At 41.4% G+C, this 452763-nt stretch overlaps 1 protein-coding gene across 8 annotated transcripts; it reads left to right on the top strand.

The window, feature by feature from the left end:
- The first annotated feature begins 8572 nt into the window (after positions 1-8572).
- Positions 8573-439405, top strand: ARHGAP24 (Rho GTPase activating protein 24). 8 transcript variants are annotated; one of them, XM_050945142.1, is made up of 10 exons: positions 8573-8590; positions 154885-155084; positions 220925-221012; positions 392913-393035; positions 404792-404999; positions 421349-421481; positions 424771-424844; positions 429371-429492; positions 431639-432707; positions 438651-439405. In XM_050945142.1, exons 2-10 carry the CDS (start codon positions 154905-154907, stop codon positions 438892-438894), a joined length of 2241 nt encoding a protein of 746 aa, XP_050801099.1. In that variant the 5' UTR covers positions 8573-8590; positions 154885-154904; the 3' UTR covers positions 438895-439405. The 8 variants fall into 8 exon arrangements, with proteins under 8 accessions (XP_050801099.1, XP_050801096.1, XP_050801100.1 ...); XM_050945139.1 differs by lacking the exon at positions 8573-8590 and adding an exon at positions 86082-86446; XM_050945140.1 differs by lacking the exon at positions 8573-8590 and adding an exon at positions 97953-98068.
- Positions 439406-452763: the final 13358 nt, after the last annotated feature.

A 452763-nucleotide genomic window follows, 5' to 3' on the forward strand; every position in this document is an offset into this window, starting at 1 on the left:
CCTGATTGAACTACCTCATTATCTCTAGCTTGCCTGCATATAGATACCTGCCCCTGGAAATTTCCACTACATGCACCTGACGAAGTGGGTATTCACCCATGAAAGCTCATGCTCCAAAACATCTGTTAGTCTATAAGGTGCCACAGGACTCTTTGCTGCTTTTACAGATCCAGACTAACACTGCTACTGCTCTGATACAGGTTAGTTGTAATTCTTGGAAGGGGGTCAGTTTATAATCAAGAGAATATGGTAAATTGATGCTTAAGAAATGTGTGTTACAATTTTAAAACAACTATGCCTGAACTTAACCCATGTCTGAAACTTCTTTCTCAATTGAACATTAAATTGGTATCATAGAGAATTACCAACTAAATTGGTATCTTTTTGGAACCTTCAAATCAAGTTTTGATTACTGAAGTCTGACAGATTTTGATGACAATGGGAGCTTGATGGCTGGTTTTCTTAAAAAAAGAAGGGGGACCAAAAAACCCCACAACACGTGTGCTCAACTCTCCCAGCTATGTTCTCTCAAATAATCTAAATAAACACACATTGGAGGAAAGATGGCTTTTGTTTAAAAGGACTGGACTGGGACTTAGGAGACCTGGATTCTACTCCCAGCTCTGACACAGACTTCCTTAGTGACCTTGAGCAAGTCACTTGGGCTCAGATCCTCAAAAGTATTTTGGTGCCTATTTCCCGTTGAAGTCAACTGGAGTTGTGCACCTAAATTTCTGTGAGGGTCTGAGCCTTAGGGTCTCTTAGCATCTGCATCCCATTTGTAAAATGGGGAGAACTATACTTCACTATATCATAGGGGTATTGTGGCTAAATAAATGAATGTTTGTGAGGCACTTAGATACTACAGTGATGAGGTCCATGTAAGTATCTAGATATGGTTAATTACCTCCCTGACTACTCTATGTTGTGCTCTTTTCCCCTCTTGAAGAAAGTCACTGCTAAATGAGCAGAGTCATTTTACTAAATTAGCAAGATGTCACTGTGTTGTGTTTATGACTGCTAAGAACAAATGTCGAGATTGTACATGCTGGGAATGCTATTTCTTAACCCCTACAATAAATCTATCTAGCCCCACAGAAAGAGGGAATGTCCTTTAAATAGAGTTTTATAGTCAAAAATAATTTAAAAAGCATCAATCACGTAAGCCTTTCATACTAAGCCAGTGACATGACCAGAATATTTATGGAACTTTCATTTTAGCCTGAGAAGCTGTCAGATCATCCAGATGTATACTTACTTTCACATTGTAAATAACTTCATGAGAGCTCCTGCAAAACTCCCATAATAGAGAATAAACAAATCATTCACCCCAGAATGCTCTGATCTGTTTGTGCTTAAATCTTCTTGAAGAAAAAAAAGGCAATGAGTTTCAGTAACACAAGATTCTAGAATGATGCCACGCACTAGTGTAAAAAGGAATAGCATTTGGCCCAGTGTTTCTGCATGTGTGAGAGTATTCCGGTGAGGGTATTGGTGATGAAATTACACCCTACAGTCATGTGGCAATTTATTCCTGGAGCTCTACAGGAAAAAAACCCCCAGATTTCTCCACAATCCCTCTCCATTAATAATACTAAGCAAGTAAATATTTTACTCCTGCGATGCTCTATTTAGAAAGTAAAGGTGGGCTTCTACTCTAGGCAACCCGATTAATTTATCATTAACTTCCTCCCATTGACTGACAAGTTGACATAGATTTCAGTAAGATTGCATGTGTGTTGCAGACAGCAGAATTTGGGCAGTTTCTCTCTCAATAAGTAGTGCACTAAACAATCCTTCACATTAAAAAGGCGAGATTGTATTGCACAGCTGTTATGCAGCTGCAGCAGTCTTACTTCTAGCCGAAAGTCCAATATATAAAATACACACACACACTTTTAAAAATAATGTTGCTTTGGAGATAACTAGGAACAAGTCTGAGCTCCAAAGTTATGCTTATAAAGAAATAGCATTTACCGGGTACAAGAAACGGATGCTGGGCTGGAGGCTTAAATTACTCTAGTACAAATCTGTTTACTTTTCATTCTCCAACACAAACGCGTTAAAAAAACTAATTCAAATTTTGGATGCATTTGTTTCCAGCAATACAGATTATTATTGTTTATTTAATTATTATGAAATAAAACTTTTCTTTCAAACAATGTACTGTTTAACAAATCGAATAATTTTGGAGCTGAAATATGGATATGTAAAAAAAGTTACTGACAGTGAGTTTGGTTCCATGTCCTTGATCATGGAGAGAGTCAAACAAATTGTATTTATTAAAAGCTAGAGGAAAAAATTTGCAGTTATCTTTATTACTGTAAATTGAAAATAATACTGTATTCCTTTCTGCCTATTGCACATTCATCACCAAGATATCAGACTTCTTTTCTGCTCACATAAGTCACTAATGCTAAGTATAAAACTGTTCTCTTTGAGTAAAACTATATTTTTGGAAGATGAGAAGATGAGTAGAGAGGTCAGTATTGATTTACACAACAAGCATTGCTTGAATATGTGTAAGATGGTTTAATTGAGTCCTTAGTATAGAAAATCCTTGGCAATGTAGTATAATAGAATTTGGGGTCCCAATCCTGCAATTAGCTATGCAAGCTAAGTGATGTTCCCCTGCATAGAGTCCCATTCATCTAATTTTGGGCACTTAAATGGTACCCATCACTCAAGTGTCTGAGCTCCTCACAATCTTTAATGCATTTGTCCTCAACACTGCTGCATTAGGGAAAAGCTATTTATTTGAGGCAAGAAGCAGCAATGTGGTCTAGTGAATGGGACACTGGCTGGAGATCAAGAAACTTGAGTTCAATTCCTGTGTCTGCCATTCACTGGGCAGCTGAATGAGTTTGGCTGAGTCATTTCCCCTCCCTGTTCCTCAGTTTCTCCATCTCTGAAATGAGTATGACAGTGACTTCCTTTGCAAAGTATTTTGAGATCTGTTGATGAAAAAGGCTATAGATGTGGGTGGTATTTATCCCAATTTTACAAATGGGGAACTGAGCCTCAGTTCTCCATGAGCTAGATTTTTAAAGATATTTAGGCAACTAAAGATACAAACAGATGATTTTGAAAATCCCACTAGGCACCTATCTGCATCTTAAAGTACCTAAATGCCTTTGACAAATCTGGCCCTAAGTGACTAGACCAAGGTTAGACAGGTAGTGTGTAGTGGAGGGGACAGGGACTTGTTTCCTAACTCCAGGCTACCACCCTAAACATTGCACCATTCTTCTTTCTTGAAGTCCCATTAAAGTCAGTAGGGCTGCACGAACTGCAGGATTAGTTTGTATGGCATCTTTTACTTCATATGTGTCCCAAAATCCTTTACAGATCTAAATACAGGACCATGTCCTGCAATCCTTACTCATCCATGCTCAAGCAAAGCTCCCACTGCTATCAACAATTGTTTTGCTGGCATATGGACTATAGTTTTTGGCACAGTTGCTAATTTCAGTGGTGAGAAACTTTTTAAAAGGTGTGAACGAAGGAGAAATTTCTCTTCTAATAAGAGATGAAAAGATGCAGCATTTCCACTGTGCCTGGCATGATGATTATATGAAAAGACCAAGCAGAGACTCCTTATCTGGGGAAGGTAGAATAGCAAGGAAATCCACTACGGACCTCACCCTGCAAATGTAGTGTGCCTATATACTACAGTGATGAGAGCTAGGAAAACTTAAAATAGATATCTAAATACAGTAGATAGAAAGAACCTGTTAAGTTATCTAGTCCAATCCCCTGCCAAAGCATGCTGTTTGTTCTCAAGGTCTTTTCTTAGTCCAGTTTTAAACTATCACACCTTCTTGTCAACTGTCTGTAATGGCCCACTCTCTTACCACTTCAAAAATTATTTTTCCTCCCTTGGTACCCTGCTGTTAATTGATATCTCGTTAGACTGACCTAATACTTGGTAAAGCACCCCCATCATTTCATGTATTTATGCCTGCTCCTCTATTTTTTACTTCATACATCTGATGAAGTGGGTTCTAGCCCACGAAAGCTTATGCCCAAATAAATGTGTTAGTCTCTAAGGTGCCACAAGGACTCCTCATGTTTGTTTTTGTTTTTGTTTTGTTTTTTCTGGTACAGACTAACATGGCTACCACTGGAACCAAGCTATGGGAGTTACTCAGGTTTATGCTAATTTAACTGAAAGCAGAATCTGGCTTGTGTGGGCATTTTTATCTTACCTTCAAAAGAATACTAAACACTGTCAGTCGAACTATGTATACTATTCCTCTTTCTGTAAATGATCCCCTTAATTACTTGTATTTCCTGTTTTTAGTGTGTGCTGAAACATTATTTTATTTATGTACTGTAAACTTGTCTTTGACTTCCACCATTCAAGCATTTTCTCCTTGTAAAATGTGTCATATCTTTTGCAATAGGGGAGACATGACTCTCATATAATGAATATAAAGGGGAATTTTTAATTAAGTTGTTAACCACAGATCCTCCAGTTGTCTGTGACTTTCTAAATCAGACTAACCTAGCCAGTGCTTGCCCAGCCTCATCTCACCAGGTCTCTCTGAGTCCTGTCCTGGACTAAGCAATCATGGTCAGCGGACAACATGATAGTAATAATGTAGAAATCTTTGGTCAATTGATCATTCTGTTAGCTGAGAAAATTTCATGGCATCTGCCACAAATTGATTCTTTTTTTTTCAGAAAGAGGGTCTCAACACCAAGAATGACTGAATTACCCAGTAAAGGCTTGGTAAAGATCAATAGTGCATATTTTTTCCATAAGACCCTACTCAGACCCCCAGATCCAACCACCCATCCACTTCAGGAGTGTTTTGAAATGGAAACCCAGATCCATATTGCATAAACAGCCAGAATAAGACTGAACTCCTCATGTGAACACACCTAAACAATGGAATGTTTGAAATCCAGATCCGAACTTTGCAACTTCAGCCCACCCGTTTCATACATCATAGTTTAATGGTGCCCATTTCTGCCAAGTTTCTAGGTTTCCTTCCTCTTTAAAATGATTCGATTCATTTTACTTCAAGAAGAGAAAAATGCTGCTAGCTCACCTGTGCAAAATCTTTGAGCAATGACATGAAGAGGTTGACACATGTTCTGTCCATTCACTGGGTCCTGTGCAGTGTAGCCTCTCTGCCGGCATCATTTGCTTCAAGTATTTTATGGTCAATAAGCTTCACCAAGATAAAGTTTTAAATGGTATTTGTGTTTTTTGCTTCATATAATGTGTAACCAGATAGGGAGCTGTGCTGTTAGGAGACACAGTAAATATTTCCCTCTCCCACTCTCCAGTTAACTCCTTGCAAATATAAGGTAGCATTGTCCAATGGCTAGGGCACTGCACTGGGTATCTGGAGACCAGGGTTCTATTGTCAGCTGTATCAATGGCTTAGCATGAGCAAATCATTTGGGCCTCTGTACTTCAGTTTCGTCATCTGTAAAATGGAGATTATTAACTCTACTCTGTAACATGCTTTCATATGGAAGGATTAAAAAAGTAACAGCTAAATATTATAAATCATGAGGGTCCTTTTGTTGCTCTCCTTGGACTTATTGGGAGTAAGATCACTTCACAATACCTTGATGACAGACAGGCAGTACCATCCTCTGGCCTTTGTGATGCCTCACGCCACATTCAGAATGCTTTTTTAAAGAAAACCCACCCACACTCCACATGCACACCACCAGGTAACGTGATGATGGGTGCATGCTGTAAAACCTCCCCACTGTTTCAGCTGCTACTGCATATGAACAATTCAGTCACTGATATCCAACCTGATATGAAGGGACTATCTCTTTCAAATGAGAGTAGCAAGGGTTAATTGTAGCTCCTCTCCAAACTAAAGCATTTCAGAGCAAAATACTGTATTAAATGCTTGTTCAGAGATTTTATGATTCTGTCACTACCATTGTCTCTTACCAAGCTTGGCTTAAAAAGCTCACGAAAGGCCAGACTTGGTAATTTATCTTTGTTTAGGCGCAAAGCTAGCCATCTTAGACTGGCTATTTATTGATTAGGATCCTGAACTTTACAGAGTAAACTCAAATCATAGCATCTGATGTTTTGTCAAGCAGGATCTAATCTTTGCCTTCTAGTCTGAGAAGACTATGCAGATGTTCATTCAGATGGAGGGAAACAGCTGAACCTTCTGCTAGAATGGGTTTAAAACTTATATTCAGCTGTGCAATTACTCCATTGCTGGGGAAGAGGCTTAGGAGTGCTGATCTTTTTGCAGAAATTTAAAATAATAAATTTCCTGTTCCAACCCCTAAAGGAATTCTGGGCTTTATAACATCTATATAACTAGACTGGATGTTACGTTACTCACTGGTTAGTACATGATGAAAACCAGTGAGAATATAAACAAGTCTATTAAACCCCCAGTTGTGATGTGCTTCAACAGCACTTGGAATACCTTTGTATTTAGTACTTGAAGACCTATTTATATTTTAAACCATCCTGCTTTCATTATCTATCTGAGTCAATAGTTAGTTCATTTCATATATATGATACGAATGTATGAAATACATGATGTTATACAATAGTTTCATAGGCATGGATTTGGAATGGCATCCACAAGTTAGTAATATAGGCTGTCTCAAAAGAAAGCCCATAAAGCATTTATGCCATACCTCGCCATCAAGTAATTTGTACAGGCTGTGTACTATACGTGTGTGTGTGTGTGTGTGTGTGTGTGTGTGTGTGTGTGTGTGTGTGTGTGTGTGTGTGTGTAAACTATTTTAGAAGTGTGTTAGATTGCTTTTAAGGATTATTTATTGCATCCCTCCACTTGTAAGGCCATTTGCTTTAGATCCCAGGAGTCCAACAGTACAGACAACAGAGCGAGAAAGAAAAAATGAAACTAATGAATTTAAACAACTTTTCTAGATGCAAAAATAATGAAGCTCTAATGCCCGGTATTTTGGGACCTACTAAGGGCAAGCATTTAGTGCTGTCTCTCATTGGAATCCTCCCCTCTCCAGGAGTATAAGGCTCCCATTACATTCTACACAGTGACATGAGACAACAGACCTTAAATCTATCAGCATGCAGGAGTGACTATTGCTCATCCTGCACCTCTGACCAGAGTATTTGTAGGGATGCAATGCTGTCATTCAGAAAGAAGAGTCAAACATTTCTTTAAAAGGTTGAGTTAAAACAAACAAAACATAGGTGTGTGGAATGCTGTCATAAATTCTGAAAGATTAGTGCTAGGGTGACCAGATGTCCCGATTTTATAGAGACAATCACGATATTTGACGCTTTGTCTTATTTAGGTGCCTAATTACACCCCACGCCCCGTCCCTTTTTTTCACACTTGCCATCTGGGTCAGCCTAATTAGTGGTCAGAGAGCAGATAAAGTGCAACTTAACACTTGTATAGTAGGGCTACCCACACCATAAATATAAACTTATATTGAAAACACTTTGGCCCTATCTACACTACAAATGCAGCTATATCAGGAGGGCCTGACACCATATTTTGTTGTGTAGAAAAGCCCTTTTCCAGTTCCATAACTACCCAAACCTGTTCTTTAGGTTGGTTAAGGAACACAGTTGTGGCTCTGTTACAAAATTGCCACCACCGGGTCCCCTGATAGGGCTTTATTTGTAGTATGGATGAGCCCCAGAACTGTCTAAAAGGATCAGATGTGTTTAATGCATGACATCTCAGAGGGAAAACAACCTCATCTTCAATTCACCATTCTACACCTAGAAAGGTACCATTGATAATATCTGATCATGCATTGTTGGGATCCCTTGAAATGCCTGAGCACAGCAAGTGAACTGAAGGTGGAGAGACAGTGATAGCTTAGTTTCCTCAATGTTATTGGTGTAAGTTAGACCATGAGGGGTCTAACACAGAGGGTAATCAAGAATCACAAAAATCTTGATATATGGTTTGTGGACATTTAGTTGTTCTTAGTAGGGGTATGGCTACATTTGCAGCCGTACAGCGCTGCCGTGGGAGCGCTCCCGTGGCAGTGCTTTGAAGTGTGAGTGTGGTCGCAGCACCAGCTCTCCCAGTGCTGCAGGTACTCCACCTCCCCGTGGGGATTAGCTTACAGTGCTGGGAGCCGCACTTCCTGCGCTGGGTCAGTGTTTACACTGGCGCTTTGCAGCGCTGTAACTTGCTGCGCTCAGGGGTGTGTTTTTTCACACTCCTGAGCGAGAAAGTTGCAGTGCTGTAAAGCGCCAGTGTAGCCAAGGCCTAGGCCTCTTGACCTGATTGCAGCACTTTATTGCTGTATTTTGAACGTCGGGCATTGTATGATACCCTTGGTTGTACTTTCTGAAATAAAGAGTGAATGTTAATGGGATTGATCTGGCTAAATCCATGTACAGTGCTCTGACAACTTGCCTTAAATCCTCCCAAACATACATTTGTAGCTGAGTTGGCTTTTTCCGCTGCAAATCTTGGATTTTCAAGCTTAGTGTTTTAGCAAGTTGACTTTCTATTGGTTTTTCAGTTCACAGACCACAAGATGTTTTGTTGTTTCAGAAATGGTTTCAGTGTGTAGAAGAGGACTTTCATATTGGTGAAATGCTTGAGACATCTATTTAGTCTCTCTGTATCCTGCTGTAAGTCATTATCTCTCTGTGCTTTTTGTAGTAGTTTTGACCTTTTAAAAATGTTCCAAAATATGTATTTTGATTTAATTGAAACTTCATATATAGCTTCAAGTGTTGAACACACAACCCACATATTAACACATTTTCTTGCTACAATCTACAGCATGTGTATGATTTTTGAAGATGTAATCCTTTGACTTCACTGAAGTCAATGAGAGCTTGGAGGCACTCTCATTTTTGCAGAATCAAGTGATTTCAGCCTATCAAATCATATCCCATCTTCCAGTTAAATTTTAGGGCATTCTTTAGGGTAGCCACACTGAGTTTTCTGAGATTGCTGCCTCATTCTTAATCTCCACGCTGAAGATTTGCTTTCATGAGCAAAGATATTAGCACAAAATGCTCAAAAGCATCTAAGTGACGTAACAGCTTTTGAAAATGGGATTTAGGCTTAAGATCCATTGAAAGTCATTTAAGTTCTTTGAAAATTTTTGTCCATTTGTGTTTAATATAATGCTTATTTTCTTTATGGACTCAGCCCAGAAAGGCGGTGAGCATTGCTTCCCTCTAGATGGAACAAATGACAAAATTAGCAAACAGTGAGATGGAAATCTATAGAATTACATTAGGATTGAACTAGGTCCAGGATATCCATGAAAGTCTAGCAAGAATGATGCCACAATGCTTACAGACAATGATATAAATGCAAGATTTGTTTGAAGTCTGAATCCTTAGCCCTGATAATCTCTAGGGTGTTTAGGCCAAGAAAGACTAAGCTATGTTATTGCATTGAAGGAAAATATTACTTTCAAGTGATACTTCAAAAGAAATGATGTATGACAAACTAATGAACTTTAAAGTTATATCATAAGATGTATATAAAAGTAAATATATGATTTAGCACAACCTCCACTATTTCAGTTCTGTTATGTTTGGGCTTTCTAGCACAGGGCCTAGAGTACAGGGCCCACTAAATGAGTGTCCCAATCAACTGGACAATATTAGAGTGTTGCAATGAAAACATAATTTTAGAAATTGAGAAATTATATATAAAGCAAATATTTTCCCCAGGGCATAAGGCAACACTTGTAATATGCTAATCTGTTTGTAAGTATTCATCCAAAGTGTGGAATGTCTCCTTGTGGTGTGGACTCCTTTCTGATTGAGGACTGTTAATTTGTATCGTATGCTGCGGTAATGTTCTGTACCATGGCTAATGAAAAGTGCTGTTGCGAAATTCTTTGTTCTTGCAGGTTCATTTCACAACTTAAATGTAATTTTAATATTGCTTCTTTCCATTTAAAATGTTAGAGAGTTAAGTTTAATATTCAGGAAAATGTTTAGTGTCCAGCTGTAAAGAATAATCTGATGTCAAAGGCACTGTTAAAATATTCATCCTGAGCACCACAGCAGAAAGTTTCAAGAAGTCAATTTACAGCTGCCATGGGAATGATGACTACATTAACTAGACTAATTTTTCTTCCCTTACGAGACTGTTAACCTGCTACTCCTGATGCTGTTGTACTTTGTATTCTCCTGTGATTGGCCTGCTCTCATATTCTGACATGGGTCAGCCCTCCAGCAATTCAGGTCATCATTGAGAGGAAATTCACAAGGCAGAGAATACAGATGCAAGCTTTGTGGCCATCCAAAAGTTTTGAACAATCCCATAAATTTTGTGTGCAGCATCAAAGGAATGGGCTGGATTGCAATGAATCATGAGGAAAACCCAAGAGAATGGTTTAAAAAGAGGTTTACTGAAAAGTTAAAAACAGCCTATATAAATCCTGTTTTGACACGGCAACTAAACTCTCTGAAATAATTTTTAAAAGGTCAAACAAAATATACATGATGCAAAAGAAAGATGGTTTTAAATTGTAAACTCAAAACATGCCCAGAAGGAAGCTGACTGTTTGACCCTGACAGGTATAACACAAGTGTGAATTAGTCACTGATAACCTCAGACAAAACAGAGGCTGCTAATTTTGTCCATTGGCTGATTTATGTTTAATGTTCTTTCTGCTTCATTCCATTCAAATTCTTGCCACCTTAATTAATTGACATAGCCAGTTTGTACTGTCCAATGTCTTTACAGCCAGAGGCAATAGAACAAAACACAAAACTTGTAAAAGCTCTGGTCTGCAGTCTGTGGAAAACAATGTACTGTATTTTAAGTAGTCTAAACTGGATTAATATTCTGAAAGTCAATATTACATATACATAGCTCCATAAAATTAGACAGAAAGTGAAACTGGATCACAGTTATTGCAGCTGTTTCTCGTATTTATAAAGCTTCCAGTAGCATGTACTCAATCGAAGGGCTGCAGTTTGATCACTATGCTTGTTTGTCTTTCAGGAGAGTTAAAACATGAATATCCAGTGGGGCACTGCATTATGTTTGAGTCTCAGTGTAAAGGCACTTGAACATATTCCCCTGAAATTTTGGAATATTGAGTATTGATGAGCCTGTTTTGAATCTTGGCATTGATATGACTTGTATTTGAATATATCAGTCTCATTCCACTGACATATGAAGACCCAGAGTAGGAAATGAATGAGAGTCTCCTGAACGTTAATCTAACTACAAAGTGGAAAATCATTTTTTTTTGGCCTTGAATCACTTAGCAATGACCTTGAAGCCTTGAAGATGTCTCTTTCTCCAAATTATTGAAAAGGAACCTTTCCTGGTGTGTGTGGGAGGAGGAGGAGGGGGAGAGTCATATCAGGTCTCAGGAATCCCTCCAACAGTGCTCTGTTATAGTCCAAAGAGCATTCAGTGGACCTTACTCTTGCACATGAATTTCCATCCACCTCTAGATCTTCCCATGTCTCAGGGCTGGTGACTGTCTGGAAAGTTGTTAACTAGAATAAATAGCACTTGCAATAGCAACCTAGGTCAGGTTGTAACCTGTACCAATTTCACCTCCTTAGTGAGGGGCTGACAGTTAAAACTGATAAGAGAGTTCAAATTAGGTTAAAACAGCAACCTTTATCAATAAACAGAACCATTAAACTAGCTAATGATTCTGCCAAGCCCTGCAGATGAACCTTTCCAGTGGTAGCTGTTACAGGCTGGCTGAACAAATAGGAGTCTGATACAATAGAACTTTTAGTGACTGTTCTTTGTTTGTCTGACATTTCAGATTTGTGATGGGCAAAACATACTGTGCCCTCTCAGCTTTTTCCAGTACAGTGCCCAAACAAACAAAATAAGATAAGATGGATTTGGAGCAGATAAAATAAATAAGAGAAATGATTGAAAGTAGTCATTCATGCATCTGTGTTGTGTTTTCCTAAACTTTTTGAATGGCACAGCCAGTGCACACCTGAAGACCACTCAGGTCACTTCATTGGGTGAAAACATGGAACAACTTAGGTATGGGAGGGGCATGCCCAGGGGACCAGTAATGGGTTATCAACTCAGTAACATGGTCAGATCCAGCCTTCAGTCAGTAATGGCTGAGAGTTATTGCCATATTATGTTTGGTTAGCTGTGTGAAATGGGTTTCAGTCCAATTCTTAAAGCACATGTCCACAGAACAAAATCCATGTGCGCAACAGGCTTAATTAGCATCCTCATTGGAAGTCTCACCAGAAGAAGCCAATGGTGATATTTGAGTAATTCCTGCTCTTCAAGGCCCATATTGTGACTTTAAGCTGCAGCTTATTATGAGTAGAGAGCAAAGAGGCCATCAAGCAACAGGAATCTTTGGAGAAATTCTAGCTGACTCAGCCAGAATTCTTTTGGAGGAGTGGATGCTGGGATGGAGTGGGAAACTCTTTTACAAGGCAGTCTCAGGTTTCTTCCTGGGTTGGCTCTGATGGATGTTGTAGGAGAAGTTGGGGCCACAATTCCCCTACTTGTGGGCCTAGATTGCCAAGACAGCTAACATGGAACTTCAGCTCTCTTCGTGGGTGAGGATAAGAGAATCAAACTGGACGATGATGACTGACTGATAGGAGGTGGCAGGGAGTACATAGTCTAGATTGTGTGAGGCAAAGTAAACAATAGCTTGGTTTTCTTTTTTTAAAAGATAGTGTAACCAAGGAGTAGCATTAACTTGAAGGAACATAATACATGGATTTAAAAAGGACTGAGGAGATGAGGTGGGGGTAAAAGTAGGAAATCTTAAAATAAGGAAGGAAAGAGAGAAGAATATTCTCAGCTTCCAAAATTCCCCCTTGTATTTACTCTTCTCTTCCACATTAGAAATGCTCCCTCGTCAAATCACACTGAGGGAACAAGGATTAAATGTGTATTTCATTGATCATTTACAGCAGTTGCGACAACATCAGGAAGATCTAGTTAGAATGTGGCTTTGTACATCTGGCTTCCCCTACAAGATTCAAATTTTGCTTTCTTCAGGGGTCACCTTTGGATTACTAGGCTCATGGTTTTGGGTCTTTATTTTCAACAGAAACAAGATAATGATAAATCAGAGGTTTTCCAGTAGAAGGATGATGAAAGTAAAACTTACGAAGAGCAGTTAAGGCATTTAATGTGTAAGTTACAGAGATGATTGCCTTCCAGACAGATGGCTGGTTTTCAGGGCTATGTGAGTGTGGTGTGCCTTGACTGGGCTATCTCCTTGCTCAAAGCAGGTGTGGGTGCTCCATGACTGACACAGTTAGGTCCTTGCCTTGGATTTGCTGTGCATTCTGAACGTTATCACAGCTCAGACTCATACTGGGACCATCATAATCAGTAAGATCTGACAGAGCTGCTGCATGCTGATGAGTCAAAATGGAGTCTCTCTCAAGCTAAACCAGACAGAGCTGAGCTGTTTGTCTCAGCTGGAAGTTGCTCTTTGCATATCCTAGTAGGCTTGAATTTGAATTTCTGTCTGTGCAAAGTAAAGATTCCTTTGGCGTCTGTTTTACAGACCCCTTAGGGGTCAGTTATAAATATACTTGCATTTTTCAATCTCATACAGAAAGGAAATTGTATGTTCCCATTAATTCTCAAGTTTGTTGCATTGGATGTGCATGTGGTGTGGGAGAGTAATCTGGGTAAATGTTCCTTTTACATTATTTTTTTGTTTACCATTTGTGCTTGTGAAGGCTTCAGGCTAAGTTCTCTGCATTTCCCATAGAGCAGCAATCAGGGCAGGACACTTCTGAACATTGCTTTACCAATGATTTCAGCCCCCAGTTTAGAAGGGAGGGAGATTACCTTAAAAATCAGGAGAAATGATCTGGCCTCCATGCCACGTCAGACAAACTCTCTCCTGGGAAGGGGCTGCCCACTGTAGGCAATTGTACTAATTTATGAATAGTAGGTCTGTAACACTGGATTTGTTTTGAGGAGGAGAAAGAGAGCTGAAGGTCAACAAACTCATTTTAGTCCTTGCCCTACTCACTGAAGGTGTTCGAATAACAGTGTCAGGGCGAAAGTTCAAACTGTTAAACTCGCAGGCTGCTGCGTGTACACTTGGTGTGTGCAAGAGTTAGTTGTAAGCCAGATCAACTGCTGCCTGACAGACAAATTGGACCGGATCAGAAAACATTTGGTAGACCTCTTACGTTTCTACTTATTATGAAGAAACATTAATAGGATGAAAAGGTTCTAGCTGTAGGACAAATATGTTGGTCTCTCTTCATTTAGTAGTCTCCAGTGGCAAACCATCTGATTTTAATTACAGATGAAACTTTTTTGAATGCCTTGGTTAGTTATCACTTTCAATTTTTTAAAAAACTTCTTGCATACACTTTATTCACAGCTGAAAGCACGGTATCTGGCAATTCTGCTTATAGTTACTGTGCCGTTTAAAAAACAGGCTATTCAATAGATGTGTTTTTTGTCTGCTGCTGGGATTTACTACTTTGGTGGCAGTTCTCAAATTAGGTTAGATCTAAATAACTTGCCACTACTAATTTAACCAGGAAGAAAAGCAGGGAAGAGGATAGTCGCATAAAACACAAGATTTGACATTAGATCACTGTTTCTATACCATGCCCTGCCACAGACTCTATGTGAAATTATTTCAGGGTTTTGTAGAAGGGGCCTTAGACACTTTACTGATGTCTTTCACTTTTTCCCTTGCAGAAATAAGTAAATTGTTGCAATTGACTGCATTAAATGGTTGGAAATTGAATCTAGACAAGGTCAGACTGAAAATAAGGTGCAAGTTTTTTTACAGTGAGGGTAGTTACCATTGGAACAATTTACTAAGGGCTGTGGTGGATTCTTCATTACCTGCAATTCTAAAATAAAGATTGGATGTTTTTCTAAAAGGTCTGCTCTAGTTTAAACAGGAATTATTTTGAGGAAGTTCTATGGCCTGTTTATGGCCTGTGTTATGCAGGAGGTCAGACTAGATGATCACGGTAGCCCTTTCAGGCCTTAGAATCAGGGCCGGTGCTACCATTTAGGCGGACTAGGTGGTTGTCTAGGGCGCTAGGATTTGGGGGTGCCAAAAAGTGGCGCCTTCCAATTTTTTTTTAAGTGTTTGAGCAGCTGCTGCCCTAGGAGGGAGAGGGAGTCTGAGCTGCCACCGGCAGCCCAGGGATTCCCCTGGGTCAGCGCGTCGCCGCCGGCAGCCGAGGGGTTCCCCTGAGTCAGCGGGCCGCAGCCAGCAGCCCTGGGGTTCCCCTGGGTCAGCGCGCTGGCAGCCTGGGGATTCCCCTGGGTCAGCGCGCTGGCAGCCCGGGGATTCCCCTGGGTCAGTACGCTGCCGTCAGCCCAGGGATTCCACCGTGCAGTTGCTGCTTCGCTTCTCCCACCTCCCAGACTTGTGGTGCCAATCAGCTGTTTGGTGCTGCAAGCCTGTGAGGAGAATTAGAGCAGGACAGCATGCTCGGAGAGGACGCAGAGTAGAGGTGAGCTAGAGTAGGGAGGGTACCGCAGGGCTCCGCAGGCCGGGGGGTGGGGAGCTGCCTCTGGGGGTGGGGGCGCCTCAGGGCAGAGGGGAGCTGCTGCAGGACTGGCGGGGCGCAAGGTGGAAGTTCGCCTAGGGTGCGAAACTTCCTTGCACCGGCCCTGCTTAGAATTTATCTAAATTTAAGGCCTTGACCAAAAAAGAAGTGCTACAATAACTAAACTCCAGCTGTGTTATTCATGCAACCCTTGGTTTCCCTTTCCACATCAAATTTTAATCTATGTTTTCTTGTAAAGGAAATGTGATGATTGGTGTAAAGATGGGTGTAGCAACCAGCATTGAACTTGAATGCAGGTTGCAAGAGGAAAAAGTTTGGAAGAGATATCAAGAAACCAGTCTACGTGCAAATGGCTGGAATGCTGTAAATAGTTGTCTTAAGAAAGAGCCAATGTAATGTTAGAAACACGGAGTCCTCTTATGCTGAGACCCAGCATGCAGTGCATGAAACTAGAGAGACAAAAATACAGAGAATGCTTCTGAATTGCCATTACATTCTGAGAATTGGTTGGCTTCTTTAAAATGTATTTATTTCTTTATTTTTGTGCCTTTGTTATAGAAATGGAACATGTTCCATTTTATCTTTCATTGTTTGACAGAAAAATAAATTAGCAATCCTGGTTATCAGTAAACTCTCTAGAATGGGTTACTTATTTAATGAAAGAGATAAAAGTTAAACTCTAGGGTCTATCTTTCAGTCACTTTCTGGAAGGCCTCTGAATTCCAGTATGAAATGCAATGCAGGTGTTACTATGGTAACTTTTAAATATATGAGTATATTGGTACATGAAACTACGCTTCAGTGGCTAGTGAGCCAATTAATTCTGGTTGTGTGTGATAGCACTTATGGCTTAGCAATACCCTGAACTCGGCTGCTTATTTACTTAGGCTCCTAGGTGACTTGGGTGCTTTTCTGAAAATTTTGCCCATTGAGCAGTACCCTTTTGCAGAGCAGTCCCAGGAAGTGAGTGAGTTAAGTAACATGAGTAAAGCTGGCACAATCTGGTCTTAAATGAAATAGCAATGAGAAAGGCAATACAGTAATGGATTTTAGCAAGATTTTTTTAAAAATTGATTGTTTATTCTAGATTATTACTCTTCTAGACTTTCTTGTAAACTTTCAGAAGTAACAGCTTCCAGAAGAAAGTTCATGCTTTATACAGATCAATAGCAGGCAAGTGAGAGATCTGTGTGATGGCTAGGGATGATGTTGGTCACTTTTCTCAATGTGTTCGCAAGCAAGTTTCATTGTTGACACTGGATCTCAAGGGCTGCTGGAAGACTTGCACATCTGTTTTTCTTTTCAGTTTAACCCTTTCAGTTATTTGTTTTCAGTGCAGTATGACACTAATTGAGGCAGTTCACTGTACACATTTCTTAGCTGTTGGCATTACCTCAAACAGAGAACTCAGTGTTAGAAAAATGTTGAGGCTTGACAATATTTAGCCCCAGTAGTTCAAATAGTGCCTCTCCTAATAGCTCAGACCAATTTTGAAAATGAGTGATGATTGGTGGGCGTGTGGGTTGATAGCTTTTTCTGCAGTCCATTGTCCGGATTGACCCCCTCAAACAGCCCTCCGGATCCTGGCTTTGTCTGGCCACCTATATAGTCCCTTCAGAAATTAACTTCTGCCTCAGGGTTGTGGTATCTTTGGAGAAGTCCATGGGGGGCCTGGTTATAAGACCTTCAGGATGGGCACCTCACTATGAGATACTTAAAAAAAAATAACCGTACTTGAAGATGGAGACATTGTGGGAGGGTCTTGCTGCTATCCACTCCAGTTTGAATGTCTGGGCTTACGGGTCCTTCAACCCCAGTGAGCTCTAATTTTTCCCAGATGACCACTCCATGTCAACTGTTTAGGTCAGCTTCTCAGGCTGGGACCTACTCATTCCCTGGGCTTTTTCCCCAGTGGTTATTCTCACTAGGAAACTCTCCTCAGTGATCCCACTCCACCACCTACGTCAGGGGGGTGGATGGATGGGGAGAGAAACTCCTGCCGCTATTGTTGGCGGTTGTGTGGGTGACCATAGAGTAGCTCTGCACTGGCCACTGCCTCAGAATTGGCGAGTACCCTTAGATGAATAACCTGGCTCGGCTTTGAAGCTCTAGCTCATCTGAGTATACCCCGTGTTTGAACCACAGCTAGCCCGTGAGAGAGTTGTGCAGTACAAGCTTTGAACAGGTAAGGGAAAAGCTTATAGTCTGTGTAGAAATGATGAGACACAGCAAACTTGTGGGGTTAGATTTTCAAATATAGGCACATACCTTGGGGCATATACAATGTACCAAACATTGTGTATTTGTGCAAATAAGTTAGTGTTGTGCAAATGCACATGTCTAAGCTTCAAAATCTGGCCAGAGAAATGAGGCAATTGAATATTTAGTCACTGGCTATTTTTAAAAAAAAGTCGTAAGTCCATAGTGTTAGCTCTAATGTCTTTAAGAAATATAATAATATTTTCTTGTGAGATTTCCAGACCCAAAGCAGTTTGTGAATTTAGAATATATTTTAGATAACTTACTTAACCTAAGCCCTGAAATCTTATGCTTCATTAATTTTCTATAAAACATCCCTCCTCAAAAATGTAATATTCAGCAGAAATACTCCAAAACACTGTAGCAATAATAACCCTTTGCACCGAGAGAACCATGTCAGTGCATCACAATATCTCAGTGATATTAGAAATGTGAGGTATTCATAGAGAATGATTTATTCTCATTGAATAATCAAATGTATCCCCTTTTTCTGTTTAAACCCTCCATGCAAAAAACGTCAATGAACAGCATTTTTCTGAATGTGGTTATTAAAAATGATTTGACCAATATGTGCTGTGAATATGGAATATTTGGAATTTGCTATTTGAACAGTTGGTGGTGGTTTGGCTTGGTTCTGTTGGTTGGTTGGTTGAGTGATTAAATTTTTATTAAGCAAGAGAGAAATTTTGATTCTGGGAGCAGGTAGGAGCAGTTTATGGAGAGGAGATGAGAGCTGGGCAAATGAAATTAAGGAATTATAGGTTTCTAAAAACTTGTCCTGCCTGGACCACATAAGTTTTTGCCTGAGACACTAATACTAGAAAAATTGAGCTATGTTGCTATTGGTTGAGATCAGACTTACTATTTTTTTCATCACATTCACACAACAATTCTTTCCAAGTAGTTTATGTTCCTGTCCCTCCTCCATCGTTAATATATGTCATCCTAGTTGAAAAGGCTACTGGCATACCTTTTTTTGGTCACTTAATTACCTTGGTAAAAGGGCTCGCATTAAGGTTTTCAGTCCACACAGTCCCAAATGTGCTGTGGTACACAATGTATCTCAGCTCAGCTACAACAATGTACAATATATCCACCAACTGCTTTTATTGAATTCCGCGATTTCCATTTTCTGTCATTGGTCACCATTTTGCATGGTCATTAAAAGAAGTGTGTACAGGCCCAGTTCTAATTTGAAAAGATATGATTGTGTCCTATGAATGATCTCTGTGCCAGGGCCTTGAGTATTTCTACAAATCTATTCCTTGACTCTGTTAATGTTAATCATAGTCTGAAAATCTCTACCAAATAAGTACATTATATTTACTGACCTTTAGTTTGTCTGTCACCAAGCTCATTGCCATAGTTTATGTGAGAATTTACATCTGATGTCCTTTTCTGATGGATTCCAGGAAAAGACTTGCGTGAACATTTTATATTCACACACAATCATCTTTCAAATGTTTTTGCAAAGGAAACCATGTTCTCTGCATGAATGTTCAAAGAAAATAAATAAAACTCAATACAACTGAAACAAAATCAATTTAAAATTGGATAGAATGCTTGTAGAAATAGTTCTCACTATTCACCCAATTCTGTTACTTTGGCAAGTATTAGTGCACTCATTTACAAATTGATGAGCTGAGGCTAGATGAGCCCAAATTTTCATTAGCATCCACTAGTGAAGGGTGCCTTAGTTTTGGGGTGTCTAATATGAGACAGCAGGGGCCTCGTTTTGATTTTCAAAGTGCTGAGCACTGGTAGCTCATAACTGGAGTTGTGGATGCTTAGCATCTCTGAAAATCAGGCTCTAGCAGAGTCAAAATTGGGAACCAAGTGAACAGTTATGAAAATAGACTCCCATCAGTTTGCCTAAGAAATTATAATGTATTAATGAGGATGTAAATTAATGTTAAGACCATTGCTATAGCACACTGTTAGTGAGTTGGATCTCTGTTTTTTAATATATAAAAAAGCCATGCCTACATTGAGTAACGTTTGCATTGTTTGGCACCATAAATGGAGTTTTTCCTCTTTCTTTCACCTCAAACCTGCCAGAAGTTGCTAGGGATTACCGCTGGGAACAAAATAAGTTAGTCAATAAAGAAAGATGCAAGCAGCTGTTGCTCTGGTGTGTGAATGTTTGAAATTCTGGGAGTTGGAATGCAGGTTGTTATGGATTCTCTTCTACAGAGTTATTTCAGTGGTGCAGAGAGCAGCTGGTGAGGTTAGGAGCATGTTTCATTCTCTGTTGGCTGCCAAGTACATGCTGTATTAAAGGTGAAGTGTGTGCTGGGAAACAGATTCCCTTAGAGTTAACCCTTCTTATCAGATATCTTCACAATTAAGACCAGAGTTAAATGTTTTCTATTGCTTATGTGAATTAAACATCATGTAACATAAATAACATTGAAAATATTCTTCAATAAATTTGGGTTGTTGTTTCTGAAAGTTAGAGGTCAAGCAGAGCTGAGCAATGAGATGATGTGTTTATCCAGAGGTAAAAGTATAGTATAATCAGGCACATTCTGTCCCAACAATGACCTAAATAATATAAAGGGACATTCTTTTCTTCATTCCTCCCCCAACTTTCCAGAGAGCTGGTGGAGAATCCAGCCTGTCATTCTTGTGCAAAATGTTTATTGTACCAATGGACACTTGCAGCTAATACATTATCAAAGGAAGATTTCTCAGAGTATCAGAGTTGAACTTGGAGTTCTCTGCCTAGATTCCCAAATGAGTCCAGGCTCATTATCAAATAATGGCAACAGAAATACTGCGATACACTTGAGAAACCAGGATCCATTGTTATATAGCCTATCAGAGACTTGGTGAGATAAGTCTCATTACTAGAATATTGGTATTGAGGGGTATAGCTTTTGTGACACTTCCCCCCCGAACAATACATCAAGAATATATACGCTTGTTCTGAGGTCGAGAAGGAGTCTGGGTAAAGCTAAATGGGTTAAATTATGCAATGATAGACCATCAAACCAGAAAGACGAGGTGTATGAGGCATTTCTAGAACAAATAACAGAAATATCCAAACTATAAGACATGGTAGTAATGGGGGACTTTTAACTATGCAGACATCTACTGGAAAATAATACGTCAAAACAAAAAATTTCCAATAAGTCCTTGCAATGTGCTGGGGAAAACTTTTTGCTCCAGAAAGTGGAGGGAATAATCAGGGAGACCAGCCATTTTTTACTTGATTCTAACCAACAGGGAGGAATTGGTAATTAATCTGAGGGTGCAAAGCAATTTAGGTGAAAGTGATCATGAAATGATAGATTTCATGATTCTAAGGAAGAAGTGAAGGCAGCAGAATAAGGACAATGGACTTTAAAAAGCAAACTTTAGCAAACTCCGAGAACTGGTAGATAAGATCCCATAGGAAGGATATGTATGGCGGGAAAAGAAGTTCAGGAGAGCTGGCAGTTTCTCAAGGCAACAATATTATGACACAACTGCAAACTATCCCAATGTGAAGAAAAGATGCAAGGAACAGTAAGATAAATCTACATCAGGTGCTCTTTAATGACCTCAAAATGGAATCCTACAAAAAGTGGAAACAGAGACAAATTGCAAAGGAGGAGTGGAGTACAAAGGAACAGTACAAGTATATGGAAACAAAATCAGAAAGGCTAAGGCACAAAATGAGTTACATCTAACAAAAGACATAAAAGGCTATATGAAGAGGTTCTTTAAATACATTAGGAGAAAGAGAAAGAAAAAGGAAACTATAGGTCCTCTACTTAGTGGGGAAAGAGCATTGTTAACTGATGACATCAAGGAAGCTGAGGTGCTTAATGCCCATTTTGCTTCAGTCTTCACTAAAAAGGTTAATGGTGACCAGATACTTAAGACAAGTAATGTTAACAAGGTGCAGGGAACACAAGCCAAAACTGGTAAAGGACAGGTTCAAGAGTATTTAGATACATTAGATGTTTTCAAGTTGTCAGGGCCTTATGAAAGTCATCCTAAGGTACTTAAGGACCTAGCTGAAGCAATCTCAGAACTGTTAGCAATTATCTTGAGAACTCGTGGAGGACGGGTGAGGTTTCAGGAGACTGGAGAAGGGCAAAGGAGTGTTCCTCCTCCTCCTTATAGTACAGTAAAGTTTTGAAGTGTATCTTTTTTTGAAGTGTATCCCCAGATGAAGTTGTTCTTCCCCAATGCTTGTGCTCTTGTGAGCTGACACCATAGTAGTGCTTTGTTATCCTCCTGTTAACTTGTCGCTCCTGTTTACCTCAGATGCAAATGAGTGCCCCTTGTATTTGTCTCACCCTGCTTAATTTACAGAAGAAAGCTAGGTAGACAGGTAAATCAGACAATCTTTCCAGACAAAGAAAATGTTATCAACCCTGCCTGGTTCCATGCACACAACTGCTTGACTATCTCCTGTATGTACGTTTTGCAGGGCTTATGATGACCAATACGATACAAGTTTTTATATGATATCTGACATAGCATTCTTTATAGATAAATACCATGACAGCAATGTGCTAGGTATAGTGAGTTTATCAGGCCTGAATAACACTTTCATGACACTGAATTCTTTGCCGGTTGGCACTGACAGGCTCTCAGGGTCACACCAGCATGCAGGTTTACTGCTGCCAGGCAGATAATCTGTTTCATCCATCCCTTTTAGAGGCTAGTGTATCTGAATCTGTGTCCAATATCTTCAAGAACAGTATTGTCAAGGCAGTGGAGCATAGACAGTGCCTTGGTGGTGCATTATTATGACCTTCTGTTGTACTCAACATATCAGAGTGGCTCCCAAATGTCATCTCTTTGCAAGTTACCTTAGTTGTGTAACTTGCAGATTATTTGTGACAGAGAAATATGAGGTGGAGGTTAGTGTGCCTGAGGCAGTCTTCAGGTTGAAAGTCTGATTGTAGCAGCTGTCATTGAGGTGAAAAAGCAATCGCATCTGTAAAGCTTCATCCAATGGGACTCTTCCAGGTAATTGACAGGTTGGCAAATCAGGACTTCCATTGGCCTGCGAAATCAGTTGTAGGGCCAATTTTCAAAAGAATTCTGATCCCTCGTAGGCATCTACACGAAGCACTTACATTTTTCAAAAGTGCTCATCACCAAGCCGTTCCTGTTTGTTTACAGTTTGTGGTGGGAATTGGTTGTGTGTTCAGCAAATGTTTCCTGTGACTTTGTTGTTAGCTGTTTTGACTTTTGCCACCAGCAGACTGAAAAGAAGAAAACAGAATAACGCACAAGCCTCCCCACCTCTCTAATCTTTGCTTGCTGGAGGAAAGCTGCAGCGTGTTTCAATAGTTGGTTATGCAGGAGAGTAGCGTTCACTCAGAATTCGAGCAACACAAGTTTCTCATTTTAGAACAATCTCAGTTAATTATATTAAATGAACAAATCATCTGCAGCCAGAAAATAAGCTTGCAGAATTGTAATTCCTTAATCTTTTTTAACATTGGCAGGAACTAGAGAGACATTTTCATGTCCACACTCCAGCCTATGGAATTGCCACTCTTCCTGTTACACAGAAATGTAAGTGGGAAATGGGAAAGAGAGTCTTTCTTCTGCTTGTTGCTTTCATGGATGAAAGGCTCAGATGATGTGGGAGTCAAGCTGCCTACTTTGCTTTCTAACAAACTACAATTTGCTTTTATATTTTCTGTGCTGGAAGAATGATTTGTCGGCTGCTGTTCCTCTGCTCTGACCCCCAATATAAGATGATTTTTGAACCTTGCATAGGGTTTCCTATTTTCTCCTTGTGGTAGCTGTCTGCAATCACAACATTCACAATGTCCTTTGATAACACCAAGTAAAGGGTATTGGCTAGTAATTAACAAGAAGGCAGCCACTTACCTCTTTCATTTTTCCTTCTGTAGAGATTTTAGTTCTTGTGAAATGGAACAGAATGACCTTCCTGGAGGCTGAAGTGTCCTTTATCCACACCATAGCTATGACATTGGCAGGGCAATGCACAATTCCTCTGCCCAATGCCCCACCAATCATCATTAAACTTGATGTGGAGAGACTGTCTCCAAAGATGAGGATGAATGAGACCCAATTTCAATTGATTCCCTAGCCTCCCTGTTAAGATGGGTGCAAGTTTGGGCCAGTTGTGTTGTACACCATTTCCCAGTAGCAGAGTCAACTTCATATATACTCTTTCACCAAAATAGGACTTTTCTTATACTGTTAAAGATCAAAACCACGTCCTACCATATCCATTGTAATATTCTCCCGAGATGTATATGTGTGATGTCCTTTGCCATTGAAAACCAGTGGAGTGTTACATCCCTAATGAGTGACAAATTTAAACTATGACTCATCACTTTGGTTTAATCTAGGCCCCATCTTCTGAAAGAAGACTCCAGAATAACTCGCCTGGCATCAGCCTCTGTGGAATGATTTTTAGAGGCTCCCCATTATTAGCTGTTGCAGGCTCAGCTTATTTCTCCCTCTTACCCATGTCTAAGCTTTGTACGGTGCCTCTAGATATTTGATTAGAGCTAGCCAGGCAACATTTTTGTTATGTGACCTGAAGCCAGATGAAACTAAGAAGATTGGAGGTTTCTTACAAACCTGAAACTTGGGACAGGTTTGTTGAGGTTTACAAGCCTGTTGAGTCTACCTGGGTTGGTGTATGGTTTTTGGGTGAAGACTAAACTTTGAGAGGGGGAATTAACCCCAGCTAGGTGAGTTTAAATGTTTTCAGCTGGATATTCTTTTGGTGGTTTTTGGATCCTGAGCTTTGGAAATGTTCAGAACTCAGTTATAATAGGGGAGCCAGAACTACATGTGGGAACAGCTAGGAATGAGATTAGTAAAATTTCTGCAAAACAAGATCCCTAACTTTGAACACTTCATTGACTCCTGATGGATGAAATCCTGAGCAAGCTTACACAGACATATAAAGGCTAAAGACAGTGGCCACAGCCACTGAGAAACCCTGCAGGTGGACAATGCATGCACATGCATGGCGTGGATCTTTGTTACAAGTCTCCACTGGGCAACACTTAGAGGAAAGAGGAGATGAGAAGCTACAAAGAAGGCTTCTCTCATTCTTGTTGTGGCTCATCTCACTTTACTAGAACAAATCCCTTCTTCTTCTTGGATTTGGCTTCCTTTAGTCCAAATTTGACTTTATGACATGGTTAAAACATCACATCTGAAAATGTATGGGTAAATGTGCATTATCTCAAATGTAAGGTTATCTCATCATTTAATTTATGGGTGAGAGATATCTCTAATTCATCCAAAAGGGCGAGTTCATTCATACATAGAGCTTTTCAGAGATTTTCTGTTGATAATTTTGATGGAAAATGCAGTTTTCATCAAATCAAAAATTTCCTGAGACAATTCTGATTTTGCTAAAGTTTTTTTTTCCTTTGGGAAACGCTAAATGAAATACTGTACTGTAAATGAAGTACTGTAAAGTATTGTAAATGAAGTACTGTATCTAAGGTCATAAAAAAGGCAGTCACATTACGTTTTCTAGACTATACAATTCAGAGTCTTTGTCATCTTCATTTTAGTTAAATACCTGCACTTATTGTACATCTTTGAGCCACTATATAAAGTGTTTCCCCATTAGTAAAGTCCAAGAGACTTGATTTCTCTTAATAAAGTTTTCTGCACAGCTTTGTTTCCCTAATCCCCATCATTTGCAAGATAGCAAGAGTCAGGATACTATGATGCCAATCAAATGTCATGCTTTGCAGCATCAAATAACATACTTTTCCCTCTATTAGCCTTAGAATATTTATTTTGTGCATGTAAATTTCCTTTCACCATCTCCCATGCACATGCACCATATATTGCAAGCAGCTGAAAGCTGTATTTTCAGCCGCTGAAAGGCTTTACTGATTACAGAGCTTTGCTTGGTAAGTGACAAGCCTGTCACTTCAAATTTTCAGGAGATGTCAAAATGTTAGTAAGTCGGTTAGCAACTGGTTTTTGGAAAAGAGGAACTTTCGAGAAAGTCTGTGACAACACCTGAAAGCAATGCTAAGTTTATTTGTAGCATGTCTTTATGTTCTTAGCAGCTTTAGCAATGTGTGCATATTTCCTTGATGTTTTGATCTCCTCAAAGCTTCTCCAACTTGTACAGACCTGGAGATTTTTGGATGAAGTTTGGATTTAAGTCCTTCAATCTTTGGATGTTAGATTTAGAACTTGGAGCCTTTTCTGATGATTCTCCTTGCATACAGGAATTTTTCTCTGTTCCCTGGGCTCAAAAGGACCTTTTCCCCAACCATCTCTGGTGAATCAGCCTGATGTTTTGTACCCCCACTGACTTCAATGGGGTCACACAGAATCCTAGAACGCAGGGCTGGAGGGAACCTCAAGAGGTCATCTACTCCATTCCCTGCACTGAGGCTGGATCAAGTATACCCAAAATGCTTTACATGTACAGTATTTAGTCAGATGCATTCTCTTTGGCCCTGATTCTTCACTGCCTTTCAGCCCATGTCATTATTTACACCCACACAATGTGTATGTGAAATGCTGCATCTCACACTCAATTTGTAGAGATGTAAATGATGAAACAGGCTGCAAGGCAGTGGAGAATCAGGCTCAAAGACAGAGCAATCCTTTATATTCTTGTAGTGCAAGTGGTGTAGAAGCCTTTTAAAAGGTGAAGGGTGAGGGAAAATAAAACCTCTGAAATGAGAGCCAATGATAAATAAGAACGCATCTGGACTTAAACTTGTATCATTGCAACCTACTGTATTCTTCTTAAGCCCCATAAATACAGCTTGGGCTAAGCCCTGCCTATTGGTGTTTACATAGGACTCCTGTTGAAGATATTTTGAAGTATTTGTTCTCCTGTTGTATTTTTGGCAAAAGTATCAGTGGAGGAACACAGGTGGGGTGGAAGTGAGGGAAAGAGAGGATGTGTGGCTAGAAAGGAAGAAACCAGGAGTCAAAGGCCTTGTCTGTGCTGGAAAAGTTGCACCAGTTTAATGGAACTGGTGTAAACGTGAACCTAGTTAAATGGATACAAATGCAAATGTAAATGCACCTAAACTGGCTTAACCCTTATGGACACAAACTAAATTGATTTAAGCAAAGCTTAAACAGATTTGAGTGAGTCTACTTGATGCATTTGAAACAGTTTTTAATTATATTGATTTTAAATCAGTTTAGCTGATTCAGTGTAACTTCTGTAGAATAGACAAGATCAAAGAAGAGGAGGACAGAGAGAACACTAGAAACACTGGGAAGTTATAGTATTGATATTGCTGCTAATTTTCCTAGCTAATCACATGAAACTACAGTGTACTCTAGATAATATTGTGATTCAAAACTGTGTAAAACAACAGCTCTTTACTTTGTGAATGTGGTAGTTGTTACCTGTTTACTAAAAAACGTGGACATGTATCCTTGCTTGGGGTGGGGCATATTTATTCCATAGTTATTTTTTGGCAATAATGTAATTAGTGAAAACTGTTTTCTGTGGAGAAAATGGGGGAAAAAAATCTTCCCCTTTGTCTTGGCAAAAATTTGGCCTTTTCAGGAACGTATTCCAGGGTAAATTTACCACATTTTGTTTTAAATGTTTGCTTTCACAGTGAAAGCAAAACACAGAAATCTTATAAGTTGAAGTTACAGGGTCTGATCATAAACTGGTGTGCATTAGGGTAACTGCATTGAAATCAATGGAGCTATGTCAATTTACACAAGCTGAGGTTCTGGCCTTTAACTGTGAAAATTTGCTCTGATTCACAAAATAGTGAGGCAAGAGAGGAAACCATAAAAATGTAACCTCTTCCTATGACAGCAGCAATTTTTTTTCACATAGCCATAGTAACAAAGGTTTTTATTCTAGGACCAGCAGGTTTGAACACTTGTAGCATATGGAAATATTTCCAGATTAAGGGAATAAATGAAACAAGGATGGAGACTTGTAATTTACAGTAACGAGATATAAAGCTTTACAAGACTTTCTCATCCAGAAAGTTTATAATTAGAGTATCAACTTTCTTGTGGGAAATATTGCTTCTTTGTATAACAGAAAGGACAAATTCCTCGCTAGTTCTGTCATCTGAGTTCTTGGTAGCTAGAATTAAATACAATTTTCAAGCGAGAGTTTTAAAAAAAAGTCAGCAATGCTTGTTTGGAAAAAAAGTGTTTCAGACCTACTAGAAATGTGTATTAAGTTCTAAATTACCAGTCTGAATCAATCTTTGATATAGAGACACACTTAAATCTTCTTGATTAATGTTTAATGCTAGTGTTAAGAAACAAATTGAAACTGTCTTGAAGACATTTGCTTCTATAAACAAAGAGCATCAGAATGGTAAAAGGAGAAAAGTTAATTTAACTTAAAATGTCAGCTAAAGATTGTCTTTGTGTAAGGACATAATAGCATATAGTACATTGGCAGGAAACCCTGTAGCTTTCCCTTTAACCTGCTTTGCGTAGGGAAAGAGATTGACCACCCAGTTTTAAAAATACACAGTTCATAGATGACAACTGTATATCCAAGTAGGATGTCTACCTGAACCTTTGTGGCTGTATTAAGGAATTGGCAGTTTCCTAGCAGCTGAGACTTCATTCCTGTAGCCCCTAAGACATCGGCTGCCTCCAAATTTGAATGTCTGGATTGGGGTTGCTATTTATCCAAGGATTCTTCTAGAGACCAAAAAAAAGTCTCTTGTGTTGAAGCTTTCAACAGAATCTAAGATGTTTTAATTAAACACAGGTTTAAAAAAAATCAGAGCCTCCATATAAGCAAAAGACGATTTATTTGCCAGGAGGAGAAAATGTCATGAGAATGAGCAGCTGTTACCATCCTAATTCAGTGAAATAATCTTCCTTCAGCACGACCTCTTTAGCCTTCTTCCTGTTGCACGGTTCAATATAGGATATTGAAACTACATATTATCTAATATTAGTGAAGAAAAATCTTCGAATTCATGGGTTAATATCAATTTAAAAAATTACACTTTTGTCTGAAACTTGCTTACCAACTATTTTTACAAGTAAGATCTGAGAGAAGTGAAAGTTTAGAGAAAAATGCTGCTTTATTATGTTCATTTAATTTACTTTGTATTTGACAGTATTTGTGCACAGCTACCGTAGTTTCTTTTTTTCCTGTATTGTGGAGTCAATTTCCCATGCTGCTATGTACGGGTTTCTCATACAGCAATAGAGGAGAGAGAATCCTTTTAATAAACTGGAAAACATGACTGTAAAACCACAAACATTGTCAAAGGGACTCAGTGGCAAATGCAATACTGTACCTGAATTTGCTTCTAACTCATTTTAAAATTTCACTAGCTTTCAAAATGTCTGTCCCCTTATAAATACGTTTACAGCACATTAATAAGAATAGATTCTATAGCTGCACCAAAAAGGTAAGATTTACAAAAAGATCTGCCCTCATTGGTTACTTTAAGGTCTAGTCCAATCATCATGTTGGGTGGCGATGATATTTCCTCTCAAATAATTTGATATAACTGGTTAGACTCAGAGACTGAATTTAAACGGCATTTTGTGTACTGGATTTTTCATGACCAAAATGTTGATGGATCTGCATTCCCCTCTGCATACCTAATAGAATAAAATAGGGGGAAATATTTCTGTTTAATAAATACAATAAGAGAAATCCTTAGTTCCATATATTTAAATACAAGTCCAGCCATTGACACCATACTAAAAATAATTATTTCTAATTAGTTTCCCTTAGGCTATAATTTACCCCAGGCCAGAATTCAGCACAAGGCCTATGCAGCACTTAGTTTCTCCATATAGGATTTAAGTGGGAGGCTTTGAGGGGTACATAGACCTAGCGTTAGCTTCTGCACAGTGACAGGAACAAATTTCACTGTGAATTAATGTGTAAACTTTTAATCTCTAAAAAGCTAATTAAGAAGAAGTTAAGTTTTTTCACTTTGTTTTAAATCAAAGTATATCGGAAGCTGCAAAATGTAGATCTGGATCCACATTTTCACTATCTCAAAATTCTGTCTAAATTCACAAAACTTGGATCTGAATTCATGGTGATATTTGTATTTTGAGCACTTGCAAGTTGCAGGCTGTTTGGATCAGGGTTTTGGTCTGGCCTCATCTAGCTTTCTTTAAAAAACATTATTTAAAAATACTTAGGAAAAGTCCAAGCAAAAATATGATTAAATGAACATGAGAAGTTCCATTTATGAAGAAAAAGAGAACAGTTGAAACTTAAGCAGTTGGAACTATTGAAAATAATTTCTTTTTACAGTTTTGTCTCCAAGCAGCCCAGTTAAGTTAAACTATTATGGAATTCGTAGATCATGTCACATTTGTACCTGGTTAGTGGGAGTGAGGGTTCCTGAAAAAAGTTTAAGCAGGCTTTTATTAGTATTGCATTTATTTCTCCTCTGTGTATGTGAAGTTTCTTCATGTACATTTGATAAAAGAAATTCCTTAGCAGCTTATTTATATTATAAAAACTGGTTTTATATAAGTGCTCGGGAAATTCAGCTTGATTCAGCAGGGTACAAGAGAAGCAGAAGTCTTTACAAATTATCTTTTGAGCTATGCCATTCATTTACCATAGAAATCACCCCTTGCAACAGAATTTGCTTCAGAATCTAAAAGCTTTCTTTTAAACAAAACGTGAGCTAGAATTTTCTTTAAACGATGATAAAATCTTAAGTGAATCATTCAGTGTCCATTTGGTCTTGTAGATGATCTGGTTTTGTAACTGGCCATATAGGATTGCTGCATGATCCAAGCAAAAACTTTTCACATACTTAGACTTCCTGGGACAAAATTTTGAATCGAAGAGGAATCTCATATTCAGCCTTTGTGCATTTTGAGTGAGATCAATTAAGCGTTTTACTTTACACTTGCCATGTGTGGGCCTTTTGGATGAAACATGAATTAACAAGTTCCTCTTGGCTCTGCATGGACATTAGGGATCCTGCGATGCTCTATATAGATGTGAGAGTTGATCCCTGGCCTTGACTTTTTGTTCTTGTTCCTCATTCTGCCTGGCACTAGTGGGTGGTCTAGTGCTGCCCACTTCCATAGAGAATGGATTTCTGTATGTTTATAGATTACTCAAGCACACTGGGACAAACGACCTACATTAAGTGTGTGTGTGTGTATGTATATAATATATATATATGAGCATATGTTGTATAGCATTATTTTATAATTAGTGATTGAATTAATTAGGACGGGGTGGGCAAACTTTTTGGCCTGAGGGCCGCATCGGGTTTCAGAAATTGCATGAAGGGCAGGTTAGGGGAGGTTGTGCCTCCCCAAACGGCCAGGCATGGCCCGGCCCCCCCCATCTGACTCTCCCCCCCCACACTTATTGCCCTCTGACACCCACCCTAGAACTCCTGCCCCAGCCAATCCCTCCCATTTACTGACGGGCTCCCCTCAGGGCCCCTGCCCCATCCACCCTCCCTGCTCCCTGTTCCCTGACTGCCCCCAGATCCCCCTCCCGACTGCCCCTCACCACCTCATCCAACCCCCCCTCCTTCCTGACTGCCCTCCCGAGACCCCGGCCCCCATTCAACCCCCTGTTCCCTGCCCCTTGTCCACACCCCCGCCACCTGACCACCCACACAAACTCCTCAGCCCTCTATCCAACTTCACCCCACTCCCTGCCCCCTTACCACTCTGCCTGGAGCACCAGGACAGGCAGCCATGCCGCCTGGCTAGAGCCAGCCACACCACTACACAGCACAGAGCACCAGGTCAGGCAGCCATGTCACCATGCAGCACAGAGCACCGGGTCAGGCCAGGCTCTGCAGCTGTGCTGCCCCTTCCCAGGAGCTCACACTGAGCTGAGGCTGTGGGGGATGGGGACCAGAAGGGGAGAGGCCAGGGGCTAGCCTCCTGGGCTAGGAGCTCAGGGGCCGGGCAGGAGGGTCCCGTGGGCCAGATGTGGCCCGTAAGCCATAGTTTGCCCACCTCTGATTTAGGATATGCTTTCAAGTTAGTTATTTGCAATCCCTTTATAATTAAAACATTCATAGAAAGTGTTGATCTAGATATCTAATAATTTATTGAACTGGCCAAGCTATGTTTTAGAAGCGGCAGAATAATCATTTGTTATATACGTTCAAAAACTGATGAGGAAAGGTTTTGCTAGCATGTGATGGGCCTGAATCAGTAATGGGTGTGCAAACTGGGACTGAGTGCATCTCTGCAAGTTGGTTAGAAACCCGCCAGGGTGCACAGCTTGAGGGGTATTCATGGGTCTCCACACATTAAGTAAGTTGTGTTTGATTTGCTCATTGTGCCTCAGTCCAAGCCAATGCCCAGAGAACATTCCTCAATGTTGGACAGGCATCGTCTTATAGAACGCAGAGCTTGCCAAATCTGTTTGGGGCAGCCTCATTAGCGAAATGCGGAACCCTCCAATCACCATCAAATCTGGTCAGAGGGCAGTTGTCAGCGATATGTGACATCTGCCTTTGGCCACAGCCCCATGTGGGTTCCTCTTGTTGGCCCCAGGTTCGAAGGCTGCCTACACGCTGACCCTGGCCCATTCGAAATCGGTTCAGAAGGACACATGAGCAGTGCGGCAAATCAAAACCAGGAACACACATGGTTGGGTCAGTTGTAAGAGACTGATTTCTGATGTCAGCTGCAGGCCATTCTTCATGTCACTTCAACGTTGCAGAGAAATCCAGGCAAGGCAAGCGGGCCACAATGGGTGCCTCACTGACAAACACGCTTTTGGGTGGTGGAAGGGGTCTGTGCATAATAGTAGGCTAAGGTTTGCCCAAGGAAGAGATCATTGTACAAAATAATAGATGACTAATTTATCCACTGGCTTTCATAGCTGAGTTAGTATTGCTCTGGAGGTTTTATTATCAGCCTACTGTGGTACAATAGGGTGTCTGATAAAACACTCTAGTAAATAACCATATTGATTCAGCTATACTCACTTATTAGAGGCTGACTCTAGTCTTTTTTTAGTTGGCGAGATGACAGAACTAGGACAGTATTCTAATACAAGAAATATTCACAACCGGGCAAGCAAGTCAGAAACAATAAAGGAGTGCAATATATGACTAAATCCTGAGCTCCGTAAGCTCCCCTTGACTTCAATGAAAACTGAGGAAGGACCTTAGTGTTTGATCCATTATTTGCATTTGCAACGAGGAGGGATGTTTAGGCTACCGAAAGAGCATTTTCATAAGACGCTACACTTAAGCAGCCCCTTTTAGCTGAGGCTTTCAAAGCAATTATAGACCAATGAATTTAGCACCTCAACACCTCTGTGGTGGCCTTTGTACAGAAGAAGAAAGTAAAGTTCATGGATACTAAATAACTTCCCCAAAGATTCTCAGAAATTCTGTGGTAGAACCATAAACAGAATGCAGTCTGTCTAATTCCTCGTGCTCAGCCCTAACCACGAAATCATCCTTTTCCTCCATCTTGGATCTTCACGTGATAATGAGTGACAATAAGAATTTGTTTCCTACAAAATATGACAAGGCCAGGGAGGAATAAGAAGGGGATCTGGTAATATATATGAGAGTCACCGAGCTGTTGTGTGACCTGCTTGGAACAGCAAGAATGAAACATGACAATAGATATACAGCACAGAAGTGTTTTGTTATTTGTTAGCTAGGCTGAAGTAGCGAGAATTCGCAGAGAAGAGACAAATCATCAGGTGATAGCGCAGTGAGAGTGAAACATTTAAAATTGTTGCACCACAAAAATCTCAGTACTGGAACCTAGAATGTCACCTTCAATCATTCCCATACTGAGTGCTCTGACAGATTCTCTATATTTCTGCACAACCGAGTAGGCAATTGCTTTGATTGCAATATAATGGTATAATGGTGGTATAAATGACCTGTTAGTCCTTCCATATGGAACACCTGGTGCAATTTCTCATGTACTTAACTTTGCAACAGCTGATCATTAAACAGCTCATTCAGTCAAGAGAGGATGCTTTGAATGCAACTCTTCAAAAGCTTTCTAGGACTCAGTCTTCCAATGTGATAGGCTTGCTACTCTAAGCCACCATCCTCCTTTCTTTCTTGGCAGGCCCTTTACATTTTCCCTGGTCTAATTCCACCTGAGCTGGCCACAAAAGTCTTTTAAAATAAAAATCTCAAACCCCAAAACATAAATAGCAGAAATCCTTCCTCCCAGTGTTCCCAAAGAGGGAAAAGGAGTGGTGGTGTCCCATCCTGCTTCCATAGCCTGGAAAGGAGACTGAATCACCCCTATTCTTCCTGGCAGTGGGAAGGTCCACTGGCAAACAGACCTTCATTTTCTACCCCTTTCATAGTGAAAACAGGGAGCCTTTAGTACCGTCCTGTCCGCTGGGTGTGGACTGATTGGGAGAAGGGTGAGGCAAGGCTCCCCTCTACACCACAAGGTTCCTGCTGGGGCAGTCTGTCAGAACTATTAGGCAATGGGAATGCTTCTAGCCAGGTACTGACACTGAGGAGACTGGAGAGATTGCTTCCCTTAGTCCTGCCTTGGACTCATCTGCGTGAGTCCTCACCTGTGAATTGGATGAACCACGTGATGGGTTGAATCACAGAAACCCCCTGGGAGCTGCCACCCAGTGTGTCCAGACTACTTCTACCCCTGCTTTCCCTGCCAGCTCAAGACTCCAGCACCCTGTCTTGTTGAGCCAGATGCTCCCGTCTGCTCCAACACAGACCCAGGGTCTGAATTACTTGCCCCAAAGCTGCAGGTTTACCTGAAAGCAACTAACAGAAGTGTTCCTGTCTTTAACACTCAGATGCCCAGCTCCCAATGGGGTCTAAACCCAAATAAATCCATTTTACCCTGTATAAAGCTTATGCAGGGTAAATTCATAAATTGTTTACCCTCTATAACACTGATAGAGAGAGATGCACAGCTGTTTGCTCCCCTAGGTATTAATACATACTCTGGGTCAATTAGTAAGTAAAAAGTGATTTTATTAGATACAGAAAGTAGGATTTAAGTGGTTCCAAGTAGTAACAGACAGAACAAAGTAAGTCACCAAGCAAAATAAAATAAAATGCACAAATCTTTGTGTAATCAAACTGAATACAGATAAGATCCTCACTAGTTCCAGAATGCTCCCTTTTAACAGACTAATCTCCTTTTAGCCTGGGTCCCACAATCACTCACCCCCTTGCACACTGTCCTTTGTTCCAGTTTCTTTCAAACATCCTGGGGGGTGGAGAGGCTCTCTCTTTAGCCAGCTGAAGACCAAATGGAGGGGTCTCCCAGGGGTTTAAATAGACTTTCTCTGGTGGGTGGAGACCCCCTCCTCTCTCCTATGCAAAGTCCAGCTCCAAGATGGAGTTTAGGAGTCAACTGGGCAAGTCACATGTCCATGCATGACTCACAGTTTTTACAGGTAGCATCCATTGTTTACATGCTACCTTGAATGTCGTCAAGTAGACTTCTGATGTGGATTGGAGCATTCCAAGATCCATTGTCCTTTAAGTGTTTCTTGATTAGGTCCTTAATTTCAACATTCCTTTCTCCAGGAACTGATCAAATGCACTGCTAAGGTTATTTAGAAATCAAGCCAGTACACAGCCAACGTTCATAACATTCATAACTTTGAATACAAAAATGATACATGCATACAAATAGGATTAATGCATTCAGTAGATCATAACCTTTATGGAGATATGTTACATGGCATATGCAGCATAAAATACATTCTAAGCATATTTCCATAAACACTTATGGGAAGTACTATCACATCCTGGTTGAATATCATGGGGCCTATTGCAAGACCTGCAAGTAATGCCTCTGATGACTCATCATGCTCTCTGGTTCAGGAATGACTCATCCAGCTTAAGCAAGGTCAGGCTCAGAGGTAACGCAGGTTTAGCAGGCTCAGGGCAAGTCTACATTTAAAATGCAGCTGTGGCATCGGCATAGCTGCAACTATGCAGCTGACAATGTAGTGCTTTTAATGAAGACACTCTAAGCCAATGGAAGAGATCAGTCCCATCGGCATAGTTAATCCTCCTTCCCGAGAGGTGTGGGAGAAGCTCTCCATACAGCGGATGTAATTGCATCACTCAGGGATGTGGATTTTTCACACCTCATGGCGACATAGTTGTACTGATATGGGTCTGTAGACCTTAGGCTCAGAGGTAACTCAGCAATGATTTATTACACTCTACCATTTCTGAGGTCCTCGTTTGCTCCAGAATTCCTGGAACTGGGTAATCTGACCTTAAAGGACCAATATATATCGTATTACATCCAAATTCCATTACAATTAGAGATTACAATTTGGTTTTAAATCCTGTAATGGACAAATCTGTTGGAGGCATGAAAAAATACTTGTACTCATCAGTAGTGATAAAACTCCAGTGGGCGCTGCTGAGCAGATTTAACCAATTGGATTGTAGATATGAAAGGTACTGAGAATGTAAGAACTCCTTCAGACCACTTGACTAATTTATCACCAAGACAATCTCCTTATCGTGAGGGATTAAATATATAAAGGCTACTGAATGAAAACTGAGATGATCTGCCTTTCAGATCATGCAACTATTTTAAAGAGCTTTTAACTTTCTTGTTCAGTAGCTGGCAGGAAACAGGCTGATTTGCTGTTAGAATTCTCCACTGAAGGACCTGAAATTTTCTGCCCACGTCTGTTGGCATGCATTTTCTTCACTTAAGGATCCAAAAAAAAGCATCCCTTTAGTTGCTACATCACTGGATGTTCCTCAGTCCTTAAAAAAATAACATGAGTTGAGCAACTTATGTAGCTAACCCACAGAAGTGCAAATTTCAATTTACATATTTGAGTGTAAGATTTACAGTTTAAAACTTGCATTGTTTATCTCTGCAGTTAAAAACTCAATTTAATGACAATATTCAATTACATTTTGCTTTTTTTTAGAGTATTCTTGCTATATTAAAATTTATTCACTAGCATTTTCATGACAAGAATGCTGCAGACCACCATTCAAAATGAATTTCTTTCCAAATTCAGAATAACATTTCTACAACTTTTCTGTACATTGTTGACCAACTGTAATAACTTTCTCCATGTGCCACAGAAATTGTAGCTGAAATCTGTAGTGTTTACTAAAAGGGATTAAATTGTGTCTTCATTTCAAAAAGAAATCTCTGCTGTATATATATATAAATTGTTAACAAACAAGAATACTGTGCTCTCTCTCACTGTTTCTTGATGAATGCTGAGAAAGAGCCATTAGTTTTATGCATAAAATTCAGGAGGGCTCGATCTGCCAAATATCTGGCTTTCACTTGACAAGATTTTAGGGAGACTTTCAGAAAGGTTTGTGAACTTTATAAAAGCAATACAAGTATGTAGTTTTTATCATACTATAATTGTTGTGCTTTTTTTAAATGAAAGCTTCTGTAGTTTTGTTTTGATGCAAAGCTTTTATATTGTGTGACAGACCCAAACCAGCGGGGTACAGGAGTGTGGTAGAGGGCAAATATACTGGTCCTATTGGCATCCAGCGGGGGTGGGCGGGCGAAGCCCGCCCACTTCTAAAGGGCCTCCCCCCAGCCTAAGGGGAGGACCCACAGGTCTGGGACACCAAATAATTACGGGGGACAACTAATGAAAAAAAACAGGATCGGGAGTGAGGTCATAGGGCTAAACGAAGGGAACCCGATGGGGACACCGAGCAGAGAACCCCGGACAACGCCCACTGCTCCTCGAAGGCGTCAAGGGAGCCAGTGGACGCCGCCCAGAGGAACTCTGCCCGGATGCGAGAGCAGACGGAGGAACGGAAATAGGCCCCACAGTCGCAGGAAATCCCTTCGGCCAACCTCCTCTCCCTGGTGTTGTAGATGGTCAGTTTGGCCAGGGCCAAGAGGAGGTTGAGAAGGAGATCCCGCGACTTCGTGGGGCCACGGATGGGGAGCGTGTAGATAAAAAGGTGAGGGGAAAAGTGCAACCAAAAACGCAGGAAAATATTCAGGAGGAGCCGGAACAGGGGCTGCAACCTGGCGCACTCCAAATAAACGTGCGCCAAGGTCTCCTTCTCACCACAGAAAGGGCAGGTGCTAGGGACAGATGTGAACCGCGCCAAGTACACGCCCGTGCTCACGGCTCCGTGAAGGAGCCGCCAACTGATATCCGTGGCGGGCCTCGGGACCAGGGCAGAGTACAAGCTGGCCCACCGGGGCTCCTCACCCTCGAGAGGCGGCAGGAGGTCCCGCCATTTGGTATCGGGGCGGGACGCGAGGGTGAGGTAGTGAAGGGTATGGAGCACGAGCGAGTACAGATGTTTCCGTGGCGCGGTCTGGAACAAAACCGGCTGCAGATCATGCAGCCGGCTGGCAGTGAAAGGGTGAGGGGGCCGATCGGGTCCATGAGGCAGGGGCCCGATAAAAATGTCCACGGGGCCTGGGGTGGAGGGAGGGCGGGGCGTGCCCTCTCGCAGGACCCGGTCGAGGTAAGCCCGAGCAGCGGGCAGTAAAGCGGCCTTCACCTCCTGAAGTACGCACTGGGGAGCAGGAGGTCTGGAGAGCCCCATGCGCTGAGCGAGCGTCAGGGGATCCAGCCAGTCTCCCCGGTCGTAGTCCAGGAGGTCTCCGACCCTGGTGACTCCTGCCGAGACCAACCTCTGGCACACCGTAGGGGACTCCGCCACCTGCACACGAAGCTGGGGATTGTGTAGCAGGGGCTCCGCGAGGAGGTCAACCCCCACGGTGGCCGCCACGGACCTGGTCGTTGAAAAGAGCTTCCAGGTCCGGAGGAGGTCTTGGTAGAAGACCGGCAGCCCGGAGAGGTCTCGCGGAAGACCTCTCGGATGGAGGTAAAAGAGCTGCCGGTCGTATCGGAGCCCGCGGAAGCGGTGGAGGAAGGCGTGCGCCAAGACGCTCCACGCCGGACTACCCGCACCAAACAGGAGCCTCTGCAGGGCCTGGAGGCGGAAGACATGGACCTGAGCGCGTAAGCACTTCAGGCCCTGCCCCCCCTCCTCCAGGGGCAAGTGGAGGACCCCTGCAGAGACCCAGTGCGTCCCTGGCCAAAAGAACTCCAGAATCACCGTCCGGAGGTTGGCCAGGAAACCCGGGGCTGGGACCAGGGTGTTGAGTCGGTACCAGAGCATGGACAGGACCAGTTGATTAAGCACCAGTGCCCTCCCCCGAAGGGAGAGGCACCGGAGTAGTCCTGTCCATTTCCGGAGCCGCTCCGTCACCCTGCCCTGCAAATCCTGCCAGTTCTCCGGCGGAGACGGATGCGTGGCAGAAAGGTAAACGCCGAGATAGAGCAGCGGACCCGCGCTCCACCGGATGGCCTGAAGCGCAGGTGGGAGGGAGCTCGCCTGCCACCCGTCCCCGACCACCAGGCCAGAGCTCTTGACCCAGTTGACCCACCCGCGCCAAGTCGCCCGGGTCCTGGACCACGAGGAGCACATCGTCAGCATATGCCAACAGGACCAGCTGCAGCCCCAGCTCCTGAAGCGCCAACCCCGTCAACCTCTTGCGGAGGAGACAGAGGAAGGGCTCGATCGCCAGAGCGTACAGCTGGCCCAAGAGGGGGCACCCCTGCCGCACTCCCCGCCCGAAGCTGACCGGCTCGGTCAGGGTCCAGTTGAGCCTGACCAGACACTCCGCAGAAGCGTACAGCACCTGCAGAAAACCCACAAACAGGGGTCCGAAGCCGAACGCTCGCAGAGTGCCCAGGAGATACCCGTGATCCATCCGGTCGAACGCCTTCTCCTGATCCAGGGACAGGAGGGCGAACGACAGACCATCCCTACACCCCAATTCCAGAAGGTCCCGGACCAGATACAAGTTATCAAAGATGGTGCGGCCCGGGATGGTGTAGGTCTGGTCTGGATGGACCACGTCCGCCAGCACGGACCCTAGCCACATCGAGATGGCCTTCGCAACAATTTTGTAGTCCGTGCTGAGGAGCGAGACGGGACGCCAATTCCGTAAGTCGCGGAGGTCCCCCCTCTTCGGCAATAAGGCCAGCACAGCTCACCTGCACGAGAGAGGGAGGACCCCGCTATGCAAAGCCTCAGCCCAGACAGTGACCAGGTCTGGGCCGAGGACGTCCCAGAACACGCGGTAGAACTCCACGGTCAGCCCGTCCAAGCCCGGAGATTTATTGGTGGGCATGTGACGGAGGGCCTCCGAGAACTCGGCCAGAGTGAGAGGCAGCTCTAGCCGGTCCCAGTCGCCCGTCCCAGAGCACTCTGCAAACGTTAGGATCGGTCGGATCCGGGGAGAAAAGAGTGGCATAGAAGGCCCTGGCCCTCTGGCACATCTCCGCCGGATCCGTGAGGGGGGTGCCGTCCTCCGCCAGGAGGCAGGTGACGTGCTTCTTGGCCCCCCTCCTTTTCTCCAGGGCGTAGAAGAAGTGGGAGCCGCAATCCATCTCCCGAAGGAGGTGGATGCGGGATCGAACAAAAGCACCCCGGGCCCGATGGTCTTCGAGGGCCTGGAGCTCCTCCCGCTTCTCCCGGCACGCTCCGCAGAGGGATGGATCCGCGGGGTTGACGGCCAGACGCCTCTCCAGCTCCAAGACCTCCCGCTCCAACTGCCCTATCGCCGCATCCCTCCGTCGGCTGGCACCCCGAGTGTAGTCACGGCAGAAGAGCCGGGCGCGCACCTTCCCCAGATCCCACCACCGCCACGCCGAGGAAAAGGCACGCCTCTGCCCTCGCCAGGCCAGCCAGAACTCCCGGAAGGACGCCACGAAGCCCGCATCCTCCAGCAAACTATTATTAAAGTGCCAATAGGCCGGCCCCGGCCGCTCCGCGCAGAGAGAGGCCGTCACGGTGGCAAGGTGGTGATCCGAAAAGGGGGCCGGCCGAACGCTGGAGGAGTGGGCCCGTGAAAGGTGGAAACGTGACAGGTAAATACGGTCCAGCTGGGAGTGGCACGACCGATGGGCCTCCACCCGGACGAAGCTGAACGTCGAGACGTCGTCCGGGTGGTGGTCGCGCCAGACGTCCACCAGGGAGTGGCGGTCAACAATCTCCCGGAGGACGTCCGCAGCTGCCGGGCACTGCTCGGTCCCCGAGCGGTCCCGTTCCTCGAGGGTGGTGTTAAAATCCCCTCCCAGGACCAGGCACTCACGAGGGTCCAGGGAGCCGAGGAAGGCGGATGCCTGCTGATAAAAACGTAGCCTCTCCGGGGCCGATGTCGGGGCGTAAACGTTGACGAGATTAACCACAAGCCCCTCCATGCAGACCCGGAGGTGCAGCAGGCGACCCGGCACAGCCTCGGCGACCCCTAGCACCTCGGGCCGTAGGTCGGGGGAGAACAGGGTCGCCACTCCAGCCGCGCAGACAGAGAAGTGGCTAAAGTAGGCCCCGTCCCCCCACTCCAGCCGCCAGCTAGCTTCAGCGGCCGGATCCGTATGGGTCTCCTGCAGGAAAACCACAGAGTACCCCCCCTCCCGGAGGAAGGAGAGCACCTGGCTCCTGCGGAGACCCATCCTACAGCCTCGGGTGTTTAAGGTGGCAAGGATGATCAGCGCCATGAGGAGGGCTGGGGGGGATCCTCGCTGGCAGACACGCCCACGGCCTCCGGCAGGCCGCGCAGCAAGCCGTGACCAACCCCGAAGGTGAGTAAGGAGTCACGGAAGACACGGACCCGCCGGTAGGCCGCGGCGGCCTGCTTCCCGGTCCTCTTACCCTCCCCCATGAGGGCCCTCGCGGCCCGGAGGACCTGATGGAAATCCCCCCACCGCTGGAGTGCAAACTGGACTTTGTTCCGGGAGCCACGGACGTCCTCAAGGAACTCCCGCAGCTCCTCCCTCAGCGCATGGGGGGGTGGGGTCACTGATCGATGACTGGCTCCCAGTGGGGGCCCCGTCACAGCCCCGTGGCCCACCAAGGCGGGTAGGCAGGGGGCAGATCCCCAACGTGGCAGCAGATGGACCGACGCCACACGACCCGCCCCGCTCTCAGATTCAGGAAGGGGAGGTGGAAGGAGAACAGCAGCCCCTGGGGGGTCGGGACAGGAAAGAACTAGTGAACCCGCTCCCTGGGAGGTATTGCCAGGGGCGGCACTGGCATCGCAGGAAGTGGGGGGGACAAGGACAGAGCCAACAGGAGTAGGGCGGGGATCAGGGAGAGAATCCGGGAAGGAGGTAGAGGCAGGATCCGGAGCCTCCATAGGTGAGACGCCAGAAGGTGGCTCCTCCTGGCCAGGCTCAAGGATCTGGGAAGTGGGCAGGGGACCCCTAACGATGCCGGGCACAGCCACTGTGGCACGTGCGGCAGCCTCGGCATCCAGAGAGAGATGGTGGTCAATGGGGTCCCCGTTGAGGAAGGAGGGCGGGTCCTCCACACCCAAGAGGGACACCCCCTGGGAAGCGGGTCTCGGCAGCGGGGCACTGGCCGTCGCCCCAAGGGGCTCGGCAGCCGCCAACAGAGTGCCACCCGCAGCAGAGTCGAGGGAAGATTCCAGGGGACCCTCAGAGGTGGGAGCAGAAACAGCGGGTAGGAGAAGGGAACCTGGGGACAGGGGGGGATGTAGTGAGGGCGCCCAGATCGAGGCCCGCCGGCAGAGGGTCGTCCTCCCCCTGCGTGACCGGGGTCAAACCCAGGGCCTCGATTTCTGCGTAGATGGGAGGGAGATCACAGTCCACCACCCCAGGGCCCTCCTCGCCAGCACCCGAGGTGATACCCACCGCGGCGCTCTCAGAGGCGCCAAGTGGGAAGGGGGCGAGAGAGGCTCCCTCGGGGGCATCCACGGGAAGGGACCCCGGAGGAGGGGTGGTGTCACCTTCCGGTGCTGCCACGGCATCCCCAGCCGGCACCACAAACTGGGAGTCATCAGGGGACAAGGCGGAAGACTCGACATCGGCGCCCCCCTTCCTGCTCTTCCGGGGGGCCTCCGAATCCGAAGGATGTAAAGAAACTCGAGCCTTCCGCTTGCCCCGCTTCCCCTGCACTAAGGACCAGCCCTCCATGGCATCATCCGGGGGCTGGCTAACAGGGGTCGGCTCGGGGGGCAAGGGCAATGGCTCAGGGACTCGAGGAGGCAGTGGTGGGACAGCAGAAACCGGGGACGAGCCCCCCTGGGACGAGCCCTCTCCCATGGCCGGCGGTAGCCCTGCCACACCCTCCTCCACAGAGGTGGACCGAGAAGGAGGAGGAGGGGCAGCTTCGGGTGCCGGGCAGCTAGGGGGACCGGCGATGACAGGGCCGGCGCCTTGCCGGGGCTCGGGGGTCCCGGACGCTCCTCCGTGCTGGGCCAAGGGACAGTCCCTCCGGACGTGCCCCATCGCCCGGCAGAGGTAGCACCGGGCCTCCCCCGTTGAGTAATGCACCCGGTAGTGGGCTCCCTGGTAAGGGACCAGAAAGGACCCCTCGAGCGCCTCTCCGCCACGCGCCGCCGGCGGCAGTTGAAGCTGCACTTGCCGGCGGAACGAGAGAACATGACGGAGGGCGGGGTCCTTGCAGCCCAAGGGGAGAGGGCTGATGACAGAGATGGGGCGTCCCAGGGCAGAAAGGGCGGGCAGCAGGGCTGCATTGGGCAGGAAGGGAGGGACGGAGGTCAAGATCAAGCGGACCCCCAGGTCTTCTAACGGCTCCAGGGGGATGAACACGCCCCCCACCGCCAGGCCCGTCTCTACCGCCTCCTGGGCAGCAGCCTCCGATGCCAGGAAGAAGACCACCTTCCCGTACATTTTGGAGGCCGCCACGATGGCTGTGGGCCCCACTACCCTGGCCAACGCCCACACGTAGGTCTCTACGTGGGGCGAGGCGGGCACCAGGAGGCAACGGACGCCGTGCTTCCTGGTCAAAGTGGGAAAGGGGCCCCGGCCGCTGTAGATGTTGGCGGAAGCGGCGGGCGGAGGAGCAGCGGCAGGCGGGGGGGCCGCCGCCACCTGGGCGTACGCCCTGGGGGCCGGGGGAGGGGGACCTGCAGAGCTGGTGGAGGGAACAGCGGGGAGGGACGCCGCAGCCGGTAGCGGGGCTGCGGCAGCAGGGGCAGTCTCCGCCATGGAGGGCCTGGCCTTTCTAGCGGGGCCCTTACCCTTCTTCCCACCAGCTGAGGGGGCTCCCCCCGAATCAGAAGGGGCGAGAGACGTGGCAGCAACGGAGGTCTCCCCAGTACTCGCTGCTGCCAGTGCCCCAGCAGGGGCGGTGGTAGGTGGATCAGCAGCGGCGGTCGAGGTAGAGGCTTGGGCAGTGGACACGGGGGCAGGTGGAGGAGGGGTAGTGGGAGCATCGCGAGGGGTCTCCCCCGCCGCATCCCCCGCCATAACGAGAGCGGGGAGGGGGACAAACAGCAAGGGGAGGGGAAGGAGAGGAGGCGGCCACCCCTCCCTGCTAGGCTGCAGGCAGGGGAGGAGGGCGCCAGAAGGGGAAGGCTAAAGGGGCGTAGGGAGCAACCAAGGACTACGGGTGGGATTGGTGCAGGGCACCAACGCAGAGGGGGGTTCCGGCTCCTCCAGTTGCACTAGGGGAGCGGGGGGGCAACGGCAGAGGGGGGAGTGCAGTGAACAAGGGGAAACCAAATGGGGAAGGTCACAAGCACCTGAGAGGGGGCGTGGGCGCATGAGGGGGAACCGATCAGGGCTGGGGTAGCACAGGGTGGGGGGAAAGGGCGATCTGAGATTGGGGTAGAGGGACCACGGGGACAGCTACAGGGCTGGGGCAGAACTATCAGGCAGCAGAGGGAAATAGGTGGGGTGGACAAATGTGGCAAAGGGGAGGGGGTCAGTCCAGTGTGAGGGGGGAGGTGGTGCACCCACAGGCACTTGTGCCAAAAAGTCAATGGTTGGCTGCTGCTGCTGCAGGCCCAAATGGTGGAAGTGGGCGTGGTGAGCCAGGCGAGCAGCTCAGTCCCAGAGGCAGGAGTCCAAAGCAGAAGGAAAACAGCCTGCGGGGGTGGTGGAGGGGGCAACGATGGTGGTGGGGGCAAACGGGGACACGGATGGACTTGGGGCAGGCTCCACGCCACACCCCCGGTGCCCCAGCAGACACAGTCCAAACCCCCACCACAAGAGCACAGTTTGAAAAAGACTCAATCCAGAGAAGCCCCCTCCACAGTGGTCTTCACACAGTCTCCAGCAGCAGGCGGTCCTCTCCTCCTTCCTCTCCTTCTCTGGGCACCAACAGCTCCCCAGCAACAGCCACAGTAGGCCCAGCAGCTCCAGGTGGTGGTGGTCTGGCGTCCAGGCAGGAGGGACCCCCGCTCAGAGGGTGGTGTCCTCAGCAACAAGAGCTGGGGTCCCTCACTCCCCTCCTCTCTGGGAAGCAGGCCAGCACCCCCACCCAAGGGGCTGTAGGTGGAATAACAGCAGTAACTGAGGTGGTGGGGGGGAACCACCAGCCAGCCAGCAAACAGACAGCAGAGAGAGGGGTAGGTGGTGGTGTCTAGCCCAGCCAGGGGAGCAGCAGGAGCAGGAACAGCAGCAGAAACAGCAGCAGCGAGGGCCCAGCGCCCAGCAGGAACAGCAGCAGCAGCCCTCTCCCTCCTTCCTCTACAGCAGAGCAGGCAAAGGAAGAGTCAGTACTGGCCCCAAGAGAAGCAGGTTTCTGTGCCCTGAGGGACCAGAGCAGGGGCTGTACTAGAGTAATCAGGAACCTGCTAGAACCAATTAAGGCAGACAGGCTGATTAGAACACCTGCAGCCAATCAAGGCAGGCTAATCAGGGCACCTGGGTTTAAAAAGGAGCTCACTCCAGTCAGGGAGGGAGGAGCCAGAGGAGAGGAAGTGTGTGTGAAGAGCTGGGAGCAAGAGGCACAAGGAGCTGAGAGTGAGAGGGTGTGCTGCTGGAGGACTGAGGAGCACATGTGTTATCAGACACCAGGAGGAAGGTCCTATGATGAGGATAAAGAAGGTGTTTGGAGGAGGCCATGGGGAAGTAGCCCAGAGATTTGTAGCTGTCATGCAGCTGTTACAAGAGGCACTATAGACAGCTGCAATCCACAGGGCCCTGGGCTGGAACCCAGAGTAGAGGGCAGGCCTGGGTTTCCCCCCAAACCTCCCAACTCCTGATCAGACACAGGAGAAGTTGATCGAGACTGTGGGGAAGATCACTGAGGTGAGCAAATCTGCCAATAAGCACAGGACCCACCAAGGTAGAGGAGGAGCTTTGTCACAAGTGATACAGCAAGCAAAACTTTTTCATCCACATCTGATTAAATTGCTGTATTTTCGATTATTTGCAAGGAATAGTCAACACAACCAGTTGAGTCATCTGACTGCTTTCTGCAGAAACAGAGGCACTTGATTGTCCCTTGTTAGTTTGTTGAATTAGAAACCAATAATAAAATAAAGAAGAGTTCAGAAATCTGAGGGATTAGTGTAATTCTACACAATTGCATTGCAGTTAAGCAAACTCTGTAAGCCAGGTGTAAGAACAGATTATTAATGTACTTGTTTTCCACTACTGGAATCTGTGTTAGGCTACAAGTGAGAGGAGTTCAGGGATAGTGTGTGTGTTTGTAAGAAGGATGAAATGACAGACACTAACATCCACTTAAAAGAGCACCAGTTAAAATAAAACTGCTGATTCAAGAAATACGCTGTTCCTCACCAAACCAAACAAACATAATGGCTCAGGAACTTCTGGAAGGAAGTGTGAAATATTCAGCCCCAGACCTGCAAAAATGTATACATGCAGCAACTGTAAACACTGCAGATAGCCTAGTTCAATAAGACTGTTCACAGATAGATAGAAACACTCATGTGTAAGTGGGGGGATAGCTGAGTGGTTTGAGCATTGGCCTGCTAAACCTCACATTCTAGGTTCAATCCTTGAGGGCACCATTTAGGGATCGGGGCAAAAATCTGTCTGGGGATTGGTCCTGCTCTGAGCAGGGGCTCAGACTAGATGACCTCTTGAGGTCCCTTCCAACCCTGATATTGTATGATAAGTGTTGCAGCATTGGGGCCTTACTTCTTAAGTGTGAATATAATATAGGGCAAAATCCTTATTTCAGTGAAGTTGGAGTTTTACCTTTGACTTCAGTGAGATCAGGATTTGGCCTACAGGGGAAACACTCTGCCCAGTGCTTGGCTTGAGCACCCCAGTCATGCTCTGGGCAGTGAAATTGACTCTATCTCACTGTTTCCTAGCTGCATGGGCTCTGCAGGACAAAGAGTGATCACTGAAGTGACAAGAGTCTGCATACAGAACTGCTGAATAAAAATATGCAGAGTAGAACCACTTTTGGCTGTCTTACCTGCTTATATAAAGACAGGGTTTCAAAAATGCGTATCTTGCGCTCTCCTTGAATGGGCAGTGTAAAAAAGCTAATTTCCAGTGCTTGAACCTAATGATAAAAACTAGAAATGGAAAACACCTGCCATACATTAGATTATGTAATGCATCTCACTGCTAGTGCAGGACTGTTCCCAAAAGCAATGTTTTCTAGTGAGTTGTTCAATGTGGCTAAAAATGTCTTTTAGGTCAGAGCATTTATGTTTTAACCTTTTCATTTATTCTTTTTTGTTTTGTAGAAAACAGTACAGCGTATGGAAAAGAGAGGCAAATATAAACTGGTGGGGTATCCATGGAATCCATTTTACAATTGCAAAAATGTGAAAAAGTACAAAGTTCACATGGCATTTGCTAAGAAATCTTGCTCTTGTTTCTATTTTAAGCTAAGGGCTTTCCCCCTACCCCACACACTTGTATTTTTCTTAAAATTTATTGTTTCTGCCAAAGGGGGTTGCCGTAGTATTAGGGAGGAATGCTGGACCATAAAGCCAGTATATTTTTTATAACTGTGATATTCTGTAACCGTTTGCCTTGACATCCTTATACCTTGCCTTTCCAGTCAATTTATAGGCCTCTTATTTACCCATCTCCTTTCATCACTTTCAGCGCCAGCTGCTGTTTTGCCTCTATTACTCTATGGAAAGTTCTTTTCAGGGGGTAATCTCTTTCTGTACCAGGACAATGTTTTCTTTCCTCAACTTCCTTCTCCTAGAACATAAAGTGAGACTGCTGCAGCTCCAACAGAGGGAAAATTTCCTAGTGCATTTGTTGGGTAAACCCAATTGCCACTTTTTTTCACTCTTCTGCCTAGTTAACCTGATTCTCATCATAACAATTACACAAATATGTGAAACTTTGAAGTCTGATAGCACTTAGTGCTGTTTCATATCTACCACCTGAATGGCTGATATGGTACTAGTGAAATACCTAAAAATTATGGTTATGGATAGTGTGTCCTAGTGGTTAGAGGCTGTGACTAGTAGCTATGGGGTTCTGCCTCAATCTCATTAGGTGAATGCAAGCCAGTCAACCTCTGTGACACAGCTTACTTATCTGAAAAATGGGTATAATATTGCAGTGTAAACTGCTAATGAGAAGCAGCTGATGAGAACCACCAAAGGAACTAGCCTTCCTCTGACTCTTTGAACAGGTGACTATACAATAGCATGATTGCTATGGATGAACTCTCATGAGAGCAGTGATTTTGCTATCTGTTAAGACAAGCGAGCACAGTTAGCACAGGTTTCACTGCATCTGCTGACTTCACCTGGTGAGGATAAACTGGTATTTGAAAATCCTCAGATAAAAGGAGCTACATGAAGGTCTGATCCTATAAGCACTTACTTGACTAGGCCTTAAGGATCTTTCGTTAGATTTTTTCCATTGAGACTACTGCTAAGAAAAAAGTTGCAGAATTTAGACACTAAGTACAAAGTATTATTGTTTCAGCAGATTATTTTATGTTACAAGGTGACATCACCCACAAAGACTTTCAACTGCTCTAGGAAATGGTGAAGGATTGTTGCTAATGCCAACACATTGGAAAAGAGTTTAGACTAAAAGAAGGCATATGACCATTTTCTCCACTTAAATAGATCTAGTGCTGTTCTCTTATTTTTTCTCAAGTTAAGGAGAATATTTTACCAAAAAGTGTTCATATTTTATGCATGCAATCCTCATTTTATTTGCAAAAAAAAAGTCAATCAGCAAAGCATTAACTTGTTTTTGATATTTAATTTGGAAGGTAGAAGAGCTAGGATTACTTTTTTGAGGCGTATATTAGATTAATTCATTAGGTAGGCAGCAAGAGTTACAGGAATTAATGACTAGATAAGAAAGGATCTTTCTATCAAAATATCTCAATGTCACTTAAACATCAGCACAAATGTGACTTGCAATACTGAATAATTTTCTTTTGTTCTTTTCAATTACGATTGCTCATCTGCAAATAAACTAACAGTGAAGAATTTCTGTTTATGCAAATACCTAGACTTAAATATATAGGGTTACTAATTTGTATTCTACAGTATTAGGAAGCAAGAATTAAATGAGATACTATCAGGGGAGAAACATTGGAATCAGCTTTATGGTTCAGTTTCTCAGAGGGTAAATAAATGCTTCTAGATGCAATAGAGTTTTTCTATGTAATATCTTCCATGAAAGAAAACCAATTCAATTGTATCCCTTACTTATTAGAGCTGAGCTAATTTTCTTTATAATTCATTTATTTATTTATTTGGTTTTGGGGTCAAACCAAAATGTCTGAAGAAAATTGGTTTGTTCAAACCTGTGATAACTGAAGGGGGAAGCTCCCTTATAGGCACCAAGAGGGATTTTACAGCTGACTGGTGGGCTGGGTGTCGAAAAGAAGTGGGCTTGTTAACCCTTTACAGGTAAAGCAAGCAGAGAACAGACACCAAGAGGGATTTTAGAGCAAACTAGCTGGATAGAGGACTCTGGAGATCTGTGGTTGGCGATGGGCATGAGTGAGTGAGCTGGCTGGATGTCCATAAGGGAGCTCTCTCTTTCCCGCCCTTCAGTTATCACAGAGCCGAAACAGAATTTTTTGGCTTTTCTCATCAAAATGAAAGACCTGAAAAATATTCACTTCAGATTGAACAAAATGTTTGCTCTTCCCAAAGTTGTTAGTTTTTGCTTTCTGCTTTGAAAAAGTCCAAATGAAATGTTACATTTCAAAATGGTCAAAAGGAACTATTTTGACTTTCGACTTTTTTTTGTTCTTTATTTCAGCTGAAACATTTAGCCAAATTCAACCTGAATTCATGAATAGTTTTGATGCCTCCCAAATATGCATTTTTTTGGTGAATTTACTCTTCCCTGAAAAAATGTCACTCAGCTCTACTTATTACATGTGCTTCTCAGGCAGCCCTCGTAGCATCTGGGCTCCATTTATATAGGAGTTAAGAAAATACAGTATTTCCTGTATTGGGGTGCCATATTTTGTATTCGTACCCTTTTATCTGTTGAGCATGTTAATAATGCCTTTCATCAAAAAGTGTAAACCCCAAGAAGAGTATTTGTTTTATCAAAGTAGACTCCTTTCCTTGCATCTTTATGTTAAAACTTTTAACATTATGTGCCTTCACTTCAATTAGAATAGCTATACCATATCTGGTCCACTGATTTTCTGTTATAGCATTGCAGACTGCAGGTAGGCAGCAGTTTGTGGAAATTTAATGGCCGATTATAATGTATGGGTCTTTTCTCCGAGTGTTAAATTTCATACAAATTATATTTAACAATCATTAAGCTGCTATGCAGCAGTATGGCAACTCTCTCGAGCAACCATGATGTGATCCAGAAACTCAGGTTTCATTTACAAAGAAGGAAGTTTCTAGACACTGTTTTGCAAAGAGAACCTCAAAAATGTGGAAAGAGAAGTGACATCTGCTTGACTCTGGAACAATACCTCAGAAAGTGTGAACTCCCTCATGCATCTTGGTGGGGCGTTGACTCAGATGCACTCTGATAATTAAAATGTGAACATTAACTGTTTTGTTGGCTTTGTAAAGAAGGAAAAAGGGTAATCACAGATATGCATTATCTGTGGTGAGTGATATCTCATTTTGGCACCATGAGTGGGGTGGCATTTGTGTAAGGTGATGAGTCACTCCATGAACTAGAGCCTGATTAAGCCACATGCCCTGATGAGTCATTCCTGTGATGGGCTTCAGCCAATCTACAAGCCAGGAGCTGGTTTGGGGACTCTCAGAGCAGGCGTATGAGCCTCACAGGTGAAACAGTAGCTCAGTCTGGTCAACCTCACTTCATGGCTTGGAACCCTCCCCTGACTGATAGTGGTAATGGACTCCACAAGTCTTAGCCTGCTCCAGGCTTGCTCTTACTGCAACCTCATTCTAAACTCGCTCTGACCACTATGGCTGACCATCCCCATCATGGTTTCTGACAATTTGGAAAGTAACACCGGTTGTCCTTCCTATTGTAAGAGGAGCCAAGCTTGAGCAGCCTAGCAGAGCCCAGTGGGAAACCTAAGCCTCACCCACTAAGGAGGAGTTGAGGTTGAGAATCCCAGCAGAGCTCATTGGCATACTGAAATTTCAGGCAGGGAAGCCAAGTCCAGAGAGCACATACAATCGCATTTTGAACATGAACATAATACACTGTGAACAGTGCCTCATTCTGGCAACTAATGTGGCTGGAGTTTACTTTGTGGGTAGGATATGGAAAAGTTGTACCAGCACTGTTTTTCAGGTATGACCCTTACAAGAACTATGTTTATGCTACTATTAGAACTCAGCCAAAGGGCTGGATTACTCTGCCTCACATGAAAACCCATGGACTCTGAGCAGGATCAGCATTGTTTTAGGCAGAACGGGGATCTAGTAATGGATTGAACACAGACATGGTCTCTGAACTGCATGGACTCAGGATACAAAGATATTGTCATACCTACAGACACAGGAGATGTTCTGCTGCTTAGAAGTTTGTTCCTCTACTGATTTTTCTACTCCTTGGCATTTAGTTAAACAGCAGCCACTTAAAATCAGTATTAATTCCTTTCTGGATTTATGCATGGAAATCTGAGGGCTAAGCCAGGGGACAGTAACATGGAGATAGACCAGTTTCTGCTCTTTTCTTTATCTCCCCTGCCCCCCACAAGAGCTCAAGAGGTGGGCAGCAGTGCCATAGAGCAGCACTCACCTATGCTGTATAACCTTGGGGAGTTCTGCCTATGTTGGTCTACTCAGCTCATGTAACCAAAAAGGGATGATCCAGCTGCCAATTATTTAAATTTCCTGGTGTGGAGCACAGAGACTGAAGCCAAGCGTTTCCTCTAAAGCCTAGATCTTTGGGAGCAGAGAGAAAGTAATGATACACTCAAGATAAGTTAGAAGGAAACTGAGAAACAATAAAAAAGGAAATTTTTGGGGGGTAGCAAAAGGTAAAATCTGAAGTCATGTGTTCACATTATGTGTTCTATCATATAATATACAAAGAAGCTTTTAGAAATTCAAGAATAAAATAAAGAAATAAGTGTTTATATTTGTTCAAAAGCCTCTAATGGTCTTCATTTTTTGGATGACTTATTGCTTTGAATGCCCTCTAACGCATGAAATTTGGGCAATTTATAATTAGATTGAATTTGTTGGATCCTGTTTAGGTGTGAAATGGTAGGGAACATTCCCAAGTGGAGTTTCACAATACCATAGACCAGTGGTTCCCAAACGGGTTTGTGAAATGTTACAGGGGGTTCTCAGGAAAAAAAATACCTAATGGAGGACAGAGCTGTCCCTAGGGGCCCTGGATAGCATGGGGCCAGCAGCATAGAGCCCGTGGACTTCCAAGAGCTAAGCAAATCGAAGCAAGCATGTCTATCAAGCTTCAAGACTCCTTATAAGAAATGCAAAGAACATGGATATTTTTTGCTGTTTTTAAAATTAAATAAGCAGCTAGTCTTGTTTTCAAAATTTTTATGAAGAACAAGTTTAAGCTTTGTTGTAATGTGCGTTGTTTGCCTGGACTGTTCAAGACCTGAATGCTTGTGTAGGAGAAACTCTTTGAGTTGGCTTCTTAAATACCTTCCTGCTCTTTCACATCTGATACTCCTTGATGAAACATAGGAGTCTTGTCTTATAACAGACTTATTCAAAGTGATACAAGCTACGAAAGGGAGATCTTGGAAGAGTGTTGCTGTTTTCATAATTTAATAAAAATACTGTAATGATAATAGTGTATAATAAGCAAGTCATAACAACAAATTTTATATTTCCAAGATCACTGCTTTTATAATTTATACTTGGGTAAAGGAGAAAATCCCTGGAAATATTCATTTTTAGGAGGGGGTTCATGATGTTTGACATTTTAGTGAAAGGAGTTCACAGATTATTAAAGTTTGGGAACCACTGCCATAGACTGAAGTGGTCACCAGTATAAACTTGCAGCTAATGAAGTCTTCAGCGCTCTAGAAAGCTGCTCTGCAAGACATTCCAGTGGGAATGGGGGCAGTATGTCTCTGAAATAGTACAGGAATCAGTTCTTATGAGAATAGGCAGCTAAGGGGGGGCTTCAGACCTGTTGGACAGGGTCAGGTGGATATAAGTTTTTTAGGTAAGCATCCAAACTTTTGAGAGCTTATGCAAATAGAATTTCTAAAACTTTTATGATCTGTTCCTGAATAGTATGAATCTTATGATGGAGTTTTTCCTTTCATAAATAAACTCTCACAACAAATGGTGGAATCCTCAAAAGGTATTAGCTCCTGACTTCCACTTAGGCTCCTAACACATTTTGAGCATTCCATCCAAACACCCTATCTCTTGACTCCAACCCCAGATCAGTAATCCAGATTAGGTACTTGAAAGGTCAGTGTCTAATTCTGCCCCCTCTTCCTATTTTCCATCACCTGGGAAATGCTGATGTTGTACATCCAAGAACAGCATCAAACTGAAGCGTTGGCATTGACTAAAAAGGAGTTAGTCATGTTTTGATATATTTTCCTGACGTATGTTGTTTTCATGGGGGTAAATCTCTGTTTCAGTGTTACCCCTTGCACCTTGTGTTCATTTAGAATTGCCACTGGAACATTCAGTTCATCCCTCCACTATATGGACTACAAGCATATTCAGCAACAACATGGTTAGACCCTTTTACGTTTGGAATTAACACTTGCTTATATTCCAAAAGGGGTGACACATTAGCGTTTGGAGACTTGTAAATCCTGATTGTTTCCTTCCAGGGTGTGTTAACACAAATTATTATTTATGCCAGTAAATTACATTATTCCTTAAAATTGCTGCTTTGTCAGTGCAACACACCTGCAATTTCAGGGGAAAATAACATTATATACAAGAAGAATAGATGGAGCTGCAGGGAGATACAAGGAAATAGCTCCATAAAATGATTCTGGTGACACTATAAACCACTAGAACAAAGCATGAGTGGTTTATGATATCACTAAAGTCTCCCATATGAAGTTCTGTCATTGTTTCTCTGCTGCTGCTTGTCTTGTGGTTTTATACGTAGAACTAGAGTGAAAAGAACAATCAACTCTGAATTACCTTTGAAAATCTGAGGAATTCTTGAATAAAAATAAAATAATTTAGTTTTCTCTGGGCAAAAAGAAAAACAAAATAAATAACGACAAATCCAACATGACCTGACCCTTCCTTTCCCCATTGGCAACAAAATAATAGCCATGTTTATTTTACTAAAACTTCTAATTAAAAGCACCCAAAGCTGGAATCTTCTAAAAAACATTGAAATTATTGCTGACATGCATGCTTTATAAAAGCTATTAGAGCTTTTTCAAAGCTTCTTCTATTTAAAGGCAAGTCTGAATAAATGACAAATTAAATAAAATTGTCTGTCCTTGTGGCAAATTGCTGGTACTGTTATGCTGGGTCTCGCGCTTTCTCTTCTTTGGGGAAGGTTCAGGGCGCCATTGCTTGCCTCTGAACCAGGATTTTAATTACCCCACTAGTGTCCTTGAGGAGGGGAATGGAGAGAGAGGGACCTGGGCCCGCCCTCTTCTCCAGGTCCCAACCCAGGGGCCCTGAGGTTTGTGGTGAACCACTTGAACTAGTGGTTCCTTCCCCTGGGCTACTTCCCTCTCCTGCCCTTCAGCTTGTGAAGGAGCTTCTTGCCCTCCTTCTACACAAGACAGGTGCCCCTTACCTAGGGTTTCTTTTGGATTTCTCAGCCCACCGCAGCACTCCTCAAACTTTCCTTTTGTCTCTCTTCAAAACTGTTCTCTTCCCTAACTCCTTCAAACTGCTCTCTCCTCCAACCAAACCTTTCTGCTCCAACTCCCACACTGTGTGACTGAAGCAGGGGTTTTTTATCACATGACTGACTGCTGGTGCTCTAATTGGCTTCAGGTGCTCTAGTTAATCTATAGCAAACCTTCCTCCCCTTGCAGGGAATAAGGCTCCCTGCTAACACTCTCCTGCTGCCCTCTGGCCATGCTGTATCACAGTCCTTTACCCAGCTGAGTCCTTTTCTGCTCTCATGTCTCAAATGAACTTTTCTCTCTTCTATTCAGATCTGATCTTCCCCATTTATTGTAGTAACTGATTGGAATGTTTTCAAGATATAGGGCAAGATCATCACTTGGTATAAATCAGTATATCTCCATCGACTTCAATGGTGGTATGCTCATTTACACGAGTTTAGCATCTGGACCTTTCTTTTCTTTCTTTTTCCTGTCACCTCAGGTGCATAGGGCATGCACCAGTTTCTGTAATTTATTTCAGTTTTGTGCTGGAATGTTCAGGTTTATGGGTGTCATGTTGATGGATTTAGCTGTGTAATGTTTTTCTAGGTCACCTTTTTTTTCTTTCTAGATGGTATCCATGTCTCCACTTGATGTAGAAGTTGTATTGGTGGCACCTTTTAAATGTGTCCTAAATATGTCTATTGTCATCTTCATACCATATTTGATGCTTAAGGTTGGTTTGGTCTCCTTAAAATTTCTAATGTTGCAACAAACTCTTTCTGATCAATTCTGAAGCTCTTTCCCAGTCATTTACTTCGGAATGAGTTAATTGTCCTATAAATTTCTGTTACTGATTGTCATGACTCTGTTCTATGAAGGAGGGTAGACATGACACCAGTGTTTAAAAAAAATTGCATTTTGGTTTCACTGCCAGTCACACTATTTTTTCCAAATCTCCTCAAGTTTATGAAAGTTGCTTGCTGCTTTTGGTATTTGTTCCTTGACATCTGTCATGGTTTTACCATTATTGCACATTTCACTCCCTAGGTAGGTAAAATGACTTGCATCTTCTAGTATTTCTGTACCTACTCTGATGATTCCTTTGGGGACATTGATAGCCATGTATTTTGTCTTCCTCTTGTTGATGAACAAACCATCTTATTTTGCTGTCTCCCCTGAAAACTGGGTCTTTTCTTCCATTAAATGATGTGTGAAACTGAGCAGGACAGTGTCATCAGCAAAAACAAGGTCATTCAGTCGTGATTTATCATTTGTCTAAAATATTCTGTTTTCAACTGCAAACCTCAGGTGGATGCACAAACACTTTGTTTTTGATATCAGGTCAGTTACAATATAGTACAGTCAGTCAAGAAGCACCTGATACTGTGAATCTGGATGTCATATTTCTCCATTATGATTTCAGTGGGACATTAGTGCTTACATGGGTGTACAAAGAGTAAGGAAATTACAGTTTATATTAACATTCTAGCTGTATAGAACTTCAGTCAGTAGTGGAGAGAGAGCTCTGTTCATCTACCATTTTTCACAAAATGCACAGTCAACCTGTGGAACTCTTTGCCAGAGGATGTTGTGAAGGCCGAGACTATAACAAGATTCAAAAAAGAACGATATAAATTTATGGAGGATAGATTCATCAATGGTTATTAGTGAGGATGGGCAGGGATGGTGTCCCTAGCCTGTTTGCAGAAGCTGGGAATGGGTGACAGTGGATGGATCACTTGATCATTACCTGTTCTGTTCATTCCCTCTGGGACACCTGCCATTGGCCACTCTCAGAGGACAGGATACTGGGCTAGACCACAGTTGCCAACTTTCAGGCGGTAAATAAGCACCCTGACTTTCACAATAAGACAAAAATGAAACTAATCCCATTTCAAAACAAGGCCAAACCAAGCCAATCCCTAAGAATCCCAACACTGTATGTGACTAGATTCTACCTGCCATGCAGTCTGGGATTGTGGTGGCCTGCTGTGCACCATTGCCTCTCTCTCCTCTTGGTCTTTCTGGTCCCTTGCCCCTGCTTGCTGGGAGCCAATCAAAAAAAAAAAAAAAGAAGCTACAAGCCAAAAACTAGCCAACAAGCAGCTCACAAACCAATTAAGCCAAAAAGAAACAATTTCTGCGTTTTTTTTCCATGGGTTTGGCATGTCTGAGATAGACCTTTGGTCTGACCCAGTATGGCTGTTCTTATGTTTATTACCATTTGAGCTCAAGTAGATCTGTAGATAGTATATTAAAATGGAAGCCAGCTGCAGTATAGCAGCAAGGTTATGAACACATAGGCAGAGCCTTTCTGGGCAGAGTTTGTCGGAGTAGCAGAAATTCTCAACAGACACTGTCCAATAGATTCTGTTAGTGTAGTTCATCCCCTGCTTTAGAACTGAGGCATGTTTAAAATAATACAATATGAAAGTGCATAATGGTAGACTGACCTGGTTTTACTACAGCACTGCTGTTTTGATTCATGACACTTAATTTATAAGCAGAGAGTTTGTGTAGAATTAAAAGCACAGGGTATGATAACACAGCACTGCAAACATCCTAGCTCAGTGCAGGCATAGAACTGGCTTACTAAGGAATGCGGATAGGATAGTGCCCCAGATATGTCTCATCACACAAAGTTCCATATGATAGATAATCACAGTACTGATATGCTAGGTTGCCTCAGATGATGAGAGAGACCCATCATTAGTAGCAAAAACCAACAAATGGAGAGACAGTAAGTCTCACTGTAGTTTCTGACTTCCGCACATGCTTGTGTGTCTAATTCCCGTGTCACATACCTTAAAGCTCACATTGGTAGCTTTATTTTATGACCCATTTGGTACCTTTGTTAGTACAGTTTGGTGCATGGAATGTGCAGTGTTCACTTGGATCCTTTTCTTTTTTCTAGTGTCCATACCTATTTTTCATGGGTTCTACTTTTTGTGGGTGTGATGACAGTGCTCACTGACTTAATGTGTGGTATCCAATGGAGTTGCATCAGCAGCTATTGTTGGTTATAACTTACCACCAGCTTGAGTGGGTGTCACGTAGCTTGTACCTCTTTTGGGCGCTGTATGGAATGGGGTAAGCAACACTGTTTTATAGTAGACGTCATATGCCCCTGGAAATTTGCTGCTTTCTCTGTCTGTGCCACTAGTGTCATGCTAAGTGGGGGAGCCCATATCTAGTTACTAATTATTTGGTGAGTTCACAGGGACCCTATTAAATGAAATAGATGCTTATGAGTAGCTTAATGAAGCACTGGAATGTCTCTAAAAGAGCATCACCCCCTATGCCCTTCAAACAGACGAGTCTGCAGTCGGGGAGCTCTGTGGATCTGCAGGGAAGCTAGATTCACTGAACCCAATTAGTCAGTAGGATTCAAGAGCATGAGGAGTGATTGGGAAAGTGGCTTTATGCCACCTTAGCACTCTCCCTGCCTCATGTGGCTTTCAATATGGGATAGAACAGCCTGTGAGCTTGCCTAATTTGTGCCCAGGAATCAACTGCCCCTTCAAGTTATTCCAATAGCCAAAAATAGCTGACAGACTGCCCTTTCCTCTGCAATGCTCTCAGTACGTTCTCTGTACTGGGGGCCCCTGCAAGGGATGGTACAGAGCTGCCGATGGTACCATTATGCTAAAAGGACAAACTCTATCTTGGCAGAAATACTTGGGATGGTTGGGGACACCTACAGCAGCTTTACAGTCACTTAACCCTGGTGTAGAGTGTCCACAGAGCACCGATGAATTGTGCCCACTGAGAGTATTGGCAGATACTTGGCTGCCTTTCATGTTCTGCTGAGTTGGGTTTCCCAAGGTACTTCTCTTCCAGTTTACTCAGAGTTGCAGTAGGTGGGCTATATAAGCCAACTCCACTGCATTAGAAGGAGAAGTATTGTTTCTGACACCTTTGTTTCTTAGAATGGGGTCTGGGGATCCTGAGTTCTTCAAGAGACTTTCTCTGTACAAACCAAGAGTATTTATTGTTTGTATTACTGTGACCTTAAGCAGCCCTGTATTCACACTCTACACACTATTGAAATAATCTTTGTACAAAATATACCTTGTGAGGTATCATTTAAAACTAACTCACTGATCATTAATATTGTTGCATGATGTATACACAGGGTGTACATAAAAGTTATGAATGTGTGCTTGAATTCTCTGGGAACTGAATATAGGTGAGGATAGATAGGGGAAGCCAGAACCTTCTGTGGAAGGTCCTGTCTGAGAGAAAGTCAGCCATGGCTGGGAAGAAGAGGATTGATGAGAAAATATCTTGAACAAAGTCTGAACTTCACTAGATTAAGTTTTAGACTTTTACATGTGTGTTGTCACTTTCATTTGCTGGTATCTCATTCTAACTTCATTCCTTTTATTTGGCATCACTTAACCTATGTCTTATTGATAGTAAAAATAAAACAAATTTATTGTAAATGAGTTTAGTGCTGTGTTTGAATGGAAGGGTGTATTTTCCCCAATTAAGTTAATAAGTTGAGATATGATTTTGTGCCTTTAGAACTACAAACGAACCTTACTATTTTTCTGAACTGTCCAGCACAGAGCTGGACTTCACAGAGCACATGGTTTTGGGAAAGTCAGGACCTGGGTGTGTGTTGGGATCACCTTGCAAGTAGTAACCAAGGTTGGTAAAGACTAGGAAGAGTGACTGGTGTGTTGCTGGCACACTTCTAGGGTCAGAATGGCTGGACCAGGGCTACTGTTATACACAGGCACACAGGGTGTGACCTGTGTGCTTGTTGCTGACTGTGAATGTTCCAGGCAGGGAGTTGGAGTAATAAAGCATTGTAAGGCACCCAGCATTGCAGGGCAAGTGGTGACACAACCCCTCATTGGTATAGATTGAACCCTAAACCCTATGACAATTATTTAGAGTCCCCAACCAGGACTGGAGACAGTATCATTTTAGGCATGGAGCCACATAGTCCATGCCATAAAGAGATTAAAATCTAACAGAAAAATTGTGGGAGGAAAAACATGCACAGAGAGGTAAAGTGACTTGCACAAGGTCACACAGAAGGTCAGTGCCAGAGCTAGGAATGGCGTTCAGCTCTCCTGACTCCCAGTGCAATGCCCCATCAACTAGATCATGGTGCCTCTTTGCTTTTCATCCTTCATCTCGATCTCTTTTCTGAGGCATGCATACATAATTTTACTGTGTACATGCCAAAATTAAGAATATGAAGGTCACAAAATTGGCATTCAGAAATTAGCAAATGCCACAATTAAGTTTTCCTTTTCAATGGATTTTCTTTTATTGGAACCTAAATTTGCAAAAAGATTTCAGTTACAGGAGGGTCTGAACCTTTTTACATAGTTCTATATTTTCAACTGCTATGATTCTGGGACGCATTTTTGTTCTCATTGTCCCCCTTGGTTCTATTGCGATGTTAACACTGCAGCACCTTATGTCTGTCTGGGGAGGCAAGATAGGCTATTCCAAAGCTGCATGCCATTATAATTTTATTGATAGGCCAGCGAGGAGTGCTTTAAAAACCAATTACATCAGCATCACGTCCCCTCTTGTATGCACCTGGTCCCCACTGGCTTGGCTAGCAGGAAGGCTCAGGTTTCTGTAAAGCCCAGTTCTCTGTTTGACAGCCAGATTCTGACTGGGAACTATATATATTCTTGGCAATCTCTCGTGAAAGGAATTTGGATTCTGACTGTGCAATTGGTGTTGGAATGCTGTGTGATCTGAGTTCACAGATTGTTTCATTTTCTTTCATGCAGCCTCCTTGATTTTTGCTTCTGTAGTTTGTCTGGTTTGGTCAAATTTGAGTGGGGTAAGAGAGACTTGGAAGAAATGAGAAAAATCCCTGGAAGTTAAGTATTACATTGCATGGAGTATCTGCCAGTTACAGCAAAATAATTGCTTCTTCAGCCTGATAGTAAAACGTTTGCTTCAAAAAGTCAGGACTTGTGTTCTAGACTCACCGCCAGGGCCAGCTCCAGGCCCCAGCGTGCCAAGCGCGTGCTTGGGGCGGCATGTCACGGGGGGCGCTCTGCCGGTTGCCGGGAGGGCAGCAGGCGCCTCTGGTGGACCTCCCGCAGGCATGCCTGCGGAGGGTCTGCTGGTCCCGCGGCTCCGGTGGAGCATCCGCAGGCACGCCTGTGGGAGGTCCACCAGAGCCGCAGGACCAGTGAGCGGCAGAGTGCTCACCACGGCGTGCCGCCGTGCTTGGGGTGGCAAAATGGCTAGAGCCGGCCCTGTTCACCGCCAAGCGCGTGACCCAAATTTATTTAATTGTATGTGTTGGAGTATGAACCTGGTAATGAGCTCATTGTGTGTGAGTGCGTGTGTGTGTGTGCATGCACAAAGTATTGCAGTGTGCTCTTCACTGACCTAATTTGGATTCATATACAGTACAACGCTCCTTATTAATGATGATGTCTGTTTAATGAGATCAGCCTAATAGACTTTGTTACTACTGCAGTCTTTTTTAATGGCTGTCTTACGTAGATATTGTTATGAAGAGGGGACTGCGTGTGAATTTTAATCAGCCATTTAATGACCATCTGTTTGAGGCCAACGCTGACATCAAAGTCACCTGCTTTATACTCTAGCTTCCTTGGAAAGAGAATGTTGGAGGACTCTTCACATGAGGTGTGGTTTTCTGTCCAAGATTTTTTTTTAAAACAAAAAGGCAGGTCCTTCAGAATGCAGTGAGATTAATATCTGGGGGAGGGAAGATAGTGATATCCAATGTCTCCTTCAGGAGTTAAACTGGGGATGTGAGGGGAAGAGAAGCTTTAAGTTCTTCTCAATGTTTCTTAATACTCCACCATGCAGTGGAGATAACATGAATCAGTGCATCCTGTGGCTGCCCAGGCCAATCCCCTTCCTCTTCCAGCCCATTTTTGGGTTGAATGTGCTCCCTATTCCTACTAGATATTTCTCTGTTGATAAATCCTAGGGTCATGTCAGCTCTTTTGGCTGCAGCATTGCAGTGGGAGCTCATGTTCAGTTGGTTATTCACCATGACCACAAAGTCCATTTTAAAGTCACTGCTTTCCAGGATACAGTCCCCCACACGTTCTGGTTCCTGGATGTGTGACCTTGCATTTGGTTGCATTGAAATGACTTGGAAATTGATTGTTAATGGAAGGGTTCTAGAAATCTTCAAATTTCTACTTTGTGTGCATTTCCCACCAATTAATTGCAAGTAATAAATTTGGGGAAGAATTATTACGTATTCATCTTTTTAAAGACTTATTATGAAAATATTACATTGCAATTATTTTATTAGACTGTATAAATTATTACAAGAGTCTATCTTTAAGTCTTACAACTGACTGATTTGCAACTGGCTAGTCATACAAATTGGGGTGGACAGTCTAAGCCCAAGTAATTTTTACTTAGCAGCACAGAACTTTCATGGTCAAATATTTTACTGATTCACTGAGTATTTCTTGATTGCAACTGAATTCATATTTCCATTTCTTAAAGATTAAGTATAAATTTACTTGGATCGTTATTGCCCATGTCTTGATCTGATTTACACATCACTGGGCCCTGTTGAGCTCAGTGGGCTTGCTCAGAATGTAAGTCAAGGCAGAATTTGGTCCTAAATCTGTCAAAATAGATGCTCCAGTAGTCTGCAAGGCTATACTAGGAAATTGTAAGTAAGATGACCAGCTACAGCTCAGATATTCAGATATGTGCCAGTGCTTGACAGGTTCAGAGGGTGGGATAACTTCTCACAGCCTTGTACTGGTTTTAGAGGTTATTGGAAAAGTCTTTAAGGCTGAGAAGCCAGACAGACACGTCTCTGAGGCACAGTTCTTCACCTGCTTCCCTTTTTCTCTGGGTGGGGGTATTTTCTTACTCCCCTTTACAGAGTGTGGCATGGTCCTCTCTCACCTGGTTCTTGGCCAGTATGTAGGGAAGTGCGGCTGTGCCTATATCCCTCTCTGCTCATCGATTTATAGGGCAAGTATTGGGCATAGAATCCCTGCTCTACCTCCACCCAACTTGTGCCTGAAGCTTTGGCACAAGGTCTTACCCTTCTGCAGGGATGTAGATCAAGGGGTGGATTTAGATTCAATCCACCCATGATGGTACTGCATAATGTATCTTTTCCCCCTCCCCTTTTGACTTGATGACTTGCCAATAGCACACTGCATAACCAAGGAAGAGGTGCATTTTTTTCTTTATGAATTAATGGCACTAATTATCTCAAGATAGGAAGAAATGACCCTTTTTTTATTTCTGCTGCTGCATGCAGAGAGAAAGGAGAAGCAAGTGGTTTGCTATCAACATATCTTCATCAAAGTTCTAGAAGGAAAAACTTTTCTGCACACACAGATCATCAAACACATTCGTTTCTGAAAGGTAGTCATAAAACTAAATGAGGCATGTGGAGATAAATACAGCAGTGTCTATTTCAATGATTAGATATCCAATTAGGTGGCTTCATTTGAATGTCTGATACAATGCAACCTCTGCTCAGTGGATTGGTGTGTCCTGATGTTTTAAGGAACTGTACAGTGTGTTAGGATCTGTGGATACATTGGGAACTACCTAGGTATAGCAAAGTACTCCTTAGAGGTACAGAAGTGATCTCTTAGCTATTATGGGCTACATTCTCCTATATATGCACCACTGGGTGTGATGGAGGAAGTGTGCAGAGAAGCAGACAAAATTCTTCTAGGGGTTCCCAGCTAGAACACACTGTGGCAATATCTTTTCAGTGTGTATAGTAAACTCCTGCCTCTCTACTCAGCCAGTTCCATTGGCCAGTATGAAGCAGGGGTGAAGCTGTGGCCTACTGCTCCCTCCGTGCCTGAAGGAACTTGAGAAAAGAGCAGGGACCATGCTGTCTTGTTGGATTTTAGTGAATAGAGTTGCAAGAATGGGAGTTGGTGTTTCTTGTGCTCCCTCTTGCTGAGCATCTGCCTAGAGGCTGGCCAGCATTTGGTCCTTGGTCATTATTCAAGTACATAGCTGACGACAGTGAGATTGGGTCTTACACATGTAGGTAACCAGTTAGCCAAATTAGATGGTGTTTTAAAAGTAAACTAAAGAGCCAAATGTGTAAGACCATGATTAGGCCAGCATGATGTATGGGGTAGAATCCTGGCCAACGAGGAAGTGAACTATTAGTTTACACTGCCAAAATGAGAATGTGTGGGTGTATGCTGAGAGCTAATAGGCTATGCAATGAAAATGCCCAGGTGGAAGAGAAGGGCGGATTGCTTATGCAGTGAAACAGTACGCGTCATGATGCAGATAGTGCCCAACGCTGAAAAGCTGAGGGAATGTCAACTGAGATGGTTGCATCATCTGAAGTAACGAGGCAAGATATGTTGGTCTGAGAGTACAAGATCCAGTGGCACTGGAACTGCTGGGCCACGCACCCCTCTCCCCCCCCAATTTTTTAACATGGGCATAGTTTGGGGGCAAAAATGGGACGTTTCTCCCCCAAACTGTAAGCCTCAGGCAGGCGCGCAATGGTGTTGGCAGGGGCTGCGTTTCATGGTGGGGGAGATGATCACAGTGCTGCAGGTGCTGGACTGGGGCTTGTGGGAAGGGCAGAAGGAGGATGGGCTCTGTGGCTGGTTCCCAGTGAGCTACCTGTAGCCACTGGAGATAGACCAGCTGCCCCAAAAGTGTGGGGCGGGGAATGTAGGCGGTAGGACCACAAGGGAGTGCAGGGTTAAGAGAGAAAGTGGCACAGGAGGGGAGTGCAGGTGTAAGGGGAGAAGAGGCACAGGAAACAGAGGTGATGCCTCGAGGGGGATGTGGAGTTATGTCCCCCCCCCGATTTTTTTGGAACACCTCTGGCCGGGATGCCCAGCAGCAAGAAGGCAGTGCTCCCCCTGGCAGCTGTACCTCCGTGCAGTGCAGGGAGGCAGGAAGTAGCAGGGTTATGGCTGCCAGCTGAGCTCCTCCACTTCCCCATCCCACATGGGGCTACTTCTCCTTCCTTGCTGTTGGAGTCCTAGCGCTGCTGCCTGCTTTGCAGACTGCCTGCTGAGGTGAGTCAGAGGCAATGTGTGAGGTGCGCACATGCCCCCTCCAGAGCCTTTCAGTTGTGCCCCCCCACCACAGTTACATGTCGCCTTCTCCCCTTTCTACAATGGTGCTAGTGGTCTTGACCAGATCTCGTAGTAATGAGACAATCATCACGAGCAAGACCCAGAAAAAGGTGGTTGGAGAGGTTGCAGTTCGTGAATAAGGGAGGTGTCAGCATGGAAGATGCACTCACTAGGAGCACGTGGAGAAAAGAGCAAGAGTCGCTGACCCTGACTAACAGAACAGAGTGAAGATGATGATTTGCTTTTTAAAGACAACTTTTTCTGTCAGTAAATAGAGCATGTTTGATTGGAAGTAAATGTACTGCACCACTCATGGAAAATTCTGAGGGCATACGTACTGAGGGCTCTAGGATTGAGCCCAATGGCAGCTATATAGTCTGAGAATAAAGCTTATGCTGGGGGTTGGAGGAACATATTCATTATGAGGTTCCAGGGTAAAAAAGCAAAGAGGCAATAGTTGCATTGCAAGAGCAAACACAGCAGTCAGAAATACTACAGATCCATCCCAAATGAAAAGATTAGGAAAATGCTGAAATATAAATGGAATTTCTTCTGGTCTGGATGAATATAAGTCTATTTGAATAGGACTCGTCAAATGAAAGCGAGGAAAAGGTTGGGGAAATTCTTGCAGAGAGAAATCCTGTAGCAGGGCTGTGGGCAGGTTACACCAGAAATGTGTTCATATTCTATGGGTGACCAGACAGAAAACTTCCATAGCAGAGTGACAATCATCTGAGTTCTTGTGCACTGATATTTTGGCCTTGTTTCATTCCACTCTTTTTAAAATTAAGGCAGGAGATTTTTGTCAGTCATGCAGGTTTACCCAAAGAGGTGTAACTGAGGAATCAGTAGGGGTTATGCCTGAGTAATGACTGAAGGATCTGGCTTGGGGGCCCAAGTTGTGATCCTACAGAAGTTGCTGGCAAAACTCATTGTCTTTGGTGGGAGCAGATTAAGTCCTTATTCTGAAATCCAGCATCATCCATGAGTGTGAAAGAAGCTGCCTGCAGAGGAGCTATAGTGGTTCCATTTTGCAGGAAGGGACAGGATTTTCAGAGTCTGTGCAGGAAGCCTGCACTCCCAGTGTGTGGTACAGCCCAGGACTACCTATGCTCCTTGCTCAGATGGATGAATCAGCACAGTGGTTGTGGACATGAGGCAGGATGAGGGTAGGGCTGGTGGATCTGTCACTCCACTGGTAACTTGAGGCTGGAGTAGTGGCGTTGGAGCAGCTTCATTATCATTCCGAGGTCCTTAGGGGTGGGGTATCAGGATTCCTTGGTTCTTCCTTTCACGCAGATTCCCAGAGATATACCTTAGCTAGCTGAATTAGGTATTGGGGACTGGAGTGTCCCTTGTGGATTAGCTGTACTGAGTACAGTTAGCTGAATGTGGGCATATGAAAGTGAGTGAGAGAGGAAAAAATCTCACTTCGAGGAGGATGGAAAAGGAAAGGAGGAGGAAGTGGGGGTGACTTAAAAAATCTTGAAATTGCTGCTAGAAAGCCTTGGGAGACTATTCCACTGCAACTTAATGAAAATATGTTCAGTGCCAGAAGACCCAACGTATTCACAGTATTGACACGATTTGGATGGGTATCCTATGTGGATAGTAAGAATATGGAAAATATTTATTCATCATGGATATGTTTATCAGTAGAGATCAAACTTTTCATATATTGAGGGATCAGGAATCTGAGGAATATTGACCGGATAAATTATTTTCCTATGATTCAGGGACATAGCAAGTAATAAAACATTTGTTGAGTCAGCGTACAACTTGGCATGATATGATTTATCAGTTCATAAGGTAGCTATAAGACCAGCTATTACTGAACTAATATGTTCGTCGTATGTTGGTAATCTAGAGACGAGATTGTGGACACTAGTGTGTCAAAAATGCCCGTAAGATTGTTGTCATGTTCTGTCAGATTTCTCCTTTTAATCTTCCATCAGGGATTTTAGGATAGAGGCTGGTAATGGCTACCTGAATATTCTCAGCTGATTACTCTAATGATACGATAACTTACTTGTGAAAGCAATATTTCAGGTACTGATGTTTTTCTATGTATCTGTTTGTAATAAAGTACCATTTTTCAATGGCTGCCATATGTACCTGTGATGCGGATTGACATCTCCATTTCATTACAATGGTAGATACAGACCTGGGGTGTCTTGATGGAGCCGAAACATTTTGCCAGGTACAACTGCACCTTGAGTAAAAGCAGCATGCTATAAAACATTAAGCTTTTCAAAAGGCATTGGAACAGCATATGTGTATACACAGTATCTCCGCATAAAGGTAGTCGTCTTTTTGGTCTTTTCATCTTTTCCAGTTACTGAGAGATGAACTCTGACAGATAGTTGAATGACTGCCCTCTGGACAGAATCTTCAGGCAGCTGGATAAAAGCCCTGGGAATTCTGAAATACAGATCCGATTATACTTTTAACTTCATTATATGGAGTTCTTTTGAATTCCTTATCTGTCAGCATTGCTGTATTAAAAATTCATCAGCTCTGAAGCATTTATTCCTGTAGATGGGATTGCTGCAAGTTGCTTTTTTCTTTTCTTTTCAATTTATTGCTGCTTTACTAGGTGAATGTTTTTTATTTTTCTGTCCATCATATTAAGAGCAGATGTAACTTGCAGCTCACATCAATGCATTAGAACAATGCTATTAATGTATTAGAACACCAGTTCACTTTTATGCAATTGGAGCACCTCACCAGCCTGATGGTGGGACATCTTGAGCTCTCAAGTTCAGAATCCCCTTCCACTTAATCTGATGAAACTCATATGACCTTAGTGGAGTAACTCCTGGTTTACACCAGTAAAAATGAGATAAGAATATCATTTAAAATATGTGGTGGCACAAATATTATCACTGTATTAAGTCATGCATCTCCGCCTCCATGTGTGTGTTCAACTCTTATTTGCTGCAAGTTTGAAGCCCCTAAGTTTTAAGACCATTATTGAAATAAACAAAAGTTTTTTGTTTTATTTGGATTACTCTAAATATTCACCTGAGATTCTATATTGAATGCATATATTATTTTTTTTAAATCTATGAGAATAGGAAAATTCTTCCCTTGGTGCTCTGGGTATAATCTGTATTTGTGTGTGTGTGTGTGTGTGTGTAACTATTTAATAAACACTTATGTCAAAATGGTACTAAAATCTAAACTGTATAGTTACTATCTTTCCCTGTATGGCCAAACCCCAAGTGTTCAAAAATCATGAGTCAACCCACCAAAAATGTAAAGAGTGGCTTAAAAATCATGAGAATAATTTAAAAAAAAATGGATTCTTTTTATTAGACTTTGAGTTTTTTAACCTTTGGATTCACTTTTCTTCAGGCTTTTCTACAACCATGAGGGCTAGACAGTTTTAAAATGAAAGATAAATTGATATTATCACAGGACTCCAGGAGCTAGGCTTTAAGGAAAATAAAAAATATTACAAGACTCACAATAAAATTGTGAGCATTGTCAACACTGCTTTCCCTATAAGCCCAGCTAAGTCAGATAAGGTATTTAAAGACTTTCATCTCATTGAGCTCTGCCTCTATTCGTCTCCATTAATTGAGACAAATCCCAACTTAAAGCTGTTATCTGATAGCTAAATGTGATTTCTATAAGCTCTATAGCCTCTAAGGGGTATGTAAGACATCCAGAACCATCTATACACAAAGCGGATTTTCTATAGACTAAAAGATGTGTTCTCTAGCATGCTCAGTAATTGCCACACCCTTGTCTGGAATTTTCCTGGCATTTCTAGCTTTGTCTCCTGCTCTGCCATATGCACATATGTGGAAAACCAGGTGACTTCTCCTCACTGCTGCAGTCTAAAAGTCTCTGGGTTATACAAGCATTTCATGGGTGCTTCATAAATATAGAATGCAGCAGGTTAAATCCTTTACATTTCTTCTAGATTCATAGATTTTAAGTCCAGAAGAGATACTTGTGATCTATTCTATGACCCTGCATGCCACAGGCCATGGAATGTCGCCCAATTATTCCTGCATAAAGTCCAATAACTTGTCATTGAACTAGAGCATATTTTTAGAAAGTGATCCAATTATGGTTTAAAGACTCTGATGAAAAATCTACCACATTCCTTGGTGATCTACTCCATTTGTTAATTACTCTCCAGGTAAAATGTTGTACTCTATTTGCAGTTTGAATTAAGTTCAATTGTTTCCCCAGGGGCATGTGGAAAACATCTGTCTTCAACACCATCATAAGCATTCATGGTCCAGTATCACATCTCATTGTCTGGGCCTTTTGCAACGAAACTGACTTCCCCTTCTTATTAATAAAACACATCTTACTTTATGTATTCATGCAAGTATATGAAAACAACATTCAAGAATTATTATTAGGCTTGGAAATATTTAGAGATCCTCACTTACTAGAACAGAATTATTGAAAGGCACTTGTATTTCAAAGGTCATCAAAGAACAATGGATGCCTCAAATCAGTGATGTTCATGAGAATAGGGCACTAAAATAGTTTGCTTTACGATAGCAGCTAGTTCACAGCTCTTAAGAATAGGCATATGCCAGTAGTACAGTGGCACACTTGCAGGGTGAATAACTGGTGCAAAATTCTTCTAGTGCTCAGCACAATCTGAACTCCAATGTGGCAGATCTTTGGAGATATAAAGAAGGAAAGAAGGATTTTCTCTGGATAGTTCATATGAGGTGTATGAGGCCTTGTCTACATGAAAATTGCACTGGTTTAACTGAAATTGGTTTTAAAATGGCCTCAGTTAAACCAGAGCAAAAGTTTGTGTAGAGACACTTATTTCAGTTTGGGTGGCTAGTTTGGGCATAGCTTAAACTGAATCTTAGTGAACTTAAGATAAACTGAAATAAGCCTACTTTAAACTGAAATAAGAGTGGCCACACTGATTTTTACTTAAGTTTTAACAAAGTCAATTTTCAAACCAATTTAATTTAAAGTGATGAAACTCTCATTTTGACAAGCCTTCAGGTCTATAGAGATTGCTGAGGAGGTGATGGAGAGGTACTAAAATGTGTCTGGTAGAACATAACTGCAAGCTAGATTGTATTTCCTTGAAGGGAAGCAACATATTTTCAAGTATCGGGATTCTCAGCAGTGACTCTCTTTTCTTCTGGTGGTTTCACTTTCTAGAAAAACTCTCCATTGTTTTGCTCACTGCCTCTTTTGTTAGAATCAATAGTTTAGAGCCTTTTGCATGCCATCACAGTTAAACCTCTGTAAAATGTTTCAAGCTGCTTAAAAACCCTGAAATCAAAGATTTTTTGAATTTTTTTGATTCATGGGAAGAAAAACTGAAATTTTGCTTCATTTTGCTCCAGAATAGAACTATATTCCAGTACAAATAGGATCTAGAATTCCCATTCTGAAAGTTTCCACTCTTTGTGGATACTTGTATCTTGAGGGTCTCTAGTTTCTCCTTTCCTTTCAGTCACTAGTCTTTCCTCTTGTCCCTTCCTGACTGTAGATTAGGGGTAGGCAACCTATGGCACGCATGCCGAAGGTGGCACGCGAGCTGATTTTCAGTGGCACTCACACTACCCGGGTCCTGGCTGCTGGTCCGGGGGGCTCTGCATTTTAATTGAATTTTAAATGAAGCTTCTTAAACATTTTAAAAACCTTATTTATGTTACATACAACAATAGTTTAGCTATATATTATAGACTTATAGAAAAAGACCATCTAAAAATATTAAAATGTATTACTGGCACGTGAAACCTTAAATTAGAGTAAATAATTGAAAACTCGGCACACCACTCCTGAAAGGTTGCCGAGCCCTGCTGTAGATAGTATCTTGGCAGCACCTTTTGGGAACACACAGTCTCTGACCAGATTCTCAAGGTCTGACACTTTTCTGCCTCTCCCCATAGGTCAGAATTTGCTTTGCCTTTGTGTCTGAGAAGAGGGCAGAGTTTTTATGACATTAACAACTTAATTCCAAAATAATGTCAAAGCAATATTGGGAGAAAAATCAAAGGTAAGCCATGTCTTACCAATGTCTAGTCCAGAATCCTGGCAACCAACTCATGAGAGAGAGGGTAAAACTGTGCAACTGCTATGTGCTGAGGCAAAATATTATTTTTGGAGTTATTTTGTGTGTGTATTTAACCTCAGACTGATGGTTTCTCCCCTTTTTTCATCGTCTATCACATCTCTGTGTCTATGAAGCTAATTTCCTCTGGTTTATGCCCACTTTGTTAATAATGTGTTGGTTACACCATCCATTATTACAGTTTTAGACTTGAAAATGTCTTATGTCAGTATGGGGACAATGGTATTTTCTCAATCACTGCATCACTGAGTAAGTTTCATTTTGTGGCTCCCGTTCAGTCTTCTTTATTGTAGTGTTTTGTAACAGAGTTCTGAACTCATCAATCTGAGATTGAGACATGGTCCAGGTAAAAATTATTTAGTTCTTATCAAAGGAGATGAAATTTGCCCCATCTAGACATCCATCATAATGCTGGCATCCACGTCATCCCTATTTTGAGGAGGTTTTAAGGTAATTCATAAACTGGCTTTGTACTGGCCCTCTGCACAAGGGGAATTTCACCCATGGAAAATATTCATTGATTTTTAAAGACCAGGAAGGACCACTGTGAAATCTAATCTGAGCTTCTGTGTAACACAGGTGATAGAATTTCACCAACTGATTCCTGAATTAAGCCAATGAGACATTTGAACTAGACCATCTCTTTTAGAATGAATTCGTAATTAAGCAGCGGCTAGAAGTTGCTAGTGCCTTCTTCCAACTCAGTAGTTTATCTTCTGCTGAGTACAGTCCACTAATATTTACATAGCTGCCATTGCCCCGTACATAACGGAAGCGTTCATTTATTCACATTAATTTAACATTTCCCTCTAACCCCCATGGTGTCTTTCTTTTTTTCGCTTCTAAAATTATTTAATCAGACTGTAGTGTAGCTGCATGGTTGGAGATCCCCTTACTATTTGTTTATAGCAACTATGATTTTTTTTTCTTGCTACAACCCTCATTGAATTTGTAATGAAATATTTTCAATTACAAATAGAGAATGTATAATTTTAAAGTTTTACATTTGTTGATTAAATGGCTGGTAGAGCAAGATGGAAACAGGTTTATCTGACACTGGCAGTGCCCCCATTTGGCTCTGTTGATGGTGAAATTATGTCCACTTCCATTAGGATGGAAACTCCAAAAATACTGATAGCAGCTAGAGATGGTTTAACTACAGTGCTCAGAACAGAATTTCAAACTCTCCAAACTCAGAGTGTTGAGCTTGTGGGGTTTTGATTCAGCTCATTATAAAGGGAGTGATTCTGACATCTAACACCTCCAAAGTATGGGGGTGGCCAGATCTAGGCTTTTGGTTTGGGCCCATTTCTTAAATTTAAATAATAGTTTCCAGTTTAATTGAGGTTGACACTTTGCAGATGTAGTGAAATTTGCCTCTGTGCAGAAGGCCATCACAAGGCTGCTGGTCAAATCCAACTTCAGCCCTGTCTAGGACTTAGAGTATAAGTGGTGCATGGTCTTAGCGAGCTGATCCTTTATGAGGATGAATTTTACCCATGGTAAGGAAAGCTACTCTTAATGAGAGCATGTAGAGTTCTGACAAAGCAGAACAAGGGTAGCTTACTTCTGCTCCTTAAGAAACTGAGTATTGTTTTAGTATACGTTTTGAAGGTGCACCCTGAGAAGCGATCATTCTCTACATCTTAGAGTAAACATCACAAGACTTAAATGGTTTCCTAAAAGTATTTAAAATAAATCTAAGCCATTGCAGAAATGTAGAATGTGCTTGCTTTATTGACCTTAGTGCATTGCCAGGTGCCCCCAGTGTATTTATTCTCCACTCCCAGCTTTCTTTTTTTGTTATATATTTTTATTTTCTCTGTCACTTTCTCTTCCTCATTGTTCCCATATTGCTATGAACGGAGAATGCTGGCTGATAAGGAAAAAAAAAACATGCTGCATTGCACTTTAGATTTTTTGTCCTAAATAGGCAAGGACAGTAAAATTTAGCAAAGTAGCCTTGTGGGAAAACATCAATAAGCAGAACATCAATAAGTAGCACTTAAGAGCTTCTTTTGTTTGACTTTTAAAACTACTTTCCCCGCAAACACAATATATTAGTGACAATTTGGGGCCAATATAATATTGAGTATTTTTGCTCAGTCCTTAAATTGCCATCTCTTTATGCAATTAATTTAGATGGTGTTTATTAACACCACCTCAGGTCCCTAAAGTATTCTGACTGGGAACTAGAGATCAGCCCTGATGAAAACACTGGCTCACTTCTGAAGGAGAAAACTTGGACCAGGGAGAGAGGGAGGCATGGGTTTAAGATGGTGCACCCCATAGTGTGGGTGCTGAAACCCAGTTATCCAGAGTGGAGACAGGAAGACTTGCAGGACATAGGAGCCAGAAAGAAACTAGAAATAGGGAAGAAATATATTAATATATTGAGAGTGCTAAGATGGGGTTGGATTCTGGGAAGGAAAGAAATTTGGCCCAAAAGAGACAGCTGAACTCTGAAGTCCTTTAAGGAGCCAAGAAATTTCCCAGTACCAGTTGACCCAACCAATCGTCTCATCTACCTCAGATTGGCAAGGCACCCTGATTTTTCATCATTTACAAAATGTGAGATTTACTTAAACTCTGGAGGAGTAAATTGCACAGATTAGCCCCCACTTCACCCTTCCTTAATAAGGCAGCAAACCAACATCTAGTGTTTGGGGAAAGGATGGATGGTTTTGTCAAAGGTGTAGGTCTAGAAGTGCTATGTCTCAGGTTTCCTTTGTGACCATGCAGAAAACAAAGCTTCTAAATCCACATTTAGACATCTATATGCACCTGGTGGCCTATTTCCCCCCAGCCCCCCAAAGTTTCTAAGCATCTCTACCTCTGATTTTTGGGACTGCTCATGAGAGTAACTTTATTCACTTTTGTAAGTGTTCACAGCATCTGTCTCCTGTGGGAAAGAGGAAAGATTAAGCCACTGTTCAAGATGTCACCCCAACATTTTCAAAGAGATTTCATCTGTGCTTCATCCTCGTCTTGCTGCTGGATGCTAGTGAGTTATTGTTATAAGAGAATATTTATTCAACAAATTGTAGCTCTGCATCATCCACCCTTGAACCTTTTTTAAGGTTCTGTGGAATTCAAACAAATGAATTTAGTTCTCTTCTTGCATACCATAGTAGGATTAGCCAAAGCAAATAAATATCTGGAAGAAAGTCAAAGTAATAGAACAAAAAATTATGCCATACAGAATTCCTTAGGCACTGGGTATGTCAGACATATTGCCAGAAAAGAGTTAGGTACAAAATGAATCTATTGCCATGACAGTGAAAATGGGAAATGCCATCTAGTAAGTTCCATGGCTACATAACACATGAAGAAAGCGTGAGATGTTGGCTGTGGTTAACAAAGAGATTTTCCAAAGCAAACAATGAATTCTATACCTTGTACATTAGTACTAGCAGGGAGATTGCAGTGTAACATAAGCATTCTTGGGCACTGGAACAGGTGTTCCTTGAATGGAGAGTTGTGAGCTAATGTGGAAAGTTAGTAGGTATAGAAATAAGCTGGATAAACTACAAAGTAATGTTTTTAAAAATGTATATAATGGTCCAGCAGTAGCATAAACCATTCCTGTCAGATGAGAAAACACCAGCAAGATGAGAATTGTACTTTTACAAAATGAAATCCTTACACCACGCTCCCTGGGTTTATGTGGATCAAAATTCCTCAGCGTACACCTTTCAGATTTAGTGACAGCCACTCTGACCTTCAGCAGTAAATTTAAAATAAAAATTCTCTTGTGCCTCATGCAGTATTAAGGGGTGTGTGTGTTTGTGTGTAAGTAACAGCCCAATTCTTATGCCGTTCCAGTGGCACAAAAGGTCATAAAGCTGCTTTGAAGGGGCATCTGAGGATCCCTGTGGTTGGAGGGAGAGTGACTGGAGTGATTTATGATACTGCAGTTGCCCCAACTTCTTTTGGGAGCTGTTTTGCTCAGGGAGATGGACAAGTGGCTTTGAGACGCCTTTGTCTCCCCCTCCCGCTCAGCTGCATTGAGGACTAAGCCCGATGGTGGGCCTGAGCCATCAAATTTGAATGCAGATTTCACCCTCCAACAGATTGAATGTGTTCAGATCTGGGAGTTTGGTTCATCATATTAAACAGATTGAAATCAGCAGCAACATTTGCATCCAGATCAAAGGATTAAAAATCCAGCTCTCCTCCATTCCCCAACTATGTTCAGGTCTGTTTAGTTCTGATTTGCGCCCATCTTTAAACATAAAGTTACAAATGACTATGCAGAGTTTCAAGTGATCTTATAAGTCTGAAATATGGGCAAAATATATCCTGACTCTCATCCCACACAGTCCCATTGAAATAAACAGGGGTGTCTGGGCTATATGTCATGGCTGGATTCTCACTTACTGTGAATCTTTTCTCCCTCTCTCTCTCTTTCTCATGTGCCATACAACCTTCATTCTAACATGCTGCAATGCAAGCAAATTTAACCAATTTTCATTTCAGTTACGGGTGGATGAAGGCTAAAGGTGACCTGAATCAACTAAAAATGCAGGTCCAAAAACCAGATTGTGGTTTTTGAAAGAGGTGAGGTGTCAAGTTACCAAACATGGGACCCCCTTTGGATTGTCTACCCAGGATTATTTTTTCCTTTTGGTCTTGCTGTACTCTTCCACTGATTGCAGTGTTATTGGTATAATGCTTCACTCCTTCATATATGAAATTAGTTTTGAAAATCTCTAGTGCACTTTAACAAAACATTCAAGCTTCAGGATCCTTTCTAATATCTTACACATATCCTTCAATTCCTCCCAGGCCTTTTACCCAGATTGGTAGGTGTGTTGTATTTTGACGTGGAAAATGGCCTGCCAGTATCAATGTGGGTTTTTCTCAGCCTGTATCATGTGTTGCTTCCGGTTTTGTCAATGGTCCTTGACTGTGGATATGCTAATATTCATGTCTGCTTCTTATGGCTAACGAATGACTTGATGATTATGATGTACATTTATAAGGCATTTCCCACAATGAAGGATTCCAAAGCATCTCACAACGTGGTTTATAGGTAGGCATTGCTTTATCATCCTCTGAAATTCAGGGTTGCAAGATGACATTGATTAACAGTGCCTGGCAGCACTGTTAGAACAAGAAACAATGGCAAACAGCCACCACTATATAAAATGTAATAAAGAAGGAAACCCAACCATAAAAACTGTCTCTGTCATTGTTTATGTATTAGCACCTGGATTTGATGGGATATGCATGTTCTATAGTAAACATTTTTTTTCCAAATGAGCACCTGCCTTCAGAACTAGCAGCAGCAACCTGCTTCCTTCTAGTACCACTTGTATAAATGAGGCTGGGACAGTATCTGTTGGAGCTATATTTACACATTATTGGCACTAAAAGTTCCATTTTACTCTCTTGCTTGTTTTCTGCCTCTGTATTTAGGAAGTATGTTGTGTCCCTTGCCTTTCTCAGGAACTAGAAATGTCTGGGATTGTACTACTTTTAACAGCAGAACAGTAGTTCTTCTTCGAGTGGTTGTTCATGTCCATTCAAAGTAGATGTGTGCGCACTGCGTGCACACCAGCCGAAAGATTTTCCCCTAGCAGCGTCTGTAGGGTCAGCCCTGGCACCACCTGGAGTGGCGCCACTATGGCGCCCTATAAAGGGGCCCGCAGACCCTCCACCCCCTTAGTTCCTTCTTACCGCCGGTGACGGCTAGCTGGAACTTCTCTTGCGTAGCAAGTTAGCAGTGTCCTATCCTTGTGTATAGTCCGTGTGTATAGTTACGTTGTAGTTAGTTTACTTAGGTCATTGTATATAGTTCTTGGTAGTTGGGGGGTCCCCCCCCAAGTTTCGTTGCCCACTGGGGCATGCCCGGGTCTCCCGAGTTTAAACTTTGCAAGGACTGCGGAAAATTCATGCCCAAGAGTGACCCACACTCTGCTTGTTTGAAGTGCCTCAGAGAGAGCCACCAAAAGGACCGGTGCTCTATCTGCAGGGGCTTCCACCCGAGAACTCTCAAAGACAGAGCTCAAAGACTGAGTCCTCCTGATGGAGGCTGCCCTGCGGCCGCCCTCAGACCCAGAACCAGCCGAGGCGGTGCCCAGGACGTCTTCCTTGGTGCGGAGCACCCCGTCACCGGCATCAGGGCTTAGGGGCCAGCCCAAGTTGTCTAAGTCCCAGCACCGGACAGAGTCGGGTCATAGGAAGTCAACCTCAGTGCAGCACCACTCACCGTTGCTAGTGCCCGCTAAGAAGAGAAAGCCAGTGAGGGAACGGTCACCCCACCAGGACCCAAGGCCGCCGCCGTCCGTGGGTGCAAGTGGACAGGCTAGATTACAACCCTCGGCTGCTCCGTCAACACCCGCACCGCAGAGAGGGCGGTCGAGTCCGGACCGGCCTAGATCCCCGACCTCAGCGGGGACTTGTTCCTCCCTTCGACACCGGAGGCATTCGAGGAGGCCTCAGACTTGATGGGACTCCCAGCGCTGGCCTCCTCGCATCGTAGGGAGTTTCCTACTGCGGCCCGTCCCCCAGTACAATCTAGGGGCAAGCCGGCCATGCTGTCGCCTCCCTTCCCACACTGCGCTGCTAAGGCGGCACTGGACCAGATAAGAGGCTCCCCGCCGCCTCAGCACCGCTCTCCAACGGCACCGGGTGCAGCTTCCCCCAGGTCCTCATACTCAGAGACTTCAGACTCAAAGGCAGACTCCTACTGCTCCAGCCAGTTGCGGAGCAGGAGATTGGTTTTGGGGGTGAGCCACCAGCGTTACCCACAGTGGCAGCAGCAATGGCATCTGCCTTCGCAGTGTCCTTTTTGGACCCCCTGGGCCTACCACCAGTCGGTAGGCCAGGCGTTTGGTCAAGGTCGGCCTTGGTCTCCTCAGCGTCAGTGGCCCCAGCGCAGCTGCCTCCTCCATCGGCACCGTCGTCGGGCAGGGGTGTGCCATATCCAAGTTCAGCACCCCCTAGCCGGGCAGCGGCACTGGCAGCGGCTACAGTTCGGGCTCGGCAGGCACCGGCTGATACGCCAAGCTGCTCACTGGCGACCCTGGTACCGGTCACAGTGCCACAGTTGGATTGGAACTGGCCCCGCAACCACAGTACCATGTGCTGCAGGACCCCAAAGGACTGCTCGCACCCGGAGGAAGGGCCAATCCATGTAATTTCTTTGTCTTCCTCCCCGGATGAAGCTGTCTCGGGCATGGCTGTGGCACTGGCTCTGGAGGACACTCGAATCCTCCAACAACTGCTCTGGCGAGCAGCTCAGAGCCTCACAATCCAAGCTGAGGAAATCAAGGTGGATGCAGACCCTGTAGTAGACATCCTGACTCCCTCAGGGCCATCCAGTCTGGCTCTCCCGCTGATAAAGTCTATAGTGGATACATCCCACACCTTATGGCAAACGCCAGCCTCACTGGCCCCTACTGCCAAGAGAATGGATCGGCGCTATTTCGTCCCCTCTAAAGGGCATGAACACTTGTACACCTACCCACCCCCCGGACTCCCTGGTGGTGGATGCGGCCAACCAATGGGAGCATCAAGGGTTTCAGGGGTCAACACCAAAGAGCAGGGATGCTAAAAGACTCGACCTCTTTGGCAGAAAAGTGTACTCCACACCAAGCCTCCAACTCCGCATTGCCAACCAACAGGCAATTGTAAGCCGATATGGTCATAACACATGTTCAGCCATGTCAAAGTTCATGGAGCTCCTTCCCCAGGACTCGAGGTCAGAGTTTTCGGCCATAGTGGAAGAGGGGAAGCTGATCTCCCGAGCCTCTCTCCAGGCTGCCTTAGATGCGACGGACTCAGCCTCACGCACCCTGGCCACGGGCCTGGTCATGCGGCAGGGAGACTGGCTCCAGGTCTTGGGCCTGCTCTATGAGGTCCAGCAGACCGTTCAAGACCTCCCCTTTGAGGGGCAGATGTTGTTTTCCGAAAAGACGGACAAGCGTCTGCAAAGCCTAAAGGACTCGCGGGCCATGCTTCGCTCGCTGGGCTTGCATACCCCTGCGACCCAGCGCGGTCAGTTCAGGCTGCAGATGGCCCCATGCCCCTACCAGCCTGTCATGGTATAATCCCCACTCTGAACCTTAGCGTCCAAAAAGATGGGGTACCAGCATGAATTCCTCTAAGCTTAATTACCAGCTTAGAACCTGTAGTGCTGCCACCAACCAGGAATAACAGTGCCTGGTACACTCTGGTCCCCCCAAAACCTGGCCCGGGGACCCCCAAGACCCAGACCCTCTGGATCTTAACACAAGGAAAGTAAACCCTTTCCTTCACCGTTGCCTCTCCCAGACTTCCCCTCCCTGGGTTACCCTGGAAGATCACTGTGTGATTCAACTCCTTGAATCACAAAACAGAGAGGACAATTCACCTTCCTCCCTCCTTCTCTTTCCTCCTCCCAGACTTTTCCTGAGAGAAAGTAATCTTGGCACAGAGAGAAATCAGCCTCTGTCTCCCTCTTCCCTCCTTTCTCCCCACCAATTCCCTGGTGAATCCAGACCCAGTCCCCTGGGATCTCACCAGAATAAAAAACAATTAGGTTCTTAAACAAGAAAAGCTTTTAATTAAAGAGAGAAAAACAGTAAAAATGATCTTGTAAATTTAAGATGGAATAGGTATAGGGTCTTTCAGCTGTAGACACTGGGAACACCCTCCCAGCCTAAGTATACAAATACAAATTAAAATCTTTTCAGCAAAATACCAATTTGAACTCCTTTCAGCCAAATACACATTTGAACTCCTTCCAACCAAATACACATTTGCAAATAAAGAAAACAAACATAAGCCTAACTCGCTTTATCTACCTAGTACTCACTAGTCTGAACTTATAAGAGCCTGTATTGGAGAGATTGGAGAGAAACCTGGTTGCACATCTGATCCGTCTGAGCCCCCAGAGTGAACAACAACCAAAATGTAACAGCACACACAAAAACTTCCCTCCCTCAAGATTTGAAAGTATCCTGTCCTCTGATTGGTCCTCTGGTCAGGTGACAGCCAGGCTTACTGAACTTGTTAACTCTTTACAGTCAAAGAGATATAAAGTACTTCTGTGCTATTAACTTTTCTTATCTGTTTATGACACAGCCTCAGACTCGCCAGGAGCTGGGGCACAGGCAGGGCAGAAATGGCAGGAGGCATCACCAACGCCATCCCTCCGGCCAGGTGTCCGGTCAATCGAGACCGCCATCGGGGTCTAGACCCCCTATTTGATAGTACGGTCAAGGACGACCTACCTATCAAGACTCTGGATCCTTCTACCCCTACTTTTGGGTCATGTCTGTCCCCCTTCTACTGTGCCTGGTCCCGAATCACGTCGGACAGCTGGGTGCTCCTCACGGTAGAGAGGGGATATTCTATCCAGTTCTCCTCCCTCCTGCCCCACCAACCCCTATCCGCGTCCCTCTTCAGGGACCCATCTCATGAGCAACTTCTAAGTCAAGAAGTGAAGTCCCTCATGGAGGTAGGGGCGGTGGAGGAAGTCCCTCAGGAGCTCAGGGGCAAAGGCTTCTACTCCCGGTATTTCCTAATACCAAAGGCGAAAGGGGGCCTGAGACCCATCCTAGACTTGCGGCGACTGAACAAGTTTGTGCAAAAGCTCAAGTTCTGCATGGTCTCCCTGTCCTCGATTATTCCTGGATCCAGGAGATTGGTATGCCACCCTCGACTTAAAGGACGCTTATTTCCACATTGCCATAATTCCTCGGCACCGTCAGTACCTCAAGCTTGTCATGGCTGGCACCCATCTGCAGTTCACGGTGCTCTCGTTTGGCCTGTCAGCTGCTCCAAGGGTCTTCACGAAGTGCATGGCAGTTGTGGTGGCCTTCCTGCGCAGGCGGGGCATCCAGGTATTCCCCTACCTGGATGACTGGCTCATAAAGGGCTGCTCCGAGGACCCAGGTGTCGTTCATCAGGCGGACCTTTCTCAATCTCAGCCTCCTCTTGAATGAAGCCAAGTCCATCTTGTCTCCGACACAATGAATAGAGTTCATAGGAGCAGTTCTGGACTCCACCCATGCCATAGTGTACCTGCCGGAATCCAGGTTCCAGGCAATTTCCGAGCTCATCCTCGGACTGCACCAAGCCCCGATTACCACGGCGCAAGTTTGCCTCCAGCTGGTATATCGTCCAGCCAGGGACCCCTTGGACTCAGTGGTGTCCATTCCCTGCTTGGTGCTAAGGTCACCGTGGTGGTGGCTCGACCCGCAGAAAGTGTGCATGGGTGTCCCCTTTGCTGCCCCTCAACCCTCCCTCTCCCTGGTAACGGATGCCTCAGATCGGGGTTGGGGAGCGCACCTGGGACACCTCAGGACACAGGGCTTGTGGTCGCTGGAGGACCTCAAGTTGCATATCAATGTCAGGGAGCTAAGAGCAGTTCGCCTGGCTTGTTTGACCTTCTAGTCCCACCTGGCCGGCAGATGTGTTTCAGTTCTCTCGGACAACATGGCGGTAGTCTTTTATATCAACAAACGGGGGTGCACTCTCCCCTCCCCTATGCAGGGAAGCCCTCACGCTGTGGGATTTCTGCGTCCACAATGCTACCCGCCTGACGGCGTTCTACCTTCCAGGGGAGCAGAACGGTTTGGCGGACACCCTCAGCTGCTCGTTCCGGGGTCACGGGTGTGATGGGATGTGGTTCGCTCAATTTTCCAGCTCTGAGGCTTTCCCCGGTTAGACCTGTTCACCTCGAGGAAAACAGGAAATGCCGACGGTTCTGCTCCCTCCTGGGCCACAGTCAGGGGTCTCTGTCAGATGCCTTCCTACAGTCTTGGGGGGTCGGTCTGCTCTACGCCTTTCCTCCGATCCCCCTGAAACACAGGGTGATTTTGAAGATTCGCAGGGATCATGCACGGGTAATCCTGATAGCTCTGGCATGGCCGCGTCAACATTGGTACACGTCACTCCTGCACATGTCTGTTCAGACGCCTCTGACACTGCCCCTACTCCCGGACCTGATCACGCAGGACCGGGGCTCCCTCCGCCACCCGAACCTGGATTCCCTTCACCTCACAGCATGGATGCTCCATGGCTGAACCCGGTGGAGATGCAGTGCTCCCAGCAGGTCAGACAAGTGCTGCTCGGTAGTAGGAAACGGTCAACGAGGGCTACCTACCTGGTGAAATGGAAGCACTTCTCCATATGGTCGGGTCAGCGAGGTCACAATCCAATGGGGGTCCCAGTCCCCATCATTCTAGATTATTTGCTCCACCTCAGACAACTGGGCCTCTTCCTCTCCTCAATTCGTGTTCACTTGGTGGCCATCTCGGAGTTCCATCGGGGAGAAGGGGGTACCTCGGTATTTGCGAACCCACTACTCGGGCCTTTCCTCAAAGGTATGGACAGGCTATTTCTGCATGTTCGTCAGCTGGCTCCTGCTTGGGACCTGAATCTGGTCCTCTCTGCCCTCTCGGGGCCTCCCTTTGAGCCTCTGTCTTCGTGCTCCCTGTTGTACTTGTCGTATAAGACCGCCTTCCTGGTGGCGATCACCTCAGCCAGGAGGGTGTCGGAGCTCAGGGCATTAACATCTGAGCCCCCGTACACGGTCTTCTATAAGGACAAGGTCCAACTTAGACCTCACCTGGCTTTCCTACCCAAGGTCGTCTCACAGTTCCACATGGGTCAAGATATTTTTCTCCCGGTTTTCTATCCGAAACCACACTCTTCCAATGAGGAGCGGAGGTTACATTCCCTGGATGTCTGCCGGGCCTTGACTTTTTACATCGAGAGTACCAAGCCGTTCAGACGCTCAACTAAGCTCTTCATTGCAATGGCAGATAAGATGAAGGGGTTCCCTGTCTCCTCTCAATGAATCTCTTCGTGGATCGCGACCTGCATCCGGGAATGCTACCGCATAGCTAAGACTCCTGTCCCTCTGGTCACAGCCCACTCCGCTAGGGCGCAGGCCTCCTCTGTGGCATTCCTGGCTCAGATCCCAACTCGAGATTTGAAGAGTGGCCACGTGGTCCTCCATCCACACATTCTCATCCCACTATGCCATCACGCACCAGGCTAGGGATGATGCAGCCTTCGGTCGTGCAGTACTCCAGTCAGCAGTGATCTCTGACCCCGCCACCTAAGGTTAGGCTTGTGAGTCACCTACTTTGAATGGACATGAACAACCACTCGAAGAAGGAAAAACAGTTACCCACCTTTTGGTAACTGTTGTTCTTCGAGATGTGTTGTTCATGTCCATTCCAATACCCACCCTCCTGCCCCCCTGTCGGAGTGCCGGCAAAAAGGAACTGAGGTGGTGGAGGGTCAGTGGACCCCTTTATAGTGCGCCATAGTGGCGCCACTCCGGGGGGCTCCAGGGCCGACCCTACAGACGCTGCTAGGGGAAAATCTTCTGGCTGGCATGCACGCAGCGCGCGCACACCTACTTTGAATGGACATGAACAACACATTTCAAAGAACAACAGTTACCAAAAGGTGGGTAATCATTTTTTTCCTATCAGTTAAACAAGAGAACTTGTATGTTAATGTGGTGCTCTCATTCAAATAAGTGAAAAACAGAGAGTTGTGGGGACGTGACCTCTAGTTCTTGTACAATGCTGATTGTTGTGATCCATAATCTAAAGCTCCTATATGCACCAGCACCTCATTGGAGCAAGCAAGTTTCTTGATGTTAGAGGGCCTCCCAGCCCATTTAAAATGTTTCTTTTAGTATGTTATTCTGGCTATTCTCCCTGTGAAGAGGTTGCATTTGGCAGCTAACCAAGCCTAAGGCAAGCACAGGTCTCCTGCTGTGCCCACGTTTAATCTCATCCTTTTCCTCCCTGTCTAGAATGTTTATGTGTTCTGTTTCTTTCTGTCTCCGCCTCCAGCTTGTTAGACACCAGAGTCGCATCTTCTAAAGGTGATGCTGACACTATCTCAAAAAGGCACCGTCCCTCCTGGAACTTCTGTTCTAGCCAGGAGAATGTGTTAGCACCTTCACACTAGGTGCAGCATGCCCTTCCACTAGCAGCCAGCCAAACCTGCTGGCACAGTATCTGTGTGTGGAAGAGAGGTGGTAAAGAGTAGTTCCATTGCTCTGTTTCCTCCCTGCTTCATTTGGAGTGGCTTGTTTCCCAGAGATTGCTAGCAGAGAACAATCCCCAGGCTCAGGGGAATTGATGAGGTCCTTGTTTTTGGCGAGCTCCTGCACAAGGGGATAGCTTTTTGTATATTCCCTCCCCTCTTGTATACCTATGCAAGGGCTGGCCACAGTCTGATACAATGTCAGTCCCTCTCCCAGGATTAGTGAGAGGCAGAGTTGAGATTTGGTTCTATCTGGATAATTAAGCACCCTTCAGATGCATATCTGAATCTTCCTTTATTAAAATAATAGCAATAAAAATCCCTATTACAATATCCAGCAATATATGCAATAATTGCCCCAAACTGCGGTGTCAATATTGTAAGCTGCAGTGTTTTGGCTCAGTAATGTAATATATATTTTTAATCGTTTTCAGAACATTTACTAAATCAAACCTTGATCTGCAGAATTGGCTTGGAAATCCTGTGAAAATTATTCCAGTTCCAATATTTCCTGGATGGTTCTTGTAGTTCTCATGATATTTAAGTACTGCCTTCTTCACTTAGAAGTGGAACTAGTCAGCATGGAGGTGGGAGGAAGAGTCATTATATGAACACCTCTGAATCTGTAATAGTTAGATACAAATATTTGAATCAAGTTTATATGTCATCTAAATCAGTTTTCCTATCTTTTGTCTGGATTCCTCATCTGAAGTAAGCAGAAGTGCACCCAGATCTTTTGTATGTTAAGTGGCACTTAACTAACTATATGCTCCTAACTTACACAGTAAACAGAACTCCCCACTGACTTGAATGGGGAGTTTTGTTTGTTTCTTATGGTTCTTTATCCCTACTATAAGATTATTTATTACCACAGTACAATATCAAAAACAATATTGCTCCACACAGGAATCTGGGAAAAGAGATCTAGTCTCTGACTGGAATTTTGTGCTTCATCTGCTACAATAACTGATTAGCATTTATAATTTTCCAGCTGAAGTCATACTTCCCCACCAGATCTGTATGATGGGGTGAGATGTGTTGGCATTGAGCAGTATGATGGAAGGCAAGAATTACAAGTCACTTCCCTTTGTGAATGTGGGAAAAAGAGAACACTGCAGTCTGCCTGAGACACGCTCCCAAATAGTCAATGAGTCAGTTGGTGTCCCAACGAATTTAGAAGACAGACTATTGTGTAATTCAGATGGTGAATAACTCTTTTTTAACAATTCTGTCTTCAGTTACATAGATATGTTTCAAATAGAAAACAATGAGTTAACATCCATATAACTCAAGGCAGAATTGGGCCTTTAGAATAAGTGCAGCACTCAGCTTTGAACCACTCTACCAATGTCAGTTCTGAGGATTCCTCTTTCAGGCAGGCAAACTGTAATATTTCCCAATTCCTTTTCTTAAAGAGATGGAGAAATTGAGGCAGAGAGGTAAAGGCCAAAAACTTCATGGGAACTGTAGGTGCTAAGCAAGGCCTGGCCATATTAAGTCCCTAAATATGGATTTAGTTATCTAAATAACAGGAAAAAAATGCCCTAAGTAGTCTTCTCTTGGCTCCTGTGTCAGACCCAGGGTCAGTTTATGATTATCTCCTGGGTATACCCCAGTAGAATTTTTCCTTTTCTTGAGGAAACCCACAATTTACTGTATGTGTAATGTACTAGGTGCTCCCACAGGTCTCTTGAGGTCATATTAGTGAGAGAAGCTGAAGCGCACTCCTGTGAGGCAAGCAGTCTGAGACATTTTATTTATTTATTTATTTATTAGTGTCTGGCTGCTTGAGTTAACTATAGAACATGGTAATCCCCTCTGTCTGTCATCCTCAGAGCTGTAACTCCCTTCATGAAAATAGCTCCAATTAAAACAAAGCAAAATGGTTTTTTGTAATGACTTAAAATAAATCGAACAGAGCTGAAAATGCTTGTTGAAGATCAGTAATGAATGTAGAGGTTACATGATTTTATAAACAAGCCTGATGCTAGAGGTGATGATACAAGATGATGTGGAACTGAAAAGTAATACTTTGCAAAGCATGATGTCAGGAGGCATTTAGGTAAGTTGAGCAAGTTGCTTTCATTAACAGGATGAGATTCGTGGACTGGGACGCTTAGCAGTCAGCAGTGAGTGTAGTTAAACAGTTAATGATCAGTATGTTAAGAAGTTTGGCACAGCTGATGGTGCAGTGTCAATCAGGGTTCCAGAGATATCTGAGAAGTGAGCTGTGTGGCTAGGAAGGGATCCTTTCCGACTCAGTAGTAGTGCTGCTGGTGTGTTTCAGGGCAGCCAGTTGCCAATGAAATCTGAAACCTAAGGCTGTGTCTGAGGGCTGGCCTTGCTAGGTTGTTCCAGCCTCCTGTACTGTATATTTACACATCCATGCACACAATCACTCTTTTTCTAACTTTCTGGATTACTCCTTCTGTGACTGGTAGGATTTCTCAAGTACATGTGGTGGTAGTGCAGTGCTTCTGAGTTAAAGTAACGCAGTCCTCAGGAACTCAGTCTGCAGATGGTCTGAGCATTCAAGAGAGAGAGAGGAGAGGAACATTTTTTTCATTGCAGTGACAACTTAGTTTAGCACCACTGTATTTCCTCTCTGAAACTGCCTTGTGAAGCTACCACGTTTATGGGTCTGAATATTTCCCCTACTTGTGGGAAGTAGAGTGCTTGATTTTGGTTTTTTCTCCTTTCTTGTTTATCCGTGTGGAGTGGTTTTCTGGAGCTGCTGGTGATCTGGATCAGCGCTGCAGTTGGAAGCAGGGTAGGTGGAATTAAAGTGGTGTTTGTGACAAAACTATGGAGAAGGGTACATTCTTTTGACAGGACAAACTCTAACTCCAGACCAGGAAGTCGCAGCAGCAGCTGTCTGTGACAATGCTGTTCTTGTCTTGGAGAGGGAGGCAGCTATGAGGAGTCTGTTCTGTGCTGCTATTTCTTTAATTACAAACTTTGTCACAACGTTCCTTTTTATTTCTTCCAGGGATAAAAATAGAATATTCTATCATCTAAGTACAGATTAAAAAAAATAAAAATAAAGGCTCTTTGTGTGTTCTGAAATTCCCATGTTAATATTCATCTTCAGATTTGTAATAGTTCTCTTTGCATGTTCCTCTTTGGTATAAATGTCTGGAGTTCAACTTTCCTAGATAACAGGTTCACTGGGGCAGAATTTGTAATACGTACTTTGATTGTAATCACCAAAGAGTTAGGAAATCTTTAGTGGGTTTTAAAGCCACCCAAGTGGTTTTGTGTTTAACATAAGAGAGCTGCAGAAATTGTGGATTTTTGTTTTGTCCCCTCTTTTGAACTTGTATAAAATATTTTTCTATCTCAAAAATATGGATATATGCTTGCAGAGTTTTGGGTTCTCTTTTTAAAATAAATCTTAAATAGTTCCTGTGAGGAGTTGTCAGATACATGACCAGATATTGACTAGAAATAAACAGCATGATCCTTTTTAGGCACAAATGCCAATATATCGTACATAAGTAGAAAAAGGGTCCAGATTAATCCACTGTGCAACCACAGTGACTTCAATGGGGCTAAATTTACCTAGGTATGATAGATGAATTCAAAACATCATTATTAGGGTAACTTCTTTTGCTGTGGTATTAGGTACAGTATCTTGTCCTATTAAGAGACATTACTTTTATCCAAGTTTCAGGAGGAACTGATTTATGTTGGGTCTCTTGTATTGAGAAATGAGAGAGGGAGATTGATCCATAAACAGAACAAGGCATGCTGCCCTCACTAAGACAAGCTGATTGTAAACTTGTGGTATGCACAGATAAGTACAAAGTATTACCAAAAAGCGATATGTGCGTGCCCGTAATTAAAAGCAGAGGTAGATGGAGAGAAAAAGATTGAGTGAAGTCCTTATCCCTAGCTCTCCCTGAAATTCAGATGCTATGCTGTGGAGTTGTTTTTGTTGTTGCAACAGACATTGTATGGCACGATGCAGTGAGTTTAGAGACAAAAACTAAAATGGGCTTACAAGTTCCCTTTTTTTGTGGCTGGCGTCTTGTTCATGTTGCTTTAGTTGCCTGTTTGTTTCTTCCTTGAATGCTGCTGTCTCACTTCAGAGTTGTTTTCTTTTCTTGCAGCTCATCTCCTCCTATAAAGTTACACAGGGATAGGTTGGGGTTTAAGTGGGTGCTGACCCAGAGAAGCAGGCCCAAGGACAGTAGTGAAAGAGTCCTAGCTATCAGCTTTCCTCTCTCCCTCCCTCTGCACAGAGAGAGTACATCACCAGATGATTTCTGGCTTCATGAGGATGCTGCAGGGCATTACTTCTAAAATCTGGACTTCTCTGTGGCTGCAGGTTCAAATCCTGCTGTGCCACTGGCCCTGTAGCTCAGCTCACTTCTCATTGGCTTTTTGTCCTTTGCTAGGAAGATGAAGCTCACAGAGTTAGATGCAGGAGGAAATAAGACCTCTTAGAGGTAATTACTGCAAAACTATTAGGGTGAACTCTCAATAAGTTCATCTCTGTAGGAGCATCAACAACAAAACACAGCTACAAAACACACACAGCTTTCAAGGACTTTCATCTACCATGGTTATATACAATACATCATCTTAAATACACTAGGAAAAAATAGGATGTGTAGATGGGTCATAGCAGGTGGCACAAAAGTGGTTTGCATCCTATTACTGTACTGCTTTTTAGTTTAGACTGTTTGGTGTTTACTACCAGCATCCTTATTTATTTCTACTGTGACCTACTGGCCCTTTGAAGTACATGTTATCCCCAGATCTGGTATGTTTTTCTGTGACATGAATAAGAAAGCATTGCTGGTTCAGACTGTCTATTTTCACTATAGTACTAACTTGGCATCTCAGTGCCCCAAACTAGTGGCTCTTAACCTTTCCAGACTACTGGACCCCTTGTCGGAGTCTGATTTGTCTTGTGTACACCAAGTTTCACCTCACTTAAAAAACTACTGGCTTGCAAAATCAGACACAAAAATACAAAATCACAGCACACTATTACTGAAATGTGCTTATTTTCTCATATTTACCATATAATAAATCATTTGGAATATAAATATTGTACTTACATTTCAGTACATAGAGCAGTATAAACAAGTCATTGTCTGTATGAAATTTTAGTTTGAACTGACTTTGCTTTTTATGTAGCCTGTTGTAAAACTAGGCAAATATTTAGATGAGTTGATGTACCCTCTGGAAGACCTCTGTATACCCGTAGGGGTACGTATACCCCTGGTTGAGAACCACTTCCCTAAACCCCATTGCAATTGAGTGTGATCCATTAGTTTTCCATCAGGAAAAGAAATGCTCTCTCATCTTTTCACTTCTCTATGTATGTTTTTGTCATTCACTATATGATATTTCTGTCTTTGGGTAATGCTCAATGCTGCAAATAGAACAGGTGGTTGATACGTCTTTACCATAGGGAAGCACATGGGCATTTAAAGAAATCCATAACGCTATCATGTCAGTCTTCGGAGGGGCAGACAGTTGCAATGACTGTAGTATCTAAAGTATCTCTTCAATCATACTTCATAGCAGAAAGACAGCAGGGACTGAAAATGAACATATACCTTCTACATATATATTTTGATGACTTGGTTAAAGAAACACAAAATACTAGTGCTGTTTTTAGAATGGCTTTTGATTGTGGAGTCTAGGGAAAGTAAAATGAATGTGTGTGTGTATATGCATGTTGGGGTAGGGTGCAGGAATGCCAGGTCACCCTGTCACACATCCTGAAATCTCTTTTTTTTCTTTTAGTTGAAAAGAGAGGGCTTCTTAGTTCTCCTCAAAGCTTTTCTTATCTTTAGAGCAGGCATAGCAGATAGTGGCCGCTCAAGCTTCCCCAGCGCAAAACCTAAGAGCCTCAACTCTGACCTGGAGGGACCTACTGAAGCCCCGATATTCTAAGTAACTCCATGCTGGCAAACCTCTACCTTCCCTCCACCCCCTGTCCCCCACACACCTGCAAAGAGCCTTCTGGAAGTAATTGAGGTTCTGTTTTGGGGACTTTTCTGCAAAGAGCTCCTTAAAGGATCAGGGCCTTTGTTTCCAAGTGCATTAATTTCTTGACTTCTTTTCTAATATTGCCACTAAGTTTTGTGCTAAGGACACTTGCCTTCGTTGAACTGAAACGGTGAACTATTTCACAGAGATTTATAGATTATGAGGCCAGGAGGGACCCTTGTGAGCTTCTAGTCTGATCTGCCATCCTGTATAATACAAACATCCAATTGTTTAAAAATTTTCAGTGAAGGAGAACCCACTATGACACTGGGTAAGATGTTCCAATGGTTAATTACTGTTACTGTTAAAAATGTGTATCATCTGTCTAGTCTGAATTTGTTTAGCTTCAACTTCTAGCCATTGAATCTTGTTATATCTTTGCGTACTAGATTGAAGAGCCTTAATTTATCAAATTTCTGTTCCTTTTGTGGGTACTTACAGAGCAGTGGTCTTCAACCTTTTTATGCACAGGATCACTTTTTGAATTTAAGGGCAACCCGGGATCTACCTTGCCCCTTTCCTGAGGCCCTGGCCCTTTCCCAAAGCCCTGCCCACTCACTCCATCCCGCCCCCTTTCCGTTGCTCGCTCTCCCCCACTCTCACACACTTTCACCACGCTAAGGTAGGGGGTTGAGGTTCGGGAGGTAGTGCGGGGTCTGGGATGAGGCCGAGGGGTTCGCAGTGTGGGAGGGGGCTCCAGGCTGAGCCTGGGGCAGGAGGAGGCAAGGGGTGCAAGCTCTGGGAGGGATTTTGGGTGCAGGAGGAGTCTCCAGGTTGGGGCAGAGTGTTGGGGTGCAGGAGGGCATGCGGAGTACACTGGGTCTGGGGGGCGGTCACGGCTGGGGCAGGGGTCCAGGGTGCAGGAGGGGGTATGGGCTGCTGGCTCTGGGAGGGGGCTCAGGGCTGCAGATTGGGGTGTGACCTCCCGCCAGGCAGCACTTACCTTGGGCAGCTCCCAGTCAGCAATGCAGTGAGGCTAAGGCAGGCTCCCTGCCTACTCTGGCCCTATGCTGCTCCTGAGAGGAGCCAACACGTCCCTGGGAGGGGAGGGCAGGGGGCATGTGGCTCCAGATGCTGCCCCTCTCTGCAAGCACTGTCCCCGCAGCTCCCATTGGTCACACTCAGGGCTGGCTTTAGGCCTGTTCCACCAATTCTCCTGAATTGGGCCCCGCGCCTAAGGGGGCCCATGCCCAGTGAGAATCTCTTCCCTGGCTAGAGGCACCTTTTTAATTTTTACTCACCTGGCAGAGCTCTGGGTCTTCAGCGGCACTTCGGCGGCGGGTCCTTCGCTTGCTCTGGGTCTTCAGCGGCAGGTCCTTCAGTGCCGCCAAAGACCTGGAGAAAGTGAAGGACCTGCCGCCAAAGTACCGCCGAAGACTCGGAGCATTGCCCGGTGAATACAAGCCCCACGTATTTTTTTACTTGTTTTTTTTCTTTTAAGTCATCCCTGCCGGGGCCCCATTGAAACTGTTTGAATTGGGCCCCGCACTTCCTAAAGACGGCCCTGGTCACAGCTCCCCATTTCCAGCCAATGGAAGCTGTGGGAGCGGTGCTTGCAGGTGGGAGTAACACACGGAGAGAGATCCCTACCCCTGGGGCTACAGGGCAGCTCCACTGTGCCACCAGAGATCATGATGAACTGGGAGATTCTCTAGGACTGACCAGTCGATCACGATCGACTGGTTGGTGACTACTGTTGTCGACTGTGATCAAGTCACCTTCTCTTTGGTAAACTGAATGGATTGAGCTTCGTGAATCTTTCAGCCTAAGGCCTGTTTTCCAATCCTGGAATGATTCTCATGGCTCTTCTCTGAAAGAGCTTCTTGCAGTATTCCAATAGCAGTTGCACCAAATACAGAATGGTAATCAATGTAACCTCCTTATTCCAGCAGGAGATTTTCATTTATACATCCAAGGATCACATTAACCCTTTTGGCCACAACATTGCAGAGGGAGCTTGTGTTCAACTAATGATCCACCCAGACTTCCAAATCTTTTTTAGTGTCAGTGCTTCCTAGGCCAAGTATGGCCTGGATTTATGGTTCACAGATGTAGGATTTTATTTGGCTTTACTAAAACGTATAATGCTCGCTTGGCCCCAGGTTAGTAAGTGATTTATTTTGCTCTGTTTTGGTGAGCTGTTCTCATCTTCATTTACCACTCCCTGAATCTTTGTGTCAGCTGCAAATTTGATCAGTAATGATCTTTTTCCCCTCTAGGTCATTGATAAAAATGTTAAATAGTGTAGAGCCAAGAACAGACCTCTGCGGGAGCCCACTAGAAACATCCTGTTCAATGATATTCCCCATTTTCAATTACATTTTGAGTCTTACAAAATCAACAATATGTCACACATTAAATGGTATCCTTCTAGCTTCTTAATCAAAATGTTGTATGGCATCAAGTCAAATGCCTTACACAAGTGTAAGTATATTACTTCAACACTGTTACCTTTTATCTACAAAATTTGTAATCTCATCAGAATAAATATCTTGTTAGTTTGACAGGGCCTTATATACTCCATGGCCTAATAGGGCTAAATTCCACAACAGCCACAACAAATTTCTATGGCAACGCTCATTTATTCTCTTGTCATGAAGTACCCTTCATGCCTCCTTCCTTAGTCCTATACAGTTATGGGTCATAGCTGACCAATTTAATTGGCATAACCTTTGGCTGAATATTTTTGATGTAAAATTTTCAAGGCCGGGTTGCTTTTTCTTCTATGCTGTCCAACTCAGTGGGACTTGGTTTCTGTAGCTCAGAACCAAGTAAGAGGATGCGTCAGCAGCTCATCTCCCTGGCTATCTGGGCCTCAGATGGTGCACTGTTCTCTGGGCTTCTCAGCATCCTTCTTTAGGGTTCCCTCAGTTCCTGGTTGCCTGGTGCACTCCAGCTCTGGCTCTTTCACCACATAGCTGTGTGGAACAGTGCAGGGTGCATGAACTATAATCTAAGTGACTTCTGCTTTTGGGAAAGCTAAGGAGCAAAAGTCAAAGGTAGGTAGGTCTCGGTAGGCAGGGAACCAAAACAAATGTAAAATGGTGAATTCTGGAGCAAATATATGTTTGTTCTGGGGCATCTTGAAAATTGCCAAATTATGCAGTAACAGAATTGCAGAATCTACAGGGCTCTGATTGAAACAAATCAGATAGTTTACCTCTCTCAAAGCTATTGTTTCAGGCTGTCTGCAGACTCAGGCAGAGATCACTGCATCAGTTTGCGTTCTGCGTTTTCAAGATTATCTCCTCAATCATAGTGGCTAGAAATACATATATTCTACAAAAGCTGAGATTCTAGAGCATTAATTCTTCAACAAGAGGTGAATTCTATGGCACTTGCCATAGATGTGAAATTGTGGAATATATGAAATCCTGCACGCAGGTCACTGAGCAGCCATCGGAGAGTAAAGATAAATCAATACAGCATGGGCTGTTGTATTTGAAAATGTGGATGCCACAACTCTGCTTCCTTTAGTTTCCCTAATGCTTTTTCAAAACTTGAAATCAGTGGACTGACCCCAGCATCTTCAGAACAGGGACCATTGTACTGATAGGGAAGTGTGATCAGTCAAACACAGGAATGCTCTTGGAGCATATATAAAAACAAATACAATTCACCCCTGCATGGGTTGGTGCTGAGAAAAAGGCCAAAATAGCAATATTTTGTTTTCTTTAAAACGTGTAAGGAGATGGCAGCTTATTTTCTGTCCTGCTGGGAGAGAGACCCTGACCACTACCTGGCTCCATCCAGGTCTCTCCCTGGCTGTGGTTTTTAAGTTTATCTTTCCAGGGTAGGTTACATTACCCAGCTTGCCCCACTCCCCTGGTTCTGAGAGGGAGAGGTTGACTGGACCCTCAAGGAGTCAGGATGGTTTCTCACCTGGGAGAGAAGAGGGCAGTCCCAGCCCACCCTATTCACTGTGGCCTAATCTTGGGCCCTGAACCAGCATTCTGGGTTTTCCCTTAACTGTCTTGCTGAAACCACTTCTTCTCCCTCAGTTATCACATCCCCAGTCATATGCAGGTCTTACAGGAAACCTAAAATAGAGCAGAATGGGCCTGAGAGTTGTTCGTTGTCGGTACATCCCTACTAAGGGAGGGTAAATCAGTCTACTCTAATAAACATCCTGTGTGTTTTCAACCAACTGCTAAAGGATTTTCCAGCAATCTACAAATGTACACAACATATTGCTGCTCTTCTACAGGAGTACAGTTAAGAGAAGAATCCTGCAGAGACAGAGGGCGGGATTCTAACTGAACTAGAACTTCTTACTGCACAGCTGGCATTTAGCAAACAGTAATATGACCTGAAAAGATAAGCTCTTCTTCTATGTCCTATGTGTGAGGACATCAGGTAGGATAGAGCCTGCTGCTTGCTTACAGCTAGCAAAGCTTGTCCTCTTAGGTCAGGTGATACAAACGTGCTTTTAATGTTAAAGATTCCAAGCTCAGTCCCAACTAATGACCATAACGTGTTAGTATGTATGTGGTCATGGATTGTTTTATTAGTGTGTAGTGGCATAATCACCATAGATACATGTTTAGAAAGAGATTGAAATGTGTGATCCACCTGCACCAGTGGAAAGCAGGCCTGGCCCTGCAGAAGTGTAACCCATGCCTGCTTGGTGTGGTCATATGTCCCCCTCTAATGGCACCTCGATCAGCCAGAGCTTGATGAGCCTGTTACAGCCTTGGCTACTAGACACATGTCTTTTAGCTCATGCAGTAGAGGCTCATGCATTAAGCTCCAGAGGTCTCAGGTTTTATCCAGGCTGCCGCTGACTGGGATCTGTTGGCATTACAGAAGCAGTGGAAAGCAAGCCTAAGGCTGATTTAAGTGGCTGTGCTGTATCCACCTTCACAGCCTGTAGCATAGAGGACATGGTGGTGGAAAGAGGTTGTGATTGGAGAACCTGTCTGCTCCAGTGATCCCAGCTGCTGGAATGCCACTTTGGAGGGCCGTTGCAGCCAGATGTTACTTAAAGCAGCCTGAGGCTACTCTAAGTTGCTTGAAATACCATGTCACCTAAAGAATGGGGAATGGCATAAAGATGGGAAAATGTCACCTTTGCCTCCTCTTCTTGTAGTCCTGCACTGAATTCAGTTTAACTGGACCTGAGAATGGAGCCCTATATTTCTAATTCTAGCACTGGCTGAGGGTTAATTTACTTTGTTTATAAAAAAACAAGAAAATTGGTGAATTAAAAAAAATCCTCCAACTGTTAGAGCTTTGCATGCTATGATACCACCAGGATCTTGTTAGTACTATTACAGTGTGTATTTAGGACAGCTATTTTAATTTAGTTAATTATTGTTGTAAGGTGTTGCTAGTCAAATCTACCTGAACTACTTAGTCTATGACCAAGAGATAAAAATTTTACCTATTGGTGAATAGCCCAGAACAGGATAAAACAAACTTCTCAATCTTCCTGTTTGAACACATTGTATAGTTGCATTGCTGTGACAAGTATGTGAATGCTGGAGTAACTGTGAGTTAGATTACAGCTTGTGAATATTTTTTTAATTGATATGTTGATTGATATTGATTGCAGGACCGCTTAATGATCAGAGTATTGTTTCGGAAAGTGTACTCTGTGTGTGTGTGTGTGTGTGTGTGTGTGTGTGAGAGAGAGAGAGAGAGAGAGAGAGAGAGAGAAAAAAAATTAAGCATTTACCTCTTTTCTGAGAGAACAAAATCAAAATCATGTCTTGCATGCATGGATGGTGACTGGGGTTATCCACTGTAAAGTGGTTTTAAAAACAAAAAACCTGCACAGTGGAAAGAAACCTTGTTGCCAGCAGTTTGCAATATTTGTGCAGCTGTTCCCACAGTTCTGTCTTAACACTCACTCTCAGCCCCAAGAAACAAGTAAACGGATGGCTGTGGAGGGGAAGACATTTTTTTGCAGGGCCTGACTGGAGCAGACTCAGGAGAAAAAACTACGCCTTACAGTTTTAAGTTGTAGGTTTTAAGTCTGGGTTTGCTTTGTCTTGAGCAGGAATAAATGAGATTCTTGCAAAACACAAGATAAAAAGATACTTTAAAAATGAGTGCCTGGCTTTAAAGTGTGATTATAATTGTGAATCTTTAAGAAGGATATTATTCGATTCCACGCTTACTCTACCTCAGTGACTTCCAGGTCAAATTTTCTGAGTTTAAAAGGTAATGGAAAAAGTCCAACCCTACAAACTCAATCCGACAGTCAAACTGAATACTTTCTGGCTTATGTAACGTGGTCAATAATAAGATTCTGGAGTCCAAACATAGTAGCTAGGGCCCTGGTATGTGAATAACTGGGTACAAGGTTGAGATTGAATTTTATTTTTGATATATGAAGCAGAATGGAATCTAGCTTGTTCTGTCATAATTTCATCTGCATATCTTTTTTCAGTAAATACAGATATATAAAGCAAGCAAATATAACTCAGAAACACAGGGTACTGATATGTTGGGTGGTGCTATTTTTATATAGATATTTCTATAGATATTTCTGATATCTGTACTTCAATAATCTTAATATGATTTAACTTAGATTTAATTACACGGTTATTACAAGCTGAATTAGTAATTGCTGATTATTTATTGCAGTATAAAATTGAGTCCTAGATGTATGTTAGCACTGTACAAGTATGATGAGGGTCCTCCTTACAAAGTGCCGTTAACCAAGTTCACGTTTGTATTAAAAAGGGGTTCCAGCTAAAACAGCTTCTAACATGACATGGCAATATCATAATAGAAGCAAATTTTAAAATTGATTCTAATATGTCTATAACAGGGGTCAGCAACGTTTCAGAAGTGCTGTGCTGAGTCTTCATTTATTCACTCTAATTTAAGGTTTCGCGTGCCAGTAATACATTTTAACGTTTTTAGAAGGTCTCTTTCTATAAGTCTATAATATATAACTAACCTATTGTTGTATGTAAAGTAAATAAGGTTTTTTAAATGTTTAAGAAGCTTCATTTAAAATTAAATTTAAAATGCAGAGCTCCCCAGACCGGTGGCCAGGACCCGGGCAGTGAGAGTGCCACTGAAAATCAGCTCGCGTGCCACCTTCGGCACGCATGCCATAGGTTGCCTATCCCTGGTCTATAAGAACATATAGAATTGCACTTCAAAAATGTTTGGTTTAATTTATATTGCAATATCAGTATTGCAATAAAATCATTGGTGTTGGCAACTTTCGTGATATTTGATATATTTCTTTAAGTTCCAGCTCCTGGAGTTATGATACGTGAGAATCTCGTCTTTCTCTCTCTCTCACTAATAAATTTCTAGTTACTGTGGTTTTTAGAGGAAAGTTTGAAATCATGAACCCTAAAAGCTCAAAACTCTGAAGGCGAAAGAAAGGAATCTAACATTTTATGATTTTTTAACCAGTTTCATGACTTTTGAATAGTTGTCTGATAGTACTGGAACTTGGTACATGTCCCTATAGAAGATGAAAAAGTGGACTATTGCAACTAGGTCATATTATGTAAGGATCTGATCCTGCAAGTTTCAGAGTGTCATCAACTCCCATTTGTATCAACTTGGAGTTAAAAATATGGACCTCCCAGGAGACCACAGCAGCTGCAGAGTTGTGTCAGCTGGTTTCACCGTTCAGAAACACATGTTGGGTGATATATTTAAAGCTTGCATCTTTGTATACACTTGGATGTATGATAAGCTTTGTCAGGTTTCTTTCCTAAGGGATGTTAATATGTGAACAGCAAGAAATTGAGAAATCATCATATATAGAGGGCTCTTATTTTATTTCTTTTTGTAAAATAAACTTAGGGTTAGAGTAAAGGGGTATACAGTAAAAGCGGTGTTATCCAGCACTTTACCAACCATTAAGCTCTAGAAACTGGCATTTCTGATATCTCCCAATGCAAATCTTCAATAGGGTTGCCACATGTCCAGTTTTTGACCAGACTGTCTGGTCAAAAAGGGACCCTAGCAGCTATGGTCAGCACTCCTGACGAGGCCATTAAATGTCCAGTTGATGTGGGGCCCTCAGGCTCCCTACCTGGCTCTGCGTGGCTCCCCAGAAGCGGCAACATGACTCTGCTGCTCCTAGGTGTAGGAATGGCCATGGGGGATCAGTGCCCTGCCCCCACTCCACCCTGCGTACTGGCTCTGCAGCTGCCATTGGATGGGAACCATGGCCCATTGGAGCTGCGGGGGACGGGCAGTGCCTGTGGGTAGAGGCAGTGCACAGAGCTGTCTGGCTGTGCTTCTGCCTAGGAGCTGAGGAACATGTTGCTGATTGCGGGGAGCCGCCTGAGGTGAGCACAGCCTGGATCCAGCACCCCGAAACCGCTACTGCAGCACAGTTCCCTGTCCTGAGTCCCCTTCTGCACCCAGACTCACTCCCAGAGCCTGTGCCCTGCACTCATTGGTAAGTATAACTCTTAGTTAACTGCAATTTAACATGCCCTCAACATGCCGGATAACAAAGCTTTTACTGTAAATGGGTAATATCCTTCCCTCACTCTTGGCATATGCTGTGCATACTGGATATTGCCCAGACTCATCCCACCACGTTCCTGGGCTTCACTTTTGAAATCCATGGATATATGTAAAACCTAATGATCTTTATTATGTATTTTTAATTAACTAACTAAATGGTAGGGTAGGACTGTGTTTACACACATGGGCCCTAATCTTACAGCTGACTTTGCAAATGTGCCAGGGACAGATGTAGAGAGGCAATCCAACCCCAAATGAGTAGGTTAGGTGCATTTGATATGTATAAATAGAGGAGGCAGAATTTGACTTTTATTTTTTTATAGAATTTCAATGGATTGCAGATATTTTAAAGCATTTTTTCAATTTTAAATTTTCAAGTTCAATGAAATTATGGGACGGGTCAGGTAATTATTTAATGTCAGATGCTGAGATTCAAAAAGTTAAAGCTTCGTAACCATTAAAATATAAATGGTCAATATTACATGTCAAAATATACAAAGTTTAAATATCATTAAATCACACTCTAAGTTCTCAAGCAGCATTTTTTCTTTCTTTGCCTATCTTTTTAAATGGAAATTTTTTTTGTCGGTTTTTGTGTGTATGGGGAAATCAACATTTACCGATAAAAATCTAACCCTTCCATGCCTACATATAAATGTTACCCAACATTGTCTTGAGAGAGAAGAAATGATCCACACCAAATCCATATTTCTCTCACAGATTAGATCAGTGGTTCTCAACCAGGGGTACACATACCCCTAGAGGTTACGCAGTGGTATGCCAGGAGGTACATCAATTCATCTAGATATTTGCCTAGTTTTACAAGGGCTACATAAAAGGCACTAGCGAAGTCAATACCAATTAAAATTTCATACAGACAGTGAGTTGTTTATACTTCTCTGTATACTATACACTGAAATGTAAATCCAATATTTATATTCCAAGTCATTTATTTTATAATTGTATAAAATATAATTATATATAATTATAAAGTAAGCAATTTTTCAGTAATAGTGTGGCTGTGCCACTTTTTTATTTTTATGTCTGATTTTTGTAAGCAAGCAGTTGTTAAGTCAGGTGAAATGTGGGGTACGCAAGACAAATCAGACTCCTGAAAGGGGTACAGTAGTCTGGAAAGGTTGAGAACCACTCCATTAGATCACTTTCTGTTTTTGGTAACTCTTTACAGTAATGAGCTGATCATTAATTTCTTTGACATTTCTGGTAATAACACTAACCCTGAAGAATTTACTGGATATGAATGTGAATGTCATAAACACTTCTGCCGGATTCTCACAGTAATTCAACTTTAAAGACAGCCAACCTATTACAAAGAGCTATCACTTTCTATAACAATTCTTAATACTCTGCCCTTTTGTAGTGGTTAGCAGGGATCTTGTATGGGAGAAACCAGTGTTAATCATTTTAAGCTTTGCATTTGTCAGACAAATCATGTTGTTAGATGTGAGGGGAATATGCAGGGAGAAGGAGGTGTGTGGCTGGTTGTGCAGGCTGTTGTGTGAAGCACTTATATTACCTCACTGCTGTTGAGTCCTCCTTTGTTTAATATGTGGTGAATTTCCACATGTACTTCTCTCTCCTTGTCCTCGTCCTGAGGACACTGCTCACAGGACTCAGAATGCCTCTCTGTTGACACCAGGAAAGAACCAGAGCAGCAAGTTGAATGTGCACCACATGGCACATATGGTCGAGACTATTTATCATGTAACAAGATTAAGCCTTCATGCAGCAGTGCCGTATAATGCACGCACACGCTGCTCCAGATACCTTTACCAGGCAATTTGAAAAGTGCAGAACATCAGTTCAGCAAAGGTGGTCTTTTGCTAACACTAAAAAGAGAATCCTAAATGCTTAGACTCCCTTCAGACATTTGCATGCTGTTTGATGGTGTCACTCCTGGGACGCTGTTTCTGATATCTTCATCTTCCAGCGTGAACAGGAAAGCTGTGAATCGTGAGTTTTGCTGTTTTTTATTCTTTTAGGGAGTGACAGAAAATGCTACCCTAGTCACAAGGACATATTAATTATGATTGTTGTTGTTTTATTATGTCTCTACCTGACTGCATAGTAAAGATTTCATAGCTGCTTTAAGTGTCCGTGAACTATTGGGAAATTAAAGGGGAAATACCTGGTGGAAATACCTAGTTAATGATTTAATTTATAATCTGTGCTATGATACTGAATACCAAATGAATTCAGGACAATAAAACAATAAAGTAAAAGTCATGGAGGGCATGGTGAAGCTGGTATAATGGGGTTATAAATATTGATTGTTACAGAAGAATTTCATAGGGAAGTCATTTGTGGTATTTCAGATTTTATTCTGAATACACAGCATTCAGACCTTAGTGAGACGATGCTCTTGTCAGTCATGGATGGCAGGGAATAGATCTAGCTCAGTGTTAGAGACTGATTCTCTAAAACCACTGGTTGACAAACAGTTTTTCAGCAGAATAATTAGGATTGCATTTATGGAGACAGAGAAAAGGAGTTTGAGGGTCAATAGCAGCTAATTATTTCTCAAACGGCTAGGTCAAATTTTGCTTGCCTTGAGTTAGCTACAAGCTTTCGCCTCTCATTTAACTCTTCCATAAGACATGCCACAAACCTCTTTTTATTATCTTTCTGACAGAAGGCTCCTTATAATACTGTGTTGGAAATATATATCTGCCTTTCTCTCTTCTGAGAAGCTTAGCTTTGTGCTGCTTGACTGGTGGTCATTTCCAAATATCAGATCTTGATCTAGTTGAAAGGGGGAGTCTATTTGGAAGTATTTGGAAGAGCATTTTAAGCAACACAGCTATCTGATCAGTAAGTAGGACTACGGTGCAAGTCCGTGGAATGCGATTAACCTATAAAATTCCTGAAAAAAAATGATTGTGCATGCACACGCACACACACACATACACTGTAGAAACTGCAGTCACTTTGGTAGTACAGTATTAGAAACAAGTTGTTGAGGAACTAGATGCTACCTTCAGTTATAGCTGTGAAGCCCCACTGAAGTCATTGGGTTGTATAGGTATGACTAAAGGCAGAATTTTGGAGTTTACTGGGGATGGCTTTTTAGTTAGGATTTGGTGCATGGTAGGAGAAAAATGTATCTGTATAATACTTTTTGTATAGAACTCTTCCTGTCTCTGAAAAACATGAGGTAACTGAAATTGCCCCAAATGAGGCATATTTGGTATTTAGTCAGATTTGCTTGTGGAAAGTCATAGCTTGCCTTATTACACAAAGAGATTTTCCTCATCCTCTTTGAGGAAAAAGTTGAGTATATTCTTTTCAAACACAGATCTGATACTTAGTGAATTGTCGTTGGTGTATATTGTAGATCAGCAAGCCACTTTTATTTCCTTTGTCCTGTCTTTTTAAAAGTAGAGCTCTAAACACTGTTAGAAGTGTTATTGTTGATTTGTATTGTGATCGCTCCTAGAGGTCCCAGTCTGGGGTCAGGCCTCCATTGTACTAAGTGCTCTGTACACGTCTTATTAAACGTAATCTTGAACTAAAAAAAAAAGCTATAATACTCAGTTTAAATATGTATTTTTCCATAATGGACAGTCTTCCCCTCTCAGGTTACTGGACTTTTTGAAGTTCTAGTTCTTTAATGACTAGCACGATATACACTTCCTCTGCATTCCAATCTTTAACAGTAAGAAAAAAAGAGCTTTTTTATTCTATTTCATTTCAATTCTGTATCAAATAAAACCTGAGATGAAAAGCAAATGGAGTAACAAAACTGATTTATGTAATAGACTTTCACTCTTTTCCTCCCCCCTGGCTTTTACTAACAATATGTATGGGTTCCTCTGCTGCAAAGAGAGGGGGAGAGGGGAAGGAGCAGTAGCCAAGTGTTCTGTCAAAGGAATATCCAAACTACATAACCACGCACCAGCAAGGTAGTTTGGCTCTCCTAAAAGAGCTGCCTTCTTACCACTCCAGAGAGAATCCTTCAGGTCAGGTTTGAAGCACACTATTGAGAGAGTGTAGGTAAAGTTCGCACAGTAACTGTCCATACTACTTTCTCTATACCAGGCTGAGAACGTCAGTGAGAGTTATCAATGTGACATTTACCCCCTTAAAAGCTTGAAGATAAAAAGTGGCCAAGGTGCCCTGGGTTTTTTTTCTTTGACAATATACTAAAGCCCTAAGGTATAATATACTCTTTATATGGACACCTGCAGCAAAGAGGCAGCTTCCATATGAAGATAATGCAAAGGTATTTTGGACATGAGTTGTGGAAGTACCTGAACTCTGTCAATCCAGGCTGATCGTTGCCAGGTTTTATACTTTGATGTCCCCAGCTGGTGCTAATGCACATCAGTATTGTCACAAGTACATTCTGCTTTTCCATCTTTCCGTGCTAAGATAATCAATTTACTTTAATCCTGCTCTTCCCACAGCCCCAATCAGTCTTTGATCTCTCTCTTTGTTAGTGAATTATGCAGTCCTCTCTAAATTGGGGAAGACAATAGTATTTGTCTGCCCACAAGATAGTCACTTTTTTATGTATTTACAAGTGTAGATGCTCTCATGAATTAGTAGCATTATATGCTCAGCTGATTCATGACAGCATAGCACTCTTAATCTTGACTCATCACTCATTTATTGTGTAATGTAACTGAGATCTGGGATCCTTGTATCATGGTTCTTTTGGAAAAATTATCTTAAAGAGTGACTTAGTTATAGTCAGTATGAGTCACAGTTAAAAACATGCGCTAAACAAAATGGAAAAGCAAGTATAAAATGTGGATAGAAATATTCTTTGCATATATTGGATCAGCTCCACCTACTTTGCCCTTTTTTCTGTCCAGGGAAAGGTGTTATGTGTAAAGATGAGATGCAGGCTTTGGGGCCTTGGTTTGATCTCACCACTGACTTCAGTAAAACTACCCTTGATTTACAAGGGTCTAAGTGAGCTCAGAATTGTATCTTTTGTTAGAACTCAGCAATGCAAGCCAAAATCTCCTGAATTCAAACAGTCCCATTGTGGTGTTCAACCAAGTCACTTTTCACCTCGCTTAGTTACCCCATCTGGAAAAATTAAGAACTATCTAACAATGGTGGCGCAAGGATTCAAGCTGAAAAAACAGAATGCATGCTAAATAAATCAGATATATGAGGCAGCTATGTCCATTAATCCCAGCTATTTGAGATGAGAAAAATAGGTGAAGCTGACAGTACCACCTATTCTTAGGGTTGCCTGACAATTCCATGATAAGATCCTGTTTCTTGTTGCTTGTAAGTGTCCCAAACTGTAATTGTTCAGGCTGAAATTTTTTGTGCTGGATGTCTGCGTCTGGCTGAACATTTTTGGGAACTTTCAGCTAAAATGGTTCAGCTGTTTACAAGAAAGAAGCTAGAGAAAATATATTGCTTTGCCTATTTAAAAACTGTTCTTCTGCTTCATTGAGAAATGATAGCACCTTCATGTTTTAGAGCAGGTATTTTGAAATTTGGCAGTGGGAATCCTGGAGTCAGGGATAAGCCATTTTTCATACCCATGAAAATTGCCCCAAAATTTGCCAAGTTATATGCCTCTAAAAATATCCGTTTTCACATGCCCACTGGAGACTTTTGAGTTTGATAGCTAAATTCTCTGAAGTGTCCATCTGTACTGAGCATGCTCCAGCCCAATGTGTGACCAGGTCTTATTTCATTCACACTATCCACACTGCATAACCTTGATTCATTCCTGGAGTACTGTCCATCACATGCAACGAATAAAGGAAGGGTTCGGGTGGGGGCGATAGTGTGTGATCATGTAATCAAAGACAGTATCATAAGGCATATACACAATGGGGTCAAGTGAACTCTGCACAGTGAGCAGAATTAAAGTTGCACAGACAACCTAATTTTGGGGCATTTCCTGTGAATTCTTGACTTTTGCAGTGTTCTTTTAATGTATTGTTGGGGAATGTAATTATATTATTGCCCATGTTATACATGAGGTCAGACTAGATGATCACAATGGTCCCTTCTGGTCTTGAAATCTATGAATCTATATACTTTGGCATCAAATAGACAATCATCTGGTTATGCAGCATGTAGTAAACCAAATTGTGCTTTTTGCTCTGTAGCACAATTCTGCTCAAACTACTACTTGGCTCACAGCAATTTCCTGAGACCTGATTCTGCACTTCTGTATACCTTGTGTAGTTATGTACACCTGTGAAAAGTGAGTGTAAAGTTTTACCACCAGTGTGAGTGGAGAACTTTTGATTTGGTAGAGATTTATGCTCAGTTTTGCAGGTGTAAATGACTGTCGAAGGCACAAGACAATGGAAGATCAGGCACTTCTTGTTCTGGGTACATGATTGTATGTACTGTATCTGGAAGCATCCCATGACATTGCATTGTGTTTTTAGTCAAACTACTGGGATGATCTAAGTATACTTAATCCTGCCTCAGTGCAGGGAATGGACTAAATGACCTCTTGAGGTCCCATTCAGCTCTAAATTTTTTATGATGGCAGGAGCACAGATCCATGTTATTGGGAGAGGAGGGCCAGCAGGAAATCATACACCTAAATGGGTCAGTTAGGCTTCTAGCCAGCATCTCCACTTGAATATGTCTAGAAGCCAGGAGGTTTGAATGACTCTTCCAGTTTCGAATTTGGATGCTTTTATGTAAACATTTTGAATCTGAGGCTCATTCATTGAAAATTGCACAAAAAGTGACTTATTTTTCCGCTGTGTTTCTTGGATAGCTCATCATTTGCTAAAAGTTTTCAAAGCTACTATGGTAGGAAACAGTAAAGTATTTTGGAAATAATACTGCCATTTCATAGAATGCTGCCATTTCTTTTTGTTAAAGTTTCACTGGGATATGTAGAGTGACTTTAAAACTATAAATGGTAGAAAAAATTTTGACAACGCTTTTCCATTGAAATATGCCATTTCATCTAAATTTAAAATGTTATACAGAAATGTATAGTTTTCAATTTTTTTTTGGTCAGGAAGGTTTCTTAGGTACAGGATGACATTTTGAAAGGGGACGGGAGACAGTCTCTTTATTTAGACTGATGGTTTTGTCACTGGTCTGGGAGACTGTGTTTCAAATTCCTGCTGTTTGGTGTGGAATGAAAAATGTGCTGTGAAACAGAACTGTTTGTTGTTTGTTGCCTTGTTTAAAACAATGACTATTATTTGTAACTTGTGAACAGCATAGTGAAAACAAGACAATTTCATTTATTTTATTTTGAAATGCTTATGTAGCATCTTTTACTGGAGAATCTCAGTGCTTCATATAAACATTAAATAATCATTATCACATCTCTGTGTGGAAGGTAGCGTTACCATTTTATTCACTGACAAATTGAGGAACAGAGGTTAAATGCTTTGTCACATGGTAAGCCTGTGGCAGATGTGGGAATAGAACCTGAGACTCTTGATTCTGTTTCTTGTTCGCATCAATAGGCATCAACGTCTTCCTCATTATTTTATTTATTATATAGGGGAAAATACTTCCTGATACCTTCTTACTGTAGTTCTAGTTAGAGATCTGGTCTTTGGACCCAATATGGTACAAAGAGAGACCTAGTTTGGCTTTCTCAGTTACATGTACAGTTTGAAATTTGGTTTACCTTAATTGCATAGAGAATATTGACAAAATAAATCCTTTCCCCTCACATAATCCCTTGACCACCACTGCCCTCAAGTTGTCAAAGTTTGGGCAAATGTATAGTATAAAAGCAGGTTACTAGGCATGCTACCTAATAGCGTGAATTTGGAAAACATTTTTGCATGTACAAATAAATATACTCTAACATATATGAAGAGTAGAGTTCAGGAGAGTCTTCAGAAATTTGACCCTGGATATTTAAATTGTTTTTAATTTGGATCCCTGCTTAACCTTCCCACCACACCACCAACTTAGACACTGCCCAGACTGTTTCACAGCTGTGTAAGACAAAGAATTGAAATATTAGGCTTAGACTAAAAGAGGTGACTTACATGGCCCCAGTGGCAGATGGTAATGCAAATATGCAGAAAGCAAGGGGGTTGGAGAATACTTGACGTTGTTAACTTCAGAGTAGCTCAGAAAAAGTGACAGGAGCTTTGCTTCCTGACCAGGATTGTGTACATACCCTTGTGTAAAGGAATACCCTGAAACTATTACTGCATTTGGGAGCATTGTACATTATTTTTAAGGGGCAAGTGTGGGTAGTAAATGTAACAATTCTTCAGAGCTTTAAAAAATTGAAACCCCACTATTTCAGTATTGCAGTTGAGGCTGACACAACAAAATCATCTTTTCACATTAGGATTTCCTAAATGTTTATCCATGTACTTAATCATAATATGGACATAAGGGTATGCTTTCTGTCTTGTGACAACATAGTGTGTTATCCCAATAGGTCTTCCTTTGGTTATTTTTGCAAGTAAGAGAAGGTAGCCAAAGTTGTATTATGGTGCCAGGTGGTAAATGGTCTGGGAAGTATGAAGAAAAATCCAATCCTAACACTCTGTTATCTCTTATTTGGATCAAGTAGCTAGGTAAAAAAACCAAAACTATCTGCCTGGGCAAAGACAGCTAAGGCAGAAATTCCCTCATCAATGTTCTCTCCTTATCAGTTGTTTGTGAAGGCACCAGCACTACTAGCTTTTATTGAAAGATGCAAGATACTAATAAACTAATTCCTGATGTAATTCTGCTTACGTCAGTGAAGTTAGCAGGAATGAATTTGGCCTAATCAGTTAATTATATCTTTCTGTGTGTTTATCTGGGTTATCTTTTATTAATTGAGTAGAGAAACTTGCTAGCTCACAGAATATTCTGATTCACAGTGCCATGGTTTTTTTTTAATCCTTAGACATTTCATCCTAGTCTACCTAGAACTGTAAGCTTTTCCAGTACAAGCATTTTTAATTGGTACAAGCTTTTGGTTTCTTCAATGCAAACTGATTCTTGGCCTCTCAAAAGAATGTCCTGGTATGTTCCTAGGCTGCAGGAATTTATGAAGGTGTTATAAAAGAGAACTGTTCAAACACATGGCATTAGTAACTCTTCCATACTACGTCAAGAATCAGAGGGGTAGCTCTGTTAGTTTGGATCTGTAAAAAACGACAAGGAGTCCTGTGACACCTTATAGACTAACAGACGTATTGGAACATAAGCTTTTGTGGGTGAATACCCACTTCGTCGGATGCAAGATGAAGACGATGCATCAGATGAAGTGGGTATTCACCCACAAAAGCTTATGCTCCAATACGTCTGTTAGTCTGTAAGGTGCCACAGGACTCCTTGTCGCTTTTTCCGTACTGTGGACACTGATATTTTCAAGAATTGCATGTAGTGTTAGCTGCATGAATGCCTCTGACTTTAAAAACCTGAAAATATAGGAGCTTATACTCATCATTTGGAATGATTTTACCAGCATCAGTAATTATCTCCACAGCAGCCCATGATGATTTTGATCTAGTCTCAATGGAACGTCAGGTTTGGTTGGAATGTTTGTTTATTTTTCATAACCAAATGTGAGGTGCCATGAATAGATTAAGGAATTCCTTTGGCAGAAAACAAGAGCCGAATTCTTTTCTTGGTTACTCTGAGGTATATCTAAACTAGTTTAATCAACAGCAGTGGATTTAAACCATTGTAACTGAGTGCATAGGTCTAACTCTTTTAATTGATTAATATTAATTTACATGTGGCCTGATTTTTTCCTCTCATTTAAACCAATTTTATGCTGGTGTAACTTGATCAACATTAATGGAATTATCCTTGATTTGCAATGATGTGAGGGAATATTCAGGCCCCATAATAACAACATCTATGGACTGGAGTTCCTGTTCTGTGACTGACAAGGACATTGTAATGCAGGCTTCTCAACTGTGCCTCATTGTGAAGTACTGTATATTAGTTACAAAAGTTTAACCAGAACATTTACAAAGATGTTTTCTATAGACCTGAGCAAATTAGATGTAATGATGTAATGTGTAAAGATGGGAAAGGCCTGTTGTTTTTTTTCAGATGTGGGGAGGGGAAAGAGAGAAACCAAAGCTCTTTGTTTTTGAAAAAAATCACTTTTCCCATCTTTGCACCCTCTTTTGTGTAGAGCATCCTACGTTGAAGGCAAAAAAAGTTCCCTTCTGTGAACATTCCCAGCAGAAATCTAATTGCTACTCTCCTTCAATCAGGGAACAGAAATGATACCATGTGATTAGTAGCCAGTAACAACTAAGCAACACAGTAGGACTAGCAAACCAGAGAACCTATCAAATTCATGAAAATTTAATATAATAATGTTGAATGAATTTTGGAAGAAGATATAAACTATAGTCAGACATGTTGGCAGAAAAATGAAGAATTCATCAAATTATTCATAACAAACGATTTGCTGTGCTCCAGCTGCCTGTAAATTCTTGACATTTTTAGAGTGAATCCTGCAACTTGAAGTGTGAAATTTTCCAGCAATGATAAAGAAACAAATCCCACGTCATTTTAATGGTCCTCTGTAATATCTCTGTTCTCATTTTGGGTGTATATTTTAAAGGCCAGTATAACATGTTTTGACATTGGGAGGTTGTTATGTATATTAGAAATTCCCTCACATGCTTCTCAGTGTAATTTAACTCAAAGTGGAAGACTTTATAACCTTCCTTTTTGCTTGGTTACTGGAAATTTTGCTGTGGCCTTGTACAACTGAAACAGAGACTCTGTTCATAATAATAGCCAATATATTCATTAGCAAAGTACAATAGATCCTGTTAAGGTTTTTTGATAGCTGAATAAAAGGATGTCAGAATAGGAGAGTCATTTTTGTTGCTCTTCCATAGAGCCAGATTATGATTGGCTCTTGTGGGGGGAGGGGCGGATGCAAGGTTGGAGAGTACAAAAGAAACCTTGCCCCTCCCTTGCCTGGCTGATTGGAAGAAGGTCAAGTGCAAGGAATCTTCCACATGAAGGTTGCACATCTAAGGGTCAGACACAATTGCCATGCCTGTGTTCAGGAGAATAAAAGGAATGCTGTTTCTGTGAAACTGCAGGGATGCTCATTGCCCCAAATGGGGCAGGCTGGGGTTGGAGAGACAGGGTCACAGTTCCACCTTTTTTCTGTATCAGTTGGCAGAGAGGAATGGCCATACTGGAGGAGCAGGCTATAAAGAATGGAATAGCCAACTTAGTCATCTCTTCTTAGAGAGAGATTAATCCTCTGTGAGCTCCCCAATGGATGGTGGGGAACCAATGTCTTGAAGGCACAGCTTGACTCATACTTATTAATGCTGCAAAACACTGGTATTTGTTTTTCATAAAATACCTGAATGCATGAGGGGCAGGATAGAATAAAGGCTTTATTGATGAGTTTGGGATGGGTATATCACTGGTAGTGAAAAAGCAGCAACAGGTCATTCCAACTGAGTACTGATTAAACCTTTATATTCGCATCACGCTAGCATACCAAACAAACAAAAAACCACCTTATTTGGACTATTTCTCAGGTCCCTCTCCCTGTAAAGCCCAAGTGCCTTAGTTACCAGGAATCCAAATGTGTGGGCTCACAGCGATCAACAAAAACTTCTTAATATTGTCAAAACCAGCTTTCCCATACCTAAAATGTTCAGTTCATAGATCTTCCTAGGCTTAGAAGCAAGTGCTGCTCCACCTCCCTGAGAAGGTGCCTTTCACCAGTGATACAAAGCTCCTGTTTCTAGCCCTTCTGTTCTGCAAAATAAAAATGCCATGAGGTGCAGCACTGAATCTTCTCCATCCTGGAGCTTAGGGCAGTGGTAAATCAGAACTACAGTGGTATTATAATTAAATTGTCCACAAGTGGAACAAGGAGACAGTCTGCTGGCTTACCTTGAGCACTATGCAGGACACTGGTATAGCTGGATACAATTACTGGCCCTTGTTCCTTGCTTTTTAGGTTTACTGTTGTCAAATGTGTTGAACTGTAGTAGAGCTTGATTTTAGCATCTCTTTAATTGATACCGGTTTACCAGTATCATTTGACACTATCTTTACAAGGGAAACTATTGCTATATGGGTTTTATTCTGCAGCCCATATTTCCCTGAATATTGCCTGTAATTTAAAACTGTGTAGTCCCTTGAGCAAGAGGATCAGGATCAGATCCTGTGGATGTGCTATGGCTTCTCTGTAGTTGATATAATTTTGCCCATAGTAATAATATTTTTCATTTATATGGCATTCATACCCCAAAGCCTCCAGGGGCATGAATAATAAAATAGAATGAAAAATATTGCTTAGAAGAATTGCAATATGGACCAATAAAATCTGAGCCAGAGAAACTGAACTGAGATATAACAGTATTGTGCTTATGAAACCATTACTACAGTGATTCATAGCAGAAGTTACACACTGATTCTATTAACTTAGAGCTTCCACAAATTAAAAGACAGATTTAGATGCCAAATAAAATTTTGCTTTTCACTGGAGCCAAGTTACTATGACTGTGTTCAGATGTCTCAAACTTGTTTCTACTATTACTTTGTCCTCCATATGTTTGTCTGCCAGTTCACTTGTATTGGCTAAATCCTAGATTGTGAACTTTCGGAGGCAGGAACCATCTTTGTTCTAAAAGCTGTACAAATGAATATTCCAGTGGGACACTAATCTTTGAGGTCATTATCTACTACTGTAGTAGAGCTGTAGTCCTGGACAGTATTGACCTTTGTTAAGTTTCATGCAAATTTAAAGTTTGGGGCTGGCTTCTATCCTTGTGATAGATAGAAACATTGGAATCTGAGCAATTTGGAACTTTTGGGGAAAATCAGATTAGATCTTAATTTTGTGCCTCTGACATCAGTTATGTAAATGGTACAATATTTTCCTTATTTCATTTATACGTACAGCTTTCATGTAATGTGGTGCTTGTGAAAAGAGCTGAGTTGATGGAATCATAGCCATCAGAAGTTGAGATGATGTATTAGGCAGGAAGATTACTTATTTCTTATCAGAGCAGTGCCTGGAAACATCAACTGAGCTTGAAAAATCCATTGTGCTGAATGTTGCACATACACTCATTGCTCTGAAGAACTTGCATGAGTGTTCCCTATTGAATATTTTTTTGTGGGCATTTTTTTTTCAGTCTAGTTTTTTAATACCCCAACCAAATTAAGTTTCTACCACTCCCCTTTGGAGACTATTCTACAGCCTGTTCATGTTTCTTAATTTCCTTCTATTATTTCTCCATCTGCACTGATATTAATATTTGTGCTCTTCCTAATCAGAAAATGTCACTAACCTGTTTTATTTCCTCTTCGAGATGATCATTGTAGATGTTAAATAAAAATCAGACCTAATGCCAGTCATTGTAGAATCCACTGGACACTAACCCTTAATTTGACTTAGTTTCACTTATTTCCCTGTAGTATGTCTGATAAGATTTATTCATTATGAAGCAATGCTGCATGTTGGTCATGGATTTGAAATATTTTGTATTGTGGGCTCTTTTATGCTGTTTAGACTCTGCTCTGTTTTGAGTGAAACATACTCTCCCATATTCAGACCCTGTATGTATAGAAACTCAGCATTTGTTTCTTTATTTTGCTAGTAATAGAAGTTCTCCTCTCAGGCTAGTAAGTGAAGATCACTTTTCTTTTTTTTTAAGATTAGTAATGTGAATATCTACCTTTCTTCTACATAACGGTCAGTAAATACAAAAATTTCATTAATTACTTAATAATTTCAAAGAAGTGGTATTGCTGGAGAAGAAAGGCACAATATCTCAGGGGAACTTATAAGAGACCATCTGCCAGAGCAGCCCCTGCCTATTCACCCCTTTATATTTTTAAGGGGACTTGAATAATGTTACCTGTGACCTCACCACTCACAAGTAACACATCCATCCCAAACTCATGCTGATAAAACCTTTATACCATAGCATATTGTCATATATATTTTTTCTATCTCTCTCCGCTAGATACATTAATAAAGTGTGTGTATTTGTATATTAAAGTGTTGTCTATATTTAGGGCACCAGCACAGCTTGCTAGCTAGCTGCTTTGAAGATCTGAGGCTTAAAGGATAGCCTTGAATAGGTTTGTTGTATTAGAGCGCTCTCTCTCTTTTTCTCCACCCATACAGAACAACTGTATATTTAGAAAATTGCATATTTAATGAATTGCAGCATGTTAAGGTCAAGTTAACGCTGATGAAGTTGGCAAAAGATTTGTGTTGTAAGGAGAAGGCAGGAGCTTGCTGCACCAAGACTGCACTGTGAAGTGCATATGTTTGCATTGCCACTGCCTATGCTGCATTTGTCTTGTGACTCCATGGAGAACTTCGTCCTCATTATCATCAGTCTTGCACTTTTTATGAGGACTAAATTATCTTTGTAATGATGAGTGCTAAACATGCCTCTCTGTCAGAGAGCAGCCACTTGGTCTCTGTACAAAGAACTGAGAAGCTTTACGACTAATTTTAAATGAGTTATATGAATGACATTCAATCACTTTCAAATTACTGCTAGTAAAGGCTTGTTTCTATTTGGGATGCCAGTACAGTTTGCTAACTAGTTGGTTTGAAGATCCAAGGCTTAAAGGCTGGCCTGGAAAGGGTTTGTCATACTAGACCACTTTAGACACACAAGCTAGTTCGATGAATTGAACTGTCATTGTTCAGTCAAAAACTGCTCCAGAATGCTGCTGTGAATCTGAATAGGACAGCAAGAACCACAGCTGTAGATATGATGAGTCGTCCTATTACAATTTTGAATTAAAAAATTTCAGTGCACGCAGATGGTTAGTTGAAAGAAGAAAAGAAAATGCATACAAAGGAGAAAACATCTTTTGAAACTACCATATCCTGAGGATGTATGGTAATAAGAACTTGAATTGATCTGTCTAGATACCAACATGAATATAATGTTTAGAAAGTAATCCTATCTTAGTGAATGCTTCCAAACGAAAGGGTTGTTGTAGAATGGATCTGGGTTGAGAATTCTAGGTTCTGCTCCTGACTCAGTCATGTACTTACTTTAGGAGTTTGTATTACATTTTATGTGCCTCAGTGTATGAAGTTGTACAACTGGTATAATGCTTGCCTACCTCAGAGACAGTGAGGCTTAATTATGGGGTGGGGCTTAATTATTGGGCTGGGCCAACCCACCTCCACGACACTCCTCATCGTACCTGCTGCTTTTTGCTTCTCTCAAGTTCATAAAATTGAGTAAGAGCTGTCCAGTGTTTAGAGGCTGTTGGTAAAAGGGGCCAGAGACATTCTCTGGATGGTAGATTTTAACTAATAATTATGTGTTCCTAAGTTAGGGAAACACTCCCAATTCAGGAAAGCACTTAAGTATGTATTTAAAACTCATTGAAGTATGTGCATGAGTGCTTCCCTGAATTGGAGGTTGTTCCTAATACTAAAATTTATCTTTGTTCTGTAGATCTCAATGTGCTTTATAAAGGTGAGCAATATTTATCATCTCCATTGCACAATGCGGGGAGGGTTGAAATGAGATGCAGTAAGGCTGGCTTGCAGTGTCCAATCCCCCACAAAGCACCTGCGGAAGGGCTTACAGGGTGGAGCATGCCTCAGTTGGGGCTAACCCACCTCCACCACCCTCCTCCTCATACCTGCTGCTTTTTGCTCCTGTCAAGTTCATAAAATTGAGTAAGGAGCTTTTGTCAGAATTTCAATTATAAATTACATAGAAGGAAACTGCTGTCTTTCCTGGGTTCTGGAGAGCACATATGGGGTGTAAAACACACCATTTGAGGGCAAAAGAATAACAACTATGGGAGGTGAACTCTAATGTTTCTTAAAATTTCTAGTGGTGAGCTTTGTGAGACTCTCTGGGTTCTGAATAAGCTTCTGTGACAGAACAGGCAGACAGGCTATAAACAGCAAGATGAATTGCTGAAAGTGGCATTATCAAACAGCATCCTTGGTTGTATAACCGCTGAAATACTCATGAAATGCTTTGGCTAATCAGATAAAACGTTAAAGAAAGCTTAATTTATTTATTTTAATAGAGATATTCTTCACATGCAGAATCACTAATACACTGGGGATATAACTGCCCAAATAGCATCTGTGCAGCATGGCATTGCTTCAGATTAAGGAGGAATGAAGAATGTAAAGATTAACTGTCTTGTTTTTGCTGTACAGACTTAAATGAATAGATCAATTTGAGCAAGGGGGTGTCGGTGTTATAGTCAACAAACCATACCAGTACAAAGAGATTCTGGAGACTGGCGGATTAAAGTAAGATCCTGTCCACTCAAACATGCTGAACGGACAATGTCAGGAAAAAGCAACAGAGAGTCCTGTGGCACCTTATAGACCAACAGAAGTATTAGAGCATAAGCTTTTGTGGGTGAGTACCCACTTTGTCAGACGCATGGAATGTCAGGAAACAGATCTTTTAAATTTAAGAAAGCAGTTTGTTATAGAACAACCCCTTGGAAATGTGGAAAATAAAATGCGTATTTTTTCAGGAGTGTTTTTATTTCCATCTTGCTCTTATGCTGGTTTGCTATTAAGGGTGGTTCATATGTGCTAGGCTGCCTTTTGTTTGTCAGAGAGACATTTAAAAATACGTAAAATAATAAACTTTGATAGGGAAAATTGTATCCTAAGGGATCTGGTCACTGTGGTTTATGTAACTGTGATGCTCTTGCTTTCTGGATACAGCAGCCTTGTAGTTTTAAGATCCTCATGTGTGCAAGATGAGGAAACCATTTTGTTCTGAGTTTTTGTGGCCTGTCACAGAGGAGACACCCACAGAGTTCTCTCGCTTCTGGAGATTTTACTTTAATTTGTCTTGTTTTCTTAATCTAAAATAAATTATAATTGGCTGAAAGTCTAGATTCTGCCACTTTGTACTCATAGAATCATAGAATTGGAAGAGACCTTGAGAGGTCATCTAGTCCAGTCCCTGCACTGATGGCAGGACTAAGTATTATCTAGACCATTCCTGGCAGGTGTTTGTTTTATCTGCTCTTAAAAATCTCCAATGATGGAGATTCCACAACCTCTCTAGGCAATTTATTCACTTAACCAGCTTGACTGTTAGGAAGTTTTTTCAAATGTCCAATCTGAACCAACCTTGTTGCAATTTAAGCCCACTGCTTCTTGTCCTATCCTCACAGGTTAAGGAGAATGTGTTTTTCTCCCTCTTCCTTGTAACAACCTTTTACGTGCTTGAAAACTGTTGTCATGTCCCCACTCCCTTAGTCCTCTCTTCTCCAGACTAAACAAACCCAATTTTTGCAGTCTTCCCTAATAGTTGATGTTTTCTAGGTCTTCAGTAATTTTGGTTACTCTTCTCTGGACTTTCTCCAATTTGTCCACATCTTTCTTGAAATGTGGTGCCCAGAATTGGACACGATACTCCAGTTGAGGCCTAATCAGCATAGAGTAGAGCGGAAGAATTATTTCTCATGTCTTGTTTACAACACTCCTACAAATGCATCCCAGAATGACATTTACTTTTTTTGCAATAGTGTTACGCTGTTGACTCTCATTTAGTTTATGATCCCTTATGACCCCCAGATCCCTTTCTGCAGTATTCCTTCCTAGGCAGTCTCTTCCCATTTTCTGTGTGTGCAACTGACTGTTCCTTCCTAAGTGGAGTACTTTGCATTTGTCCATATTGAATTTCATCCTATTTATTTCAGATCTTTTCTCCAGTTTGTCCAGATCATTTTGAATTTTAATCTTGTTCTCCAAAGCACTTGGTTGCAACCCCTCCCAGTTTGGTATAGTCCACATACTTTATAAGTGTACTCTCTATGCCATTGTCTAAATCATTGATGAAAATATTGAACAAAACTGATCCCTATGGGACTCCACTCAATATGCCCTTCCAGCTTAACTGTGAATCACTGATAACTACTCTCTGTGAATGGTTTTCCAACCAGGTTTTACCCACCTTCTCGTAGCTCCATCTAAGTTGTGTTTCCCTAGTTTATTTCTGAATAGGTTATGCAAGACTATATCAAAAGCCTTACTAAAGTCGTGATATAGCACATCTACTGCTTCTTATTAAGTAGTACAGTACTCTGAGTAATCCCATTGACTTTAATGGCATGGCTAACATGGTAATATACTACTTGGTGAAGGGGTAGTCTATAGAAACACAAAAATATATTTATTTCTAGATTTACAGGCAAATTCTTCTTTCATTTACATGAATATAAACTGAGAGCAAATCCATGTATTTCAGTGCTTCAGATGTAATCCACTGTCATTGGAAGAAGAATTTGGCACTTACTGTGAGGTTTCTTGTTGGTTGGAGTCAGGGCCGGTGCTTCCATTTAGGCAATCTAGGCGGTTGCCTAGGGCACCAGGATTTGGGAGGGTGGCATTGTGCCGCCTTCGGTGGCAATTCGGCTGCGGGGGGTCCTTCCGCGCTCTGGGTCGTCGTCGGCAATTCTGCGGCGGGTCCTTCACTTGCTCCGGGACCCGCCGCTGAAGTGCCCCGAAGACCGGGAGCGCGGAAGGACCCCCCTGCCGCAGAATTACCACCAACGACTGGGAGCGCGGAAGGACCTCCGCCTAGGGCGCCAAAAACCCTGGCGCCACTCCTGGTTGGAGTGTTTCCTTAGTAACTTTCACAGTCCTCTGCAGGGGCTTCTCAAAGTTATATTTTAAACAGCTGTAGTTCCCTTCTGAATCCTCACTGTTTAAGTCTTCACACACCACCATCTGGCTTTCTAGGTGCCCTTTATTGTTCTCGACTGCTTGGGAATTTATACCACAACCAGCACCTCAATTGCTCCAGTCCCTTTTACTGCGTTTCTCTGACTTGCAGTGACCTTAGCCTAGAATATATGTTTACCTGATCACATTCTCTCACTTCATTTTTCCCTTTCACTGACCTACTACACGCCACTATTTATATGAGATAAAGAATTCAAGAGAGAGGGTACAGCTTGGGCTGTGGTATTAGGAATGCAATGGAAATAGGTTGATCAATTTCCCCATCAGCATTAATTTTTGAACGGAAATAAAGTCTAACAGTTTGAATGGATAGAAAATATTTCCCAAAATGTGATCTATGTAGTTTCCCAAACTGTCTCAGCTCTTGTTGTAAGGGGCTTTGAGATATTCAAATGATGTATCATAGTGAGCTTTCTGACTGAGTTGGAATCATGATCAAGCTAGTAATGACCCTAAAAGCATGCGAATGATCTTGTTAGCAACTCTTACCTTGTACATATGTATTGCTTTTATATTAAGCTGGCAGTAAACCAAAGACAAAAGTTAACAGATGTCTGTTTAAAGAGACGAACCATTTTAAATGATATCTTCTTTGCATGTCTTATTGTTCATATATAATTCAGAGTAAATGTGGTTCCTCCTTTTTGTTTTGTATCATGGAGGATCTGTCCCCTCCCAATCCTTCTGTTCTCTCTCCTTGCCATCAAAAGCTCAACATCATCTGACTATCTTACTTCCTGAGTCACCCAGAGGAGTCTCTATGAAGCAACACAGCAGTGGCAGGTCATCCAAATGCGACTGGCCTGTGGGGAATTGACTGCAGCAGTGTGAGGTATGCAGGTTTTACCTAACATCTGCTAATGAAAAGAATATTCTTTTCACATAGACTGATAATATATTAGGTTGACCACCACTCTGTAGGATCTCCTCCTGAATCATGTATATGTCTTTGCAGAGAGCACTCTCAGCCACTGGTGACTTTGCAGCAAAGGTCCTAAGTGCCTTAGGTGCCGAGTCCCATTGACTTTCAATGAGACTTACGCTAATAAGCACCAAAGTCCCTTTTTTAGGAGCCTAAGTTATTAAAAGAGGCCTTTCAAAATTTCTCAAATTTGTGCTGCTCAACTTTCCAGTTCAGCCTCTAGATCTGCAACTTATTACCGGTTGCTTTATCTGAGAGAGGACAAATATGTGCAGAATGTCACTGACGCCAAACGCCGAAAATTAAAAGGTCTGTACACTAATGCGAGGAGCCTAGGTAACAAGATGGAGGAACTGGAGTTACTAGTGCAGGAAGTGAAGCCGGATATTATAGGGATTACTGAAACCTGGTGGAATAGTACTCATGACTGGAGCACGGGTATTGTAGGCTATGTGCTGTTTAGAAAAGACAGGAAGAAAGGCAAAGGTGGTGGAGTAGCCTTGTACATTAATGATGAAATTAAATGTAGCGAAATAAGAAGCGATGGAATGGACAAGACAGAGTCTGTCTGGGCAAAAATCACACTGGGTAAAAAAGCAACTAGAGCATCCCCTGAGATAGTGCTTGGGGTGTGCTACAGACCGCCGGGATCGGATTGGGATATGGATAGAGACCTCTTTAATGTCTTTAATGAAGTAAACACAAAGGGGAAATGTGTGATTATGGGGGACTTCAACTTCCCGGATATAGACTGGAGGACGAGTTCTTGCAAGAATAATAGGGGTCAGATTTTTCTGGATGTGATAGCGGATGGATTTCTTCATCAAGTAGTTGAAGCACCTACCAGAGGGGATGCCATTTTAGATTTGGTGTTGGTGAGCAGTGAGGACCTCGTAGAAGAAATGGTGGTAGGGGACAACCTTGGTTCGAGTGATCATGAGCTGATTCAGTTCAAACTAGATGGAAGGGTAAACAAATGTAGATCTGGGATTAGGATTTTTGACTTCTGGAGGGCTAATTTTAAAGAGTTAAGGAAATTAGTTAGGGAAGTGGATTGGATGGAGGAATTAGTGGATTTAAATGTGGAGGAGGCCTGGAATTACTTTAAGTCACAGCTGCGGAGACTGTCGGAAGCCTGCATCCCGAGAAAGGGGAAAAAAACCATGGGCAAGAGTTGTAGGCCAAACTGGATGAGCAAACAACTCAGAGAGGGGATTAGACAAAAGCAGAAAGCTTACAGGGAGTGGAAGGAAGGCAGGATCAGTAAGGAAAGCTACCTTGCTGAGGTCAGAACATGTAGGGATAAAGTGAGGAAGGCTAAAAGCCACATTGAACTGGAACTTGCAAAGGGAATCAAAACCAATAGTAAAAGGTTCTACAGCCACATAAATAAGAAGAAAACAAAGAAAGAAGAAGTGGGGCCGCTATACACTGAGGATGGAATGGAAGTTAAGGATAACCTAGGCATGGCCCAACATCTAAACAAGTACTTTGCCTCAGTTTTTAATAAGACTACTGAGGAACCTTGCGATGATGGAGGGATGATAAACGGGAATGTGGATATGGAAGTGGATATTACGGCAACTGAGGTAGAGGCCGTACTTGAACAGCTCGATGGGACGAAGTCGGAGGGCCCGGACAATCTCCATCCGAGGATATTAAAGGAACTGGCGCGTGAAATTGCGAGCCCGTTAGCGAGAATTTTTAAGCAATCGATCAACTCGGGGGTTGTGCCGTATGACTGGAGGATTGCTAATGTAGTTCCTATTTTTAAGAAAGGGAATAAGAGCGATCCGGGTAATTATAGGCCTGTTAGCTTGACGTCTGTAGTATGTAAGGTCTTGGAAAAAATTTTAAGGGAGAAAGTAGTTAAGGACATAGAGGTCAATGGTAATTGTGACAAATTGCAACACGGATTTACTAAAGGTAGATCGTGCCAAACCAATCTGATCTCCTTCTTTGAGAAGGTGACGGATTACTTCGATAAAGGAAATGCGGTAGATATAATTTACCTAGATTTCAGTAAGGCGTTCGACACGGTTCCGCACGGGGAGCTGTTAGTTAAATTGAAAAAGATGGGAGTGAATATGAAAGTTGTAAGGTGGATAAGGAACTGGTTAAAGGGGAGACTCCAGAGGGTCGTATTGAAAGGTGAACTGTCGGGCTGGAAGGAGGTCACCAGTGGAGTCCCTCAAGGATCGGTTTTGGGACCGATCTTATTTAACCTTTTTATTACTGACCTTGGCACAAAGAGCGGGAATGTGCTAATAAAGTTTGTAAAAGCAGCAAAGAGTCCTGTGGCACCTTATAGACTAACAGACGTTTTGGAGCATGAGCTTTCGTGGGTGAATACCCACTTCCTCAGATGCATGTAATGGAAATATCCAGGGGCAGTTGTATATATGTGTGCTAGCAAGCAAGCTAGAGATAACGAGGTCAGTTCAATCAGGGAGGATGAGGCCCTGTTCTAGCAGTTGAGGTGTGAAAACCAAGAGAGGAGAAACTGGTTCTGTAATTGGCAAGCCATTCACAGTCTTTGTTCAATCCTGAGCTGATGGTGTCAAATTTGCAGATGAACTGAAGCTCAGCAGTTTCTCTTTGAAGTCTGGTCCTGAAGTTTTTTTGCTGCAGGATGGCCACCTTAAGGTCTGCTATAGTGTGGCCAGGGAGGTTGAAGTGCTCTCCTACAGGTTTTTGTATATTGCCATTCCTAATGTCTGATTTGTGTCCATTTATCCTTTTCCGTAGAGAAAAAGGATAAATGGACACAAATCAGACATTAGAAATGGCAATATACAAAAACCTGTAGGAGAGCACTTCAACCTCCCTGGCCACACTATAGCAGACCTTAAGGTGGCCATCCTGCAGCAAAAAAACTTCAGGACCAGACTTCAAAGAGAAACTGCTGAGCTTCAGTTCATCTGCAAATTTGACACCATCAGCTCAGGATTGAACAAAGACTGTGAATGGCTTGCCAATTACAGAACCAGTTTCTCCTCTCTTGGTTTTCACACCTCAACTGCTAGAACAGGGCCTCATCCTCCCTGATTGAACTGACCTCGTTATCTCTAGCTTGCTTGCTAGCACACATATATACAACTGCCCCTGGATATTTCCATTACATGCATCTGAGGAAGTGGGTATTCACCCACGAAAGCTCATGCTCCAAAACGTCTGTTAGTCTATAAGGTGCCACAGGACTCTTTGCTGCTTTTACAGATCCAGACTAACACGGCTACCCTCTGATACTAATAAAGTTTGCGGATGACACGAAGCTGGGGGGTATTGCTAACACGGAGAAGGACAGGGATACTATTCAGGAAGATCTGAACCACCTTGTAAACTGGAGTAATAGAAATAGGATGAAATACAACAGTGAAAAGTGCAAGGTCATGCATTTAGGAATTAATAATAAGAATTTTGGATATACGTTGGGGGCGCATCAGTTGGAAGCGACGGAGGAGGAGAAGGACCTTGGGGTACTGGTTGATAGCAGGATGACTATGAGTCGCCAATGTGATACGGCTGTTAAAAAAGCAAATGCGATTTTGGGATGCATCAGGCGGGGTATTTCCTGCAAGGACAAGGAGGTGTTAGTACCGTTATATAAGGCGTTGGTGAGACCCCATCTGGAATACTGTGTGCAGTTCTGGTGTCCCATGTTCAAGAAGGATGAATTCAAACTGGAACAGGTTCAGAGACGGGCTACGAGGATGATCCGAGGAATGGAAAAACTGCCTTATGAAAGGAGACTCAAAGAGCTTGGCTTGTTTAGCCTGGCCAAAAGAAGGCTGAGGGGGGATATGCTCGCTCTATATAAATATATCAAAGGGGTTAACGTTAGGGAGGGAGAGGAATTATTTAAGTTTAGTACTAATGTAGGCACGAGGACGAATGGCTATAAACTGGATATTAGGAAGTTTAGACTTGAAATTAGACGAAGGTTTCTGACCATTAGGGGAGTGAAGTTCTGGAATAGCCTTCCGAGGGAAGTAGTAGGGGCAAAAGACTTTCCTGGCTTTAAGACAAAGCTTGATAAGTATATGGAGGAGATGTTATGATAGGATCGTTAATTTGGGCAATTGATCTTGAATTACCACCAGACAGGTCTGCTCAATGGTCTGCGGGGAGATGTTGGATGCGATGGGTACTGAGCTGCTGCGGAGAATTCCTTCTTGGGTGCTGGCTGGTGACTCTTGCCCACATGCTCAGGGTTTAGCTGATCGCCATATTTGGGGTCGGGAAGGAATTTTCCTCCAGGGCGGATTGGCAGGTGCCCTGGAGGTTTTTCGCCTTCCCCTGCAGCGTGGGGCACGGGTCGCTTGCTGGTGGTTTCCCTGCAGCTTGAGGTCTTCAAACCATTTTTGAGGATTTCAATAACTCGGTCCTGGGATAGGGGTTGTTATAAAATTGGATGGGTGGGGTTCTGTGGCCTGCCTTGTGCAGGAGGTCAGACTAGATGATCAGATTGGTCCCTTCTGACCTATGAGTCTATGAGTCTAAGTTAATTAGTCTGTGGAGTCAATCATTCTGGTTTGTCTGCCAGCTGCTTTTCTCTGTCTTTCCTCAGGTTATATCTTGCAGCATAATTTATCTGTGCTAACTTCACTAGCAAAGCTTATTTTTTGGTCTTGTGTGGGTTTATTTTTTTTAAAAGACTATTCACTTCGCTATTCAAAATCAATTTAATTAGAGACTCTGGTTGCCCTTTACCTCCAGTAATTTAGATTTCCTTGCTTTTTAAAAAGAGGATTCTTCCTCAGTGGAAAGGTCTGGGCCAGCATTTCACGTTGCTTGAGGTTTTTCTATTGTTATGTCTTATACCTGAAGGATACAAGATTTATGTAGCATATGTGGCGTTGAAGTTTGTCAGGCCCTTTTCTGGGCTTGTAATTCATAATGCCTCTGGACAGAATGGAAGGGTCTGGATTTGGCTGCCAGAGGTTTTCATTATCAGCTTATGGTACAATCTCCTCTTTCCCAGGGGTGGTAAATTGAATAGTGTGGGCTGGTGCATTGTCTCACACATCTTTCTCTATAACCTACAGATCCATTGTGAAAGAGGAAGGATAATGGGTGGAATGGTTTTGTGTTTTCAACGTTAATTTTTTGGGAGGGGAGGATGGAATTTTTTCATGACCCCTTTATTTCCCACATTGTTACATCCTTAAAAGGTTCCGAATAGACTCAACTCTTCAGCTACTGAAGTCTGAACACAGACTGTTGTAGCGTTGGGCCATTGTTGCTGTTGGGTCTGCAGGTGAGCATTTGTGCAGTGATAATGGTGGTATCCTTCAGGTGCTGTCCTCTCCACATCAAAATGAAAAAATAGGAATAGTCCTGGTGCTGGAGGTGGCTCAACACCCCTCGCGTCTCTTCCTAGTTCTGTCACTAACTCAGGGAAAGACTTTGAGCAAAGCACATACACCAATATCTTCAAGAATGTCATTCAGTGTGGGTGCCACCATTTTCGGACACCCGATATGAGATATCAAAGGACTAATTTCTCCAGTGGGTACTGTGGTTGTTCAATAATAACTAATAACCAGGCCCTGGCTATCTCAAACTGAGTACTCAGAATAAGCAGACGCTTCTGAAAACTTTGGCTTTAATCACTCTTCTGTAATACACATATAATGATACCTCTCTCTTTTTAAGGTGTTGCTAAGTGCTTTGAGAGCCTTTGCTGACTGGTAATATATACCTGAAGTAAAAAGTATTCTGAATTGTAGGAAACTGTTGAGAGATTTTAGTATTTGTTGAATAAATGGAGTTAGCACCGCTGGAGGTAACACCAGCGTATTTTGATATGCGTGAACTGTCAGTCCACCTATCAATAATGAAATTTGATGTCATTTGAACCATTCAGTTTTTATCTCCTTCATTTGTAAACAAACAGGAATGCCATTTATTTCCTGAAATACAGACCCTGAAAAAGATCTACTCTGTTTTGATGAAGATGGCTTACTGTGTGTGTGTGCGCGCGCGCGCGCGTGTGTGTGTGTGTGTGTGTGTGTGTGTGTGTGTGTGTGTGTAAACCAAGAACAGACAGAAACAATACTTCTCAGGATGCCATTTTTTGTCAGGTTTGCCCCAGGAATGGATGATGGGATCTTCTCTGAACTGCTATTATCTGCAACAACTTGTGTGATGGGGTGTATTAGCTGCAATTGTCTATATGTATTTAACCATCTGGTTCACATGTTGGAACATTGCCTGACAAAGGGATAAACCTGTGAAATAAACCTATTTGCCACATTTTGGTTCATACCAACCCTTTGGAAGATAAATGAATTTTAAATTACTATCGTAATAAAGGAACAAAAGTTATAAATTAGTAAAGCTGTGCTTTCTGAATGAATAGCAGAGATTGTTTGACTGGTTAGATAATGCACTTGTTCAATAAATACAGCAAAATTGCCAATGCTTTTGTAACCAGACTAGATAGATTCCTGTACTGGTCCACGAAGAATAATCTTAAAGGATACAATCTGATATCACTATTTGCATTTACCCTCAGGCTTGATCTTTTCATTCTTTTTATTTGTGAACATTTCTAGCTCCTGGATCTGCTGCTTTGCTTTTTAATATATTTGTAATTTGCTGTGTGCTCCTATTGTACAAGTCTGTAATTATAATACAGATAATGCACTTACAGGCCTATAAATATAATGAAGCTGATGCACTTGTTGAGAAACATGTTCTCCAAATTATATAGATTTAAACTGATAGCTTTGCCCACAAGTGAAAATTCCCCATGCATGTAAATCACAACAGGAAAAACTCTTAAAACATCTGGTGAAACTCACTGCTGTACAGAGGGTCAACCACTTAAGTGCTGTTGAAGTCCTCAGAGTTGATTTTGTGCGGGTGTGCTTCTCGGGTGAATTTTACTGCTCGTGCACTGAAAAACAGGCACCTACATATGCATGTGCAAACAATCACACTCAAAATTTGAAACCCTGGATATTTTCACGCCTTTTCTACAGACCGCTTCCTTAGCACCTGCATGATGGCAGTGTTCTCTGAAGTGAAGGAAAGTCAGAGGATGAAACAGCATGGCATGTGTATTTTGCATCGAGTTTCTGGTATCTTATGCTGAAGACAAATGGTTATGTGTGGGCATGCACATGAATATTTCTGCAGTGCACCAAAAGGGCGGATGACTATATGGAGCTATGTTTACAGTCACAACATTAATTTTCAGTGGAAAACTGTGACTGACAAATGTAGGTGAATGAAAAGGTCAGCTAACTCATTTGTTTTATGTGATAGTTTTCATTAATATTTGCTTCTCATGTTGGTTTTATGCATTGGGATAAGGACTTCTGGGGTGTGATCATGAAGTCCCTACACAGTCCAAATTCCCACAATCATTGAGAAGTTTTGGCTGTATAAAAGACCTGATCGTATGTTTGAAAATCAAAAAGCAACATCACACAAGAGACTGTGAAGAACAGAATGGCAATTGCACAGTGTGACTCAGAGAGTATCATGGTAAATACAGGACACAGAACACTGTCAAGTTCTTGATGTTTCTTGTCCTTTCCTCTGAAGCACAGAGTGCTGGCCACTGTCAGAAACAAGACCCTGACCTAGGTGGCCAGTATGGCAATTTCTGTTTCTCTGAGAAAATTTTAAGTCAGAGACACTAGAGTGATGCATCACCTCTATTGGTATAAATTACATTGTCCATTCCTTCTTAGCAATACATCCATTTCAAAATATTCTAAAAAGATGTAGTCACTATGGGTATGAATCTGCCCTCTCCACGTAGGCAAAATATCCTTTGACTTCAGTGGAAATTTAGCCAGTGTGAAGAGGATTAAGCCACATTTATTTTCCTCTTTTTATGCATTTGTAATAGCAAGACACACTTGACTAAATGTTATGCCTCGGATTAACTTTCCAATAGTTCTAGGAGCTAGTTTTTTAACCCATTGTTATTCAAACCCTGTAATCCTTACATGTGCAAAATTCTCATCCATGTCAGCAGGAGTTTTGGAGACTTTGGAGTGCATGTGCTTGGGAATTCAGTTTTTCTTGATGAAACAGCTGTTTGGGTTTGGTCTGTCTTGAGGGGGTTAGGAAACTGATGGATTTGGTCCTGTAGCCTAATTCATCTTGGCTATCCTGTGGTTGCCTGTACTCAGAGATGTACATTCTTTCCCCTTTTGTTATAGTTCCTTTTTTTTAAGTGGAGACAAGGTTTTCGCTGAATCTAGAGTTCGTCCAGATACATGACACGTGAACATGTGACTTCATTTGGAAGTACATGAAAGGCTTCTATATATTTTTTTCAGATGTCTTGTATCTTAAATAATCTTGTGAAATGAATTCACAGTAGTTGCCTCCTCAGAGCCTCTTTGTGTTGTAGAAAGCTTAATGCTGTACATCCAAGAGCTCGCTGGGCTAGCTGAGATTCCAGCTGCATCGTCTCTCTATTGCTGAAAATGTTGCAGCACCTGCATCTGATTTAGAATCTGGCTGTGCCTGAAACAGTCATAATTAATAAGGAAATATGACTGAGAGTACAGTAGATGGAAGGTATTAACCCAATAACTGTGTGTGTGTGTGTGTGTGTGTGCGTGCACACATTACACTCTTTTCCCAGTTGTGTACACTGCCAAATCGTGCTGCTGCCTGTGCTACAGCAACTACGTGACTGTTCATATTTGCACTAGCTCTCAGTGAACTAGCATGAGTATGCAGGTTAGGAATCACACCCCCATCTCATAGTGTGGATGTAGTCTTTATGTTGTTGGTCTATCTTATCTATTTATTGATAATGGCCTCCATTTCTCCAGTTTGGCTGAGCGCCTCTCAGTCCAGGCTTGAAGAAGTGGGATAAAGGTATGGTTGTCATCTTTAAGATTCACTATCATAAGGTCAGGGGTCTATTTCAATCCTTGGCATAAGTTTGAACAGTCTATTTGCTGCTCCATCGTTCTTGCTGCTATTGTTCATTTTACAGGTACATTGCAGTAGCACTTAAAGGCCTCAACTAGGTGGGTGCCCTTTTGAACAGCCACATGTTAAATACTAACACATGTATTAAATGACATTCCATGCCGCAATAGATTTCAACTGGTTCAGTAGGTCAATAGTGAATGTTGCTCTATTGCTAAACCTAGTCAGTAATGGCAAGGTTAAATATCATTTTACAACTCATTGATACACACAGCAAAAGCTTACAGCACACAAGCTTTTAAAAAGAATCTGGCTATCTTAAATTTAATTCAAACGGAAAGTGTGTGTGTTATGGATTGGTGTGCTATGTGGCTTTGCATAGCACACGCAGTCTATTCCATACAGATTCTTATACCACCTTTATTGCTGTGGTGTCTGAGCACCTTCTAACAGTACATTAAATGATGTGACTAACATCTTTTAACACGTGGTTCATTTGTTTTCTCTCTGTCTGCCAAGGTGAGAATTGTACATGCAGCTGGGTGGGGGTTTGTGTGTCATTTTTAGCTATATCTGTGCTGCGTTTATGTTAGCAAAGGTGAGGTCAAAGAAGTGTCTTGGAATAAAAGGTAGTGAGGTTTGTGGTCTATCCAACTCATCATTAAATACAATGGAATGGAAACTACATTCTTAAATCTGTCTCTCCACAGAAAAGCAACTTACCGAAGGAACTTAGGAAGCTGATTGCTGATCAGATGTGGTGTATCATATTTATCTGTGATGTTCAGTCTCAAAGTTAATTATAATTGACTGAGACTTAACAGGTCTGCAGCATTCTCTTCTTGCTCTTTCTTCTTTTAGGAGAGCACTCGCTCTTTTGGGATAGTCAGGTCACCTATGGAGGTTGGGCAAGTTAAATTAAATAACAATGATTTTTCACAATTAACAAGGGTGGGAAAAAAACCTATCTACACTTTGTTTATCTGGTTTCAGTTTTCTTTTTTAAAACGTAAAAGCCATGGGAATAATAAAATCAAGGATATAAAAAATAAGTGTTTTTTCTTTCAACTTTAAACTCCCACAACCTAGCACAAAGTGAACTAAAATTCAGTAAATTCAGTCATAGTTGCATTTGAGCATTGTTCAATTGAGTAATCTAATAACTAAATGGTTAATTACCTCAGTGTATGCACGTGGGCTAAAATCAAGTGTGTGCAAGTTGCTCTGTTTTCATAAGTAAGCAGTGCCTGGGAACAGAAAAAGTAATTGTTGCAACTAATGTTCTAGCTACCACTTGTTTTAATTAGGGCCTGATCCTGCCCAGACCCCTGCTGATATTGTGGTCAGTGGGATGATTCACCTTGAGTAAAGTTGCTTGCATGCATGAATTTTTCTGGGATTCGGCCATCGGTCTGGAGACAGAGCTATGTGTGGAAAGAGCAGCTTGAGAGACTAGTGGGAAGAGTGCTAGCCTTTGAGCTAGTTAGCCTGTTGGTTGATCACAAATATGTTGTTTCATTTATGTTATCTCCTTAATCTAATGTAGAACTGTTCATTCCCTGCAGGAGTTCCTTTAATTCAGTACTACTAATTTGGAAAGGCTGAACCAGAGCCAGTCTTGTGAGTCTCTCTATAAGGTAGTGAGGACTAGAATGTGTACAGTCAAGGTGTAACTTACTAGCTCACTCTTCAAGAGAGTTATCTGTTGGGTTATTAGCTGGTCAAGGACAAATAAACTGTTGCTATAGAAGATTTATTGCAGAAATGAAAGAGATTGCCTTTGCATTCACATATGGTTAATTTAGGATTGCAGATGCATGAAGAGGAAGAAAGGTCAAACATCAAGTGCCTAGGAGAACAGACTCCTTTTTTGTTTCATGGACTGTAGATTTTCTATTCATGACTTCTCCCCGTCTTGGCAGTGCTCAGTGAAGTTACTGGCTGTTCTGCAGTGTTGTTCGATCAGGAAGGGTGTAAATATAACCTGTTTCTCATAAAAATGTTATAGACCAAATTTTGTCCCTGATGTAACTGCGTTGAAATCAGTGGAGTTTCACCAAGAGTGAATGTGCCCCAGTGTAAACCATTACACAAATGGGTAAGCCACTGCAGAATTTGTAGTCTCTTATCAGGGTAACTCATGGTTTGTTTTCTTTTTGCAGTAGTGGGTTCAATGACATGATTGTTTTAACACGTGATGCAGTATATAAATGATTTTTCATTCCTCTTGAGATACAGAAACTCCCACTTTTTCCTGATTTTTGCCCACCCAGATACACCAAAAGCAAAGGAAATGATGGAAAGAATTTTTAATGTGTACATTTCGCCTGCAATGTGGGAAATCCAGACAGGGCAAAATTGTACCAAAGCATGAAAGTGCAGTTGATTATATACAAAACATGAAATAAAACAGACAGCTTTGCTGTACAAACAGAGTGAAATGCAAAACATAAGTAAACAGAACAATTAATAATGTAAGAAGTTAGTAGTAACATGGTATGGAAAATTATTTTAAAATACATAATTTTTGGTTTTGACTTTTGCTTTTCCTGAGAGTGATCATGCGTTGAAAAGTCACTGGATATTTAATTTAATTTCAGGCTGGTTGATAGAACTAGCAATACAGTGTAGTCTTCTATTTGAGCATGGATTATCAGGCTAACAGCGCTACCTATGGTAAATAATTAGGGCTGGCCAGAAAAGAATAATTTTCTTTCTTTCACTCACACTTACACACAATCAAGGTTTCAGAATTAGTTTTTGTTCAGCATTGGAACAAAACTGAGACCTTCCAAAAAATTTTACGAAAATACGCCCACCAATCCCAGAATAGCCAATACTCCACTGACCAGGGCGCTCATCTGTGGTGTTGGATATCCAGGTTCAAGTCCCTGCTTCAAATCCTGCATAGCAAGAACTTAAACCTGGATCTCCCACAACCAGCTGAGAGTCCTAACCATTGCAGCTATGGTTGTCTGTCTGTCTGCCTGCCTGCCTCTCTCTCTGAGCTATTCCACTATGCAGAAATAATTAAACATTCAAAGGACATGGTGGGGAGAGAGAGAGGGAGTGGGGAGGGGAAAAAGGAATGACTGTACCTTGGTGCTTAAGTTAGAGCACTCCCCTTGGCTGTGGGAGACCCAGGTTCAATCACATGCTCTGAATCAGGGCTATTTGCTACTCTGGTCTCTCACTCTCTGACCAGAAATTCCATTCTGGACTGTCCAAACCAATACACCTCCACAAAAGCTTCAGTTTGGATGAATCAGCATTTTCCAACAAAAAAAGTTTTATTAAAAGTTTCCTGACCAGCTGTATAAATGTAATACCCATGGGTGTTTTCTATCATTTTTTAAAAATTCATATATCTGTTTATATCTCTCCATTAGACAACGTCCAGTGAACCAAAGCAAGAGGCTAAGGAACTAGAAGGCATCAAATTTTAACATATGATGGCGAGTCACTTCTTCTGCCAGTTTATTTTTTTTTCTTCTGCACTCTCAGTTTCATGATTCGTCCTTTAAATATTTTTTCAATAATAAAATTTTAAATGTCCCCAGGTCTCTGTGGGACGGACATAAACTTGGGTCTAAAATAAATGGTATGTAAGGAAGAATTGCTGAGAACTATGCTTTCTATAACTTTTTCTCTTATCTAGTGATCTGGTAAATATGTGGAAGCCTGGTCTCCTGTATACATTTTTAAATTATCTTTTTAACTAGCCCCCTGCCTCATATGTCAGGAGATGGTAGTGTTGGGGTAGAATGAAACAGAAGAGTTTGTGTAGCCCAGTTGTGTGAAGTTAGTGGGTGTTTGCTTAAGGTTAGGGTGACCATATTTTCCCCCCAGCCTGGCCAAGCCCCCATGGGGCCAGCTCCAGCCCTCCCTACCTCCCACCCACAGGGCTGGGCTGAGGTCCCCCAGCCTCCCCTCTGCTCCCCTGCACATGGGACCTCCCCAGTTCCCCCTGCATGCAGGCTGCCTGAGGCCACCCTATCCCCCCAGTGTTGGGGGCTGGCCTGAGCCCTCTTTGCCTCTGGCCCACACAGGACCAACCTGAGGTCCCTCTCCCCACTGGTGCCCGGGGCCAGCCCAAGCCATCCGTCCCCACCTACCCCCCGTCAGCCTGCATCCCCTTTCTCCCCTGCAGTCCTGGTCCAAGCCCACCCGCTGCCAGCCCCTGCATGGTGAAAATGGTGCTTGCAGCCCGCTTCCCCTGCCAAGGGTCCAGCAGAGCCCCTCCTCCCAGGATAGCAGAGATCCTCCCACCGGGGCTGAGCGAGGACCCCCAGGTGCTGGTCAGAGGGCACAGCAGGTGTGTGGAGTGGGGTAGGGCGAGGCCTTGCTGGCCGAGAGCCGGCACACAGTGGAGGCTGTGCTGATGAACCAGCAGGGGAAGCACCCCGGCCCCACGTGCTGCAGCTTCCTGCCACCAGCCTTGCATACCCACCCCCATCATGACCCCTCAGTCCCACTGGTGGGCAGGCGGCTGGCGAGCAGGGATCCGACCAGTAGCAGAACCCATCAGTACTGAAATCAGGGGAGAGGCAGCAAGTGTGGGACAATTTTCCTGTATTTAATAAAAAGTTAGGACACCTGGAAGAGGGCTTAAATGTGGGACTGTCCTGTTAAAAACAGGACATCTGGTCACCCTACTTAATGTGGAAGATAAGGAGCCAGTTCCAGGGGCAAAAGCGGACTTGGATTCAAAGGAATTTTGAGTTTCATCCATTTTGATATGAAATAGAAAGAGGCCAAAATCAGATCTTGATCAAAACCACTCAGTCACTCAAAATCGGATGCATGAGGTTTTGTAAATGAAAACCATCTACACAGCGAGAGAGAGATTGAGAGCATGAAAGTGCTTTGTTGCAGAGCCATGCTAATTCCTTAGCATCCCCATGCAGGGAACTGAGCTACAATTGGCTAAATAGAGAAAAAGAAAACCCCTGTGTTACAGTAACCAAACTAGTCTGAAATAAGATGTGTGAATGAAGATGACAAATTACTGTCCCCTGGGTGTGCTAAGACTCTGCACTGCAAATCATTAGTTAAATAAAAAGCAGGCTCTGTACTATAAGCAGGGCTACATTAGACACTTCCTCTTGATGTTTTGTTCTCATAATTATTTTATGTCATTGATGAGAGCTCAGTCACTCAATGGAGGGGCAGTTTGTATTTATAGGTTGCATTCATAGAGCCCTTTTGTCGTAGGGAAAGGATGCTGGATGAGTTGCACAGATGCAACATGCTAATGTTTGGTATGGTTTCATCTTGGCTGCAGGTTGAGGTCTTGCTGTGCTTCTTTTCTGAAGGAGTCTTTAAACAAGCAGCCCATAGCAGTTGATGCTTTTTTGTAGCCAGCCAGTCAGTACAAGTCTGTTGCAAGACCTACATGTCTGCTGAAGCACCTTGACTCAGGATGGCCCACCTGGGCCTGACATTCCACAAAATAAATAAAACCGTCTTTTGATGACTCAAACAAAAAGGTTCAGTTGGTTAGGCCCTGACCAAGCTAGTCGTTTTGTGTTAAGACAGAGGGAGATGCTCTGTTTGGTGTCCCAGCTTTACCCTGAATTGGACTTGTAAGAAGCAGCCAGTCCCTATTATCTTGTCTGCTGGGCCCTGATTTGGCTTCTGGGGGCGTGTGTCTAAATTCAGTGCTCCTGTCCCTCCCAAGACACCCTCTTGGGTAGAGTGCACCAGAGCATCAGGTGTGATACACCTTATCATCATACACCTTTTCAACTGGAAATGCAAATGTCTCACCTGTTTTATCCTGAGTAGCTCATCCTGTCCCAAATCCCTTTACACTAATGGCAGTGACAGGAACAAATATGACGACATGCTCAACTGCTGCTACATTGCAGCTAGAAATAGGCCATGTCCAGGGCTGTCCCTAGGGGGGTGTGGGGCCCGGGGCAGAAGTGACAAATCCGTCACTTCTGGAACCGACTGCACCGGCCAAATGCACTGGCCTGCAGGGCCCCCCGGAGTGTGGTGCCCGAAGTGGACACGCTGATTTGCCATACTCAAGGGATGGCTCTGGCCACATCCATAGTGTTGGATCCAGATTTGGATTCAAAGCACAGGGTGCTTTGGATCAGTAACTTAGGTTTCAGTTATTATAAAGAGAGAGTCTGACCACAAAGTTTGGATCCAGATAAGAGCTTCTTCAATGTTTGGTAGTGTTCAGTTGGGCTTTTATCCTGTGGGCGAAAAACATGAAACCTTCTATTATAGTACTGAGTACTGCTCCAGACCACATTACAAGCAATAGCTGGAGGGTGTTATGTGGCTCATAGACTGCACTATTTCTACTTCCGTGCTAAAATGTTAAAGTTGAATAATACAATTGGTTCTCTCTTTCTGAACCCATAATACGTGCTAGAAGCTGTTTTGCCAGTAGTTGATGTTTGCTGGAATCAAAGCTGGCCTTAGGCAGCACAGAATATCTTGTAAAAGGGACTAGTGCTCCTCTTGTTTTTGAATCATCAACTTAGAAGGTGACAGATTCCTTGATTTCACCTAAATCTCATGCAAAGAAAGGGAGAAAAGTCAAGTGTTGCAGCTAGATTTTCCTATTGCAAGTGTAAGACAATATATGGATCCCCTTCATTGCTACAGTATTCTTGATCTCCATTCTTTCCTCCCACCCTCCGTAAAAATGAGCACAATACCAATTTAAATGATTTTCTGGTGAGAACTGTGGATCCCCCAGCCAGTAAGAATGGGTCTCGGGCGCTGTACATTTCAAGCTCTAAGGAGTTTGCTTTATATTGTTCAAGAAAACATATATGAGCACAGAGGGCATATATGAATTTATAGGCAAGAATGTAGTTCACAGTACCAGAGTCTTGAGTTCTTGATAACAAGGGGCCTGATGCAGAGTCATTGGGTCTCAGATCAACAAGTAACTAGTGTGACCTCCCTTTTCTTTCATGATTCTAAGAGTGATGTTTATGCAGTCAAGGAACATAACTAATACCACATAACCTGCATCCAATCAAAACTAACCTTCACATTTCTGATTGCATATTGAATACTCCCAATGAACTGTTGACAAATGTTTTACAGACAGTTTCAGAAAATATGAGATGAATAATTTTCCTTGGTGAATTAATTTTGAGGAACTTGTAAGCTGCTGGCTGACAACTTGTGGGTGGAAAAATAGGTGAAATTCCTAAAGTATGTTGTTTACTGTAAAGTATTTGTGCAGTGTTAATCAATGACATTGTTTGAAGAAGACAGAATTTGGAAGGTTGATAGATCTGACTCTCTTGTTTGTATAATTGTAACAATGTTCGATCTTTCAAGATTGGGATAAGAAATTGATTATGGGCAACATTTTCAAAATGCGTATGCGATTTAGGAACCTAAAGCCCAGATTTAGGTATTGCTCCGCGCATTGTTGCAAAGCATAAGTGAGTTAGGCAGTTGCACAGCTGTGTGAATAACTGACTTTTGATTCACTGGCCATTATGAAAAAAAAATTGTGTTGAACTAAATAAAACAAGTGAAAAAGTTTGGCAACTTGAAAGAATTCATTTTGTGTTGAACAAACGTTCATCCAAAATGTTTTTTCATGAATTTTTAAAGGGTTAGATTTATAAAACAGACTGGTGGGGGGGAGCAGGTGTTGGTATTGATGGTATTGGTGATGCCATTCTTATAACCTTTAGCCCAGTAGTTAGGACTGCCGTCACTTAAGATATGAGAAACCCAGTTTTCATTTTCCATTCTCCCTGATGTGGAGAAGGAATTCAGACTTGGATCTTCCACACTGCAGAAGAGTGTCTTAGTCATTGGGTTTTGGGATATTCTGGTGTGGGTCTCTCTCAAGCTCTGCTGTTTAAAGCTGTTCGACTTTGCATAGATAAAATCATTGGAGCACAGGGGCGGCTCTAGGTATTTTGCCACCCCAAGCACGGCAGGCAGGCTGCCTTCGGCGGCTTGCCCGCAGGAGGTCCCTGGTCCCGCGGATTTGGCGGCACGCCTGTGGGAGGTCCAACGAAGCCGCGGGACCAGCGGACCCTCCACATACATGCCATCGAAGACAACCTGCCTGCCACCCTCGCGGCGACTGGCAGAGCGCCCCCATGGCTTGCTTGGGCACACGCTTGGGCCTCTTGCACCCTGAGTGAGTGCCCCAAGTCCCCTGGGCTGTAAATAGAAGCCTAAATCCTGTTGACTTTCAATGAGATCAAGGTTCCTAAGTAGAGCTGAGTGAAAATTTTCAGGTGAGTAGTCTGTTTGCTCAAAAATATTGTTCTGGTCAACCTGAAACTATTCATGAATTTGACACAAATTTGTTGAATATTTTCAGCCCTTTTCTTCAGGGCTTTGGTATCATTCACAAAACAATTGGAGGAGAAGATACTGGTGGTAGTGGTAGCAGTGCTGTTGTTATCATTCATAGTGTTAATTCATTGTCATTCATAATTACAAGAAATAGTCAATGGTTGAGAGAAAGAGAGGGAAAATGAAAGTGATTCTAAGTGCCTATATCACTTTTGAAAATGACTTGAGCCTTGCTACGTGGAGCAGAACAATATCTAAATGCCCTTACAAATCTGGGCCTAAGTACTATTTTCAAAATTGACCTAGGCTTCTAAGTCATGTAGGCACTTTTGAAAATCTAAAGCTATAGCTACATATGTTCTTCTGTAGTAAAGCTTGTCTTTCTCTCTTGGTTACTTTATAGTAAAACCTGTCTTTCTCTTTTGGTCTAAGAATATTTTCAAATGCGTATATACATAAATGATATTCAGACAGAGTTTTGGGGTCTAATATTGGGCAATGTCTGCACTCCACAATTAAGAGGCATTTCCCAAATAATACCTGCCTGGCAAAAGACCTTGGTACAGGCACAAAGTATTGATCTTAGTCTCGTAAGAGAGAACTGTACGAGCAAGTACAATTCCTAAATATTTATGGAGGTGTGTAGGAGGCAAGCATAAGAGTGTCGATGCTGGCATGGGGCAAAAAGAAGGGCAGGAAAGAGGTATTTAATAATAGCATTTGTATGAGGTTTTCACAGCTAGCAATGGCTGTGCAAACATGAACAAATGTAACATAAAATAGTGGAATTATATTACTTTACATGTGACAGCTAGGATGACGTAACAGATATTCCCTCCTACTCTCAGCTATGTAAAGGAAACCTTTGTGGCTTTTAAGAAAGTGAAATGTTAATTCCATGAATACAAATTCATTTTTTCCTGGGCGGAGGACTGAAACACCAGCTACAAAGTAATGGCACTGATTAGCTGGCTTCCTCAGCGGAAAGACAGACCTCTTGCCTTTTAAAAACATTGACGACATTGTCTCCAAAATACTAACATGGAAATCTCTGTGTCAATGTGGCTAATATTTTATAAGATCAAGGCAGTGACAACTTCCATACAACATTTCTAAACAGAATAAAAAATGTTATAGATGTATATGTAGACACTGGTGTATTTTAGGCCCAGAGCCTGCAAGTGTGTGAGCAGATGTTGGATGCCTTCAGCTCCCATCATTGAGCTTAATAGGAATCGAAGGTACTCAGCAAGAAGTACTCAATACTAGAGAGGACTGGGCCTTTAATTACAAGCTATTTTTTTTCCTAGTGTAATAGCACCAAGAGACTCCACAAGAGGGTTTAATGCCCCATGTTTTTATATATGTCTATATACACATTATTACAATTTGTGCTACTGTAGCTCCTAAGAGCAGAGCCATGCTCCCGCTCACATACTCCATTGTATATGTATACAAATTTGACTGGATTTGGAATACATATTTTAAGCCACATGATTTTTTATTATAGGTGGACAGCTATTGAAATACTACAGTAATTTGGGACTCTGTGGTGTCACTCCCCAAATCCTGTTCTCAGAAGTACTGTGATACTTTTGACAACATTCAAAACAGCATGATGCACTGCTTCAGAGGTACTCTGGACTAGATAGTTGAATACTCAGTTTTGCTGATACTTTAACTTTTTTAACTGAGAAGGGATCATCTTAGTTCTGTGATCGAAGTAGCATTGGCCAATTAGTACTGTCAGTGGTACCATGTCTTTTCTTGGTACTTGGTACTTTGCTGAGGGCAGTATTTGCTGTAAGAATGAGATAACATTGACATGTAATGTAGGTAGCAAACTATCCCATCTCCTTCCCTCCTCCACCCCAATAACCACAAGCCTCACTCTTTCCAGAGCCTGTTTGCCCCTTCATTTTTGAACAGTCCTGTTTCCCCCATGCAGTGTTTGTATTGGATACTTCTTTCCTTTTAAATAAAGGTTATTCTGTCTTTACGCATCCTTCAGGAGCTCAGTTGAATAGCAGTTCCAATTAAATTTGTCACTTACTTTCAGCAGGGTTTTGTTTCTTCTCAGCTGTTGTCGAACTAAAATTTCTTTTGCTTTCTCTGGGCATATTTTTTAGCCATTTTAACTTGTCACACACCACCTCATTGGGAAATTTTACACAAAGTGTGGAAAGCCTGACTGTGACCCTGAACTGCTGTACAAAAGATGAAGGAAGAATTCTGGTCGTCTTCTTTTTCCGAGAGAGCAGACTGTCCAGTTACATTCTCAGCAGTGCATTATTCAAGAGACTTGGTGACATCCATGCTCAGATGAACTTTGCTATCACACTTTGATAAGGAAGAATTACACCAAAATTATTTCTATATGTACAGCAATGATCTTCTGAGATTGAGCCTATCTGCTCTAATCCATTCATATGTTAATGAAGTCAGCAAACATTAAAAGTGTTCACAATAAAGCATGTCATATCAAATTGTCCTTTTGTTGGAGGGGAATTGCGACTCTTTCTCCATATACTGTATGACACACGATAAACAAGATCAGAGTTTTGCAGTATCTTCAGACCTTCCGAGGCTAGGTTAGGGTAAGGCTCTGGGAATCAAGACATCTAGTTTCTGTTTCTGATGCTGCCTCTGACTTGCTCTGTGCTTCAGTTCACCAGACTTTGCAGCTGTTCTGAATTCTCCCCACTGTCTCTCCCATGTGAGACTGAAATATTTTTCTGCATGTCATTTTGGCCCTCCAGTTACTAGGGTCAATCATTCTGACAGCTTTGTATGTGGCTGAAGCTGCTTCAGCAGGCTCTCACTGCCCATTTCCTGATTTATGTATTTTTGTGCAGCATAGTGGGTTATATAGAGCTGTCATAAACAGATAGCTAAGGGTTAATGTCTCTTTCACCTGAAGCACCTGACCAGAGGACCAATCAGGAAACCGGATTTTTTCAACTTTGGGTGGAGGGAATTGAGTGTCTAAGGTCTTTTGTTTTCTGGCTGCCTGCTTTCTCTGAGCTTTGGAGAAGCAGTTCTACTTTCTAGTCTTCTGTTTCCAAGTGTAAGGACAAAGAGATCAGATAGTAAGTTATATGGTTTCTTTTCTTTGGTATTTGCATGAATATAAGTGCTGGAGTGCTTTGATTTGTATTCTTTTTGAATAAGGCTATTTATTCAATATTCTTTTAAGCAATTGACCCTGTGTTGTATTATCTCAATACAGAGAGAACATTTGTACTTATTTTTCTTTCTTTTTATATAAAGCTTTCTTTTAAGACCTGTTGGAGTTTTTCTTTACTTCAGGGAAATTGAGTCTGTACTCACCAGGGAATTGGTGGGAGGAAGAAATCAAGGGGAGATTTGTGTGTTGGATTGCTAGCCTGACCTTGCATTCCCTCTGGGGGAATAGGAAAGTACTTTTTGTTTCCAGGATTGGGAACAGAGAGGGAGATTCACTCTGTTTGGGTTCACAGAGCTTGTGTCTGTGTATCTCTCCAGGAGCACCTGGAGGGGGGAAGGGAAAAAGGATTATTTCCCTTTGTTGTGAGACTCAAGGGATTTGGGTCTTGGGGTCCCCAGGGAAGGTTTTTCAGGGGGACCAGAGTGCCCCAAAACACTCTAATTTTTTGGGTGGTGGCAGCAGGTACCAGGTCCAAGCTGGTAACTAAGCTTGGAGGTTTTCATGCTAACCCCCATATTTTGGACGCTAAGGTCCAAATCTGGGACTAAGGTTATTACATGAGTGGCAGCTGGTGGGAGATAGACAGAACCCAGAAGCCAGTAGAAATATTATATTTTTCTTTTCTCTGCTAAGGGCTTTTTAGCAGAGAGAAGCAGTTGGTTTTAAAAGGGAACCAGAGAGAATTTTTTTTTCTGCTCTCTCTCGCAGTTTGTGGCTTGCATGTTAAGGGTCTTTTGTCATGCAATAGCCCTCCCATTAGGAGGCAAGTACCGGCACTTATATGCATGCAAATAAAGTGGTTTTTCTGGTTTCCTTTCATTGAACATTAGCTAGAGAGAGAAAAGGAAAAAAGCACTGTTGCTAGGCAGACTTCAGGAGGCAACAGAACCTGCAGTTCAGAAGATAAACACCGGAGGGCACCCCAACACAAGAAAACAGGAACCATGACTTCTAAGGCAAAAATTGACGCCGAAACACAAATCAAAGAAGCTGAACACAGGCGACAGATGGAGATGAAAGAAAAGGAAGAAAGCATGAAACTGGCAGCCTTCCAAAGAGAACAGGCAGCCCAAGAGGCAGCACACAAAAGAAAACTAGAAGAAGAAGAGAGAGCCTACCGAAGGAAACAAGCAGAAGAAGAGTTGGCCCACCACCGAGAAATGGAAAAAACACCAAAAAGAAATGGAAAAAACAACAAAAAGAAATGGAAAAACAACAAAAAGAGAATGAAGAGAAGGAAAAACAGAGAAAACATGAACTGGAGTTGGCAAAAGCTGGGCTGCATGTGCCAGCCAACCCTAACAACCCGGCGCCAATTATTGCTCCACAGCACAGGAAATTTCCCACCTACAAGGCAGGTGATGACACCGAGGCCTTCTTGGAAAATTTTGAAAGAGCCTGTCTTGGGTACAGCATTCCCGAAGACCAGTACATGGTAGAATTGAGGTCACAGCTCAGTGGACCTTTAGCAGAGGTGGCAGCTGAAATGCCTAAGCAGCAAATGAATGACTATAAACTTTTTCTAACCAAGGCCAGATACAGGATGGGGATAACCCCAGATCATGCCCGTCGGCGCTTCAGAACCCAAAAGTGGAAACCAGAGGTGTCATTTCCCAAACACGCCTACTACATTGCAAAAAACTATGAGGCCTGGCTAACAGGAAACAACATTCAAACCTTGGAAGAACTGAACCTCCTCATACAAATGGAGCAGTTCTTGGATGGTGTTCCTGAAGACATCACGCGGTACATACAAGATGGAAACCCCAAGAATATCGCTGAGGCGGGGGAGATTGGAGCCAAATGGATGGAACTGGCAGAAAGCAAGAAAGCTACTGTCAAGGGGAACGATTACCCCCGGGGGCACACAGACCATAAACCCTACAACCGAGGACAGCCAAAGACCCCACATACCACCCAAGTAAAGCCACAGATACCCTACCCTTCAACCTCACCAGTCTCCAGTAACTCACCTCGGCCCAGTGACCCATCAGATGGAAGATGCTTTAAGTGTAATGAACTGGGACATATCAAGGCCAAGTGTCCCAAGAACACCATGCGAGTGCAATTCATTACACCACCATCACACCAAAGATCCCCAGGCCCGGATGCCTCTCAAATACCCTTGGAGCGAAGGGAAAATTTGAGAGTGGGCGGAAAGAAGGTTACTGCGTGGAGAGACACGGGGGCACAAGTGTCAGCTATCCACCAATCCTTCGTTGACCCCAAATTCATCAACCCAAAGGCCAAAGTTACAATTTACCCCTTCATGTCACAAGCTGTAGACTTGCCTACAGCTCAACTGCCTGTCCAGTACAAAGGCTGGTCAGGAATGTGGACTTTTGCAGTCTATGACAATTATCCTATCCCCATGCTACTGGGGGAAGACTTGGCCAACCAGGTGAGGCGGGCCAAGAGAGTGGGAATGGTTACACGTAGCCAAACCAGGCAAGCTTCCAGACCCATTCCTGTTCCTGAACCGTCCACAGAGGCCCCGTCTGTGTTACCAGAGACCCAGGCAGAGGTAGTGGACCCGGATTCCATGCCTACCACTGAAACAGCCACAGCATCTCCAGTCCCAGGCCCGGAACTGGAACAGCAACCGGCACCAGCAAGTGCAACCACATCTTCAAACTCAACGCCAGAGGGCGCCAGCGAGCTAGAACTGGCAGAAGCAAAAGACAGCCATACCCAAAAGGCTCAGCCAGAGCCTGAAATACCCTCAGGTGCACCAGCGGAGAGCGGTTCACCAGCAACGGAAACAACCCCATCACCTACATCGCTTCCAGAGGGACCAAGCCCAAGTCCACAGTCTGAGGAAGAACTGGTGACCCCAGCCTCAAGGGAACAGTTCCAGACTGAGCAGGAAGCGGATGACAGCCTTCAGAAAGCTTGGGCGGCGGCACGGAGCACCCCACCGCCTCTCAGCTCTTCTAATCGATCCCGGTTTGTTATAGACCAAGGACTTTTATACAAGGAAATTCTTTCTGGTGGACACCGGAAAGAATGGCAGCCGCAAAAACAGTTGGTGGTTCCAACTAAGTACCGGGAGAAGCTCTTAAGCTTAGCCCATGATCATCCCAGTGGCCATGCTGGGGTGAACAGAACCAAGGACCGGTTGGGGAAGTCCTTCCACTGGGAGGGGATGGGCAAGGATGTTGCCAAGTATGTCCGGTCTTGTGAGGTATGCCAAAGAGTGGGAAAGCCTCAAGACCAGGTCAAGGCCCCTCTCCAGCCACTCCCCATAATTGAGGTCCCATTTCAGCGAGTAGCTGTGGATATTCTGGGCCCTTTCCCAAAAAAGACGCCCAGAGGAAAGCAGTACGTACTGACTTTAGTGGACTTTGCTACCCGATGGCCAGAAGCAGTAGCTCTAGGCAACACCAGGGCTAACACTGTGTGCCTGGCCCTAACAGACATCTTTGCCAGGGTAGGTTGGCCCTCTGACATCCTTACAGATTCAGGGTCTAATTTCCTGGCAGGGACCATGGAAAAACTGTGGGAAACTCATGGGGTGAATCACTTGGTTGCCACCCCGTACCACCATCAAACCAATGGCCTGGTGGAAAGGTTCAATGGAACTTTGGGGGCCATGATACGAAAATTCATCAACGAATTCTCCAATAATTGGGACCTAGTGGTGCAGCAGTTGCTGTTTGCCTACAGGGCTGTACCACATCCCAGTTTAGGGTTTTCACCATTTGAACTTGTGTATGGTCACGAGGTTAAGGGGCCATTACAGTTGGTGAAGCAGCAATGGGAGGGGTTTACGCCTTCTCCAGGAACTAACATTCTGGACTTTGTAAGCAACCTACAAAGCACCCTCCGACACTCTTTAGTCCTTGCTAGAGAGAACCTAAAGGATGCTCAAGAAGAGCAAAAGGCCTGGTATGACAGACATGCCAGAGAACGTTCCTTCAAGGTAGGAGACCAGGTTATGGTCTTGAAGGCGCAACAGGCCCATAAGATGGAAGCATCATGGGAAGGGCCATTCACGGTCCAAGAGCGCCTGGGAGCTGTAAACTACCTCATAGCATTTCCCAATTCCTCACTAAAGCCTAAAGTGTACCATGTTAATTCTCTCAAGCCTTTCTATTCCAGGGACTTACAGGTTTGTCAGTTTACAGTCCAGGGAGAGGATGCTGAGTGGCCTGACGGTGTCTACTATGACGGGAAAAAAGACGGTGGCGTGGAAGAGGTGAACCTCTCAACCACCCTGGAACGTCTGCAGCGGCAACAAATCAAGGAGCTGTGCACTAGCTTCGCCCCATTGTTCTCAGCCACCCCAGGATGGACTGAACGGGCATACCACTCCATTGATACAGGTAATGCTCACCCAATCAGAACCCCACCCTACCGAATGTCTCCTCATGCCCAAGCTGCTATAGAACGGGAGATCCAGAACATGCTACAGATGGGTATAATCTGCCCATCTACCAGTGCATGGGCATCTCCAGTGGTTCTGGTACCCAAACCAGATGGGGAAATACGCTTTTGCGTGGACTACCGTAAGCTAAATGCTGTAACTCGTCCGGACAACTATCCAATGCCACGTACCGATGAGCTATTGGAAAAGTTGGGACGTGCCCAGTTCATCTCTACAATAGACTTAACCAAGGGGTACTGGCAAGTACCGCTAGATGAACCTGCCAAGGAGAGGTCAGCATTCGTCACCCATGCGGGGGTGTATGAATTCAATGTCCTTCCTTTCGGCCTTCGAAATGCACCCGCCACCTTCCAGAGGCTGGTAGATGGTCTACTAGCTGGACTGGGAGAATTTGCAGTTGCCTACCTCGATGATGTGGCCATTTTTTCAGACTCCTGGCCCGAACACCTACTACACCTGGAAAAGGTCTTTGAGCGCATCAGGCAGGCAGGACTAACTGTTAAGGCCAAAAAGTGTCAAATAGGCCAAAACAGAGTGACTTACCTGGGGCACCAGGTGGGTCGAGGAACCATAAACCCCCTACAGGCCAAGGTGGATGCTATCCAAAAGTGGCCTGTCCCAAAGTCAAAGAAGCAGGTCCAATCCTTCTTAGGCTTGGCCGGATACTACAGGCGATTTGTACCACACTACAGCCAAATCGCTGCCCCACTGACCGACCTGACCAAAAAGACCCAGCCAAATGCAGTTAAGTGGACTGATGAGTGTCAAAAGGCCTTTACCCAACTTAAGGCAACGCTCATGTCTGACCCTGTGCTCAGGGCCCCGGACTTTGACAAGCCATTCCTAGTAACCACGGATGCATCTGAGCGTGGTATAGGAGCGGTGCTCATGCAGGAAGCAACAGATCACAACTTCCATCCTGTCGTGTTTCTCAGCAAGAAACTGTCTGAGAGGGAAAGTCACTGGTCAGTCAGTGAAAAGGAATGCTATGCCATTGTGTACGCCCTGGTAAAACTACGCCCATATGTTTGGGGACGGCGGTTCCAACTACAAACTGACCATGCTGCACTAAAGTGGCTTCATACTGCCAAGGGGAACAACAAGAAACTTCTTCGTTGGAGTTTAGCTCTCCAAGATTTTGATTTTGAAATTCAACACATCACAGGAGCTTCTAACAAAGTAGCTGATGCACTCTCCCGTGAGAGTTTCCCAGAATTCAGTAGTTAAAAAGTTTTCTTAAAATGTAGAAGTCTGTTAGTTATATACTTAGTAGTATATGTAAAGGTGCATGTGTTGTATTAATCTGTTTATTTTCAAGTTCTAGAAGGAAATCGCCGCCAGTGAGCTTCCCCACTGTCTCCAATTTGGGGGGCGTGTCATAAACAGATAGCTAAGGGTTAATGTCTCTTTCACCTGAAGCACCTGACCAGAGGACCAATCAGGAAACCGGATTTTTTCAACTTTGGGTGGAGGGAATTGAGTGTCTAAGGTCTTTTGTTTTCTGGCTGCCTGCTTTCTCTGAGCTTTGGAGAAGCAGTTCTACTTTCTAGTCTTCTGTTTCCAAGTGTAAGGACAAAGAAATCAGATAGTAAGTTATATGGTTTCTTTTCTTTGGTATTTGCATGAATATAAGTGCTGGAGTGCTTTGATTTGTATTCTTTTTGAATAAGGCTGTTTATTCAATATTCTTTTAAGCAATTGACCCTGTGTTGTATTATCTCAATACAGAGAGAACATTTGTACTTATTTTTCTTTCTTTTTATATAAAGCTTTCTTTTAAGACCTGTTGGAGTTTTTCTTTACTTCAGGGAAATTGAGTCTGTACTCACCAGGGAATTGGTGGGAGGAAGAAATCAAGGGGAGATTTGTGTGTTGGATTGCTAGCCTGACCTTGCATTCCCTCTGGGGGAATAGGAAAGTACTTTTTGTTTCCAGGATTGGGAACAGAGAGGGAGATTCACTCTGTTTGGGTTCACAGAGCTTGTGTCTGTGTATCTCTCCAGGAGCACCTGGAGGGGGGAAGGGAAAAAGGATTATTTCCCTTTGTTGTGAGACTCAAGGGATTTGGGTCTTGGGGTCCCCAGGGAAGGTTTTTCAGGGGGACCAGAGTGCCCCAAAACACTCTAATTTTTTGGGTGGTGGCAGCAGGTACCAGGTCCAAGCTGGTAACTAAGCTTGGAGGTTTTCATGCTAACCCCCATATTTTGGACGCTAAGGTCCAAATCTGGGACTAAGGTTATTACAAGAGCAAGTAATTTGAACGAAGCCTAGAGAGCAGCAGGAAGATGAGGTAGCGATCAGTTCCCATTGCCTCCATTGCCCCTCCCTGCCCCTCTAAACGCAGAAGAAATATTTGCCTTACCCCACAGTTAAATATTATGTAATGAAGCAGGTGGATAAAAAACATGAGATGGGATGGGAGTGGGGAGATGGATGCCCCCTATCCAACAAATAACGCACACAAGCAGACCATGAGCAGTTGCTCCCCTGTAAATTCCTCTTCAAGGTCCAGAAAATCCTCCTTTGTAGTTATTTTGTAGTCAAAATTGATCCAGGCAATGCATGTCACATGCTCTATGCATCATACTTGTAAAGAGTTATATAGGTAAGTTTAGCAATTTTGCTAGTCATCTACAAACAGAACCCCTTTTGACTCATACCAGTGCAGTGGAGCTAGCAAGTGACAGCGAGACCTGTGGATGTGTGCTTTCTAGCAGTCAGAAAACTCTCTGTAACTGATTAGGCACATTTAGTCCCAACCACCTGGTTTTAGGCCCTACTATGGTCACAGTGCTGAAAAACAAAGACTGGTCTCTTACAACATTTGTCTTTTGAATTTAAGAAAGAAGGACCTAGTGGCAAGGACAGCAAAAGTTAACATACATCATCATCATCATCAGGGCAAATCCTTTCACACTGAGGGCCATGTGGATCGATCTCTAGCTTGGTCTGGTTGGATGTTCAGTCTATCATTGGCAGTCTTACCATACCACCGAAACTTTTGATAGGCATGGGATCGCTGACTGTATTCCTTTGTGTAAACAGTTGTAATTCACTTGTTTTCCATCTTAATAATATGTCTGTATCAAGAAAGCCCCCAAAGCAAAACCACTGCTGCTGAAGGCAATTGATCGGATCAGTTATGGATATCCTCACTGTTGATTTTTGCCAAGTCACTTAATAAGGAGCAGCTGATGAAGACAATGAGAATCAAAAATATCAATCCATTGCTTTCAGCCTTCCTCAGTGCATATGTTTCGCAGCTGTATGGTAGAGTTGGTGTAACTATAGTTCTACAGATCAATAGCTTCATGATAAGCTTCATCACAATGTCCCTGCAAAGCTTGTTTGAAGGGCCTCTAGCATTGTCTATGATTTTTCCCAAGTATTTGACAGTTACCATTGTTCAGTATCCTGTCCAGACTGGTTAATATTGAGCTGGCTGTAATTTAAAGATGGATGGTAATGGACAAGGAATTAATTTTCTCTGGAATAATAACCAAACCAATGTATGCTGCTTATTGCCTAACCAGATAGGTCATCACCTGCAGCAATTAATCATACTGAACCAACAAGACAATGTCATTGGCATATATTGGGCCATCCTAGCAGGCTGTGTGTTGGTGACAAATATAAAATTGGTGTCTGGAACATCTGAAAGTTAACCTACAATTGTCTGAAATGTACATCCTTCAGCATGACCACTGCTGGATGTGTAGGCTTAAGGTAGCAGATGCTTATAATAAGCAGATCCTTATTGGCAGAACAAGAAGCAATGGTCTCAAGTTGCAATGCAGGAGTTCTAGGTTGGATATTAGGGAACACTTTTTCACTAGAAAGGTGGTGAAGCACTGGAATTGGTTACTTAGGGAGGTGGTGGAATCTCCACCCTTTAGAAGTTTTTAAGACCTGGCTTGACAAAGCCTTGCCTGGGATGATTTAGTTGGTGTTGGTCCTACTTTGAAGAGGAGATTGGACTAGATGATATCCTGATGTCTCTTCCAACTCTGATCTTCTATGATCCTATGCTGATGAATATAAGGGAGTTCTAGAAATAGAGGATCCAAGTTATTCTAGTATGTACTCTTTGTGGCCAAACTGTGTCCTCACTTGCAAAGATGGTTCCTTTGCAATGGAACCAATGAAAGATTGATGTGCAAGGGCAAGATCTGGGAGGTGCAGGGGATCTGCGTCCACTGAATGTCTTGGAACTCAATTCCTTTGGGGCAGGGGCAGGTGGAGAGATAGGCGCTGATGCTTATGCGGATTCTCCTAGCCTCCAACCTATAGAAGTGACATACTGAAGGGTCATAGCAGCTACTGAAACCTTATACTTCAAGTGCAACCACAGAGCATCCGGCACATCTCATTTTTAAATCCACAAAGTTAGGCTGGTGCTGGGCTGAAGATAGCAGTGTGAAGGTTTTATGGAAATATGTATTTTATATCTTGCATACACATTGGTTGTCTAACTAGTGACATATGAATGCCTACCGCTTATTGTAGTGACACAGCCAGCTCTGACAGTGCACCATCAGATTAATTACTCAGCTAGTACCAGCAATTACAATTAGGGCAGGTTTGCCAGTGTGTGAATCTCAATCACTCTGTTACAAGACTCGTGCTATATTGCTGCATAGGCAACAAGTCACAATTACAGAAGGTACACACATGGGCTAGGATTTCTGATGGTGCTTAAGGAAATTAGGTATCATAATTCGACAGCATTTGAGTGCCTAACCCACTACAGATGCTTTTGAAAGTCCCCACCATGATCTGTATTTGACCTATTTTCACTTGTGCGTGAATCCCTGTAAGTAAATTGCAGGATTGTAAAAGTTTGGCTAGTTGAAGAACATCTGTGTGAGATGATTCTGGCACAGGCTGAATACAGATCATGTAGTAAGTGTTATATCTGAGCAAGAGCTTAATGACTTGGATAAGGTCTTTGATCCTGTCTTCGGAGCTGATTCCCAAAGCCCATTGAAATCAATGGGAGTCATTCCATTGACATTAATGGGCTTTGGATTGTGCCATTTAAGAATAACTGAAGGTACAACTTCTACATCTGTCCTTTATAAAAAGAAATTTAAGAGGTGGAAGGGAAGTTCCTTTAAGCAAAATATTGTCAGACCTCTCCTTTTATAGGGCAAAACTAGGCGAGGGGAGCTGCCTGTGGCACAAAAGATTTCTCAAATAACTCAGAACAAGTATTAACTAAACGTTTATTTCCCCTCACCCCCAGGTTCTCTCGGTGTGTGGCTTCAAGCAAAGAGCCAGTCTTACTTGTTAACATAGCTCATTAGGCTTTTGATCATAGGTGCTGTATAAATAAACTAAATAGAATGGGTATTCCAGTGACTTTTGATAGTGTGGCAAAATGCATTGTGGATACTGAGTAAGAAGAATACAAGGGTATTTTAATTAGTGCCCCCATAGTTAAGCAGATAGGATAACAAATTATCCATTCAGATATTGAATGAGGATAGCACAATATTTTCTAGCTTTTCTAAATAAAAGGAAGAATCCAATTTGCCAATAAGTGATCTCAGTAACAGTGAGAATCCAGCATAACTTTAGATTTTGGGATTGCTAATCCTGTGGTGCATTTATAAATTATAATAAAAGGAATGCAATGACTCACTTGAAGAAGATGAGTTACATGGGGGTTTGAGATCATTTGGGATGAAAGTTGCATTTAATTTTTATATAGCTCCTTTTCGTCACAAAGCTCTTTATAAATGTAACACATCTACATAGAAGAATCAATTTGTCTGCCAGTGAAATGAAACCACTTTTGGAGTGGAACCATAGCATCTGCTCAATGGTGCACAATGGTTTAGGATAGGAAGTGAAGAAGAATTTGGGACCAGATAGTCAGTTACAGCTAAGGCAAGCACAGCACTGTTCAGGAGGAGCATCCAAAGGGCAGTTCCTTGGATCCTGAGCCCATTCTATGCTGGGCTGGTCTCCGGCTGTCAAAAGCCTGACATGTCAGTTGAGGACCAGCAAGGATGTAGAATCTCGTACTGTATCTAACTGAAAAGGCAGGAGGTGTTTTAAGTACTTGGAATGTAATTACTAAAACTCTGAAAATTTTCAGCTAGAATCACGAACAGATCTGAAACCAGCTGGTTTCTAGATAAACCTGTCAATGTTGGCTCAGGCCCACGAAAATGCGGTGGATCGGGACTTGACACTGTTTGGCCCATTCTCTCTCCTGGCATTTTGTGGCTACTAGGTGCTACATTTTATGAGTAATGTCTGTTTAATATACAGATAGGGAGAGAGCAAATGTTTCTCCGCTGTAACTATCAGGTGAAAACAGTAACACTCCCCCAACCCTCCGAAGAAGAAAATTAAGGGAACAGTGATGTTGCTTCTAAAGAGCCTAGGAAGAGGGCTGCATGCTCCATTAGGCAGGAGAAAAGGGAGTGAAGTATGACCAGCAGTGGTAGGTAGAGATTGGGTCTGTAACCTCAAGAAAGAGGGCAGCTGGTGAATGTGTGGGAGCATTTCTTAGTTGTGTATTCTTTACAACCCATATTTCCAGGCAAATCCAAGAGGGTTCACTAATAGACAGCCCCAATGAAGAGTGTACAGGATTTGTTCAGATCTAGTAATTACCTAAACTGGAACTTGACCAGGACAATTGGGCAGATTCTTTCAGAAAATACAAGTTTTATGTTTCATTCAGAAGATGGGTTATTACTCTTATTTTGTTTGTTGAGAAAATGCCATGGCTTTCTGCCTCATGTCTCACAATGGCAAGACACAGTTGGTTGTCTTGAGATAATCCCATACTTGGTCATGTGTTGTTTATGTACTCTTTACACCTCTTTGCTGTCTGTGTCAAAGCCAACACCTGATATTCCTCCAATTTATTTTTATGATGGTGCTAAAGCAGCTGTGAAAACAACTAGCGTGAGTAAGCCAACTGTTGGATTTCTGATTCAAAGTCTGGATTGTAGTTTTCAGGTTTGGAAAGTAAAGGAGAAATGTAGAACAATAAAAACCTTTATAAATTTGGTCTCATGGAATTGCATGTAATGGTTCAATTACCGAAAACAAGTCAGCTGACTCGCATTTCTACTAATTTCATACAAGAAAGTAGTTTGAAGAATAAGGGAATGGGGGTGGGGAAGAAACTAATTTTGTATTAGACTCTTTCAGGGATGTAGCAGTCCATAGTTTTTAAACAAAAAGAATATATCATTCCAATGAATATTTTACCTGAAAGGATGTTCTCTTTTTTAAAAGAGCATAGTTTACTCCCAAGCCCCTCATTTACTTCAGTATTATGTGAATAATTTAATGTATACATGATATCTGGCAAAAACACACAGATCAATAAACATTCTTTGTGGCTAGCTAACTGAAATCCATATACCTACTACATGTACATTGGTGTCAGTGCCAACCTAATGGATATCTTTGGAAAACAAGCCAAAAAGAGACAAGAAAGAATGTTTTTGATCCATGAGTTCAGTCATTCTTGATTCTTGTGTTTGGATTCTTGTTTTCAGTGCCTAGTTCAAAAGGACTCTGATCCCCTAGAAACTGCTGTAATACAAATAATTATTACATTTAAACACTTTCTCAGTCTTTTTCACAAGCTGACCCCAAAGCTAGGACTGTAAGGTTAATTTATCAGGTTGGTTAAAGTTGGAAACCATAATTTTCTATACCTGTGTGATGATCAGTAAATCAAAGGTCAAATTCACAATTTTGTTTTTCAGTTTTAGATTGCAGTAGCCTACCCACAATTAAAATACCTTCCCATTAAAGATTAGCTAAATAATTTTCCTGACGATTTAAGTTGGCAAACTGTTCCTTTACAAACACTTTAGCCTGATAAACCACAGCTGCATGTAAGTGATTCCAGCTAAGGCTGAAAAGATAAATTATGAACATGATACGTTTCCCATGCCTAGAGGGTAATTTCATTTTCATTCTGATAATTGTATCTCCGTTTCATAATCACTTCTAATATGCTCATTTCAGTTACACCAGACCTGGAAGCATAACATGCTGTTTTAAAAACCATAGAAGAAAATTAGCTAAAAGCTGAGGTGCTCAAAGAATATTGTTGTATTTCTGGAAGCTGTAGAGAAGGAGAGAGACAGACAGACACACAGGGAGTGCATGGACACACAAATCTATCCTGTGCTAGCTTAATTGTTCTGGCTACAAAACTGAAACTAGCAGGAAAGTGAGGCTTTGAGGGTGTGCGAGGAGAAAGCACAGAGCCCCCTGAACATTTAAAGGACAGGCACCACATTCTTTCACCCTACTTTAAAAACTTTCCAAACACTCATACATTATTGTTTATGTGGCTAACATGAAACGCTCTATAACCTAACTAAAAGTTGCCGGTGGACTACATCAGACTTTTACATTGCAAGGGATTATTCTGCCCTGGAATAACAACCCACTAACTAAACAACTTGTAAGTTCAGGTGCACAGCTGATTTTCGCACTCTCTTGAGATAACATGGTGATAGGGTTGCCAGCTCTAGGCATGTCTACACTTGCCTTCGGAGCAATCGATCTTCCGGGGGTCAATTTATCGTGTCTAGTGAAGACATGATAAATCGACCACCGAGTGCTCTCCTGTCAACTCCAGTACTCCACCAGAGTGAGAAGCATAGCCTGAGTCGACAAGGGAGTGGCAGCAGTCAACCTACTGCAGTGAGGACATCGCAGTAAGTAGCTCTAAGTACATCGACTTCAGCTATGCTATTTTCATAGCTGAAGTTGCATAACTTAGACCGACATAGCTTGCCCTGCTGTCTCCCCCAGTGTAGACCAGGCTTCTGACTGAAGCTATTCTGAGATTTTTTTCCCCTCAACATAACGTAATGGCATTTTCTTAAAATATCCTATTAAAATCTCCTGGATTGCTTTCAGTAGTCACCGGGAGATCAAAGCCAATCCTGGAGAGTTGGCAACCCTACATGGTGATAGTGGTGTGGCAGTGTCCTGAACAACAGGAACAGTCAGTGAAAAGGAATCAGAAGGATCTGTTACCAAAGATTTCTTCCACCAAGTTGTCAAAATTAGGAATTGTAAGGGAAGGAGATTTGATTGGAGGAACAGAAAGTCCTACTTGAACATCCCTGGACTTCTGTACTAGTCGAGGCTGCAACTGTTCCCTATGTTTCCATAAAATACCACTGGATAGTTTTACTAGAAACGAAAGTCCTGTGCATTTTACAAGTTCTCCAGGTACCCATTTCACTCTGCAACCTTAGTTGCGAGTCCACACGAAGTCTCCGACTTGAAAAGAATGATGACAAATCTCATCTTATTGATCAGTTTGCATAGTGTGGGATTTGGCTACATGTGAGGTAATATCAGTAGCAGATCCCAACAAGTACACGAAGATGGCTTCAAGAAAAGACTTGCAGGTGGCTTCTGGGTGGTAGCATGTGATGTGTTCCTGTAAATGAGCAAGAAATTGTCCAGTTCTTGCTGATTACTCAGAATAGGCTTGTTGACATGCTGAAGTGTTTGTACAAAGTGTTCAGCTAGTCTGTTTGTAACAGGATGACGTGCACTGAGCCTACGTGCTGAACCCCATTTGACACTAGGAATTTCCAAAATTCATCAGAGCAGAATTGAGGTCCATTGTCTAAAATATGTAGTAGTAAACCAAACTGGCTAAAGAAGATACAAATATACTCAATGGTCTTAGCAATAGAAGAAATCATTTAAAAAATTTCTGGCTATTTTGAATGGGCCTTGACTATGACCTAAAACATAACCTTCTAGAGGTCTAGCAAAATCCACATAATGTGTGTCCAAGGAGTCTGAGGCCATGAACAAGGGGAGAGCAGAGATTTCCCTGAACATTTAAAGGGGCTGGACATCACAGATGTAGTTTAAGGTGGATCTTGAAAGTTTTGTTTTCTATTCAGTTCCTATTGTCACAAAAGTTTATATCAAACCCCAGCTTTAATTGTTTAAAAACTCCAAGCCTGGAGCTAGAAAACACGCTGGGGCTCCCAGCGTCTGGTTTGTCACTGCCTTTCATCTTACGTAGTTTACATCTGTGCAAAGTGCAGGAAAAACGCGATCAGATCATACTTAGTAATGTTTTACATGTATTTTGCACTCATGTAAATGAATGCACAAGGGACAAGGTAGTAGCAAATCAGGTCCTTAATTTCTCTGGAGGTGGTGAGATCCCCCAGGTGCAATTCAAGAGCTAAATGAAGCTATTCCTTTACATACAAGCCTGCAGAGATTCAACTCTGTTTACAAAATCCTGAAAATACCATCTTCCTCTGCGTAAGCTAAGGGCTTGAGCATTCAGGGCCACTCCCTGGCTTCAGTGAAAGGTGACGCAAATGGGTAAATTTTGTCACAAAACTTGTCGGCTAGTGTGGTCTGAGAGTTTATACTCTGGTTCATTCTCAATATGTTGTAATTATAACCCTAATCTTTGTTTGCCACACTAATGGCCAGGCATACTCCTGTGTTTTGTGGTTACTCATTAGAGCAGCTGGGGATATTTCTCAAGGAGCCTAAGTTTGTGATATCACTCCACACAAATGTTCTAGAAAATCCTGTTTGAACTGAACTGTGGAAGGAGAGCATGTGAGGTTTCATTAAAATATGTAGAGCTCGGCTAAATGGTAATTTAAGCCCTGGTCCTGAAATCTGATCTTTGCAGACAGCTCTCTGAAACCTGTGCTGAGCCCTGTTAACTTTAATGCAACACAATGCATATATTAAGGGTTTATCCACATAGATCTCATTGCAGGATCAGGGCCTGTGGAGGGATGTGCCAATAGGCTACAAATATTGGAAGCAATTTGTGTAACCACAAAGAAGGAAGGGAAATTGTTGAAGTTGGTCCGAAGGAGGAGTATTAGGACTACCGGGAAGGAAATGAACCAGTGAAATGTTAGGAATTTTCCCCTGATATTTACCCTAACTGAGGAATCTATTATTTTATGGAATAGATTTCTGGTAATTATATTATCCCATAGTTTAGTATGCAGTGGTGTAATACAGTTCTTCCCCAAGGGAAGTTGGGAATGACAAAGCACTCATGAGTACAATGTAGAGAACATGCCTCTTTTGGCAAAAGGTTAGACTAGCTGAACAAACCCACGGTTTTATTCTCTGACTTCTGATTTATTGGATGATCCATTTTTTAACTTCCTAAAAAACAAAACAGGTGCCTCTGTGATGACCGACCAGTCCTTGGCCTAGTCATGGCATTGTATGTTACCATATTAGTTAAGGTTTTGCCCTTTTCTGTATGGCGCTGTATGGGGTTTGATTTCATTTTAGGCTGTTTCAGTACATGTGGTTTTGCATCCTTGAGTTTCACTTGATAATTTGGGTGTATTTGAACCCAGTACATTGAAGGTTGGAAAAAATAAGCTTCATGAGTTTGTTCAGCTCCATGCATTGCATCTGGGTTAATGAGGAATTATTTGACCTTGAAAACTTATCACATAAGCATATATTGCACATGCAAAATCAGTCTAGAAGATTCATGCCTATCCAGACACCAGAAAGTATGGCTTTAAGTTTTGACAAGGATGTTGCAGGCTTTGAAACAGTTTTACATGAAACTTTTCTAGGTTCATGTCCCTGTTCAAGCCCCAGAGTAGCCAAGTTTCTCATGGCTTAAGGTTTTAACTGCAAAAGTTCTCCAGTAATTACAACATTTGATCACCGCCCTCCTCCCCACACCCACTCTCTCCCTCCCCTCTTTCCTTCCAGTAGGGGATCTATTACATCATGTGGTATACCTAGCAACAATTCTATTTTATGTATACTACACCTTTACATGTAACAAGCCTTTCTTTGCTAGGGGAAAGGCTGTGATGGAATAGAGGACCATATAGCGTGAGACGTGCTCATCTTTCTCTGTCATGGAAACTTTATGTTGGTTCTTTCTTTGTTGCTTCCCTTTAAACTAAAAGAAGGGCTTGTCGACATGGGGAATTATTCTGGACAAGCTATGCGCTTTAAACTCACATCTTCCCTTAATCCAAATGAACAGTTGAATGTGAATAAGTCCTAAATCATCTAGACTGAATGGGCATGTTTTGCTTGTTGTGCATGGAAATGTATATCACATTGTGCCTGAAAAGTTATTTGTTTCCATCCCTGCTTATTTGCTGTTTAACATGGAACTTACTTTTCATGAAACTTTGGAAACTGGATTATGACTGGCACTGGCAAGAAAATAAACAGGTGGATAGTAAAAGCTCTTGTAGGCCATTTTTGTTGTCAGGGCTTATTTGTTTTCTAGTTAGGTTAAAAATTGGCAGGCTGCTACTTTTTTGTCCCCCTTTAAAAAGAGAATAATGTGGTTTCTTTTTTTTTCTTTTTCTTCTTTGTTGTCTAAATAGGAGAGTCCATCGGCCTCATTATGGATGAGAACAATGGTTCTGCAGAGAGTCTCCAGCTAAGCCAAGGACGGCACAATGCCATTAAGTGTGGGTGGCTGCGGAAGCAAGGAGGCTTTGTCAAGACTTGGCACACACGCTGGTTTGTTCTCAAGGGGGACCAGCTTTATTATTTCAAAGATGAAGATGAAACCAAACCCTTGGTAAGTGGGGGGTGGGGGGAAGCAGGAGGGTGGGACGGGAGATAGGGAACTGAAAGAATAGTGGCAGAATTTGGTCCAGTTGGAAGAAACAGGCATCCCAATTTGTAAACGAAAACAGAGTTGGCTTAGGCACTTGGCAAATAATACGGTACTTGTCTAATTTAAATAAATATATGGCTTCCCTCAGATGCTTGGGTCCCAGAGGGTTTGTCTACGCTGCAATAAAATACCATGGCTGGCCTGTGTCAGCTAACTCGGGCTTGCAGGGCTCAGGCTGCAGGGCTGTAAAATTACAGTATAGATCTTCTGTGAACCTAGGTCCCAGCAAGCTTGAATATCTACACTGCAATTTTATAACCCCACCATCTGAGCTCCGCAAGCCTGAGACAGCTGACACAGGCTAGCCATGGGTGTTTTATTGCGATGTAAAGATACCTTAAGACAGGTTTTCTTCATCAGACTATTTTAAAAGTTGCCAACTGTGAGACAGGACGCAGTAGCAAATTCCTGCTTTTTATTAATCAATCAAGGTGCTTATTTGAGATAAGGTGGATAAGTAAACTATTGTGTATATAGCTTGCTTGCTACTTAAAAGACTAGCCATATGGTTTTCCCCAGCCTTCAAAGTTCACAATCATACAACACCTAAACTCACATTTACTAATATCCATAATGTATAATAAACTGCTGTCTGGAATATGCTCATAATTTACTGTTCCTTAATGGTCACTTATTTTTCTATTTACTTACTACTTTTATAGGCCTGTTTTATGGCTACAAATCTCCAGAGTGCCATAAGAAAAGAGTAGATAATTCTGCCTCCCTCCCAGCTCAGAGGAAATCCGAGCATCTGTGATATTAAGTTACTGCAGACAGAAGAACAATGTTGTAATATGTATGGTCTTAATTTTCTGAGGTCCTGAGCACCTCACAGCTCCCTCTTACTTGAGATTGAGTTCTGTATGATCAGCAGTTCTGTTAATTATGTCCTACATTGATATATATAGACATATACACCTACACTCATATTTTTCACACATACAGTATATTGTTTAAGATCAGTTTAAATACAGTGTGTGTTTATATAGATTTTTATAGAGTGTTATCGTTAATTCAGTAGTCTGGGATCCTATATTACATGGGGTATAGAATTTCACCAGTAATTCCTACATCAAGCCCATAACTTGGGTTAGAACTAGAGCATATCTTTCAGAGAGACAACCAGTCTTGATTCAGGTGTTCTAGAAGAAGTTTCCTGTTGTATAAACCTGAAGCAATGTAACGTTTAAGTTAAGGCCCATAGTGAAGCAGTTTATTCTCCTTAAATAACTCTTGGTTTCTCATTTGTGTAATTAACACATTTTAGTTATTTCATATTTCACTAAATATCCTTTTAAAATTCATATTTACCACCTCTCTGTACATCTTTCATTATGCACATTTTGAGATCATAAATACAAAGCTGCATTTCAATTGACCTTTGTGCATTTCTGGAAGGCAAATAAGAAACCATTTAATGAAATGGCTACAAACCGAAGGATGTTTAAGGAAAATAAGCTATTCTGTGCCTGAATACAAATCTTAATAATCTGTATTCCCTGGTTACTTACTTTTCTCCAGAAGACTTTGTCTTACATAGTTCTTTGTTTTGATGCAGTGCTTAAATGATCAGCCTGATTCTGCACTTCTTTATACTTTCCGAATGAAAATACAAAAGTAACTTCCAAACAGATATACAAACTCTTCTAGTTTTTTCCTTCTCCTATTTTGAGGTTCCATCCATGACTTCTGTGACCATTCAGTATTTGGTTTTGACTCTGTCTCTGTGGATGGAGAAGTTACTCCCATGAACTCCTCTAATTTCTCCAAGGTTACATTATATTTATTACATCTTAAATGATCCCAGCCTCCCTGGGTGCTGATCACTGTCAATAAACCTTTTGTGCCGTCAGCAGATGGTTGTGTGTGTCAGGAAGAATTACAATATTTCTTCCTCTCATTTAGGAAGAAACAAAAATTTATAGCTGGTCAGAGGAAAGGAGAGGTTGAGGAATAACCGCCGAAGTGATAATTTGGCCAGGCCTAGAAGTAGCAAACTGATACCAAATTCTTGAGTCAGAGTATTAGCCAGCTTGCTAAAGTAATTGCATTACCCAGAATTTTTAAACTTTGGTGTCTAAATTTAGACTTCTCACTCCATATACAGCCATCTGAATAAAAATGGCCTGACTTTCATAGGTGCCCAGCACTATCACCTCCGTAATTAGGGCACTAGCTTGTGAGTTGGAAGACAAAAATTCAGTTCCCTGTTTTGCTCCCTGACTCTTCGTGTGTGACTTTGGATGAATCACTTGGTCTCTCTGGGCCTCAGTTCTCCATTTGTAAAATAGGAATAATAGCACTGCCTTACCTTACAGGTGTGCCGTCAGGATGAATACATTAAAGATTGTGAGGTGCTCAGACACTATGGTGGAGAGACCACATAATTACCTAAGAGAGCTAGACTGAAGTAAGAACTATGAATGCTCAGTTGTTCTGAAAATCAAGCTACTTATGCCGATTCCTAAAGCTAGGCTCCAAAATCTACGTTTAGACATTAATGTCTGAAAATTCTGGCCACTTGACCAGATCCTCGGCCAGTGCAAATCAGTATTGTTCCACTGATTCCACTGGATCTGTGCAAATGGACCCTAACGCAGGATCAGTCCCCTATCTTCAACACATACAGTAGTTAGTGATCCATAAGAAGTGATAATAAGCTCCTCTTTCTTATAAAGAGACCAATCCTGCAAAATCCACAGCTGACTTTTCTCACCCAGAGTATATTATATTTTTGAGTGAGCCAGGGCTAAAATCTAAGGAGAGTGTTGCTATTTAAATGTAAGAAAAAATGGTGCCATATTGTATTCACAGTTACAATTGCATAAATATAACAAAGCTACTGAAGAGAGGTGAATTCTTATTACATGTAGACTTTTCAAACTTACAGGCAGTCAATAATTATTCTTTTATGGATGCAAAATTTAAAGGATTCTCTGATAAAATAAATTTAGAAATAAGGACACTTTAGTGCTCTCTACATTTATTCCCTCTATTTACTGTTAAAATAGGAAAAACTGGATTTTTTTCTGTACCTGTTTTGTAGAACTGAAGCCCTAAAAAGGTCATGCCTTTACACCATCATCTAAAAAACACTAACCACAATATTTCAGGACGCAGCTTTACTGGGCTGCTAGTTCAAGGCAGTAATAGTAGTGGTAAGGCCACACAGCTTTACATGGGCAGTTATTCAGTGAGCTATAGCATCAATAACTGCATTAAATAGTGAACAGCCATAAAATATGTAGTGTATCTCAATGGGTACTACAGCTTCTAAACTTTTATAGGTGAAAGAAATCTGTAAGTTTAATTCTGAAACCTTTGATGCTTCTTATTGAGCTGCTTTTGAGTTTCTTGCCTAAAAGTCATGAGTACTTATAAAAACACCCCATGACAGAGGTAGGAGGAAAAAAATCTTCAAAAGTATTACTTGTTTAAAAACCCCATCAATAGTTATGGGAAACTAGTAGACCAGACCAAATTAGGGCTGTTCCAATACCTACTTCGTTGCAGTTTTGAAATATTTCTGAAGCAAATTAGAGTGCTGAAATGTGTCCTGGATTTGATGCCTCAGCTGTAACATGTAGTACAATATTCTCATTTAGCTACATAGGAAAGTTATACTATATGCATTCTGGTATCCAAATTCTCATGACTGTCTGGGAACCCTAGTCTCTATGCTGAATTTGCGGCAGAGGTGTGAAGCAAAGAACTTTACTTTAACCACTTACTGTTGGTTAAGTAACAATGCTGTTATCAAATGGAGAGCAGCAACTTCTAAAATGGATTTATCTAACTTTCTGGAGCCTATAATTAAGAAAACAAACACCTGCTGAGAGGAATCCCAATCTGCTGACATAAAGTCATTAACAGATTTTTAGGTTCATTCACACGCCACTGCAACTCCTTTAGAAAATACAACTAAGGAAAAGAACTAATTATTTTTCTTTTTATCTGTTTTCAGTCCAGATTGTGGTGTTTGGGCTGGAGGGTGTGAGGAGAGGGAAGGGGTTTGTGAATGATGCAACTACTTGGGCCTGAGTCTCTCTCCCTGTGATGGAAAAAAGCAGCGTACATTTATGGGTCCTGTTGGATAGTACATATAAGTGGTAATTAAAGGTTAGGCAAAACGGTCTCAGCAAACAATTTATTCAACACATTAAGCCCTGCAGCAGGTTGGCAGTGTTCCTTACTACACTCGGTCTGATAGCTGGGAATACAGTGTCTGGGAAGACTCACTGCTCCAGGTGGCTTGTTATGCACCTGACAGAAGGAAACTCTCAGAAAAAGAGATAATAAGGGTTTGGAATCCATTGGGGAGGAGCCTGAGTGGAACCAGATCTGAGGAAAAGTATACTTATTTGCTGATATTTTTGTCATTAAGACAAACCCATGAGGGGCTAAGTTTGTTTGCAGTTAGTTGGTTTGGGAATCATTGTTTGCAAGTCTAAATAATTTGCAAACACTTCAGGTTTTTTGTAGGTTTATTTGCTTTTAGTAATTGTTGGGTGAATACTTTCTGCAGATATATTTCAGCGTGTGTTTGCTTCCAAACTATTAATTTTGACATTATTGACTATTTATTAGTTGTTTGTACTGCATGTGGAAGGGAAGAAAAGGATGAAGGGCATGTTGCATGGTATTGTTTCTATTTCCTGACTGGATAACTGAATCCTTATAAAAGGGTAAGCACTTGAGGTGCACATAGTGAAAAATTACTTGTGCACAAATACCTTTGTTAGCAGATAAGTATTGATAATTGCATGAAGAACAGCCATTTCCCAGTATTAGAACAATAACAGCCTGTTCATTCAAAAGTTCACAAGGGAAGAACATGGCTTACTAACAGAGTGAAAATTTGGGAAAATATTGGCAAATTACTTTCCCTCCATTCACCCAGTACTGGTGTTAAACTGCTGGGGATGCTATTCTCTTTTGTGCTTCTGTTCAGGTGTCTATGCACTAAGGTTCTCCACCTACTCCATTTTCTTTTTTTTTTAAATATTAGCCGAATTAATCCTTAGTTTAACTCCTCTTGACTTGCATAGTGTATTATAATTTTCTGGTAGAAATCAACAGAACTCCACTGGGCAAGCTCAGGATGCATGGACCGTTGAGAAAGAAGCCTGTCTGAGTTTTACTGTCTACTTCATTCCTGAAGCCAGTATGAACAGCCATGATTGAGTTTACTATAAAGGCAGTCTGCTTTGCCCATTTCCTCTGATTTTCTTGTTGCTTTATTCATGCCTGGGGAACAGGCAAATCAGTCCTGTATTCCTGCTGCATCTACTCAGGGTGTTGTCAAGTTCTACAGTCTTCCCATGGAGAGTCGGAAGAAAATTTTCAAATGCTCACCCCCTTAAAACAACTTATAAAGTTAACAATCTTTTGAAATGTGAAGATTTGAGGTGAAATTCTCAAGATTTGCCAGTTGTGATTTTTCAGGTTTACAGGAATTGGCTGTTCAGTTATACCCTAAATTCAGTATATTTACAGCAAAAACTATATCACAATTAGAAATCAGTTTCATACTGTAGGGCAGCTTCACAGCATTCCATAAAATAGAATTAAATTCTCTGCAATTATTTTGTCTACAAATTTCCATTGTTTTTCATTAGGATATGATTAAATTTGCTGGTAGCAATAGTCTCCTATCTCTGTTTTCTTATCTCTAAAATGGAGATTATACCAACTCAGGTACTCAACAAGAATGATGGGACAATTGAATACCAGCAGATGAATACAATCTGGAAGAATCACACCAGTTGGGAAGAGATAACGAAGTAATTTCTGATAATTCTGAATAATTTCTCATCTTGGAAATTATTCATTTTTTTGCTTAACTTCTTAAGTCTTCTCGTTCTTGTATTCCTTGGCCTTTTGTGCTTTGAGACCCAGTCTTGTGCCAGCTCTGAAGGTCAAATATCTTGCCAGAAAAGTGAGTAGCCAAAGAGATCAGCATTTAACATTATCCATTTCATAATACAGCTGTTGTTAGGATGCAGCTGATTAACAGGCTTTTCCAATTTCTACTCTGTTTTTGACAGAAAATAATGTTTTCCCAGCAATGTCTGAGTAGGCGATGTCTGGATTTAAGACAGGGAGGAGAGGGGTGGCGCCTTCTCAGTGGTGTTGTTTTTGTAGTCTTGCAACTGGCAGTAAGAATCTTTGCAGTGTGATTTTCTTACAGTAGTTTCACTATGTCACAAACTCTTAATACTAGCTTTATTGAGTCAAGAAATCAGTCTCCTAGTGTGAAATCAAGAGTCCAGATGAAGCACTATTGGCATAAGGGCATAAACAGTGATGGGCAAACTCATTTTGAACCCACTTCAGTATTTTGGGCTGGATTTTGGACTTGCATTACTTTTATGTCAAGACTAACTCCATTAAGTTGAAGGTCTTAATTCTGGGTTCTAGCCAGTAAAGGAGACTTAAACAGGCATGAACTGGCCACCCAGGAAGAGTGTAGGGGTGTGATCATGTGAGGGAGGAAAAATGTAGCAGGAACTTCTCTCTGATTATACTGAGCTGATGCAGCTGCAGGTAGAGGCTTCTCTAGTTAATTCTGGGGATTGCATCATCCCCAGCAACTTCCAGGATCCAGGAGATGCAAAGGTGATCTCAACCACCCTCTTAAAATCAGGCCCCTTAAAATAGTCTCCAATTAGGCCCTCAAAATCATGACTTGCTACTCACCCATACACAGGGAACCCACTTGTGCTAGTTTAGTTTTGGGAGAACTTTGGTCCCTGGTACATAGTATAGAATTCCCTTTAGCTTACAAGAAAATTGGGCTTACATATTGTATATGTGCAAAGTAGGTACCTGTTTCTTAAACTCTAGTATCAGAGGGTAGCCGTGTTAGTCTGGATCTGTAAAAGCAGCAAAGAATCCTGTGGCACCTTATAGACTAACAGACGTTTTGGAGCATGAGCTTTCGTTGGTGAATACCCACTTCTTCTGACATGCATCTGAGGAAGTGGGTATTCACCCACGAAAGCTCGTGCTCCAAAACGTCTGTTAGTCTATAAGGTGCCACAGGATTCTTTGCTGCTCTTAAACTCTAGTTCATTGTAGCTAGCATAATATCTGTAAAATCATTTAAAGATTGCTGTAACCACACTATATACTTGGTGGTAATCACTGTGAATAGTTACACTTCATTAGAAAGGTTGTGTAAGTCAAAAATATACATAGTGGTGTTACCTAATACACACAAATGCTCTTTTATGGTAATTATAAGTGATTCTCTGTTTTGTTTTGTTTATATGATTGATGCGAATTTTGTGATCAGTTTATAGTTAATGTAGTTTCACAGCTTTCTGATACAGATTTCATGCAATTCAGGAAAAAGATTAGGCTCTGGCATGTAAATAGAGACTTGTTGGATAGCTTAAATATAATAGAGAGAGAGAGAAATCCAACCCATTAGATTACAGAAACCAGGAAGTTCCAGCAAGATGTCTTGCAAATTGGATTTAGAAGTGGCTTATTTATGTATGAAATCAGCTAAAATGGAATTGAGCATTTTCCAGGCAAGAAAACAAATGAAGGAGTCATAAATCTCAAGAGGAGGTTTCAAACTATTTGTAATAGTGTCAGGACAGTAGCTTCTATTGGCAACTTTAAATGCCTCTCCAGAACTAGACTGGACAAATGACTAGAAAATGTGCTGTAGAGAGGAATCCTGTATCTGCAGGGAGACTGAGTCAATGATCAAGTAGGAATTTTCCTCCTGTAGCTTCTTTGTTTACAATCTATCCCTCTTCATTATTTCCTTGTAATACATGGAACTGTGCTTTCACTCTTGAATGTAACTTTGAGAATTCTGCTGTTTGTATATGGGATGCTTTGGGGGTTCAGTAAGAGGTTGTCATTGCCTGCCCTGTAATCCTGGATGCTTCCATTCTGTGCGCTTTGACTCAGAGCCCTAACACTAGAAGCCTACTTATAGCTCAATGACCTCACCAGGGCTTCCACCAGTCTGGTTACTCCTTGCAGGGTGATCTCAACAGACACTTCAGTCCTGAGCTCCCCCAAACTGTCTCTTCTGCAATGAGAAGTCCCTCTCACTGAACCCACCCAGAAGTTAGTATGTTCACTGCCTCCAGAGAGACAGAAGATACACCAGCCTAGTAGTTTGGTTGAGGATTTTACCCTTCAGTTTAATATATGGCACTGAAATGGTTTTGTAATAAAACCAGATATAGTTTATTAACTAAGAAAAGGTATTTAAGTGATAAGAAGACACAGATATGATAATAAGTCAAACAAAATAAAACATGCTTTCTAGGGATTAAAATTTGTGATCTTTGTTTAAGCTGTTTTCTCACCTATAGTCAGTTCTCAGAAAATTCAGCCCTGTTGGTTGGAGGATCCAGCCTTCTCAGATTACAAATGCTCTGTGGTCCCTTGTATCTGTCCAGTGATGGGTGCCTAAAATTAGGGTATCTTAGGCACTGCCTGCCAAATACATTTTAGAAATTTATTTCCAGCATTCATGTATAACTCTTTTTATATGTTGCCTGTACATACATCATACAATAATATTAATGACCAGCATGCTACCAGTTTGCATATGACGCCTTACACAACACCTTTTTGGTACTGATTATGACAACAGTGAGTTGGAGGCAATGAGTGCATCGGGCCTGATGAGAGTTATGGTCTGGTGTACTTTCTGTCAGTGGGCATTTGGGGGGTTCCCTGGGTCACAGTATAAATAATCAGAGGCCTATGCTTCCTATATTGTTCTGAAAGTGATGCTTTTCTCACTGGAAAAGTAACCTCCCCTTGGTTTGTAATAAAGTCTCAGAAATTATCTAATTTAAGGCCCTGGTGTTGATGTTAAATTTAGGGAGGTCAAAAATTTAGTTTTTTCACTAAAAGATGGGATATAATTGAAAATGAATTTTTTAGAAGGGAAATTTTTTTCATTGTTATTTAAATAAATTATTTCAGGGGGAAAATGTTTTTCCATTTGTAAGAATGTTTTCTTTCCTTGAGCTTTAGTGTAACAAGGTGGCAGTTTCTAGAACTCCATGCTGGCAAAGCACCCCCAACCATCACTCTTTTCCCCTCTGCGTGCAAAGAGCCCCATGGAAGTAACTGGGGCTCTGTCTAGGGGACTTGTCTGCAGAGAGCTTCTTGTAGGATCAGGGCCTTTGTTGGCTTCTTTTCTACTATTGCCACTTAGTTTTGTGCTCAGGATGATTGCCTGCACTGAACTGAAACTGTGAACTAATTTCAAATATTCAGAGGTTATAAGGCCAGAAGAGATCACTGTGATCATCTAGCTTGTGAACCTGATCATGTCTTTTAGAAAAAAAATCTAGTCTTGATTTTTAAATTTCCAGTGAAGGAGAATCCACCACCACTCTTGGTAAGTTTTTTTCCAATGGTTAATTACCCTTACTGTTAAAAATTTGCAACGTATGTCTAATCTGAATTTGTCTAGATTCAGTCTAGCAGATTTGTCTCAATCAAGTCACCCCTTAATCTTCTGTTTGTTAAATGAAATAGATTGAGCTCCTTGAGTCTTTTGTATGTTTTCTGGTCCTTTCATAATGCCTGTGGCCTAAATGTGAACGCTTTCTAATTTTCAACTTCCTTCTTGAAGTGTGGACACCAGGACTGAACACTATATTCCAATAGCAGTTGTACCAGTGCCAAATATAGTACATCTCCCACAAGGCTTGGTAACCTGTTCCAAGGGTTAACTGACCCTCTCTGTTTGAATTTCTTGAACTTTAGCTTCCAGCCATTGTCCCTTGTTGTGCTGGTCTGCTGATTGAAAGAGCATTAAACATATGCCCCCTTGTTCACAGGATCATAGCCAAAGCTAGGGAAGAAGTACTAGATTTGAACACTAATCCAAATCTTAAATTTTGGTTTGTGCCCACCTCTGACTAAAAATGAATAATTGTCCTCTAAATTTGGCCTGCAGGTCATCAGATGCCTGTGTATGAGAGGACTGCCTCTTGTGTATAAACTGAATTTTATAAGTCTCTCGCTCTGGCATAATATGTGCTTTCCATCTGATATAACTTGTGTAAAAATTTCAGTAACAGAGAAGTCCATTTAAGACGTCTGTTAAAAGCTAATGGGAAACAGAGTTCAACTGAATTTTTTAATTAAAATAATGTAAAACTTCTAATGGAAGTGTTAAATAGATGTTAATATGATAATTACATAAATTGAAACTGAGCCTGCTGTTGGGAAAAATCCTTTCAGCATTGTAGTTCAATATGGATAAGGAGAGAAATTGTTGCCTTCTCTTACAGATAACACTGGAATGGATAACATTTTTGTGTGCAGTGGAAATTTGCTAATCCACACGCTTTATAATTAGCTTACAAAAATGATGGCCTCTCCCCATTTCTCAACAGAATTTTAATAGCAGAGTTTGAAGTTCATCCCTCCTGCCAGAAGTCACATAATTCAGGCTTTGTTCAAATACCGGACAGGAGTGGTTGGTGATGAAATATACCCAGTTGAGGACTGCTGGGGTGCAACTCAGCTCCTCGGCAAATGTCATTATAAACTACTGATGTAAAACCAGAGTACTGACATCAATTTACACCAGTTTAACTGTGATCAGAATGACAGCTGCAGCTTCTCTGTTGTATCTTTTAAGAGGTTTTGAGGTGGTGACTCAGTGCAGTCACACGTGTCGTGGACTGCATTCCCAAACTTCTTTTCCATGCCAGTTTACATAGACCCAGCATGGAGCCCCAATCCAAGACACCCACAGAGCGCCGAGGAACTTGCATATCTTCTTGCTTTGCTTTTTGGCATTTCTATGCAAAAGGTCTAGTTACAGGACTAATACCGTTCAGAAGATCTTGGGCCGGGCTTCTGAAGTGGGGTAAATTTCACCTGTGGGGCTGAAGAGATGGCTTGCATTACTTAGAGTTCCATGTTTTTATAAAATATATTGCAACCCATTCACTAGCATGTACTGATGTATAGGATAATAAGTAATAAAAACTTAACTACAAAATAAATTGAGTGCATTCGTAATGCATTAGTCTTTACACGTTTCTGTAATGTATGTTCACTCATTAACTTGAAAAATTCCGTAATTAGAGACAGGCCTCCCAGTCACCACTGCAAGTTAGTGAGGTGTTATTGTAATTCATTAAGGCAGGTATAGCATATCCACATTTACTCTGACAAGGGCAATAGGAGATATTATTTTCAAACCTCCACCCCAACACTAAAAAAATAGCATTTGCTGATTCCTCCTGTATGATAATTTAAAAGAACAGAAGGCCAGTTATAACACTGATCAGGAAGTTCTCTGCACTTGAGAGTGGTATTTCATTTGTGTCTTAATGTATATGAGATTACATTTCTATGCAATCTTCAAGGGAATGTTTAGTCCTGATGGTGAAAACATTGAATTATACAGGAGGGGCAAATTATTTGGAAATGTTTTCAGAAACTGATTGGATTAAATAATGTGGGACTTTCCTGAGGCTAACAGCATCATTTAGGATGAGGTCCTGCCAGTAATGAGGGAATTTTCAGAAAAGGTGTTTTGTTATCGGTATCTTTGACGGTTAGAAAATGAAAAATGTAACTTGATTAAAAAATGAATGAAGGAGTATTGCCTTTACCATGGATGCAATGAAAAAGAACTTGTCCTTTGGATCTGTGGCCAAAATTCCCAAAAATGGGTGCTGAACACTAGGCTTTCTTAAATGGCCTGATTTTTCAAAGGCACTGCGTTCCAACTAACCTCCCATACTAACCTTCCTTTCCCAGCATGGCTTTTGATTTTGCATAAACTAGTCAAGGGAGCAGATCACTCTTTTCAATGTGCAAGGTTAGTTTTGCATACAGCATGCAAACTTGAAACACGTTCTGGATTTAGACCATCTGTCTCTGGTTTAAATTTATTTTCCATTTCCTGAAACATTTGTTGGAGAGAAGAGAAACTATTATACAACATACCTTTCCACTTTTGACATTTAGCTATTTTTTTCATGTTTTTCCCCTCAGATTATTCATAGCCTAGATTAGTTGAGCACAAGCCCTCTCTTATCTTAAAGTCTAACTTTCTAACCCAGAGTTTGAATGAGTTTCAGATTAAGAAGCAAGAGTTTTTCTGTGTCTGTTTCAGATAACAGAATCTCATTTACTCCTGTACCCTTTTTGTATTCAACATTGAAAGAGATGTGGTTTGGTATAGTTTCAGATAAAGGATATGAAAGGCCCATGATGCGCTGAGATACCTCAACTTCCATTATTGGTGGAAGCTGAGAGCATTCAGTACCTGAGCAGGCTGCAAAGAGAAAAACAATTTGGAATGTTATATGGGAACAGATTGATCTCAGTTAAATTGATATAAATTAACTTCAACAGAGATGCTCTGGTTTTACACCAGTGGCTAATATTAAAATCTAGTTCTTAACAATTTCACAATACAGAGATGATTCTTGAATATTTTGCTCAATCTCTCACATAAGGTAAAGAAAATTCTGTCATTTTCTTTTAACTGTGATCAGCTTCTATGACAATTATTTACTACTACTGCACGTTTAGGCAAATTATTGTAGGGACACAGAATCATTACTGTCCCTTGACTTAAATTAATACCATTAGACGCATAATTTACTTTTGCCAGTAGACATCCAAAAGGATGCTACCATTTAAAAAACTTTAATATGTAAGGTGAAATGGGCTAGATTAATCCTTCATGTAACAATGTTCACTTCAGTGATATCACTGTGGGAGTGAGAAACCCAAAATTCTAAAACACAAGACATTTTGGTTATGTCTTCCTGTTGTGAATGCACAACTCCTGAAACAGTGGCCCTCCCATCCTGACTAGGATCTCTGGGCACTACTGAAATGTGAATGAAAGCATTAAAATCTTATTCAGAAAAGTCATCATTTCTTTAATTGCTACAAATAGTTATGCAGTTTGGGCCAAATGAAACAGTCCTTGCTTAGTCCAGTCTCAGGAATACCTCCTGTGGACTTCAGTGCAATGATTTTCTTGAGAGTAGTGATCTGGATTTAGCCCTTTGAGGTTAGTTTCTTTAGTGCTTGTACACAGCATAATTTCTCCATTTTTGTTTCCTTTATTGTGACTGCATTAGTCCCCTCCACTAAGCAGTATTTTGTTGTTGTAGCAATTTATACAAATCCATGCATGTTTTATTTCTGGTGAGCTTTTAGTTTTTCATTTTGACTAACTTTTAGTGAAAGAATGCAAAGAATGAAAACCTTAAGAAAGGAGTAGGAAAGGGATTTTTCTGGGGACTGCAGTGAATGACATGGGCTGTGACTGTACAGTAAATGTCGTCTTGTTCATGGGTACAAAAATGAATTTTATATTTTGACTCCCTTCCAAACAGGTCTGCACTTGTTTGGTGATGGGGATGGACTCCAAAATCCTACTCATTATGGGTGATGTATTACTTAAGAATATGATACAAGTGTGCTCACTGACCAGACACAGTAGTTTTTGTAAGCTAAAGAGGAGGATAGATGATTGTGTGTTCACAGTACTGGTCTGGGATCTGGAGGTGGGGTGGGAGGGACAAATTTCAATTTAATTCATTGTCACTTAAACTCTGTAATTCAGTTGCCTTCCGGACATAGTTCTTCTGTTCCACCATTTGCCTTTTCTGTCTATTTAGTCTATAGTCTTCAGGAAAGGGTCTCTCTTAATCACATGTTAATGTAGTACCCGGCACCATGAGATCCTGATCTCAGTTGGGGCCTTTATACTGGGGTGCACTAGATCTGTGGTAGTCCAAAGAACCTTCATTCTCCAGTGCTTGATTGGTGGATCATACTCACATGCTCAGGGGTAAACTTATCACCAGATTTGGGGTTGAGAAGGAATCTTCCCTCAGGTCACATTGGCAGGGAGCTTGGGTTTTTTTCCTGCCATCTTCTGTAGCATGGCACATCTCTTATGTTCATCTGGGCATCTGTCACTTAATTGGTTCCCTATCTTTGCACCCCAACTTAGGCATTGCTGGCACCTCCGTCTTTCATGTTCTCTGCCTATGGCACACAACAGTTCAGTCTCCTGAGGTCTGAAATACTTCAGTCAAACCCCAGTTATTGGACTCAATATAGGGGTAACTGGGTAAAATTTAATGTGAGATGCCCAAGTACAGACTTGATGATCTAATAGTTCCTTCTGGCTTTAAACTCTATGAAACTGTGAAGCATTACTGCAAAACAAATAACCTTATTAAAAGAGAAATTGGTGATAGAGGTATTGACTTGTTTAACTTCCACCTGCAGAGACTGAGAGCCTAAACTTGTAATAATCTGTGGGTGCTCAACCCCTCCCAAGAAGTGCCAGCCCCTGGGAGGATTGGTGCTAGTGCCTGTACAGTATTAGTCTCCTCCCATTTCTGCTATAAATTACCATAGAGGATCTGACAGTATACTTCAGAGAACAGTGTCCATCGTCTCTCATTTAGTACAGTATTCTTCACAGTGTATATTCCAGTTCTTAAGTACAGTATATGGAAGCTAGCTGCTGCTTCTGAAGCAATATCTTATATAAAGTGTGGGGAAGGGGTGACCCGACAACATTGACAGCTGTGGAAGTCTTTTCATTTACTTCAGTGGGCATTGGATTGGATCCTGACCAACTGCCACAGGAGATTTAAGTGCCCATTAGAGCTGTAAAAGTGGTGTGTAAGATCTAATTGGCAAAAGCTTCTCAAGCCTAAAAAATAAGTGGATTGAAAGTCGAAGGGGAGAGAGACAAAGTTCATAAGTGTTACATATTTTGGAGGGTTAGAAAAGTTAAATTGAAAACAAATAATTCATTGCTGGGGGGTTATTTTGCCTACATTTAATCCCTCACTTCTAACTCTCTGTTGGGATTGGGACTTCTGCTGATATCATCAGACCAGGGGGTCCAAGCAGGTTTATACTCAAGCGGCTAGCCAGCGCTGCCACCTGAGTTACCCCCGGCTACACCGTTATCCTTAGTGCGCCAACTTGAGCAGAGCTGGTGCATCTGTCTGTCCAAGATAAGGAGCATTTTCCCAGTTCCAATATAGGTGAACCCTTAGATTAAGTGTAACTTTTCACTGAAATCAGTGGAATTACAGCAGTGTGAAATGAATCAGAGATTAGCTTTGGGCCCTATGCTGTTTTTTGTCTTCCTCCCTAGGCAATCAGACCTTAGACTTCTTGCATGCCTCATGCTATATGCTCCTAATGCAATGACCCTATTCTGAACGTTGGATGTTTCAGCAGTGACCCTGACTGCCACCATTGTAACTGTTGATTTTGGTCTCTGGCTCATTGGCATGAGGTTGAAATATTTCTTAAGCTTCCTTCTTATTTATTTATTGCATATAGAATAGCTTGCAAGCTTCAGGGATTTATATGCAACAGTTCAAGTCTTTGTTAAACAGCTTACAGCAGACCTATGTCCTATCTTCTTCTTTAATATCCTGAGTTCATATATTTTATTGACCCTCCTATTAAAAGCTACCATTTAAGCAACCTTTCACTGCAGCTCAAAGAGAATTGGTGAGCAACTTGAATAACCTCAGTACTACTCCATAGTGGTACTGAAACAGCAGCTAACGCTGGATAGCACTAGAACCATTTACTAAAATCATATCACTTCCCATGTAACCATCCACTAGTGCTTCAGATCCTGACTGAATGTTCAGACTAGATCCTGTGTCACCATCTGACGGTTTACAATGTTTCTATTGCCAATGATTTACTATTCCAGTTCTAGTTTGGAATTATTTGTTTTCTCTAGCTCATTTCTGCTTCTAGTCTTGATATTTAAAGCCCTTATTGGACGAGGCCATAGCTATCTTAGAGAGACTGCAGCTCTCTCCTTACCTTGCTGTAGCAGTAATGATTGTTACTTTGCAGCTGGTGATCCTTAAGATAAAAGGGAGGCAGCTTGGTAAAGGACCATCATCTGAGAATCTCCAAAGCACCAGAAATCAGCATGATCCCAGATTTAGCCCATCTTCCTGCAGATCTTCCCCACTGGAACAACACAATGACCCAGAGACATTAATCTTGAAGATAACTAAGGGAACATTATTGAGACAATGATTTTAACCAGAGAAGGAGAAGCATGTCTAGCTCCTTTTGTGGAAATAATTAAATCTAACTCTGATATATAGGCAACATGTATGTAGATACTGTATTGGCAGATGCATTAGAAATGCAGATCTATAGGCAGCAGAACTAGAAATCAAGCCTAGGCCTCTCACCTGGCAGTGCAAGGCTAGCCCTGATCTAGTCACAGAATCTCACTTAGCAGGGAGAGGAAAGAGAAGGGAAGAAGCTTGAATGACAGCTCTTAAGAGAAATAGTGTAGAGAGTATGACATTTAGCATTAAAAGAAATAAAAAATAAATCTCTTATTGCCTTAGGTGTTAGATCAGAGTCAGAGATGTGCATATTAATGCAGTCTCTTCCGAAGCCATCTTTTATTTTACTGACAAAGAGAATGCAACTGTGGTGATAAAGCTTTGCTCATATGTATTATTGGTATCAGGTTATCCTGTCTTTTTAGAGTGTTTAGTGCTTAAGGGGAAATGGTATAGCCACTTAGAGATGATAGTTTCATGCATGGAATAGGAAGAGTGTTGCCTTTATATACCTTGAAATGAAGTAATACTCATGAGACCTAATAATCACAGGTGCTGGAACTAGGAGTGCTGGGGGTGCTGCTGCACCCTCTGACTTGAAGTGGTTTCCACCATATACGGGGTTTACAGTTTGGTACAATGGCACTCAGCACCCCCACTATAAAAATTGTTCCAGTGCCACTGCTAGTAATGCAAGGGTGGAGGGAAGTGACATTTCTGAAGAAAGTATGAAAGTTTTGTTGGCCTTTTCAGAAAGGAAGCAAGAGCCTCTATAGCCTATATTTGTTAAATATTTACTAATGTAAAAACAGAAAGTAGCAGGCATGTCAATTAGTCATGTTTAATTTACAGCTAAAGGGAGACCCGTATTCACATATTTGCTATGATTTCTAGAGGCTGATTCATTCCATCACAAGGTTTGCAGAAAAAAAGTGCATCTTGCCTGGTCACATGTCTGGTTGCATTGCCAGTGCAGAAAGCCAACCTGCTGAAATTCATTATATTCTGGTTAAACTTCAACATCATATCTGGATTTCAAAGGCGGTTCCCAGGAGGACTGTTCACCCTCATTGTATTGCTGCTGTTACTCACTGTCTTCCCAGGCTAATAATCAAGTCTTTTCTTTAGCTTTGGTATCCCATAGGGTTTACTCTCATCTCAAAATGCATTGATTGATATACATAACTCTCTGTGCACTGGAATGCACGGGCCTGTAGCCTTTCATTTCCAAAGCATTCAGCAGGGAGTTAGCTGTATAGCTGTCTCTGACTTTAATTGAAGTCGTGCACCTAAATCCCACACAGTAATTTAGAGAAGAGAGGGTTAGATTCCAAGCCCTAGTTCATTTTCCTATTTTATCACCTTTCTGTGCACCGCCTGAGAGGACCTGCAATTCAAGCCAAGTACAGGTGTTTGTGTATATTTTCCACCACTGCTTTCCTAAGAAATACTACTCTAGGTTAATTTAACAGTAAAGCTCAAATAATTTCTGGGAAATACAGATAATACAATAAAGAATCAGATCTGTACAGGCACAAATGAATAATTTTCCAACTTATATCTCAATAGTCTGTAAATACAGTAGTTCTAGCCACAAGTAAATCCATGCTATCTTGGAGCATACATTAGCATTGGTTACTGTCCAAGCACACACTCTTGTGTCAGTGCTTCGCATAATAGGGTAAGAAGTTTTAAAAAGTGCTTCCTCCAAAGCAGCTTAAATTAAAAAAAAAAATCTAAAACAAAACATATAATTTCAAATACTATAGTTTCTCTTGAAATAAAATAAATATGTCAGGAAAACGCTATTCAGTGTTTACTCCCAACCTGCTTTTCTTTATCAGGCTCTAACTTGGGTTTTGATACAGAAACCCACAGAGACTACTGAAATGGCCAAGAGTAGCAGGAACTCGGCAGTATTGTGGCCATAGTCCCTATGGTTATATGCATGAGGAGGTGGCACAGAGTTCCTTTAGCAGACTCAGCGCTGTCTAGGGAGCCCTTTAGGCTGAGGTAATATCTTGGTTATGGAGATCATTCTGTTTTTCCCTGTTACCCTATCAGAACAGCGTATCCAGCTGATGAGCAAATGAAAATCAGACCTATAGTGTGCAAACTGTAATGTTTTTCTTGTTCAGTGTATGTTGCTGTGAATTGTTGCTGGAGGAGATCCTCACGAACTTTTCAATACTTTAAAGTAGGTTTTGTGGCCCAGGTTACTGGGAACCTTTAATGTATTAAGACTGAGTTGAGGATTAATAGCTACATAAGTCTGGCTTTGCTGTTTTTTCTACCTATTAAAATACACTAAGCTTAAATTTCTGAGGTGTTATATCCTAGCATTCGTGGTTCTTGTTTGTTCCAGAGCCCAAACTGGAGATATGGAGAGCATATCATCACAGCAGTGCTGTAGAATGGAAGCCTGTAGGCCAGTGGTCCCCAACCTTTTTGGCTGGCAGGCGCCAGCCGAAGGACCACTGTGGCTGTGGAGTACCTGCCAAAATGCCACCGAATTTCGGCAGCGACGCTCCTCGATGATGCCGCTTGCCGTCGGCAAGCAGCATCAGCGAGAGGCGTTGCCACCGAAATTCGGGAGTGACGCCTCTCGATGACATCACTTGTCGGCAACAAGCATCATCATTGAGAGGCGTCCCTGCCGAAATGCCGCTGAAATTCAGCAGCATTTCAGCGGGTGCTCTCCTGGGGGCCAGGATGCGGGCGCATTAAGATGCCCCTGCGGGCGCCATGGCACCCGCGAGCATCACGTTGGGGACCACTGCTGTAGGCACTCAAGGGTACATTTGTAAATAGGGTTATATTGATCATGGGATGGGTTTTCAAAAGGAATTTAGGTACCTAAAGATGCAGATTGGCATCTAGTGTGGTTTTCAAAAATGCGTAGGTTTACTTTCCAGTCAGGAACATCATCTGGTTGGGAAGGTGGTTCTTTTTAGACAGGGCAGGATTGTGGTAATTCATTATGCTATGCTGATACAATGCAATTGATTTCAGGGTTTGATGAACAGCTGAGAAAGAGAAGGGAGAGGAGGAAAGAAAATAACACAGCAGGGAAGAGAGGCAAAAGAAGATTTTGCATGTCTTTGTGATGCTGGCAGTTAGGTATTTTCACTGATGGGCTGAGGACTGGATGTCATGATATGATTATTTTCAGAACTCACAGGTGAAAATACAGGCTTATTAAATAAGAACAAGGCCAGCTGACTATCCTCCTGGAAGAACATCATTCAATCTAGTCTGCTTCTTTTATTTTGGGGTCGGAGAATGTGAGATAAGATGAGATAAGTGGGATGTAAGGTGGGATGGGGATGAGAGAGAGAGAATGTTGTGTTGTTTATTTTATAAAGTCTTTTTTGAACAAACCCAAAAAGGGGAAAGGTGGGCAGCGTAGTTCACCTCCTTCCTCATTTTGTCCACCAATTAGGCCTAATATCCATCACAGTAATTTTGGTCTATTAAGTTCTGGTTCTACATTTTCTGTTTTTGCTAAGCATGATTTCAACAAACCTTGAACCAAATTAATAGGTCCTTTTCATTTGGACTAATTCATCTTTTTTGTCTGCTTCCCTTACAATTGTTCATTTATTGAAACGAACTTAACTTATTTTTATGGTTACTTTTAAGTAGGTAAAATGTAGAGGTTACTGTGAAAGTTCATAAAATGGTACATATTTTTTACAGTTGAGCTCACAATTAGAGTACATTTATCACAACATAAACTATCTGTATCTTTAAACAACTGGCCCCTTGCCTACTATGCAGACTTTGTTTTGGTTAAGATTTTTTGGATAAGAAAATGTAGGTAACCTTTGGTGCTTGGACTTTTGTACACCAATGTTCTTTCTCATTGTGACCAAGACCCTAATCTAGGAAATAAAGGGATATTAATCTCACAAAAGTCTGTTATTGAGATATTGCACTCTAATTTCTTCTCCAAAGTGATTTCGATACACTTCTGCCACCATGAGGTGTATAAACTCTGTGTATGAGTTAGATTGGAGAAGAGAATCGGGGACTTTTAATGAGATACCAGCAAGTCAACGGCTTAATTTTAAACCTGGGTGCCTCATGCATTTGTTTATTTCAAATGTTCACAGAACTGTTCCCATCTCTCATGCTGTGGTACAGTGTAGCCTCCTTACAGTGGAGTAGATTGAAAGCCCTGTCATAGTTCAATTCATTGAACAGGCAAATTTCATTTCCAGATATAGTGAACCACTGTATAGAGGGGCAAATCCACTCTGCTGTGCCAGAGGGGTTGCCTGCTCTGTCACTGCTACCTGTCTTGGACTGCAGCCTCCTGTGCCACTGCTCCATGTGAAGTAATTGCTGGTGGAACTGCAGCATAGTGGATGCACCATCTTTGTCCCTACTTTTCCCCCAGCTCATCCTTGCTGGCCCCACAGGCCCAGTGGGAGCCTCCACAGGGTTGTATGGTGAACAGAGGCTGTGCCACCACCTGTTTTGTCTCCAGCTCCTACCCATCTCTGCATGGTGAAAGCTGTTTCTGTGGTGGGGGAGAATGAAGAGCAAGATTTACATGTTACTAAAGTTATGTGCGGGGTAGGGGGGCCTTCAAGGTGCAGTGGTGTTTGTCTTTTAAAATGTTCTTGAGATTTTGCTATGGTGAGTCATTTATTGATAATTTCCAGTTTTGCTGCTGAAATCGTGCCTATCTAAATTCCTAAATGCTTAAAAGCTTCATATTATCAACTCCAAATTCATTTGCAGTGCTCACCTTTTGTGAAGATCTTAAAGACAGTGACATCCTGTCAATGAAAGGGTGTAACGAGGCTTGGCAAAATTTGATTTTTTATTGTTTTGTAATGTCTATGGAGACCATCCATGCCGGTGACAGTGGAGCTGCCGGGGACTCCCTGCAGGGCCAGTGAAGGTGGGGCTACAAGGGCCTCTCTGCAGGGCCTGGGAAGGGATACTGGATCTTTGCGGATGCATGGTACAGGGGAGACCGCACTTGCAGGGTGGAGCAGAAATCTCTTGCTAGGACCATGACGGGGAGGCCAGCTCAGCCTGGGGGTGGCCACCTCCTGGCCACTGAGGGAGTGAGCAAGTGAGCTGGGCTGGTGACACTGGGCTGCAGAGGACTCCTTGCACAGCTGAGGGGCTCAGGATACCAGCTCCATGCAGGCACTAGGTGCAGGGAAAGTTGTAACAAAGTGTAGCAAGGACCCCGGTATGATTAGTATTGACTGATATTTTTTCATCTATTTCTGTGCGTGTAAGGTGAAATCAACATTTAACGATGATTAATGATATAAACTGAATCCTGCCAAGTCTGGCTTTAATTTACCTTTCCAGGCAGCTGTTATACCTGCAGAATATAAAAACTAATTGAATTTCGTCATGCTACACAACTCTTAAGGATGTAAGGTGAAATTCTTTGGAAACCAATCTCTAAATTGATCTTTAAGCCAACTTAACATTTTCTCTTTCAGAAATACCTGAAGTCTAAACCATAACAGAATTAATTTTCTCTCTTTTTTTGTTTCATTAATTTGGGCAGGAGAGATTATGTGATAAGATTATCTTCAATAAAAGCTGGCAATTGAGGGGATGAATAATTAACAATGTTCAGTTTTGGAACTCATTTAATCTGACTGATAGAATTCTGTGACATTTGAGCAACTCATAAATTGTATCTGCTGCATTTAGCTAGCTGCTTGTATATGCATTTTAAAAGAGCGTTCAAGAAATGGGAAAATTAAACTTAATATTCTTGATGTGGTGTTATCTTGTATAGTCCTTTAAAATCAGAAAGTTAATGACCTTCTGGGTGCATCTGCTCAGTTTCTTATACATTACTGGACCTATTAATAAATAATTGCCTGTGCTGGGGCTGTAGAAGTCAGCTGAGTCTTGATGGAATGCAGGAAGGAGGCAGTTGTGCTTCCACTTAGAAATGCTGTTCCATCTTCCACCTTTATATTGAGGCTGAAATGTTAGGTTTGATGCAGTGATTTTTCCATGTACAGCAGTATGGCAGTTTGCCGCAGCTGTCTGAAGATTTGCATTTAAAAGCACACCAAGTCCTTTATAGGTAAGAGAAGGAGCAGGCTATTTACACTGTACCAAGAGAAACCAGTTAGAAAGATGATCTTATGCTGCAGAATTGACATCTAGACATTTTAAGCATTATAAAATATGCCAGTGTTCAGATCCAATGTATTAGTTCAGGCCAATCTTTGGTCAAAAAATGTCAGTAGTGTTTGTATATAGACATAGGGGAGAGAACTAATACCAGGATTATTCTCCCCTTTAACAGTAATAGGAGTTACATGTGGGGCATCAAGGAGAGAATAGGTTTCTAAGCTAGGCGATAACACAAACACTTAGAAACATGTGTATGTACTAGGTATATGTATCAGAGGGGTAGCCATGTTAGTCTGGATCTGTAAAAGCAGCAAAGAGTCCTGTGGCACCTTATAGACTAACAGACGTATTGGACATGAGCTTTCGGGGTGAATACCCACTTCGTCGGATGCATGTAGTGGAAATTTCCAGGGGCAGGTATATATATGCAAGCAAGAAGCAGGCTAGAGATAACAGGGTTAGTTCTGTGTATACCTGCCCCTGGAAATTTCCACTACATGCATCCGATGAAGTGGGTATTCACCCACGAAAGCTCATGTTCCAATACATCTGTTAGTCTATAAGGTGCCACAGGACTCTGCTGCTTTTATAGGTATATGTATGTGTATTATTACATAAATATGTGTAATTAAATTACATACATGTGTTTGTAATGTGCACAGATACCCATACATACACACAAAGTCTACAAGTGGTATATATAGGCTGTTTTATCTGGAGCTCAGCAAAATCACTTCAGCTAGAGAAGGCAAGATCTGACATTCACTCTGTTATCTCTGTGTATATTTGCGTATTATACATATTTGTTTAAGGGTGTCAGTTTATTCGCTTCTGGTGAGAAGGCAACAACTATTTAACAGCACACAACATCACTACATAGCAGGTTAGGACAGGAAATAATTTCACTAATAAAATACTACAGGTTCATCTTTTTGCTTCTAAGGTTTTGCTCAGTTTGAATGGCAGTGGTTTTTAAAATAAGAAACAACCAAAAACAACAAAACTGGGCCTGGAGCAGGGGAACTTTCAACCTGTTTTCCATCATTTATGTAAGAATTATATTCTGAAATATCACATGCATTTTATTTATTGAACATATGCTTTACTGGGGACCTCTCATCCTCAAACATTCGATGTTATTCTTCAAAGCAATGCATGGTAATTTTAGACACACAACTCCAATTGACTTTAATTGAAGTCATATGGATAAAATCCAGCACACGGCTTTGAAACTTGACTGCTTTAACTATTTAGTACACCAACAGCACCAAAGATATGCAGTATGCTTTCCAGACCAGACAGACTGTTTAAAACATCTTACAATTTGAGGCTGCAATCTATGCATGAACTTAACTTTAAGTATGTAAGCTGTCCCATTGACTTGCGGATGAGGGGAAACTCGAGATGCAGTATAGCTTGACTTTAGTAAGGCTTTTGATACTATCTCACATGACTACCTTATAAATAATCCAAATAAATAAATAAAACATGAAATACAACCTAGATGGACCTACTATATAAGGTGGGTGCACAACTGGTTGGAAAACCATACTTAGAGAGAAGTTATCAATGGTTCACTGTTAAGCTGGAAGGGCTTATTGAGTGGGGTCCCACAGAGGTCTGTCCTGGGTCCGGTTCTATTCAATATCTCCATAAATGATTTGCTTAATGGCATGGAGCGTACACTTATAAAGTTTGCAGATAATACAAATCTGGGAGGGTTGCAAGTGCTTTGGAGGACAGGATTAGTATTCAAAATAACTTGACAAACTGGAGAAATGGACTGAAATAAATAGGATGAAATTTAATAAGGACAAATGCAAAGTACTCAACTTAGGAAGAAATAATCAATTGCACAAATACAAAATGAGAAATGACTGCCTAGAAAAGGGAACTACTTAATGAGTCAACAATGTAATACTGTTGTGCACAAAAAAAAAAAAGTGAACATCATTTTGGAAGGTATTACCAGGAGTGTTGTAAGTGAGACATAGGAAGTAATTCTTCCATCCTACTCAGAACTGATAAGGCCTCAAATTAGTTCTATGTCCATTTCTGGGCACGACATCTCGGGAAAGATGTGGACAACTTAAGGAAAGTCCAAAGGAAAGCAACAAAAATGATAAAAGGTCTAGAAAACTTGACCTATGAGGGAAGATTGGGAAAAAAAGGGGTTTTTTTAGTCTGGATAAGAGAAGACTAAGAGGGGACATAATACCAGTCTTCAAGCACATAAAAGGCTTCTATAAAGTGGAGGGTGATAAAATTGTTCTCCTTAACCACTGAGGACAGGACCAGAAGCAATGGGCTTAAATTGCAACAAGGCAGATTTAAGTTAAACATTAGGAAAAACTTCTCAACTGTCAGGGTGGTTAAGCACTGGTACAAATCATCTAGGAAAGTTGTGGGATCTCATCACTGAAGGTTTTTAAGAACAGGTTAGACCAACACCTATCAGGAGTGGTCCACAGCATCTTAGTCCTGCCTCAGTGCAGGGAACTGGACTAGATGACCTATTGAGGTCCCTTCCAGTCTTACATTTCTATGATTCTGCGTGTAGGATACAAACAGGGAAATGGAGAGGATAGGTAGCTGGACAATCTGTGCAGATCTTTGACCATGAGGAGCTTGAATGTGATGTACTAAGAGACTGGAGGCCAGTGCAAGGATTAAACTGGGAGAGAGAGGGAGGGTGACATGGTCAGAGTGGCATGTGAAAGAGATTTTAGTGTACAAAATCTGGATGAGCTTGAAGGATGAATATGAAAACTGGGAAGGCCAGAGGAGAAGGCAGTTGAGATGAGAGAGGACTAGGTCATGGATCAGAGCTTTAGCAGGAGCTGTGGAGAGGAAGAGATGAACTTTGGAGTGGGGATCACACTTTCCTTGTGGTAATAACCACCAATCTTTATGGTCTGCCAATTTCCTTTAGAGGCTAATTATCTACTTTCATCACTCTAAGAAGTGCTAAGCATCTGTAACTCCCATTAACTGCAAGATTCGGCTAGTAATGCCCATTCATAAAAGGCCTGAGGCACCAATGATTTTTATAACCTTTTGCAAATTCACGAAAGGTACAAAAAATAGACCTTGGACACGATGTCAGAACAAATGGGCCTGTTTAAAGAAGGCATTCATATCCTGTGTTTATAGACCCTTTAAAATTAATATTTGACAATAGAATAATTCTCTTAAATAAAACAAATGAAAAATGCAAAGGCTTTTCCAAGCTGTTAAAGACAATAAATCTGCTTTCTCACCAGTTAGTGTTTATGCTTGGATGGGAACAAATTGCTGCTGAAGAATGAAACCCGCCAAAGGCGAAAACTGTTCTGCAGTGACATATGTGATCAGCATGTCCCCAGTGTGTTGCAAGCACTGCCGGAGGAACACGAGGGTCTTTTTTAATATGTAGCATGGCTTTGAATAATAGATATCATCCAGCAAAGAGTCCTCGAACATTATGGAGTTCATTAATATGAGTCTAGTCAGTGAGAAGATTGAGTGATCTTCCCTCACTTAACTCTCTCTGCAAGGAGTTGAAGATTAGACTATCATACGCATTCCAAAGGGGAAAAGTTGAAGAATACATCACTAGACGAGGTCTGTGCTTAGCTGCCTTTGGGGAGACCCCTAAAGACAAGACTGAAGATGGTAGGGGAGGCTAAAAGGAGGAGTACAAGGTTCCTTAAATGGGTGGTGGGAGAAATACTTTTCCTTTGACTCAAAATGTGGCATTGTGAGAGGGGCATTTATTTGCCAAAGTCTTCTCAACAGGCGATACCTCTGTTGGTGCAACTTCATTTCTCCAGAGGAAGAATATATCCCTCAAAGTTCCATATCTCAAAAATAGCTTGTCTAAATCATATCCAGTCTGAGTAAAAGGTTATTTCAGGTCACAAACCGGACATGGAAAGCTCAAAATGAAAAAGGACCTTTTCTGATGATTGCAGAGAGAGCCAACAAATGGGCTTTTAACAGATGGAAAGCATTTCTCAACCCTAACTAAGGGGAGTGATAGCCCCTGCTCCAACCTACACAGTTATCTAGTCTAAGTGAAACCAATTTGTATGTATTAAATTTCTGGCCTGTAATCTCACTATCTTGTGGGGCTGAATGTTTTCTCACTATTAACACAAGCAGAGAAAGGCAAAATTCTGGAGAGAAAGTGGTAGGAACCCTACAAAGGAGCAACAGCTCTGCAACGTTATCCCCCCTCCTTTCTTTCTGAACTGGGAAGCAGATGCTCCCCAGTGAAGTGCCTGCAAACTTCATGGAAGGCAATGGAGGATATTGGTGGAACCTGGACCAGGTGGGGCTTGTTAGTTAAAATCCAGGGTATAAAAGAGCTTATTTTTCTTTCTGAGGGTGAAAAGGGAGCAGAGGGTGATGAGACAGCTCAGTATAATCCCAGGAACAAGCAAAAATCAGGAGAAAGTTTAAGGTGAGGTTTACTTTACTGGTTTAGATTGGCAACAAAGAGCAAATTGTAGGAATGAGTAGGTTTGGGACTGTGTGTGTGTGTGTGTGTGTGTGTGTGTGTGTGAGAGAGAGAGTGCACATATGCATGCTATTTGGGGTGAGGAACCTGCACCGTTCACATAATCCTTAGTTCATAGTGTTAAGTGAATTTCAAAATTAGATGCATTGCAGTAGTTTGTTCAGTCACCGGTTATTGTTTCTTTTCTTAATCTATTCTATTCTCACTCAGTCACACCAGCTTTACTCAGCTCTAGTGTCTTCATGTCTTTTGTTCCTGCCAGTCACTGTGATATTGAAGCACTAGGCTGCCACTCTGTTGAAGTCAGATGGAGTAATACTGGTGCAACCAAGGGTATGGCTACACTTGCACTTCAAAGCTCTGCCGCAGCAGCGCTTTGAAGTTTCAAGTGTGGTCGCAGCGCCAGCGCTGGGAGAGAGCTCTCCTAGCGCTGCACGTACTCCACATCCTCTATGGGTGTAGCTTGCAGCGCTGGGAGCCGAGCTCCCAGCGCTGCGGCACTGTGTACACTGAGGCTTTACAGTGCTGTATCTTGCAGCGCTCAGGGGGGTGTTTTTTTCACACCCCTGAGCGTGAAAGTTGCAGCGCTGTACAGCGCCAGTGTAGTCATGGCCCAAGTGAGGACTCTGGGCTATTATACCTACACTAGGTTATTGGAGACTGTCCTCTTCTTGGTGCATGCAACACTAGAGCTGAACAAAACATTTCCAAAATTATATTAAAAGTAGAGGGGGATTTTATTTTCCCTTTTGCATACAGCAAAATGTCTGTAACCAGTTAAATAATATGAATTAAGCATATGCAATATGAAGAGGTTATAGAATGCTTATAACTGGGCACCTGGTGAGTGGTGGAGTGAATTTAACTTACAAAACAATCCTAGGAGGGCCCAGACCTGCTGGTGATTTGTGCAAGTGAAAATCAATAGCAGGGGATTGCCTGAAGGCTTTTGTTTTGAATCATTCAGAAAGAGAGAGAATGAAGTCAGGAGGGATGAAAAAAAAAAAAAAAAAAAAAAAAAAAAGGTGTGTGGCATGTGCCCTGAGGCCTTTGAAGCTTTCACGTGCAGTAGGTGTTTGTGGTGTAATATGCTTGTCAACAGGTATTCAACCTGACTGTTTAGTGTCTGTATTAATTAATGACAAAGTCACATCTAGCAGCAGTCCCTAACAAAATTCATACATCTCTAAGCTCCATTTAGCTTTGCTATTTCAATTACCTGGTGCCCATATGTTTCTTTTCAATGGCATGAGGGTGTCATTTTCAGGCTTATGAATGTTTTAGAATTTCAGGAGTTAAAATTAGATTTTGTTGTCTCCTGAGATACAACAGATGTTCCAGCACTTTAATTACCCTCAGTACAGTTTCACTGATTTAGAATATATTACATTCATTTTCAGATTTTTTTTTTCTTTTTAGTTCCATGAATAGTAATTTATTTTTTGCTTTGGCTATTTGTTTTTTTGCTCTTAACTAGTTATTGTTGTAACAAAAAGCAGCATATTAATTCATAACACCTTAAATCTTGCTGTAAAAAGATAGAGTGGCTTTTTATTCCTACAAAAGCCAGCGATGTAATGACATTTAAGAAAAGGTAAATGTAGAGCCTGACATTGAAATGTATTGGGCTATGGAATAATGTCTCAATAGATGGGGTGCAGTCCCCCTTTTTGGGACTTCTATAACTAGATCAGGAGAAGGCACTAGAAAATGTACAGTTGTGCAGGGCTTTCAGTGGCAGGAGGTTGGAATTTGGGTGACCAGGCAGCAAATGTGAAAAATTGGGACGGGGGTGGGGGGTAATAGGAGCCTATATAAGAAAAAGACCTAAAAATCCGGATTGTCCCTATAAAATGAGGACATCTGGTCACCCTAGTTGGAATGAATGATCTGAAAGGTCTGTTCCATCTTTAAGTTCCTTTAAGAAGCAGCTGCAGCAGAACTGAGGAGTTATATCCCAGTGCTCTGAAAGCTAATGCTCTCCAGTGGCTTAAGTAGAGATGGGGACAAGCAGGAGAGAAAGGGGACACAAATGGGAAAGGTTTTGTAACTAGGGGAGGGAAGAAGCAGGGGGTGCACCAAAGCACTGAGAACAACAATAATTCCACCATGATACAAGTGGGGAAGAGAAACAGAGAGAAAATGCATGCAGTAAAAGCAAAGGCCTAGACTTTCCAAAGTCACTGGTGACTTTGAGTACCTCCACTATTGGGTGACCCACATAAAACCCCTTGGAGTGGCCTGATTTTTCAGGGTGCAGGTGCTCAGCACTTTCTGAAAAAACAGGCCCCTTTTAAGGTGTGTCAAGCTGGATGCTCAGAATCACTAGTCACTTGAATATTTAGGCCCAAAATGTTAAATATGATGGTGGAAGATTGCATTTGAGTTTCTATAAACGCTCACTCACCTCTGACACTTGGATTGTTAGCTAAAACAAACAAACTCACTCTGAAATAAACCCTTCCTTCTTACACAAACGTCCTGTGTGTGTAAGTATTAGTAGGGTTTCTGATGGGATTTTTACTGCCCAATAGGATTATTTGAGTGAGTTCTAGTGACATGTTATTATTTACTAAATAGATTTTGATTAGTTTGGTCATTTTCCTTATCTGATCTTTCTGGACTCCACTTAGGAAGGAACAATCAGTTTCACACATACAGAATGGGAAGAGACTGTCTAGGAAGGAGTATGGCAGAAAGAGATCTAGGGGTCATAGTAGACCACAAGCTTAATATGAGTCAACAGTGTGATACTGTTGCAAAAAAAGCAAACGTGATTCTGGGATGCCTTAATAGGTGTGTTGTAAACAAGACACGAGAAGTCATTCTTCCGCTTTACTCTGCGCTGGTTAGGCCTCAACTGGAGTATTGTGTCCAGTTCTGGGCACCGCATTTCAAGAAAGACGTGGAAAAATTGGAGAGGGTCCAGAGAAGAGCAACAAGAATGATTAAAGGTCTTGAGAACATGACCTATGAAGGAAGGCTGAAGGAATTGGGTTTGTTTAGTTTGGAAAAGAGAAGACTGAGAGGGGACATAATAGCAGTTTTCAGGTATCTAAAAGGGTGTCATCAGGAGGAGGGAGAAAACTTGTTCACTTTAGCCTCCAATGATAGAACAAGAAGCAATGGACTTAAACTGCAGCAAGGGAGATTCAGGTTGGACATTAGGAAAAAGTTCCTAACTGTCAGGGTAGTTAAACACTGGAATAGATTGCCTAGGGAAGTTGTGGAATCTCCATCTCGGGAGATATTTAAGAGTAGGTTAGATAAATATCTATTAGGGATGGTCTAGACAGTATTTGGTCCTGCCATGAGGGCAGGGGACTGGACTCGATGACCTCTTGAGGTCCCTTCCAGTCCTAAAGTCTATGAGTCTATGGACCGATAGAGAAGTGCATCATGGAGAAATCAAAGGGCATATTCCGTTCAGCCTCTAGACTGCAACTGGAGGACACTCAGAGAAGGCGTGACTTGTAATAGGCATTCATTGCGGTTGGCAGGGCCGGCTCCGGGCACCAGCATTCCAAGCTGGTGCTTGGGGCGGCAATTTTCAAGAGGCGGCAGTCCCTGTTGTTTTGCCCCGAGCAGTGCACCAAATTGCCGCTGTGGACGGCGGGGGCAGTCCGTGTGCCCTTAGGGCAACACATGCATTTCCGTGGTGGCAGCAATTCGACAGCAGTTTCTATATTTAGCTGTCCACAGCAGCTTCAGCTAAACATAGAAGCTGCCGCCGAATTGCTGCTGCCGCGGAAACGCGCCTGCCGCCCTAAGGGCACACAGCCTGCCCCCGGCGTCCGGAGTGGCAATTTGGTGCACTGCTTGGGGTGGCAAAAACTGTAGAGCCGGTCCTGGTCAAGAGGGAATGATTCCTAAGCTAACACGAAAAATAGTAAAGAAGAGGGTTTAACAGATGCAAAAAAAGTGACAACAAAGAAAACAGTCAAGGAGAATCCTTCCAAAGAACATCCTGGCTTCTGTGAGGTACATCCGGGCTTGGGCTGGAGGATGAGATCTCACAAGGGGTGGGTCTCAGAGCCCGGATTCCAGCCCAAGCCCAAACATTTACAACTTTATAGCTTCCCAGTCCAAGCCCTATGAGCCAGAATCAGATGACAGGGCCAGCAGTGTAGACATACCCTTGCAGACTTCTTTTGTTAGAGAGTTCCACAGCAGAGAACCCTAGAATGAGAAAACCCTGCCCTCATTCTCTTCCAGGCTGAACTAAGGGATCGAGAGATCAAAGCTAAATAGGAGTACACTGGGGCGGCTCCAGGCCCCAGCACGCCAAGCGCATGCTTGGGGCGGCATGCTGCGGGGGGTGCTCTGCTGGTCTCCGGGAGGGCGGCAGGCAGGGTGCCTTCGGAGCCTGTGGGAGGTCCACCGGAGTCGCGGGACAGGCAACCGGCAGAGCGCCCTCTGCGGCATGCCGCCATGCTTGGAGCGGTGAAATGTATAGAGCAGCCCCTGGTGGTTGGGAGTATAAATTTGGTAAGGGTTACACCATCCTGCTCACTTGTAATGGAGGGTGCCAAATTATCATAATACCCTCTCACCATAACTTTCTCCAGACGCTAATCCCTAATGTAGGGACAACCTGGAAATGTAGGTGACCAAAGATAGAGCAGATATGTGTGCAGGTTACGGCAGTTTGTTGGGTGTCAGGAACAACAGGTGTTATTTATTATTTGGCTTTCCAGAAATAATTATTTAGACAGCTAATTTTCTTTAACAATCTGTTAACAATTTCCTTACTCTTACTTGGGTGAATTGTGCAATACAGCTGTCAAACAAAATCCTTCACTGCTTGGGTTCTCAAACAGAATCTATGTCACTAGGAGAGTTAAACACATACTGGACTCTACCTTGTCTAACATTTGGCTTAGCCTACTTGTTGCTTACAGTGTGTACACCTTAATGTCCTTGGCTTATTCAAAAAGCCCAGAGTGAACAGATACGGGCCCCACAGCTACCAGCATTTAGGAGTAGTATTTGTGACAGATACATTCCACCTTTTCCCCTTCTGAGTGCCAAGATGCTTTTAAAGTGTTTGGGTCTGATTCTGAGCTCACTTCTCTGTAAATCAGAAGCCATTTGAAGTCAGTGGGACTGCACTAGTTTAACACTTCTGTAATATGAGAATCACACACTGGTTTTTGTGTATGTGGTTGTGGAGGACAGGGAGAATAGTTTAAATTAATCATTTTAGCCAGTTAACCTCCAGTAAGCCCTTATTTGCATTTACCATGCAAATTTTTCTGCCTGCCCTTCTTGCCACACCTGTAGGAACAAAGTACATACATGATATAGTTACACCACTGCTGAAAGGCTGCACTCTCCTGAGCTTGATGCCCCCAACTCACACATATGTTACTGTTTATTTCATCCTTTACGCTAGATATTTGGCCCCAAAATTCTATTAGGGGAGTGAGCCAGAAGGATAAGAAGAGTCCATCACAGCAAGGAGACAGAGAGGGAAGGGCTCTTGGGGGAAGCAGGAGTTGCGAAAGAACAAAAAGCAGATTTGGGGAGTTTATAGAAGAAGACCAAGCATGGAGCAGGTCTGGGCCAAAGTCTGAATGTAGGAGCCATAGATTAAAATTAAAATTGAATATCAATCCCATCACTTCTGGCAGTTTGGCAATACTTTCAGAAGTGATATCTGAGTTTCAACCAATCAGTGGTGTTGGTCCTAAAACATTGTTACTGAAAGTATTGTCCTTTAGAGGTAATGTTAATGAAGTGTCCTTTAGACGTGATATTAGTGAAGGAACAAAATGAAATGCTAGGATCTGTAACCTGAAATATAAACAAGATAATTTTATAGTCTCTGCTGCAGGCTTTGTTATGCTGGATTCTAGGGATTAGATTTTCTTTTTATCTGCCCTAGGTCTGTCTCTTAAAGGAAAATAAGAGAAACATTCCTTTGGAGGAGGAATCAAAAGTGATATGCATGCATCTCATGTTTGTGCAAGCAACTCAACCAATCTTGTGAAATTGAGTGGAGAAATTAGTTTGTTTGTTCACCTGAAAGAATATGGTGAAACTACAGAGTGAGGTTCTTAAAAGCAAAATGTTTGTTTTAATCTTCAAAAGGAGATTGTTTGTAATGAATAGTGGTTGAACTTTCTTCCCCTACACAGAAACAAGACTATGTGCAATGGAAGCTATCAATGAGAACTTCGCACCTATTCACTATTGTTTGGTTGTTATTATCCAGGCATACAATTCTATTTAAGAAAATGACAGTAAGAATAAATTTTGGCCTAATCCTGTTCCCACTGAAGTCAACGTCACTGTCTTTAATATGAACAATTCATTGAACCATGCAAGACCTTGGAAATGAGAGTGCTTGAGGGATGTGCTCCAGCTTTTAGGGGCAGAATACTGTATGCTCCCAAAATGTTACAGACCGCAGTGATATGATATGATTGCCAAAAATGGCAGATTTGAACCAGTTGATGATAAAAAGTAATCATTTATGGGCGAACTAAATGGACTTTGTATCACGCTGTAAATGAATAGGAAATTCAATGGGGTGGAGGAGGAGAACTCTTGGCAAGAATCCGAGAGTCTGCACTTAAATTTTTTTATTTAAAAACATGCTCTAGAATAATGTTAACTTTCTTCAATCTGTTTATTATTATTTCACTTGCCTTGAAACAAGATAAATTGAAAGGAACAAATTTTACTGTAGTTTCTTCATGTCTAAATTTTTACAAAACGCAATACTCGCTGGATCACAAGTGATGCCTTCCACTGAGGTAACACAGTGGATGAGGGATTATTTTACTACTGTCTCCAGTGGTGGAAGCACATTGCTGTGACCAATACCAATGGAATACTGTACATTAGAATTGCTACACTACCAATGGGTTTTACATGTGAAGAGCTGGCCAGATATGAATCTGTAGAAGAACATAAACCTTGTAAGTAAGATATGTTTATGGAAAACTGGATGGCATAGTGAATTAGTGTCTGGGAGATATGGCTGATTACTAGAGCTGGGTGAAAGTTTTTTGTTGAAAAATATGGTTTTGTTGAAACCCAACTGTGTTGCAGAAATGTAACTGTTTGGAAAAAAAATCATTGGGAAGATTTCTCAGAGTGTGTGGGGGGATGTAGGTGTGGATGTTGGGGGGAGTTGTCCTACCCCCGAATAGCTAATTGCCTGATCGTTAAGGTACTTGCCTGAGATATGAAACCCAGCAAAGTATTTGCTTTTCCTGATTTAGGTCAGGAACTTGATTCTAAGTCTCCCACATCCCTGGTGACCCCTATAAGGGGTGTGTCTGTTTTGTATTTGTATGTACTGAGCAGCTTTCAGTTTCAGAAATGTTGAAGGGAGCAGTGAGCATGTCATTTGTGTGTGAGGGAGTGGGTCTCAAATCCCATCTTTCCTAATATACCAAATCCCTTCTAAAACCTGGATTCTTTAAACCCTAGCTCAAGTCAAAAGTGAAAATGGTGGTTTTGGTCTACTTATGTGTGCACAGAATAAACATCACCACTCAATTTAATGTGAATAACAGTCAAAGCTGATAGACAGTCAGGGCCCCCAGGAATATAATAATGTTGAAGACTAAGGTGATTTTTTTTTCAGTTGTCTACAAGGAAAGCTCCCACGCAGCTGCCTATTTAACTCAAGAGTTGTTGACCCCTCACTTTCGTGAGCTTCAAATTTACTTGCCAATCTTTTAAAACATCTTTGGAAAAATAGTGGTATTAAAATTTTTTTATCTTAAACCAGCACTATAAAAATAGCTATCATACTATGTCTGTGGACAGTTATGGCCAAACTTTCAAAGAAATTCCCAAACTAAGTCATTTCCCCTGCAGCCATTTTTTAAAAGGGTTAAATTCTGATCTTGCCTGTACTCGTATGACTCCAAAGTGTGTCTGTTGAAGTTGCAACTGCTTTGGAGGACAGGGTCATAATTCAAAATGATCTGGACAAATTGGAGATATGGTCTGAGGTAAACAGGATGAAATTTAACAAAGACGAATGCAAAGTGCTGCACTTAGGAAGGAAAAATCAGTTTCACACATACAAAATGGGAATAGACTGTCTAGGAAGGAGTACAGCAGAAAGGGATCTAGGGGTTATACTGGACCACAAGCTAAATATGAGTCAACAGTGTGATGCTGTTGCAAAAAAAGCAAACGTGATTCTGGGATGCATTAACAGGTGTGTTGTAAACAAGACATGAGAAGTCATTCTTCCGCTCTACTCTGCGCTGGTTAGGCCTCAACTGGAGTATTGTGTCCAGTTCTGGGCACCGCATTTCAAGAAAGATGTGGAGAAATTGGAGAGGGTCCAGAGAAGAGCAACAAGAATGATTAAAGGTCTTGAGAACATGCCCTATGAAGGAAGGCTGAAGGAATTGGGTTTGTTTAGTTTGGAAAAGAGAAGACTGAGAGGGGACATAATAGCAGTTTTCAGGTATCTAAAAGGGTGTCATCAGGAGGAGGGAGAAAAGTTGTTCACCTTTGCCTCTAAGAATATAACAAGAAGCAATGGGCTTTAACTACAGCAAGGGAGGTTTAGGTTGGACATTAGGAAAAAGTTCCTAACTGTCAGAGTGGTTAAACACTGGAATAAATTGCCTAGGGAGGTTGCGGAATCTCCATCTCTGGAGATATTTAAGAGTAGGTTAGATAAATGTCTATCAGGGATGGTCTAGACAGTATTTGGTCCTGCCATGAGGGCAGGGGACTGGACTCGATGATCTCTCGAGGTCTCTTCCAGTCCTAGAATCTATGAATCTATCAAGTCTCTGGAGTTACTTTGGGTTTACAGTGGTGTATCTGAAATAAGAATCTGTCCCTACATGCTTTACAACTTAAGCAAGGAACTGGTTTTAATTTCACTCTTTTTCCAGTTGAAATATTTTAGTTGCTAACCAGAAAAAACAAACATCAGAATTGTACAGTCTTATCTGATTTCTGGAATTTTAGATGGCTTTTAAAATAAATGTTACACTGCATAGCACCTTTCATTTGAGAATTATACAGCATTTTATATGTGTGAGTAAATATTACTATCCTCTTCTTTTAGATTGTAAAACTGTGATATGGAGGCTAAGTGGCTACAGTTGCACAAAAAATCAGTATCAACTAGAATCCAGAATTCTTGATTACTGTTTCTATACTTAAAATGATAAATATCCCTTATGGAAACATCCTATAGATTTTTGTTTTTAAATAGGGTTTTATAGAGAATGAGAGTCATTGTGAAAGTTTTTTCAATATTTCTATGGGGATGATATAAATCTCTATTAATTTTTACAAGATAGTTTTGAAAGAAACATTAAAAATGTATTTGTCTATTCTAAAAGTTTTCCATCAGATGCTAATACTTCCTACATAATTACAGACACTCAATACAAAATAACATACATAACAGCTTTGCATATGTTATATCAATGACATAACAACACTGCCAAATCATGTAACACCACTAGCTATGCTCATGAGCATAAAATAAAATTTATCCAAGACAAGACATCTCCATTAATGATGATTAAACTCAAGGTGGTATGTTAAATAAGAACACATTGGTGATGGGAAGAAACCTTACTGAACACAACAAAAACATTCATACTGCATGATCTATTGAGTCATCATCATGCATAAATTGCTTTCAGAGAATTATGTAGAACATCAGACGTACCTTTCTAGATATACTGTTTCAGACTAGAATTTTCATCCATTCCTAGTTACAATCTAGTGGTAAAGTCTCACCATCGGTTTCTTCAGATAGGATAATTCCTATATTCCAGTAGTATTATGCATTGTTTTGTATAAGGCAATTTTGATTTTATTTCCATTTATTACTGCAGAGTGGAAGCTGACATTTCTGAATTAACTTTTCCTACTTGCTTCTCTTGCTTTCTTTCAGGCATCACTGTACGATTTTCTTGGATACTTTAATACATGTAGGTCTAGAGGTTTAGATAAAATTCAGATTAGTTTCCCAACATGGAGGTGCTTAATCCAGCCCAGCCACAAACTTTTAGAGTTTGCCTGCCTCTGCATCTACATTTTTAAATAAAATATTAGTGCCAAGATATTAAGGTGTGATTAATTATTTTGGGTACCCTATCTGAGACATTGATTCTTTGAAAATCAGGCCCCTTTAAGGAGTCTTTTGTTGCACCCAGCATCAACAGCCACTTTTGAATGTTTGTCCCTAAAATTTTATTTAAAAATCCCGGCAAGTTAATATTAAGCTAGTGATGAGCAAGTTCAAAAGATTTAGGTATGTGCTCGATTTGGGTGAGAACCTCACTTGGAAGCTAATCTGTATTTAGTTAGCTTCTGTAAAATTGAAATAGGAATCTTGCCAAATGTTGAGCCTATCCTGCTTCAGTTTTGGTTGTAAATAGAGCAAGGAACATCCTTTTTCACAGTATTTTGAAAATTAAATATGACAAACATGAGTTTTGGTGAAAGTGTGGGTTTGGAAGGAATTATTTTATTCATCCACATGCTCAGTTTTACTCCCAATAGGACATAGATAGCTCTTGGTTTTCTTTTTTAAAACTTACCTGGTGGCTGCTGCCATAAGCAATAATTCTCTAGAATGGCCACTGCAGCAGCAGCCCTGTCACTGGCGGATGATCGGTTGTCCATAATCCTTGTGAGATGCTGGGTGCCCTCCACTCCCATTGAGATAATTGTCCTTGATATCAAAGGGAAGTTTAGGGGAATATGCACCACAAGAACAGGCCATTACATACTTACTATCCCTGGAGTGCTGTTCAAGAAAATGCGGTAGCTGAGAAGCCTACCAACTTGGCTTCTCTAGCCATATGTGAATCTAAATAGTTACAGTACAGTAAATCATGTTTTCAGAGATTCAGGTTATCCCCAGGAGAGGCAGTAAATTAGCCTATCACTCTTTCCATTCATAAATTTCTATAATGGCAGTAATGAACTTGGTCTGTCAAAGCATTTCCTTCGAAATTGACTTGTCTTTGCTTCTAGCTATCAACTCACTCATCAGGTCATTAATTCCCAGGAAATGCTATGGGCCTTGGTCCTTATTGCTTAAATGAAAGCCTAATTTAATGCTTAATTCTTTCATGTTTAAAATGTAGCTCTTAAATGTTGTTTTTGACTGAAAGGGAAATCTCATTGGAGGTGTTTGTTATGAGTTGTACTCTGCTTTCAGTGTATTTACATCTCCCACTAATGTTATTGAGTTGTGTGCCTGAGACGATACCATAATGTATCCATATATTTTGTATTTTTAAATGCACATCTGGTTCCACACATCCCTCTTGCTCTGCACCTACTTGAACTTGCCTCTGGACTGGGTTAGTGATATCTTCCAGGCTTTAAGGGATCTCTGGCTGCTGATAGCACATACACATGAATGAACTTGAGTCTTTGCTTAATTGAAGTAAAACATATTGGACTGAACTTTCAAATTTATTTGTCGAAAATGTGCTGTTAGAATGTGTGCACACACATGCATGACGCCTGCAAAATGTTCGTGTGCACAGACAGGTTGTTTGCTTATACACATGGGATTAGTTGTCTACTCAGCTTTGCATTTTTACCCCACCTACACAGTGTGGAGTGTATCTTGTGAGGGGAATTGAGGGAACACACAGCTTGTAAGGTATGAACCTTTAGCTCAGTATGAGTCTTTTATGTTAACCTAGCCTGCTGCACTACACTATGAGGTTGATCGGATGGTCTTTTGTGCCCCATATGAGCTGAATTTGTGGTCTTAGTTCAGTTCTCAGTGTACATGTCCACATCACAAAAGCAGTATTCAAAACTGGCATGTCTGATGAAGGCACGGAGGTTTTAATAGGCACAGAAACTGAACTAGCCTCTCACCTTCAAGAACAAGGTTTCTCTGTCAGGTTTAAGGCACATTGGTGGGCAGTGTAGGAAAGTTTGCATTGCTGCCTTGTTTGTCTCTTCTGTGGCTTACTAGTGTGCTTTAATGTCCAGGGTTGGCAGGCAACACAACCACACAACAAGCCATGGGGCCTGCCACTGAACCTGAAGATCCCACAGTTATCAAATGGATCTATGCTAACAGGAACTCCTCTTTGGCAGTAGCTGCCCCTGGGATCCGTGCTCTGGAAGTGGCTCTGTAGGAAAACTGATTCAACTCCAAGTTTTATTACCTATTTCATCTAATCGCTGGAGGGGTGATCAGGTGCATTCCCTTCTACCATCCAACATGGGTTGCCAGCTCCTTACGCCTCACTCTGCCTTGGAAGGAAGGGACATTGTTGTGGAGATGGTTGCCTGCATGCCAGAAGAGAAATCCATTCACAAAGGGTCCCTTCCATGAATGGGCCTGGGGAAATGATGTATTTATTCCCACAGTATGCAGTGGCAGTTGAAACTAAAGGGCCTCATCCAAAGCTAATGGAAAGATACCTACTGACTTCAGTGGGCTTTGGATCAGACCCTTATATGATAGTAGGGTGGTGTCTTTGTTCCAGAATTCTGGTTGTTAACTGTGTCTGTTTCAGAGGCAGAATGCATTGAAAGGCAGGGAAAGGAAAGGAGAAGAGACTGCTAAACTCTTTACTAGTAAAGCTGTTGCGTAATGTGTAGGACCAAGAAGCAAACTACAGTTGTCTAGTCTCACCTTGGAAAAACAAAGCGGCTATATGATGGGATTTGCCAACATTTGTGTGCTGGAAAATTGTTGGTAGTGGGAATTTGTTTTGCAAGTTGAAGCAGAAACAGACTGTGGAAATAACCGCACAAGAGCCAACTGAAAGAATGCCCTTTCCAGAGCCTGTGAGTGGTGGAATTGTGGCTCATTATCAGCCATGGCTGCCTTTCAAATAGCATCACTGATCTCTTGCCCACATAGAGCAGCTTAAAACCCAAATTCAACTGACTAGAAATGCTTTAAACACCTGTGAAAAGAAGAGCAGTTACAGGACCTCAGGTGTGATGATAATTGAGCCAGGTGGAGGGAACAGATGTCATGGAGGGTTATTTTGGCATGAAGGCACAGAGGGAGGGCTTTGTCATAGAATCAGCTGGCATTACATGTGAAAGAAATGTCAGCTTGTGACACAGGGAAGAGGAAGTTTTAATTTTGCACCCAAAACGTTGCTAGGCACAATTCCTGGTGTCCAGTAGCATGGGAATGTGTTTCTCTTTGCTTTTTTATTGTATCACATTTTGCTTCACATTTTCAATAATTTGTTTTCTTCTTCATAGTTCAGAAAGTTAAGCACAGCAGCAGACAGAGACAACCTTTCCAAATCCTTCACTATGTGGAATAGTATTAAAGGTCTCAAATATAGAGTCTTAATCACATGATCAGCTGACTCTGCCAGGGATTTCCAAATACAGCCATTAAGCAGCAGGGCAAGGGAATTTTTTATATCTCATGAAAGTCTCATCCAACTCTATTGTAATTGTATTCAGTAACCTGGGGGCTGATCATCACTTTTGTTAACTCTTGTTGATTGATATATTTTTATCTGTGTAAAAGACATGGGTTAACCATTAGCTGATTAAGGCTGGGGGCCAAATATCAATGTCCATAGTAAGCTCTTGACAAACAGCCCTAAAAATTCATAAAATCAATCTTTGTTCTTCTGAAATTGACCAGTTTGAAACTGGCACATGAACACCTCACACTTTTTTCCTCCTCTTCGAGCAATATAATTCCATATGTTCTTGATATTAACTTAAATATTCTATTTTATGTGGGTACTAAAAACTACAATGTGGACAAACTATAAAAACATGAGATTTAAAACCGATAGTCTGACTGCTTGTGTTCCTTAAGGTTCCCATGGCACCTTTCTTAAAAGTCACCTCAGTATCCTGGCAAAATTCCAACTCAGGTAATTACATGTTGTCTTCAACTCAGGTAATTACTTGTCCTCCACTTTTAGTTGGATACATTTTTTTCCTCCTTGTTATGTATGTAGCTGTGATCTGTTCAGAGATGGCTACCTTTCAATGATAGGTGAAATTACTCCTAGCTAGTACATTCCTTATATATTTCACATGGGGGATTGTGAGGCTTAACTAATATATGTAGATACTCTAACAGAGATACACAATTAGTAGATAATAATTGGTAAGTGAGGTAACCAAATACACTGAATATATTAGGAGAGCACAAAGATTTGAACACAATCAAGTAAGTTCTTCTGTTCCATACAAAACTTAGGCCATTTTCTTTGGCACTTAGAACTTTTTCATTTCCCAGTGGTGGACATCTTTATTATCTGAGCAAGTTTTGTAAGCAACGCTTAATCAAGGCATTGGCACAGACAGAGAATTCCTGCTGGCTCCTGAGAAGGATAACCCCAGTAAGTCCTCACAGTCACTCATTTGATTAAGTGTAGAGGGCAAGGTGATAGCAGTGGTCCTTTCTCTGTTAATCTGATTTGTCATTTAATCACTGGATTTTATTGGATGGATCCTATCAAAAATTAAATTACTAGAAGATATTAGGCCAGTCTCAGGTGGGATCCACGAATAAGCAAAACAGCATTAAAATAATTTAAGAACCCCTTAAAGAAATGAAATAATTTCTAAACTCAGCCTTTTTTTTACAAGCTGAAAAAACCATAAAGAAATTCCCAAATGATGACCCCAATGTTATCCAGTTATTGAGAGAATTTGCCTATAGTATGACACTTAAACTCTGTTGCACATTCCATTTTGGAAAGAGGATCCTTGTATTGGGCTTTCTAGTGATCCTGATTCCTCTCAGGAAGAGGAAACTGGAGCATGATAGGAGGTGTGAGTCTATATTAAAAGGGCTTATCATGCGGACAAGGTCTTTAAGTCACTTCCCCCTCCCGCCCCAACTCCTTTCTTGGATACAGTAGAAATGCCACATGCCTTCTCAAGCAGCAGAACAAATGGGTCAGAACAAGCCCTCGTTAGTCCTTAATTAAAAAGAAATGTAGTTCTTTTAGCCTATTAGTGCTTAAGAATAGCCTCCCCTAAGTCCATTACATCTGAGATGAAAGCATGTACTTGTAGCTGCTTATTCAGCTCCAAACACTGAGTTGTTGCTAAGGAAAGAGCCTTTATTAGAGCTTTGCCAAGCACGGTGGCTTGTGTAGGGAAAAATATTGAATGAACTTGACTTGGGTTTTTAAAATCCTTTTACTCTTCCACTGGAGGCCTTAAAACAATTTGCTTGACTGTTTCTAGAGTTGTGGATGCTATTCTCTTTTTCTCCTCCTCCTCCTGCATGGGTATCTCTAGAGAAGTGACACCTGTTGCAAACAACTGCTGGAGAGCAAGGAGAGTAGAGGGCTGTGTTGGAGAAACTGAGAGAACGTGATATGCTAAATCTTGCTTAGATGTTAGTTTAAATCTCGATATAAGGGAAAAATACAAATTAGAACAGACACCAGTTTGGGAATACACAGAAATCCAAAGCATAGTGCCCACATGATGTGCATAGCTGTGAAATGTCCACCTGCTATACACATACGCAATAGGCAAAGTTAAACGTTTGGGGTCCAATCCTCGAGTGCCTTACACGTGTGGGACAACTTGAGGAAGAATCCCGTAAGGCTTACAGGATTGGGATGAACAGTCTGTCAACTAAATTTAAGATGTTTCATGTTCTCACCATTACAGAAAAGGGGAAAAATTAAGTGATGCCATACATTTTGTAGCAAGTTGGTCATAAAATCGCTTATGTGGCACAATACCATAAGTTGCACTGCTATGGTATTCAGTAGATGAGCAGAACAAATGCAACATACATACCAAGTGGGAAGAATTAGGATAGCAGAAATCATAGCTTAATGGAGCATATAAAGTAAATTGGACCGACCCCCCCCCAGGTGTCTTAATATATGCCAATGGTGTCCTCAAGTGAGTATGTTGTTTTGTATAACTCTGATCTAGTTACACTACTTTGTGACTTAGACCTATTTTATAACCAACTTATATCTGGTGTGTAACTTACCCCCCTCCTCCTTTAACATCACTGTATTTGACCCAAGGTTTTCATAACACAACTTGCTTTATTTATATTTTAATGGCATGTTTCATCTTTAATTTTTACTGTATAGTTATAAAAATCTTTTATGGGCAAAAACTTATGGAAGTTCTGATTCTTCACCTATCCTGATTGATTACACTTCAGAAGGCAGCTTTGGTCCCATCATTTTGCATGCACATATGGTAGAACCTCAGAGTTACGAACACCAGAATTATGAACTGATGGGTCAGCCACGCACCTCATTTGAAACCAGAAGTACACAACGAGGCAGCAATAGAGATGAAAAACAAACAAATACAGTACAGTACCTGGTTAAACATAAACTACCAAAAAAAGGGAAAGGTGGCTGTTGTTGTTTTTTTTAACAAGGTAAGGAAACTGTTTCTGTGCTTGTTTCATTTAAATTAAGATGGTTAAAAGCAGCATTTTTCTTCTGCACAGTAAAGTTTCAAAGCTGTAGTAAGTCAATGTTCAGTTATACACTTTCGAAAGAACAACCATAACTTTTTGTTCAGAGTTATGAACAACCACCATTCCAGAGGTGTTTGTAACTGAGATTCTACCGTATATGAACTATGCAATTAGCTAATGACAAATTAGCTGAAGTAATAACATATGCAACATGATGATTAGGAATACCAGTTTCTTTTGCACATGCACAAGTTATGAAGTTAGGTGGATTCTAAATCAGCAGGGCCTGAATATTGCTAGAAATGCAGCATCCTTGACTTCAAGAAAAAATGAACCTTAATATAATGCTGTTTGATTTGAGCTATAGTGTAAATATATCACTATAATGTTGCTGTGTCTAACATCACACATCTCAAGTCTGAGTCAGGAATAACTTCATGGATATTAATCAGCTACACTTAAGTAAAACTGGTGTGGGACAAGAATCATGGTTAACATCTCTTAAAGAGTAGTAAACATTTCACCCCCTTTTTAGCCTTAGGCAGGTGAACATGCTTACTACTTTTAAAAACTGTAATTCTTTAAAAGCAGGTGCAATGGACAAAAAAAAAAAGCTAGTGCATCATACCGATTGGTATGAGGTACTTGAATCTTGGTTCAGTTAGATCACGTTATATTACACTTCAGTTTCATCAGAGAGAATGTGTAGACCATATTAATGTCTTTTTTTCCTTTAAAGACTAGGGCAATTGATTAACTGCTGCTTTTTCTTAATAGAAACTCAGTATATGTCATTGGACTCATTGCTCAACTCAGCTTAAAAGATGATATTGAAAGGCAGAAAATGGATTGTTAACTATTTAAAGTGTGAAAGGTGAAAAATATGTATTCAGTATCACTCTATATCCAATGCGTCTTACTTGTAAATGTATCTTTGGGGCTAGGACAGAGCCTTCTTTTGTCTTGTACATTGCATAATACAACAGGTGCCCAGGACAGATTGGAATAATAATGAGTATCACAAATCCAAAAAAGCATGACAGTTCCTATACTGTTAGACTATATTAGACTATTTAAATAGAAACTGTAGCTGCCTCAAGCCATTTAAAGATGGACAAGAATCCCATAACTATGTTATGCTTACCATTCTATTGAATGGCACTTGTATTTAAATGGCTACAGGCTAGACATATCTTAGGTCTTGAATAAAAGCTGAGAAACAAACAGCATGTCAGTGAAGATGAACTGATGAGGAAGGTGTGCTGAATATCAAGCAAGTGGCTGAGCTTCCATTGGTACGTTTGAAAGCTTTGATATAGCCACTCATATTGATTCGCTATGATATAGACATTTATGTTGAAGAGTCATCTCTCCAACATCTGCATTCTTTTTAGTGCTAGCTGCTTGTTTTGTACTCTTTGCATAGCTGAAGACGTGAGCCTTTGTTTTATTACTCAAGAGGAAGGTCATTACATTACAGTATAAATTTGTGTTCCAAGATAGAAATCTACTCAGTCCCCTAAAGTGGAACAAAATCTTATCAGCAAATCATTTTTTAAAAAAAACCATAGAAACCCTCCCACTAAGGATAATCAGAACAAACTCTTCTTCTGAGAAGGGAAACGGGCTGTTTAGAGACAGAATTTTTTACTTCATGTTAAAGAAAGTAGTCTTTGGTTTCGTAATACAAATCTGTTCAGAAATGGGCTGATGCAGCTGTTCATAGGAAGTGAATTTTTTCTCTGGGTTTGAGTTACTGAATATAATATTTGTGCATGGTGTGTTCTTCAATGAAGGGACCTGTCTTACTCTATGTTCTGCATAGGACCTCACACTCTTTTGGGGTGCTGAGTAAATAATAATGAAGACACACACCAATCTGTTCAGCAATGGCCTTTGTTCCATGCAAGTAGATGGTTTTAGATGTTCTGTAGAGCCTATCAGGTGTCCCATCCTACCACAGCAATAACTTTCAGCACAAAACAGAAGACACGGGGACATAATAGAACACTTTTATTGTATGAACGTTATGGCACAGGAACTAGTGACATATATACCTGTGGGTTAGCCAGAGAAATACTGGTAGTGTGTGTCACAGGATAGCTAACCTTTTAAGAGGAGTTGGGGCTGAGCCCAGACTGTGACTTATTAGCAAGTAGCAACCTCTCAGTTGTGTCTTTGGGGAAAAGGGTCAGATGGTGCCAGAGGAGTGAAAGGGTAAGGTTAAGGGCCCAGAAGGGCTGAGCGGGGTGAGGAATAAGCTCTGTGAATTGTAGCCCATGTGAAACAGAGTAATTATTTTTATTTTGGCAGTTTGCTTAAAATTTTCTCTTGAGCCAATACATTGTGCCCAGAGGCAAGCACCTGAGACAGATTTTTGTGTCGTATTGATCTGTCCTGGGCTGATGAGACAGCCCAACAGCTTACAGTGGGATGTAGGAAAGCTCTTAAGATTGCTTTCCTTGGAGACTTCTGAAAAAGGTTGAAGTGAATATCAGAACTTTTTGCATTAGAAGCAAGTATTGATCTGAGCCATTAAGTACTTTCCCTAATGTATACCTGATTTCCTTCCTTTCCCCCCAAAAAACAAATACACCCTCAAACAATCATTCACTTACTCTGGGGTAGTTGGATATTTTGCAAACACTGTCAGGAATTCTCCTTGTTGTGACTCTGTTGGTACTAGTAAACCTTTTGAATGGGATAAAAGCAGCAGCAAATCTCAGAGGCCGGGAGGAAATTATCCTGTAATCTGTATCACTTTCAAATTACCCAACAAAACAGGAGTCCATTCAGAATAGTTGTTTCTGGTCATACAAAGCAAAAACAGACTCCAAGTCTGAGTAACAAAATTTGAAAGTAAATCAAATCCAGCCATTCAAAGTTGTGCTTAATTCCACTGCGTGAGCACAGTTGAAACAATGCCACACTTTCTGTTACAGGTGAACAGAAATGCTTTTAAAAAAAATTCAACATCCCTTCTCACCTTGTTTCACATCCTGGCAGGTCTCACGTCGTCACAACAAAGTAACAATGGATACCCTGAATGTTGGAAACATTAGTTAGCCTTGAGCATTTCATTCCATCACAAGCAGCTTAACTCTGCTTGCTGTTTACTTCATTCAATAACAATCTGAAGCTACCTCTGTTTTATCCTGGTCTATATGCTTGCATATCCCTAGCTAGTGTTTGTGATGCAGCACAGTTAGAACCAATGTTCATATGCTATTCATATGTGATTGTTTGCTTTACTCTGAATATCTAACTAACCTCCTTTATAGCCAATAGTTGGATTGAGTTACTCTATTTACTTTCCATGTTTTGTAGGGCCATCTTCCTCTGCCAAGTAAAATGTGATCAGGCTTGTTCCAAAATTGAAATAGAAAACTAATGAAAAGAATACCAAAGTTATAAATAATTGATGATAATTTTAAAATTGATGGTAACATTTTTACAGCATAATTTGATTGATATGGCAGTTATCACAGCAGCCTTGAACAGGATGCTCTTGTGAGCAAGGTAATTTATCTCACTAAATCTATTCCTGCATAAATATTTTAGAATGAAAGGCATAATAAATCTGTCTACAGCATACACACAGTAGGGCTGCCAGACTTGCCACCTGTTTAGGATTTTAATGAACTATTCTGTATTCAGCACAAAAAAAGTCAAATTAATGCTGTCATTTTTCTTTGCTGCAGCTCTACTTATTTCAGGAGCTCTGAGAAATCATTTAGCAAAAGCTTCTAAATGGGGCAACTCTGATCTTTCAATTAGAGTTGCAGCAAACTGGTGAAGAAGGCCACCCAAGTTTTCTGCAGCTCAGCTAGGAGTTGCTACAGCTCAGCTACAAACGTGGGCTTTCTTCTACAAGCCTGAGTACACCCATGAAGACCAACCAGCTCTTTACCAGGAGCCTAAGAAGGCCAAAGGTCATATCACTTGAGCCGCAAGATACTCGAGCTGCTCTGCAACCTCGAGCTGCTGAAATGGAAGGTGACGTGTGGAATAAGGTCTCTGTCTCTGTAAGAAGAGTTCAAAGCTGGACTAGGATGCTCTAGGTGTCAGTGGGAAAAACTTAGACGTATGGGGGAATACACTGAGTACTATAAGGCAGAGTAGACTGCACTTATGGTGAAATCCATTCCAGTGCAGAAGACCCCCATGAGGCCACATGGCTTAAGCCCACACTGAAGAGGTAAGAATGAGGCAAAAGGCCTTGGAGGCCCTGAATGCCAGAATGTGAAATTCTCCTTGTGCAGCGGGCCTGCACAAAGAGCATGCATCAGTCACTTGCCTCTGGTAAGTTTTTAGGAATGGTGTGGAGAGCTGAATGCTATGACCAACTGCCAAGTGGCAGTATCCATGCACAACTACACCTTGGAGTGTCTTCTTCCATTTACACATATCAGTATTGTGCAACAAGGAAAAGGGGTTCAATAAATTCTTCTAGGGCCCATCTTTTTTCTCTTCTGAGCAACAGCGGCTGCACGGTGCCTCCCATCAGCTCAGCATGTCTTCCTCTACCTCAGTCCAGTGGAGGGTTTTGTTTCGACTTACCTGATGGTTTAAACAAGCAGCTGCTTATGACTCCATTATGTAGCTATTATGTTTAAGCTACAGAGTCTTCTCAGAAGAATGGGAAGCCACAAAGGAGGGGGAAGAAGCCAGAGCAGTAAGGAGCTAGAATAGTCAAGAGGGAGCAAGGAAGGAAAGTGAGAGGAAGGGTGTGAGGAATATAGAAGGACTGTTCCACTGCCCTCCAGAGAATCAAGGGGACCAATTGTTTTAAAAAAATAAATCCTTCTGCACAAACTATGAAACAGAGAAAATGGGGAGGGAGGGAAGCTGAAAACGGGGGACAATGAGGGAATGTGGCAATGTGACAATTTGTTTTTATTGCTAAAAATAGAAAGGGAAAATGTTATAATTTGCAAATGACATTAGTAAATCTCGCATTTTGAGTGGCCGCTATTGGCCAGTTTCTCATGACTAACTGTGTTAGGCACCAGTTACAACAAAGGTGGTTCATGCAGGGGAACAAAAATGGTTCATCTGATTGACACTACTGCAGGGTTTGGCTGTGCAAGAGGAATCCTCGCTTGGCCATTTAAGGCAGCTTTAGTTGTGCATTGCATCACTGATCATTCTGGTGCATCCAGTGATTTTAATAATTGGATAATATTACTAAAATAACATTGTATAAAAGATAATTGATGAATGAAAGTTGGTTATTTTAATACAGAGTGGCATGAGTTATCTAATTAAGGAATAATTATAATAAAAAAGGAGTAAGGACTTGAGATTTGGCCCTTAAACTGTGGCTAATATGAAATGACTGCTGTTTTTTGACTGGCCTAGTGTAAGAAACTGTGCATTTAAATCAAAGTGGATAGGCAAGTGGTGACTCCCCAGAACTTGAAGCAACCATTTTGCCAGAAAGCTCTTGGAATCTCTCTTTGAGCTCAGTTGTGGGATATGAAATTCCTTCATGTATCCTCCTCCTAATTTTACTTTCAACAATATCTAGTCCAACATTTAATGAGTTACTTTCTTTAGCTTGCTCTGCCATAACCACTGAGTTATCTCCCTCTGCTGCTTCTTAATGTCAAGACTTTAATTTCTGCAGCTGTCATTTGAGACTTGAATTATATAAATGTGTGGTCAATACTTGAAATTCTTTATCTGCTCCAGAGTATCAAATATTTGGGCAATAATTTCACGGCTTTTAGTTATCCATTTTAAAGTCTCTTTAAACTCAAGATTTCTCTCTTGGAATGAGGCCTTTAAAATTGTGGAGGCAGGAGTCTTCTTTCTTATATATGGTATGTTTAAATGACAATGTTTGCTGTTTTAATGGCCCTTTCTTTCTTGGTAGTCATTTAAGAAAGAGGGATGAATTAGCTCTCGCCAATAACTTGTTAATTTATTATAAACAAGATCTATATTAAGTACAGTTCAGCTGAGACATATCTGTCTTCCCTCGTAGTTCAGCAGTTCCACACCCCCAAAACCATTGTTGTCCATTGAACAAAACATAATGTGCAGTATGACATCTAATTTTAATGAGCATTTTCATGCACACAGATCTGTGTGAAAGCTGGAGAATAAGCTTTGCTCCAACTCATTAGTCTTTAAATACAGTGCTGTGTTCATGTTGATGTGTAATTCTTTCTCTGTTCCTTTTGCATTCAGGGAACAGTAGGGAACCATTCTTGTAAGTAAATTAACCCCTGCAAATTAATTCCATAGATGGTAGCAAGACTCTAATTTTTTTCATTATAAAGTGCCTGTAGAATCTCCGAAATACTGAGTCCAAACCCTGTAATCTTGAACTTCTGCATACAGAATTATTAATTTTTGCTCTATCCCTGCTCATGACATCTCTCAAGTCAGTCTTTCTGCTGCTCCGCTTACCTATCCAACATCTCCTCCTCCCTCAACCACTTCTTCTCATCAATGTGCGTGTAATATATATATACGCACACACCTATATCTCTCCCAGTGACTTACCCTATCTCCTACCCCTGAATTTCCAGATAAAAAATTCAGAATTAAGGGGATACACCTGGCAATTAGTGTTTAATGTGAAGAGGCTCCCTTCTTTTAAACCCGGGGTTAACCAAACTCATAAAGGGGAGCTTTGACTGATTAGTTTAAAAAATTAGTCTAATTGTCCTTAATGTGAGCAGATAAACACCTAGGCCTTGTTTAACAGAGATCCCCCTCCCCAAAATTCTATTCCGGTGGAAAAAAATAGTATGTGATTGCATAAAGACTGAGTCATAATGCATACATGCAAAGGGTGCCTTCATTCTGGCATTATCTTATTTTTGAGTGCTCGATTTTGCAACCATTAATAATGTTTTTCTTTAGATGTGGCTTAATGTGATTTGTAACGTGGGCAGCTTTCAGGAGCAAGGTTCTAGGACAGCGGTTCTCAAACTGTGGGTCAGGACTGCCAGGGCTGGCTTAGACTTGCTGGGGCCCAGGGCCGAAGCCTAAGCCTGAGCCGCACCACGCAAGGCCGAAGCCTAAGGGTTTCAGCCCTGCGTGTTGGGACTCAGGTTACAGGCCCCCTGCCTGAGGCTGAAGTTTTCCACCCCTACCCCCAACCCAAGTCAGTGGGGCTGGGGCGGGCTCAGGCTTCAGTCCCCTGTGCTGGTGTCGTGTAGTAATTTGTATTGTCAGAAGGGGGTCATGGTGCAATGACGTTTGAGAAAATCCTGCTCTAGGGTTTATAGTTCCATTCTGCAGACTTTCTTGCACTGCTTTGTACCAAAGATGTGATTTAAAAAAAAAAACCAAACAGGTTTAGTTAAATCAGTGCAGCTTTGAACGTGAGCCTTCTTAAAACCATTTAAACCCAGCTTATATCAGTTTAGCTTACTCCTGTGAATTTACAGGGCCAACCTGAAACAACATAACCCCTTTTAAACCCACAGAAGTTTGTCCACACACAAAATTGTACTGATTTAACTGAACTGGTTTAAATTAAACCAGTGCAAGCTGGTGTGTAGACAAACTCTTCAAAATGTTTAGTATTAGATATGGTGCAGTGTCTGTACATTTGCTTTCATTATAAAATATCCAGCAATGAGACAGAAAATCCCTCAAGTACATAGGGAGGAAAAAATCTTCATTAGAAAACAATCTACCCCTTGAACTGAAGAGAAGAAGAATGTTCAGTTTTAAAATACCAGCAAAGATCAGAAGGCAGAACATTTGCCCTGTTTGGTTCAAAATTACCAGGAGTGACCGTGCAAGGCTGTAACTATTAGATTGTAATTTTGTTGCTATGCAATCACTGCTAAATTATTTGATGGATTATAACAGCAGGAAACAAAGTAAATGACTGTAGAATGTTTTAAAATCAACTGTTGTTAGTTAATGTTAATGTAATGCATGTAATGTAGTGATAATGACTGGCACGAACAGTCAGATCTAATAGGCATAATGGTTGCTCCAGGTTGAAACCTAATCCCATGAAATGTCTGCATGCTTTTGTCACACCTACTGATATCTGAGATTCTCTCAGTAGAGGCTGACCTCTGGTAGATTATTCTGTTTTTGGCAGCCAGGGAGTCAGAGAGTCATTTTGCTTTCACAACATGTAATATTGTTCATAAACTGCATAATTGTAAGCAAGACTGGTGTAAAACAAAGCTCAGAAAACTGATAATCTGGGTTCTGTTTTCAGCTCTGCAACAGATTTGCATTGTGATTTAGACCTGTCACTTAGCCAGTCTGTACCTCAGTTTTTCCTTCAGTAAATGCAGAATAACAATGCTCCCCTAAAGGAGACGAAATTGATAAATGTCACGCTCTCACAATAAGCTAATGAGATCTATGATTACAATGTTTAACTATGGATTCCTAAAGTTAGGCACCTAAATTGCAAGTGTAATTTCTCAGAGGTGCTGCACGTTTGCAGCTGCCACTGACTTTGTTGGGATCTGGGAAGATGTGGTGGATCTGAAAATAGGAGGTTGGATGTTCAGAAGTGCTTAGCCCTGACTGCTCCCATGGAGGTCAATGTGAATTTTATCATTGAGCAAACTTGGAGCTGAATTTGTCCAGTGTTTAGCCATTTTGCAAATCCCACCCTGTTTTAGACTCCTCAGTTCAGTCAACCATATTTGAATAGGGATCATTCACTAGCACATGCACTGTAGTTTTTGCTACCATACCAGCAGAGAAAACTCTGTGCTATTATGGTTAACCAAATTCCAAGTAAGGATGAAGAAAAAAGTATCTACATGAAGCAAAACTCATAGTTTTTCTGAAACTGTACAGAACTTTAATAAAATCTCCCACGGAGGTTTCAAATCAGGTAGGGAAAAATATATTTTAAGACAGCAGCTCTACTGTAAAGTGGAAAGAAAAGTCGATAATATAGAAATGGTACAAATGATTAAGAAGGCTGGGGAGAATAGAAGAAGTGAAAACTGCTGGCTACTTGATTTAGATCTTCTCTTCAAATGATATTCTGTAAGGGAAAAAAGAATGAATAGCTAAACTTATATAGACTAGCTAAGGTCTGTGAAATGCTGTTATCTGAGATAATAAAGATGTGGCTTCATGACAATACATTCAGACTCTTCCCATGGAATTCGGAATACAGTTGAAGTGATTCTTTATTTCTAGAGCTGCCAGTAAGTGTCTTAAAACGCATTAAGACTAGCCACTTGTGCAGATGGAACCATGGAGAGCATACCATATGAGTTGTTTTTTTCTGGATGTGTGATAATTGATGTATCATTAAAGTTTGACTAAAGTATTAAAGCTTAGGACACTTGATCAAAGCAGCACCTCTGCCAAAGAGAGTCTAAAATCCTAGTTAAGACATTAGCCTGTACAAAAACATATTTATTCATAAATATATTCCTTAATAGGAGTAAAGGGAAACCAGATATTCCTTCAAGATGCTGCAAAAAGAACAAATAACTATTGATGTTAGTCATGTGTCCTCAGTCCCATAGAACAGAAAAATTCAGCATAATCTATGATGCTTCTTTATGTTACTTGCCAAAGCATCTTCATAACCTTTGTCTGACCTGTGCATTTAGATTGCTGTTGGATTTGCCAGCTTTGGTTGGATGAATTCCTGGAGGTTTCATCACATGGCAGCATCTTTAATTAAAGATTAATCTTTAATTCCTGGAGACTCCAGGACAATCCTGGAGTATCAGCAACCCTAATTGCTGTTTGTGGCATGGATTGTTTTACTATGTGTACGTATCATGACTACTGCAGTAAGGCCCTGATCCTGATTGGTGCCTTTGGATGCTACTGAAGTACAAATAAATAATAATGGCATACTCTAAAACTATAGGGCCCGATGCTGCAATCCTTACTCTCTCACTATCATTTATTTGGAAAGTAGTTGTATTGAAGTCAGTAGTGAATAAATGCTGCTCAATCTAACAGTTGCATAATCAGGCCCATAATTTTATAGCACTTTGATACAAACTGCATCTCAAAGTGTTTTACAGTGTTCAGTAATACAGTTACAAAATGAAAATAACAGAGGAAGGGAGAAGTTAAGAAATATTGAGCGCAGAAAGAAAATATACGGAGTTTCATAAGGAGACAAACTCAATGGCTAATCAGCTTCCCTGGGGAAAATCTGTTTGGTCTTGAACACTTGATGACAAATAGGTCTAGTGCAGGGAATGAAGATCAAACAGGGCTTGAATGGTGTGTTCAGGTATCAGAAACTTAACGGGATATGACAGGTGAACAAATTACACAGCTGATGCACCAATCTTACTGTGCTGAACAGAAAGTACAAGATGAAAAATACTCTGTCATCTGACTGTCATGAGACGCTTATGCGGTAGATATTCTTGCTCTTGTTGCTTGCTCAGTATGATATGCATATGCAGAAGAATGCCTTGAGTGTTACAGGGGATTAGAGAAGGATACAGTGTGTCTTGGAGAGTACAATTGGGATATTGCAGCTGTGAGTTCATACTGTCAAATTAAGTTTCTAATCCAAACTTGCCTGGTTTCCTTAAATCCACTTCCCATAGAACAAAATATTTTATCAGTCACTTAATTTACTGAGAAGCAATTTTCCTGTGTTAGAGGCTTCTAATATGTAATGTTCTCATTTCTAGGAAAAAATTATTCGGCTACCATTTCAGTGTCACTTGGTTTGTAGAAATGATGTGCTGCCAAGATATTAACCAGGGATTTTCCCGCCCACCCCTCTCCTGTTGATGGCTTTGGGGTCTGATTAAAAACTAGGTCACAAATTCTTAAGTTAACCAGACCTTCCTGCCTGCTGGGATGTATTCTATGCGCTATAGAGGTCAGTTTGGTAGTAGATCTCCTTTGAGTGGCTTAGGGGAGATGAGCATTGAACGGGGTTCTAGTTTTATCCCAGAACAAGCTCTTCAAACTCCAGGGTGGGGCTGAGCAATCTCCGAGAAAGTAGAAAGTCAGGATGCAGAACCCCGATGAGTGCAGTAGCTTTGTTCCATTTTCTCTCTTCCTTCAAGTGCACACTGCTAGAGCTGTTGATGGGACTATGTGCGTTATCCCCCGTGTGCTTGCCACAAGAACATGTATGTAAATAGTGACCCAAATTTGGCACTTGGGGCAGAGGGGAGGGTCAAGAGAGTGGCACAGGGTGTGTGGAGGGAACACAGAATTTAGCCCATAGTGTATGTGTTTCATGAGATTTTCTCTCTTCCCCCATGCTGCTGCTTTTTTCAGCGGTGGAATGAGAGTCCAATAACATGAGAGACGGTGTCAGACTTTTGAACCCACAGTGTTCAAATGAGCTTGAAATTAGGCAAAATACATTTTTCCCTTTCTTGATAGCCTCTCAAAGCAATCATTCTGCCCCCTCCTGCTACCACACCCGCACCCTCCCTGGAAATCTATTCTAGGTTTTTATGAGCAAGATGAATACCCTTCTTAGGTCTGAGATTTTTTTCCCAAGTAGTTGTTCTCTCTCTCTCACCTCCATTAGCAGAGGGTCAAGGGGGAAAAATGGATGCTTAAGTTTTTGAAACTTCAGAAGCTTGTACAACACTTCAAGCACTTTGGAAAATTCATGGTTTATCCAAGCACTAAAGAAAGATCATATATTATACACATGGGCACACCAGTGCAACTGAGCAATGAGACTGAAGGCAAGTTGTCATCAACACTATTATTCACTGTAGTTCAGTCGTATGCCACAGTGGGGGATGGGCTTTCTTTAGTCTACAGATTTATTCTCTGATTGCCTGAATGCTCATATGAAACTTTCTGATAGATGGTAAGACACCATCAAGTGTTCACTCTCTGATACTCTTGGTATGCTATATAAATAGTTACAGAACTTATCAAAAGGGGAAGTAAATGTCATCCAGATTTGTGTGAAACCAGACAGAATGGGAAGTGAAAAAAAGTCCTTAGTTTCATTTTCTTTAAAACTTTCCCCCTCAGACTAAAGAAGCCAGGTGCATGTTGCACAAACAAAGCTATATTTAAAAATAACTTTTTCTCTTTGATATCTGTTTGTTTCCAACAACAGATCTGTGGACAGACCGCAAAATAACCCAAATTACCATTCAAGTGCATCTTTTTTTTATGAAGCTCAGTAATTGCCTTGTATGCCTTGTTTCCATCTGGGATCCTTTAATATAAATAAAAACAACGAGTCCTTGTGGCACCTTAGAGACTAACAAATTTATTTGGGCATAAGCTTTAATGGGCTATAAACCACTTCATCAAATGCATGGAGTGAAAAAAAGTAGGCAGGTATACATATACAGCACATGAAAACAGGGAAAACTTACTTTTTGTTGTGCTAACGAGGCCAATCTTCAGCACTACAAAAAGTAATTTTCTCTCTGTTGATATTCACCCCTTCTTGTCAACTGTTGGGAATTGGCCACATCCACCCTAGTTGAATTGGCCTCGTTAGCACTGACTCCCCACTTCATAAGGCAACTCCTATCTTTTCATGTGCTGTATATTTATACCTGCCTACTTTTTTTCACTCCATGCATCTGAGGAAGTGGGTTATAGCCCATGAAAGCTTATACCCAAATAAATGTGTTAGTCTCCAACTTGCCACAAGGACTCCTCCTTGTTTTTGCTGATACAGACTAACATGGCTACAACTCTGAAACCTTTAATATAAAGGGAGATGTCACTTAAACATGGATGTAGGCTTCAAGCTGCAGGAGGAGATGAACTTGCAACAGATATGGATTATAAATATTATGACTGTCTTGTTCTGGTTTTAGTCATTATTTTCTCTAATTTGTCAGAGACATGTCATTGAAAATATAGAAAATAAGCATTAAAGGCTCTTTTACATCCAATAATCAAAAGGTATGATGTACTATAAATAAAACTGTTTGTCACCTATGCTAATGATAAACTGGGAAGTTAAATATATATTTCACCAATTCCCTCATCTGTAGTTTTATTTTATTTTATAATTCTGTAGATTAGATCAGCTTGGTTTTGCATATGATACATTTGATTATTTTAAAAAATATATATTTAATTATTTCTCTTGGGTATCTTTTACGCATGCATTTATTCATGCTCCTGATCCAGTGTCCAATGAATGACATTTATTCCAAAACCTATATCCAGTGTTATGTATTTTCTATGTAGAGTGAGTTTAAAAAAAACAGTTTCAAATGGAAATGTGAATCAGGCATGAAAATGCTCCTTGTCTTAAATTTTATTTATTATACGTGTCACCAACTGCTTGCAGCCAAGGTTACAAAATGATTTCCATTATAACTTCATATTTCTGATTGCTTATAACTTTCAGAAAAGTTCCCCTTTGTGCTGCAACTTTCCATGCTTGGTGTCTGCAAGGTAATTTTTGTTTTGTTTTGTATTATTCTTTTGAAATGTTGAGATGGTTTTGGTTAGCCACTTCTGACTTATAAAAGGGTGATAAAAATATACATTTTCCTATTCTTAATCTTTTTTTCTCCTCAGATAACTCAAGAACGTGTGAACTTGGAGAGTTCCAACTTACCATGGAAATAATCTTTTTGGAAATGCTAGGGTTAAAATGTTGATTTTGAGTTAATGAAGTGTTGTGACTGTTTTAAAAAATGCTGTTTGGCGCATCAGCAATGGAAAATCTCTTCCCAATACATACTTATATTGTGCAACTGTCCAAAGGCCTGATTGTGACATGCCCCAAACTCTTGTCATAGGTCTGGATAGAATGTAATCAGTACACATGTGCATACACAGCATGTAAGTGTAGTTTTCCCAAATTGCTAGGACATTGTAACTGAACTAGCTAATGAGCAGGCACTTGGTTTCCTTTTCCTCTTTATTCCTTTAAAAATAATCCTAGGAAATAAAATGCAAGACCTGTATTAATGCAATGCTAAAGCTGCACAATTACAGTTAAATCAAGCAATGTGAAAGCTTAAGTTCCCCAGTGACATTAACTTGGCCACGCTGTGCATATCTTGTATTTTCTGTTTTTTAAAAAAATAACTCTGCAGATTGTGCCCATATTCCAGTCTGTGCGCACAGTTCAAATAAGTAGGACTTTTGCCAGGAAATAAGACAGGAGTTTAGAGGGAGAAAATATTTTTCTGCCTTCAACTTCAGGCCAGGGTGTGTAGCACTTGCGTAAGTTCACTACAGCCACTGCTGAAGGTGTTTACTGCAGCAGCCTCCATTGCTTGCTATAGAGCTCAAACGTACACTTGAGTTTGGGCCCCTGGCTCTATGTAGGGGTGGACTTATGGCCATGTCCCCTACTTACCACCACTGATCAGAAGGTTAGTTAAAGAAGCAGCAGCAAGTGTATGTTCCATAGTACACAAGAAATGTGAAGCATTCCCTCCGTACCCTCTCCATGGCTTATCTTATCTATGCTATCCCAGGGCATTCAACTCCAAACGTGGCCATTCTACAAATAGGAGAATTTTGCCCCTTGAAATATATTATTTATCATGTTTAATGCATGCTCTGAGATACAGACAATGGTGCAATGTAGATAAGTTAATGGTTCTATAGGAGCCTTAACTTTCTCATTTGAAGGCTTTTATTCCCCACTGTATTTTACAGTTAATGTGGATTATCTGAGTGTGTTTTTAACTGAAAAGTTTTAAAAGTGGTTGCCACAAAAAACCCTGAAGAAATGAGAATCACAACTTTTGTCCTATCAAGGCTACGTCTATACTTACAGCTGCATGAGAGTACAGGCACAAGAAGTGCTGCTACAAGCTGCCATGAAAAACTGGCTGTGTCAACACTTGTCTCCTTGGTGCATAGCTACATGCCACAGTGAAAGGCTGAGATGCTGGGGAAAGGCTCTGGCAGCTCCCTGCTCCCCACCCTTCACTGCAGTGAGGAAAGAATCCAGCAGTGGGAGGCAGCTGGGAAAGGCACTGGCAGCGGGAAACTACGCTGCCTGTAGACATGAGGCATGTAGCATGAGAGGCATTGCTTGGGTGTATAGAGAGCCTGTGTAGACTGCATATCCCCTTCGGTGTGTAGAGAGCCATTGTAGACTACATATCCCCCCCTATAGATCCCTACTCTACACACTATGTCTACACTGATATTTATTCCGTGTTAGCTGGAAGTGCAGTGTCTGTTACCCTGCATGCAGGGATGAAAGTAAGGCAGTACAGGCCGGTATGGCATATTGGTAAAAAGTGGCTGCCAGTACCGGCCCATACAGCTGACTTTAAAGGGCTGTCGTGGCAGCGCTTTAACGTCATTGCACCTTTTGCAAACCCCCTCTTCCCCCGGCCACCGACAGGTGGAGGGAGGGCAAAAGGAGCAGCAGCCCCAGGCCCTTTAAATTCTTCTGCCTGAGGCCCTACCCCTTCCAGGGTGGGTGGGGAAACAGAGCCAGCCCCATACTGGTAGGAATTCAATTTTACTTTCACCTCATCTGCATGGCACCCTAAGTGTAGGCACATCCTACATGTGGAATTCATAGATGCCAGGTCCAGAAGGGACCATCCTGATTATCTAGTCTGGCCTCTTATTGCTTAATGTTCAATGAATAATTCTGTAAAGCCATATTAATGGTAAGGAAACTGTGGAAAACAATCCACAAGGTTTTGGTTTTTTTCCCCAGCAGAACAAATTTGCTTGTAGAAAGGTGACAAAAACCCTTCTCTCTCTTTTCTGGGATAGCAACCAGAGGTGTCATGAAGTAATTATTAGCATATAGGAAAAGTAGGCTTAAATACACCAGGGAGGAAAAATACCTTTCTGAAAAATTGTTTTGTATAAGTTTGATCCTGTGAGGTGCTGAGATTGACTTAGTTGCACCTGAGGACACTCAGCATTTCTAGGAAGTGCCCAGGGTCTCTCAGGATTGGGGATTAAGTTTGGCATTGGGCTTTGCCATATAAAGCCCAATGCCTGAACAAACTCAGTATATATTTTAACAAATGTTATAATGTACCTTCTCTTATTGAGGCCAACTTCAGAGCTCCAGCTGATTTCAATGAGAGAAAGATTGATCCCAATGTGTATAGCTAGATATTAACTGCATAAGGCTCTCAAAGCTAGTGGGAAATATTTTTGAAAAACGGCCTTTTGTTCAAAAACAAATTTTTTTGTAATAACATTTACATGTTTAGTTTAGGTGCCCCCCTCTGTTTCCCCTTGTCACTTCCTTTTCCCTTTTCAGGGGCAAAATGGGGAAGCCAAAATCTCTAATTTTTTTATTAATCTTTTTTACGAGCTTTTGAATAAAATTGTTCCTTTTCAAAATCCACAGAACAAAAATTATATTTGCAAAAATAAAAAAAATCACTTTTGACCAGCTGCAGTTATTATACATGTATTGAGCTTAATCCTTCAATCCTTACTCAGATATAGAAAACCCTTTATGGAAATGTACATGGATTGGATTGATTTAATGGAAGAAAATTTTAACAAGACACTCACCTCAAGAGATCTGTGTAGCTGTGGAAATAAAAAATAAGATCAAACCAGATCTCTGGGCCCTAACAGGAATTAAAAAAGAAAAAAAGAGAAAAAATATATATAATGTTCTTGTGAACAGAGTAAGCAATTGTCAAAGAGTAAACAGTTCAGAATCTTTCAGAAATATAGGAAGAAGGCAATTGAAAAAATGACAGAGGTTTGAAGAAAACCTCCCACTGGAATTTTGCCTGAACAAGGACTGAGTAAAACCTGCCAGATTAGACATGCTATATACATTTATTTAGATGAAAAGGTGGGAAATTAGATGATGTAAAAGGTGATGAGTTCTGCTCCTAGAACTTATTTTTAAGACTTAAATTCTGGTATACTTACTCATGCTGAGTATTGCTGTGCGGTTTTGTTCCATTAACTGAAATGGGTCTTCTTGTAGTACTGGGTACTGCTCTGTGTGGATAAGGGTATCAGAAATTTGCCCCTAGGTGAATAAATGCAGTAATGAGGTAAGTTAGCAGGTGTGAGGATAAACTCCTTTCCATAAATCAGTTCCTTTAATCTTTCATGGATCCAGCTAAAGCAAGTGTTTTTTGTTTAATGTAATGTGGTGATCTATGGTTGAATAAGATGAACAGTTAAACAGCCTTTTCCTTAGTCTCCTGTGATGCGGTGCCCCACGGGTAGAGAATCGTAGGCTAACAAGTATCAGAATCGTAGGCTAACAAGTCAATCTAGAGTCAGACTTACGCTGCAGCTCCTTTTGGAAACAGTTTTGGGGCAACGTGCTGTTTATTAATTCTTCCTTTTCTTTTTTTCTGATTTCTCTGACAAGCTTCCAGACTCTTCTGTCTGTCGTTATCCTTGCCTTCACAGGAACATTGTCAGATTTTTTGTCTTCTGTTGTGAAAATGACACACTCCTCATTGCGGATGTTACCACAGTGTATCACTGCTTACTTTTGTCTTGTTTTTAATAACTGAAAACACTGATTTCAACTAGAGATTGGCATGTCATGGGCTATCTCAGTTGTGATAACTGTGGGTTATTAGTGTTGGGTTTTTTTCTAGTGGCTTAATTTCTATGGCTATGGTGATGCAGGGTGCATTGATACTATGGTGTAGAGCTTGGTTAGAGATATGTCCTCTATTTTCCACTACTATTTCTACTTGCATTAAGGAGAGATAAAAAGTAAAAAATTTACACTGTTTTAAAAATGAATAGTGAATTTATAAAACTAAAAGGAATATATAGTTAAACAACAGCAGAGCAGGAAAGGGAAAGGTGTAGGAAAAATGAAGTAGAAAGATTTACCTAGTGAGAGTTATTTCTGTGATCTCGCACATTCACACACACCACTTCACTGTACCAGGATATTCCTGGAAGAAGAGAAGCTCAAATATGTGGTTATGGTTGGCCAAGTTCCTACACTTGAACTAAAAATAAATCATAACAGTGACACTTCAAAGAAATGTGTTGAGGGTAATAATAAAAAGACGAGAGGGGGGAATAAAAGGTGGTGATTGGAGTGAAAGTAGGGGCAGGACAGAACATTCAAATCAAAGAAGGAAATATGTCTTAAAGTGAGTTTTAGAGGACTAAATATACATGCATATACAAAAAAAGATGTTTTTTCAAACAAGCTGTAGCTTGGCCTTCTTTAGTGAACATACAGATTTATGTACACAAACACCTGCACGTGTATTTTTCAGGCCCTAAAACATACATGGACAAAAGTAGTTTAGCATCTGCATGCTCAAATGGCTGAATAAATACTCGATTGCCCCTTTCAAAAAATTAACCTGGAACTACCACTTGAGCATGCTATTTCCATGCAACTGCAAAGAAAATAGCTTTTTAAAATTAATCCTTTGGTGGGTGGTACTTCCTGCACATTTGGAGATCTAGGAAACAATGATGAGCATTACCAATCAATAGTAGCATAATGTAATCTGAATGAAGGATTTAAATAGTTAATTTAGAGAGCAAAAATCTAGTGTAGATTGTGAAGACCATCAAATGTCCCTACACCAGAGGTGGGCAAACTACGGCCTGCGGGCCACATCCGGCCTGCAGGACCATCCTGCCCTGCCCCTGAGCTCCTGGCCTGGGAGGCTAGCCCCTGGCCCCTCCCCTGCTGTTCCTCCTCCCTTGCAGACTCAGCTCACTCTGCCGCTGGCGCAGAGCTCTAGGTAGTGGGGCTGTGAGCTCCTGGGGCAGCGCAGCTACACAGCCCAGCCTGACCCAGTGCCCTGAGCTGCGTGGTGGTGACAGCAGCAACAGCATGGCCCGTCTCCAGTCAGGCGGCATGGCTGTAGTGCCTCCAGCCACTGCTGGTCCAGGCAGTGCGGTAAGGGGACAGGGAGCAGGGGGAGTTGGACAGAGGAGTTTGGGTGGTGGTCAGGGGGCGGGGATGTGGATGGTGCTCGAGGTGGTCAGGGGGGGAACGGGGTTGAATGGGAGCAGAGGTCCTGGGGGGGCCATCAGGAATGAGAGGAGGGGTTGGATGGGGGTCTAGGGGCGGTCAGGGGACAGGGAGAGGGAGTGCGTGGATGGGGCAGAGGTCGCTGGGGTTCCATCAGGGAACAGGAGGGATTGGACGGGGCATGAGTCTGGGGGGGGGGCAGATAGGAGGTGGGGGCTGGGCCATACCCGCCTCCCCTAACCCACCCTCCATACAGTTTATGAAACCCAGTGCAGCCCTCAGGCCAAAAAGTTTGCCCACCCCTGCCCTACACCATTTGTAGGGCTCTGCGAGGAACTTTAGAGACAGACTGGAGTTCAAATATGTTCAGCATTAATAGCCAGCCCTTAGAACAAAGATTAGGTAACAATCCAGGGCAGCTCAAGAAAAGTTTGACTTTTGCTATAAATATTAAAATTGCCAGAAGCATAACTAGGTTGGTCTTTAAAATGTGGTTAGGGAAATGAACAGATGGGGAGGGGTAATGAAGCCACAAAAGAGCTGCCAAATCTCTGAGCAAAAAGAACTACCAACAAATTATTTTCCAAGCCAATTCAAAGATAGACTCAGAGACTCGGATTGAGAGATGGTAAGGACTTGCCATGTGGAAAGTTTCAGGTTGCAATATTGAATCATTTTTTTAGATACTTGTATGCCAAATAGCTTTATTTCTTTCATCCTAGCATAACATAAGGAACAGAATTTGCTCAAACCTTCCCTTTACATGGACCTTTATTGTCGTTTGTGTTCCAGTAGTGCTAAGAGATGCCGAATGAGATTGAGGAATTGGACAAACACGTTATAGCCAATCCCAGCCTGGAAGAGTTTACAATCTATATAGACAAGACAGGCAACAGGTGGGAGAAAGGAAGTATTATTACACAAGTAGTAGTAAGTGATTTGTATTAAGATTAAATATTACTACACAAGGTAGATTAAGTGATTTACCCTGTGCCACGCAGGAAGGCTGTAGCTGAGCCAGGAACTGAACCCAGATCTCCTGAGACTTATTCCATGTAAATGCAGTTACCTCAGTATAAGAGTAGCGTGAATGAGATAAGGGACAGACTTCTAGTGTAACCTTAATTACAGTCAAATATTTGCTGTCAAGCAATAATTGTTACAACTAGGACTGTTGTTGTTTATAATGCACTGGCTAATAAGTATGTGTACCTCTGTCCCTATTAAATAAAAATGTAGGTCTGCTCATGTGATTGATCTTAATGTGCCACTGCAGCTGAAAAAGTCTTTGCATCATGTATTAAAGGCTTGTGCTTCTAGAACTCCGTTTGGGGAGGTGCTGAGTACAGTCCTGCCAGGTGCTGAGCTCACTCATCTCCCACTGTCTTCACTGAGAGTTGAGAGAGTTCAACACCTTGCAGTGCTCTTGGAGCAGAAGGACTTGAGTCCATCTTGAATTGGTGAAGGCCTGCATGGGTTTGGTGTGGGGCATGATAACGAACGGAGAACTCTGAGTGGCCATGGATCCTGCAGGAACTTGCACTCTGTTAGTTCAGTCAAAGTTCCATAAGGATTTTCAGCCCACACGTTTAGTGAAGGTATTTAGTGTGCAAGAGATCTAAAAACAGCAGGGTGGCTGTTAACTTGAGATGATTTCCTTATGTTCCCTTCGTTAGAGTCGCAATTATGTTAGAGAGAATTTTTGCTAATTATGTATTTCCTGGCTCTACTCTGTCTGTTTCACCCCAGATGTTAAATTGTAGTCTCTGCAGTATGTGTGCATGTGTATATAATATAATCATGCAGTTGACTTCATGACAGTCACTGTGATTCTAAGTTCTCTTCAATTGTGAACAATGGAAAATGGACTCCAGTTATTTAGATGTGTGAATTACATAAGTCATCTCTCACCTACTTCGAGGATAGGGCCAAGCCCTGCTGTAGCAATTGTAGAGTATTGGGAATTAGGCATGTATCTCCCATTAATTGAGATTATTCATCTAATTCTCTTCATTCTGCTCTGAAAATTTACCCCTGATGTCCAACTCATCATAGTTTAATTGTAACTTGCCTGGAAGCTTGGGAGGATATGACATCGTATGAAAATGAAAAAAAAGAAGTCTTATAGGAAGGAATGATGTATCTGTCAGATATAGGTGTCAAGGGAAAAGATCTCAATGATGGTTTCACTTAAGTACATCTCACAAACTCTTTTTAATGTTGTGATATCAAGGTAAACAGGAGACTGGTTTTGATAATCTTTTTGGGTTGAATATTTAGTTTAGAATCCCAGACACTACCTGAAGGGTATAAAATATGTAATAAAGATTTTCAGCATATGTCACAGAGATTGTCCCCATTATGCAGCTGAAGTGGGCAGGATGGGAAGGCTGACTGTGAAGACAGGATTCAAAGGATTCCCCGGAAAGGGGAGGAACAAGAAGAGAGTTATTAATTATTGGTCAGGATGGAAGAGGGAGGTGGAGAGCAGAGAAATGTACCTGCAGAAAGTGCTGTGAAAACCAATTCTTTCCCACCATTTGTTACAGAATTGTGCTCTAGAATCAAAGATTTTTCATTTTTTTTAAATGTTTCTAGCTCTAATGGTTATGAAGATCAATTTAAAAATGTGAAGCTTGTGTAATTAATACAGTGTTGTCCTGCTGTGTTTGCAGAAAGTGACGCAATAGCTCTAAGAAGCATGAACTTTCCCATTCATCTGCATGGGATCTTATCTCTATTGATAAATTTAAATTCAACATTGTTAATTATTCTGATGATTTTAGAAGTAACATCTAACTATTGAGATTATCTCATAATCTACAACTGCCTCTCAGACCTTCCCATGTGCCTTATGCCTAATTGTCCCCTGCACAGCTGCCCAAACTTCCAGCAACCCCCTATGATGCAGTTATGGGTTGTCAATCCAGAAACTGCCAGTGTATTAAAAACAGAAAATATGGGAACATTAGAAAGTGATTTTGAATTTCATATAAGAGAAATCACAGGAGAAATAACATTTGTTCATATTAAAATATTTTTTAATCCAGATTTTAATTTAAATATGCTGCAAGATCTCCAAACTGCAATACCAGAGTGCTGCAGAATCCAGAGATCCTGCAGATTTCAGTTTCAGATTACCATGGAGAATCCAGGGCTTTATATATTGAGTTCAGTTCAGGCAGTTGTTCATGGTTCAGCTGGCTGGAGTTTCTATGTTTGTATAATTGTCTGGTCATGCTGGAAGAAGCCCCGATTGCAGTTTTAATTAGGTCACAACTTTATTCTTAAATATCTGGGAGTATGTGGCAGATAAACTGGTACAGTGCTGGTAGTTCCATTCCCCTTTCCATATACTTGGGGCTGCTACCGTCCTCATCCTGGTCTCAGCCAACCCATTGCTGGGACCCAGCCACATCTCCCCCCAGCCACCCATGCCAGGGCTAAAAGGGAGCCCACAAAGGAAGGGTGGTTTAACTCCTCGCTGTACCAGTCATAGGAACTCTTAACCTCCTTTCTCGGGTCCTTTAAAGAATGCCTCCTTTTAATCCTGTACCAATCCATTTTGTCTGATCACTGTATCCATTCCTTATGGGAGTACCTGCACTGAACATCCATCATAAGGAGGCACCAGCAGTTAGCTTGGCTGACCCCTCCCCATACCTAGCCAGGTTCCCAGACATTTACTGATGCCTTCTTTAATAATTTTCATATACCAAAGTTTGAGAGAAAAGTCAATAATATTGTAAGAGCAAGACAGCAGTTCTGATCCTGTTTGTTGATTTTTAGGGTGCCATTTTCCTGCCTGGAAACAGAGTAATTGAGCATCCTGGCAATGAAGAAAGCCCAGGGAAGTTCCTCTTTGAAGTTATTCCAGGTACGATATTCTATTCCCCATAAAAATGTCTTGAAAATTTTGTTCCTATTGACTAATGACTGGTTTTATGCAGCCTGAACAGAGGCAGAAGATGATTAATGTTCCTATGTAAGAGAAAAAAATTGTTAATTTTGCTAATGATGTAGTCTTTCATATATTCATTCACCCCTGGGCTGCGAAGGAAAATCATGATTTCTTCTTTGTCAATATACAGTACAATTGGTCTGCAGTCAGGGCTCTGGGCACTGTGTGAAATGGACTGCTGGAAGGATAAGCATATTTGGCAATGCTTTTGTGACACTGAATGTCACAAAGTGAGGTAGAGCATTCTGTGGTACCATAAATGCAAAATGATTTAACAGCCGGTTTGGTGTAGTGCCGTCTGCTAGCATGGCTAACAGTATTAAGGATCCTTCATTGTGACTAGCGATGCATGAACCTGCTCTTACACAATTAAGGACCATTATTTTGAAACTGTTCTGGCCCTTTTAAAAAAAGTTGAGGGTGGTCAGGTAAAGGAGCACCTCCCTTGTCATTGAGTGCTACTGTTCATTCCACCCATGAGCTGGCTGGCCTTTCTGCCTTCCCAAACCCTAGTCATCCTGCAATTTACTAGATGCACCTTGCCATTTTCACTCTGTAATCCCTCTCCATGGCTTCCAACTCACTCCCCATCCACACTTAAAAAAAAAAAATTGTTGTTGTTGTTGTGGGGTCTAAATGCATCTGAACTAAGCTCAAGTACCTTCACTTTGAATTCTTATGACGCCTGAGTTTAATGTTCCACCAGGCATTCTGGGGCACAGAACATGCAAAAATTGAAAGCCTTTTAGCACAGAAGCAGCTCAGGCCGTAATTCATCTTGGTAGACTCAAAGGCCATGTCTACATCTAAAATTTTGCAGCGCTGGTTGTTAAAGCTGTATTAGTACAGCTGTATAGGGCCAGCGCTGCAGAGTGGCCACACTTACAGCAACCAGCGCTGCAAGTGGTGTTAGATGTGGCCACACTGCAGCGCTGTTGGGCGGCTTCAAGGGAGGTTCGGGGAACGCGAGAGCAAACTGCGGCGAAGCTGGTCTCCTTTCCCGGTTTGCTCTCGCGTTCCCCGAACCCCGAGCAAGCAGGTCTCCTTCCCTGCGGTTTGCAGGGTGGTTCCGGGAAACGCGAGAGCAAACTGCGGCGAAGCTGGTCTCCTTTCCCGGTTTGCTCTCGCGTTCCCGGAACCACCCAGCAAACCGCAGGGAAGGAGACCTGCTTGCTCGGGGTTCGGGGAACGCGAGAGCAAACCGGGGAAGGAGACCAGCTTGATTACCAGAGGCTTCCTCAGGTATGCTGGGATACCTGCTTATTCCACGGAGGTCAAGAAAAGCGCTGGTAAGTGTCTATATTTGATTACCAGCGCTGGATCACCAGCGCTGGATCCTCTACACCCGAGACAAAACGGGAGTACGGCCAGCGCTGCAAACAGGGAGTTGCAGCGCTGGTGGTGCCCTGCAGATGTGTACACCTCCTAAGTTGCAGCGCTGTAACTCCCTCACCAGCGCTGCAACTTTCTGATGTAGACAAGCCCAAAGAGTTCAATCTATTTTTAGCTTTAACAAAGAGAAGGTTAAGGGGTGACTTCATTACCGTCTATAAGTATTTACATGGGGAATACATATTTAATAATGGGCTTTTTAATCTAATGCTATCCAATGGCTGGAAGCTGAAACTACATAAATTCAGAAGAAAATAAGGCATGAATTTTTAACAGTGAGAGCAATTAATCACTGGCACAATTTACCAAGGGTGCTGGTGGACTCTTCATTACTGATGATTTTTAAATCAAGACTGGATTTTTTTTCTAAAAGATCTACTAGAAAACTAACATAAAACATTAGACTTTTTTTTTTTACCAGCTTCAACTGATAAACTATTATTCATTGAAAAATGATTTTTGATCTAACCAAACATTATAAAGGACAGTTTTAATTTTTTTTTTATAAAACAGGAAAACAAAACCCTCAGAACTCTCTGTTTAAGGAAAAATTACTGAAGATAGATTTCAGAAGCCCCAAAAATCTAATTTTAATTGAAAAACTGAAAATTTAAGAGAAAAACTTTCTCCTGAAAATTGTCATCTTTTCTTCAATGAGTTCGATTATAAATGAAGAATCTATTTCTACAGGCTGGCAAGGGTGACCAGGAAAGATAGGTTGAAGTGATGGTGGTGATGGTTGCTATTTTAAAATACATGGGAGCACTCATACTACAGCAATGGTGCAAGGAGGGGACAAGTAAGTAGCATGTGAGGAGGAGATGATGATAAGTAATTTATTATTGTTGCTGTCTGTCCTCCCTGAAGTTTCTGCTGGAGGGAAGTGGCTTTAATTCCTACTGCAAGCTCCACTGGAAGATGTTGTTGAGAGGAAGTGCTAAATCAGGTTATCCACAACCTTCCCTGGCTCTGATGCCTCCCTTGCCATCGCACCATGTATGCACAACTTGGGAAAGAGGCTTTGCTGAAGCTAGTGCTATGAATGTTGTGACTCCTATGACACTTAAATCTGCCCATTTACACACTCTGGCTCTAGGGCCTTTTTGGTGTCTGATGTAGCTTTGGCACAAAGGCAGTGGGATGTTTTCTTCCCCACATTTGAAATGTAAGGAACTGTAGGCTCAGAAACACTTTTGTAAAACAGTTGGGACAGCTGTAGGCCACTGCTCAGCTGGCCAGTGAAGGAATCTATGACTAATGTTAATTGACGCAGCTGAACTGCGGAAAGGTTAGTCAGATGCATTTTTTTATTAGTTTCCCTAAGGGAAAATAACTGCAATAAACCAGTATCTAGTTCTCCTTATTAAACTTTCTTGTTTTTGTTTATTGTTTGGCTTTTTGCTCTATAGAATTTGCACTATGGAACCATGTTCCAGATGTGGAGGCTTTGAATTAGTATTAGAGATGATTCCTTTGCTGATTTGGGCTCTGTAACACTGACCACTTTTAATGAAACAGGTACTGATCTGGCTTTTTTTCCTCTAAAAAACCCACAGCAATGCAGTCACTTAATGGTTTCGTATTATTATAGACAGCCTACAAAAATGTCATGTTTCATCCTGAGTTTATCAGAGCACCACAATGTTTTAGCTAACAATTTAAAAAAATGTTCCTCTCTGTGGTTTGAAAATTACTTGCTGATTTCAGAAACATTGGCAAATAAATTATTTACTTCCAGGATGAGATTTACATGCCAAGTTTCAGCTTAGAATGAACTTTCATGGCTGCATTACAAAGCTCTGAGCAATGTAGCTCGTAATCAGAATGCTTGCCATCACATAACTAACAGGCAGTGCTAACATAGAAAGCAATCTGTCGCTTGAGTTCTCAAAGTACAATTTCATTATACTATCTTTTTCTGTAGCCAAGAAAACAAAAAGCAGCTGGGCCAAACTTGGCAAACTTGGGTGCCTTCAATGGAAGCTGTAAATTTCGCATCCTCTCAGAAAATCAGGCAGTTTTCTTAGCTGGCTAAGTATGGGATTGGATAACCAAATTAGGACATTTTGCTGTTGATGTTTATGTATAGAAGCTACAAGACAAACAACAAGTATAGAAAAGATTGAATTTCATAATCTTTATGATGTCCAATGAGTGAAGTGAATATACAAATGGTAATGCCATCTGACATACAGTATTTGAAAAATGTTTCCTATTTCATCACATTTGATCAAAACTGAAAAAGGAAATGGGGTAATTATTCTACCGATATTTGCACATATCGAGTAGCCACATGCTCATGTCAGTGACTCTGTAGACAGAGAGTTTTTTTACTTAATGTCTTGTTTGTTCTCTGAGATCAAACTTAAAATGTGCATAGAAAAATTACATTCATATTAACCAGGTATACAAGTGACTATATTAATATATCTTATAATTATTTTTAGGCTTCATAATCAGATTTCAGGATTGAAAAATTACTAACTGAACTGAAATCTTCAGCAGTTTAAATATTCTTTTTTATAGGTTTGTGAAGCATCAGAAATGGAGACAAAACCAAAACCTTAAAACAGAAACCATAAGTGAGGAGAAAAATCAATTGTTCAAGATTGTCTTTAATTAACACTGCCCGTTGCTTCCCCACCCCCATATACTTGTATCATCTAATTTTAATGTGTTTGATTAATTATAAACTTTCAAGTTCTCCCTGTTCAGTTATAGGAGTCAGTCAAACTACACAGTGATAGGTTTTCCTTGATAACATACAATGGTTGCCACTAAAGGGTTGAAATTGGCCAATAGACTCCACATAGTTGCCACAGCAGCAAAGAATCCTGTGGCACCTTATAGACTAACAGACATTTTGGAGCATGAGCTTTCGTAGGTGAATACCCACTTCATCAGATGCATGTGGTGGAAATTTCCAGGGGCAGGTACATATATGCAGGCAAGCTAGAGATAATGAGGTAGTTCAATCAGGGAGGATGAGGCCCTGTTCTAGCAGTTGAGGTGTGAAAACCAAGGGAAGAGAAACTGGTTTTGTAATTGGCAAGCGATTCACAGGCTTTGTTTAATCCTGAGCTGATGGTGTCAAGTTTGCAGATGAACTGAAGCTCAGCAGTTTCTCTTTGAAGTCTGGTCCTGAAGTTTTTTTGCTGCAGGATGGCCACCTTAAGGTCTGCTATAGTGTGGCCAGGGAGGTTGAAGTGTTATCCTACAGGTTTTTGTATATTGCCATTCCTAATATCTGATTTATGTCTGTTTATCCTTTTCCGTAGTGAATGTCCAGTTTGGCCGATTTCTCCTCACTTGGTTTTCACACTTCAACTGTTAGAACAGGGCCTCATCCTCCCTGATTGAACTACCTCATTCTCTCTAGCTTTCCTGCATATATGTACCTGCCCCTGGAAATTTCCACCACATGCATCTGATGAAGTGGGTATTCACCCACGAAAGCTCATGCTCCAAAACGTCTCTTAGTCTATAAGGTGCCACAGGATTCTTTGCTGCTTTTACAGATCCAGACTAACATGGCTACCCCTCTGATACTTGACATAGTTGCCACAGTTATTTCCTGTTCCAAGTAGGGGGGAAAACTATGGTGCTTCAGATACCATTGTATGATTGCTGTGGATTATTACTGACCTTAGTGATTACCATGATAATTTGTATTATAGTGTTCAAGTGGCATTAATATACCACTCTTTTCCTTCAACAAATATGCCATTGCAGTTACTCCACACTTCAGCACTATTTCTGATGCGAATCCTAAAATACTGTCTTCTGGAAGTTGAACACACACACTTTGTACCATGTATTTGGTCTTTTAGAGCCCAAATTAAAATCAGGATTAAAAGCAATAGCAGGCAACTTTGAAAGTGAAACACACAATCTGAAAAGATTATAGGGTTTTTAGAAATATCATCTGAGCGGCAATAAGCAGAGTTAACGTTATTACTGCTGTTCAGTCAGAACAACTGCTTAGAGAGAGCATTCACTGACAATTCTCAGTCTCCAGTGTTCTGAAACTGAGCTATTTGTTGACTCTATCCTCTTAGTGACTCATTATAAAGCCAGTTTTGTAGCAGGCTGGAAAAAGAATAGAACTCACGGGGTATAACAGAGGAAAAATGTATTGTAGTCAAGCCCGTGTTTTCCTCCCGATAACTTTTTCATACATGAAAATAGCTTCATTTCAAAAACATCTAGGTGGATAGACTGATTTTTTTATTTTATTTTACTTAACGTTGTGTTACGTGACACAGCACTGAAATTCTCAGTGTTAGCTTGATGTTATTCCCTTTCCATGTGTATTACAAATTCAAGTGATTTTATTTATAATACCAAGACAGCAGTGACAATCTTCTTTTTGTCTACCAGATCTGTGGGCAGAACTAAAGCTTGTGTGTGTGTTAATACATGGGAACAATTCTGAGAATGCAAGTGGGAGTTGGGTGATCATATGAAATTATAATTCTCAGAACATGACAATGTCTGAAGGTGAATGAAAGAAATGCATTTGTGGAGAATGTCTTGTGCCTGACGCTGTCATTAAAATATATATTCATTCCATTTGCATTTAAAAACATTCTGTTCATACTTCATGTGTGGGCATGTTTTTAAACCCAAAGTGTGAAATTTTCCTCTGAGGGACTTGTACAAGGTCCATGAGCCGCTTAAGTGCTGATCCTTTCTATTCAGGAGTCAGTTGGACGCCTGTATCATAGAAAAGTTCTCTGAACCTTTTTGCAATCCCTTTCACCCTCGGAATAACATTGGGTACTTCTGTATGCAGTGTTCTTGTAGCCATGTCAGTTTCAGGATATTAGAGAGACCATGTGCATGAGGTAATATCTTTTATTGGACCAGCGTCTGTTGGTGAGAGAGACAAGCTTTCAAGGTTACACAGAGCTCTTCTTTGGGGTTTTGCTGTCAGTTATGGTTCCCAAATAGGCATTAAATTAAAATGAAAGTTCTTGGATTGAACTGAAATAGCTAGACTCATAAAAAATACAAGACGCCAGATCTGTTATGGTGATTTATATAAGGTTTTGTGTTTTGGATTGCAGGACTTTGAACATCTACTGTAAGGCATTTATTTTGATTTACTGTTATATATACAACCCTAGGTGTGAACATGTCACTTTGTAGAGATATCAGAATAATTAAAGTTTTTGTCACAAAAAGTGCTTAGTGCCTACTACCTCGAGTAGGTTTTTGCTTGGTAATAAGTGTTTGCAGGATCAGACCTTAAATTAGACGTAATACAGACCAAGGAGTCAGAGAAGACAGATGAAAGTCACATAATTGAGTTTGTTTATTTTCATTATGTATCTTGTTAGCGCTAAAGTTTTTTTTAAATAATAAAACATTCAGTTCTTCTATCATGCTTTTCATCAGTAGATTTCAAAGTGCTGTACAAAGGAGGTATCGTTAGCCTCATATTACAGATGGGGAAACTGAGAGGTGAAGGAACTTTCCCAAAGTCACACAGCAGACTTGTAGCACAGCCGGAAATAGAACTGAGGTCTTGAGTCCCAGTCCAGTGCTCTATCCACTAGGACACACGGCCTCTCAAATAAGAGCTGATGGTGGTTAGAATAAGGAAATAGTCTTGGAGGAGTGATGCTTTCCTCATCATTCACTGACTCATGGTCTTGCACCCATCACTTGAAATGCCTGCTATTCTTCCCTCACTGTCCCCAGTTATTTATGTTAACCTCATCTTGCAACTGGTGGTCCTGATTTATAGCAGCACTAAACGATTACACAGTTTGGACCAAGTTTTGGGGAAGCCAGCTCAGCACTTTTCTAGTATTTCACTGTGAGAAGGCATTCCACTCGTGTTACTTGTGTCCCTATGGAGTATATATGATATTATATGCATGTTTCCTGAGGAGGCACAGCTGAAGGAGAATTTATTTAAAGAACTATATTCATCAAAAATGTGAGTTGTATGGCTCCTTTATGATTCCCTCATCCCCCAGGACCTTTACGATACAAGTCTAGTACTGTAAATGCAAATAATAGACCAACTCCTTAGGTCTCTGTACAACTTTCACAGTTTTTACTCTGTCCTTATCCAGGTAGATGTCCTACTGAAGTCAATGGGAACTTTGTCTGAGAAAATATGAGTGCAAGATCAAATGCATGTGAAATTCCATTGTACAAATTAACGCCCCTAAGTTTACTTGTTCAAAGCTTAGGTCTTAATATTTTACTAAAACTGTGTTTAAACTGAAATGTACCAGTATATAGTTTTCACCTTTATAATCAACTTTTCTCTTCTTCAGGAATCACTTAATGATACCATCATACCATAGTCCAGTGTATTTGATTTTGTAGCTTGCTAGTATACAAGAAACTGTGATGTCAAAATCATTTGAATGAAAGTGAACCAAAAGATGAGCTAAATGATTGTCTGAAACTGCAACCCCTTTTAGTAATACTACTACTAACTACATTGCACTTCTATACCACCTTTCATTCAAGGACCTGAAAGCATTTTTCAAACATTAAGTTTCACAACCTGCCTTAAACTCATGGCTGAACTATATTTGTTCCCTAACATTTCCTCTGCATCGCTACCATGGTGTAACTCCTCCTAGTGATAGCCACAACAGAAGCACTAGTGTAGAGAAGCTGCTGGCATTTTAAAAATCCCACTCTGGATTACATAGCTGTTAAAAAGCTGTGCCCAGTGATGCGTTTGTAACACCAACAAACCCCTGTCATTGGCAGGTGGGATTGAGCCTGTGGCCTCTGGAGCTTAAAGCATGAGCCTCTACCACATGAGCTAAGGCTGTAGAGAAGACTCACTTTATCTCTCTCTCTAAGTGGTCTCGGTGCCACTAGTTGGGACAGAACACCACAACCAGGAGGTTTGTGGATTACCCATTCATTCCATTAGGGCAAGTGCCATTATTATGATATTGGAAATTTTAGGGAACTGATTCTAGTACAGACAGCACCTTAGGTATCTGAGCACTTCACAACATTATCAGTGCATCAAAATTACCTCTGAAAGGTAGATTTCTCCTCCCTTTTCCTTTTAGCCAGTTCCTTACAATAATAAGTGCCTGACGGTTGACATGAGGAGTCATTTGGTACTGCATGTCTGGGAAATGCTAGTGGAAATAGATGTGTCTTGCAGCACTCTATAAAGGTTGTGAGATTCAGACTCAAGTGCATCACCCAGGGAAGTTGGTTCCATCATAATTGTGTGCCGTTCATTAACAACATTCTTTCCCATACACTTTTTGTTTCCTTGGAGGGCTGGGGAATCATGAGCCTCATGAGCCTCATGGCCAGCATTTTCTTTATTTTGTTTGGTATGAAATTGAGATATTTGAGAACCAACATTTATTTATCTCTACATCTAGTGCTACAACCCAGGTTCCTGTTCCTGCGCATAGGTTTCCGCTAATCTCCTGTCCCCAAGGCGCCATGACTGCCTTGCTATTCATCAGTAAACACAGGGGTCTTAACACACAGTGAAAACTGGAGATGGTAGAAGGCATGAATGATGATTATCTAAAGGATTGTTCACTTCTGTATGTTCAAGAGCAGTCTGTCAGACCTTAAGGGCTGCACTCTGGGAGAAAACACACTGTGGAAGAAAAACACACAAATCCCCATTATAGTTTGGATGAGCATTTTCAGGAAACTGCTCCTATCCATGCACATATTGAGGAAACATTTTTATTCTGGTGATGGTGTTTATCATTCCACACAGACATTAGTTCTCTTAGTGGTTCATTGGATGTAAACCAAAATGTAAGATGTGTTACAGAATTTTAAATAGTACAATACTGCTCCCTAATACCACAACTTACAATAGTATTGCTGTAGCGTACAGGGCTACTTCGATAGAATGTTTTGGGAAATCTTGTCTAGTGATTCGAGCACAAGACCAGGGGTCTAAAGATCTGGGTTTTAATTTTGGGTCTGACGGTGATTTACTGTGACCTTGAGCAAGTCACTTAACTGTTCAGTGCCTCATCTGTAAAATGGGAGATTAGAATTTACAAGGAAGTAGTAATGTTTTATTAATTAATGTTTGGGAAGCACTCAAACACTAATATGGAAGGTGCCATAAAAATACTAAGTAGTGTTATATTATTTTTCCAAGGATTAGACAGCTGCTCCTACAGGCATATCTGAATCTCTCCTTGCTGCTGCAAGAGGCTATTCTGCTAGTTTTTCTCCGTACAGTGTGAAATACTCTCTGTCAGATTGCTAAATTTACTTTATAAACTTGTGCAGGCTTTGTACGTGGACCAGTTCCCCAGAGCCCATGGTGTGGTATTAAATCTCCACCATTGTGTGAAAGATTAATTCTTGGAACTCTGAAATCTATCAAAAAGTTTTTTTTTCATTAGTCAGGATAGATGGAGGTGCCCCTAGACTTTCTCTCTCTTTCTTTTATTATTTTTTTTTAAATTGCACACCATCTGGTTGGTGAAGGTTTCTAAAGATTCCTTGTTCAGGTGGAAAACGCCAGATGGGATTTCAGGTAGTGTACTGCCTTTCTTCTTAATCTCCTTTGTATTAAAAAAGTTGATATTAAACTGTCTTATTCCCACTGATGTTTTCTACTTCCACTCCTCTTAGAAATTCTGTTTTTTTAAAAAAAACAACAAAAAACAAACAAACAAACAAAAAAGATCTTTGTCTTGCTTTTAAAAAATCTCTTTTTCATGGAAAAACCATTCTATTTTTAAGTCCGTTTTAGGGTTCTTGGGTCCATCTGCATAATGGCTTGAGGTGAGTTTTAATATCTCTGTGCATGCCACATTCACCCTTTTGTACTTAGTAGAATATCACTTCTGCATTTATAAATGAGTTTTGAAATGGCAGGAGACAAGCAGTTGCTGTATGTGAAGCAAAGCTATTAAATAGTAACACAGAAACTGGTCCTCTTTCCCCTTGGCACAAGCAGTGTTTAGCTTCCTTTGAAGTCCTCACTAAATTTGGCCATGGGTTTTCAAGCACCTGATACAGTACAGAGCAAATAGAATAAGATTTGCACCTGCTATTATGGGTTTTTTTTCCACCCTAAGTTCTCAAAACACTTTGCAATTTAGTTGTACAAATCTGAGAATGTTTTATCCCCATCAGAAGAGAAAAGCCATGAAACTGAGATTAGAGAAAATGTTTATTGCTGAATAAATGAATCATTTTGCATCACTCAATGGCCCTCAGGCCTCTGACAACTAACATAAAATTCTTTAACTGGTCTGTTCTTCAACAATTTGCCAATCTGTAAAATGGGGACAATAGTATTTACCTTTACAGGAGAGCAGAATGGCTTCATTCATTAATGTGTGAGGAAAAAGTGGAGCTCTTCAGATGGAATGTGCAATAGCCATTCATAGTATTAAGATTTTTAATTTATTTATTAAGTTACATTGATGGAGTAAGTTTAAGTCTTCCAAGGAAATGGTGTAACAAATCAAAAGTGCCACTTTTTAAAATGAGATCAGCACTCCCAGAGCCCTGTAGGGTTAGTGAGCCAAGAAAATGAAGCTAGTGCAGACTCTGCTGCTTGTTTCTCACAAGGTTAAAGCCGAGGTCTCAGTGTGAATGAACTCTCTTCCATCTCGACCAGAAGTCATTTTGGCATGTAAATATTTGCGATTCCCATACTAAGCTTGCCTCCTCCAGTGTTCAAGTAAAAATAAAGGTTTATTTTAAAAAAGAAAACAATGTAGTTACAATTCTGGTTCACACAGTATTACCCTTATACCAAAGTCTATGATATTTCCAGATGCTGATCCCTGCAGATCAGTATTGTGAGCCTCAGGTTTAGCCATTTTGTTGTGTTTATTGCAGCTATGTGCTGTTCAGGACTTAGGGAAGTGCTCTGTTTTCAGGAAACCTGCTTTTCTTCCCAGCATAAGCAGTGATTCTTTGTATGACCTTGTACAAGTCACTTATATTCTCTGTGCTTCAGTTTCCTCATCTATAAAAATTGATGTGATAATACTGTTGTAAAGTGCATTGCGTTTCTTGGATAGATGGTGCTCTGTTAAATCGAATATTGTGGTAGCGATATTCCAGAAATTTCTATGTATCGATAGATTACCTTTTAGGAATATTTGTGGAGGTGATTGCCATGTGATAAATCAGAGCTATGTGATTAAAAATGCCCCAGAAATATTTCCTCCTACTGTCCCAAGTGTGGAATTTCCCTCTCCCAATGTCACACATGCTTGAGTGCCAGGATTGGCAAAATTGAACCATGGGCTAGTAGAGCTGTGTTTATATATACAGTGGTCACAACTCTAAAATCTATTAACCTGCATAGTTAGATACTGGATCTTAAAAGTACTGAGCGATTCCAGCTTTCTGATGAACCTTGGCACTCACTTCTATCACAGAGGGCCTGAGACATCCGATTTTTAAAACGTCGTTTTAGAAATAGACAAGCTATTTTAGTTCATTTTTAAGGGATATCAGTTGCTCCTGAGCCCTGATGGTAACTAAGTCATTTGCCTTTACAGGGAGAGGATGCAAAAATAGGTCCAATAACTTACCAAAAAAAAAAATCTAAAAACATTCCTAAAATAGTTTTCCTGTGACATATATGGCGTATTCAGAATATAGAATAATATGGTATCACAATTATATCATCTCTTGTTTAAGATCACATGCATAACTTTTATGAATAATGTGCTAATAATGTGCCCAAATTTACATAAATAAAACCACACCATATTTGAATTCTGTGTGTGTGTATGGGGGTGGGGTGGGGCTTATATATAAAATACATGTTCTGTATAAATTAGAAAAATAAGAGTTTGTTTAATAGCACCATTCCTCGGCTATGAGTCAAATTTAAATAGATGTGAAAAATAAACCAAAAAACTCTAAATGTTCATAGCTTTCTCGTACTTCCTTTTGAAATAATTCTTTGTACTTCTCGGTCAGCTTTTCCAAATAACAGAACATTACACAGGATAGAGTACTGCACAGTTGCTTTAAAGTTCCTATAACTGTATTTTCTTTAACACCTTTTGCTGCTACTCACCCAGTTGCCTACAGCTAAGGTCAAAATGTTCATTTTATAATTCGCTGCCAGTTATTTTAGAAGCAGATGACTACTATTTCTGTTTTTCCCCACCATTTGAATATTCCTGTCATATCCACAATCAGGTCTCTTTTTATTTTTTTTTAAATGGAGAAGTAAATACTATTACTATTCATTTATATGTTCAGCTCCTTCATAGTCTTTTCTATGGCACACTTGCTATAGTATCTGATGGCTGGATGCTGTACAAGACTTCTGAGAAGGACAGCTGCACCTTTAAAAACCCAAGCAGGAATTTTGCTAGAGTCACATTGTAGAGCTGGGGTAGCACATAAACAAATCTAAGGCCAGGTCTACACTAGGAGCACCTTGGCAATATAATGATACCTGTAAAGCACTCCTAGCATGGACACAGCTTATACTGGCAATGCTGTGTTTTGTCTTGTGCAGGGTTAACAGCAGTCAGAGAGCTCAGTTAGCCCACCTGGTTGCACTGGGGGGGTAGGCCAGGCCTAATTAATGATGAAACCCAGCTGGGGACTGGCTGGGTTGTGCTCTAAACAAAGAAAGTTTGGAGTGGTAGGGGGCTGCAGGGAGAGGAGGAACTCTGCAGTTAGTTTCTTGATAGTAGGAGTGAAGAGACCTGTAAGGAGGCACAGGAGGACTCTGGCAGAGTAAGGAGAAAGCCCAGAGAGAGGCTTAGTAGGAAGAAGTCCTGGGAAGTGCAAACAAGGAGTCTGGTGGAGTGAACTTGGCTGCCTGTCATGGGGGGCCCTGGACTGGAATCTAGCATAGAGGGCAGGCCTGGGTTCCCCTACCAGTCAATGGTAAGGTCAAGTGAAGCCCCTGAAAAGGAGATATGGGCCCCTGGAAGCCCTGAAGAAAGGGTAGACTGACCACTGGACTCAGAATTGAGGGTCGCAGCTTGGATGGAGGGTTTGTACCCTTGGGAGTTTTTTGTCGAACTTTGTTGCCCTAGCAGAAGTGGAACTAAACATGACCTGTCTGGAAACCCAAGTCACAAAAAAGAGGCCGACCACCATGGAACTGGAGCAAACATTGCTGGGGAGTGCTAGATGGGCAAGACCTGCTATGCCATGCCCAGCTATGAGAGAGTGCATCAGCTGTAAGTCTACTCTTCTACATGCTAGTATAGCTTATGCCAGTCCTCGTCCCCTTCCCTTCCCCTCCCCCCCGCCGCCTCCAGAGCAAAATACATCATTTTGTTCAGTGTTAGAACAGTGCCTAGGACAATGGAGTCCTGGTCTATGTAATACAATAGTAACAACAGCTGTGGTTTTTGTAGGTTTTTTTGTTGGTGTAACTGTCTATACTAGGGCTTTTGCCAGACCAGCTGTGTTGCTCAAGGATCATACCTCACCCTCTGAGTGACATAACTATGCTGGCAAAAGTTTGTAGTATAGACCTGGCCTAACTGTTGGTAAGAAGGGACAATCGATAGCTATCATCTATCTAATTCTGAGTGTTTCTAATGCCCATACTGCTGTAGTCTCTAGGATCTGCGGATGAGGTTTGGAATGAAGTACTGACCTTGCTGCTGTGGCAATCTTTTCATCATAACTTGGAGTTAATGAGTGTGACAGGTTTTCTTTTGTCATTGCCAGCTTTAAGTTTTAAGAAAGTCCAGAAGAGGAAGCCTAGTCTGTGATAGGTACAGCATGTGTGTGCTGGAGCCAGAGGGGAGCTGGTTCAGTGAGTGTACTCAAGAGCTGAATCACTTGTAAAGAAAGAGCGTCTCCTCTTAGGCACCTCAAAAAAACATACATCATGGCAGGGCTCCTGTGACCTGTATATTATGCTCTGTTAAGTATGTGGTGCAGTAATTTGTTTACTAGCATTCTCTCTTTGTTTTCAGCTTAAGCCGTGGCCCTCTTGTGGTGAGGATCGTGAACACCCATGAAGTTATAAACAGAGGCACTTTTCTGCTGGATAGTCTGTTTATGATTATGACTACGTATTGTTGCATGCCAGCAATATGCTTGGCACTGTATAATGCACAATATAGACAATCCCTTCACTACAGAGTTTATATTCCAAAAAATTATTCAGATGAAATAGGAGGCAGTGGGAAAACCAGAGGTGGAGGTCATTTGGGGATTTTGGTAAATATATTTTCTCAAAAGCCCCAGTTACTAATAACAATGGAGATTTATTACTACACTCACTATATCTTTTTGCAGAACTTGGGGCTGGTTAATTCAAATCAGTGTGTGCAGTTTTTATGCATATTAAAATTTGTCTGCTAGTTCTATGTTTGCGTGTCTAAGTCTTTCGGATTCCAGCTGCTAAATGAATTAACCAAGGTTTCATCAAACTTTATTTTATTAAACAAACAAAATAGTGCTGTAGGTTAGAGTGTGTGCATACTGTAGTTTCTACAGATGTCTCAAACTATCTAAATACCCTGGTTACCTACTGGGACTCCCTATTTTGAGGTCTGTCTGTCCTTCAAAATAATAGTCTTTGATTTTTAATATTATATAACATTCAGTCAAGAACCTGAGTGTTTAATAACTGACAATTCATTAAAAGCCTAATACCTGCCGTATTGAGTAAATAGTGGTATCCCATTTTATACAGAACGAAAGTGAGACTAAATGAGTTGCATGAGATCAGACGGTAGGTCAGTAGCAGAACTGGGACTAGATCCCAGAACTCATGAGTTGCATCCTCTGCTCTTCCTTTTAGCACTCCAGGAAGTTTGTGCTGTGCTTCAGGGAATGGTAATACACATGCTATTAGTGTGCCAATTAGCATGTGTCATGTTTGGGATTCAGGAATAAGGATATTCAAGATAGCAGCACCCACTAGGCTAGTTTAGACCAATGGATTATTTACTCAGTGTTTGTGAACTAAAGAGTTTACCTTTGATAAAGTTTGTTACCTTGGGGTGGTCATTAGTATATGAGTGGTGTGGGAATAGAAGTTGACTTCAAATTCCCCCCATGACTTTTAACGACTATGTTTAGTTTGTAGTCTATTTTGTCACTGTGTTGGCACTATGGTACCTTAATAGTGGTGACCTTATGCATAGGCCTGATAGCTGGCTGCTTGCGCATCACACTGTAGGAGGCACCAAAGTTCTCTGGCCTCCACCCAGCCATGCTGCAGTCAGTCTTCCATCCTCTGGTCTCTCTCTAACAGCCCCAGTAGCACAGGAATGTCTGTAATTATTTTAAATATTGTCAGCCTTTTCCCCCCTTTCAATCTTGCTGAGAATGCTGCGGTCTCCCCACCCACCCATGGAGGCTAGGAGCTCTGGGGGGGGGGGGTCACCCACAGCGACTGGGAGCCTGTGGGGAAGTGGGGCGGGGGGCCCTGCTGCCTGCAGCAGATCAGAACAGCAGCCCTGGTGCCTCGGTGCTGAAGCGAAACATTTCACAGAGGTCTCTGGAAGTTATGGATTCTGTGACTTCCATGACCTCAGTGATAAAATCTTAGCCTTAATTATTTGTTGTTCATCATGGTGAAAGCCAGATCAGCTGTGCCCTCTAGTGCCCTGCAAAGCCACTTTTCCCCTCCTTGGGGGGTGCAGTAATCTGATAGTACTGGGTTCCTTTTAGCAGGAGTACCAGTTTGCCAAGTCAGCAGGTGCTGAGCACCTCATTTCCATAGTCTTGGTGAGGGCCTAAGCACCAGGCACCAATCTCTCTTTGGGTTTGTCTACCCAGGGACATTCAGGAAAGTTATTCTGATTTAACAAATGGTCTGAATTTAAAGTAGATTAACCCCCTATGTGAACACTCTTATCCAGAATTAGTGTCCTTACTTCAGTGAATTCAGCTAAACCATATTAAGGACACTTTATTTCTGGATAAGAGTATCCATACAAGGGTTTAATGTGGTTTAACTAATCCACTTGAAAGTTAATTCAAACTGACTTTCCTGAGTGTGTTCATGTAGGCGCAACATTTAATGTCTCAATACCAGCCTTTTAAGGGCTGTCCATCCATGCAAGAGGTGATTCTTGGTGCTGCATGGGGCAGTTACAGGCTGTGCACCTGCTAGGCATTTGTGTGCAGGTGAGGATATTCTTGTATCTTGACTCCATGTTGTATAAGGGCTTGTGATATTAAGCCCAGAGATTTCAATCTTTGTTAATTAAAATGAATGTCCACTGCATAAGTTGGTACACTTAAGTAGTCACAAAACCTGAAGGGCTTTTCCCCTCCGCTGGGGAAGTATTTTAGATCCATCACATCCTTACATACATGTTGTTCATAATTTTTCCTGTTTTAAAAAAAAAGTTTTATCTTCTTTCAAAAATAATAATAATCGGGCATATGGCTTTAAATAAAACCGTAAAGATTTTGAAGAGCAATTTCAGGGATGATTTAAAAAAAATGCCCCCAAGGAGCTTTTCCAGTGCCTGATAGTACATAAAGCTGAATGATGTTTTCTGTGGGAGGAGGAAAGGAACTCTGAGTATGTTGAAGCAAGCCAGACACCACCCTGGTCTACACTGGGAGTGAAGTGGGGGGATCGATCTAAGATACGCAACTTCTACGAGAATAATGTAGCTGAAGTCGATGTATCTTAGATCAACTTACCTCACGTCCTCACGGCACGGGGTCGACTAATGCTGCTCCCCCATTAACTTCGCTTCCGCCTCTCAGCAGTGGTGGATTTCCGGAGTCAACGGCACAGCAATCGGGTATTGATTTATCGCGTCTACACTAGACACGAGAAATCGATCCCCGATAGATTGATCGCTACTCGCTGATCCGGCGGGTAGTGAAGACCAGTAGCTGATGTTCTCTTTTCATGTTCTGCTTTGTAGACTTCACATTTATGGGAGCAGCCTGCACTTCAGCCCATGCACCGATTGTGTGCCACTAAAAGGCCAGAGTCAGAATCTGCTCTTTAAAGGTTTCTTTCAGGGATAATTACGGAAAATGTGAGAGACACAGCACACTGGCTCAGGGTATCAGAGGGAAAGGAAACTACCCAGGGAGGGAGGGTGATCTTTTCAGCCTGCCAGCTGCAGCACAATGACTACAGGGTCTGTGGGGAAGACACCATCTGCTACCATTTGGCATGACTTGGCTGCAAGAGTACAGAGCTTGTTATTGTCCTCGACCTTGGCGGGGAGAAGCTGGCACTGAGCCCACAAGTCTGCTCTCTTTTAGAAGAAATAGTAGAGGCTGGGACATTGTGTTAAAACATCGACAGTCTCTGTCTATCTTTTCATCCAGCAGCGTAGTCTCTGCTGGAGTGGGACAGGTGAATCCAAGACATTGAATATCTGTCACCTGCTGCTAAAGAACAAATTGTGTTGAGTGAATGGATTTAACTCACCCTAGTTACTCAAGCAAAGTATCCCAAAATTGTGACCAATCATATGCCTTTCACGGACAACGACACTAAGCTCGTATAAGCATAAGAGTAATAATGTACAGATTGACGAGAGAATGATTTGGCTCTGAATCTTGATGGACACAGGAGAACATCAGTGTAATTCAGGAGTATAACTTCCATTGAAGATAAAAGGAACCACACCGGTATAGATCTAGTACAAGAAAAATCACAAAATAAGAACTGACAAATGAAAACAAGTAACCTGGCAAGAAAAGCAGACTGCTCTTTACTGCAAGGTTATCGTGGGACCAAAATAAATAGACATACACATTTAGGTTCCATCTGTTCTGTTTTGGATCATGCAGAGAAGTTGTGGTTTTGAGAAGTGTTGTGTGTTTGAAACCATCACCACTTTACCTACTCCAAGATGTTTTGTCAATCTGGACACCTATTTCCCCATTGGGCATATATTGTAGATAAGCTGCAGGAAGCAGACAGGTGCCTGTTAGCTGCAAGTGTTAGATAATGCTTGGATCTCCTAACTCTCCCACCTTCTTCCTTTTGCTGTGCTTGTTTTTATCTCACTGTTGAAAATAGAGTGGATCAGATAGTTTAAAGAGTTATGATGTGCAACATTTCAGATAACTGTAGTTGCAAGCTTCATTTCCTTGAAATAATAGGTATTATTTCCAGAGAGTGGTATGTGTTTAGAAGGGGTGTGACTAAATGAAGTGTTGTATAAATAATACAAAAGCAGAGTCTAAATGTTCAACTGCTCTTGAGGTACAGAAGTGATCTCATGGAACCTGTTGTATTTTGTATGATTAATACAATATAAGCATTTGTCTTTGGTTTCTTTCTGACAGATGCAAGATTATGTAATTAAAATTCAATGTTTTGATTACAATTATGTATTCAAATGCTTTCAATACCAATGCACTAAGACAGTTGCATCATTAGAACAATAATTATTGAAAATCATGATTATAGTGGAGTTTCTGCTACAGAACAAGATCGGTTATTCGGTTAGTTATAAGGGAATGACTAATCATCCTACACACATTACCCTAACACTCAAAGCTACTGTCATAGAGGGAGAGGGGGAAGGACAACAGAGAAGAGAAGGAAACAGGTGGCCTGGATATTGTGATACTAGCCCTGAATGTTGATGCTGTGGTTGGTGTTCTGAACGTGCACAGTATATCTTCACTCCAGTATTTTGTTTCTCCCTAGGTGAATCTAGAGGCAGTCTATGCAAATCCAAGAGAATTGTACCCCAAGAGACTATAAATCTATTTATTGTGGCTCCACATTACCCTTCAGTAAATGTTTGTGATACCCAACCAATCTTTATTTAGACTACAATAATTGCTATGTTAAAACTGAATGCATATTTGGGAGCTTCTGTTAAACGCCCTATTAAAAGGAAGTTAGACTTCAATGCACTGAAAGCCATTAAGAGCATTCCCTAAGGGCTCTTTTCCTTACAGTGCAGGCAAAACAACTTTTAAAACCACATATGTCTCCAGAGAAGTGAATTCCTTTGCAAAAGAGGTGAGTGTGTGTGTGTGCGCGCGCGCATGCGTATTGATTTATTGTGTGTCAAACACAGCTGTGTCCATACATCGGGATGATGGGGGAAGAAAAATGTAAAAGTTGTTTTCCACCTGAAAGTGCTTTTTGTCTTTTGGAACTTCAGTGATAAAACCACAATTCAAAGACATTTGGCAGGAAGTTTCAACACCGCAGACTGGAAAGCTTAGGTTTATGTTCACTAAGTATGATTATTTGTTTGGCCTTAAGTACCATTATGGCTGCAGCTTTTTTAACATTAGCTATTTTAATTACTACTACTGCCTATATCTTGAACAGCTCCAATTAAATATCAGCACATTATTTAAAAATAAATAGATTGAAAACTCCTTTTCTGGAAATGATATGAATGCTTAGTTCTCAAATTACCTTTCTCAGATAAGGATTGGACGGAGATTTGATAAGTTTTTCAATATTTAAATGCCATTTGACTGATAACACTATGCTCACAGAGATTTAACTACTGTGTAAAAAGATATTATTTGTCACACAGTGGTAAAACTTTGATCATTACTTAGGAGACTTGAGTAGAGTTCCTGTCTGTCTCCTTCACTGACTTATACCATAATGCTGGGCAAGTCATATAAGTGCTGTGCACCTCAGAGTATTTGCCCCTTAAGAAAGGGATAATACTTTTTAAAGGTGCTTTGAGTTTTTTGTTCTATAGGGCAAATTCAGCCATGTCACAAGTGCAGTGCCATTGGCCTAAGTGAAGTTATACCTAATTTATAATTTCTATGTACTCATTAACATAATTGTTCATTTTATTATTAATATTCTATAATTAGGATCTACATTTAAAGCATAGACTCAAAGACTCATAGACTCTAGGACTGGAGGGACCTCGAGAGGTCATCGAGTCCAGTCCCCTGCCCTCATGGCAGGACCAAATACTGTCTAGACCATCCCTAATAGACATTTATCTAACCTACTCTTAAATATCTCCAGAGATGGAGATTCCACAACTTCCCTAGGCAATCTAGTCCAGTGTTTAACTACCCTGACAGTTAGGAACTTTTTCCTAATGTCCAACCTAAATCTCCCTTGCTGCAGTTTAAGCCCATTGCTTCTTGTTCTATCATTGGAGGCTAAGGTGAACAAGTTTTCTCCCTCCTCCTGATGACACCCTTTTAGATACCTGAAAACTGCTATCATGTCCCCTCTCAGTCTTCTCTTTTCCAAACTAAACAAACCCAATTCCTTCAGCCTTCCTTCATAGGTCATGTTCTCAAGACCTTTAATCATTCTCGTTGCTCTTCTCTGGACCCTCTCCAATTTCTCCACATCTTTCTTGAAATGTGGTGCCCAGAACTGAACACAATACTCCAGTTGAGGCCTAACCAGCGCAGAGTAAAGCGGAAGAATGACTTCTCGTGTCTTGTTTACAACACACCTGTTAATGCATCCCAGAATCACATTTGCTTTTTTTGCAACAGTATCACACTGTTGACTCATATTAAGCTTGTGGTCCACTATGACTGCTAGATCTCTTTCTGCCATACTCCTTCCTAGACAGTCTCCTCCCATTCTGTATGTGTGAAACTGATTGTTCCTTCCTAAGTGGAGCACTTTGCATTTATCTTTATTGAACTTCATCCTGTTTACCTCAGACCATTTCTCCAATTTGTCCAGATCATTTTGAATTTTGACCCTGTCCTCCAAAGCAGTTGCAATCCCTCCCAGTTTGGTATCATCCGCAAACTTGATAAGCGTACTTTCTATGCCAACATCTAAATCGTTGATGAAGATATTGAACAGAGCTGGTCCCAAAACAGACCCCTGCGGAACCCCACTTGTTATACCTTTCCAACAGGATTGGGAGCCATTAATAACTACTCTCTGAGTACGGTTATCCAGCCAGTTATGCACCCACCTTATAGTAGCCCCATCTAAATTGTACTTTCCTAGTTTATCTGTAAGAATATCATGCGAGACCATATCAAATGCCTTACTAAAGTCTAGGTATATCACATCCACCGCTTCTCCCTTATCCACAAGGCTCGTTATCCTATCAAAGAATGCTATCAGATTAGTTTGACACGATTTGTTCTTTACAAATCCATGCTGGCTATTCCCTATCACCTTACCACCTTCCAAGTCTTTGCAGATGATTTCTTTAATTATCTGCTCCATTATCTTCCCTGGCACAGAAGTTAAACTAACTGGTCTGTAGTTTCCTGGGTTGTTTTTATTTCCCTTTTTATAGATGGGCACTATATTTGCCCCCTTCCAGTCTTCTGGAATCTCCCCCGTCTCCCATGATTTCCCAAAGATAATAGCTAGAGGCTCAGATACCTCCTCTATTAACTCCTTGAGTATTCTAGGATGCATTTCATCAGGCCCTGGTGACTTGCAGGCATCTAACTTTTCTAAGTGATTTTTTACTTGCTCCTTTTTTATTTTATCTTCTAAACCTACCCTCTTCCCGTAAGCATTCACTATATTAGACATTCCTTCAGACTTCTCAGTGAAGACCGAAACAAAGAAGTCATTAAGCATCTCTGCCATTTCCAAGTTTCCCATTACTGTTTCCCCCTCCTCACTGAGCAGTGGGCCTACCCTGTCCTTGGTCTTCCTCTTGCTTCTAATGTATTGATAAAAAGTCTTCTTGTTTCCCTTTATTCCCATAGCTAGTTTGAGCTCATTTTGTGCCTTTGCCTTTCTAATCTTGCCTCTGCATTCCTGTGTTATTTGCCTATATTCCTCCTTTTGTAATCTGACCTAGTTTCCATTTTTTATATGATGCCTTTTTATTTTGTAGGTCACGCAAGATCTCGTGGTTAAGCCAAGGTGGTCTTTTGCCACATTTTCTATCTTTCCTAACCATCGGAATAGCTTGCTTTTGGGCCCTTAATAGCGTCCCTTTGAAAAACTGCCAACTCTCCTCAGTTGTTTTTCCCCTCAGTCTTGATTCCCAGGGGACCTTACCTATCAGCTCTCTGAGCTTACCAAAATCCGCCTTCCTGAAATCCATTGTCTCTATTTTGCTGTACTCCCTTCTACCCTTCCTTAGAATTGCAAACTCTGATTTCATGATCACTTTCACCCAAGCTTCCTTCTACTTTCAAATTCTCAACGAGTTCTTCCCTATTTGTTAAAATCAAGTCTAGAACAGCTTCCCCCCAGTAGCTTTTTCAACTTTCTGAAATAAAGAGTTGTCTGCAATGCAGTCCAGGAACTTATTGGATAGTCTGTGCCTCGCGGTGTTATTTTCCCAACATATATCTGGATAGTTGAAGTCCCCCATCACCACCAAATCTTGGGCTTTGGATGATTTTGTTAGTTGTTTGAAAAAAAGCCTCATCCACCTCTTCCACCTGATTAGGTGGCCTGTAGTAGACTCCCAGCATGACATCACCCGTGTTTTTTACCCCTTTTAGCCTAACCCAGAGACTCTCAACACTCCCATCTCCTATGTCCATCTCTACCTCAGTCCAAGTGTGTACATTTTTAATATATAAGGCAACACCTCCTCCCTTTTTCCCCTGTCTATCCTTCCTGAGCAAACTATACCCATCCACACCAACATTCCAGTCGTGTGTATTATCCCACCAAGTTTCAGTAATGCCAACAATGTCATAGTTGTATTTATTTATTAGCACTTCCAGTTCTTCCTGCTTATTACCCATACTTCTTGCATTTGTATATAGGCATCTAAGATACTGGTTTGATCTTGCCTCCCAGCTTTGCCCTGACCCTCCTTTCTCTCTGCCATTATAGCCCGTGCTCCCTCCTGTTTCCAACCCATCTCCCAGGTCTTGTTCCCCACTTACCTGTGGGCTTTGCATCTAATAAATGTATTTTGAACACTTTGTTAACTAAAGGGTAGCAGGCCAAATTCAATCCTGGTGTAATTGGGAAGAGACTCCTTTGAAGTAACTGGAGATCAGAGCTGAATCTGTTCCACTGTATTTTTGGATGCCATGAAGGCAGGGTAAACATTAAATAATGCAGTTTAGTTCTTCAAATTTCTCTCTCCCTTCTCCCAACACAAGTGGCTGAAAAGCAAAACATCTGAGTTTTGGGCAGCTCTAATGGTCAGGAAAATTCTGGTTTTCTTTCACAGTTTCAGTGTTAATCTCTATGCCATTATGTTAAGTGATGGGGAGATTATGTTTTATAGGTTGTATGCTAGTACTTTTAGTGGGTACTCCGTTCATTTAAATATTATGATGGCCAATCATGACAGAACATATTATTTCCAGGCTTTCTTAAAGAAATTTTAACAAGAGATGGACTTCTCCCACTATCAAAAGTCTCTGACCCACTTAAATGCTCTGTTCTTCAGCAAATAAAGAACACCATCTTCTGAACTGACAAGCCTGTGTTTCCTTAAGTTTACCATGCTCAGACATGTGCTGTTGTGTTGTCTTGGTGAGCATTCTGAGACTAATCTATATATAGAAAGAGACCAGCTTCCAAAAATCTGTTTCTTAATCCCCTACTGAAGCAAAGACCAGAGAATATAAACAGCCTGTAAACAAATAAAGCTTTGTCCCTGATGTGATGCAAAACTATTAACCCAAAGCACTGGTTACTTTGCCGCTGCTGCTGCAGCTTCCAATTCATTGTCGATTTTGTATTATACAGCAGCATCCTAATGGTATGGTAACCAGGCCTTTGCTTCTCCTTGTACTTACACTGGTCTATTCCAGCTTTCTCACTGTACCACTAGGGGAAGAAATTGCAACACTTATTTCTGACCAGCTATCATCTCCTCATTCCTGCTCCTCCTGCCTTAATGTCAGGTGTATTTTCATCCTCCAAGGTACCCAAAAGTCTGCATTGCATTACTTCCCAGTTTCTTTTGCAATGTTCATAGGAATACTGATTTGCAGTGTGAAACAAAGAAAATGGGTTTAACATATTAGAGAGGGCATATATATATGTATAAGCAATATGCTACAATATGTGGAGGTGCTGTCCCAGAGCTAAATAGCAGTATCATATGATAACTGGATTTATCAGGCACCTTTGACCGCTTAACTTGCTCCCTTCTCACTAATCCATCTCCCTTGAGGCTTACGTTAAAATTCTCAAAGCTCTGAGCAACTTAAAATAGATGGCATTGTGTCTTTTCTTTAAAATCAGCCTACTGCAGAAATGCATCCCTTTTTTCTCCCAGTTGTCCCCTGTCCCAACCATAATTATACCTTTGCTTTTACTAAATTGTCTGATCTCATTGACCAAGTGTGAACACCAGGCAGCTGCACAGAAATTCATGACAGTGGAAATAGAATTCCACATGTGGGGCTTCTGCAGAATACTGTGTGAAACAGAACTTCCATGCCTATTTGAAAAGAGCATTTTTACCCTAGCATTTCAATGCCTAGAATGAGAACCTGCACAGTTGTTTTATACAATTCCAAGTACTGCAGAAAAGTTGTTGCTGTCTTGAACAAATCTCTTGGTTTCCCAAGCCCTTATGACTTTGAAATGTTGGGAGTGATACAAAAATGAGTGATAACATTAATGTGTCTCTTTAACTGTTGGTGATGTACTTTCTAGGAAAGTACACCACAACACTCCCTCTGCAGCTTCCCGGCATGGCAATGCTGCAGTGCTCAGAGTGACTAGTACTGTTAATGAACGCTGGTGAGAGCTACATAAATATGTTGGTTCTGTAACCTTTCACTATGCCCAGCCCTTCTCTGTCATCACCCTACTAATGTGCTTCTCTACAACAGACTCTCACTCCTGCTAGTCTGTTCCAGTGGGCCTTATTGTTTCTGGGAATGCATTATGTCAGCTATTCTGTTAAGCTTTTCATCATGTGATCTAATAAGCTTTAGCCAATGTACTTGATGCTCATGTAGGTAAATAACAGAGTGAAATGACTTAACATGCAGGTGCAAAGGTGAGTAGATATCCTTATGTTAAGACACATCTGTATTTATTTATTTTTAATCTCTGTCTGAAAGTTCATGCTTTGTGGACTGATATATTAATAGTTCTGACAATGCAGTGTATACACACTTAATTTTTCATTGATGCTTTTTTTCCTTTCAGAAGATAGTTTCAGGTATAGTATCATTGGCTCAGTTTTCCTTGCTTGTCTGAGTAGTGTGTTGTTGAGATAGTTTGGAAGAGCGATTAGATTATAGCTGGTATTTTTTTTACAACTGCAATTTGTATATTTATATGGGCAGGCAGGCACTGACTGTTGAGAGAGAGAGAGTATATCTGATGATCCTTTTATAAATGTGATTGTTTTATTTTTATCTGCATACCCGTTGGTCAGGTCTACATAATTGATTCAGAATTCCACATGAGCAGTAACCATGGTATTTTATCAGAAGTTACACTTTGTTCTCTTTCCTATGCTCTGTAAAATAGGTGTATGAATTTTAATGTACACACACACAGTATAACTCATCCAATTTTTATATAACCTGTCTGATTTAGATTCAACTACTTTTCATCAAAATGTAGCTTGCTATTTTAGAACACTTATAGATTCTGAGCCAGATTTTACCCTCAGAATTTAGAGTTGTCACTGAATTTATTTCAGTAGGACTGAAGGCAGAATTTGATTTTTTTTCCTGTAACTTATCATAAACCCATCCAGAAATACGGTTTGTTTCATAGCATTAAGGTCTCTTACTTGCATGCACAGTATCTTGGAGGAATTTACATGTGCCTTGACTTTGAAGTAGAGAAACTCCTTTTTGATCTGTTCAAAAGTTCCCAGCTCTGGTTTTGGCAGCAGTGATCTGTTGCTAATTTTGTTATTGTTTTTTATTACTTTGCATGGAGAAATTAAAGATGAGCAATTAAGTTGTTTCTAGGAAACCAGCAGCGTTACCCTAGGGAGGCATTTGGTACACTGAATTTTGATTATCAAAATGTAAATTCTGCTGAAACAATGGAATATGCTGAAAAGTATTTTGAAGGTGTTCTGTGTCCCAGTCACTCAATTATTCTGCAGTCTAGATCCTGACCAGTGTCCCATTACCCAGCTCACAGACATCCAGGGCTGGCTCTAGGCACCAGCAAACCAAGCATATGCTTGGGGCAGCACATTTTCAAGGGCGGCATTCTTGCCCTTTTTTTTTTTGCTTCCGGTGGCAAAAGCCTAGAGCCGGCCCTGGCAGCAGCAGCGTGTCTGTGTGTGGGCTGTCCTGGGGCCACTGCAGTTCGTGCCATGTGGGAGCAGCACCGCACCTTGTGGTTGGACCGGGCGGGCTGGGAGCCGCCCCGCCGGGCCCATGGAGCTGCTGGCAGGTGCTGCAGGGTGGCCGCCCCCCAGCGCTGCAGCTGGGACTGGGCAAAGCAGCCCGAGCCGCCCAGGGACTGGAGCAGGGTGGCCAGAAGCAGCAGCAGGGCCATAGAGGGCAGGGTGCTGCTGTGCATCCGCTCTCTGGGGCTCTGCTCCCTCTGGGGCTACCCTGCTCTGGCTCCTCAGCCCCCTGGCTCTGCCCTCCCAGGTTCCGGCCGGTCCTGGAGGCGGGAGCCCTGGCTGGAGGGACCTTGGGCTGAGGTGCGGTCCAGGAGCCCCACTGCTTACCCCAACCCTGCCAGCAATGGACCAGCTGGAGGCGAGAAGGGAGCACGTGGAGTCAGCACTGGTGGGGGGGAGCCCAGGGCTGGGGCAGCAGAGGGCGTGGGGGTGGGGGAGAGAGAGCCCAGCGCTGGGGCCACAGGTGTGTGGTTGGAGGGGGGAGAGAGAGCCCAGGGCTGGAGTGGAAGGGGGTGTGGGTAGGTGGGAAGAGAGAGCCCAAGGCTGGGATGAGGTGCAGCCAAAAATTTTTTTGCTTGGGGCGGCAAAAAACCTAGAGCCGGACCTGCAGACATGGTCAGACATTCTTTATAGTATGGTTGATACTCTAAAGGCACTAGCCAGAATAAATTCTTGCTGCTGTTTGCAGGAAAGGAAGACTGGAACAAATGGCTGATATAAACAGATTCAATGTGGGTGGGGAATAAGCCTGCCAATGAGAATTTGAAAGTTCGTTCATTTTTATGGGATGATGTTGTTTGATTTTTTTAAGCAAGAGGTTGCAGATAAATGACTTATCTGACACCATATTCAAAACTATTAAAAAGTTCTATATCTCTAATGGCAAATATTTTTAAACTTCCTTCAGGGGGAGCTGATAAATCATCTGTGCTTTTGTCTCCTGCAAGTGTTGATGGTTTCAAAGGAAAACTTAGTACAAACAATACTGAAAAGTACTAAAAAATTCATTGTGTGTTTTCATTGTGGGTAGCTTTGACTTTTTTCTCACTAGACTTGTCTGTTCTAAGTATATTGTCTGTTCTAAGTAGTTACAATAATCAGCTTGATTTTGTTACTGATTTCTGTCTGTGTTTGCAGCAGTGAAATGAAGAGACAATAACAGGAGATTATTTGGGGTTGGTACCTGTGTAGACTTCAGAAAGAAAATAAAATGATCTTTCCAAATTGTAGAGCTACAGAGAGAATTCACACAGACAAAGTTGCATCTCTTTGTTAGTCTTATTGATCAGATGAAATGATTTGGAAACTGTTCAGTTACAGTCTATAAATAGAGCCCTGCAAATCTGTGGATATCCCTTTATATCCACAGATATCCACACATGGGGATGCGGATATCCACAGACCATTGTTGCAGATTGCGTATTGGATGCAGATCCAAATTTTATATCTAAAGCCCTGAAAATCTGCAGATATTTGCAGATCATTTTTGCAGATTGTGTATCGGATGCAGATACAATTTTTGTATCCATGCAGGGCTCTATCTATAAACACAAGGGTCCCCAGTCTGTTCTCAAATATGCACATTCTGGGTCACATCCTCCACTGATCTAAATTGGACCTAGGCTGACTTATATCAGCTGAGGATCTGGCCAAAAAATTCCAGTTGGCTTCAGAGAGTATTGTAAAATTGGGGTCCATATGTCTGACAATCCTTCCCTCTAAATGTGTCTGATCCGACACTTATCAGAGTCAGTGGCAGTGCACTGATTCTACTAATGTTGGATCAGGCCTTAAAACAGAAATCTTAAGAGAATAAAATGTTAGAAACACAATGAGCTATTTGATGGTTGCGTTGCAGACTTCTCTTTTTCTAAATATTAACCCAATGAGGTGGACAGCTGGTGATGCCTTCTGCAGGAACCACGTATCCCATCATCTGTCTCTGGCTTTCTCTTACAGACAAATCTCTCTTTATAAGCCCCTCCCCCCCCCCACCACCACAAAAAAACCCTGCCAAACCCAAAACCATATAAGCAAAGTAAGTAAGTGGACTGTTCAGTTTAAATAACCGCCCCCCCGACCACTTTTGAAATAAAAAGTAACTGATCTGTGTAAGTGAAAGGTTTTGTATGAATGTGGTTTTAAAACTTAGTTTCCTTGTGCTGTGACTTCCCCCTCATTTAAGTTGTATAAAAAAATACTTTTCAGGTAACCATCAACACTCCAAAATGTTGTAATATTTTCCATGTTGCCTTTTAACCAAAATGAGTAACTTTAGTAACATAGTGACAGTGGTATTTTAAATGTTATAGTCCAGGGCTGCTTTGAAGTTGTCACATTGCTCCCAGAAAAGCAGAACATACTGTAATCATGGACTGTGAAAAACAACTGAAGTTCAATGTTTAAAAAAAAAATCCTGTTCCAATTAGGTAATAGAGGTGTACGGGGGTGGGGTCTTATGAGAGGCCCAACAAAGTTCAGAGCTCCTGCTATGACCCAAGTGCAGAAGGGAATTATATCTCATGAGCAGAAAGAATCTCACAGTCAGGAAAGAGACCAGTCTTTGCTCTAGGGCAGTGGTTTTCCTCCTGCAGTCCATGGACCCCAGGGATCCCCAGACTATATCTAAGATTTCCAAAGGGGTCCACGTCCTCATTCAAAAAATTTAGGGGTCCACAAATGAAAAAACATTGAAAACCACTGCTCTAGGAAATTTCTGACTGTTCTGTATATGACCTAGTGGCAAACAGTACATGGTGTGTAAGTTAGCTTAAGACTCAAACAGCAAATTGGAAAAAAATTATATGTTTCTATTTCTATGCTTAAAAATAAGACTCTACTGGTTTTTAAGGCATATTAAACTCAATTGAACTTGATATATTATACACCTGTGGGTTGCTGTGCCTAGGCATAGTCTCCTTATGGTATAGCAGAGCAGTGATGGTTGCCCAAAGTCAAACAGGAAGTTAGTATCAACCCTTTAAGCTCAATTTTCAAATATCACACCCCCTCCTGGCTTCCCCTCAAAAAGAAACTGATCTTCCTAAAATACCAGGAATGAAATGCAGGATAACAGTTCCCTTCCCCCCACCTCCTCTGGCAGTCTGACAGATATTGGAAAAGGAGTTTTTAAGTTACGGTGTTTTTAAAATGTACCCAAGTATGTCTTTTCAATTTTTTTTTCCTACCGGGCCCTTGACCTCTGCATCTTACCCCAAGCTAAGGCAATTACTTTCTCTAGGCATCTTTGCTTTGCTGTCTTGTTGCTTTCTTTATTGGCTCTCTCCCAAATGCAAATCTAGGTGTTCAATTTCCTTGTGTTCCGTTAAAGGTAACTCTCAGAATTACATGGAGACTATCTGAGCATTTTCTACATTATTAAACAGTTTACCTTAAAACAAGACCCCACACAAGAAACCTAGGGCACGAGGTGCATGTGCTGAAGGCAGCTGTCTGGTACATAAGATATGCCGTGCTGTAATAGTACCTCTATGAATAGCTACAGTCTATAGTATTTGGTTGGCTGTAGGAATCCCTGGAGATATTGTCAGTTTTCAGCTCTGTCCTGTCTTACAACAGCTATTCTGCTAACTAGCTTCAGAAGAAAGGTCTTTGACAAATGCAGAAAGCTCTAGGCTTATAGCCCTCTGATCAACATCAACACATCTTAATTTTGGATCTGGCAGTAGCCTGTCTGCTTCAGTAAGTCTTGGCATGATGCAGGCTATTAAATCAAACTCTGAGTGCCTGTAGGGGTCAGATCAGATGTCTACACCCTTTTAAAAGGGTAAAGGATAACTCCTGATAGTCTCTCTCACTTGATTAAAAGTCTCCAGTCTTAAACACTAAAAACCTTGTCCTGGGTCATTGGTCTGCTTATTTTTTGGTACTGGTGAAAGACTGGAATTGGTGCTTTATATATTCTTATGACAATGGTTCCATGCATATCCATGATTATTTGTATCATGAAAGTATAAATGCCTTACTAAAATATAGGGCCAAGTTCTCAAACGTGCTCAGCATTCTCAACTGAAGGCAGATTTTCTTAAAGAGCTCTGTTCCTGTTTATGCATCAGAATGAACTGGTCAGATTATGAGACCTGCTGGGTGCTGAGCACTTTAGAAAATCTGACCACTTCATTTAGGTGCTGAAATGGGAGCTGCAGAGTGCTGAGCATGCTTGAAAAGCTGGCCTAAATTTCTCTGGATGCATATGGGAAGGTTTTGTTTTGTTTTTGTTTTTATCCTCCCATGCACCCCTCCTCACTCTGCTCTGAAATTATATGAACACTCTCTGTACAAGAGAGAGCAAACAAGCCAGTGTTGCACTCTGTACAGTTTAAGGAAAAGAATGGGAGTTTGTAACCCTAAATTAATTTAATTATGGCATTGTCAGTACTGCTTACAGTGTGTGCAGTTCCAATATCCTAGTTAAAAATGAAATACAAGGAAATCTGATAGAAACAATTGTCTAGCCAAGGTCCAGACAGCCCAACCATATTGATAAATCCCATTCACAAAACGCCAGCCTAATGCAGATTACAATGTAAACAAACTCACAGTGGAAATATTTAGATTCAAGATAGAGGGGAAAATATACAACAGAATATGTTCTGGGTTTGGGTTTTCAGAATGGGTTTAGAATTATGCTCCCTTTAAATCCTGTAATTGGCACCCTGTGTTTTACAGGATGGATTAGGTAAAGCTTCGTGAAATATTTTAAACATAAGAGTGTTGGTGTTAAAGATTACGCTAAAAACACACAAGGGATGGCAGGACTACATAGAGATCAATAGTTTTGTTTGGGCCTAGACAGTGGAATCATTGACAAAAAATTCAGGACAGAGATTATCCCTCACTATATGCTTGTATAGCCTCTAGCATAGTGGTGTCCCAAAGTTGGAGCTACTAAGTTGTATTGTGATACAGTGTATAAGAATGTACCTGCTATAATGATTGTGCTAATGAAATACAGGCCTTTACGATAACTCTGAGGAAGTTTGGACGTAGCACTTACCAATTGCATCAGACTTCAGACTCCAGAGTCATACAAGTTTGATTAGCTCAGATTAACTGAGAAGTAAAAGCATGCAATAGTCTTCCATGCATCAGTCCCGTTCAATTATTTATAATTCTTCATTGTGTGGGCAGATATATAGATGCTGCCTTTCAAGAATCAACATTTAATAACAGTTTCCACCCTATAATATCTGAGATGTTGCATTTCTCTATTATTAGAATAGGAAATAAGTGCAGTATTTCACATGACATTACATTGTAACATTTGGTTAATATTGACTTTTAATGGAGATCATTTGTACATCCCTGTTATGCACTAAAATGCTCTAAATATCTTTTAGTTTAATTACATGAATTTGCCTTTTTCCAGCAGTGGAACAGCATTTTGTTGTTAAGTTGTGACATTTGTCCATTGGCCCCTTTGTGGTTGGAATGGAGCTCAGGGAAGTATGTATAAAAAAAAGCTGTTAATCTGGGACCCCAGAACTGATTTGGAGAATTTTCTAATGATAGAGGATCATGGTCCAAGCTAGCTTTGTACTATGCTTAAACGGCATCCCTAAGGAAGTTACTTCCTTCTTTTGCCACTCCTTTCATCAGTGAAGTGCCCAATTCTCTGTACTCTGCAACCACTGCAAACTCTGTCTTGAAAATATAAAATCTTGTATGGATTAGACAGCTGTTGTCCCCACAACATAACAGATGTCTCGTGGATGTTCAGATGAACATGAACCGGGAAATTTTCAAAAGCGCTTAAGGAATTTAAGAACACAAGTCCCACTGAAATTCTGTGACATTCCCCAGGGTACAATTTGGACCGCTGGTCAGCTTTGTCCCCTCAGTACTCCAGCCTGGGGTGCCTTTTACACTGCTTTCCTATGAGAACTACCACTCTTGGCCCGTTCACACACAGCCTCTAGCAGGCAACATCGCTGCCAGCTATATTACATGAATGCTCTCACCAGTCACTCATGAATTACATACAAGGTGACACCAGCAAATTCCCAGTCCCAAACCTTCCCCTAGAAATATGCATCTTGTACTGCCCAGCACCCATTGGACAATGAAAGCTCATACAAAGTCATTTCATCAACGGATAATGTTATGTTATCTCAAGTGGAGATTCCAAAGCACTTCAATCCAAACACACTGGTTTATAAGTTTATTAACTACAGAGAGAGAGATTTTAAGTGATTACAAGTAATAAGCCATAAAAGTCAGAATTGGTTACAAAGAAAATAAAAAGTTAAAACACAAGCTAAATGCCTAATTTAATAACTAATGAACTTAAAAGCAAAAGGTTTTTCTCGCCATGAGCTTACCACAGTCTGTATTGGCTGAAAAGCTTCCCAGCCAGGACCCCTTCTCCAGCTGAAAGTAGTTTCCTTTGTCTTTCAAGCATTGTAGCTGCTGTGAGTAGAGATGGGGGGAGAGAGGTGAATTGTGTTGTCCTCCCCTCCATTCTTATACCCTTCTCCCCTATTTGAGGATTATCTCCAACTGGAGTTTAGGTGACAGCCCGTCTGTTTACATGGTAACCCATGCACTGTGTCTTTGCCAATATGTAAAGTCCTTGCTCACACCCTTCTCCTTGCCCAGGAATGGCCATTTAAGTAGGTGATTGTCCAATTGATTATACTGATACCTGGCTGGGGAACCAGTGTGTCTTTGTCTCTGAAGAACTAGTTTGGGCCTGTCTTTCTAATTCTGGAACACGTTACAGCAATGTTAGACATTAGAATCTTATAACTTTACATATAGTGTTGATGCACATTTTACCAGGACAATAATGTTCAGCAGATTGAATTTTCAGATGATAATTCACAAGGCATACTTTGTACAGAATTTATTGTGGTCTTGTAAAAAGAATGAACATGGGGTACAGGCTGTCACAGACTCTTCTTCCTTAATCCCTTGGGTGCATTTGAAAATCTCACCTGCTATTTAATAATTATTAGTCTCATAACAGTCATACAAAATGTTTTCTTTCTCCCAAAAACAAATATAATACAAACTACTTCTATCTTCATACATTTAGAATGTTTTTGGTAGTAAAATAGTTCGATTAATAACTTTTCAGCTAATAGACTTTTTGAGCATATTATCAAAACTGCTCCAGCTCTCGTCAAATCTATCAGTTCTAAAAATGCCATTTTCCTCTCCATTTCTCTCATTTTTCAAAGTGAACAGTTATCTGTAATTGTTTCTGCAGTCATAAAACACAAAAACATTTCTCTCTCAATTCTAAATTATATGGGATGAAACAGAACTAAATGAAACAAAATTTCCTTTGGTTAGTGCTACGTGGTAACTCCAAATTTCCTCAAACAGTCATTCAGGCTACAAGGACCTGAAAAAATAAAGAGAATCTCTCATTCTCTCTCTCTCTCTGCTTCTCCTTTAGGCCCCACTCCAGCAAAGAGGTTCAGCACATCTACATTTAAGCACCTGAGTAGTCATGAAGTCAGTGGAACTATTCAGGTGCTTAAAATTAAGCCTTTATTTAGTTGCTTTGCTGCAACAGGGTCCAGCTTCCTCTGTCTTTCCTCATCTCTCAGAACGGAGTCAGCCGAAGACTTTCACACAGCCACAATTCATCTCACAAGTTTAGAACCAAAATGTTGCATGCACATAACCTCAGTTTTGTTAAGGAGATTGTCTTGATCCAGTACCATAGGATAAGGTCATATATTAGTCAATAGATGGATTATACAAAGGATGCCTGGTAGCTACAAATGCTATTGCTGGACAAGAAGTCATCAGTGTAGTTTAAATTTGCATAAATCATTTACCAGTTAATGACAGTGTCACCTAACTGTTAAAAGCATATGGTCCAGATCCTGCCCTCAGATATGTGCACATAATTCTGATATCAGTCTAGCCCTGGACAAAGTATTTATTTGCTTTAGTGATCCAAGGACAGTGGGTAAATGTTTAAAAAAAAAATGGCCCCTACATACCCCTGCTGATATTTGCTGAATGTCTGGATAATCCAGTACAATTTATTGAGCTGTTGAAAATCTTGTGACACTTGAATTTCTACTGCTTGTAGCTTTCAAGGATTTAATACTGATAAATAAAATGATCATGTTCTTATAACCTTATTAGATGTAGGATATGTTTATATAGAGCTTCACGCATGATAAAATCAGTGGCTTTTGGTAGACTCATCCCAGTGATTCAATTATAACATTCCTTTAATGGCAGGAAACTAAATAAAAGCAAGCGAAATATTATGTATACCATGCTTCCCACTCCCAGAGTTCAGATCTTTTAACATTTTCCCCCAAAATGATTTAGTAGCAGCTTTTTAATGACCTTAAATGGCACTAACATAAACAGCTGTTCTCAGTACTTCCTAGACAATAAAACCTATTAGCTCAATGATTCATGGCAAAGTGATTAGATCCACTTCAGTACTAATGGAATAACTGGGAAACCATAGGTAGAGCTGTGTTTACAGACTGATTTTCAAAACTGCTGACCACACACTGCTCCCGTGACTTTCAGTTGACTTCATTGGGATTTGTGATTATTCATCGCCTTTTGAAAATCTGGACAATAGTAGGTATGTCAGAGCACTGAGTCTGTGTGATCCTCTACTCAAGAGAGCCGGGCTTTGAGTCCCTAAAGGAGATTTTCAGCAGTCTTCTTTTTTTCTTTTTTAAAATAGATTTCTAACAAGAAACAAACAAGTAAAGAGAAATCAATCCAATTGTGACCATAGGAGAAGCTTATGTCACTGGAGAATGATGAATGAGCAGTTAAATGTGGAATCACTCAAACTTACCCTCTGTTTTGACCTGTCTTTTTGACCAGTCTCTCTCAAAAAATTACTGGCCAAGAGTTTGAAAAATGGGTGTCAAACAAAACGTAGAGGATCTCCTGGATTCTCAGCATGTTTTAAAATTAGGCCACTAATTTAGGTGCCCATGTATGAACTCTAGGAGCCTTTTAGTCAATTTTTACTTTAGCCTGTATCTGCTAATAAGTATTGTTTATTGAGGAAAAATGGCAACTTTCACAATGGTGTTTATTGTAAGTCTCACAAGCGAATAAATGAGCTCAGTAGCTTTTAGAACAGAAACTTGAGAAGCTCATAAACCAACAGTTCATTCAGATCACTGGGTCAGATCCTGGCTGACATTCTGCCTGCTTCCATTCCAGTAGTGGAAAACTTGCAGAAAACCAGTTTGACCATCTGGTTGGGGATTCCTTTGGTGTTGGGGAATTCTCAGCTGGTGTAGTGACAGCTGCTTGAAGGGACATAAAGGTGACACAAAGTCATTTTTGCTTACGCCCACCCTCCCAACTGCATCTGAGAGTTCAGCCCTCTCTTTCTCGCATATAAACACACATGCACCATTAGCCCGGTTTATATCACTTTCTTGCTTTAATTGAAGTTTATCGTCAAGAAACCACCTTTCTTTGCAGTACTTGTTTATCTTTAGTTTCAGGCATTAGTGTGGAAAGCTTCTATTGTTGCTTTATGCTTTTATACTCAAAGCATGAAAAAGATATGGGAGTCCATAAAAGAAAACTTACACAATCAATGGAACACTTTCCCAGGCAATAATATTGTGATTGATCCAAGGTAATTTTGTTTTGACCTTTCCATCCGTGTACTGAGATAACCCTTGCTAATACCATTAACCAGACATAGCAGTGATTTGATGCAGGTCTTTTCACTGCTGATGTGGTGTTGATTCAGCATAGAGAGCAGAGACATTGTTAGCACTGAGCTGTTTTCATCATTTACAAGCTACATCTAAGAGAAAATTGTTGTCTTCAATTACTAATGAGAGAATGAATGAATTAAAGTGATCTGGGTCCCGTTATTCAAATTCTGTTTACTGTAGAACTGGTCCTATGGGAGACTGTGGGTGGCTTTTTCAAAAGTGCCTAGGTGACTTAAGAGCCACTGAAAGTCACTAAGGCACTTTTGAAAATCCACCTGTATTTCCTTCAAAGTAACACAGTGTACTGCTCCAGTAATTAGTTGAACAACAGGTTTGTAATGATGAAATGAGGTCCCAGGAGAAAGACCTTTATTATGTCTCCATTAGTCACCATTATTAAAACCATTTGCCAGATCAGTGTTGTTTTCTTTACTCTCAGACTACATCAGACCTAAGCGCAGGACAGACAAGATTCAATCATGCAACATTAACAGATTTCTTACACAAAAATGTGTCCCCACTTCTTGCTCTGTAGGATTAGAAATGGGGGTTTTATGAGCCTGATCCAAAAGTCACTGAAGTCAATGGAAAGACTCCTATTGATTTCACTGGTATTTGATTAAGGCGCTGTACTAATAGGAAGGGAGAGTGGCAGTCAAGTGGATATATGGGACTTACTTATAGTCCTGAAAGGGCCCTGATAAAGAACTTTTAACATTTTTAGGTAAATAAATACTATTTAAGGTCCTTTTTAGAGACTTCCAATATTTCTCTGGGTTCTGTACAGTTCTACCCAGCTCTGCTTCACTGCTGGCCATCTCTGAGGTGACTTGATGTCAGTCTATAATATGTACCTACACGGGAAACAAAAATTTGACAATAGATGCGGATGTACCCTAAGATGACAACACATTTGGGTTTTGATCTGTTTTGTATATAAATATATACAAACTTTTTTACAACTGCCCCATAATCTGTCATACGCTGTTGGATGTCGTATAAGCAATTCACAACTCTTTTTTGATGAGTTAATGAACAGATATTAGTGAATAGGAAGGAACAAGCCTCGTGTTCACTTCGATTCTTGCTGTTGAAATGGTTTTGAATCAGATAAATGAGAATCTTCATTTTGTACTTGAGACTTGCTGCAACTAAGACACCTGACACCACCATGTTTTCTCTCCCTCTTCTCCCCCAAAGATCTGAAAGTGATGTTACCATTATTTCATGTGATCATATTTTTTTCACTGTTGGAGAGTGAGTGGTTGTTGCATTTATATATACAAGGATCATATTTCTGGACTGTACACATCAGCAATATTGAAGGTAGTGACATCATGTTTTCTTGGCATATTTTGTTGAAACTGTGAGTAGGAAGTAGCATGGATTTTATGGATTGTTTAAGCATAATAACTGAAAGAAGAAAATGATGGATAGGATAGCTGGATTTTCCACTAAAAATTGACAATGTGCTATTTCCAGTTTGGAAATCCCATAGATCAGCTTTCCCATACCACCTGGAAAATGCTTCTCCTTCTTCATGTGTGTATCCCATTCTGTTTCATAGCATAAGATTGGATGTCCTCCCTCTGCCATTTGGCACTGAAAAGTAGAAAGCATAATCAAAATCTGCTTTGCTTGTGCATGATAGCTGTTGTCAATGTGTTTTTCCCACTGTTTCGAGTCATTGTGTGCAAACTGCAAACAATAATGTTTCACACATTCTGCTACTTTTTCTATGTTGTGCAACTGCTTCCTTCTCATAATCTGATGGGAATCTTGAAAGAAAATATTTCTTTATTTCGTTAACAAAAATTATATAAAATCCCATTTTAAAAAAATAACCTTAAGATGAAACATACTAATTTTTATGGGGGTCATCAACCCTAGACTTGCCACCTTGAAGAATTGATTATGCACTCCCAAGAGATGGTTGCCCATTGTCATGTATCCTTCAGAATCAGCAATCTCACCTGCATGCCCACTTTCTGATTTTTAAAAGCAGGTCAGTTAAGTATACCTAGTTGTGATTATTTCTGGAGAGGTCAGATATCAAGCCCCCAAGATAGGAACCAAGGCTGAGAACCTAGCAGGAGAGTATGCGCCCATACAGAATCATGTTCCCTATTATCTATATTTTACCTTCATTTCACCCAAATACTTCTCTGAATCAGTCTTTCTTCAGCAAATAAAAATAGAAATGCTTTTAATGTAGGAGATTTGCCTATGAAGATATTGGTGTTTGAAAAAACACTTTGATTTACAATAGAAATGGGTCATAAGTGCATGGTTTGATTGCTGATCAAAATCCATATTTCCCCAAAGTTGGATTTTTTATTTGAAAGCAAAATTTAACCTATAGTGCCATATTTTCAGTTACTGGTCTCCATTTTTGTAGGTATGAATAATTGTGGGCACGGTTTTGTGGGTGCAATTATTTTTGTGGGCACAAATTGTTGTTTGGATGTCCCTATTACTAATTTGACAGTGCAGTAAGGGACTAAGACATCTATGTGATTAATACTGAAGACACAAATAATTGCAGCATAAAACTTTTCCTGAAGTTATTTGCTTTTGCTATTTGTCATCAGTAAAAATGAAAGTGAGGTGAAATAGGGGCTGCAAAATTGGACCAGGAAATCCAAGCTTGACCGTTTTAAAATGACTGTGAATGATAACAGAACAACAGTAACTATGACTTCAAATTGTAAAGCTTTGTTTTAATTGATTTATTGAAAAACAATTTTACTGTTTTAAACTTAAATTTCAAGCTGTTCTTTCTAAGCTGCATCTATTAATTTTGTTCAACAAAATATTAATAAGAAATGGTAGCTCAGGAACCATAGTACCTATGCCTCACAGCTGAATTTACACAATAGACCAGAATTGTTTCTTTGGGGCGATTATAGTATATTATGTGAAAAACAGGCCTATTTTAGAGACTCTTTGACACAACGCTTTGCAGAGTGAGTGTATGCATTATGAAAAATCCTTAAATACATTTTATAAACACAATATAAAATGCATTGTAGATATATATAAACAAGGACATATTATCGGAACTGGCCACTTGGGTTTATTATGTAGCTTTGGAGAAGAGATTGCAAAGGTGGCTATCAAGATATCTTTATTACTCCCTGCTTCATCAGGGCCTGCATCCTGTCCCAAGAAGCAACTTTGGACAGCCTCAGGGTTGATCTAAGTTGTGTCCTTTGCATTAAACCCTAAAGGGCCACTCTAGCTGTCAAGAATAACCAGAGGACTATGCCCTTTTCCACGGGTATCTGGGGGCTGGGTGAGCAGGTTGGCAGGAGATGGCATAGAGCTATGTATATGCTGGGTTTTCTTCCATGCCAGGCGAATTTAAGCCTGGTTTATGTTGCCAGAGCTTTGCAAAGCAGCTTACTGGAGGCCAACTAACTAGCCCTAAAGTTTAAGAAAATAATTTTCCCCTTTGCCATTAACATGATGCTACATTTCAAATTTCAGTCCCCTCACCACAAAGTTCTATCATAAATATTAGACAGTAAAATCTTTGGGTCAGGGGCTATATTTAGGTGTTGTGTGTGTACATTGCAGAGAACACTGGAGACCTCGTCTTGGACAGGGCTTTTATGTGCTACTGCAATACAAACAATATGTAAAAATAAATTTGGAAATAGATCAAGGACAAGCCTCTCTGCTTTACCCTTCCTGAGTTTCTGAAGAGGTAACAAGCGACAGAGTCCTGTGGCACCTTATCGACTAATAGAAGTATAGGGGCATAAGCTTTCATGGGTGAATACCCACTTCGTCAGACGTATTCACCCATGAAAGCACATGCTTCAATACTTCAGTTAGTCTATAAGGTGCCACAGGACTCTTCGTTGCTTTTTACAGATCCAGACTAACATGGCTACCCCTCTGATACTTGAAGAGGTACACTATGACTCCTCTACTAATAGCTCTAGAACACTAACTGGTCTTTCATACCATGTGGGAGAAAGTGTCTGTCTAGGGGACAGTCAAGAATGAACTTTTATTCAGAACTCAGAATTTCCAGCCTGCTGTCAGTGTGAAACCAAGAAAATGGGTTTAACATATTAGAAGGGGCATATATATGTATAAGCAATATGCTACAACGTGTAGAGGTGCTGTTCTAGAGATAAATAGCATCATATGATAACTGGATTTATCAGGCACCTTTGACCACTTAATTTGCTCCCTTGTCACTTATCCATCTCCCCTGAGGCTTATGTTAACATTCTCAGAACTCTGAGCAACTTAAAATAGATGGCATTGCGTCTTTTTTTTAATCAGCCTACTGCAGAAATGCATCCCTCTTTTCTCCCAGTTGTCCCCCATCCCAACCATAATTACACCTTCCTAGGACAGGCATATTCCATTTTGTAATGATGAGTTCAAGGTCTGATAGTTGAGGGGCTTGCAGGGCTAGAAATGGAAAATGTGACCCTTTGAACATAAGTGTCCCAACTGTGGGAGAGGAAGGGAGACACAACAGCACTTGTTTCTAATGGTGTAAGGTTCTGATATATTAAGTCATGATATCTAAAGGTAATTTTTGAGGAGTTTCTGGTGACCTCTCAGCCCTGTACATTTGGATTCTTGGTAAATAAGGCAACTGCCTTTACATGCAGAGAGATACAAAGAATGGTTAATATTTTCGAACTTCCTAAAACATGTGTAACACGGCTTTTCTGTAACAAATACACTGCATATAGGATACATATTTGTGTGGGGTGGTATCAAGATTTTATCAGCACTCCTTTAAGATGGCCTGCATTACTTGTGGCTTTTCCACTCATGAGTATGATGAGAACTGGCTCTGTGGATATGGGGAAAGTGATGGACATAATTAATATATCTTGACTTTAGCAAAGCTTTTGATACAGTCTCCCACCGTATTCTTGCCAGCAAGTTAAAAATGTATGGATAGGATGAATTGACTATAATGTGCATAGAAAGCTGGCTAGATTGTCGAGCTCAAGGGGTAGTTATCAATGGCTCGCTGTCTAGTTGGCAGCTGATATCAAGTGGAGTGCCCCAGGGGTCAGTCCTGGAGCTGGTTTTGTTCAACATCTTCATTAATGATCTGGATGATGGGATAGATTGCACCCTTAGCAAGTTCGCAGATGACATGAAGCTGTGGGGAGAGGAAAATATGCTGGAGGGTAGGGATAGGGTCCAGAGTGACCTAGACAAATCAGAGGATTGGGCCAAAAGAAATCGGAGGTCCAACAAGGACAAGTGCAGAGTCCTGCACTTAGGACAGAAGAATCCCATGCACTGCTACAAGCTGGGACCAACTGGCTAAGCAGCAGTTCTGCAGAAAAGGACCTGGGCATTACAGTGTACAAGAAGCAGGATATGAGTCAATAGTGTACCCTTGTTGCCAAGAAGGCTAACAGCATATTGGGCTGGATTCCTAGGAGCATTGCCAGCAGATCAAGGGAAGTGATTATTCCCCTCCATTCAGCACTGGTGAGGCCACATCTGGAGTATTGCATCCTGGGCTCCCCACTACAAGAGGGATGTGGACAAATTGGAAAGAGTACAAGGAAGGCAATGAAAATGATTAGGGGCCTGGGACACATGACTTATGAGGAGAGGCTGAGGGAACTGGGCTTATTTAGTCTGCAGAAGAGAAGAGTGAGGGGGGATTTGATAACAGCCTTCAACTACCTGAAGGGGAGTGTCATAAACAGATAGCTAAGGGTTAATGTCTCTTTCACCTATAAAAGGGTTAACAAACAGTGACCTGAAACACCTGACCAGAGGACCAATCAGGAGACAAAATACTTTCAAAACTGGGTGGAGGGAAGTTTGGGTGTGAGTTCTTTGTTCTTCTCTCAGAGGGTCTGAGAGAGACCAGACATTACTACAGGCTCTCTTAAGTTTCTTTTCATAGAGTAAGTAAAACAGGCGGTTTAGGCTTTTTAATTGTTTTAACTCTATTTGCAATTGTGGATCTGGCTGGTTAACTTTTATGTGTGTGGTTGCTGGGAATATTTGATTTGTATTGGTACTGGGGGGAAGGTCTCTTTCTGGTATCTGTAAGCTATAAGACCCTGTAATAGTTACATCTTGAAGTTACAGAGATAATTCTTTACTTTTTCCTTTCTTTTATTAAAATATTTCTTTTTAGAGAACCTGATTGATTGTTTTTTTTCTCTGTTTTTTTTGAATCTGTTTGCCTCTTTGTGGAAGGGAAGGGAGATGTTTCTCTGTATGGTGATTTAAGAGGTTAGATCAGTATCTCAGGATAGCCCAGGGAGGGAAGTGCTGAGAGGGAGAGGTGGGGGAATGGTTTATTTCTCCTTGTTTTAAGAACCCAAGGGATCTGGGTTCTTGGGGTCCCCAGGGAAGGTGGGGAGGTCAGAGTGCCCCAAAACACTATATTTTTGGGTGGTGGCAGCCTATCAAATCTAAGCTGGTAATTAAGCTTAGGGAAATCCATGCTAGTATCTCATTTTCTGGACTCTAAGGTTCAGATTTGGGAAAGATTGCTAGGACATGGTGGCAGCGGTGGGATAGATAAGAATACAAAAGCCAGTAAAATTATTAAGTTTCTTTCCTCTGCTAGCTGCTTGTAAGCAGAGAGAAGGGGGTTGTTTTTTGTTTTTTTTTTTAAACTGCAGCTAGAGAATTTTTTTTCTTGCTCCATCTAGCTGTGCATAGGGAGGGCTATTAAGATTTAACGATTTTCGTTTGTTAAACAAAGCAGCCTTAAGTGGTCAGCAACGCACTCCAGCCAGAATACATTTGTAAATGAAAGACAGTTTCTTTTGCTTTTTAACTCTTTCGGGAGAGGCTATTAAGTTACAAGGACTCTGTTGCTAAGCAACCCCAGGAAGCCAACAGAGAACCTGCATTTCAGGCAGTAAACACCAGAGGGTGCCTCAGCACAAGAAAGCAGGAACCATAAGTTCCAAGGAAAGCCTGAGACAGAAACGAGCATGGCAACAAGCCATGGACAAAGAAAATGAACATAGGAGACGGATGGAACTAATTAATGCAGAACTAGCCAAGGAAGAGGCAGCCCACAAAAGAACAAAGAACTCACACCCAAACTTCCCTCCACCCAGTTTTGAAAGTATTTTGTCTCCTGATTGGTCCTCTGGTCAGGTGTTTCAGGTCACTGTTTGTTAACCCTTTTATAGGTGAAAGAGACATTAACCCTTAGCTATCTGTTTATGACAGGGGGTTCCAAAGAGAATGGAGCTTGCCTGTTCTCAGTGGTGGCAGATGACAGAACAAGGACCAATGGTCTCAAGTTGCAGTGGGGGTGGTCTAGATTGGATATTAGAAAACACTATTTCACTAGGAGAGTGGTGAAGCACTGGAATGGGTTACCTAGGGAGGTGGTGGAATCTCTAACCATAGAGGTTTTTAAGGCCCAGCTTAACAAAGCCCTGGCTGGGATGATTTAGTTGGGATTGGTCCTGCTCTGAGCCAGGGGTTGAACTAGATGACCTCCTGAGGTCTCTTCCAAACCTAATATTCTATGATTCTATTAGTAATGTGCCCATCCCAGACTTGTGCTGGGAAAACTTTTACAGTGCACCACTGTGCATTCTCTCTCATACAAAAATCCACTCTTTGCCTCTCGTAGGTACTGAAGTTCATAGTTCATGAATTACCCTTTTTTGGGAGAAGAGAATATATAGAGAAATAAGTATACATACACTGCATATTAGAAAGCAAGAGCAATACACATGGTAGTTGGAGTATTTAATGTGCTGGCACAGTTTATGGATGGCTCTTGTATGGATATACAAGGAAACAAATGGGCACAAGGGACTCCCATATAAGGCACAGCCATTATTTGGCTGGGCCTTCACTCCTAATACTTCTTTGAAAGCTAGCAGTTAAAAGGGAACAGGTGTGCCTGGACAGGGGGAAGGTAGTGAATCTCCCTGGGGACTCTGGCTGCAAGATGCCCCTCCACTCTTGGTCCAGAGAGCCTCTACTGCAAAAGGTAGAATCCAGCATTCTGTATATAACAGATGATTGAACTGGAATTCAGTTACTAAGCTGTGTGTGGGAAGCATGTGAATAGCTCTTATGGGAGATAGCTTGGATTTGTTCATCTGTTTCTGGGTGGTTTCCAGTGTTCAGGGAGAGGTTATTGTCTATTTTTTAAAAAAGGTGTGTTTATATATAAACACTCATGAAACCACCAAAATGTATGTGTGCCTATAGTGAGAAACTATATTCTCCCACATCCATAGTTGTAAACCATGTTTGTTCTCAACCCAATCCTTCCTGGTGTTTTAGCCTCATTTGTTTACTGAGTCTATTATTAAAATTACAACTCTAGAGGCTGGGAACCTGATTTTTAAGCGTATTCTCTCAAGCATCTAGCACATTTTTAGATGCTATAACTACAGTAGTATTGGAACTGGTCAATAAAAGGGGGGTGTAATTTTGACCATCTCTAAAGTTTGTCAAAAATCGTGGTAGGAATAGCAAAAAAAAAAAATCATGATATTCTCTCCCTCTTTTTTCAAATTTCATCAGTTTTAAAACTTGGAAAGTTTTGACTTTAGTTCTTGTTTACTGAATGTGACACACATAGTGACTGTGTGCATGTGTATGTATCGCTAAGGCTGCCTAAGTGTTGTCCTGCTGTGATAGCAGTAACACAAAGGACTGAAATCTCTTGCAATGCTTTGGCTCTGCCATTGGTACCAAGGCAAGACAAGTGAACTTTAGTGGTCTTAGTGTATATATACATGCAGCTATACATGTGCAATTATACAATTGTGCTGCAGTTGAATCATGAGATTTTATATTCATTATATTTGTGTTTTGTGTCTTTCGGGTCTGTGTTACTTGTGAGGAAGTACAGTGTGACACAGAAATAACATCTTGATATTTCATATCCTATGTGGCGCATACAGCACTGCCAGTTATGGAAGTATTTTTGTTAACTGAACACATCTATTATGGAAGGCAGAAAAAATATGGAATCCCATTGTGAAGTTTCACATCGCTTTTCTGATTAAAGATGCTATTTAAGTGTCAGAAATCCAGCATACAGGCCACGCCTACAGTAATAAACCAGCATGTGCATATGATGAGTAATATTTTGAGAAGGCTCTAAAATTTCTGATTATATAATCAACTAATTAAAAAATAGTAGTTTATAGTCATTAAAATTGTCTTCTCTTCAACTCTAATATAAAATGTTCCTAAGTTTATAACAAACTTCAACTCATCTCTTGCTCTCTGCTAACATCATAACATTATGAATGCCATACATATGGCAACATTTAAGGAATAACATTTAAAATATTGGGGTCATAATCTAAAATAAGTATTACAGGAAGCCTTATGAACAATGCATAATGGCTTTAAAGAACTCTCCCAGATTAAGTACAGTTTTTTTGCTGCTCTAATACTTTATTTAGGCTATAATTCCTTCTTTCCCCACTCCCCTGTAAGCATCAAGGGAGAAGCTGTAAAAAGAGGAAGAGTGTAACTCTACCAAGGGTTTATTCATCTCGCCCTCCTTCCCTCTGAGCCTTTAAATAGTAACTACAGTACAGACAAGAGTGGCTTAAATCCAACTGCTTTTTAGAGACAAGCTAGCATTGTACATCTTGTCATGAGAACTAAAAGTTTCATTTTAACTGAATGGAATAGTTAAATCAAGAGCTTGCATTGGAGGAACATCTGTGAATAGACAACATATACTTTCAAGATACCTTTCTTTTGAACGTCTGAGAATGTTCCTTTTTTTTAATAATGTCAAACATATTTAGGTCAAGTTGAACATTTCTTTTCTTTGAAATCTGGATGGAGAAATTTTCTGTCTCTCAACTATTATTTTGGGACTGTCCATTTAAACTAAATGGGCATTGTTTAGCTGCGTTCCCTGGACAAACAATTTAAAAAATAATAGTATCCATCTGCAGTTTTTGTAATGGGTAGTTACAGAATTTGTCTTTTGGCCTGGAGAATGCTGGATATATACAGAGATCAGAAAACATACAAACTTCTCCACAGCTGGTGTTAGAGCAATGTGCCTCGGCTTCACAGCTGCAAATAGAAGTCTGGTAACAGACCAGTGCAAGGCAAGGAATTAATTTAAATTCTGATATGTTGATACTTGACATTTCTGTCGCACCTTTCATCTGAAGAATTTAAAGTATATTACAAAGACTTACGAGGCCTCAATGGGCAGGTAAATATTTCCTTTTTCTAAGTTCAACACAGTATAAGCTTGGATATGATACTTCTTGGTGAGATCATTTCTGAATAGTACAGATGATTCACTGCTTTGTATATTTAGCTTGGGAACTCTGAGAGTTGGGTCTTTGTTAGAGAGAGATGCTTGAACAGTGTCAGTAAAAGGTATTTCAGTCCTTCCTCCTCCTCCTCCTCAACCCAGGGAAAACAGGCATCTCAGTGGATAGAGCTGATCTATATAAAGAGACTCGCTTCTCTTTCATATGCTCACTTGTTGATAGGTGTTGTTGGGCAGTGGTGAGTCAAGTATATTATCTGGGTATCTGTTTGATCAAGGCCTTTCTATCAGAACCTGCTTGTGAAGTTGGCTTGCACCCCTTGAATTGAAAACAGCAACGTATTCTCTTGCGACCATGAGGCTTACAGATTGTAATTCCCTCTTGGCAGGGTTGTTGTGTTTATAGATGCTTCACAGTGCAATGGTGTGGTACCTCCCTGGTTTGAGGTATTGTGATTGCATTATGCCAACTCTGTGGTTTTTTTACACTGGCTGTCTATAAAATGGCAGATTGACTTGAAAATTGCCACTATTGTTTTTTAAAGCTGTCTTTGTTGTTGGTCCTAGCCATCAGTGCAAGACTTAGGATACAGGTCTATCTGTGCTAATATTCCACTCATTGTTTAGAGTTTCTACAATTGTGTAAGAAATTAATCATTATTCGCAATTTTTGCTATGATGGACCCTTGCAGGGTTCTTCCCCTAGGCCCTTAGTACAAAGGAAAGGGTGGAGACTGCAGCTGCCCTGCACTTGAAGTTGCAGACTCATGCCTTGTATCAAGGCAGAAGTATGGATTGGTCTCCTAAATTCTCCTGACCTTCTCCTGCTCTCTGGAGGTTACTTACAAAGGGCATGGCTACACTTGCAGATGTAGAGTGCTTTGAGTTAAACCAGCCTTCGGAGAGTGCAGTAGGGAAAGCGCTGCAGTCTGTCCATACTGACAGCTTCAAGCGCACTGATGTGGCCACATTTGCGGCACTTGCAGCAGCATTGGGAGTGGTGCATTATGGGCAGCTATCCCAGCATGCAAGTGACTGCAACATGCTTTTCAAATGGGGTGGGTGGGGTGGAGTGTGACAGGGAGTGTGTTGTGTATATGTAGGGGGGGAGAGAGTGAGTTTTTGGGGGGCTGAGAGCATGTCAGCATGCTGTCTTGTAAGTTCAGACAGCAGCAGACTCCCCTTCCCGCGCCGCCCCTCTCTCTCTCACACAACATTCCACAGTAATGATTGCTTTGTCTCAGAGCAGATAAGCATGTCAGCTGTCAGAAACAGAGCTTTGAAAGGGCATATCCACATTCCTACAGTGATAACAAAACAATGACAAGAGTGGCCACTTGACTTAAGGGGATTATGGGACATTTCCGGAGGCTGATCAGAGTGCAATAATGCAACACCCCATTCACACTGACACTCAGGTGTTGTAGCCAAGGTGCATCAAATGTTGTTCCTCTCACCGAAGTGGTTAAAGCACAGCACTGGGAGTGAGACTCATGGATTATTTACCTTTGTGATTTCCACAAAATGCTGAGCACTCACCCTCTGAAATTCAAAACCCTTTTAAGGTATTGGCGGGGGAGACACCAAAATCACTTGTCATTTTTGAGTTTTCATCCAAGTCACTGCACAGCCCTAAACAAGAACACTTGGGGCAAAAGTTGGAAGGAATTTTAATTTATTTTTAATTAGGAAAGGATGAAATGAGATGGATTTTAACTTCCAAATCGTAGGGTTGCAACAAGATCTACCTCATCTCAGGCATCCAAGAGAGCTGGGATCAGAGCTGAGGTAGAAAGTCACAGGGTTTCATAATGAGAAGGCAATTGACAGACATCCCCACCCCCCCGCCCGAGTCAACTGGGTATCATTAGCCCCTCTAGAAACCCTTCTTGGAGCAAACATATAGAAATTCCACAATTATATCTCTACTGCAATCACAGGGTATGACTGCAGTGTGCTAAATGCTAAGAACCTCAGGCTGTCTCACCATGAGTGCTTTGATTATGTCAGTGTTCTGAGACATAGAACTATGTTCTCTCCTTTTTATTTAGGCAACATGTGAACACTATGAAGAAGGGTGGGCAGTGGGCAATACTGAAAAACCATTTCACTGGCATTAATTGTAAAAGCCCTGACAATAGCTTTGGGCATGGAGCATATTTGTTGTGCCTGATTTCTGTCAGGCTGCATGAATATATGCAATTCAATGGGCAAATATTCTAAAAAGGTCACAAAAGAGGTGAGTTTTCATTGCATACCAAACAGGCTGGAGAAACTAAAGCACTGGTGCAGTGTTGTTCCCTGCAACTTTTCTGCACTGTCATTCACACTGTTTGAGGCTGTTTGACGAGCATCCTCCTGGCAGTTCTGCTTATTCTGTATCTTAATAAATGTGTCCAAACTAACAATTCCCATTGGAGCACAAGCAAAACATGTTCTCCTTTCAGATGGAAAAAAACTTTTAGCCACTTTTAGCGCTGAACTATGCATGTCAAGATAGTAGGTAACTTAGAGGGCATTTGTAGTAGGAACAGTAGGTAACGTGGAGGCAGGACCTCATCTGCCAGGCACTAGGCATTCATCTCTTACTAGCAGACCACCTTGCACACATTCAGAACAGAGCAAACAATGTGCCGTGTTAACACTTTGAGCAAAGTATTAAAAGTTCATATTTGAATATTCTTTCTTGAAATACAGAGGGTGCAGAGCCACCCAAAGTTCTGATCAGCTCCCTGAAAATTTACCCCAGATCTGTAGAGTAGACCATACAGATCCATCAGATGGATTATGGATAATCACACTTCCACATTACACTTGCTGTTATAGTATATTGTATATAGTATATTATTAATGTATTACTTGTATTATGGTAGAGCCAAGAGCCCCCTCAGAGATTAGGGCTCCGTTGTACAAGGCACTATGCAAACACAGAGAGGGGGACAGACAGTCCCCCAAACAGCTTACATTCTAGTATATGCCTGATTCTACTCTTACTTACTTGGTTGACTTCAACTGAATACACTCCTGATTTGTCTCTTTATCTATGTTGGTGCAAATCAGTATGTTTTTGCTAAGACATACTGATTTACTGTATGTGTACCTCTGTTCTCTAATCTCAGGTAACTTCTGTTTCTGTTTAGTTTATTATGAAAATCAATAGAATTTTTTCTCCCAAAGATCACAGCAGTACATTATAATAGTGGGTTCCCTTTTTAGTGATTGAGAAATATTCAGGATGCTCTGCAGCAAGAAGTAGGCATACGAGTCGTTTATTATGATATCACAATATTTTTGATGTACATCAATCATTTAGGAATTAATTTCAATCATAAGGTGCAGGGCCGGTGCTACTGTTTAGGCAGTCTATGCAATCGCCTAGGGCGCCAGGATTATTCGGGGGGTGGCATTTCGCCGGGGAGGCGGCAGGCGGCTCCGGTTGACCTGCCGCAGTCGTGCCTACGGAAGGTCCATTGGTCCGCGGCTCCGGTGGAGTTACCGCAGTCATGCCTGCAGACGGTCGGCTGCTTGCGCAGCTCCGGTGGACCTCCCACAGGCACGACTGCGGCAGCTCCACCGGAGCCACGAACCAACGGACCTTCCGCAGGAACGACTGCGGCAGCTCCACCGGAGCCGCGGGATCAGCGCGGAGGGCGGCGAAATGGCCGTGCGCCTAGGGCGCAACAAACCCTAGCGCCGGTCCTGATGAGGTGAGTAGTAGAGTTTGGTGTCTTGCCCCTTACTCTTTGAAGTGGAATTGCAGTGTTGTTTTCTAGGCCAGGAATTTAAATAAAGTGTGCTGAGCACACCAGACACTTGCATGCTCCAGCACACACACAGGCAAGAGAATTAAACTTTTAAAATAATGTTTATCCATTGCAGCACAATATAAAATCTTGTTAGACTTTTGCTGTTCCTAGTGTGAATATGTAGTCTGCCTGTCTGTTACTGGTCACATGATTGCCCTTTGACTCAGTGCTTAGTACAATTACCAATGTACATGCCTGCCTCTCAGCTTGCCAAAGCACAGCTAGGAGGAGGGAGATGGGTCATATAACTCAGGTGTGCCAGTGGGAGGGACTCTAAATTGTAAGGCACTTATGTCCTCTAGCTAAGATGATTGAATAATTCTGTAATTCTGAGGAGAACTGAGGTGAACTCTCTCCAAAATGGCAAGCCTATTCCCACTGCACTCCGTTTCCCAGCTGTGCTCTGACGCACTGGGGCTGAGGGAATTGAACACAAAAAAGAATGTGTCTGTTCCTTCTGCTCTAGAGAACACACGAGGCTTGCTGCACTGACTGAGCAGTACATTTCTCACTGTCTCGATTATCTGAACAATGCAATTTCCTCCTTGAGTTCTTTTCACAACAGAAAGGTGTTATGTGTTCCAGTAGCAAATATTCATTCATTATAGGTCAAATCCACTCCCTCTGCATAAAGTCAGAGGTTTCCAGCCCTAGATGCATGAAATACAGAGTAGCTGAAGAGGTCACATTCACTCCCTCCTGCCCTGCACTTAGGGCTTGGTGTGAGGATGTTATGCATCCTCCTCCAACATTTCCCCTCTGGCTGCTGTGGACACAGCCCATCTATGCCAGTTGTTCAGGCATTTTTGCCCTCTCCTGGTCCATTCACATTGTGTCCTTCTGCACCAGACTATGTAGGGCTGGCATAGCGACCCTTTTCACAGTAGCTACTGGGTACACAGAAAGGTTGCCAAGCCTCCAGGATTGGCCTGGAGTCTCCAGGAATTAAGGATTAATCTTTAATTAAAGATTATATCATATGATGAAATCTCCAGGAATACATCTAAGCAAAATTGGCAACTGTAATACACAGGTATCCCTTTGTGGCCACTTTGCTGCAGACCCTACAGTACCCAGTGCTAGCTCTCCACCTTGGGTAAACTTCATCCTGCCCAGGGACCACACAGCTGCATGTCTGTCACTCAGCCCTTTGATAACACTGGTCTACAATTTTTGAGAAGTCATCTGTTTCAGAGATAAAATGTGCTATTTATTATGTATTTTGATGTGCTGAATTCAAATATGACAATTAAAACAACTGATTGGCTACTGTTTCTAAGATATTTAAGTGTTTACATTTTATGTCTATGTATATTGTGTAGATAGTAGAGTTTTAATCATAAATTGTAAACCTAGGTCTTTTCATGTGTTTATGGTTGCTTTACATGATAATAGTTCACCTGTCCTGTTTATGTAACACTTTAAAAATCAGCAAAAGGGTTATATAAATAAAATTTATTATGAAACAAAAGGCAAAAAACTATTATGTACATAGTTTAGTCCTATTTAGTGTCTACTCGGTGCTTCTTGGCTTGTCTCTTGTATTCATTAAATGGAGCATCTTGTCACTGTCCAGCAATAGTCTGCAAGCATTGATGGGCTCCATTTGCCCTGATAGCCTGCCAGGAGATTCCACTGCTGTAGTCTAGAGCCCAACAGCTCTGCCTTACTCTTGGGTAGTTCCAAATCCCTGACAAGGTCATTCAGTTCACTTTGTGTTATGAGGTGTGGTTCAGAGGAGGAGGATGGGAGAAAATGTGTGTCCTGTGACATTGATGGTTCAGGATCAGAAGTTTCATCCTCTTCCTCTTCCTCGTCTGACTCAAGTGAGAATAATTCTGGTGCATCAGGAACCGGCAGTCCTTCTCCATGGGGTACTGGGCATATAGCTGATGGAATGTTTGGATCATGCACAGTCCACTTTTTCTTCTTTGACACACCTTTCCCAACTGGAGGCACCATGGAGAAGTAACAATTGCTGGTATGATCTGTTGGCTCTCTCCAAATCATTGGCACTGCAAAAGGCATGGATTTCCTTTTCCTGTTCAACCACTGGCCAAGATTTGTTGCACAAGTCTTGCAGCATATGTGTGGGGCCCACCTCTGGTCCTGATCTCCAATTTTGCAGCCAAAAGAAAGGTGATAGGCTTTCTTAACCATAGTGGTTATACTGCGCTTTTGTGATGCAAAAGTCACTTCACCACAAACATAGCAGAAGTTATCTGCACTGTTCACACAAGTACGAGGCATCTCTGCTCACTTTGGCTAAACAGAAATGTGTCCCTTTGCAGAATCAAACACTGACAAATAAGAGAGCACCACACGGTATGATTTCTAGAGCTGATATAGGGCAATTTGTTCAGCAGAGTGATGTAAGCTTCGTTATGATTGCATCATCCATGACTTCTAGGAATAACATGATGCAATTCATATCATGTATGATGCAATACCAGCTTCAGATTGCATCATTCATTGTTTTGCCTCAGAAGCAAGTACTGTCCAAACCCAGTCATAGATTTATTCATAGATCCAGTCAAAGATGTATTTTAGTCATTTCTGGTTTAAATTGAGATCCCTTCCCTTTATAACTCACTTATCCTCCGCCATTACCAAGTCAAGGGTCGTATGTACTGACCCAATAGCATATCTTGAAAACTAGAGCCAATCAACAATTTTAAGCATCATTTTCGTTCTCAGTCACCCAGAATTAGTAAAGTTGGACTACATTTATTTCAGAAGCATTTTGGCTGTAGAGCAGTGTAATAAATCATACAGTGTCATTGATATCCACCTTCCTCTTCTCCCAGCTCACTGAGCCATCACCAAAGTAGATCAGCATGCATCGTTCTAAGTGACCTGCTTGGCAGCCAAGATTGGCTCTTTGAAAGCAGAGCTTGGCTGTCCATCTTCATCTGCTCATCTTTCAATACCTTCATTGCTGAAATGGGGGAAAGTGGCATTTACAGTGACTGAAAAATAATGAACCATGCGTTTGACATCAAAGTTTCACTGAGCCAGGAGCTTTGCAGTTGTAACAACCTTTTCCAGTACTTCTCTATCATGTAAACAAAATGACTAATGTGTGGATTTTCTCTGTAAGATCTGGCAGTGTTGGGCTGCTCAAATATCACTTTAAAGCAGCCCAGTGGGCCAGCAAATCTGTGTGTGTGAAATGAAGTACTACATTTCCTTTGATCGCATGAAAGATCTTGAATAGCCTTTGAGGGAAGTATTTCCTTGTCAGTATTTTAAGTTCTCGGGACAGTATTCAGATCTGGATGCAGACATTTATTAATCTGTATATTTTTGGCTCTCTCTGCTTCCTGAATAAAGGAGGTGTTCACCATTATTGCAAAAGGAGACATTTTAAAGGTAAATTAAACTGAAAAAATCATCTGTCTAGGAAAAATCAAGCCAAAATGTTATTGAAAGCAAGAATTCTCCTAAGTAAAATAATTTTACCTAATCTTTCAGAACAAAGTAGCTGTGAAGTCTTATGAAGGACCACATTTATGCTCTTAGTTACACTGGTATAAATCTGGAGGAACTCAATTAACTTCGATGAAGTCACTGCAGATTTTGAGTGCCATAATGGAAAGCACAATCTGGTCCAAGACTGGCCAGAAATAGTGATGTATGCAAGGTAGTTATTGATTTGGACCCCTCCATACTGTCCCTCCATCTGGAATCCCCATGCTATCAGAGTTGTGCAAACAGAAAATAAATGGTCCAACATGGCTTTAAAAGATTGGAAATTCAGGAGGCTTAACTATATTTATGGCAGATGTACAGGAAGAGGATCAATAACACACCTTTATAGTGAAAACAGTGTTTACACGAGACACATAGTTAATGTGCTAGCACTTACACAGTTACTCATGTATGATGGGGTGTGTGCCCCACACCAGCCATGATAAAGGGTTAACGAGGGCCTCAGAGGCCAATTGGATTACCTGGTATCATCTGAGAGAGAGGACCAGGATTAATTGAGAGTGAAACCCCGCTGGGAAAGGGGTAGGCCAGCACGTTTAAGCTAAGAGGCTGAAAGGAGAAGGGGGTGGCAGGGGATGAAGTCTTGCAGTCACTCCCTGGGATGAAGAAGATAGTCTGGGACAAGGAGGAATTACAAGGGGAGAGTAAGCCCTCAAAGCATGTCCTGGAGCAAGGAGTCTGGCAAGAGACTAGGGGTGAAGTACCCGTGGGGAATAGAATAAGCTCCAGTGCTGCCTTCACTAGGCTACATTTCTGTGCCATCAGGGCATTGTTTCCAGTATTGCCATTGTGACTATAGTCTTAAAAAAATGCAGGCTTCTTGGAACAATGGTGAAAACCAAGCAAGGAGTGAGTGTTGAGGTTAGGAAGGCCAACTTCATAATCCTGTGAGGTCATTCATCTTCATAAGCATCAACATTGATTGTTTGTGACACATGTGAGTTGTAGTCATTGCCCCTGTAGATCCTTCACCATTCAAATTATGAGTACAGTGGAGGCAAGAATGGTATCGTTCAACGTTTGAATATAAAGCAGAATTGCTAACTTCCCAGTTGGGAAATATCAGGATAGAGCCACAACATTTTGTGGACCCATTTTGATATGTGTAAATACTGTAGTTTAACATTTAATTTTCTGTGGAGACAGCTATTTATCTATCTATATTAACTTTCATTTCCAGAGACTATGTTAGATTATCTGTAGTGCTACAGTTTCAGTACATGGAGGAAAAAGTGTATCCCAGTGGCACAAGTAAATAGCAGTTCACTAGCTTAAAGGGAGGAAAGGAAATGTATTTCACTTCAACACCCTAGCATTAAAATGTTCCACTGCCCCTTTCTAAGCATTTGATCTCCCAGGGATAATAAAAATGACAAATGTAAGTGGTGCAAAAGATTGTGTTCACTGAAACTTTACTTAGCTTTCTTTAAATTCAAGGCTGTTGGACTTATTTTGAGGCTATTTTTGTACTGTAAGGAGTATGGAGATCTTTGTGACCCTGGAACACTTACCAGTAATGAAGGCCTTGGTTATTTTCCTTGCATCTCAAAATGTGAGCTCAGTTTGGGAATGCAACGTAAGTCCATCTGCAACTATGCCATTCGTCACTTTCTCCTTTACATGCTAAATAGTCTCCTATCCTATCCTGGCTTTCTCTTTCCATTTGAGAGATGATATTCCCATTTGCATGCAGGAGGACAGATGCACAGTTTCAGTAATAGTTAAAAGGAACATTCTCAGTGTTTTTTCTGTGTCTGAGTTTGGAGGCTGGTTGGCAACAGCAGCCCACATGGGAAGAATTCACAGTGTCTGAGTGGGCTGAACCCTGAAGTACTGTAAATGGTATTTTCACACACTGCAGCTAATTCCCACAGTTTCCATTGCTCTAGGTTGTTACTTCTGATGAAAATCAAACAGAACATTCTGCCTTCCTTCATAGACACCATATACAGCAAAAAACAAGAGGTTATATAACTTGTGTATGCAAATATAGGCCCCAATACTGTGTCTCTGGGAACCTCCTGTGGACATGAGAGGTTAAGGCACTCACACTTTACAGCAGTGGGTCCACAGTTTTCATACACAAAAATGAGAGCTATTTTGACTACAGCACTGAAAACTAGGATGAACTTAAAAAAAATAGCTGAAGAAACATCTGGATATGCACAGGTAATACACCTCTACCCCGATATAACGCTGTCTTCAGGAGCAAAAAATCTTACTACATTATAGATAAAACCGCGTTATATCGAACTGGCTTTGATCCACCGGAGTGTGCAGCCCTGCCCTCCCGGAGCGCTGCTTTACCACTTTATATCCGAATTTGTGTTATATCAGGTCGCGTTTTAAGGGGGTAGAGATGTATAGATATTTACTGTTATCAACAGTGTAGTTATCAGTATGAGACCTACCCAGAAGGAAGGTTCAACAGGTAGAAAAATAATATTGCACTTTGTATAGCTTATGCTATATTTGATAGCCACACTCCCAGTAAAACACTTATTTCAGTCCTACAAATGAAGACATCACTGAAATGAATGGGAAAGCCCTGCTTTCAAACTGAATATGCAGAAAACAGCTCTTCCGCAGCTTGAAAGACTTGCTAGGCGTACATTGAATAGTAATGCCAGACACAGCCTTTGGCTTTGTATTCCACACTGGGATGATCGTACCATAGTAATTCTCCAACTCTTCCTCCATTTCTCTAATTTCTTCCTTCACATATTCCTTTCTTTTGTTCTTTCTTGCTCTCCACTTTTTTTTTTTTTTTTTTTTTACTGGCCGTCCCTGCATAGGAAAAGAAGAAAGGTCAGCTATCTTAGGTTCTTCTTTGAGTGATTGCTCATATCCATTCCAGTTAGGTGTGTGCGCCGTGCGTGCACGCTCGTCAGAAGATTTTTACCCTAGCAACTCCGGTAGGTCAGCAGGTCACCCCCTGGAGTGGCGCCGCCATGGCGCTGGATATATACCCCTGCCGACCCAACCACTCCTCAGTTCCTTCTTACTGCCCGTGTCGGTCATTGGAACAGTGGAGCGCGGCTTAGCTGTCCTCCACTTCCCTAGCTTCCCCTTGTTCATTTGATCTCTTGTTGTATATAGTTGACTTAGTCTATAGTGTAATTAGTCTTCTAGTTATTAGATAGTTACTGTATATAGTTGGGCATTAGCCCTTCCCCACACCCGGTGCCAGGGCCCAGGCCCGGTTCACCGGGGTTTAAATCGTGCTCGGCCTGTAAAAAGCCGATGCCCAGGAGCGATCCCATGACTTTTGCCTAAATTGCCTCGGGGAATCGCACATCTCCGACAAGTGCCACATTTGCAAGGCCTTTAAGCTGCGGACTAAAAAGGAGAGGGACTTTCGCTTAAAGACTCTCCTTATGGAGGCAGCCCTGAACCCTCCGTCCTCGGCACTGAGCGCTGACAGCGCTCCTCTGGTGCCGGACCATGCTGGCTCCGCCAAGACACCTCGGCACCGGCCTTCTCCGGCACAGGGACCTGATCGGAGGCTCTCAGCTTCCTCCACACCTTCGACGCAGACTCGTTCGGATCGCCCGGCACCTACTCCTGCTGCGGCACCGACGACTGTGGTACCGTCGACTCCGGTCCTGCGAGGGCCGTCGAGTCCGGTCCTTGAGAGCTCCCCGGCGAGACCTGTGGTTGAGCTTACGGTCCCCTCCACACTGGAGACATTCTTCTCAGCCAGGGACCTTATTGCAATGACTGAGTCTGCCCTGCCTCAACCCCCGGCACCGCCGGTGCGGGTTCTGCGTTCCAGAGGCAAGCCAGCCGCTATGAGACCTCCGTCACTGGAATCAACGAGCCGGCACCGATCTCAATCCAGGTCCCAGCACCGCTCGCGGTCTCATGGATGTTCCCGGTCTAGACGCCGCTTGCAGTCCCGGCACCGCTCACCTAGGCGGTACTGGTTGTACTCGCGGCACAGATCCACCTCTCGTCCTGCCCAGTACTCTCGGTACTGCTCTGGCTCTAGGCACCGCTCCCGGCACCGAGACTCTCGCAGCTGGTCCCGCCGCAGACATACGAGATCCAGGTCGACCTCCCGGCACCACGCTGGTTGCAGGTCCTGGTCTTGGTCTCGGCACCGGTATGATTCTCGGTACCAATCCCCGGCACCGCAGAGATCTCCAGTGACGGGAGCGAAGGACTCATACCAGCCTCGTTCAGCTCCTCCATGGCTGTCCTGACACCCATCCGTGTCTTCTCAGGCGGATAGTGCATAAGCCCCAGACACCGACGTGCCTGCTGCCTGTTCCATGAGCCCCACCCTCAAGATCATGGACCGCAGCAGTGGGGTTTCTGGACACATTAGGCGTACCATCAAGCACAAGGCCCTCACCCAGGTCTATCGCGCTCGACCACCTCAGAACACAGGGTGCCGGAAGCCACGATCACCCGTCCTCCTCCTCCTATGGAGGAAGGGTTGACCCAGCCTCAGGACTCCGAGTTCCCCAGGGAGACAACACGATCCACCAGGCGGAGCCCTCATCAGACCCGCTTGTTCCGCCATATCTCATGGCTGCAGGTCTCCGACCTCCCCCCGGAGCTCCAACACACTATCCAGAATCTTCCATTTGAAGGCCAAGGGCTGTTCTCGGATAAAACTGACCCTAGGCTGCAGAGCCTAAAAGACAACAGGGTCATTATGCGCTCATTAGGAATGCACACGCTGGTGACTCAGCGCAGGCCTTTCCAGCCCCAACCACACCGCCCTTACCCTCAGCCCCAGCAGAGGCAAGACTTCGCCAGATGGTGAAGCAGAACCAGTCGCCGAAGGCAATCGGGCAACCAAGGGGGCCAGAACCAAAGCTCCTCCAAGCCTTCCTCAGGGCCAAAACCTTCCTTTTGAAGGTGCGTCCGAGGGCGTTGTACCAGTTTCTTTAAAGGATCCGTCCCCTCCTTTTTCCTCCCTGCGTGGTCCCAGCTAACATCAGATCGTTGGGTCTTACACACGCTGGAACTTGGATACCACCTCCAATTTATTTCAACCCCCCCCTTTCACCCCCTTCCCTTGTCCCTCTTCAGGGACCCCTCTCACGAGCAACTCCTCCTACAGGAGGTGCAAACGCTCCTTGCCAAAGGAGCCATAGAGGAGGTACCGGAGCACGAGCGGGGCAAGGGGTTTTACTCCTGCTACTTCCTAATCCCCAAGGCAAAGGGAGGTCTCAAACCTATCCTAGATCTGCGGGAACTCAACAGATACATGATAAAGTTGAAGTTTCGAATGGTATCTCTGGGGACCATTATCCCGTCCCTGGATCCTGGAGACTGGTATGCCGCCCTCAACATGCAAGATGCCTACTTCCACGTAGCCATCTTCCCACCTCCCAGGAGGTTCCTCCGGTTCGTGGCCAACCGCCAACATTTTCAGTTCGTGGTCCTCCCGTTCGGCCTCTCTACAGCCCCAAGAGTATTCACCAAATGTATGGCTTTAGTTGCCGCCCACCTTCGCTGCAGTTGGATACACGTGTTTCCGTATCTAGACGACTGGCTCATCCGTGGGACCTCCGAGACGCGAGTCCTCAGTCACATCCACATTGTCAAGGACCTTTTCCTACATCTAGGTCTAATGATCAATGTGGAAAAATCGACTCTGATCCCCACTCAGAGGATAGAATTTATTGGCGCCACCCTGGACTCCACTCTTGCCAAAGCCTGTCTACCACTGTCACGGTTCCAGGCTATGGCAGCCATCATCCGAAGACTGCAAGCGGCGCCGTTGACTTCGGTGTGCACTTGCCTCGCTCTCCTGGGCCACATGGTGGCCTGTACATTTGTAACAAATTATGCCAGACTGCGCCTCCGGCCCCTCCAGTCGTGGCTCAACTCACAATACCGTCCAGCCAGGGATCCTATGGACATGGTCGTCACCATTCCCTCGACCGTCCTAGACTCCTTCAAGTGGTGGCTGGATCCCTCCATGGTATGTGCAGGGCTCCCGTTCCATCCGCCCCAGCCTTCGGCGCCCCTGACAACAGACGCATCATCCCTGGGTTTGGGGGCTCACCTTGGGCACCTACGCACCCCAGGCCTTTGGTCATCTCAAGAGCTGACCCTCCACATCAACGTCCGGGAGCTGAGAGTGGTCCGCCTCGGTTGCCAGATGTTCCAACAACACTTACAGGGCTGTTGTGTGTCAGTATTCACTGACAACACAACGGCCATGCACTATATAAACAAGCAGGGCGGCACGAGATCTTCACCCTTGTGTCAAGAGACCTTACGACTCTGGGACTTCTGCATAGCCCATTCTATACAACTCATCGCGTCCTTTCTCCCGGGAGTTCGGAACACGCTGGCGGATCGCCTCAGCAGATCCTTCCTTTCCCACGAATGGTTCCTTCGCCCGGACATTGCTCTTTCGCTCTTCCGGAGGTGGGGGTTTCCCCGGATGGACCTCTTTGCGTCCCACGGGAACAGGAAATGCCAGATGTTCTGCTCCTTTCAAGGCCTCTCACCGGGTTCAGTGGCGGACGCCTTCCTTGTACCATGGACGATGCACCTGCTCTACACCTTTCCACCATTTTTGCTCATCCACAGGGTCCTACTAAAGTACACAGGGACAAAGCCCGCTTGATCATGATAGCTCCAGCTTGGCCTCGGCAGCACTGGTACACCATGTTGCTAGACCTAGCCATAGCTGACCCTGTCCCCCTGCCTCTTCACCTGGACCTGATCACCCAGGACCACGGAAACTGCATCACCCGGACCTTCAGTCCCTCCACCTCACAGCATGGTTCCTGCGTGGCTGACCCAGTCTGAGCTGCGTTGCTCTACCCCAGTGCAACAGGTGCTCCTGAGTAGCAGGAAGCCTTCCACTAGAGTGACATATTTGGCCAAGTGGAAGGGTTTTGCGTGCTGGTGCGTGGAGCAGAACTTCCTTCCCACCGAGGTTTCTATTTCCAACATCTTGGATTACCTCTGGTCCCTCAAACAAAAGGCCTAGTGGTATCATCTCTGAAGGTCCATTTGGCGGCCATCTCTACCTTCCACCCGGGGAGAATGGCCGCTCGGTATTCTCACACCCGATGGTGTCTAGATTCCTTAAGGGCCTAGAGCGCCTCTACCCCAGGTACGCCGCCCTGCCCCTACATGGGACCTTAACCTGGTTCTTGCCAAACTCATGTCCCCCCCATTCGAGCCGTTAGCAACTTGCTCCCTTCTCTACCTCTCCTGGAAAACCACTTTCCTGGTGGCCATCACATCAGCGAGACGAGTCTTGGAGCTTCGGGCCCTCACGGTAGATCCCCCATATACTGTGTTCCACCGGGACAAGGTGCAGTTGCGACCACATCCGGCCTTTCTCCCCACAGTGGTATCAACCTTCCATGTTAACCAGGAGATTTTCCTATCTGTCTTCTTCCCAAAGCCACATTCGTCTCGCAAGGAGCAGCAGCTACACTCCCTAGACGTCCGTAAAGCACTCGCTTTTTATATCGAGTGAACTAAGCCATTTCGCAGAACCCCCCCAACTCTTTGTCGCAGTGGCTGAGCGTATCAAGGGCCTACCCATCTCCTCGCAGCGGATTTCCTCCTGGGTAACGTCGTGCATCCGCCCTTGTTACGACTTGGCTCACGTCCCATCGGGCCATGTGACTGCGCACTCTACCAGGGTTCAGGCCTCATCGGCTGCTTTCCTCACTCACGTGCCCATTCATGAAATTTGTTGCGCAGCGACCTGGTCCTCCGTCCACACCTTTGCTTCCCACTATGCCCTGGTTCAGCAGTCTAGGGATGACGCAGCCTTCGGCTCCGCAGTGTTACACTCTGCGACATCTCACTCCGACCCCACCGCCTAGGTAAGGCTTGGGAATCACCTAACTGGAATGGATAGGAGCAATGACTCCAAGAAGAAAAGACGGTTACTCACCTTTGGAACTGTTGTTCTTTGAGATGTGTTGTTCATATCCATTCCAAACCCGCTCTCCTTCCCCACTGTCAGAGTAGCCGGCAAGAAGGAACCGAGGAGCGGTCGGGTTGGCAGGGGTATATATCCAACGCCATGGCGGCACCACTCCAGGGGGCGATCTGCCAACCCACCGGAGTTGCTAGGGTAAAAATCTTCGGACGAGCTTGCACGCACGGCTCGCACACCTAACTGGAATGGATATGAGCAACACATCTCGAAGAACAACAGTTACAAAGGTGAGTAACCGTCTTTTCCCGAATTCCCCTTTGTTGATTTTGTAATGTGTAAAAGTTCTTCTATAATAAAGTATACTGTATGGAAAGGTGCAGCCTTTATTTGTATCCTGTTATACAGACACTAATTAAGAGCTACTCTTGCACTCACATTGTGTGGCATCAAAATTTGATACTGATGAGTAGCATGTACATATCACACCCACAAACTGCTAATTCTCTGATTTTTCCCACTGGTCAAACTCCACCTTCCTTGTGGTTGTGCTTGCATGGAGTAATAGAAAACACATGTATTTATGTAGGAAAGCATATTCTGATTTTTTTGCCTTCGCAAATTTTTGCAACTCACAAAATGCCTTTAGAATCCTGACTCTGTCAAGTTAACTGACTATAGTTTGATTTGCAGCTTTGTCAAGTCTCTTTGTCGTGAGCTGTTGGAGGACATCAACCAATCATCCTTGCAGCCATCCAGCAGCTGCTGTGGAGAATTAATATTGATGCTTGTTAGGAAGCCCTGTCACTTTTTAATTAGGTTCTAAAATGTCATTGCGTACCAAGAGCCTTTTGTTCCCCAGTGCTATGTAGACTCTTCTGTTGTTCTGTTCAAACAAATGAAAGTTCTTTTTCTGGTGCATGGGATTTCAAAATGAGACATTTTCTAGTTCAAAGATGCATCTTCCTAAGAAGCTTTAAAGGAGTGAATTTGAGTTATTAGTGGGATTTTGTACCACATACCAATGCATCCAGTTACATTAATATGAAGAAATAGATTTGTAGCTAAATCATACTCTCCTATATAAAGTGCCACAGGAGGGTTGCAATTAGGTGGAAAAAAGGCAACTGAATTTTCATCTAAATCATGCTGAATGGTTAACCTAAATGGCTCATGGGCAGTGACACTAGCCTTCCAACCCCACAATCTGTGATGAAATCATGCAGATCTTTGGGTGTTCTTAGTAGGTCAGGTATCAGAGAGGTAGCTGTGTTAGTCTGGATCTCTAAAAAGCAACAAAGAGTTCTGTGGCACCTTATAGACTAACAGAAATATTGGAGCATAAGCTTTCATGGGTGAATACCCACTTTGTCAGACGCATGTGGGTATTCACCCATGAAAGCTTATGCTCCAATACATCTGTTAGTCAGTCTATAAGGTGCCACAGGACTCTTTGTTGCGTTTTAGTAAGTCAGGACACTTGTGTGGAAGCTCAGTGCTTTCAGGCCATTCCCCAGGTTTCTTACCCCCATTTTAGGAAAGCTCCCTGAGAAATGTCTGGGCCCACCTTTTCCCTTGCTGAGAGTGATGTGTGGAACGTGATTCTGCAAAAGATAATACTAAGAAAGATTCCACTTTATTTTGCACTGGGAATGCCACAGAGAGCAGCTTTTTCCTTAGCTCTTTTCTCCTTCCTCTGTTATTTCCCCTTGGAAACATCATAGCTGCAAATGTAGAGTTTGTGCCGAGAGTGGAGAAGGGATGATAGAATTTTGACTCAGTCCCCCTCCCTCTAACTTAATTTTGGCCAAACAAGCGAGTCCTTGGGGACATACGGTACTCAGTAATGAACATGTTTAGAAAGATCATTTTCCCTTGAGGGCTATAGTGTTTCTCTTTCTGGCCATCATTTAGTTTGAGGTCACTGAAGTTCCCAAATGTCTTCTGTGACAATTGGAATATCACTAACAAATAAATAATGTCTACAGTCATAGAAGACCTACATTTAGCTCTGGTCTTCCCTCATTTTGAAGAAGGAATAGAATCATGTTTCTTTAATCATGTCTTTTTGAGATGGGGAGGTTTTGTCCTTCATACTATTAAATTAGATGAAGTGTGATGGTTATCACTGAGCAAGAATAAATTTGGAAGCCACTGACATCTCATGTGTACCTTGTGTGGGAGAGGGGTGGAAATTATTTAGAAATAAATCATGCTTATGCAATTTATAAACTTCTTGATTGATGAGGTCATTTTTCATAGAAAGAGGAACTTTGTTTCAATGAGCTCTGGAGGTTGCAGTCATTTGACCAAATTCACCTTTGGCGTAATTGGTTGAAAAGTGCATTACATTGGGAACTTTACATTGTGTAATTCCAGCCACTTCTTCCATGAGTGAATTTTGACCTATAACTTCAGGTGAGGAACTAAGTGGCAGAACAGATGGATTGCGGGAGCCATGATCTTGTATTCATGATAATGTCTTTATAAATAATCGTGAATGACAAAAGAAAGTCTCAAAATACCCGTAAGCAGCATTGCACCTATCTGGAACAATTTTCTGAGATTTTAAGTGATATCAGTGTGACTTTCAGATAGGCCAGCACGTTTGTTATTGAAGCTGCCAAATGCCTGAGAGATTATAGATACAGTCAGGTCGGGTCATCACTTAAAAATTGCACATTAGAAGGGAAAACTATTAAGTCACAGGCACATTTTTCCCAGAACCCCAGGATCTCATGACCTCTAAACTCAGTAATTTTAAATAAATCTTCTGACCTTGACCTGAAACAAAAATCTTTTTTTTTTCTTTCATGCTGTGGAAAGAGGATCATCTCTCTCTCTCCTTAACCCCTAGCTATGCTACAAATTAATCTAATTTCCCAGTGAGCATGAGCCATTGTTTCAAAAGCAGCAGTCATGTATAATTTTGTGTTTACATTTCTTTGGTGGACTTTTTTTTTTTTGCCCTTGTTCTTGTTTTTGGTTCAGCAATGGTTCATTAAACTTCGGTCACAAATTCCAGCTGGAGGTGAAACTATGAGCAAAGAGGTTTTCCGTTAAAGTTTTAGTAAAGAGAGAGCTGAGGACGGGCAACTAAAAGACAAGCTCTTTACCCTTCCTTAATTTTAGGTACTCCCTGATCTTATAAACAGTTGTCAGACTTTATAATAATCAGATTCCTCTCTGACCTGCATGGTCTCCTATTTTCCTTGCATTCTCAGAACTCCCATTAAAGGGACGCCTACCATCTGGAATTTTGTAAAATTCAGTTTCAGAATTTTTAAATAGAATGTCCTGAAACATTTATTTGAAAGTTACTATTAACAATATTTGTAAGAGATCTGGTTCTCCCTTTGTCATATTTACATAAGGGTCTTTTCAGGAAGGGAGGAACTCACAGTTTGACTTACACAGAGGAGTGGCAAAATCCAGTTGTTTAAACTGCACACACCAGGTTGTTTGTAGTGTTGCTGTTAACTGAATTGGTCCCAGGATATTAGAGACACAAGGTGGGTGAAGTAATATCTACACAGAGTTTGGGCAGCGGAAATGGGGGTGGAATGGGGGATGGTGTGGCATAACACCACCTCAGTGGAAATATTGTGAAGGCTGATCTTATGTTTCTGCCCCATGTGTCATTCTTAAACAAGGTGTTTTGCTACACCTTCTGGGGATAAGTGTTCCCCATAAATTACAAATACATGAGACAACATTCCACATACTGCACATGCTCAGGCCATGCAGGGCTCAGCAGCTAATGGGGGTGGAGCCAAGAGTGGGACTTAGGTGGGATGGAGTGGTCATTGAAGCACATAGGATTGGGCTGGACAGCAGGTAAGAACCAGGGTGACCCTACTGGAAACAGCTACCCCCAGCAGGAGAGACACAAATGCTGGGATCCCACCTTCCCATCCTGGAGCTGACTGCCTGCTCACCTCATCCCCTGCCAAATCTCAGTAGCTTCCACTTGCTCCCCACCTTTAGCACCTATCCCTGACACCCTGGCTGTCCCCTGCTCCTCATGCAGAGCACCTACCCCAACTTACCTGACCCCCCAGTTCCCCACCTCTGCCTTGACTCCCTATACTTAATATGTTGCTTAGTACCTTTAGATTTCACTATTCATGTTTGCCCCCACCATTCAAAGTGAGTTTCTGCTGTCTCTGGCTCACACCATGCTCTCCAGTGCGCACAGCAGGAACACATTTAAAGGAGGGTCTTTTTAGCTAAAATCTTAATTTGCAGCATGACTTCTCAGTGTTCACCAACTAGTCCATTCCATATTGCTAAAAGAGAAAGAGGTTCTTGTCTGATCCCAGATAGATGGGAGGGAGTTATGGATGGGATGTAGGTTGAGAACCACTGACCAATATCCTTAGGTGATTGTGTTAACCACAGGAGTACAAACTTTTTGAAGAGATATGTGATGGTCTAGGTATATTTGGTCCTGCCTTAATGTGGGGGGATGGATTTAGATGGCCTCCCAAGGTCCCTTCCATCCCTTTGTTGCTATGATTCCATGATTTATACAGTTGACACCTTTTAATATTGATGAGAATCTTGCATATTTGGGGAAAGCAGAATTATCCCATTTTGTGATTCTAAGTGGTAAATTTATCCCCAAGTCTCCTTCAGAATTATGGGTGCAGACCTTCTGGGGATCTTCTGAGCAGGAATATCAACATATTATCTGCATAATATTCTTCTTAAACAATATACAGCACAGCATTTCTCTGACCTCAGGAGAGAATGCAATTAAAGATGTTATTTGAATATAGTATAGTGGTTCTATTGCCTCCACACTCTGGGTTGCGGATGAGCTTCCTCTGAGAGAGACTAGAACAAAGATGTGATGGTACTCATGCTGATCACCTTGATTTCAGGGACAACATGGACAATCATAGTTTGCACTAGTGGGTCTTTGTGTGACTCCGTAGACCAATTTGGGAAGAGCAACTTGTACTGCACTGGCCACATAGCCATTTGCCTAGTTGTGTTGATTGAGTTGTGCATTGTTTCCATGCCTGGTGCTGTGCTTCCAGCAGCTCCACACTATTCTTCACAAAGTCATGGGCATACATGCTTATGGTGTGGCACCAGGCAATATGATGAAATGCCTGTTGCTCAAAGGTCAAGTCAGACCTTTGCACCAGGTCTTTGGAGCTGAGCCCGGAGCTGGAGTGCAGAGCAGCTCCGGAGCAGTGGAGCTGCAGGTTTTTGCCTGGAGCTGGAGCAGAGCCAGAACACAGCTCCAAAGCCCTGTTTTGCACAGATTTTGTCTAAGTGCCTCTGAAGTGTTTCTTCTATCCTCCATGCTTATGATTGCTGGAGCTTAATTCAGAATATAAGACTTGTTTTGATAGGTGGGTCTCAGTCATTCAAAATATGTAGCCATTCCATCTGACTCGGGAACAGATCAAATTACCTTAATGCTGAGCAAACCAATTTTTGCCAGGACTTCAATATTGGAAACCTAGCCCTGCCATTTGATGCTCAGCAATCATTGTAGCTGTTTCAAATGGAAACTGTCAAGCTTATTAATGTATCATTGATAACAGGTCTGTGTTTCTCACACACAGAGCAATGTCATGAGGACAACAGCATTTATAGACTTTGATTTTTGTTTGTAGACAGATTCTATGTTGCTTCCAGATTCAGTGATAGAGGGAACCATATGCAGTGCTAGGTTTTGGCTGATTGTTGCTTTGTTGTTCAACATTCTGCTGAGATAAGTAAACTGTTTGATACCTTGGAGTATAATATCTTCCAGGCTTGTTGACGGGTCTTGGTAAGGTTGTTGAGAAGCTGGCTTGTGTATAACCTCAATTTTCATTGGGCTGATGGTGAAGCTCAAGTTACAAGCTGCCACAGCAAAGCAATTTATGAGATCTTGTACTGCTGCTTCGAAGTGTGCCATCAAGGCACAACCATTGGCATAGAGCAGTTCCTGAATCAATGCTTCTATCATCTTGGGGTTCACATGTATACAGGAAAGATTGAAGAGCTTACCAGTGCAGAAGCATGTAAAGATGTCATTTGAAGCATCGTGAGGGCTTTTTCTAGCATTGCAGCAGAGAACAGACCAAAAAAAGACTAGGGGTGAGGAGTCATCTCTGCTTCACCCTGTTTGTGGGTGGAAATGGATCTGTTAGATCACCATCAATACTAACTTTTCCAGCCATGACTTCATGGAATTGCTGAACAATGTTAATACATTTGTCTGAACATCCAAATTTAGCAAGCAATTTCCAGAGGACAGTGCAGTTGACCATATTAAATGCCTTGGGTAGATGCAAAAATACACTGTACAAAGGTTGGTGCTGTTTATGACATTTTTTCTCTAATTGTTGAATGATGAAAACCATGTCAACAGTGCCCTACTGAGCATGAAAGCCACATTATGACTCAGATAGAGCATTGACAATGGTTTGGGTCAGGCCACAAAGAGCAAAGAAATACCATGGTAGTTACCATAGTCACTTTTTGAGCCTTTACGCTTGTAAATAGTGACAATATTGGCATCTTTTGGTTGTTGCAGTATAATTTCTTGAAGCCAGAATTTTAAAGAGCCTGTCAAGGAGAACATTTCCTCTGTGTTTGAAAATCTCAGTTGGAATGGCATCAAGAGCAGGGGATTTTATTATTTTTTATTACTTGAACAGTCTTCAACACCTCTGCTCGTGTGAGTGGATTGGCAAGTTCAGTAGATATTGGCAATTTATGGACATTATCCAGCAACTCATCGGAAACAGTAGATAAATGATGAAATAGTTCACTAAAATGTTCACACCACTGTTGGTGGATGTCACTGTGATCTGTGATGAGAGATTGACCATCAGCACTTGTTAGCAGTGTAAAGGCAGGTCAAGTAGGGCCATACACAGCTTTGATGGCATCATAGAAACTTTTGGAGTCATGTTTAACAGCAGGGGCTTGTAATTCCTCTGCATTATGGCCAAACAACATATTTTGCATTTTGCAGAATTTGCACTGGAGTGTACTACAAACTACCCAGTATCTGACCTTTTTCGATTCAGAGAGTGGGTTTGCTAAGAGCACCGCATGTGCTTGTCGCTTGACATCAAAGAGATTCAATACTTCTGGATCATTATCGTCAAACCAATCTGGACAAAGGCATTTTGTATGCCCAACACCATGCATGGTGGCTATTATGGATTGTGTCATGCAGGGATACCCATTCTGGAGATACGTCAATCACTGATCAAAGATATAAAGAGAGGGAAAATGTGTTGTTGGGCATGGTGCTGTTTATCGTCAGCTCTTTACAGTGCATATTTTTGATACTGTACAGAATAATAAGTTGAGATGGTAGAGAAGTCCACAGTGACCAGGTTTGTTTTCTTTGCAAGTAAAACATGAATCTAATCCTAGGTGAATCCTTCATCATTAAGCACAGCTTTTTGTGGCTCAAATGACAGCAACTGTGTACACACTAAACAACCAAAATGCTGTCCAATGTGAAACTGTGTATTTATTTCCAGATTGGATTATGGGCTATTATGAGCAGTTTGTACTATATATTATAACTGAGTTTTGAATCCAGTGCTATAAATAATTCAATGTCTCCTGCATGCAGTAATTCCTGAACCTAGATTTTTTTTCTCTTCCAAAATCTTTAGTTTGCTGGATACGCCATGTAAAATGCAGTCTCCCTTAGTCTGCTGCAGAATTAATTCCAGTAAGACTTTCATGGGCACCATATTTTAAACTCTACATCACTACAAGATGTGCCATTTGTTTCTGTGCCCAAATTTACATCTGTTACAAAACTGGCAGTCCCCACTTTTTATTGCTGTGAACTCTCTCTACCAGAACTGCTGAATCTTGAAATTAAAGTGATAGAAAAATGCACACCCACCAAGAAAATGTATCGCATGTCATTTGAAGTTGCATCCTCAAATATTTTCCATCTTATCCCACTTCTTGCATGTTTTGTTATCACCCATTATAAAGGCCAGTTTCACATCTATTAGAGGAAATATCTCCAATGAAGACTTTATTGGCAAAACCTAACATTAATAGAAATGTTTCAATTTAAAAAAAATTCTTGTGGAAACTACTGTTTTAAAACTAATAATTTTTTCTCTTCAATGTCTGCAACCCAAACAACACTCAGAACTTGGAAATCCTCCTATCAACAAGAGTGTGATTTTCATGGTCTAAGCTCAGAGACATGCAAAAAGTCAACAGGCAATAGAAACAGTAAAAAAGTAAACTGGTTATTTAAATGTATTTTTAATAATCTAAGATGTTTTTAATAGAATTTTGTCTTGAGTGGCTGATTTGATAACTCCATTTTACTCTGTGATTTATTTCACATTCAGCTCACAGCATCTGGTCTTATATACCAAAATTTAAATGGCAAAATACATTGGGTAAATAATTTGGCCACAAGCCTGAGCACTCCATTGTTTGATGGCCACTCAAAGGTTGACCTTGAGACTGTTGTCTTTTCTTTGCACATCAACTGGAGAAAGTATTTCTAGGAAAAACTTAGGGAAACTCATCTTAATTATTTTAGAAATAAGCAATGCTTCTGAGATGTGCTGATTCTCTCTGCAGTAAACCAAAGTGGCATTCACAATGACAGAAGAATCCTTATTACTCCAGTGTTTTTCTCTGAAATAAATAATATCAACCTAAGTTTTCTGAAGTTTCGATTGGAAATCTTTCCTCCAATGGATGTGATGAAGAAATTATTTGAATGAATTTTAGAAATCCCTTGCAAAGACTGCTTAGCAAAATACACATTGCAGTGAAAGGAAAATGTGAGTATCTAGTTTATGAATATAGTGTTTCCTTCCCTCATCCAACAAAAAAAGTGTAGTACAGGTGTCCTTTTAATCAGCATATAATAATGGATATGTGATGGAGGCATAAATGTCAAGTGGGGTGGGAAATATTATGGATAATGTTGTAGGCAGCCTCTGGAAGCTCTGTGTGTATGCAAGTTCCTTTCAAAATATAAAATTCTGAAAACAAGACCAAATGGATGGGATGATTATCATAGCACAGTGACTACAAATGGACTATATTCAAGGAACACATTGAAATATATTTTTCCCTTAATTCACATCATCCTTAGTAACTCCCCAATTATATACTGCATACATTACCCAAAAATATCGCTATACAACTGTTTACTAACCAGAGTAATTTCTCCACTAATAGACAAAGGGACAGTATGCTCAAATACCTATGTCGCTTTAAAACAGAACAAATCAAAGGTGGGAGAATCAGGCTCATGTCTATTTAAAAGAAACTCATCTTCCATAGAGATGAAATAAGCAAATAAGCAGTAGCTTTAGAAGACTCCTATAAGCAACAAACTGACCATGGACCAAAGCCAGAACTCTGGGTATTGTGCTAACCAATGCTGGGTTCTGTTTCAAATTATCCAGCTGACTTGAATGCCAATAAAAATCACATTGAAATAGAGGGAGAATGCATTCCTAATTGCTTGACAAAGGTCTCTATCCATTCAGCTATCTAACTCATGCAATGTTCATTGCTTTCATGTGGACACCTCACAGGAGCAAGTGGAAAATGAGCAATTGTGACATCTTTTTTCTGAATCTATAAGACACTCGGGTTCACTGTATCTCTTTAAAATGAAAGAATGGTGTTTACTGTCTGTTTAAGAGATATTTAAGCATTACTGGAATGTTACCTTTTACTTTGTGCATTCTTCAGAGGAGGAACGCTGTCAACTTGTGGAACTCCTTACCTGAGGAGGTTGTGAAGGCTGGGACTATAATAATGTTTAAAAGGGAACTGGATAAATTCATGGTGGCTAAGTCCATAAATGGCTATTAGCCAGGAAGGGTAAAGAATGGTGTCCCTAGCCTCTGTTCATCAGAGGATGGAGATGGATGGCAGGAGAGAGATCACTTGATCATTGCCTGTTAGCTTCACTCCCTCTGGGGCACCTGGCATTGGCCACTGTCGATAGGCAGATACTGGGCTAGGTGGACCTTTGGTCTGACCTGGTACAGCTGTTATGTTCTTATGGAAAGAACCTAGCACATTTTGAGCTTTACTACAATCTAATGGATGGTATCATGCTTAGGTTGTAGTTGGTCCCTTAAATCAAACTGAGCAAAACCAGTAACTCCATCTCCGCTGCACACTGGTCAACTTACCTCCTCCCAGGCTTTCATCTTACCTCACCCTTCTGTGAATTTGCACCTTTCAGATTCCATCCTGATGAAATCCTGTCTTATGCTCAAGAGACTTTTCCCCTGCTACCTCTTAAGATGTTCAGCATCTGTGAAAGGGCACATCAGACATTATCTGCTCGTGAAAAGTGAGACTGGAAGTGCTCAAGGTCAAACAGAAGCAGCTCAAACATAATACTGAATATCTTAATAGGGTGGGGGAGCTGTAGGCTTCAGTGTAGATAGCAGAACAGCAGGAGGAGCTAGAAAAGAATCAGGAGAGCAATTTAGGTGATGGTTAGAAAGTGGGGTAAATGGAAGAGGGACAGGCTTTCATGAGATGCAGATAGAGCATCACTTTAACTGTTTGGGAGGGAAAAAAGATAGGGCAAGTTAGCTTCAAAAGGTTCTGTGTAAGCATCATACTGAGAACATTTTCATGATTATCTCAAGTGACCCTTTATAGACTGATCTGTCCCTTAAGGACCAGTTAAGAGGGGGAAATGGGATGATCCAACCTGAGTATTAAAATAAAAAGAAAGAGGTGTGGTAGAAGTAGTTTGTAAGGAACGGACCAGCTTAAAGTTTCAGTGCCTCAGTTTCCCCACTGATAAAGCATGGTGGTGTTAATTCAGTTTTGTAAAGCTCATTGAGCTCCGCAGATGAAAGTCACTTTATAACCACAAAGTTGTTATTATCAAGGGACTTTTTCAAGGCCTGATAGATTTTGCTCAGGACCACCAGTGGGAGGAAGCTCACTCATCAGCTAAAATAAAATTAATTAAATAAATTAATGGAGATGCACCTATCTCCTAGAACTGGAAGGGACCCCGAAGGGTCATCAAGTCCAGCCCCCTGTCTTCACTGGCAGGACCAAGTACTGATTTTGCCCCAGATCCCTAAGCGGCCCCCTCAAGGATTGAACTCTCAACCCTGGGTTTAGCAGGCCAATGCTCAAACCACTGAGCTTGCATAGCTTTCCTTCAAACTAACCTTTTTGTATGATTTAATGTCATGATACTCACTCTGCAACTTGATAGCTCCAACTGTTTCTTTAACAAGCCTTTTGTGGCACTCCACCGCATGATTTACTTCACAGCACTCCGGTGTGCCTCTTTGGCCTTCATACAAAGCACTTTCAAGTAAAAATGTGCATTGTGGTTCTTTGCCTATCTTAATCTTGGGGAATGTACCTCCTGTGGCTATAAAGACAAAGTACCAAACGCATAACACTCTGAAATGAAAAGTGCAGCTTTGACCACATCAAAAAGGTAATAGTTTGTTATAACAGGCTAGATAAATACACAAGTAGATTGCATACAGTGTCACATTCTTGTTCTACAAACACTGTTCTTGGAGAGCTAGCTAATTAAATGTCCAATGGCATAACACTGTTAGCAACTATTTTGCTTTTCTAAGTAACTTCTTGGGGGTAGTAATCACTCTGTACAATGAGTAGATCGGATAGTTATTTCGAAATGGTAAGGGCACAAGTTGTGAAACACAACAGGTCTAAATTGATCACCACACTGGGTTATGGGAAATGTGGAAAGTTAATTTCTCTCGAGGTTAGTTATAATGCTATAGCTCTGAACAGGTTCAGGCGTTTAGTTCAGATGAACATCCTTAATAAAGATGCATATCCAACGTTCATCCACACTTGATGCTGCCCCTAGCGGTAGTTCTCCTCTGCTTCCAGCAGATCTTGGATCCTTCCCTCTCTCTGACAAATCAATTTTCCTTATTTTCCCTATTTCTGATATTCCAAGATGAAGGCTTCTAGGACATTTGGGAGAGGGAGCAGCAGGCTTCTTTCCTTCCCCAACCAGATGCAGACATTTTTAAGGGGGAAGCATTCGTCTTTGTTGCTCACTACCCTTTTTGGAGCTGGCTGCAGAAGGACAGGAGGACTTCTGGCCTGGTAAGGGTGGTGGTTTTACTAACTGTCTGTGGAGCTTTGCTGATGTTGATATACCAATTTGGTGTACGTTGGTGCTGTATGCCCTCAGTCAAGTCACATCCCTCCCCAGTGTGTTAATTACAATCCCTCCTGCAAGCTGCTATTCCACACAGCATGTCACTTTGTCCTGCTGACAGTGAGGGGGAAGCACATGGATCTAAGGCACTGCTTCTCGAACTGTGGTCTGCGGAGAGCTGGTGGCTCACGCAGTTTTGGCTCTTCTCCATTTAAGCCAGTAAATTACATTACAAGATAGCTAAAAATACTTTTACTGCTTTTCCATGGATGCAATTGCAGTAGTTGTCACGGCAATATTATATGATTCTCATAAATGGGAAGGGAACTGGTCTATATGATCACAAGCAAGTGGGGAATGGTCCAATGCACAGTCTCTCCATTAAGATGTAGGGTAACATTTTCAAAAGTGCCTGAGTGACTTAGGAGTCTAAAGGCCTATTTTCAAAAGTGAATTAGGCACTTACAAGCCTTAATTTCACTGGAAGTCAGTGGAAATTAGGCTCCAAAGTCACTTAGGCACCTTTGAAAACATTATCAATAGTCAATGTTGTTAACAAAAAATAAAAATGAGTGCGATCTCCAGTTTAAAAGCTTTTCAGGGAGGGTCTGTCACCTCTGATTTCCTGTACTATGTTGACTTGAAGCTAATGACCATAGTTTTTATGAACTCTATATTACTTAGTTTCATGCTGCTTAATGCAGCCCATATGTTTCATATACTCCATATAAAGGGGGAGCTCTATATTGTATTACATCTGGCTGGCCCGGAGTTTGTTTATTTTTGTATTGCTCCACCAAACTTGTCTCACAGCAGAAGCCGTTTTAATTCAGCTGAGGGCGGGGCCCAGACACAGGCCAAGCAGGCCTGTAGCACAACTGGTCAGTGAAGGGAGAGCTATTGTTTAACCTTATTGGGAGGTCAGAATAAGAGATGTCGTGAAAGGCTTATTGGTGACACAAGGAGAAGCAGCCGGGAGCAGACCTTACTGGAGTATAACAAGGAGGAAGGGATCTGTGGCCAAGCTGAGACTATTAACTGATACAAACTTCAGTTCGTTAAGACGTTTTCATCAGTTTCTGTATCCAAAAGTTCAGATTCTTATGTAAACATCTTTGGCTGAGAAATAAGGTACTGTCTGGGTTCTATTCCCAGCTCTACTGCTGGCCTGCTGGGTTACCTTGGGCAAGTCACTTGGCTGCTCTGTACCTTGGTTTCCCCATCTGTAAAATGGGAATAACGTTACCTTCTTTGTAAAGCACTTTGAGATCTATGGATGAAAAGTGCTATACAAAAGCTAGGTGTTGTTATCATGGCAAGCGCAACTGTATTCATGTGATTTCCAGCCCCTTCTGGTTTCAGTAAGCTCAGAAATATTAGAAGTTGACTTCTCTTGTGACATCTCAACTTCCTGTCACATTGAAAACCAGGGAATGCAGAACCATTAGAAGACTGACAAAGGAGCAAAATTTTCACCCCCCAAAAGATGAGGGACGAGAGATTGACTACAGTTTGCATCTGTTCTTATTTTAGCCAAACTATTCCCCTCATTCTTTTTTTTCTGTTAAGCCTTGGCTGCTATTTTAGTAAGAGTTCTGTATTGACATCATAAGAAAACTTACAGGACAAAGGCACATTCAAAATCCTGGCATGCTTTTCATAATTAAGTGGAGTTTTTTCCCTCCATATCTTAAAAAAGACCGCTTATCATCAGGTGGTGACATGCTCCATTTTTAAAAAGTAAATGACTTTGACCAAGAAACTTGACTTATCTTATTTTGTAAAGCAGCCAAAGGAAAGGTAATATTTACCAGGGTTGACATGAGGCCAGTGAGAATGTAAACAGAGTAGTCCTTCAAAGAGGCAGCGAAGTTGGAGTGATCATACTGCTGCTCTGACATTTTTCAAACATCTGTTCCAATGCCATTTCTGCTGCACAGACCTGCCATTAACCAGGGAAAGGAAAAGGTTTTAATTAACTGAGCCAACCAACATGTGAAAATTTGATAAGATCGTACCATCTGGATGGGATACATTTGAAATTCTCCTCTCAGCTACTTTGGTCAGAGAGAGATTTGATACATATCACAAATTATTTTCAAGAAATGCAATGAGATTGGAGTAATGCTAACCTACAGGATCTAAAGCCAGTGTAGGTATAAGTATACATAACAATGCATACACTATACCTTCTCATTTCTTGACATCGCCATTGTTCTTTGACATTTTGGTCCTTCTTTAAGTGTCGTAGTGATGTGTTGCTAGATAAAAGTAACCACAATTTATGTGGTAATGTTAGTAATCACAGTGCTGTGTGGGGAAGCTTGCCCTGCAGTGCTCATGTGCTACCTAGTCTGTGCATACAGAGAGAACTTTACTCTTCAGGATTTCAGGTAGGCCAGCACCTTTTAAAAACAAACAAATGCCAAAACCTTATATTCTCTTTCACACTAATAATTACTGAAGAAGAAAGCAGGATTAAAACAAACACTGTTCTTTTATTGATTCCCTTTTAGTAGATGAGTTAGTAGAAGATCCTGCAGCTCAAGATGGAATGTGAAAAACAAAAGTATGCAATGTTTTAAATGCCTAATATGTTGATCTTATTCATCTGATGTTTTAGTACTTGTCATTTTATTAAGCCTATACTGGATTAGAATAGGATGTTTATGATGGAGATACAAGCATGTAAATAGCCTTTTATAGATTCAGAGGAAATCTTTACCCACTTTAATTGTGTAGACAGGTTCAATTCCCAGGGAGGCCAAGACAGAAATCAATTGATAATTTTAATGCAAAATTAATTTGTTTTAACTTTTCCAATGTGCTGATCCAGTTTTTAAATGCTGTATCTGCTTCTGCAGAAGTAGTAATCACCCACCATCCTGATGAATTGTTTCTGTTGGATGTCCCCTCCCCACAGTTACAATACTCTGCATCCAGTTTGCAAACAGAGATTAAATCTATTGGAAAAAAAATTTTAAATTCACGGTTTCTAAGCAATAAACTGGGAGCAATTTGATGACTGTCAGGAGCACTGTACCTGAGTTATACATTCAAGGCTCTATTCTTCTCTTGCTGCATATGTACAGTCCCCATTAAAGCCAATGGGACTGCCTCTCATACACAGCAGAGAACCCTCCATCTGTACCGTAGAGCAAGCCTCCAAACAAATCATACTGGTTATCCACATCCAGTGAATCAGTCCCTTAACTGGATCATTTGTCATTCTTCTCTACAAAACAAATGTATGCTTCTTTCCTGAGATGTGCCTGACAAGATCACTTTAAAAAAATGTGCAATATGAGTTCTGATGGCAGGGTGGCTGAAGCCTTTAACAAAACATTGTACATTGCAAAACATATGTACTGAAGCAAGGGAATACAGTTGGTTATCAATCTGTCAACATTCCTGCCCTCTGAGTAAGAAACCTATGTCATAGTGAGGAATTTTTTTGTTTCAGTACATTATACAACTTTCTGTATCAAGATACTATATATAAAACCCAGCATTTTCATGTCCCCATAGTTACAACACTGTGCCCAAATAGTCCAAGGAGCATAAAGAAAACTGATAGATCAAAATTGAGCAAGTAAGCTTGAAGAAGAGGAGACAAGATTGAAAAGGCCTAGATAACTGAATAGTACAGTAGGTATAAAAGTTGGACTGGAAGTGAGAAGGTCTCGAAGATACTAACTCTATGCAGCTTCCCTTCCCTGCTGAACTCAAATGAGAGAGACAAAAAAGGTTAACTTTTACCTTAGTGCTCTTACAATGAGTAAAGCACTTAAAATGATAAATTTTTAAAAACACCAACACAAAGCCAGATACTCTGTAGATCTGATAGCCAAGCATACAACTGTTCATTCAAACACTGGCTTAACCCATCATGATGGGCGCTGATGGCAAATGACAGCAACTTTTACAGTAGTTGTTGTCAGTTTAGTTTGCATTTTCATTTAACCTTTGTAACTGCAGGAGCTCATGGTACTATTTCCAGTTTGTCTAAAAGAGGGAGGTAAACCAAAAGAGAGTGCTGGTTTGTAAGCACAGTGGATAACTGCATCGATGTACCTCATCTAGAATGTTGGGTAGTGCCAGGGTTCAGAAGTAGAAAGCGTTTCAGTTGAAATATTGTGCCTCTCTCTTACCTCCATCCAAGGAGTGGATTCAGGTCCATTATATATAAACAACAGTGTAAAAAACAGCACCAACACTGAGGAAAAAATTATAAAGTGTAAAAAGTAGGGGGAAGTTATAAAGACAAGAGAGAAAAGAGTGGGGAAATAAGGAGGATAGTTCTCCTCAACACACACACACCAAATTTGATCTGTATAAAATATGGACGTCTAATGAGAAACATATGTGTGCTTTTGAATCATTTTTGTTTTAGTGGACTTTATTTTCCATTACTATTGGTACACTCTTCTAGTGCAAGCCTTTGAAGAATTCTCTATCTTATTGCATGATCTCATCAGTTTGAAATGCCTTAATTTTCTAGACTGCCGGAAATTGGATGGGATACTTTACTGTAGTCTGGGAGAGGACTCCCAAAGATCCTAGTTCCATTTTTCATTCCTCCTGGTCAAAGTCTAAATGCCGGCACTCATGGGAATGGGGATGCACATCAGGTATCTGCCCTTTTAACTTGATGGGTGCTTATACCTGTAGGCTGTGTGCATGTTGGGCAATGAGAATGGAACCATTGTGCATTGGCACAATATGCGCCACTTGAAATCCAAATGGATAAAATTTTGCTCACTTCCTTAAAAAAGTTCCCAACACACATAAGATGTCACATTAAGATGTTGCACCTTTTAGGCAATCAATAAATAGTGCTAGTTTCATGGGGGAAGGAGAAAGCAATAGCTTTGTTTCCTTGCAATAGTGAAGATATGAAGGTAATACAATAAAAGTCTTCAAAAAACAGCTTAAGACAGTACTACTGAATCTGGAGAATATATACTGTTGTTTAGTGACTGATTCAGCTATGTAAATGATCATTTCATCATCTCCGCACATTTTCTTCTTTTCTGCTTCATATTCTCCGTATATGTTTTGGAACAGTGTTACTGAAGTGCTATTAGCAGCAGCTTTTTAAAAAGTAAAACCAAAAACTGTCTTTCTCATTCTCATCTTCTGACTGTCTTTCTCATTCTCTTCTCCACAGATGATATTGCAAAAAATTTGTTTGTAAGAAATGCCATCTCTGAATATATGATTTCAAGTTTTGTTTTCCCTCCCAGCTTCCCCCCCAAAGAAGGAAAGAAGGAAATTGAACTGCATTTCATATACTCTCATTCAGGTGTGTGGAGTTTACATGTTACAGATGACATGTAAGTGCTGCACTGCGTATTGTGCCAAAAAGCCCATAAATTTTGCTAAGGGCTATGAATCTATCCCCATGCCTCCTTTGTGTATGTAAAAGGAGTCCTTCATGGAATGCTGGAAAACAGCCTAGAAAAAACTTTGACAGAGCTGTGTTCTTAATGCATTTCAGTCCTGGTTTTTGCAAGGGAACTTGGAACCCCACTGTCTTTTCTAATCAGAGTTTGCCAAGAAATTAAGGGCTATCGAATATCCACTAAAAGTATTTAATGGGTCATTGTATTACCAACTAAAATTGATCAAATGCTGGCAAGAAGTGGCTACCTAGATATTAAATTCCGTGGAGCAGGAAATTTTGAGGCTGTTTAATAATGTCCAGTGCCATGGCTGAGAAAATGCAATTTCAAATAACATTTCTAAAATAGGGCAACTGCTAGTCACTGTCATACTCAGTGTTATGGTGCCCACTGCAGGACAGAGGCCTCGTGCAGACAAGCATCAGTGTCCTAGGCCAAGCATGTCTGCAGGTTGAAAACTTACTTGTAACCTCTAGTTTAGTTCTGTGGTGGCCTGAGTGCAGGTCTGGAAATCAGGAGCACCTGAGATCCTGGATCTGCCACTGACTTCTGCATGTTCTTGGCAGTTCGCTGTTCCTTTTCTGTCTGTTTCCCTGTCTATAATATGGGGTACTAATGTTTACCCACTTCACAGTGCTGCTTTGGAGGCTTATTTAATTAATGTTTTGCAGTGCTTTCCTCTAAAGTGTTACATGAGCATTAATTGCAGTAATTATTGCTCCTCTTCCTTGTTTCTCTCAGTGTGCTCACCGAACCTATATGTGGTGGGTCTCTGGCTGGATGGATGGAAGAAAAGGGGGTTGTTGCTGGTTTAAGCACTTCTTTGAAACTGGAGATAGAGGGGAAAGTTTACCTGGATGGAGTGGGGATCAATATTCTGATTAATTTATGAATTTATGTGCGTGCTTTGATTAGCTACCTGTCTGACACACTTTAGAGCCTTTAAAGGCCTCTCAGATGTTGTTTACCTAATAAAAGGACAAGACCTCCTTTCAGGGAAGGAAAGATGTGCACATTTTTAACTTGACAGTAAAATAGAGAATGGTAAATCTCTCCCCTCACAGAGTCCCAGAGCTTGGGCCCCAGCCCAAGCCCAAACATCTACACAGAAATTTTACAGTCCAGCTGCTCAAGCCCCACGAGCCTGAGTCAGCTGACCCAGGCCAGCCGCGAGTGTTTAATTGCTGTGTAGACATACCTCATTTGACATGTTTACCTGCAGCCTTTCCAGTCCAGAGCATGAAGAAAGCATGAAACTTCAGGCTGCAGGGGGGACCATGATCATCTACAACCTTCACTTCACATCCCAAGCTATTGAAAATGTCAGGTGACATTATAGTTTTGAGTTCACAAAAATGACAAAACATTTCTCCCCAGTATAGAAGCCATTTTGCTGTTGGCAGAGAAATCCTGACAGGAGAGAAGGATTTAATTAATAGTAAAGATGGGGTACCTCTTGCATTCCCAGATCTAGGAAAGGGCAGAGAAAGTGGTAGTGTCCTGACTCCTATCACAAGGTTCTTTCAGAAGCTGACTTCATTTTATTCTTTCTCTGACCAATACATTTTTCCCAACTTGTTTTCGAGCTGCTAAAGGGGCAGGATGTATTATACAGATGTCCTCTATTTAGCCACAGTATTCTCATGCAATGCAAGCTTTGACACACCACCCTACCACTGAACCTAATATCAAGGGGGCTAGCTGTGACTATAGCTTTTAGGTAGGGTTGTCAATTAATTGCAGTTAACTCACGTGATTAACTAAAAAAAAATAATCACACTTAACAAAATTAATCACGATTAATCGCCATTTCAATCGTACTGTTAAACAATAGACTACCAACTGAAATTTATTAAATTTGTTGGATGTTTTTGTACATTTTCATAAATATATTGTATTCTTTGTTGTAATTGAAATCAAACTGTATTATTTTTTATTACAAATATTTGCACTGTAAAAATGATAAACCAAAGAAATAGTATTTTTCAGTTCTCCTTATATGAGTACTGCAGTGTGATCTCTTTGTTGTGAAAGTGCAGTTTACAAATGTAGATGATTTTTTGTTACACTCAAAAATAAAACAATGTAAAACTCCAAAGCCTACAAGTCCACTCAGTCCTATTTCTTGTTCAACTAATGGCAGAGACAAACAAGTTTGTTTACATTTACAGGAGGTAATGCTGCCTGCTTCTTATTTACAATGTTACCTGAAAATGAGAACAAGCGTTTGCATGGCACTTTTGTAGCTGGCATTGCAAGGCATTGCTAACCATTCATATGCCCCTTCATGCTTCGACCACCATTCCAGAGAACATGCTTCCATGCTTGTTAAAAAAATCATGCATTAATTAAATTTGTGACTGAACTCCTTGAGGGAGAATTGTACGTCCCCTGCTCTATTTTACCCACATTCTGCCATATATTTCATGTTATTGCAGTCTCGGAGGATGACCCAGCACATGTTGTTCATTTTAAGAACACTTTCACTGGAGATTTGACAAAACGCAAAGAAGGTACCAATGTGAGATTTCTAAAGATAGCTACAGCACGCGACCCAAGGTTTAAGAATCTGAAGTGCCTTCCAAAATCTAAGAGGGACTAGGTCTGGAGCATGCTTTCAGACGGCTTAAAAGAACAACACTCTGATGCAGAAACTACAGAATCCAAACCACCAAAAAAGAAAATCACCCTTCTGCTGGTGACATCTGACTCAAATAATGAAAATGAACATGTGTCAGTCCGCACTGCTTTGCAATGTTATTGAGCAGAACCTGTCATCAGCATGGACACAAGTCCCCTGGAATTGTGGTTGAAACATGAAGGGACATGTGAATCTTTAGCGCATCTGGCACATAAATATCTTGTGACACCATCTACAACAGTGCTATGAGGCCTGTTCTCACTTTGACAGAAACCAGAAGCAGGCAGCATTTTCTCTTGCAAATGTAAACAAACTTGTTTGTCTGAGCAACTGGCTGAACAAAAAGTAGGACTGAGTGGATTGCAGGCTCTAAAATGGTACATTATTTTATTTTTGAATGCAGTATTTTTTGTACATAATTCTACATTTATAAGTTCAATTTTCATGATAAAGAGATTGCACTGCAGTACTTGTATTAGGTGAATTGAAAAGTACTATTTCTCTTGTTTCTTTTTTTACAGTGCAAATACTGGTAATCCAAAAATAAATATAAAGTGATCAATCTACTCTTCTTATTTTGTGTTGTAATTGAAATCAATATATTTGAAAATGTAGAAAACATCCAAAATATTTAAATAAGTGGTATTCTATTATTATGTAACAGTGCAATTAATCGCACAATTATTTTTTTAATCGCTTGGCAGCTCTACTTGTAGGATGATATGGATGCTTCCACTAGGAACTAGACCAAGAGCACTTTTTTGAATTGGACATTTAAAACAACATTTAACATAACATTTGGCCACAGCTGAGTTTGAATGGAAGCAGTGTAGGTGACTGTGCCGTTGACCATAAAAGGCTCAGACCTGAATAGGCAAAAATGTGCGTCTCTTTCAGTGTTGTCAACATTGGTTCCTGACTCATGATTGGGGTTAACAGTACTGGGAATTGTAGGTTGTTCCCTTCCCCCTTCTTTGCGGGGTGGGGGGAAAGTGGAGGGGGGCACAAACATGTCATCCAATTGTTACAAGAATTGTGAAGAACTGAATATTGTGGCTTGTAGAAGGCCTCAAAGGCAATGGAACTGGTGCGGTTTTTCTTTGCAGAGAAGCTGTGTAGCGGACTCCACTCTAGCTATGCACAGAGAGGCACCATTCAGTGGTTGTCTCCACACTTCATGTTGGGGCTGGGGCCGGTTGGGATGAGTATTTGGGATGGATGGTTAGGTAGGCCCATTGGCTAAAATTCCATGTGCAGTGGGAGCTCATAAATGCTACTATCTCTGGAACTTCTTTGCTCTTGTTCTCCATAACCGGTAGAGGGAGGATTCCTTCCTCCTTTGCACTAGTGCAAAGAAAATTTATGTGGGATTTGCCCTGCAGGAGGAAAAAAAATTGTGGAACTAACATGACATTTGCCCCCATCATAGTTCAGTCTGCTTGTGGTTTTACACCCTTTAAGGTTTTACACCCTTTCCCCCATCCTGTGTCTGTGTTGTCTATTTAGACTGTAATCCTAACAGGACAGAGGCAGTTTGTACATTGCCTAGCACAATGAGTCCTCCTTCTTATTTAGTCTGTAGGCACCACTGGAGTAAACATGAATCATCATCATCATAATCTGAACAGGGACTGTGATTTGGCCCTAACACATGTCTGACTAAAACACTTATTTGGTTTGGTTGGTTGGAGATTTCTTCCACAACAGGGAAGGGCACGAGGTCATCCCGGGAGAGAGTGGGTCAGCCTCCTGCAGTAATCCATCAAAGGGTGCGGAAGAAGGAATGCTATGAGGACCACGGGGTACATACTGTATCCATGAGTGAGGTCATTCTTGTTGGCATGTATACACACAAAAGAACAGCACCACATTGAACTTATTTGGCAGCTGCCTGAGCTTAAGGAGTTTTGGATAATTTATGAGGACATGGGTCCATTTGTCCAGTGTAGGGTCCATCTGTGCTATCCAGACATGGAGAATTTGCAGGTTTTTTTTCCCCTTTTAATGAAGCAAAGATTAAGTCTCTCTGGCTCACCCTTGCATTGGTCCAGATCAGATCTGATTTTTAAAGAATTCTTATACTACTACTCTTCTTTGGCAGCCCAGTTTTCACTTTTTTGTTCTCCTTGTTTGGATTTAGAACCGTGACGGTGCTCTTATCAACAGAAGATGAGGTAGAAGTAACCACACCACCCTTTGCCAGCATGAAAGTATCTTTATATTTGCCTAAGCACTTAACAAATTAAGTCCATTCTTCGCTATTTCAGACAGGATCCTCATGATACATATAAGAAAGGTGCAAGGCTATATTTAGGAAACTGTTTTATGTAGCAGCATGGGTGGTCTCTTAGACGCTCTGCCCCAGCTCAAAGCTTGTGCTGCTGCAATAAGTCTTGAACTAGTGAGAAATCTAGACACATGGGAGCTAAATTCTCTATTGTAATTAATCAATTTGTATTTACTCATTTTCTGGTAAAACTAAACACAATACCAGCTGGTGCCTTTTTATATCAGGAAGATGAATGCATCAGAGACACTATAATTTTCCATCCTCAAAACAGAAAGGAAATTACTGTTTTAAATGTTATTTACATACAAATTTGGCTATGTAAATCTATGTATTTCCACCTGCAACACACAGATATACAGGAGAGACAGAAAAGATGTTTTCCTAACAGATTATGTACTAGCAGAAGAGGGATAGACGTATCCAAGTCCAATCTGTTATACCTTTTAATTTTCTCCCTATTTCCCCCTAGGAATAAGCTGTTTGAAGTGTAGCACCTTGATTCCTGATGGTCTCTCTGCTCTTGAAGTGTTTTGTTTTTGTTTTGTTTTTGGTGAGATGCACCGGCACAGTGGCAGCCAAAAGTGTTATCACACAAGTTAAAGTGTTGTGCAGCTGAAAGCCTTTCACATACTAGAGCAGAATTTAGCATTCCTGAAATGATGTTACTATGTCAGATTTAGAATTATCCGGGCAGCTCAGTGTGCCGCAAAAAAAGTACCACTGCCCCCACAAAAAGACTTATGCTCATTTCAAAAGTATCGAGTGGAACTGAACAACAGTAAACAGGGAATTGGAGTCAACACAAGAAAAGGAAACCATGATTGCATTATCCTTACATTAAATATGCACAGAGGCATACCTTATCTGTGGTAACTGTAATTGGAATCTGACCTTCTGATTTTTGTCTTTTCAAGTACTTTACCTTTAGTTTACAGTTAAAGGCTGCACTTGGTCAGCTTTATTCCACCAGCTAGATATTTTATATTATAATTGAGTGCATGTTGCACAGTTATTAGATGAGAAAGAACTCAAAAGAATGGTTTACTTTCCTGCAGGAGAATCCCATAACATTTGTAGTCGTGTTGTACATTTTAATTGCTTTCTGAGAATTATGCAGACAGCCCTTTTTTTGGTAAAATTTATTCTACTCTCATGGAAACTAGAGAAGGATCCAAATGATAATATTTGATTCCAGACCTAAACCATCCCAAAGTTTGGGGATGTTAAAGTTAGGTCTTGGTCCAGATCCATCTCTGCTAGGAACCTGGAACCAGATCTCTTTCCAAAATCAAACCCTGACCAAATTTGTGTTTCTGTATGACCCTTGAGATCCGGGATCTTTTCTCACACTGGTTTAAAGTCATGAAATGTCTCCTGTTTTGGACATGAAAGGAGAATCAGGCCTAGAGATATTATTGTATTTTAAATGTTCATAATGGAACAAAAATTGCAGAGACCCTAAATTACACAATATTTTTTAAACAATGCACTCAATTATCTTCAGTCTCATCTTAACGTCTATCAGGCAAATATTCCCAGCAGCAGACCCTAAGCCTGACAGGTGGGCAACGTATCTCATATCTGCCATCTTAGGTCCTAGGGAGGGCGGGCTTTGTTAGATTCTGCAAGAAGGCCCTTGGCCGAAGCTCCTGGACATGCTCAGAAGGTACTTTTCACCAGTCATAACATTTTTTTTTAATTTCACTATTGCCAGACCCATTACTACTCATTAAAAATCATTTACACTGCAAACTTGACCATTGCAAATGTCAGTTGTTTTGGAACAAACATGACTAAAGAATTATGGATAATAGAGAAACACTGTTTTGTTTTTACCTAATGCCCCAAACTCAATAATGTGAATAATAAATGAATATTAACAAAGTGTAAAGATTTTGCTCAGATTTGCCTAAAAAATTCATCTCTGAATGGAATCCAAACACAAAGTTTCCGACCCAAAAGTGAATCTTCAAGAAATGATGAACATATTAAAATGGATTTGTAATGAATCTTTAATACACAGATACTGCCAGAATGTTAAAACTCAGTCATTCGAGAGCCCTCATTTTGAGTCTCGCATGAGACACACAAAAAGCAAGGTCATTCTCCTTGAAGTAATACTAAAAGCAAGGGAAGCTGGGCATAGTTAGTGTCAGTCACCTACCAGGATATAGCTGGGGCAGAACCCCCAGGTCCTCTGACCCACACATCTTCTGCAGAATGCTTTCTGAAAGGTGTTTTCAGCTGATGGCCACGTATAAGCGTTGGTCTTGACTTTCCAAACAGTCCTCCATTTTTTGGTGAGATAGAGTGAATAGTGACCAAAATCTTGGTGCATGTGGCTTCCTGAGGCTGCAAAACTCCATCCAGACTTTGAACACAAATTATTTGATTTTCCTCTTTCTTACACCAGTTTTATAGCTGTGTAACTCCATTGACTTTTAATGGAATTACTCCTGATTTATACTAATATAAATGAGGGCATGGCTACACTTGCAGATGCAGAGCGCTTTGAGTTAAACCAGCCTTCATAGAGCGCGGTAGGGAAAGTGCTGTAGTCTGTCCACTCTGCCAGCTGCGAGCGCACTGGTGTGGCCACATTACCAGCTCTTGCAATGGCCACAGAGAGCAGTGCATTGTGGTAGTTAACCCAGCGTGCAAGTGGCTGCAACGTGTTTTTCAAATGGGGGTGAGATGGGGTGCAGTGTGACAGGGAGTGTGTTGTGTGTATGTGGCGGAAGAGAGAGTGGGTTTTTGGGGTGCTGAGACCATTTCAGCATGCTGTCTTGTAAGTTCAGACAGCAAAAGACCTCCCCTTCCCCCCTGCCTCTCTCTCTCTCACACAGCATTCCACAGTAATGGTTGCTTTGTCTCGGAGCAGATAAGCAGCTGGCTGTCAAATGGAGGTTTCAAAGGGCATATCCAAAACAATGACAAGAGTGGCCACTTGATTTAAGGGGATTATTGGACATTTCTGGAGGCTGATCAGAGCTCAGTAATGCAACACCTCGTTCACACTGATGCCGGGGCGCTCCAGCGGGGGCGCATCAAATGTTATTCTACTCACCGAGGTGGAGTACCAGGAGTGCTCTCGCCATGGAGTTGGAGCACTCTACATGCCTTGCCAGTGTGGACAGGGAGTGAGCTAGTGTGCCCAGGCCTCCTTTAATGTACTGTAACTCACAAGTGTAGCCAAGCCCTGAGAGGATTATTGGGCCAAAAAATTCTCTGAAGGCCTGACACCTCACTTTTACATAAGCAAATTGTGTGAATTGTTTCCTGGCTCATCTATCCGATTGACAAAGGTCTTTTTACCATTAAGGTTTCAAACATGTGGTTACTGTGGGCCAAGGAGGTGTCTCTTAGCAGCAACCTAGAGATCCGCAAGCCCGACTGACAACAAAATATGCAGCACATACTCTCTCCCTGTTTCCTCCTTCTCCTTGTCCTCCTACACAGCTGTTCCCTGCTGAAGCAGCCATGGTTATGATGTACAGCCAAGGACTTCAGGAATGTAACAACAGTATCTTGGTCAACACTGGGACAGATGAAACAAACACTGTTTCCAGATGATCCCTCTGAATATGGCATGCATGTAAAAATGGCAAATGTATAAGGGAGAATGGAAGAGCTATACAATGATAAGCTTAAAAAAAGAAGGTATTTTTACTGAATAGTAGTAATCATGAGGTCTGATTCTTCAATACGTTGCACCTTGTGTAGCTATTTACATATTTTGATAAAACGTAACCAGAGCTGATCTGTCCGTATGTACATACTGATGAGATCATTATTATTATTAACTCGTATTGTCGTAGTGCTGAGAAGCCCTAATCATAGACCGGAACTTCATTGTGCAAAGAGCTGTGCAAACATATAACAAAAAAAGTCCTTGTCCCAAAGAGTCGATATGAACATATTACACTTCACACAAGATGCGAGCCAGTGCAGAATCAAGCTCATGATGTCTAAATAGATGCCGAATAGTTTACAGGTGCTGGTGCCACTCATTGGTTTATTTAGGGTCATCTGCCTCAGCATTCAGAGTATAGATTTATTTTTGACACCTTTTTTTGTACTTCTGTACCGTGGGATTACTCAAGTTTTTGCCAGTTTTGACTTATAAATCAGTCTACTTCAGTATTTGCAACATTCCCTTCATTTCTTTATCCTTCCTGCAGGGAATGCTCAGAAACATAGGAAATACTAAGGTAACATTACTGAAGTCAGGTCCACACTAAAATGTAAGGTCGACTCAGTTACATCGCTCATCATCATCAACATGTTCCTATTACACCTCTGGCGTTTAGGGCAATGATGAAGCTCCTCCACTCCTGTCTGTTTCTGGCAAGTCTTTTAATGTTTCCCCAGGTTTTTCAGCTCAGCTTCCACAGCTCTTTACCATGTTGTTTTTGGGTGGCCTCATTTTCACTTGCCTTCAGGTGTCCATCTGCTACTCTGGTGATGGAATCGGTTTCCAACCGAAGCACATGACCAATCCATCTCCAATGCCACTCAGCAGGAGGGCTTTTCTCTCCTTACTCATGTAGTTTTCCCCAGCACTGAGCTGTGTTACTTAGGCAGTGCACTGGGGAGAGGATTTGGGCTTTGATGACTACCCTCCCAGTGACTTTTAATGATGAATCCTACACCAGACCACACAGCACCAAGAGGCCGAATTTCAAACCTACCCTTACGTATTGTGGAAATCTACACTCTAGCCATTTATAAAAGAGGAAAGTGAAGGAAGAGTTCATAGGATCTGTCTTGCTTTGTATTGAGTTCACATGATATAAAACAGTGTTAGATTAGGTAGCTCCAACATGCCTATGGAACTTGGCAGCCTGTGGAACTTCGAGGAAGTGCTAAAACCTGGAGGGTGGGAGCATTCACCTCCCCACATCCACTCCAATTGGCATCACTGAAAGGAAAAAATTAAGCTGTAATCTCTGGATGAGACTTTGCATTGCTGCGGTTAGTCGCAAAACTGCCATTTGCTTCAGTGGGAGCAGGAATTGGGTCCAGGGACTGGGTGTTTGGCTTGACCATATGCTACTTACTTTGATAATGGCTGCTGAACAGATTAACTCTATACTCCTCCTTAATTAAACGTGGTGATAATATTCTGAGAGGTTCAGATGAAGCTTCAGAACGGATTTTCTCAAAGGAGGAAAGAAATAGGCTGAGCATCTCTGTTTTCACTGAAGGTTCCCTAATTCTGTTTTAATTCTGTTCAGCTGTCCACAGGCAGCCACGATATTGTTATGATTTCAATAATTAACATTTTAAAAATCTTGACCAACATTGTCTTTCATTTCCACTCTTTTACCATCAAGCTCAATCCATCATCTGACTCCTCAGGCAATGACTGTCTGCTGAATATTCATGGTGCTACTTATATTACTTATTCCTGTAGAAGCAGCTGCAAAGAGCTGTCTCATCTGATGCCGAGGCTTATAGCTTTCTTATTACTTCTCTGGCAGGGTAGTGAAAGATGGGTGTCTTTTAAAATAAGAAACCTGGAATATTCACTCAATCTACATTTAAAAGAGTGTGACTTAGGGCCAGAGTCAGTTCCTATAGAAGTTAATGGCAAAATTCCTGTTGATTTCAATAAAGCAGGATTGGGCCATCAGAATAGAGGCAGCAGGGGAGGGAAGGGAAGGGGAAAATTCATATTTATTTTTCTGGGTGCAGGTGGCTCTGGAAATGTCTTTTAAAAGTACTTCCTAATTAGCATCAACTAGTGGTTTTCTCAGGTAAGACAGCAGTAACAGGTGGCTGCGTGATACTGAGTATAGGCTCAACTGCTCTCCTAATAAATTAGCAGAAAGAACTTGGCATTCTCGTAATGCCTTCTTCCTCTAAATATTAGCCAGAGAGCTGAATAGCAAAGGAGAAAACACATCCCTGGATGTAGATTTGGATTCACTGCTTTCCAGTGTGTTTTTGTGAGTATTGGGAAGGAGTAGTAGAGGTTTGTAGGGTTCATTGCCAAGGAGGAAGATGATGAAATATTACTTTCGCAAAACAAATACATAGAACTGAAACTAGACTGGACAAACAGAACACTAGATAATAAATTGAAGGGAATGACCTTCCATTAGCAACCGAGTGGATTACATGATTTCCTAGGTCTTTTCCATTACTAAACTGCTGTGATTGTGTGAAAGTAAATAAAGCAAGGTAGTGATTTTAAAACTCTTTCCATTCTCTTCCTAGATTCCCGGCACTACCTTAGCTTATCAGTCTGTTCCTCAGTCTTAACCTTTTTAAAATAAAATTTTGCATCTCACTTAATTGTTTAAACTACAGATCTGTCAGGATCCTGACAAGGGCAGTTGGGACTAAGAGTGAGAGTAGGATCAAACCTAACGCTCAGAGTAGCAGAAGACTTGATAGTCAAGTTCGAGGCTGGGGTTGGTACCAAAGTCTGGGTCAGGAGGCCAGGTCATAATCAAGCCAAGGTTACACCCAGGAGTTCAAGACCAGGGAGCAGAAATGGTTATGGAAGCTACAGGAGATTCACATGGTTGCCTGGATACTTCTGGAAACTGGGTGGATAGAGTGCAAGGAGCCAATCAGGATCCATGAGGCTGCTACCTGTTACATCCCTTGAAGCAGAACTTCCCGTAGTCCGTGTTCACAACAGGTCATGGCAACTGGAGTGCAAGCTGGTGACACCTGTCACTGGGAGGCAGCGTGGAGGTTTCTGCTGGCTGACAGCTGTGCAGGCCTGTTTTCAAGACCTGATGGACCTCACAAGATCTAGTCTGAAAAGTGACCTTCTGAAAATGGCATCAAAGGGTTCCACATGGTTTTGTCTCAAGAACCCCAAATCATGTTTGCTCAATTGAAGTGAAGAGATGCTTTCCCTAACAGTGAGTGCTGCAAATCCATGCCTCCTCCCCCCCCCATCAACGACATGCGTAAGTGAGTGTAAAGGCAGCCTAATTTGGAGTAATGTAAATGACCTTCTCCCTCTTCCTTCTAATGATATAACAACTTGGACTCATTGATACATATTTTTATAAACTCACATCCACTTACCAATGACTAGCCTACTTCTCAGTTTGGCTCACTGAGCTTAGCTGACTTTTGGACAAGCTAAATTGGTGTAGCTTTTTCAGTGTTGCAAAAAAGCAACTAGAATATATAAGAAGATAATAAATTTACAAAAATACTCTTAAACCACCTCCCACACTAACTTGCATCTTCCCACTCCTGGACTTGTATGTTACATCAACTTAAGTCCAAGAGAATCTAGTGAGAATGTGTGAAGGAATCTAATATATGTTAACTTAAACATCACCTCTAAATTTACTCTTGAGAGTTGAGCTGGATTTTTTCCGTATACCCCCACTAATACTAAATATTCTGCTGGCAAAATTAAGCTCGGAATTCTCCCTATGCAAACCTATTGTCTTCAGAGGTTCTTTCCAAAACACAACGATCAGTGTTCTTGTTGGGCTCCTATGGCCTGCAGTGCCTGCTCCCTTCACCTGCAGCAGTTCACTTTACTGATTCACAAGTTACAAAGTACTAAAGCTAGTACTTTCAAAACTGTGAGGAAAAATTTTTAATTTCGGTATTTTCATTGATATTTTTCCTGTTTTTCAGCCAGTTTATAGTGGTCAAAAATTCTTAAAGAAAATCAATTTCCATGAAACACTTTTGGCAAAAAAATTCCTGCAGACATTTTTCTGCACTTATCATCCAGCTCTACAAACTACCATGCTGAGCAGTCGTACAGGTAGGTGACTTAGTGCTTCTCTTTCACAACTCTTGTGTGTGGTTCTGCAGGTTTGAACCAGCTGTTAACAAACCTGTTGATACATTAGCCAGCTCACGTTCCCACAGAAGTGTTGCCTCGATAGGGGAAACAGGTGTTCAAACTAATATAAAAAATCTTTGTGACTGTTCTGAATACACACGGAGGGAAAAGATCTATTGACTGCTACAGCACAATTTTTTACTGAGTGCTTTGCCTGATCATAACAGTTTAAGCAACTTTTTCCCAGGGCAAATTCTCAAAACAAATTCACCCTGTCCCTTTCAGTTTTCAAGGTCAGGATTTACTCACTGGTCTCTCTCTCAAAACTTTTATGAGCTTGATAAAGAATTCTTTTTCTCTCTGAAGGTCTGAACTACATTTAATATTAGTCTATGTTGCTTACTGACAATGAACTCACAGAATCCCTGGACACATGGTAACTGGCATTAGGGTCACTAAGGCAAGTGTTTCACTAAACATTCAACACTATTTTTAGTTCCTGTACAACAAACTACTTGTTGTGAAGCCCAGAGAGCTGCTGTATTGTGATTACAAGGGATCCACCAACAAGGGCAAGAAGACCAGAGAAAATAGCTTTAAGTAATACTAAAGATTTCCGGTTGGGGAAGGAGAGCTAATCAAGATCAGGTATTTTAATAAAAATTATCTTGCTATAATTCAGTTAGCATAAGAAATAAGTCAGTCAGTTCGAGATAGAGCATGAAAATTTTAGCATGTCCTCTACTATCTGATCAGGTCCTTAGAGATGTCATTCCATAAATTCCTGCTCTGACCATCAGCTATTAAATCGTTTAATCTCCTCTCGGTATCCTTCTGTGGGATCCTCACAGGAACTGAGGCAAAATACCAAAGGGCAGTAGTGCAGGGGGGCGGGGAATAGTAGTAGAGAAATCTTGTTAAAGTTAGTGTACTATATTTATTTAGGGGATTTTTTTTGTTGTCTGTAAGGCATGCTGTGATCTATTCCTTTCTGCTAATATTAACAGCTTGTGAAAGAAAATAATCCCCCTCTGACCTACAGTTAGGCTGAGGAGAATATTATCAAAACAGAGTGTTTGGGGTGTTAGTACTGGCAAACACCAGGATGGTTCTTTTTGTGTGTGTGTTTATTGCCTAAAGAAGGGTTCCTGGGTAAGCTGATTGGCTCTGTTCCATGTTGTGATTCTCAGATTCACTGCTCTTCTGACCACCAATTGTCTGAGCTCACAGCTCAGTAACCCTTGTTTAGGGTCTCTTTGTCTCCCGCACTTTGTCTCAGCTCACATTACACTGACCTTGTTTCACTCGTCATTTTGTTACCTGAGTTCAATAGCAGCCAGTGCACTACCGATGCTAAGGAGAGAGGTAGTTGCCATTCCTGGGTGATGGAGTCATGGGAGAAACTGCAGAGAACAAACAGATAGTGAGAAAAGCGACAGGGCTGGCTGTGCTGTAAGCAGTTCACAGCAGCAGCAGCTGCTCTGGCTAGCACACTGGAAGTGCCTACATTGTTACTGACTCTTCTGGAAGTGTGTGTTTGTGCAAGGTGAGAGCTCAGAGCTTTAGATTTATTTGATATTTGCTTAACAAGCACATTTCCAGCTGTTGCGGTGGTCATTATTCCATTTATTATCTGGTTCTGTCAACATCTATTTATTATATTGACTATCACAGAGACAAGCTGTTTAGATTTTTTTAAATCGTTTCTGCATTCTTGTCCAGAGGCAAGATTTGATGCTGTATCAAGATTTAGTTGTGACAATTTTTAAAGTAACATTTTTAAGCTGAAATAAGATAACTAACAACTTAGGCTCTGCAGTAAGTAACTGTGCTCTTGAATAGTGACTGGGTTTAGGTGGCATAACTTTTACACAGTCAAAATACTACTGGTAGCCTGAAAATCACTTTAGAGTTCTTAACAGTTTTTCTTACTATTGTGTAATGTATTGTGAATTCCTTGCAGAGGGGAGAGAGAGCTTGCAGGATTGCATCTGCTTTACTGCATGCAAAATAACTTTTCAGTACATTTCCCCCCATATTTTAAAAATGCCACTTTGTTATTCCTCTTTAGAAAACAGAAATGGAGAAGAAGAAATTGTGAACTTCAATTATATGCAGTAATGTAAGATCTTATCTGCCTAGCAGTACATTAAAATTACTGCAATAATGTAGAGAAACTACATAGGTATGTAATTATATTCTCTTCAATCTGTTCTCTTGTGTGTAGGTTCTTACACTATATTCATCATTGTAATATCTGAGCTCCTGATGTCAGGTTTTTCACTTCTAGTTGAATATGCTTTATTTGACGGTCAAGAGCATTAGCGATAGTTTTAATAATCAATTTCTCACCTCATTCCTAGTAAGTGTATATATTCTTATGCTTATTTCTAGTGTATGTAACATATCTCTGGCAAGGTTCATAGGAGTGTAGCAAAGATGACAGGAATAGCGTTATAGGTTGGACGTCTGACTGCTCATATATGCTAGGTTTTTGAATGGCGATTAGACTGGTGGTCAGATACTAAAATTAACAGGAATATCTTATTCACAGATTGATTCAGATGATTTATCTCAACAGACAGCTCCTGCAGAATGTAAAATTGCCTAACATTCTGGTGGTGAATTTCATCTCAATCACTGAATGTCTTTATTTTTACAATATAAATTATAAATAGATTGTTATATGACCTGAACTGACTAACCTGCTATTCCATAGTCTAGAGGTATGATGGGATTTACATATGTTGAATAATTTAAAAAAATAGTGATTTCTCTTGAAAAATGAGGAAAATAGAGTTTAAAACTCTTAAATTATTAAAGATATATTGAAAATTGATCAACCTCTTTCTGTCACTTAACTCCATCCCATAGTACTAGGAAGAAGAAGTTGCTTAGTCAAACTAATGTTGAACAAATGTAGAACAAATAAAAGGATATGCTGCTCCATGCAGCATGAAATCAACCTGTAGAATTAACCACTGCAGGATAATGAGTCAAGCACTGTGTCTGGATTGGTAATACATTTGGCTAATTTTATTACCTTTTATGTAGAGTATGATGGGTGAACTCAAATTTCATGCATCAGGCTGCAAGTTGATGACTGACAGGGGTCAGAGAGGAATTCTTCTACCTTCAGTCTTATGTTTAGTATTGCACACCTGGTTACTGTAGTAAGTTTTATATTTGGGTAGCTAAAGTTAAGCACATAAATTCATATTTGTGCACCAGACCAGAAAGAAAGGAAGGAAGGGTGATTTTTTCAGAAGTGCTGAGCACCTGCAGCTCCCTTATAGCAATCAGTTTATTTAGTGCTAGATAGTCATTCATACTCACTCAATGGGACTACTTGCAGAGCAGTGCACAATGTAAGGGTGTCACAATCTGGCCTTTTGATGCTTAATGTAAAGCTTCACCCAAACATGAAAATTTTGGCCTAGAGGCATTAATGAAGGATTTCTCACTTTCTTTGAACTATAAGGTATAGGTCACTGCCAAGAGAGTGTACAGGACTTACTGGTCCAGAAATCTTGTCTGCTATGGCAAACAGTGTGTGTGTAATGAGAATTGTATGCACATGGAATACTCAAGACATTTCTGAAGAGTAGCAAGGCAATGTAAAGGTTAATTAGAAATGCCAAGATCAAATGATTCATCCACCTGTTACCTTGAATGTTTTGTGTTCTTAGTGCTAATCCATGTGTAAAAGGGGCAAGGTATATTAACCTCCAAGAACACAGTTGTCCATTCCTAATGAACCTGTTTACATCTCTACTATTGTCTCTAATCAGAAAGCAGAGGGACTACTGTTATGCAATGAGAGGTTATTCTGGAGAGGAGAGCAAGGTGTTCTCTTGTCATTTTTTAATTTAGAGATGCTGCAACATGACCATAGCTGCCTCATCCTCTCCCCTTCCCCACTCCTCTTTTCTCTGGTTGGGAATTTGACTTATCTTTATATTCTAAAAATTCTCGCATATTGTGGTATCACTGTGCTGACGACTCTCGCTGTTTTTTTCACTTGGTGATTTGATCACTGGTTGATTCCGTGGTTATGTATGCTCTGAAGAGAGAAATAGCTCCTCGGTACAGGAAAATGTTAAGGCTGAATTAAAATGTACACACTCTTTGGGGTAGGAACCATGTCCTGCTATGTGTTTGGCACCCTACACAATGGGGACCACATCTTGTTTAGATCCTCTGGGTACTGTTGCAATCCAAATAATTGTAAACATGGCCCTAAGCCACTTTTGGGGCAGAGAAAGAGGAGGAGGGTATTGGGGAGTGGGGAACCTTCTACTAGGGTGAGAAGGAGCAATACAAAATTGAAGCAGAAAATGTTTTGTGTCCCTTTCTGAGCCTGGGGCCTGGTTGGCCTGTCTTGATCCAATGTGAGGTGGACATTGTGAGGTGGGAACAGTCCAAAATCCTCCAAATACAAGGCTATTTACATTCCTAAGATACTTATATAGCTCTCGTTACCAAAGTATCTGAGATTCTCAGTATCTGGAAATGATTTATCCTCACAGTACCTCTGTGAGGTAGGGCAGTGCCACCATTATCCCCACAGAAAATAAGTGACTTGCCCAATATTACTCAGAAGTCTGTGATTGGGGTTAAATTCCCTGCTCTATCTCCTGAGTTCAGGGCTAGTTCTCTAATCACTGTACTGTGTTTCTAGTTCTTCATCCTTCCTAGTTTGAGTCCCAAACAATGGGGCTTCCTCATCTTTCTTTGGGTGACTGTTCCACATCCTAATGTGTCTTCCTGTCAACTCAAACTAGTTTCCCTTTCCTTACACATCCCAATAAGTGACCAGATTTCCAGCTCCTGTTTACTCATCCCAATCAGTGACCAGTGTATTGGAATGCTAAGCAATTCTGGAAATCTGGCCATGTGGCTCACAATGGCAGTTTCTTGTGTGTAGAGCACTTTTGAAAACCTGAGCATTATTTAGGTGCCTTAACTACCATTTGAAAACTTGCCCCCTAATTTCAGAGGTGAGTACTTTTGAAAATGTAAAGTTAATTTTAAGGCTCCCAAGAACACGTGGCTCAGGTGGGGGTTAAAGTTAAAGGTGACCAGGGCTTTCCTTTCAAATTCCTGGAACACGAAGCATGATAAGATTCTGCACAGGGGTATTTGTTTATTGTCAAAGGCACTAAACCAAAGTATGGTACACTGACATTATCTTCATATATCCAGTTTCTTGGAGTTTCTTTTTAGAATATATCACTTTTCAAGGTGTACATTACTTAATTCTTTTTACTTGTTTGTATCACTGAGCTTTTGTTCTTATAATGGGTATGCAGTATGAACAGCAGCTAACTTTTTGGATGCTTCTCCAAACTCTCTTTGAGACACTTAGGTGTTCAGAATTGAGTTGGAAGCCTCAGTAGAATAGGCTTTCTCTTAAGATATCTAGTATAGTGCTTCAAGGAAGTGTTCAGCTGTGTAAAATTCAGATGGAGAACACTTAATTTTCTTAATATTTGCTATCTGAAAAAGAGCTGTATTTTTGTTTGGCTGGAGTTTTTGGAGAAGGTCAGGATGGGAGGTGATTATTTTTCTTTCCACAAATGGGTTTATATGGGTCTCGGGATCAATCTAAGTAGTCTCAGTTTTGTGAAATTATCTTTCAGTACTCACATACAATCACACTTGCTAGCTCTTCTAGAAACAGGGTAAAATTTGATCTCAACTGGGAGCAAAATTGGAAAAGGCTCAATTTGTGGACAGGAAAGATCTCTGTCAGGCCTGGTCTACACTGGAGGGGGGTGAGGGTGGTTATCGATCTAAGATATGCAACTTCAGCTACGATAATAGCGTAGCTGAAGTCGACATATCTTAGATGGACTTAGAATCACTTACTTCGCATGATCGCAGTGTGGTATCAATGGCCACTGCTCCACCATCAACTTTGCTTCCGCTTCTCGTCGATGGGAGAGCGATTGGGGATCGATTTATCGCATCTACGCTACAGGCGATAAATCGATCCATGATAGATCGATCTCTACCCGCCGATCCGGCAGGTAGTGTAGACGTACCCTTAGTGACAGAGTTAACACTTTACACAGATCAGTCAAGAAAACCAAGGAAGCCATGAATGACACATAATGTTCATTAAAACAAAAACTTTGTGTTTTAGGGTTAATACCTGTAATGCTCATTTATCTTTGCTGCTTAATATCGCATCCATAAACTGCAAATGAAGGACGCTAACAACATGTGACAGTACGTCCAGCTTCCCTATTTACATTCTGCTCTAACTTCGAAAGTGTTCATTTTGTCCCCCATGGAATATTTGCATTGCTAGCAAGCTGGAACTTTAATCAGAAAATCTTAACTTTCCAATAGTAGATGGATTATAAACAAAAGTGTTCTCTCTAAAAGTACAAAACATATTGAGTAGTGGATTTTGAATATTGATACCTCTTTAGGGCAGTTGCTGATGCAATCGTGTTAGTGGTGGAAAGATACAGTTGATTTTTGCTGTCATTTATTCTACTTCCTACATCCCTTGCCACTGTGAGCCCTGCTCTTGTGTAAATGACAGAATGGTTGCTTGGTGGATGCATAACACTTCAGCCTTCAGAGGTAAAAACTAATGCTATTTACAGTGGGGAGAGCCTGGAAATGTTGGACAAAAATGACTAAAATAATTGAGGAGCCTCATGGTCAAAAGCTGGAACAGACATTTAAAAGTCTACACACAGGAGTGTGTCATTAATGGGAGTGACTTTTCTAATGCAGTATATATTTTATTTAGCCTTTCAGAAGCAGAAAAGCTGTGATGTATTGAGTATGAACCGAACCACCAAAAGAACATTTAAAAAAAAAAAACTTCAAGGAGAGTTTAGAGTGAAATCCACTGTCCTGAAATTGGGTCATAGATTGATCACGCTTTCTCCTCTTTCAGGTTTATGAAATATTACAGTGCCCTGGACTTCGACAGCTCAGAGTTCTGTAACAAAACACATTCCACTCTTGGCCGTTACTGACACTGATCCTGTGCTATTCAGATCACTGTGCTGGCATTTTGGGTAAAACAAATAAGCCCAGTGCTGTGTATTTTCACATTTTTCAACTCAGAAAGTTGTGGTAGTTGATTGGAATATCACACTAATGGTCCAGTCATCATGTATAGCACAAAGAAGCACCCAGGGGGTCAGTGTGCCCTGCCCCATCCCCAAATATGCTGAAACAGAGGTATGCTGCGTGTAGTTTTAGAGTGCAGGAGGAATCAGTGTGAGCAGGATAGGAACAGACACACTATAAGAACGTGCAGAGGGGGCTTTTGAAGAGGGGTGATGTGAAACGCTGTGGGATTCTCCTTGGAAAACTCTAGCTTAAGCAGTCAATGCAATCTTTGGAGTACAGTTCAACTGTTCAGCGCCTAAGTGCAGTTTCGGTAGCACTGATCTCCTGTATATCGTCTTAGTCCCTAGGCAAGATAGAAAAGACAGCAGTGAACTGTTTCATTTCCATATCCACTTTGCCATCCACTCCATCACAGTCAGAGGAGCCCCACCGTGTCAGTATCAGAATCAATATTCCATCATACCGGTGCACACCATTCTATAGCCGTAATTCAGATTTAGTAACAGTAATTAGTAAATTAGTAATGTTAATGGATTATGGAATACATGAGTAAACAAGGACTGTGAGGGACATAACAATGTTCTCTGTCAAACCATAATAAGATAAGCAGGCGATTCTTCCATCATGTATCTCTCAGGTTTTCCAGTGTGCAGTTGCCCCAAGGAAGGATGTGATGTCCAAGCCACTAATGGTTACCTAGCTGTGCTCCTGCTCTGGCAGCTTTTGAAGAGCAGCATGGGGTGAACCGACTGTGGTAGATATGACAAGATCCTGGACAAACCTCATTGAATTAAGTATTTTAGGAGTTCATTGTATTAAAAACACAATGTTCATGTACTATTGAGGAGACCACAGCGTTTCAGGAACTAAGAACAGTGGGTGGAGGAGTGGGGTGGTTAGGCAAATTCACTCAGGTTGTAACACGTCCAGGAGACAGGCTAACAGGTCCTGGTTCAAGCTGGATTCTCTTAGGATCAAGAGACAGAGAGGAATATTTTTATATATATAGCTTGAGTTATACCTAACTTAGGGCCTTCTTTCTGATCCAGCAAACAGACAGGGCCTCTGGTCCAAGTGGACCCCAGTTTTTAGGAACGGAGTTGGAAGGTTTTTGGCTCACTGAAGCCCTGTAAGGGTTCGGTGTTGGTTCTGAGATGAAGCTGTGGTGAACTTGTGACCACAGGAAACACCGTGTGTGGTTTGAGGGACTAATCACTAACCAGAGTGTTTGTTGGAATGAGGGGGTAATCTCTGGTAAACTTATGAGCATGCATATAGGTTCTGTTATAGTGTTTAAGATGTTTTCTCTGTCATGCTTTTAACTTAAGAATACATGTGATTGCTTATAAAGAACTGTCCAGTAACTTACAGCTATGGCCGGTACACTGTGTACTGTCTCAACCTCAGGTATAAATGAAACTGAATAAACGGGGGTAGAATTTTGGTCATATTTATAGTTAGTGATTACCTGGCTAGCTCTAAGAACCATTTGACCCAAGTTATGCCTTGAATCTTGTTGCTAGCTAGGCAGTTTGCTTATATAGAAAACTGGAAAGTAGTTAAGCCACAATATTCCAAGGCTGGAAGAGACCTTTGTGATCATCTAGTATAACACAGGCCATAGAACTTCCCCCAAATAATTCCTAGAGAAAATCTTTTACAAAAAACATTCTATCTTGATTTAAAAATTATCACAGATGGAGAATCCACCACAACCCTTGGTAAATTGTTCCAATTACTCTCACTGTCAAAAATGTACACCTTATTTCCAGTCTGAATTTGTTTAGCTTCAGCTTCCAACCATTGTCTCACATTATACCTTTCTCTGATAGACTGATGAGCACACTGTTAAATATTTGTTCCCATGTAGATACTTAGAGACTGTAATCAAGTCACCCCTTAACCTTTGGTAAGCTAAGTAGATTGAGCTCCTTGAGTCTATCACTGTAAGGCAGGTCGTCTAATCCTTTAATCATTCTTGTGGCTTTTCATTGAATCCGCTCCAATTTATCAACATCCTTTTTTAATCGTTGGCACCAGAACTAGACACAGCATTCCAGCAGAAGTTGCACCAGTGCCAAATATAAAGATAAAATATCCTCTCTACGGCTACCTAGATTCCTCTGTTTATACATCCCAAGATTGCATTTTTTTTTTTGGCCACAGTATCACATTGGGAGCTCATGTTCAAGTGATCATCCACCAGGACCCCCTAAGTCTTTTTCAGAGTCACTGCTTCCCAGGATAGAGTTCTCCATCCTATAAATATAGTGTATATTCTTTGTTTTGAGATATAAACATTTACAATTAGCCATATTAAAGTGCATATTGTTTGCTTGCACCCAGATTAACAAGAGATCCAGATCGCTCTGAATCAGTGACCTCTCCTCTTCATTATTTACCATTCCCTCAATTATCATGTCGTCTGCCAATTTTATCGGTGATGATTTTGTTTTCTTCCAGGTAATTGAAAAAACTTTTTTTAAATAGCATGGGGTCAAGTACTGACTTCTGAGTGACCTCTTTGGAAACTTACCCACTTGATGGCTATTCCCCATTTACAGTTACATTTTGAGACCTATCAGTTAGCCAGTATATAATCCATTGAATGTGTGCCATGTTCATTCTACATCATTCTAGTTTTTTAATCAGACTGTCATGAGGTACCAAGTCAGTGCCTTACAGATGTGTATGAATATAGGTCAACACTTTCACCTTTATGAACTAGACTTGTAATCTCATAAAAAAAATCAAGTTAGTTTGATGGGATATGTTTTCCATGTTGATTTGCGATAATTGCATTGCCCTCCTTTAATTGTTTATTAATCGAGTCCTGTATCATTTGTTCAATTATCTCACCTGGGATCGATGTCAGACTGACAGGCCTATAATTATCTGGGTCATTCTGTTTACCTTTTTAAAAATTGGCACAACATTAGCTTTCTTCTGCTCTTTTAGAACTTCTCCATGCTGCAAGCTTTATTGAAAATCAACATTACCAGTTCAGTGAGCTCCTCAGCCAGCTCTGTTAAAAAAACTCTTGGATGCCAGTCCATTTTAAAGTGTCTGACTTTAGTAGCTTCTGTTTTACATCCTCCAGAGATACTAGTGGAATGAAAAGAGTGTTATCACCATATGATGAGACTATAACCATCTGTTTTATTTCCAAATACAGAACAGGAATATTGAACACTTTTCTGCATTATTATTGATAACTAGCATTTTCGTCTAGTAATGAACCAGTACCATTTGAGGGCTTCTTTTTGTCCTTAATGTATTTTAAAACTCTTTCTTAATACCCTTATTAACTCTGATTTCTCCTTGTGCCCCTTTGTTTCCCATATCAATTTTCTACAGTTCATAACTTCTCATTTATATTCATCACTATCAACGTCCCCTTTCTTCTGTTTGTTTTTGTTTATTTATTATCACTGCCTTCATTTACCCTCTAAACCAGTATGTTTTTTCAATCAGCATGGCTTCTTCCTCAGTTGTAGGATTGTGGCTTTGTGGGTGTTTAGTAAGGAGTTCTTACACAATTCCCAATTACCATTCACATTTTTCTGATGAAATTCTTCCTCCCAGCTGATTTGGCTCATCTAGCTCTGCACCAGCACACATGCACTGAGTAACAATGTGACAAAATTTGCTTGCTTTGGCAGGGCGAGTAGCTCCCACCTTCCCTTCCCCCCACTCTCCGTAGTTTGTTCATTTCACTTTCAGTTTGGAAGACTCCTGTAGGTAATTGACACCAGAGCTTGGAAGACTTAATGGAAAGATACAATTCCTTAATGGTTTTAGTGCTTAGGGCCCCCGTATCTGGGGGTATGGAGGGCAGGCAGAGCTGGATTCATGCATTCATAAAGTTTAAAGCCAGAAGCGACCATTATGATCATCTAGTTTGACTTCCTGCACAATAGGGCTTAGAACTTTACCCACTAATACCTGTATCAAGACCAATAACTTGTGATTGAATTAGAGCAATTCCCAGCTCAGCCACAGCCAGACTTCCCATGTTACCTTAGACAAGACACTTATTCCACTCCTGCCGCCGCCGCCTCCTCCATTTTGTGAACCTAGCCCTTCATTTGCTTTTGTTAAAGATGCAAAAAACAAACTTATTTGTTTGATCCAAAATGGTTTTTACAACTTGTTTGATTGGCCAAAAACACCAAAAAAAATCCATTTTGGTTTGACTCGAACTGAACAATTTTTTCTGGAACTGCCAGTGAACTGAAAAATCAGTTATTCAGTAGAAATAAAATCCAGTTGCATATGGCCTATAATTCAATTTTCTTTCCATAAGAAAAGCCTTTCAGTTAAGGTTACTGATAGTGTATTTTTGCTGCTGCTAGGACTACTCTATGCAAAAACTGCAAGTACTTCAAGATGGACTAGAATTTATTCCATTCAGATAAGATTACAAATACTGGACATAGTTTGAAAATGCAGTTGAATATAGCAAATTATACTCGGCCCAATTCTCCATCCATGTAAATCACTACCATTTTCTTCTCCAGATGCAGGATCTGGACACACATCAGCAAGTGCAGTCATGCAACAATAAGGTTGTATAAAGTGGTTTAGATAAAATAAGAATCAGCCTGAACCTAGCTCCAAATTGAGACTTAATCTGGATTGTATTATATTTGATCTTTAAGTTCAGCTACTTCCCAGAAAATGTCTCTTCACCTTGAATGGTCCATTGAAATATGTGTTAGCTACTTATGCTAAACAATCTGTTCCACCTCATATTTAACTGTGACACCCTGAATATGTTTCTCGGACCTGAAGAAGAGCTCTGTGTAAGCATGAAAGCTTCTCTTATCAACAGAAAATGGTCCAATAAAAGATATTACCTCACCCATGTTGTCTCTCTTCCCCCTGGAGGCTAAAGGAAGACTTTGGCATAACATATTTTTATCCCAGTGTTAATAGGAGGACAGTAGGTAGATTAAATCCAGGCTGGAATTATGGTTCTGCTGGGACAGTGTGCATCATCCCATCTGACAACACCGTTTTAGCCTTAGTGTGCAGCTCATGTTTAAAACTTTTAAGGAGAGCTACTACTCAATTCAATTTAGAGCTGTGTATTACCTTGATTTTTTTTCCTCACTGAAGCAAACTAGGCTGGAGATATTGTAGCAGTGAATTACTGGAGCTTTTAACTCTGGTGCAGCAGCACAGCATTGCGTTTGGAAGGGACAATCCTCAGTTAAAAATCGCAAATTCCATCTTTAGTGTATTAATTAAGGAGTTCATTATAAAGGTGGATTGGATAGTAGGTAAGAGGTGTAACCCTCTGTATCTATCCTCTGTTGACTAGAATACAAATATGCATAAAGAGGCTGATGAAATGTTTGATCATTTTTCCTCTAGCAGCCAGTGGATGTTTTTTCACATCACTATAACGCTGCCTATTGTAGAACCCAGCAATCTCTGCTCTGGCATCACTCGGTGCTGCAATATTAAAGGTATATAGGCCATTGCTTGAGCTGTGTTTGTATAAATACTAATGAAAGGAGAGGTGACATTAGGGCTGTTGTTAAGGAGCAAACAAATAATGTTAAAATGAGAAGAGACAGGCACGCCATCTCTGACAACAATGTGATATTCGGTTTGATAAATGCTGAGAAATCAATTCATTTCTATAAAGATAAACCCAAGCTTGGAAAATATGGAAAAAGCTATTGAGTATCTCCATAGATATGACATGGCACTGGATATGTTGCCATGCATGAGCAGTCAATATTTAAGAGATTACTTTTCAGTCTCCTACATTACAGATATTGTTAAGGCATTTATTAACTAGGTAGTTGTCTGAATAGCAAATTGGAGACCGTTGGTTGTTAGCAATAGTTTTCCTGAAGTCCTATAATCATTGTTACTAAATGTGGAATGTAAGGGTGTTGTGGTTGACTGAATGCAATTTAAACTGGTATGCTTAAAATTGCTTTTTAGCTGTTGTAAGGCTCTGTGTGTGTGTGTGTGTGTGTGTGTGTGTGTGTGTGTGTGTGTGTGTGTGTGTGTGTATGAGAGAGAGAGAGAGAGAATATTTTGATGTTTTGTAAATATAAAAATGCAATGTTTCTAATATTTTAAAACATGTTTGAGGGACTCTTTGGTTCAGGGGCTTGATTATAGGACACTGTTATCCTCTTTTGCCTCTGAGTTTGCAGTCCAAATCCAGCCCAGGTCAGTAGTGACCACATGTTGTTACCATCTGATGATTGATACCAATTGGTGTTTCACCATTAATCCAGCATTTTGGCACACAGGGTCCACATCCCAAAAGGTGCTCTCACTAGAGCGGGCAAGGACTGAATGTGAATGGAGAAGGCACTTTCAGGTCAAAGTTGGGACACTGGTGAAGTGGGAGGGGAACCTTGTGCTACTGCTGCTGTATTGTACCTTCTTTGGACAAAGGGTATAAAGGATTTCAAAGCACCTTAAGAAAACCTGTACCTCTTCCTTTTTGTTACCATTGCATTGCTCAGGGGACTTCCCCATGTTGCTGATTGATGGATATCTTGCACAGTAGTATATTGCATCTTTATTGCTTTCAATAAAATAAAAAGGACCCACATCATGCTCTGTCACTCCATCCAAGGCAGCAGCTTAATTACATGTTAAACTTATAAGGAATAGCTTATTTCAGAGAGATGAATGTTTGCTGTTTTGAGCTAGGGAGTCATTTTCTCCTGAAAACCAGCAGTTGTTTAGGTCCCAGGAAGCTTGAAGAAATGACCTAACTCCCGATATGTGGACCTGGCAAGATTGATTGGTAGCAGAGCCTTCCTATCTCTAAATAGAGTTCTTAATAACTCTTGTTTTTGGTTGGTTTTCATTTCACATTTGTTATCTGTCTGCATACTGTGGCATACTGACCCCATCGTTACTTCTCATCTCTGCACCTTACAATGAACTTGTATAAGTTGAGTCTTCAGAAGAAGAGAAAACATTGGAATGACAGAGTGGAGCTGGCTTTTCTCATATCACACTTCCAGAGTTCAGATTAGATTGGTTTCTTACAAAGAAGGCTCTAGGTAGGGGAGAGAGAGGTTTAATCTCCTCACTAGTTTTAATCTGTTTCATACAACTGAAATCACTTTGGGCTGGTCTACACTAGGGGGTGGGGATCGATCTAAGACACGCAACTTCAGCAACATGAATAGCGTAGCTGAAGTTGAAGTATCTTAGATGGATTTACCTTGAGTCCTCATGGCGCGGGATCAACAGCCACGGCTCCCCCATTGACTCTGCTACCGCTTCTCACTCTGGTAGAGTTCCGGAGTCTACGGGGAGCATGTTTGGGGATTGATTTATCTGTCTAGATGTGAAGCGATAAATCAATCCCCGATAGATCGATTACTACCCGCTGATCCGGCGGGTAGTGAAGATGTACACTTAGTAACGACAATCAAGATCAAGGGAATGTTTCAGGCAAGATACAATATAAAATGCCTCCGATTAATTGATGTATCTGGAGAGTGGGACACTGAGGTGTGACTCTTGAAAAGTTTCTACTGTGCTCTGCTGATTTTTACCTTTTGAAAAGAAGACAATTTACCAGAATTTCAAGGTATGCGTGCACAGCCACAGAACAGATACTTTAAGAAAAAAAATCTAAGTGCTTTATTATAAAAAGCTAATTTATAAAGCAAAAACACGTTTTCTGTTAGGTACTTACATACTGTTCAATATTTAATGTACTGAAAGACTAAATTATTATTTTTCCTTCATTGGCGCAAGCATCACAAAACCTGAAGACAGGCAAGTTTCCCCTGTGACATTCAGTACCAGTATAGCTTGTCATTCAAACAATTCTTGTAGGTTGAAGAAGTGGATGAGTCTTAGGAACTGAAATAGCTTCAGGGTTGCAGCTGCAGTGTCTCCCTTGCAAGGTTTTATTCTGGGGTAGAATTAATCTCTCCAGAACCTTAAAGAGCAGAACCGAGCATCTCAGGCTACACACTTGTACGGGAATTTTCCCCTGTGGTACTGAAAGTCTCCAATATTTTCCAAATTTCTAACAAGTCTCCAGTATTTTCTCCAGTAAGCCAGGCTTCACAAAACTTGAAGTCACGCAAGATTTTCCTGTATGTGTAAGGGGATTGTTATCTCCTTAGTAACACTCGGTGGGGGTGTTTGGTTGCTAGCTCCCAGCACTAAAAGGGGAGCGATCGATGGCAAATCAGGACCCTGAGACTGACAGTCCCCAGGAACAATGGCGAGAGGTCAATGCTCCAGGTCAGCCTGATTGACAGGGCGGGCAGGCTAATCAAAGAGACAGAAGGCTGGGGTGCATCCCGACCTCCGTGTGAGCTGAAATTGCCTGGGTCAGACAGAGTGAGGCCGAGCTAAGGAGAGAGCAGGGGCCCAAGCTAAGCTACTAGGAGCAGAGCTGCAGCCCAAAAAGCCAGTGCACAGCCCAGAGAGAGAGACCTGCCCCGGGAGGGGAGCTGCAGCAACCAGAGCCAGAGGGGCCAGACAAGCAGCCCAGGAAGCAGGTGAGAGCTGAGAGAGAGTCACAGGAGCAGACCTGCCATGGGAGCAGAGCTGTAGCAACTGGAGCCAGAGAGGCCAGAGAAGCAGCCCAGGGAGCTGAAGGCAGAGCAGCAGCAGCAGCCGTGCTGAGGCAGTGTGGAACTGGGGCTGGAGCAGTCTGGAGGTGGGTGCGGTGAGCAGCTCGAGAGAGTGAGGAGGACCCTGGGCAGTGGGACCAGCACAGGGAGACGCCTCAGCCAAGAGGCTCCGCAGGCCAGATTTGGAGGGGGATCATAACCCTGACAGAGCGGGGGTGACACTGAGGAGAAGGGTCCTGCCACCCAGAGCCTGAGAGTGTGTGGCCACTGCCAGCGAAAGTGTCCAACCCGCAGCGTCCCTGCAGCACAGCCAGGGCCTGAGAAGGAGGCCTGGGACCTACAAGGAACAGACTGTGAACTGCCCTGACGTTCCAGAGAGACTGTAATGTTCTCTGCCACAGAGCAGGGTGATGTGTTTTCCTTTAACCTTTTCCATTTTTCCTTATTCTTTTTTAAAATTAATTGTTAATTAAATAACTTGTATTTGCTTTAAATTGTATGATGTGATCAGTGGGTCAGGGAGGTGCGCAGTGCAAAGAGAGTACCCCGGAGTGGGGACACCCAAGCCTCTATCCTAGGTGAGCACAGCAGGGTTGGGGTTTGAGCCCCCCAGGAATCCTGGGCCCAGCCTTGTTGGGGTTATGATGACTCTGCCAGACAGGAGAGTGGAAGGGGAGTCCTCGAGGGCAGGAAGGCCGCTGAGTAAAGGAAGTGGGAGCGAGGACTCAGGGCTTGTCTACATCAGAAAGTTGCAGCGCTGGTGAGGGAGTTACAGCGCTGCAACTTTGAAGGTGTACACATCTGCAGGGCACCACCAGCGCTGCAACTCCCTGTTTGCAGCGCTGGCCGTACTCCCGTTTTGTCTCGGGTGTAGAGGATCCAGCGCTGGTGATCCAGCGCTGGTAATCCAATGTAGACACTTACCAGCGCTTTTCTTGACCTCCGTGGAAGGAGGAAGCCTCTGGTAATCAAGCTGGTCTCCTTTCCCGGTTTGCTCTCTCGTTCCCGGAGCCCAGAGCAAGCAGGTCTCCTTCCCTGCGGTTTGCTGGGTGGCTCCGGGAACGAGAGAGCAAACCGCGGCGAAGCGGGTCTCCTTTCCCGGTTTGCTCTCTCGTTCCCGGAGCCCAGAGCAAGCAGGTCTCCTTCCCTGCGGTTTGCTGGGTGGCTCCGGGAACGAGAGAGCAAACCGCGGCGAAGCGGGTCTCCTTTCCCGGTTTGCTCTCGCGTTCCCGGAACCCCCCTTGAAGCCGCCCAACAGCGCTGCAGTGTGGCCACATCTAACACCACTTGCAGCGCTGGTTGCTGTAAGTGTGGCCACTCTGCAGCGCTGGCCCTATACAGCTGTACTAATACAGCTGTAACAACCAGCGCTGCAAAACTTTAGATGTAGACATGGCCTCAGATCCTTTCGCCAGCCCACTTCACAGGGGTAGTGCAGAAGCCAGGAAAGTTCTCCACGATAGCAGGACCATTCCCCCGCTTACATATGCAGCTTTCTTCCTCTGGCAAGGGACTCTTTATATTTCAGGTTTTAATTAACATTACAACATCTTGTATCACTGATTTCAGTTCAGCTTTATGGTTACTCATGACTATAAATTCACAGCACTTGTAAAGTATGCTCCTTATACAGCTGAAACTGTGCTTGGGTTTAAGGTGCATGAGGAAATTTGAAAAGCCTGGGAAAATGCCTTCAGATTAGTTTTGTTTACATCGTATTCAGAAAATGACAGTCTTTACATGCTTATTTCTTTTATATTACATAAGTAAGTAAAGCCACGCTTGGCAAGCTCTGTGGAGTTTAGTGGACTCCTCCCCCCATCTCTTTACATTTGGGCAATCAAAACTCAGCTTTCTAAAGTAAACTTCTCACTTTTTATTTTAAAGGGCTGTAAAAAGACATCTTAAATAAAGCAAATGTTATTAAACTGTGATATACTTCCCCCACTGAACTGCAGCCCTAAAAGTTTTGGTTCTGTTTGATGCTTGGTCTGAGGATCAGGCCCTTTCTTACTTTTCTGCACCTATATCTACATATTTAAGTGGCTCAGCAGCTTAGCACATGAGTGCAGAAATAAAGGAAAAAATCACATTACTATAATGACCATTAGTGGGGTGTATGTATATATGAGATGAATCAATTAGAGTAGGTTTTGATTTTGCTCTTTGTGTGTGTAAAATAAATAATGAAATAATGTACATCAGTACAGATACACAGGTCTGGATGATGTGTTTTTTACTGAGAAATGCATATTCCATCGTTATCAATAAGTGCTCTTGTGGTGCTTCAGATATCTAAGTCAAGTCTGTTTGGTCTCAACCCTGTGCTCCGGAGCCCCTGCTGACTTTGGATTACAGGGCTGTGTGGAGCAGCTTCACACTGCTTCAGGAATGAGAGATTTAAAAAGAAATGTTTTTCCTTGTTAAAAGTGCTGTAGCAGCAGCATCTTTGGTCAAGATTGTTTTACTAGCCATCTCAGCTACTGTAATAGGAATGCGACAGTTTCTAGTTTCTGAGACTACACGTGCATACTGTGTCCATTTTTGAGAGTGAGGCAGAGCTGGGACGAAATCAGAACATCCAACTACCCAGAAAAAAATTGGAATAATGTTCAGAACTTCCCCAGGTGTTACAGGAGTGTCAGAGCTAATGCGGAGAGGTGCTGCTAGCACAGTTTTTATTTTGTACCTTGTTTGTGGAAGAATCCTAAGCAGGAAGTACAAAATTACCTTTCTGAAGAGTTGGCAAGTCAGAGGTACTGGAACTAGGGAGGTTGTGGGTGCTGCCGCACTCCCTAGCTTGAAGTGGTTTCTATCATATACAGGTTTGGTTAAATGGCTCTCAGCATCCCCACTATACAAATTGTTCCAGTATCCCTTTTAGAAGATATTTTACCGAGAGCCACAAGTTGTCCCATATGAAAATGCCACCTCATGTGGTGCAGTTTTGTTATCTTATGTTAAATGCACTTGCTGGAGCTATAACTGGTAAGTATTATAATAATAATTAATATTGCTTCAGTGTGAGGTGGTACATAGAAATATATTTTGACTGAGCCTGCATATAGTGATGTGAAGGATCCGAAGTGTTTTAATACATTGGAGTGAGTTAAATGCAATTCTAGTTATAGTGAACTTTCATTTGGAACTTGGGGAAAATTATTTCACTATCAGAGAGTTTCACTGTAGCTCCAGTGAAAAGATATATGTATATTTCACTGCATACCATGAATAATTGTGCTGGCATCTTTTCTGGAAGGTAGCCCTGAATTCCAGGGTTCATGATATTTAGTTTAATTCAGACCCAAACAAAACAAGCACCCTTTTGCTGCCAGTGCTTGGCTGGAGTTTTTTCAGCCAAACAAGCTTGTTTGTGGATGTTGTAGGTCAACAGCACTATGGTTTCTCTCCCCTTCCCCACCTTCCACCCCCCCAAAAAAAGAACAATTAAGAGACTAAAAAAGTCCTCTGTTTGGAACTAGCACAGAGTTTGATGGTTTATTTTTCATTTGTCTGATTTACCTGAGAGTTTTTCACCATTCCGTTTTAGAAGGTTTTTTGTTTTGTTTCTTAAAGCCTTATCATGAACTCTTACTGTATCCATATGGAATAGCATCAGAATTGTAACAGAAATGGGTTAAATTTGTGTTTGAACTGTGTTACATTTTAACAACAGCCATTACAGATCAGTGGCCTAGGATTACAGTATTTATGATAAGCATTCAATGATAGCATCATTGGCTTAACTATCATATATTATTCCAATGTCACTTTGGCGACGATATACAATATAAATGAACAAATAAGGGTGGGGGATTTTTGTCTTGTCTGTCTGTTTCACAGGCAAATGATTAAAAGCATTAATATGTGCCTGAAATGTGCACATATTATGCCAGAAATGTGCACAGAACTGTTTTCTCCATTGCTGGTGATCTATTTTCTCTGCACCAGTCAATAGCTTTATGCTCCCATTGTTTTGTTTTAAATCGAAACAAAAGTTTGGTTATTGTTGGTGATTATAGAATTGCTCATTAGACACTGGAGACAGGAGAAACTTAAGTCAGTTAGATCCGTGCAAAATTGTTCCTTTGAGTATATTCATCAGTGCTTTGCTCAGTCCAGTTCATGTTTGGGAGATGATTATAAGGCATTTAACTGGCAGACAAGAGAACTTTGTTCTATTTCTTGCTCTGCCATTCACTCACTGTATGGTGTTGAGTAAATCACATAACCTTTCTGCACCAGAGTTTCCCATCTCTCAAAGTGGGCACAATAATGTTTACCCACTCTTGTAAAGTCCTTGAGAGATAAATGCTAATATTATTTCATTTTACAATGGTGGTAAGGCAGAACACAGACGAATTATGCCATGCCCACCCAACGTGGGGAGGAAAAAAGTTATTTGAGGAAATAATAGAATAGTCCTTTTTATTATTCATAATGTTTAAAATAATTGATACAGAAAACTGGAGAAGAAACAGCTTTCCTTTGAAGAAGTTTTATTAGTTACTATTTGAGATTTCTTATCGTGGGTCTTATCTTGCTCCAGCTGAATTAGCAGAGATGAATGGGCAGATGGGCTGCCATTAATTTCCAATGGCACAGCATCAAGTGGCACAGAGATATTGTGATTTTTTCAGAAGACGGGTTAGCAACATTCTTAGAATCAATATTCAAATTTAAAAATTCTTCCAAAGAACAAGACATTTGTCAGGACAAAAATCAAGCTTTTTCTGAGGAGAGCCTCCAAAAATAGGCTTGAATTTTAAATGCTAGTGCTAGAGATGAGTACACATGGATGAAAAATTGCAAAACTCCCTAGCTGTGTGTCAAATACATCATAAAAACTGATTGGCAGGGCGGGGCGGAGGGTTAAACATGAGCTTGCTATGAAAGGTATTTTAGTGCAGGAGAAACAGAGCAGGGATGCTCAGGTGTAAAAAGAATGAGCTGTAGTAGATAAATTAGAGGACAAGGTGAAATTTATGAGAAATATATAGTGGGAAAAACGACTTAGTGAAATATAGTGGTACTTGAGGACATTTTGAAATATAGCTTGGAGGAAAAAAAAACTAGTGATATAATGCAAGAAAAGAGCTGGGATTCACAGTGATCGTCTCTCAGAAGATGAGTTATGAAATACTGGAAATTTTATTTGTGATACCTCCTTGTCATAGTTCTATATTTCAGTTGTCAACCTTTCTATCCAGGGAGAAAAATTGAACAGCTTGCTTCTTGGGTTATAATGGGAAGATCACCAGATAACAGCCTGAAAGGAATTGTTGCACTTATATCCTCTACATGCAGTGGTGGTGCTCAAAGCTGGACACATGTCTGCTTCCTGTTATAGGAAGCATCGGTTGAAAAAGCGAGGTTGAAGATAAAAGTAACCACAGTTCCTGGAGTTAGGTTGTGACAATGAATTGCAAGTGATTGATGACTAGCTGAGATTTTAATGTTTTTACCTTGTAGAAATCCAATATGAAATATGCCCTGGGTAGCTGCTTTGGTAGCCAGTGGCTTAGCTGCCTTCTACTTTGCACAAAAATTGGGGACACACCAGACCATTTGGCAAGGAAGCTTTAGCAACTGACGCCTGCCTGCCTCCCCTTCAGTATTGTCATGATCTCTGGATTACATCTGCACTTCATGTCTACCCCACACTTTTCCAGCAAACTATGTAGCATCATCTCTGTGTCAGCAGCAGAGCAGTTTTTGAATTAATAGTGCCAGACTACTCCATCCTTATTGATATCCAGATCAGGGGCTTCAATCTAAACTAATCTCTTTGAAAGATATCATCCTAGACACATGCCATCTTGTACGCCCACAGGGTCGAATTCAGCTAAATAAATTTCTTGATGTCAAGGCTGGTCTCTACATCATACTTAAAATCACCTTCATTTTTTGCATAATATTTTGTAATATGATTGTCCTTTTCTGCTTGCTGGTTTTGCTAGCAGTGAGATTTTTTTATTATTGTTGTTGTTATTTCACAATTCCAGCCTTAGTTAGGTAATGGAAGTGGTTCAAAAATACCTTATTAACGGCTTTGAGACTGAGCATATGGCACTGAACCCACCACTGCTACTCCTGAATTAGTATAACACCACTCTCAAACTGTTTTCTCCCCCTTCATCTATCCAGAGCACCCTAACAATATTGCATAAAGCACGTGTTCACAACTTACTTTTCTTAATGGCTAGTTGGTAGAGAAGACACCGCGAAAAAAAAGTCTGTTGTTCTGTTACATGGAGTCACAATATGGAAACATTTAAGCACCTCTTGCATAACGGTAGATGGTCCTTTACTGTAAGATCAGGCTCTTTTGTCCCACTCCACTGGATTCTGAAGGGAGGCTCTCACACACTAGTTGTTGTTCATTTGGGTTTTCCAGCAGAAATGCTAACTTGATGGACTCTCTTGACCTTTCCACACTTAGCTGTAAAAGCTCTGAATTGTATGCGGCAGCATGTACAGGAGCTTGACGTCTGCCTCCCCTGAACACTTAAAGTATTAACCTTTTGCAAAAGTAAATTCCACAAAGTGAAATCTACTAACCAGTGAAAACTTTCCATTACTGCTTCCTTGTCAATTAAGAGATGGTTGTGTACGTGTTTGCCCCAGGGCTTCATCCCTGCGTGTTTTTGTGCAAGTAAAAATGGCTGGCCTTTTTAAAATAAGAACAGCATTTTAATAAGGTTCTTTGAGACCCTCTCTGCTTTTCTGTTGAAATTCTAAATTTACCAAAGGCGAGGGGTTATTTTTGGAAACTGGAGTAACAAAATGAACTCTTTGTTTTAAAGGTCTGTGAGCAGTCTGGTGGTCATGATAGTGTTTCTGTGTGTTTAATTAATATTGACTAACATTGCTTAATGTGCCCAAAGTGGAATAAGTGTATAATGTGGTCTGACTTTATGTTGAAATACAGACAGGAATTATCAGATGGAATTCAGACTAGACTGTTGTTGCTATTCACCCTCTCAATAGCTTTAAAATCCCTTCCTTATTTCCTCCCAGAGAGGTTTATGAAAAAGTCTCATATTGTGAAACTCTGCTTTAAGGGGATAAAACTTAGCTTTAAGCTCCCCTATGAAGAACTCTGGAGAAATATTTTAAAGTGAAAGGCTGGAATATTAGAAAGTGTAAATTGGAAAAATGTTGTACGACTATGCTATGCTTAAAACTCTACAGCAGCACATCTTCCCCACTGTACTGCTTCAGTGTAAATGCTACCTACTCTGACGGGAGGAATTCTCCCAGTGGGACAGGGAACCACCTCTCTGAGACATGGTAGGCAAGTCGAAGGAAGAATTCTTCTGTAGACCTAGTACCATCTACATGGGGACTTCGATCAGTTTAACTATGCCATTCAGGGGTGTGACCTTTCACAACCCTGACTGATATTGTTCAACAGACCTAATATTCTAGTGTAGGCTAGGCCTAAAACTGAATTTTGTAAGGTTACAGCCTTAAATATTGTAAAAGAGAACGGTGGAATATAAAGTTGCTAAAAATGCTGCCGTAATCTATAGTAGATTGTTGTGACTGCTGGTAATTTATACAATGTTTAAAATTGTTGCATCAGCATGTTTCCCAGGGCTAGGAATTAGATATTTTTAAATCAAAGCAAGAAGAGACTTTGTTAGATGTATGCCAGATGGTAAGTGAATGAAGATCAAATTCTTTTCTGATATGTGTCCAATGCACATACAAGGGGAAGAATTTTGCACTGTGCTATAATAGTAATAATAATAGATATACCTATCTCCTAGAGCCGGAAGGGACCTTGAAAGATCATTGAGTCCAGCCCCTGCCTTCACTAGCAGGACCAAGTACTGATTTTTGCCCCAGATTCCTAAGTGGCCCCCTTAAGGATTGAATTCACAACCCTTGGTTTAGCAGGCCAATGCTCAAACCACTGAGCTATCCCCGGCCCCCCCAGTCTGAAAGTGCTAGATACTTTAGTAGAGGGATGAAAATGACAGACTTATCTTTGATGTAAATTTCATGTTTTAGTTAGCTTGAAGCAAACCGTTAGTAGTATTGAAATTCATAAAGTAGATTGTTCCTAGAGCTGTAGAATCTAACAGCTGTTCATGTTCCTGTCTGTAAAATCATTTCATCCATTCCTACCTCACTTTGCCAGGCATGTAGTTGTATGTGTGACAGAGAGACACCATTCCCCTAATAGTTTTTTAGGCAGAGTGTGGCAGAGATCTTTGTGGTACGCAGTGTTTTTCTTTCCACCTTTTTCTTTCAGCCTGTTGTCAGGAGTCTGTTACTTTTTGCTGGCTGCCTGATAATGGAGTTTGAGAAAACACAAGGACAGTAGTCGTCTGCCTTATGAGTAATTTCCTTCCTCACATAACCCAGGATGACAGGTTGACACCAGGCTGGAGAAAAAAATAAGTGTGCACTTTGCTAAATGTAATCAATGTCATGTTTTGGGGGGTTGTTTCTTGAATCTGTTTCTATCAGAATGAAGCAACAGGTATGATTTGATGAAAATCAAGGTGATTTTCAAGAACAACAGAGGCATTGTTGTTTGTTTTTATTTTAAATGTTTACTGTTATACAGAAGATTAGCAGTGAAATATTGGGCCAACTTCTCGGGTATATTGAGACGACAGAGTTGGTGGAGCCAGCTGTGGGCAGATCATAAGAAATATAAGTGGCCATACTGGGTCCATCTAGCCCACTCTCCTGTGTTCCTACAGTATCCCCCTCGTGCAAGAGGTTTGGGGTTCTTTCATGATGCAGAAATGGTATAATTGTTTCTGTGTCTCCCCCATCTGCTGCTAGTGTAGGGGGTATGACTGGAGGAAAGGTGGGGCAGCTAGAATGATATATTGTGCTGATCCGTTGTTCTGGTTTTGTCTGGAGCAATTAGCAACTGGGAAGAGTTAGAGCCCCTACCTTTTCATAGTGTGTTTATCATCCTTCTACAGTTATACTGGCCTCCTGTGAAAGGGAGCCCAACACATGGCTTTTGTAACAACCTTATTGAGAGTAGTTGTTACTAGGAGAGTTAAAAGCTAAAATGTAACTGGCACATAGAAGATGAGATTGTTATAACTCAAAGTATTATGCACATGGAGGTTAATACATACACTATGGTCCCAAACAACAAAATAGTGATTCAGATTCAAATCCTGCTGAAGCTTTGGAAGGGAAGTAGGGGAGGGGCTCAGAGACAGGGTTTTGGTTCAGGGCCATCTCTAATGAAAAAGCTCCACTTGGATGCTTACCATGTTTCTGGCTTTGTGGTTTCATCTCACTTGATGCTATGTGGTCCAAGTTGCAGCAGATGTGCCAGCATGATACCATGCTGCCTTTGTCAGAGTCACCCTCTCCCCAACAGCAACAACAACAAAAAAAGAATAGAAGAGGCTGCTTTTCCAGTCTGTTATTAAAATGTGTTGGTGATTGTCAGCAATTTGAACAGACAGTATTTCCCAGGGGAGTTGTGTCTGAATTAGATAATGGTCCAGCACTTCTCCATACCTCATCTCTATAAGAATAACAACAATGATGGTGGCACATAATGATGGTGAATGCTAAGAATGGGTTTGTCCTGTTGTCATCTCAGTGTTAAACAACCTTGAACGTTTAACCCTTTTTGGTGGTCATTACTTGGAAGGGATATTGCTAAGGAAAACCCGGCATGTTTCTGACTCCATAGACAGCACTCTGCTTTCTCCGCTGTTTGTGATCCAGTATCACTCCTACGGTGTTAGAAAGCATTGTAACATTAGAAGTGCCGTCTTTATGGAGAGATGAAAAAATAAGGATGTTAACCCTGGCTTTCTGGCCAGATCCCACGTTTGGTAGCTACATTGTGCCTACCTAAATTGCCTTTCCAGCTTCAGGGAGACTTGCTACCGTTCTTAACCTAAATTGCTTTGTGGTGTAGCTGCACACTGCCACTTAGCAAATGGATTTCACTCCAGAGGTGGTCGCACTTCAGTGTTCTGGAAATTACTCCTATTTATTGGTCTAATCATATTCCAACACTTGAAAAAGAATTTTGATATCTTTCATGGTGAAACATGGTGTATAATTAATTGTAAGACCTTTATTTTCCTTCCCAAAGCACTTACATCTCATGGGACTCGACTAAACTTGTAAACCTTTTGAGGTTCACCCCTCACAAGTGCCTATGCCTCTTAAGTGTACAGTATAAGATTCTTGGCCATATTATTTCATTAGGAAGACAGACATGTTGAGCATTTTGGTGAGATGATATTGTTAAATTGTGCTCTATATAAAAATGTGTTTCACTAGCAGTAATATGTGTATATATATTTGCTTATTTAATTTCTGTAGAATCTATTGCCATGGCAGCTCTGTGCTTTAATAACCAGTTCAGACACAAATTATATATTAATTCACACAAAGCTAGGAACATTTTAAAAAATCAGAACAAGTGGTTTCCATACACTGTGCCATTATGGTAGTTAGAATTGGGCTTTTTTCAGGTTTCCGAAGGCCAACAACTTTCAGCCAGGTCTCAGAGCCGATTGCAAACATTAATAACTATCAGTTTAAAAATCACATATTGTAAACAAGCCTGTCTGCCTGTGTTACAAATAATACTATAGATTACTAACATTGCAGACTTGGAAAGCTTTTTAGTAAGTGTAGGTATTTTATATGTATATACATTTTAACCATAACTCCTTGGAATTACTTTAGAAAGTTTCAACAGTGCAACTAGGCATTGTAAGAACAGAAGTGGCCAGAAAGCCTATGGAAAAAACGGTGGTGTCTGCTTTGGCCTTTAAACACACAATTTAAAGCACTTTAGTCTCCTCACTGTTGAACCTTTTGTTCTTAGGAGACTAGTGGGTGTGATATTTAGCCTGCAATCAGTTTCTGTCAAGTCCAGACATTGCGAAGGGGGAGTTTAGGAGCTATTATGTATGGTCATTGGTCTCTCTTCTTACACTGACAAAACCAGACTTGAGCTTGAAGGAAGCCAGTAGAGAGGTTTGTGACACATTTTCTCTGCATACCTATGAAAACACACACAAACCAGGATATTTTATCTGGAAATGTCAAGCTGTGAAATGATTAAGTTCCTGCTAGAGAATACAAAAGGTTAAATTGTCATTGACTTTGCCATATTAACATGGAAGATGTTAAAACATCATTTGCTTGAATAATTATTTTAACTTCTCTTTTCTCACGCAAACTGACTACTCAAAGCTAAAGTTCTGTCAATTGAAGCAGGCTAATTTTAACGTACACCCTGAGTGTATTTGCAATGGGAAGTTTAAATGACTAAAGGAGAAGGATAGCAAAGGAATTATTCAAATGCTTATAACTCTTCTCACTGATCAAAAAATATATTTTCATCTTAGCCAGGATGATTGTATTTTTGCTTGTTGGTTTGTTTCAGGTGTTTGATAGATTTGAGTAGAATCCATAAAAGAGATGAAAATAATCTGTAATTAATATTGTTAAGACTCAAAGATGTCTATCTTTTGTATGTTTAGTTTGTGACCCTTAATGCTGAACAGCATGACTAGCCCACCAGAAAGCCAACAGCTCAGTTGGAGGGTCAGAAGAAAAGATAATCTCCCAGCTCTATGGTGACAGTTTAACCAACAAGAAAATGAGTTTGAATTTTACTTGGAAGGAGTCTCACACAATAATTTTTTCCTTAAAAAAAATAAAAATAGTTTCAATTACAACACAGACTACAAAAGTGTACAGTGCTCACTTTATATTTATTTTTATTACAAGTATTTGCACGCTAAAAATAAAGAAATTGTATTTTTTCAGTTCACCTAATACAAGTAGTGTAGTGCAATCTCTTTGTCATGAAAGTTGAACTTACAAATGTAGAATTATGTACCAAAAAATGCATTCAAAAAGAAAATAACGTAAAATTTTAGAGCCTGCAAATCCACTCAGTCCTACTTCTTTTCCAGCCAATAGCTCAGACAAATAAATTTGTTTACATTTGCAGGAGATAATGCTGCCCACTTCTGGTTTACATCACCTTAAAGTAAGAACAGGCATTCTCATGGCACTGTTATAGCTGGTGTCACAAGATATTCACATGCCAGATGTGCTAAAGATTCATATGTCCCTTCATGCTTCAACCACCATTCCAGGGAACATGTGTCCATGCTAATGACGAGTTCTGCTCGATAACAATCCAAAGCAGTGTGGACTGACGCATGTTCATTTTCATTATGTGAGTCAAATGCCACCAGCAGAAAGTTGATTTTCTTTTTTGGTGGTTCGGGGTCTGTAGTTTCCGCATTGGAGTGTTGCTCTTTTAAGAATTCTGAAAGCATGCTCCACACCTTGTCCGTCTCAGATTTTGGAAGGCACTTCAGATTCTTAAACCTTGAGTCAAGCGCTGTAGCTATCTTTAGACATTTCACATTGGTACCTTCTTTGCGTTTTGTCAAATCTGCAGTGAAACTATTCCTAAAATGAACAGCACGTGCTAGGTCATCATCCAAGACTGCTATAACATGAAATATATGGCAGATGCATGTAAAATAGAGCAGCGGTATACAATTCTCCCACAAGGAGTTCAGTCACAAATTTAATTAATGCATACTTTTTTTAATGAGCGTCATCATCGTGGAAGCATGTCCTCTGGAATGGTGACCGAAGCATGAAGGGGCATACAAACGTTTAGCATATCTGACACGTAAATACCTACAAAAGTGCTATGCAAATGCAGAGTTAACTGTTTTCACTTTCTGGTGAGATTGTAAATAAGAGGGCAGCATTATCTCTGATAGATGTAAACAAACTTATTTGTCTGAGTAGTTGGCTGAACAAGAAGTTGGACTGAGTGAACTTGTGGGCCCTAAAGTTTTACATTATTTTGGTTTTGAGTGCAGTTATGTAACAAAAAAATATATATTTGTAAATTGCACTTTCATGACCAAGAGAATGTACTACATTACTTGTGAGGAGAATTGAAAAATACTATTTCTTTTGTTTATCATTGTGCAAATATTTAAAATAAAATAATATACACTTTGATTTCAATTACAACACAGAATATATATGAAAATGTAGAAAAACATCCAAAATATTTAATAAATTTGAATTATTCTGTTTAACAGTGCAATTAAAACTGTGATTAATTGTGATTAATTTGTTTAATCGCAATTAATTTTTGAGTTAATCATGTGAGTTAACTGTGATTAATCGACAGCCCTAAAAATAACCCCAACCACCTCCCTTTTTAATTTTTAGAATTTATTTTGTTTTTTGTCCTGGCTTCTGTTGTAAGATTAGATTTGATTGGAGTACTACAGTTCAATGTCTGGGGCCCTATTGTGGCTTTTAGACCTAGAGCATCACTGCTGGAAGAGGCTTGCAAGCAGAGGTGCACCAAGATACCCATGGCAGTTGCTGGGGGTATTCTGATGGTACAGCGCTGTGGCAGGCAGAATGCTTCGGAGCGATATCTACACTGCATAAGAAGTGTCTGGCTGGCCGATATTAGCTGACTTCAGCTGTGGGGCTATACATTTGCAGTGCAGACATTCGGGTTTGGGGGCTCAGGCTAAAACCTGGCCTCTGGGACTCTCCTTCCTCAAGGAGCTCCCAGAGCCTGTGCTCCAGACCAAGCCTGAATGTTTATACGGCAATTTTATAGCTCCGCGGCCCGAGCCCCAAAAGTCCAAGTCAGCTGACACAGTCCAGACGCAGGTTGTCTTTATTGCCGTGTAGACTTACCCAGAATGGGCTGGGGAGAGCGCACTAAGAAGAGACTCTGTCTCTATTTTAGATATCAGTCATGTACTGTCCCTGGAAACAGGCCTCTAATCATGCCCTCACTTCTGGCTGCACACTAGCATTTAATTTCCCCCCTGTTGTGGTTATGGAAGACAAGCACAGCATCCTGGATGCCCTTGTCTCTCCCTATAACTTATATATATGCGTTATAAGTTAAGTGACTGGTTGAGACTTATATCAGAGGGGTAGCTGTGTTAGTCTGGATCTGTAAAAGCAGCAAAGAATCCTGTGGCACATTATAGACTAACAGACGTTTTGGAGCATGAGCTTTCGTGGGTGAATACCCACTTCGTCAGATGCATGTGGTGGAAATTTCCAGGGGCAGGTATATATATGCAGGCAAGCTAGAGATAATGAGGTAGTTCAATCAGGGAGGATGAGGCCCTGTTCTAGCAATTGAGGTGTGAAAACCAAGGGAGGAGAAACTGGTTTTGTAATTGGCAAGCCATTCACAGTCTTTGTTTAATCCTGAGCTGATGGTGTCAAATTTGCAGATGAACTGAAGCTCAGCAGTTTCTCTTTGAAGTCTGGTCCTGAAGTTTTTTTGCTGCAGGATGGCTACCTTAAGGTCTGCTATAGTGTGGCCAGGGAGATTGAAGTGTTCTCCTACAAGTTTTTGTATATTGCCATTCCTAATATCTGATTTGTGTCCATTTATCCTTTTCCGTAGCAACTGTCCAGTTTGGCCGATGTACATAGCAGAGGGGCATTGCTGGCATATGATGGCGTATATTACATTGGTGGACGTGCAGGTGAATGAACCGGTGATGGTGTGGCTGATCTGGTTAGGTCCTGTGATGGTATCGCTGGTGTAGATATGTGGGCAGAGTTGGCATCGAGGTTTGTTGCATGGATTGGTTCCTGAGCTAGAGTTACTATGGTGCGGTGTGCAGTTACTGGTGAGAATATGTTTCAGGTTAGCAGGTTGCCTGTGGCTGAGACTGCAAATACCAAAACTAAATGGTTGAAGATGATTTCTGTTCAAGAATATAAAAGCCAGAGGAAATGCTATGCTCTTTTTCTTTCCTCCATTACTTTTGCTTCAGTACACTGAAATACATCATGTACAGAGGCCATACGCAGAGCCATATTACAGCCATGGGGGCGAATCCTGCTCAATTGATGTGCATGCAGCGGAATTAATACGGTTAGTACAATTTCCCTGCACATAGTGGGAACAGGGTGTGAAGAGCCTAGGGAGTGGTCCACAATTCCCTCTTGCAACGGAGCACCTCCACCAGGGAACCTCATTCCTGCACCTTGCTGCTGAGGGAGTGGTGGAGGGATAGGGCCTGTAGATCTGTCAGTCATTCCCTCTAAGAGAATGCAAGCAGAGCTACACATTGGCACATGGTGACCTGGAGGGGAAGGGAAGACAACTAGTTCCTCCAGATCCCAGTGGATTTATGTCCACAGTTCATTGTGGCTGAGCACACGGAAGAGGCAATTTGCTCCATAGTTGGTTCCGATCTACGTCCTGGACTATGCCACAGGCCTGAATCTGTTTGAATTTTTTTTTTTATTAACAGAGTTTAATCCTGGTGAAAGGTGCTAAAGCAGGAGCATGGGAAACTAGACGCCGCTTGTTTAATTATAGAAGGGGTGCAGCACAAGCAATAGTAGTTGAAGCTTCTGTAGGCTGCCCTTCCCATGTCTAAATGCTAATTTGGCCTTGCCCCTCTAGCAGTGAGTAAATAGTTTGGCAAACAGGCCACTGAACAGCCATCAGATGGTAACACCTTTCATTCCAGCCCAGCCGGGCCTCGATACAGACCCAGGGACTTGGAGGAGGAAGGTTGTGCGTATCATAACCATTCCCCCAGATTTCAACAACTCCATCTTGTTTATTTAACATATTGATATATTTGTTACCTTTTCAGAGTAAATTAAGCTTGTCATTCCATTTTGCCTGTCTTCATTAACAATACCACTGCATGCTCCTGTTTATTATGGCTTTATAAGAGCTGTAATCACTGTGCAGAGATTATACACTTGGCCAATTCATATGTAGGGAAGCAGGGAGGATTTTGCATACGTGACAGAATAATTTAGAGCCTTAAACTGTATCCTATCTAGCCGAATTTAATATGGCGATTACATTAATTAGCACCAAGATAGCTTTATTTATTAATTTAAAACCTGAAAGACAATTGTGCATATCCCCGCCCCTCCTGCAAACTTTTCAGTGCCTGTCCAGTATATTTCACATGTGCTTTATATGGACTGATGGATTGGAACGACATCTAAACCAATGTGTACTGAACTGAAGATGCATATCCTCTTTAACACACATGTACAAGTACTGACATGCAGATCTGAGGCTGTTAGTGCTGTTCTGATAGTGCCACAACTCTTTCAAAATTTTTATAATGAAAAATTGCCTGATCCACTGTCATGCCTGTATCACAGGCTCCAGGTCATTTTCTTAGTGTGCAGCTATAGCATTACAGAGAATACTTCAGGGAATACAGAATTATCATATCTGAGTTTTATGACATCTTTAGGAGCTCTGTGAAACATCTCTGCTGTCAATGAGTTCTTTCTTTCTTTCTTTGCAGGGAAAGCTGCAAGTTGCTTGTGATTTTAATAAATTAAGATCTAAATCTACTTCCTGTTTTGGGCATAAACAATTGTTAGCAGAATAGAGGGTTTAGTATTTAGCAACACTCTGTTCCAAATTTCCAGTAAAGGAGATTATGTAGTGAGCTTTTTTGATGAGAAAGTCATTAGTGTAATCAAAGAAAGTTTAAATGCTTTGCTACTGTAAATAGACACAAACCCTCAATACTCGGTGATGGATGTCTACTTGGTTTTTATTTATGATCTACTAAGATGGATACACAGCAAACCCTCAAACCTCAGGGAAATTTGGATCCAGAACTGATCTAGTTCTGGTAATATAAACATCACTTGATTATAAATACAGGGGCTAATTTTAATAGCTTACCATTGTAAATCAGGAATAATTCAATATGAATCAATGATGTGACAACATTTTAAAAGTAGCGGTAAGTCAGAATCTGGCCCCTTCGTGTGAAAATCTTAATTTAGTGAACAGTTTGTGGCCAGGGAAAATGGTTCAGTTATTAGAATCAGGTAGGAGATGGAGGTAAATAAATATTTAACCCTGAACCGTGGAACATCCTGAAAGCTTTTTTTTTTTAACCCAGAAAAAACAAAACCCTGAGATTTCTGTTGAATTTCATAAATGGTTTTATATGTACAGTAGTTGAAATAAACAAAGCCCATTGTTTTTGAGTCCAATCAAACAAACAGATCCCAAAACTCACATCTAAGCTGAAAACTCAAGAACATCATAGGGAGCTCTACAAGTGACTTGATGAACTTGGTAATAGTAGGATTTGTGCATGCTACTGTAATTTATTAACAAGAGCCATAGTAAGTCACATCTGATCACTGTGGTTTCCTGTCTTCTTCCACCTGGTTTAATCTTTTCACCATAGACAATCCCACTGGATTCCACTGTCTTTGGGTTCACACAACTATATAGCTTTGGTCACCATGCATGACCAAGCAATTATAAGGTCATGTGATATATGACCTGTAAAATTCCAGTGGTGGTAGTAATAGAAAACACATACACAATCAGAAAATCTTTAAATGGCTGCTTGCTAGACAGTTGAGTAGCTATTTTTAAATACACTTAGTCTCTAAGAATTTGCAAACAAAATATTTTGTTTAAAAAGAAAACCACCAGAAATGTTGGCAACATGTTGACATGTAACATTTAAATACATTAATAAATACACTGCACTGGCTACAAGAATACTTAAAATGCATCTTACAAAATTCATCCATCACTGCTGCTTTTTAAATATTTTTAGCCTGGAAGTTGTAAATTCAGTACAGTGAGTAAGCTAATATTGCAGTAACAGAGAAACTGCAGTTCAGTTTGCTGAAAAGGGACTTGCGTAGTAGTCCCTTTCATCGAGCAAAACACTTTGCTTCACCCATCACTGTCGTGCAGCCACTTTGCATAACACTATGCAGCAGCACAAGGTAATGAAGAAGGTTAATATTTTCAATTGGCACTGGAGAGGCAGAGTGGCCTGCTAAATAGGACATTGAACTGAGATTCAGGAAACCTAAAAACTATTCCCCGATCTGTTGCTACCCTGTTGTGTGACCTTGGGCAAGTCACGTCCCTTACCTGTGCCTTTGTTTCCCATCCTGTGGTTTGTCTGTGTTGTCTATTCAGATCGTGAGCTCTTTGAGGCATGGATTGTCTCTCATTATCATTCAAGTTAGATTAGAGTAGCAATCACATGTACAATTGCAGTGTAGACCTACTGATACAAGAGTTGTTGACCATTGTGCAACTCCAGTGACTTCATGGGAATTACTTCTGATTTACACTGGGTTACTTTAGAATTAGGTGTTGGTTGTCTGTGCAGTTTCATGCAGTGTACACCATGGGATATACTAAAGAGGAAGGATTGATCTTGAAGCATGTACTGTTCTTTCTTCACAATAATCAGATGTCCTAGGTAAGATATTAAGCTAAAACTCATGTTTTCAGTGGAAGGCCATTGAAATCAGTGGAGTTAAATCTGGGATTAATTTGGTCCAAGTTGCTTTAAATTACAGAGGGAAAAAATTTCTCCTACCAAGAGTTGGACCCATACAGCACATAATAAAGTTCTGCCTCTTACTGTCGATGGATATTCACGTAAGTTGATAACCTTACATCTATCTTCAATCAACTAATGTATTTTAGAAGCTAAATGGAATGCTGAATGATGGCTAATAAACAGGGCTTTCACTTGCTATGGGGCAAATTCTAACTTAGCACCCATCCTGAGCAGCTGCACAGGGCAGGTGCTAGGTTGGAGGCTGAAGTAGTCAGTGTCGTCTCCCTGGGTTGAGGTGGGGAAAGGGAGAGAGGCTGGAGGTTCTGTGCAACAACTAATCATCCTGCTACTCCCCAGCCTGGTATGCACTTGCTGCACAGTGGGCCCCCACAGAGCTCCATGCTGCACAGGTTCTGTGCATCTCCTGTATTGTCCCTTGGCTTTCTGCTTCCTCACCTTGTGCAATGGAACAGCCCCATTTTTTACGGTCTTCTGGGAAGCTTCCACACTCCGTGAGGAAGTAGCTGGGTTTGGATCCAAGAGCCTTGTATGTACTAAATAAACCTGCAGCACCCACTGGGAAAAAAAATCCTTTCCCCTAGTTTCCCTCTACTTTCCTCTTAATCACAATTACCTCAGTGCAGGGTATTTCAGAGCCATCAGTGATAGTCCCCAGCCAGTCATTAAGTTTCATGAAACCCCCATCAGCCCCACTGTATTATTGGCTAAATACGTGTCTTCCTGGACCTGTTTTATTTAAGTCTTGAGGTTGGTTCTGTAACATTTCACTTGTGAGCACTGGGACATAATGTGTTTGTGGTTGCTTCCTCCTCTCACCTCTAACTCTCCTGTTTTTTCCTGTTGCAGTCCTATAGCAATTCCTATACCATTTAGTCCTATAGCAGTTCAGATGTGTTTGTTCTTTTCAGGGAGTAAAGATCATAATCTGTTTGGCTAAGAGTAAAGAGATGCCTGTGAAGCCACTGTACTGAGCCTGGCGTCAGACAGTCCTCAAGTGTGTCCTTCAGTGAACAATAGCGTCTAATCCCTACCATTTATTCGTAATGCTGAAAAAGTGAGATGCTTATCTCTGTGCAGCTGATACTTGAGGCTTTGTTCCTTTTTATGAAGTTATGACTACTCCTGATAACGGGTATTTCACTTCTGTTCTTTGTGTGGGTGATTGGCTGCTCATCCTGATTAGGGGAAGAGACAGTGGGTGTAAAAACAACAGTGGCTAGCTTGATTGTTGTTTTAATAGCTTCAGCCCTCCTGTTGAAGCTAGATCCTGAGGCTTTAATGAAGTTTCCAGCAGATAACAAAGCTGAAAAACTTATCTTCACTTCTAAAAATAGCAAATATTTAGCTGGCTGGGGGAGAAATACAGAGCCTCTGAACCTGATTCTCTTCTCATTTACATCAGTTGTACATCTTTATAAATTCATTAACTTGAGTGGAATTACACCAGTGTACGTGTGAGAAGAATATAATTCTTCGGATTTCAGTTTGTTTTTTAACCAGAGGCAGATTTTTTTTTTTGTTTAACTCCAAACAAAAGAGATTAAGAACATAAGAATAAGAACGGGTGTACCGGGTCAGACCAAAGGTCCATCTAGCCCAGTATCTGTCTACTGACAGTGGCCAATGCCAAGTGCCCCAGAGGGAGTGAAGCTGATAAGCAATGATCAAGTGATCTCTCTCCTGCCATCCATTTCCATCTTCTGATGAACAGAGGCTAGGGACACCATTCTTTACCCTTCGTGGCTAATAGCCATTTATGGATGTAGTCACCATGAATTTATCCAGTTCCCTTTTAAACATTGTTACAGTCCCAGCCTTCACAACCTCCTCAGGTAAGGAGTTCCACAAGTTGACTGTGTGCTATGTGAGGAAGAACTTCCTTTTATTTGTTTTAAACCTGCTGCCTATTAATTTCATTTGGTGACCCCAAGTTCTTGTATTATGGGAATAAGTAAATAACTTTTCTTTATCCACTTTCTCCACATCCCTCATGATTTTATGTACCTCTATCATATCCCCCCTTAGTCTCCTCTTTTCCAAGCTGAAGAGGCCTAGCGTCTTTAATCTTTCGTCATATGGGACCCTCTCCAAACCCCCAATCATTTTAGTTGCCATTTTCTGAACCTTTTCTAGTGCTAGAATATCTTTTTTGAGGTGAGGAGACCACATCTGTACACAGTATTTGAGATGTGGGTGTACCATGGATTTACATAAGGGCAATAATATATTCTCAGTCTTATTCTCTATCCCCTTTTTAATTATTCCTAACATCCTGTTTGCTTTTTTGACCACCTCTGCGCACTGCGTGGACATCTTCAGAGAACTATCCATGATGACTCCAAGATCTTTTTCCTGACTCATTGTAGCTAAATTAGCCCCCATCATATTGTATGTATAGTTGGGGTTATTTTTTCCAATGTGCATTATTTTACATTTATCCACATTAAATTTCATTTGCCATTTTGTTGCCCAATCACTTAGTTTTGTGAGATCTTTTTGAAGTTCTTTACAATCTGCTTTGGTCTTAACTATCTTGAGTAGTTTAGTATCATCTGCAAACTTTGCCACCTCACTGTTTACCCCTTTCTCCAGATCATTTATGAATAAATTGAATAGAATTGGTCCTAGGACTGACCCTTGGGGAACACCACTAGTTACTCCTCTCCATTCTGAGAATTTACCATTAATTCCTACCCTTTGTTCCCTGTCTTTTAACCAGTTCTCAGTCCATGAAAGGACCTTCCCTTTTATCCCATGACAGCTTAATTTACATAAGAGCCTTTGGTGAGGGACCTTGTCAAAGGCTTTCTGGAAATCTAAGTACACTATGTCCACTGGATCCCCCTTGTCCACATGTTTGTTGACCCCTTCAAAGAACTCTAATAGATTAGTAAGACACGATTTCCCTTTACAGAAACCATGTTGACTATTGCTCAACAGTTTGTTTTTCTATGTGTCTGACAATTTTATTCTTAACTATTGTTTCGACTAATTAGCCCGGTACCGACGTTAGACTTACCGGTCTGTAATTGCTGGGATCACCTCTAGAGCCCTTTTTAAATATTGGCATTACATTAGCTAACTTCCAGTCATTGGGTACCGAAGCCGATTTAAAGGACAGGTTACAAACCTTAGTTAATAGTTCCGCAACTTCACATTTGAGTTCTTTTAGAACTCTTGGGTGAATGCCATCTGGTCCCGGTGATGTGTTAATGTTGAGTTTATCAATTAATTCCAAAACCACCTCTAGTGACACTTCAATCTGTGACATTTCCTCAGATTTGTCACCTACAAAAGCTGTGAAGACTGAAGCAAAGAATCCATTTAGTTTCTCCACAATGATTTTATCATCTTTAAGTGCTCCTTTTGTATCTCGATCGTCAAGTGGCCCCACTGGTTCTGCTGTTGGAAAATTTTCCTGTGGTTAAGAAATGTGCTTTTAAAATATTTCATATTTAAGGATTTTGAATATTTCATTTACTGAGTACTGATATATGATCCATTGAGTGGCTAAGTTGTCATCTTGACAATAATAATATCTAGCTCTTCGAAACAATGTCAAATTCTGCCCTCCTGTTATGCCAGTATATATCTGCAGTGACTCCATTGGACTGAATTTTGCTTAGCTACATCTGTGTATATCTGGATTAACTCCATTGACTATTCATGGAGTTCTTCTAGTTTTACAGTGGTGTAACTGAAAGCAGAATTGTAGCCTTGTAAGAGATCACAGATCCTAAAGTATTTACTGAGTTGTTTGGTTAAACATGTTTCATTGAACGGGTTGTTTAAATCTTTGAAAATATAAAGCTTTCAATGTCAAAAACCCATTGTATCAAGTACTCGTAAATTAGTAGACAAAAGTCTCATATCAATTTCATGTTGTAAATTTCTTCTGTACTTTCTACACTTGTGTTGTGCATAGATCTTCCATTTGTACATAGAACTTCCATTCATATCAGTGTGAAAGTACTGTGTTAAATGATTGAATGTGCCTTAGAGATCCACTGGGTGGACAGGAGAGTACATCTCATTGGTAGATGAACCAAAATGCCATCAGCAAGTCTGTAGGAAATCTTCTGTTCAACTATCTATTGATTCACTAGTTTATTATCACGGATAATGTTTATTTACTTAATTTTGTATATTTTTGGTAGTATTTGCAATATAGCTTCCAGGCTGGCTTTCGCCAGAATGCAAATCAAATACCACTTCCCAGAGCCTGTCTGTGAGATTTATAGGTTTCTCCCTCTTCCACTCCAGAAATGATTTAAAGAAATGATTCTCTTTTGCTGTTGTTTTGCTTAATTAATTCAGTGATATGCTATATTTTGTGTCAAGAGATTCTCCCAGCACGTAAGTATAGTCTCAGTAACTAAATTCAGAAGGAGGGTTTTATTTAAAAAAGTCAAAAACAGAGATATGAGGAATTTAGGGGAATGGAAATGGTAACATGGTTTTATATTCTTGGTATAATGATTATGTAGTAAATTAATGGATCCTGATTGGTGCTATACAGCTTACAATGCTATGGCAAGAAAAGAAAACTGTTGCTTGCCTTTCTGGAAAAAAATAATTGCCTGGCTGTATCTAAAAAGCTCAGATTTGGTCCACTCACTTGACTGTTCTGCACAGGCACCTGAACAGAGCATTAAATAACGAATTCAAACTGAGGCTCAGGCAGGCTCAGCCCTTCCACCTGGATGCACCATCTTCTCCCAAGGAGTTAAAAAGGGATGGTGGAAGTCTGGAAGAGAGAGAAGTAAATATTTGAGTGACTGATTACTTTTTTTAAAAAGTGGGGGGATGGATCTATTCAGGGCTTTGGAATGATAGTTTTCCCTGATGGAAGTGAGCCAGAGGACACTTGAGTCTTTCCTCTCCTTTGCATTCCATGAGCAGAGTCTGGAGACAATTGCATTATGGCTTCTCACTGCCCCAGTACTGGCTGTGCTTAATAGATGCAATCTTGGTCAGCCGGTGTAACTCCATTGTCTTCACTGGAGTTCTCTTCAGTTTTACAATGATATAAGCGGGTTTCAGAAGCAGGCTTACTGTGTACATAGGACTGTAGATATAAGGGCATTGAGCAAGATCACTCAGTCCAGTCCCATCTGGCCAGAACCAGAATATGCAGGACAGTCAACAGCCCACAATAGGGCTAGTGACCAACAGTAAGAGTCAGGCTTTAGCCTGGGTTTGGGCAGTTCACTCTGCCAGCCCTTAAACAGCATCTATACCTGAGTAGGGGCCTGGGCTTGAGGAGGCTCAGGCAGCCAGCAACAAAACAGGCTCAAGTCTGGCTTTAACCTGGGCGGAGCTCAAGCAGCCAGCAAAGCAACAGTCTATGTGTGAGCTGGGGGGTGCGAGGGGCTCCTTCTTTAGAATTGGAGCTGCCTCTCACAGTGTAGGGATCCAGCCACAACATGCTGACTGAGCCACACCTGACTCTGCAGCCGGCTGTTCCGTGGCTGCCCCTGGGCCACTTCCTGCCTCCCTAGGAGTTGGTATCTGTGGCCTCCAGGCCTTGTCAGCATCTGGGGATCAGGAACAGCCAGGCGTAGGTTCCTCTCTGGAATGCTGCAGAACAGGCGGAGCGTCCTTCTCCTTTGCAGGCTCTGCCCCAACTGTGTGGCAGAGCCTGCGTTTTATACTTCTGGCCACGCCCCGGTACTTCCGGTGAAGGGGGTAGGGCGATCTAGGCTCCGCCCTCCAAGGGAGTGTAATGGAATATCTTTCTTTAAAAATAACCCACTAACATTTTAGGTTGCATGTATATTTCATTCCACAGACCTGCCTCTTACTAGAGAGACAGTTATAACTGATTTGACTTGTCTTGTTCTCCTGAAGAAACATTTACTGAATCAACTCTATATCACTTATGTTGCATGTGGAATGAGTCTTACCACATAGTTATCCCATTTCTTATCTGGTCCTATATATGTGACTTGGGTTACTGAGAGGATGAGAGGGGAAAGTCTGTTACATCTGACTCTCACAGTTTTTGCACGAGTGTAATTTTTCTCTAATGAAATGTCCATATTGCTAGGCTGCTGCTAATGTGAGTCTCCCCACCTTCCATCTCTGGCTATCATCCCCATTCCTTCATAAACACTGCATAACAGGGGTAGGCAACTTGTGGCACGTGTGCCAAAGGCGGCACGCAAGCTGATTTTCAGTGGCACTCACACTGCCTGGGTCCTGGCCACCGGTCGAGGGGTGCTGCATTTTGATTTAATTTTAAATGAAGTTTCTTAAACATTTTAAAAACCTTATTTGCTTTACATACAACAATAGTTTAGTTATATATATATATCATAGACTTATAGAAAGAGACCTTCTGAAAACATTAAAATGTATTACTGGCACACGAAACCTTAAATTAGAGTGAATAAATGAAGACTCGGCACACCACTTCTGAAAGTTTGCCGATCCCTGCTGTATAATATTGTGTTATAACTTTAGAGCCGTGATTCCCAAACTTGTTCCGCCGCTTGTGCAGGGAAAGCCCCTGGTGGGCCGGGCTGGTTTGTTTACCTGCCACGTCTGCAGCTTCGGCCGATTGCGGCTCCCCGTGGCTGTGGTTCACCACTGCAGGCCAATGGGAGCTGCTGGAGGCGGCAGCCAGTAGGTCCCTCGGCCCGTGCCGCTTCCAGCAGCTTTTATTGGCCTGGAGAAGTGAACCGCGGCCACGGGGAGCCGCGGTCGGATGAACCTGCAGATGTGGCAGGTAAACAAACCGGACCGGACCGCCAGGGGCTTTCCCTGAACAAACAGCGGAACAAGTTTGGGAACCACTGCTTTAGAGGTTCATGAAAGGTGTACCGAGGAAGAACCTACGTCTCTGAGCCTCAGGTTGTGTCATCTCAGCCATTGCCTCCCACCTGAGTATTGTCCCACATGTGATAATTCCGTTTTCCAGTTTTAAACAAAAGGCTTTAATAAATAATTTATATAGAATATTGAACTGGAATGGAGACTGACATATTGCCAATGATAGCATTACATCAGTGTGATTGAACAATTGCCCCATCTGGAATCTAAGTCATTTACCTCCTTTTATAAAGTAATAGTTGTGAATTTACAACTGGGATTGTTTTCTGTGTGCAGTCGAGATTTTCCTGAAGGTACTAAAGGTATTTCTATCCTGAAATGTTAGGTGTCCTTCTGATTAATCAGATACCTGTCCTGGGAACTAGATAAGGTGCCACTTTGCTTTGACTGCTTCCAAGGTCAGTGCTATTGTTTGCATTGCTTTAAGGAGATCTGGTTGGCTGCTGATAGTCCTGTCTGCTTTTCCCTCTGTTTGATTCTTTTTGGGAATATATGTCTTGCAAGAAACCATGGAGCACACACAATAAAAGTTCATTAGTGGGCATCAGATCAGAAATTTATGTAGCCCCCAGGTTTTAGAGAGGTCAGTTGTGTTCTCAGTTTTGTTGCTACAGGCAGTGCTGCTTATTAGCACATCCTGTGTTGTATTGAGTTAATATACCTTATTTTTTTTCCCTGTTCCCAGCAGGGGTATAGTCACAATCTCTCTGGGAACAGTGGGTATAGATTTGACAGGAACAGGGGTCAAATTGAGCCTATTCAGCGGTCTACTCAGGGTTGGATTAGAGCATTTTGGGGCTCTTGGCAAACAACTTTATGGTTGTGGGCGTGTTGAGGGACCCCTTTATCTCCTAGAAAGGCTAGGACAGCAACATTGGAACACCTTCTCCCATCTTTCCAAGTGGCATCAAGAGAGGCAGGGAGAGATACCACAACCAATGCCCTTTTGCTCCCCAGAGAGGCAGGGATGATCATGAGAGGGGTCTCCCAGTCACCACCATAGCAACCAGCATGGTATATTTCTTGAGGTGGGCTGGGCCTTCTCTACTTTTCTCCTCCTGAAACATACATAATTCTTTGCTGGAATGGTCTTGGAAGAGCCTCCCAAAGCAGTATGTCTTGGTATTAACACTTCATTGAGATGTAAGGGGCAGTTCACTTCTCTGAGCAGTTGTTTCAGGCTCTTTGCAGACTGCTTGGTCCACAGTTTCAAGCTGTACTTTGCAGCCACCAGGGCTAGAAACTTACTTTTTCATTTAAAAGCAAATAGAAACTGAATTTTGATGTGGTCCCGTAACTCTAAGAGCTGGGACCATAGGTACTGATCTAAAGTCCTTTGCCTTAATCCAGCCTAGCATACACTATTCTTGCATGTCTCTGGGGGCCTTCTGGGTTTTGTTAGTATTTAGCTTTTCATTCTAAAAATAATTATTAGTCCCTATGATTGTGAAGGTACTGTTCCAAATGCAGTCCCTGGATGAAGATTGAGTGATGTTTTAGCTCAGTGAGCAGTCTTTGATATGATGGACATGGAAGTTTTGTCTGTAGACCCTAGCAGAGGTGGTGTAGTCAGTCTTGAGTGGCTCCAATCCTATCTCTGAGATAATCCAAAGGGGAGTTAGAGAAGGTTCTCTCCAGTGTCACAAAGATCTGTTTTGTCAGATCTCTTCTCTGGGGTTCTATTGAGGTAGCTGGGGGTGTTAGTGAGAGGACCCAGGCTGCAATGTCTGCAACATGCTGATGTGTCACAGCTGTCTCTCATAACCCACCAGGATCATGTAATGAATTGTTTGACCCAGTGTCTATATGAGCCTGGGGTTTGGGTAAAGACTAGCTGCCTCTGTCTCAGTTCAGACAAGATGGAGGCAGATTTTATGGGCTCCTGAAAAACAGATGGTGAGCTAAGCAGAACTTACAGTGCCACCCCTGGTTGAGGGAGAGTGATGTCCATTTTTACTGGATGTGCACAGATGTCATGCTAAAACCTGGTGTCTAGGTAGCAGGGGCAGCTCCAGGCCCCAGCACGCCAAGTGCATGTTTGGGGCAGCATGCCGCGAGGGGCGCTCTGCCAGTAGCCGGGAGGGCGGCAGGCGGCTCCAGTGGACCTCCCGCAGGCGTGCCTGCGGAGGGTCCGCTGGCCCCGCAGCTTTGGTGGACCTCCCGCAGGCGTGCCTGCGGGAGGTCCACTGGAGCCGCCTGCCGCCCTCCTGGCGACCGGCAGAGCGCCCCCTGCGGCATGCCGCCCTGCTTGGGGCGGTGAGATGTCTAGAGCTGCCCCTGCTATGTAGCAACTATGGACAAGAGCATTTTTTTTTTTAAATTTCATCTGTACCTAGTGAGAAGAAGCCAGTCACTTTTCCCTCCAAAGCAGAACTTGGCACATCTACCCAGTCCTTTGTCACCTTGGGATTGGATTACCCTAATGTGCTCTGCATGAAGCTATCCCTTGAGACTGCTCATGACTGAAACGAGTGCAAAATACCATGACCTGCTTATTAAGTGGAGTTTCACATGAGGAACACAACAAGAGTACTCTGGAATCTGTAGTGGCAACTTAAAAGTTTCTGGCTGGAATTCAGGGTGTTGGTGTTAACCAATAAAGCTATCTGTGGTTTGGGCAGTGGTTGCCAAAAAAACTACTTTGCTCCCTGCACCGTTCTGTTGCATTGCTGTTCAGGGGAAGCACTCAAGCATGGAGCTTCCTTGACATGATTCAGGCTGTTTGTGGGGCATTCTCTGCTTTGGATTTCTCCCCCTGCACCTGGTGTACCATGGCCTAAATGTGTAGATCTTTAGGTCTGCTGTCTTTCCAGCTAGTCATCTGGGGAAGGATGAGTTGAGGGTTGAAGAGATTTTGTGAGCTGTGGGAGTGCTGGTCGTGTTTATTTTATCCTGGGAAGAGGAGAGTATTAGAGAAATTGAAATTAAGTTGTCAGGGTGCCAGAGTTTGGGATGAGCATCTATATAACTGTTTATCACTGTGTCTGTGTACCCAGAGACAGACAGACAGACACAAACACACAATTAGAGAAAAGCAAGTGATAATGAATACAAGAAAAATAGGGATAAAGACAAAGGTGATCATTTGGGGTATTTATAATGAGGTAAATAGGAAAAATGGGAGAAAATGTAAACATAATTGGCAGGTGAAATGAGTGCTTGAATAGGCTTACTTGCCAGCAGATTAATTCACATTGCTAACCATTAAATGTTTCCTTATCCACATATGTGAATCAACCTTCTGAATGGCATTCGGCAACATAACTGTTGCAGTTTAGTAGATAGGGCAAGTTATATAGTTTGTTCACAAACTATCACTGTGTGTCTAAATGAAATCCTTATTTACAATACTGAATTAAAAGGGGCTGAACAGCCCTGCTTCATTTTACTATAATCTAGCATTCCGTAAACAGAAGGCTAGAGTTTACTCTGCATTGTAAGCTGAGTCAGCCCTTTGCTCAAAGCAGAGGCCTTCAAACAAATAAGGAGAATTCTGCTGGAAAATAATTAAGCTGAGGCCACCAGGCTTTGCTGAGGTAGGGACTTTCCAAGCACGTGGCTCAGATGAGAGCACTGACCTTACTGTTCTTCCAAATTGCAGACCTGTTTAGATGCCAGGCTGCAAATTAGTTTCACAGCCCCAAAGGAACATTTTTATGCAGGGTCACTTGGGTGTCTGACTACTGGAAAGCAGAAAATGTGTACCCTTGAGAGTTCACCTTTATTATGAGCTTGTAGAATATCAAATAAGTAAATGTCACCCATGATAGAGCTGGAAACCTCTTCATTTCCAGCTCTTGTGTTGTGCATCCCACTACAGCAGGGCAGCACTGAAAGTTTTGATAATTCTCTAAGGACATAATTTTGCATGAGGGATATGACTTCAAGAATTTCATGCATATAGGAGGAGCAGGATTTTTCCCTAAACGACTTCTTCATTTTTGAATGCCTCTGATGATGATGGCTTTGACAATTACATTACCCAATTATAGCATTTTCTCATTGATCTCACACCTAGATCCTTATTCTCGATTCATTTATTTATACAAGTATAACATGGTTTACATCAGTGGACTTGCAATTGATACACTTTGATATATGTGAGTAGAGAATCAGGTTGTCCTGTTTTAGTCATGAATTCATGTAACTTTTCATATCACTTATTTTATCTAGTCCTCACAAGGATGAACTTGGCATCTTTTCATCAGTAGCTTTGTTCACGTCTTAGGTATTTGATCAACATGAACACAGATATGTAAAAGTTTCAATTTTTGCTTCATGCATGATTCACAATAATAACTTAGATTTTTGTCAACATTTAAAATTTGGCCTGGGATATAATTTTATTTGTTTTAATTGCATCTCCTTTTTGAAGTGAAACATTTAATTGGTGTGTTTGCAACTCTCTCTCTGTACAACAATTATGCAATGTTGGGCTTAAATCGCACCCCACCCCCGACCCACACAAAATTAGCTTAAAATCCTAGGCTCAAATTGATCCATTGATGACCAGCTCCATTGATGATGTGCTTTGTGTTTATAGAACCATAGAAATGTAGTCCTGGAAAGAAGCCATCAGGTCATGGATGGTGGGTATTATAGGCTGTGGGAAGTTGTGCTTCTCCAAACAGCCTGGTGTATCCTCCCCATAACCCCCTACTCTGCTCCCAGGTCTCCTCCTGCAGTTCCTGGTGCTGTGGCTGGGGTTAGCCAGCCTGCCTCCCACAGGGATTTGGGGTGGCTGGGGCCGCACTGCCTGCCTGGTGCTCAGAGCACACCACCCGGCACTCACTCTGGTGTATGGCTGCTTGGCACACTGGCCGTGTGCCATCCAGCACACCAGGGCTGAGGGCGCTGCCTGGTCTGGGTTGGGGCTGTGGTGGGGGTGTCCTGGTCTCCTGTGGGGGAGGGAGTGGCCTCAGGCACAAGAGGAGGGGCTGGGGACTAGCCTCCCACAACAGTGGGGTTCACCGGCCACCCATGCCACAAGTCCAGCCCCCTATGCTGAGGCAGGACCAATGCTTAACTTGTAATGAAAGAGGTGTCAGGGCTTAAGCAATATTTTAACTTTCATAAATGACGTGGCAGGCCCAGAGATGTGAGGGCGATAAACTGCCAAGTCTAGAGGTGCTGGGGCCCAGCCCTGCACTGGGCAGGACCAAGTAAACCTAGACCAGCCCTGACAGGTGTTTGTCCAACCTGTTCTTAAAAGCCTCCGATGATGGGGATTCCACAGCCTCCCTTGGAAGCCTGTTCCCAAGCTTAAGTGTCATTAGAATTAGGAAGTTTTTCCTAATATCTCTCCTAAATCTCCTTTACTGCAAATTAAGCCCATTACTACTTGTCCAACCTTCAGTGGATATGGAGAACAATTATTACTCATGCTATTAGTAATCACCCTTAACATATTTGAAACTATTATCAAGTCCCTGCTTAGTCGTCTTTTCTCAAGACTAAACAGGCCCATTTTTTTTAAACTTTCCTCATAGGTCAGTTTTTCTAAATCTTGTATTATTTTTGTTGCTCTCCTCTGTATTCGCTCACAGCTTTGCAAGAAGAGTTGGGGAAAAAGTTTACCAAGCAGTAAAACATGCTAGCTATTCTGCCTTCTACTTAATCCTTAGCTGTCACTTGAGATTTTTTAGGGCACCAGTCACAATCTTCTCCCAGGCATCAGAATCTTTGTATCCCATAGAACCTGTCAGATTCAACCACTGACTTCAGTGGAACATCATAAGGAATGAATTTGGACCTATGTAAATGTGTTGCTGTTAATTTACAACTACTGAAATGAGTGTTGCTGAGCTACTGACCCACTTCCTTTCTCAGCATGATAATTTTTCTACTGGCATGTACACATCTGTATCCTAATATGTGAGCTTAAATTCAATGTAGCCAATGGAAACTTATATCTCCTGTCTCCCAAGGTTAGCCTAGTATTAATCTGAGTGGCACATAAATACTGAGAGAAGAATAGACCTCAAAGTTTGGCTACTGACTTAGCTGATCAAAGGCTGATTTTAGAAAAGAGGCTGAAATTTAATTAGGAGCACTAAGTGAGAGAAACTGTTTGTAGCTTCTTAAATTATTTTTATGTGATTCAATGCATGAGTAATTAAATACCTTCCAGTGTCATGGTGACAGTTAGGTCTGCATGGTCAAATTGAGTTTAATGTAATAATTAGCTTAGTCTGAATCTGATTATTGATAGGAACATAGCATTACATTTTCACTGTAGATTTGAATTAACCTCTCCTCCCAAATCCAGCTACTCTTCTCATCTCCAGCCAGGAGGCTGCTTCTTTCATAATATTGTTATCACTTAAACAAAGGGGTTTTTAATCCGTAAATCCTGTTGTATTTGATACAGGACTATTATCTCCATTTTACTGACGGAGTAATTGAGGCAGAGAGGAATAAAATTACTTCCCTAAGGTCACACAGTAAATCAGTGGCAGAGTCAGAAATCTAGATCTTCTGGATGCCAAATGTGGTCAGTTCACTAGATGATTAGAGATTTCTTCCCTCTTCTAAACATACTTAATCATATTAGAATTTATTTGGAGGCTCCCTCTATAGAATATAATTAGTTGGTGGAGAAAGGGAAAACTAGGAAAAACAGAAAAGTAATATAGGTTAATATAAGCATCATCTACAAAAATTAAATAGGAAAACGTGTTTGCATTTAGATAGCTAGTGCTTGAAAGCACCTTTTGAGGAATCTCCTAATCACCTTTGAGATGTTTAAAAACATTAACTAAAGATGCACCAAACATCCTGGTAGCTCGGTAAATACTGTTACTATTTTATATATGGTAAACTGAGGCATACAGCTGAAATGACTTAACAGTGGTTACACAGGACCAAGTCCTCTTTCCGGTGCACAGCTTGAGCCAGGGAGGAAGTTGTGCCAATTTAGCTCTGCTAGTTGCACTGGGCTGGGGGAACGGAGGGGCATGGATGGGGTGGGGGTGGGACCAGATGATCTGTATCTACTAGATGTGTCTTCTTGAACCATAATGTGCATTAAGGGGCAAGAAGCATTGAGAAGAAGAGCTCTTTGGTGCACAGCAAGTGCGGGGTCCCTGCATAAGCTTTCCACTGGGGCATCCCAGTATCACTGTTTCCACTACGTTGAGGATCTATCACACTTGAGGAGCAAGGAAGGGTGAGATTTGCCCCATAGCAAGTTAATAGTAAAGCGAAAGGTAGAATCCAATGATCCTGCCAGTCATTCACAAAAATAATAGGGTATAGTGGGTAGATCTTTGGGAACAGTTGGGACCATTTCACCCATTTCTACGTTGTACTTTGATCAACAAGAATATTCTTGACTGAAACAGATAAAGGAAGTTATTTCTTTCATAATTAACCTCTGTCTAAGAAATGTTACAGGATATGTTCCATTGCCAGAGAGTAGCAAATTTCAGGGTCTTCTACGTTGGCTTCCTACTGGAAGAGGGATGCAAAGGTTGTGTTTTCTTAGTGCAATTTGTTTTTTTAACACTGTGTAAACTGTCCCTTGATCAGAGGTGGTCAAACAGCATGCAGGCAGTTCCCTCTTTCAGGAATCTCAGCCAAAACACCAGCGCCTAGTTCTTAGAGAGCAACTGTGCTGCAAGAATGGACTCTAGTTACAGAATTTAAGGCAGAGAGCAAACTCCCTTGCTGCTTGCCACAGTTGCTCCAAAAAGAAACACCAACACAAAATTAACAAAAATGCCGCATTTTTTCAAAGATGGAACAATGGCTGGACACTAAGAAAAAAACTATCTGTAAAACAATGCATAATGGTGCTATTTGATGTCTTTCACAATAAGAATAGTCTACTTAGTGCAGGGGTTGGCAAACTTTTTGGCCCGAGGGCTACATCGGGGTATGGAAATTGTATGACGGGCCATGAATGCTCACGAAATTGGAGGTTGGGATGCGGGAGGGGGTGATGGCTCCAGCTGGGGGAGCGGGCTCTGGGGTGGGGCCAGAAATGAGTTCAGGATGCGGGAGGGGGCTCCAGGCTGTGACAGGGGGTTGGGGTGTGGGTGGAGGGGTGAGGGCCTGCAGGGTGGGCTCTGGGGTGCAGAAGGGTGGGACTGAATTATCCACATTCATCTAGTTCCTATTGTTCTATGTACTGTAGAAAACGGATTAGAAAAGCAACTGCATTTATATTGTAACCAAACAACAATAGAAACTGCTTTTGTGTTATGGAGGTTTTGTTGTTCACTCTCACAGCATTTTCATTCAAGGCAATCCCAGCATGGAGCCTGTTAAAGAATGCCCTTCTTTTTGCTCTCATCTCCCAGCCCTGCTTTCCTCTTCTGCAGCACATATTCCCCATAGTAAGTGGGTGAGCTTCAGGAGAAGGAAGAATTCTGGGGCTTCTGTCTCCATCTCACAGGCCAGCAGCTGGTCTTGACAGACTAGCTGTGGCGCTGGCGTAGGCTGGGGGTATTAATAAAGCTTGTTGTCTTAGAAGGGCAGTCAGTAGTGATTCAGCTTATTCCTCATGCAGTTCATTGTGAACTGGCTTCCTAAGCGTGAAAAAAGCAGTTGGCAGTTAAATATTCTGTTCATTACAGTCAGTTTAACTTTCCAGTATTCTTGTTTTATGAGGTAATTTTTAATGTGGATGGCATTCAGATTTTTGCATTTCAGACACCAGGAATGTGGTCAGTTTAATTTCATATTGAACAAAAGCCCATGCCAGAAGGTATCTATTAGGTAGAGCTGGCTGAATAATGTGTAGTAAATCATATTTTCAATAAATGTTGCCTCTTTCTCTGTTTGCAAACTGTGCACAAGCAAACAGGGATTCTCTCAGCTTAATGCAATATTCAGACCTATTAGATGAATAATAACTGCAAATATTTTTCTGTAAATACTTGTGTTTACAACTTCAAATTTGCTTTCCACAAATACTGCCATATATTTAATTACAGCTGTGTTCCTGTGAACATTGCTTCCAGGAAATTCATTCACAGTAGAATATTCATGAAAAGTGAACACTGGAGGGGCATGAACAAAGCCAAAGTAAATTTGCTCTAAAAACTGCTTAAAAAATTCAGAAGGACTCCCTGTCCTAATTTTTATATCCAAGAGGCTTAATTAGGGTAAGGCCAGGGGAAAGGTTTTTGTAACTGAAGCACAGCTCTAGGAGCCAGGCGATGTGCTGCTTTTCCCAACTGCTCCACAGATTTCTTCTGTCTCTGAGCAAACCACTTAACTTATTGCTGCTTTGGTTTCCCTATCTGTAAAGTGAGATGATGTTACTTCCCTACTACACAATGGTGCTGTGAGGATTAATTGTTTGTGGGGTGTTTTCAAAAACTCACATGAAAGTTGCCATGGATGTGCAAGATATTGTCATCGTCATCATCATCATTTAACCTTTCGGAACTTATCCCAATGATGCCCTCCAAACCTTTTGAGATTTGGCCATCACTACCCTCTCTGTGTAACTCAAGCAGAGATTGGCTAAATCTGTGTGCATGACGTTTTTTCTAGAGACTCCACTATATGAAGTCCAGATTCCAAAGGACATTCAGTGGTGGCCAGGTAGATCAGTTGCAAATAATTACTACTCAGTTTGAGCATGGCTTGTAGAATCTGGTCCTGAATGATTAATAGGGGAATGGGTAGCCACTAAGGACCAAATTGTGGCCCATGCTGCTCACTGATGCAATGAAGTAAAGGGGACATAATGTGCCCTTACTTTTGTGCAATGATGCATCTCACTGCCACTTCCTGGGCACAAGGAAAGCACACACCCATAGTGCATCAAGGCAGTACAGTTATGCCACCTTGTCAGGAGAAGTGTATGCACTTTACTGTCTTTCTAAAGTAGCAAGACACCACAGATTACAGTCTCCTTCCCAAACTTCTACAAAGAAAATGCAACAAGCTGCCCATTTTTATGGGCTAGATGGCAAACTGATGATCTAACCCTTACTATATAAGAACGGCCTTACTGGATCAGACCAATGGTCCATCTGGCCCAGTATCCTGTCTTCCAACAGTGGCCAGTGCCAGATGCTTAAGAGAGAATGAACAGAACATGACAATTTTGAGTGATCCATCCCCAGCCATACAGTCCCAACTTCTGGTGGTCATAGATTTAGGGACACTCAGAGCATGTGGTTACTTCCCGGACCATCTTGGCTAATATTCTGTAATGGACCGATCCTCCAAGAACTTACCTCATTCTTTTTTGAACCCGATTATACTTTTGGCCTTCACAGCATTCTCTCTGACAATGAGTTCCACAGACTGTGCATTGTGTGAAGAATGACTTCCTTATGTTTGTTTTAAGGCTGCCTATTAATTTCATTAGGTGACCCCTGCTGCTTGTGTTATGTGAATGGGTAAATAACACTTCCTTATTCACTTTCTCCACACCATTCATGATTTTATAGACCTCTATCATATCCCCCCCTCTTTATAATCTCTCTTCTAAATTGAATAGTCTGTTTTTTTAATCTCTCTCCATATGGAAGCTGTTCAATACCCCAGATCATTTTTGTTATCCACGTTTGGACCTTTCCAATTCCAGTATATATTTTTTTGAGCTGGGACAACCAGACTGCACACACTATGCAAGGTATGGGCATACCATGGATTTATATAATGGCATTATGACATTTTGTGTCTTTATCTATCCCTTTCCAAGGGGTTCCTAACATTCTGTTAGATTTTTTGACTTCTACTACACATCGAGCGGGTGTTTTCAGAGAACTATTCATGATGATTCCAAAATCTCTTCACTGAGTGGTAACAACTAATTTAGACTACATCATGTTGTATGTATAGTTGGGATTATATTTTCCAGTGTGCATTACTTTGCATTTATGAACACTGCCATTTAGTTGCCTAGTTACCTAGTTTTGTGAGATTCCTTTGCAACTCTTCGCAGTCAGCTTTGGACTTAACTATCTTGAGCAATTTTGTGTCAAATTTTGCCCCTTCACTGCTCACCTCTTTTGCAGATCATTTATGAATATGTTGAACAGAACTGGTCCCAATGCAGATCCCCGGGGGACCCCTCTATTAACCTCTCTCCATTTTGAAAAGTGACCATTTATTCCTATCCTTTGTTTCCTATCTTTTAACCAGTTACTGATCCATGAGAGGACTTTCCCTCCAGTCCCATGACTGCCTACTTTGCTTAAGAGCCTTTAGTGAGGGAGCTTGTCAAAGGCTTTATGAAAGTCCAAGTACAATGTTTCCACTGGATTACCCATGTCCACATGCTTGTTGACACCCTCAAAGAATTGTAATAGATTGGTGAGCAATGATTTCTCTTTTCAAAAGCCATGTTGACTCTTCACTAACATATTACTTTCATTTATGTTGCTGATAATTCTGTTCTTTACTATAGTTTCAGCCAGTACGTTTACCTAGTACTGAAGTTAGGCTTATTGGCCTGTAAGTGCCAGGACACATCTGGAACCAATTTTTTTAAAGGTGTTATATCAGCTATCCGCCAGTCATCTGGAACAGAGGCTGGTTTAAGCAGTAGGTTACATACCACAGTTAATAGTTCTGCAGTTTCATATTTGAGTTTCTTCAGAACTCTTGGGTGAATGCCATCCATTTCTGGTGACTTATTACTGTTTAATTTATCAATTTGTTCCAAAACCTTCTCTGTTGACACATGAATCTGGGACAATTCCTCAGATTTGTCTTTTAAAAAGAATGGCTCAGGTGTGTGGAAGACCAATGCAAAGAATTCATTTAGCTTCTCTGCAATGACCTTGTCTTTCTTGAGTGGTCCTTTAGCACCCTGATTATTCAGTGGTTCCTCTGATTGTTTAGCAGGCTTCTTGCCATATTTGATGTTAGTTTTTGTGTCTTTAGCTAGATGCTCTTCAAATTCTTCCTTGTCCTTCCTTATTATACTTTTACACTTGACTTACCAGCATTTATACTCCTTTCTATTTTCCTCACTAGGCTTTGACTTCCAGTTTTAATGATGCACAGTGTTCTAGAAATCTGACACCATTGGAAAGTTGAATACAGTTGTATTAACATTGTGAGATGCTATGATGCTCATTGAGATGAGTTTCATTGTTGTGCATTTGTCTCTCTTGGGGCTTGTCTTCACAGAAAAGTTAACTCCGATAATTTAGCTCTTGTGAACACACACACAAAGCCTCAGTTTTAGTGTGGTGGCGCTTTTAACTCAAGTTGGGTGGGAGGGGAAGGAGAGAGGGATAGATAGACTAAAGCTTGAGTTAGCAAAAATTCGTGAGCTGCTAATATGGCCGCTCTGCAATATGGACTTAGGCTAGCTCCACTTGAGTGCTGCTAGTCCGCCAATGCCTTCACACAGTCCTATGTAGCCAGAAAGGACAGACAAGTTCTTCCAGAATTCACTGGGAAAGAATTCATAAAGTGTCTCAGTTTACTGCAGTGCAAAGAACCATGAGATGTGCCACACACAAGCTGTGTACACAGCAACTTGAGTATTATTTTATAATATGGCTGCTGGTATTCAAGTAACTCAAGTGCAGATAACTCGAATTAAGTCTACAGTGAAGGCACAGAAATTGTGTAACACTTTCCTTTATAAACCCTTATATTCTTGTATGTTTAAGAATTTGCTTCAGATAAAAATAATTGACATAGAAGGTCTTGATGTGGTGCAGGGACTTGCAATTTTTCCCTTCCTGTTCAAGCAGGGAGTGAATCTAACCCAACAAAAACAGTGTTTTGGCTTCAGGTGTCGTGTTGGTTTTTTCCAACGGTGTTTTTTGCCATAGCAAAATAATTTTAGGTGAAAACCAATTTCTCGTTTCTCTCCATTTGCCAAAATGATGAATTTTCAATCTTCTGGCCAGCAATGCAGTTTTTTTTCTTAGAAGTCATAACTTTTTTCTAGTGTTACAGAAACACAAATGTCCAGGACTTTATCAGGTGTTCGGTGTGTGCTTGGTAATGCAAGCAGATAATGTATGCGCTTGAGAACCACAGCAAAAATTGATCATGTAATTTTGGAGTTCATCATGGTTGTGTTTGGAATTCATACCATTGTAAGGACATGGAAGAATGTGTTTTGTGTGGGTATGTATTTATATAAAGGTTAATTATATCCCTATTCTGTATAAATGTTTAAAACTATGTTAAACTGGATGGGAAACTTAAAATGGGCAGGGATTGTTACTGTTCCAAACTGGACCATTGGGAGGGGAGAGATGTGGGGAGATGGGACTATTCATCGTGGCTCTTGTCTGACAGACCAGGAGCACAATTCAATGCAGACAGTGAAGCATGAGTAGGAGTGAGAGGCAGGAGTGATAGTGTGCAGGAGATGATTGTACCCTTTAACATGATTGGGGGGACTTTACTGGGTAACAGTTGGACAGTCAAAGAAGTAAAGGAGACTGTACTGTAAGTTACTGTTTCAGATTTAAAGTTATTTCTGTCCAGTTCTTGAGTGTTCCCATACCTGCACATTCCTTGCTTCGGTTCAGAGTGCCACATTCTCCAGGTTTACCCTCCCCCTGCTCTTTTGTGAGCAGTCAGGTGTACTTCAAAAGGTTCTGAGGTTTGGTTTGGACAAGCATCAAACAGTTTGCATGCTTATCTGAAACTTGTCCTAGCCGCTTAGTTCTAGACATCATGCTGGAAATCTGTCAAGAACAGGCTCTCTTATGAAGTTTCTGGTACTTTCCAGTTCTGGCCACATTATGAATACTGTGACAAATGTCTTTTTGGAGGTGGTGACCATTCAAAAATATCAGCATTTGCCATCATATATAGTGCTATCTGAAATGTAACAGTTTCCCTTACACTTCAGATAGGATGAATCAGTGGTAAAGTTGTTGTAACAGTTGGCAAATGTTTAACTATAATAAACTATTATTTCAGCATTTCCATTTCTGCCCGTATGATAAAGCCTTGTTCTCAGGGCAGGGACCTTGTCTTGCTTTCAGATTGTACACTGCCCATCCCTAAGGGGGTGCCCCTTTTTACCTAGGCCTTTGGGTGCTACCACAATATGAATAATAAGAATGGTGAGTGATAACCTTTTTATTGAAATTTTAAAGTCTCTTACAGAAGTGTGATCCTCTAACTTATACAGGGCTGTTTAAGAATCCCATTCTCCATTTAATTATCTAGCATTTCAGAGTAATTGTTTGAGAACCCTATTTAACATCACTAAAATATTTTTCTTCATGTGAAATTATTCACCATTTCCTGTTAGATGCGTAATATATCACAAACTCATGTTAACTTGCTGGGTCTGCGTAGGTGTGTTCTGCATCTTGGGAAGATTAGGAAGTGCTTTAAACTGCGGTCATGTTGGTGGTGAGCCAAAGGAGGGGATTTTAAAAGGAGTTTGAGAGTTAAGGGCCCAACACCTACTGACAGTCAGGAGCTAGTCAGGTAACTCCTTTGGGCCCCTTTGAAATTCCAGCCAAAGTAACCTTTCCTCTGGTTCAGGCTCTATTCTGCCTGTGAGGGTTAATGATTGTGTGCAGGGTAGATGTTGTCTCTTCAGTGCTAGTGAATGTTTGCTGAGTGTGTGTCAATAATCTGCCCGTGTTTTTCAGGTTGTCGCTGATTAATTTGGTCATTGAATGATTGCTTCTCACATCACTGGACTTTTTAAAAAAGGAACAAACCAGAGATGAATCAAGGCTCAAGTGGTTCTAGGCTGCATGTAACTTTTGTCTCATCTATTCTAACTTACATAATGAGGATGATTTTTAGAGGAAAAAATAGTTGTCTCACAAAACTGTTCTCCAATTGATCTTACTTATTATGTGCATTTATTGATGCTTCAGAACATAAGAACGGCCATAATGGGTCAGACCAAAGGTCTATCCAGCCCAATATCCTGTCTACTGACAGTGACCTATGCCAGGTGTCCCAGAGGGAATGAACAGAACAGGTAATGAGCAAGTGCGCTGTCTCCTGCCAACCATCTCCACCCTCTGACAAACAGAGGATAGGGACACCATTCCTTACCCCATCCTGGCTAATAGCCATTAATGGACTTAACCTCCGGGAATGTGTCTAGTTCTCTTTTAAACCCTGTCATAGTCTTAGGCTTCACAACTTCCACAGGCAAGGAGTTCCACAGGTTGACTGTGTGCTTTGTGAAGAAGAACGTCCTTTTATTTGTTTTTAAACTTGCTGCCCATTAATTTTATTTGATGGTCTCTAGTTCTTATATTATGGGAACAAGTAAATAACTTTTCCTTATTCACTTTCTCTACATCACTCATGATTTTATATACCTCTATCATATCCCCCCCCCTTAGTCTCTTTTCCAAGCTGAAAAGTCCTAGCCTCTTTAATCTCTCCTCATATGGGACCCATTCCAAACCCCTAATCATTTTAGTTGCCCTTGTCTGAACCTTTTCTAATGCCATTATATCTTTTTTGAGATGAGGAGACACATCTGTATGCAGTATTCAAGATGTGGGCGTACCATGGATTTATGTAAGGGCAATAAGATATTCTCCATCTTATTCTCTCTCCTTTTTTTTAATGATTCCTAACATCCTGTTTGCTTTTTTGACTGCTGCTGCACACTGCATGGATGTCTTCAGAGAACTATCCACGATAACTCCAAGATCTCTTTCCTGATTTGTTGTAGCTAAATTAGCCCCCATCATATTGTGGGTATAGTTGGGGTTATTTTTTCCAGTGTGCATTACTTTACATTTATCCATATTAAATTTGCCATTTTGTTGCCCAATTACTTAGTTTTGTGAGATATTTTTGAAGTTCTTCACAATCTGCTTTGGTCTTAACTATCTTGAACAGTTTAGTATCATTTGCAAATTTTGTCACCTTACTGTTTACCCCTTTCTCCAGATCATTTATGAATAAGTTGAATAGGATTGGTCCTAGGACTGACCCTTTGGAAACACCACTAGTTACCCCTCTCCATTCTGAAAATTTACCATTTATTCCTACCCTTTGTTTCCTGTCTTTTAACCAATTCTCAAACCATGAAAGGATATTCCCTCTTATCCCATGACAACTTAATTTACGTAAGAGCCTTTGGTGAGAGACCTTGTCAAAGGCTTTCTGGAAATCTAAGTACACTATGTCCACTGGATCCGCCGTGTCCCCTTTTGTTGACCCCTTCAAAGAACTTAATGAAAAAATGAATTGCGGATATGTGGGGATACATTTTCAGCAAGGTGCTGAGGTGCACAATCAATTTGCACATACATATACTCATGCTTGCAGTTGGTGTAATCACCTGCTAATACTGTTAATGTTTGTGTGAGTCCTTCTGTTAGTGCAATACTTGTACAAATCATTTGACCCATATAATGGACCTGGTGCTAACATGCACGTGTGTGCTACTATTACACTCTTTAAATGACATGTGCAAGTGTTAATGAACATGCAAAGAGAAAAAGCGTGTGTATGTGTATACGAGTACAAGAGGTGGCAGAGGATTGAAACTGCGGGTCCTTGAAGTGGATAATATAATAGACATTAATATTTGCATGCCCAAAGGAAGTCACCAAGCTTTTATACTTCTGTGGTGAACCTGTACCAATTTATGGATTTCCTTGAAAACCCTAAGGAACTTTGTGGTTTCATAGGATTTTTAACCCAAGTCACATGAATGTTTTTGGCCGAGTTGAGTTCTGAATTTTTCAAAACAGAACTTTAAGCAGTGCAAACTCTTGAAAACAACTCTTGCAAAGAGAAACCACTAAGTTCCTCTCTACTTGATTAATTTATTTTTTGTTATAGAAACACATTTTATTTTAAATGAACATATCAAGCCAAATTCACTGGTGTAAGGAGTTGCAATTCCACTGGCCACACAGAAGCCTGTTGTGAATTTGGTCTGAAGTCTTTCGTAGATATCTCTCTTTGATTAAACTGGTTTTGGTGAAATATATAGGATGAAAAGATACAGCAAATGGCAAACATTCTTCTATTCAAAAAAGCAGATATTATTACAAAAAGATGCATGACCTCATTCTCTAATTGTAGCCTATATGATCAAGAGTATTGTTATCTGACATCTCATATTTCATTGGTACCCATGCTGCAGTTGCCAAAACAAATTATTATTATTTATCCTCTTAAAAATAGAGGCATTCAGAATATGGTCGTTACAATGTGAGATAACCAGAATCCATCCACCATTCATGAGCGAGGAGGAGGAAGGCAAGCAATTGCAATATCAAGTTGTTCCGTCAAAATGCTCTTGCAGATCTTCTACTTCTATTTTTTGTTTGATTTTGTTTTCTCCCATTCCATTTAGGTGGCTTTATCATGGCCATCACCACTGTACGTGAGTGCCTTAGCCATATCCCCAAGTGTCCTTTTCAGTGTCCTTGAGTGTTGGTCTAGAGAAACCATTTAATTCTATAAACAAAGTGAAGGGAAACAAAATTATAAACCAACCCAAAATATTTCCTGAATTTATTTATCTTTCAACTACTTTTTGTTAAATCTAGCCTCCTGCCTAACATTAATCGGTTTCCTGTGTAGATTAATTTATCATTTTTGTCCATGTCACTTTTTAACCAGTATCAGAGGATTGATCTGTACAGATCCAATGACTGGCCAGCCAAGTTAGGACTGCTTTGTGTTGGCTTCATTGCATGGTGTGAATTGGCTTCAATGCAGCCTGAGATCTGGGCTAAATTCTTAAATCAAAGCCTTAGGTTCCTTATGATGGCATGTTTGGGACTTGTTTTTGGTAACTCTCTAGCTGTCAGTAGGTTTCTTTTAGATTCCAGAAAAGGTACGGCCCCCAATGATGCCGGGCTCTTAGTTTAAACTTGATGTTCTTAGCAAAAACCTAGTGATGGGCTGTAACCAAAACTTCACATCCAAGTACAGCTCCACATTCATAGCTCACACCTGTCTGTACGGTGGGCCAGATCTGGTCACCTCAACATCTGAGGAGGCTGGACTTGGAACTGGACTTTGTACAGACAAGTTTGGGAGTATCTACATCCCGGAATTTTGGTTGTGACCCTTGAAGATATGAAAATTTAGATATGAAATCCAGATCCAGAATTCAGATCGGAGGTTTTGGTTCAGGCCCTTGTACACAGACACTGTTTTACAAAGGGTAAAATTTTCAAAATTGCCTAAGGAATTTACAAGTTCATTTTTCAAAATGGACTTGGGCACTTAGCATAAATCCCATTGCCTATTAATGGGATTTTGGCTCCCAAGTGCCCAAATCCCTTTTGGAAATTAGTTATAGGCTCCTAAATCAGTTAGGCACTGTAACCTAAGAGCAGCAGCACTTAAATACCTTTACAGCTCCTGGCTTTAAGAGCCTATGGCTCATGAAAAGTCAATATGATTTAGGTTCCTAAGTCACTTTTGAAAATGGGAGTTAGGCTCCTAAGTCACGTAAGAGCTTTTGCAAATTGTACCCTAAAGTCTTTCATCTCAGCAGAATTGATTCCTGAGTGTTCACAGATGGCCTCTGGTGACTATAAGTAATTAAGAAGCTTTGAGCTGTTGCTTTTTTATTGAAAATGTTTCAGTTTCTCTCTTTGGCATATAGAGTCTGAGCTCAGTTAAGACTCTATCAAGGAAATAGAAACAAATGCTGTGGCTAAGAAACAAAACTTAGGGTATGTCTACACTGCAATAAAAACACCTGCAGCATGGCCACAGCCAATCTAAGCCATCTGATGTGGGCTCACATGGCTCAGGCTGTAGGGCTATAAAATTGCAGTCTAGAAGTTTGGGCTAGAACTGGAGTCCGGGCTCTGAAACCTGACAGCGGGGGAAGGTCTCAGAGCCCAGGCTCCATCCTGAGCCTCTATACTGCAGTTTTTAGACCTGTAGCCGGGTAACCCAAACCCTACAAGCCTGAGTCAGCTGACCTGGGCTCTGAAACTTGGTGTTGTGGGTTTTTTTATTGCAGTGTAGACATACCCTTACAGATCAATGTCTTCTCCACAGCTGGCCCTGTGGCAGATTCCTTTTATTGAGAGTCACAGCAACAACCTCAGAAGTCTGAAAAAAGCATTAGTATTATCTGTAAAGTATCAAGTTTGATGGAGAATCAGGTATTACACTGAAAACACCCAACACAGGAACATTCTTTCTTCCTATTTTTGCATGGATCTGTTCACTCTAAATTCACATATTAAAATCAATTTTCACATTTGTCCTGTTACTGGAGAATCTAAAAAATAGCCATTCAGGCTACCAATAACTGTGTGTTCCATATGTTCAGGGAAAGAGAACCAAATTCAGCTTCCCTATTACATGTGTTATGATCCATGCACATTTGCAGAACATACAGCACACTTTTGGTGCTCTGTAAATAACCGGTAATAATAATGGATCATGGCCCGATCTTGTCGGATCTCAGAATCCAGGCCAAATCGGCACTTGAACCACAAAGCTCCAAGAATCACTTAAGGTGGCCAGACAGTGATGTTGGTCATCAGTTCCGTGTCGGTCTTCCTTCTGATTCTGGGCTGAACAAATGCCCAGCATAGTGTTAACAGTTGTGTTGCAAGAGAAGCCTGGTTTTGCATGAGTTGTAAAATAAACCTCCTGACCTGGTTGCTGAAGATCTCATGTCACTTTTTAAAAGATCCAAGATCTTTAATTCTGGTGTCCTGGCCAGATTTTAAATTGAGTAATTATATTCTGCCTATCTAAATTTGCCCTCCGTTTCAATCTTCTTCAATTTCTATTATAAACTGTTGTTTAGTGTGCCTTTGCATTATTAAACAGCTGCTGTATTTCAATAGTGGCTGAAATGATGCCTGTGCAAAGTATGTGTTTGCTGTGTTTGAAAAACAATTTAATTCTTTGTGATGAAAGATGTATAATGTAAGACAGAACTATTATTGCTATTTATTGGTGTGTTTGAAATCAGATATGAACTGAAGTGGTTGGTTGCTCCCACAAATTCCCACCAGTGTATTTATGTTTGGACCCAACTCAGTGCACAATTTCAGTTTCAGTTATACATAAAGTTTGGAAATGCTGCTCAACACCTGCATAAGAGTTTGACTCTAAAATTCTTTGAGGTGGAAGATCAACTGTATATAGGCGAGATGAACTGACCTGTTTTTCTCTGAAGGTTGGTAAGAAAAAGAAAGGTATCTTGTCTATTGAGTTTTTAAAAATAGCATCTTTCTTTGACTTTTTAAAAAAGAAATACAGCATATTAATACTCTTTGGAGCACTTTTGTTTTAACTGTCAGCTTTTAAAAAAAATACTATCTGCTTGTCAATATGAGATTGATAGTGGGGACACCAGCCCAGACAAGCTGAAACCATTAAAAGAGCTCGATCCAATTATAACTGGCAGCAGTAATTTGACAGTTTAATTATACAAGGAAATAAGCTCATAATCAAAAAGTGTTTTGCATTATTATTTCTTCTGGCTGGTTTCTAAGAAGAGAGCATCAGAACCTAGCTGTTCAAAATTGTTTATATTAAATCAGTTTTTTTGCTGTTGTTGTTCTGCTGCATTGTGCAGACAAAATTATGTCCAAGCTTGCAAGATACAGTCGAGATTGTTATCAACTGAAGGTTCAGTATTTCATATTACTGAAGCAGAGATAGCTTAATGAGTATTTGTTGACAGTTGAAATGATTATGAGCTCCTTGAATGTCTGTCTTGTTAGATTCTGCAAATCTGAAAGGTCACCTGGGGCAAACTCAGCTCTCTTGTAACTTCTTTAGTATCTTGGCTTGCCAAATTCGCTGACTGAATGTGAATGAATATTGATAAGTCACCCTAGTCTCTTTGGCTAAGTTCACATTTAAAAGGCTTTCCTTAGGCTGTGGACCTTTTCTTACTGTAAGTCTTCCCCCAGCTGAAATACAATACAAACATGCACCGAGGAGCTGACATTTTAAGATAATCAATTTCAAATTAGTTCTTGCACTAGACTCTAATGCAAGATATATTGCTGTGATGAACAAGAATTAAAAAAAAGGGATTTTGAAACTGTGTATCTGTTTACCAGCAGCATAAGGTGTGAGGAGTTCGCTCATTGCCAACACAGAGCCCACTCTGTCTTCTGCAGCATCTCTTTGGGTAGAGATCACAGCTTCTCCCAGGCCTCTTTTTATGATGATTGGTGTATGTGGACCAGTGAACTCGATCTGCTTTCTCTCTCTCCCTTAAAGAGAGGAGATTAAATGGCTCTTGAAGGATCATTGTCCAGGTCAAAACTTTTTGGCTGTTCCCAGGTTTGACCACTAGTCTGGAGAGACTCTCATGTAGAAATAGTGGTTTGAGGTTCTCTAAAAATGCCTGCCTTGTGATTTTTGGTATGCAACTTGAGACGCTTTCCAAGGATTTGATTTTAAGACGATGGATGCTTAGCATTTTCCGAAAATCAAATCCCTTTAAGGTGTCTAAATGGCAATCAAAAATGGAGGCAACCAAAATCACAAGTCACTTTTAAAAATCTTGCTCCTTATATGTAGCCTTTCATCTGGGACAAAATCTTCATTGCAGAAATAAAACTTCAGTTGTCAACCAATTACAGGTGTTTAAAGGGAAAGGTGGCATTTAGCCCTTCACGTTCACTGACATGATGTGTGGGCACCAAAAGAGAGAACTTGCATTAAAAACATATCCAGCCATTACTGGAATATTACTTTCCCTAGACGGGAAATAGAAAACCTTGTTTATCCACAAACTGCACGATTATTTGAAAGACTAATCCAAAAAATAAATTCAATAGGCAAGAACATCAACATTTTTAAAACTAGGCACTGAAGAACTAACATAGTTTAATAGTCACAAGTTATCCACTGGGTAGATTGGACAATTCAATCGGGACCTGTTTCTAACTGATAAACATAATAGCATTTAAAAAAAAATCTATAATCCTTCTCTTGTATAATCAAACCCCAGTGCTCAGGAGATGCTACCTCCTCTATATAATTCCCCACTATTGGGGGCGCCTGCCCTCATTTTGGTAAATTTAACTGCTTCCTTGGCATTCTTTTGGATCCGTCATTGCTATTGAATACTCAAGTAGCAAGAAAAGACACCCTGTTGAGACTACAACTGGCCATTAGAGGGTGCCAAACCTAGGCACAATGATCTACTCTCAGCTTGATTATTGCAACTCATACATAGACATGAAACATCTTGTCCTAAAGAATCTCCAACTGGTAGAATACACAATAGCCAGTCTATTGAGCAACACAGATTTCTTTGAGCATACCATGCCAGTGTTTCTCTCTCTGCACTGGTTCCCCTTTGAAGTCAAGTCTTCTGTCCTGATCCTCCATGGGATTTCCCCATCTACCTAAGAGATGGCCTTTCCCATCACAACCTCATGCAATAGCTACATTCCATTGGAACCACGAAACTGTGGACCATCAGAGGATGATTTTATGACACAAACTTCAAAGGAGCAGAACCAAGACAAAGAAACTTATTTGTTCCAGAACTAGGAATTACCATAGGCCTCCCATGTTCACATTTCATATCTTCAGTGTTGTCGATGCTCATGATTTTTATCATGGGTTTTGCATTCTTTATCCAGCTCATATATTTATATGAACATCTCCATTTTTTAGAAAAGTAAATTTTTAGCCCTCACAGTTGCAGAGAAAAGCTTGAAAATATAACTTAAGTGTACCTGAGTGGTTAAAATAGCAGAAGGCAAATCAAAAGTATCCAAAATGTATAATACCGTATATCTTTTTTAAGTTAGTTTCATTATTTTGGGAGGGTCTAAATCAAGGGTTGGTAACCTTTCAGAAGTGGTGTGCCGAGTCTTCATTTATTCACTCTAACTTAAGCTTTCGTGTGCCAGTCATACATTTTAATGTTTTTAGAAGTTCTCTTTCTATAAGTCTATAATATATAACTAAACTATCGTTGTATGTAAAGTAAATTAGGTTTTTAATTTAAAGCTTCATTTAAAATTAAATTAAAATTCAGAGCCCCTCGGACCGGTGGCCAGGACCCGGGAAGTGTGAGAGCCACTGAAAATCAGCTCATGTGCCACCTTTGGCACGCGTGCCATAGGTTGCCTACCCCTGGTCTAAATCATAATGCTTGGTAATACTGGATCTTTGAGTCATCTTTTCCTCAATATAGAGCATGTGCATATATTATTGTTGAAGAGTAGTAACAAAGGGATTTCTTCCATAGACTTGGAAGCAAGAGAGAGATGGTTGTTGGTTTTATTTTTAAATACTTGGCAGATGCCCATATACTGTGGTACAGTGATGGGGCCATATAAGTACCTAGATAGATAACTGTGTACTAAAATGCTTGGGCTGTAACTGGTGCCATTTCTTCCAATCCTGAAAGTTCAGGATGAGAATTTAGAAAAATGGGTCTGGTTTTGGCTATACTGACTTGATTGATTTAATGTGCTGTGATTCTCTCCATCACAACAGACATGTGATTGAAAGACCAGTTGTCTTGAGCCAGTCTTGTTCTTTTTTGCTTCCACTGAGTCTCTTCTCTGTTGCCCTACAGTAACTGTAACACTTGATTAATACTGGGTGCAATATATAGCAAACAGTTTTCGTAAACAGTTTGCTGTGATGTTGTCTCTTAGGCTTCATGTTAACGTTAAGGCTGAAAACTTTTACTAATGTTGTGAAAAGGCTTGCAATGCATAATCAGATTCAATTTAACTGAATTTCATAGTTCTGCTGTTCTACTAATAGGATTTTCAGACATTTTCAGAACATTTTACAAAGTTTTCTATGTGCACTAGTGATTTCCCTTTCTGCTTATGCTAGATTTGTGTGAAACTACACTGCATTTTTTTTATTGATTGTCCAATCTTTTTGTTTTTTAAACCTGCAGCTTTACCTGCAATTCCCTTCCTTCTCTCCCAGAGTCAGAGAAAAGCTGAGCTCACAAAAGCAAATAGAGATTTCAAAAACTCAATTTTAATCACTTAACTCATAACCTTAAATAAATCAGATTTCTTCAAAGCTCTGATGGCAAAGATCCTCTAACAGAATCCAGCAAACCAGAAAAGCAATGATGTGTGCCATTGCCCTATGGGCTTGTTAAATATAGACCTGTAATGAGAAACATATGGAGTGATGGCCTTTTAATATATGCTGCTATCAAAATAGTAAATAGAATGGTTTGGGTTTTGTCTCTTTAAGTAAAAGAGAGATGGAGAGTTGGAAGAGGAAGTTTCTATGTTTGGGAATGGCACTAGGAGAGAAAAAGATAGGACCGAGTTAAGTGTAATGGCAATAGCAGGGTCTCACAGAAGAGGAGAGAAACAAGGAAGTGTCTGAACAGAACGAGTAGGGTTGCCAGGTGTCCAGTTTTCAACCAGAACCCCCGGTTGAAAAGGGACCCTGGTGACTCCAGTCAGCACTGCTGACCAGACTGTTAAAAGGGCAGTTGGCAGTGCAGCAGGGGCCCAGGGCTAAGGCAGGCTCCCTGCCTGCTCGAGTCCACATGGCTCCCAGAAGCAGCCGCAGGCAGGGCTGTCCCTAATGGGGTGAGGGGCCCAGGACAAATTAGCCTCCCTGCTAGTCCCCTTGCCACCCCACCCACCCGTCTGCTGCTTGTCTCCTCACTAGCCACCAACCCACCTGCCATTTACCTCCTCACCCACCTGCCCACCGTTTGCCTCCCCGCTAGTCTCCTCGCCGTCCATCTGGCACACCCTCTTCCCCTCTCCCCCCGTCTGCCCAGCCACCACTCTCCTCCCTGCTCACCCGCCAGCCTTCCTGCCACTTGCCTCCCTGTTCGACTCCTCACCTTGCTCACCCCCCACCCCACCTCCGCACCCACCTCATCTGAATATTGGGACAAATGGCATCCTGGTCGTACATCGGTCAGGACATGGTACAAAGTGCTAAATATTGGGATAGTCCTGATTTTATTGAAGCGCGGGGCCTCCCAAAGTGTGGGACCTGGGTGGTCGCCCCATTTCGCCCTACCCAAGGAACGGTTCTGGCTGCTGGTCCCTGCAGCCCCTAGATGCATTGGTGGATAGGGAGGCTCCACACACTGCACTCACACCTGCAGATGCCACCCCTGCAGCTCCCACTGTTCCTGGGTCCTGGCCAATGGGAACTGCAGAGCCGGCTCTGAGGGCAGGGGCAGCATGCAGAACTTCTCTGGCCACCCATACATCTAGGGACTGCAGGTACCTGGTGGCTGCCTCTCAGGAGTTGCAGTAAACGTCACCGGGACTCTGCACCCCTAACCGTCTCCCACACTCCCAACCCCCTGCCCCAACCCTACTTGTTCTGATTTATTAACACAGTTTCAGTGTTTTTATCTATCCATTGCAAATGGCTTGTCATAACTGCTTATGCAGTACCCTGAGCATCTTGATATGTGGCTGTGCTGCCTTATAATTAAAGCCTTGTTGTTATTATCTTATTCTATAATCATTATGGGGATTCAGGACTGCAGGTATAACTAGGGTGTCCAGACAGCAAATGTGAAAAATCGGGGCAAGGGGTGGGGGTAATAGTAGCCCATATTTAAAAAAGCCCCAAATATCGGGACTGTCCCTATAAAATTGGGACATCTGGTCACCCTAGCTATGACCATTGTACCTAAGTAGGAGGCTACCAGTACAGGTTATTCACTATGTGTTACAGATCCATTTCCAAATGATTCCTGAATCAGACCTTAGTGTGAGGGGTCTAATGGCAGTCACTTGACAGCTTCATGCATGCTCACAATTCCCTCTCCTGTTTCGAGTATCTGGCTGTTTCCCAAGCAGACTGTGAATGCAAATCGTGATGGAGTGTAATGCCCAGTAGGGAATGAACTGCTATTACGAGACTTTTGTCATGTAGGCACTTACGCTAGACTACTCCATGGGTGCTCACATGAAATTACAGCATCTCTAATGCAGAGGACTGTTGCTCAGGATTACTAATACAAAAGAACAGCTTGGATGCTATGAATCTGAACAGTAAACATTTGTCATAGTACAACTGCAGGTGTTTAAAGATCTGTTCCTTTACCATAGTAACAATAATTTTAATTATCCTTGTTCTGTGAGGTTTATTAGTGCTGCATCCAAAGAAAATATGTAGCTGAAACAGTGACTGGGTAAAACAGTAAATTGTTTAGAAACTGTGCCTGTTGAAACCAGTGTTCTTGCTGGCAATGATGTTAGTAATACACTAGGTTCAAGTTAGATTGGCTTATACATTGGCTGTCTCTACTTGCTTATTGCCTTGTGACTGACAAAATGCACTGAGATCTGAACAGGAGTCGAGTAAATAACATGGTGGTTCTGATGAAAATAACTGAAGTTATAATTTGTGTATCTGTCTCAGCCCAATCTCTTACCTGTCATCAAGGATTTAGAGGTAATTCAGTTTAATGGAACTCAGAATAACAGACTATCCAAAACCCAATTGTAAATATTACATTCAGAGTCACCAGCACTGGTAAGACAATATTCAGAAAGCACAGCTGTGACTTTCATTCATTCCTCCCCTACTCTGTGATATTCTTTTTGCTATAGAGGCAAATGCTGAATAATAGCTGGCAAGACTGAATACTAGCAGCAGAATCTCATAGCAGCTGAGACTTGGAAAAGAATAAATAACAAGAAGTATTTCCTAATTTTGGGGTACATCTTTTGAAAATGCTTAGAAATGAAATAGTAACAATAATTATTGATGTTTTATAGCATCTGGCTCTCTCTAGATGGATTTGTCTATTGAACAGAATTCAAAGATTCCTACCACTGCAGTACCTGTTCGATGTAGTCACAAAGATATACAAAACACTGTCCATAGTAAAGTCTGCTCCACATACACCTCAGATTCTTGGTATCTTGCTTGCTGTTTCCTCCCCACACACGGATATGTATAAGTGTAGAAATGTTAGTAAATAGTCCCTTGTTTTCAGTTATTATTGAGGAACATTTACAAACTTAAGGGGGGGAGCTGTAGGTCATTGTAGCTTGACCTGAACAATTCAGCTGCAGCAGAGCAGAATTTCCGATTCTTCCCTTAGAAGGGGAGAGTCACAGACTTCTCAGCTTTTATCCAAAGATCCTCAAGTGCTCAGTTTTTTGGGGAGGGAAAGGAAAACTATATATATGGCCTGATTTAACCTTGATATACTCCAGTTTTACACTGCTGACTTAAAACTGGAACAACACAAAGGTGAATCAGGCCCATAGAGGAAAACTCAGATTTTATGTGAGTATTGCAGAATATTCAGAGACAGGGGAAGTTAAGACACAAAACACAAGTATTGCACCAGAAACCTGTTCCTGAGAGTTATGCTCAGGGAATAGAAATGCATCATGTGACCTATGGATTCAGTCAGAACAGTTCAATATTGATAAGCAGATTACTTTCAGTACACTGCAGTGAATGAGTTGCAGACCAAGAATTATTAGTGAAAATTGTATGGCAGATTTTGAGAAAATTGTAATCTGTTCATGAATAACAGAAAGATGCAGAATTCATGGAATACTGTATCTTTAATTTTCCACCCAGCTCTCCAGTCTGCTCCACTTTTTGGAACAGCCTAGGTTCTCCACTGAGGTGTCCCAGCCCAGAACCTAAGTAGGTCTGACCCTTTGTGGTTTATGAGATCAGACGCCATCTCAGCACAAGGTGATATAGTTATAGGAGTTCACCACACGTCACACGGTCTGTGTCATTTAAAGAGAAAGGAAGAAATTTAGTGTACAAAATTAGGTGAATATTTATTGCAATGAAAAGGCAAGTTATACTTAGAAATAGCTAGACATGACAAATGAGCAATCTTTACTTTTCCCCATTTTGTGAGCTCCTTGGGTCCTTCACCTGGGCCTCTATGCTTAGTAGGCCACCACTGCTCTTCTAGTGCCTGTCTCCTCGTATTCAGTGCTTTCTTTCAGGGCTTTCTTCTACTACTCCAGGCTTTGATCTTAGCAACTTACTTTCACTCTCTCTCTATCTCAGGGCTGGATACTATATGGTGCTGCAGCATTGACAATTCTCATTTTAGCACAAGCCTTGCAATATTCAGAGTTTTTCTTAAAGCTCCATCTCCTGGAGCCAGATGATTTCATGAGACCCTCAGCTTACTTGTTTTACGAAAGTTTCTGCCCACATGGTTATGGAGAAAAGGTTGAAAATATGAATCCTCAAGGCTCAAAACCACAAGCAAATAAGTAGAACCCAAAATTTATTCTGTCTAAAAATCTCATTATTTTTAAGTCATTCTCCAAATTTTTAAGGGCTTGACTCTGAAGTTTTGAATGTTTGAGGTTGACAATACTGATAATGAGTGTTCTCAATTCCCTCTGAAATCAGTGAGAGATAAAGACACTTAGCACCTCCAGGAGTTGCTCAGCAGCTTGCAGGATTGAGCCCTTAAGTCCTCCAGGCAGCTTTGTTTGCTGGTTTTCTGTTTTCCTTGCCTCTCTGGTGCCTCTGATACTTTATCTCAAATCCCAGGCCCTTCCAGTGCTATCTCATGTTCCCCAATTCTCTCCAGCTTTTGTTTCCTCAGCTCTTCACAGCCTCTCAGATCCATTGTCACCTCCCCAGGTTGCTCCAGGACACTCTCTTTGCTTTGTCGGTATCTTCTGCCTTCACAGCTCCACTTCTTCACAGCATCGGCTGTCCTGGATTTATACACATAGTGAACTATTTCTTCCCTCTCTTTGTCTGTCAACTGGAGCAGAGTCCCCGATTGCTACAATAAGACTTTCTCTGTATTTGTTTACTAATAAGTAGACAAGTTAGTAGAAGTTTACAAGATACGAGATCAAAAATGTTTCTTTTTTAAGTTAGTCAAGTGAAAGGAAATCTTGGGATAGTATTAGGCTACATATAAAAGTGTTTAAAATATAATGTACTTAGAAAAGATGTGCTCTGGGGGTGGCACTACAAGCACCAAGATAAAGGGGAGTGGTAGGGAAAATTAAAACTACTGTTACTGCACAGATGTTACACTGGGCAGGTCTGTTTCTCATGAGAAGTAATGAAAAAATAAATAAGGTCAATCTCAGCAGTTGTGCCAGGGATTCTGTTAATTCACAGCTCTCCACATATATATATTTTACTTATGGTTTTCATTTTTTCCAACCTCTGAGTGGGCAAGAAGGGTTTGGCCTTCTGGAGTGGGATGATTGTTTGGTGAGAGAGAAGTGAGTGGATACAAACTGAGGGCAGATATAGTTTTGCAGTGTACTTTAATTTACAGGATCCACATAATTCCTGATAATGCTTGGATCAAACATGGGCAAAACAGCAAAAGTAGTAGCCAAGCATTAAAACAGAATTAATAGCTCCAATAAAATCACACAGCTCAATCACAACTTCTGTGCAAAATTTGAGTCTCATTTCCTCCCCCTGCCCCTCCCCCAAACACCTACTCAGGAGCGGCGCCAGGGTTTCTGACGCCCTAGGCGGACGGCCATTTTGCCGCCCCCCGCAGCCCCGGTGGACCTACTGCAGTCACGCCGGCGGACAGTCCGCTGCTGGAAAGGATCCGGTGGAGCTGCCGCAGGCATGACGGCGGTAGGTCCACCGGACCCACATGCCACCCCCCCCGGCAAAATAGCGCCCCCCAAATATTCTGGCCCCTAGGCCATTACCTAGGTCGCCTAAATGGTAGCGCTGGCCCTGCACCTACTGCAAGGACTCGTCTTTATCTGTCACTCAAGTGATTCAAAAACACCATAAACTTGGAGTAGCGGTCTGTCTCTGTTCTTTCAGCCATGGTTTACCTGAGACACATTTGAATGGCTCAGCCTAGCCTGCTCTAAGGAAAGATCTTTAATTTAGACTTTGTCTTCCCTGCAGCTGGGATAATTGATTCTATAGGACTTGAGCCAATCTCTAACTATTGGGGATCAAGTTGAGATCTAATGTTGGGAACAGATTGTCCCACATCTGCCTTCTTAGAAGGTTCTTACACCTTCCTCCAAAATGGCACTGTCACGGACAGGATACAGGACAAACGGACCTTGGGCTTGATTCAGTCTGGCAATTCCCATGTTACAACATGATTAAAATTCACAGTGTTGATGAGACCATCTGTTGTAAATGGGTCACCCGACTTGCTTATATTTGTAGTGTAGATGACAACCTTAGTTTGCAGTGTCATCACCCAGTGAACAAACACAATCAGGGGCAGCTCTAGCCATTTCGCCGCCCCAAGCACGGCGGCACGCCGTGGGGGGCGCTCTGCTGGTCGCGGGTCCCGTGGCTCCTGTGGACCTTCCGCAGACGTGCCTGTGGACACGGCCAGCGCTACCAATTAGGCAGGCTAGGCAATCGCCTAGGGCGCCAGAATAATTGGTGGGCAGCATTTTGCCGAAGGGGGCGGCAGGAAGCTCCGGTGGAGCTGCCGCAGTCGTGCCTGCGGACGATCGGCTCCTCGCGCGGCTCCGGTCAACCGCCCGCAGGCATGACTGCGACAGCTCCACCGGAGCCGCAGAGCACCGGACCCTCTGCAGGCACCACTGCGGCCACTGCACCGGAGCCGCGGGACCAGGGCGCGGGGCTGCAAAATTGCCATCCACCTAGGGCGCTCAAGCCCCTAGCGCCAGTCCTGCCTGCGGATGCTCCACTGAAGCCGCGGGACCAGTGGACCCTCCACAGGCATGCCTGCGGGAGGTCCACCGGAGCCGCCTGCCGCCCTCCCGGCAACCGGCAGAGTGCCCCCCGCTACATGCTGCCCCAAGCACATGCTTGGCGTGCTGGGGCCTGGAGCCGCCCCTGAACACAATCATGGCTAAACTGGTTTTCATTAGTACATAATCAGTGTGGCATGTCAAGTTGCTGTGGTTAAACTATTGTTGATTGGTATGAAATCAGTGCTGAGGTCATAAGTGTTACCTCTGCTTTGTGCATTGGATTATTTTAAAAAATCTTGTAACTACATTAGAATAAAGGGGAAGAGATCATTGGTCTTGACTTTGCAGTGACATTCTTGTACTCTAATCTAGTAACTTCTATAACATAAAGAGGCTATTCATGATCCAGACCAATAAGCATGAATATAAATGCTGTAAAATCAAAGCTGATAAAGGACAAAGTAGGGTGACCAGATGTCCCAATTTTACAAGGACAGTCCCAATTTTTGGGTCTTTTTCTCATACAGGCTCCTGTTATGCCTCACCCCCTGTCCTGATTTTTCGCACTTGCTGTCCGGTCGCCCTAGGACAAAGGGAGAAGGAAGGAAGAAAGAAACAGAAGCTTGCATATCCAGAAAAAATCAGAGATGAAATACTGTATTTTTCTGGGAAGCTCTTTTGCAGCAGAGGGAAAGATTCAAGGAGAAGTAAACAAAATGGACTGAAAAGTGAGCCATGAATTCCTGTGATGGCTATTAGTTATTTTGGTATTGAGAAAAGTTAATCAGAGACCTGAACTGGTAAACAACCGTTATCTTGGCATCTTGTATAGAGTAAGGAGTTGCTGCCATATGGAACAAAGGGAAAAACATGAGACACATTTTCCACATGTGACATTTTCAAAAGGCTCAGACTCTGAAGAGCTGAACAAATTACCAACAGGGAAATGCATAGAATCTGTTGACCATCTAGCTATTTGTATTGAGCAGTATCTTCTGTAAAAAAAAGATTGGTACAAAACTAGGCACTCCTTCTATGGTGAAGTATGGATGAATTAGCAGACTTCAGGTGATATGGAAGGAAATGAGGAAGAAAAGATGGGCATTAATCAACACATACATACAGAAGTGATGAGCCTTACCTGGAAGAAAGTCCTGAGGCACATTAAGGCCAAAGCTAATTGAAAGAAAGATGGAATCTCAAGGCCAAAAATACAATATAAATGGAGGGAGGGGGCGGAGGGAAGTGTGTAGAGGCAAGATTTTAAAAGATTAGTGTCTAAAGTTAGACATCTAAATAAATAGCTTGATTTTCAAAGTTGCTGAGCACCCAGCAGCTCCCATATGAATGCCTATATATGGACAAAATCCAGTGCATAGATGCTCATATGAGAAACATTAAAGGCTACAATTATTATTCTGTATTTTCTTCGGAAACCTAAAATGTGGTGATAATAAGTAGCCTAAAATGTGGGGGTTGGCACAGAATCCAGCTGTATCACCCTTAATTCTCAGCTGTCTCTAACATCTCCATTTTCAAAACTGTGTTTTAGGCTTTTAAACTGAAAGAAATGCACAGAAAATAGGAAACAACTTCACCTTTTAAAATGGCTCCAACATTTTTCTATTAAAATGTGGAATATATTTTTGAAGTTGGCCATGTTATTTTTAGTTTAAAAAAAAAAAAGAAGTCATATTAATCCTAGGTTTGATGTTTCTCCTGGGAGGAAATTCTCTTTTAAAAATGGTGGAGATCAATCCCCGTGTATTCCATTTGCAAGAAGCAAAGCACTACAGTTAGCAATAAATCCAAGATGCTAATGAGCAGAAAACTGAGGGTGTCTTTCAAGGTGAATTCAGCTTGATTAGCACTTTGAGTAGAGGAAAGGTGATGCAGTTCAAATAGAGCATAAACGAGGCCTGGTCCCCTGAAAGTTTGCTCATTTGTGGGTTGGGGAGAGAAAAAGAGACAGTACAATGAACAAGAATGTATTATCTGATAAAGTCCTGGTTTACTTGGTTGGATGAGAATTTTATGTACTTCCCATGTTTACTTGACAGTGGGGAAAATGCAGGAAAGCTGTTTAGGTTGATATTTCAGGAATCAACCACCCACTAAATTCAGTAAGCATCTCTTCATTTTTTTCAAAGGGTATAATGCAATGTTGAGTAAGCAAATAAAGGCTGTCCCGTTTCCTGTCCCTCCAGGAATCATCTCTCTCCTGATTTTAATTATGTGCATGTGTTTGGGGTTTTTTTCCTGTTAGCTGGCAGAAGTTCCTAAAATATTCTGCCTAGCTCAGATCCAAGCAGCGCCGGCTCACTGCACAAAGCTGCGCCCAGCATGGGTTTGAGTGGTCACAGGCAGACTTGATCAAGAAACACAGCAGCATTCTTTATTTACTATTTACACAGCCAGTGAATGGGCCAGGAGGGAAAACCCATAAGTCATTGCTAATGGAAAGAGAGGGGAGGCAATCTGACCTGTCCAAGATACAGGACTGAACATAGGGTAGGGCAATTTCACCTTTTCCATTCCAAGTTGAAATTCTAGGTTGCTTTAATAAATCTGACTCTGATTCGATCCAAAAAAGAGAATACTAAGGGTTGGAAAAGGCATGATGATACAGTATATCTTTAAGAAACAGTATGGGCCAGACTAGCCCTGGTCCTGGCACAGGGCTGCAAAGGAGTAGGATGTGTATGATAGTTGTGCAAACTGCAGCTTTCCCCTGAGTGGACAAGGGCCAGTCTCTGTAGTCAGGCAAGCACAGAGTTCTGCTCCCTCCCCTGCCAAGGAGGAGAGACAGGATAATGGGCACGGCTGCTGTTTCCCACCCTGCCCGCCTTTACCAGGCCCTGGAGTTTGCCAGCCTCGGAGAGATGAATAAGCTGCAGCCTTTGAAATGATTGTGCAACTTTTGTGCTTCCAATGTGAGCTCAGTGAGAGATTGTGCTGTAAAGGCATAATCGGGCCCTATGCAATCATGTATAATGAACAGAGTTAAGGGTGCAAGTGGCAGAGTTAAGGGTGCAGGTGCAACCTTTGTGATTTGTTAGTATAAGGCACCATTTTCAAAATTTAGGTGCCTAATATTGGGTATTTTCAGAGGTGCTGATCCCCTGAAACGTCTCTTGAAATAATTAGGACCTATGGTTGCTCAGCAACTCTAAAAATCTTCATATGGATAAAATCGGATTATTGAAAAGTTGAAAATGTCCTATGTAACCATAATTTTGTTTGTCCAAATACCTATGATCTGAAATTCTTATTTTCTGAATTTTAGATATAATTTCTGAGCTGTTCAGATTATCAGGGTTTACCTGTATTTTAAATATTATCTCTACATAAACCAGCATTTACAGACCTACATGAAATAAATAAATGCCAGTGTATTTGCAAATATCTTTTTCAAAGCATTATGCAAACTTGTAGCACTATATAAATAATAATTTATTCACAGGGAAGATAAGCATAAAATATTGCAGCACACAAAGGATGCACCAGATCCTCAGCTGGTGTAAACTCCTTTGAGCTCAGTGAATCTTTGCTGATTTTCTCTAGCTGAACATCTGACCAAGGATATCTTATGCTTTCCTTCATTATGAAGTTAAACAAACACAGATTAATTGTATGTTAGCTAAATGGATATTTAATCAAGTCTGTTGTTTGGAGTGCTACTCTGGAATGGTGTAAATGAACTATCTGGACTTCTGGCACTAATTCAGTTTATAGTGTGTAGACCCTCTCATTTGACATAAAATAATTATTCTTTAAATGGCATATGATCTGATATAGTGGAATGTATAGGCCATTAAAAGAAAACTGAAAAGACTGATGGATCACACATAAGAGTCCACCCTTCAGTCATGGCAGCTATCCATGCCTTTACAATGTCACCACTGCAAGGAAATCACTATTAGTCTCCAAAATGTGCAGGCTTTTGTGTCAGTCACATGTGTGACGGGTTGGGTCACAGAAACCCACTTGGGACTGTCACCTGATGTGCTGAGACTACGTCTAAGCCCGTTTTCTCTGGCAGCTTGGGACTTCAGTACCTTGCCTGGTTATGCCAGACACGCTAGCCTGTTACAAACACAGACCCAGGTCTGAACCATGTCCCCCAAAAGCTGCAGGCTTAACTGAAAACAGCTTAAGAAGTGTTCCTGTCTCCAACACCCAGATACCCAGTTCCTGATGGGATCCAAACCCCAAATAAATCCATTTTACTCTATATAAAGCTTATATGGGTTAAACTCATAAATTGTTCAACCTCCATAACACTGGTAGAGAGAGATGCACAGCTGTTTGCTCCCCCAGGTATTAATACTTGCTCTGGGTTAATTAATAAGCAAAAGGTGATTTGATTAAATTTAAAAAGTAGGATTTAAGTGGTTCCAAGTAATAACAGACAGAACAAAGTAAATTACCAAGCAGAATAAAACAAAAACATGCAAGTCTAAGCCTAATAAAGTAAGAAATTCAAATTCCATTCAAGTGATTATATTCTGCCTATGCATAATGCCTCTCCTTCTCCTTTCAGATGCATACTTCACTTCCTGTCCTAAACTGTTGTGTAGTTTTTGCAGTGCATTGTTAAACACAAGATATGTTCCAATACAGAAATGGCTGAATTTCAGCGCTAAGTGAAATGTAAAATACTTTAAATTCTTCAGGAGGAAAATATCTCTATAAATACATTGCAATGATCAGGTGCAGAGTAATACAATGTAGTGTTTTGGTGGGGACGTTAGTTTTGTTTGAATCAGGGGTCGGCAACCTTTCAGAAGTGGTGTGCCGAGTCTTCATTTATTCACTCTAATTTAAGGTTTCGCGTGCCAATAATACATTTTAACATTTTTAGAAGGTCTCTTTCTATAAGTCTATAATATATAACTAAACTATTGTTGTATGTAAAATAAATAACGTTTTTAAAATGTTTAAGAAGCTTCATTTAAAATTAAATTAAAATGCAGAGCCCCACAGACCAATGGCCAGGATCCAGGTAGCACGAGTGCCACTGAAAATCAGCTCAAGTCCCGACTTCGGCACGCGTGCCATAGGTTGCCTACCCCTGGTTTAAATCATGTAACAAAGCTCTAGGAGATATATATTATATTCCATGTTCAATACCTAGTCCATATATTTTGGCTAAGTGGTTCTGGTCGGCTCTAAATCTCAGTAGGGGCTGGGGTCAGTTCTTAGAAAGATTCAGAACTGGTATTTGGGGTTGCATGTAATGATGCCTAATTCTCATGAAATTTCAGCCACAGATTAAGTAAATATCATGGACCAGCTGATACAATGAGATTTGCTGCCTTTTGAATGATGGAACATACTAGCTGTTCTTGAAAGATTTCTACTCTCTGGTCTACATCCTCTGGGAAGGCCAGAATGAGAAGGGACCTTACGGATTTTTGCATCAGACCCAAAAAATAAAAATAGAGGCTCCTAATTTTGGCTCTGGAGAAGTGGGCTTGAAACTGGGGCCTTGAATCCAGTTTCCGGCCTCTGGACACCATGTACCCTTGAAGGGAGTTCAGATGCAAAGCTGGAATTTTGGAACATTCTAGCAGACAGATGCATGGTTTCTGTGTTTTGGTTTTGCTGTTTAGCATTTGCAGGTTAAATGTCTACTTGTGCAATAAATAGAAGGCACTGACATCCTTTGATTGGCAGTGGAGAACCAAATAAGAATCAACCTCAAAAAGTAGACACTGGCACCATTCTCAGGGATAGAGTACCAAGTGGGTAGCAGCAATAATGGTCAATAGTGCTTATCACTTTTTTTCTCCACTAGCTGGGAACACATTGAAGCAGCTGTCATTTGCATTCAGTGTCAGGGCTGTTCCTGGCTGAGCATTGGTGACAGAGCAGAATATTGCTGTACATTCTGTAAACTGTCCTTTGGGCAAAATGAGTAATTAATGCTTCAGGCTTAGAATGGCACTTCTGTGCTCATCTCATGTTGTATTTTAATGGGTCAAAAATGCATCATCTTATTCCAGTCCTTTGCAACTTTAAAATCTTCACCACATCATATGCTCTCTGTGTGTGTGAGTCAGTAAGAGGGAAGGAGAAAGAATGACAGCTGTTCCTTCTCATGCTTTAGCTACCCTGGGACTGGCCAAAAGGAAGGCACTTTTTGTCACATAGCCAAATTACTAACGCTGAAAAAGGATGGAAACTGTAGGGAACAGTTAAAGGCCCTGATTTTCCACTGCCTTGCATCTTCTGTTGTTATATCCATCAGTGCAAAGTGTGTGTAGAATGTGCTCACTGTACAGCTGTGTAAATCATATAAGATGCAAGGCAATATAGAATGAGGAGGTCCATATTTTGTGCCTGTGCTTTTGGTTGGTGATTCAGAATATTATCAAAAATGAAAAGTTGTGACTATTCATTTTCTCTAATAAAATATCAATTCCTCTCCAGAGCTCTGCTCCTCTTTCAGTAACTCCTGTTTACTCTGACATTGTGACATTTTAAAGTACATTATATTTTAAATTATTGCACAGCACTCAGAGCACCTTGGTGGGGAGGGTGGTCTTTATAAAGAGTAATATTTGTATTATATTTTATCCCTGCAATTAGAGTCCATATTTAATGGAAGGCTTTGGTGACAGTGTATTCCCTGAGAGTGAAGCCTGAGTGCGCTTTATCTTTATCCAGGAATCCTAAAAGGAAATCTAGCCTCTGCATTCACTTGGGTTTAATTTGGTCAGATGTACACTCATGTACTATATATAGTCCAAATCACAGACTATTATTTATTTGTATTAGTCATGCCTAGAAGCCACAGCTGAGATCAGGACCCTATTTTTGTAGGCCCTGGAGAAATGCCTAGTAAGAAACAATCTTATTGTTTTTACAGTATCCAGAAGTGCAAGGCTCTTTACAGGACACACAGAAAGCCAGAGTCCATGTGCCAAAGAGCTGACAATCTTGTGTTAGACATGATCCAAAGGGTGAGGGTGAAATAAGAGGGAGAGAATAAGGCGAGGAAGGACAGAAGCAAGAGCAATAAGTTCATATGTTCGCTTACTTGGCTCCATGCACATTTAGATGGCTCAATTAAAAGTGTTATAAATATCTGAAAACTAATTTTTGTATGGCTTTGCTCCTCACCAGTATCACCTGGGGAACAGATTCCACCTACTGAACTGAAGCAAGGAGCACTGACCAAAGAGCTGGACTGGGGGATGCACAGGCTTCTGCCATCAGCTTGTGCAGGTTCCTAATCAAATATTCTATGGTGCCATAATGATGGTTCAGATCTTCATTCCTTATATTAGAATAGGAATGTAGAGAAGAGATTGAATCAAAACATCAGATCTTAAAAATCTGAACTTCAGCAAAGCTGAGGTCTGGATCAAAACTTCCTCTTATCAATGGGCCAAAGTCGTGTTATTTAAACAGCTTCAGGCATGCCCAATGCCTATCTCCATACTTTTGTGTTCCTTCTGCATTTGATCACTAATAGAACCTTCAAAATTAGTGCTGTACGCCATTGGATTGCTGGCTATTAGCATGACTGTGCCTCACTTTTAAAATGACACCACCAATTGTGTACATCAAATGTTCTTGTTACAAATATGACATCTTTAGTTCCTGAACATAAAAACTGAGTGGCTGTCAATACTTCTAAAAAAGCACAATTTACTTCCAGTCTTGGTGTATAATAATTTCTGCAAAACGTCCAATAACTGAATCAGATTACAGATTAGCGCAGGTGCAAGATTTCTCAGATCAATAATGGGGATTTTTTGCTTACAGATGACATTTGTCCTCTAGCTTTCTTTTTGGAACTTAATAGCTTTCTTTTCACACTATTGACTGATGATACGTATTCCTGCCTTTCATAGCTAGACCATGGTATCTAGGTCTGCATACTTCAAACTACTGTATTAGGAACCAGGACGTAGGGGGTCTTGCCTAATGGTCAGAGCCGGAGTTGGAGCCAGGAGATGAGCTGATGGTCAGGAATGAGGCAGGGGAGTAGGAACCAGAGATGAGGCAAGGAGCAGGGGCAAGGCAGGACCTGGGAGTGAGGACAGGAATGTGGCAGGAACTAGGAACGAGACAGGAGCAGAGCAGGAACCAGGAACAGGGTTAGAGATAGGTAAAGCACCTGATCCAATGCAGAAGCAACAGGGATCATGCACAATTGCTCAGACAACCCACCCAGGTCACTGCTGCTTAAGTAATGGGTGCAAGCCAATCAGGTGCCCCAGGCCTTTGGTGTCCTGATAGTACTTCCTTTGGGGCCCGACCATCTGAGATTAGTGAGGTGGTGCTTCATCTGTCTTCCTTGGTGGCAGTAAGGGAATGTCTGAGACCTCAGCCCTGCACACTCCTGGTTTCTAGGCCTGCTAAAACCAGGGACCCGCACCCTCGGATCCTTACACATTGTCACAGCTTCCAACAGTCAGTTTGGTGGTAGGTGGCTGGCAGGAGTTTGGCTGGGCTGGAAAGGATAGAGTTTATATGTGATTGTCTTTTCTTGCAGGAGGAGACCGAGAGCGGATGACAGCTCATCATGAGACATACCTTCTTATGGCCAGCACACAGAATGACATGGAGGACTGGGTGAAATCCATTCGCAGAGTTATATGGGCACCTTTTGGAGGAGGTGAGTCAGGGAGAGAAAATTTAAGAGTCACAGGAAAAAGATACATATGGCTTCTATTGTTGTAAGTTTAGGTCCTAGTGAAGAAGAAAAAACAGTGAGGGAGCCAGATGCTTTAAAATAGTTGGACCAAGAACTTCCCATTCTCCTTTCCCATCATTATAGAGGTCTCTAGGAAAATTGGTTTGGTGAAGTCAATCCTTCATTGGCAGTTTGTCATCTAGGGAATAAGACAGACTGAGATAATCCCTAGGGGTGACATGCATTAATATTATTAAGTATTTTTGCTTCTCTTCACATCCAAAGATTTCAACACACTTTACAGACATTAGTTAAATATGCCTTAGAATCTCTCTGTGAGGTAGGAAAATATTGTCATCTCCATTTTACAGGTGGGGAAAAGTGAGGCATAGAATGCTGAATAGACTTACGCATTATCACAGAGGATGAAGATAGAACCCAGATTGCCTGACCCCAGTCCTGTCTCTTAATCAGGCAGCCATTCTTTTCACCTAAGAGGACCCTGTTTTTCTTCCCAATACCGAAAATATTCTTCTGAAAAAGATACAGAACGAAAATGCAATGGTGGCATATTGGAGAAAGTAAATATGGAAGTATTATTTATTCCTTCTCATAACATGAGAACCTAGAGGTCACCAAATGAAATTAATAGGTAGCAGGTTTAAAACAAACAAAAGAAGTATTTCTTCACAATGCACAGTCAACTTGTGGACCTCCTTGCCAGAGGATGTTTTGGAGGCCAAGACTATAGCGGGCTTAAAAAAAGAACTAGATAAATTCGTGGTGGATAGGTCCATCAATGGCTACTAGCCAGGATGGGCAGGGATGGTGTCCTTAGCCTCTGTTTCCAGAAGCTGGGAATGGGCAACGAGGGATGGATCACTTGATGATTACCTGTTCTGTTCATTCCCTCTGGGACACCTGGCACTGGCCACTGTCAGAAGACAGGACACTGAGCTAGATGGACCTTTGGTCTGACCCAGTATGGCCGTTCTTACGTGCTATTGTGTCTGTTTGGATGCCTCTCTTTTCCCAATGACAATCTGTGTGAGCAGGCTGCTAGTGAGGGGCCTCCAGTGCCACTGTGTCAGTTCTGTTGCTCTCTTTCTGCTCCTTTCTCTATTCAGCATGCTGTTGTATTTGCTGCAGTCAGAAACCACAGAATGAAATTAGTGCACATAGTGGATTCAGTCTTGTCACCTTATATTAGCATGAGGAGAAACAAAAAATGGTATAGGCTCCTGAGAAAAAGGGACTACGCATTTTATAAGACATTTTTGTTAGGTGTAGGAAAGAGTTCGAAACAAAGATACATTGGCAAATACAGTGTATTAATCACCACTCAACACAGTGATGGACGCGCTTTCTTAGCAACTCCTACAGCTGGTCAACTGGTTCTAGTCCTTGCTGATGCAGAAGGCTGTTTCACATGGGGTAAGATGAGACAGAATCTTGATGCATCTTGGTATCTACTTTAATTAGAATTTGTACCGGTCACAAGAACTTGGTATTGTTGGTCCCACAAAACCTGAAAGCCGCATCTGACTGATAATATTGTGTAAAATGCAATGCACACTATTAGAAGCCCTATGGCATTTATTTGGGCATTATGTGCAGAAGTTCTTCCTTCTAGTTTGAAATCCTGGAAAGGCAAATGGCTCTACTCTGTCTGCCCAGCACACCAGCTGTCTTTGAAAGGCCCTTTATACTGAGGGGGCCTCACTGTGCAACCTCAAATACTATTATCATCATTTCAGGAAAAGTAATGCTTACACATTAATCATATTGTTTCTCAGGGCACTCAAGCCCTTACCTTTGGAGATGGGGGCTACTTTTCCATTAGACGACAGCATCTGTATTTAAACCAGGGAACTTATCGCTTGTCACCATTATTGTTTGGCTGTGAAAACAATGTCTGGCACCTCAGCAAGACCGTTCATGTTGTTCTGCAACAGAGAAGAACAGTTGTTGTAGTAGAAAACTGCTCTTACTGACTGAAAATTACCTTTTCCACCTATTAGTTAAACCTGAGCCTGAAGAAAATGATAATTTTGAACAAAATCTTTCTAAGGAACCACACACATTCCTTCACCTTCTGTCCAAGTCAGATATTTCTTATTGGGCAGAAACTTTGACTCCTGCCTGGTTGACTTCCCTGTGACCGTCTGTCAGCAGGAGGTCTGTCTGGTACTGTCTCAAACATGCCTGTAGTTGTGCGTGGGGATTCCTAGAGAAAATGCCTGCGAAAGGGATGGTAAAAGATGTCCCTCTAGCCTATTAGGAATTTGAGACCTACATAATAAGCAGGTAAGGGCCAACATTCTAGATGTGATTCCCTATACAGGAAGTTGTTTTTTAAAAATCTATCTTAAAAGGTCTGATTTTTCATTTTGTTTCTCTTACAAGCATGGGGTGGGTCAAGGTATATTTCAATGTTCTGAAATTTTACTAAAGCAAAAATGTACATATTCCTGCAGTCTACACCCAACTGCTTTCAGTTGTTTTAGAAGGACCTATTATATTGAACTATAATAGGCCCATTTTATATTCCAACCCAAAATCACTGTAAGCTACCATGACAATAACACATTTGGGTACAAGCAGTACCATTTTGAGAAGAGGGAAGCTATGAGTCTGCCTGCTTGCATGATCTCAACAGCCATAGTATTTGAGCATCTCATATATATTGATGCATTTATCCTCACAACTCCCCTGTGAGATAGGGAAATATCTCCAGTGTACAGGTGAAGAACTGAGGCCAAGTGAGATTGAGTGATTTACCCAAGTTTGTACATGAGGTCTGTGATAGAGCTAGAAATAGGACCTTGAGCTCCTGAATCCAAGTTTGGCGCTTTAGCCTTTTTTGATGTAAGATGGACTTTGATGAGACTGGATTTACGTATGGAAACCACTGGATGCATCCCAGAAGCTGGCATGATACTGTCACAAATGTAGTAATGTGTAGTGCCACCTATTGGTGCAAATGCATAGCTCAACATGAGGCTCATTGTTTGCATAATACTAATTAAGGCTTGGGCATGGTGGGAGACTATAATTGTTGAACTACTGTTTGTTTGAATTAATTGAATTATTTTTAATTCAACTTAAGCCTTTTATAAATGTCATATTCATGTTGGCTTTCTTGAGCAAATATGTTAACTCTAAAATGAGTCTCACTCTGGAAAACGTGAGGAAAATTATTTTGAGAAGTCCTGGCCAGAAAACACAAATTCTATTTCCCCTAAAATTTTGAGGCTTCGAAAATTGTTTCTACTGAACCTGGGTCCCCAAGACCCAGGTCCATACTCTGACTACCAGGCTGTTGACTATTCTGCATGGACACACTCTGACTAGGATTTCCATCCCAGAACAGAGATACGTTCCTGAGAGAATTCTATCTGTGACACAAATGCTGGTATTGAGCCGCACAATCTTGAGTGGCTTTACATTTCTAATGTATTTACACAGGGATACCAGGCAGTATCCTAGGACTGGAGACGCCTGGGAATTGTGCCTCTAGAGAGTTGCCTATTTATTTAAAAAAAACTGAGGAGTACTTGTGGCACCTCAGAGACTAACGAATTTATTTAGGCATAAGGTTTCATGGGCTAAAACCCACTTCATCGGATGCATGCAGTGGAAAATAGAGTAGGAAGATATATATACACAGAGAACATGAAAAAATGGGTGTTGCCATACCAATTGTAACGAGACTGATCAATTAAGGTGGGCTATTAGCAGGAGAAAAAAATCTTTTGTAGTGATAATCAGGATGGTGCCACAAGTACTCCTCGTTTTTGTTGATACAGACTAACACGGCTACCACTCCAAAACCTATTTATTTAATTGATTCTCATTTGAACTATTACTTTGAAACTCCAAAAGATCTAAACAGGTCTCTTTGGCTGTTTTTGTGACAATATGTAACTCACCACGTGTATTTTCCCCCCCTTTTTCTATATAAATTGTGCCAGAACCAACCTGAAACAGGCTAACTTTGCTGAATAAGGGTCCTTATTATTAACATCATTATTATTATTATTATTAATGGACTTGCTATCTAATTCCGTAGGTATGCATAAGGCTTCACAGAGAAAATAAATACTGTATAAGTGACCAGATTCTCAGCTGGTATAAATCAACATTGACTTCAATTATTGACATCAAATGAGAGTCTAGCTCAAAATCTGTGCCCTCAGAGTTTATATTTATGCTATTTAGATAGTTAGATTTAAACAACCATTTTAAAAATTCTATCCAAAAGCTGTAGTATTCTAGCACTTTATTAGACTTACAATCACATAATGTCGACCAACTAGCAGCGTAAAAATAATCAAATACAGAAAACAAATAAACTCAGCCAACCAATTAATCAAAAGTAAAACACTCATTTTGCCCCTGCTGCCTAAAGTTTAGGACAAAATACAGTGAACCAAGAGAGTCTTACCCAAATTATTTGTGTGTTTGATGTGAAACATAGTTTTACGTAGAATCGTCATATTTTTCTGAGTATTATAAAATAGGTTTGTGTGTATTCCACAGGTGTCTATGCATGAGCTCTGTGAGACCACTCATATTTGGGGTCTAGCTGGTGACTGGAATGGTATCCTGGCCATGGAGCAAGCGGCTCTATAAATAATTAACCAGATCATTAAATTGTTGTTTGTTAACTGGTACTAGGAAGGGAAAGGGGGGGTGAAGTGCTACCAAAGTGCTCTGAACAAGATTGTTTTTGAACCAAAAGGGCAGGAAAAATACTGAGAATATTACTTAAAAAAATACTTTTTTTAAATCAGCCAAGACTTCTAATGCTTGTTTGCACATGAAATTCCTTTCCCGATTAGATTAAAAAGGCAGTTTTTTTTAAAGAAAAGAAAGGCCTGAGCTCTGATTGCAGAGCTTGAAAAGAGAAATCAAGTGAAAGAAGGGGGTAGAAGAGAAGAAGAAACAACAGAGTTTTAATGGGTCAGGGGGTGGGGGTAGTTGGAGGGGGTAAAGCAGAGCAACGGCTGGAGACTCTTGAGAGCCAGAAGGGCTGAGGCTTACTGCCTGTTAAGCTGGCACACGTGACAGTGGCTTGAAGTCAACTCAAAGTCAAAAAAAAAAAAAATCAAGGTTGCAGCAGCTCCCTCCTTTACATTGTTTTGCCTGCACCTGCTGTATGTGACTGGCTGAAGCAGAAGGCAGCAGCAGCAGCAACAGCAGCAGAATTCGTAACACCTCCAATGAGAATAGTAGTAAAGGGAGGAAATGAGCAAAGCGGCTCCCGTGTGGAAGTCTGTATTCTTCAGCAGATCCCAAGGATCTTTCGGCCAACACCGCTGCATCTGATGCCTCTCTCCCACAGGAGCTTCTGGTAGCTTGAAGGTAACAAAACAACCGGGAAGCCCACAAGAACATCAGAAGGGGAGGCGGTTACAGAAGAAAGCACTTTGAAAAGAATCCATTATGGACAGAGAGTCTTTCGGGAGAAGGTGCCATTATTTTTGTTCCCTGTTTGTGGAGATAAAAGGAGCTGGCAAGGAGTATCTTGGAGAATTCTTCAGGGGCCTTTCTGTCATTGTTCTCTCTTCCCCCTTGCGCATCACGACGTGCTGACCTTGTCCAGTGGAATTTGAGTCCCTGGCCACTCTACCTCCAGTTCCAGCTGACAGGAAGAGCTCTCCCTCCCCACATCCACCAGCATATACCCCTCTTCCACAGACACTTCCATTTGAATAGAAGATGCAGCTTTTGGCTGAAATTCTTTTGTTGTGACATTGCCTTGTCGCCAGTTGTCTCACCACAGGAAATAAAAGGAAAAAAAGAAAAGAAAAAGACAGAAGGAAATTCTTCCCAAGCAGAATCGAAGCAGGGAAGGAAACAAAAACAAAGCAAAAAAAACCAACTACGGAGATCTAGAAGATCACAGACCTCCAACTTTAGAAGAAAGGGCACTATTAACTCCCCTCCACCCACCCCCATCAATCAACAACAATGAACAGTCACAGTCTTTCATCTAGATGCAGCTTCTAAAGGAGAGCTTTGGCTTGATACTGGGTCTCCGGCCTGTAGGATGCCTGAAGATAGAAATGGTGTGGTCCGTACCTCAGGGGCCTTAGCATCGGCTCCTTTCATTCCTAAAACTACTTATAGGAGAATTAAACGGTGCTTTAGCTTTCGCAAAGGTATGTACAGCTTGTCACTGTGTTGTGCTTTGCTGTTAGAGCCTTTTATTCTGAGAGGTCAAGGGGGCCATGTATTTAGCACCAACAAGAAGTCCAAAACAAAGGGTATGAAACAATAAGGATGCCGACGTTCCACGAATGATTTATTAATTTCCTTGTTCATTTGTATTTGTAAGTTTAGCATTATCTTCTATGTCTAACAGTCCATGAATAGTCTGGTGGAGTGAGGCAGAAAGAATAATTTTTGTGGTGCATCAGGGTGACTTTGAACTAAAAATCATAGGGGTGAGGGAGTTGAACCTGTCACACCCAGGGTGAGCCATAAGATTTGCAAAATTGGAAGAATAGATCTGATTGACACTTATTCCCACATGAGGGGAGGGGATCAGAGAATTTACGTCAGTCCAGATGGCCAAATACTTGGATCCAAAGATGTTGGATTTCCACACATGCATTATGCTGTTGCATATCACTTGCTTTGTTTCATCCTATTCCACTGCAGCTTGTTCACCTATATCCATTTGCTGCAGAGACATTATTAAAGCCAGATTAATTCTGCATTGCACATAATCCTAATGATTAAAGCATGGTCATTGTGGAGGTAAAGCTGGCTTTCAAAATGCATCAACAGGTAAAGCTAGAAGAGAAAACAAAAAGATCTGAGTAGGAGGTGATGCGGAATAGGAGTCTCAGCACCAAGAAAAAATATAAATTAACTCTTTGATGAGAGAGGGGAAACTTTGTCTTTTGGAATCTGAGAAGAAGTGTATCACAGCCATTTCTGTGCTGTTTTTAAGAACTACTCTGAGTACGTGAATGGAAATTCTCATCCCCACTCCAAGCGTGAGTTCAGGGCCCCACACAGGGAGGGGTTAATATGGTTGGAATCCTCTCCTCACCCAACTCGCAGCAACATGTAGCCACTCCCCCCAGTTGGATGAAGTTGAGGCTGCAAGTTGCTACGTGCAACTGGATCTGGCCCTTATTTCCCCATAGTTTGCAGGTCCCATGACTGTGCTCCCATCTGTTCCCTTCCTAACCTACTACTAAACTGCCACACACAGTGATCTGCAACATTTGCCAATCTTTCCCAGCATGGGTGCTTGCTGCCTGCCCACTATGTTCAGCAGTAACAAGGTGGTTCCATTGCTCTGGGGGTTTTGCCCACACAGACAAAGGTGAACAGGATATGCCCTAAAGGAGGAAGCAGCACTAGCCATAGTTTTTCCAGTGAAATAAAGGCAGAGGGCCTGATTTTTTTCACAAGTGCACACAAAGGGTGCTGAACGTCTAGCCCTAGATTTAAATATTACTTATAGATTTGTTTTTAAAAAATGAAAAATTGGAGCTGATCAGCACCTCTGAAAATCTGGTTGAGACAGGACATACATGTCTATAGTCATACAAGTTATGTACCGGTTGGTGTAAGCTACTTCTCCATTGCTGTCTGCCCCTCCGTATGAGCTTAACTATTCGAGGAATGTTCAGAATTTGAGAAAAGGATTAACAGATTAATTTGCAGACAGTTGACCTTTTTTACTTAGTGGTGCCGTGGGCTTCTTGTCGAGAAATGAGACTTTCAGCTGTTTCAGTTTTTTTGTACATTTTGACACAACAACTCTTCTGTTCTGAAAACTAGAGTGAAATCGCTCTGTTTGCCAGCAGGGGATTGAATGATTCAGCTGGAGCCATTGCTGCTCATTTGCACTTGTGCCAGTTGAACTGTACTTTACATATACAAGGTCTCTTCCAGAAAAAATCAGCATGGAAGTCTGTGGGCCAGATTTGCAGAACACTGTGTGCATCATTAGGACATGATCCAAATCCACTGAAGTCAGTGGAAAGACACCCATTAACTTCACTGGGCTTTGGATCAGGCCTTGACTGTGGATGCACATGCAAATAACAGTTACCTTGGTCTAGTTAACAAAATTTGGTTCACAGAAATGCTGTAATTGCGCATGTGAACTGTGTACCTATGCATGCAACTATGCAAGAAAGGTTTCTGAAAATCTGGCCCATAGACTTAAATATTGGAGAAAATAACTTAAGAACATAAGAACAGCCAAACTGGGACAGACCAGTGGTCCATCTAGCCCTTTATCATGTTTACCAAGAGTGTCCAATGTTTCAGAGGGAATGAACAGAACAAGTAATCATCAAGTGATCCATCCATCATCCACTTCTAGCTTCTGGCAGTCAGAGACTAGGGACACCCAGAGCATGGGGTTGCATATCTGACCATGTTGCCTAATACGCATTGATGGACCTTTCCTCCATGAACTTATGTAGTTCTTTTTTGAACCCAGTTATAGTTTTGGCCTTCATAACATCCCCTGGCAATGAGTTCCACAGGTTGACACTGCATTGTATGAAGAAGTACTTTCTTTTATTTCTTTTTAAACCGATTGTCTATTAATGTCATTGGGTGAACCCTAGTTCTTATGTTGTGTGAAGGAGTAAATAACACTTGGTTATTCACTTTCTCCGCACCAGGCATGATTTTAAATCTATCATATCTTTTTGTACTCAGTGATACTGGTTGAGAGCTGGTTACGGGCATCTTAATACTATGCAGTAGCCAGCTGCTTCAAATATACGACTGCTTGCGCTGAAGTGCATCTGCAATTTATAACACTATAGAAACATTTCCCCCCAGTGCCTCAAAAAACTATTTTCACTACATTCATTTCAGTTTAGATGTGATTTGAAAGCCAATTCCATAAGAGGGATGGGGGAGCAACCTAATAAATTTATTAACCTGAAATTACATGTTTTGACAATGGTGTCAGTGGAAATATGAAACTATAAGCAGTTTAATGGATTTGAGAACTTGTCTCTCTTCTGTGCAGATGTAAGCAGGCCTGTAATATGAATCAGAAGAACATTAGTGGAGCGAGAAGAAAGTACGGTTAATGACCTAGAGCTCGCCATATTAATTGTATTTTTGACAAGCCTGAGCTGTACTTACAACTATAATGCACATTTCACGCTGATTAATTTAACTTCAAAAGTGTTGAATCTTCTGTTTAGTGCTATGCAATGTTATGGGCTGTTGGTGAAGAGGGAACTCTGAGTGTCTGCTCATAGAATAGCTTTCTCAGGGAAGTCCTTGGGTAGAAATGGCTAGAGCAGTGGAGAAAACTTCACAAGGCTGATGTGAAAAAAAAATAGATTAGTTAATTTCATGCAAAGCAAAACATTTTCCAGTTTCATCTCAGTTACTAACAATGAGCTCCTATTTTCAACAATAGGCAGCTTCTAAAAGGGGGAGTAATTGCTGTTTTCAGTTATGATTTGAAGCATATGTGGAAATAGAATTTAGAAATCTAGTAAGAATAGGGCTTTGTTACAAGATTCTTCTTCTGGCCCAGGTTGGAAACTGTGCATCTTGTGATATTTCCATTTCCTAGCCACTCTCACCCCACCGTGTATGTACTAAGGGCATGCTGAATTCGAAACAAATTAAAAGTTTACTACAATTTTACCTATATTGACAAATATTCAGATTTATTTCAAGGTTTAGGGCCAGTGTTTTGTCAGGCCAGATCAAAGTATTCCCAGTGATAAATCAAAACTCTGCCTTGGCTTGTGAAAAGTATGTGGCCAATTCACATTCAACTACATCAAGGCCCTGACTCAGCAGGTCACCAAGAGCTGCTGACTTGTGGAGTTGGGTACAATCGCATGAGCAGAATGGGATTTGAATCCTTGATGCTGCTGTGAGCGTTGTGATCTCACCACATGCTTTCAACTGAGGTCAGTTGGACAGCACTCCTCCTGAACCAGGGAGGGAGTGGAGGAACTCCATTATACTGCCAGACAGCACTCCTTAGCTCTATCAGCTCAAAAACCACAAGTATGTTTAATCCTCCCATCCTCCCCACATGGAGCACGCTAGAAACCAAAACGTTATTTAATAAATAAATAAAAAACGTAGTTTCTATGGACTTCTAGTAGCTGAGACAGGGACCTGGCTGGACACCAAACTTTATGTGCCAGTTAATCTTTCTCTAAACTTCATTAACTATGACATTTCGAATATTCCTTCTGTAGCAGCTGATGGTTCCCATTTGGCTTTTCTGCCACATGCAGAGAGAGAAGCTAGGAGAGAGGGTTCCACCCCTCTCCACCCACCAACAGGTAGCATTCTTAGGCAGGGACAGTGGAAATCAGAACTCTGCTATTCCTCTATCCCAGAATCACATAGCTGGACACAGGAACTAGAATTTCCACCAGCTTTCTTTATTATGCTATATTAGCGAAAATAAATACAATTTAAAAAACAAAAACAAAACAAACTTTAAAGATTAGATTTAGTTTTAAGAAGAAAAATGGACTCAAACTTGCTAATTTGAATCTATCTTAAAAAAAATGTAAAGTCACTGGAGCTGTGCATGCTTATCAAAGGGAAGAATCTGACCTATTGGATTGTTCTCATTCTATGGCTTATGTAATAGGAAAGGGAAGTCTCTCAACTGTAGGCCATTATTTGGAATTCAACTCCCATCTGAAAGTTGTTTAATGTCCTTCTGTATATGAAATGTTTCTTGCTAGGAAACATGCTCACATCACAAAACAACCATCACAAATGACATTCTTTGGAAGAAGGACCCAAGGTTTGAAGGGAGTTGGCGATGCCATTAATAGCAGGGAAGAGGTATTGATCAGGTTTGAAGTGCATTGCATAAGCAAACTTGCACTGTTGTTGTTCATAGCTTACCTGTCATGTAGATCAATACAAGCATTAGTCTTCAGGGCTGTCATCTGGCATATTATACCACCACCTGCTCTTTCTCACATACACGTTTTGTTTTTATTCTAAAAGACACTAATTGTGCAACTTGTAGTAAATTATAAGAGTGAGCGATGTGTGTGTGTGTGTGTGCGTACTTAACGTATGGTCTAAATCAGAGGAGCTGACCACCAACAACTCCAGCTGAGGTCAGTAGGAACTGCAGCTGCTTTACAGCCATGAAAATCTTAGGGTAAAATTTTCAAAAGAGCCACCAAAGTTCCATTTTCCATTCTTGTTGAAAGTCCATGGGAATTAAGCTCCTACTTCACTTATGCCCCTTTTGAAAGTTTTAGCCTGAGTATAATAAGAGTAAAAAGTTCTTATATCTTAGATGTGATATTAGAGCTGTTTCAATGGCCACATACACTTAACCTCAGCTCAAAGAGTAAACAGGGACGTATGTAATATCTTGGGTTCACTACTTTTGTGACAGAGTTTTATGTCCCTGCATTGCTTTCCCTTTAGGATTTGAAGGTAGTGTTGTGTTTTATTTTTAAAAGTTACAATATTCTGTACCAATGGTTCATGATATTTTTACAGTTGTGTTTTAGACCATTATGATAAAATACAGTGGAGTAGTGTTTTTTGTAAAGGGCACTAGATGTGAAATTGAGCTCTTTATCCCTGGACTTAGGAGCTGACTACCCTTCTATTTGACTAATCTGTAAGGAGGGCTGGTTTTGGTACAATCATTAGTGCACAGACTTCCCTCTTTGTTCATTCCAATGCTATCTTTCCCTCAACCCACTCATGTCACTCCTTATTATGCATAGGTATCTTTGGACAGAAGCTGGAAGACACAATCCGGTATGAGAAGCGATATGGGAACCGTCTGGCTCCCATGTTGGTGGAGCAGTGTGTGGATTTTATCCGACTGCGGGGGCTGAAGGAGGAAGGACTCTTTCGACTTCCGGGCCAGGCTAACCTTGTCAAAGAGTTACAGGATGCATTTGACTGTGGAGAGAAGCCATCGTTTGACAGGTAAAATGCACAAAATTCCCCCTACTTTAAGTGGTCTGGTCCAGAGCTTGAGTGATCTAGTGTACTGTAAGATAAAAGGCATTGAATCCTTCCTGAGTTAGCGTGGTTTGAACTTGCTTAACTTTTGCAGACTTTTCCGCATTTCCTGTTAACAGCCTAGTGTTTGCTTCATTTCTCACTGTAGTATCTGATCTCAGTGTGGTTTTTTTGAGAAATTCCTTTTTTTTTTTTTTTTTGGTAGTGGCTTAATATTGATGCCAGTTAGGAAGTGTATCATGAGCAATTCAGCTTAATCAAAAATGTCTAGACCCTTTGACCTTATCACCCCTAGGAATGGGTTGGTAGTGGGTTTTCTTTCTGCTGCATCAAGGGAAATGTTCTCTCATCACCAGCCTCAGTATGTTTCATTACCTGATGAAATAGATGGAAGGACAAATCTTAAATTAAGGTTGGTGTGAGGTTTATTTTTGCTTTTTTTAAAATAAAAGTGATTTAATTATAGTCCCTTGTGAGGGTCAAACTTCAAATGGTATTGAGGGTTCAGGTCAGAATAGCATCTAAATGTTCAGCTAATTATCCAAACTGATAAAATAGGAACTTTCTGGACCCAGAAATGAGCCAGTGCTATTCTTTCAGCTGTCAATGGTCTTCATCTTTCATTGGCATCTTCACCCATCTCTATATGCAAGGGCTTGGTTTAAAGGAAGTTCTTCTCTGAAAATGACTATGTAAGAATGGCACTATGTAGCAGTGGAAGCCAATCTCTTTCCTTTAGTGACAAAAATATTTTTTTTTACTACTGCCAGTATAATGAACCCCATCTGGACCCAACACCAGGGATTGAATCAGAGATCTTCAGTGCTAAAAGCATGAGACCTTTACTCCAGGAGCTGGAGGGATGCTGGTAGTAATAGATGTGGTAGAAGAGGAGATATAACATGCAGAACCAATGGATTACACCAGCGCTACTGAGCCACTGTAACTCTGGGTGAATGACAAGAGAATTAACTAAATTCCAGTTACAGGCTGATTGTTGAACCTCCATTGTCTTCAAATTATATCCTTGGTGACACCTCTACCAACTGCTTAGAAGATGAGGGGGTTGTACAGGTGTGATGGAGGGCCTAACCTGAGGGGGGTGGGTTGCATTTGTTATACAGGATCTTTGACTGTTAATGGTGCCTGAGCCAAAATGAGTCAGATCTTACCTGGAGTTTGTGGGTCTGACCATTAGAAAACATTTTTGTCCCCTCCGAAAATAAACACATTTGATATGGAATTGGAGCGACACTATACATGTTGAACGCTGTGATGCCATTTTCCCCTCAATTCTGCATTTTCCAAGGAGATCATGAAAGTGGCAGTGCACGGGAAGAACAAAAGCTATTGCTTTCATGTCAGCTTTATTACTTTTTAAATGAAAAGTGGACCAGGGGCAAGGTTGGCTGGAGAAGGGCTTGATGGGGTTAGAAACCTAGCAAGTGACATTGTTAGAGGGATGAATTTTTGCATCAGAATGTAAAAGCACACCATTTTTTAGTTTAACCAGAAAGATTTTGCAGAGCTGTACTATGGAGAAAGGCACATTTTTAAAAAGCAATGAGAAAGGTATTATAGCCAAGCTTTCTTTGAATGCATTTCTTCTTTGTTTTATCCTTTAAGCTAAACGTTAGTAATGATATCTCTGGCCAGAGATGCAGATGAACTGACATTGGCATATAAATGAGCCACAATGAGACTTTTCAATGCCTCCAGGCCAAATGATTGAAAAGAACATTATATTTTAAAATAACCCACAAATATGCTGTGTCTAACATTCTGGACAGAGGTGCTTCTTTCAAGTGGTGTGCAGAGCTCATCCATTATAAAACAAATGAGTTGAGAGCTGAGCAGCATGAATATTTCTCTCAGGTTTCTCTCACAACACCTGTATCACACTAATGAGCCACAGGAACAAGTTTGCTGTTTCAGTTTTAGAGAATGAAATGGAGAAGAGGCTTCATGTGGTGCTGCTGTGAAGCAGGCACATAGCCGCAATGGAAGCAGTTAGAAACATTGGCAATAGTTACCTAGAATTCTCTGGCACTGCAGTTTTTCTTCAGAGGTTTGTGTATTTATAGTTAACCCCTACCTCAGATGTTTGTATGAAAACAAGCTTCTGTGTTTTTGTTGGCTTGTTTGTTTTCCCATGCTTTGGGAGGCAGTGTGGTGGGCTTGGGACTACAGCGCTTGTCTGGGAGTTGAGCAAGACACGTCTCTGTTTTCCCTCCCACCCTTTATCTTTTCTGGTGAGACTGAGAGTTGTTCAGGGCAGGGACTGCCCCTCACTGTGTGTTTGGACCGTGCTTAGCATAACGGGACTCTGATTTTGGCTGGAACCTCTAGGTGCTACTGCAATATCAATAATAATTGAAGGCCGTATCCTGCTGTTCTCTCCAGGGCTACCCTGTGCTGTGGATTACCCTGTGGAGAAGGGAAGACCATGCTGTAGATATACCCCTTTTCCCCTGCACGGCGCTGTCTCTACTTCCCTAGATAACATCTTTGCTGTTCTAGGCAACTGCATATTCTACTGGTTAGGTTGAGTCTGTACTACAAGAGGAACATTGGAAAGTGACTATTGTCTGAAAAGTGACTGTAAAAATGAAATAGTGAGGGGTTCCATACAGGGCCAGCTCAGGGTTTTTGCCACCCCAAGCAGCCAAGAGGAAAAAAAGCCGCGATCTCGATCAGCTCTACTGCCACTGCTTCAGTCTTCGGTGGCAATTTGGTGGCAGGTCCTTCGCTCCAAGAGGGAGTGAGGGATCTGCCACTGAATTGTCGCTGAAGAGCTGGATGTGCCGCCCCTTCCCCTTGGCTGCCTCAAGCACCTGCTTGCTGGGCTGGTGCCTGGAGCGGGCTCTGGTTCCATATTTATTCTCTCTCGTGCACTTCCGGATTCAGTATGTTTAGTACACAAAAGACTAATCTGAAGTCCAGCATTGGAGAAACCATCCTGGGATCTAAATATCAAGCTGTGTTCTTTCCTTCACAGACATCACCAGTAATAAAGGTTTTTGCAGTTGAGTTGATTGACAGTTTTGTTGATGATGCATGAAACGGAACAGAATCCAGGTCACTATTCCATAGCAGTATTGGTTCTGCATCTCTAACTGTAGGAAGAACTTGTTTTGGTCAATGGAGTTATGACCTGGAAACACAAGGAGCTGATGTTTTGCATAAGAAGATGCTGTTTTCACTTGGACATTTTTCTGAATATAAATAAACTTTAAACAAAGAGTTCAATTCCATTTTTTGTAATAAAAGGAGAGAGCAGTGAAATATATATATTTTAAATGCTTACATTAAAAAACCACTACTTAGCAGACTGTTCCTGTAATATTTACATGAGGCTTCTTTGGTTATTTTAGTAAATCATCCTTAGAATTTGGGGATGGGAGGAAGAAGACAAGATTTTATAGTTACCATATTAGTAATCTCTGCTTTAAAATAGCATCACTGTGTTTTAAAATGTTGCACTCTCTGCTTTGACATCTTACAAGCATGAGCAAGGTGGATATTTAAAGCAATGGGTATTTTTTTCTGATAAGGATCCTTTAAGACATTTGCTGTCCAAGGTCCTGTAGCTCTTTCCCCCATCCCCCTTTCCTTTTCCTGTGCACATCCTGTTACCTTGATTTAGCAGTGAAGACCATCAAGTGAACTGCAGAAGAAAGTGCACGGTTCAGTGTAAAAGAAAAGATAAAAAGCCTAACTTGAAATCAGTGTGAGCTACATGTTTGATGCACTGTAACTCTCAGTTTAGGTAGCAGTTTGGTACTCAGTTGGTAGAGTTAGTTATAAAACTATTTAGCACATCATTAGTACCATTCAGAGAGTCTCAAAGTACCTTAAAGACATTAATGAATTAAACTTCAAAACAGCATTATGTGGACAGTATTATCCCTATTTCTCTCTCTCTCTCTCTGTACATCAAGTGAAATTGTATTGAGGAACATCTCCAACTGATAATTTCCTACCTTGATTTCCACTTTTAAATATCCCTAATACCTCCCGTACTGTTTCATTAGACTTTTATTTAAAAACTGTCACTTTTAGACAGTCAACTTTGCTTATCATTTGGATTGTTGCTTCATTCTGTTGTGTTGAAAATGTTTTAAATTTAGTCTCTCAGTCCAGGCTTGTCAGTGTAGGTAAAAATGGATGATTTTAAAAAAAAGTTTAAATCTGATTGTTTTTATTTAAATCGTATTTTAATTTAAATTAACTACAGGGATTTAAAAAAAAAACAAACCTCCTATTTAAAAATAAATTTGAAAATAATAATATAAGGTCTAAATTTATTATAATCTATTAAATGCAAAGAATAATATTAAGCAGTATGTGTTTGCTTTCAAGTTTTAAAGAACATCAAATCACTGAACTGGTGGAAGGTACTGGCTAAGTGTCTGGAACCAGAGTTTGCTGATGTGTTAAACCAGCTTCTGACTACAGAAGATTTTTCTGCACGTGCAGAGAGAATCTTTTCTTCATTTCAGTTTAATGACTAGTTCGTTCATAGTTACGAAGCCAATGGGAATTGGAAAATTAGGAAAGCTAGTTTTTCTCTCCAATCTATGATTAAAAAATTGGTGAGTGAGGATGAAATTTACTAGTTTTAAAATCTTGAAAGGCATGGTGACCAAAAACAATCAGTTTTTGACTAGCTAACTATAGATCATACTTCCTTTGTTTAATAAATCAATTAATTTTAAATGCAAAACATGATTTGATAAACTTTTTTTCTTATATATCCAGCACATTTAAGGTAGCCATATGTAATTTAATTTAAAAAATGCTGGTTTTATACTTTTTTAATTTAATTTGAATTTCTGTCCAAATAGAGCATGACACAAATCACAAGTAATAAAATAATCTAATAAATAAAAAATGCATCATTCACCATTTTCTAACATAAAAAAGAAATTAAAAAGTAAAAATCAGAATAAATGCAAGTTAAGCTATGTAATTGTTTAAATATATGTGTATAGGTATACTGGATTGTCCTGTTTAGAGAAAAAAAAACAAAAACCAAAAAAAAAAACAAACCCACCAAATTTAGTGCAAAGGCTATATTTAGTTGCAACTCAACATGTTTTAATGATTACCAACTAGTGAGACTCAACCCTTCTTTAGGAAAATAAAAAGTATAAATGCAAAACATGATTAAAATCAGGGTTTCCTGCTTGCTTATTTAAATCATTATTAAATTGGTGATTTAAATTGCTTTGATTTAAACCAATATACCTTGATGCTTGTATAAATATATTTATAATTATGTGCACAAAATCTATCAAGATCAGCTATTTATTTTGTAAAAATTGGCCTGGAGACTCCTCCACCGATTAAAGAAAATAATGTGAGATTTTTCTTCAGTTCGTAACTTTTTTCTGGAAGGAAGTAAAATTGGATTTCTCTTTTTATATTACTTCTTTCCATCTTCTGTTCATCACAATTATTAGGTGGTGATATGAAAGTCAACATCTCACAGGAAGGGAAAATATTTGAAATGTTACTGAAACAGACATAAATATTAATGCAGAAAGATTTTCATAGCCATTTCCATCAATGTACAAGATCTTCAGAGGAGTTTAAAATTTGTGTGTGTGTGTGTGTGAGAGAGAAAGAGAGTGTGTGTACACATGTGGACACATGCTGAGGCAGCAGCATATATTACTGTTCAACAAATGTCTCCAAAAAAGAAAAATCCTAGTAAGTTTCTTTTATAGCTGCGGCTTCTTCTAGAGAAGAACACAATATATTAAGAGTTAAAATATTTCCTGCTGTTCTCTTCAGCGTTGCTATCAGCTGAGGAAATAACCTGTAAGTGGCTGTATGTGATAGCTAGCAGTCGCTGAAGGATGAATTGTGTTATTCAAATCATCCAAAATGTGGAATTGGATATGAGAAATGTTTATGTGCGTTTAATCACTGGAACTGTCAAAGCAAAAGCACTTCAGGAGCCACTTGGACAAAAAACATATAAATATATCAAGGTCATAAGCATATTATGTTGAATTCTTAATGTATAGAGAACTGGACTGTCTGTGGTTACTGTAGCCTCGCTTTTTTAGCAGGAGCATGTTACAAGGGCGCCATAAATTACTTCTCACTCAAAATTTGACCTAAGTAAGGGGAGTCCTCTGGATTCTAAAGGGGTTTGTGTGTGTGTGTGTATCTGGGAACAGAATTCAGGCTATGTGTCTGTCTTTAAACAAAAGAAATCACCCCTCCATTTACACGAAATAAAAAACAAACTTCTAGGCACCTAGATTGTTATTGTGCTAGAGCTAGAATGGGGCTTTGAGCCACTGCCCACCCAGGGTGATGGAAGTGGGGAGAGATGGGCTGTGCACCAGCAGTGGAGAGTTAGGCATGACACTTCCAAAAGCAATGTAGCAGCACATTCTGAGATGGCATCTGCAACATCGCTTTACAGTATGCTGAATACAGCTCCCTGCATCTTCCCAGCTCGTCTGAGGGTGCAGCGGGGGAAACCATGTGAGGTTCCTAACAATGTTGTCAGTGCTGGAGCAAGATGGAAATTATTTTGGGCCCTTGGCTAACATGAAAGTAAGCCAGACTGCTTCTGCCCTCTGCCCTACCTGTGTAGAGCTAGGCATGGTCAAGCCTATAACTTACTGAGGTTTTATGCTCTCTCTGCTGGCTCTGCAGGAAAATATTCCACCTTTCTAGAACTATGATGACCTGGCTGATAACGCTGGCACATAAACGAAGCCAATGCTAATTTCAAGCCCCACTTGGCACACTGGGCATGAGGTGGGGAATAACAATGCTTGCCAAACAGAAAGAGGGCAAACTTGATAAGGAGAGTTAATTTTATTTTCACATTCCTAAGGAGACAAGACAAACCATGGAGAGTTTAAAACTGACTGAAACTATAAAGAAATGAACCAGTTGTTGCTTGACTAATGATCATGTGCTTTATGCGAGTTTTCTTTTCTGAATCTAGATACAAAAATCAAATGCTAGAAATCCTAATCAAGACAAAAGCTTGTGTAGATTGAAATTAGTGGTGCATTTAAAAAAAATCAAATCCTCTTTCATCTTGAGGCACTAACTTTGGTGCTGGGAAGTCCTTTGTTGTAAACCGCTTTCTGGGAGGTGTGTGTGTGTGTGAGAGAAAGAGAGAGATGGATTTATGAGCATTTTATTGAAGCTTTCTAATATCTTTCTGTCCCTTTTATTGTGGTGTGTGAGAGGAGGTGATGCAAAGAGAAGAAAATGCAGCAAACACAATAGAGCAAGGTCATGGAGTACAATGTTACAAATATCCTTAATCTCAACTCCAGAATTCATTATTTAATGCCTCAGTCCAGCCCATACCTCCCAGTTGGCATAGAAGTTGCCAAGCAGTGGAGCCAGTGTGGTTCTGATACACAAGTGAGAGAGAGAGGGCTGGATGAGCAAACTCATATGGTACCGAACTCAGTTCTTTGGAGGCCAAGAGCGGTAGATGAGTGGGGCTGTGGGGGATCCTCCATGAGTGAATTCTCCTGTTCTTTCTTAGAGGGTATTGGAGCCCATTCCAGCCATTTACATAAGTTACCCCAGGCTGCACAGCAGCTGTAGGCCTACTTCATTGAGCCCAGCCAGCTGCTCCATGGTTTGGAGTGGAATGTTCTTTCTCACATACACACCCCTATCCGTCTAGAGTCTAGACAAGATTGGGTCCTGGGCAGATGATTTTAGCCCAAGTCCATGCTTCTTACATTAGCACCTAAGAAAGGACTATTAACCTCTCAGTGTGAACAGTCATCTTTTCTTGAACCCAGAGTCTCATATGAGCAGGGAATACTGCCCACGTCATCCCCAGATAAATGCCATAAAGAAACAGATGAGTTTGTACGATCACTTAAGCAAGATCTTGCACCCCAGCAGTCGGAACATCGCTTTGTCCCATTGTTCATTGTGGGATATAACTCCCAGGGAAAGACGCTGCAATGCATGCTCTGCAGATTTTTCTATTATAGGGTGCAGCAACAGCGTGTTGCTTAATGAGGTAGCAAGTCAGGCAATGTGCCTAACATAAACAATGAGGGGCAGCTGCATTCACTGTGATGTGAACTGTAAGCCCAAAACTTTGGAGATCCAAGAGGTGGGGGTGGGGGATACAATATCAACATATCCCCGTGCATACACCATTAGCAGTTTTATATAATAGATACTCTTGAAATATTGGCTTCATTTATTAGCTGCATGGACAAATCTCCTCTCATATTTAAAATAATGTGGTTGTAGTAGCTGCCAGAAGGAGTTTCCTTCTCCCCTTTCCTCTGCATACCAGCCAGATTAGTACCATTATCAGTGTTCCACTTATCAATTATTGGCCTCAACAGGTGCTCTCGCCTCTTAAACTCTGGTACAAGGCAGAGACCTACCTGGGTCTGATAGATCTTCTAGTTAACAGTTTCCTCCATTCTTTTTGCTATGAAGGCTAACTGGAAATAATGGATCTGAGAACACCAAACTCTTTGAGGCTTATGTGAGCCGTGAATAGTAATGTGATCCTCAAAAGCTCTGGATCTATCCCTGATACATTATTGATGACTTATTGAATAGTGCTCTCTTCTCACAAAGTGAAATTATCATTCAGCATTGAGGGACTAACTCTCTCAAAATGATGTTTCCCAGTTGTTTCGTGTTGGAGCCCACCTGGGGATTCTCTGACAGCTAGTTGCCCTCCCACCACAATGGCCCATTTGCCATTCTCCAGCCAGTTGCTGACATCTCTCCTGTTTTCTTCCTGTGGCTCAGACCCTCCCTCTATCATGCCTATTTGTGTTTTGCTCCCCATCCCCTGAAGACTTGCACCCTGCATCCGCCCTCCCTCTGTGCCCTGTTTGGTGTCAGGGCCATCTATTAGTGGCTCAAAGGGTGAGCTGGATGCTACAGGAGCAGAGAAGAGAAACTTGAGCTAACATGCCTGAGCTTTCAGCCACATCCAAGCAAGCTGTTCCTGTATTTGAGGCCAATACAAGAGATGGAAGGGAATGGCTCTCAGAAAACCAGATGCTGCTTTACCTGTAGCTGCAAGAGCATATTTGCAGTAGGGTCACAGTAGATCTAGCATTATACTCCTTTCTCCCTGGACTAAGTGGGCATTTTGTACCCCAGCTTGGCAACCTCTGCACTACTTCTCTTTGCCCTCCTGTCTTTGTGCAAAACCCTTGTGCAGAACACGTGTTGCCAACATGATCATCGGTGAAGTGGACTGAAGAAAAATAAACAGCAAGAGGTGAAGAGGAATTTCTCTGGGAAGGACTCACCCCAGTGAATCTGATGTATGTATGTATGTTTGTTTGTTTGTTTTTGTGTTTTAATTAGGCCATAGAACTTTGCTCCAAATAACTGAAGGCTATCATGTAGATTTGCAAAGTGTTTAGCAGACCTATGTGACTCTCAAGAAACAGTATCGCTAACAAAATTATACAGTGGGGAAACTTCAAGCATAGAGAGGTGAAGTGACTTGTTCAAGGTCCATGGCAAAGCCAGGAGCAGAACCCAACTTTCCTAACGCCCAGTCCTCCACTGGGCTTTGATGCCCCCATTTGGTGAAAACTGTTTCATTAGGAACCAGATTTGTGGAATTTTGTTAGGTGTTGTGTGAAGAACACCAGAAACTTAATGCTTTGAGCTAAGAATTTTGATTTTATTCAAAACCCAGAAACTCACAGTAACACCTGATGGGACATGAATCTATGTGAACTGAACTAAAATGCCTTCCCATTAACCCTTGCAGACCAGAACTACTAAGCTCAGGGAGTGGCCTCTAGAGAAGACAGAGGTTTTTAGCAGTTAGGAGTAATGGTTTCTGATTGACACTCAACATGATGGTTTATGGGCCAGAGGGAGCTGGCTTCAGCCCTGCCTTGTTGGTGCAAAAACCGCCATGACTGAAGGTCTTTGAGGGTGACAAGGGGAGGAGGCTGTGGTGCTGCCAATGAAAGCCAGAAGTCTGAAGTGACACCACTACCCCTCCCCCTAACCACTGTTTGCACCACAACCCCAGTCTGGTGTTGATTTGGAACTAATTGAGGAAGAGGGTTTTTTTCTGGTTTTGTTTGATTTTCTCTCCTTCTCTCCCCCCACCTCCCCAACTTCAAATGTAACCACTTGTAAGAGATTTTCTTTGTCTAAAAATAGCAGGATTTTCCAGGAAAGGTGCATCTTCATCTTTCTAATGACTTTGCATAGAACTTTGGAGACTCCTGCAGTTAGCTGCACCTTCAATAAAACAGGAGAAAAGTCTATGACTTTGTCCATTGATTCAAGGCTTTTTTCCTCCCATAATGAAAGTAAAAATAAAATAGAGAGTGGGGATAGTATATTTGTGTTAGGGTGGGTGATGTTAGATTCCAGGTACCTAAAATAAATTTGCAGTGGAAATCACCTTCCACCACAGTTCCTTCATCTTAACTCTTTTCAGCTTTGTTCTGCTTGCTGTTGACGAAGTTGTTCTTTTTGTTTGGTTTGTTTAAAGTGCCAGTGTCCCTTAGCAGAGCTTCTCTTGCCTGAGTTATGGTACTTTAAGATTTTGCTCAGCAGATGCTAAGCAGCTGGTTTCTGCAAAACATGGAAGGCCTTAGATTTCTGAAAAATCATAGAACTTCCAGCGTGCAAGGTTCCAAACTTTATTCGCTGATCTTTACAAATGAAACTCCAGTGTTGGATTATCTAGTTCCTGTCACTTTCCTGTCCCCTCTAAAACCAGCCCTTTGTAACTGGCTAGTGGGAATAGCATCTAAATAGAGCTTGGCATATAGACATGATTTGGCAATTAACTACTCATTTGGAGACCAGTTTCTAACTCAAATGCTCAGATCAGTAAATCAGGCTAATTGGTGTCTAGCGGGAGGAGTGTACATTTTAATTGTCGGACAGCAAAAAATGTTTTAAGTCTCTTCAGTTGAGTTCCTGAATCAAGTGGATTATGAAACATAATTGCTCCTTAACTTTTACAAATGGGGATTTGATACTTGTTACTGTGAAACTATGATCTTTTAAGAATATGGGAATTGTGTATTTCACATTTAGATGATAAATGACTTCCCAGATGTCCATGAATGCAGTTTTACAAAAAAAGGATGACTTCTGTTATCACATCAAAGCTTTGAGAAAAATTCATTTTAAAGACGTCACTGCTCAGGGTTTGTAAGATTTGTGACCTTCCAGTCTAACAAATAATAATGATTATTTTATTTGCGTGGATTTTATATATTTTTACGAGCCCTGCAAAATTCCTGTAAAAACCGATCAGTCTAATTCAAACTCCAATAGTCTGATGAAGTTATTTTACTTTGCTATTTATGAGAATCTGCCTGTATGCACCCACCACACACACAACAATCTTTCTTACCTCTTCATATCTCTGAACGCTCATGTCTCTTTTACTCTCCTTCTTTACATTGTGTTTTTACCTCCTCCCATATATTTCACAGCTCCTTACTATTTGTACTTTTGCACACTGTTATCCTTGTCCATAGAGTCCCTGGACATAATATTAATTTTTCTCTGATGTGACCTTGCTCTGTTGTTTTTCCCCACTGGAAGTTTGTTAGCAGCTTGTTGACTTTGCTTTCTGAAGTGCTGACTCAAGCTCCATAAAGGCACTGTGTGTTTGTCTGCGAGTGTGAGGGTTATGCATGTGTTTCTGGTGACTTGCGGTGCTTCAATAAATTATTGTTTATGGAGAAGAGGGTGAGAATCCCCAGGCTGTGTAATTGGTCTGACAACCACTTCCACAATGTCAGTGATAACACAAAGAAAAATGCTGTCAAAACAGCACCACCATCAGGAATGCTAATGACACAGACTTCGGATAAAAAGAACATTAAATCTGTACGGTCTAATTGCAGGAAAGGGATCTGGTGTGTTCGCACAAATAATGCCTTTATATTGAGATGGAGGGAAGCAAACTTTTGGCAATGAATATACATGTTAACAGTAAAATAATCAGAATTAACATATGTGTATGCACGGGTGTGCACTTGTGTGTCCACTAATGGGCATACAGGTACGTGTTTTGCGGAAACAGTGATTATTCTGAGAGGCAAAGAAATTAGAAATTCCACAGAACTTGTACTGTAAAATTGAATTGTGTGCTAGTCAGCCCAACCAGCTAGCTCTCAATATACTGTGGCTATAGCGGATTTATATTGACTGTGGTAATGCACTTCTCACCCGGGTGTACAGGTGTCGGTAGCTTATGTGAGCCGCCAGCTCAGGTGATCAGCTCCCAGTATCTCCTGTCAAAGCTGTCCTACTTCATATATAAGACTTGAATAGTCACTGATCCAGAGAGAGAGAGAGAATTACTCTATAATTTGGTACTTAGGACACCCACTTGGGAGCAGGAGGGACACCAGGGTTCCAGTCCCTGCTCCAATAAATATTTAATTATTTATACAAAGTGGAACAACTTCAACAGGAGACACTGAGACACGCCCATCCATCCCAGAATACTCTATAGCCTGATGGTTAGGGCACTCACCTAGGTTCATGCATTCATAGCTTTTTAATGCCAGAAGGGAACATTATGATAACCTGGTTTGAGTTCCTGCATAACAGGCCACAACGTTTCACCCCACAACGCTTGTGTGAGGAACAATAACTTGTCAGTGAATTAGAAGATTTTTTTAGCAAGAGATCTGTTCCCAGCTCAGCTACAGACTTCCTGTGTGATCTTAGGCGAGTCACTTAATCGTGTGCCTCAGTTCCCTCTCTGAAAAATGGGGATAGCCCTTCCCCATTTCATAGGGCTGTTGTAAAGATAAAATTTATCGGTGATTGTTAGGTGTTTTGATACTAAGGTGATGCGGGCATTATGAGCAATCACATAGCTATATAAAGATAATTTGCTAAATGGAATGCAGATCTCAATGATGTGGAAACTACTGTGCAAGAAAACTAAGAAGCAGAGGTGAACATTCCTGAAACGTGGGACTGCTTGTAATATTGTGCCACATCTACACAGTTGTCTTCTGACTCTGAAATCAGTAGAACCACAATCTTGGACTGGAACACCCCAAACTATGCAGAGTTTAAAATCTGGATCTGAATTTTGCCGTCCAGGCTCATCTCTACTTTTAAAATAAAAGGAAGAAAAAATAGTACTAGATTTCAAGATGTAAATACTTTTCAGATTATACAATACTCTCACTTTTAAACCCATTTTTCTACATATTTTTCAGATCTATTAGTATTTTGCCTAAAAAAATAGAAAGTTTAGGGTTGTTGCTGAATATAAGAAAAGAGTTTGTTTTAAACAGTCTCACAAATATATAGTTATTAAACTATATATGGTAACTTGTTAAGTGTTATAGTCATGGATACGCTGAGGATTTCAATATAGCATTCAGGCATTGTTCCAGCACAGCTGAAAGAATTGCTTTGCATTTGTACATTTTCAAAATGTAGGATAATCTTTCTTAGCAATTGCACCATCTAGTGCTGGTACACTCATAATGCCACAGAAGCTGGCACATACCATGCTCTTAGAAGCACACTGAGATACGCATTACCTCAGTCTAGAATTAGGCATAAACTGCATGGTTCAAATGTAGGTTTCAAACCCCAATCCAGAAAGTTCCGTTCTTAGAGACCTATATCTAGCAGCAATAAGCAAGTAGTATATTGGCGTTTTAATAAAATGAAATGAGATAAAACCAAACTAATGTATTTAAATAGCCTTGTGTCATTTACCTTGGAATACAAGCCTTATTTTATTGTATTCATTGGCTCACTGATATCAGTGTATTACAAACCTCTCCATGTGGACAACTCTGGACACGGGTAGCATTTTTTTTTCTTTTTTCCTCCTGTCTGTCTTTCCAGCTACTTTGCCATCAAGGAAAAGTACTTTGCTTCATATCAAGAACTGTACAAATCTTTTGAAAATACTGGAAGCTTTTTCCACAGTACTGGCAGCGTCAGGAAGTGAAAGCTGTGCAGTGCATTGTTTAACCTTCTCACCTGGTGACCTCCCCACTGTCAGCTCTTGCTAATTCTTTTGTTGTTTGTTTGTAATTTATCTGTTTGTCTTAGATCTTATTTCATTTCTGGAAGGTTTGTCAGTTTTGGATGCCATATAGGCTCTTTCAGACTGTTTCAATTCCCGAGCCACATCTGTGGGGTGTCCTTGTTCAATAAAAGGTATTTAGGAGAGATGACAGGATGACAGCTTTTGGTCTTGAGGCTCAATTCAGTGAGGGGATACTTACGCAATCAGTTCAGGGTGCCTGCTCCCTTTCACCAGACAACTGACAGCTCCAATAATAGGGCTGTCAGCAGAGCTCTGTTCCCTAATTAGCTTTCTCTGTTCCTCCTTGGCTTGGTGCAATAGGCAAACAGAAATCATCTCCTACCAATTTGCTTCCTTGTGTACCTTGCATACAAGCTAGCTTGTAAAACTTTTTTAATTCCCTCGCTAAGGGTTATTTCTATTATGAGGCCAACCAGTGACAACTCCTTGAGTATACTATGCATTCATTTTAAAAAAAAGAGGAAAAACTGCACTGCTCTGAGTCTGGAGCTTTAGGGCATAAAGCAGGGGTACCTGAATTATACTGTCTGTATTGGGTTGGTAAACAGAGATGTGAGGAGTAGCTGCTGTTCATATCTGATCTGCATTGCACGTAGGCAGAGGTTTAGGAACCTGAGTACGAGTCCAAATCAAAAATAGACTCATACGATAGTACACAAGTAACACAATATTTTGGACCAGTATGGCGGAAACTTGTCAATATCTGTGAGATTCACCATCGTGGACCAAAATCTCATGTGTAAAGCTGTTCTCATGTGTTTCAGACACATCCAAATGCAGAAATGAAAGAAAATAATCTTCCTGGCATTGGATCCAAACAGGAACTAAAACCAATAGTTGGGACAAGTTCAGGAGTTTGAATCTGACCCTACCTCAGAAGCCCAAAGGAGTGCTGATTCAGAGTTTTGGCTAGACCTGATGAAAAATTTTTCCTGTTGGAACATGTGGTTTTGTTCACATCAACATTTTTCACTTGGAAAATGTTGATTCTGACAGTTCTGATTTTCCAAACAGGTAAACTGAAATTAAAACGTGTTTGGAATCAATGTTGTGAAATGACTATTTTAGTCTCCAAAATGCAGTATGAAACCAAAAATCATTTTGGATGTTGAATAATTTCATTTTGACATTTCCAGTTCAAACATTTTTGGAATTTTTCATTTTGTGAAAAATTTCAGTGTTTCAACTTCTGTTTCTAATTCTGAATGGAAATTAATTTTGAAATGTCTCTTCTGTCTCTTGGGGTGTGTTGTACACCAGCTTAAACCTGCTTAAACTCCAGTAGAAACAGTGGGCTAACTTCTGAGGTGATGCATAAGGGGGTTGTAACTAAGTAAGTGTCCATTTAAGTATAAATGAATCTAAGTTTGTATAAGAGGGATTTTAGAATGTGTGTTACACTAACTCTTAGACTCACTTCTGAACTGAGCCCTGGGAAGCTATTCTTGACAATGTGCTGAGTCACTCTGTGATCTCGATTCATTTTCACTCTCTGCCTCAGTTTATCTGTCAGAAAATGGAGATAATACCAGTTCACAGGGGTGAGGAAGGCTTAAATTATTAGTGTATGCAAAACATGTCAAGATCCTCTGTTGAAAGGTGCTATTAAAATGCACAGTACTAATTATTCAGGAGGACTACTGGGAAAGTGATGCACACCTGGGGATTTAACTACAATTGAGATAAGAGGGAGCTTTTATTAAAGGTGTGGAATAAATTAGTTTGGCAGAACATGTTGATATAAAATTGATACCATGCAGGCCCAGATATTGTGGAACTAAGCTATGTTAGAGGCAGGTGTTAAGAATCTGAGCCAAATTGTTGGTTGATATGAGAATATAATCCCTTGTATTGAAATATTTTGCCTAATTTCTGGTCAAGTACAAATTAAATCTGTCAGTTGGATAGGTGGTATTTTGCATTCCTCATGTGAGATGTTTGTAAACTATATGAAAGGCATGATCTTCCCAGCACCCATGTTGTGAATATTGCAATGTTTATTTTGTGGGATAAATAATTGTTTAATAATAATAAATCATCATCAGAATTATGAGAGCCTTTCTAACAGGTATTTTTACAAATCCTCTGCAGTACAAAGAAGCTAAAACCAGCTACTGGAGCTATAAGTAAGGCTAACAAACTGATGATTCGGTATTGAAAAGGTCAGCAGTAGACTAGAGACCATCAGCTGTGTATAGCATTTCCCAGATCCCCAGCAGTAATCGTTTGCATTCCATCCCCACAGCAGTACGGATGTGCACACAGTGGCATCGCTTCTCAAACTGTATCTAAGAGAACTCCCAGAACCGGTTATCCCCTATGCAAAATATGAGGATTTTCTTTCCTGCGCCAAATTGCTCAGCAAGGAAGAGGAAACGGTGAGTGTTGTGCTTTGATTGTGATTTGTGTAGATAGTGGTGTTTTGTAATCTACTTTGGTTTTGGCGCAGGGGCAGGTTCTCTAGTTTTTGCATCAGCTTTCACTCTTTGCTAGATGCACATCTTTGAACCATATCAGGATGTCTTTCTAATGATGTAGAGGTGTAGGACTGGAAGGGACCCTGAGAGGTCATCTAGTCCCCTTCACTAAATGAAGGACTACATAATAACTAGACAATTCCTGACAGTTGTTTGTCTAACCTGTTCTTAAAAACCTCCAATGACAGAGATTCCACAACCTCCCTAGGCAATATGTTCCAGTGTTTAACTACCCTGACAATTAGGAATTTTTTTCTGATGTCCAAGCTAAACCGCCCTAGCTACAGGCCTATCCCTGGAGGTTAACAAGAATTGTTTTTCACCATCCTCCTTGTAACTTTTTATGTACTTGAAAACTCTCTTCTCTCTCCCCCCACGCACATCTTCTCTTCTCCAGAGTAAACAAATCTATTTTTTTCCCCTAATCTTTCCTTATTGGTCATGTTTTCTAGACCTCTAATCATTTTTGTTGCTCTCCTCTGGACTTTCTCCGATTTTTCCACATCTTTCCTGGAATGTGGTGCCCAAACCTAGACATATTCTCCAGTTGAGGCCTAATCAGCACACAGTAGAGTGGAAGAATTAATTCTCTTGTCTTGCTTACAACACTCCTGTTAGTACATTCCAGAATGATATTTGCTTTTTTTTTTTGGCAACAATATCAGCATTGTTGACTCATATTTAGTTTGTAATCTACTGTAACTCCCCAAATCCCTTTTTGCAGTACTCGTTCTTGGGCAGTAATTTCTCATTTAGTATATGTGCAATTGATTATTCCTTCCTAAGTGGAGTTCTTTGCATTTGTCCTTATTGAATTTTCAACCTGTTTACTTCAGACCACTTCTCCAGTTTGTTCAGATCATTCTGAATTTTAATTCTACCCTTCAAAGCACTTTCAACCCGTTTCAGCTTGATTGTGCAAACTTTCTGCAAACTTTAGAAGTGTACTCTCTATGCTGTTATCCAAATCATTGATGACGATCTTGAACGGAACTGAACCCAGGACCAATCCTTGTGGGACTCCACTTGATATGCCTTTCCAGTTCAGCTATGAACCACTGATAACTATTCGCTGTGAATGGCTTTCTTTGTAGGTTCTCTTTAAATGAAATCTTGGTTCATATAGCAATCTAAATAGGCATATGAGAATAACAGAAACACTTCTCTACCTATATAAACTGCATACCATTGAATTATGGTTGGAAATGATGTGCATTGGGTTAGAAGAGTTCCATCTTGTATGAACGAGACTTTTTTGGGGTCATCTAGGCTATCATCCTCCATTATAGCAGGACTGCTCTTATTAGTCCTACCCAATTCCTGTGTAAGTCAACAGAAAACTATTGACTTAACTGGGAATTAACTGGGGATAAAATTGTCATAAATCAGAGTCCATGGGATTTAGGCTCTGAAAATTTTACAGTGGGCCCATTGTCATTAAAGCATCACTCAGAGATATTTGGCAAGTTGGTCTTGATTAACTCTGACATCAGTTATTCTAGCATTTATCTTGGAAACATGCCCCATTGTCTAATGCTTCTTAAAGATATAGAGACAGATTTCCAACTCTGTTCTACTGGTGTGAAATTTGTGCAACAGAATGAAGGATATGACCTATTATGTTTTCCCTACAGTAATTCAACGCCAATACATCTTGATCTGTTGAAACCTCCTTTTTACACCCCTCTATGTACTTGTTGGCAGCTAGTATATGCTGCTATCTCTTAGTCTTTTTCTTCAGAGTGATCATTAATAGTTTTGTTTTATTAATTTCAGCCCATTCCTCTAATTTTCCAAAACCATACCACATTTTTAATCCCTCCTACAAAGTAGTTGACATCCTCCCTGTTCTGAGTCACCAGCCAGAATTGATTCTTTCCATCTCCTATCCACTAAATTAATAAGGATCAAATGAGGGGTTGGGAGTTAGATGTGTAGGGGAGCGTTTTGTATTAGGTCTAGAGGGGTTTGGGGGGAGCTGTGTGTTCTGCTGGCTGTTCCGTGTTATTTTTTGTGTAATTTACAGCAGGGGCTCCTAGAGGTTGGCATAAGCACTGCTGTTTATTTTTGTATAGTGTCCATTTTATACTAGCTATGTTTGTATAGTTTCTCTGAGAACATGGGAGGGATAGCTCAGTGGTTTGAGCATTGACCTGCTAAACCCAGGGTTGTGAGTTCAATCCTTGTGGGGGCCATTTAGGGATCTGGGGCAAAAATCAGTACTTGGTCCTGCTAATGAAGGCAGGGGGCTGGACTCTATGGCCTTTCGAGGTCTCTTCCAGTTCTAGGAGATGGGTATATCTGCTATTAAAGAAACATTTTATTTTGTATTTGAAAACAAGACTTCAGTGACTGTGTGAACATAGGCCCAGTTCTTGCCATGTGATATCTATATGGAGTTACTCACCAGTCACTTACTCCAGTTCAGTTGCGCTTTAGATTTCACACCAAAGACTATACTTATAACCAATCCTATAGTAAACTATATGATGATTTAGTAAATAGGAAAATGAAAATACAGAGTTATTTGTGAGATTAAAGCAAGCAATGTGAATGACCAATGCTAGAAACAATAAGCCATTTTTAATCCTGTTGTAATGCTGACTTAGCAATCTGATTGTTAGATTGTTTGACTCGTTTTTCAGTCTTCTGTGTTGGACTCTCCTACAGCATGAGTTACTAACGATGTCACTGTTCATCTAGATAGCTGTTTGTCTTATTTCCTTTTCTAGCATTTGCCCGGCAAACATTTGCAGTATCATGATCTTCCCATCCTGAGTTGCACTTGTTTTGCTGACCCAGTGAAATCAAACACTCTACAGTGGCTGGCAAAGCACCAAAGGCTGAATTAAAACAGCATCCAAATGCACTGGTGGCAGGAGCTTAGCCAGAGGCTATTTACAGTAGGCACAGAAACCAAGTTCACATCGTCGTTCAGCTCTTCTAAATCCTAATGAGAGGACAGACTGAAAGAATCTTCTGCTTGTCTAATGCTAGTGCAGACCTTGTGAGACAGCCAAAATGTTGCTTTGTCCAAATGAAATGGATACTACAGGCTAGTGATCATGGTTTATCTGGATATCATTAAGAAAATAGTTGTCTTACTCCATTTCCATAAGTATCTTCTATTTATTTCATACCAAAATCTCAACAGTGTTGTTATTATTGATGTGTTTGTTTGTTTACCCAGGGGGTGAAGGAATTAGTGAAACAAGTAAAGAGTCTGCCACTTGTCAATTACAATCTACTGAAATATATCTGTAGGTAAGTGCTCCTGAAAGATTATCAAACATATATTTATTTCAGTGCCCTAGTAGACACTGCTGTCTGTCTTGATGAATATATCTCAGGAGAAGTTTAACAAAGAGAGTCAGAGTACTGGTACATTTAACCTAACATAATCACAAGTTTGTTTATTGTATTACTAATTACTAACTTAATAATTAAAGTTGTACAGCTGTGAGTGGGATTAATGAATAGTCCAGACCCAGCATGAAAGGCAAGGAAATGTAGCTGGATAAAGGAATATTACCACCTATTTACTTCTGTAAGGAGAAGCAAGGCTATATTTGCAGATCACTTATCTGGAGAGCAGCTCCTGTTGGCCTTGATAATTCAGACAGCTTATGGGAGTCCTGGGTTAAAAAGGTCAAAACACCAGAAGCGTAAAGGCTTCTGGGAGAGGTGGTGTGTGTGCATGGGGATGTGAGATAAAACACAGCCTTATAACAGGTAATGTTTTGATGTAGTTTGCTGCATGCTAATATCTGTGAAGCTCCCAATGGTGATGCAAGATTGTGAGTACTAACCTCAGGACAGACTCTTAAACATGAGGGCACAAACCCCAAATTGGTTGTAAATTCCTAACTTAGATTTCACCAACCAAGTGCAAACTCCTCAGGCACTTCAACAGCCTTAACATGGAGTCACAGACAGTCCTTTCGGGTATTCAGGTTTCTCTTGCCAACCAGGTGAACCTATCTCTTGGCTAGATGGTCCATAACACCAAGAATCACAGCAATATTCAGGTTACTCCTAATTCCAAAAGACCAGTCACTTACCCCGGATCAGTTGTGCTTTAGGTCTCACACCAAAGACTATACACCTCTACCCCGATATAACACAACCCGATATAACATGAATTCAGATATAACACGGTAAAGTAGTGCTCTGGGGGGGCGGGGCTGCGTACTCCAACAGATCAAAGCAAGTTCGATATAACGCAGTTTCACCTATAACGCAGTAAGATTTTTTTGGCTCCCGAGGATAGCATTCTGTCTGGGTAGAGGTGTACTTATAACCAATCCTATAGTTAATTATATGATGATTTATTAAATAGGAAAAGGAAAATACAGAGTTATTTGCAAGGTTAAAGCAAGCAAATATAGACATATGAATGAGTTACTGTCTTAGTTCAAAAGGTAATATAGGCTTCTATAATCAGCAAGCTCTAATTTGTCTTTTAGGGCTAAGCTAGGCTAAACCATTGGGGATCTCTTGGTTATGCACAGAAACAACTTGATTCCTCTCCCCCAGACTCCAAGCAGCATAGAGATCCTTAGTTCCTTTGGTTTGAGGTCTTTATCCTCCTTCTGCCATGTGCTCTGAGCTGCAAACTCAGCTGATAGGAAGAGTCCCCTTGCATGACACATCTTCACAGGGAGGTGAGCAGAGCAGAGCAATAAGAGTCTTTAGTTCTTTTATTGATGGTTTCTCAATCCAGATGTGGGAGTTTCCAGTTGTAAGATCCAACCCTAACCCATCTCGTAATGATGCGTCTCCTCTTTTGTGAGATGCATAACAATTTCTGTAGAAGAGCTGCTCTTCATACTAATTAATGTCCCTCTCCTGTATGGCGATTTATACAGTCACAGAGGCTCATAATACACCCACTCAGATATTATGTTACAATATGGAACACCGATATTACAAGTAAGATTAATGCATGCAGTAACTCACAAGCATTCAATAGAGTCTTAAAATTTCTAATACCTATTTTATCAATATTAACCCACAAGTGAGACACACAAATTCCGGCTATGTATCTGCTAGTGTCCAGTTCAGACAGGGGGACCTTTGCGTGAGCTGGCACCTGAGCTGCTAGCATTGCAATATCTATGGATTTTGGTAAGACAGTGAACGTTATATCAAGAATGTATTTATCAGTTAAGATATATGAAGAGCTTTAAAACATTATCAGTAAATATCGGGATTGCATGGGGAGGATAAGAGAGAAATAATTTCCCATTTTCAATACACTTGGGGTAGTAGCCAGTATGCTGTGGAGAATGGAAGGCCTAACTACTAGAGCAGGTTTTCTGAATGTTTTCCCCCACAATCGTTCTAGAAATGACAACCTCCCAAATAGCCTGGACTTGGGGCTAAACAGTAACAAGACAGTGCTGCCCTGGTTAAAGGGCCTGTATACCTTGTTACAGTAAGATATGCCAAAGCTTCCTTCCCTGGAAAACTTACAAGATACACTGGATAGGAGCTCAGCTAGGCTAGTTCTAAGGAGCATTATGCTCTAGAAAACTTGGGTACGTTAGAAAACCCAGGGACCTCTTTCAATCAACTGGCAGAGCGTACAGGAATACATAAGGCCTGGAGGGAATCCCCTGGGCCTGGTATCTGTGTACTAGTCTGCCAAAGAATGACATGTATGGACTCTAATGAAAGCCTGTCTCACACTGGCATAATCATTGTGAGATGTGTGTGTGTGCATAACATGTCAGAAAAGGTGTGTGTGGATAGATAGGAAAATGTGTGTGACAGACCCAGGCCAGTGGGGTGCAGGAGTCTGATAGAGGGCAAATATACTGGTCACTGGGTGAGTAGTTTTCTGTTCCCTGAGTGACCAGAGCAGGGTCTGCACTAGAGTAGTCAGGAACTTGCTAGAACCAATTAAGACAGACAGGCTGATTAGAACACCTGCAGCCAATCAAGGCAGGCTAATCAGGGCACCTGGGTTTTAAAAGGAGCTCTCTCCAGTCAGATGGGGAGGAGCCAGAGGAGAGGAAGTGTGTGTGAGGAGCTGGGAGCAAGAGACACAAGGAGCTGAGAATGAGAGGGTGTGCTGCTGGAGGACTACGGAGTACAAGTGTTATCAGACACCAGGAGGAAGGTCCTGTGGTGAGCATAAAGAAGGAGTTTGGAGGAGGCATTGAGGAAGTAGCCCAGGGAGGTGCAGCTGTCACACAGCTGTTACAAGAGGCACTATAGACAGCTGCAAATCCACAGGGCCCTGGGCTGGAACCTGGAGTAGAGGGCGGGTTCCGGGTTCCCCCCAAACCTCCCAACTCCTGATCAGACACAGGAGGAGTTGATCCAGACTGTGGGGGAGATCACTGAGGTGGGCAAATCTGCCAATAAGCGCAGGACCCCCCAAGGTAGAGGAGGAACTTTGTCACATGTGCTTGTAGTTAAAGGCAGGTCACACATTGGTAGCATGCCTTGAGACAGTTCTCTAGACACGAGGTGAGAGACACTGCTATCCCAAGCTAACCTTTGTATAGTGTATGTCTTACAACAGCAGTCTGTTAGCATATTAAGACATATGTTAATGAAGAGCTTGCAGGGACTTCAAAAGAAAATTAACAGGAAGAGGTAAACAGCTGGAGATGAAGGGAGACACACTCCTTTCAGTCAAGATCAAAGGTCTGGTCTGGTCTATCTTAGGTGAAAAAAAACCCCGTGGCATCCTTCACCAAGGAAATAAACTCTCAGAGGGTTTGCTTCATGAAAAAAGGATCCCAGCCCGACTTGGCTGAAAATGCTGGGAAGAACTTCGGATGAGATAAAACTTTATTTAGATAGGAGGAAATCTTGTTCGTTACGTTAAGTCCATAGAAAGCATGTTATGATTTTCTTTTATATATAATGCATTTTTCCAGTATTTTGCTTACTGTCATAGGAATATCTGTTCTTTGTTAAATAAACTTATACTTGCTTTCTCTGTAAACATACCTGAGTGCTGTGTGTAAAGTGGAGCTGTGTTTTAAGGCGAACTAGTAAGCTTGCATATACTGTTCCTTTGGAAACAGTGGGCCTAGTGATTCAGTGAGTATCCAGTGGAGCAGGGGCTAGATGCTGCTGGTGGATGCTTGGAGGACTCAGGGGTTAGTGTATACTATCACTAACCTGTAAAGAGAGAGTGATGTCTGGAGGGGAGTGCTTGTGTTGCCAGTATCCAAGGGTGTCAAGGAGCTGATCCCAAGCAGGCAGAAACAAAGCTCTCTCATAGACGTTAAGCTTAGAAGGGACCATTGTGATCATCTAGTCTGACCTCCTCCACATTGCAGACCACAGAACCTCACCCACTCCTGAAATAGACTCCTAACCTGTGGCTGAGTTACTGAAGTCCTCAAATCATGGTTTAAAGACTTCAAGTTGCACAGAATTCACTGTTAAAACCTGCAAGTGACCCATGCCCCATGCTGCAGGAGAAGGCAAAAACCACTCAGGGTCTCAGTCAATCTGTCCTGCAGGGAAAATTCCTTCCCGACCCCAAATATGGTCATCAGCTAGACCCTGAGCATGTGGGCAAGACCCACCAGGCAGATACTTGAGAGAGAATTCTCTGTAGTAACTCAGAGCCTTCCCCTCTGACGTGCCTCAGAACCCAACTACTGCCCTGTTTTTCCAAGCCTACAATAGTGCTTCAGAGTGTTGACCTTTAAACAAAAACAACTAGGAAATTCCATACAAGAAGTACAGTAAGAGATCATCATCCATCTTTGCCTTTTGTGATATTGATGCTCACTTCCCTCCTCTCCCCCTCTATTTCACAGATTCCTGGATGAAGTCCAGTCCTATGCGGGTGTAAACAAAATGAGTGTGCAAAACCTGGCTACTGTATTTGGTCCCAACATCCTGCGCCCAAAAGTGGAAGATCCTCTCACCATTATGGAGGGTGAGTTAAAGGAAAATTGTAAACAACTTTAAAACAGGAAGAAGGAACTTCTGTAGATTCATTAGCAGTACATTTTTGGTGGTCTGATGTCACAAAATTACTTTTGCCTGTTTGTGTGTAGACACAACTTTTCTTCCACTACAGCAACTTAAAGTAACTGCTATGCCAAACAGGCTGCTGCATTTCACTGATAGCATTTTACTATGAACATGGCAAAAAAAGTCAGCATGAGCAAAGTCTTGAATCTCCTCAAAGGACTTTTGCCTTTTTTTTTAATGGTGGAACTGCTTATTTTTTCCAACTGGAAATTGCACATTTGTTTCTCAGAAACCAGCAGGAAAATACAAAGGCCCGCAGAAAATGCCTCTCCAAAAGGCAAGAATGGAATTTTTCTTTGGGTTTTTGTTTTGTTTTATGTTTTTCTGCTGTCTCTGAGAATTTCCACCCACAGACTTATAATTTAGTATGATGTCACCTTCTTCAGCCCTTTATCCTCTAATACAATGGCAAAATTGTTCACAGCAATCCTCATCTAATGCTACCAATTCACAGGGCAAAGAGGGGTCATGGTGTTAAGAACCCTGTGTTGGGGCTAAAGAGATATCTCAACACCCTTTTTAAAAAAAACAAACACACACCCTCCTTTAAAGACTCATCTTCATTTCAATTGCTATTTTTTTCAGTTTCTACTTTCATTTTGTATCTAATCTTTTGACTACTCAAAAATTACTATAAATGAATTATACTTGTATGCAGATATAATATATACATGAATAAAAAAGAGGTTTGTGAAAGGAAGCTGACTTTTCCCCACCATTTCTTATGGTAGAATCTAAGCTGTTACAAAGCAATGCAGATTTTCAGTATTCCAAAGCAAACGAACAAAAAATGTTTACAAGTCCCCGTGGCAAACTGAATTTTTAGTGGATGTTTTTGAAAGGAAAAAAAGCTCAAATATTCAGATACAACCTATATAAAATTATGTGGGCCAGTGAGAAATTATTGATTAAAAGAGCACAGCATGCCACCGAAACATGCCTAGGGACTTTAAAATGGTGTTTATAACCAATCTGACCTCATTACTGGAAGACTCTTAATACTCCCTAATAGGGTTCTGTAAAATATATTGCAGTGATACATCATTATTTACGCAAGTCTAGTTCCAAATCTGTATATTAAAGTGAAGTTGTATGGTGTGTGCAGTATGAGTTTCTAGAGAAGGAACATTTATAATAATGTGTTGCGAAGTGGGGTGCTGTGTGATTTAAGGTTGTGATTTATATGTTACCGGCAGCAGATTCCACATAGTGTGACAGCATGGCACATTTTACTGGCCAGTCACAATCTCATCTCTGAGTGGTTAAAGTTTTTTTATATTAAATATCTCACAAAGCTCTGATAGGCTGAAAAATAAATGGTCCAGAAACCCTTTCCTCCTTCAGCCCCTTGTATTAGACTGGCTAGTGCCTTCCCAGCCTTGGAGTAAGTTTTTAAAGAGGTTTGGTATATTGAGCTTAAACTCACATATTACAATTACATCATTCATCTTATTATTATTCTTAACCTCTCTGTATGGTCCCAATGGTTTTCAATTGCAGATATTGTCCTGGGATATTTGTTTTAGTTCCCTGTAATAATATCTCCTTTAAAACATTCTTGGCTGCTGCATGCCCTAATATTGAAATAAGAGATGTAGGGAGCTCTTTTCCTCCCCTGCACTGGCTACCTATGTCAGCCGGCTCTTCGCAGCAGGAGAGCATCTGCTAACAGGAATGAGCGAAGTCTTGACTCTGCCCCCAAGATGTTGGCCAATACATCAAAGCCAGCACAGAGTGGGTAGGAAGGTGCACCAGCAGAGAGACAGGCATATTTTTGTTTCTTCCTTAAAAAGGGGACAATACAGAACCGATTGTGCTGTGGTGATTTGGAACCAGAAAGGGGAGATAGTAAGAGGTGGCATGAAGGTTGTAATAGCAAATATTAAATGCTTAGGTAAACTACATATCTATTAGATAAATGCATAAATTAAGTGTATATTAACTAGATGCATCTTTATGAAATCTTTAAAAATCTGTTTTAAAAGAATGTTTGTTCACTTCTCAAATGAAACTACTTCATTATTGGTGGTTCATTTGCCATCCTCCAGGTACTGCAGTAGTCCAGCAGCTGATGTCAGTGATGATAAGTGAACATGAACAGCTATTTCCCAAGGACACAGACTTTCAGACCCGAGAGGAGGTGTGCAATAACAACAATGAGATCCAGAAGAAAATGATCCCTGGTCAGCTCCAGAATAAAGAGACCAATAACAACAAGGAGACAGCGGTGAGAAGCTGTTCTTGGGACACACCTGAGCCTCTCCAGAGGGGAAGCATGGACAATGGGTCTCCCACAGTGCTGCCAGGGAGCAAGTCAAACAGTCCAAGGAACAGCATTCACAAACCTGATATCACAAGAAGCCCACCTCTCATGGTGAAAAAAAACCCAGCCTTTAATAAAGGCAGTGGCATAGTCACTAATGGGTCCTTCAGCAGCTCTGTGGAGGGCCATGAGAAAAGCCAGACCTTACCAAATGGTACCCTGCAGGCCAGGAGAACATCATCCCTGAAAGGTCCAGTTACTAAAATGGGCACACACAGCATGCAGAATGGAGGCGTGCGAATGGGCATTTCAAGCACAGATGCACACAGTAACTCCCTGAACAGCCGAAACCTGAGCTGGATGCCCAATGGGTATGTCACATTGAGGGACAGTAAACAAAAGGAATTGGTGAGTGATTCGGGCCAGCATAACAGACTCTCCACCTATGACAATGTCCACCAGCAGTTCTCCATGGTGAATTCAGATGATAAACAGAGTGTAGATAGTGCCACCTGGTCCACATCCTCTTGTGAAATATCCCTGCCCGAACACTCCAACTCCTGTCGATCGTCTACAACCACCTGCCCCGAGCAAGACTTTTATGGGGGTAATTTTGAAGACTCAGTGCTAGATGGGCCACCACATGAAGACCTCTCCAACCAAGGAGACGGTGAGAGTAAAACTGACCGAAGAAGCATGGGAGGACGCAGCAGCCGGGCCACCAGCAGCAGCGATAACAGTGAAACATTTGTCTCAAACAACACGAGCAACCACAGTGCTCTGCACAGCCTAGTGTCCAGCTTAAAGCAGGAGATGGCAAAACAGAAGGTGGAGTATGAAACAAGGATAAGGAGGTAAGATGGTGAATCTCTGCCATTTGTGCTAATAAGAGAATTACTCTGCCTCTCATTTTTATTATGCTCCCATACCCCAGTGAATCTGAATATAGGAATTGGTAATAGAGATGGAGAAAATGCTTGGATAAAATAAGAGCCTACCTTAACCTTTTCCCCCTAATTCAAACCAAACCTGGCCTGACATTGGGAAAAAAAAAACATAACTTTTTCTTTCCATGATATTTTGTATTTGCATATTTGTATGCGCCTCATGTTCCCAGCCAAGGTCAGACGCAGAAGGATTGGTGTAGTATGAGAATCACTGTTCTCAAATTGAGGACCTAAACATAGTAAGCATGAGAAATCTCACTAAAGAGTTGTTTCCATAAGATCCCCAGTCTAAATTTGCTGATCCAAGAGGAGTGGAGAGCTCACAAAAAGGTTTGGAGAAAACTTTCAGATGTTAGGGTGCCCATCCAAATCAAACTTCTAACCCTTTTGAGGATTGCATGGAAGTAGCTAACATACTGGAGCAGAACAGTGGCATGTCTAATACAATATCCTGAATTCAGCAGTGGCTTGCACTAAATGCTTCAGAGGAAGTGAAAAATCTCTCCAATGAACAGGGCCAATTGTGCCAAACTGAACTATTGGAGAGAATTTCATTCTGATCCCAGTTTATGCCCTAAGATTGGAGGACTTGTGGCACTTACGTTTTAATTTGACTAGAGTAGCTGCAGATGCCATCTGTATTCATATTACGTGTTCAGTCTTTTTCAATCTTACCAAACTATTTAATTGAATAACATCTTGCAGCAATGCATTCCATGAGTTAATTCTATTTGCATAAAATGATTTCCTTTTATTAATGTAACATATTTAAATGTGCTGCCATTGAATGACAGATGCAAACATGGCTCTTTTTAACTGGTTGTGACTTAGTAACAATAGTTGTGGCATTTCTAACACAATTATACTAACTAGAAGTGGAAAGCTGCAAACAAATCAGAAAACCATTTTTTTCCTCATTTTTCCATGAGTATAATAGGATTTGGGTAATTGTACAATTTAAAAAATGTGGCTGTCTTACAAGATTACTTTGTCACCTTCCTTAGCTTTAAAAATTCTAAATTATTCATGATCCAAATGGGTACAAATATCCTGTTGGAAATGTTTAAACAACACATAGCACACTTTTCCTGGACGCGGGCTCAGTATAGAGTTAAGCTGAGTCTTGCTACCCTGCATGTCAAAACTAACATGGATACCAAGCAAAAGCAGCAGACTGGCTGTTTGAGAGCACTTTGGAGGAACAATGATAATGCTAGCGTATTAGGGGAGAGGTTATGCATGATGGCTTTCCAAGTTCTTGGGTGGCTTTGTATTTAGAACCGCAAATCCTTCTCCTTCATCGGTGGGTATAGAGGGCCTTGCTGCAGTGGAACCAGTAAGGTCCCGCTGCATGAGCAGGATTTCAGGGTTGGCAAGACCCATTGTGCCACATGAAGTGCAGTTCCATGATCGCTTCCAAGATAGCTGTGTACAAAAGATCACTGAGGGAGGAGCAAGCATCAGGATCAGGAGTGCAAGCTCTTGAAGGCCACATGAGGAAAGGGCTCCATAGACTACTCCCAGTCCTGAGGCCAGAGCAGCTCTACTCCCATTCCACAACCTGGGAAGGTAAGGGGATTCCTCTCACACACAGAGATGTTCCCAGCACCCATTTCAGTTACTTGGGTCAGTACTCAAACAGGGTTTGCTGTTCACTTCACTGAAATTAAAATCAAATGTGGCAGGAGGGAGGCTTTCAGTAGGACTTGTGTGCCTCGCTTCCTTAGGTGAGTTGGATACTTTCCCCCATAGCTTTATTACCAGAAATGAATTACACTGTTTAACAATAGACTGCCCTAAAACAATGAATTTATCCAAACTGTTAAAAAGCAGCGTACAAATGATGTTTCTTGAGTACCGACAGTAAAGTCAGGGGTTGAATTCTAGTAGCATTGCACTAAGAAAATGAATAGTATCCCACATATTCAGGGTGGGTGGTAACCCTACTAGTGAGACTTCACTGTTTTAGCTCATGTCAAAAAAGTTTGAGACACTGATTAGTCAGAGGCTGATAAGCTAGGGTGGGGATGGAGCATCGTTTATCAGTGAAGTACAGGTGCAACCCAAGGGCCCCACCCCTTCACTTCTGTAATTGGGTGAGTGCTGGAATTCCTTGCAAGGGTGGTATTCTTTTTGGGGGGTGGGGGTGAGGTCCATGTTTTACAGCCTGCAGCTTGTACATGCTCATTTTCTTCTAGCTGCTGAAAGTTTAGAAACAGTGAAATCTCTTTCTGTTCCCTCCCCCATGCACAGTGTCACAGGTGCTATGAGGCAAGGTGGTTGTGCTAGTCTAACCCCTAGGTATCCCCAGAAGGGAAGATGTCTCCATTACTCTACTAGTGCTCTATATTCTCTTTTGTGCCCTCCGCCCTGTGACTAGCTCCAGTGGTGGCTACCTCTGCTGCGCATAGATTCCCCCAGCAGTGGCATGAAATTGACATAATTCTTGTCAGCTTCACCTTGTTCCCGGTGTTTGGAATATCATCCACTGTATCACATAACTCAACCAGGCAATCCAGGGGTGATGCATACAATAGGGAAGAGGTAAATTAAGGATGGACATTTGTTGATCTACTTTAGTCCTGCTGCCTCTACTTCCACATTTCACATCATGAGTGCTACTGGTTATGTATATGCACAATGGTAAGATTCAAATTGACACCAAGTTACACCACCAGATTGACTTTGGCATTTCATCTTCAGGACTTATATCATTGTGAAATGCAACTTAAGATCAGACTCAAATTGTTTTTGCGTAAGGCAGAATTCCCAAATGAAGGGAAAACCCTAACTGTTTCCACCCATTCATCTGTAAAACCAGCCAAGAGGTCCATTTCCTTGTTGCTACTTCGCATGAAACTTTCCTATGCAGTTCAAGAGCTGTTAAAGTAGGTGAAGCTGAGTCATGTTAGGAAAAGAAATTTCCAATTGTTTTCAGATGGAGAACAACTTACCAGTCATTAATTCTCCTAATTCATCAACACAGTAAATTACATTTTTGTTTAGAGGAAGAGAAATAGTAGGGTGCATGAACTGATTATATCCAGACTCTATGCCTACCCATAATAAGGGCACATAACAGCATGCAGTGGAATAAAGCATTGTCGTTATGCCCTCAGCACAGTTGTATAGTGGATACAGCACTTAGAATAGCAGCTTCTGTTCCCATTTCTGCCATTTACAAGAGACAGAATGGTGTGTATATCTCTTCTGTAACAAGCTGTATCTGAACTGGAACACAGCATGGCTGCTGATTCCATTGGACTGCAGGCTTTTAGAAATATAAAGGTACGGTGCGCAGACAGGGGCGGCTCTAGGTATTTTGCCGCCTCAAGCACGGCAGACAGGCTGCCTTCGGCAGCTTGCCTGAGGGAGGTCCCCAGTCCTGCAGATTCGGCGGCACGCCTGCAGGAGGTCCATCAAAGCCGCGGGACCAGCGGACCCTCCACAGGCATGCTGCCGAAGGCAACCTGCCTGCCGCCCTCGCGGAGACTGGCAGAGCACCCCCCGTGGCTTGCCGCCCCAGGCACATGCTTGGTGTGCTGGTGCCTGGAGCCGCCCCTGTGCACAGAAAGCAAAAGGAGGAACGGTTCTTTAGCTACGTACATCACAATTCTCTGAGCTGCCTTGATAATATTGATGATGCTGGAACACATTCAGTGTTTGACATGCATTATTATGATGATGTATTAGATCATACCATTAGTGTGCTTGGTCCTCTACATAAACCCTCAAATATAGTAAGTAATTTTTTAAAAAACAAAAACAAATCACATCAATTGCAGCTTCAAAAAAGTAACATGTGACCGGACAACTAAGGAAGTTACCATAGACAATAAAGAAGAAGGGATGCAGATCAGGATAAGTAAACATCACATCAGAGATCTTATGACTAATCTGAATGGATTCAAGTCAGCACAGCCTTCTGCTATTCACCCCAGGGTGCTTAAGGAATTAGCTGAAGAAATCTTGGAGCCACTGGCAATAATAATTACAAACTCATAGATGACAGGAGAGGTCCTGGAAGATTGATGAAAGGCTAACAATGCCCATCTTTAAAAAGGGGGGAAAGGAGGTGCTGGGGAACGATAGACCAGTCAGCCTGACTTCGATACCTCAGAAGCTACTGGAGTAATATATAAAACATTTAATTTGCAAATGCCTGGAGAACGAAGTCAGCATGGATTTACTAAAAACAAATCATGTCAAACCGGCTTGATTTCTTTCTTTGACAGGGTAACTGGTTTGGTGGATAGGGAAATGCAGAGGACATAATACACCTGGACTTTAGCAAGGCTTTTGATGCAGTCCCTCACAACATTCTCATAAATAAACTGGAGAAATGCAGGCTTGATAGAACTACCATTAAGTAGATACCTAGTTGGTTAAACAACTGCAAACAAAGAGTAATTATTAATGGAATGAAGTCAGATTGGAAGGTGCTCTAAAGTGGGGTTCCACAGGGATCTGTTCTGGGTCTGGTGTTAATTAACATCTTTATTCATGACCTGGATATTGGAATAGAGAGCACACTGATCAAATTTTCAGATGACGATGAAGTCAGAGGAGTTGCAAACACTTTGGAGGATAGAACTAAAATTCAAAGGGATCTTGATAAATTGAAGAACTGGGCTCTAGACAACAAGAAAATTTAACCAGGGCAAATGTAAGGTGCTACACATAGGGAAGGAAAACCAAATGCACAGATACAGAATGGGGGATAACTGGCTTGTCAACAACACTGCTGAGAAGGCTCTGGGAGTGATGGTGGATTACAACCTCAACATGAGTCCACAATGAGATGCTGTTGCACGAAAAAAAAAAAGGCAAATGCTATTTTGCGTTGCATTAACAGAGGTGTAGTATGCAAGTCATAGGAGGTGACAGTACCAATTTACTCAACGTTAGTTAGGCCTCAGCTGGAGTATTCTGTCCAGTTTTGGTCACTGCCATATAGAAAGGATGTAGAGAAACTGGGAAGAATCCAGAAGTGAGCGATTAAAAATGATCAAAGGGATGGGATGCAAGCCCTATGAGCAAAGAATGAAGGAACTGCATATGTTTAGTTTGGAAAAGAGGTGATTTAGGGGGAACATGATAGCAACTTCAAATACTTGAAAGGCTGTCATAAAAAAGATGGAGAAAAAATGTCCCTTCTTGCCACGCAGTGCAGGACAAGAGACAATGAGTTTAAACTACAACTTGGCAGATTTAGATTAAATCTGAAGGGAAATTTCCTAAGTGTGAGAACAATAGCATAGTGGAGCATACTGCCATGGCATCTCCTTTCCTGGAGGTTTTCAAAAGGAGCCTGGATAGCCATCTGTCTCGGATGGTTTAGACGCAACAAATCCTGCATCTTGGCAGAGGGTTAGCTTAGATGACCCATATGGCTCCTTCTCACCTATGATTCTATAATTTTTTTTTCAAACAGTAGCTCAGCATGGGGAATCAATATTTGCAAATAGAAAGAGAGGATCAGGGACATAGTGTTCTGACAATACATTGGACTCTCTTGTTACACCAGTGTACAACCAGTGTGAGGCCAGAATCAACCCTTGGAGAAGGAAAAGGTCTATTTATTTAATTGCCCAGCACATGCAGAGCTGTTTCCTACCATATACATTTCTAGTGGTTTGTATCCTTCAATTATAAATAACCTAAGAGATGACGATTCCATCATTCCTTGTAGGATACACTTCAACAGTAAACATCCAGTAAGAAACATGTTACTTTAACATTGTCTCTTTACAGAAACTAGGACTAAGCTTTGTAATTTAAAAGCTGTTGCTCTAATCTAGGCTGGGTAATACAGAGAGGGCTGTCACCTGTATACTTCTATTTCTGCAGCTTGGAACAGAGAAACCTCACCCTTGAGACAGAAATGATGACCCTGCATGATGAACTGGACCAGGAAAGGAAGAAGTTTACAATGGTAGAAATCAAAATGCGCAATGCAGAGCGGGCCAAAGAAGATGCAGAGAAGAGGAACGACATGCTGCAAAAAGAGATGGAGCAATTTTTCTCAACATTTGGAGAACTAACAGTGGAGCCTCGTAGGCCGGAGAGAGGCAACACCATATGGATTCAGTGAGCATTCTAAGCTAAGACTGTGGGATTCTGGGAAGGGATGTTGGGGGTATTATACTGTTTCAGGTGGCTGGTCACCTGACTGAGGCTAGCACTCAACAAAATGATGTAAACCATTGAAGGAAGAAATACCTACAGACATTAACCACCCATACTGCAGTGTGTACTTATCAAGTTATCATACTTTTTTTAATGCTTCATAATGCTAGTGTCAAGTGTTACAACTGAATGTGTATATAGATTTTAAAAAAGTCATCTTAAAGAGAGGCGAGAGACATCTCACAAAATATTTTAATGCAAGTCTTGTATTTAAACTGGTAAATTGAAATGTTGTTGCAATCAAGCTTTATGTCAAGGCTTTTTTCCTTGCACTTAACATAATAAGCTATTTTTGGCATTGTGTTACCATCAGCTTATTTTGTATATCAATTTTTTTGTTACCCTTCTTGCGTGGGGGGGAACTAAAGATAAACAAATATATATATAATGTTAGTTATTAAAACAAGAGGATAATGTGTGGCTGTGCTGTTTGTGCCAATGGACTTGCCCATGACCAAAAAGAAAAGTGTAAATAATTTTATAAAAATATAACATTAACACCTGACAAGTTTGGGACTGTTCTCTTTGGACTCTGAACTCTTCATAAATAATATTCTTTTGGTTTTTGGAATGTCAGACCATTTAATCCATGATTTGAAATCCTAAAGGAGATGGTCTGGTTAAGGAATCTTGACACAAGTTTTTTTCCAGGATAACTATCTTTTCACTCTAGTTCAGTTTCCAGTAAATAGCAGATAAAGCTGTTTGTAGGAGTATTTAAAAAGAAGGACTGGATTTGAAATGGTTTATCAGGTCTCTAGTCCTGCATATTATTGGTTGACTCCAAATGCTGTTGTTTTGAGGCTTCTCATTTGTCTTGGAGACACTATGTAGTGAAGGCCCTGAATTTAACTTAAAATTCCTTGTTAAAGGCGTTCTGGTATTTGATGGTGATGCTTTAAGCAAACAGAAAAAGAAATCACTGTTAGCAATTACACCAAAAAGCCAAAATAATCATTGCTATTGTGTTTGCATGATTTTACAGTCACAACAGTAACACTGCCGCATCAACTCTCAGCTGGATCCTGTAATCCTTTCTCAAGTGAAACTCATATTGGTCTGTGCTGGTAGTATTGATGATGATAGAGATAATGCTGATTCATTCAACCAGGCAAAGTGATTTTGGCTTAGATTCCAATAGTACAATTCAGAGCGCCCAAGTCCTTAACATTGGGTTTAAAGAGACACATGAAGTCTTCTGTGGGACCTCTGGACAGGGGGTAAATATAACTTCCTATTCATGTTGCCCAAGTGGAAAAGGAAAACACTGGTAGGTGAAACAATTATTTACTTGCTTCTAAGGTGGATATTAAAAATAGCAAGTAATTTTTTAAGTTAAAGTAGTTTGTACTCTTCATTTTAGCTGAATAGATTATTCAGTTTTTTTAATCTTTGTCAGAGAGAGGGTTGAAAAATAATCTAGCTACTCAAATGTTTAGGATCACCTACATTACACTGTTCTGCTGCATCTATCCACAGAGCTCCATTGGATGCAAAATAGGGCAAATTCTGATTCAGACTACTTGAAAAAGCATGACTTTAGAGGGACTACTAGTATGAAATGGATTTTGCCTGAGCAGAATACTTGCCACTAATTCTTCTGGAGGTAAGTTTCTAGTCCGACTGTTTAGCAGAGCTCTTCTTTGGGCAGTGCTTGTTGGATTAAGAGATGAGGACGCTGAACTGAGACTTCGGAGACTGGGGTTCTGTTCACTGCTCTGTCACTGACCTTTGAGCAACCTTAGACAATCAGTTTGCTGCTCTGTGCCTTGTCTATTTTGAGTATAAATTCTGTCTTATAGGAACTCTCTCTTATTATGTGTATGTACAGGTCCTAGCACAAGGGGACCTCAAGTTGCTGAGGCCTGAGGCCTCTAGGTGCTGCTGTAATGTGGATAATACTAATGTCACTCTTGGAAAGGCAGGGGTGGTGTGAGGTGTACATCAAACAATTCCAACAGCTTCTGATTTCAAAGAGTTCTTTTTATTTTCAGTCACACACAGAGTATTTATTCATACACAGTAAATTTAAAATCTTGAGTGCCTTTTTTTTTTCTTTCCTTCTAAAAAAATATAATTAGTTCAGGACCAGAGCTGCATGTATGTCATTTCCTGAAGTGATTATACTTTTCTGAAAAGTCCGGTGCTGTTTGGAGCTGGAGTTTGGGTGTGGAAAAAAGACTGTCAGACTTTTACACTGCACTGCTGTAGAGGAACCGTGCATGTACCTCCTTCTCACACCAGAACAAAATCAGTCACAAACAGTACAAAAAAAAATGAGCTTCTATTTATTTTACATAAAGGAATTACATCTAGTCTTAGTAATTGAACATCCTCTTCATCCTCAATTGTTCAATCTCTATAAGATTCTAACCCTAATCCCACCTGCTTTATTTGGACAAAACTTCTGCCAGACATAAAGCAGGAGTTTTGCCTCACTGAGGAATGCAGAGTTGGGCCTAGGTTAGTGGTGGTGTTAAAGTGAGAATATAGACATCAGTTCCATGCTGCAGCAATGATTGTAGTTAGCATAGTAGCTTCACTTTCCAAACAAGTCCTTAACTCTAAACTACCTGGCATCCATGCAGGAGATAAGGAAGAAAACTCAATGCATTGTTTGCCAGTATACATGGCTCCTGCCCTAGTTGTTTTGGGTGGGAGTGATTTCATTCTAGGGGTTGAGTGTGAAAGGAAAAAGGTTTATTTTGGGGGCACTATATACTTTATCACCCTCCTGTTAGTTAAAATAGTCATTGTTTTAAATCCTTCAGGCCTGAAGAATGGCATTTTCTTTTCCAGCCTTAGGAACTGCCTACCTTAAAGTTTTAGCCTGTTAAGGGGAGGTAAGTCAAAGCCCTCGGAGTTACTTAAAATGGGCCTGGTGAGAGACTTCTTTCAGCTAACCAAAAGGTGTCCCTGAAATTCCATGTGAAAACAATGTTGCATTTCTTTTTGCTCAGTAAGGGACATGACAACTAGAACAAAAAAGCATCAATCAAATTATATGTTTGTAAAGGGCCCAATTCTGAAAACGAGTGCCAAACCTAAGTAACTGGGATTTGTGTCCAGGACACTGTGCTGAAGCAAATCACAGCAGAGAAGCCACTCCCACAGGTTATGGAAGGAGGAACAGATGACATGGTCTGCAGCTTCCTTCCAGTGCAAGGGCTTGGCACTTATTGATTCACACTCTGTGTGGACTCAACGGCTGTTCTTGTGACATGCCTCCCTTTACTCCTCTTCCCTCTTTTAGAGTACGGAGAACAACCAGTGAAGGGGCAGCACACTATGGGGGAAAGAGGATCTTCAAACCTGGCCGTCCAGCAGCACGTGAGGTGTAGAATCCCACTTAGGATCTGGGCTGTAAGTAGCAGTTTACATTTTTTTCCCAAGCAGTTTCCTGTATTAAGACCATTTCTAATCAGACTATGTTGCTTTGTCCCATTGTGCTAATTTAATTTGGTATCTACTAACACAGCATTGATTATAATGAAATCATTTGCTACTGACATAACTCAGGTGTGCATCCATTGGTTTGCAACGCTAAATGTAGCACCAGCTACAAAATTGCTTATAATGACAGAGTTGTTCTGACTGGCTGATTAGCATGCTAATAAGGTACCAGTTTTTTAATTTATGTAAATCACATGGCTTGGCTGAAACTATTGCTCCACATTTATTATAGCCCACTTCATTTTCTTTCAACATTTTTTTAAAAAAGCAATTTTTTCCCTCATGAAAGTTTAAGCAATAGCAATAAAGCAACTGCACTACATTTATTATTATGAATGAGACAATTGCATTCCTGGAAAAATAGAAAGAATGACTCTATGCCTTGTGCATTGTAATACCCTTGAATTATAACTCCTAACCATATCCTTTCATTGTGCCTTAAAAAAATTACATACAGTAAAATCTACACAAGACACCTTACTTAACAGGCAGCCGCCTGTATTGAGACCACTCCCAAATACCTTGGTCCTAAGGTCATTCATCCCCGCAATATCTGAGTTCCTGTAGCTTGTATGAATACTGGTGTGTATACAACACTCCCAAATCAGAATAGGCATTTATTGCACACATTTTCACATGTATAAACAACGCCACAAGGCAATACAGAATCAGGTCCCTTAAGACCAAGTCTGCATTACCGTCTAACTGACTTTTGCCATCTCTTTGGACAATGGCTTAAGGCCGGTATAAGTGTATTTCACATACTGTGCATTTCCAGATACTGTAAACAATTATACAGATTGCATTTCAGGAAAGGTGTTCTAATATTGAAAGGGAAAAGTATGTTAGATCCTCTGTTCTTAACTGATACTTAGAGAAATGCACATGCTTGAGTTCCTCATCCAAGAGATGACTGAAGTGACACTTTTTTACACAAAAATTGACTTGGCAAATAATCTCCATTTACTTAGAAAACAGCAGGAACTTTACAGTTCATTCTTCAATTTCTTGATAGTATATGCTATGTATTAACTTAAATACTATTCCACTAGATTTTTTTTCCTGCAAAAATAACATACCATGCACCTTCTCTCATTCACACTGTAATGTGACTGTTGCTTGCACAGTACCCTTATAGCGTGTATGCCAGTAATTCAGTGGAATTATACCCTCCTTGCATGCTCTTTGAGGAACTAATGAATTTGCATTTTATAGCAGAGCAAGAGTATAAGGTTGATACAACTACGACTTTTCTTAGGGAACATCTGCTCTAAACAATGTATCATGGATTTGAGTATAATCACAATTTTTAAAAAAGCCTTCTGACAGGGCAAAATGATTCCTTAATCAGTAAGCGCTATACATCATCGTCATCTTTTAAAGAGAATGCACTGATCTTATTTTTAACTACCATATATCTGATGTAATATCTCTTATTGGAGTGTTCTACTTACAAATAGAAGACATGAAATTAACTTTATGGAGAGACTAATTGTCATAAATTTTGCTATGCTAGGGAGCATCAGGGTTGTGTTTGATGATAATACTAACCTCAGTGAGCCCTTAAGATTTAAATAGAGAATGATCAATCAGAAGTGATTTGGAAATACGTAGGTTCTTTGGAACACCGGGTAATTGGAACTATTCAGAAAAAGCCAGCTCAATAGTTGGGTATAACTTACCAAAGCTACATCACACTCACATTCTTTATCACAATCTCTTTGGACCTGATTCTGCCACTCTTATGTGAATGATACTAAAAGGGACCATTTACAGATGAAGATACACCACTACCTCTATATAATGCAAATTCGGATATAATGCGGTAAAGCAGTGCTCTGGGGGGCAGGGCTGCGCACTCCGGTGGATCAAAGCAAGTTCAATATAACATGGTTTCACCTATAATGTGGTAAGATTTTTTGGCTCCCAAGGACAGTGTTATATCGAGGTAGAGGTGTATTAAAGTCAGACGCTTTCTGATGGCAGCTCCCAACACTGCCAAATTGCAGTTTGTTTCTGGATTACCTGACAGATGCACCACATCAGAAATATAATTTCATCATGCACTAAACTGGATCTGAAAGCAGTTATTTTTCAAACATATGGTATTTTGGATCCACACTCCCTATGACAGAACTCACTGTATTAATTTACTGTAGTTGAAGGCTAGACCTAATGGTAGGGTTTCATCATACATTATATTTTTGGGAAGCAACAAGAATTACAGATAAATAGGTAATCTTTTCCCAAAGTTATCAGTTGCAATAGATCCCTCACTCTGTACTACCACTACCTTATGCAGTGTGGTTGCACACACACAGTGTATACCCAAGGGTAGGAATCCACTATATAATTGACTTTAGAGGGTAAGAATTACAGGTAGATAACTTGCTTTTGTTTGGGAAGTAGGCTCTGTGTTAAACATACTTTAAATGGGGATTTCAGCATGGGTCTACATAGTTACTGTATCAGGGCTCATTGGGATCATATTTTATTTCATGTATGCTATTACAGAATCCACTGATCTTAAACTCAATGGAATGATGAAAGAAGCAAAGACAGTGTGAAGGTGAGGAGAAAGCAATGTAGCTATGCCCACTGGAAATAATTCCCCTTTACTTATATTATAGCAAACTAAACTCTATTATCTAACAACCAAGCTATCTGAAAGAAAGAACAATGCAAGCATGTCATCTCCATTTTGACACATTCATTTTCTTGTGTATAAGTGAGTTTCATCGAACTAGTCTCATGCTTATCAGCAGTTTGTACCAATTTGAGAAACCCTATTGTGTACATAAACATACTTTCTTCCAACTTTTGAAAGACCAAGTCAAATGTTTCCATAATTTTTGTTGGATTTTAAGCACAGGCCTGCAAATGATTTTCACAGGACTCGCCATGGCTAAAATACCATACAATGCATCTGCCAGTGATACTTCTGAAGGATCCATCTGAGTTTTTCCTTCATTGTCTTCTCATGAAGAAGACATAACTCAGAGCATAAAGATAACTGGCAACTGTTTTTTTTTAAAAAAAAACAGTAAACTTACTGAAGCTGCAGAAACGTACTTTTTCCCAGAAAAGCAGCATTACCTGAAATGTCCATGAGCATCAACATGGGGAAACTGCCAAATCTGCACACAGTAGGGGAAGAAATACAGTACAGAACTGATAGGAGCATTGGTTTGGTTTCCAGTGATGCCTTCAGATGATGATCTTGCTTCGCATCATGTTCCTTCTCTTGTGTTCTTCTAAAAGAGGTTATACGTACAGCTTTATAAGGCCACAGTCAGAAGAGTAATGTAAAAACTGCAGCCATAGGAGATGAGAGAAGTAAGTTTTAACTCCCCACAGTAATACAAGCCAGCATAGGCAAGGAACTCTGCCCTATCCAGCTCTAAACCCAGTGTGTGCTATGTGCACTGAAGGGTTTTCAATTAATACAATACTGCAGTCGACTTACTGAAAGAGATGCATCACAATTCTGGAGTGGAATCTTTCATCAAGTCCCTGAGCTCTGGCTTCATTGTGTGTCACAATGGTGCCAACAAACTTTGTGCATTAAAGGGTAGTAGCTGTGCCTATGTAGATTGCTTTGTATGCTGCACTGTTAAAGGTGTTTGGCATGATACTTCTGTTATTTGGTCAATGTCACTAACACCAGAAAAGGAGAAAGGGAATGAATTGTTGTAATGAGTGTTAACTTCCCTAAGTTTTAGAAATCGTACATTTTACTGCTGGTGAGTGAAAGATTATAGTGACACTGCCACTTTATTGCCACTGCCATTAACATTCTCATTCCATTTGAACTTGATCGTACAGGCGGTCCGCAAGATAAAAGCAAGCAGCTCAGTGGTGCTTCCACTTGTCCAACTGATCCATCTGGAGTCACCAACTGTGAGTGTTGCAGAATTATCCAGGCAAGTTGAATTTTCCTCTCTTGGAGTGGAGAAGAGGATGAGAGGGTCTACAAGTGCCAGAGAGAACACTAGGAGTAAGTGCATTTATGCTTAAACAATATGCATTGACCTTTCAGGAAACTGAATAATAAATACAAAAAGCAATCCTCTGCCACTGCTAAGAAACCACATTGACCTGGGCTCTGCCTTAGAACTCCAAAGTTCACAATATTCAGATGTAGGGTTTCATTTCTCATTAGGTGCAGTGACTTTAAATATCAGTCCCTCTCTTTTTCTCAGTCCTTCCACTTCTGGCTAGGGGGGTCTACAGAAATTAGCAATTTTGCTTTTCAGAAAGGTTTCATGCAAACTCTTCATTTAAATTTCTCTTTGTTCATGCTCCCTTGAATTGGGGTTAAAATCATGCAGGATTGAGTCTGATTGTTCTACTTGAAACATAGCCTCTCCTTATATAAATCTTACAGCAAGAGCTGCAACCAGGACAGTTTATGATAGGTTTGCAAATACAGTGTTTGAGGTCATTAAAAAAATCAGTGTTCTACAGTAAAGAGTGCAGGTTCACTCTAAATTTGTTTCATGTTAGACCCAAGACTTGTTTTGTTTGGGTTTTTTTTAAACTCATTGGCAAATCTGGTCCACATTTTGCTTTGTAGGGTTCCCTCAAATCTCTCCTCTTGGCTTGGGGGTCTCATCAGAGTTCAGCACACTAGTAATTCTTTTCCCGAGTTTTAGGGTAAGGCAGTAGGACTGAAGATGAAAAGATAAGATCTGGTTTTGGAGAATGTAAGGCCTCCTGGCATAAATGGATTACCAAGAAGAACAGTTTTCTGCACCATCATATATACTATTGCACATTTTTCTACCACCTATGTGCATCAGGGACTGATCCCTGTCTCTTACTGGACTCAACGGGCCAGTTCAAGGATGGCAATTTCAATGTCACTTCATTTGTGCTTCTTCAGATGTTAGGCAGGAGTTGATGGCAGAGTGGTATTTTCATGGCACCTGCAGATGATTTCTTGTCCATATCTATAGAGGACTCCCCCCACCCAACATATGTCAATCAGTGAGTAGATGAACTTAAAAGATTTTCCATCTCCTACACCATTGTTTGAAATCTCTCTTTCATATTCCAGGAACAATGTCTGCCTATATAGTTTGTAGAGAGACAAGGTGGATGAGTTAATAGCTTTTTATTGGACCAACTTCTATTGGTGAAAGAGACAAGCAAGAGCTCCGTGTAGCTAGAAGGCTTGTCTCTCTCACCAACAGAGGTTGGTCCAGTAAAAGAGATCACCTTACTCACCTTGTCTCTCTAATATCCTGAAACCAACATGGCTATGACACCACTGCAAAAAACATATAGTTTGTCTTAAGATGACATCATACATTTTCTTCCTGCATTTGACATCAGCCAGAGCTGGAAGTTGTTAACCCTCTTGAAATTCCTTTCACAATCCTCCTTTGAACAAGAAATGTTTTAGATGCTCAAATCCTTGGTTCTACATTTACAGTATCTCCCCTATAAGGAGACTTGGCACAAGCATTCAGAAAAGTAGCTCTATTTTTCACTAGCCCAGTTACTATTATATACAAATATGTGTCCTGCTGGGATATGGACAGAGCTTTCAACTGAGGCATCAACAAGACAAACAATAATTAATCCTCCCCTGAGGCCCATTTTAAAATATGACAAATCCATTAAGAAATCACTAGTAATCAAACTAATTCAACTTGCTCATAATGCACCATACACTAGGAGACCCATAATCGCATGTTCTTGAAGACATGCTAGCTTAGCAATTCGGGCTTCAAGCTGTGCAGTTAATAGGAGAGTTCAGAAGAACATTGTGTTTAAAAATCATGACCATCTGCTGGAGAAGGCACAGTTCATTAACCTGAAATGGAGTTCACACTTGACCCTACATGACTTGGTGCACCCAAAGTCTCACTGAAGTTAATGGGTGCAGAAGATATGCATAATGAAACCCTATATCAATATGGTTTACTACACTGTGTTATTTATCTGGAACACTAAAAACCAACTAAACAAAAGCAAATCAGTACACCTGTGAAAAGTATCATCACAAAAAACTCAGATAAGATTTCCTTTTGCCATGAAGGGGGAAGGAAAGTCCCTTCTGCTTTTAAAACTATCACAATGCATTGGCTCACTATTCACTCTCAAAACACTGATGAATGAAACCAAAGCCAATATGGGCCCCTTAAACCATCCAGAGGGAACATAGAAGGGGAAAAAGAAAACAATGTAAGGAGGGGGAAATGGTAACATGTCACGTTCCTCATTAAATGTTACTATTTCAGTTTATCCATGTTTACTGGTTCTGGCTACTGCTTCACTCTAGGATCTTGCTACAAAGTTGGTCATTTATCCCCCAGTCTTCATGATGAACTGTTATTGTCTTTTTTTAATAAACTACTTTTATCAACACTGATATGTTACAGTCCCTAATGTTGGTTATACTTTGAAGTCCGCTCATGTAGGACTACAGGCAGGTGTCTTATTACAGAATGGACATGGCAAGGTGAACAGTTCATTTTCCTAGCTAGGGTTTGGAGATTTTGTTACTATTGTTGTTTAATGTATACTGGCCGTAAGTCCCACTTACTCAATTTACTAAATATACATGATTCTTTATATACACTGAAACCCCTGGGATCTTCCTTCTCAGTACGTGCCTGACCAAGGAAATAGCCAGAGGTCAACTACATTTAGGCATACAGTGGCCTTTTTTTAAAAGATTCAACAAGACTTGGTGGTGGATTATTACATATTAGTTACAGAGAAGAAAATGATCAATTCAGCTATTTACATTGTAAATATCTGATTTTCTAGAAGAAAAGAATGGCCCTGTTCAGTGGAAATTAGCAAACAGAACAGGTGTGCCTGTCTAAAGTGATAAGCACAATGAGGGTATTTTAGTTTCCAAAGTGGCCAAGTCTTACTTGAGTATATACATTTCAACCTTTCGGCCTCAGCTGGAAATGACTCACTTGGCCTTGGCAGGAGTTTTCAATGTTCTTTTTGCAGACTTGGACCTTCTCCAAAAGCCTTAACCTGACATTTGTCGACGAGATTGAACAGAAATGAGATTTAAACAATTCAGCTCTTGCAATCAATACCTAATTACAAAAAGAGATTTTGGGTCTTACTGACAAGTTCCTAATATATCTCATGGATTCCACTAAATTCCATTGGACAGAGCTATTTTCCAACTCATCAATAAAGATGACAAACAATTATTTTTCTAATTAATACATTACGTAGTTATGGAATATTCAAATCTGCTGAACATTTTTTTTTTGGTGTAGGAGGTATATTTATTTAAAGTTTGTCTTGAGCCTGCCACAAGTTAACAGTATCCTTTGAAAACTATGTAAATTCAAACAAGCACAACTATCAGATTCTTGAAGATGCATGGTTTGATTAAATTTACAAGGTCATTTTCCACATTAAGAAATTTGGATCAAATATTAGTATATCTCTAAGAACCTAAAAAACAAACACACACACACACTTGTGCGCACACACAAAAAATACAAACCTAAACACCTAACTCAGATTTTTGTTAAATAGTCAGGCAAACACAACTCTAATTCCTTCCCAACAGGTTTTCGTTCTGTGTTCCTCTCCTCAGAAACACTAAAGAATATAGCTGGGTAGGAAATATGAGAATTTTAGAGATTTTAAAAATTTGTCTTGTCCCAAATAGGGACAAAAAGTAAAAATTTTCTGCAAACTAGTCATAATAATACAAATTAGATCAGGTCAATTGGGATGTTGTGGCAATTTCAAAACTTTTTCTTCCCTCCAAAATTTTTCAAATTGGAACCTTCATCAAAACCAACTCTTTCTCACAAACAGTTTGGGTTCTGATGAATCTGCATGTTCAGATGAAAAACAAAATGTTGTTAGAAAACTTCCAACCAGCTCTACTGAATAGTATTAACTTGGATTGCATTTAATGAAGGGACAGTGTTAAGGAAATTGCCCTCAGGGCACTGACATAAGTCTAGTTTCTTCAGTAAACACCAGGTAACAGCCTGAAGGTGAAACTGATGGGAGCCTCATCTTGGCTTGTAAATTTAGCAGAGTGGTACTGACACAGCATCATCTGATCTAGCCAATGTTGCCACCCCTTGGAGTTACAGATTTATGCCATGAAGAAAAGAATTTCAAACGGAAAAATGCAATGACTTAAGGATGTACTAGTCATCTTGGTTCTGGTTTTGATAAACAAAATAAGCTAGCATGAATGTACTTCCACTTAAATGCTATGCAATATAGTAATCTACTGAACTTGAGGTTACATCAGGAATCCCATGTAAACTAGAATAATTCAGAATAAGAATGTGAGTTGCAAAAATCTCAGTGTTGGACCAACTTAAAGAAATACTTTAATTGTCTAAAGATACATTACAATCCTCATGGAATGTTTCTTTAGAATTTATTGAAACCAGTAGGGCTCTGTGGATATTATCCTTTTTTGTAGATTTCTTTAATCAATCTTTAGAATCCTACAGCAGAAAATTATACCTCTATTTAAATTCTATAGGCTGGTGATTATTTTCTATTACATTCTATATTTTTCTATAAGGGAGATGATTAGTCAGTCATGCATTGTGGGTGTTGCATAACCAAAGCAAACCTAAAAAGAAACCACTCTTCCAACAGCCCTCAAGTCTGTAGGAGCAAGGTTAATCTCAATACCAATAGACCTGCAGAACCATCTGTTTACTTCAACCTCCTTCATGTTCAATCAAGGAAAAATACCACTCTCTTGGAAGCATTAGTACACTGTAATTCCTGTAGGGTTCTCATACCATCCAGAAACTTAGAAAGATGCCCCTGAAGATGTAGTAGCCCCATTGGAAAGGTTCTTCAATCATTTCCTTCCTTTACACTTTCTTAAAGTGACTTTAATTAGTGTTCAGAACAGAGATCACCTTACTCTGCAGGTGGCTATCAACATGATTTAAGAAAGTCATTTAAGGGCAGATATTTAAAGGTATCAGACACCTGAAGATGCAGATAGGTGCCTAATGGAATTTTCAAAAGCACCTAGGCACCTAACTTCAATGGAAGTCAATGAGAGATAGATAGGCGCCTAGTGGGATATTTCAGAAGTGCATAGGTGCCTATCTGCAGCTTCAGGCATTAAATCTAGCCCTTAGCCAGAATGTGTGTCATTCTCTCCATTATTTTAACTGTAAAGCACTTTGAAAGCTTCAGATAAAAGTATACAAGTGTGAGGTATTAATTAACATTATTAAAAACAGGTAGATTTAAAAATCACTGGCAAGAGAGAGAGTAAGAGCAACCATCATTTCATGCTGGCTACAATATTGAACTAATGAGGAAAAGGCTTGAAACACAGATGTCTGATACTTCTAGAAACTATGAAGATTTTTATCCATCCATAGGTATTTACAGAGCATCAGTCACTGTCGTTTCTAGTTGATTGGTACCTGTATTCCTTTAGGTTACATGCTGACAGCATCAACTTCCTGAGCCAAGGGGAAATGAATGATACTATTCATGTTTGAGGGATTGTTACTCCAGCTCTGACAGATCCGCCAAGGTCTATTGCTCATTTGCTGATAGCTTTGTCCAGAGTGGAGAGCCTTGCACCCTTCAAAGAGCAGAGCTGCCCAAAAGGAAGATTGACAAATTTAAGGACAACAAGAAATGATTGTTGTTTTAGGAAAGCACTTAAGTAGGTTCATCCCTATTCAGCAAAGGACTAAAGCACATGCTTAAGTATAAGCCCTATTGACCTGTGTGTGACTTACTTAGGCACATGCATTGGTGTTTTGCTGAATCAGAGCCTTAGACAGGCATTTAGATAAACTGCCACTATAGGAATCCCTATGATAAGAAATACAATCACTAGGACGTCTGACTGCACCCCTTTTCATGAGCCCAGGGAAAAATGAATAGTATTGCACAAGAGAGTGGTCATTGTTCTAGTTTTGACAGATTAAACTTGGGAGAGTTTCCACACACCTTAAGTAGCTCTCCAAAAAGCACTTCCCAGTTACTGCCCCTGTAGCTATGTTCACTGCACTGGAATTGTTCTGAAAGTCTTCATGTCTATGGCATGTTTGTAGTTAGTTACACTCATTTAATAATCTGTCACTCCAAGTGGCTCACCCTTTTTTTGGTTGAGAAGACAACCCAAAATGCTGCCCGCCAAGAGGATATAAAATGGACGTGAATTTTCTATATTTTACTAGTGTTGATGTATGAAGATTGAAATCTGGAGCTGATAACTGCTATTATTGCTAAGGAGTCCCCCTCAGTGTTATTGCTTTTGACACACCTACAATGCGCTGCGGTATCCCTTTAAACCCTTTCACTAGTATTTGCAGTCACC

This window comes from Gopherus flavomarginatus, chromosome 3 (assembly GCF_025201925.1).
Source record: "Gopherus flavomarginatus isolate rGopFla2 chromosome 3, rGopFla2.mat.asm, whole genome shotgun sequence".
In the NCBI taxonomy this organism is placed as follows: Eukaryota; Metazoa; Chordata; order Testudines; family Testudinidae; genus Gopherus; species Gopherus flavomarginatus.

What these genes read in the sequence shown, in the direction of transcription:
- ARHGAP24 (XM_050945142.1), top strand. Translation starts at nt 154,905, where the DNA reads ATGGATGAGAACAATGGTTCTGCAGAGAGTCTCCAGCTAAGCCAAGGA. An exon ending in ATGGGCACCTTTTGGAGGAG is followed by an intron (nt 393,036 to 404,791) that starts GTGAGTCAGGGA and finishes TATTATGCATAG; the next exon opens with GTATCTTTGGACAGAAGCTG. An exon ending in CTACTGAAATATATCTGTAG is followed by an intron (nt 424,845 to 429,370) that starts GTAAGTGCTCCT and finishes TCTATTTCACAG; the next exon opens with ATTCCTGGATGAAGTCCAGT.